General features: G+C 38.9%; 23 protein-coding genes, 1 long non-coding RNA gene and 1 other non-coding gene across 41 annotated transcripts; 15 read left to right on the plus strand and 10 right to left on the minus strand.

The window, feature by feature from the left end:
- The first annotated feature begins 976 nt into the window (after nt 1–976).
- EEF2K (eukaryotic elongation factor 2 kinase) lies at nt 977–32,438 on the plus strand. 4 transcript variants are annotated; one of them, XM_062588365.1, is made up of 19 exons: nt 977–1,048; nt 8,106–8,430; nt 10,255–10,305; nt 12,206–12,306; nt 13,601–13,661; nt 14,712–14,749; nt 16,704–16,875; nt 18,720–18,869; nt 20,799–20,931; nt 21,635–21,762; nt 22,335–22,536; nt 22,769–22,836; nt 23,584–23,661; nt 24,499–24,561; nt 25,819–25,953; nt 27,175–27,363; nt 27,777–27,901; nt 28,824–29,002; nt 29,695–32,438. In XM_062588365.1, the coding sequence occupies exons 2-19, from the start codon at nt 8,185–8,187 to the stop codon at nt 29,802–29,804; spliced, it is 2,229 nt and encodes a 742-aa protein (XP_062444349.1). In that variant the 5' UTR covers nt 977–1,048; nt 8,106–8,184; the 3' UTR covers nt 29,805–32,438. The 4 variants fall into 4 exon arrangements, with proteins under 4 accessions (XP_062444349.1, XP_062444353.1, XP_062444354.1 ...); XM_062588369.1 differs by having other exon boundaries at nt 22,338–22,536; XM_062588368.1 differs by lacking the exon at nt 977–1,048 and adding an exon at nt 1,268–1,353.
- Nucleotides 32,439–35,059: 2,621 nt separating this feature from the next.
- Nucleotides 35,060–35,141, plus strand: TRNAL-AAG (transfer RNA leucine (anticodon AAG)). The gene has a single exon. It is a non-coding gene; the product is annotated as a tRNA-Leu (tRNA).
- Nucleotides 35,142–35,316: 175 nt separating this feature from the next.
- POLR3E (RNA polymerase III subunit E) lies at nt 35,317–64,686 on the plus strand. Its single transcript, XM_062587919.1, has 22 exons — nt 35,317–35,376; nt 39,473–39,548; nt 39,646–39,726; nt 40,754–40,804; nt 42,534–42,611; nt 44,136–44,251; nt 44,606–44,688; nt 45,409–45,516; nt 46,011–46,060; nt 46,376–46,495; nt 47,044–47,129; nt 47,981–48,025; nt 48,110–48,201; nt 49,005–49,125; nt 50,689–50,770; nt 53,333–53,392; nt 54,454–54,611; nt 54,919–54,983; nt 56,451–56,947; nt 61,083–61,160; nt 62,079–62,204; nt 63,798–64,686. Exons 3-22 carry the CDS (start codon nt 39,691–39,693, stop codon nt 63,852–63,854), a joined length of 2,109 nt encoding a protein of 702 aa, XP_062443903.1. The 5' UTR covers nt 35,317–35,376; nt 39,473–39,548; nt 39,646–39,690; the 3' UTR covers nt 63,855–64,686.
- CDR2 (cerebellar degeneration related protein 2) lies at nt 64,195–80,494 on the minus strand. Its single transcript, XM_062587920.1, has 5 exons — nt 80,339–80,494; nt 75,224–75,336; nt 70,413–70,561; nt 69,969–70,133; nt 64,195–68,765 (listed from the first exon to the last, which is right to left on the minus strand). Exons 1-5 carry the CDS (start codon nt 80,415–80,417, stop codon nt 67,898–67,900), a joined length of 1,374 nt encoding a protein of 457 aa, XP_062443904.1. The 5' UTR covers nt 80,418–80,494; the 3' UTR covers nt 64,195–67,897.
- Nucleotides 80,495–81,516: 1,022 nt separating this feature from the next.
- Nucleotides 81,517–97,729, plus strand: LOC134147321 (transmembrane protein 180-like). 2 transcript variants are annotated; one of them, XM_062588364.1, is made up of 7 exons: nt 81,517–81,574; nt 83,707–83,888; nt 84,645–85,379; nt 88,287–88,441; nt 89,919–90,002; nt 91,000–91,143; nt 96,701–97,729. In XM_062588364.1, the coding sequence occupies exons 2-7, from the start codon at nt 83,736–83,738 to the stop codon at nt 96,828–96,830; spliced, it is 1,401 nt and encodes a 466-aa protein (XP_062444348.1). In that variant the 5' UTR covers nt 81,517–81,574; nt 83,707–83,735; the 3' UTR covers nt 96,831–97,729. The 2 variants fall into 2 exon arrangements, with proteins under 2 accessions (XP_062444348.1, XP_062444347.1); XM_062588363.1 differs by lacking the exon at nt 81,517–81,574 and adding an exon at nt 81,693–81,730.
- Nucleotides 97,730–103,903: 6,174 nt separating this feature from the next.
- METTL9 (methyltransferase 9, His-X-His N1(pi)-histidine) lies at nt 103,904–124,187 on the plus strand. Of its 3 annotated transcripts, none has more exons than XM_062588264.1 (5): nt 103,904–104,175; nt 108,301–108,491; nt 110,768–110,977; nt 112,112–112,296; nt 123,454–124,187. In XM_062588264.1, exons 1-5 carry the CDS (start codon nt 104,002–104,004, stop codon nt 123,657–123,659), a joined length of 966 nt encoding a protein of 321 aa, XP_062444248.1. In that variant the 5' UTR covers nt 103,904–104,001; the 3' UTR covers nt 123,660–124,187. The 3 variants fall into 3 exon arrangements, with proteins under 3 accessions (XP_062444248.1, XP_062444250.1, XP_062444249.1); XM_062588266.1 differs by lacking the exon at nt 123,454–124,187 and adding an exon at nt 114,753–114,952; XM_062588265.1 differs by lacking the exon at nt 103,904–104,175 and adding an exon at nt 104,443–104,619.
- A 5,062-nt stretch (nt 124,188–129,249) lies between these two features.
- Nucleotides 129,250–164,346, plus strand: OTOA (otoancorin). Its single transcript, XM_062588293.1, has 29 exons — nt 129,250–129,328; nt 129,681–129,709; nt 129,805–129,835; nt 129,929–129,956; nt 130,844–130,931; nt 131,974–132,105; nt 133,389–133,624; nt 133,855–133,958; nt 136,383–136,489; nt 136,947–137,086; nt 139,394–139,517; nt 139,895–140,110; nt 140,641–140,808; nt 141,127–141,267; nt 141,862–141,917; nt 142,300–142,417; nt 142,930–143,003; nt 144,788–144,923; nt 145,817–146,007; nt 148,252–148,345; nt 149,565–149,694; nt 153,043–153,230; nt 156,700–156,855; nt 158,346–158,488; nt 158,906–159,042; nt 159,870–159,967; nt 161,855–162,047; nt 163,315–163,404; nt 164,006–164,346. The coding sequence occupies exons 1-28, from the start codon at nt 129,250–129,252 to the stop codon at nt 163,380–163,382; spliced, it is 3,405 nt and encodes a 1,134-aa protein (XP_062444277.1). The 3' UTR covers nt 163,383–163,404; nt 164,006–164,346.
- A 7,103-nt stretch (nt 164,347–171,449) lies between these two features.
- KDELR2 (KDEL endoplasmic reticulum protein retention receptor 2) lies at nt 171,450–183,813 on the plus strand. Its single transcript, XM_062587961.1, has 5 exons — nt 171,450–171,665; nt 178,223–178,323; nt 181,244–181,402; nt 182,457–182,709; nt 183,498–183,813. Exons 1-5 carry the CDS (start codon nt 171,575–171,577, stop codon nt 183,530–183,532), a joined length of 639 nt encoding a protein of 212 aa, XP_062443945.1. The 5' UTR covers nt 171,450–171,574; the 3' UTR covers nt 183,533–183,813.
- Nucleotides 183,814–185,469: 1,656 nt separating this feature from the next.
- Nucleotides 185,470–198,976, plus strand: DAGLB (diacylglycerol lipase beta). 4 transcript variants are annotated; one of them, XM_062588561.1, is made up of 15 exons: nt 185,470–185,594; nt 186,220–186,371; nt 189,199–189,373; nt 189,955–190,216; nt 191,262–191,387; nt 192,292–192,419; nt 193,418–193,544; nt 193,936–194,019; nt 194,449–194,526; nt 194,934–195,014; nt 195,106–195,233; nt 195,785–195,853; nt 195,950–196,022; nt 196,935–197,188; nt 198,750–198,976. In XM_062588561.1, exons 1-15 carry the CDS (start codon nt 185,500–185,502, stop codon nt 198,940–198,942), a joined length of 2,025 nt encoding a protein of 674 aa, XP_062444545.1. In that variant the 5' UTR covers nt 185,470–185,499; the 3' UTR covers nt 198,943–198,976. The 4 variants fall into 4 exon arrangements, with proteins under 4 accessions (XP_062444545.1, XP_062444547.1, XP_062444546.1 ...); XM_062588563.1 differs by lacking the exon at nt 198,750–198,976 and adding an exon at nt 197,327–197,738; XM_062588562.1 differs by lacking the exon at nt 195,785–195,853.
- Nucleotides 198,977–200,669: 1,693 nt separating this feature from the next.
- RAC1 (Rac family small GTPase 1) lies at nt 200,670–215,620 on the minus strand. The gene is made up of 6 exons (XM_062588565.1): nt 215,417–215,620; nt 208,927–208,998; nt 207,410–207,527; nt 203,338–203,400; nt 202,440–202,599; nt 200,670–202,277 (listed from the first exon to the last, which is right to left on the minus strand). Exons 1-6 carry the CDS (start codon nt 215,449–215,451, stop codon nt 202,147–202,149), a joined length of 579 nt encoding a protein of 192 aa, XP_062444549.1. The 5' UTR covers nt 215,452–215,620; the 3' UTR covers nt 200,670–202,146.
- A 1,269-nt stretch (nt 215,621–216,889) lies between these two features.
- LOC134147406 (uncharacterized) lies at nt 216,890–224,988 on the minus strand. The gene is made up of 3 exons (XR_009960004.1): nt 224,890–224,988; nt 220,748–220,801; nt 216,890–217,187 (listed from the first exon to the last, which is right to left on the minus strand). It is a non-coding gene; the product is annotated as an uncharacterized LOC134147406 (long non-coding RNA).
- LOC134147405 (small integral membrane protein 10-like protein 2A) lies at nt 224,699–228,627 on the plus strand. Its single transcript, XM_062588525.1, has 2 exons — nt 224,699–224,931; nt 226,505–228,627. Exons 1-2 carry the CDS (start codon nt 224,746–224,748, stop codon nt 226,523–226,525), a joined length of 207 nt encoding a protein of 68 aa, XP_062444509.1. The 5' UTR covers nt 224,699–224,745; the 3' UTR covers nt 226,526–228,627.
- A 16,777-nt stretch (nt 228,628–245,404) lies between these two features.
- Nucleotides 245,405–298,161, plus strand: CYTH3 (cytohesin 3). Of its 2 annotated transcripts, none has more exons than XM_062588073.1 (13): nt 245,405–245,542; nt 273,158–273,240; nt 273,905–273,969; nt 274,393–274,459; nt 278,505–278,623; nt 281,639–281,719; nt 283,721–283,833; nt 285,922–286,070; nt 286,859–286,971; nt 293,449–293,527; nt 293,616–293,687; nt 293,818–293,972; nt 294,610–298,161. In XM_062588073.1, exons 1-13 carry the CDS (start codon nt 245,518–245,520, stop codon nt 294,680–294,682), a joined length of 1,194 nt encoding a protein of 397 aa, XP_062444057.1. In that variant the 5' UTR covers nt 245,405–245,517; the 3' UTR covers nt 294,683–298,161. The 2 variants fall into 2 exon arrangements, with proteins under 2 accessions (XP_062444057.1, XP_062444056.1); XM_062588072.1 differs by lacking the exon at nt 245,405–245,542 and adding an exon at nt 252,631–252,673 and having other exon boundaries at nt 286,859–286,970; nt 293,451–293,527.
- Nucleotides 298,162–298,821: 660 nt separating this feature from the next.
- Nucleotides 298,822–319,362, minus strand: USP42 (ubiquitin specific peptidase 42). Its single transcript, XM_062587904.1, has 17 exons — nt 319,281–319,362; nt 315,105–315,342; nt 314,095–314,295; nt 312,853–312,963; nt 312,574–312,676; nt 312,341–312,408; nt 312,110–312,180; nt 311,476–311,558; nt 309,536–309,647; nt 308,931–309,071; nt 308,617–308,717; nt 308,034–308,172; nt 306,609–307,346; nt 306,152–306,240; nt 303,970–305,475; nt 303,189–303,481; nt 298,822–300,344 (listed from the first exon to the last, which is right to left on the minus strand). Exons 2-17 carry the CDS (start codon nt 315,331–315,333, stop codon nt 300,304–300,306), a joined length of 4,026 nt encoding a protein of 1,341 aa, XP_062443888.1. The 5' UTR covers nt 315,334–315,342; nt 319,281–319,362; the 3' UTR covers nt 298,822–300,303.
- Nucleotides 319,363–319,382: 20 nt separating this feature from the next.
- Nucleotides 319,383–340,101, plus strand: EIF2AK1 (eukaryotic translation initiation factor 2 alpha kinase 1). Its single transcript, XM_062588608.1, has 16 exons — nt 319,383–319,688; nt 319,893–320,076; nt 320,555–320,713; nt 323,140–323,276; nt 324,009–324,040; nt 324,531–324,630; nt 325,731–325,811; nt 326,209–326,306; nt 327,916–327,969; nt 328,669–329,038; nt 330,109–330,220; nt 332,368–332,474; nt 338,306–338,426; nt 338,549–338,628; nt 339,152–339,385; nt 339,896–340,101. Exons 1-16 carry the CDS (start codon nt 319,383–319,385, stop codon nt 340,016–340,018), a joined length of 2,298 nt encoding a protein of 765 aa, XP_062444592.1. The 3' UTR covers nt 340,019–340,101.
- A 272-nt stretch (nt 340,102–340,373) lies between these two features.
- Nucleotides 340,374–344,295, minus strand: AIMP2 (aminoacyl tRNA synthetase complex interacting multifunctional protein 2). The gene is made up of 4 exons (XM_062587963.1): nt 344,122–344,295; nt 342,157–342,360; nt 341,439–341,670; nt 340,374–340,895 (listed from the first exon to the last, which is right to left on the minus strand). Exons 1-4 carry the CDS (start codon nt 344,248–344,250, stop codon nt 340,510–340,512), a joined length of 951 nt encoding a protein of 316 aa, XP_062443947.1. The 5' UTR covers nt 344,251–344,295; the 3' UTR covers nt 340,374–340,509.
- Nucleotides 344,296–344,620: 325 nt separating this feature from the next.
- PMS2 (PMS1 homolog 2, mismatch repair system component) lies at nt 344,621–359,366 on the plus strand. 2 transcript variants are annotated; one of them, XM_062588696.1, is made up of 16 exons: nt 344,621–344,686; nt 345,083–345,222; nt 345,817–345,903; nt 346,987–347,089; nt 347,816–347,999; nt 348,520–348,687; nt 350,171–350,268; nt 351,047–351,146; nt 351,421–351,505; nt 352,012–352,164; nt 353,613–354,510; nt 355,267–355,434; nt 355,969–356,069; nt 357,019–357,188; nt 357,571–357,716; nt 359,299–359,366. In XM_062588696.1, exons 1-15 carry the CDS (start codon nt 344,667–344,669, stop codon nt 357,712–357,714), a joined length of 2,619 nt encoding a protein of 872 aa, XP_062444680.1. In that variant the 5' UTR covers nt 344,621–344,666; the 3' UTR covers nt 357,715–357,716; nt 359,299–359,366. The 2 variants fall into 2 exon arrangements, with proteins under 2 accessions (XP_062444680.1, XP_062444681.1); XM_062588697.1 differs by lacking the exons at nt 357,019–357,188; nt 357,571–357,716; nt 359,299–359,366 and having other exon boundaries at nt 355,267–355,418; nt 355,969–356,063.
- LOC134147518 (radial spoke head 10 homolog B-like) lies at nt 359,305–384,959 on the plus strand. 4 transcript variants are annotated; one of them, XM_062588701.1, is made up of 19 exons: nt 359,305–359,628; nt 360,136–360,211; nt 360,447–360,515; nt 360,753–360,926; nt 362,040–362,125; nt 363,242–363,362; nt 364,197–364,373; nt 365,092–365,233; nt 365,740–365,861; nt 366,634–366,823; nt 367,571–367,682; nt 368,414–368,493; nt 368,598–368,740; nt 369,606–369,713; nt 370,840–371,016; nt 372,098–372,149; nt 374,038–374,154; nt 375,396–375,585; nt 376,028–376,568. In XM_062588701.1, exons 1-19 carry the CDS (start codon nt 359,378–359,380, stop codon nt 376,227–376,229), a joined length of 2,589 nt encoding a protein of 862 aa, XP_062444685.1. In that variant the 5' UTR covers nt 359,305–359,377; the 3' UTR covers nt 376,230–376,568. The 4 variants fall into 4 exon arrangements, with proteins under 4 accessions (XP_062444685.1, XP_062444682.1, XP_062444683.1 ...); XM_062588698.1 differs by lacking the exons at nt 359,305–359,628; nt 360,136–360,211 and adding an exon at nt 384,490–384,571 and having other exon boundaries at nt 360,457–360,515; nt 376,028–376,259; XM_062588699.1 differs by lacking the exons at nt 359,305–359,628; nt 360,136–360,211 and having other exon boundaries at nt 360,457–360,515; nt 376,028–376,263; nt 376,348–376,568.
- CCZ1 (CCZ1 homolog, vacuolar protein trafficking and biogenesis associated) lies at nt 376,854–393,642 on the minus strand. Of its 2 annotated transcripts, XM_062588703.1 has the most exons (15): nt 393,427–393,642; nt 392,729–392,826; nt 392,523–392,616; nt 392,351–392,425; nt 391,371–391,418; nt 390,657–390,740; nt 388,179–388,354; nt 386,528–386,609; nt 384,634–384,695; nt 383,540–383,651; nt 382,930–382,963; nt 382,474–382,591; nt 379,606–379,764; nt 378,353–378,480; nt 376,854–377,159 (listed from the first exon to the last, which is right to left on the minus strand). In XM_062588703.1, the coding sequence occupies exons 1-15, from the start codon at nt 393,532–393,534 to the stop codon at nt 377,104–377,106; spliced, it is 1,434 nt and encodes a 477-aa protein (XP_062444687.1). In that variant the 5' UTR covers nt 393,535–393,642; the 3' UTR covers nt 376,854–377,103. The 2 variants fall into 2 exon arrangements, with proteins under 2 accessions (XP_062444687.1, XP_062444688.1); XM_062588704.1 differs by lacking the exon at nt 392,729–392,826.
- Nucleotides 393,643–402,407: 8,765 nt separating this feature from the next.
- Nucleotides 402,408–405,131, minus strand: LOC134147250 (parvalbumin, thymic CPV3). Its single transcript, XM_062588209.1, has 4 exons — nt 405,071–405,131; nt 404,566–404,698; nt 404,029–404,138; nt 402,408–402,433 (listed from the first exon to the last, which is right to left on the minus strand). The coding sequence occupies exons 1-4, from the start codon at nt 405,129–405,131 to the stop codon at nt 402,408–402,410; spliced, it is 330 nt and encodes a 109-aa protein (XP_062444193.1).
- Nucleotides 405,132–413,401: 8,270 nt separating this feature from the next.
- Nucleotides 413,402–415,720, minus strand: LOC134147223 (parvalbumin beta-like). The gene is made up of 4 exons (XM_062588150.1): nt 415,624–415,720; nt 414,814–414,946; nt 413,925–414,034; nt 413,402–413,427 (listed from the first exon to the last, which is right to left on the minus strand). Exons 1-4 carry the CDS (start codon nt 415,682–415,684, stop codon nt 413,402–413,404), a joined length of 330 nt encoding a protein of 109 aa, XP_062444134.1. The 5' UTR covers nt 415,685–415,720.
- Nucleotides 415,721–421,624: 5,904 nt separating this feature from the next.
- On the minus strand, nt 421,625–426,167 carry LOC134147209 (parvalbumin, thymic-like). Its single transcript, XM_062588123.1, is given in 7 exon segments — nt 421,625–421,778; nt 423,023–423,132; nt 423,406–423,538; nt 424,225–424,292; nt 426,056–426,090; nt 426,092–426,137; nt 426,139–426,167. Coding segments are annotated over 7 exon segments (447 nt in total). The 3' UTR covers nt 421,625–421,752.
- Nucleotides 426,168–459,687: 33,520 nt separating this feature from the next.
- On the plus strand, nt 459,688–502,055 carry LMTK2 (lemur tyrosine kinase 2). Its single transcript, XM_062588609.1, has 14 exons — nt 459,688–459,820; nt 472,081–472,205; nt 473,178–473,322; nt 475,094–475,167; nt 475,905–476,023; nt 477,460–477,547; nt 484,878–485,011; nt 487,992–488,076; nt 488,727–488,848; nt 490,190–490,339; nt 490,602–493,518; nt 494,841–494,976; nt 496,716–496,961; nt 498,039–502,055. Exons 1-14 carry the CDS (start codon nt 459,688–459,690, stop codon nt 498,065–498,067), a joined length of 4,503 nt encoding a protein of 1,500 aa, XP_062444593.1. The 3' UTR covers nt 498,068–502,055.
- A 3,315-nt stretch (nt 502,056–505,370) lies between these two features.
- Nucleotides 505,371–507,642, plus strand: BHLHA15 (basic helix-loop-helix family member a15). Its single transcript, XM_062588610.1, has 2 exons — nt 505,371–505,412; nt 507,046–507,642. Exon 2 carries the CDS (start codon nt 507,109–507,111, stop codon nt 507,640–507,642), a length of 534 nt encoding a protein of 177 aa, XP_062444594.1. The 5' UTR covers nt 505,371–505,412; nt 507,046–507,108.
- Nucleotides 507,643–512,089: 4,447 nt separating this feature from the next.
- Nucleotides 512,090–537,970, minus strand: TECPR1 (tectonin beta-propeller repeat containing 1). 2 transcript variants are annotated; one of them, XM_062588482.1, is made up of 25 exons: nt 537,917–537,970; nt 536,430–536,662; nt 534,533–534,715; nt 533,932–534,054; nt 533,345–533,470; nt 531,548–531,722; nt 531,350–531,450; nt 529,783–529,884; nt 529,243–529,388; nt 527,883–528,409; nt 526,861–527,006; nt 525,724–525,879; nt 525,034–525,183; nt 524,202–524,359; nt 523,512–523,639; nt 523,136–523,238; nt 522,358–522,454; nt 521,867–521,946; nt 521,485–521,541; nt 519,833–520,007; nt 518,525–518,660; nt 516,765–516,857; nt 515,910–516,016; nt 515,333–515,452; nt 512,090–514,016 (listed from the first exon to the last, which is right to left on the minus strand). In XM_062588482.1, the coding sequence occupies exons 2-25, from the start codon at nt 536,658–536,660 to the stop codon at nt 513,816–513,818; spliced, it is 3,621 nt and encodes a 1,206-aa protein (XP_062444466.1). In that variant the 5' UTR covers nt 536,661–536,662; nt 537,917–537,970; the 3' UTR covers nt 512,090–513,815. The 2 variants fall into 2 exon arrangements, with proteins under 2 accessions (XP_062444466.1, XP_062444467.1); XM_062588483.1 differs by lacking the exons at nt 512,090–514,016; nt 515,333–515,452; nt 519,833–520,007 and having other exon boundaries at nt 515,928–516,016.
- Between the last annotated feature and the right edge of the window lie 1,958 nt (nt 537,971–539,928).

Here is a 539,928-nt window from a genome sequence, read left to right on the forward strand (position 1 = left end):
TTCATGTTCATGTATGCACACATGCTTTTTCCCATTCCGCAAGTTAAACTTTGATTTAACTTACTTAAGAAATCCGGGGGAGGGGAGTTTGGCAGAGTCAGATAGTGTGCTCTGCATGTTTTTAATTAAATATTTGCAATCTTCCCCCCTGAAGATTATTTCAGCACTAATATTGGAATATCATTTCTATTTTGGTTTACTTCTTTTTGACTACTAGACTTGCCAGATAGAGCAGAGGTTGTGCATTTCTTTTATTTTGCTTCTGATGCCACCAGAGACTATCAGTATTAAGTATATATTGACATTTTCAGTCTTGGCTTTGTAACCCCTGCTCATAGTAAATGATGCTAATGAGGATTATGTACATGAGTAAGAGACTCAGTAAAAACGGCAGACTCCTACCAGGGTGGCAACCTGCCAGTTAGGCCAGAACCTGTTTATACTAATTCCCATGTAACACATAAAAGGTGCGGAATTTTATTTAATTTTTCCACAAATTTTAGCTTGAAGAAAAGCTTAAACATGGACACTTTCCACTCAGTAAGTGAATGTTTTAGGGGAAAAAGTGAGGATGAGTGCTTTGAGGAATACTTATTTGAAATATTTCGTGCATATTTCTACCATTTCCCCTGGGGGAATTAAGTGTTACACAGTTTAATTCGGCAGAAGAGCTGGCCCAGCGGAAACAGATGTGAAAGAAAATTAAAAAGCTGCTTCCTGTTACCAGCAGGGCACGTGAAAACCCATTTTCTCTGTTTTTCCATCACAGCGTCTCTGCCCCCAGCCCCGTGGCCTCTCCCGTGTCTAACACCTTACCTAACGGGGCTACTCGAGTCTTTCTCCTCAGCGTGTTTCCATTTTTCTCACAGAAAACGCCATTACCTGGGAGACTTTCCCCCTGTGCGGGGCCCGTGAGGGACGGGGAGGCGGCGCGAGCAGGCAGCGCTTCCCGCCTCGCCTCAGCAGGGCGGCTGCGCGCCCGCCCGCGGGAGGGCGGGCGGCGACGCGCTGGCAGCGCCCTGCGGCGGCGGCTCCCGGCTGCAGCGCGGTAGGTGCCTTGGCGGGGAGGGGGCCGCGGCCGGGGCCGCGGCCGCGCCGCCCGCCGGGGGGAGGCAGCGGCTGGTGCCCTCCGCCGGTGCGCGGTCCGGCCGCGGCGGTGCGCGCCCGCGGGGCCTCAGGCGGCGCCTCCGCGGCCCCGGGCGTGGCGCTGCGGGGCGAGCGGCCGCTGCCCCCCCGCAGGGCGAAGGCCGGAGGGCGGCACGTCGCTCAGCGGCGAGGACTGCCAGAATTGCGCGTGGGGATGCGAGTCGCGCTCCGAGCAGACGGAGCCTTTCGGAGGCGGGCGTGGAAGCCGTGAGTTTCTTACGGTGCCCCCCAAACGCCGGCCGAGCGCTTGGGGTTGGGCTGCGCTCCCTGACTGCTGCCTGGAGGCGGTAGCCTCCCCCGGTGTGCTCCCGGGACAGCGCAGATAGTTTAGCAACGTTGTGCGACAGCAGGGCACACCCCGCTGAAGCGCCCTGCCCTTGCGTTGCGGGCTGCAGAGTGGTGGCAGCGGAGTAGAAACGGCCTCTCTGGTACTGCGAACTGGCTGGCTGGAGAATTGCTTTAATACACAGTTACAAGCTGCTAAAAATCCTTTAATACTGTTAACATTTGGATATTTTCCCAATGTCTTAATGCAAATAAAAGAGTATCAAGTTGACAACTTGAAGTAATGAGCAAATGATTGCCCAAAAGCCACTTACAGTTGATTGTTCAGTGCATATAAAGCTAATTGAAGTATCAAGGCTATTAACTTTATAGCAGCCTTCAATTACCATTAACTTGAGCATCACTTTTCTGTGCTTTTGTATGTTCGTATTTTGCTAATACTAACATGTATCCTATCCATATATATCCTGTTTGGCAGAACAGACTTATATCAGTAAGGTCATTCCTGTGCTTTGCTGCTTGCAGCTCTAATAACCATTGGTCTGAAGCTGCAGCGTGTTTCCTTGCACAGGATTTGGGGCCTCAAGTAGTTCATACTCTAAACTGTCATAGATGATCTGTCCCATTTGGCTCTTGATTTTTGCATCATTGTTGTCTGCTGCTCTGTGGCTAATGCACTGCAGTATCCCAGCTGCGCTTGCAGAGAGACTGGATGTGATTTGTACCACAGTGTCTGTAGCAGCAATGCAGCAATACACTGGAAGCTGCTGAAAGTAAGGGCTTCTAATTAGAAGATCTTCAGCTGGTAAGACCAGATCTATCAGAGGTAGCTGGTGAGTTCAGACATTGCTCTCACGCATGCTCTCTCTCTCTCCCCCCCCCCCATTTTTTTTCCTTTAATCTCATGTTTTATCAGAGCTGCTAACTTGACTCACTATACCTGTTTCCTCATCTGTGTATGGTGAGGTCGCTTCCTTCACATGGTTTGGTTAGGTGTTTTGGAAGAGCAGTAATTCTGTGATGGGCTATAGAGCATTAACATAGCGGGGGGAGGGGTTGTTCTGGAATATGTTAGGTAGCTTTGTGTTTGTGTTTTGTAAAGATGATGACAGCAGCACTTTGTAAGGTGAGCCTGTGTGGTTGCTGGAATTAAGGTTCAAATCTGTATTTTAAAAGGATGTTAATCTAAAAATCCAACTTCTCTCTTAAAGCAAAGAGCTTGTTACTTTTACAAGTATGTTAGATGTATTTAGCCAGTCTGGTATTAAACCAAAAGGAATTCAGTATTTTAGCTGAGAGAAGGATTCGTTCTTGCTTTATAAGTGACCTGCAAGAGAAGTTTTAACTATTTCTTTCCTAGGCCAGCCCTTGTTCTGTGCTAAAACAGTGCAGAGGACTGTGAGCTGAAACAGCCACTGAAACGGCTGGGGATGCTCCTGTCATCCCTCTTCTGCTGGTTAGAGCATTCCTATCTCTTAGCTCTCTAGGATAAATTAAGGCAGGTTTTGGTGTTCGGGCTGCTGTGGGGGCTTGCTGCAGGGTCCTGTCAAACCAACAGCATTTCTGTAACAGCAGACCCCTGTAAAAATGAGTCATGTTTTACCAGCGCTATGGTGTGAATTTCTCCCTCTGTTTATCTGTATTTATACTTGCACTGTGTGTGACAACACAGTGTTTTTTTTCCTCACAGCTGGCCTTCCCATGTTGGTAGTGTGGCTCTTAGAAATAATGGCAGGAAAAAGAAAAATACTGCAGCAGCTGAAAAATTGATGATAGTCAAGCAGATTTAACAACCGTGTTTTAAATTTTCTTCATTTTGAATGACATAGTACTAGGTAATAAAAATTGAATAAATCTTCAAGATAGATTGGAGTAAGTAGTTAAAATTACAGGTTGTGTTTGGTAATACAGATTTGCAGCTATATTCAGTGCAGTGTAATTCTCTTTGCTGCTTAGGAAAGAGAAAAGCTTCTGTAATGGATATTAAAGATTAACTGACCAAAACGTAGCAGCAGTATTAACAGAGATTCCTAGATCGTATGGCTTTATGCCATAATGTAAAAGCATGGAATATAAACCTTGAGATGAAGCTCAGGCTTTTTCTAAGACTTCTGGTAAAAATTTCTGAGGTTTAGAGCAGTGTTTGTGTAACAAAAGTTTGGTTACTATCCTCACATAAAATGCTCCTGAAAATAGAATTCAGTTCTTAGTAAATACGCTTGTAAAGTAAAGACCACAAGTCCTTTAAAAGAAATACCATTCCAAGAACAACTGATAGAGTTTAATAAACACAATTGGCTTTAAATTCTGACTCGTGTGGTGATGTACACTGCAAATCGCTGAAATCATGAATGTTTGCAATCACTGCTGCATAAAGCAGTATTTCTTTTGCTGCTTCTCCTCAGACCTTCAGGTCCTGGTGGATCATCTGATGTGTGTTTAACTATAGTTGTAGAAATGAGTGCAGGATAGAGCAGCTGTGAGTAGTGATACTAATCCAGTGTTGCAGTATATCCCAGAGTTACAGTTAATCTAGTAACTCAGAGCTTTTTACAGCTGCTCTTTGTACATGTAGCGCTTAACATTGTTTTTTGAATACCTGTTAGACTCTGGTAGGGTATTCACAGTAAAATGGCAACTGAGGATGCGGTTCCCCTTCCAGTGATGTGTTACTGCCTTTTCCCAGGAGTCGCTGCTCTCACATGGTCTTTGCTAGAAGAGCTGGTTCTATGAATGCTCCTGAGCTGCTTCAGTGCAAAGTCAGCTGAGTTAGTTTATACCTCCTTCAGCAGTGGTTTGCTGCAGCCCAGCTGACTCTACATGGGGCAGATGGAGTACTATATATTTGGTGGGTTTCTAAGCTGAGGGGATGGTACCTCCATCAGAGAAGCAGTAACCAACACCAGAGTTTTGCTGATGAATTTGCTGATGAAGGTGCTACAGTATATTACTTCACTGTTTCTGTAGTGACCGTCTGTCAGTAGCTGTGGTATAAGGGCTGCAGCTATGAGTACTGATGCAGAACTGTATTTATCTGGTGCTATTTTGTGGAGAAGGATGGTTGGATATGCAGAGAGCTACAGAATAGCTTGCAGCAAAACAAAGCTGAAATTTTTGTGTTACAGTTATCTTTTTAGGGTAGCTGTGTGAAAATCCCTGATTTAGTTGGTTGGGTGAGGTTATCCTAGAACTAATCAATTAACTGGACACTTAGAAAAGTTGTAAGATGTTGTACAGCCTGTATCAGAGTCAATTTTGAAAATCTGAAAATGCTAACTAATCCTTTATTTTGTGGAGGCATGTATTCTGAAAGCATCCGGGTAGACATCCACCTCCTCCAGAGGGCTTTAATCATTCCTATGTCTCATTTTTCCAATTTGTAAAACAGATGATACTTCTCTTGGATGTTAGAAAGAATGTTGATGCTTATATAAATGTTGACAACAAATCAAGTGCAATATGCTACAAGCTCAGATCACTTTGATTTTCAGTGCTACAAGACCAAAGGGAGTTTAAGCTATATATCATGTGTAACAAGTCATGATATACAACTTTCTGTAATTTCTGTCTTCTAATCAAAACCAAAACAGGTGTACCTGACTCTAATATACTCATAGAATTCACCTTAAGAGCCAGCAAAATGTATTATGGAAGACTTGTCAGCAAAAATTAGTTTGAACTCGGCCAAGCCAGTGTGAAGTTTTGGATGATTATTTTGTGTTGATCTAATTCCTCTCCGTTTTTCATGCAGCAGAGCAATATGAATAATTAAAGTTAAAATGAGCAGAAAATTCTGGCTCTATTCTGTCAGAGAAAATATTCCCATTAATTTGAGATGGTTGGAATTTTATTTCTGCAGTAGGTTTCTGATTGCTTCACAGAAAACATCCTTATGTGATGACAGTTGTTTAAGAGCCACAGATCTGCTTTCTTATTTTTAAGGAGAAAGAACTATAATAAAATCAAGAGATGGTCCAGTCCTCCTAGAATGCTTCTGATGTGTGTCTGTCCCTTTCTGGCCTTCCTTTGAGTGAGCATACACTGGCTCTTTGTTCAGATCAGAAGCGGGCTTTTGAAGCGAGTAGCCTGATCATCTCAGCTCGCTGAGGCTGAGCTCCCTCCAGCTGCTCAGAAGTGTGCCTGGCTCTCTGCCTTCTGGATGTGGGAAGAGTCTTCCAGCATGAAACTGGGGGAGCAGGGTAAGGCCTGTGGCACAGGAACTGGGAGAAGTGCAGAAATGAAAAACTGCTTGTATCTGTATGGCTGGTAATATGTGAAAGGATGAGTCGGTGCCCGTCTTTTTTAGCTTGGGATTGTAGGAGTTTATTTCTATTTGAGTTCTGCTGACTTGTCACTAACTGTTTCTTGGGAGGAGACTGCTGAGCACATTTCCATTATAAGATCTCTATGGGTGGAACTTGAGCTCTATGAAAAATTCTTCCATGACTCGCCTGTGTTTTTATATAATACATCTGTTGCATCAGTCAGGGTACGTAGTCAGGCTGTACTGTCTGCAGTTTCCCTGGAAGTGGTGTCACTAGTTTTGAAAAGCTGAGGTAAGACAGGAGCCTTTGCAGAGCTGCTGCTTTGCTATCCACGTGGAACTCCCAGTATTATTTACTCTGTCAGTAATTATGTGTCAGAAGGCCTCCATGAAATATTTTCACAGAATTTCACTTTTCGGACTTAGAAGTAATTGAGCAGATTTTAATATAAACTCATCATCTGTCTGAATTTTTGCTTTCTGTTTAGGTCACTTTGGAAGCAGGACCCAGGAGAAGCCAACCTATTTTGTTCTCTTAAGATTCAGGAAGCTACTAAAAAGTTGAAATTACCAGTGACAAAATTAGGCTTTCTAATCTCTTTACTAAGTGCAGAAATGGAACCATTAAGCAGGGTGGAATATTTTTTTTTTACTTAAGCTGTCTGTGATGGAAATAAACCAGTTATAATTTTAGCTAGTGTCTGACTGTGTGAAGTGGATGATGAAACGTTAGACCATGAGGATTTACTGCAAGCTGATTCTTAGTCCCAGCAATGATTGATTGTGCTCTCCCTGCAGGATTTTGTAACTTCAAAATTCAGTATATTTCATGCTGTCTTCTGTCCCACTGACTAGTGATCTGTATTGCTGAAATCATACAACTCATATTAAAAAATTACCATGATTTGACTATGGCCTTTTTGGAGGGAAATGTTCTTCTATCATCATAGGGAGCTGCAGAAGCTTTGGAAGCCAAGGGGGAAGATAATCACATCATAATGCGAAACTTAAATCATGGGAATTTAAGCCTTAAAAATGTGCTTTATTTTTTACCACTTTTTTTTTTTTTTACGTAAGCACCTGTATTTATCTACACCTTTCAACTAATTTAAAATATAACATGATCTGTTCGTGTAGACTTCCCCAGTCAATCCCTCTTTCTTTTTTTAAATCCTTCTTTCCCCACACGGTCATTTGGAAGCCCTCATTTTGGTGAAGACTGTTGCAAATTGACGGAAAGAAAGCATATGTATAAAATATATTTCCCCTTCTGTCTTTCCTCTTTGTGCTTCATATTTTTTTTTTGCCAGTTTTAAATGTCATTCTTTCTCCCCCAAAGGGGGTTCTCCTCCGCTCCTGATACTGCTTATCTTGGTGTCTTGCATCTTGCCAGCCTGTATGTGCAGAAGGTTGTCCTGCCTATTTGCAGTTCATTGTACTTATCTTGTCATCTGACAAATATTTGTTATGTGGATACCTCATAGGTGCAACTACACCTGCACTTTTTTTTTGCCCCTTAGTAGTCACAGTGATCACATACTTGCCTAAAATACTTATAGTGTGTCTGGTGATGCCACCACAGTGTTGTAAAATACTTCAATACTACTATTAGTTACCCTGTCTTAGTAGGCTTGTATTCAGATTCAAGAAGAGTTAATAACAGTTACATCCTGATCAGTACATATATAATCTGAGGGTCCCAGGTCTCTGTTTTGGCAACATGATTGTCACTAGCTCACCTAGCACATAATTTTGCAAATACCTTAATAACCCGTGTGCTGAGATAGTTGTGATAAAACTGAAGCAAAAATGAGAGCTAATTCACACTGTGGTAATCATGCTGGGCTGTCCAGATAATTCATTGATAATTCCTAGTTTTCTGAACAGGTAAGAGATACTACTGTTGTTTTATCTTGGAGGTTTTGGCTTGCTGGGTTTTGTATTGCTTCGGTCTTGGAAATGACTTGCCTCCCAGTTTTATTGCCAAAGCCTGCAGGTAAAAGGTCAGGAATGGGACAATATAGTGTATGTGTAAATCCACTTACGATATCCTGAGCTCTGAAAGAGATGGCCTAAACAGGGGAAGAGAGGAATGCTGACAAATGTCAGCCATAGGCAACAGGTGGTGTTTGCAGTCCCTTGGATTTTATAGTATTATTCTATTCTGGTTATGTCCTTTGTGTATCCTGTAACATTGTAAAGTTGGGTGCCCTCTGGAAATCCAGGTTCTGTACTGAGGCATTCAAAACCACATGTATTCAGACATCCATTTTATGCAGCCATATGCAAATGCTTGAGGGTTTATTTTTGTTGGTTATTTTAGGTGCTGGTGTGCTATAAACATTAGATCTGTACGTGCTTTTATTATTTTAATAGCAACTCATTCTTTTTTTTTTTCTCTCCCACCCAGCTTCTTCCCTCCATTTGCATGTGCATTGGAATAGTGGCTGCTTTAATCATCGCAGGAGTTAAACCAACCTTCCACAAATATGGCAGACGAGGACCTTATTTTTCGTATGGAAGGAATTGATAATGCTAGATCAACTAAAATGAAGTCTGGAAATTATCCTGATGCTGATAGTGATGATGAAGACAATTATTACATCTGTCCAATAACTGATGATCCAGTTTCTAACAAGTCTGCTAGTATCAAAGTTGACAATTATTATAGCAACTTGGCAAAAACTGAACGGTACAGTTCAAGCTCTTCACCTAGCAACTCGTTCCACTTTAAGGTAAGCATCGATTCCAGCCTTCAGTGAGGTTCTGATTTTAATTACTTGTCATGAGAGATAAGGATAAAGATTCTCAAACTGATTCATTTGTTGTTACTAACACGTTTATTGAGAATATCCAGCTGTTACTATTCTAGAATTGCAGTTAATTCCCCTAAGCCAATAGTCCAACACTGACTTTGAATTACTTAGTCCCTTTTAGTTCAGCAGAATCCAGGATGACAATTAAGTAACGCATTAATTGGGAGTTTGTAGAGATAGTATTTGTTGTATTAGAGATAGAGTATTAGAGATAGCCAGTTTGGTGCTAGGAGAAAATATTTTCCCATAGATTGTGCCAGACAAAGTTAACAATCCATTTTCCTTCTTTTATTTGAACAAAACTAATGTTATTTTTGTAATATAACCTAAAAACCCATTTTTAAGAGATTTGATTTGCTTCATGAGAAGTTCTTAACATATTGACTGTAGCACTTGGGCATGTAGTGTCACATTGGCCGAAGCTTCTGAGGTGTCTGACATTTTTTAAATGAAAGGCAATCATAGCATTGCAGAGAGATCAAAGGACTGTAGCTGGTGCTTCCTTGGCAGTATGTCCTGTCCCAATCCTCCCTTTGCATGGATCAGACCAGGCAAAAGGAAGAGAACCCACAGGAGCTGGTGCCTCAAGAACACAAGTGACCTTCTCTCTGTAGGTTAAATATTCCAAATATGCAGCATTCATGCTAATGTGATATGTCTCTTGGATTTTGTCTACACTAAGACTTAATGTGTTTTATTAACATACTTTTTATAGATGCTCTAAAATCTTAGTTATGCCTAATACATGCTTTATTCCTAGAGAGATACCTTAGGGTTTTTTTCAGTCAGTTAACATGTAAATACAGTAACACATTCAAAGTAAAACCATCTTGTCTGTAATAAGATTTTTACATATGGTAGGAATATGTACAATTTAATATTTTTATTAACTAAGGAAAGTAAGGAGTAAAAGTTTAATAGAGATAAAAAGACAGATTTTAATGTATGCCATGCTAAGCAAGTCAAGATCTAATAGGGAGCTTAGTCTTCAATTTGATATATACATTTTAGCACATACATATGCCTCTAGGTTTACAGGATATATGGAAGTTTAAGTCATGTGGCCTGAGATAAATCTGACAAGGACTTAAGAAATTGCACCTATTCCCTCCTTCTAAGTTATCTTGCTGATTCTGCTGGAAGTTAAAGTCCTGTAGCAGGGGTAGCAGAATATAATTTCTCCCTGTGCTTTGGCCATCATAGTCTGACATTTTAGCTTGTATCACAGAAAATGTATTGGGTTCAGATGCAGAGCAGGCAGGTCTGTCTTTTTTTTTTTTTTTTTTTTTCTTCCTACCCACAGAAATGGTGACTTCCAACACAAGGTGAAGCAGACAGCTGGGACTGGTAACATCTTAAACTGCTGCAACCTGGTCTACTGAGAGTTCACTTCTAGACCTCAAAGCTAATGGCGGTCTAGGCCATTGATAGTGATATGCAAAGACAGACGGAAGAATTAGTATTGACTCTCTGCCTTTAAACAGGACTCAGCAATATTTGATTAGTTAATTAGTAGACAAGGCCCTTTCAACTCATATTTGCCAGTATAAAAAAGTGCCAACTTACCTGAATAGGCTTCTTCACAGATATTCTAAGAATTAACTTAAATTAGCAATGTAAGTTGAAAAATGGCTTTTAAGTGGGAAAGACACTTTTTTATTATTAATCAAGAGAAAGAAAGCTTTTTCAGTCATTTGTCTTATGTGTATTTTCCTACTTATGTGTTTCTTGTGCATCCTTCAGAATGACACACAAGATTGCTCTAAGCATGGCTCTGTGGTTGACCATAGTCGGGTAGGTTAAAACAAAATACGAACGTTGTGTTTAATAGACACTTAAAGATTTCCTTTTTTTTCTTTTTTTTTTTAATTTTCCCTTTTATGATGGTCTTGTTCATTATTTCACTGTCTGGGAGAACTGCTTGCCTCAGCCCATATAAGTCATCAGAATTTTAAAAGATGACTATAAAAGAAATGAAATATTATCTATCTCTTGTTCTCTACCTTGAAACGTCAGTTCCTTTTAGAGTGCGTATCTGTAGTTATTACTTCACATTATTTGCTACTGTGAGCAAGAACAGAATAGATGCCAGACATCTCCTTAGTCTGTATGGCATTCATATGCCTACAGCAGCAGAAACAACATTAGTGCAGTTTACATGAAGTCCAACTTTCCGTTGTTTTGAAGACTAGAATACAGCTTTTGTACAAAGAACCTCACAGGATCAAGTGCAAGGAACTCATTTAAATCATTATCTCTCATGGACCTTGAACACCTTTTGGAGAGGGACTGTACTCAAGGGTGACTTGACATAGATAACTGACCAAATAATTCCTGCAAACTGCCATTGTACTTCTTTTCATCCTTTCATATTCATTTCATATGTATTCAAGGATGGATGTTCCATTCTTCATATGAAATGTGAACATGGTCAGAGGCAACTTCATTTTGGAATGAAACAAGCAGCAAACTTTTCTCATTATGTGTTTTAATACTTGTTTAATTTATTTATTGTTTCTTTTCGTTTCATGGTTTTATTGTCAGAAACATTTAAATTGTTTGCCAAGTGTGCTGATTCACTATTGAAATAGAAAAGAACGTGACAAATTTAAAGATCAGCTTCTTCCAAAACTTTCTTGATATCATTGTTAACATTAAGTTATACTGTACTTTTTTTTCTTTTTAGTTTTGACTGAGATTTAAATTCTCAAAAAAACATGCAATATTTTAAAAGTTACTCTTTCTGCGTAGTTCAGTCACAGAAGCAGTAACGTAGTCTCAGAGATGCCAGTATTTTCCTTCAGGGCAGCAGTGGTGGGTGCCTTGGGGTACGAAGTGGCATTTTCTCCTGTTTACCTTGCAGAAGGCATTTGGCACATCATAGGATCATATCTCAAGTTCTCTTGGAGCAACAGAATGTTAAAAGAGGAGCATCAAAATGTTAAAAGAAAAATATCTGTGTTGGCTTGTAGATACAGGCTGTTCTGTATCTACAATGAGCAAACTCATTTTCATTTTTGCTGTTGACTTGGTGGAGGTTTAAATTCCAGACACACAGCTATTGTTACAATAATTCATTTTCATAGCATGCTCATTTCTTCTTTCTTATCTTTTGAGGAACACAGTTTGGGAGCATTAGGAATTGCAGATTTTTTTCCTTCTTCATATTGTTCTATCACTTACTGTTTTTTTTCCCCACTTAAAACATCAGCATGTGCTGGGTTAATTATAACAATCCTAAAAATCAAAATAGTAAAAGCTAATTATTTAAAAATGTCATCTAGGCATGACTAATTGATATTTGCTGCATGTGTTAGAGATATTTGTAAATTACAACTCCTTTTTTGCAAATTATACTTACCTTCTATGTATATGCTAGACCAGGTTCTGTTCTCTGTAACTTTATAGTGGTGCATATTAAATCAAAACCTAATGCTTTTTATTTCTGAACTGTGTTTCATTATATTTGAAATTACCGAATGTCAGAGTGGTGTTCTGTGCCAGATACAGAAAGGGGGGAGAAAATTTTGGAGGAAGATTGTCCTGACCTGCTGCTGGCATGGTCCCTGCTCTGAATAGTGTTTTGGGGACATGCACAGTTGCACATCTTTATAACCTTGGGATTGAGATGTACTCTAAGAAATGACATTTCTGTGGATTGCTGCTGATTGTAAACAACCTTTTGTAACTTCAGGAAACTTGGAAACATGCTATTGAGAAAGCTAAACACATGCCTGATCCCTGGGCAGAATTTCATCTTGAGGACATTGAGACAGAATACGCCACTCGTTACAGGTCTGTAGGTCTTGCTTTTAATGCTGACGTTAAAGGGGTTTTACTGGCTTATATTGAAGGGCTATGTTCATGTGGTACAGAGCATGTATAACACCTGTCCAACTGTGCCCCAAAATGAGCGTGCCTTAACTGAATTTTGCAGGAATATGTAAATGCAAGACATGGTCAAAAAATAAAACATTCCGGCAAACCAATGTCCCATTCTTCCTGTCTGTCCTACTTTAGTATGTAGAAGTTTTATCATCCAGAGACACAGTCAGGAAATAAGTCTGAAAAGTATTTTCTGGTTGATTTATTAATTCTCTAAACTTAATCTAATAAAGAAAATAAAACCTAATAAATAGGCAGTGTTTACAGTTTAAAGGTTTTTTTAAAAAAGAAAAAAGGCAACATATTACTCTGTGCCTTTCCCAAAATAGCAGTTTTATTGTTGCCTGTGCATGCAGTGTTGCTGCATGTGGCTGGAATTTAAGTCCTTAAAAAGCCAAGAATAACTCAGCACAGTGTACGTGCTGAAACTGAGTCTGACCCTTAAAGTATTCTGAGTGCTTTGAGCACAGGCTTTGCCAGAAGGGTTACTCTAGTGACACAGGTTTATTGGTGAATGGACTAGGAGTGAGGAGCTAGTTAATTACCCCTTAGCATCTGTATTTGGGGAAGGCCCCTTTTCCCCTTGCATGGCACTAGCCCACAGCATTTTTCCTCCCCACAGACTGTATCTGTCCGTGGTCAGCTGCACAATCCTGGAATAGTTTTCATATTTTGAAGTATAAGAAAGTTATAATACTGTATTAGGACCAGTTGAATACCTTATTAAGAAGAGACAACTCTGATTTCTCCCCCACTTCTCCCCAGCACCTTTTTTGCTTGTTGCAAACTGGGGTAGTGAAAAGTATCTACAAGAGTATCGAGGATATCTGCAAGGACGAAGTACCCAGAACAAGCTGGGAGGAACCAGGCTGGAAACAGTCATATATTGCTAATTCAGCCACTGTGGTTCTCACTTCAGTGGTGAGTTAAAGGAGTGAGGAGAAATGACAGTCCTACTCCTTGTGTTTTCATAGGGACATGCAGAGACTTGTTCTTCCGCTGATGCAGTGTGGGCAGTTCTTGGCATTCCTGCTTCTCACAGCCACGGCTGGTGTTGCATTCTGCTCACATCCTTGGCAAGCCTGTGGCAGCTCCCTAGCCACAGGCTTGGGAACTAGGATTATGCAAGATAAAGAAGTACAGGCATTGGGGATGGGATGACTTTCTGCATTTTTAGTAAGAGGCACAAATCCTGATTTTGCAGATACAATGCAGTTACTGGAGACTGGGTTGAAGATGAAGTCCTCATCAAGATGGCTCCACAAGTAAGATCATGTCTTTCATGTGTATCAGCAATCAAATTTGTTAGATTCTTCCTTTCACTGAATAGTTTCTGTAAGATATCTTTCTCTTTATAAGAGATTTGGAGTCTCAGTATCACTTTTTTTTTTCTTTTTTTTTCTTCCTACCTCTTGTCTTTTCTTTTTCTGTTCCTCCATTATATTCTGGTGTCCCAGCAGCATTTCCTCCCCAGAATAAAGTAGAACATGAAGTCAGCCTGAACCCATCAGTGACATAAAGTGTTCATTCCTTTCCCAGAATGGCCCTCCAGTTTGAGCCCTTCCGTCTGCTGCTGGCAGTGCTCTGAGCCTGATCTGCCTGCCTGGCAATCGGCCTACTGTGTTCTCTCTAATAATAATTTCTGCTCTTGGGATGAAAACAGACTGAATTTTTTGTATGAGAGTGGAAACTACTGCCATTTCCCAGTTGCATTTTGGGGTTGGTGGTGTGTTAGAATCGTGTTGTTCTGTGCTATCATGTTTCTGATACCTACAGAGATGTTGCTGTGAATGGCACATCTTGTGTGGAAGCCTAAATGAGGGCTTGAGGTCTGTGAAGCCAGCTGCAATAGTTCTCAAAAGACCTGACTGCAAACTGGAGAGAGATTTTAAATGGCATCTTTAAAAGACGCATCACGTTTACTCCATGGGAAATTGAGGAAGGAGGTTCATTCCCAATGTCTTATTTCCAAATTTCTGTGTTATGTTGCCTGTGGTGGGCTGTCACTTTCCTTTGAGGGGATGGATACTGTATAAAGCCTATTTGAAAAATGCTTTCTCCAGTTAGAAAGGGGGAGGGTGTGTGACCATGTTGGGGGTTAGGTTTAGCTCAGTTGGTTAGAGCATGGTGCTAATAATGCCAAGGTCACAGGTTTGATCCCTGTACGGGCCACTCATTTGAGGGTTAGACTAGATGATCTCCAGAGGTCCCTTCCAACCTTACCAATTCTATGACTTATGTCTCTTACTGGTTAGAAATTAACTTTGTGGAAGTGACAATACTTTTTTTTTTTTTTTTTTTTTTTTTTTCCCAAGCCCTTTGGCCGTGGAGCGATGCGGGAGTGTTTTAGAACGTAAGTATATGCTGACTTTCTTTGTTGGCCTCCATGCAGTATTTTCTTCTGCATGGTGAGCGGAATTTCTCTTAGATATGAGAACTGTGTAAAGTACACCTTTACTGTGTAAAGGTCTCTATTTAGCTCTCTGCTGTGCATTTCTAAAAGGCATAGCTGAAGGCTTTATTCTTCTTTGTGCAATCCAGCCACAATACTGGAAACAACATTAAGAAAGTAGAAGATGGTGCCTTCTCTTAAAGTGTAGATGTGATGAGAGAGTGAGGTGAGTCCTCAACTCAGCCACATTCAGGAAAGAAAGCTGTTCTCTCAAAGTTTATTTTGGATCACATGTACCACAGTAACCATATTCTAAGTAAATTGGAGCTTGAAGATTAACAACTATTCTTTCCAGAAGAGTAAAGTAGAAGAAGGGAAAGGAGGAACTTTCCCTTGCACAGAGTGTGTTAGTAAATATGATTGTGGGCATTAGCATCTAGCTATAAATTAGTTCATGCTAGAAGACTACCCCACCCTTTCCAGGCTTTGGAAATGAATACTTCTTGGAAAAGGTGCATGTATGTTTGAAGCTACTCCCCCCCCCCCCCTTTCCGGCTGCAGGATCTAGAGCAGATACATTTCACATCTGATTTCATTTGTCACTCCTGAATGACAGAAGCATGATGTTTTGAACTTCTAGAAAAAAGGGGACAAAGTAACCCCTCTGTCTTCAAATGTGCAGTTTCAGTAACACTTCATGCTGATGGCTGTGTTCTTGCAAAGCCAGATACAGCAGCGAGAGAAGCCTAGGAAGTAACAAGCGCCAGTTTGGGGACATTGCTTTCAGTTCTTTTTTCCGAGTGACCAAGTTCCTCCTTACAGAATATCTTGAGTAGTGACATAAACAGAAATTTCTTTGCAGCTTTACCTTAACCTCTTGTTTGTGAGCAAATATAACTTGTGTGTAAGCTTCCCTTCTCCTTAATTTTCCGTAACTCACAGTGGTGCACTGATATCTCTCATCCAGAGCCCTCTGTATTTTTAAAATTTTGCAAGTCTCTGTCAGTGCAGTGACAGCATTGGCTGCACTTCACTTGATGAATCATGAAGAGTGTTGGCTTTAGAAATGCATATGGGCTTGCTTATTTTGTGCAGGAATAACTTGTTTCTTCAAAGAATTGGACAGGTCTCAAAACTTTTTTCCTTTCCTCTGTGTCCCATGTGAATGAATTCAACTCCTCTAGGAAAGAAGACTCTGATTGCTTTGAAATTCATGGTAAAAATGTGGGAGTTTTACCCATTTGATTTTAACATGGGCATCTGCAACCACTGGGTGCCTGCTTAATTCATTTACTGGCACCAGCAGATCCTCTGTAGTTAAATCTTTTTTTCCTTCACTCTTGAGGCATCTATGGTTTAAAGATTTGAACATCAACAAAAACTAAAAATTAAAAACTACATCAAAGAAATAATTCTAGGCTGCAGTTTTCAAATTCTAGGAACATTGAGGATACTGAGTAGCCACCTGTGTGTGTTGAGAAAGCAACTGTTTGCTCTTATCATAGGAGAGGGTTCTCTCTTCTCAGTTCATGTTTGAAAGGCTGCTCCCTGTTATTTTCTGCCAACAATAATTGTTGACTTTAGACTAAGGGGCTGAGACAGCACCAGCCTCTTGTGCTCTGGATTGGAGGGGCTGGGAGTGAGAAAAGGAGAAAGGTCAGAGTACAAATAGGAAATCACACAGGCATTTTAACAAGTCCCAGCCATTCATTTGAAATGTTCCTCCTGCTCCCCACACATCTGTGCTTTGTTTTTCAGCTAAAATATCTGTCTGCATAAATGACACAGGACCAGCTCCTCACTGAGGATAATGCTGATCTCATGGCCTGGCTCTTTCCAGGGAGGCAAAGAAATGAGGAAGATTGAATTTAAATACTCGCTTTTCCTTTCATCAACAGCTCTATTTGTCTTTCAGGAAAAAGCTGTCCAACTTCTTACACACGCAGAACTGGAAAGGTGCTTATAACTATGTTGCCAAGCAATACATAGAGAGTGTAGGCAGGGATGTGTATTTTGAGGATGTCCGACTTCAGATGGAAGCAAAACTGTGGGGAGAAGAGTACAACAGACACAAGCCACCAAAACAGGTACTTTCAAACATCTTGCTAAGCAAAAAATCAATCTTTCTCTTCTAACAGAGAGGCTTTCAAATGAATTTAACAGAGATAAACTATTCAAATTCCATTAAAGTTAATTGCTCAGATAAATTCAGCCCTACAGTGTTTTCCATTAAACAGCAGTTGATTTTTAATGAAGCAAATGCAGAAATTGCTTTTCTCATTCAAAGTCACTGGCTGCTTGTTTGTGAGTGTCTGACTGTTCTCAGCTGTTGACTCAAGACCAAAATAGAAGTGTTTGCTCTTTTAGATATTTGCCCAGCTGCTTTTCAGATAACCAGTAGTGTCACAGAATTTGTTGCTAGCAGCAGTCTGAGCAATCACTTAACTGTTAGTGCACCTGGAAAGTTAGATGCCCAAGTCTTGTAAAGGTATCTAAACTGGCATTGATTTCAGGGACAGCTGAGAACCCACATGATTTTATAAAGCTGTCCTATGTTGCCTAAATGCAGGCTTCTGAGGAGAGGTCAACAACTTTCTAAAAAATGAAGATGATATGGTTTTGTTTCTTTTAGATGTCTCAGTGAAAATACTAGCATACAGTTTACAATATGAAGCATTCAGTAAAATATGATAACTCCCAGACTCTGGGTGCAGCAAGAAAAGTTCTTGTCCTGTGTGTAGAGGGTATGCATAAGCAGGCAGGACTGAGGAAGAAATGGTTCCACTGTTTTTCTAACTGCATTTTTGGGGTCCATCCTAAGCATTCTGTATGATCTTGCAAATGTGGCTAGCATAGCTTTGCACTTCATGATGGTAAGTTGGATAATTTGGTCAAAGTGGATCCTGGACAAAAGCATCTCCAGGAGCAATCAACTTTCAAAGGATGAGAATTAAAACGCAGAGATGAAGGACTGCAACTGTCACTCATTCTCACCAAATAGCTGTTTCTCTTTGTTTACTGTGTGCATTATATCTATTAATGTAGCTGTCAAGTCCTTTAATATGCTGCTTGTACTGACTGCCTGACAGTAATTGTGGCTTCAAATGAGTGAAAGAGCAAACAGGTGGGAAAGGTGCTCACTTGCACTGTGGGGAGTAGGATTCTGCTTTTGGCTCTGCCACAGGCTGTGTAACATGTGACAAGAAGGTTGGGTCAAAAAGTATGCCTTGGTGTGAGGGCCTTAAAAATTTGGTAGTCAAAGTTAGTGAATGATTTTGAATATGTGGACTGTGTGCTTTTCTTTTTTTTTTATTTTTTTTTTTAATCTGAGGGTAACCCCTTGTTGTAGATGTAGTTAATAACGACCTGCCTCATAGCAACAAGGTGAGGTATAGGGTGAAGTGCACACAAAGGAACATAGAGAACTTGTATACACCGCAGGAAAGATGTAAACAAAGTGACGGTTGTCATTCTCTTTAGGAATATGCCCAGGACAGAGGGAGCAGATGAAGCAGGATGCAGAATATCTGAGTGGTAGAAAGTCTTCAGTCCTCTTCTGAAGAGCTATTTCTACAAGTTGTGCAGTAGTTACTGCGCATTCTGCTCTGGGTATAGGCTATTTGCTGTGTACTCTTAAAGTACTCAGAAAAAAATGAAATAACAGCCAGAATTTACTAAGAATTTTGCAGAGGGACGTGTCACAGAATTGAGTTTCTGTGACTGCTTTTAAAGTTATACTTTTGAATGTATGGAATTCCCCCAGTAACCTGGGAAGCAAATGACTTGCCCTATCTCTTTGTTAAACAAACAGATCTTTGCAATTGTTCAACTCCTTTCATTAGCAACGTTTTCACAGCTGGAGACTTCACACAGGCTTTGATCTGAAGACAGTATTCTGTAAGTCACTGTTTCCCTTCCCTTCCCTTCCCAGGTGGATATAGTACAGATTTGCATTATTGAAATGAAGAACAGACCTGGAAAGCCTCTGTTTCATCTGGAACATTACATAGAGGGCAAATACATCAAATACAACTCAAATTCTGGATTTGTGCGAGATGACAACATTCGTCTTACTCCGCAAGTAAGGCTTTGTTTGATGTTTTCCATAGTGTCTGCTGCAGGGAACTTCTTGGCTGTGCCCAGAGGTCTTGCATTGCTGCCAAGAAAGGAAACTGCAGGCTTTCCAGTACAACGCCAGATTAATTGCTCTTTTTGCAGCATATGCTCTCCTTTTTGGGGGGTCTGCTCTTTCAAGCACTGAGTACTTCTTTATTGCATTTGTGTATGTTGATTTTAGTTAAGTTGAATATGCTTAATGCTCTTTAGAAACCATAAGCCCTTTCACACTAATTATAATTGCAGACATCAAAACTTTTCAATATCACTTCAAATTAAAGGGAGGGAGAGAGTACCATATTAAGTACTAAATAAGAAAAATAAGAAAGAAAAAAGATTGTTTTAAAACAAAGTGTTTCCAACAAAGGAAAAACAACAGATTCATGAAGTCTTCTAATACCTCAGAGTCATATAGAAGAGGAGGGGAGCAGATCTGCACCTTGTGTAAATAGGTGTGTACCTTATTTGCATCTAAGGATCTAGCTGTTCAGATAGAGCGTTTGATTAGGTGACTGAGACTGATTATAGAAATAAAGCTGCAGACTTCAAGTGACTTCTTGAATCTCGCAGAACTTTTAAAATACCTGTCAAAATGCAAAGTGGTCAGCATACCAAAGGAACTGGTTTTGCTGGGTTTTTTGTTTTATTTTTTGCTATTTTTAAGGTATTTGTCATGCTGCTTAATGTAAGCAGAGGATTCATGTTCTGGACTGTCTTTTGTACACTGAATCAGTGCTATGCTTTCACAGGTTGGGAACAAAATGTTCTGTGAGATTTGCTGCAGCTACAATGTTTGTCTATCACCACCAGTCACCTCCCCCAGGCCTGGCAGTGCTTTTCTGGAGGCCTTCCCAGAAGATTCCTAATGTCTCAGCTTTAAGCCAAATATATATATTTTTTAATATACTTGACATTCTTGAAATGCAGCATTTAAGGAACACAAACATCCACTTCAGTATCCCATACATGCTGATCTGGCCCTACATTCCATTCAGGGGGACCTCCCAGAGGATATACTAAAGGAAGGAGAATTCCAGGGGACGCTCATGTTTTCCTTTTGCAAAATCTGGCAGAGCTTTGCCCATCTGCAGAAGGAGGCAGTGTCCCAGAGCTACTGCACTTGGAGATCCACAGGCGCAGTTGGGATGTTTATGCAAAAGTGATTCTATGCTGGTTCCTGAGCCTGCTGCTATTCTCCCTCTAGTTATGTTCTGCCCAGAAGCTCCCCACTTGTTAAGGTGAAAGCTGCAGGGGAAAGCAGAATACATAGTATAGAAAGGAGGAATGAAATAATCTCCTCTCCAGTGTATGTCCCTATTGCTGCTCTTCCTCCAGCCTCTCCCAGTCATTCTCCGAGTTGGAGACAGACTGGAGAAGCAATGCCATAGACACAAGATATTCCTTTCCATTTGGGAGATCTGTGTTCAAAATTTCCTTCCTCATTTGGACTTGGGGAACCATTACTTCACCACCAACAAATACTTAGCAGTGAAATTAGTCACCTCAGAGGATACTAGACCTTTGATACAGTCTACAGGGCAATATTAAGTGCAACAATTTGTCAGGATCTCTCAGTGCTTCTGTTATGCCCTGAAGGCCAAAATTAAGGGCCAAATCCTGCTTGTTTGACTCACATGATTTCACATGAGCCAATCAACAAGAATTCCAAGGCATGATCCAGAGATTCAGTGTGATTATGGCCATACATCGTCTACTCTAGGGCTAAAAATCTACTATGTTCTTTAGGCCTCATTGCTTTCATCATACTGTTTATACTGGTTTTGTTTCACCAGTAGAGTTATCCAATTTCTTTGCCAATTTGTAAGTGTTGTATAAATACCACCGTTTTCAGGAGATCAAGGGAGTTTCTTTAGACTTCTGTGCTTCCTTGCAGGCATTTAGTCACTTCACCTTTGAGCGCTCAGGACACCAGCTGATAGTGGTTGATATCCAGGGAGTTGGAGATCTATATACAGACCCTCAGATCCATACAGAGAGTGGTACGGACTTTGGAGATGGCAACCTAGGTAAGATCAATTATTCTGCTTCGTGTTCTAATTGCTATTCATTTTCTCATTCCGGCTGTCTGCTGAGTAGCGGTTGCATGGCAGCTGTCCCACGCTGGCATATTTAAAATGGGTGCTGGCCTTGGCTCTTCTCTGGGGACCTACTCTTAGATCAGCCAAGTAATGAAATTAGATAGCTTCCTACAATGTGAGAGCAATAATCCTAGCCTTTAAATTCCTTGCCAAGTCACAGGAATGGATCCAGCTGAGTGTAGAGGGGTAAGTCTTGCATACTTTTAAAGCTCCAAGTGCCCATACATAAAGTTGTTGAGGAGACACTGCAGGTTTTGTAAATGGGATTGAAGTTAGGCTTGTGTTTCTCAATGCTGCAGCTCATTTCTTGGGTTATTTTATGCTGTGCATATGTAGTTTTTGAGATTGTTGCAGACTTAGAAGAAATGAGTATGAACAGCAGGTTTTAAAACAGTTACGTTGAGCTGTGTGTACAAGGAAGCACTTCATTCTTTCTCTTTGGCTTCTTAGAATTATAATGGTTAATCTTATCTTTAAATTCACACTACATTTTAAAATACCTCAATTCCTTTTAAGAAAATATGTTGGGACTATCAGCTTCTCATAGGTTTTACCCAAAGCTTGTATGATGGTTCCCTTTCCTCACTGTTGTTTATTTTTTGTATGTTTGTTTTTTTCCCCAATGCCATAGGTGTTCGAGGTATGGCCTTGTTCTTTCATTCTCATTCCTGCAACAAGATTTGCAAAAGCATGGGGCTTGCACCGTTTGATCTTTCATCCAAAGAGAGAGATGCCTTGGATTATAATAACAAATTGCTTGTAAGTGTTTGAAAAAAAAAGTATAATTAAGCAATATGGTTGGTTTACTCTAACTTTAAAACCCCACAACTAAAACAAATATAGTATTTACATGGCAGATAAAACCACCTTAATAACAAATGTTGCAGTTAAAAAAAAAAAAATCTAAAGCTGAATCATCCGTTCTTGGCTCTGAATTCATGATGTTGCTTTAATGAATAGGAACCTTATAACATATATATATATTTAGAATCAAGTAGATCTTTAATGCTGAAATCATTAGTTGGAAGGTCACAAAACAAGTAATTTGGGGAGGAAAAAGAATCAAAGTGCTTATCTTCAACTGATCTCAACTTAAACAGATATTGGTGGGACTATGACTGCAGAATTCAGCCTAGTCTTTGAAAGAAATGTCATGTTTTTTGAAGGTATATGCTTTTTAAAAAAGCAAATAAATATGCATACATGCATGTACTTATAAGCCCCTCCCTTTGTAGAAAACCTCTAATAAGCATACATTTTGGCCTATGCACCGTATTTAAAATAAAGAGAAGGGAAGCATTATTGATGTAGTTTTCTTTTAATTTGCCAAGAAGTCTGCTCAGACAACTGTGCGTGGCACAGAGGAAAAATGTGGAAGCAGCCGGGTGAGAACGATCTCTGGTAGTCGGCCTCCTCTACTTTTCCGCTTGTCTGAAAACTCCGGAGATGAAAGTATGAGCGATGTGGCATTTGACTCTCTACCCTGCTCACCTTCCTCAGCAACACCTCACAGCCAAAAGATGGACATGCTTAGTGAGTGAGCCTCACTTCCTTGATCCTGAGCATTTGGCAATGATTTGTTTTATGTTAGCATGTTGAATTTGGTCCCAAATACTTGTCTTCCAAAGAATACTTGGCATTCATGTTTAAGCAGTAATAAAACTCATCTTTATGAGATACTGCTGTGAAAAACTAAGATGATATCTAAAGCTTCCTTCTCAAGCATGTTATTCTTAGAATAAGGAAAAAATGTTTTTCTTCCTAGATTGGCCTGTGTTCAATGAAGTGGATAACTTGGTTCACAAAGACGATGATCAGCTTGATAACCAAAGGGTGAGTGTCTTCCTGACAGAAAATGAGATTGCAGTTCCTTAATGAATTTAAAGTACTACCAGTAGGCCTTGTAAGGGCACAAAAAGGCTCTCTGCCTGCTTTCAGTGCTATAGGTCATATTGCTTTCATGAATCTGTTGTTTTTCCTTTGTTGGAAACACTTTGTTTTAAAACAATCTTTTTTCTTTCTTATTTTTCCTTCAGAAATTTATTTGCATCTAGTGTATTTTAACAGATAGTACAGTGTGTATCTGTTTACCTGTGTGCGTGTTTTCTCTCTGGAGCTTGTGCCAACTTTTGTGGTGTGAAAGCTAAACAGAATCCCCATTGATTAGCTCTCTGTGAATACTGACACTGTGGGCTGTCAGAGAATCCCCTGAGGAGACTACCACAAGTATTATAAGGGCATTTTCCTACACTGGGGCCTTAGTTCCAGGGACTACCAGATATTGGTTTATCTTTTAACTGGCTACTACTGAAGAGTGAAAACTATATTAAGTGGACTCTTGGTCTGATCTTGTATATGAGTCTTTGAATTCTGAGTATTTAAGAGGGAGTGTAAGCGTGGACTGGGCCTTCTGAGTCATTAACTCCTGTTCTGTCGCAGGTAGCACAGCTTCCAATCCTTTTCAACCTGCAAACCTATGTATCTAATTAAAACTAGTATAAGATTTGTCCTGTGGGAAATATCCAGCTGAGATCTTTACAAAGGATGGTGCTGATACTGTGTTGCTTTGTTCTTTTATAGGATTTTGAAAATGGTGGAGACAGTGGCTATCCCAGTGAAAAGAGAAGTGAACTAGAAGATTTGGATCATAGAGACAGGGTAAGAACTTAGTTTGAGGTTATCAGTGGGTTGGATCTCTTGTTCATACTTGAAGCAAATCTGTAGAAAAATCTCTCTCTCTCTTTTTTTTTTTTTTTTTAATCCCTCTTGCTCTGATTTGTAAATGGAGGAAGTAGTTGGAAAGAAATTCACACATGCTGCAAAATTACTTACTCATCTTGGGAATGGTAATGACACTTTTGCAGGAAAAATACTATTTGTAATGAGGAATTTAATTTCAAATGTTAAATTTGATTGCGTGATGTTGAGTTTTTTTGAAGTGTTTTATATTGCATTTGAAAGCCATCTGTTACAATCAGCTTTTGTTATAGGGAATCCATGTATATGACCGACTTTCAGACTCTTACCCTCCCTACCTTCTGTGACTTCATATAATTTGAGATACCACAGAGCTCAATGTTATAGTGAGTTAATAATATGCAGCTTTGGAATTCCTGTGGGTCAGTTGGTTACTCCTTTAAAATACAAACTTATAAAGAAATGCTTCTTGACCTGAAGACCATAATTCGGTATTTGATTAGTGGACAGGAAAGAGAATACTGCTTCCAAGCATGCTACCTCTTTTGTATCAAGAAATCACCTTTGAGGGGGGACAATGTATTTGTTGTAGAATATCTAGTTAACAGGACTAAAGCCTGGCTGTGCAATATTTTTTACCTCTTTTTATATCAAAACATCACTGAGAGAAGAGAATCCAATGGAAACTATTTTCATTACTGTTGCTACTAATTTTGCTGGATAGGAATAGTCCAGAGGGGTAACTAGCATGCATCAGTTGCTGAAAATTAAGTGATGCAAATCTTTACATTAACACAGGGCCATTCAAACAACAACCGAAGACATGAATCTGATGAAGACAGTTTGGGAAACTCTGCAAGGGTAAGTAAAGCAGCAATGTTAATATACAATGAGTCTACCACTCTGCTTGTACTTTGTTCCACTCATCTGCCATCTAACTTCACATCACAACATCAGATGTTAGTTTTCTTTCCTTTTCAATGCAGAATAATATTTCTATCAATAATAACTTACTCCTTAATGTTCTTCTCTTTTTTGCTTTATTTTTCAATTAAACAAACACTATTAGAAATAAATTTTGTCACCTCCATGAATGATCCCTAGTGTAAATTAATAATTCTACATGAATTTCTCACCATTTCATATTGGGGGAGGAGATCTGCTTAACTAGATACTTCCTTTTTGTGCTTTATTTATGGAATTGTGTCCTATACATGGCTGGATGACTTATTTTTAAAACTTGAGTGTTTGAAATGTGTGAAGATAGTTGTTTGCGCTATGTATGTTACTTGGGCTGGGGAAAAAAAAAGTTCTACTTGTATGTGTTTACAAAATGTAGCTTCTGTGATAATTAGTTTCTCTGACTAAAAACAACTTTCTTCTGCAAGAAAAAAAATTGACAACAATGAATAAGTTAATTAAATGTGCTTTTCAGAATTTTTTTTGTAGTGATTATGTATTGTGTTTCTGGAGATCGGAAGAGCTTTAACAGACTGAGGATCAGTGCCAGTAGTCTGCTGTATTGTGTTTCCTGTGTGTGCCTCCAAGGGCTTTCATTTTGATACTGTTGTTTTCAGCTAGTGTTTCTGATCTGCCCATGATTTTTAATAGTAGTTTATTATCACTTGTGTTGGACAGCCTGAGAAGCACTATGTATCTGTCTATTTTCTTCTGAATTGTTACTGAGATGAGTTTCATTTTTCTAGAATTGCTGAATGTGTTTAAAATTTTTATTTATTTATTTGAAACACTGATCAGAAACGTATGGGTTTAATTTTATGTGTATAGGTGGCCTCACTGCTTGCAGTGTGAATATTCAGCTGCTTATTTTCATATGTGCTTATCTTTTGGTTCAGGACTTAAAGATTATTTTGCATGTTTGACACAGAGCACAGAAATGGAGTTTTACTACTTTTTGTTGTTGTCTTGGTGTTTTAGTGAAGAATAGTAACCAATTACTCAGCTACTAATGTGACTTTTGAAACCAGTATCTTAATTTACCATATTTACTAATAAGCTGTAGTATGATTAGATTTTTAGATTTCTGAATGGTATTCCATATAAATAGTTTGAAAACTTTTAATTTCAGATACAAATGATAGTATATTCCTATTTTAGGTCAGTGTGGAGAAATGGAATCTCTACAACGCTTCCAGAGTCCACATCCACAGACCATCCTGTGTGGCTCAAGAAATTCAGAGGCTCAATGCATTAGAACTTGAAAAGAAAATTGGGAAGTCAATCCTTGGGAAGGTAGGATGAGTCTAATAATTCTGGTCTTTCCAACTGGAAAGAAACGTATTTGTTACTTACAAAGTGGTGTCCGTCTGCACTAGTTACTCACACAAACAAAAAGAAATATTACGCCATAGCTTCATGTCACTTAGTCATATTTTATAAAGGAAGTCTGAACTCGCTAATGGATGACTTCCCTGTGCTTTTGGACTTGCGACATCTGAACTCTTTTGGGAAGGACCCTGCTGTTCATTCATCTGCCCTCCCAGGGGCATCAGGCAAAGCAGATAAAGCACAGTAAATGTGATGTGCCTGACGCTCATACATTGGAAGTAGGCCTGGCTTGGCTCCTGATGAATAGCAGCATAGATCAGCTCTTTTTACCCCAAACTCCTCCAGACAATTCAAATGTGAATTAAGTTTTGGCTTATGCATGGGCTTGAGTCCACACTCAAAACACTGTGTAGACCTTCCCAAACATCCTGAGAGCCTCTTGCTGTTTGAAAAGAAACATGCCTTTTGTGGGGCGGGGGGCGGATCAAAATCCCAATGCAAGTTTGGAATGAAATCTTACTCCCATTGAGGGTTCGGTGGTACCAGAATTTTACCTTGAATAAGAGACCTTCTTTGCTTTCTGTGTTTCAGATTAATTCTCTTCCTGTGTGGGCTCTTGCTGTACAGAAAGGTCTATGAGTGAGGATTACTGTAGTTTGCCCTTCTGGCTGGGGCGTTAGGACTTTGCAGACTGTGGTGCCACCTAGCCATGGTGCTTTTTACTACAGTTCCCTCCTAAAAGTCTCCAAGGCCCCTATGCTGGGACAGGCACATGCTCCCTAAGACCTGGTGCTCTGGAGTGACTGCCTTCTGGGTACAGCTTAGGGTGTAGTAGTGTGGGGCAGCTTCTGTCTTGCTGAATTAGGTCTTTCTCAAGTAATCAAGTTTATAAAGCTGCGTGTGTCAGCAGTGCTTTTGGCCTGTTGAGCCTATTAAGGCACACGTCAGGCTCCAAGTCCCCGAGTGGTCAAGCTAGCCCTCTACTCAGATTCAGTTTGCTCTGACATGTGCATCTGTTGCCTTGTTTTGCCCTGTGTAGTTGTCTGCAAAGCAGCGAGTTAGCTTTATGCAAGTAGTCACCTCAAATAACTATTTTTTAGATAAGAAAAGTGTGGACAGACAGCTTTGGAGGAATTAGAGCTGCACTTCGTACTGGTGTATCTTTCTTGTACGATTGTGTTCTAGGTTCATTTGGCCATGGTTCGCTACCATGAAGCTGGGCGTTTCTGTGAGAAAGACAAGGAGTGGGATCAGGAGTCAGCTCTGTTTCACCTGGAGCATGCTGCAGACTGTGGGGAGCTGGAAGCCATCGCTGGACTAGGACTCATGTGCTGCCAGCTACCCCATCACATTCTTTCAGAGGTCACTCTGGAGGTAAATAGAAAGATCATAGAAAATCTAAAATCCAGAATTTTGTTCCCTTGGAAGAAATAGCATAAATATTGCAGGAAATGAAGACAAAACAATAACCATGGTTGTGTGTTCTTCTGTAGCTACAGCATTAAACATTCCTCTTCAGGGATAGCTTTGTAATTAAGGACTTGGACTAAGCTCCAAAGAAGCTGCCTAAATGATATTACTAGAATATCACTGCATAGCTTTAGGAAGTTTTTTAAAGTGATCTTTACTATTCAGCCCCTTGGCTTCTTGTGGCTGGGCCTGCTTCTCAGATGTATTAAACATTTGCAACAATTACTGGCAAGGAGAAACTGCATTTAATGATAGAGGAAGAAAGGGATGGATTTATTTAGAAACAACAATTTTAAAGGTTTTGTTTGTTTTACTAGGACACAAAGGAGAACAGAAGAAAAGGATTTGATTACTTACTGAGAGCAGCAGAAGCTGGAGACCGGCCTTCCATGATACTAGTAGCAAGGGCATATGATACAGGTGTAAATCTTGGTTCAGACAGGTACTGTGCATGACTGGGTAATCTAACCTAGTGGTACTTCCACGCAGAATAATAATATTCACTGCATATTTTTCATTCACATGAAGATCTATTAATAATGCTGAGAAATGTTTTAGAGCCATTTCAAATGTACCTAGCTGTGAATAAGAGCAGAGTTTAAATCATGATACATCAACAGAGTTCTGCTGCTAAATATCTGCATGTGTATCACATCCATCTGCATGTTTGAGTTTAGTCCTGATGGTGAGACAGAGGTTGCACTGTGGTAAACAATTCTTTTTGCTCTGAGATGGTTGACAAAATTTCCCTTGGCTTCAACAGGAGTTACATCCTTTAAAATCCTAGGATGAGTGGAAAAAATGAACCCAAGAGGGTCTGTCTGAGATGTATTACCCTAAAAATAATGGCAAAGTATTTACAACTGCCTCCTCCTAAGTGATTTTTTTGAAAGTAGTTTTAAAAAACAGTGAGGTTTTTTTTTTCCTAATTAAGTTGTGAAAGAACCTAAAGAACAGGACAATAGGTGAAGTTGTAAACTGATTATAGGCAAGACAGTCAGATGGATGATACATTCGTCACAATTGTTGCCTTTCACTACTTCTCATAATAAAAATAAGAATGGAAATTTCACAGAAACATGGTCCTAAAGTTGAGGTTGTTGCTTCTAATTAAGCATGATTTTAAATTTTAAGACTCCATGACTTAATTTCTGACTAAGAAATAGATTGTAATTTGCTAAAAAATTATGCAGTATATTAGGTTGATTTTTGATAAATTTTGATAAAGCCTCCATGAGAGCACAAGCTTTCTTGGAGAGCACCAGGACTCTGAAGAGCTGGTGCAGAATTGAATCCTGAACCTCCAATGCAAAGTATATTTGTTTCCCAAGGTAACTGTCTTCAAAAATTATTTTTAATTTCAGAGTGCAGGATTGGAAGGAGGCGCTGTACTGGTACAATGCTGCACTGAACATGACTGACTATGATGAGGGAGGTGAATATGATGGCACTCAGGATGAGCCCCGGTATCTGCTCCTAGCCAGGGAAGCAGAGATGTTAATGACAGGAGGATTTCACTTGGACAAGGATCCACAGAAATCAGGTGAGTCTTCATTTTTGTTCCTACAATCAGTAATCCCGCTTTTCCTCTCTTCTGCTCAACATGTACCCCAAAAATACATTTCCTGGCTCAATTGTTATAAAACATGTAGAGAAAGATCGGTGTCCTGAGTTTGTGGATGAAGCTGCAATGACCCCAGGTGATATATAATGCTGAAGATGGTGAAATAAGAGATTCTGCTGATGCCAGAGATGGTGGGTGGTGCCAGCTCCAATCCTGTGACATGCTGAGTCCATAGAAAAGGAACCTTCACTCCCTGTGAGGCCACTAAACTGCAGGTTGCTGCTTGTGTTTTGAATTACAGCTGTAACTCTCAGGCCCTACACAACACTGACTTAGCCATTATGTAATCTGCATGTCAGGAGCTAAAGCCTTACAGTCGTCTTGGGGGTTATTACTGACCAGTCATATTTATGATCCTTGTAAATACATTAAAGAGTCATACTACTGTCATATCAGCAGTCAGTCATACAACTTTGAGTTGGAAAGCAAAAGCCAGGTTCCCAGCTGGTATAACTGCTGATACTAGTAGAATACACTGTTAAACCCATACATCCGGCCCTGTAACTTGACCTCAGTTTCTCTTTAGTTTCTCTTTTCATACTTTAATTGCTTCAGGGTAAAGAGGTGGCTTTTTTTTGCCAGCATAACTCTGATACTATTTCCTCCTGTAGGTGAACTGTACACAGAAGCCGCAGAAGCAGCAACAGAAGCCATGAAAGGTAGACTGGCAAATCGGTACTACCAAAAAGCTGAGGAGGCTTGGGCAATGATGGAAGAATGACACTGCAATTATGCAGTTCTTGTATATAAGATTTTTATAGAATTATTGTACTTGCCGCTAAAAAGATGTATTTTTATGTGCTGTTAACAGTTTGTGGTTTTCATATTTTAGTTTTATAACTTTATTTTGAGAGAAGAAATCTGAATATAAGTAGTATGTAGGGAACCATGGTGTACTGTTACCTATGTTTTAAAACTATAATACCAGTACAATTGAGCTTTTATATTTTTTTAACTGTTATGATTTGTTTGAGAAAAATGAAGCTGATCTGTTTACATTGCACATGCCTAGCTTTTTACACAGCAAATGATCAGTGTGTTTACATTTCTCTTCTCCTCCCATATATTTTCCTAAATCCACATCATGTCTTCATTTTTGGTGTATCTCAAGTTTAGTTGTTGCCCTTTGAATGTAAACATATTTTCAATTTAAGTATGTGAAGCATGCATCTACTCTTAATAAGTGGTTCCATTCTATCAAGCTGGTGTCATTTGGCTCTGTTGATACTCTTCTCAAATCAATTCCAGATACAATCTTTAAGTTTGGAAATAAAAAAATGGTGCTTCTACTTTGGCACCTTGAGTATTCAGGGTGGGATGTATGTTTTATTTATTACCAGCAGTGCGTATTTTCAGATCAGATCTGAACATCACTGTTTCTGATGAGGTGAGGCATTTAGCTACCTCTCTCATTTCAACATTTTGTACCATATAATAACCTATTTGCATAAAATCATACTGATCTCATATTTGTCCAGTTATGATTAGTAAAAAGATCTATAACATATTGCTGGTATGTAGTTATTTTTACAGTGACATCTCAATTTACAGTGAAGCTGGATCCTCTCACTTAAAAATGAAAATTTACTTCCCACCATTTCTAGAGAGATATTTGAAAAGTCTAGAGAATGTTTGTTCACCTATTTCTGTGTATAGAAAATAATTTATCTAGTGTAAATAACTTCATATGTTTGATCTGCTGTCTGATGGTTCATGAATTAACTTCACATGATACTGTTTGTTAAATTTAAGCTGATTGCTAAAGAATACACGCATAGCTTTATAAACTTCCAGATTATACCAGATAATTTATTAAACACTATTCTATGGTATAAATCTTACTTTCTTTGGTATTAGACATATTGTGGAGTTCTGCACCTGTATTTTAGCATCCTCTCTTAAAGTTTAGAAGTGAATTTCCTGAAAAACCTCTCTTCTTCACAAGAGATAGAGGGTCATTGTTAATGGCAGTTAAAGAAAAATATATTTCTGCTGGTTACAGGAAGAAGGCATTATTATCCCCAAACACTTGAATTTCTGTATCCTGTTTACATGCTCCTAAACCAGTAATGGGAAGACAAATACACCATGGTGGTTGAATTATCATTACACAGAGGTAGGTTTCTTTCAAATCCAGTATTATGTTCCAAAGCTCCAGTGCCATCTCTACAGTTGTTATAGGAGCTAGTCCTATTTCTTGGTCTTGGTTAACAGTAGTTCTGTAGGAGATGAAGCCAGAAAGGTTCTGTCTTCAGGCTTTTCAGTCCCTGAGGTTGTAGATTGGCATGAATAAAGGGACAACCACTATGGAGTGCAGAATGATTCATAATTCTCACCAGCCTCACTCTAGCAAAGCTGTTAGGTAGGTAATAAGCTAGATATTAAAATGCTCAAGTTCTTTGGACCTAATATGCTGAAACTGAACTAGAATTTGTACGATCACAGCTTAGGTGGATACTTTAAGTGCCTATCCACAGTTCTGCTTTAGGTGCCTACAGCCTCTTACGGATGTGGCCTTTTGCTCTTTCATTCAAAGCCGTAAAATAACAGCTCTTGCGCCCTTCATCTCTGAGAACAGTTGAACAATCACAGTGTTTTGTGCAGAACTGATACAGTATAGGCACTATAACATACACAGAAAAGGATTAATTTTTCTGTACAGTGTTGATGCCAAGACTGAGATTTTTCCATGAGAAAGAAGCAGATATGTAACAACCCCACCACCCTTGTAGGGAGGGGAGGAGATTGAATGTGTCCATCCAAAATATAAGTAAGGGACTTAAGAGTATAATTACTGAAACTCTTTGACATAGTTTAATTTGCTAATTTCTGTAGTTGCTAGAATTGCTGATAGTTCTCTGGTATGTAAATCTGATCACAGCTCTGAAAAATGTAATGATCAATACTTTTTTTGTAAACGTTACTTTTTTAATGATGTAAGCTGCATTCTGTCATAATGTGGTATCGTATTATTTAGCTATACAATAAGTAGGAGTTTGAATGATTTACAAATTAAACTGGTTTACAGAAATATGCTCAATTTTATGACATTATTTTGAAGAGAATATGTTTGACAGACTTTTGGAATTATATTGCTATATGCTGTATTTTTAATCTATTCACAATGAACAAATAAAAATTATATTTTTTAAAATCTGAAAGCTTAGCCCTGCAAAACTTACCCAGATGCAATGTTCCTGGGTGTCAGTGGGAGCATTGCTTGGGTAAGGACGGCAAGGTGGGAACCTTGTTTGTGTCAGCTGTGCGAGTACTGATGGCTTGCACCACTTAGTCATGTCATTCACTTCATCTGGTTTCATTCTGGCTGGTCAATAAAGTTACTCTTTTTGACACATTTTTCAATAGTTCTGGTTTTCTTTTTGGTCTTGCTTTTTTTTTTTTATTTGCCAAGGTTAAATCCTGGTATCGCAAGCTCCCAGAAATCTTCTGTATTGCTTTTATTTTTCCATCTCTGATTTCATGTACTTTCAGCAGTCAGAGCTAAAGTGAGAGGAAATAGCTACATGTATACCAAGAAAATATTTTCCTCAAGAAAACTAATGCATGCAGTTAGATCTGCAGTGCTGGTAAAGTAATACAGGATACAATGTAAGGACTGAAGTGCTCACTTGCAGGACTGTTAGAGGCCCTTTATGCCTCCAGTCTTTGCCTAGACATGAGGAAAACAAATAGCAAATATTTGGCTTGGATGATTAGAGCTGGGAGAGTTCTTGTAATGAGTACAATATCTAATTATATACTGTCTTCTTTGTGTGTATATTCCTTCTTCTGTACAAGAACAAACTATTCTGGTACTAGCCCTTTTAAATTATTACAACTGGAACCCTTATTGTTGCTTTTTTATTGCTTTAATTAAACAGGTATCATTTATTTTACCTGTATAGTTTGAACAGTATGAGATTGTTCTATAGCAGAGACACTTTGCAGTAATGGAATCTCCTAACACAAAAGCCCCAGTTGGGCTCTCTTAAGCCAGATTCACTCCAGTATCACTAAGATTAAAAAAAAAAAAACAGTGAAGTCTGGCACTGCAAGTCTTTCCTTTAGCTATAGCTGATGTACCAAGAGTTGGAGCCTTTGGCAAATGGACCAAAGGAAGTAGCAGATACCATCCTTCAGAATCATGAACATGGTGGACACACATTTAAGTGAAAAGTATAAATAAGAATATCACCTATTTCTTAATTATGGCTCTGCGAGTCTGATACGAATTTTGCTTTTTTTTTTTCCTCTCATAGGTGTAATTCCACTTCTGTGAGTAGAGTAACTCCTGACAGACAGAGGTATAATGTAGGTCATAATGTAGGTGGGCCAAATCAGAACTTCTCATCTGAATTTTAGAAGGGAGGGTTACACCTGAATCTCTGATTGAACTCTAAGCTGGTGCTTCTGGGGGCGAGTCAGCCTGTTTTCTTGTTGAATGCTCAGGGGTGTCTCATGTGCCTCCCACTGCTGGAGACTGAACATTTTGTGGAACAGGCTCACAGGGGTACTCACCCATCAGACCTTCCCCGGTCCTTGGTCTGAATGTGATCAAAGTATAGGTGGCTCTTCTCTGCTTCTGTCCTGCATCAGGAAAGCAGTATAGTTATGCAAGTAGCTTGCACTGTTTGACTTTTCCAGTAAGTTCACTTTTTTTGGGGGGGGAGGGAGGGGTTAAAGTCCCATAATGACCATCTTGCCTCATGCCAGCTAAATTAGCAAGCTGGTGACCTAGCTGCGAGCCTAGAGGGAAGATCTGCTATTACCACCTTGAAGTGTCACAAATGGCTGATGTGAATATTCTTGAGTACATGGATTTGTACTGAGGGTGTGAAAACGCAGCAAGAAGGGGATCCCGTTCACACTTGTGTGTGTGCTATCATTCCTGAACAAAGTATCTCAGCAGATGCAAACCTGCAGTGTCCCGGAGCAGAGCCATCTCTCCCGCTGCCCGAGGCCCCGGAGAGGAGAGCAGGGGCTGGGGGACGGCTCAGAGGCTCCAGTGTTTGGGGGACGCACTGGGGGAGATGAACGGACTGAGGCTCCAGCAGGTTTATTCTCTGTATCCCATTTAAATGGACTGCCATAATTACAGCATTAATGCAGCCTGATTTAAGATTTTGTGGCCCTACTTCAGGCTGGAATTCTTTCCCAGATGCAGTTCTTCAGCTCTAACAAAGAAGCAAGAATAGCATCGTTTTCCAAGAAATCTCACCTGACCTCCAGGCAAAATGCATGCAGAGGCTCCCGAAGGCACCTTCGCAAGGTACTAGGTCAACGAGGAGGTGTTCCTACCCTTTCTGCAGAAGGCTGTGTTGGTGTAACACTACAGGCTCTGCCAGTCTGGTCTCTGTTGCAGCACAGCAGATGAAAAGGAAAAATCATAAAAGTCTAAGTTTGCACTTTTCAAATGAAGAAAGCTTGGGCTTTGAGTCAGGAAAAAAAATGTATAATTTTTGTATTCAGTGTGCAGGTGGAGCCTTGCCCCCGGCAGACCCATTCCCCTGAATTCAAAGGCTGGATGAGCCTGGTGCCGCTGCACGGTGCGGGAGCAGGGGGAGGGGAGCGGCGCTGCGCCGGGGGTGTCTCGGGGCCTTGCACTGTGGTATCCCCGTGGCAGCTCACCAGGGCGCAGGCAGGCTGCGCTGGGAGCAGCCCTGCCACGCGGCCCGGCCGTGTCTCAGCTCGCCCGCAGAGCTTCCCGCCAAGCCGCGCGGCTCGTCCGCGGCCGCAGGTGCCTCTGCTGCTCCCTGGGCTTCTGTAACTGCTCTCTGCACTGCTGCACCCGTGGCTTCGGTGCAGGAATGCGACACAAGCTCTGCTGTTTGTGGCGTGCAAATAGTAGGTAATGAGAGCGGCTGCTGGGACCAGTTCGTGGAAATGTGGAGGCTGCTCAAGTGGGAAAAAAAAAGGCCGAAAAAGACAGGGCTGATGCTGCAGTAAATCCTGTGCAGAAAACAGCCCCTGCGTGGCGGTAGCGTGGCCGAGCGGTCTAAGGCGCTGGATTAAGGCTCCAGTCTCTTCGGGGGCGTGGGTTCGAATCCCACCGCTGCCAGCGGCTTCTTTTTTTTTCCCTTCTGCGGGGCTCCGCCGCGGCCGCAGCGCCCCCCGGCGGGCGCGCCGCTGCCGAGGCATTGTGGGTAGGAGGAGGACCGCGTCCCCCACGTGCCAGCCGCAGCGACGCCAACATGGCCGCCGCCTGAGCGCCGCCCGCCCGCCCGCCCGCCGCGCCGCGCCGCGCCCGCCGCCGGGAGCCGGCGGCCCTGCTGCCCGCGCCGGCCCTCCGCCAGGTAGGCGGCCGCGGCGCCTCTCTTGCCTCCTCCCGGCGCCCGCGGGCGGCGGGGGGCCCTGGGAGGGGGCCGCGGCCTGGCCCGGGGTGGGCTCTGCCTCCCGGGAACGAGCCTCTCTGCGGGCGCCGCGCGCCCCGGGGGGCGGAGGCGCCGGTCGGGCGGGAGCCGCGGCCCTTCCCCGCGCGGCGTCGGGGCAGGGGGCTCGCGGCTGTGCGAGGAGGGCGGCGCCGCGGCGCGGCGCGGCCCGCTCGGCGGCGCCGGCTGCTGCTCGCCGCAGGGCAGCGGCGCGGGCGGGCGCGTTGCCGCAGCGCGGGGCGCCGCGGGGGCGCCGCCGGGCGAGGCTCGGCGCCGGCAGAGCGAGCAGCAGCCGACGCGGGCAGTTGGGTCGGAGCCGTGATTGCCGTGAGCGCTGGCGAGGCGCCTCGGCGCTTCGTGGCAGCGGCTGTTCTGCCGTGGCGCCGGGCCGGGCCGGGCCGGGCCGAGGGACCCTGGGCGCCCGCGCGGGCGGCGGGGGAGATGCGGCCGGTTCGGACGCGCCGCGCCGCCTCGTCGCCGGCGCCGCCGCTGCTGTAAGGCGCTGACAGGGCGGCAGCTCCTGCGCTGCATCGCTCTGTCGCAGGAGGAGTTTCGGGTTTCCGTGCTGCCGCTTCGGGGGAGCCGTCAGTACCGTCGGGTCTGGGTGTTAATGAAATGTCGGCGCGTTTCTTGCAGGTCTGGCCAAAGCCTGTTCGTGCCGGGTGGCATCCAGAGCTGCGGCCTTTCTGTTCACGGTTGTTTTAAAGTTTTCAGTAATAAAAACGGTAGAGCTAGCACCCAAATACCCTTCCAGGTTCAAGTTAGAGACAGGATTCTGCTTCATCATTGCCTCTTTTCCCTGTGCTTTGGACACAAAAATATTTTTTTCTTCATTGATTCTAAGTTGGTGACATTATAGGCAGCTAATGAGCACTTTCATTATGCCCTAGAGTTCATCACCTCTCAGAAAAAATGAGATTTATCTCTTGCCTTCCTGCAAGATTTCTGAAGTTTAATGATATGTATTAATAGTTTTCATTAACGTTGATTTACACCAGGAAAGTCCCTTTAAAAGGAAAAAAGTATCTACATAAAAGGATAATTTTAAACAAATACTTAGGTGACCATGCCTGATGCTTGGTAGTGTTTAGTTCCATGCTATTATTCTTCTGGTGTTTGTTTCTACATTCCTTATATGTAAGAGGAGAAGGCTCTAAGTAGACCGTAGACGTGAATTGTATCTGCACATTTTCAGTGGAAGCTTGTCTGATTCAGGGTAGCATCCTTCAAATAGCATGAGTGTTATAGATTGTTCAGGGACACATGACTTCCTATTCAGTAGTTATTTTTCCTAGGGTCAGTAGTTATTTTTATCCTTAAAGGAATAAGAAAAAATTTAATCTTTATAATCAGACATTTTGTTTAACCACTGGCAGCTGGATTCTGAAAGAGATTTCATGTAAAATTACATAAGCAGCCTGAGATGAGAGATCAGAAATCAAGTCCTTCATGTTAATTTTTTTTCTCTCTATCACCCCCGCCCTGCTCCCCCCCTCCCCCCCCCCCCAGCCCAGGGAGTCTTAATTTCTCTTCCACAGAGTGGAATAACTTCCTCAGGAGAGGAGACCAGGATTTCACACACTTGGTGCTCAGAAAAGGCAGGGAAATAGGGGGGTTATTTCCCCTCTGGGGGCAGGGGGGTGAACCCAGGCCTCCCCCCTGCTGAGCATTACCCCATGTGGTCACGCGTCTCAGGCACCCTCCCAGCCTGGGCTCTCTCTGAGTGGAAACGGCAGTTGCTGCATTTTTTTGCAGAGCCCCATGCTGTGTACAAGGCTGGCTTTAAGTGAACCTGCTGTGTCAGGCCATGCAAGAGACATGAGTAGGGGAAAGCAAAATTGGAGCTGACAAATCTCATTTCTTTAAAATAATATATGCATGTTTGTATTTCTGGGAAGAACTGAGTGTCTAATAGCAGGAGACTCCTAGTTACTCGCTCTGATGTTGCATACTCACAGTTGTGCCGAAACAGCCCTAGCCTGGTAGTTAACTGAAGATACAGGCTTTTCACGACGAAGATTTTCTGTTTCTATGACATAATTCCCAAATATGAATGTCAGATATTAACTAGCAAAATTTCAGACATGGCTGTATGGTGGGAAGAATCAGGGATGCACCGGTGCGTGATGAGATGGCAAGTTCCAGTCCTGTACTAGGAAGAGTGCTTTTTTGGTACTGAGGAATTCACCTGCAAGTGAAAAATGAGGAGTCATATTTCTAGCCAGGTTGGCATAGACAGTATATGAACCAGAGGTAGTGTCTGAATGGAGATTTGCTTGTGTAGTGGTGTTAACAACACTTGTATCCAAAATGCCTATCCAACTTCTCTGAAAGGTTTCTTAGACATCCGTGTGTCTCTTAATGTGATGTTTTGAGAAGGCTGCCTGTCTATTGAAGTGTATTGAGCATTTTAAATTGGGCAATGGACTTTGCATTTAAAACAAATTATTGATAGATGATAGCTTCTCTTTCTTCTCTTGCAAGCTTTGAATTGCCGGCTGATCTTGGGCTCTGCCTCTTTCTCTTTTCTTCCTCCGTAGGAGGTCCAGCAAATAAACAAGCTGGCATCAGGGAGCAGAAGATGGTGAGGAAGAGTTCCTGAACATAGATCTTATTTTTTTGCCCGATCTTTGGTGTTAAAGCTTTTCTCAGTCAGTTTGTAGGAGGTATATTTTTTTATGCTTATCTTGACCAGCAGTGGCTGGTTAATGGTGTTTTAAAGGATCTGAAGTAATTAACATTTTTGCAGTGTCATCATTTGTAAATCCATCTCTGTTAGATTTCAGCAGGAGAAACAATTGTTGCTTTAGCTGAGGGACCTGCTTTTACCTAAAGGTTTGAATCAGGCATGATATTGCCTCCTGCACTGCGATTTGAACAGGATAATTCTTTGGTACAGAGCACCTAGTCCTCAGCTTATACCAGAGTCTATTTTCTTTATACTGTGTAGAATAAACACTTTGCTAGTCTTTATGGTTTAAGCTTGCAAGATTGCCAGAAGAAGGAAGAAATTTTGCAGAGAGCAAAGTGAGGCAACTGGACTACTCTTCCAGGGTGCTGCCTGAGCATGACCTGGAGTCTGGCCCAGGCTGTTGCTTTTTGACACTGTTGAGGCACACCAGAACTTGCCCAGAGCTGTGGAGATGTCTCTGGGCCGAGGCTGCAGCCCATGTTGGCGTGGCCCTAACAGGGCGGCTGGTAAACCTTCATGTTAATAAGAGGTTGGAGGAGGCTCCAACATGTCAGTCCTTTCTCAGCTTTTCCTTGTTTAAATGGAAGCAGAAGTACTTTGTTATCTTGCAGGATAAGGATTTAGATGAAATTGCTTGCAGGCTATTTTGTTTCTGCCTCCACTTTGAGCAGTCCAGGAGTTCTTGTTTTGACTAGTTTTGCTTTGCTTCTGAGGAGCTTGGATTATTTCCATGCAACTGAGTGCAATATTGAGGTCAGAGTTATGAAGTAAGATCTGCTGTTCTGTTGATTGTGAAGGTCTCCATGGGTGTCCAAGAAGTGCATTTTGGAGCTCTCATTTAGAAATAGAGTCTGAAGAGTGGTAGGCCCATTCTCAGCCAGCAGACAAGACTGCAACACATCATGTGAATGAAATCCAGAAGAGCACGTTTACAGAAGGGGATTTTGACTGGTCCCAAAGAACAGGCTTTTTCCTTCCCTCTGCTCTTTAGCTGGAAGCTCTTTCTATTGCCTACTTTCAAGGAAATTTTTTTTTCTGGGAAGTGAAACCAGTGAACTATATAGGACTGTCGTTAGTGACAGTGATGGGTGCTGTGGCTATTTCAGAGCTTGCACTGACCGGTACAATGTGTATAAGCTGGCTGGAAAACGAGCTGCTACGAATATGTAATAGTTATGCAGCATATGAAATATACACTTAATGCAAGTACATTACGTGCTCTGTAGAGCACTGATTTAGTGCTTTCTTACACAGCTGATAACTTTGACAAAAATTACAAGGACTTAATTATCTTTGAGATATCTACTTGTCTTTTATTTTTGGTTGCAGTTGGCCAAGAGATTGTGGAATATTGGGAATCTGATCATGCGAACCCATACATTTCTTCAAAAAACAGACTGAACAGGTTAGCACTGAAAGGAACCGAGTTAAATTGAGCAAATACTACATGTGGTACATGGCACAGATGTAGTGAGTCATAAGATATTTTTGTTTTCCTTCAGGTTGTGCCAAAGAAGAAGCCAAGAAAAAGCGTTTTCTATCCTAGCATGGCAAATGAAGAAGATGATCCAATTATACAAGAGGTAAAAGTGGACCAAGCCTATAGCTCGTGGTATCATATCTTGCTGGAAAAATAGCATGCATGGTGTCAGACTCAGCAGGGAGATGTGCTCAGGTTTTGCACCCTTTTTAATCTGTCTGCATTAGAAGAGGAACATGAGGGGGGAACTTGCTAGTACCACTGTGCCCTTTCATTGGCTCCATTCTTCATTTCTTACAGCTGAGAAAAAATAGAATGATTTTGAAGAATTATTTTCTGTTAAATTTAAGTTATGCATTTTATGTAATATGAAGCTGCTGAGTATCTTTTTTGTTGACCCATTAAATTAAGTGAAGATAAGATGTTTTTGTGTCTTCTTCTAAAACAAGCAGTTGTGATATCGTTCTGGATGTCTTTAAAGGACTGTTATGTCCTAAAAAGTAGCCACAGTATCTTGCTCACTTTTTGTATAAATTCGCACGTAAGAGGTACAAGGACAAGCTCACAAGGAGAAAAGCCATGAGAAGTGGGAATTGACAGGAGTGTTTCCAAAGGCAGCTAAAATGGCAGCTCCCATCTGTGATACTCATGAAACGTCTGCAGATTTCAGGTGCCAGTGGCAAAATGCTAACGCAAAGTCAGATTTTTGAATGTGTTTGTGTCTTGTCTACTTAAGAAAAATTTTATGACAAAATATTTGGTAATGAAATTACCTTTCAGTCATACTGCCAAAGAGAGAAAACTGTGTTCTGCCGAACATTTTGATGACTTCAGTCCCTTAGGCAGATTTTTCTGTTTCATTGTTGTGTTTGCTGACTAGCTAGAGCCACTGTCCCCTGCCTCATCATAGTAAAACAAACAAACAAAAAAAAAACCTAACAAAAAATAAATTTCATGTCAAAATCAGCAGAGAGGAAGCCTTCCTCAAGGGAGTCATGAACCTGTGCCTTATTATTAGGGTTCCTAATGAAGTGCTAAAATTGACAAAATTTGAGCCCTAGGGGTTTTACTTTTATCTGAGGTTTGATTGGTCATAGCTGTTTATATGATGAAAGTCGTTTGCTTTTTAGATTGACGTGTTCCTGGCCAGAAGTCTGCTGGAGAAGCTGTATCTGTTTCAGGTATTCAAGTTAACTTTTTGAAGGAAGTGTGTGTGTGAACATGTATATGTACATATGCACATAAGTGTATGTATACGCATATATATATGTATATATGTGTGTGTATATATGTATGTGCATATATATACACACATATGTATACATATATTTTAGAAAATTATACATATATGTATGTATGTATAAGAAAAAAAAATAAATAAATGCATAGAGCAGTAGCCTTTCTTGCGGCTTCAGCCTGCCAGGGTCTTGGGTACAGGCAAACCTGTTTGGGTCTCCCTCAGTAGAAACATTTAGTATTAAATTGTTGCCAAAAGAGAGGAGTGGCCATTCTGGGCACAGAGGTGTCATTAAATAACTCTCTCTTCCCTTTTAACACCCTAGAGTAGTGCTGTTGGTAGGTCGTGCCTTTTTTTGTCATGGTTTGGGTAAATCTGCAGTCTCCTTTGACCATCTTCCATCATCACTGATTTCTGCCACCTTTGCTTAAAAAAAAAAAAAAAAAAAAAAACTTCTAAGACTGGCTCTATTTAAGGCTGTGCAGTCAGTAGACTCAAGAATACCAAATTAGGCAGAGTAAAGAGAGAAATGCATGATTTGTTTATATTGAGATCTTTTCCATTGCAGAAGGGAGTATTGAAAAGACTTCTGGATTTTTAGATGATTATCACCACAAATGTGTCTCTATGCCCAGTTGTTGAGTTCTGCAAGGCTGCTCTGGGAAGTTGGGTTCGGAATTCAAACCAGTGCAAGGCATCAGAAGAGCCCCCTTATGTTGTGAGGATAAAACTAATGAGCGATTAGAGGTAGAAGTATGTTAGGAAGCCAGAGGTCTGGTTTCCCATTCTGCCACCGAATCTCTCTGAACAATTTTATTCTCGTGTCTCACTTCCTCCATCAGCAAAATGGGAAGCCTTTTGAGACATTTGAATGAAATATTCATTATAAACTGGTGGTGCTCGCTAACAGACCTGCTGCCTCTGGTACAGGTGCTCAGCACAGCACCCGTTGGCAGAGTGTGGCTGGAGGCAGCCAGGTGTGCTGGCGTGGGCTGTGCAGCCTTGCCCCGAGAGACCAGCGGGCGCTCAGGGATGTGCAGTGCCTAGTGATGGGGGGCTCTGGGTGTTCTGGGGGAAATGGCAGCTCCCAGCAGACTGCTGCTGCTATAGCTGGAAGATTTCATTTTGTTTCCACCCTTCCCCTCCTCAGCATTCCCAAACTGTCCAGATAAAGAGGACCCTGGGACTAAAACTGGGTCTTGTGTCTTGGCTGGCTACATGTGGAACATGTCCTGTGGGCTAACACTGCTGACGTAAACCTACAAATATTTTATTTTTGAGTAATAAATCTCCAGAGAGTTGATACCGAGGAATGGGATTTTAATTGCTTTCAACACAACATGATGCCCTGACTGCTGGACTAATGTGTGGTACATTTTCCTGTGTGGTACATTTTCCGGTTTTATAGGTTATTGTGACTGACTTCAGGCAGGAAGTGAGGAGGAGGCTGTAGTGAGAAGAGCAGAGGACTGTGGGGAAAGCAGTAGTTTTTCTAGGCCATTCTCATAAATCCATTAACAGCTCAGAAGAACTGTCACTCATTTATTTTCTTGATACTTGTATCCCTCTGGAAAGTGGGTCTACATGCGAGGAGAAAAGTAAAGTTGAGTTAATTTCTGTGAAGTGCTTGATTTTTAAATTAAAAGGTTTTATCAAATGTATTTGTTTTCCAGTATCCAATTCGTCCGGCTTCTATGACATACGATGATGTGACACATTTATCAGCAAAAATAAAACCAAAGCAACAAAAGGTTGGTTATCATTGAAGTCCAGTCCATAGAAGTTGTTTTGTGCTGTGCAGAATGTACTTCAGAAAAACACTTTGTGCTATTTAGCTGTTCCAACTGTGCAGCTGCTTGTAGGATATCTCTCTGCTTGGAGGTATGAGGGAGTCTTTTATTGTATTTGCGAAGCAGAATTGACAGGAAAGTTTCCTCTAGAGAGGAGCCTGATTTATAAAGAAAGGGATTAGAGCCATGATGGAAAATCCACTCTCTTGATATAAAATAAAATCATTCAGAGAACCATAGTTACAGATGCTAATTTAGTCTGCAGGCGCTTGTGCTAATAAATCTTGATAGACAAGGCCATTACAATAGGGCCTGAGGAGGGTTGAGCTTTGGAGGTAAACTGTCTTTCAGTGGCTGCATGGGTCATGATTCATCTGCCTTTCCTGGCTATGGATCAAACAGTCCTTTTAAAATCAGTGAGGAATAGGTAGTGGAAGTATAACCAAACCCAGAATGTTTGTACTTGCTTACAGATGTATTCCAAAACCGTGTGTGTGATTTGAAGATGCCTTATCATGTAGAAGTCATAGAAATCTATTTCTGTGATACAAGGATTATGCTATGGGAGATCATTAAGGAAAGCACATGTGTGAACTTTGGAATTAGGATGGCTATTGTGTTAGGGAAGTCTTCTATAAAAATTAGCAAACATTTGTATTCTAAACCTTGTGCAGACCTGGGATCTGCCATCTCAGGCAGGGACTTGTGACTCTCTAGTTCAATTTGCAAGTAATATTAAAGGAAAAAAGTAAGGTGACAGCTGTGATGTATGAATTTAAGTGCTTTCTTACACCTTGGGGAAAAATGATTATATTGTTACAGTATATAAAGAGAGAGGCTGTGCAGGAAAACAGATTTTTGAATGTCTAAACTTAAAAATTGACAAGGAAAAAAAATCTGCTTGTAACTAGAAGTTTGGGGATTGGTTCTGTGCTAGGATCAGTACAAATCGGGAATAACTACTGAAGTCAATGGGAAGTGCTGCAGTCAGTTGCACTTACCAGCAATTGTGCTCTTTGCCTATGAGCAGAAGATAGTTACTTTGTACCATGGGATACCCACGAGCCATAAGCTTGAGTGGTTCAGAATGAACCCTCAGTGTTGTGCAAGCTTGAAGAGTATTATTTGTGCATTTGACCTCTTGATGAGTAAACTAGAGTGATAACTTAGTGGAAGATAATTTAACAAAGTGAAGGGTATTTTTCAGGGCTGCTTAAAGGAATCTTGTTTCTCTGCTCCTGCTCATTTACACAGGAGATTATTTATCCCTTCCTTGTTGTTAAAGTGCCCCCATCCTACAAAAACCCACATGGATGCTTGACTTCATGAATGAGATTTGACCTATGGATTTGAGTGACGTTGCTTATTTATTTAAATTTACTGTAAACCTGTGGAAATGTTAACGAGTGTGGGACTGAAGTTCAACTGATATGTGTTTGGGATTCTGCTATTATAATTGTGTGTATTTCCTTTCTTATTATTTAGGTTGAACTGGAAATGGCCATTGATACTTTGAATCCTAACTATTGTCGCAGCAAAGGAGAACAGATTGCTCTCAATGTAGATGGCACCTGTACAGATGAAACAAGTACTTATTCCTCGTAGGTGTCCTCTTAGTCTTCATTTCTTTTTTGTGGTAGAGATTGATATATATATATATATATATATTTGTGTGTGTGTATTGTGTATTTCTGCCAGGGCTTCAGGGAAGGGTGAGAAAAGTGGGTATGCAATTTCAGGGGAGCTTTGAACCCCAAGGTACATAGCAAGACTTTTGGAAAGTAACGTATGGTTTTGCTGTGCTTCATAAATCAGGTGTTGCAGACAGAACGATGAGCGTATGTTTGCTTCATGCAGTATTGATAGTCTGTTTTGGAAATTGGTGATTTCAGGCCTTTAGCATCTTATACCATATTGCTGTAGAATACAATCTCACAGATGTTTATTGTTTTCAGGAAGCTGATGGACAAGCAAACTTTCTGCTCATCACAAGCTGCAAGTAATGTTTCCCGCTATGCAGCTGCTGTTTATAAAAAAGGTGACTTTCTTTTGCTTACCCTTCATAGGAATTAAATATATCCATCTGGCTTAAAATAAGACCCGTTTATTTTTTGCTTTTAGCAGCCTAGGTTCATATTTAATTGACTGATGCTTCTTCAAAAATTTTCCTTACCAATATCGCTAAGTCCTTGAGAAAGTCTGTCAGGGTTGTAAATAATATAGCAAAGCACTGTTGATTTGTAGATGATTCCAGGACCCTAAGGCAGCATGATAGCCTGAAATAACAATAAATTTATGCTCCTGATATATACTATTTATATTATATTTTTATCTACATCTTTTACAGCGGTTTTATTTTCCTGTCAATACTTTCTGCCCCTCTTGTGTTTCCTAACACCGTAGCAGAGTTTTGATCTGAGGCTCATTTGAGATGAAAATAGGTAGATTATCTTCAGTGATGGTTATTTTACTAGGAGTCTCCTGAAGGATAGGTGAAGTGTGAGCCAAAGTGGCTCTCTTCAAGATTTGGCTTCAAAACAAAAGGAAAATGACAGGGATAGGTCTTGATCTTGCATATGCCTTTAAAATTCAAAGTACTGTATGAATTTTTCATTTCAATCCTTTTTTATATTTTAATGTATTAAACATTCATGTTCAGTTGAAGCTTTGCCATTACGGAGATAATGAGATACTGAAAAGTGCCATCCTTGCACACTGGAAAATAATAGTTTTGACCAACATCAATTTCCTTTTTCAGGTGAACTTCACCTGACTCCACTACATGGAATTCTTCAGCTGAGGCCAAGTTTCACTTATTTGGACAAAGCTGATTTGAAACACCGAGAAAGAGAAGCTGCTAACGAAGGTAAATTCTCCACGAATTGTGTTTGCTTTGGGGAGATGGGATGTAAGTTTTCTTTATGATTTTACTGGTAAGAGCCATTGTCTTCTGAAGGTACTCAGTATAATAACATACTGATTATATGGCTATTTTCAGATAGATTGTTGCCTGATCTTATTTTTAGAGTAGCTGCATAAACACATAGGTACAGCGTGGAGGATCAGCAGAAGGACAGGAGGCAGTGCATAGTGTCAAAGGGCAGCAGTGGTGGCTATCACTGCTGCCTCTGAAAAGCTGCACAGCAAACTACTCCCTTGGTTGCTGGTGGGAACAGTATCCCCTATCTAGGTGGGCGCGTAGGTGAGCTGTTGTACACTGCGTATCTCAGCAGAGCTGATGTTGAACCTGTGGCTGTGTAGCTCCTAGTTCTGCCTCTTCTTGAATAGACCTCTGAACAGTTACAGATTGGCTTTGACCCTTTCACTATTTTTTTTTTATCCTTTTGTGTTTTTTGGCAGGTGGTGATTCATCCCAGGATGAAGCTGAAGATGACGTTAAGCAAATCACTGTATGTCCAGTGTTCCTTGTTACAATAGTTCAGGCAAAAGTTCACAAGAAGGCATGACAATTCATGCTCAAATGAAAGGGCAGAAAACCTCAGCTGGTCCTGGCGATCCTAGTTTTGGGAGGGGAAGCAAGATGGACATGCAGTTGTTGCACAAGTACAAAGATAGCACTGATAGCAAGGGATGATTCATTTGAGCTGTGCCTCGTTGCTGCCAAGGGCATTTACATGCATTCTATTATTTATATGACAGATAATGCAGGTGTGTTTTCCTTTGAGGGTTTTGCGGCTGCATTTAACGATGTCCAAATCTTTTAGGTACGATTCTCCCGCCCTGAGACTGAACAAGCTCGTCAACGGCGTGTTCAGTCCTATGAATTCCTGCAGAAGAGACAAGCAGAAGAGCACTGGGTCCATCTACATTATTATGGCTTGAAGGTAGTTGTGTGCTGGCTGCAGAGGAAACCTGCTGCGCCTGAAGGCTCAGCCACGTCTAGAACTGTTTTTAAATCTGGGCCTGTGGGAACTGGGGAATTGTCAAAAGATAACGAACAAAAGTAGGTCTGTAGGCTTGAAATGACCCTGCACTGCTCTGTACTTCCTCCACTATAAAATATTTTGAGGTCTCCACACTGGAAAAGATTTAAAACTGAGAGCTAGGCAGACATGAAAGGGAACCTGAGTCCAAGAATCACTCAGGTCTTCACTTACGAGCTGCACTTTGTAAAACTGTTGGGGAAATCAGTCAGCTGAGTGCCAGAAATCTTGTGTGTTTGACACAGCATGTGTGTCTGGCAGGAGATTTTGAAATCTTACCAACTAAAAAGTTCTTCTGTTACATGAACATTGTGCAGGAAAATGAAAGCAGAGCATAACTTAACAAGATGGAACACTTGAGTGATGACTGTGGTTTTGCATGAGGAATCCAATTCTCTGGTATCTTTTCTGAATGTCTCAGTGACTCTTGTTTTTCTCCACATATCCAGGATAGCCGCTCTGAACATGAGCGCCAGTATTTATTCAGTCAAGGTCATGGTCTCGCAGAGAACACAGAATTAATTAAATCTCCCAGGTAGAAGTTTTATGATTTCTTATAGAAATTGCAGTAATTTGTTGGGGTTGTTTTCAGGATGGTAAACAGATATGTTCTTTAAAAGTCTGATCTGTGAAGTTAATAATGCAATCTATGATAAAAATTATTTAAATAAAAGTAGATACACTAGCCGCCTTCAGCTTACACATGTTGCTTCCTGCGTTTCCCTGTGCTTGGAGATTAAAACTAGTTGTTTTCACTTGGGAGTGTAGCTTCTCATACGTTATCACAACCATGCATTACTGGGACTCCAAATACTGTAAAGGAGAAGTAAAACAAAAGCTCCTGCTGTTTAAAAGAAACAAAGACTTTGAAGCCAACAACTTCCATTGTTAGTGATTATTATAAAACTTTCTTTTGTGATTTGTAAGAGACACCTGAAACTACTTGCAACTTGTTTGGTTTTGTTTCTTGGTGACTGCAGCTATGTGGGAGATGTGGAAATCTTTCCACAATGCAGCCAGTAATAGTGCTTCATTGTAATCTGATGTAACCAGGGCCAAAGGAATAGGAAGGAAACACATGCACCTTTATTTAATGTATTTGCTCTTGCAGCTCCTCTGTTTGGACGCCTCTTGTGAGCAGAAGAGCTGGGATGTCTGATTCCCATTTTTTTCATACCTTCTCTTTGGACAGATGAGTGTCAATAGCTTTTACTAGCATTGAATTTACGGAGGAAGGTGGGAAAGAGGAGATGACTATTTTCAGGATAGTGTTTGTTTTGTAGATTCATACAAATAGAATTGCTCTAAGCAGGAAATAACTGTACTTAAATCTGGAAAATCTCAAGGCAAGCCTTTTAAAGATATATGCTTTTTTTTTCCCTTTAGTGAATATTTAATGATGCTGATGCCTCCAAGTGTAGAGGAAGAGAAGTAAGTATTTGTACAGAATGTTCAAAGCCTATAATGGCTGGATGCTGTTTTCTACAAGCTGCAACTGTGTTTGTTTATTTGCAGTGACAAACCAATGGCTCCAAGCAATGTGCTTTCTATGGCCCAGCTGAGAACTTTACCCCTTGCTGATCAGATTAAGATCCTGATGAAGAATGGTTTGTAGCTTTTGTAATCTGTTGGCTCGCTTTCCTTTGTGACCTCTAATTGCCTCCAATAAGGTACCTTTCCTGGTAGTGTCCATTCTGTCACCCACCAGACAGAGTCAGTCTGGTTCTTTGATTCTGTGAAGCATCCAAATCCTGAGCACTTTCTTGTGAAGGCCTACCCTGTTTTTTGGGAAGAGAAGAGAAGTAACAGCAGAGGTGACACAGCTGCTCTTTGTGTTTGTAATCAACTTACTTTCAGAATACTTTCTAATCTAATTATAGCTTTCAGGATACACCTATTTATTCAGATATTTCCTGAAATACGGAGTCTGAGCATGAATTATAACTTGAAGGTTAATGGAACAAGCTGCACTTTAGCATTTTTTTTTCCTGGGAAGTTCTCGGTAACGTGCACTTCTTGAGTGTTGTCCGAGATGGTTTTATTCTCTCTGATGTTGCTGACTATCTGAAGGGAATGGATCCTGAAGACTTTGCCTCAGGAGCTTACTCTCTTGTCAGTTGGATCTGTTTCCAAATATTGCCAAAAGCATAGATGTTTTCTTTATTAATGCATTAATTTGTGACCAGTTAAGATAATTAACTTTGGTGCGACACTAGCTGATGTTTTTGGAACAGATGTGGACTGTAATGCAAGGTGGGGGGTTACTAAAAGCTTAATTTTTTATTTTTTTCTAAGATACAATTTGACTGTGAACTTCCACATAAAGCATAAATCATAATATCCTGAATCTATAAATCTGTCTCATGTGCATTGAAGGAACTTTTAAGCAGCTGTGTATTTTTCCTTTCAGTGAAGGTCATGCCTTTTGCCAATCTGATGAGTTTGCTGGGCTCTGGGAGTGATTCTACGGCAGTTCTCCGCTGCATACAGCAGGTGGCAATGCTGGTCCAGGGAAACTGGGTCGTGAAGAGGTATGGCTTGTCTTTGTTGCTGGGACGCGCTTTCCTGCTGTAAGGAGAGAATCGGAACAATGGATTTTATGTACTCCTTGTCATTCTGACCTAAAGTAGAAGTGTTCTTACCTTACAGTAATGTAAAATCTTGATTTAATGTTCATGCTTTTTAGTGCAGTTGGGTATTCAAAATTTAAAGGGCTGACATTAAATGATAAATAGCTCAGTGCATCTAAAATTGTGGCTGGTGCCTGACATAATCTGTATTTGCATTTCAGTTCTGTCAGGTTTTCGGTGATGTATTCACTCATATTATTCTGGGAGAGGACAGTCCTGAGTCCTTCCAGAGATTAGTATCAAGCATAAACACCCAAAATGAACCCCCTCTCAGCTGTAATTATTCTTGGGTAAATTCAGTCAAAGACAGACCTTTGTGCAGTCAACTTGCTGTTCATCAAAGGGTGTTGCCGTTGTCAGCTGAAAGCTGCTCTCTGGAAGGCCTTATCTTACTGATAAATCAGGCATGGGGGTACTGTGTGCAGTACCTGAAATAGGTTCTGTATCACCCTCCTGTTTATTAGGCTAAAGCATCCCATTGAGAATTCAATCTGAAGTGCAGTATGATTTTTACCTGGGTGGAGTACTACTGCATGCAGGAAATTTTAGTCTCCAGACACCTGTCTATACTAAGATGAACGGCACTGGCTACCTATCCAAGTCTGTTAGCAGGGTGCGTTTCAGCTATTGTGAGACAGGCACGAGCTAACAGTGTGAATAACTTTTCAGCATCCCTTGCTCTCCCCTAGCCGTCCTAGAAGGAAACTGTGAGCCAGTTAATACTGTATATTAGCACTTGGCTTATTTTTATGTTGTAGCTGATTCTTTCCTACTTCTGTGGGAAGGCTGTGTGCATCTCTCATAGATGCAGCCTGTCTGGGATGGCTGGGCACAGAGCAGCACCCGGACACATCAGAGCTTTAAATGGTGTGAGAACCCACTTCTCCAGTCTGAGTAGAAACAAGATTATGAACCTGAGTTGCTTTGAGACTTTGGAGATGGCTCATGGACACCATCCAACTGGCCTTGCAAACAGGCATACAAATAGGGTGCTGCTGGTCCCAAAGCTGTCTGGTTCGAGCAATGAATTTTATAGCATGGCTCTCCTAAGTCCCTGGTTGCTGGAAAGGAAATAAACTCATTTCCACAGATCAGCATTTTGGCTAAATGCTGCCTTCAAGGCTGTGTACCAGGTTAGGCCAAGCATTTCTTGGGATCTTTGTGGTCTTGTTTACGCTGATACAAGGGAATAGAGGCTTTGCTAGAACAAAGCAGAGCTTATACCTGTGTTATATGCATCTGCTAGTCACAAGATTAGGCTTTGCTAGTATAAGCACTTTTTGTACTGGTGTAGTTGCAGTGATGCAATTACACCTATATTAATTCCTTTAATGTAGTCCAAGCTTTGGATAAAGGTGTAATATAACTGCAGAATAGGGAGGACATGTTTGTTATCTTAATCTTCACTAATGACATTTAGTTGCAGTACACAGTAACTAATCCAAGTTCCTCTTTAATTAACAGTGATGTCCTCTACCCAAAAGATTCTTCTAGCCCGCATAGTGGAGTTCCTGCAGAAGTGCTTTGTAGAGGGAGAGACTTTGTTGTAAGTACAAAAGAATTTTTTTTTTGTTTTTTCCCCCTGTTCTTTTCTTTTTTTTTAAAAAAAGAACAAACCCACCAACAACAAGATGACCCTTGCCTGAGAGGCCATGGCATTTCAAAACTCTGCTACTCTACTGCAATAGGATGTTTCCTCCAAGGAAATTATTTATACTTTAATCCTAACAGAGTTGTCACAAGTGTGTCACGGGGATGTTGTGGACTGGCATTGTGACTGGCTGGCAGGTTCAGATCATCTGTCATTAACAGTGTGTTGTTCATCCGTTTCTAATAAGACACTGTAGAGCCACTGTCACACAGCTCTACAGTGCAGGCCTCACAGAGAAGCCAGAATGGGATAATAAAGTACTTGTTCCTCCAGATACAGTTCCTCAGGCTCACAACCATGAGGTCTCAGGAGAGTGGTGTGGATAAGCCTTGTGCTCCCTGTGCATGCATAGTTGATCTTTGAAAAGGACTTTACTCACCAGTGCTGCTAATCAATGAAAGGACTTTGTTCCTAATCACCTTTTGTGAACAGTAGCTGCACATGGAAGTTGAAATGAATACAGGTCTCGTAAACACACGTGTAACCACAGCAAAAAGGAACAGCCTCTGCACTGTGGGGTTTTTTTGCTAATTGTAGAAAGAATTAAGTTCCTAAGTGGTTTCTAAGTTCATATTCACTTTATGGCTTCTGCTCCGTCAAAGAGACGCTGACAAGTGCGTTGCTATCGCATTTCCAGTTAGACCTGACTGTTCCCTTTGCTTGCAAAGTTTGTTTATGAGATTTAGCTCTAAATAGGAGCACTCTGCGCAAGAGACCTTAAGAATATTACAGTGCCAGTGTAAGATAAAACTGATGGTGATTGAAACTGGCTTTTGTTGTGTCTTGATGTCTGCCCCAGACACTGCCGTATGGAGACCTGGATTCAGGTGTGACCCAGTGACATAAGTCCTTAGGACCTAGCAGATTAGGTGACATGTCATGCGTAAAGTTCTAGGAACCAGAAAGTATTAGGCTCGGTTAAATAAGCAGTAATGTTTAGATTAAGATGTAAAGATAAATTATTCTCATTTGAATAATAGTAAATATACCTTGCATGAGAAATGGATCTGTGCTACTCTTAAAGGCAGGTTCTCTATTGATTAGCTCTATAATAGGAAAGGTTAACAGCGTAAAAGCAAACAGCATCAATATTTCTGGCTTTCATACAAAATGAAACGTTTTAGTCATAAGACTTGTAAGTAGTGTGTAATGCTGTAATGCATCTGTGGAGAAAACATGATTTCTAGCTTGAAAAATGAACTTTATTTCCTTATTTATTACATTTGTGTAAAGTAATAAATTTTAAAAATATTTGTGGCCAGTAGTGACTTTGTTGTCCAACTGTGCCATACTATACCTTGGGAAGGAGTAAAAGCAATTTGCATCTTTTCTGTAAGTTTGTTTTTCACATGGATTCTCACAAAATAAATTCAGAGGATATGGGTATTCTTGGCTCTAGCTGAGGCTAAAGTGCTTCTCTGTGAGAAACTGCTGCCTCACAGCTGGATGTATTGTGCAAGGAGAAGTGATAGATGCATTTCCTACGGACATCAGGTCCTTGTACTTTAAAAGAAAAATGTTGTGTGCCCTAAAGTGAATATAGTGGTTTTTTGTGTTTGTGGGCAGAGAAAAGCTTGATCAGGGAGAAGGATTCATGGATGACATGACTGGACAGGGAGAAATAGTCAGGAGTGAGACTTCAGATTCTTCACAACGTTCTTAACACACAAGCTATTATTAAACACAGACTAAAGATGCTGTAGTCTATTTAAATGAAGACGGGAAGAAATCAAAGGTCATATTCAGACAGTCTTCATTCTGTGCAAGTCCTCGTGTATCCTGTTAGCCAGCTCTAGGCATCTGCCCCTCAGTATGTTAGCTAGTCCTTAGGAGTTGCTCTGCAGAGCACTGAGCTTTTCCATTAACAGTGACGGGTATGTGAATGTCAGGCCAGCTTGGCATGACTGTGATGTGCATTGAAGAAGGGAATGGACATTTTCTAGGAGACTGCAGGCTGTAGAAAGGCAGCAGTCACCAGCCTCTGCGGGCCACTACCTTAACAGGAGTGGACAGAGAAATTCTCTAGGTTGGTGATCAGGTGCGTTGTTAGAAGTTGAGTCTCAGGTGTAACCGTCCAACTTCTGAAATCCAAGCATAGCTGCACTGGATTTTGGGGGGGGAGGAAGGTGGGGGCTATTTTGTTGTTGCTTGGGGATTCTTTTTGGAAATGGAGTTTGAGGTTTAAGAGACTCTTCATAGCTTTTGTATTCACGTGTTCACCACAGCAAACCATGGACTCTTGAAGTTTTTGATGTTGCAGTCATAGCCATTTGAGAAAGGAAGAGGCCAGACAGCATCTGCCTGCTACCTGCTGAGAATCATCTAATTCTACATTCTTGGAAGGAGTGGGATTTCCGTTCTTCTGGTTACATTGCTGAACAGCCTTATTGCTTTGACTTCAAGGAAACAACTGCTAAGTATAGTTATTTGGCGTTTTCTCCTGTGTTCCCTTCCTAGATGTGGAAGTTCACGCAGGATCGCTGGGTTGTGCGAAAGGAAGTGGCGACAGTTACAAAAGTGAGTGACGCTTTTCTTCCTAAACCAGAGGCTAGTGATAAGCGTTGAGTGTTGTTTGCAAGCCTGTAGTGGGTGCTGCTGTAAGCCTTTTCTCTCTAGTTCGCAGCGTCTACATTACTGCTTTCTTGCAGTGTTGCTAACCTGGCATGCTTCACTTGAAATAGGTATACATACTCCTTATGTAATTCCCGCAGTTACCATGACTCCACAGGACACAACTGTCCTTATAGCTGACCCACTAGAACGCATCTTGTCCCCTCATCTGATTCAGTGGAAAGCTGGACATGGTTTGAATTCAGCTAGCTGATCTTGCACTAAAGCAGATAAGTGTTCATGCAGTCCACACGAGCTACACTGCTTAGGCAGGATACGAAGCAGCAGCTCTTCAGGTTGCAGTTCACGGAGCTGCCAACACCAAGTAATGGGAACTGAAACCATAACAGAACCTGAGCCACCTACCTCCTGATGGAGAAGAGGGATGGTTCATTGCCTAAAGGCAACTGAGGTACCAGTATATGCTGCTAAAACTGGCAGATGAATGAGAAACAGAATGCAAAGATGGCAAAAAATATCTTCCTTAAAATGCAGTAAAATGATAGAACATAAATCAGTTTATGCACAAACCAGCTGCTTTTCGGACCATAAGATCCAGTACTGCTTACAGGTTGTACCAGACATGATACAGCCTGTCTGACCCACAGCTCTAAAATAAGGAAGGTTAAATTGTAGAATATGCTTCTCTTCACAATAGTCTTTTAATCTCAGCTGGGAAATTCCCATTTCTTTTATAAAACAAGCCGTGAGCTATATGACTGTCAATGATTAATCACCACTGGTCTCTGAAGTGCTGTGCCTTTAGCATTATGTGAAAGTGTTGGTGCTGCAGAGAAGAATGAGTATCTCTCTCTTACTTACCTAGGTGTGTATTCTTGGAGTATATGCCACATATGCCAAATCAATCTAATTCTTGCCTCATGGAACAGAGCCCATTTTTGCATGGCTGCAGATGTTCTATTTCAGTTGACTTCCATGATCACATATACTTTTACTTTTTCTTTCAGCTTTGCCCAGAAGATGTGAAAGACTTCCTAGAGCACATGTCTGTGGCAAGAATAAATAAAGGTTGGGAGTTCATGCTCCCTTATGATGAAGACTTTGTGAAGAAGCATCCAGATATAGTTCAGAGGCAGCATATGCTGTGGATGGGCATTCAGGCCAAGTAAATGACTTGTTTTGTTTTGGGGAGTAAGTTAAAACAGAGGACTATCCAGTAGTAAGTTTCTGTAGACACTGACAGATATCTGTATTGATCTCTATTACCTCGGTGATTTTTCTCTTCACAGTCACCAGGCAGTGGTATGATGGGGGGTGTCACTGCACCATATAAGCCATTTCTGTTCCTTGGCTCCTTGAAGAACAGCTTTTTGAAAATGGAGTATTCTGGCTAATGGCTAATGCTAGTGCAGCAGCATGCAGGCCTAACAACAACTGAAACTGTTCTGGTATATTTTATTTTTGTATTTCAGATTAGAAAAGGTCTATAATCTCTTAAAGGAGCACTTGACACCAAAGAAGCAAGAGGCACAATCAGGTAAATGGAAGTGTACTTGAATAATCTGGAAGCACATACATTTCTCCGTATGTCTAGCTGATGTTTTGGAGTCCCTCTCTGCTTTTGAATGTGTTGGGGACTGGTTTGGTTTTGTTTAGTATTTTTCCTTTCTTGTTATTTCCTTTGGATTATTTGAGGCAGACCTTGGTCTTCATTAGCATCACTGCTGTTGAGGTGACACAGATTTGCCATAGCATCCCTGTAACAGAGCAGGGAGGATTCCTTGGCCACTATTTTACTGTGTAAAATCAGTTGGATCTATTACCCACTTTCTCCAGTAAGATGTCTTTTATGGAGTAAGCGTTGTAAGGAGTTCCTGAAGAGAGGTCAGTGCACGAGTAATTCTCACCTCTCAGTTTGCAAGCTGATGTGCACAAGTCCTTACTCAGTCCCAGTGAAGGTGGATGTTTTTTATTTCCCCTGATTTGCACTGGACTCTGTGATGTAGCTGAGGGCTGAGCAATTAATGAGGAATGTGTTTGGCAGGGGGGCGTAAGGAGGCATGAGGCTCTTTTTGACATGTTTCTCCACCATGAATGCCAGTGAGAATATTAGAGTAGCTGCTCCGTAATCCTAAAACATTGTGAAAACTTGAGATTCCAGAGAGTTTTAACTAGACATTTGGCTCATTGCCAGGCTCTGGAGCCAATGAAGAGTATAAACAGAACTGACAAACGCGCATATGAATCCATTTCAATACCCTGTGTCTGATCTGCTTGGAAGGATTAGGTGTGGGGTTATTTGGAGAGGATTAGTGGGCCTAACAGCAGTGCAGATAACAGCTTGTGTGCTGTGCATGCCTTTTCCTTAAGCATAGCATTCCTTCTCTTGGGACTAGCACTGGATTCATCTGCTGCCAGCATGCCCCTTCCTTTCACTCCTGGATTGCTGGGTGTTGAGGACCCTGAGGCAAAAGTGGCAGGATAGGGTAGGAGAGGACTCCCTCCTGTCCCTTCCTCCCTTAGCTGGGTTATAATACTGAGAAGAGAGTCTCAAACACTTTCATACTGTGTACCACTTGCTAAAATAGTGTTCAGATTTGCTGCTAAGCCATTTACTCACCTCACTGTAACCATAGGGCATCCTTTTGCTGGCTCTGACAGTAGCTGCAGCCTGCTCTACCAGCCTCGAAGTGCTTTTAAAAAAAATTATCTAGCAGAGAAGCGTTTAGGCTGCAAGTAGTGATGTATAAGCGGCTTGTTTGCTGGTTTATGCTAGGATCCCTAGTAATTGAAGTGTGCTTGAATGGACTTTGTTTTGGCTTCAGGTTCCTTGACTGCAACACCTTTCCCCGAGCATCTGGCTTGCAGATCAGATTTAAGCATTAGATTTCATTAGCAGATGATGTTCCCTGGCTTCTTTCACTATGATCCGCCCAAGAAACGTTCTGCAGAACTGAAGTCCTGGTTTTGCTGAGATTATATGGTATCTTTTGTTTCTTACTAGCTCATCCATTGCTGGTTTCTGGGGAGCAAAGAGTCAATATGGCTAAAGCAAAAGTCAAACAGAACTATGGGCAGCTGGAGAAGGAGTTCCAGAAGCAAAAGGCAGAGATGAAATCAAATGACACCTCAACCAAGATGGATGTTTCCAACATCCGCATTAAAGAGGAGCCTGTTAGTGACGAGGAGCCCATGGACACCTCAGCCTATGAGGGCTTGAACAACGGTATTGTCAATGGTCTCCATGCAGAGGAGGACTCCACGGACTCTTTAAATGGCCACTTGCCTGGAGGCTGCATTGATCGAGTAGCCCAAGAACTGAAGGCATTTGTGTCGTCAACGTTTAAGAAACAATTTGTACTCACCCTGAGTGAGCTTAAACGGTTATTTAACCTTCACTTAGCCAGTCTGCCTCCAGGACATACGTTGTTCAGTGGCATTTCAGACAAAATGCTACAGGACATGGTGTTGGACACTGGCTGCAAACAAATTTTGGTGCCTGTAAGTATGGTTTTTCCTGTGGTATGTTTTGGGAAGAGGAGATGAGGGGACATTAAATGTCTGCTGTGAAATGTGTATGCATTGTGTGGTGGGCAGGAGGAGCAGATGTGCTCCGAGTAGCTGTCAGATATCGGTTATATGGGAGCTCTTGGAGGTTTGTTGGACACCCTGCCTCCGACAGACCTGCTGCTCTGCTGCCTTTGCTCTGTGGCGTGCTGTGTAGAATAGTTGTCTTTGGGGCCGTTTCCCTGCCTGACCTGTTGGGCTGCAGTGGCTCAGTGTGGTGACACACCTCTGTCTCTGTAACATGAGTCAAGGCAGTTGCAGAGAGCCAGGCCTGCAGAGATCCTTCCAGCTGCTTTCCCCTAGCCCTACGAGCTCCTGCTCTGGGGGATGCCGTGGAGGAAGCAGTGACGTGCGCTGCCTGGTGCAGCAGGGCCTCCTGGCAGGGCCCTCGGCAAACCCACAAGCTGTATCTGTGGCTGCTTCCTTGGTCGATCCTTTTTCTCGATCCTTTTCCTCGTAGGCCATTGCAGTGTCTTTGCTTTCTTTGTCTTTATGGAAATTACCTGTGTGTGACTGCGTGAATCAGAGACAGGTTTGTGTGACAGTAGCTTGCTTAGGAAAGGAAAAGGAATTTGACATCATGGTAAACAGCCTCAAAGGAAAATGATTTTTACAAGCCGTCTGGCAGTGCTCAATGGGTTGTAACCAGAGAGAGAAATTGGGATTTGGCTGCCTTTGGGGGGAGAGGAAAGGAGATGTGTGAACCGCTTGAAAGAGCGGGCAAGGAGGCACAAGTGGGAAGGAGGCCGAGAGGGAGCCTGCAGCACGGTCTGCCGTGATAAGGGCAGGCGGGAAGGCAGGAAGAACATGTGCAGCCGTGTGCGAGGTAGGTGTCGTGACACCTGGGTCTGGAGCAACCGACTTGAAATGCCGCTAGGAATGCTGCCGATTTCGCTACTTTCTACTTTTCTCTTCTGACAGCCCCCAAGTCCCCGGGGTAATGTTTGCACAGAGCTGTCTCTTTACTGCTGGGTTGACTCTCTTTTGTACATAGTGTAGTATGTTGAGGTTATTACTGCTGTGTAAGTTGGGGCTAGGACTTGTTTGCTTTGGAAGCTTTGGAAGTGATTGCATTCACTCTTTGTTTAAATGCCGTGAGTAGTGAAAGAGGGATAGTTTCTTTTTTTAAAAAAAAAAATACATAAAAATAAAACTTTCCTGAAGACAAATGGTTGGCCTTCTGAAAAACCCTATCATGGAAGAGACTGTAAGGCTTAAAGGTTGTAGCTGGAACTTCTCTTACTGGAGGTCTTCTGCAAGTTTTAATCCTGCTGACCCGGAATTTACTGCAAAACTCATCTTACAGGCCTGTATAGGCCTGTACTATCAGCAGCAACAATGTGAATTGTTACCCCCAAGCTTCCAGCTCATGTTCTCTGGAGATGGCCAAGGTGCCTGTGCTGGTTTTATTCTTTGCATGGGCTCATATGCTCTGGTATTTCTTGATTATTCCCATGGACAGCTTTGTCAGAACCTAGCAAGGCTGCCTGAGCTCAGTGAAAGCCTGGAGGGTTGTTTGGCTTGGGATTTCATAGCAGCTCATTAGTTTTCTGTAATTGAAACTGCTTTGGTGATAAAAATCAATGATCTGAGATAATTAAAATGATGTTCTGTGGGGGTGAAGACAGTCTTCGGTTGCACACTGCCCTGTTATAGAAGACATGTTGCTGAAAATGGCAATCGAAATCTCACTGGGGAATGAAGGGTTTATTTTAAAGCTCATCTATTGCACCCAGGGTAGAAGTCAAACAGTCTTTGCAGGGAGCCACAAGAGAGGCCACTCCAGCTGCAGATGGGGCTGTGAGGACTCTTTGGTGAGGTGCTTGGCTTGCCTGGGCTTTGCAGCCTCCTCCTGGCAGAGAGCAGAGCCTGGGCAGGCAGGTCCTCAGCATAGCAGGCTGTTACTGCTGTTAGAGAGGGCAGGAGAGAGGCATCCCTGGCAAATGCTGCTCAGAGCTCGCACTTGGCTGAGCCGGTGCTCTAGTCCCGCAGGGAAACGTTTGAGCAGGAAGCTCATTCCTGAATATTTGCACCCATTTCTTACACACTGGTGGGGGTGGCTGTCTCCTGCTGGTTCCCTTCTCATGGTCCACGGAGCAGTGAGGTTCTGCCAAAAATTGAGGATCTTTTTAGGAGTCAGGAAATGATGTAACCTTTTTGTTGCTTCCTGCCTGGTTAGGGTAACGGGGCAGGAACACTGCCCTGCGCTTACTGTGAGCTTTCTGGTCTAGCACCGGTGCCAGGACTCTTGGGGAGGAATGCTCAGCAGCTTATCACTAAGATTATTTCACTTGATTAGTTGTTCTGGCAGATTCAGCCCCATTCATTCGTTCTGGGTTAACTAAAATACTAGGCTTCCGGGCAGTGACTATTTTTAGGGTATGCTCAGAGCTTTAGTGGGACACATCCTGAAGCCAGTGGCTCCTCCCTGAGAGCAGCTGTTTGAGCCTGGTGGCCCTGGGGACCCAGGGCAGCAGTTCATCCAAGAGCACCCTGCACTGCCTCGGGGGGGGGGGGGGGGGAGGCTGAGCAGGAGGGGGCACTGGGCAAACATTTTAACATTTAACATTTTAAAGGAAAGATTTGAAGGCTGTGGAAAGGTGTTCCAAGCTGAGACTGTCCGTATAAGAAAATAAGGATGTTAACTCCTGGCTCTTACTAACTGCCCTGTTATATTACAGGCATGTGGGCCAAAAAATGTCGAGCTGCTAATCCCACCAGGTAGCTCCCAAAAAACTCTTAAAAGCTCTTCGTCTTTGCATTAAGATTACAGGTGGAAGTAAAGGCTGATCGTTCGTTCATGATCCTTTTGGCTCGGCGCGAGAGGGGCTGGGAAGAAAGGTTTGGTTTGTGCCAGCAGCCAGGGCTGAAGAATCCTGGAGCAGTCAGAACTGGCTTGTTGGCTTTTCGTAGATGATTGATTTAGGTCGTCTGGGCAGTTAGCAAGGAATAAATTGTTAGTGACAGACAGGAAGAGACATGTCAGGAGTGAATGCGTATTCCAGCATTGCTCATTAGTCGCTGCTCTGAGGGGAAATGCTGAGGCAAATGGAGGGTATTTTATTTTTGCAGGAGTGTGTATATCACGGGGGGAGGCAGTTGTATTTTTTTCCCAGCTGCAGGAGCTCAGAAGAACCAAATGGTGTTTCTCTCCCTTGTCACATGGGAAGAAAAACACTTCATTTTTGAAGTCTGAAATAAGTCTGAAATGGCAGGTTTCCTGTCCATCTGTGTTCAGTCTCCTGGAGCCCTACAGCCTGCCCCAAATCAGATGACGAATCCAGCAGCAGAGCAGCGCTCCTCCATCATCCCGACTGGGGGCTAGCAAAGCAGATGCATGCAGCATGCAGTCTGAATAGCTAAAACCTGCCACCACAACCATAAAAACCTCCAGAAGGGCCCTGAAATGCACTTTGTGCTCTCAGTTCAATGCTGCTTTGGGCAGCTGGTGGTCTGGGAGCAGTGCTGCTGAGAGGAAAAATCTAGACCTCTTGTCTTGGAAATACTGGTTAACGTCCAACCCTGGGGTGGTTCTCCTGGTACTTGGTGGTTGTCCCTACACCCCCAAGGGGGGGCCTGTCCTCGTGTCGAATCCGCCGGGCCCCGGGATGCCCAGCAGTTCCCGTTCACAGCTTCGAAGCGGTCGGCGTGGCGCCAGTGCAGCTTTCCCCTGGGGTGGCCCGCGGCATGGAGCAGACACGGCTTGTGCGTACCAAAGCCAGGTCCGGGTGCCGAAGCGCTTGTCCCCTTCCGAGGCCACAGTTACCTGTTCGGTGCTCCAGGGTCACCTCATGGGACAAACTTGATGGGGGTCACGGTTCTGTTGAAGCGATCAGGGCACGTGAGGAGGTGTCTCGCCAGGGCGGCCGGGCCGGGCCTGAAGGGGCGCAGGGGCTGCCACAACAGATCGCCCCTTTGAATGCGGAGTGGAGCTGATGTTTCAGCAGTTCTCGTTACACGGTCACAATGTTTTTGATTCAGTAATAGGTGTCCAGGGATACCGTATCACGGAATCATTAAGCAGAACTCATTAAACAGATTGTTATTTTTAACAGCCTCTTGTTCTCAGTTTCCTCCGCAGACTGCTGCTTCACCAGACGAGCTAAAGGTTTATGCACTTTGGGAAGCTGGTGACACTTACGATCAGGTAAAGATAAAAATAAATGACAGTCCCAAACAGATGGCTGTTGAGCATTTGGCATTGTTTGCGTTTGTGTTTCTGGCAGGGGTATCGCAGGTAGTTTTTCCCCTTTCCCCATTGAAGTCCCCAGTTTTCAGCACCAGCCACAACCTGTTCTGGGCTGCGAGCGAGTGCTGAGTGTGCAGGGTGATGACTCCTGTGTCAGGACAGGGCGAACAGCAGCGGGTGGTGGTAACTAACCCAAGGGAGTGCAAGTGATTTTGAACCTGTGGGGAGAATGGATTCCCTGATGTAGGCCTTAGACTGGGATCCAGACCAGTGTTTTTTTATTTCTGATGATAACACTGCATTAACCACCGACTAAATGATGTGATGGTACCTGATGTGTTTGTTTTTCTTTATTTTTAGAGTAGCAAATAATTATGGCACCTGTTAGCATCTCTTAAGTTTTTAATTGATAACAGAGTAAATAGAGTGAAGGGAGGAGCCTAACAAAATGTGGATAGACAATGTTACTTCTGCATCCACAATTTAAGTGAATTTTTATAGGAAAAACTAATGCACTTTAATGCAGTGTTCTAGAGGAAAGTGGTATCCAGCCTCCTGGCTGGAATGGACTACATGGAATCTCATGGAAGCGTTTGAGAGAAATATATCGCAGCCCCTTCTCCCAGCATATGCTTGTACCTCCAGAGGTGTCCCAGGTCACCAGAGAGCTGCAGATCTAGCCGTGATCCTGCAGAGCTCTCAGGGAAAAAGGCAATGGTGAGCTGATTTAATGGGACAGTTTCAGGATTACTAAGGATTACTTTGGGGCACTTGAGTAAATGCATTGCACAGACTAAGGCGCGTGCAGTTTTGATACACACTGAAGCACAACTATATTTATCTTTCTATGTATTTATGATACTTTTTCTTTTAAAGCATCGCCAAGTTTTGCTTGAAATCTTTTCAAAAAATTATCGAGTGCGCAGGAATGTCATCCAGAATCAGTTGAGTCAAGAATGTGGAGAAGATCTAAACAAGCAGGAGGTGGATAGAGTGTTAAAGGTAAGTTCCTATTCACTTGTGGTTTTAATCCAATTGATGCATGAATTTTTAATGCTATGGTTTGACCAAAGAATTGTATAATTTTACCATGAATTGACAAGTGATAATCGTGCTAGAACAGTTGCTGTTGGAATGTGGACAGAGCCTGTTTTTTCATCCCCCTTTTTTTTTTCAAATACACTTGTCTCATTCAACTTTTTTGTTTGTTTCCAAATAGTGATTTTGACTCTGATGTTATTCTGTGTAAATTCAAAAAAATATTTATTTTTAAATAGTGTAGAGTTAAACATTAAGGAGGTAGGAGTGTTCTGCACAGTATTTAAGTTTACCACCTGACTGCTTTTGGTTAATGAAAAGCAGAAGTTCCACATTTTTGGATGGAAATGTGTTTTATTTTGTAGCAAGTCTTAGAGCAGTGTAAATAGCAAAACCGTTGCCGCAAAGCAAGCAGATAAAGGACTAGTTAAAACATTTCATGGTAATTGTATGTTTGAATCCTTTATCTCTATTTTTGAAGATAACCATTTACTTTCTAAAGGAGCATAAGGTAATAAAGTAAGGATGATGCAGGCTGTTGAGTGACAATCTTTAACACAATGCAAGATGGTTAAGTAGAAATCTGCTAACTAATACAATACTTTATTTTTGCTAGGCTTTTGCTCACCATCACCTGCATCATTAAAGCAAGTGATTAAAAAAGCTATTAGCTTAAAATCTAAGAGAATTGGTGCTGATTTTGTAGAAACAAGGAAACAAGCCATGAGAAAACTCACTTACTGAACTTGGCTGTGATACTTAGCAGCTGTAAGCTTAGCAACCATGTGGTCCAAATACCAAAGCACGGTTCTGAGGTTTGACAGTTTGTTACAGCAGACGGCTGCTTAAAAGTCTTTGGTTTTGGTGACTGGCTCTATGCTCCACTCTTTGCCCTCTTCTTCCTTCAGTCTCTTCCCTGGAGCTTCAGCCGTGTTTACTCTTCACTTCCTCTTGTCCTTACCTCTCCCTTCAACCTTTCCCAGGTCTTTGCCTCCATGTTCTCCCCTCCGTCCACTGCCAAAAAACAAGCACGGCTCCTTGCTGCCATCATACTTTTTAGCGTGCTTGTGGCCTCCTGACCTTGCCACTGGGTGTCTGTCATCTTAATTTAAGCTTGTTTGCTGTGGGACAGATGCACGCTGTTTTGGATTTGTGCTCTCTTGTGCACTGGAAGGAGCTTTCTTATTAATCGCTGTATTGCCACAAAACCAAACAATGGTTCCCAGGGCAGACAGTGTGTGGGCCTGGAAGGGCTTCTTGCCCATGATCTAACTGGTCTGGCTAACCCAAATGAACAGTTTGACTAAGGTACAACATAATGCAGGACCAGGACTATCCAGTTTGTATATATTTGCTTTGTGTGTGACATGGGCTTTGGCCTCTCTCTCCTCTCAGGATAAAAATGTGTATGTTTAAAAATATATGTGTGTGAGAGGAGACATAGGCCAGATCCTTTGTGTAAATGGGCATGGGAGTGCTCCACTGTGTTTTTTATTTTTGATGGTAACAGTGACTGGTTTGAACCACAGTGTGTTGACATCTCCCTTTCCTCCGCAGGACTGCTGCGTAAGCTATGGTGGCATGTGGTATCTTAAAGGGACAGTGCAGTCTTGACAACAGTGGTAGGACTTTCTTTACTTCAAATTATCTCCACGACAAAAGAGGAAATCTGCGGTGGGTGGCATAGCCAGAGCAATGCCTTGTCTTCAGGGAGTGTGGGGCAGGATCAGAGCTGCTTAGGGTCCTACAGGCGTTGCAGAAAGACAAGTCATTGACACCACTGTATACTCACATACATGTTTGCATGGCCGCCCAAGTACAGAGAGCAACTGGGAAGACAACATGGGACCCTGTCTGCAGTTTGATTAGTCTGGGATTCCTGATGTATTTTGCTTCTCCTTCTGTTTCGTTATAATGAAATAAAACCATATACTGACACAGACATGATGGAAAATCATGGTTAATATTTTATTTTGTAAGTAATGCCAATAAATTAAAATTGTTTACAAACATCCCAGTCTTTGTTAAATATCTAGATGCTCATACCTTAGTCTGAGTGTTACAATAGCCCTTGTACCCAACTTTTATAAAGAAGAAATAGTGATGTTCATGAAGATGTCAGGCCAAGGGATGGGTGGGTGAAGGAAACTAATACTGCTGTATTTAAACTTTGTACCACAGAGCAAATGTTCTCAGCTGTTGTTTGTGAAATGAGTTATAACAAAAAGTAATTATGTTTGAAACAGATGTGGAACAACTACTGGCTTCTTTTTACTGGTGCAGGTTGGTTTTGAGGGGTATTTTGCATTACTGCATGCAGATACAACAAGGTAAGTAACAACGCATGGCCTGGAAGGCATCCAGCTGTAGTTATCACACTTAACACCAATGTAAAACCTATATTTTGTGTAATTCTTTTAAAATAAAATTTTATCTTGAAGGTCAACTGTGACATCTTCCTCTAGCCCTCTTGTATTTGTCTGTGAAGACCTGAAAGCTACCCTAACTCCTTCAGTAACTTGGGAGGCTTGTAAAGGAAGGAGAGCTCAGGAAAGTTCTAGCAAAGGTATATAATAAGCCACCTCTTAAATTGCTTTAAATTATTCTGCTTGCATCATATTCTTTAGGGTTGCCTAGAGTTGGCTATCCAGATAAGGGCTTGTTGCACAAAGTACAGTAACTGATCTTTTTCTGAGAAGTCTATCATTGAATTCAGTTATAATATGATAAGGAATCATTTATTGTAAGAATTGTAGAACATGGCTATTCCACAGTTCATGGTTTTTGTTTGGTTAAATTTTCAATTGTATGAGAGGAGCTAAAGGAGATTCTACTGATTTCATCTAATTCTTTTCAGAAAAGGCTGAATGGAGTTGTGGACTGAAATAAGGGAACTAAAGTAGTTAAGCCAGGTAACAACTTGTATTTGCATTCTAAACCCTGTGTGGAGCTGGGCTCTGCCATCTCAGCCAGGGACTTTTAACTCTCTAGTTTGGTTTCCAAGTAATATAAAGGAAAAAAATAAGGTGATAGCTGTGATGTATGAGTTTAAGTGCTTTGGTACCCCCTGAGGAAAAATGATATTATTGTTACAGTATATATAGAGAGAGGCTGTGCAGGAAAACAGATTTGTTGCTGTACTTTCACAGAAAGGTAAAATATTAAGTAAGATGTACTTGGTGTTTAAACAGCTAAACCTCTAACTTATGTCAGTGTGTTCACTAGTCACTAATGCTCTATTGCAGCATAAGGGTGGGGGGGGTTCAGGCAGCTTTTGCTGCCTTCGTCATGGTTTGCTCTATGCACCCATGGCTGGGACTTGCCCAGCACAACTGTGATGCCAGAGTATTCCCTATAGCTGTGCACCTGGCAAAGCCACAGTCAGAGAAGTTTTAAGAGAGGAACTAAGCCTTGGGTTTTTTTTTTTTTTATTGCACGAGATGTACAGTTAAGTGTTTCGTACACTAAAGCACAGCCAGAGCTTAGCAGTAGCACAAGTGGCTGAGGGCAAGTTACATTACAGGAGAATCAAGTGGTTCTAGGGAGATCTGAAAACATTTTGAATCGATTTAAAGCTGTACACAAAAATGCAGCAAATTAGCCAGCGGTAATAAGCCATTGAAGATCAAGCATTTAATCATCAATTCTTAATTCTGTTCATATATCTTCTGGTACAACAGGCTTAGATCTCTGTCCTCCTAAATTTGGTAAATAGTTGGTAACTAGCAGTATTGCAGCTTTCAGTTAGGGTTTCTGCTCTCTAGTATCTGAATTGGGGCAGGCCTCCAGCTGCAGGTGATGAGGATTCAGTGACTATATAGTTAACCTGGTGGCAGAGGAACAACTCCTTAAAAAAAAAACATCCCAAACTGTAGTGACAAACACCCCACCAATGAAATAGTAATTAGTTTCCTTTGGCTTTCTACCCCAGATATGCCTATCCTTTGCCATTTAGTGTAACTTCTTAAATACAAATTTAATGGGAACTCCATCTGAGCTATCTGGGAAAGATGGCAACGCTAGATAATGAAGGTGCTATCTGCACCAAGTCTACTGTTTCCTGATCTGCATAGGTATTGCATGATTAGTAGCTTACACATGTAGTTTGACTGGATTATTTATTTGCTTAGAAAAAAAAATATTCACAAAACTCAGATTCCCCCTTTTAAATAGTTTTTAGAATTCAGTACATGTTTTGGTAAATTCTCACAATGTGAAGTCTTAATACTGCAACTGAAGGACAACTATACAAAAGCTTAACAGTGTACATAAGGCAGACAAGACTAGACTGTAACAGCAGCAGTTGAACTAAAGCTAAGAAGTTATCAACACTGTGTAGTACATTGCAGCAACTCAAACAGACAGGCATTAAGTTGCTTTCCATAAACAGCTGACAAAATTATGAGACCCATTATAAGAAGGCTGTCACCTTTCAGAGAGCCTTTTTCCTCCTTGATCTCTTAACCCTTATTTTCCATTTTTGAAGCCATTTTTAAAAGAAGCTACTTCTCCATACTCTGTTTTGCAGAATTTGAATTCCTACAAGATATTTTTAGGGAATAGAGAAGGAAGAGAGCTGGTCCCCTGTTTTCAGTAGGATATGTTCTGGCAGAGTTATCTCAACCTCTCCTTCCCCCAACAGCATGGGACAGGTCTACAAAATCTCAAGCTGGAAGCAACAGACAAAACCATATATTAAGGTTTTACCTGGCCTGTCACCTTGAAGAACTTGGAGTTTGCAGTACGTAAGCTAAAAAGCTATTCCACTATGTTAATGCTACTGCTAGAGTTAAATAGCTAAATTCCAACTTTCTATCTTACCAAATACACAAAAACACAGATGCACTTTGCAGGTATACCACCAAAAAAAAGAAAGAAAGAAAGAACAGTAAGTCCTAGGTAACAAACATCAATTCACAGTATCTTGCTTTAAGACAAAGTGTCCTAAATAAACCATACAAAAGAATCGCACAAACTTCATCATATTCTTTTTTTTTTTTTTTTTTTTTTTTTTTTTTTTTTAAGTAGAAAGACATTTATAATAATGTGGGAGAGCTTAGTGCATGTGAATGCGGTATTAGCTTAAACTAAGCACAGTACAAGGTGCTCTGCCAGCTCTTGACCTCCCTGCCAAAGCAAGCTCAGCTAGACTTAGACTGCTAACTTCATACTCAAAAATTAAGGAGAGGCTGCCCATAAGAGTGTTCTGGGGTTCCATTATTGTTTATTTTCTACACCAACATATTTAACAGGGCATTACCTGTGACCCAAAGCTTTAGTCCAGTTTCTTGTGAAAGGAACAGTGCAGATTGCTTAGATCTGTTATTTTTGAAGTGGACTAAGATATATTATCAATTACTGCTCTGGCCAAAGATTAAGTCTAGTATGAAAATAAAGCTATGATGTTTGTTTGCTTTACAATCTTTAGCTTGTGGATTATACTAAACATTAAATCTACTGCTACATAGGTACAGAGAGACTAGCCCATAACTAACAAACTTGTTAACTACAAATTTACAAGCCAATCCAAAACATTCACTTTGAGTCTTCAAAGATACATCAATATAAGGGGGCTTCTGACATTCGTGAAGTTTTCTTCTCCCCTTTTTGCTAACAGATTACTCATCTACAGAGAATAGGTCATCAGCACATACAATTTAAGGCTGAGAAGAGAGAGACTTGTACTTAGCTCTGTGTTCATCGATTTCTTCCTTTGTCTTTTTGATACAGCTAAAGATTTCCTTGAAGAGTGCTTTATATTCAGGAAGAGTATTTGTGGGAGAGTCACACAGTTCCACATTTGTAAACTCTTGATTGCTAGCTGAAAGATCATACGGGGTATTCCCCACATTAAGGTCTTTGGAATACTGCTTCAATGTTTGTACAGCTTTGTGTTTCACAGACTCTTCATCCATCTGACACTTCTTCAAAAGTTCCTCATACTTCACCTTTAGAGCATTATACTGGGCATCAACTTCATTAAGTACAGAGATTCCTCGCTGCTTCACAGCTTCAGCTCTCCTGATGCATGTTTCTTCATGGCCCCTTAGAATGTCTCCCCCTGCAGCACTGCTTAGGAAGGTTTCACTGTTGCTTCTTTTCAGGGCCTTCTTGTCAAGCTCTGAGACAGTCAGAAGTCCATCATCTGCAGGGCTCTGATCAAGCTCCCTTTCTAAGGGTTCTTTGAAAGAAATAAAAAAAGATTCTGGCACCAATTTCTCTGCATTGTGGAATGTGTTTTCAGACTGAAGCATTTGTCGCATTTCAGTGACTTCCACTTCCAGCTCCTCTGCACGAGCCCGATATAAGTCTATGTCAACTAGCCTCTGTTCAAGGTCACAGTTTTCTTTTACCATGAGACTGTACTCCTCTTCCATTGTTACTCTCTTCTCTTTTTCTAGGTTAAGTTGGGCTTGCAAAACTGTCACTGCCTTTTTTAAGTTCTCATTTTCTTCTTCTAGGGGGCTTAGCTGATTATCCATTGAAGTAATTTTTTCTGCAAACACATGATCATAAACGAAATACCTGTAGAAAACAAACAAAAACAAGCAAGAGTTATTGGATGTAGTTATTGGATATACAGCTTACCATACCTCCTACATAAAGTGTTCCTGTCCTAGTTAACTAATGACAGATTTAAACTGTTAGCTAATACACCTCTAAGTGGTCTTTTTCAATATATTACAGTATATTCAATAATCAAGACAGAGTTTGTAAATGCTTTTTATGCCATCAAATCATGCCTCCAGCTCAGGCAAAATTACAGCTTTTTAAACAGTTCTAAGTCATAGATAAGCTTAATAGGTCTACTTATTCAGTAATTAAGTTTAAGATAGAATCTAGGCTGTTTCTTCACAGGTGTACAAACTATGACCTCCGTGTATCATGCAGTGTACTTTCCAACACTAAGCTTTTTCCCCCAGCTCTCCACTCTTAAAACTTTTGTCACTACTGACAGTGGAAACAAGCTTCAAAATTGACAAACCACATCCCGTAGGTTGGTATTTCCACATACCCTTGGCAGCCTGAAGGAATCCATTTACCTTTTGGATTATGGAAAGATAACTCCTTTTCAGAGGCATAAATTATTCATTCTGCAGTCCTACCTTCATGTAGTGCTGGAAGTCCAGACACAAAAGCCTGTTCTCCTTGGAGATGCTTCACTTCAGAGAGCATCTTCTCAGTCTAAAGCTATTTTCAGTTTCACCCTAACCTAATGGTCACACTAAAGCAATTTAGGTAGGCAGAACTGCTCTAAATAAAATAAATAAATCCAGGCACCATTTTACCAGCTTAAGTTCAGGAAAGCTATTGCAAGAATCTCACTTTCCTCAGAAAGAAGATATCCAAGGAAAGGCCAAGTTACAGAAGAGATCTTGCACTCAGGATGTTTATTTTCTAATAATCTATGTTTGTGCTTTTATCTGATGCAATACAAGAAAAGAAGAGTAAGCTTTCTGGACTACAGTTTGATAATAGTTGCAGACTTTGAGATGGAACATATTTCAAAACAAGGAGAGGAACTGCAGGTTCCATTTCCACACAGACTAATACAGTCTGTATCAATGTCAACACCGCACAGTGCAGAACTGAGCAGGTATTTTGCTAGTTATAGACATTATGTTTTTCTGCTAGCTTGTTTTCCATCTGTGCTTGCATGTGCTGTTTTTAAACTCTGCTTAAGATAGGTTATCATTTTCTTTGCTATGCAAGGTAAGACAGTCTTACTGGCGAAGGTCATACAGCTCCTTCAAACATGAGAAACTATGCATTGATCTTGGCTGGTCAGATCTCTCATGGCTTATCCGGCCTCGTCCAGACTTCTTCAGTTCGTCTACTTGTCTTTGCAGGTCATCTATGTGTGTTTGCAGACTTTCAATAGTCTCTGTCAAGCTAAAAGTGAAGGACAGGACTGTTAAAACACTTTGGTGTTTAATCAAGACGATGAGATAAGTTGCTGTCCACTTACACTGTAGTTGCTTCTCAGAAGGCTGCTCTTTGGCCACAGAAGACATTAAACAATGTCACCTTGCAATTTAACGGTGTAGTAGGACAACAGTGGACAACCAGTCATCCAATAACTGCACAAATTCACTCAGACTGTTCATTTTCCTACCCTTAAGAAGGGTGGAGAAGGGGGCAGGAAAGAAAGTGTCATGAAAAGCTCATTACCTTAGTATCTTTTGTTGCGATGCTCTGCTCTCTGCAACTAGTTTTTGATTCGTGTCCTCCAGCTCTCTTGCTGTAACATCCAGCTGTTCATATACCTTTGCATGCTGATCATTCATCTGACGCAAGAGCTCAACTTGCTTTGTGAGGTACTGCAAGACAGTATTGGTGTTACTAGGTTTGTGCTCAAAATATAAACTAAGACTACCATTTTGCATTTTTACTCACATTTGTAGAGAAACCACTAGGTTTCAAAAGTGTCTAGATTGCAGCAGTTGCTTTGGTAAGTGTACAAGGGAGAAAGTACGAGCAGTAACTCAGCTATCTTGCCTTTTTCATGGAGGTCAGCACAGATTAATCAACAAAACACTTATCCAGATGAGTTGGGTTTGGTTGTGCAAAGTATGTTTGTTTATAGTTGCTGCAACTAAGCTAATGCTAGTACCTATGCTTTCTAGATTGGTTGTGTCTATACTGCAATCACGGCTAATAGAGCCATGAAACTAGATTTAAACACAGTCTTGGGTTTAAATGGCACAATGAGTGCCTTCTGAAAGCATCAGTGGGGCCCTGCAGAGATTTTATAACAATGTTGGCCCAAATATTTTTCATAGCATAAAAATTATAATATGGGTGGCATGTTCTGTACTTTATTTCCAGCTGGCGCAAGTTTTTTGCACACTCTGAAGTAGCATTAAGCTCAGTGGAATAAAATTCAGGTTATGGTCACACTTAATACATAGTATGTAGGCTACTACGTGTCAGGAAGTAGAACCAAGTTATTGAATGTAATCTCTAATTACAAGGAGCTATTCCAATTTCTGGAATTGGAAACAAAGGTCTCCTTGCCTTTTTTTTTTAATTAAAAACTCCGCATGAAGTGTTCTCCTTTTAATCCTCTTTAGTTTCACAATAAAAAGCCTGTTAAATTTCTTGGATAATTTCAGAAAGACTGGAATTCCTAGTGTAGGAACAGTAAACACCTAAGGCTCTGAATACCACAAGTGTTTCAGATTGTCTCACACAGAGACACAGAGTTCTGGGAAAAAAAATAACTCAAAACCAAAAACCAAACTTTTAAGTCTCAACTATTTTATACTAATACATAATTTAATTCTTGCACTATATTCTGTACTACTACATACTACTTACTGAAAAGTAAACTTCAAATATGAATATCCAACAGAAAGTAGAGAACTATTTTTCTTTACATAGGCCTGTTGCATATTCAAAGCTCCTTAACCTTTTACCTCATTAAAAGATTGATGGGTTAACATTTTAGGCAATTTAAGAACAGATTATAAGTTAATCTAGGACTAGTAACTGCTACATACAGTCTTCTAGATCAACAGGATAGCAGTTGGCTAGATCCTTCTGCAGCCTGTAGGCACATGACAGCAGATTTACGCAAGAATAGTACATGGATTAGCAGTAGAATCTCAATGTGACCCATTTCAGTTTAACTTTCCCTATTGATCATTCTCAGAAGGAGCTGGAAAGCCTTGTATTTTCTCCAGCAATACAAGAGTGCCTAAGCACACAAGCCAAGGTTTTGGTGCTGAATTTAGGAGTCTCAACTTACTTACTACAATGAGCTTTTGCAGAAGTTTTAGGTGAACACAGGATGGAGAATGTGAAGCAACATTTTCTTTACCTTGCATCTCAGATACCTGCATTGATGGTTTCAAACTGGGTTGGTATTTCCAGGCTATGAAAACCAAGTATAGATGTGCAATAGATTTTTTTAAAGTTCTCATTTGTTCTACTGTCCGTACAGCTGAGCACCCAACATGAAAGAGCAACTGAGTTTTCTCACATTCTACCACATTATAGGAGAGTATCAGCACTTCTTTAAATCTGAATGTTGAGAACAAAGATTCAGACAAGCATAAAGTTGCCCTTTCAATTTATTCCAACATTTATTACATCTACAGTGATTACTTAGTGGTACACGTGTAAGCACAGAGGTCAGATACAACGATTCAAGACTGTAAAACACTTAATACGTTAGCGTTTAATATATTAGCTGTAATCTTAAGCATCCCAAAGCCCCTGACCCTTCTTTTTCAGGGCAGACAAGATAGTACCATATTTCAGAATGAGTTCTTAGCTAGTCCTAGACTTTGTTACCCATAAGATGCAAATTAGCAGGAGAAATCCAGAGACTTGCATTTATTTATTGCACTGGAAAAAACTACTAAAAAACCTAACAAAACAGTTATAAGAACAGCTGGAAGATCATCTTTTAGGTTGCAGAGACAAATACTTTAAAATATCATGTGCAAAGACTGCGTAGGATGCTTGCACATTGTATCCTGTGCAGTGAGGGAGCCTGCGCGTTCACAAAAGACAAATACAGGTACACAAATAACTGGCTGAACTGCTTTTATCAAATGGAATTACTGCACTTTGCATACCCTCATCTTACTCCCCTCTCTTTTAGGGAATCCCTGTAGCAATTTCCTGTCCCAGTAAGCTTATACAATCAGTTTTTCCATCTCAAGGTTCCCTGTGCATCTACGTTTTTTTTTTTTTTCCCTTTTGCTACCAGAACTCCTGAGGCAAAAAAAAAAAAAAAAAAAAAAAAAAAAAAAAAACTTTCAGAAGTTTGTTTTAAGATGCTAATACACTTTTAAACTCCACTGGAAAAACAGGTAAGACTAAGACAGGTGGTAGAAATGAGGAGACAGTGTGTTATTACAGCAGGCATGAATATATTCTGTCTACGTGTTCTTTGACTTGACACAGTACATCAGCCAAAAAAGGTTAGATGCCAGAAGTACCAACAACAAGAAATAACCTCCCCCCCCCCAAAAAAAAAATAAAAATTCTCTCACTTCTCCTCCCCTTAGAGAAAGTTAGAAGGACAATTCACCACACACCCCCACCCCCATTTGTTTCATTTTTGCGCAAAAGAGGGAAAAAGGAAGAGAAGAAATAGGTATCAGATAAAACCTTCAAAAGGAGGTATTGCACAAGTCTTGATTTGGTTTTGATTGGCTGAGCAAATCGAGATAGGAAGAGTAAGTCAGTCACTGTCTGAGGTTGCCTGGATGTACAAGTACTTGACCCTGCAGCTCATTGAATGGAGACGGCTGCTGGGAGGACACTTCTGACTTCTTCCTTGTGTTGAGGCTCTCTTATGTACAGAATGAACACTAACCCACGAGAAACATTTAAACGGATGAACTGGCTTAGGCCAAATAGAAAACTACATCCCGAAGAGAGTATTTCTGTAGATTATCGCTAAATTGCATTCATTTATTCTCCGTATTTCAAGATAGAATTAAAAGGTAGATATGCTCAGTCAGCCAAGTTAGTTATCTGTTGCAAAGTTAAGCTATGTTATTTCAAAAATGTACTTAACTGTATTAAACATTTCCTTAAACACAACTGTCCATACAGGAACTAAACCTTAAGTGGAGCAGTATTTGTACAGTAACTTAAAGCATTTATGTTCTTTAGATGTTAAGGATCAATCTTTCCATTAAAATAATAGACCTAACTTTTTAAATCTCTGAATAAATCCAATTTTTTAAAATGCTGTGGCATTAACATACGTTTACCCATTCCAACCACTGCATCACAGAACGATCAGGATAATGGAAGTAATGCCTAGCACCTAAGAGTGGAAAGAAACACACTATGGGGTATAAAACAACTGTCTTATAAAAAACCTACACACATTATCCAGAGATTGTGTACTACCTAATAAAAATGATGCATTTGTGTTAATGTGATTTTTAAGCACCCAATATATATGTAAGTTTCAAACTTGGAGTATTTTTTGTTTGTTTGTTTTTTAAGGTTACCTGCAATTGTTTTTAAGAGTTTAAGTCCAAGCTGCAGCATACAGAGGCCACTCACAGTCCATAAATCTAAGTGTTACTTGCACCAATGGACTCTTAAATTTTATAAGAATTTAATGTATACCAGTCACAACCTGTTCTCTTTGATTCCTACCAGAACCTGATTGAAACGCTGAGTACACTTTCAATATGTTGCCAATTAAAGAGGAACTGAATATTTACTAATTTATTAGAGACCATGCATTGCTCTCTAAAAGCTGAAGAAATTTCTTCATTATGTTGACTAATGCTAGGCTGCAAGAATACAAGCAATATTAAAAAAACCTGAAAAAGACAGCTTCTTAAAAAAAAAAAAAAAAAAAAAAAAAAAACACACAAAACCGAGTGTTTTTGAAAGGGTTGTTATGATTTTTTTTTCCTGGCAAATACAGAATAATGTATCTACTACATCCCGTATTTAGATGCTCATTAAGTATTTGTTTTGATTTTTTTTAATTAAATTTACTTCAATTCCCTTTAGCCACAGACCAATTCTTTACGGGAAGTATATATGCTCAGATTTTACTTAAATCTCCTTCCTGCACCTATCAAGCAGTTAGTATACATTTTTACAGTAGTAATCATTAACATTTTCATGTAATTTAAATTCATTTAAATTATTTATTCATAACATTTTCATATAGTTTCATATAACTTTACCTAGCACATACAGAAAAGTGGAAATTCCTGAAGTAATTATTTGTACAGATACCAGTTGTTTGTCATTAAGCAAGTCAAATCCAACAAGAAGTTTAATGACATACAGCTTCCATTAATGACACACAGTTCTAACTATGATTAAGCCCATAGAGGTTCTCAGATTTTCAAACAATGAAAAGCAGTTAGAGATGATTCATTGTTTTTCTTGAAAACATCCATCAGATGTTCAAAAATTCAGATTTCAACTCCTGTGCTATTCTGTTGTAAGTCTGAATGCTTTAACACTTAGATCCTTTAAATATTTACCTCTATCTCCTGCAGTTGCTCTTGATTCGTTGCATACATTTGCTGTAAAGATTCCTCTAGCTCAGTGTTACGATCCAGTAGCGTCTTCCCAAGCTCAGCAGCGAGGTGGAGGTCTGAATGAAGAAGTCATGTTTGCATGTAAGTTGAAAACTCAAAAATATAATCCAACTTTTAAAGCATTTCAAATACTTGAGGTATTTGTTAGACCTTTTGTAGCTGCACTAAGTTACTTCCAGTACCTAAAAGGTAAGGTAGCTTATACTTAAGTAAAACATTCATATACCACCCACAATACAAGTCTAAGACTCCTAAAATCTAGAAGGTAGTCCTCTTATTTCATGACACTTCCCGAGTTCTTCCTTTGGTCCTTCAGCCACAGGGCAGACACATCCAGCCAACTTCGCTTTCCTCGGTCTGCCTAGCGTGTTGCATCCACACCTCTACCTAAGGTGCCTGTCAGCTATACATCATCATGTTTACAGCTGTCAGAAGAACAAGCATAAAAAGCCCTCTAAGTGCTCATCAGGTTAGACACAGGACAAAGCTGATTGATTGTACTCTTGCCATGTACATTGGTGTTCTTCACCATTACTCCTTCATCACCAAGGAGCTCAGGTCATACAGGATCTAAGAGCTAGCTTAAAGTTTCAGATACTTTTTAATGGTAAAAACAGTAAGATCAAAAGACAAAACTGATAGAGAAACTACTCTGCCTATCAATCTCAGATTTAGAAGACAATGATTGTGTCTTCCAAAACATCACTTTAAGTATCATTTATTCTCAGGCACTTAGTTCCAGTTCAATCATCTTCAATTGACTCAAAGGTGCAGGAACTGCAGTTGTTTCAAGTTAAGAAATAACTCACCTGAGCACTCAGCTCCCTTCTAGAGAGAAGTCTGATAGTTGCTCCATCACATGAGTAGTACTAAATATTGCATATGATTATGTCTGAAGACAAATGCAATTAACAGATAATATAACATGACAAAAGTCAGTCTAAGCATTAGTGCTAAAGCAGTAACTACTCTGGGCAGAGTAGTTACAAGTTCAGAACCTGCAGACTTACTTGTTTACCTCCTTCCCATCACCTGGGCTAAAACCGCGTTGTCTCCTATGTGCCTAGTTGCTATACAGTCTTGTTAGTTTTCAGCTACATAGAACTAGCGTCATTAATAGGAAACAGCCAGCATGACAAGTCAAGGAGAACTTAGGTTATTTTCACAAAGACTTAAACTAGTGCACAAGAGACATTTACTGCATCACAGGCAATTGCAGCTAGACTAGAGAACACATTTCCTTTTGTTTGGTTAAGATGCCCTTGTTTTACCATCTTACTCTACCTCGTTCCTGCCCTTTCCCGATTATCTTATCGGCTAGCCGTTGTCACAGACAGAACGCTGTTCCAAGATTGTTTTGTGCCAACCTTCATTCTTGACAGTCTGTCCAAAGTGGTAACTAGATCTAGATATGCAAGCCAAAGACTGAATTCAGACTTACAAAGACAGCTGAATAAGATTATTTGTCTATTAAGTTGTAGATGTCCCGTTCTGGCAATACAACAGCTGTAGTATTCTTCACATATTTTTTTTTAAATACAGATAAAGTACAGCATTTCCTACCTTGAAACCAGACTCTTAGAATAAATATCAATAAAATTGTTTAAAATAAATCATACTGCATGGGAGTTCTCCACAGTTTCAAAAGGCATATGACTAAGAGCCACATGGCATACTGATCTATACTGGGGAATTTATCCATGTGTAGGTTTTCATTGTAACACCACTTACTGAGAAATACAGTCTATTCTAGAGCTTTTTCTTGATGTTTAGAATAATTAGATAAGGAAACCGTAAGACCTCCTGCTTAATTTTTTCTCATTTTTAACAGAGATCATACATATGTATTTATCCAGAGCCAAAATGACTCCCAAGCAGTCAAAACCCAAGCCACTTGTTCTGTCACATTACAAAATACTATAGTCTTCAAATCCAGTGAATCTGCCATCATATATTACAAAAATACAGTCTTGATTCACAAGCTCCTGTGCTACACAAGTCTTTACTAGGAGCCAAATAATACTAAAAGCCAGTCAACAATATTGGCATCATTCAGGGCAAAGACTACAATTCATTCTTATTTTATTAGAGTAGAATAAGAGTTTTAGGGAGGGTTTTAGGATTGCATTAGAGATGCAAAGCATAATGAAGTTACTTGCTGCCATTTCCCTCTCCAAAGTGAAAGTTTGTTTTGATGTTCAAATACACCTAGGAGATTGTTTCATACCTAAACGCCCCCACATCTACCAAATCGAGTTGTGCGTAACACACAGTACTTTGAATACAATGCAAATAATTGAATTCATGTCATTCAACTTAAACACTCATCCTGCTCATTAGAATGGCAGAAGCACCAGTGAGTTATTATGGGAGAAGCATGCTGTTTTGTAATTAAGACAATTTGTTTCTGAGGGGGAGAAGACAAGTGGAAGAGTTCAGGAGCACGCAATAAAACTTAAACTCTTGTCCTTAGAGGAAGCCGGAACTGAAACAGTCTGACCTGTTCTAAAATTAAGAATTTGCTTTCCATTAGTTTTTCTACATTAAGTACCTATATACTCCAGCGAAGTCAGTGAAAACAGTGTCAAATAGGGGGGTTTTGTTTGGTTTTTTTGTCTTAAAAAAAAAAAGGGGGGGGCTATTATTGCATGAATTGGTTATTTGCTGCTTCTAATTTTAAATAAACTGCAGAACTGTTGTGTGTCTAAGTTTAGCCTTTGAGTTCAAGAATAATGAAATTTGGTGCTGAAAACAGCACAGCCAGGCACTGCTAAGAAGAGTGCAGAAGAAGCATTTTTTTTTCTTTTGAAACTGCAAATTTAAAACGTCAAGTATAGGATATATTATCTGTTCTCCAGATAGAGAAGGAAAAAAAAAAGCTAATTTACACATCTCTAAGAGTTACAATGCGATATTAGAAACACATTGCCTTTTCTGTTGTAAACTTAAGTTAACTAACAGATACGCATCCAAGTTGCACAACAGCCACTCAAGTGTCTTTGCTCTTCACCATGAAGATATAGTTTGCATTATTAAAAAACTGCTCCATGTAGGTACAAATTTTAAAAGCTTGATTTTAGTAAATCAGTCCTACTCACTGCATTTAACTGTTGCATCTGAAATCTCTAAACCAAAATAAGATTTGGATATGTCCATGGTATTAAACAGTCATCATTTATCAACACTCCTCCACGATCTCTACTGACAGTGTTACTATACTTGGGAAAGAAAGATTTAAACAGTACTGAGCTTCTTCTCTTCCATTTTTTTCCATGACTCACCTAACAAAATGATTCAGAGAATTTTCAGTGTAAAATAAGCCTATTCTTTTCAATAGCAGAAGGCATTAGCAGTGTAAGATACATAGATCAGTCTGGTTGAAGCTCACTTAACTGTAAAAGTAAACCCTTAAATTTTTACTGAGCTGCTATTTCCTACTCTGTTTCCAAATAACCCACTGTTTTGTTGATATTAAATTGAAAAACAGCAAGATGTAAAAAGAGCAGCTGTAAGAAGGTTAACTGCATACTGCAGCAAAATAGGATCTTATGGAAGGAGGGATGGCTCTTCCCATCCTTAGAGGACTCCAGAAGTATTCTGGTCCCATGAACCACCTTCCTCGTCAAGGGAACGGCTTCTGGCACACACCAAAGACTGTCAAAAGTCTGAAATTTAAAATTCAGGTAGGGTTTTGGCCAAAGACTGATAAGGGCTGCAAGGCTTACTTTGAAGTGCTTTTTAGTATCTTTAACATCACAGATTTCCTCACAAACATACTCTTCGGTTTGTAAAGGGCTGACGGTTAGGTTGTGAAAAGTTTAGAGATGCCTTGATAAGCAATCTTGATACTCTGTTTAGATACATGAGCATTGCTTAGTTTTAGCACGATGGAGAGCATCTTTCAGACCATAGGGGTGTTGTATACAGAACACTATGTAAAGCCATTCCCTTAGGGTACCATCTTTGGGTTTTAAACAGCCCTTCCATTTACTTTTCTCTTTTCCCTTTTGGCAAGGCTATTAGCCACTTCCATTTAGGCTTGCAAGGGGATAATCCTCAGAAAAAGACTGAATGTTGATAGAGAATTAAGTAACCCTCAAAGGGGACTAACCTCTAGAATGGAATAGTGCCTCTTACAAACTCAAATGATGATTTTTTTTCCCCACTCATATTAAAGTTAAATTAAAGGAGCATAAGTAAGGCAAAAAGTCACTATGCATTACACTGAAGTCCGTTTGTAGGTCTTCTACTCCATAAATACTGGCAAAGGAAACATGGCTAAATCACGTCTTCAAATTTTCATCTCTTCCCTTCAACTGCAAGCTATTTTGCAGGATCTTATTTAAGCCAATTGTTTTATAAACTATAGCCAGGAAAACATCGCTTCTGAGCGAGGAGTATCTAAACACAGCTTCCAGACAGCTATTTTATAGTCAAAACATACAATTAGAGACCTATTCCCGTCTCGGGCCGTTTCTGCTGTTGCTCGCTCTCAGCGCGAGAGCGGCTGAACCGGGGGCAGCTTTGGAAAGCAGCTCCGGAGGCACCGCCGCGGCCCCGCGGCCGCACGTCGGGCGGGAGCCACGGCGCGGCTCGCGGCTCGCGCTCGCAACGAACTCGGGGTTACTGGAAATAAGAAAGCCGAGCGAAGTAACGAGCAGCTCGCGGCGCCCCGCGCCCCGCGCCCGCCGAGGGGCCGCGGCCCCCGCGCGTCCCCGCGGGCCGCCCCCGCGCGCGCCCGCCCCGACGGCTGCCGGCGGCGCTCGGCTGGCAGCACCGGCTCGGGGGCACGATGGCGTGGGCCGGGCGTCCCCTCTCTTCCGCAAGGGCAGCGGATTTTTTGGCGCGGGACCCGCAGCTAACCGAGGGCAGCGCCGGCCCGCGCGCACCGCGGCGCAGGGCGGCCGCGCTCCCGCCGCGCCGCGCCCGCCCCGTCAAACAAAGGCGGCCGCGGGCTCCGGCGCTGTCAGGGAGCCGGGGGGCGCCGCGCCCCCGCCGCGCGGCCCCGCTCCCGCCGCGGCCGCCGCCCCCGCGGCCCCTCCCCGCCGCCCGGCTCACCTTGCTGCAGGTCCTGCTGGTCGTACCAGGGCTCATCCTCGCGGATCTCGAACTCCTCCACCAGGCTGTCGGCCAGCATCGCGCCCCTTCCTGCCCCTTCCCCTGCCGGCGCCGCGGGCGGCACGAGGCGGCGCCGGCGCCAACGAGCCCCCTCGCGCCGAGCGGCGGCGGGGCAGGGCGAGCCGGGCGCCGCGCCGCTCCGCGCCGCTCCTTAAAAGCCGCCTCCGGCCATTGCCGAGCGCTTCCGGACTTTGCCGAACCTCTCCCCCTCCTGGTCGGGCGGCGCGAAGCCGCCGGCAGCAACGTGGCAGCCGCCGCCGCCCGCCCCCCGCCTCCCCGCGATTCAAACAGAACAGGCGGAGCTCCGGAGCCGGCAGCCAATGGGAAGCCGCTCTCCGGGCGGATCGAAAGGAGCGCAGGCCAATCCCGAGGCGAGCGCAGACTGAGCCGCCAATGAGACTGAGGAGAGGGTGGGCTTAAGCTAATGGCGCCCCGCCCCTGGAGCTCGCTATGCAGCCTCCCGCTGGCGGAGGTCGGTTAGTGCGTGTGAGGGGCGGCGGCGCGGAGGGGTTAACGGTGGGGGCCGGCACGGCCGGGAGGGGCCGAGCGTAGGGGAGGCGCCGAGGGAAGCGCCGGAGCGCGGGGGCCCGGCGCCCGCCACGGCTCCTCCAGCCGCGTCCCGGGGGCGGCCTGGCGGCGGCAGCGCGGGCAGGTGCGCAGGGGCCGTGGCGGCCGCTGAGCCGCCGGGGCGCGGCGCTCGCCGCCCTCTTCCTTGGCAGGGAGGCGGGAGCCGCGTCTGGGGGAACCGCCCAGAGGAAAGAGCTGCATTTGCGGGGTTTTTAGAGAGAAGCCGAAATTGGTTTGTCTACTCTGAGTCACAAAATGTCAACGCTTTAACGTATTCTGTGTGTAGGCTGACTGTGAAGGGGAAAGGGACGCTGGTGCGTGGTTTCATTGCTGTACGATTAAAGAGCGTCTCTTTGGGGAGAGGAAGCGTGGCACCTCAGCTTCTAATCGCCCCGGTTTCATAAACAAAGTACAGGACCAGATGTACCAATTAGTGTAAACAGTTGTGTCAGATCCTGTGCGTTATAATTAGTCATGGCACTAGAGGCCTGCTTGTAAGAAGAAATACTACTTTCAAATCTGCTGAAGCTGAGGAGACTTTATCTGTGTAGGAAGGAATCGAGTCAAATGCGATTAGAAGAATGAAGAACTTGCAGTGCTAGTTTGCAGGTAAAGCTAGCGCAAAGCACGTTTCTTCTTGGCACCCATGAAATTGGGGGGAAGACAAGAACCTGCAGTTCCCCATTTGGAAACCTGTGCTGTCTTACAGAGGGAAATATGTACAAAATGTCTGCTTCTCCGAGCGCCCTTGGCGAAGTGTCCTTGGTACATAAATCTGTTATTTAAATACTATATTAAGTGTAGTTGTGAAAGCTTGAATGCACACCTCACTTTAAAATGATGTTTGTCAGTAACATGCTTCCATAATAACTTTCACAATTTATAATATTATACTTCTAAAAATAAATTCTAAAATGAGAATCATTTCAATAACCTTATTCTTCATTTTAGGTTTCTCAGTAATAGTTTCTGAAACAGAATTTGTTATGAAAATGCAGAATTTCGTCACCTGGAAATGGAAGTGTTGCTATAGCTCTGTGGAAAAAATAACTGCAAACGTACATATCTGTTATCCTCAAGTATCTACAAATTCAGTCATACTCTTACCAAAAAAAGCTCTTAAGTTGTTGAATTTGTTTGTCAGCTTGATTTCTCCCCCCCCCCCCACTTTACCTGTAAAGAGAAGTTATTTCCCCTTAACTTCTTGTTTCATATTTGAGCATCTTGAGTATAGGTACAAAATGCACTCTTGCTTTACTGCTCTTCCTCCCTCACTATCTGTGTTGGGAGGAATAGAAAAACTGCTGTTCCATGTTCTACCATAGCCAGAATAGACAGTTCCTGTCCCCACTTTGTTTGTTGCCCTGCCTTTGGCCCTCATCAGGTAATTAAGAATTTACCATCTTCCTCACAGCAGCCTGTCTTCAGCCACACTGTGAACCACAGGCAGCAGGAAAGTTGGAAATAGCCTTGCTTTTCCTTTCCTCTTTCTTTCATGATCATTTTATGAGGCCTCCAAGGAGCTGCTGATAGATTGGTTTATCAAGCTGAACAAGCAAATATGCAAACTGTTTTGATGAGTATTTGAAAAATAGCTTTTAGGAGAAAAATGTTAATATAATGCACAAGAGTGAAGTGTGGACCATTGACAGGACATGGGCTGCAGAGTTCAGAGTTAGTGTCCTTAATTCAGGTTGAAATTTGAACATGAAGTAAAATCCAAATTAATGGCAGACAGTTTCTTTTAAACAGATGCACAGGTGAATAAAGCTTCAGTTAAAAACCATGTCTAGGAGAAGTATTCTCATATTGGGATTAAAAAATCAAATCTGGTCAAGAAGCATAAAACTACTCATTGCTCTACTTTAAAAGTCAGAGTTTCTCCAGAGCTAGCTTTTTTCATTGGCTGATTTATACCAACATACCTCAGTTAAATGCTGGATATGTGGAAAAAGACAGCATCTTAAAAAATGGTTAGCTGAAGATCTATTTGATACATTAAAGAACTATATCTCCTTGGGCTGAACCCATTATTTGGATATACTCCAAATCCCATGTTACTCTATATGAGTTACTGTCTAGATTTTATTGACATGAGTTCCCTTCTAGTATGAAAATGTTTATTAAAAGGTGTTTTGATTGTTCAAGGTTTCATGAGTTTATTAGTTGAAAGTCTTGCTTCCGTGACTTAGGCTTGTTTTCGTTAACTAGTAATATTAAGAAATACGAAGACAAAGCTTTAATATTTTAAAAGAAATACTCATCTAAGTTCATGCTGCATTTGACATTCATAACAATGGCATACACAGGCATAGGAATTGCATCACTTTATTGTTACGCATTTCTTCGTAATTTTAAACTGTGTAGCTAGCAAGAAGGATCTAAAATGCATGCGGTTGCTTTGAACTGTACACCAAGATGAGTGCTTGCAGTAGCAGACTTTTGTATTAAGTCTTTGAACCAGTTGCTTTATGCACTTTTGAATTTTTGTCTACATGTTCTGTTTTTTAAGTACTGATTATATTTAGAAATGTGACTGCTTTCTTAATATTTTACACCTATTCAGTTTTGTGCTCTGTCTCATAACTCAATAAAATATGTTGCTCATTTAAAAAAAAAAAGGATGGGAAAATTCTCATCCAAGAACCCAGTTCTGCTTCTCTGAAACAAGCAAATCTCATGTGTCTTTTTCCTTTGGAAAATTATTCTACCAACTATTTTAATTCTTTTTTTGTAATTAGAAGAAGAAGAGACTTTGACAATTTGGAAGATGAAGTTTGTTTGGGGAATTCATCCTAATGCACTGGCTTATTCCATGACTACATTAGGTGCTGGAATGATGAACAGTATCTTCAATTTCTACTATGTTAAGCTTTTCCTAAACCAATACAAAATTTCAGAAGTAGCGTTTCATCAAGCACAGGTACTGTACAGCAGAATATTTTGATTTCTGTGTTGTGCTATGTGTCTGTATTATCATAACAAAGTTATTTTTTATTTATGAATTCACTTTGAATTCATTGCAAATAGTTATACAAAAGTTCCATATTAAATTTAGTAAATCTTTAAGCAATTGAAGGCACACTTAATGTGCATTCTTTACAATCTTTAGATTAAAAATATCTGTGGACTTGAATGGCCAGAAAGATTTTTACCTTTCATAGCTTGAAGTAATGTACTAAACTGATCTTGCATCTCAGCTTCATGGATATGTTTGACTTTAATGCTTTCCTATGGACTGTTTAAGTACTGCCTTTATTCTGCAAGTCACTATCCATGTGAACAACTCTTGAGCACATAAATAATCTCCTGAATGTAATGGCCCAACTCGTGCTTTGAATTACTTGCTGTAAGAGTTTGTGAGATGAAAGCCCAGATACATAAGTGTTTGAAGGAATGAGGTCTTAGAGAGAGATTTACTTCAAGTAAAACTGGGCACCTTTCTACTTACTCAGTATTTTTTTCAAATCTACTCATATACTATCAACATGTAAATACCTTTAAAAATTTGTTCATGAGAGTCTGTTTTGACCTGGCAAGCTTCTATTTCTTTTTATTCTTTGAATAGAGATGTATTTTAAATAAATACAGTTTATTACTTGTGTATTTGCTTCTATGTGTTTGAAAAATGACACTAATTATATGATTTTTTTGGTTTTTTTGTGCTTGTCTGTCACAGGTGGTATTTATGATATGGAATGCCATTAATGATCCTCTTTTTGGGTATATTCAAGATAACTCCAAATTTGCATGCTGCTCAAGACGTCAGTTTTCAATTTTGTATGGAGCTCCCTTGTATGCATTAGCCTTTTTGCTTCCATGGTTTCCTTGGAAACATTATGAGGAAGGCGACTGGCTGAGTGGTCTTCACCTTATTGTTGCTTTATGTGCTTTTGATGGCTTGCTTACATTTGTGCTTCTAGCGCAATGTGCGCTTTTTGCAGAAATTTCCACAAGACATGAAAATAGGCTTCAGCTTATTAAATATAACCAAGTAGCAACATTAATAGGATCAACAAGCATTCTCTTCTGTGGTCTGATATCAGATAATATGGAGAATTTTGCCTATTTTCAGGCTTTTACTGTTTTGGTTGCAGCATTAGCAACAGTTTGTATGTGTTACACAGGCAAATACAGTACAAGTCAGTATGAACAGAGAGAAATTCCTGCGGAGAGTGCTAATCTGGCAAATGGTGATGGAGCTCTCTCTTGGTCGTCCGTAATTTCTCTAACCAAGCAGATTATGGTAGAGAAGAACTTTTTATTTTTTGTAACTATGAATTTCTTCCAAGTTTTCCACCTAGCCTTTTGCAACAATTTCATGATGATCTTTGCGGATAATCTCATTCCTAAGGATGTCCTTTCTTCCTCAATAAGAAGTATCATGTATGGAGCCAGCTTTATTTGTCCTCAGGTAAGCAGTAATGCTTTTTTTGTTTGTTTGTTTCAAAAGATGAAAATACAGTGTTTTATTAGTTCTCAAGGTATCCATTTATACTGTTTCACTGAACAAATGCTTTACCTGGCATAAGCGGTCAGCCATACTGAGAAGCAAAGGTAGTTCACCAAAGCTCTAAAAGAGCAAAGTACCTGTGTGTACAGGCTAAACAAATATAAGAGTAGGGTAGTGAGAGAGGACAAGCAGACAAACTGGTCAAGTGTACAAGAATTTGAAATATGAGTGTGCAGAGTGTGAATGTTTTGTTATTACAGGGTTTATAATAGTTAAGTATGGGAAATATGGTCAGGATAGAAGTTCCTAAAAGCAAAATCTGTAGAATTCTGATTTTCTCCTTGTATTTTGTCTTACATGAAAAAATAATCTCTTCCAGAAATTTCACAGATAAACTACACAAAACCCTGAAAAAATTATTACATGTTAAAAGCAGTCTTCAAATAGATGATATTGCAGTCAGGGGGCTGAAGAAATTGTAAATAGCTGCTTTTGGCAAATGATACCTTAAGACTTATTTTGTTGTCTGCTTTCATGATCAGCTACATTTAAAGGGAATGGTGAAAAATGCAATTTCAGGAGCCCGATCAGAGATGGGGGGAGGAGCAGTGAGCTGGAAAAGAGAGAGAACCCAAACTAGTAATTTGTGAGAGCAATAAAAGCACCAGTAACGTGTCCCACAGAATATAAATGTACTTACTTGCACTAAGTAAGCAAATTCTCATTCTAACTCCCTTCTGACTTCTTACATTCGATCTTTAAAAACTCAGCTATGTCCACTACTTGTTGGATTTCCCAAAAACTGAGTACCCTGGGTTTCATCACTGATGGTACTCAGAATTTCTGAAAATCATGTTCTATGTTCTTTAAGCTGTAATGTTTTTTCAATAAATAAAATCTAGACGGAAATATATGAAAATGCAACTAGAATACACAACTGAGAATTTCAATAACAGTTTGGCGTTTTGCATATATAAAACAGAAAAAAATTACTTTTCTCTCCTAAAAATACTTTCTTCCATAGCTCTTAAATATCTATCCTTTCAACTTTTACCCTTACACAGCTTTATTTGAGTTAGAGAAAAAGCCTATTTAATAGTTAGGTGAGGAACTTCTTTGGAAGTACATCAGAAACTGCGGAAATTACAGAATTAAGACAGCTTCAGTAATTCTACACTTGATATGTATTAGGCACTACTGTTGATAAAATCAGTGTGATAGCGTAAAACGAACAGTCTTTCAGAAAAAGCGTTTCTCTCTGCTCCCTAGAAGACTCTTTGTCTAGAAGGTTGCTGAACCGTGGAGAGTTTGCTGTGACCTTATTTTTTTTCTCAGATTTTGTCCTTCTGAGCTCAAGATATAACAAGAGAATTATCTGCTGGCAATGTCCTGAATTTCACTTACTGGAAAAGCACCCAACTCATATAAAGTCCCTTATGAATGTGCTTCAGTGGCCTGTACTAACCTAGAATACGGCTTCTCTCATGGGTTCCTTCTTGCAGTGGATGCCAAGAATAAAACCTGCCTACCAGGGAAATTTTGCTGAAACAAATGCAAGCATATTTAAATGTAAAACATCATTAAGATAGCATTTTTTTTAGAAATATGCAGATTATCAGGAATTTTCTAAATCATAAGTACCTCCTGACACAGGATTATTTCACAATTATAGAGAGATAAGGTCATGGTTTTTACAATGACATGCATTACATAATGTCTTACCATTTCTAATATAAATGTGTGTCTGCAAAATGCCTGAAAGAAGCTTGGAAATGTGTTTAGTTTCCTTCAATCAGATCACCTTATTATAGCAACTTTTCAGATTTGTTTTACCTGGTCTTTATACTACTTGTTCATTAGTTTAAGTAGAAAACTTGAGCTTCTTCAAAATAGTATTTGCCACAATCATTTCTGTCTGACAATAATGTCCTTGTCTTACTCTTTGTGTTAAAGTGTTTAAATATTGAAACAAATGTACAAGGAGAATTCCTTCTTGTTCTTAAATATTACTTTACTATTAAGCTGTCCATCTTTGTAGCACAGAAGGAAGGAATAAATGTCCCTTTCTGCAGGGCTTAAGAATCTATCCTAGGTGATGGTGATGAGGACCCCATACATAAAGATAGTGATACAGGCTTACATAGTAATGAGAAAAGCATCAGGCATTACAAAATGTCAAATTTAAAATGGAAAGTAAGAAAGGATATAGAAGAGCTTACTCTTTGTTAATATTGTAATCAGCACTTACTAACAATTTTGTGAATTTGCTTTTCGCCAGCTTCTAGCATGGATTATTGCTTTCTAAGAATGGCAGAATTAAAATGCAGCTACATAGATTGTCCACTGGCATCTATCTTTCTCTACTTAACTGTAAAGTCAATAACTCGCTTAGATCAACTGTCTTCATGAGCTTACTTTATCAACTAAAGGGTCATGCTGAGTATCTATAAATGTCAGTGAAAACAGTAATAGTAATGAAAATTTGATTCTCAAAAAAATATTTTTGATCAGCAGTTAAACTTCAAACAGCAAGATGTTTGGTTTACAGTTAACACAAAGTTAATTATTTAAGGAAAATCAGATGTACAGATCATAGGCATTAAAAAACAGGAAATATGGGAAATATTTTCCTCACAATATAGTAGTGCTCAGCTAGTTAATTTTGAGTAAAGGTAGACCACCTTACCTTGTAAAGGTAGCATAGGATGATGCAATAAGCAGTTCTCTTTGTTCGGTTCGTATTTTTTTATTTGGATTGTACTTTAAGTTCATAGTATCTTGTGTTTGGTCTGTGCTTTATAGCTCTCCTAATGCTGAAATACTGTAATCTATCTTTTCCTCATATATATGTATATATTATCTTTTCAGTGCCTTGTTCTTCTCAGTCATGCTTCATTGAAGAAGTTTGGTTATTACAGAATCATCCTGTTTTCCTTTTACTTTGAAGGAATAGCTGCTGCTGTCATGTTTTTTCTAGGGCCAGAACACTATTATCTCTTGGCATTTTATCTCACAACAAACATGTAAGTAAATATATTTTCTTATTCACAGATCAAGCTTAAATAATTTTAACACTTTCTTTTAATAGCTGGAAGATTTTGCCACTCTGTTTACTGTTTCCTTTCCATTCTGCTTTACCTGTTGGAAAAGTTGTAACTGGTGTTACAACTTTTACAGATTTCATTTTACTCTACTTCAGCTTTTAATTTCTGCTTAAAAAAACTAAAATAACAGTGGAATAACTATAGTAGTTAAGGTTTGCAGCCACATGCCTCTAGCCTCTTACCTGCTTTAACATGGGACAGATTCTGATTCTAGTGAAGCAGAATCTCATTTCATCCACATAGACACAGACAGTCTCAGTAGAGGAACTCTTTGGAGACTGTTTCCTATGAAAGCTCAGACCTCATTCAGTATTGCATGAACACCTGAATATTGCAGTGCAAAACAGATGCTGTAAATCAGGTATCCATTAGCTAACCAATACTCGAAGTCACTGTTTTTGCTGGTATTAGTGAAGTATGATGCCCAGAAGTAATAGTTGCATAGATGTACGTTTTGACATATGAAAAAACTTATTTAAAAATGAAAGCCAGAACATTGTTACAGCAGTTCGTTTTCTCTCTTCCTTTCCAATTTCACGGCTTTCTTTCTACACGTTTTTTTCTATCCTCCTTTTTTCTTTTTGTTTCCTTTTCCTTCTTATTTTCAGTATTTCAGTCACGGGCTACTGTAACACTGAACTGTGTGAACCAGTAAATTGAATTTCATTACCTACATATTTTAAATAATGAAGATATATATGGATTTCCTCAGGAAAATCTTCCAAGGTACTTAAAAACTGTATGTTTAAGGTACTAACTGTTCAAAGCCTTTTGTAAGTGGGACTTAATCATATCAACATTTAACAAGATACACAGATCTTGTGAAATCCGAATAATTGAATTTATGGTTTCATTTTGTAGTTTGTTGAGAGTTAGCTCTGTGTGTGTGTCTGCTTAAATGCATATATAATGTAAATACGTGTAGAAATGTATATAAAATTTTTACTATTCTAATCTTTGAAATTTGTCTTTGATACAGTCTTTTCAGTGCTTTTTGTTCTTTTTCAGATTTCTAGAAGAAATTTTCAGTTGTTCTTTCTTCTAAAGTTTCATGTAATTTAAAAACTTAGTCCTCATAATCACAAACAAGTATTTATAACCTTTTACACCAGTGTCAAACTAAAGTAATTTTGGCTTTTCAGGGGAGAAAAGAAAAAAAATAGGCTTCCATATAGATTTCTGATTTTTAATTATAACAACAGAGCTAATAATGCTTTCAGAACTGGTATTTAACCAGCTATATCGCCATATTTTAGTGAACATTTCAGCTTTGTTTGTTTGCAGAGATGTCAGCGTGGGTGGTGTTAGAATGTCAGGTTAAGCATCAGTTAACATTTGTTATTATAAAAGTATGTAAAAGAGCTACGAAAATCTTAAATGTTTTGTCTTTCTTTAGGGTAATTTTACAAGCCTCATTTAGTTTGTTCAATCTCCCCTTGGCGGATATTGTTGATGAAGATTTAGAAAAACACAAGCGGAGGTAGGTTCAGTCTTAACTGTTTTTCTTTAAATACTCTGTATAATTGCCATGTTGCTCTTTTAGTAAGTTAAATTGTGTCAAAGTAAAGACAGCAAATGTTAGACATCTTGAGCCCTCAACACACAAGTACTTTTTGGAAGAGCAAGTTGGCGTAAGTAAAGATAAGAACTTGTGTATAATTCCCTCAGTTACTTCAGCAGAGTAATTTGAACAGCTCATTAGGTCATTTCTAGTTTAAATTACACTACAGTAACACAGGCCCAGTCCTGCTATTTTTATGTGCTTATTCTTGTTACCTTGAGTAGACTTCTTCTGTAAGCGTATACATCTAATGTTACTTACGGAATTTTCTGGATAAAGTCTTTCTAACATGGAAAAGGCATTTTGAAAGTTTTACCTCTGCTACTTACGGCACAAACTTCAAAGTCTAACTTGTTGCTGTTGTCTCTTTGAAAGAAAAATCGCTGAAACCTGCTGTGATGTGGCATATTACAACTTGCACATCTTTTGGATTTTTATCAAAGTGCAGAAAACTTCCTGTCACTTCCATCAGTGTTTATATTAGTGTACATTCAATCTTGGTCACTGTATTAAAGGACTTAAATGTGAGAACTTCTGTTTTCATGGAGGAAAAAAGAATTGCCTCCTTTTCATGCCTAATGCATGTGAAGTCTTAAATTGTGATTATTTTTCCATGCTCTGTTCAGGCTGGCTTAGCTTCAGTGATTACTTTGTGACTAGTGTGAGTCATTTCAGAATTGGGGCTAAACTCTATATACCCAGAAGTTTATTACCTTTCATCTCCAAAGAAAATGAAATTTCAGCATGATAGCTGCTCTGTTTGCTATAGTATGTTAAATATAAAGCTAAGTAATCATGATGACTAGCATTTGCATATTAATAGAATTTTAAAGAATCACTATTATAATTGATTATGTATGCTAGTAAGTTAGTGTTGTACATTTGGCTTCCTTTTTTTTCCCCCTAAATATTTCAGATCACCGCTTTCCTCTATGGTTTTTGGTACCAATGCTTTGTTTACCAAGCCTGCTCAGTCTTTGGCTCCAATGCTTGTGGTTACAATACTGAACCAATTTGGATACGAGAATCTCAACAATGAAATTGCTCAGCCTGATCCAAGGTAAGTTTAAAAGGGATACTTTAAATCATAGAAATTCAAGTGAAATAATCTTGTAATTTTAAAAAGCAAAGTAATCTGCAGTTAGTTTGCATCAACAGTACTTCAAAAAATCTTCCACTTGTTCTATTGTCTGTTTAGAAATATTTTCTATAATTTTTTAAAGACTAAATAATTTATTAAAATATATGAGGATATCTGCCTAGTCTTGACGAAAAAAAAGAATGCAGTTCAGTAGTTTACCATCTGCTGTTGTACTGCGCAAAGTAAAAAAAATTTATGATCTGCTAGCACTTCTTATGAAGACAGTTGTCCTGGCTCCTGTGTTTAGTTTACCTCAAACTTGCTTCCTATAAATATGTAATACAAAAGGACCTCATACAAGATAACTTTTTTTTTGAGAGAAAACAGTGTAATCACTGGACAGAGCGAATTTGCCTCCAGTAGTCATTTTGACTTCAGTATTGTTTACCATTATAATGATTTCATTGCAGTCCCAGGGGAACTTTATACACAGTGTAAAAGCTACTGTTGCTACTTGGCATACTGGAAATACATGGGCTTTTATAAAAACAGTCGAATATGGAGTTAGTACACCTAAAAGATCATAGGCTGTTTATCTAAGACCAACAGGAGGAAGTGACAATGTAAGTATTAACTGGAGTCAGGAGTAAAAGGCAAGAATTAGTCTGAGTAGGCTTTGCTTGAGAGAATAACATGGATATCCTGAGAACTACACAGTTTTCCTAAATTTGGAGGAGAAAGTATGTAAACCTTCTTGGAGTACTTCCCCACTATGGCCAGGGGAATATTTCATATATGAGGAATTTTCTTTTTTCTTTTTTTTTTCTTTTTTTTTTTTTTTAAAAGGGGGCAGATATAGAAGGACAAGAGCTGTTCTTCAGAAAATCATCCTGACATAAGCAAGGAAAGCTTCAGATTCAGGCTATTTGTGAGAACAGTTGACTTGATTTTAATGCATTTTATGGATAGCCAGCCAATGAGAAGATTTGAAGAGCGTATGAACCTCATTATAATGTCAAATAAGATGACCAATTTTTGCAAAAGAGTGGTAGGTTGAACTAGATCCTGGATGTGAGAGGACTGAATATATTTATCTTGGTATTTCAGAAAAAAATAGAAGTGGGAAAACTGCAGTTCCTATCCCTTTGACAGTAGTTCAAGTAGTTTTTTTTTTTTTCCCAATAGAACTATAGCAACAATACATTTCTTGTATGTACAGTTGAAATGCTTTGAATTCTCAGTCTCTAAAAGCTATGTTTCCACTTGTGTTGTGCTGAAATTTGATTTATTCCACTACAGTAAGGAACAGCACTAACGGGACACAAATGAGATCAGTTAATCAAAGAGCACCTGAAGAACAGCCTATCTCTTGCCCATTCCTTCAAAAATAATTTTTTAAATGTGAAGAGTCAGCCTATGTTTTCTGTATATGTTTGTGTGCATTACTCACTAGCCTTCAACACCAAATTGCACTGTTCAAGGCTGTTCTTAGTCATTTGACATTTGTTCCAACTTGTTCATAAATACTGCAGCCTCTCTAGAGAAGAAATATGAAAAATGCTGTATTAAAAATGTAATTTTCTGGATTGGTCAATATATGCTTACTTATCCAGTGCTTATTTACTAAGTGGACTACAGTGTGTATGTCCATACAGACCAGGTTACATAAGATTGTTTCTAGGGAGTCAGTTTGCCCATGGTAATGCACTTTGACCATTGACTGAGCTAAAATTACTGATACATATTTAAACCCTATCACTTGATCTCAGATTTCAGCCATAGGCAGACTGCTAAAGTACATTTGTCTCAGGACAGAGCAGTTCTCTGGGGATAAATACAAACGGGATGCAGGAGATCACTTAAAATATACTTTTCAGAAGGAAAGACTGTATACATATGAATAGTACATAATGAAGTGTTATGATTGATGCCAATACAATCTCAGCTGTATCCTTCCTCTCTCTAAAGCTGGCAATATCTATTAAAGTGCTCTAGAAAACATTTACTTTTATTAGGTGTGGTGGTAGTGAATTGCAGAGATAGCACAAAGAAGCCTTTATTCTGCATTAACAACATGTTTGGGCCATGAATGAATGTGTTCTAACCAGTGCTGTTTATTGAGAGAAGAAAGATGCAGTCCAAAACCAAAAACTATTTGCTGAATTCTCAATTACTTATTTTTGCTTGAACTTAAAGTTAAGCTATAGCAACAAAGCTGTACTTAATTACAGTGGAAATACTGGTATGTTACAATTATCAATAGATGAGCAGTTACTTCCTATATACAGTTGCATTAGTTTCTTTCCTACACCTTCTCCTCGTTCCAGTTAATGACATTTTGGTTCTTCAGTTATGTAATATTAAGAGTCTTTCACAATCTCCATGATCAGGACATAGCATTAGTGTTTCATTAGAGTGCAAAACTGTAAGTTGCCAGTTTAAGTTTTGCTTGTCTTTTGATGCCATCATGCTGTTGAGCAATAAGCACACCTATATTCTCCGCCTCAAAAATGATCGCATTCTGGAATAACTTATTAGGGCAACTGGCATGCTCTGAGTCAAATTCTTATCCCAGAAGATCATTCAAGACAATAGTTCATCATCCCCTTGGTGGCTTCTGTGTAAGATGTATTCTGCAAGGCAGCCAAGCTGTTAAACCAGCATTGAGGTTTCACGCAGAGTATGAAGATGTAGAGAAGAAACTTTAGTCACCTTCTTGTGTTTCAGCTGTGAGGTATCATAACTACTCCAGGCATATAGTTAAGATTCATCAGAAATGGGAAAAATGCTTATCACTGAACAACAGCCCTTGCACTGTATTAGGCCAGGCATTCCAAAGACCTCTTAACTGTCCTTACCTTTCTCTGTATTGAAACCTTTGAACTGACCATTAGCATCACCAGCATCTTACTTAGCAGTAGCAGTATTTACTTCTGCCTAAGTATTAGTATTTTCTTAAGCCATCAGTGATTTCTTCTTCTTTAGGATCGATCCATCCAAATATCCCTCAGTTTTGCCTCAGGTATCGTAACTCTGAAGTGGAACTTCTCTTCTGTCAACAGTGTATCTCTCTTCCAGAAGTTTTCTGGGTTTTTGATGTAACCTTTATCATGTAAGAAGTTGGTCCATACATTATACATGATGCCATATGCATTATGCGTTACATTCTTAGGGAATGTAGTAACTGCACAGCAGTTAAGCATTTCATAGAGGAAGGTAGCTTAAGTAGGATTTTTTATTATTATTATTGTGATATGCTTAAAATATGAGCAATAGCTTGCAGGGTAGAGTGATCTTGGTCTGTTTTTCTTCTTTTGGTGCATCATCACAAGTAAAACCTTACCTGTCCCATATGCTAGATCTTTTTTTTTTGCCCCCATGAAAAATATACATAGTTTAAAATCTCCCTCTTCTGGAGAGCTGCTGTAACTACAGTTCTCCAAAAATGGGCTTTTAAAATTCATTGTTCAGAATTGAGTTATGTCACAATAATTCTTCTTTACTTATTAGAGGCACTCTGAACTGTTGATGCATTCGTGTTGAATACCAGGACTACATCACATTCTATTCGGACTGCTATTAGGGCATTTTTTCTAAAATGCATCAAGCAACAGTTAATGATATTTGTATTTTTATTCCTGCATATGCAAAGAAAAAACTGTATATGTGGAAGTATCAGAAGTTACTGGTTCAGCTCATTGTTATGATGAAGTCTGAGATTTATCCTAATCCCTTAATGATACATTTTCCCATTCACTGTACTGTATACTATAGCTATTTTTTATAAATAATATCATCAATAGGCATATTTTCTTAAACCATTGTTGTTCCACTAAAAAGAAATCAGGGTTGCACTAGTGTAACTCAGTGATTTGGCAGACATTTGTTCTTTTTTTGATTAAACATTTAAGAATTTTAGTACTGAAAAACTGCAGTCAGAACAGGCAAAATGCAAGCCCCAGCATCCTCTTAACTCTGCCTTTGTCTTGCTCTCATCTTCAGGTAAGTAAGTAATTTATCAATGGCCTTCCTGCTGACCCTGCTCATACAGTTAACTAGTGGTGGTTGTGATGGTGGTGTGCATCACATGAGCCCTTGTTTACTTGGAGATAGACTGAAAATACAATTGAATGCAGGCCAGTAAACACCTCCAAATGATAAATTGTTGCTGCCAATAAACATTGGCTCTGGACCAGTGCCCTGGTAGTGAACAGTTCCATTCTTAAATCCAATTGCCCAAGCTATTAAGTCACTCGATTGTAAACTTGTGGGGTTTTGTTTCCTTACTTAGCATTAGCAAGTACGTGATGTAAAATGAATGCTGATCATTATGTGAATGTTTATATGTACTAAGAAATAAATCTGATTTATGCTGGAGGTTGAGAGAGATTTTGTGCTATATGCAGCGAGACATGGATTAAGTCTTTTATGATTCACAGTAACCCTTATATTTTATTCAAAAGCCTGCTCAAGTTAGTAAGTTATTTGCACTGACTTCAGTTTTTTGGATCATGTCCATAGCTGTTCTGTGAGTTTCCCATCTCATTTCTGAATGCCAAGAAAAAATATAAAGTAACTTAAACTGTTTCTTGGAGAGAAGGTTCATTTAGAGGCTCTTTCTCAGCTTGAGTTCACTTTCTTGATATTTAAGTAATTACAATCCAATAATTAACAGAATACCAGCAGATGATGATTCCAGCTAATAGCTAAATGCCTAAACGTATGCTTTGAGCTGTCAAAAACCACTGTTCATAAAAGAGGATTTATTTTACTCATATATTCTCCTCCTTGATTCATAGCTGTTGATGTGCTCTTTATCTGTTATTCCTTAGAGGAGATTCAGACCAGGAAATACCATGCATCCATGAGAATAAAACAGAATCTCAGTATTAATTTTACATGTATTATTTTTAGGGTTTAAATTTTCTTGTAATCATTTATTTGAAATCAATAAATGAAATTAGTCTTAATATTTTTAAAAGCCCATTACATCATAACTGAGTTTCGTGCATTAATCATGACTTCTACATAGCACTTAGCAACTACAACAACATACTACGTGGACAGCTCATTAACAAATGTTCAATAGCAGTAGTATAGTTAAATAAAAACAGTTTCATATTATGATGTTTGCCTCTGTTTTCTGCTTTTCTTTCTCTTCCAAATTTTTCAGTCTTACTAAACATTTTTAAATGTCCTGCTCTATAATTGGATTATATTGCTTTAAAGTCATTTCTATATTACATAATAGAGGTGTGTCCTAAGCAGAGAACAAGATTTCTTAGTTTGCCTATGGTATCTTAAAATTAACCTTTTGTGTGTTACTTACCTCATTTCCTGTTAACTGTTATTAAAGGAAAAAGCAGCATAGAGTATGTATCTGAAAAATGTAATTGAAGTATATTTGATGTCTGAAATATTTAGTTAAAAATGATTATATACAGTTTCTTTTTTCTAATTTTGCCATGAATTAACTTTAAAAGTCAATTCCTTATCTTCTTCATCTTGAAAGGTGTCTTTTCGTCTTCTTCACCAGTCTCTTTTTAGGTCTTCATGATGCCATGTTCTATTTGATCTGTCTGGTTCCACTTTGCATTGCAGTCATACAGATCCTGACGTGGACTCGTTTTTCAATCCAGAATAGTCATTTAACAACAGTATGCTAAATATTTAAGTTAGTCTGTAAATCTTTTGCTGAATTGTACACAAGAGATGCAGTACATTTTAAATGTGAAAAAGCAAAATTGCATTTAATGGACTATTAGATTAAACACAGTTTGAGCCATTTCAATAAAGTTGGATTCTTCAGTGTACGTAGAATGTAACACAGATCACATTCAGCCTTAATATTCCAAATCGTACAGAGTTTTTCCTAGCTGAGTTATCGTTTGAATGTGACACGTGTGGAAGACAGGGAAGATATGCTTATTTTCCTAATTACTAAACAAAGTCATTTCTGGTATGTAATGGTCACTGTTAACTCTTTAAAGAAAGGATATGACAGATCAGGTAAAGAAATCTCAGCCCAACATCTGGAACTCAAGGAAGCTGCATTTTCTTAAACTTACTGAAAGATGGTGGATTAATTCTGCTGTATCTGATAGAATGACACATATCTGAAGTTTGCCAGGAAAAGCCTGGATGGATATCCCTGAGGGAAGGCAGAGAGACAGACAAATTTAGTTGGTATCTAACTGGCCAAATCTCATGACAAATCTGTCAGCTACTGCAGGAAGAGCCAAGAATAATTAATTGCCTTGTAAAAGTCAGTATAAGACTAGATAAGAAAAAGATCAAAATGTTATTCAATAAATTGTTGTTGATTATGGAAAAAGCTCCAAACTTCTTTTGCAACTGCAATATGTTATACAAGATGTCATTGTGGTAAGAAAACTATTAGCAGACGGCTGTAGTAGTGTTCAGTTAGCAGGACAAATCTAAGCGCACACATACTGAATCAAACTCTGGATAGTAATGTTGGATTGACAGACTCACTTGATGTGATGACAGTTAATTTCTGATTTATCCTTACCAACATTTTTTCAGTCTTTATCTTTTACATAGATCTTGTGATTTTTATTAAAAAATTTGTTTTGACATCATTTTAGAAACATGGACTCTCCTCTTTATTTCACACGTGCTGTAATGATAAGATACCTTAGCGTGTTTACAGTATTCTTTTTAATAGATTGTTTTTTCTCTAATATATCCAGTGTTAGATAATCTGTCTCGAGCAACAGGGGTTTTCAAATTGTGTAATGACAGACACGCTACGTATCTACCACAGTAATTTTTTCTTTGATTTGCCTGGTGAAACATAATTTTAGAACCATGTCTCTTACCGAGTGCCAGTTACTCTGAAGTCCATGAAGATGCATTGTATATATCTAGCCTTTTAGTGTGGACCCAGCTCATTTCTGAGGTTCTAGATTTACACGATAGGTAACTTGGAAGCGAAAGGAATGTAAGAATTTGCTGTGCATTTTGTGGACACTGGCATAATTGAGTTACGAGGTTTGAGATTTGACCTGTCAATCTTAGAAAACATAGCTATTCGCTTGTGCCTCAGTTTTTCCATTCGCAGAGTAGAAACAGCTTTGTTTCCCTGCTTTTTGTAATGTGTAAAGTGCTTTCAAATCTGAGTGAAAAAGTGGGATATCATTGTTAAACATTATTTAGAAATCCAAATGAATCTTATGATATGAAAACTTACGTTAAAATGTAAGAAGCTAGAAATGTGGTGAGGTTTTAAGTTGCATTTATCATTTTTTTTTATGATTTCTGATTTGCCAGAGATACCATTGTTGATTTGCACTGTAGATCCTAATAGCATTATGCATACATGCAAGTGTCGTATGTATTTACATATGAAAAAAATATTTATAAAAATACTAGAACAGACATAAACCACACGTTAACATTCTGTATTTTAAAAAAAAATGCACCGTGTTGTCTATTTGAATTTTCTGCCTCATGGCGATAATCTATTTTTAAAAACCAACAGCATGATTGAATTGTTAGCTAGGAATCCCTGTCATTATTGTTTTCTGAAGGTGGTTACTGTAAGAGAAGAGACTGAAGGAATTTATGTTAACATAGTCTTTGATCCATTATAAGAAACTATGTTCTCCCTGACCACTCCTTTGAAGGAGGAGTATAATTTACAATATATTTTTTTTAATTATTAGTTTCTCTGATAATATTTCATAATTTTTGTATGTTTATCTTTTTTCTACAAAATATGTATTTTCTGCTGGGAGAAAATGTTACTGCTTCATAAATACAGTGTTTCTTAGATGACTGTTTATTAATTTGTTGTAATAAAAAGTTATTAGAATACAGTGTTCAACTGGGAAAGTACTGTGCTATACAACAGGAAAACTAGTAAGTGTCTTTAACAGTCAAAAACATACCACGAGTTCTTTGAAATGGTCAGAATCAATTCCTCTGCAAAATGTTTGGTAAAGCTACCATTTTATTTGCTCAAAAAGGGAGTAAGGAGTGGCAAGACTGAAGGCGTAGCTTGAATAGCCTCTTTAAACTGCTCCATCTTCAGAATTAAGATAGGAAACGTAAATAGTCAAAATAAGTGAGACTGCCTTAAAAATGGGAGATTAACTGCGTAGAGTAACTTCGTTGAGAAAACAAATCCTAGAAATACAAGACAAATAATTTAACAGGTAAAATAGTAATTAAATCTACAAATTACTAGAATAGACTAATCTGTCCGTCTGTCCTGTTCCTCTTGCTGTAAGAACAGGAAGAAAGCACCTTTCATCACAGCAAGGGTCAAACCAAAATAGAGCTGGCAAACTGGTTAAATGCAGGCAGTTGTCTTAATACAAGAATTAGCAATGGAAGATTGACAGTTGGGTATGACTGACATTGCTTACTCTCCCTATGTCTGCCATCCACTAAACTTTGTTATCCTTTGTTAAACCTACATGATTGTTTTTGCTAAACCTGTATGTTTGATTTGGCCATGAACCAAGTAAAGGATGATCAAATGCGAAAGCAGTGTCTTGCAGCAGCTGGTTTGACTGCCTTCACTCCCCATTAGCTAATAGTATCTGAGCTTGAAGTCTTCCTGCTGGAAAAATGCCACAACTTAATCTTGGTAATTTAAGAGTGTCTAAAATAGCCTCATAATTGATAAAGAGGATTTAAACGTGTATAATATAAAATAGGAAACATTATGATAACTTCATGGAATTGAGAAGCTTGATGATTAAGTTCATAGAGTTTCAGTGCAAATTCTCGGAGTTTAAATCTTAATACACTGACTGAAATTTATTTACTGAAAATCAATAGGTAAAGGTGTCTATTGGATGTTATCTAGTAGACACTAAAGGATGCTAGTCTAATCGTACAGTAGTAATATAATAATGTGGCTAGTGATGGAGTGAAAACAGATTGAATAAATGTCAGTAAAATATGTATTTTAAGTAGGAAAGAATTAATTTATATTTTGTCGAGGTTACAGTCCCGTCTGTTCTCGTCCTGTACAAAATGACCTTCCCAGTCTCCTGCTGTGCTGATTTTGGAACTGCTCAGTAATTCATGAATAATGCTATGTTGACACGGTTAGTAGGATGTTTACATTTGAATATAGTTGTATAGCTTAATGGGGGCTGTCAGGAAAGACCAGCAGGAAGGGAAAGGAACAATTAAGATAAGCCACATCTCCACAAACACTTAAGAGCTCCTTCCTACAGCATTACGCCAGCTCAGGAAAAAGCTCAGTAATACATGCGATCGGAACAAATCCAGCAGATTTTATAAAGGAGTGTAGAACATAGACTAGGGCGGTTGTCAGGAGTTGTCTTAGGGAGCTGGGTGAACCCACAGGCACTGGGAGGTGTGTGAAGAAACTGGGCTTCCTAGGTTACCTTTGGGAGCCGGGATTTTAGATCAGGTTGGTTATTTATCTTAAAGCCCCCTTTCTGGTAATTATTTTCTTACTACTACTTAAGTAACAGAAGCAAAGACTGTTTTATTGCTTTGTGTTATCAAAAATAAAGCTCGCTGGCCACCCTAACAGAGTCCAACCCTAGGCTCTCACTCCTTCCAGAGTTTGGAGCCAAATTAAAGTAAAATACAGTTTAATGGCCCATGTGCAGTAATTACAGACCAAGCCGAGCTCCTCCACACAGCGACCCCAGAAGAAAATGCCTGGGCAATGACATCCTTACAGCCTAAGCCCCGCCCCCCGGTGGTTCCGACCAATCATAACATTAGGGTCTGGGGTCTTCTCGTTCCTCATTGGCTCCCCTCATTGTCTCCAGACAGCTCCTTTTCTAGCTTCTGCTGGCGGTTGTAACTGGTTTAAGCCGGTTCTGGGGGTACTAACGGCCTAACCCTTCAGCGCCGAGGGAAAGCTCGCAGCTCTCAGGCTAAGGCTTCGGAAGCCTTGGCTACCAGTGCTATGCTGAACAGCTCACTCTAGATAGCTCCAGTCCAACCTTCTTTAACATTCTTCTTGACTGGGAAAATTGCTGGTTTACGTCCTAGAATACATGAGGCTGTGGAGCTAGTGCTGTAAATGTGAGTCCTGCCCCAAAGGTAAGGTTCCCTGTGATCACCATAAAATGAATGCAATCCTGTTAAAAACACTCTGTTATAGGTAAGTGTTCAAAATTTCTGATATGTTTTGGACCCTTGGCATTAAATAAGTTACAGAAATCTTGCAACATGAAGGATAAGTATCTAAAAAATAGAGGAACAAGGAAAAAAGGAGATGTTTCCCTGCAGATCCTTCCCTGAGCTAATTGCTTTGAATGGTGTGTGCGTACGTTTATACAAAGAATAGTTTGCTGAGGTTGTCCAGCAACCAATACAGGTTATATTTTCATCAGCATATGTGCAAATGACAGTACATCAAAATTACTACCTAAATGTGCATGAATAGTACATTTTTTATAGCCTGTCAAGAGAAAAATACACTTGGTATACTACTATCACAGTAAAATATTAATGACCAATATAATACTGAGTAGGAACTTTGAAACATCTCATTAAAACTTAACCAGGTTGCATACTAACGATACAGAGATGAAAACTAGCATATTTATTAATTTACTCAGCATGCAATTCATTATACATACTTTTCCTGTGATGAAATTATATTTCCTTGTGAATGACATGCAACTAACTTGAAGCAATTTTATTTAGTGGTTTACACATTGTGAGCAAATGTCTGTTTAAAAAGCAGCAAATTTAGCTTTGTCATTTTGGATTTTGATTTTAAAGCTGTTTTATTCCTGGGGGGGAAAATAAGCTAATCTGTCTTTACAAACAAGAACATACATAGAAAGCAAAGTCCTAATATCAAACTAAATAAGAAGTAGTAGACTGAAAAGGCATCTTGCTCATCTAGGTATTGGAGAAAAATGAATCTTTGTCTGGAAAACTGTCCAAAGCTCTCATGTCAGAAACTTTCCTCAAGGAGGCTGAACATCAGTGAAAATAAACTGAACAGAAAAATCCTCTGGCAGTATTTTGTTGTTGCTCTGGTTTTCTTGATATCTCAGGCTAAGCAAGTTTGGATTTTACTAGTGCTTGATCAGAGGATTTTCAAGGTAGACGCCGGGATCTTGTGGTGGTTTGCTTATGTGTCATCCTTACCAGGAAATGAAGGGGCTAGACTCCAGCCTTTCAGATCTGATCAAAAGGAAAGATGCCAACTGCTTGTGTTCATTATGAAAAAAAAAATCTGAGAGACTAGAGACGATAGCCCTGATGCCATTCTCAGCTGGAATTTGATTAGCTAGATGGGCTTTGTCTAGGTCGTCTTTCAGTTGGATATGGTACTCCTCAGTTTGTGCTACTACCATGAATAACCTGTGTTTGTTAGAGCATAACTGAGCACAGTGGTAAAACGCCTAACCAAAACCCACAAAAACTATGGCTTTAGTCTTAGTAAAAGCATAAGCTGCTGTATTAAATGCCAGAAGCCTTTTATCCAGCTTGACCTCTCCCAGATTAAGACGTTTTGATAAGCATTGTCTGTTCCAGGCTATCCTTTTTCTGGGGGTATTAGCTGCCTTCAGAACATATTTTCATCTGCCGGTCTCCACTGTGCCTCCACATTCCCATGCACAGAAATAGCATGCAGGAGCCTGACTCAAGTTTTTCTTACCTGCATACTGACTTCTTTGCTCTGTGTGCATAGCCCAGTGCTTTGGGAATAAATACGGGAACACAGTTGACCTCAGATCCATCTGCTCTGAACACGGTGACTGTGCTCCTGCCATAGAACCAAGGCTGTAAATTCAGAGAGACCTTTCTAGGTCAAAACATTGCTAGAATTCCACACTAGCAGCAAGTTTACTTCGAGCCATTGCAAAATAGTTATTTAAAAGAAAAAAACACAGTGTCTGAGGACTTGAAGCCAAATTTCATATTATAGAGGTGTAGGCTTCCATCTGTTCATAGAAGACCCTTTGAAGTGCAAACTCAGTAACAACCAATTTGTCTTTAAACGCTTATGTTTTCAGGTCTTGTGGACATCACCTTAGTGCCTGATGACCTTAATGTCAGGAATTTCTCAGACTGAAGAACTAATCCCAAAATTTTACACCGTAAGGAGAGACAAATCCCAGGGAGGTCCCTGGGCTGGAGTGAGCCTGGTTTCAGCCAGCAGCCCGTGGTGTGCTGGGGGAGGCATTCCATGCCGCCACGCAGCTTGTGCCCCGCGGCAGCTCCTCCTCTCATGGACCCCCAACGGCCCCCCCTAAAAGAGGTTTGGTCCCTTCTGTCCGAAGGAGGCGGCGCCCCGGCACCCGGGCGGCCTGAGCACCGCCAGGCTGCGGAGGCGGCCGCGTGCGTCGCGCGGCGGCGCCCGGGCGGGGCCGCACGCCCTCCGCGCAGCGCTCTGCGCACGCGCGGCGGGAGGTGGCACGCGCCCGCAGACGGCGCCGCCGCCCGGGCGGCGGGGCGGGGCGGTGCCGAGCACCTGCGCGGCGGGGGGCGTCTGGCGCCCGCCCCCGCGGAGGGGAGGAGCGCGTGCGGGCCGCTCCTGCCGGCGATGCCCGGAGGGGAGGGACGAGCCGCCGCCGTCGCCATTGTGCCCCGCTCCGGTTTGAAAGCAGGGATCCCCCGCCGCGGCCCCGCCCACGTTGTGATTGGCGAGGCAGAGGGAGGGAGCCGGCGCGTGCCAGGCCCCGGCGTGCCGCAGCCGAGCCGTCCGGGTGGCCCTCGCTGCCGCGGTGCGGCGCGTTCCGCTCTGCGCGCGGGTCCCGGAGCGGAGCCGAGCGCGGCGGGTTGCGTGCTGCCGCTGCCATGGCGAGGGGAGGCGGCGAGCGCGGGAGGGGGTGACCGCGCGCCCCTAGCCCCCCCATGAGACGGTGGCTGGGCTGGCTGGGCTGCTACACCCTGCTGCTGTGGGCGCTGCGGAGGAGGATGTGGTCTGGCCCCGCCAGGTACCTGCGGAGCCCTTTATCCAGGTCGCTCTACGCCAACATGATGGGCAGCCACAGCCCGCCGGCCCCGGGCGCCAGGGAGAACCACCAGGTACGGCGGGGCGGCCCGGGGGCCGAGGCGGCTCCCGGGGCGGCGGCGGCGGCAGACCCCGCGGCCGGCCCGGGCCGGGCAGCGCCAGACAAAGGGAGGGACCCGCCGCGGAGCTGCGGCGGCGGCGGCTGCTCTGGGCGCGGGGCCGGGGCGCGGCAGGCCCGGCCCGCGGCCGCCCGAGCAGCGTCTCGAGTCGGGGGGCGGCACCAGCCCCGCGGGGGCGGCCGCGGTGCCCGGCCGGTCTCTCCCCTCGGGAGCCGCGTGAGTAGCCGCCCCCCGGGGGAAGCGCTGGCGCCGTGGAAGCGGGCGGGCGGCTCATAGCGGCGTATCCGGAGGGAAATGACCTGGGACAGCGGCAGAGAGGTGGCAAGCGGCGCGCTGCGGAGCGGGCAGAGGCCTCCCGCGGGAGCGGATGGCGAGCTGGAAATGAGTTTGCGGGGCGAGGTGAGGCGAGCGCAGGTTCTGGGCGGCGCGGGCACGTGGAGGCTCCGCGGAGGCTTTGGGGCTCTGCCCCGCCGTGCAGTGTTCTGTGACACGACTGCGCTTGGGACAGGGTCAGCCCTGGGCTGGTTGCGCTAGAGCACTGCTGAGCGTCCGGCAGGAGCCCGGGGGGCTGATAAAAACTGTTGCAGTACCGAGGGAAGGGGTTGACTTACTCCGTGCAAGTTACACTTTGCCTAGCTAGTGAGGACGATGTAGCTTAAATACTTGAGGAATGCTCCACAAAGGAAAGAACAGAAGTACGTGCTGTGATTCTTCCAACTGATAGGGGACTGCTTTAGCTTTGTTAGCGCTCAGGGTGGGTGCTAACACCTGGGAGTGTATTACTGCTCTTTGGATTATTCGATACATAAAGGGAATGATAGAAGCAGAATTTAGCTTTACAGCAAGAACTTTCTTCCTGTGAACAAAGAAAACATGAACTGTACTAGAAAGACAAGGAAATAAGAAAATGTGCCACAGAGATGATTATTTAATTTGCAGGTGGATGGTCTGCAATGGGTAGTCTCCATCTCTAATGTATGGGATTCTGGTTTTAAACTTCAAGTATTAATTGTTTAGTTCTTAAATGTCTGTGGTTACTGAGGCTGGGGATACTCTCATAAGTAAAGGTTGCATGCTGAGCGCCAGGTACTTTCATTCTCTGAAGGTTTATTGACTGCTTTAGTTTTACGTAAGTTAGCTGAAATGGTATTTTCTTCTTCTCTTTACTACTAGGCAAGAGTTGTGAGTAATAATTTTTATTATAACAAAGATCTTCACAATTTTCTCTTCAGATTTTTTGATGTGCTGTGGTATTTCTACTATTTTGCTATACTAGATGCAGATTGATATTGTGAGACTAGCAGCTTGAAAAGGATTCCTTGCATATTGGACAAGGAGAGAAACAAAAGAATTTTTGCTTTGAGGAAATAGTTCTAGAATGAAGCTTTCTTTCCCTACTTTTGTTATTTGAAATTTAGATTGTTTTTATCCTGGGCTTTTTTTTCTTATAGTTTGCTGTCATTTCTCATATTCACTAGCATTATTATAGGCAGTTATAAATGTTTTAACCGATAATCTTATGCAGGGCAAGCTTAACTATGAAGAAGAAGGAGGAGAGCTATGGAAAATATCTGATTTCTGGAAGTGTGCTTCCCTTCTCAAATTTGTCACCATCATCATTCTGCCAATGGTTATATCAATATATATCAATGTTTGGAAATCTTGAAGACAAAAGCTGTAGGACTGTTGGTTTCCAGTTAGATCCTGGATAATGGGACTACAGATGATAGGATTCAGTTAAAGGGATAACACCAGGGCTTATGAATAAGCTTGAGGACAGCACATATGTAGTCAAGTTGCTTATGGATCAAAGCCTGTGATTCCCAAACTTTTGATACTTCATACGCCTTCTTCTGGATTGAAAATGGCAACACAAGGTTGATCTGAGCCACTCAACCCTGTCTGGTGCAGCTAGGCAGCAGCCTCATAAATAGCTGCTGAACCTGACCCATATCCCAGCCTGCTCCTCAGCTCCCTGGGACTGTTAATTTCTGCCAGGTTCTTGAAACTGGTTTTTAGAGATGGATGGACAAAACCTACAGGCTGCTGCTTTAGTGCTTTTTAACAACTCGCTGAGGATTCCTTTGGGAAATCGCTGCTCTGTGCTGATTCACTCTGCACTGCGCCACAGCGAGACAAGACCCAAGCTGGTAAAAGGGTAGTTGTGGGGATCCTTGTGCCATGCTGCGTTGTGTGATACAGACTTTCTCAAAGTCTAGTTTTCAAAGTGCTACCTGCAAATGCTGTTGAAAGCACTGCTGAGAGCCTGTTTCTGCAGAGAAGTACCTGTCATGCAGGTTTTCAGAGTAGACCTGTGGAGGCATATAAGTGCTCCATCTGCTGAAGGGTATTGAAATACCATGTTACTTTGGGTCTCTTTGATGGGGCCCATATTTATGAATCTGGCACAATGATCTTGTTGCAACTGTCTACTCCCCTCTGCTTGCCGGCACTGTTACTGTGAAGCAGCAGGATACTGCAATAGGAATTCTATACTGTTGTTACTCGAATTACTGTAGTGACTGGGAGTCCCATTGTGCTGAGCACTGTGTAAACATGCATTAAGTGACTCCCTCTCCCTGTTGGGAGTAATGACAAACCTGAATGGACCAGGATGTGAGCATTTCTTGTGTAGCATAGCTATAGACATAGTTTTAGTATACTGTTATTAAATACTGGGCAGTTATCCTAGCTGACCTCTTGTTCTCCTTCTACATGCATGTTTTGTAAGATTGTATCAAAACCCTCCACTTCTCTTTAAAATACTTATAACTGTTTATCAGTGCTGTAAATGCATGCAGCCAGATTAGAGAATATTCTTGAAAGATTCAAGAGGAAGATAGGAGAAGAGGGGTTTGGCTATAGGCAATAATTTTATTCAGAGGGAGATTCAAATCTGCAGTAGAATATTAGAAAACAAACACAATGGCATTAGAGATTCTACGAAGAGAGCTGTCAGTAACTCTGCGTAAGAGTGGGAGACACTGAAAAAGAATAGTGACATTCTTAATTAAAACTACAATTAAATGATTGTTGTAACATCTACCTGTTGAGTGTGGGGGGTTAGGGACCTAAGTTTGGCATTGCAGACTAGCAATGAGAAGACTTTTGAGCTTTTAGAGTTGGTGCTGGCATTCTTACATCTCAGCATTTCTATAGGTTTGTCTTGTTTTGCACAATTTCTTGAATTTAAAATGATGTAAATACAGTAGATTTTTAAAGGAGGAGTCTAGCTATGGCTTATGCACAAATAACAAAACATTAGGATGTAGTTTGATTTATTACTTTTTCAGCTAGATTTGAAAGGAAAAAGGAGCACCCTTTTCCTTTAGAAGTAGCTGAATAATAACTTGTGTATCAGAGCTAGTTTGTAGTTTGTATGGAATAGCAGTTATCAGGTGGCACAAGGTAAAAGGAACCACTAGCCCTCTGTAAGTTGTCTACCATTATAAAAGAATATTGCTTCCTTCCAGCTGATGCTGGCGACTTCTTGGATGACATGGGAACCTGCTTGTTTGTGCAGCTTCCTCATATCATCTCTACTAAACAGAGATAATTGTTTCAAAAGACTTGTGAACCTGCGTGTTGGTACTAGTATGTGAGGTAGTGCCATCCATCAGTGCTGTAAGACAGATGAGCAGTTGCTTAAAGTGTTGATTGGATTCCTTACCTCCTTTCTTGGAAAAGTTCTGCAAATGCACTTCGTGGTTTCTTTTCAGAGGACGCCTAGTGAAAAGTTGAGGGCAGACTGGAAGACAGAAAACCGTGTTACTTGCTTCATACTATTTTACCAGTGGTGCTGTTGCGTAACGGACCTGTGTTTGCTCTCTAGAAAAGCTACCTTGTAAAATTCTTCCAAGTACAGGGTAACGGTTAAGACAAATTAAAAGTATTATTTCTTAGAAATCTGCCTTTGTTTGATTACAGCTCAAATCTAGTTTAAATCGGTCTTGAAATTTGTTTAAAAGTCTTCAGAAAAAAATGAACTTTCATATTTATAGAACAGCTTCATAATAGCTGTCTGTGGGTTCAGTTTTTATATTGCTGAACTTCTAACATTCCTTTTCTCTCTTTCTCTAGTGGTACATCTGCAACACAGAACAGCTGTCTGAAGCCCTTCAGCCTATTTTTGTCCAGAGCTACCTTGACCAAGGAACACAGATATTCTTAAACAACAGCATTGAGAAATCAGGCTGGCTCTTTATCCAGCTCTATCATTCTTTTGTGTCCTCAATTTTTAGCCTCTTTATGTCTAGGACATCTATCAATGGGTAAGTGAAAAGTCAATCTTAGGTAAATGAAATACATTTTGGATTTAGATTTTTTTTTTAGTTGTTCAGCCCCCCTCTTTGATTTTTTTTTTCAGCTTTTCTTAGATTTTTACAGGTCTCCCTGTGCCAGTTCGACAAAGTTGAAATGCTTTATTGTGCCTTCCCCCCAGCCCTCTTTAATTAAAGAACACTATCTCCACTATAGGGGGGAGGGGCAGAGGGGGCAATAGCAGTTAACAAGAGATGATCAGAGGACTCTAATTGTATTAATTGCATTAATAAAATGGCCATTTTATTAGCTCCTTTCCAGGTGTTCCCTGAAATAATGTAGTATTCTATTTGTGCTAGATGGGTAGAACTCTTCCCAGTTTCTTTCTTTTTTTTTTTTTTTTTTTTCCCTTCACCTCTTACTTTACCTGCTGCCATATCCTTAAGATTTAATGTTGCGTTTGCTCTACTTGGAGGAGGCTGTATCCAGTCAGTTCTGTGTTGCATCTAAAGCTCTTTCTGTTAATGTGTAGATCTGCCAGGCAGATTTCTAAATAGTGCAGAAGTTGCCGAGTGTTGTATCTGGCAATACTTATGTAGCACAAAATTCTACTCTTTCTCTTACTCTTTAAGAAGCAATTCCATCTCAATTTGTGCGTAAGTCATACTTGAACAGGTAGCTTCTGATGTGGCATGTTTGACTGGTGAAACATGAGGAAGATAGGAATAGAGAAGTTCATGTAACATTATTCTCTTAATCTTACTGCGTCAGTCTCTGCTGTGATTGGCTGCAGAGGAGATGAGCTGTACACTCTAGTATCTTTCAAAAAAAGTCAAAAAACACTTTTTTTCCATCTCTTCACCCCATTCAGGCATATATTTAACTTCTCATCACTTTTGACCCTATGAAGAATACATTTTTTTTTCCCTTCTACGTTTACTTGATTTTCCTGCCCTTCCTTTCTTTCTGCACCCTCACACAGTCTGATATGAGGACAGTAGCTGGCTACTAAGGCTAGGAAAATAATCTTTCTCCTTATTTTCTAACTAGATGTCTTTATGAGCTTCCCTGTGGTGTTCTTAGTTACTTATAGCTTTATATAAAAGTCTCTTTGGTCTCCTCTTCTTCCTTCCCCCTGCCTTTTTTTTCCCCCTCAAAGGCTCTCCAGTGCTTTGAATAACACCTCATAGTGCTGTTAGGAATAATAGCCATGAGCCAATTACACAGTGTGGACTGACACAAGTGTGCTGCAAGAGAGCTCTACTTAAATTGGCTGTACTTTATTTATTTTTCTATATTTAATATCCTGCTGTAGCTTCTTCTGTATGACTTTGTATAATGATTTTTTTTTGGACAGTCAATCTTTCTCAGGCCTCTTCTTTTTCACTTTTTCATTCTTTGATTCTGATACGTTTACTTTCTTTTTGTTTTGATTTTAAAAGATTTCTGTTTTGCCTTTCTTAACTTTAACCTTCTCTCCAACAGTAGTTTAAAGGAGGTAGTACTTATCTACCTTCAATTTATCACTGACCAGTTCTTTTTCTGTCTGCTTGTTCCAAGTCTTTCATCTTTTAAATTTCTGCTATAACAACTGAAATCTGTCATTATGTAGTCTTCAAACAATTACAGGCAGGTATGTTTTTGACTTGATCCGTAAGGAATCCAACTGTCACCTCTACCCAGTTCCTTAATAAGTTGCCTATTTTCTATTTCATAGCTCTTCATGTTGAATACAGAATCTGCAGATAGCAGCAAAAGCCATTGTAACGTATAACTACAAAATCCTTTCTCTTTTGCTGCTCCAGCAGTGTTACCCCCATCAGTTCTTTAAACCTCTTCCATGGCTTCCCTTCCAGTTGCTCATCAGTCTCCATTCTTTGTGCTTACTTCTGTCTTTGCAGCCATTTTGTTATTTCCTCTGTGTTTTTTTTTCCTTTTTTTTTTTTTGAAGTAGGTGGGAAGCATTCAAGTTTGCAATTGCAAAAATAGGCTCAGCCTCCCTCCCCTTTTTTTAATGTGATCATTTTCTTGAGTTGCACCCCGTGTATTCTTCCCTTCCTAACCAAATTCCTCCTGAAGGGAGGTCCCCATCCAGTATAACTGCATGTAGCTGTGTTTGATCTCTGACCCCAGTTGAAGGCAAGCTGAACTGGATTTAAAATTTATCTAAGCGGAGACCATGTCTATTATGAGACTGGTTGCTGCCAAGGCACACTCATCATTTCATTGTCCTTTTGTTAAAGTTTATTTAAAAAAAAAATGGACATTTCTCATCTTTACGTTTCAGGCTGCTGGGAAGGGGCTCAATGTTTGTGTTTTCCCCAGAACAATTTCAAAGACTGCTTAAAATAAATCCAGAATGGAAATCCCACAGACTTCTCGATTTAGGGGCTGGGGATGGAGAGGTCACCAAAGTCATGAGTCCTCACTTTGAAGAAATCTATGCCACTGAATTGTCTGAAACTATGATATGGCAGCTTCAGAAAAAGAAATACAGGTATTGTACTGAATACTTCTTGCATCCTTTGTATCTGACATTACAGCAAAATAATCAATTTGTAATATTTTATAAGTATTCAGTGTTTTCAGGTCATTATGTTGATGCCTTTTGATATTGTTTGATTATGGAAAGGACTGACCTGTACAAAAACACGAAAATAAACACATCTCATGTTATCTGTTATCAGTGTTCGTTACAGTGATGTTCCCTGTTACCGTGATGTTCCCTGTTACCAGTTAAGACAAAATAGGCAACAACTGTTTTGAAGTCTTCCTTCATAGCTTGCCTTAATTACTTTAATCAAGAGATTAAGCAAGACAAATTTTAGATGCTGATAAATGAACAATCCAAAATTGCAAGAGGAGGGGACAGGCACTGTAGGGAAAACAAACTGGTTCCTTGTAATAGGAATGCCTGGGTAATCTGTGTTCATCTAATCTCTAGGTAAGGAATGCATATAGACTATGGTGTAAAGAACCTTTTATTCTTACTGCGCTTAGCTCCTGCTGTTAAACAACAATATTTAGTAACAAAAACTTCAGCACTTTCAGAACTCTGTTCCTTCACTGGTCATAGCACCTGACAGTTTTTGCAAGCAACAGATCCAATCTTGTTGAGTAATGTTTAGTATTTGTGGTGCTATTCCCTAAACTTCAGGCCAAAGACCAAAATAACTATGGGTTTCCTTTCTTTACCAGTCCTTGAGTGGAAGTCTAACAACAACTGGTTTTGCATGCGGGTTAAATCAAGGTGATTAAAAATGCAGCAAGCCATTAACTGTGTTATTTCAGCTCTGTTCCTTGAAAAATGTATTTAGTTTTATTCTAGGATATCATGTTTTTATAGTACCCAAGATTTGGGGGTTTTTGCCTTCCTTACTGCTTGATGATTATAAGGAGCATCCAAACTGAAAGGTTTATATGGCTGAATATATAGCCAAGCCCACTGTTGGTTAATTTTCTTTTCTGAAAGAATGGAAAGACCATGTTGCCTATTCTTGCCTGGTGTGGCTGACCTGCCTGCACTATCAACACATCCATAGGGAATTTTCATCCTTAGTCGTTCTCTCTGAATTCAGCTTGTGTTTAACATATGCTGTGTTTCTCTCTCTCTGTCTTTCTCTCTCTTCAGAGTGCTTGGTATAAATGAATGGCAGAACACAGGATTTCAGTATGATGTTATCAGCTGTTTGAATTTGCTCGATCGCTGTGATCAACCACTGACTGTATTAAAGGATATTAGAAGTGTACTGGAACCAACTAGAGGCAGAGTCATTCTAGCATTAGTTCTGCCATTTCACCCGTATGTGGAAAATGGTAAGTACACAGGTTAATAGATATTTAGATGAAGAAAGGTTATACATTATAGTGTCCTGAATTAAATGTTCAATTAATTCATATTTTTGATTACAAAATAAAACCCCAAACTTGTAGAGTGCGTGTTCGGAAGTAAGAAATCATAAGTAAATAGGCCACATGAGATAACTGTTTCCTTCTTAATTCCCCAGCATATCTTGTTGGAAACAATTAAAAAGCTCAAATATTGAAGTCGCGTGTCATGTTCTGCAGGTTGTCACATTTGAGCTGTGTTGAAGTAACATGGGAAAACTAATCTCTGATTAGGGTGCTCTGCTGCTGTTGTATAGGAAACCCCAGTTGTCTCTGGTGACTACTGAGCAAACAAAGCATATGAACTGTGTGTCATACTGAATAGAGCACTGTTTCAAGTGCTCTAGATGAACTGCACCTAAAAATTTATAGGGAGATAATGTTAAGGCTCTCCCTGAGCCTTAAGACTTGTCAATGGAAAGTTGTATATGTCCAAAAGATACAGAACTCATAAGCTTAGCATTCTGGAAATGGTAAATTCATCAAAATATATCAATTTGGTGTTCTTTTGAATCACAGTAACTTTATGTGAGGAGAAAAAATTGTTCTGCAATTTCTATTGTGTCCAGAATCTACTTTTCTGCATATTGTTGCATAACCACGTGGTAGATCTTGGCTCAACAGGAGGTGGATAAATTAAGGAATAAACCATTCTAAGTCCATTTATGTCCTTCATCATTAATCTCCTACTGTTTACTGGTCATGGAATATATATCCTAAGGAAATGGAAACCTGTTCTCTGACTGTTGAACTTCATGTCATTCCTGTTTAATTAAAGTAGATACCTGTTGTAGGACATCTTATAAACCAAAATCAAACTTCTGTTTGTGCTGGCGACTTGTAGCAGATCAATCATTTTGTTTTAGAGCTTTATTTCCTTCGCTTTTTCTAAGTCTCAAATAGCACAGTGGTGTTTTTTGTGGTTTTCTGTGGCTGCAAAGTAGGACAGAATAACTTGAGCCTTTGTCAGTTGAGGTTGTTCCAGGTAGCAGCTACTTACTGAAAATTTAAATGTATTCAGTATGTTTATTCACTTCTGTCATGGATGTGGGCCCATATAAACTTCTCTAGACAACACAAGTTAGCACACACAGAAGATACTGCAATTTCACTAGAAGGTTTTTCTCTTAAGCTCTATTCACATGTAGTCTAAAGAAACAGACACTGATCTGCCAGACTGTCTTCCTGACTTGCAAGCAATTTTATAATTTAAATATTTTCATTCAGTTGTTCTGCAATGTGATGCATTAAAAAGTATCTGATGCGTATGTATACTTTATATATAAGAAGAAGAATACTTGGAATATTTAGAGGAGAATATTTCATAGCTCAGATAATTCCTTGTATCATCCAATTAAAAACAGCCCAGACCCACCTAGAAAAGCTTTTGAATTTTAGTGCATGAGGAGGGAGGAGGAATGGAGAAGCGATGAGGCAGGTAAGATATTTGATCAGCATGTGGATCAGTTTCTGGAGCTAGAGACTAAAAATAAGTTTTGATTAAAAGACCTTGAGAGATTTGTATTATTACACTTAATGTATTAGGAGGGTAATTGTGGAAACTCTATATGTAGATGGCATAAATTTCTCTCTCAGAAAACAAAGCAAGGTGGAGAAGGAATATTTATTTCTGTACTTACTATTTCTGGAATTACAGTGACACCTAGAGGCTGAACTAGCTTAACTATAAATTCTTTCTGGGGCCTCTTAGTTTTTTATTTTCAATATATAGAACAACTAATGCACCTACTGTGTATATCTGAAGTTGACAAACAGATAAATAATACAATATTTTAAATAATTTTTATTCATGTGACTAGTCTAATCTTATATTTTTAATAAGTATCCCGTAGTGTGATATAAAAATGCTTTGAATTTCCTAATATAAACATGATATTAATATTAAGATAATAAACTTAAGCCATTCTAGTCATACACTATCTAATGATGTTATCTAAAATAAAAATGTTAGATACTGTACTTTAGAAGAAATAAACATAAGCAGCCTGGGGTTGTGATGTTTTCCTTGATGAACACATTAATGTCTGGGTGATTGGTTGACCAAGGGAAAGAAGATGAAGATGCATTTCTTCCTGAAGTATTTGGTAGTCAGTTGAGCTAGAAACATGATACTGTGCTAGATGGACCTCTGGCTTTGCCTTGTTTGTCAGTTCTCACATCACTGACATAATAAATATCATTTCAGATGTTAAACAACATCTTGCTTTATTTAAATGAAGATAGAAGATGTAGCTGTTCTTTGGTGAGAATGTCAGAGATCAACAGATCTCTTGTAAAAAGTGCTGTTTTTGTAAATTAGCTAACTGCAATTAAGTAACTTTTCGGTATACCTATATGTTCATGCTTATATCTATTTTGAACAGGCCCACAAAGCAAACCTTCGTGCTCTAGGTACTCCTGGCTTTGGATAGCGGAACTGGAATGAGATTGTTTGTCTAGCAAGTGAACTTCTATATTGCAGGAGCAACCTTGTTACTTTGACCACCACTTTCTCTTTCTAAATAGGCTAAGATGAAACTTCCATCCCAAATGTTTTACTGTAGTAGTACACACATTTATAGTGTCTGTGTTTTTGCTTGTCAATCTACAGAATACGTATATTTTGCTCTGTTTGTGCTGCTGTAAGCCTCAGTAACTGTTGATCTGAGTATCCGTTACGTCAATAACTCTCGCATGAACATGATTGAGAACGAAATTTCACCTAGGACATGAGTTTATTTTGTATTATTGTCAATTGTTGTACATCTTCCACAAATGCTCAGTTCATGTAAAAGAAATACATATAAACTCATAAAAAGAAAAGGCACATAAAGTTAAACTGAAAAAAACATTTCTGAAGCATTTTCCTTATGACTGATGAAGTCCTTTTCCAGTGTTTTTTTTCTTCTTACACAGAAGGAAAGAGAGGTAATGTATGACATAATGTAACATTCAGTGCACTTGGTTTTGATCCATTTAGAAAATGCTCTTGAAGAGCTCTATTCAATAAGGCTTTTTTCCTCTCATCTTAACCTTCTTCACAGACTTTGCTTTATCTTCTTTGCTTGCCTCTTCAGTTACATCAGAAATACTGAGCAAATCTGAAGTATGGCACATACTCATTTGTTCTGATAAACAGTGTCATCTTCCAAATGATCCTGTGGAAAAAAGTAGAAGTGTTTAATTACTGATGTCAACTTTTTTAATTAAAAGGAAAAGGGCAAAACCTGCATTTTGGGGCACACTTCCTCGCTTAACTGTTTCAGTAGACTCCTTCCCTCCCTAGTTGTTCAACTGCATAGTTGTCTATGTGGCGTCTGCAGGATTCTAAACTTTTTTCTTTTCCTTTGGCTTCCCCAAATCTCTAGGGAGCACAGTAAAACATACCATTATTCTCACTATGTTCCTGACAGTCAAACCAAGGACCAGGTCATGTTAGCAGGGATTTGAAGTCTTTAAAGAGGTTCTTACAGAGGAATCATTTGGAGCAGTATAAGAATAAATAAAGCAAAAAATGTATGGGGAGAAGCATTTGACTGTGTTGCCCCCCCTTTTTTTTTTTTTTTTTTTTTTTTTCCCTCTTTGCATCTCTGAAATGGTGAGGTCAGTGCTCAGAATAGGAAAGAATTTGTACTGCTTGTCAAATGAAGCAATTTTTTGAAACTGTTTTCTTATGAATACTTGTGGCTTCTAGATTGTCTTCTCTAATTTGGAATGAATTAAATTGTGTGGATTTATCCAATGATTCTGAATGCTTAGTTTATGCTATGTAAGTTGAAAGGGGGAGCAAGTGCTTGTAAGACTGTTGTAGAGCTTTTGAAAGAGTTTTGTTATGGTTGTCATCTAACTATTGTGGAGCAGGAGTGAGAGAAACTAAAATACTAATATACTTCTGAGAATGAACTGTCATAGCGTTATGCCTTTTAACCAGATGATCCAGAACAACTTACAGAAACCTCTTCTTGGCAAATTACAAATGCATGGAAAATTCAGTCTGTATCTGTGTGTATATACATAGATCTGTATGTATACATATATTTATAATCATATATTTGTGTATATAAATACGCATATATATGTAAAGCATTGTAACTTCCTTTGGCGCAAATCTGTTCCTGCTTTGTATTTTTTTTTGTCTTCTCTTCCTGAAGAAAGAGGCCGAGCTTGAGGTCTAGTATTTTAGGCCTTGTGTGATGTGAAATTTAGTGTCCATCTGGAAGAAAGAATTTTTATTTCCAAGCAACATAGAGATCCCACTTCTAGCCCTGCTGGAATTTAAAATATTGCAAGTCCACGAAAATGAAAGCTGTTCTTGATTCAGGGCTGAGTCTGATCTTAGCTATCATTCAAATATGTGATGTCTCCAACATGTTAGATGGATGAAGGGGAGTCTGGTCCCAGTTGTTGAGCTCTGCAGAAGTGATTGAGGGCTTGGAAGAACTGCAGTACCTGCTAGGAAGCAGGAGAGGAGAGGAAGTGACCATGGTGTGAATAGCATGCAGTTGCACAGTAACATCATTCTGTGACTGCACACAAATAGATAGTGCATTCAAATGTGATAATCTGTGCTTCACACTTGGGGTTGTGTGAAAATGTTGTGTGCTCCTCTCTGCTGGGAAGGCATGTATCTGTTCCAGAGAAGAACTCTGTAAGCTATCTTGATCTGCTCTTGATGATTTAGAACACTTTATAATGTCATTGAATATTGTGCAAATAGTTCTTTAGACCTTTATCAACTTTAAAAAAGAGAAATCTAGTTCCAGAGGAGATACAAATGGGATACTCTTCAAAATTGTCAGTTCCTACTGTATTTCAGGATCAGTGGACACGCACAGAGTTCTGCCATTCCTTTTTCACGTTACTTACAGGCTGTTGGCAGTGTTCAGCATACCTCTGCTTCTGAAGTTCTTGGGCAATTGCTTGAAAAATCTTTCGTCCGCTACTGATTTTCTGCAAATTATTTAAAATACTTTATATCAGTGCTTCATTTGAAGTTGGGGAAGCACCTTTCTGCCTTTCATAGTTACAATTTTTTTTGCTTGTATGTGTCTCAGGAATTGTTAGTAAATAACACTTAAAGAATATCTAGTGCTTCAGTCAGAAGGCCTTTAAATTACTTTATAGTTCATTTCATTATATATGCCACCTTTAATAGATTGTCTGGCTATTTTTATTCAAAGAAGCATTGCAGTGGAAGTTACAAATAGACTTGCTTTAAATGTAGTAGGACTTGTCTGAATGAACCATTTAAACACAACAACTTTTTAGCAAAACCTCTTATTTTCAACAGAAGTTGAAACAAAATTTAATTAAAAATATAACTTGCAGGAACCCATAGATTAGAGATGGCCTATAAGTTGATTTGATTTTACTTTTTATCCAGTTAGTTAAGAGAAATGGAAACTTTAAATATAAAATCAATACATAGCTTTGTATAATTCTGAAGTAAGGCCTTAACAGCTGTAAATATCTCTTCTAACTGAATCATTGGTTATTCACAAAATCAGCATCCCCTACTTTTTTCAAGAAAAGTATATTTCAACAAAAAAAAGTTCGAATTAAAGGAAACAAAGTGATAACATACACAGTTCTCTGTTCTCTGATCCTCTTTGCTGTTTTTCTTTAGCAGTTTTGGTTTTAACTGGAGGGAGAAGGGAGGAAAAAAAAATGTAAGATGAGATACCAGCTGCTAAAGTAGTAGCATAGTTAAAAGCCATGCACTGTTAGGGCAGAAAGATGTGTAGATGAAAGTTGTATCTCTCATTAGATCAGCTGATACCATTAGTCTCTGATTTTTCTATTTCAAGCATATAAAGTGGTCTTTTATCTGCTGATAGTAAATGGTGCAAGTATTTTTGCTTTAAATACAGTGGGACCTCCCTGAAGCACTATCCAAATGTCAAAATAAACCAGTTGTGTAACTGATCTTTTTTTTTTCTCCCTGAAGAAAGGTTTGATTTACATTTTCTCACCATACTGCTTTGTCCAATTAAAACAATACAAACACGAAAAAAAACCCTCTCATGCTATTCTTCCACATCTTTAAACCATCATTGCTACAGCAAAGAACCTTTTACCACATTATACAGCTTAGACTGTGGAATCTCTTTATTAAGTCTCATTACTTAAAGATTTCTAATTGCAATTTTGGGTTTGTTTTTAACTCAATAAAATTTTTGTCAAGAAAAAACTAACTCTTAAATATTTAATTTAACTTTAAACTAGGTACCTTCTAATATGCATGCATTCTATAGGAAAAACATTTTCCAAGTCTCTGGTTGAATAGAATTTCATTATATAAGAAAAGTAAGTTCACTGCACCTTGCAAATATTTTTACATTAAATTTAAATTTTACTGTTAATGGAACCTAATACAGAGGACTGATGACATATAGATAGCAACTTCTAGTTTTGCTTTTAAGTATGCCTCAGTAGTGTCAGTCTCCAACCTGCTAAATAACACTCTCAAGATAACTTCAATTTTACAATACATTTTCTTTTATAGAGTTCATTTAAATAGGAAAATGTGATTGATATTAAGAATAGTGGTGTGCTATGCACTAGACTTTGCAAATATGTATAGTATGTGTGATCTTCAAACCACCACCTCTTTAAAACTTAATTGTAAAAGCTATGAAATCTATATCTGTCTTTTCTTATTCCTCTTACCAAAATACTAAAACTCCTTGAGAGAGAAGAGAGGAGAGAGAATGAAATCAGAAAAATCAGTTTAAACCTACCTTGTCAAGTATAAGGACTGTGAATACCACAATGCTGTATAGCAACAGTAAGGATGAGGTGATGATCATGAACGTGAATTTTTCAGTACTGTGCTTCTCTGCCCCTTTATTGAAAATAAGTGTTAGAATAATGCGGAGTTCTTCCAATGCATGTAATTTTCTTAAGACTTTACATTCCAGCCCCCTTCTGTTAAGAAATTAAAAATCTTTATACCCATCTATATTTTTGGTCTAAATCCTTAGTGAGATCACTTCTTTCTTGTTTCCCTGGACATTAGCAAGGGCAATGGAAACTTGTTATTTTTGATTATGGAAACCTTTCTTGAGAAGTAGGCAGAGAATGAAAATCCCATTTTCTGCTCTAATGAAGGACTATCTGAATAAATCTTATAGGCTTTTGTTTAGGAATGCAGTTAGACAGCAGAAGGAATGAATGTAGGGCAAATAATAGTCCAGCTATATTTTTTTCATAGGTACGTAATAATGAAATGTAGTTAGTGAAGTCTTACTGCTCTTGTAACTGGATGGCAAGTGAGATAGAGGGACAGAACTGAAACTTTTTGCTCAAGATGGGAAGCGAATCTGCTGTTCTGAGCCCCTGTACTCTGTTGGACATATTTCCTCTAAATGCTAGTTTCTCCACTTCTCACTTTTCTGTTGATGCTTCCTTTCTGACAGCCCTTATAGCCTTCATATCGGAAGATGTGGAGTGTGATTAGATAACACAGAGTATAAAACTTTTCTTGTAGAAAAATTCTGAAGTTACTTGTGCTATATGATAGAACAATCTAATTAGCAAACCAGGTTAAGATGCTTTTTTTTGTAGAAACCGTCTGTAGTTTTTTAATATTTTCATAAAAACGTGGTATTCATAACACTTTTGTTAGTATTCCAATCTTTAAATGTCATTCTTGAAGGAGCAAGTATAAATAAATATATAGATAAATACTCTTTGTATTTAGGAAAGCAAATGTATTTCTTTATGATGCTTCATTAAGAAGGAACAATCAACTGACCTGTTTTCACTAACACGGTTCCGTCCCCTGTTTGCTTAGAACGGGGTGAACTTGAGTCTGAAAATGCTATTCCACAGAAATAAACAGCACTGTCATTTACAGTCAGATTGCTGATCTGAAGTGAAATATTATTATTTGATGATACGTGTACTTTGAACTTCTGAACATTTGTGCATTCTGGGGTACACAAATCTTCATGTGTGTTAGTAAAAAAGCGAAACCATAGAACTTGAGGCTGGGACTGGGAACATCCAAGAGCAGAGAAGGCACATGTTAAGGTCACAGTGTGTGTGGAGTCATCAACTTCCTTAAACTTGGGTTGTGTTACAGTGACTTGGCAGGTACCAGTATCACCTGTTGAGAATAAACAATTTTTGATGCAAGGGAGAGGCAAGGCACAATCTTTTTTTTTTTTTTTTTTTTTTTTTTAAGAAGCTACTATAGGGTTCATGCTGGAAAAAGCAGGAAGAAGGCAGAAATCAACCTTGTTTCAAGCTTGGAATTTCTCAAGTTTTTTCTAGCAGCCTTTCCTCTTAAGTTGTTCGTACATCTTGCCTATTTATCCATTTAACAGTTTATATATGTGGTAATGTGCTTAGCTCTCTACTTCAGAACAACAATCCAGAAGGTTCATATATGTAAAATAATGTAGATGCCTCCTTTGACCTTAGAGAAGAGCAAAAGAATAATTTGTGTAGTTCCCTGCCTCAGACCCTTTGGTCCCTAGTAGTTTTTTTCTTAGTCTTCAGACTTTATGGTTTGTCAAACTGCTACCTATCATCAGAACAAGCAAAGCTTGCTGTGTACCCTTGTCACATCTTACATTGAAAGTGCCATAAAGATTAGTAGTTCAAAAGACCGTGTAAGAAGGACTTGCAGTTGTTTCATGAGCCACCCTGGCCAAGGACTGTAAGCACACCATGACTCCCCTTCTACACACAGATACTCTGAGAAATGATTTTCTTATAGCTTGCTTCCTTAGTTCATTCTGTGATTAAATGGGATTCTAATTTCCTTACATGCACGCTTCTTCCTGTTTTATTACCTAGAATGAGGAGCAGTAGGGGGTTGCTCTTTTCAACCTTTGTATGTCTGGACTTTGAGAGGACTCAGCTGCGTTAGGCCTGATGCTCTTCAGAGAAGTTCCTCTGGTCTCCAGCTGACCTATCCTAAGATGCTTTTACTTGAATGTTAATTACAAAGAGCTTCTCTCTCCTTCGCTGTTCCTGATCAGGAAGTGAAATGAAAGAGCCTGATGGCAGGCGGTGTTTATGACACACCCGGAGACATGTATAACTTAGCAGTTTCATAACATTGGCATTCATAATAATTCCTAGACATGCTTCCACTCCATCATACTTATTGACTCTTGAGTTTCTAAGGGTAACAATATTGCTTGTTAGTTCTGACATTTAAAAATGTGTGTAGAGAAAGCAGAAAGGTTAATCCTTCCTAATTAAGGAACTGAAATGTTACACAATTCGCAAGCTTCTAGTTTAATACGACTGATCTGGGAGACATTTTTATGAAGTCCTTATTGAAATCCATAATTGTAATACTGTTTTTTTTAGTATATTTAGTTCTGTTCAAATAAACTGCTAAGTTACTGAAACAATGGGATGAAAATTATGCAATGAAAATGAAGGTAGCAGTTTACAGCATCTTTTTTATACTTTATAGAAATTAACAAATTACCAGAAAAATAAATCGAAGCCTGTCCTGCTCTGCTGCTAATAGACAGTTTGTAAGCCTTTCTGCTGTGGGCAAATAGCATTGTCCCTTCATTGCTTTTCTCACTGAACGTTTTGTGGGCCAAATCCAAGCAGATCTAGTGTTTGTGACTTCTACAAGAATAAAGTGAAGTTCTGTATCTGTGCTAGATCAGCATCAGAGCCATTCCATAGCTGCTACTGCAATGCCATGCCTGTAGGAGTACGTGTTGTCAGTGTACTCACATCTTCTGTGATGAGAGGCAGTAGCCTGAATACCTGCAGACTAGTTGATCCCCTTCCCCTTGGCCCCTTACTCGAGGATTTCGGATGGCCTTGCAGAGCAAACTTCTTGGCTCCAGTTCTTGTAGATACTATTTGATATATCTGCTGTACTTCCCAAACCCTCTTCCCAAACAAGCACAGCTATGCTGAGACCATTCTGCTGCTGGACTGTTCTGTGTGGGGGAGTACAATGGGATCTGACCCCAAAATCATAGATTACAGGAACATTTCAGACTTTTGGAAGAAAAAGTATTCATTAGCAGTCATTTGATTTGGAAATTGTATGAAGGCAGCAGAACTTTTTAAAGAAAAACTTTCCACTGTTCTTACTTTATAGCTATGTGGCAAATTGTAACAATCACGTTTTAAATCTCCTCTAACTTGTAGTTTGCAGAGATAATACAGGAAGCTTAAAAAAAGTCTTACCGAGAGAGTATAGAATCCAGTTGAATGCCAGCATTAGCACTTGCTTGAATTTGTTGAACGATGCCATTTTTTATATCTATCTGGAAATGATTCTGCTCAAAGGAAGAGGAACTTAAGAAAACTTTGGAGTTGCAGAATGCTCTGAACCACAAGATTTAGAACTTCCTGTTTAAGAGGGTGTTTACTATTGCATTTTGCAAACTTGTTAAAGGTACAGACCAAACCAGAAAACGTTTCTCTTATTTGTGGATGATATGGTATTGTCAGTGAGCAAAGGGTTGTTTTCAAATTTGAACTTCTGCGAATTGTAGCTCTACTCCTTCAGATTATTTCATTGGACGCAAATAACAACATATTTTGCAATGTAATACACGCATTCAGCTTTGAAGGTGCCTAAGCCATCTTTACTGTATCAGCTAGTAAGTGCCCCTTGACGGAATAAAGATTCTGTAGTTGTCCCTCTTCAAACTAATGAGATGGTCTGCCAATGAAAGCATCACAACAAATCATAATTTTCAGTTTGCTAGCTCTGTTCATTATAATTACCTGAAGCAGTCACTGGCAACGCAGAGAGCAGAAAGAAAGAATTTCATAATGTTGGCAAAGATCTTGATTACATAGCCTCTCTGTCCATGTGTGCTAAACACCAGCTTCACTATTAGGCTGAAAAGTAACTTCTATCTTGGAGCTGCTACTGAAAAATATAATAAAAGATAACCTTGAGAAGGAACCTCTTCTGAACTTTAGAAAAACCCTTGAACTGGTCTTACAACATCTCTGCCAATCACCTGTCAAACTTGAAGTTGGAGTGGAATGGAATATAATCTGCATAGTATGCTTTCTGTAAGAAAATGCAACACCCAGTAAAGCTTTCTTTATAGTTTAAACACAACTGTTTTGTTTTCTCAGTAGGTGGCAAGTGGGAAAAGCCCTCAGAAGTTTTGGAAATCAAAGGGCACACTTGGGAAGAACAGGTGAATAGCCTGCCAGAAGTTTTCAGTAAAGCTGGTTTTGCCATAGAGGCTTTCACCAGACTGCCATACCTATGTGAAGGTGATATGTATAATGACTACTATGTACTTGATGATGCTGTCTTCGTCCTCAAGCCAGTGTAAGCATATATGAAGTAAATCTCCAGAGTCAAACCCAAGAAGCAGCCTCTGAAAGAGGTGTATGATTTATGGTTACTTAAAGGGAAGGAATTTTGGGATTGCCATGCTAAATAAATATCATGTAAGAGTTTTAAAGGCCAAAATACTAATGTATTTCTTTGTAGTATGATTAGAAAAAAAGTTTGTTTGTTTTTTTTTAAACAGACTCTTCAGTTGAGAATTTCTTTTTTACCAGCTCTTAACCCAACCATGCATTCTACAATCCAACAGTAATGGAGGATATTTTTTATACTTACCTGCAACAGGAATCAGATCCAAACAAAGCAGTAGTCCTAATAATGAGGATATCGATACAATGTGAATTGTTGTTAAAGAAATCAAGAGAAATCTGGCAATAAAGTTGTCTATTCAGTTCGGACCTTGTGGAATATAAACTGTTGAAATGGATATTCTTCCATACTAAGTTACTTTCTCTCTTACTGTCATTTTTCACATGTTTTTAATCATGCTAATAAACTTTTTTTGAGATGACTTTTTGCATTAACTTTTGTGTTCATTTTTGTAATCATAGCCACGCTTGTCTGTATCAACTGCTCTTTGTGTTGAGAAAAGTTCTCAGTTGCAGCACAACCTTGAGTTTATTTAAACAACATTTAAGTATTGTTTAAAGGGATCCACAAAAAATGTCACTTTCGGTTGGATTTCCTTCATGTTCCTCTCAAAGCCTCATAAATTCTCATTGCTTTTGCATACATTTTCCAGCTAAAGAAGTTAGAGTAGAACTTGCCAAAACTGCATTTGATGCTGATGGATTTGATAACAAATTTTCCAGGCTGAGCAAGATGTTCCCAAAAGTTTTCCAGCTTAAATAACTCAGAAGGAGTTTCTTACGTTTTTGCATGTCAAGCTGCCTCTCAGGCTCCTGATGTAGGGACCTGACTGTCCCATGTAGGCTTAAATAGCCTGGGACAATTCCCTCCCCTGTCCCCTTTCCTGCACTAATTAAATGCTATTTATTTTTACATCACTTATTTTTAAAATCCTGTCTAAAATTTCTAGTACTGAGGATATAACCTTCCATTAAAACAGCTAGCAGTAGCAGCAATACAGAACTGGCAGCTGCATGTCTTGCATTGCTTGGGATTTAAGTGATGTGAGAGAGCAGGAAACCCTAGCTTGGATATCAGCTGGTAAGTAAAGTTAAGAACAGACTTACCTTTTGCTTTTGAAGTTTACAAGTTTTTTTTAGTGATTGATGATCTTACGTCAAGTAGGATATTTCAGCTGGTCTTTTTATGTTTACGTTGGACTTCCATTGCCTGATGTTTAGTGTTTTCTCTTGCAAATTTAATAACCTTTTATTCTCCATTGTCTTTGTGAAATAGTAGTATGTAGTATAAGGTGAGTGATTTTACTGGTGGGTTTTTATCCAACAGTAATTCAAGCTTAGTATTACTCTAATTTCAGCATCTGCTGTTTAATTTTGGCACCACTGGAGAAAAAATGAGCTATGTATCTTAGAGTGCACTTGTTAACTTTTGTTTTGCTGCCTGTATTCGTACCTGCCTAGCAACTGGAAAATACCATTCTTAATGTGTAATGAATTTAGCTTCATGTAGCAAATAGGTATCAAAGTTCTTCAAAGATGTTTAAAGATGTAACTCCTACATTTCAAGTCACACAAGAGAGGATGCATTTCATGTCTTTCATATCTTTTAAATCCTGACATTTCAGACATTGGTTTGTAATAGCTTTGAGAGTTTTGGGATCAGAAGGTGCGCTGTCCATAATAATAGTTCTTGAGTTTTCATATTTTCTTGCCTGTGTTAAAACAAGTGTTTTTGCACTTGAGGTGAGGAATTGAAACACTTAACAAAACATGAGCAGTAACAGGGCAAAGCTGTGAACAGAACAAAGATAAATTTAAGGGACTCTGTACAAAATATCCCTGGGCCTAATCCTGCAGATGTCTTCAGAAGGCCCTAGGCAGCGTCCCCGATTCTGCAGGACACGCACGGCATGGGCAGTCCTGCCCCGTGGCCATTTCCTCCCTCGGTGGCTTCCGTGGGAAGCTCTTTAGGCCCTTTATCAAATGTATACTGCTCGAGTTGTGTTATCTTTGGGTTATTAAAATGCACAGTTTAGTGAAAGTAAGTTAAAGGGACCACAAATCCTGTAGAAACAGATACTAATCAAAACATGGGCATTCTGGTTTTAGTATTCTGTGCTAACTTTGTCTTATTTTGCTGTATGTAATAAGGCAGTTACGTGCATAGTCTCACAGCAGAAAGTACAAATGTTTACAATATAGTAGCTTTGTCCTGTAATGTAGTAATCTAGGCAGAAAATCTGCCCAGCTGCCAATTTCCTTGCTGTATTTTAAGTGAATCTAGAAATATTTTTTATGCCTGGCCCCTGTCCTCAAAACATCTGCTTAGGCCTGTTGAATGTATAAAGTGGCCCTGAGGGACGGTATCTGTGCCAGCACTTCTAGGATCAGAGTCCTTGCGAAGGAAGAGGAGCAGCATGGCTAATGGTGACAGAAAAGGGGCTTCTTTCCCTTTCAAGCCTTTGAGCATGTATTTGTGTGCAGTTAATGTCTGCTTAGATAGCCCCAGGAAAGAAACTCTTGAGTCCAAGTTGGTTAAATAACCTGGAATAACCTAAGATACCATCCAAGGGACGGAGTGCTTGTTTTGGGTCTGCTGTCCCTGCCCTGCTGGGGGTGGCAGTGCATAGCTCACATCTCGGTGTTCTCACTAACGTGGTGTTTTGCCCTGGAGAGTAACTAAACTCTCTCTTCTGTCGAGGTGGCACTGGATATGTTGCATCGCAGGAGAAAGATGCTGTGCAAGGGCCTGATTTAGTTGGAAACTTTCAACACAAAGTTGGAACTTCGTCTCCCAGGAACTGCAGGGTGACCCTTTTGCAGGGTGACCCCAGGTACAGTTAGTTCCTCTTCTGCTCTAGGAAGCCGGGAGGCCGTGTGCCAGGGCTCGGCGTGGGGGCCGGGAGAGCAGGGCTAGCCCGGCTAGTGCCCCAGAGCAGCTCGCTGAGCTCCCCTCTTCCCAAGAGGGGCCATGTCCTCTTCTTGCCTGCCGTGGGAGCCCCTCACCACTGCCCTCGCCTCTGGCTGGAGGCTGGGTGCTGCTGGGCAGCCCCCGGGGCGGTCCTGGTCCCAGTGCCTGCCCCCTGCTCCCGAGTCCCTTGCAGAGCCGCCCAGCTCGCTGAGCACCGCAGCACGGTGAGACAGGCACACGCCAAGGCAGGTAAGGTGCCATGGGCCCTGACGCGCTCTGCGGATGCCCTAGGGCCCGGCACCTCTTTTCCTTCCGCTCCTTCTCCCTCCTTTTCCAGCCTGAGCCCCCAGGGGCTCCCACACTGCCTGGAGGCTCCTTTGCAGCGAGCCTGGCTGCAAGGGGGAGGACGGGCGGCAGCAGCGCGTGGGGTTATCAGCAAACTTCTGGTTATGAGGTTAACTTTCTGCTTATCAGGCTTCAGATAAGGCATTGGCTGGCTCAAAGAAGTGAGTGATACGAAGTCTAGGATTTCTTTACATGGAAAGGTGTGTGTTTGGGGAGCAAGTGCAGCCAGGGAGCTCCCCATAACCAAACTACCCTGCAAGGAATGTCTCAGAGATCTGATCACAGTGTTTGCAGCCACAGTGCTGGGCAAGCTCTTGGGGGACTGCTCTGTGGGATCTGCAGAGCCACGGGGTCGCTTGGGATTGCCTAAAAGCTCCCATGAACTTTTGCAACTGGGCTAGTCGCACTGGCAAAGGGAAATACTTCATCCTACAAATTGTCTTGTCGAGCAGGGCTATTTCACAGCAGATTTCTTCTGCACCTGCTGATTGCCTGTTGCAGTTGGTTAGAATAAAACATGAGTTTCTTTAGCATTTAATCTCTTTATATGTTAATTTAGTATGCTTTAATTAAAATATATGCTCTGATCAAAGTGAATGAGTTAGAATAAAATCAGAATTGACTTTGGTATGATTTAAGCTGTGCAGAAACCTTACTGCAAAATTAATAGGGCAAAGGCAGAAACAAACACAAAAAAGTTCATTGTCCAGGAAACCAGATACGTCTGAATGGGGGACATGTACTGTGGCGCTCCCAAAGGAATAGTTCAAAAGGGTTTCAGTGCATGCAAGAACACGACAGAGGCTGTAACTTCTTAAAAGCTAAAGTTTAAATTTTTGATCGTCCACCAGTTTGAGTCACTGCCACTGTAAGAGTGAAGTTATGGATTTGAATTAGACTAAAGCATTTCTAGAGGTTTTTGAAAAGATTTTTTCATGGAGAGTACCTTGCTGCTACGTGTGATTAAACAATCTGAAAAAGGCATCCGTATTTATCAAATGTTCAAATCTGTAGCTCCATCTATGGCAGAGAGCAAAAATGAAAGAGAGAAAGGGTCCAAATTCAGCAACCAAAAGAAATTAAACGTGCTGCAGATAAGCCCTTGAAATGAGGGAAAGGGAAAGAAAAGCTAACAAAGTGATCTCAGGCTCAGAGCAAGGTTTGCTGAGAAGGCCCGCTGTTAAAATTACGGACTAATCTCAATGCAAAAAGCTGCAGTCTAGCGCAGGGCATCCTCAAGCACCTCAGATCAATGCGTTGTTTTACCTGTGACAACAGGGACCCTCACTGCTGGGCCCAAGGCAGCAAATCCTCTCTCCAGTAAATGGGTGGGTGCAAGCAGCCCTGCGTGTCCTGTTACTGCCCTTCCAGCTGTTTGTCCTTCAGTGATCTTTGTGCCACAGCGCGCAGAACAGCAGGATAGCGAGAGCTACTGAAACGCGTAAGAGCTAGGTCCACGCTGATGGTGAAAAACTGATGGTGTACGTCCCAAAGTACAAAACCCAGCACTCAGATCAGTGTAAATGAAGTGCCATGGTTTTGAACACCGTTTCCCACGTGCTCCTTTCTCTCTGCAAAAGGATATTTCTTCCCTTCTCTGCAGGCAGGCAGCACCAGGGCCGGGACACCCCTTCGCTCCCCTTACCTGGGGCCCTCTGTACCGCAACGGGGCGAGCAAGGCAGCCCGGCCCTCCTGTGGGCTACGTTTTGGGGTGGCTCCCTGCAAACGGGATGCTCCTGACCTGTTGCACACATAGGGGCAACACAGCCTGCTAGAAAAGGCTTAGGGTTTGTTTGGCGTTTCTTTGCTATTTCCTTTTTCACTCCCCCTGCCTATTTCTTTTGTGTTTGATCTGTGTTTAAAAGGTTTTTTTTTTAACTAAATTGCTTTTAAATATTTAGTTGGACAATAACTTCGCAAATAAACAGTGCTAGTAGAAGGAAAATTAAAAGAGCTACTTGGTGAAAGGAAAAGAAGCCTGGCTGCATATGCACGCCTAGTGGGCTTGTATTTGCTTAAAATGTATCTCTATCCTGGAAAAAGATCTAAATTAAAAAGTTGGGAGCAAGCATCCTTAGATCATTCTGATCTTAGTCTGTACTCAGCAGCTTAGTCTGTCTCTGATTTATGGCTATGCAAGTTTTGGATGGATATTGCCTTTTGACTTTGTTCTTTTTCTTTCCTTTTCAATCCCAATATCTTCTGATTCTAATAAACTCTAGAAGAAATGTCCGGTCTTTTGAAGATATGGTTCTTATTGATATTAATGAATCATGCTGAGATTACAGACAGTCAGAACTCTGAAGGTAAGATCAGAAATCTTATATGAGGGATATAATCTATGTGGACTGAAAAAGCTATGTGTAGTAAAATAGATATAGTACTATTTAGTAACTAGGATAATATTTTCTGCTCTCAGGATTTCGTGGAGCTATGCCAGCAAAGAATTTGGCAAACATTGTTTATTGTTTAATTGCCATTTATTTTCACTGTTTTTTTCTGTAAATACATTTAATCCAAACAGTATTAAATTAAATCTGTGTACATATCCCTTTGTTTACTGAATACAATATATGTATATATATTTGTATAACACTTTCTGATAAAGTGTAAGGTAAAATGTTAAATCAATTTTATTAACAGGATAATTTTTTACAGGTTTGCCTCCATTATTACGCAAAGCTGTGGTTAGTATTTCTATCTGATCTCTTCAATAACATTTTATAATATAATCTAAATTACATATGTTACTATCTATACACTCATCATTTTTGTTCTTTAGGAGGAAGTAATAACTGGAAAATATCTGAATGGTAATGTGCAAATTTGTTCCTATTTACGTTTCTAAACGGAATTAAAACTCAGTATCTCACAGTAACTCTTTCTGTTCAATTTTTCATGTGTAGCTCTCCTTGATATACTTCATTTTCAGAGGTAATGTATTACTCTTGCCATCTTAATTTTCAGTATTATCTTGCACTTCAGATCTGGTCTGTTTCATTTCCACAGTAGTGGAACATTAAAGATAGAATGAAGTTGGCACATATGATTACTTTTGTTTACATCTACTATGGGAAGTATTTCCTCTTTAGTAGGAATAAACTGGTTTTTGTGATAATGCAAAAAGTATGCACAGAATGAGGCTAAGAAAATACAAGCTACAGTATTCAAAAGCTTTGGTAATTAGCTTTGTCCGTATGTTTTAGAAAGGTTTCCTAAGGAAATGAGGTGTAGTTCCAGCTTTCTGACCATCTTTGGCTTTTAGCCCTGCTCCATCCCCGTCCATCTCTTTTCCCCCAGCTCATAGTAACTTTTCTGAATTATTTGCTGATTTTGTCTAAATTTGAAAGTAGTTCAAGCCTCAGAGGCAGTTGCATTCCTACATGTTTGAGAAAATCAATGGCTGAGTAAAGAATAAACACTGCTGGTGGAAAGGCAGCAGAAATGAGTCACTGTATACCCTCCATGCAGGTCACAAAAGACATGATGAGCTGCCAGGAAGCACATATAGTGCTGGTCTAGCCACAGCACAGCTTGTCTCATTGCTGGAGATGGTACTAATGGTGATATGCTGGAAATTGAGATTATTGTGGTGTGGAGTTTGAGGAAGAAAAACACAATTAGTTCTGTTCCTCATTAACCCACTCATTTTCATTACCTTAAATCAATTGTCTATTAATCTAGTTAGGACAAAAAGCTGAATGCTTGTGTTATTATGGTGTTAGTAACAGTGCTTCTCGTATTCGTATTTTGTCTTGTAGTCTACTATTTTACATGTTGTATTATTTTACTAGCATTTTTGCTCCTGTTTTCCATTGTAGTTCTAATGTCTGGACAACAGATACACTTGCAAAAGTCATGGCGTATTTTCATGCCCGAGAAGTTATGTTTACTTTTAGCAGCTTACAGGTTTGTACCATTTAAAATATATCAGAATTCTTATTAAAAAATGAGAATGAAAAAGACAACCTATCTCTAGCCAAAACTAGATGGTCAGTAATAGAGATAACTAATAGGTATTTATAACATATCAGCTAATTACGAAATAAGAACAGTGTCTTTTTTTGTCTAAGATTGCAGCAGTATACAAAGACTAAATAATAAGAAACCCTTTTGCTTCTCCTCTAATGGAAAGCAAAAACTAGTTTTCAGGCTCAATGTTTGCTTCTGAATTGAGTGTATATGCATGCAGTTTTCCATAAAATGGCAAGTTTCTCCCAAGCTATGACCATGGCTGTAGTTTGCATTGCTTCTGATGGAGCGGGAGACTTTAGGGTATCCTACAAAGTACTTCTGCCTTTTATGGCTTCTCTGAACTGTTTTTGTAAATGTCCGTGTGGAAATGATGTAGGAAGTGGTCACTGTTAGAATCTATTTTCACTATGATGGCCATGAACCAAATCTCACAACTCTGTCAGTTTAAGTGGAGCTGTAGCCCCCGATGGAAACCTGATTCCTTCCACCTCCCTGGCTGCCCACACTGACAGAGGAAAATGCCAAATGTGCGGTTTCAGTTTCAGACGCCTATGATTGGTTCAGACTTTTTGTGCCCTCTAATTTCGTATTTCTTTATCTTTTTAGGTAATATTAATATGGAGACTGTACATGATTTTTAGGCACTTTTAAAGTTTGTTTTCACAGCTCTGCTGTGAAGCAGAAAAGCATTATTCTTATTTTTACAAAGGGAGAAACTGAGGAACTTCTGATAAATGGGACTTACTCATGAAGCCAGGAATAGGATTTCCAAATTTTTATCTTTCAGCATTAAATTGGGATTATTTTTGTTTACCATTTGTGTTGAGGATAGTTGTTCTAGTCATTGATGACATAGGCAGTATAAGAAGCTTAGCACTTCTCTGTCCTTGAATGGAGATTCTCAGGAAGTAAAAGATGCCACTCAGTAGAATGCCATGAGTTCTACATATATTATATATTTTTTTCTACACTTCAGATGTCCATACAAAGTTACCTGAAGAACCTTTTATACCAGCCTAGGCAACTACTATCCGAATTTCAACAGCTTGATCAGCAGCAGTTTCAAACTGCAATGAAATATCTCTTCAGCAGCAGAAGGGACCGCCTGGTAAGTCACTTTTGCACTGTGCAAAAAGCTGCTCTCAAAGGTTTGGATAAACGGCAGTGGGCCAGACCAAGGGGCTCACAGGGCACGTTGTGCGCTAGTACATTGCTGGTGTGGATTCGATTCCAGCATCCCCTCCCTTTAGGTTGGGCTTATTTCATCTAACTTGTCTCATCTAACTCTAGACTTTTCTACAAGTTTGATGTCTACTCTCAGTCAGTCATCTGGATTTTCTCTGTGATTGCTGGGGGGAGACATGTCTCCAGAGAATGGTTTGGCTGTCCTACATGGACACTTAAGGCAGGTAGCACTGGCTGTTCTCTGGGAGTACCTGCTTCATCCTCAATGGCTGGAAAGGGAAGCAAGCTAATTAAAGAAGGTGAAATTAATTATCTTTTTGATTAAGTATGGGAGTGTGCAAGCAAGTCATTAAGCAATTTAGAGAGGAGGCAGCATAACAGCATTTGTTTGCCCCATTGGTAGGTTCTGGGTGATCTATCTTAAATATATCTTTGGAGGGGGAGATTCATCTGGGGGAAATGTAGAGCATTTCCCCAGATGCAGGAGGTGACTGCCCAGAGCAAGCACTGTGTAATCCCCTGTGCCAAAGCACACAGGACAGGGCTGCAGCACGCACTGGGAACAAGATCAGCAGCGCTCATGCCCTGTCCGTGAGCTGTGAGCTCCCCTTTCCCACGTGATATTACCGAGTGCTTCCAGGATGGATTATAGCAGAGTAACAAATCATCAGGCCTGGAGCTACCATCCCTGAGCGTGCTGTCCTGGGCACATCGACCTGTGAGATGGAGAACAGCCCAATAATCCATCTTCAGCCAGGGTGACTTTGCCTTTGGTTTGTTTCTTTAATATTGGCCAGCCTTCTGGAGGGGACGTTTGTAGTCATGGCTGCAAGAAATACTGTATGGGAAAAAGTCTTTTCCAGAGTTGTCTATGTATTAAATTATATATGAAATAATATCCATTCTGTGCCATAGCCCTTTCGTTTCCCCAAGTAGCTAAATGTTTCATGAGCGCACATAGTATAAATTCAGCCATTTCGATACTTTTTCTACTTCTCACTTTGATCTTGTTAAAAGATTCAATCTTGTCTCTGACCAACAACAGAAAGGAATTATTTTAAGTAATGCAACCAGACAATATTTTGCAGCTACTTTTCTTCACAATAGCACCATATTGTTTGTATGGTGCTTTTTTGTCAGGCTTCAAAATGAACAATATATTGAATTAACCAGAGATGTATTCTTTTAACTGTTTGTTATTTGCAGGAGATGGGAAATATTATTCTTGATTTGGACAAGATTAGAGAGAAAGTTTTTCAAAGCCCAGGAGTAAACAGGACCTTGTTCCTTATAACATTAGAAGAATGTTTCCTGGCTTTGAGTGCTATGGAGTGTGTGGATATCTTGAGCCAGGTGTTGCGTGTGCCAGCAATGCAGTATCTCCAACCTGGCATCACTGGGAGCCTCCCAAAAGACCTGCAGGAGGATGCTTTCAGAAACCTGTAAGCCATTTATTTTCCAGTCAACATAACTAATAATCTGTAGAATTTACCGCTTATATAGACTTGTAAAAGGAGGTTACTATATGGTCTCTGTACCTGTTTTGTAGATACAACTTTCTGCTTATATGTTACTGTTTCTAAAAATATTTTAGAATGTAAAATGATACATGTGTATCATTTTAAGAGAAAGTTTACTCATTAGTGAATTCATATGCCATTGTATCACTTAGATCAACAGTATTCAAGGATCTGTACGACAAAACTTCAGCAAATACACAGAAGGCTCTGTATGGCTGGATGAAGCAGATTCTACAAAAATCCTGTAATGCCAGTGGTATGTTATATACAAACAAAGTCTTTCCTTCTTGCTTGTGTATAGTAACAAAAAAGCAATCAGCAAAAGGTCTATCTGTTGTATTGAATTATTTCCCCATTTATGAGCAGTTGTCTTGAATACCTTACTTTGCTCCAAAATACAGTAAATATATGTTTGTTGTCCACAACAAATAGTTTTCTAATGATGCTTGTTCTTCACCAGTGCTCTTCTGCACAGAGCTATGCACAAAGCCTCTCTATGCAAGTCCTTTTTCTAAGACTTTAGCAGGACACAGTTGCCAGGCACTCTGCACAGGTGTGTTGATCTTTTCTGAACTCCTATTCAGACTAGAAAAACAGATCTATCTTGGAATACGTGAGCCAATGTACTGCTTAAAAAATACAACAAAAATGCAGGAAGTGTAAAAGTTATACTGTGCATGGCAATGACTCACTCAGAAAAGTGACAAGATGATAAAAAAAAGTGAATTAATGTTACCTCCTCCAATCTTATGTATTTTTTTCATGTTTGCATTCTTAATGTGTGTCTTCAACAGCTGTGGTTCAGCTGGGACAGTGCAGGGCAGACTCCACGAGGGGGCTGTAATGCAACATGAGCACTGACACATCAGAGCGGGCGAGGGGGCTTCAGAGAACATCCCAGCAGCACTGCTGCAGGAGCATCTTAAGCTTTTAGATTATTTTCTTCCTCCTCCTCCCCTGGAAATGAAAGGCGAAGTGCCCACTTGCTTCAGCAGGGCAAAACCTGGCTCCTGGGACCCCTGCTGTTTCGCAGCACCAATCCATAAGGTCTGAGGGGTGAAGTTCACGACACTGCTGTGCTTTGCATAACGCCCCTGAGACAGGGATGTGAAGCTGTGGTAGTACTGGGAAAAATTCACATTATCAGACATCCTGGTTTGGGCCTGAAACTCTCAATTTTTAGAAGAGCACCCAGCTAAGGAGGGGCTGAAACCTACTGCACCTCTTTTAAGCTGTGGTTGCTGCTTCAGCTGCAGGGCAGGGCAGATGCAGCAAATCCATCCTCGTAGCCGTGGTGTTTCCGAGGCCGCCTTCGAGCACTCCTGCTGGCCTCGGTGATGGAGCTGGTCTCCGTGGCTGGGGCGCAGAGGGCTGCCCTGTGAGCGCGGGTCCATGCCGTGTCGAGCCGGGTCGCTGGGCTGGCGAGACAAGACGTGTCATTTGGGGGCCTGGGAATCACAGCTTTCAATAAACATCTTTGTCACTCAGCCAGTTCTTAGGTGTTCTGTATTAAAAATGCCAGTGTATCTGGAGATGAAGCGGGCTGGTGGCCTTTACAAAAACAGGAGGCTGTAAATATTGAGTTTTATGCTTCATTTGTAAGGGACAAAACAGCTTTGGGGGAACGCAGTTACTCAGGTTGATAACTAGAAGTCTTCTCTTCTAAATGCCACTGTCAACATCTTTAAACTATGATAGTTTTTGGTTTCCTCTTCTGTTGCATCCTTCCACTCTCCTGTTACTCCTGGTAGCCCAAGGTAGTATCACTTAAGAGAACAGGGGCCTGACAGACAGTTCTGCTGGGAACGCTCTATCGTCTCAGCTGAGGCACTTAGGGCTGTGTTTTCAAAAATCAATTACAGAATAGGGTTCTTCAGTTTCTGATATTTGTAGACTGTTTTTTTCAGAGGCTGAAAACTCTACAAAATGTGTTGCTGCTGTTTAATAGAGTTGTGAGTGGTCAGTGTTGTTCAATTTTTTGGTGGTATCATCACATTGAGCATCTGAGTTACGACACTTTGGAAAAAAAGAAGTCTTTGTGCCTAGTTCATGAAATAATTTTTCTCAGGGATGTTTGGATCTTGATTTTATTTAAAGTACTTTGCAATCCTTGGGAGAGTGTTGCTAAATGAATGACATTTTTAAGTGTTAGGCAGTATTTTATGTTTTTGCCAACCTTTCTCCATATAGCTGTATGACTGATTTTTAATTTTCTCCATTATTAGTACTGCATATTCCTGAAATAAGTAATATCATCAATAACAGTACCTAAGATATATGAAGTGTTATGAAGTAGCATGGCTTCCTGGTGTTATTAAATAATATACGTGATTAGGAAAATGGAATTAAAAAATGCTCCTCCATATTTAATGCAATTGGTTTAATTTTTCCCACTCATACTTTTCTTTTTTTTAAATTAAACAACATAAAAGTTTAATCATTTTCATATGAGAAATTTGGAGACATTTGAAATACTAGTTAATTTTCATTTTAAAAGTGTGGACTTACAAAAAAAAGTGCTAAAAACTGGCTAATGGTGTTAGCTGCTCTTTGTGTTAAGGATTTTTCTGATTTGCAGATTTTTTTTGATTATTTGCAAATAATAATGTACTGGGTACAATATATTTGAAAAATAATGAGGTTCTTAACATTGTTGTGAGTATTTATTTGTACAAAATAGAGTTCAATGAGTCAACTTCTTGGGTCAGTGCTGAAAACTTATGGATTTTGGGAAGATACATGGTCCATCTCCCTCTAGAAGAAATTCTGAAAATTAGTCTCAGTGAAGTAAGTAACAAAATATGCTTGGATATATCATTGTCAAGTGATGTGAGATACAAACAGTATGAACACAAGTGCAAACTTAAGCGTGAAATAAAAGTTAGGTATTTTTAATTATTTAAATATAAAGTGAATCCAGATAAATTGTTAACCAAATATTCCTCTTTTTTTATAATTCAAAAATGTCTAACATTTATATGCAATTATTTATCTGTATCAGACTTCTGTCACAGGTACTGGAAGAAGGACAGGGACCCATGACAGAAGACCCTCAAATTATTTGAAAGTTTGACAGGGAATCACTTACTCAACTTTGTCTTCAGAAAGTCTGTATTATGCAAATTTATCTTACTCCTTTCACTATAACATGAATGGAGTCAATTAATTTGTAGCATCAAACATATATTTTAATGGATGTGATAGTTCCAGAATCCTGACACGTGATTTTGTTTGTGCTAAACAGATAAGGCTGTTCATTAGCTACGACAATGCAACGAAGCAGTTGGATACAGTGTATGATATCGCACCAGACCTCGCACAAGCTTTCCTAGAAAGAATAAACTCATCGGGATTTGATATGAGAAACACTTCCACTGTTTACAGGCAAGACTCCTCTCTTTTTCTGACTGTGTATGGAGAGAACAAATAAGTTCAGTGAAAAGAGAGGGACCTGAGCGATAAATAGCTGACAAGATTGTTGATGGGACATAGTTTTTTTTCCTTCCAGCAGAAAAATCTGGACTGCAGTCCAACCCTGGTTAGTAGCAATGAAGAATTGTTGCTCCTTTATGAATTTTTGGAGGTCCACCTAATTAGCTGATGCTTTGTCTCCTGCTCCACAGCAAAGCATTGTCTGTAGTGTCAGTAACGGGATTACTTCTTTGGGGAACTAGGAAGGACTTTGAGTGCAGTCGAGAAAGGCGTTTCCTGACTCTCGCAGCCATCCGGAGCCATCTGACTTGCGCTTGCAGCCTAAGCCTCGCTGCCTGCTCTGAGAAACCGGCAAAACGGGCGGGTGGGGGGAGTGAGTACCACAAGACAAATTGGGATTGCAGGACAGAAGCCACATTGACTGAGTCACCGAAGGTGGAGCTGTTTCGTGGAAATCATGTTACCGTTAGGATTTAGGAGAAAATCTTACCTCATTCTGACCGGGGCTGCGAATGGTGTTTAAGTGACGTGTGTGTCACCAGGAAGGTCAAGAAGTGAACCGTTAGAAAGCCAGTTTTGCTACCCTCTTTATGAATAGTCCCATGGGGTAGAGATAAGCCACAACTGAATGCTTGTGACTGTTACGTGTGTAAACAGGAAACTGCGTTTTCAAGTCTGTCAAATCAGCTCTGAACGTACTTACTATGATGAAAAAATAAAATAAACTGCTCTTATTCATAAATATGCAGTAGGTGTGAGCCACCTGCAGGAAAATGCTGTAGTCCGCATTTACATTTATACTGTCATATAAATGTATGTATTTAGTCCCAAGACACCACTATCTGAAGTTGTTTCAAGTCTCCTATGGGAATACCTTGGAGTTTTAATCTAATGGAGAACATGCTTTATGGATTCAGAACTCCTGTCACTATTGCAGTGTAACTTACTGACTTCCATGAAGTAGTGTTGATTTTTGGTGATGTAAGTGAGAGAAGAATTATGCCCATACTCTAAATTTCAATGTTAGAAAGCTTAAAAATGATTTTACCACTAATGAGAGGTGCCAGATTCGTACAAATGAGAGAAATGTCATGCTCCATAATCCTTAATATATTCCGTTTTTACAATGCACTTATTTTATATTACTCATTTTAAACCTACTGATGATTTAAATGCACTTTTACTTTTATGAAGTAATATTATTCATTGCTGTTAATCCCAAAGGAGATGAAGAGCTCTTGGTGGCTATGCGATAATGCATCAGATGGTAATTATTTGTTATAAAATTGCAGTTACAGATATTTCTTTGATTTGTGTGTTAGTTTGATGACGTCCCATGAATTCTGATGGGCTGCTGAAGCAGTATTTCATTACAGAACTAAGCAGGCTGTTGCTGAGGAACTAGGGGAACTAAAAGCTGAGCCTGTCTGCACTGCAGATTTTTAACAAGTTTATGATAGTGCTGCAGCATTGTCTGCTGTTGATCTCGTTCGCATCTGGACGCCACAGTCAAGACTCTTCCTGCACCTGCAAACGGCTGTGCTGGCACAACTGCAACCGTGAGCCTTGGTGGGTTTTCTCATAACCAAGGTTGAGTGGTTGTGTTATATAATCCAAACGCATCCACCCAGTGGCCGGTCGTATAACTGTCTGTAATGTGAATAAGCAGCAGTGCTTGATGTGAAATACAACAGGGTTTGATTAAACCTGAAATGCTAACGAGAGGCTATGCCATGCTCTAGCTGCTTGCTCCAACACATGAATGAATTACCTTACATGTGAAATCTAAGCCCTTACATGTGAAATCCAAGCAGCATTTAAAGCAGAGTTCAAATCATCCAATGAATCCAGATAGGAATTCAGCAAGCCACTTCCAGATACTTCTTAATAGCCCTTTGTCCTTTCCAAAGTGGAGACTGTACTCCCAATTCTGCCAGGGGTGGTAGAGCCTGGCAGCTGCGAACAGCCTGTCCTGGGCAGATTGAATTGGAAAGACTTAAATGCTAACAGCAAGAGCATTTTGGGTAGAGTTTAATTGAATATAGAGTACGAGCATAGCTCTTATAACTGAACCTCAGGCCGTGTGGAGTTTTAAAGACTGCGGTTTAAGGCATTAGTCACAAACAGAAATAACCCAGAGGTTTTGAGCAGAAATAGGGTATACCATACCGTACCATAGGGTATATCTTACTAGAGTTCACTTTCCTGAGAGTGATATCAGACATTTCAGAAGATGGCTAATGTATTTCTTCTGTATAGGCTGGGTTTATTGGTTTGCTTTTATGATGACATGGAACAGATGGATGCCACTGTGGCCCGCGCTTTACTTCATCAAATGATTAAATGCAACCAGCTGAGAGGTTTCCAGGCTGAAGTTCAGAAGGTTGGTATGGTGTTCATTCCTCTTGCCTAACCTAATCCTGAACACAAAGGAGGAGGTACTTTCTTCTTGAATTCAGAAGGAAAAGAGTGAAAAATTCCCAAGATCTAAAAAATAATCGGAAATAGTTCTTGAATATATAATGCAAACAATAAAAACCCATTTTCGCTTTTACAGCTGTTAGTTCTTTTTATCGTTGTTTCTTCATACTCCATATTCTTTTGACAACTGTGGTTCTACTTTTGAATTTTTATGAAGTGTATAGTTGCTATATGCTTGCCAATACCTATTCTAGAAACTCCAGTTAAAGTTTGGGGTGATATTGGAGATTGGTTCTTGGCAGATTTTTATTTCCTGTCTACCTTTTTTATTCACTTTAGCTCAAGGCTCAGCTCCTGAATATTGCCATGCAAAACCAGACATTGAATGATACACTTGGATCTCTGTCGGATGCTGTGGTTGGATTGACTTCAAGTCAGCTGGAATCTTTGTCACCTGAAGCGGTGCATAATGCTATTTCAACATTAAACCAAGTCTCTGGATGGGCAAAAAGCCAAGTTATGATTTTAGCTAGTAAATATCTCTCTTACGAAAAGGTCTGTCTGATATAATTTTCGTATGTTTGATTTTTAAAAGTAAGATGACTTTTTCTCGATAACTATAGATTTTGAAAAGTCTTGTGCCAATATGAGACTCTCTTAATACTGTTAATGATAGAAAATTTTGTTCAAATCAGATAAAAGTATCCGAGACTGTTACAGTAAAATAATTCTCTAGTAACAGAGAGAATAACTATTTGCAATTGGCAGTTGTTTTTATTATGTTGTCTATATCACTGTTCTTTGCAACAGAATTTGCATGCTCAAAGATTCCAGGATATATATGCAAATATACTGCAGTGGAATGAATCAGACTCCTCTCTGAAGTTTCAGAGAAGGAGCCTCTGGGAAAATTGTCCCATTTGTCCCCTGGACAGTCTTGTCAGAATTGAAAGAAAATTGAGAGAAGTGCAAAGAAATATATTAGGTGTTCAACATTAACAAATTCGATTTATCTTTTAACTTTTGAATGTCTGCTATTCATAGATCAGAAAACTTTCTGTCTGTTTGCTCTGTTCTCTCTCTAGGTTTTATCATATTATAATATTAGTCAAATGGGTGCATTAGTAACTGGAATTAGCACCCAGTCATTCTACAGCATGAACCCAAAGGAGCTTTCTCAGGTTATTCGAGGCACAACATCCCAGTACTCATCTGACTTATCACCTGCACAACATCAAGGGATCCTCAGGAAGGTAATTACAAGCTCCAGTGTGTAGCAGGTTCTGTCTGTTTGCACAAGAGCACAGTGACCAGATATGCAGAGCATGATTTAAAATATTGTCATTCAGATGTGGGTTTTAACTCAATGATTAATATTCTTAGCATTTTTTCTGAAAACCAAATATACTTTGAAGGCTATCTCTTGCGTAATTCCTTGGCGTTTTTAATACAGACATCTTTTTCCTTTATTCTCTGAAGAGAAATGTTACACCAAATTGAAAGAAGGATAATTTCTGTAAATCTAAACATCAGTTCTAACATGTCTTTTATTTGCCTCTTCCTCTTTTTAGATAGCTGCATCTAGAGATTTTTCTTCATCAATCACAGATATACAAGGGGCTTTCTTTAAAGAAATACCTCTTTCTTATTTATGGAATGAGACTGGATATAATTCTTCAATGATGAAAGAAAAAGAACTAAGAAGAAGCCAGGTAAAAATTATTATTGAATTATATGAATTTCCCTTTCCACTGTGATTTAGTATGATGGAGGATACATGTGTTAAATGAACATAGGTGAAAGGAAGGAACTAGCCCAAATACACCTTGACATAAGCAACCAAAGGTCACTGAGTCCAGGCAGCATTCTGAGATACTGTTACTTACAGGGAAGTATTAATATGCTGAGTTTAAAAATCTTTAAGATTCTACCACATACGTTTTCTCTCTGAGAGAGACATTTGCATTTACTAGACATTTGCATGTACAAACAGTCCTTTGGCTCTGTCCAGGGAGATGAGAGGTTGGGCCGGATGACCTCCACAGGTCCCTACAAACCTAAATTATTGTGTGGTTGTGTGTCCTGGACATGTTTAACTCTGTCTCATAGTGCAAATCAGTGATATACTCTCCTGTGAAAAATAGGTTCAGCACCCAATGCCAAACATTGTGATTAGCAAAAGTGGATCACAGAAATGCTTTTAGAGTACATAAGAGAGAGAAATGTACCAAAATCCTCTAGCAGTTTTTGTGTCTTTCAACAGTATTGCCAAAGATCAGCTTTATATATGGTATTTTTCATTTCAGGCTTTGTATCTGTACAAACTATTGTCTAGGAAAAACTCTCCTGCTGACCTCTTAAGGTATGGATGATAGTCTCTGTTGAAATGGGTTTTAGGTCTAATTTTGTAATTAGATTGACTTTGAGGTAAACACTATGTGATTTTGTACTGTTCTATGTTTATACAGCACCATTCATTCCTTAGTGCTCCAGATCAATTCACCCTCCTCATTAAAAGGGTCTCCAAAACCAAAATTAGGATCAAAGCATTGCAGGGGTGGTGATATTTTAATGCTCAGTCAACATTTTTCAATTTAGTTACAGTTTTACTTTCAAAGCCTTTAGATTACAAGACAGAGAAGATAAAGGTAGTAATAGAAATTATATCTTGAGACGTGGCTGTGGAGAGTGAAGACTAGATCTGCTCTTATATTCAAGAGATTATACTTTGCTTTCCCTATCAGCACAGGACAGCTTGTAAAAGGAGTAACTTGTCACCTGATTGAAAGTATGGGCGCAGACTTTTTTTTAAACCATTTTAAATTCTTTGAGAAGAATCTTCATCTGCTTTCTCCATATCAGGTAAAACAGAAAAGACTTTGTGTATGTAAACCTGCTACTCAGTATCTAGGCTGTAGGTAAATTAGAATTTGATTAATTCTTTTTTCATTTTTTTCCAAATTTTATATGTGTAAATCTGTCTGTTAACATATTTCATTCAAATCTTGTATGTATTAATTTGTTTGTTAAAACATTTCATTTTTGCAATTTCATTTGTTGCTTAGGAATTGTGAGAAATTTCTACAGGCCTTCCAACTTTTTGTTAATTCATAAGTAACCTACTTGGAAATATAAGTAAGTTTTGAAAACATATATAAATACTGTCATACACTCAAATATAGGATGTTTCATCTCTGATACCTACACAGTGAAAATTCCAAACTGCTTTGTAAAAGAAGTCAAGGAAAACTGCTCTCTGAAGATAATATGCACAGTTGTATCTATGTTAATTTATAAGCTATAATAAACAAACCATATCCCTATTCTTCCTCAAAATTCACAAATGCTTAAGATCTTTCTTTTCTTGTTTTTAGGTTAATTGTTTGGCTTGGAAATTTTGGAAAGTCTCAAATGCTTCTATGCCTCCCTTCTTATTATTTGTGCTTCCGTAAGTTATATTGTATTACCTCTTAAGTTACTGCATTCATTTAGAGTAATCCTTGTGAGCATTCTTTTAATAGACCCTTCAGTCCTAGAAAAATTGATGGTTCAAACAAATGGTAATTTGTAAAAAGCGGTCACTGATTGCAGACAAAATCTGTGTGAACTGAGAGCGGGTAACACCAGATGCCTTTTAGTATAGTTCATTTTTGGTTGTTGTTTTGTGAACTTACTTGTGTGGGGTTTTTTGAGAGCACACGTGTGAGTTAAAGCCATCGAGGTACTGCTCAGTATGGTTGAAAACATTTCTATGTATTTAAAAATGTTTTTTGTCAGTAAACAAAATTTTTCATTATGTAAGTGTCCAAGCAATGTTTAGTGACAGATTTTTCCCTCAGAAAATAAATAATTTTACCCTGATAGCAGATCCTGATTGGTATAGCTACTCACTTGTTAATTCCTCCCTTTTTTATTTCTTTCTTCCCCTCAGCTGAAAGAGGAAAAAAAAAAAAAAAAAAAGGAAAGAGAATTATTCTTTTCCTGGAATATTTTTAGTTGGAAAAAAAAGTAAAAATTCTGATCAAAAGTGTGAAAAGAAAATAATGCTGTTTGAAAAGGCTCTACTGTATTTCAAAATACTGAATTAATACTAATAGAAAGACTTTCATACAAGAGACTCTGCAAAGTGCAACACCAAGTAATTTGGCAAGCAATTGCATGTTGCTTGTTCAGGGCTGTCAGTAGTCCCTGCAGTTCTTGCCTTCTGGAGTCAGAGGTGAAGGAAACATGGGTAAGGCTGGGCTTGCACAGCTTTGGAGTATGGCTTCATTTGCAAAGGCTGTCTGCCACTCTGGAAAACAGCATCATTTGGTTTAATTTGGCAGCTCTTCCTGCACTTTCATAGAAAGGAAACCTACTCCAAAACCTACTTGTTCTTAACCCACCACCACATCTTGATTCATCAGCAAAGGGAGGAAATGCATCTCTCTATTTTAAAGTTTTGATGCTGCATTTACTCTGTATGTGTCTCTGTGCAGTGCCAACAGGAGATAGGAAACTTTCTCATATAACCTGACTTCTGGCCATACAAGGCAAAACTTCCTAGGCAGCCTGGTTGCCTGAAAGTAGCACAGATTCTTACCACGTGGCATAAAAAGTGGGTGATGAGTTCATTCCTCTCCCCAACACAGGGGAGGCTGAACAGCAGTAGGCGGTGTTGCGATTAGTAGCTCTGTAATCTCAGCAAGGAGTCCCTGTCCAGCTCCTGAGTGCATGGGTTACATTGCTTTCTGCTCCTATTGAGCAGTTCACAGACATTTTCAGAGCCTGGATCCTTTTTTCTTCTTTCCCACCTCCTTTTTGAGCCTAGTATGGGATGTTAAGCAGTAAATGGTCAATAAGGAGACTGCTGAAGCAAGGGCCTTTCCCAGCTTTTATGTTTGGGTATTAATTCTACTCATTCCTAACAAACAAGAGAAAGGGGAATAATTTCTGAACGGGAGACACACTTGTTCCATACAGTGTTAGAACAGCTCAAATAGAGCACTTTCATCCCCTTACAGCTATTTATAACTCTTAGCCACAGTTGGAAGTGAGGTTGATGTGAAGAGCTGGGAGATGTGAACTAAAGTAAGGAGGGGATTGCTTGCAACTCTCTGGCCTGCCCAGTTTATAGTTCTGCAAGTTTAGACTTGTATCTGAATTTTCCCATCACCAGAGATTTCATGGGTGGGGTTATGGGTGTATGAAGTTCAGGTTTCCATTCTGAGACTGTTTCAATTCTTTCTGCAGGGTTGAGTATCTGGAGTATGTTTCAGGCTCTTTGTGTGTCCCTTTTATTGCGAGTCTGGGAAAGACTGAGATGGACATTGTGAATCCAAGCCTTCACAAAAAGAGCGCTGTCCTGCAGAAAGTACAGGAGTGCTTGGTAGGCATGATTAGATGGGGTCAGTGGTGGGAGGGAGAACTGCAAAAAAAGATATCCGTAACTAGCCACTGACAATTCCGTATTAAGTGAAAGTGGTTGTATTAGTCCCTATAGTCACATGAGGTGCCTCACAATGTTGTGATGCATTCCTGAAGTCTCCTCCCTGCATGCATCCCTCTTGTGGTCTCCTACAGATAGACAGCAAGCTCTCAGACACAAGCTCTCCTGTTCTGTGTCTGTACAGTACCTTAGTGCAGTGAACCCCAAGCTGGTGACCATACAACAACCCAAAAGGCAATAATATGGCATGCTAATTTCTTCATTATTGTAAGTAAGAGCAATTTAGACTGTACCCTGGCTTGTAGAAACTGTTAAAGTCTTACGTTTAAGGCCGAGCAAAGCATTTGTGATTTTCTGGATTGTACATGCCCAAGGCCAATGACAGCCCAGTTTAGCAACCTACCAATTGATTCCTGGCAGAAATTAGATGTCTGTAGACCTCAAACATCCCCGTAACCCCTGAGCTACCCAGAACTGCTTTTGAAACAGCTCTGTGGAAAGGGTTTCTAACTCAACAAAAATAATTTCTTTATTCCCATGTAGACCAAAATACGTGAATTTCCATTTAAACATAAGAAAAAACTTTTTTACTAGTGATCAAACACTAGAACAGATTGACCAGAAAGTGCTTATTAAATACTATGAATTGTATGGATAACAGCAAAAAGTATAAAGTAGTCTCGACAGAAACTGCAGATTAAACTGCTAGCATGAACTGTTGTGTCTTTGATCTTAAAGGGTTGCAGAGCTTAAATGTGTTGTGATGCAGCTGAGTGATACAGGGCAAGAGCCAAGATTAGCTCTGCCAACAAGGTAAATGCTCTTTGTTTCAGAATGGCTCCATTGCTGATGAATATGATGTTGACCTACTTGGAAATCTGATCTGCCACTTACCTCCAGCTTCTATACGTGGCAGAATGTCCCTGAAGGCAATGGCAATAGCCCTGCATCAATTCAAACTCTGCCGACAGCTCAGCCATGAGCAGAAGATTGAAATTAAATACAAACTCCTCGAGTTATATGGGTAAGGTATTCGATATACCACCTTGCTCTGGCTGACGTTTAAGACATGCAAATACCAGGCATTTGCTTTGTCCAAATAGCACTACAGTGAAAAACACAAAGCAACTTCTATCACTGGCCAAGCGTGGAGTCTCAGTCTGCTGGAATGACATTTCTGTTCTTGTATGTAACGTGATAACTGTGGAACAGAATGTAACTCCAGGGACACTATGAGTGGCTTGTGTCCAAGAGAAAAAGGGATAAATTCTACAGGCAAACTGAATCTATGGCATGGCAAGAGAAAGGGAATTACTGGCAAAGTACAGTGCAAGAATGCAAGGAATGGGAAGATGAAAGTGGGATACACAGTGCCCAGATGTGATAAGAGAAATTAAGAAGAATGTGAACATCCTGGCAATGGGAGTGAGCCAGAGGAGAAGGCAGAAGGATATAAATTTGAACCAACAGAAGCAACTAGGTGGACAGCCTGTTAGAGGTCATTAATGACTAAGACTAGGAGGCTGATTTCAAACACACTGCTGCATCAGGCATGCAAAAAACAGTGTAATCTTCTGTCTGGCAAGAATATACCATTTCCCTCCTGCCTTCTCTCTTAGAGGTACCTTTAATTTGAAAACAGAGACTGGGACACGCAGTTCTTACCCCTAACCATCCCTTCAGTAAAGTGTGCCTGCAGTCTTTCCCTTCCTGCTCCACAGTATGTCACCTGATCCTCCTAAGCACTTTTGTTACTCCTTCAGCTTCCTCCTAGTTGTCAGCATTTTTCTGGTAATGAAGTAGCTAAAGTGAATACATCAAAGAAAGTACTAAAAATTGACCTTATTTATTTATCAAATATAGGATAGATACTGATAGTTTTATGAGCTATGTTTTAGCTTCTAACTATATTTTTCACCAGATCCCACCCATGCATTTGATCTTGATACAGATTTAGATTAACACATCATGAAAAATTATACTAAATAATATTTTATTAAGAAAATATTTGTCTAGTCAAAAATCCTGATAATGGGGCAACAAACCAAATAAAGTTTTGTTAAAATATAAATTAGTAACAGGCCTGATAGACTATCATCATCTTTAGAGTCAGGCAGAGAATTATCAATCCAAGTGTTTTCTTAAGTTGATCACAAGACAACTGTCATTTGTCAGATTTGTATCAAACAGCTCAAACATTCATAGTGCTAAGCTACAGATACTTCCAAACACCTAGCACCACTCAGAACTGAATTTGAACTTCATTTTTAAGACCTGAAATTCCTACAAATGATTTAGCATGTTATTTCAGGAGATATGATACCTACTACAGAATTGTTCTCCAATACAGAAATGGCACAGATCTAATTAGATCTGGTTCTACAAGGCAGTAGAGCTATCCTTCATTACTTCTTAACATTACAGATGAAGGAAATAGCACTGACAATAAAAATACGTAGCTAATAAGGTATGTATTTAAATCTTCTGCTCCATCACTAGTTTTATGTTTCTGTCCCTTAGTTTTAAAGAGGCAGTGCTAGCAGCTGACCACTGCCACACTGAGTTACTTATGTGAGTTGTTCAGTGAAATCAGTCTTTTCAGAAATGTTGAGCATTCTCAGCTCCTTTTGACATCAGGGAAAGCTCCAGTAGCCCAACGCTGATGAAAAACAGCCTCTGTAAACCTGCAACAGTTAAATATGGAAAGTTGTTCAAATTTATAAGCAGGTGCTGGCAAGTATTGTTTGCTTGATGTATTAGCAAGATTGGTCCTTAGGCACGGTACTTGGAAAAGGGATGGTTTCAGTTTTGTTTATGAGGTTCATACATTTTGATGCCATTTAATACTGTGCAGTATAAATCTGAGAAAATGGTAAATGAAGCTTTCTGGAAAAAAAAAGAAAGCAAGAAAGAAAAAAAAAGGGACTATTTCTCCTTACCTGAACACTGTAGTACTAAGAATGCTAAGAATATTGAGGGAGAGAGAGGGAGAAAAGCTCCTCCAGTGCTAAAATACTTGAAGGCTTTCTCTTGAGTGTACTGAGAACTCCACTAATGCCCTTTGTGTCAAAGAGATATGAGAAAATTCCATATGATATTAATAGACATGAATCGTCACGTTTGCATAGGAGTATCTATCTTTTCTATATGATATAGTCCAAATAAAACTGTGACATTTTAGTATAATTTTAATTGCTGGCATACGTTTTAGTATCATTTTGATTACAAGTATTCTTCATTAAAGTAATTTCCCCAAATATTTCCTCAGCTCCCCAAAGACCTGGACAGCTGAAACAACATTAGATGTCGGACCATTCATAGCTCTGTTGTCAAAAGGAGAATTAAATGTCCTTGCCATAAAGGTATCTTTTTATCTCAATTTTTAAATCTGTGAAAGATATGTTAAAAGTTGAATTTATGAAAGTCATAATTCAGTCTAAATTATGCAAGTTGAATGCTAAACTAGGAAAATTCCTTCCTGGCAAGGAACCCTGTGTAACTGTTTTAATCCATTCTTACATTCCTGACTTCATCAACATTTCTGAGATTCTCTCTTGAATGTGATAGTAGTATAAACAATTATGTGCACATATACAATGATAATTGAGCACTGTCATTATAGAAGAAAACAGTGCATTTATAGTGAGGTATATACATACAGAGCCTCCAACAATTTTAGAACTTTACGCAGTGCAGTGTTCCCTGCTTCATTCCCTCCTTTCCAACAACGAAAGTTTTGTTTTTTACCCCATTACTAATAATGAGATCATACTGAGAGAGAGAGAGAATCAAATTAGCATTTACTCATGTGGCCCTTTGCCCGCAGACTAGTGTAATAACATTATAATAATGCCACATAATAATAACTGATAGCCTCTGCATTGCACTCTGTAGTTTCTTTGCCCTCTTTCATTCTTATAACTTTATAGCTTTTATGTATAGGAATAACCTTACTGGAATGAGGTATTTATTTTTCAGCAGAATGATGTTAACAGACACAGTAAGTTTTCCTCAGGAGATAATGCTTATGTTTGACAGTAGAGAATAAGATGTCAAATGAAAATGTGATGTCTAGCAAGGTGGAAGAGAGAGGTGAAAACCTTAGAAAATCCTAAAAAAGATGAACAAGATAAAATTAATTCTCATAATTTAATTGGATCCTCCCCCTAAATTCTGATATTTACCTGGCAAATTTAAAACAATCAAAATAAAGTACTTTTCATAGTGCACGTAATTAAACTGTGGAACTCATTGCTACAGCATGGTCTGGGTGCAGTCTCTAATTCAGACAGTGTTGAGATGTTGCCAGAAGCTGTGAGGGCTTACAAGAGAGAGAATCACTCTGAATTTACTTTCTTCCATATATTTCTTCTGTAAGCATCTGCTGTTGACCTTTGAGGACCAACCAATTTACTCTCCTTCCCTTCAGAAACATCTGCACAAGCAGGAAGGAAGCTGAGCTGTTGCTAGCTCGTACTTTGCTGAGGCCTGCACAAGTCTTTCTCTGTAGATCATTTCCTAATTGCTGTGTTTTAAAAGGGGGGAAAGATGTCTTACTCATTTTTTTTTCTCCTTTTGAAGTTCCCAAATATCATTTTACAAATAGCAAAGACAATTGGGCCAATTTCTTCAGCTGAAGAGCTTCTATCAACTGTATTTGAATTTGTCTCCAATACCACTGCCAGCAACAGATCATCTATCACCAGTCCTGGTGAGTATTTCATCTGGTATCCGTGCAGTTTCAAAATGCCAGATTTACGGTGGTGCCATTTGGGGTAGGGGTGGTGCAATTTGATCAGACTTTTTGTTTTGCTTTGCTATCAAATGCATTCTGAGAAACAGGGCAATAAAAAGTAAAGCCTCAAATAACTTGAAGAGGGTCACTCTTCTGGTAAAACAGCGAGAATCTGTGCCCTGTTGCCTGTAGCTGTCTGATGCATTGACCAGTTGATGAAGCATTTAGTTCCATTAATCTCCTGGAACGTTTGCGAGTGCACAAAGGGAAAAGATAAATCATTCATTTAGTTTTTTTCTTTATTTTTACTTTTTTTGCCTTCCTTTGTAATCTAAGTGAAATTCCTTGAAAAAAAAAGCCACGAGGGTAACAAGTTATTGTGCCAAAAGATTACACGCAGTTAATCCTTTGCCAGACATGAGTTTATGTTGACTCAGCTGTTTTTCAATCTGACACTGCTGGCACGAGGTTTTGTCTGTCCAAATGGACAAAGTTTGTTATAGCCTAAAGGTATTTTAGTTAGCAACCAAACATCAATCTATTCAAACCTCTTCTGGCAAATGGACCCTGTTTTCCTTGTGGGAGGTATATACTTAGACTGTATTCTAGCATTACAGTAGCTATATGCTTTCTCTTATTTGAAGTTCACCCAGGGAGAAATTTTAAACTGCCATTTTAAACTGTGGCATAGAAAACAGATGTGCTGTGGGGAAGTCTTTGGAAAGAACTAAGGAGAATTTAGCACTGAACACTTTGGAGAGGTTTGATACTATCTACTTCTAAAGCTTTAAAAATCTCCCCATTGGTTCTCTGTTTAAGAGAATATAAGCCCAAGCTCCCACCAAACCCTGAGGTCTACATGGAATTGCATCTGCCTGTATAATAGCAACTGTGAATGATTACTGTGGTGTCCCTGGGAATGAATATGCCCCTTACAATGTTGTATTCCTATACAGAGGGAGACAGAGAATGTTTTCCACAGCTATATTTTTGATCAGAGGAATCATTGCATAATTATCATACTTCAAAATTGCCAAATCAGGCCACAGAATAGCAGAGTGTTAGTCTGGCTGTATGGACAAAAATCACTCTTGAACAAGTAAACTATCTGATCATAAGCTGTTTGTTTAGACATGGGCCACTGGATTTGAAGATTCAGCATCAGGGGTCTCAGCTTGTCTGTGTCGTTTATAATGTGCTTTTAGGTCTGAGGATCACAACAACACGAATCCTGAAAACTCTTCTAATCAGGCTAGCCCATGGCCAATGCAGCTGCAGAGCAGCCTTGTCTGCACTGCAGGACCAATGTCAGCCTGCCAGGGAAGTTAATGATCTTTGTCATAGTCCAAAAGTATATTGATGAAGTTCTGTAACCAAACATAATTTTATTAAGTTCACAGGACTCACATGACGATTTTTGAAAGGAATGAAAATTTATGACTGATTTCTGAATCATTGGAAAATTGATGTGTTATGAAAACAGCTCTAGAATAACAGTGATGTTCTTCAATGCAACCAACCTGATATTTTACATTTCTCACTGTCCAACTGTGAGCTATCAGTTCAATAACAGTAACAATTACTGGTGACAGAGTTTTTACATCTATACCTACATCAAAGGAAAAACAAAAATTGTGGAAAATATGAGATTAAACTCAGTGTACCCAAGATGCTACACTAAAACAGTGTCAGTGCTGGAAATAAAATTCAAGTTGATTGCATCACTGCACCAAGAATTTGTATTGTATATAACACAATTTGTATTGTATATAACACGTTCTGCATCAACCTAAGTATGATTATATAGCAAAAGGAAGAATGAGGCAGCATCAGATACAGGAAGCAAAGCCGGAAGTCTAATTAGTATTTCCCTCTCTAATCTCACCAACATATCTGGTGTGTAGCAAATAATAAAAATCAGTGTTTTTTCCAAGACCAAAAAATATTAGATTTTTGTGACTTGGGAAAGGGAACTGCATTGTGCAAGGATGGATAGGTAGTATTTACATGAAAAAAAGCTGACCTTTTGCAGCAGGGGAAAGTGAAACAAAGCAGCTTCACAAGAGAGTGGTTTGAAGGGAGAGCAGAACATCAGCTGGTACAGTAGAAGCTGAGCAGCATTTTCATTTGCTCAACAGATATAGTCTTTTCAGTCTACCCACTACTGTAGCTTTCTTTGATGCAAACAAATCCCTTTTCTGCCTCCTTTCAAAGTACAAATCTATTTTGTATATCCTCACTTTAATTTACTTAGCTAGGGAAGCTTAGCTCAGACTCAGCATCTGTGAAATTCTTGCTTTTTACTGGTAATGATCGTATCTGGAGACATGCAGAGATTATTCAGTTTAGATAATTGTTTAATAAGGGTTTCCAGAATTAGTGACAGGAGAGAGATCAGGATTCTAATTTCTGCTTTCCATATTCAATATTAGAGGTGGTCAATGCCAGCAAGGACCAGGATTCATTAAAAGACACAATGGAAACAGTCTCATTTAAGCATGCGTAGGGCCAGAATCTGTCGGTAAATCAGATTTTTAAATGCTGTTCGTCTGTCCTAACAGTTCTGTTGTAAGTGAATAGCCCTTTCTAGTTCCTGACATTTTAACAACATGCTTGACATAAAGAACAAGCACTGCCTTTCTCTGACACATTCAGTTTCTGTCTTCACCTTGTTTAAATGTCAGGCAAGTCTTATAAGACATACATCTCTGTCAGTGTGTTTCAGAGTTAAAGGATCTCTCCTATCTGTTACTTAACTCTTCAGTTGGATTCATGTATGTGGTGCTTGAACATGGAGAAGTTTATTCAGCTGCAACTTTTCTGTGTGAACAGCAATATAGCTGTATAGAGAGCTATATTTGCGTTTCATGCTTTCATTCTTTCATTCTTCTGAAACAAGATTCCTGATAAACAGTGTTTTTACCTTAGGATCAGCAGTTACCAGGATTTTGGTTCTTTTAGGGAATTAGACACTTAAAAGATCTTGGTTACTCTTAGCATTTCATACATCCAGATTTTAATGTCACTGTAGTATCATATAGTTCAAAAATATGTCTACTCCTATTTTCTTTTCCAGCATGAGCTGCATTTGGAGGACAATATATAACCAATTTCTTGCAAATTAGGCAATCCTATTTTTATATCCAGGACATTCATGATGTGAATATTTAAAGGAATTATTTCATTGTAGGATGATAGATTTATCAATATCACATTGGCTGTAGCTAATCCATAGCCTGTCAGCCTCTTAAATCTTTGTATTGGTTCAATTTCTTTTTTTGGTCTCCTTGAAGAAAACTCTTGCTGTTTGTCTTTTTCTTCCAGATTGCTTAGGAACCAGAGCCCCTTCTTCGGATGAAATTATTAAATTAGCAGAAGCAAATGCCTTTTGGTCAGTTCAGGAACTGAAATGCATGGATGCAGAAACATTTGATAAAAATGTGGAACTTCTTGGGACTGTGTCAGATTTTAACAGCTCCCAACTTACTGTCTTGAAGGAAAAAGCCAAGCAGGTAACTATCCTGTCTGTGAAAGAAAATTAAATTCGTAATTTAATTTGCTGTTATCAAACTGTGTAGTTCTAAAGTAACTATGCTATTGCAATGTAACTATTGCTGGAAGAATATCTATTGTTTATTGGAAAAATAATGTGATTTGATGTTAGAAGATTATTGCCCTTGCTTTAGAGTCAAAAGGCAAGTAGTTCTGAGCTACTGGCAGCTGAACAACTTAAGTGCTTTTATTTTTCAACACCTTTTCAGTTGCTTGCTTCTTGTTTTTCTTCCAGAAAAGAGAGATCAGTAAGCCATACTATACACTATTGGTAGGCCTGCTGAGAATTAAGTTCAGTGTGTTAAATTGTCTACACGTTAAATGTAGCTTACAGTGGTATAAAACCAGATTGACTGAAAGAGACTTCTTAGCTGGGAAGCCTGATGTTCCCACCTGATTGCCACAGCCAGTGCACCAGGGACAAACTCATTGATGGGAAATTTTAGGGAGAAAAAAAACACTTGTGCTTGAAGTCTTTGTCTTCACTAGGTGGTTACAGGCAATTATTTAGAAAACAGAGCAGAGGGAAGATATCCTGCTTTGTCTGAGGAATGGGATTGGAGTCTCTTTGCCCATTAGTGCCCTTCCCCAGCTCCCTGCAGCACTGCTCGCACCTGCCTCTTTCCTGAGATGTGCAGCAGGGCTGGCTGTGGGGCTGCAGGCAGGGTGCCAGCAAGGAGCACTGCTGCCCGGCCAGGCATGGGCTCCTGCAGACACCTGAGGGAGAAGTCAGCCCTCGCCCCACACCTGCAGTCATCAGTGCTGCACCCCTCCCTGGAGGTGACTGCCTCCTGCTCCCTCTTGCTGCCTGCGCAGCTGCGGAACAGCTCTTGCGCCCTGTGCTGTCCCAAACATCCTTCTGTTGTAGGAAAGGAAAGCCTTAGGGTGCAATCCGACAAGTTATTTTGGCTGCAGAAGAGCCAGAGGTGAAGAGGGGACTGACCCCAGCCTGTCTGCAGCTGCTTGTCACCAGCCTCTCCTGTCTGCCTTCATCGCTGCGTGGCTAGCTGTTCCCTAATCCCTTTCTGTCAAAATGAGCCAACGTTTTTTTTTTTTTTAAAAAAATCCCTTTCAGGCTCCATCAGAGCAGTCTGACAGAACCAGGTTAGGAAGCATCTACAAGTACAATTAGTTGCAAGCAGCACAAGTGCAGGGGGCTGCGATCTCTGGAGGGAAGCAGAAACGGGACAAGGTGGGACAGGGCAGCATCTCCTTAAACCAGGAGCTGCAGCCAGAACAGTGGAGCTGACCATGACCTTTGGGTAGGTGAGGCCAGAAGTGCAGTGTTTAGTAGTGAAGCTCAGCTTTTAAAACTCCTAAAATGCAGGTGCTTAAGGAGAAGTGGCACTAACTGGATTTTCAAAAGCAGATGCTGACCCTGGTCTCTGCTGCCTTGTTGCAGTAGGACAGCAGCCCTCTGCATCAGATGAGTTCTTCTGAAGACAGCCTCCCTCTGTCAACATGGAGACATGTGGCTAGGAAAAGGAAAAAAATATAACCCTAGAAGAAAATAAAAATACTGCTCATCTGAGATATTGGAAATAAAAATATTTTACAGCAGTGTGACATACTGGTATGCTTGCAGAGTGATACCTGTTCTAGAGAAATTGCCAGCAAGGTTAGTATACTCATATCCCAGCTATAATCAATTAAAAGATGCACAGATCTGAAGTGCACTAAATGCAAGAATACTTTGTCTGTGTGAATGTTTGTAAGAAAGATTACTGTTAGACAAAGCCAGACTTCCTGTATAATAGTTTATAAAATGTAACATGGTGTTAACACTGAAGTCAAAGCCTGAGAAATCAAATAGTACAGGCAAAGCAACCACAATTCTTTGAAATTATCTGCATAAGATGATCTTTATTATTAACTAAAGGGCATCTTTGATTAAAGGTTTGATTAAACCAGCTTTATTTCTCCTAAACTGATTGATTCTGCATAGTCCTCTTGGGGCCAAACTAATTCAAAAAGTCCAGTTATCAGATTGTGTCTTAATCAAAATAAGAAGCTTAGGTGACTTAGAAGAGGAAGGTCTCTAAGCTCAGTGATAAACAGCTGTGTAGACCTGCAGCCTCTAGGTGAATGAGGACCACGGAGTGTTTCAGTTTTCATGTGTTGTGTTATTTATACTGTTACGTCTGAGATTTTATCTCTGTTGTCAGATAATACTATTTATGAAGCAGTTCAAATGCTTTATTTTATGACCTAGATCAGTAAACAGACACAGAATTTTTAACTGTACTTGTTTCATATACCCCTCAAGCTAGAGAATTAAGAGCTTTAAAATTGGGTAACACTTTATACTATTTCTTTTATTTGGAAAAGATTGAAATTTCCCAGGCTAAATCCTTTTTATATTTCCTTATGACATTGTAAAACCAGCATAAAGGACTGTGTGGAAACTAGCTGACATAATGCAAATTTTCTGAAGTACATGAGACCATTAAACAAAACGTACTTTTCTTTTTCTTTTCTTTCCTTTTTTTTTTTTTTTTTTTGACTTATACCTTTCTTTTTCTGGTTATTAATTTTAGCCAAAATCGAAGCTCTCTTCTCTCTGACAATTAGCCATATCCTCCCAGATGTGGACCACTGACTATCAGCTTCTATAATTTCCAACAAAATACAGTTAATAGTTCTGGGCTCTGCAAATTCAGCTCTAGATGGTCTTTTCTTATTCAGGTAGATCTTTCCTTGAAATCAGAATTTTCTTAGGAGCTGGTCTGGGACAGCTTTTGAATTGGTGTAATTGTATTACAGATAAAGTTAAAGCAGTGGAACACATCAGTTTAAATACATCAGTATTGGTATAAAAGAGCCCTTATTTCTTTGTTTTTACAGAGCTTCACAGTTAACTGTATCTTTACAAACACATTAAAATGAATTTTAAAAATACTCTATGTACACAAACTTGAAGTCAGAACTTTAGAAATGGTCTATTTGCCTGGATTATCCGATTCTCTACTTTGACTTCTGCCTTCCTTGTCACTGACTGCTCACGAAGGCAGTTTGAAGTCACTCCACTGCCGTGACTGCAGCTGATGCAAAAGCCTGCATGGTTCATTTGCTGCTTTTGTTGTAGCAGTAATAGTGTGGATCTTAGCACAGGCTCACTTTTTTTGTTGTTTTTAGTGGCATTTGCTTCTACAGGAACACTTCCAGCAGTACCTGTACTGACTTAACAACAAGCTCAAGCTGTACAAATTGCAGTGTTTTTGGATGAACTCATCATTGCTAGTGTAGAACCTGAAATAGCTTCACAATACCTAAGCTCTGCCTATTGCGTGCAAAGAAGCATCCTTTGGCTGATGTGGTTTATCCTTGGGTATTGGGATTTCTAAAGCCCAAAGTTTTGAGAATGGTGCATAAGCAGGAAGATGCATAACGATCTGATAGACACTCTATGTTAATGAATTTATTCTAAAGGTTTGGGGATCACTGTCAGACTGGAAGAGTTACCATATTGTTTCTCTGGGGCGCATTGCTCTGGCACTCACTGAAAATGAAATAGAAGAGCTGGATTTACATTCTATTGACACCATTTCTATGCTGAGTCAACACACAGAGTGGACTTTTACTCAGGTAAATATTTTATTGAATTTACTACTGGTGAAAGCCTCTTGATTCATGCCCTTTGGGACTGAAGTCCTGCAATTGCCTGGGAAACAGATTCAGGAATCCACACTATTCCGTGCTGGTTTTCTTTGGCCATGATCCCAGTAAAAGTGGCAAATAGGTCAGCACTAGTGTCTGTTTGCCTACTGGCTTCCTTGATGAGATGGCTAAGAGGACATCAATGAATATTAATTGTGGTGGTGATAAGCGTATTCATGAGCACTTGCCCACTAAAAAATAGAATGTCAGCAGCTCCTCTCACACTGAGAAACTAAATATAGTAAATACTAAATAGAAACCAGTGCCAGAAGCTATTAGCCCTTCCTAACTAAAACCAATCACCCAAGAGGTAGTGTGCACCCTAACCCCCAATGTTTATTGCTGTAGAAGCCTAAATTATTAGCAAAATGTGCCATCTAGATAGTATGCTCTTCTCATCTCCCTTTGCTTGAATAACTTCTAGTTATGTCAATAGGGCTTTCATATTAAATGAAGAGAAGATTAAAAACTTTTATTTATGTATGCAGCTGGCAGCACATTTCTAATTTTGTGACCATACCATCACAGGTACTTGGTTGTACAGATGCTTGCATGGTGGCAGGCAGCTTTGGCAGAATGTCATGGCTTGTTCTGATGAACTCTATCAGAAGGAAACAGGCAGTACTTGGGAGGATTTTATACAGTACTAGTTGGCTTTTGAGATTTCCTGCTGTTAATAAAAACAGCTGCTTAACCAGGATTCATTTCACCCACCTTCAGGAGTCTAAAAGTTAGGCACCTAGTTTAAGGCAGTCATTGAGGCTCCCTCTATAGAAAGAGGCACAGCACACTAGATAGACGCTAATCTGGCCATAAATCAGGATTTTGCTGAAGGTGCTTGTTTCTTTCACTGACTTTAGAGAATGCCTTGGCGACAGACCAAAGCTAGACACACAGTTTAGGATGAATGCCATCCTAAGTGACTTGGACGTGCAAAGGTATTTTGGCACCACTCTCCCTTTCATATTTGTACCTTAATGCTAAACACAGGTCACCACCTATATATGACACTTTAATAGGACAAGCCAACCTAAAAATGTTGTATTGATCACCTAGAGGAATTACATTTTCTCATGGTTGTTAGATTGAATTGGGCAGTTCTGCTTGGCACTTCAATGCCTGTGTCTGCTGGTGAAGTGTTCACTTGTGATGTCCCGTAAGAGGTGCAGGATGCTTCAGCTTGCTCATGCTTGGGAAGTGGTTGCATTAGTATCCTGGTTAAGTGTCACATAGAGGTGGTAACAGTGTTCCTGCTGGAGGCAGTGGCAAAATTCCAGCTAATTTCACTAAGGGAGACTCAGGATTATATATAGGCTGCTTGTAACACTCAGTTGCTTCTGGTAGAGTTGGAGCTTCTGTTAATAAAACCTTCGATTATATGTACTCTGTTATTGTATCATATGTTATTGCTTTTGCAGGCGAGATCTATATTGCAAGGTTTTCTAGAAGACTCTGGCCACACGATCAGTACACTAAAAAGCTTTGATTTAGTTGGATTAGGAGCTATTCTCTGTGCTCTGAATTCCACAGAAATCATGTCCATAAGGAGTGCTGAATTCAGGTACCGCATTTGATAATTGATGAGATATTTATCAGTATCTCTATTGATAGAATTCATTGTGCAATATGTTTTCCGTCAGGATTTCTAGAGCCTAAAGGACTATTTTAACACTTTAAATGCTTTTAGAAAACAGTTTAGATGCTTTAAGAGTAACTGTTATGGAAGACATACAGTCGTTGTTTAAAATAGATTCTATAGCAGCTTTCCTCTATTTTCCTGCTATTCATATTTCAAGTATTGCATCGAGAAACCTGGGCTTTTGCTCAAAGCAGTCAACATTTGTATACGATCTGTGTGCATATATTTTAACTTGAAAATAGGTGCACAGTCTTGTTAAAGCAGACTAAGTACATTCCAGACATATTTAACATTGGGTGCAATTGCAGCACGTAGTGGTAACCTTGTTGCCTTTTGCAGTGCTGCTGTTGCAAGAATTGGCTTGTTGTTCTGTAGCACTCCTGTGCTAAAGCAGTTTAAGAAGATGGCAGAATTGGTGTTCGGAATTGCTACCAGCTGGAACAACTCTATTCTACAGGAGATTGGTACTATAGCAGGTAATAAAACTCTGGCTCCAGATGGTGTTAGTTCTGAAGCGTTGTTATTAAGCATTAAGAGACAGGGCTCACACAGCCATGCATTTTTCCTCCTCTCTGGAAGAAATGCATTTTGCAGGTCAGGCTAGATCAGGTCAGGGCAATGTTCTAGCTGAGGGAGTTTCCTGCCTCCAACAGTGGAAAAAATGGGCTATCTAGGAAAGAGTGGAAGAACAACAGTAGCCTGCAGTATTGCTTCTCCAGAATACTGTCACAACCTCACTCCCTGAGCAAGAGGTCACACAGGATTTGTTGTTCATGTTTTTTTTTTTTTTCCCTGTAATTCTATTTAACTGCACATTGAACTTATACAAATTTTAGCATCCCCAATGCCTGCAGCAATGATTCAACACTGTAAATAGTAATGGGTGAAGCACCTCCTGTTATACGTTTTGAAAGTCTTCCAATAATTTCACTAAATGCTCCCTAAATCTTATATTGGAAGACACTGTGAACAGGCATTCCCTCAAACACTGCATGACTTCACAGATTTTTATCCTACTTCCTCTCAATTGTCTCTTCTCCATGTCAGAGTTGTAGTTTATCTAGTGGTCCCTTAGGTAGAAGACATTCCATACCAATGGTTGACATGAGGTGGTTTGTAATGTTTGAATATAATGAAAGAAAACAAAACAAAATGAAAAAAGAACTAGTGCTTCTTTTTAAAACTTACTGGAGAAAAACAATTATTAGGCATTTTCTGTAGCTGCTTAAAAATCATATTAGCCTAAAAATACACCTAATGAAAATAATATTAACTGAATTCTGTTCCTGTTGTGTTTTTGTAGGTGGTTTGAATGAGGATGAATTAAAAGCTTTTGATAAAAACTTGATGCCATATTTCCAGCCAGTAGCAATAAAAAATATACCTGCTGAAATTTTCCAAGTAAGAGTATGGTTACTGAAGAAGTAACCAAATTTCTATCATTTTTGCTCTCATATAAATAAGCTACAGCACTGATGTATGCTTTGGTTTGAGGTTTCAGCAAGAACTTTTCTATCATGTATTAAGTGAGAGGCAGTCAACGATTTGAATATTAACTGTCAACTACATCATCTGTATTTGTGATGTTAACAGCATTATTTATTCTTCAAAATGCATTTCAAGGAAAAAGGACCATGAATTAGTTTAGAAATGCAATTCAAATATCCAGGGTCAGAATGCATGGAAGGGGAGTCTCTCTCTTCTGACACCATATTCAGATCTGAGTTTTCTTCTCTGTTTATTAACATTTTCATGGATGCTATCATAGCTGCAAATTTTTGTGCTGATTATGTAAGAGTTTTTTGTTACCCTAAAATCTGGCAACATTCTCCCAAGTTAGCTCTGAAAAACAGATTGTACAAGCAGATACAGATCTGAAAGGAATTACATCTAATTACACCAGTTTTGAGTGTGGACCAGAAACTAGAACATGGATTTGAGATCATTGCCCCAGACTTTATTTGACTTGGTGACAAGATTAATATTCTACCTAGGCTGGTCCCTTTCCGATGCTCAGGCAAGCAGCATTCTTATGGACAGATGAGCTAAACAGATAGTTAACTGTGTCAGCTTCCAAAAAAGAGAAAAACCCCTTGTACGCTTACTGTTCTGCATAGTACCACTGACAATTTAGATAAGCCTGAAACGTCCTTATGTCAAACTATTTCTCTGGAAAACAGGCAAAGCTGAAAGTCTATGGTATCTTGTAGAATTCCTTTGAAATAGCATAAATTCTTGTTAATAAAAATTGTAATAATATTACAAAATGTGTTTAAAAATAACAGGTATCTTTCTAGAGGAGTTTTCTGTACTTGAAGGACTGAAAGCAGATTTTGTATTTACACAGGTTTTGTATAAATTTATTTTAGGGCTATGTACATTATTCAGACTATGATTTATGAAAAAAATGCATTGTTTTATGGACCTTATTTTAATTAAAAGTGGCTCACTTCAAAATTCTGGACTGTCTGATAGGCATTTATATGAAGTTTAAAAAACACCATTTGCTAGACCACCAAAAATTGGGAAGGATTTGCTCCATCATCTGATGTACTTGGAATGGGCATACAGTCTTTATAAAATAGCACCTGGATGCAGAATTGTTGCAGCAAGGAAGGCTTTTTATAGAGGGGAGTTAAAATTCCTGTGACTGCAGAATGTTAACTATAAAAAAACAATCTAGTATGCCCCATAGATGCAGATTTTACAAATTGGTTAATTGATGTGTGATATAGGATAATTATTGTAAGATTATGATTACCATGTTCCATTTTAAACACAAGATTTAATATGAGTGAACTTGGAAAATTTTCGATCTCAAAAAGAAGAGTGAATAATAAGATTAGAGCATGTCTTTTCATCTCACTGTTCTACCAATAACTAATCAGGGGTCAAACAGAAGTTCAAGTGAGGTAGCTTGGGAGCAAATGTAAGAGGAAATAAATGAAAGCACAGAAAGATGAATAGCGTCATCAGCCTTTGAGTAAATCAGAAAACAAGTGATTGGAAAATTAAATTCCAGTAATATATTGAATCATTGTCAAATACAGTGCTAGCATATAATGGTGCTCATGCTGTCCGAGCCAAGTAGCAAAGAGAAGGCTGAAAGGTAAATGTTCAGTGAAGTAAATGAATGCAGAGGTTTGTCAAGCTCTCTTGAGCTCTTGTATAGCAACGCAATGTGGAAGGCCACTTCTCATTCTAAATGCAAGGCAGAGCTTCCGATTCCCTACCTGCATTGCATAATTGACAGCCTAAACTGTTTGTTCTGGCTTTTGTTCCTCACAGGCATTGTTCCCAGAACAAATAGCAAACCTGGGCCCCGAAAATGCCGCCATGGTTACTGAATCACAGCGTGAGCGTCTGAGCATGTCACAGCTCCAAAGTCTTCAGCTGGCACTGGATGGTGCCAGGACAAGCACCCAAGAGACGCACAGCAACACAAGCACCACTCAGGTGGCACAAACCCCAGCTCCAAGCGGTGAGTAGAGTCGCTCTCTCCTCCTGTTTGGAGGAGGACACTCACACGTCGAGGGCTGAGCAGTCTCCCAGCATCCACCAGACTCAGACCCTTATTTTGAACGTGTGTTACAGTGAATACTCTGATGAGCGTGTTTCAACTCGAGTGCAGCTCATGCATCTGACCAAGAAGAGCAGCAAGGATTTTGTTGGATTTACCCACAGCAAGAGATAATGGAGAAAGATTGTCAGGTGGCAATAGCAGCTATATGCTGCTAGTATAACAAGACACTGTGTTAAACACGGGCTTGAGTAAAATGTAGTAAAAAACATTTCTTTTTCTTTCCCTCCTTCCCTCCTTCCATCTTTCCCCCTTTCCTTCCTCCCTGCCTCCCATATTTTCTGCCTAAATAGTTTAAAGCAGGGCTGTCCATCTCTGGACCTTCAGATCACAACTTTTATCTGCAGTAGATCTTAGTTTGCAGAGCTGCAAGTGGGAAAGGAGATAGCACTGGGGTAGATTAACATCTTTATCCAAAACAGTTTTAGGGCTATTTCAACAGTTTTTCCTGCTGTTCCCATCCTATTTGGAATGACAGCCCATAATAGCTAGGCTTCAGTGGTTTAACTTATTACTTCTCCATATTGTAAGTCATATTAGCAAGTTATACTGGTAAATATGTTAATGGATGTTTTACAGTTAGTGATAGTTTACACATTGTCAAGCCAGTGTTGAGGAATTAGCCTTATCAGAGAGCAAATACTGTTTCTTCCACTACCACTTTCCTCCTTCCAGCCCTGCAGTGAGAGAGAGGCTGTTGAAGAAATGAGAGGGATGTTGAGATGGTAAAATAGGAGTAAGGGGGACTAAATTGCTATGTTGCACTTGCTGGAATTAGGACAGACCTTCCCAGAAGCAACTGAAAAATACTCTCAGACCAGGTCTGTGGCCTCCATCTCCCTCTGGGGATATGCCAAAGGGAGGAGCTCTCTGTGTAGAGATCACCTGAGTTCCTGAGCTTCTCATTTGCTTTTTTATCTCAGTGATGCAGTGAGTACTTTCCCTTTGAATTGCTTCTCTTTGGAGCTTAAGTGTTAAATTGGAAGTGACTGTGCTGGACAGTGTAATCTTCTGAGCAGCTGAATGTAGTTAGAAGAGTCCAAATGTTGGAATTTGCTACGCTCCTATCTGAGATGTCTTTGCCTCTCTGTTGGGTGAAGAAAGGTGGCTTAAATAAGACAGCATTAGATTGAACAATGGCAATAAGCATAATGATTCTGCTTTTCAGGTGCTCCCCATTTGAATAGCTTCAGCATCTGGTTGTGTGCTGTGTTTGTGCTTCCCCTGCCCTTCTGAATCCATAATTGTTAGGCTTATGGTAAGTTACATTTTCAGTAAGAGGTATCTTTATAACAAACACAGCTCACCTGTGACAGTGATTGCTTAGCAGTAACAAGATAGGGTGAAGAACTGCAAGAGAGCCCCTCCTTGCTTTGAGTATAGAGATAACAATTTCTGAGTAACGTTTCTGTATTACAAAGGTGCCTTATACTTACCTCTCAAACATAGACTACCTTAGAATCTAATCGGGGGAAAGCATTTTATTTTATCTTTACTGTAAGGGCAACCTTAACAAAATGTATATTTAAAGTTCTATGTAACACTAATCAACTACAGCGTTGTTACTTGAGGCGTGTTGTTGGTATTAACCTGTATTTTGCCTGTTCCAGTATATTGTTAAGATTTTATTCCACAATTGCTTTGATAACCTCCAATTAAATGAATGTTGTCGTTAATTGTCGTTAACTCAATGTATTTTACTATTTTGGCAGGATCAAATTTAACCAGAGCTCTGGTGGACTTAAGTTACAAACTCCACTAGTTAAGCAAACTAAATGCTCTAGTGTTCTCCTTACTGTTAAAGACTGCAACTCAAGGTATGTAAAAAGATTTGATATTTTTCTTTACTTGCTTTTCAGTACCCTGGAGCTCACAAAGGTGATGATAGAACCAAAGAGTTGCAGCTCAGCACAGTTCAGAGGCTCTGAGTTGCTTGAGTGCGAAGTGGTAGATTTCTTAAAAAGCAACACCTTCATCTGGCATCATGGTGTGAAGTAAACCCTCTGTCTACCTTCACACATAAAACAGCATTCCTCCAAATATTTCAGAATAAGCAGAACTGGAAATGGCTTAAGTGTCTTATGAGGAAACCACTAAAAGGCATACTTACGTGCTAGAAAGGTGCCTGAATAACTTAGAGGACAACTAGCAGGTGATTGTTATTCAGAAGCTGATGTATTGTATCCTTTTTTTTTTTTTTTTTTTTTTTTTTTTTTTATGGTGGCTAATTTGGTCATGATATTGCATCCATCTGTTGGGGCTTTTTTGCTTATACTATGAGTATATGTTCCTCAGGGCAGGGGGCAGCTTTTTGTGTGTCTTGATAGAGACTGTACTAAAAGTTACTGCTGTTGCAATAAAATAATTTCATCTCTGGGTTGCTGGTCTGAATCTTGCTCAGATAAAAAGTGATCATATATTCTTACCATTTAAGTGCCTGTGTGAAATGTAGTTCCCAATGGCTATATGTATACAACGCAGAGCTGTCAACACCGAGGGCGCTGGCGATACTGTTAACTTTGCATGTGACAAAATGCACCATGGAAGCCTGCCTACCTTCATCAGGAGGCAGTCTCTTCCTCACTTCAGGCAGGGTTGAAGCATACGGCTGGGAGTAGTATGAGCAAACTGTTCACTGGGAGTACAGACATTACTAGGACTAAACATACAGCATTGTTCACAAGCTCAAAATCAATAATTAACTACTTATAATTATAAACCACAAATATTTGCACATGTTCTATCAACATACGGTTTGTGTGTCCAGTGTTTTTCATGTCAGGCTCCAGTATTTTAAACAACAGAAAAAAAATAGATACATTAAAAATCCTTTGCATCTGAACATACATTTTGCTCTTGGTCAACATGATTTTACACAAAGAACTCGTGGTACAGTTTTCCATTTTGCATTGCAAAAGTCTTTTTCTTTCCTGGATTAAAAAGACAATGCATAGACCTAAAAATTTAGCTGTTCCTTTTATAGCTGTACTATTGCAAATGTCTTTCGAACTTATATTCCTTTATGACAAATATCAGATCCAGCTTCTCAGCACTGAAAGCAGAACTGAAATTTTACTACAGGTGAGGAAGGGTTAGGAGTGGAGCTGGGAGGCAGAGCTGGAGGGAAAAGCCTGGAGAAGGAGGCTTGCTGATGCTGCTGGGGAAGGATGAATATAAGCTGTTACTGCTATTGGGAATAACAGCTCCCACCACAGTCCCACATATTCTTTAATTCCTCTTGCAGCAGTAGCAGGAGCCGGCCTGAATTCCAGGGCTCTGTTATTGGCAAAGTGGGCAATGAGAGCAGGGCCGCTTTGCACCTGGTCCTGCTCCCTTTTCCCCTTGAGCAGTCTGCTGCTCTAGCCACTGTCTTTGCCTGTATCTGGCCTTGGCAAATGTGACATGATGTTACATATAGTATTACATGTTTCAGTTCTGCATTTTATGAGCAAAGAGCTACTACTATTGCTGCAAATTGCCTTGCACCTTTTTCTCTAGTGCAGAAGGGAAGATACTAGCTTTTTCCATTGAGTTCCCTTTTCTACATGTAAACAGTAAATTATGGCATTTATTTAAAACTACAAAAAATCTATCAATCCCAGCAAATACATGCAAATACCCACTAAAACTTGAAATATTTCAATGATTCAAGTATATTAGAAAGAGTCATCTGTTTTCTTACATTAAAAACTCCTGCCTCATTTAGACGTAAAAGTCCTAAAAGGTTGGTTGATTTCCAGAAATTACCTGACCTGAATTCTGCATGCATTTCAGTCAAGATGCAAGAGAGTATTTTCATAGTAAATAGTCAGTGTTTCCAGTTCAGCTGTTAAGCTTAGATACGTGACTTAGCAATACCGAGCACTTCAGAAATGAGTTGAAAACGCTCTTCCTCTGTCAATGTATCTGGGAGTAAATCAGTTTACAATTATGTGAGTCGGAGTTTAGCTTTTAATTGGAGCAGGAGTGAGATCTTTGTTTCATACCATCTGTGCCATTATTTCTTTCAAGTGCAAGTGTTTTTAAATTGTTGAACTCCTTGATTATTTATTTATTTTATTAGATTAGTAATTATGTTAATGTCTTTGGTATTGCATTTACATTTGGTCATAGACGTATCTATTTCTTACAACAGTAATGAAGGAAAGGTAGGTGTGGAGCACCCATTTAATGTACTTACTGGATGAAAAGCACAGTGTGAGATTGCCAGTCCTATTTAGCTTGTAAGATGGTATGAGCATCTTGGCAAGTATTGTGGACATGCAATTTTGCTTTTGCCAATGTACTTCTTTTAGAGGTCACTGCTGGAAATGTTTCTTCTGCAAAAACTGGAGTTCAAGAGATTTCCTGCTTCAAAACCCTTGAAACTGAATTTCTGTGTTCAGAATAGATAGGGAGGGAAGAAAGGGATGGAGAGCACTACTAATACGCATGGTATGTAATCTATTCTCTGTTCAGCTTGGCATACTTCCATTGCTAGGAAGAAACTGAAATGTGAATAGTGCACTTTACTTTTTACTGCTGTGATGCAAAGCACAGAATAACTAGATGCAGGCATCCACGCCATATGGTACTGTTCGTCAGAAGGATCTCTAACCTGTACATATGTATATAATATATAATGCACATGATTACTTTCACGGGAATGTGTTCATGGGCAAGACATCTCACAGTCTCTCTCTTATCACATCATCAGGATTTTGAGGAAGAATACGCTACAGAGAAAAGTTGTATAAAGATCTCTCTGATCCTTAAAGAAATGCTTCTGTTTGCTTTAGATGTGGGTAAGATTAAATCAAGCTTAATTTTCCTATATCCTTTTAGTTCTATCATTTATATTTTAAGAATGACAAAATAATCAGACTCTAATACAGAAATCTGCTGTTGAATATATGTCATGACGATCTCATTTGCTTACCTGCACATTGTGAGAATTGCAGCTCTGCTTTCCACTTGTGACTACTCTGATGACTGCTGGGCGCTGCAGGACATCCGGCTGGATGTACCTCTGATTGCTGGTGTGGATGTAACCCTGGTGTAGGCCAAGCTCTTCTGGGGTGTTGTGAATCAAGTGACAGATGGCAGTGTCCAGCAGTATGTAAGTGGGAGTGTTTAATTCATTTGACAGGATGTAGAAGAACTCTTCAGAGGTTAACAGGCAGAAAGAAATACTTTGTCTTCTTATTATAGTGTCTGCCACTTTTATATTCAGAATCATGTATGAAAAAGAAAAAAGGGCTACCACCTCTGGATCAGTAATGGAGAAAATATCCCTAGCACCTGGTACTGAGGAAGTCTCAGATGGGAGTCTGGCATCTTTAAATCCCTGAAGATAAGAAAGCAACTCCCCCTCCACAGTGTCAGAAGAGTGTCCCTGTAGAGTTGGCACCGTGGTTGTTGTCAGTTTTCATACAGTATGTGGTATGTTTGGCTCCTAGTGATCTCAATCTGTCACATCAGAGCTAACCAGCTCTTATATATGTAAGGCTCTAAAGATACAGCTTTTTAAGGACATCCTCCTTTAATTTTAAAGTTAAGAATCCCTTTTCTGACTCTATATAATCTATTCAAATACTTCGGAAGCAATTAATGTACTGCATTATGGCCAATTTGGCTTTTGCTTGACTGCTGTACCTATCTTTCAAGATCATCGCCACCTGATTTGTCTTCCCAAAATGCAGTCAACTAGATGGCCCTGGTCTAGTACGACACGAGTGCTTTATTAAGAATTTCCATTCTGTCTGCCCACATCAAAGCAGCATCCCTCTGCGGATCACCAGGCATGCCTCCCAGGTGTGCCCGTCAAGTACTGTGTCCCAGAGAGGTTTGACTAACTCAAATGACACTCATCCGGCAACTCATAAATAAGCGAGGAATTAAACAGTTAACGGGAAAGAGTCACATTAGTAAGTGATTCTGTAGCATCGATCATGGTGAATTTGCTGGTATTCTCACTTTTAGTGCATAGTGGTAGTTACAGATTCTGCATTCTTAGGAGCGCGCACATAGCCAGTTATGGCATGCCAGTCGAGAAGTGGTAGCTTGTTAAACCGTGGCAGCTCATTCCCTTGTTATAGGTCACCATTATCTTTACAGAGGGGTAGAAATCAAATTTTGAATAATCTTTTCATTTTTTTTAGAAAAGCTGATATTCTAGGCTGATACACAACTTCAAGAATGTGATATCTCTATTTTAGTGAAAATGTTTTTGATAAATGGTGAGGGTTTTTTTTTAGCAAGATCTGTAGATACATGGGCCTACCATCTCAGGGGGGCTAAAAAATTTATTTCCTTATAAATTCTCTTACATTTCTGACTGGTAAAACACTCACTCCCATGCCATACTCTGTGGCACAATGTTGTGGATTGCTTGCTTTTCCATTCTGTTTGGGCCAGAGCTCTGTCTTCCCCTTCCAATAAGGCATGAAGGAAACTGGATAGAGAAGAGAAGTCTGCAAAGAATAAACACAAACTCCTAATGTAAGCTACATTTCTCTTATCAGCACCCCCAATTCATACTTGGAACATTTGAAATCTTTCTTCAGAAATACTAAGCTCTGTGTTGTGGATTGCTATACAGCCTGCTTTAAAACATGTAGGAAGTTAACACACTCTTTAGAGACCAAACTAAATCTGTTGCCATCCAAGGACTCGGAACTTCATATTTTGGTCAAGTGTCTGGTCCATTATGAAATTATCTTTCAGTATCTGTCTACTCAGTTCTGAAACAGAAATTATCTCAGACACTGCAGCTGACCTCAGCTGGTATCAGGCTAGTAGCAGTTTTTTTAGCATACAATATCTTTGTCAAATTAATGTCTGGTTCTTTAATGGTACCCGTAAGTATATATTCTGGAAATGTGTTATATTTTGTCTTTGACAGCTATGCTAAGAGTAGCAAGCAGCCAATGTCCATCTGTCTCTTCCTGCCCCTTCCTGTTCAGCATCAGTGTGCTTTTCCAATCTGGATTAGTAAGAGGATTTTCTTCCCCTCATGATGCAGGAACACAAGGCATGTTCAGAGCTTACAAAGTGTCTGTAGATTGCAGTATTAAATGGAGGAGTTGTGACTGCTGAATTTCTTGCTTTAGAGGCAACAGCATAACATTTATCTTTTAATGTTTCAGCTGGTATTAATTAGCCGTACAAACATTTAATAGCATCTCACCATATCGGAAAGCTTCTCTTTTAGGGAGGAGAAAAGAGAGGGCAAGGGTGAATTGCTAGAGGAGAAATCTAAAAATAGAGGAAAATTCCAATCTGTTGCAAATACAGCAGGCTATTTTTTTCTGATACTCTTTTCCCCAAGAACTTTTAACCATGGTGTAGAACTGTATTGATTTATCAAAGACTAGGCATTGCTGTAGTTAAAATCATGTTGGTTTGATGCACACGCTAAAGCAGTCCAAGGTTATCCTTAACTAGGGCCTGATGTGTTTCAATATTTAACCAGATATCAGAAAATAACTTGGATTACAAACAAGCTCTGACTATATCCTGCAGGAACTGAGAAAAGGATTGACAGAGAAGGGATATCAGCTCTGTGCCTTTAATACATCTATTAGACTAGCTTCCAGTTATGCACATCTGTCAGTTTTTTCTTAGGTACTTCTATTTCAGTACTCATCCTTTTAGAATTGTTTACAGCTAACAGTCTAAATGTACATATCTCAATCAAATTTGTGTCAAGCAGCTAATCTAGCTAGTTCAGCCAGTGCTCTAAGACATAAACTGTACTTTCCTAACCTTTATTGTTACACTTGTATATAGCGATGGAAGTGCCGCAGCATTGCAATGACAGTGCTTGTAGTTATTTAGTTTCACTTTTCCCATGGTTGCAATCCATATCATGGGCGTGACAAGAGCTGTCAAATGCTTGTAATCTTCGGTACAAATTCTGCAGGTAGCAGGTCTGGGTACCTAACGTGTCCTGCATCCTCAAGCAGGCAATTTACTGAGGACTACCTGAAACATTTTTTGATGATGTCTAAAGTTACTCAATATCATTTAGAATAATCGATCAATTAGAGTCCAAATCTATTTCACTTTTCAAACATAATATAAAGCCTCTTTTCTTCAAGCCTTGTAAGAGTAAGGTAAGCCCCCATATGATGGGACTTGTCAAGGAAATGTATTGCTGGACTTGTAAATGAAGTGATTGAAGAGGGTAGGTTTTGATACCTAATCTCTGAAAATAAGTAAATGTCTTCCTATCACACCACGGGTACTTGCTAAAAAAAAAAAAAAAAAAGACAGAAAATGCTAATTAATTCCCTTTAGTTTCAGGGACTATGCAAGTCCTTTAAAGATTTCAGTGTTTATGCAATATTTTAAATATGAAAATTAAAAACTGGGGAGAGAGCGAGAACACTGGAGAGTTACTGGAGATACACTGCTTAAGAGTAGGTGCCTTCAGATTTGGGATTCATGACTCTTCAGCGATACAGCACGCTAGCTTGCAAAACCCTGCTGCAAGGAACAACCACTATTTTTTCGTTAAGAGAACTATCCACATGCTTTGTACACTCTCTTGGACTGTTAAGCAAGAATCAAATCACTAGCTTATTTTCACAAAACATTAAAATACCTGCTAAATATCAGCTGCCCCGATGTCTGATCCCAACATTACAAGGCAAATTCTCTTTCCTGGCACACTTAGTGGCTCTAGACAGTGCTAGGGAATACACTTCCAGGTTCCTTGCTGTTCCAGAAGCGTGCGTTTTGGGGTATTTGCTAACTTTGGTTTGTTCTGCAGACGTGTCTTAACGCTGTGCAGACAGGAAATGCTGCTGCGGCGCGACCAGCACGGGAACGAGCCCTGGATGCACAGATTTGTTCTGTGCTTGCTGTAACTTCGGAATCTGGAATGTAGTCACTGCACAGACTGAGAGTTGTAACAAGCACCAACCCTTGGAGACAGACACAGGGATTTCAGGAAAGATTTTGTATCCCAATGTTTTTACTGTCGTTTGCTTCACTTCCCCCTTCCAGGCTTTTGTCTTTTTCAGAAGGTGAGTTATATCCGTGTCGGCTTCTGCCGCTCTCCAGACAAGGGCTGCAGCCGCCGCAGCACGGTAACGGGCCCCTCCCGGTAAACACCGGGCAATTCCCAAAGCGCCCGCAGCGCCGGCGCGGGGCCTCCCGGGCAGCGCTGCCCTCCCGCGGGGCGGCGGCCCCCAGGGCGGGCGGCTCCCGCCGGCCCGGCCCGGCGCTGGCGGCGGCGGCGCCCTGAGGGGGCCGCGGCGGCGGGAGCGCGCGGCGGGCGCGTGCGGCGGCCGGGGGCGGGGCCGGCCCCCTCCCGTTTCCCAGGGTGCACCGGGCGCGGTGGCTGTCTGGCCACGTCCCCGGGCCACGTCGCTCGGTGCCCGCTGAGCTTTCGCCATCTTCGCTCCCCGGCTCCGGGCTGCGCCGCCGCCTCTGCCGCCGCCATGAACATCTTCCGCCTCACCGGGGACTTGTCCCACCTGGCGGCCATCATCATCCTGCTGCTCAAGATCTGGAAGAGCCGCTCCTGCGCTGGTGCGTGCGGCGGGCGGGCGGGGCAGAGGCCGCGGCGGCGGGACCGGCGGGGCGGCCGAGGGGGGCCGCGGCGGGGGCCGGCCGCGGCGGGCGCCCTCCCTGAAGCGGGGGCGCCGGGCTCGCCTCGGCCGCCGTTAGCGGCCGTTTCTTCTCTGAGGGGAGCTGTTTGGAGGGGAGGGGAGCGGCTGTGGTAATCGCCCCGGGGGGGGGGGGGGGGGGTTAGACCTGCTCGAGGCGCCGCCACGGCCCCCGGGCGGGAGGGCAGGCTGCCGCGCAGACCTGGCCCGGGCGGGGGGAAGAGGGACCGTGGCTGTGCCAGCGCGGGGCAGAGGGGGCTCCGCGGCCGGCCGAGCCCCGCCGGCTTGGGCCCCCTCCGCAGCGGGGGCGGGGGTGGGCGGCCGGGGGGAGCCGCTTCCTCAGCGCCGGGTGCGTGTGGGGGAGCACCCGCGGGAGCCGCGTTTCCGCGGAGCGCTTAGCGTTTGTGATGATCGGTACTTTAATCCCTACGAATCGCCACTTTCGCCGTCTCCCGGGCGGGCAGCTCGTTCCTTATGTAACTGCCCGGCGGCACGCGAATGAATGGGGAGGCCGCCTTGGAGCGGGGAGGGAGGAATGCGTCTCCCGCAGGGCGGGCAGCCTCCCTTCCCCGCTCCCGGCGGCGGGCAGCTGCCACCGGAGAGGGAACCGGGCTTATTTTCTCGCTTTTTTTTTTTTTTTTTTTTTTTTTTTCCTGACAGTACACGGTATTCTGTCTGCGTGTTTACTTAGCAGCTTTAGACCCTGATGTGTGAAAGCTAAATTTGGTGCAACGTGTAGAGTAGCTGACTTGCAGTTTGCAGATCCTGAAGTTTCTCTCACCCCCTTCTTTTTCCTGCACACGTTGGTATGCGTTCACCGCAAACAAATGCACTCTCTTCTGTTCTTTTGCTTTCTTTCCTCTCTACCGTAGGAGCTAAATTGTGATTCATGCCGTTTTTAAGGGTTTTGGAGTCTTTTCCTATCTGTAGCAGCAACTGCAGAAGAAAGCTGGAAGAAATTGCCTGTTTCCAGGCTGGAGTGAATAGGCTTTCAGTAGAGATCCCTGGCCTGGTCTGACGTGGCAGCGGGAAGGTGTGGCGGGGAGGGAGCTGGGTCCCGGCCGCCCTCCAGGCCCGGCGTGGGGCAAAGCCCTGCTCCCGCGACCCGCTCCTCTGCTGCGGGGCCTCTGTCAGTACGGGTGGGAAGTGCTGCTGCTTTATTCTGTGTTTTGTATGCGCTTGCTTTAATTTCAAGTGATGTAATTTGCTTTTTCACTTCTAGCATACAGTATGGAGGTTGGAGGGAATCACTTCAGAAGCAAGCAATTCTTGTAATGGCAATATAGTTGACTATTTTAGAAAACTAAAAAAAGTTGTAATTTAAAATGGGCATTTTGGTGCTCAGTGTTATCTGGAACAGATTGCCAAACATGGAAATACCATCTTTTTTGTGGACTGGCGTTTGACAGGGAGTTTGATTCTTCATGAGCATCTCCTTCATTAGTAAGAGCGGTAATTTCTCAGACCATAGTTTGCTGTGTGTTGGCATGAAGTACTGCTGAAATACCAAGTTTACAAAGTTGAACAGATGTATCTGTAAAGTCCTCAATTAAGAATGTAGATTAGGAGTTAGTTTAAACTGCACCCTGAAAAGACTAATAATGGGGAGATGAGATTTCAACTACAGGTAAGAGAAGGTGCAGATTCTGTGTATTTTCCTATCAAGTCACCTTTTGCTTATCCCTTCATAGTGCAAAAGAAATAGTAAGCAATCAGCTTTGGTTGAGAACCATGCTTACTGTATGTGCATTTTTTAACTTTATAAAAGACTTCAGACAAATGACTCCACAATTCAAATGCAATGATAGTTAAGAACAATCATTTCTGAGGTTGTGAAGCCCAGGAAGCTCCTTCCCAGTAATCTTTCCTGGCTCAAGCTCTGGTGGATCAGGAGTTCTGTGTGTAGATCTGTCAGAAGGGGCTTGTTCTAGAACTCCTTCTTGGAGTTCTGTCCTCTTCCACTTTACTTGAGAAATACTGACAATATTGCAAACAAAAAAGGGTTAACGATTCAAGAAATAAGTATTTCTTCCTATCTGAAGAAAGAAAATGAGAAATTCTTTTGCACGGTTAAAATTCATAGTAGAGTTTTAGTTAGGAGATTCCCAAGTGACCTTTGTACATGAGGCTATTTACATAGTTTAGTGCAATATAATAACCTAATTCAGTCTCATCTTTCCACTTAAAAGTGATCTGATGTTGTTTTCCCTAAGCCATGTGAGACTGAGACTCTGTTATTAGGGACTTATAAATAAGAAAGAAAAATCATGCCAATCAGCATCTTTGGTATTGCTTTTTCCAAGACAGAGAAGTAAATATTACATAGGGTTCACAACCCTTACCATTACCAAATGAGCCAGTTTCTGCTAAAACACAAACATATATGCACGTTCTCTTTCAGTGGAAAATGTCATCTTCATTCATTTTCCTGGGCAAAAAACAGAGATGGGATGCATTTGCCTGGGATTATTTTTTGGTGTCTTCTAGTTCTGCCCAATTGTTCAGGAGTAAATCCATATCCATTTTTCTTGTAATATCTGAGACCTAACAAGTTTGGCTAGGATGAGATCAGCACCTCAAAGGAACATGGGATTTTATTTTTGGGGCTCCTTCCTGTTCCTTGTAGTGGTTTATTGTCAGTTATCATTTCTACTACTAAAAACTTGATCTATTTACACAAAATACTCCTGTCAAGACTTTTCAACAATAAACCCTAAATAGTTACTAGTTGATGTGCAGCAGCTGCTAAATGCCTCTTATTAGAGGAGTTTATGTAGTTCTTTAACACTGCATGGTTATTAGAGCAGTTCATAACATGTATAAACATATACTTACACCTCATGGTTATTGTGGACTAAGGATACATGTGAGTGAACCAGCAGCTTGTTTAACTGTGCACTTCTGAAGCAGTAGAAGCTTAGAAAATAAATAAAAGCCTCTGAATGATTGCTAAGCTCTATTCTGTGATCCATGAAGAACTGGCAAGCCACATGGTGTCGACTCCTCTCTTGTAGCTGCATCTGTGTCTGAGGCCTTTGTTCCAAGAGGAGCTAGGAGGCCTGTAAAAGCAGCTGGAAATGAGAGGGAGACAGCCTGTATACCTCTGCCGCAACCTACTCTTTCCAGGAAAGATGCACCAGTCCCCATCTTGTTTCCTAAGAACTGACTTTTGTAATTGAGGAAAAAGAGGTGAGGATAGGAGAATCTGCATTATGAAGCAGTCTGTTTTTGATGTTTGACAAACTTGTTCTACAAATTCTTTTTCCTAATTTAGTCAATATGTTAAAAAGAGAGCACAAGAGGAAAGTGAATAGAGTCATGATGCTTCTATTCAGAGCTGGCAAGGGGACAATTTTTGCATGACTGGTTATTTGAGTTCCCAAATTAAGAATGTGGGGAAAACGGTTGCCACTCAAATAGCAGCTCAGATATAATTATGGGGAATTGTGGAGAATGGTGCAGATAACTCCATTATTGACTTGTCTGTTATAAGGAGGACATTCATATGTCTTGAAAAATCCTGTGCTTTCAAGCATTGTCATGTTCTGATTGTATTTTCTAATACATTCCAAGTGAAATTAGATTGTTTGCACAGCAAATTGCTGTCTGAAAATTAATTTGCTTTCCTCAGTGTCATTTGTCAGGTGTTAAAGGTGACCTGCAGTTGCAAGGCTGTCAGATTATGTGCCAACTACTCTAAAAGACTAGGTTAGGTGGTCAATGTGTAATGCTTTTGATAAGAAGTGTTGCTGTCTCTTGTAATTATGTTTCTGTATCTACTGCAGACTAGATCAGATGTTATGTTGAAGACTTCAGACAGTACTTTGGCACAGGCTATAGACGGTTTGTCTGTACTTTCTCAAAATGCTGCTTTTACGCAGGTTTGGAGTTTTTCTTCTTTATAAGAGTTTAGAAGGTTTTTTCTTTTTAATGTTAGTAGTTTTATGTTAGTAGAACCAGAGAAGCTGTGGTTCTGTGACTGACTTGGACTTCATGCTGAACAAACTAGTTTTTCATTAAATATTTCTAAAATGTCCATGATGTTTCTATGGCAATATATAGACTTATTAAGGAAAACTTTAGTTTGCAGGCTTTATGGTTGTGATACGCAGTTCATGGTTAGATAAATAGCACACGGGCTCCATAGCCAGGCTACCTGACTGCCTCTGCTGCTGCCCTAAGGCTTTACCTAAATCACTATAGCAAAATGAAGCTCACCAGAACGTATTGCAGTTTCAGCTCTGCTGTTCTCCCTGTCTATGAAAATCAGCTGAGCTTTCAAATTGTAGCGTTTTGTGCTACTGCTTTTGGCCAATCTAGAGAGCAGAAGTTGGAAAAGGAGTTTTTCATGTGTGAAGGTGAAAGAAAAATGGCAGGTTTGACTCTTGGAAATTTAAGCCCAGAGCTGTGGAAGAAGAAATAAAAATGTGTTTGTTTAGTTCAAGAATTAAGCAATATTTGCAGGAGTAAAAGGAGAGGGGGGAGGAGAGTAGGTCTGGTGAGGTCTCACTTTATTGAAGTTTCTAACCAAGAGCCAAGGACAGTGCCATGACAGCTATATTGATATCTTCCTTGAAGCGTCAAAAGGGGTCAAAATCATTCAGGAGAGCAATTACATGTTTCCTCGCCATAATTTTGCTAGTGATACAGATCTTACTGCCAGTTTGTGTCTCAATAAGTTTTTGGTCTAAACCTTCAACTCTGTCTACTCTGTCCTGGTTAACTTGAAAATTAGTTTGGACTTGACTTTCAGATGTGTTTTCAGGAACACTTGACTATTCCAAAGATTCAGAATTTAGTGAAAACCTTAATAAAAATGAAAAATTTTTGGTCTTGATATCGAGAGGAGGCTGGCAGTTGCTTTGAGGAATTGTCAAATGATTACATTTGTATTTTCATGACAATACATCCAAATTAAAATGTATAGCAGTGATTAATAATTAATGTATTTTATATATATGTTTTTTTGCTGTTTGCAAATATTTGCTAAAAAGAAATAGCATGCTAATTAATTCAATTTAACAGTGCACTGTAATCCTAATGCTGTGTGGTAATGTGGCCAGGTGGATTTCCGTGTCTTGCAGGTCCTGACCTCAGGACGAAGTTGCTTGCTGAGATGTTTTACTGGCCTGAGTGCAGGGGCTCTGTCTTGAGTTGTAAAGCCAGTGAGTGCACCTGGGCTGCAGCTGACAGTGCTATTTCAGCTACCTTTGCAATGTTGTTCTATTTCAGGAAGTGCTAAATATTTTTTTTTAAGAACTTTTAGAAAGTTTCTTAAATACTTACGATTTTTGTTTTATGGATTTGCAGTCTGTGTATCTGTAGGTTTTGAGGCATTTACTGTTCTCTGTACTACACTTGCTTGTTGGTAGTTGGCTTGTTCTGCAGGTAGTACATGAAGCTCATCCAGTAAATATTTCACATGTGAAAGTTCTAAACAAAAAATCTTTTTAAACATTACAGTTCAGGTCGTCTTAAGCTTCAGCCATTCCTGTACTTCACGTATAAATGTAAAGCCAATTTGTTTGGGACAGCAAATTCAGTGCTTCCTAAGTCTAAATGAAAAAGGAGTTCAAAACCCATAATAGTTAGCTTTTCTTCTAATTGCTTTATGGCACTTTGATAAAAGCTTTTCTCAGAAGTATCTCAGTGTAAAATGGGCAAGGATTTTCAAGCTTGCCTCATAACACTTTCCTATAGAACACTTATACTTTCCCTCTCTTTATTGCTTTTGAATGTTTGTGTATGTAGCTAAATGATTTGAATTGGTTTTACCCTAGATAACTGAAAAACAGAATAATTACAATAAGATAGAGACACAGACTAGGTGGTTTTGTCCCCCTCTTGTAACACGTTGTCAGTCATGTGGAAGGATACTTTTTTTAATTATTATTATACTACATTGCTTTTTGTCTGTTTAATAGAGCTTCCCCCCCCCCACTATATTGGCAATTAAATCTCAGAATTAACTGCCTTATGTATTAAAATCATTTAATTCCTGTAAAATCTCTATTATTGATGCAGGCATACTTTCTGGTTATCACTGGGATTTGTAATGTCTATTGTCCTTGCACCTTTCTAGCTATTCAGCAGCTAGAGAATGCATTGAGGCATGTGACAGCACTCTCAGAATGGAAAGCTAAACAGCCTTGCTGCATAGTGCCCAGTGATAATGCAGAACAGCAAGTGCAGTCTCCAAAAATATCATCTGAAAGCTATGTGCTGTGACTGAATAACTTCTAAATCTTGTGTAGTGCTAGCATCTTTTCCAATTCAGTGATGTAGTAGTAACTCATATTCACAATACTGAACAATATGAACTTAGATTGCTGTTTGAATAGCTCAGTTCTGGGAAGCCTAGATTTTTGTCCTAATTGTATAGTCAACTTGTTTAGAAATCGGCTCTCATCCTTAGTATCAGGTGTATTTAAAAAGCATCATTGCTCTTTGTGTAAATAATTATTTCCTGTATTGTTTTAGGTATTTCTGGGAAAAGCCAGCTTCTGTTTGCACTGGTCTTCACTACCCGTTATCTGGACCTCTTCACTTCATTCATTTCATTGTATAACACATCTATGAAGGTAGAGTATCCTGAAGAGTTAGAAAAACTAGTAATGTTGTATACAGAGTTCATAATTCCATTAATCAAAGCCTCTTTAAAAATTACCTGCTGTGTAATTAGTGCAGAAGAAGTTTTAGAAAGGCTTCGCATAAAGAACATGGAAAATGGACTCAACACTGTTTTCTGCAGTCTATGCATTTTTAAAAGGTTTGTATGGGGCTTGTGATACTTGGAACAAATGCCATTCTGGTTATTAAAAAGCCTGTAGAGAAATGTAATTTATTAAGAAAACATTATTCACTTGAGTCATTAGAACTTTTTTTTTAAAAAAATCTGTTTTTATACACTATTAGATAAACCAGTATTCAAAATGAGTAATGAGAACTAGTGAAAAATTTGCGGGAGTATACCTTAGGACTGTAGCTTCCACTAAATTATGCTCCCTTTACTCACCTATTGAATGTTAGCTTTGTTTATCTCTGTTTATATCTGATATTGAGTACAACAAGAAAATAAAGCAGTAGCCTGGGAGAATATAGGATGTTTGGTATTTGTCACCTTGAATCTGGTTCATTTATTCTTGGTTTCTCTTGAGGTTCTTCATCTTTAGTTCAGAGGATAATACACCTTTATCAAGAGCAAAAACTAGCTAGTTAGCAATTCAAAAAGTATTGAAGAATTAGGACGATAATACTGTAAAAAATATTTTAGGTTTTAGACTGTTGCTTCTAACAAGTTAAATGTGTATGATTATATTTTAATAGTAACATGAGTCTAAATAAAAAGTTGTAAATTAAATAAAATGTTCTTGAAACACAAGTTTTTTTTGCTGTGGGATTTCTGTAAATACTGAAAGCTAGTGTTGGGTGCACAAAGGGAGCAGGTACTCCTTTGCAACTTATTTGCATGACTTGGGCTCATGATGATGTGTTTTGTTCTAGAGGGCAAACTTCATCTGTACCTAGAGAAATGCATGTGGGAAATCACACGTGCAGTATGCATATTCATACTGAACTGAGTCTTTCCTGTAATGAGAGTGGTCCTCTGTTCACATCCATTATTAATATGAAAAATAGAAGCCTCTGTGACAATTTCAAAGGTTCCTTCTTAAATACGTTGTGTTAGGTATTATTGGCATTTCTGTCCATTGTTGTAGTATAAGACAAAACTGCTTAAAAGTGTCCTTAACAATTTCTTATATTTAGGGTATATTGCATGTATTACCCAGATACAGTACAGAACATAAGCCATGATACAAATAAGCTTGCCCAGAGCATAACTTTTTCATCTGAGAAAAATGCTCTAATCAATGGCAGAGAAGTTCTTAATTTCTGTAAAGTCAGGATTTCTTTCAGTACTTTTAGAGAAATGTTAATTAAACTACAGATGCCAACTTGAGCTGTATCTGTCTGGCAGTGATCATCAGATACTGTGCAAAGTACTAAAGTACTAGTTGCTTCTGTGCTCCAAGGATATAAACAGAAATAGGCAGACTAACACTATATGCGCTCCTTATTGTTCTGTAGACTTTTTAATTTCTGTTTTTTGCAGCATTCTGCATCTTGCAGTTGCTTTTTGATAGCATCTGTATCTGAGTATTGGCTACATTTCTGCCAGTGCACTCTGCAGTCATTATTCTGCTATTCCTTTGTTTTAAAATTACTGTCTTTAAAAAGAAACCTTTTTGAGTGTTCCAAAGCATGCTATAATTCTTGCAAAGAAGCCTTTAATAAGGAATTGGGGGTTCCTTCACATTTCTTGGTGTCTTTCATGACTACACCCATTATCGTGAGTTTACAGCTGTAGTAGAGATTGCCTAAATCTGGGAACTTGTTGTGTGATCCTTTATCTCCAGTCATCCTGGATGCTAATGCGGTAAAGAGTCTTTGGATTCTGAGCTCCCTAATGCATTATCTGTAGTGTTTTGTTTCTGTGAGCAAATGCTTTCAGTGGTTAAAACATCTGCAGACAGTGGGGGGAGTTGTTTATCTGTTTCTTTTCAATAGTGAAGAACCCACATTTACTCTAATAAATGATTTGGAATGTTTCATCTTCATGATGAAGGTGAGACAGAAGCTAAATTACTTGTCTAATCTACTGTACCACGTTGTCTTCAGGACAATGTTAGCTCTGTCTTGATGATAGCAGGTTCACCTTTAAAAGTAAATTATTATTTCTGATTTGGTTTTCTCTTCTGTAAAGCTATTTATCTGCTTAACAGGGAAGAGCTATGAAGTCTACAGTACCACAGCAATTAAAAATACTAAGGTTAGACATTGACTGAAATTGAATTCTAATTCAGTGCTTCTAGACCTATGTTAACTTACTAGCTTTTATGGCTTATTGGTTGATGGAGAATGCTGGCCACCTCTCTTCAGATTTTAAAGCCTTTTAAAAATCTAAATCAAATCAGCTAATTTGTGATATGTTAAGTGGTTGAGCCTGAGTGGGGCTTGTTGGATAGGTTCTAATTGCTACATGAGCCAGACCATCCCCAAGCTTTTTAATGTAGAAGACCCTTGTTACCACTGTATGTATGCAAGGGTACATTCTTTAGCTTGAATGTTTTTGGCAGATGCTTGCTCTACAGTAGCAGAAGTGATCTTCCTTCTCCAGTCAGTCTCTCAGTTCTACCTATTCAAGAAAGGATCTCTAAAGACAGTTTTGACAGTTACCTTCAACCGGAGGCAAGGCGATGTTTTATTTTAAAGCAACAAAGTCAGTAGAGCCAAGTCATTGATTTTGAATTATCACTTTGCCAAGAAAAGCTAAATACCACCATGTAGTGTGAGACCACAGAAGCATGTAAACAAACAATGAATGCAAGCTACCAAAATAGGTAAAGCTTTTTCTTAGTGCCTAGGACAGTGTATCTTCTTTTGGTGAATTTGATCTAATCCTGCACCTTGTGGTGTTTTTTTTCTTTCCTCACTGTTTAGCTTATCTACATTGCTTGCTCATATGCCACTGTATATCTGATCTACATGAAATTTAAGGCCACTTATGATGGAAACCATGATACATTCAGAGTGGAGTTTCTGGTGGTTCCTGTTGGTGGACTTTCATTTCTTGTCAATCATGATTTCTCTCCTCTGGAGGTGAGTTAGTTGTGGGAATGTGTGTGTGGGGGGGAGGCTTGTACTATTTTTGTCTAAACTATTTAGAATGCGAAGATAAATACTGCTAGGCTAAGTGATAAAAGTTTCTAAAGAAGCCTATGTGTAGTAGATTTGTGCTAATCTTATTTCCTATTATGCATCTTCATAGTGTAGACTTCAGAAAATTTAAGGCATCTAAAGAGACTTATTATCAACATTGATTATTTTATCAAGCAGGAGTATCTTTACCCAGTACACCATAATTGTTATATTAATTCAATAGTATCCTTCTCTTTGTTACCTTTATAAAAAAAAAATAAAAAATGTGTTAGAACAGAGGCAGTTTGTGAGTAGTTGATGCCACCTGGTGAAAACAAAAGGAATTATAATTCTCTTTTGTATTGTGTCACGACAGACTAGAGTATTTAAAGGAATTATATTGTATTTGTAATGCAGCTAGGTGTTTTCTTATCAGAAAAACGATATAGAAGTGCAATTACAGAAAGTTCAAACAGGTAGATTTTCTACAAAACAGAATAACTTTATTTTAAGTAGACTGAGCTGCATTTTTCTATTCATTGGTATTAGATGGTTTCATTAAAGAGTACAGAAATTTTAGTTGCAAAGCTTTGAGATAATGCTTTAAATTTTGTTCTATGTTAACTCATGCTTTAAAACAATTGATTTGAAAAAGCTGGAAGAACATCAAAAAAAAGCAGGGGAGGGAGGGCTCATCTACCATGCAGCCCTTCACAGCACCGGATCTCTGAACTATATTTCATGGTATTGTGAACTGAACTAAGGAATGTACAACAAGTTTCCTCATCAGTAAATCCACATCTGCAAGCTTGCTAAGCAGATGATTTTGAGAGTCTCTTGTCTGCCAGGAATTCTTATCTCGTGGCATCACAGGGTTGCTTATGAAATTTTCACTTAGATTTTCCTGTACCAAGGAAAGTTTGTCAAAATTCATAAAGCTGTTAGAGAGTGTAAAGTCAAGCCAAGTTAAAAATTTTCCTTGCTTCTGTTACAATAACTTTTTTTTCCCCCTCAGATCTTGTGGACCTTCTCCATCTATCTTGAATCAGTTGCTATTCTCCCTCAGCTTTTTATGATCAGCAAAACTGGGGAAGCAGAGACCATCACTACTCACTATCTTTTCTTCTTGGGTCTGTACCGTGCCTTGTACTTAGTCAACTGGATTTGGCGCTACTATTTTGAGGGATTTTTCGACCTCATAGCTGTTGTTGCTGGTGTGGTCCAGACCATTCTTTACTGTGACTTCTTCTATTTGTATGTTACAAAAGGTAAGTACTGCAATCCCTTGCAGCTTCAGATTGTGGAATGTAGCCATTAGCAGGTTAATAGAGATCTGCTATATAGATATTACTAGCTGTTAATTCTCTGTGAGAGTTATCACTGTAATCTCCGTGATAGATTTATCAAATAAATTTCTGCTAGTTTGGGGCCTTTTGAGGATTGTTTTGAGTATGGATGGAATTGTAAGTGTTTAATGAAGTTAACTGATGCAGTGAAAACAAGCATGGCTAAATATACATTGCAGTTCTTCAGTGAGCCTGATCTCCATGCTTCTCCTGACAGTGTTCCGTTTTGTGCTGATTCAGCACAAACGAAATCTTTCCTGCAGTATTTTACTTATTGTAGGAGTCCTAAGGATTGTGGATGTTTCTGTGTATGCTAAGTGTAGAAGCAGTCATTTCTGCTGGGTCCATTAGTATTTCTGCCCTTCTTTGCATTCCAGCTTCCATCATATAACCACAGAGATATGTTGCTCTGTTACTTTAGTCATAGCTGTAGGAAACCACAGCCACAAGCTAGTATGTCCTGTGAGGATCAAAAGTTAGGATTCCAGGGTGCCACAAGAGGGCAGGATTAGAACAGTTTGTTATTTCGTCAGTTTTATTTGCCTAAATTGAAGAGAAGCAAGTTTGGAAGGAGACTGTAGTGCATCTCTTTTGTGACAAAGTTGCAAAATGTTTTTAAATGTTGGTCCCTTTGAATTTTTACGAGTTGTATACTTCTCCTAGATAGCATCTGTGTTGCTAATGATTTTCTTTCCTATTTTTCCTCACAGTACTCAAGGGAAAGAAGCTCAGTTTGCCAGCGTAAGTGCCAAAAATCCCATCACCAGCATCTGTCCTTTTGGATGCTTGGACAGAACAATCCTTATCACAAGCAAAGGTGAAGATGCTTGAGACAGAAAGTCGGAAACACAGTTCTTTAATAGTGCAGGTAGTCATCAGCGGCTCTGTAAGAACAGAGGAAAAACAACCAGCAGATTTCTGTTTGATGCATCTTGCCTTTATCTTTTTTATTACTATGTATAAAGATTTTTTACATAAAGAAACTTATACTGTATTAATAAATTCAGTGTATAGTTTCAATTGGAATAGTTTCAAAAGTGAGATTTTTTTTGTGAGATTGTTAATGACCAGGAACAAGTGCAAACTTTTTTTTTTTTTTTTTTAATTTCCAAGAATTTCTTTGAAATGACTCTTCTTTTCAGTGCACAAATGTGTGCATCCTTGATGGATGGTAGTCATCTATTCTTTCCCTTTTGATTCAATTTTCATTCCACTATATTTATTTTTTCCAAAAGGTGAATATATGTCAACTTAAATCTGAAACCACCAATGTTTTATGTGATGTGCTGGTGCTCAGTCTTTGTGCCCTATGCTGACGTGGAGTTCCTTATTTAAAATGTGTGTTGGTGCCAGAAGGAACAGTCTCACACTGTGTTTTCCTTCTAAGACAGGATGATGGCAAGAGTAGAGTAAAGAAATCACTCTTGTGGCCACAAGAATGTGCCCTTTCCTGTGTTGCCATGATATCTGGGAAGGTAATCCCAATAATAAAAGCACTTGGCAGTGCAGGTCGTGAAGGATAAGAGTTACGGTTTTATTATTCAGCGGCAAATGTTTGTAACTGTGTTTTTCATTCAGGAAAAGAAGGTTAAATATCTTGGATGTACAGCTGTATTATATCACAGCAGCTGTAGAAATGGGAGACTTGTAAGATGTTGATTACTGTAATCTGTAGGTGATCATTTTAAATACTATCTACACTTTCTCTTTAATGAATGCTTTATAAGCAACATCCATGTTCAGCTTCAAGTGGTTTTTGATGTCACTTTTGGATAATTAATATTTTTTTATAAACTTCTCAAAATCAGCAGCACCAGTTACCATTCTTTGTCCTTTAAATGATTTCCCCCTCCCCCCCCTTTTTTTTTTACTGAGCTGTTGCATGATTTATCCTGTGTTACCATCCTCAATAAACATTTTATGAAAGAGTGAAAATGGCATTTTTATTTCTGAATTAAGGCTCTCTCTTGGCCTAAGGTTGGATGAAAAGTCGTAGCAAGGGGCAGTTTAATTTCATTATTCACTGAGCAGGGCGCTGTTGCTGAATAAAGCACCCGTGCGTCGGTGCCAGGTCTTCTGCAAGCGCTCCGCCTCCAGCACGACCTGCAGGAGGGAGTGCAAGCTGCCGTGCTGAACTGGGCCTTGGAGGTGAGGGTTTGACGCCGGCGGGCGTTCGTTCGATCCCGAAGAGCTCGGGTGCCTTGGCGCTCCATCGCTGCGCCCCTCCCAAAGCGTACGCTGAGCCGCTCCAGCGAGCGTGCCGCTGCCGCTCGCGTTTCTGTGAAACCACCTGTCCCCTTAGGGAACACCGGGCGCCGACTCCGGGCGCGGGGCCGCCACAGGCTGCTGCGCTGTGAGGGGGTTCGTCAGGTTCGCGGCCTTGCGCGCTGCGGGAGCGTGCGTCCGGGCGGGAGGCTCCGCGCATGCGGCTGTCGGGGCTGCGCAGCGCGCGTGCGCGGCTGGGCTCCGTGAGGGCGGGCTGCGGGCTGCGCCACGGCGTCGCGCTGCCGTGACGTAGGCGCGTGCCCTGCGGTGGGCGGTGCCGCGCGCGCGCGCAGGGGCGGGGCGGGGCGGCCGTTAGCTCCGGGCCGAGCGGCGGCGCGCGGGGCGAAGGGCCGCGCGGGTACCGCGCCCCTGGGCGCGCGCGGGGCCGGGGGCGCCGCCGGCGCAGGCCACCGAGCGGCGGCCGCGCGGCGCGGCGCGGCCCGCAGGATGCCGGGCATGGTGGTGTTCGGGCGGCGCTGGGCCATCGGCAGCGACGACTTCGTGCTCCCGGGAGCCTTCGAGCTCTTCGTCAGGGTGGTGTGGTAAGGCGCGGGCCGGGGGCCGTTGGCGCGGGGCCGCGCGAGCCCGGCCGTTACGGCGCGGCCGCTGGCTGCTCGCCCCGCGCTGCCGGGCTTCGCCGGCCGGGGCGGCGGGCTCGCCTCTCGGGGACAGGTCGCCCTCAGGCGCCAGCCGCAAGCTTGCCCTGTTCATCCGGCGTTTTGTATCAGCGGGAGAGAAAAGCCCAGGTTTTTCCAGGTAATGTAACGGTCGTTACCTGCGGTTCCTGGCGTCACATGGCAAACGGCGTAATACTGCGGTGGGGTGTCTTCTGTGCACACCGCGCGGTCGCTCTCCAGTCGCGGAGAAGTGCTAACGCTGTTTCGTTATTAGAGCAAGCAGTATAATGGCACCTTTCTTTGGATCAGTCTAGGTTCTTTGGGACCCGTGGAAATAAGTAGCACCATGAAGGGCCTGTGTTCAGGCCGACTTTGTTGTCAGGCCGACTATGTGTTCTTACAGTTGTTGAATTCTGACAAATTCATTACTTATGAATTCCCTATTAATCTCCGTAGAATACTTTAATTAAGATAAAGGCTTTTTATCAAGGGATCGCTTTGCAGTGTATTTTTTTCCACCTGTAACTTTTGTTGTCCTATTTTCTTGTAGGTGGATTGGAATTCTTGTTCTTTACACAGTTCATAAAGGGCAATTTGACTGTACTGGAGGAGGCTTATTGCACAGCTACTTGCTTGTCCTCCTAATTCTCCTGGCTGCCATAATATGTGCATTATCTGCTATTGTATGCATCAGTATGCGAGGTATATAGTTAAAGAGTACATAATATTCTATATTTATATAGTAGAATTATATCGGATTTTTTAATATGGAGTTGATATTTAAAAAGCAAAAAACTTGCAAAAAGTTCAAGTGCTTTAGCAGTATTCAAGCTTAAGAATCTATCTATCACCATTCATTTGCTTTAATAGTATTAACTCTGTTAGGCAGGAGCAGAAAATGATAAGCAGAGACAGTAGTCTAATATGGCTGACAAAGACATGATTATCACCATCAGAGCATCTTGAAAATTTCTGCCTCTACATCCACCATTTAATTATGACTTGGCATGAAACACTGTTTTTAAGGTCCCTGACAGGCTTTTAGGGGACTTTATCCAGATCTCTCTCTCATATGAAATTTCTTGCAAACTTTGCCTTTTGTACACAAATTTAGCCCTATCTTACAAAAACTCATCAGCAGTAATGGGTTGCTTTGGAAAATAATGTATAGGAAAACAATCCATATAAATGCCTTGAAGTAGAAGACTTAACAGAAGAAAGAATGTAACTAATGCCCTAATGTAACTTCTTGGCATTTGTAGAATTGCTTCATTTTGAGATAAAGAAATGATAGTTTTTTTTTTTTATTATTACTGTTTTTTTTCTAGTGATGGACGTCTTTACCAAAGCACTGCTAGGAATATTAATCTAGAATATTTATGTCATTTTTGGAATAATAGATTTGTAATATCCTCACAATTTCTAATATATTGATTCTCACACACTGTAAATAGGAAAATATTTAAATTAATTAAATGGAAAGAAGCATAAAGAGTGCGTGAAGAGAAACTATGACAGAGCAGAGATGTGAAAGATAATCCTGAGCTCAAATCAAATGAATGGTTTTCATGCAGTTTCCAGAGGAACAAAAGGAAGAGCAGCCAAGTTAAGCAGTTTTTAATATCAGGTTTGTGGAGGTGAGAGATATAACTGTAAATAGCAAGAGGAAGGAGTTTTGCTCAGTTTAAAAGTAGTTTATAAGGTCATAAGGCAGGAAGAATTCTGAGACTGAATTTCCAAGAAAACTAATAGTGAAGTGTCTTGGACTGTGGTTAGAACATGTAGTTTTTTGCTAGCAGTGGTTCTTGCGCCGCCCCGTGCACCATACTGACATGGGCGTTCCGATGCCAATGATGAACTTGGATGAAGAATTCATCTGCTGGCTTGCAGTGCAGGAAAAGGAAAGTTTTCGTTTGGTTGGTTTGTTTTCACAGGAACGTGGGAACAGCAATAAGCAGCTGTTGGGTCAGGGGCTTTTTTAAGCAGCTTTGCCCCTGGATGTGAAGCACATCTGTACATTTGGAGACTAGTCTCCAAAGTTACTGGTTTTGTTCTGTAGCATTTTAAACCTTTACAGTTACGCTGCCTGCACGTAAGTACGCATACGCACACCACCACCTTCATTATTGTGTGACCAACAGACAGGTTTAAGGAGCTAAGCTGGCTATAAAAATACACACTTTTTTGTTGCCTAAGAGTGCTAAAAGAAAAAGGTTGTTAGTAAATTAACGATACAGAAAATACAGTAGATACTCTAATAAATGTTTTGTTTCTGGAAATAGCACTACGTTTTTTTCCTCTTAAATAAAAAAAGTGCAAGTATCTTCAAAAATGTGAATGAATTAATTTATTATTTAGTGACTCGATGAATGAATAGAACTCATAGCATGTAGCCCTGGAAAACTGCATCTCTAAAATTGCAGTGTTCAGCTGATTGAACTATTATTTGCTTCATAATGTGTTCTGTATTAGTATGTGTTTTTTTTCACAATGCTCTTTTACTGGATGACAAGTTCTGCCTGTAATTCTTGGTAGCTAACTATTAACTCCTGTAAAGCATTTAGAAGTGGGTAGGATGTCATTCAGCTCAATTTTGATGACTTTGGCAATGAACAAAACCAGCAATATTTCTAGTACTTTGAATCTATGTCATTTTTTTTTATTTTTACCACTTAGATGCAATTTTTTCATGTCCACAAAATCCTTTCTCTAGAATAGTTCTGTTTTTCAAAAAATTGAAACATATCTGACTTTAAAATGATCACATAGAGCAGGAGAGTGGATAATTCCCCAAACTGAAATAAAGATACGATAGTCATTCTCTACCTTCCCAGGAAATAAGCCATGTTAGGGATTAAACTCTGAGTTCAGAGGAATGATATAAATTGTTAATAGGTGGTCAGGCATACTAAATAGAAAAAATATATATTGTGGTATTATGGTAACTTATGGTAAAAATTATGGTAACCGGAGGTTTTTTTAGATATAGCTCAATGGACTTGAAAAAAAGAAATCTGATGAGGTTTAATGTTTTAAATCTAAGAATAGATCACTTAATAGATAGGGCTATCTTGAAATCCTAGAATGAAATGATGGAAGTGAAAACAAAATGCTTTTGGTTTTGTTGAGGGAAGTGAAAAGCAAAATGCTTTTGGTTTTGTTGAAAATAATAGATAGAAGCTGGCGGCAAAAGTTATTGGGAAATGTGGGTGAGGCAACTAAACACTCAGTTCACAGCTTTGACTTATAGTGGGCACAGCACTACTGTCTCAAGTTCACTGCATGCTTTTTCTTACTAGAGAGTAATACTGGGAATTAGTGGAACAGATTGCAAGAATCATGGCTCTAAACCATTGTAACTTTTCTCAGCTTCAGTGATAGCTTTCCTTAAAGTTTGAAAGAATTTATAATTTTGATTAAATTTTATATTTTCTGTAAAGCTGAAAAAGCTCATGTACCTTTGTAGGATTTTATGTACTTAGGATGCCTTTGTAAACAGCCCTTGTTTAAATTATTCCTGTAATTTCAGGAACAATTTCTAATCCAGGCCCAAGAAAATCTCTTCCCAAACTCCTTTATACACGCCTACTTCTCTATTTGCCTGAATTCATCTGGGCTGTTGTAGGAGCTGTATGGGTGTCAGATAGCAGTGTGCACTGTGAGAAGACTGTGATGAATGTCGTATTTGGGACAGTTGTTGCAAGGTAATAGTAGTACACGTATTTTGTACGTATTCATTTAAGACTTTTTTTTGGCAGTTAAAGGCTTTGATAATTCTTTTAAATTATTTTGATTTCTCATAGAAGATTTTCATAGTGAATGGAGGAAAAACTTCTAAATCTATACAACTAGAATAAATTGAAATCCTTCCCTAAACAAATTTGAGCTTCCTGCCTTGCAGAATACACACCCAATAGGGTGAAGGATAAGAAGATGAAGAACAGAAAGGATAAGAAGGATAGATGGGCATGTAGAAAAATGGGATAAGTATGGAGAGGCAAGTGAATAGATCACTGGCAAATCTGGGTTGCTATTTTTAAGGCACAGGGCTATGATTTTGAATTTGGTGCCCGATGTGGAATGAGCTGACAGTCTTGTTCTTATGCCTAGTGGATTGAAAGCCCACTAAAAAAGCATTCAGCTTTATGACAATAACAGATGGTGTTCTTACAGAATTTCCTACCTAAGTTTGTTTTCTATCTGAGATCTATAGTTGCATTGTCTTGCATATTTCAGAAATATCTGGTTTCATGGCATTTTCCTCCCGCTTCCTTCTGTTTTGCAGCTGGATTATCATCATCTTCACCATCGTTGGAGTTATAATAGTCTTTGATCCACTTGGAGGGAAAAAAACGGTTTACCTCACTGATGGTGTAAATCGGAACCTGGAAAGCAGTCAGTCAGGGCAATTGCTATATAATGTGAAGAACACTGCTACCAGAGTCTGGGAAAAAAGAATCAGGTTACTGTGTTGTTGTATTGTTCAAGATGATGACCATCGAGTGGCTTTTACAAGTATTGCAGAGCTTTTCCGCACCTACTTTTCAGTAAGATGGATTTTTTTTATGTGCTTTTCCATTTTTGAGTAAAACTGAATTTCCAAGTACTGTAACACATTTACATGTACATTTGTTCAACAAGAGTTCACTGCTGCCTTGTGCTTTAAAATCAGGTTTTGAATGTGCAAATTTAATAGTTAAAGGTGGTTCCCTTATACCACACTCCCTTTTAAAAAAAGTTTCCCCCCTTTCACAAGCGTGAAGGGCTTTGAGAAAATGGCATTTCTTCTTAGGCAAGCGTCAGGAGAATAAGGGTAAGTTTCTTTTTCTCAGTATGTGAAGATACAGAAGTTTTCCTTACTGACTGCGAATAGAGTCATACCAGTAGCAAAGAACATGCAGAAGTTGCTTTGGGGGAACAGCAGAAAACCTATACCTCACTGAAGGCTGTACCATGTTGATTTAGCTCAAACTTACCTCAGCTACTGCTTGAGCCACCAAAGTTCTGTGTTGACACTGAGATCTGTTTATGATTTCAAAACTACTAGTTCTTGTTTATTAAATGGTGTTTGTGCATGCTAATTTACAGCTTCTGCCTACTCAGTGGCTTGTAGGATAAAGGGAGTCAATCTTATGAGGTGATGGTTGTCCCAGATACTTGAGAAAAAGCCCTTCAGCCCTCTCATTTGTGAAATCCTTTTTAGTTGTTCTCTGTATTTAAGGAATAATAATAGCTATATAATATAGAGAACTTGAGCTTTTTACATGGTGGTGTAGAGCAATGATAAGCAGTGTCTAGATCATTATTTGCTATAGGACTGAACTGGTCCATCAAAGAGTTTTTTTTGTTAAGTGATGAAATTCATGTATAGAATTGTCATCAGTCTTATTTGAAGACAACATTCCATATGTACAAAAGGATGGTTTAGATAGTGATGTGACCTGTTTCTCTGATTAAACATTTTCTTCTGAGTGACATGTATTTAAGTAAACTGAAAAAATATTTCTAGAATTCCTTGTGCATTTTCTTATGATACAATCTTGCTGTGTTGGGTTGTGTGGGATTTTTAAGCACTCTCATTTCTTTTTATAGGACACTGATCTGGTGCCAAGTGATATAGCAGCTGGTTTGACTCTTCTCCATCAAGAGCAAGACAAAATGGAAAGTTGCCCAAAAGAACCTGAAGAAATCTTATGTTGTTCTCCATCATCTCCTGTGGTAAGATAGGATTGTTGTAGCCACTGGCGCATCTCCTCTAAGAGAGCATGTTGGATCTAAGTGAGGTGTAGTTCTTTATACAAATGCCTTTTAGACAAAATTAAACACCATTATTATTCACAGTTTAAATTATAAATAAGTAAAGTAAAAACATGTTGACAGTATGCAGACAGAAGCATGCATCTCCTTTTGCATAAGTACAGCTTAAGAGTGAATAATTAGAAGTTGATGATGAATCCAAATTGACACAAATTTTGAAGAGGTTAAGAGCAGGATTTTTCAGTATTCTGAAAAAAAATAAAGTTTGCTGTAAATATCTGGACAAGGTAAGAAACAAAAATAGCAGCTTTTAATTGCTTGCAGATGAAGAGTTACAGTTTGCTAATTGATCTTTACTAATTTCCTGTATTAGAATGTCTTTTTTTTAATTATTTTATCTTCTTTTGTTCTGTGTTTAATAAAAGTATGTAATTCTGCTTCATCCAGAGTATCTAGTAAATAAGCGCATTTCTACGGAATTGCTTTTGTATCTATCCAGTAAGAGGTTGTGCGAAAAAAGTTCCCAACAGAGAGATCTCCTACAGCTCTTTAGCCATTCCTTTGACATCCCTAAGTAACTTATTTTTCAGTATTGAGCTTATCAGTGCGTATATATCAGAAAAAATAATGTAATGAGAGCTTTTCAGGTTTCTTGAGTTCTGTTGCTATGTAAATAAACTTTTTTTTTTTTCCTGGAATATGACAGGCTATTTTTAGTGTATATTTAACCTTGAGGTTTTCTTCTTGGATAGGATTTATTTCAAGAAGCCTTAATTTTCAGCAGTTTGTGTTGAGGTTTTATTCTGGGGCTGCCTTACCATTTTTCTTCCTCTGTCTTTCCTCCTCTTTCCTTGTGTCTTTTCAGACTGATGATTTGGATATTGAACTGGAGAATGCTGCTCACTACATGCGGTTTGCTGCCGCTGCCTATGGCTGGCCCTACTACATATACACCAACCCATTTACTGCACTCTGTAAGCTCAATGGTGATTGGTAGGTTGGATCAAGATCTTAAAAATGTACAGCTTCCTTTTTCTTAAGAAATGTTATACACGTAAATTAGTTTCAATAGCCACATTTTTGTTTCATTATGTCACTCATGAGAGTACATGAGCTTGACATGAGTTGTCTTCCATGAACTCAGCAGAAACAAAATTTCAAGGACTCTCCCCACCCTCAGAGACAGATTAGCTTTTGTCTTTTAAGAAAAGTTTGCAAATGAGATAAAGAAGGTGCTTGACCTTCATTCAGTCTGAACCAATAAAATTCATTCAGCAAAATGCCAAGAATTGGAATTAAATCAAACACAGTTTAAAATTAGGCTTTTGGGGAAATCTGTTGACAGTCCTCTATCTTAAAGAAATTGGAAAATGTTTTGTGTTGCTCCAGCCTCCATTTTCTTTGCTTTTCCTCATCCAACTTCCCCAACCTTCAGAGTCAACATTCAGTCAAAAAGAAATTTTTACAGTCAATATTGAAATATACATAAATCTGCCTAAGTTTACCATATATTTAAGTGACCACTCAAGTCTGTGATTATAACTTATAACTATAAATGATTATTTCTAAATTAGTAACCTACTCAAATATTAACGACTTGGAAAAACTGAAATTTCACATAATATAGTGGATAAAACATTAGATAAGCTTGCCATACAGAATTTAAACTTCCTTTTTGCTTGTTTGTATTTTCTATCATTGGCTTGTAGTCTTAATAATTTTTTCTTTATTGCTTGTTTGCTCTACGATAGTCCTGTAGCAATGGCGTGTTTGCCACTCCTTGAACTGAAAATGTATGGTGTATTCCTCAGACAAAATCATGTTTGAGGGCAGAGGTGACATCTTTTATCAGATTACTAGTATGATTCCAAAAAATCAGATGAACTTTTGACTCCTGGCAGAAATCCTTCTGCAGATTTAACTGAGTTTGATTCCTGAAAGGAAACTTAAAAATTTTGAACATGAAAGTTTTTCTCTTCTGTGTTTGTTAGTTGCGGAAATAGACCAACAGATTCTGATATAACTGGCAGTGATCGTCATAACTTTCACTTTGGATCCATCCTAAAAATAACAGGACTGCAGTACAGAGACTTCATTCATATCAGTTTTCATAACAAGGTAAACAATGTGAACAGGCATTCAGCAAAAAAACATAGTTATTAAGTCAGTGAAAGCAAGGGGTGAAGATTCTAGTTTGCATCTACCATTTATAAGTAGAAGATGCAAAAGAAAAAAAGAAAAAAAAACATCTCCTGAAACATACATTCTTCGGTTCTGTGGTGTTTTTTTTTTTTTTAATCTAAAGAAACAGTCACAAAGCTATTGACAAAGATCTGTCTCAGTATTGCAATGAGAGCACTTAACCACAAGCTGAGGAAGTAAGTCAGATTATTTTCATATTTTCATAATCAATAAATAGACCTCAGTAAGAAAGCTTTCAGAAGGTGAGAACAAATGTTTACTTTTACAAAAACCTAATATCTGTACTGAATACTTTTTTTCCCTCCAGATCTATGAGATTCCATTTTTTGTTGCTTTGGATCACAAAAAAGAAGCTATTGTGGTTGCAGTAAGAGGAACCTTGTCTTTCGAGGTATCATCCATCTGATGTATAGCTGGCTCTATAGAAATGGATAAACTCCTAGTATCGAGAGGAAGCTGTATTATGTTGTAAAACAACTCATGGGATGAGTCCTCTAGGCTTAAGTAGTATGCTTCTGTGTCTTTGGATGGATAGTATTTGCTGTGCCACTGGAAGAAACTGCTGAAAGAAGGAGAGTAATTGATTTCTGTTTTGCTGTGAGGGAAGGTGCATTTATAGTGTGTGTTTGCAGCTTGGCAGGAGCTGCAGAAAACAGAATTGATTGCTTATTATGGTTGTTTTACGGTGGGTCATATTTTGTTGCTAAAAAACTTAGAAGTCCGATTGATGATGTCTCTATGACAATGTTAAGAAGTATAGTGGGACCCATGAGTTATGAAGGCCTGCAGAGAGGTCTGATAAAGTCTGTCTTGTTTACAGGACATTCTCACTGATCTGTCAGCAGATTGTGAAGACTTAACACTGGAGGATGTTCTAGAAAACGGCTTTGTACATAAGGTGTGTGCAGTCCGTAGCGCTCGGAATTTATCTTTGCAGTAATAAAACTGATTTAACATCCAGGGTCTTTCAGTTATACAGGAAGAGTATTTTTGCAAGATGGATTACACAAAATATTCCAGTTGGCTTGATTGTTACATCAAATACTGCCTCTGACACTGCAAAGTGGAAGCTGTAATCCTGCTGTCTGACTCCGTGTCTTTATTTAAAGTATTCCAAAAGAATTTTAGCAGTTATATACAATACCACTTGGTTATACCTAGACCTCTGACAGGAGCAGGTTAAAAGAGAATATCATTTCTGCAAAAAGAAGTTGTTCTGTGGTAGCATTGTATTTAAAGTACACATGCATCACACTTCAGGTTAGATACTAACCTTGTTTTCTAACTGAACATGCTGTTTTCTAGGGAATAACCCAAGCTGCGAATTACATCTATCAAAAGATAATAAATGATGGAATTTTAAACCAGGCTTTCACAATTGCTCCGGTAAGCTACCTTCAAAATTATTTATTTTGCCAGAAAAATTATCCAGAGGCTTTTTGGTGTCTATGTTTCAGTCTTTTCTTTCTGTCTTCAGGAATATAAACTTGTGATAGTTGGTCACAGTTTAGGTGGTGGAACAGCTTCCATACTGGCCATCATGCTCAGGAACTCTTTCCCAACATTAAAATGCTATGCCTTTTCTCCTCCAGGAGGGCTTTTAAGGTAAATATGATAGTTCTGTTATTTGGTTCCATGTCGAAGATGAAAAAATCTTATAGTTGACAAATACATCAGAGATTAGTTTGGCAGTTGTTTTGTGGTAAGCCTGTTCCCTTATTTTCGTTTTTACACAAAACAAATTAATGTTATGCATTATCCATAATGACTGTAGAGTTTGGCTTTTTAGCTGGCTCAGATATTTTTAGGCTGTGTTTATAAGTTCTCCACTAAATTTGCTCCATCTTGAGTTACAATCAAGTTCCACAGGAAATATTGAGTAATGGAATATTTTTAGTGAGTTCTGCTGTATAATATAATTACAGTTTCAAATAAATGTTACAGTCACCTGACTAGTCTACTTTGACCTGTTTGACATCTGTATGTGCAAGAGACCATTAAAATCTGCAGTGAAATTACTCTGTCCTCTGTAGCAAGTTGCTCTGAAAGCCTACTAAATGACTGAAAACAAATTTTTATGATTGTTAACCTTCTATAAAAATATAACTTAAGATGTGCATATATTTTAGTGTGTCTAAAGTGTGTCTTTTTTTAAGCAAATCACTTGCAGATTACACTAAGCACTTCATTGTTTCAATTATTGTCGGAAAGGACCTTGTTGCAAGGTGAGATGAAAATATTTTTTAATTGTTTTTTCAGAGATGAGTTAAATAGATTGCAGAGATAGGAGGCTTTTCTTTATTTTATTTGTGTTTAAACAGGCTAAGTATGCCCAACATGGAAGATTTAAAGAGGAGAATAGTGAGAATCGTGGCAAACTGTAACAGACCTAAGGTAACTAAATGCAGTGAATGGTTAATAGTGGAATTGTCAGCTGGATTAAGCACAGGTTTAGTGAAATGACAATTGGCATGTGTATTTTTGCTTTTAATGAAGAGAATTAGAGTTGTGTTCTGGAACACAAGTGTTTTTAATTCAGTGACATTGGTATTAGTCTCTTACCCTATAAGCTGTCTTGCTGGAAATGAAGATCCAAAAAGACTGGAAGATACTTGTGCACAGCATCCAAGAACTGAAATGCTCTGTTTGCTAGTTTTGCTGTTAAACTATTCAAAAAAATAAAATCAAAAAACCAAAACAGTTGAAATGGTGAAAGATCAGTAGGATTACTTATTTTCATTAATAATCATTTAGTATCTGTAAGTAAACTAATTAGTGGTTTTATTTGAATTTAACCTTTAGTATTCATTTAAAAAGCAAATGTGTCTCAGCTTTGTTGTTGAAATGCTTACCTCTTCTTTTTACTGTTAGTGAGAAGCACCATTCTGAAAAGTGCTAGAACAATGCGTTGTCAGGCAAAATGTTACTGAAGTTACAGAGAAGTGGTTTAAAGATTTAAAACTGCTGTCTCTGAATACCTGAAGCTGCAGATCTACTGTACCAAGACTTCCATGTAGTCCCAGGATCAGCAGCCCTATAGCAGGAACTGGTGACATTGTAAATACAGAATTAGGTGATTGACAATTAAAAGTTAGTGATTTTTTTTCCCTAGCCTTACTGATGGCTTGAGTTAGATATTGGTAAGATATGTTACTGTGGGAAAAGGTGAAATGGGGGGGTATCTGCTACAGTCATTTTTCATTTTTAATTGTAGTTTCAGATGGTGTGAGTGCAAGCATACAACTAGAATAAATGAGTTGAAGAGATGCCAAGTTTTAATTTGCCTGTTTTTCTTTCTGAATTCAGTACCAGATTCTACTGCGTGGGTGTTGGTATGAAGTATTTGGAGGAGATCCAGATAATTTCCCAACTGAGCTGGATGGTAGAAACCAAGATGACCTAACCCAGCCTCTTTTAGCAGAAGAGAGTTTAATGGTTCATCGGTCACCTTCATACAACGCCCTCGAGGATGAATCACGCTTAAATTCACCACCTCAGTATCCTCATCTGTATCTTCCTGGAAAGATTATCCATATTGTAGAAGAATGCAGCTCTAAGAGGTATGTGAAAATAATGAATAACATTGTCCTGTTTTCCTGAAATCTACTTCAAGTCCCTTCTCACTTTCAAAAGTACCTGTTTCCAATTCTGCTTGTCATCTGTGTCTCTTATCTCATCTTTTGGTTCTTGCACATTAGGCAACTTCTCTCTGGCCTCCCTGCTTCTTTATGCGTCATTTCAAGTCCTTGAAAACTGCTTCGGTATATGTGTGTAATCATTTATTTGCCGTATGCTGCATGTGTTAATATGGTATCATTGAACAGTACACTGCTAAGTTCAGGTTTAGCATGCTGCAGTTCCTGTATGTGATCTTGCAGTTTTAGATCCCACTAGTAGTGGGGTGATAATGAAACACTTGTTTACTCGGTAGTCATAAGCATACCAGCGATGATAAAGATAGATAGGCAAAATTTTGCTTATACTTGCTGAGCCAGAGTGGAGAGGTCCAGTTATCCCAATATCCAGCTTAACTATGCAGATTGAAGTCTCTTGTCCTTTTCTTGCTTCTATTTAGTGGAAGCAAGACAATTGAGACAAAGAGAACAGAAAAGCTGAAACTACTGGAAGGGTGTGGGTGGGTTTGTGTTATTTCTGTTATGTTTTTTTTTTTTTGTTTGTTTGTTTGTTTTTTTTTAACAAAATGATCTGAAACTGCTCACAGGCTAGACAGGTACTTCCCTATGATAACCTTTCTCATTTCTTTCTGAAACAAGAATAAAAGCATCTGGAACTTACAGAAGCCCAGATGTAAATGACAGATGCTCTTATTTCAGCTACAAAGAGGGTAGAAAAGAGCTAGATGATAAATCCATTTTTTTCCCTCTCTTTTAGCAGACTGATAATTACTTTGTTTAAGCTTCACTTCATCCTTTTAATACTTAAATAGTTTTTAAAATTAGGGTACTTCTAATACCAGAAAACCACCAGATTTTCTTGATCGATGCACTTACATATTAACAGCCTACTCTTCATTTACTCCTAAGCAGAGCAGTTAATCTTACTTTTTTTCTTACTTACAGTATAACATAGGATCCCCCCATCATTTACTATGTTCTGTAAAATAAAATCCTAACTGCATAGTTTCTGCAGCATTAAATCTTTTTTTTTTCCTGCTGACTCTGAAAAAGTTTTAATTGCTCCTCTGGAAAGGGTCAGACACCTCCAGGTTGTAGAGCCCCACAGGAAAGCCATTCCAGGCTTGACACTTAGCATCATAGAATCATAGAATCGGTAGGGGTGGAAGGGACCTCTGGAGATCATCCAGTCCAACCTCCCCACTCAGCAGTGTCACCTAGAGCATGTTAGACAGGGCTGCATCCAGGTGGGCCTTGAAGACCGCCAGAGAAGGAGACTCCACAACCTCTCTGGGCGACCTGTTCCAGTGCTCCGTCACTCTCACAGTGACGAAATTCCCCCTCACATTCAGGTGGAACTTCCTGCGCTTCAATTTCTGCCCATTGCCTCTTGTCCTGTCACATGGGACAAATGGAAAGAGTTTGTCCCCGTCCCCTTAATCAGTTGAGACAGTCTGAAAGTTTTTGTACTGTTTGTCTGTTTTAGGTTTTGCTCTTCAGATATTAAATACACTGCAAGCTGGTCAAAAGAGACAGTCTTCAGCAGCATTTTAATAAGTCCCAAGATGATAACAGACCACATGCCAGATGTTGTGCTCAAAGCACTGAACAGTTTGGCTCAGGAACATGGCGCTTGTATTTCTTGTCAAACACGGGACTTTAACACCAACATAGTATAACCATAATGTAAGAAAGATGAGCAGCTGTGTGTGTGTGTGTGGGGGGGGGGGGGGGGAGGGGGTTGGGGGAGGGTGTTTTTTTTTGTTTGTTTTTTTGTTTTTTTCCTTTTATTTTAATGCAGGTTTCAAATAGTTTTTTTTGTTTGTTTGTTTGTTTGTTTTTTTTGGGGGGGGGGCTCTCTCCTCATATTGCTTAAAACAAGCAGAGCTTCTCCTTGCATACTAGTATGCTGGTTAAAGCAGCTATTCTGCATTTATATAGAAGGTGTCCCGTTCCCCCCCCCCCCCCCAAAAAAAAAAAAAAAAAAAAAAAAAACACAACACACAGAACAGCAGGGCACATTCTAGCCTCCTCATGTGCATTACTGCATCATGTGAGCACGGGGGAGTCAATGGACAATGCGTCTGAAACAGGTGAGCGGAGAGCCTGGCCCGTTGGTTAGGCAGTGCACTGTAAGACTTTTTTTATTTTCTGTTTTTTTTCTTTAAAAAATAAAGTCCCGTTCCAGTTCTGCTTCTTAGTCACTTAACTTCATTGTTGCAGCTTCGTAGCCTATTACATACCTTTGCAAAGCCTAGACTTCTTTGCATGAAAGGTGCTGAAGTGAAAACAAAAGGGCAGCGCTTGAGCTAGCTGCGCCCTCAGTCTTCTACCAGCAGAAAGCGGTAAGCAAACGCTTGTGCTCGTCTGGCACGTGCGAGCACGACGGCAGGCCTCCCCTGGGTTTTATCAGGCAGTTCTTATTGCACTATTTTTCTTACAGACCTTGGTAGCAGCCCTAGGGTAATTCCTGGTGGTGGTGGCAGTGAGGGCTGTGTTTAAATGCTGCTTGGGATATAAATGTGCAATATTCTTTATCTACCTGGGATTTGTATTTGCTGACACACCTGACTGCTGTTATTAATTTTAATCTGACGTAACTGATAACTATTTATGATGGTTAATGAGATTAATTTTTCATGCCCTGTGTTTATTGGTTGTAGTCATTAGTTCTAGCTGTGACTAATGAAAATACTAATTTATAACTCTGCCAGCAATTTAAAGTCATTTGTATGATAGACCTGATGAAAAAAATGTAATGGCTTGTTTCTAGCATGACTTCTGAACAAAAAAATTTTAAATCTCAAACTCCTTTAATTAAAAAAAAAACTAAAAATAAGAAACAATATGATGTGGTTGAGAATAATTAACTGTAGATGTTCATACTATGATACAAAGTGGAGAGAAAATAAAATGTACTCTTAAAAATTTATCTTATTCTGGGTGTGAGGCAAAAGTTAATAGCTTATAGCTGTTCAAGTGGCTGGATGCCATGGAGGAAGGTAAGTCAACAACTCTTTTACAAATAGTACATTTGTTCTTTACAAACCTTTAAGCCATGCAACATTTTCCTTTATACAGTTATAACTTTGTCATTTGCACATAGAAACAATCAGTCTGTGATCTGCATTCATTTTTTCTCCTGGTTGTCAAGAATCTTTGAAATGCAGCAGCAGCTAGTAACAACTCAAACAATAACACACACAGGCCTACAACAAAATGCTGCCAGATACTGCATTAATGCTGGTTCTTAACATTAAGGCATTTCTGAAAGAGCCTGTGGTTAGCGCACACGTCCCTGGGCGACCTCTGCCAAGCTGCTGTTGGCACAAGGAGAATGCTTAGTCACAGACCTTAGAAAAGTGAGATTAGAACACTTGCTCAGAAACTCAAACACTACCACACATTGATTCAAGGATTTATTAAGTCTTACATGCAAAACATACTGCTAATTGCATTAGCAAAAGATCAATGTAAAAACTTCACAATTTTGCAACTCCATTTTTAAGTTTTGCTTTAGTGGTTGAAAGGGTGTAGTTCAACATCGTATTCCTGCCAGTGTTTAGGATGTACAGAACATTAGCACTAACTTACAGAACCTCACAGACCCACGTTACCGTTACTCAATCTATGATGCACATGTACATGTAGGTGACAAAGAACACTTGTCTGCATTAGTAATGTTACAGTATGGGATATCTGGCAAATAGTGATAGTTGGGAAGGTTCATAGTTTATAGAGGTCTAAAATATAAAAATTACTAAAACTTGTAAAGGTGCTTCACATGATTTTTACACCTAGTTAGTAGACTAAAAGCTCCTCAGAAAGCATATAACTTACTGGGTCAGAAGTAACACAAAAATAAGGATATGCTTGAAAATTCTAATCTACAAAAAAGCAGAATTCTATCATGAAAGGTTTTAAAATGCAAGCTATATTATTCAGTAAGAAGAAATTCTACAAGAAAAGCATTTACTATGCAACAGTTGTGGGAATGACTGGTTCAGAATTGTAACTAAATGAATGCCCTACTTGAAATTTAAAGGAATTTACCTATGAACATCAACCTCTCTTCCACTACAGCAGGTCTGGGAAAGCATTCACCAATTTTTAACCTGTAATAAAAAGTCAATTCATTTTGAACTACCCTGACAGTGTAGTGTGAATTGATCTGTGCAGTGTCAAAACACTGTCTGGCACTATCATCTGATTGAACCCCATGTTTCACTTACACAATACAATGCTGTCAAAAGGAGTAGATACACTTCAGTAAGAATAGTTATTTATTTATTTTTTTTAAATCACAGCAACAAGAACTAAATTGCAACCAAGCCCTTACCAATGATAAAGCATTTTACACTGTGACTCAAGGTTGTCAGTCATTGTCAATGATCTAGGTTTGATATACAACAGTAGGCAATGACCGCAGGTTGAGAAAACATTTAATAAAACACATTAGACTGCAATGTTTTGCTAATTATACTGTACTGTTACTTACTGTGAAAAACTATAAAGTGTTTTTGCATTTCCTAACACAAATTAGAGTCATCTTCAAGAGGAATCTTTAAAAAAGTTTAGTGCTTAGTGTTTATAGCACAACAACGCAACTTAGTTCAGCAGATAGTTTGGCAACACTTAATTGAGCAAGAAGAGGATTTTAAAAATAAGGCTTTACATAGGTTTGTCTTTTTAGGATTTTGCTTTTAGTAGAATGAAAATTAACTTTCATACTTTAAACAAATGAAACCATGAAATTGTTGATTGGTTCAAAAATTTTACGGAAGAGAACTAATTCATAACAGAAGAACTTGGCATTGGATGTGAATGCTCCATTGTTCCGAGCAAAGCACACGGGGTTCGGCGGGGGTGGGGGAGGGCGGCTCTTACAGCAGCAGGCATTTTCTCTTCCTCTTCTTTACAGGAGGGGGGCAAAGAACTGCTCGAATAGCTTCATCGAACACTGTCTTGAGGCCTCGCTGTGTAAGTGCTGAGCATTCTAGGTATTTCACTGCACCTGTGGAAAGCAAAAAAGCCTGCAGTTACATAGCAGTTTCCTGCAGTTACGGAGAGCACGACTTTAAGCTAACTCCACAGCAAAGGCCAGGCATCTTTTTTGGTTAAGCTACATCTTCCACAAATAGTTAAATCACCAGCAGTAACCTGGTTTCAGTCATACCAATCTCTTTTGCCATGGCAAGGCCCTGTGGGTAGGTGATGGGAGTCAGCTTCTTCTCCTTCAGTTTTTCAATAGTGTCTTTATCATCTCGGAGATCAAGTTTGGTACCCACTAAAATGATGGGGGTGTTGGGGCAATGGTGCCGCACCTCGGGATACCACTGCAAGAAAGAACACACTCAGTACGCGTGGGCAGGTTTCCAGGAAGGCTCTTGAACACACCGATTAAAGGCTCACAGCAGCAGGGTGAGTCAGGCAAAGCAGTAAAGGGGAGAATGTCAGCTCCATTCCTTAATGTACTAAGGAGCGCATACCATCGCAGAACATCAGTGTTTTGTTTCCATTAAGCCCCAAGTGTTTCCACATACTTTTAAGGTTTACCTTGTTAAAGGCTATGCTTATTCTGACATTGAGAACCCTAATCTGCACTTCGCTCACCCGTGGAGGTCACCTCTTAGAGGTGAGGATGCAGCCATCTGCTGAAGTCTCCACAGTGCCCTGCAGATCAGCTGTCCATGAACATGAAAGAGGGCAACAGTAGCAGCACAGGTACTTGAATGCTGGCTGACTTGAGGAATAGATGGTATCAGCATAATTTTTATATGTAATTTAAAGAAACATTTAAAAAATGCATTAAAAGGAGACTTTCTGATTGTGACCGTAAGAGTTTACAGCGAACAACATTTTTACCTATGTCCTATCACTGCATCAAGGAGTGATTTGTACTTTAGGTGCTGCAGGTGCCTGAACTTCAGAGAAGGTAGAAATCCATTTGTTTAAGTCCAGAAAGTTCTGGATCAGAATTCCCACCGTCTGCCAGACATCACCTAACATTTTCCTGAAACTGTGGTAAAATAAACATTACACTGAACCCTTAGAAATAAGAGGATGATACTTACCTTAGCACGGACATTTTCAAAGGACGCAGGGCTCACGAGGGAAAAGCAGATTAAAAACACATCCTAGAAAACAAGTGTTAGAAGTCAGCCCAGCAGAGCTAACACTGCAACAGCACCTGTCACTGTAAAGAGGCCAATGTCAGCAGCATCTGTATCACACCACCCTTGCGGGCAGCACAGCTGACGATGCAGCTGAACATGACATTGGAGCTAGTTTTCCCAGCAGGAAATCCATTCCCAAGCACCTACAAGCAGAGGCAAAGGCGGGTGGGGGGGAACGACAAGAGCAGATCGTAATCATGTTCATAATCAGCTATTGCAGTGGCCAGCAACTAAATACTAGTGAAGTTGTGTTGGCAGCTTTCTTCCCCTAAATGTCTTTTTTAAAAAATAATTTAAAATCTGTTGCACTGACATTCAGGAAAAAGAAAATCCTCCAAAATAAACATAAACCACTTCATGTATCTTAAAGTAAATGCAGTAATTACTGCAAGTAATGAAGAGTCATTACATTGGCTTCTAAACTAGGTTTGAATGTTCTTTGCAGACCTCTAAGTGATTAAAGTCTTAAAACAGGTACATTAGCAAAGCATGTTACAAAGTGTTACTGTTATACTAGCTTCTGAAATAAGGTTATACTATTCCTAAAGAAATCTTACATTGTAAAGGAAAAGCATACAGTACAGAATAAAAGACAAAAATAAATTACTGTGCAGAGTACTTTCCTTTTCAGTAACGCTTCTTCTATCCTGTAAGCCAATTTCCACTATCGTTATTTTTAACATAATATGATGAATCTTGTACAACTGTTACTGCTACTGCACATCTGTACAGAAAGACTTCAGAATTTCTCTATAACCAAATTAAGATCCAAAACAGTATTAAAAACTCCAAGCAACACACTAGGCCCCTCCCTCCCTAAAGCCCAGGACAGTACAAAGAAGATGAGCACAGAGCAGCTGGGGCTGGCAGGGACCTCCAGAGATCATCTGGTCCAAGCCCTGCTGAAGCAGGGTCACCTACAGCAGGCTGCCTGGGACCATGTCAGAGCATCTCCAAGGATGGAGCCTCCACAGCCTCCCCTGGGGCAACCTGTCCCAGTGTTCAGCCACCAGAGTAAAGAAGTTTCCTTATGTTCAGATGAATCTCCTGTGTCATAAAGCAGGTGTTTAGGGTTCTGGTACCTCTTGCCTTTCATTTGAAAGGGAAAGGAAGATTGTAAGTCAGGTGAAAACACTTAACATGTTTACATCAACTGCTGTAAAATATGCATTTCAGAAAACACTACATATTCTGAACAATTCTAGTGTTGCACAGCCACAAGATGAATTTGCTACACCTGATCAGCTGAAGACTCTAATCTTGCCCTATTACCCAAAACCCAATAAACATCTCTGACAATCCCAGCTTTCCCAAACCTGCCTCTTTATCTGTACTTATTCCAGTAACAAGTGTGTTAAAGAATCAGGCATTTCAGAGTGTTAGTTGATTGTGCTGCATTTCAAGGCATTTGGTTAGGTCAGCATCTGACATCTGCACTGCTAAGCACTTGCAACCCAGTTGTTCATGCATCACCCCAACAAGTCTCCGTAGCAGCTTCCCAGAAGAAGAAAGATAAAACAGTATCAAGTACTGTGATACTATGGCCACTACTTCTCTTTTCCAATTCTGGAAGTTCGTAGTGATTGAAATTCTGCATAGTACGCAGATTCTCTCCTTCGCTAACTCCAGAGATCAAAGATCTGGTGTGACCATGAGCAAGGCATTATTTGAAGGTTTCAGGCATCTTGCACACTATCAGTCTTAGACAGTAAATAAGAGGAAAAGCTATTTTTTTAACACAAAAGCTTTAGTTTTAAAGCAACTCATTTAAAGAGATGCAGTAACAGAGTTCAAATATAACAATTACATAGTTCCAAGAAAAGTTGTTGTTAAAAAAAAAATAGGGGCCAATTTATCACTATCAATAAGCAAGACAAGACAACAGAACTTGGAACTGAAGTTTATTGAAAGTTTTACATACGGCAATAGGTTGATCTGTCAGACTGGAAGATATATTCTTACCATTGGTTCCTCCAACCTAATAACAGCATGAAATAAAGTTACTCCTAAAATGGATTTAAGGGATAACATTCTTTCAACCAGCGCAAACAAGGTTATGCACCTTTCTGTTCCAACTTCTTCCCTGCCCTCATTTTTTTGAAATACTGGGTGACTTCAAATAAAATTTACAGGAGTTTCATACCTTCTGTCAAATGTAATTAGAATAAATAAGGAAAAAGATACAAACTGATGCCCCTACTACAGCAAAGTCTTCACTGGGAAGCTAACAGCTTTTGAACTGCTGGCTGATCAAGATACACAAGCAATCTGCAACACCTGCTCCCATCTTGCCCAGCTGGTAGTTCAGGGGCAGATACAGGGACAAGAGGCCTCCAGAACATGCAAGGGGGGAGTTTAAGTAGCACAGAGAAAGCAGGGGGAGGCTGACTGCTCCCAGAAGTCAGGCTCCCAGAGCTCCACTGCTTGTTCTCTGCCTCCTTCTGGGAGGGAAGGAGTGTCTTTTTATATTACTAAGTAATGATGAATTTCACAAGCTTAAGATCTGAAGACTGTGTCATGGGAAGTTCAAGACTTAGCACCTAGCTTTCATTTTCAGTTTCTGCTGTAAAAAAAAACAGAATCTGAATGACTGATGAGAGTTATGTGCTTTTACAAAAAAGATTTTCCAAAGAGTATGTTTAGCTAGAGATGGCATTCTTTTCCAGTCTGTTGGAAAGACACATTATCAAACTAAAGACACACATACATTCCGTCCCGTTAACACAGGAGAGGAACTACGTTCTCCTTTGCAATTCCACTTTGCCTCAAGTGATCTTTCAACGTACCTTTTTCTACCCTGTGACACTTTTTGAAGAACATTATGATGTTAAACTCTTCCTAAGAACCATCTAAATATGAATTAGATCAAAGCTGCAGGTGCCTATTGTTTCTCTTTAAAAAGACAGATAGATTATTTCTGGCATTTTTACTAGCTCTGTCTACAACTGGCAAGATTGTATACATCTTGGGTCTCATAACTGAGAGGAAAGCCTAATGGTAGAAGTTAGTGAGTTAATGAGCATTTAATTAACAATAGTGAATTACGACCAGTTTACTAAAAAAGTTAGATGGGATTCACATTATTCAAGAAAGCAATTCTACTGTAGAATTGAAGCAATTCTGCATTTTACATTATTAACATGGAACATCATATACTTGGCAGTTTACAACAAAAGTAAACCTGCAACTTTGACATTGATATCACCTTTATTTAAAGGACAATTCTGCCAGATTAAAGAACCTAGCTCTAAAGGATACTTGACAGAAAGTATCTTTAGAGAACTAGTCTATAAAGATTAACTAAGTTATAGTGGAAGTTGCACTGGAAATAAAAGAGCAAATTACTTCAGCATCTTATAGAAAGAAAGATGCAGCACACAGTCAGGACTTAACCAGCTGCAAGCACGAAAGTCAAAGATACAGTTGTATTCATGTTATAACACAAGCTACAAGCAATAAAATAGCCATGGGCTTAAGTACATTTGAAAGCTACAACACAGCCTGTCAACACCGGTATTTTTCTTTAATACTGCCTCTTTCACATTTAATACATCTTAAAGCCAGAGACTAAATGGAATCAAGTGCTTAGCAGTGACAGTGTCATGTTGCAGCCAAACATCATGCCTAAAAACAAAAACAAATCCTGTCTTCGGCAGGCATTCTAACCTTAAAGATCAATGGATTTGCTGATGAGACTATTCACCAAGTTTATTTTTAGTCAAGTACTCTAGTTAATTCTGAGGCTGCAACCACAAAAGCCAACATGCATTATTGCACATAAGGATGCAAACTGCAACATTTGTACACTACAGGTAAAGTATCAGGGATGGAAGAGGGCACCTTGCAAAAGGTCACTGTTACTATTAAATACAACTCTACATGCAAGATCATTAGTTTTAGCAGCATTCAAAACAGCTTGCACATTAGACAAAGCTGTGCACATTTTCAAGTTTCACACTGTTGTTCTTACTGTTTGTGGATAGGATAGTGGACGTAGCCTGTCATAGTCCTCTTGGCCAGCTGTATCCCACAAACCCAGATTGACTGGTTTTCCATCAACCATTACATTAGCAGAGTAGTTGTCAAAACTAAAAAGCGAAAAAAAAAAAGAAGTCAGCTGCACTTACGTGCAGTAAAGTTAAGAAGCACAAGGATTTTCTAGAGTCCAAACTGGGAAGTGTACAAAGAAAAAAAAAAAGGTTCTTCACTCCATCCTCCTGCTCCCCAGAAAACAATTCTGTACATACTGAGTCTGGTATTGAGTAGTAGAAGGAAAAAATATGCAAGACAGACTTGGTCCAGCCTGAGCAGAGGTCATCTTTTTAATCGCTCTTTTGATAGAAATATTAATCCCAGTAAGTACAGGAAAGCAGGAGATTCATTTAGTAAATGCTTTCTGGTCTTATTGAGGCATTCATCAGCAAGTTAACCTGTCTTGCATTTTGTAACATTTAGAATAAGAATTCATGAGCAACAATCAAGGCATCTAAAAGACAACAGATTAATATTAATAACTTCATAAGCTTGATAATCAAGAAAACCACACACTCCAAAACCCCCTTACAAAACATTGAAGTTACTAGCAATGTTACTTCAGTAAAGACATTTACCTCATTCATTATTTTGAGCTTTAATGATTTGTTAAGGTTAAACTAAGTTGAGAGAAGATATCGTTAATACAGAACCATGACAGAGAAGCAGTTGGGGGCGGGGGGGGGAGGGAGAAGCAAAGAATCCTAAGTCAAGAAAAGAGTAATTAAGACAAGGCCTTGGAAGAATAACTAAAGTCACCTGAAAATTGTGTTAACTGAAAACTCATCAATACATACTGAGAGCAAGTTAGATAAATATTTCATAGAGAAGTCCCCCAAAGTTAGGGAAGCTTGTTTTATTTTTATTTATTTATTTTTGAAGAGACAACTAGATGCTCAAAAGGGAAACATTATGCATTAATACTGGCATCAACAAACCCTTAAATGCTCAGATATAAGCAAATGGGAAGTACCAAAATAAACAAGTCCCCCACAGTCATGGCTGAAGAGTATGAAGCTGTGGCTGGCTTAGCACAGGACTGGCAGTAACAGAAAAAGTGGAAGGAAGAAGGAAAAAAAAAAAATCTTCTCTAGTCACGTAAATGAACTATTTCTGACTGAATATAATGATTTACAGAGTGTTCAGCCTTGGGACTGCTTATTATAAATGATATTTAAGATAGAAATAACATGCTATTTTAAAAGACAATGGCACCTGCAGGCACAGCAGAGGCAAAAACTGAGCTAGTATGAACACACACCACTGGTATGACTACGCCAGACAGTAACAGCCCAAAATATTTTCATTAAATACACCTAGATACTCAGTTAAGCCTTTAAAGATGAAGCTGAGCAGTGCTTGCAGCCAAGTCAAACAATACAAACGAGGAGTCTGGAACAGCAATAAGCATGCAGAAGTTGACATAAATGAGTTCTTAAGATTTTAAGTACTTACACAGTGGGTATATATTCTCCAGGGAATGCATTGGTTGTGTAACTGATGAGTAGGCATGTTTTACCTACAGCACTGTAAAAAGAGGAAGTTCACATGTAAAAAGCATTCACCTTGAATAATCAGAAGTAGCATCCCTTTTAAGGGAGAAGATCTATTATACTCAGCTATCTAAGGAACAATTCAGACTGTCGCAAGTCAATATTGTGCAAGAAAAGACCTAGAAAATTATATTCTTAGCATCACTGGAAATGAAAACATGCCTAATGTGAACATCTCTTAATTATGCAAAAATGGTAAATTGTCAGATTTCTGTTAGCCTTTAGTTAAAAAAAATAGGACAAGACTACTAACATCTGCTTGTCATGTGACGGAATGCTTGTCAAGACTGCTATTGCTGCAACTCCCCAAAATCCAAAAAAAGACAGCCTTTACGCAACTCCAACATTGTTGTAAAAGTATAATGTTCTAGAAAACAAAGTTTGAAAGAGTTTGAAACTTCCCAAGATCATTTTCAACTTTTTGAAAGAAATACAAACCCTCACAATATTTATTAATAACATAAAATTACACTCTGTATGCATTCTTCAGCAATTCAGATATTTCAAACTAATTTACAGATGAGTTATTCTAATACTGAAGAAAGCATTTGGAGCTCTGTTCCCCCCACAGATTTAACCCTAAACAGCCTCAGATAACGGGGCAGGACAAGGCTCAGGTCCAGATTTCTTTCCAAGCTCTGGCAGCCAGCTCCCTCCTCCTCCTCCCTCTCCCCCATATCTTATCTAGAGTAAAGCATTAAAGAAATAATTGACCCACTGTTAGTTTTAATTAAGGGGTGGAAGTGCTTGAGATTTAAAAAATGTACAGACAGACTCCACAAAGAGCATTTCTGACACTGCAGACTGGTCCCCAGACTGGTTTCTCATGTTGTTAGAGGATTATGCTCTTCAAATAAGAGATTCCAGAAGATGACTTCAACCAGTTTCTCAAAGAAGATAATCCCCAGCTGCATTATATTTTCCCTGATTACTCTTCTCAAACAGTCAAACTCCTGTGCAAGGAAAACTATTTTGTTGCAGATGTTTATTTCAACCATTTATTCAAGTCAGAAGCAGCTTTCAACCTTAAGGTACTTACACACATACACTTGCCATTAGTACCAGTTTGACACATGAACCTTCTGAACTTGTTTTTTCCACAAGCTGAAGTAAATTCATGAAAGTTTTAGTCTAGAACTACAGCTAACTATAAAAAAAGCACAAAAGAACTGAATTCTAATGCTAAAAATATCCGTTTACCTTCAGCTTTTGCAAAAGGAACATCTGACAGATAAGCTTTAGTCAAGGCTAAGTCTCCAGCTGCAAATGTTCAGAGGCATTCATACCTAAATTTCAGTAAGTACATTTCACTTAGATCATCACATTTCTTCTCTTGCTTTGGAAGTGTATAGAGTTAATCTGCCAAAGATCATCTTCAATAAGTTATTTTAAATCATTTAACACCCACCCCTAACTAGTCAACCTTCTCAATTGACTCACATTTTAAGGCAGGTTGAGTAAATTCTGAGCTTTGTCACAAACCAGAAATTACTACATGTATTGTAACTCAACCCATAACCAGTCTCCCATTAAACTTGAAGCAGTTCAATATTACATTAGCCTGAGGAGTTATTTGATAGCAACATTTGATAACACTACCCTAAACGACTGAGCTATGAAATAAAAGATGCTTCAGTGTGTGAAATAATCCATTCAGGATTTCATCTTATATCCTTGCTTTTAAATCCTAGTTTTGTTTTTAATTTGACACTAGCATAACATCCCATCTGCTGCAACCCTCTCCAATCATACCATATAGTCATCTTCACTACTCTTCACACCTGCTTCTGAAGAAACAAGATCCCAGTCTGCTGGGGTCTGAGATTTTTACATTCACAGTATACTCTTTTGTGCCAAGTTACAACAAAAAAAATTAAGGCATTTAATTCTGCACTTGGTAAGTACAGTCTCTAAACATTTTCCTGTAGTAATAGGCCTGAGATATACTTGTATGCAGAAGCAAAATAGGAATTTACCATTCAGTAAAGTCTGCGGGAGAACTGGAGGAGCAGTATGACAACACAGCTAAGCTGATTTAACAGCTGTCAGAAGGGGAGGTCCCATCTTATCTCTTGGGCTAGCACCCATGTGACTCCACAACCAGCCAGAACAAGGAATTAAAACTATTCACTCCCCTCCTCCTCCAGTAAAGTCAGCTTGTCAGCTCAGCTCCCTGGGCCAGCTCAGTCAGATCGCTTTGAAGGCACTGTTGAACTGCAGCCCAACACTACAAGGCTGGCTATCCTAGCCTGTAAGGTAAAAACCACCCAGGTACCAAGAGGAGCAAAGGCCCGGTTCTTCGAGAGCCCTCCGGAGGCTCGAGGCCAAGCGTTCTCATGCCTCCAGAACCCAGTTGATCTGAGCCTCCACTTTCCAGTTAAGTTCATTACAGATAGCTTAAGCATCTAACAAATCGGTGCTGAACTAACATTTTTTAAGCAGTGGATCAAGGACTTTTTCATACTCAGGCTCCCTTGCTCACCATGCACCGAAACTGGTGAGTCTGCTCTGGTTAATCAGGAGTCCAGGAAGGTGGTGAAAGATTTCATCCCAAGCAGAGGTGCCTGTAGTGTGGTGCTGCAGCACCAACCAGGCAGAGTCATTAAAACAAGAACACACACGCCCAACCACCCCATTTCAGACTTGTTCCCTTCCAGGTTTCCTGCTTTCCTTGCATTTTGGCCCACTGCCCTGTGAATCAGATCTGTATGGTCACCAATCTTAAAAGCGAACACTAACACCTACCTTTACAAGCCAGATCCAAGTACTTCATTAGTTTTTTAATACACTATCTAGCTTTCGTATTAAAGCAACTCCCTGAGGATTCTAATTGTTTGGCAAAATACAAATCCCTGAATATAAAAGCTGGAGACGGAGAAACTGAAATATCACCAACGCAGAATTAGTCATAACAATTTCTAGTAACTACTTCATCACAGCTCTGTCCACCCACTATTAAATCAAATGAAACTGGCAACATTTGACTGTAATTAAAATAAGGCCTACAGAAAGCTGCAGTGTTTTAACTACTTAAAAAGTGAGAATCTTATAAAAGAGAGCAGAGAGTTCCTGGTTGTTTCCTGGTACCATCCTGGAATCAATCTATTTATAAAACCGTATGTACATTAATTCCTGAAACAACACACCATCTCTTTCCTGGCCTTATTTACACTAATAAGTTTTAGGAAGTTTCCCACTGAGCTCCCAGAGGCAGTGTGAAGGGACACACAGCAAAAATGCTGTCAGAGGATCTGCCCCAGCATTTCTGCCATCAAAAAGGCTCTGGAGCTGCACAGGTGGTTGAGAGGCTCCTGCTACTCCACAGCTGAAAACCACTTGTGAGAATTGAGCTCCAATTTCCAGCCACAGCAGTGGAAGCCAGCTGAAGTACTTGCTTCTTTAATTCCTTAAATGTTTATATCTGCAAACAGTGGCAGCCTTCACAGAAAGCTTTGATTATGTCATTTCTTTCTTCCTCTGATCCACATGAATTACCTTCCTGGCAAACAAGGTGTATAGCCCAGGTCTCCGCTAAGACTTTGAACAGTGGGTGAGACTTCTTCAGTATGCTCATTAGATCAGAAAGCGTTTTTGCTATGGTCATTTTAGTTACATAATACCCTTCCAAATAAGCTATTTTACTCACTGTGATTCCTTTCCCAAATACATGATTCAGTATCTACAATACTACATTTTCTATCTTGAAAAGCATAAGAGTTGTTTCCAAATTTCAAGTCACTGCACTCCCTACAGATTGCATTGGAGAGATCTCAAGTGTTCAGCATTTTATACAAGCACTACATTACACGCAACAAAAAGCCAGTTATTCTCCTCCTCCTCTTCTTGAGGGTCTATCAAATCAAACACAGCATGGTTTTAGCAGCCAAGGCTAAAAGTTAAGTAAAATCTCAAACAGGGACCATTCTGTGGCATCCAGTTATCATTTCTGCAATGGGCAAGACTTCCCTCAACATTATAGTGGATCACTTGAGATTCCACACCACTAAACAGCTCCCCCCCCCCCTTTTTAAGTTAGCACCTTTTGTTTTCATTCTAAAAGTAACTTTCACCAGTGCTTTTTCACAAGTCTCAATCAACAACAAGTCTTGTAGAGTTATTCAGGTGGAGGCATAGTCACAAGTCCTGCTCAATCTTAATTCTCTGTATCAAGAAGTCAAAGCAACAGTTGCCAACTATTTCTCCTCAAATAATCCTCACAGCAAAGCAGCAAACTAGGGTAAAATGTTAGCACAACCAGCATTATATGCCATGCTTTTCCAGCCATTCTAGATGTCTAAGTTGACACTAGTCAAAGCCCTAAAAACAAACATGAGGTACTTACCAGAAATGGCCTATTTACAATTTCAAAACACGGTCACATAAGTACTTCTACAGCCTTATTTATTCTGTTCCTAGTAGATCTTTGTAAAACAGTACCTAAGTTTTGTATTATGTAAGCAATCTTTAACTTGTATTGTTTTACAGAAATACTAAAGCTTTAGCCTTATCTAAACCAAACATTACATGTTTTCTGCAATACCTGTAAAGCTTGAACTTCTGAAGCAGCAGCACAGGGAAACAAATCATTATATATAAAAAGCTATCAAAAATAAGCAATGATATCTCAGTAGGGTCTTGAAAAATAATTGTTTCTAACTGAGAAAGGAAAAAAAAAACAGATCTGAATGACTGCGTTTTATTCACACATGTACAAAGCTCGAGGCAGAAATACACCATTTCCATTCCCAAGATGAAGAGCAATAAGTTTGGAAGTGGTATGGTATTTACAAAGCAAGCGATGAGAAAAACTATTTTGCTGAATGAATACATCAAACAGTTTGTCTATCCTGAGTTCTCAAATCATATAGAAGCAGCAGACAAATTCCCCCCCCCCCTCCAGCACGATGCACTGCGTTTATTTATAGCATTTGGTTACAAACAATATCATTCATTTGAAAAGAGTAATAGAAAAATAGATCAGTTATTTTTTAAAATCAATCTAAACCAAAAGAACAATCCACAGTTGCTTTATCTAGTATCAGGGAAATAGATCACAAGAAAGTGATATCCTGGAAAAACTGTGACTTCATGTTCTCATTGCTCAGAACCTTGCACAGCAAGCAAAGCCAAAATGATTTTGTTAGATCATTTACTATGATGGAAAGATAAATCTACTCAGCCTTTTTAGAGATTCCACATCTTAAAGTACCTTAGAGATGTAGTAACTTAAAGAATAAGCACTGCATGAAATTACACAGGCAGTGGCAAGACCATTTAGCTAAGTTTGCTGTGATACCAATTATGCTCAGACTACACTGGGATTTTTGTTTCTACTACAGGAAAAAAAAAAAAAAAAAAAATCTCTCAAACTGCATAACACAAGTCTTGTTTCCCAGCTGGCCTATGATACTCCCCTGAGCTCAGACATTCAGCAAAAAAAGAATGCCTCTGAGCTGATGGGAATAGAGTTTGTGTGTTTGCTGCTTTTGAATACCCCCCAGCAAGCTTTCTCCACCATAATTTCAGCATTTTTTATACTGAAATCCAGCAGCTAAACTCACACTTAATTTCATTGTAAAACGCATTCACAAGTTGCTTTGGTTATAAGCAATACCACATCCAGAACACTGCAAGCGTAGCACACAAGAATGCTGTAGGGGAAGCATGTCTTCACAGATAAGTTAGTTATTTGTACTGTAATTGCTTTACCTGTCTCCTTTAGACAGGAGCCTTACAGGCCTAGATGTGTGTGTGCAAAATATCAGCTTCTGCCCACAGCATTTATGATCTGCTTAGAGTTCAGCACTTTCCGTCAGTCATATAATAAGAATCAAATGTCAAAAACCAAGCTACAAACAGCAATAAGAAAGTGTCTGCCCGGTGTTACTTTCAGCAACAGCACTCCAAGCCAGTGTTAGAGCGCCCATGTCATTAAGAGCACGATGAAGTCACTGCTACCACGCCAGGACCGCCTGGGCGCGCCCTGGGCGCACGGAACACAGGCAGGAGCGGCAGCGGCCGGACGCGGGGCCGCGAGGAGCGGCCCGGCCTTGCCCAGCGCCAGGCCGGAGCACGCACCCTCCTGCCCCGCTTCTGCCGGCACCCACCCCCCGGGCCCGGGTGCAGAGCCAGCGCTGCAGGCACCCCGCGCTGCTGCGCCCCCGCGGCAGCCTCCGCCTCGTCCCCTCCCCGGCGGCCACCACTCGCCTCCCGCCCGCCGGGCCCCGCGCTGCCGCCCCCACCGCCGGCAGGAAGGCGGCCGCCGCCCGCCCCCTCGGCGCGGAGGCGCACACGGCCCCGGGCAGCCCCCGCGCCCCAGCCCGCGGCGGGGCCCGGCCGCCCCCTCTCCCGCCGCCCCGGGCCCCTCAGGGCCGCGCGGCGCCTGCACTCACCCGTCGCCCACCACCACACACTTGATGGCCTGCATCGGGGCTGCGGCGCCGCGGGGGCTGCTCGGGGCGCGGCGGGGCGGAGCGGAGCGGGCAGCGCCGCGCGAGAAGGGAGCCGGCGGCGGTCTGCGCACCGGGCCGCGGCCGCCTCCGCCCTGTGCCTGGCAGCGGGGACGAGGCAGCGGCCACCACCCAAGGCGGGGAGAGGGAGGACTGCGGGGAAACAGGAAGCGGCCGCACGGCTCACATCCGGCCGGGCCGCGCTCGGCCCCGCCCCCGGGCGCGCTCGGCGAGGCGCCACCCGCGCGCCGAGCCGCTTCGTGCTTTCCCGGCACGGCGCCGCCGCGGCTTCGGGGCGCTTCGGCGGCGCTCGGGTCTCTCCGCCGCGACGCACCGCGGAGGCTTCGGCGCCGCTCGGCAGCGCTCGGCGCCGCCGCGGCTTCGGGGAGCTTCGGCTCCGCTCGGGTCTCTCCGCCGCGCCGCGGGGGGGCTTCGGAGCCGCTCGGCAGCGCTCGGCTCCGCGTGGGCGGGGCCGCCGCGCCTGTGCCACTGACCCAGTGCGGGAGCGGCGCCGCGCTGCCCGGCGCCGCCGCCGCGCGGGGGCCCCGCTTGGCCGGGGGGGCGGCGCGTCCGCGCGCCCCTCACCCGCCGCTCAGGCCGCGGCTTGGCGCTCCCCGCGGCGGGAGGCGGCGCCGAGCGGTGCGATGGGTGGGGATGCGTTTCTGCTTAGCTGTGGTTAGCGCTTTGGCACTCCAAAGGTTTTAAGAAAAATGAAGATCAGTGTCACAATATTTTCTATGGTTTTGCCCATGTTTTATTAACCAATTTTGCAGGATCAAAGCAGGAGGCCTATAAACTGTAAGTGTATCCACCCAGGAACAATACTAGTGTCAACATGTACTCATTTCTGGGATGCTTTAGAATTTATTGCTTTAGACTTTTCCACGAGAAAACAGACATTTTTAGGAACTACTGAACTGGAGGGTGTGCTTTAGCATGTAAGTACCTAGTTATGTACTGGAACACATAGGTGAACGGAATAATTTAAAAGTCATGCAGAGGAGGTCCCGTGATCCCAGGAGTCACTTTATTAGATCAATACTGCGTTAGTTCTTGCAGTAATTCTGCTCGCAGAGAAGCTTCTGGTGGGACTGACATACGTGACCGCTAATCTCCGTCACATTGCCACCCTCTGAGAAGTGTGAGGAAAGGCCCAAGCTCATGCTGCCTCTCTGCCAAACGACGACGAATCTGGCGAAATCAATAGAAAAGACCCTACCACCCCGGATGGCTTTCCAGTGGTTTGATCTCATATTACTTTTTGAACATTTCTAAGTGAATTTGATACTGCACAATGCAACCTCACCAGTGGGCAGAGCATTCCATGGTACTTACCCTCATTTTCTTTTGCTGAGCAAAGAAACTTCTCTCATAATTCACTTCAGTCAGGCAAACATCATAAAGATCACTATAACCTGAAAAGCTATTGCAGCACTGTTTATTTCCCGCAACATTTGCACCTCCATACGCCCTCATGCAGATGGAAGCTGAAATATCTGTTCTCATTTAAGCTAAACGTCCTTAAACTCGACACTCAGCTGCTAGCGATGTCCTGGCAACTGTTCCCTAGCCAGCAGCCGGGAGCCGCGGAAGCGAGGTGTGGGCAGCATCACAGTGCTCTTGCTGTTCTTGGCTCCTGCGACACTTGCGGAGCTCCTGAGATACTGCTTAGAAACAGAGCAGACATGGAGCTCGTCTAATTTGTGCCACAGGCCTGGGGAGACACAGAATATAGATTCAAGGGACATACAAAACTACTTTAAATTTTCCCACCATCTGCTATTCCTCTGCTGGTTCTTACATTATCCAATGTCATCAGATGGTTAATGCTTTTTTTAAATTGAAAAAGAGGTACAAAAAAATTTACAATACTAAAACATGCAGTCTTCTTCAGTGGTTTATATATCCTAAACAATAACACCTATAATACTTTTCTGTTACTTTTTGTAACATACATTGTTACATTACTTCATTTTTGCCTTTTGTTAAAAGGTAAAATAATTATATTTTTTGCTGTGGTTATAGAAACTGACTGTCATTTTAAAATACAAATTAGTAGCATAAAAATACAGTAATAGAGAAAAGGCAGTAATGGAGAAAAATATTTATGTTAGCACAAATTGTTCTTATGATCCTGTTATGAAACAAGCAATATCGCTATATATATGTTCTTTTCAGTGCTCCTCCATCTGATTCTTTCAGAATCAATTGTTTCGTATTGTCAAAAAAATAAGTTAAAGCACAAGATATGCTTTGAACAGCTTTCAAATTGATTATTTTAATTTTAATTGGGTATGTAAAGACTAACATAAAATATCTACATAAATATTCACTACTAGCCACTAAAAATAATATTACAAATTGGATAGATGACGATGATGATAGATGCACCCAGTTTTGTTTCCACATGTTTGCAAATCTTCTTTCCCTCAAATACTACAAAAATAAATCTGTTCGAATAGTTCAAAACTTTGCATTTGGAATCTTAGTTGATACCTCTCTTAAGCTAACTATTCTTAGATGCCCCGCAAGACAAATTTAGTTGCGTGTACTTAGGGTATGTTACGCATTAATTAATTGTGTTTTTAATTAATTTTAGTATATTTCAGCTATGCTTTGCTGCTTCTTTTTTATTAGCTGGTATGTAGTATACTTGGTTTTAAAGAGAAACAAATAACTTATATAGTGCTACAAATGTGTAAAACTATTTGCAAACATGTTTATTTACCTGAGAACATGAGAAGAGATGGATACAGGGAACAGGTCGAAACATTAGTTCGTCAAAAGATAAGGAACTTAGAATTGGAGATTAGTATGAGAGGCAACGCAAAAGAATGAGAAGTTAAAAACAAACAATTTCATAGAGCAATATCTGCTCGATAGACTGCACTGCTGAGCAGTACATAGAATACAGTTAAAAATGAAGTACACAGAGGAGTGTGTAAAAGAAAAAAGAATGAATGGCAGCAACTGTAACCAGTCTTTCCATAATTCTGATAAAATGATGAGTCATAAGCCTGACACTCCGATCAGTCCTAATTCTGATCCATGATCTATCACACTATCTTTTCTTAACCACTACATTTTTTTTTCCTTAGACATTGAGAGGAAATCATTATTTATTATTGTTCCAGGTACTGCCTGAGTGCATACTGTGTATGTGCTGGCACTGACGGAGGATTATGATCCTTTGTGGGTGGGGAGCGGCAGGGAAATCACGCTGATGCAATACTGGAAAGTTTTACTCACCATGACATAGAATATCAGGACTACAGAGACAATAATAATTTGCATTTTTATAGCATCTCTCATCCCAAACTATTACTGTGTTCCTTCACATGTTAGTTAATTAATAAAGCCACACACAAATCACTAGAAATGGAGATACAAAGTAGCATGCCTATTGTACATACGGGGAAACACATCAGTGAAAAAATACAGAACACCTAAGCGTGATTCAGAGATCTGTTCTCTTATACCTAGATGACACTTCCGGCTGACAGCAGCTCTGTTCAACTGCTTTAAGCAAACAGTGTTTCACAGTATCTAAGTCAAAAGTAAAAGCCTGTTTTTACTGATAGTGTAAAAACTGTTTTGGGGCAAAAAGCTGTAATCATAGTTCACAGCAACTTGAAATTAAGGGTTGGGCTGAAAAAGATCAGGAGCCAATTTTGCACAAACCAAAGGTAAATCACTGAGTGTCAGAGGGTGGAAACAAGTTTTTAGCCTATGCACTCTTGCATCTTCAGATATTTGTAACAGAAGCAGCATGAATAAGTAAATAAATAAATAAATATTTCTCTTATAAACTCTTAAAACTCTTACTTTTAAACAGGATTTCCAAATGCTTTTTCATCCTATGATAGCTAAAAAGGATTGTTTTACTCTAAAAAATGTACTGAAGAATTGATTTTATGCTCATTGGAATTGGTGGTAAAAGGCACATGATTAATCATGTAGCACTGGGGCTATAGTAACTGATGTAAAGAAACATGTAAGCACAGCACTGAGCATCCTAAATTCCTTCCTGGATTCCAGTTAGCAAAGTGATAGTATCTCTCACTGTAGAGGAAATTCAGAGTATCTTCACTGAAGTCGGGGAGATACAGTGACAACAAAAATCATGTTAGAAAATAATATAATCCACAAACAATGGTCTACAATTTTAAATATTCCAGGCAGACATTTTTTGCATGATTAGTTTCCGGAATTTTGAAAAAAGACCTGTGCTAGCATGTGGTATGTGCACTGATCAAATATAGTACACAGTCTGCTCTAGAGGAACCAAAGCCAACAGTAAAAAAAGGAATCACAACTTTTAAATGTCAGCATTTGCTGCATTAGAGAGAAGAGATTAAAGGAAAATGCAAGTAAAATGCTAGTATAAAAAATTCTAAATTAATAATGAGGCATTGTAAAATAAATAAATGCATCACATTCATGTGATATTAGCATAGATGGTTTAGCTGGTATACATACATACACAAAAGAAACAAGCCATTTGTTTTCTTAAGGTACGTTCTGATAAACATCAATTATGTGAAGAATTTTAGTTATAAAAAAAACACATTTTTTTTAATAATGCTCAGGTTTAGCAAACAGTAACTAACTGTCAGTGCTTACTACTGTGGGAACTGTTGTTGAAGACATATATAGTAATCACTGTATATGCCTATAAGCTTTCTGGAATAGGCATATTATGATGTATTTATAAACAAGGAACTGAAACTTTTCTGTGTCACTTCTCTTTTTTATCACTGTAACTCTCTCAGCAGAAATAAGAGAATAAACCTTTTGCTGATTTTAAGTATCTCATAATGTCCTGAGGTGACAGATTGCTGAAGCACAAAGATGTATAAGGAACAGATTCCCCTCACCTTCTACCTATCTTGAAATCCAGCATTTCACAGAAGTGGGCTTTAAAATGCTAAGGGAAAGGATAAAGGTTTAACCATTAGTTAAAAGGTTTAGTCCATTCAGTATTGCTGTTTTTACTGCCTTGCGTTGGCTGATTGTTTTTGAGTGTAGTCACATTAATAAAGACCCAAGGCTACAAACTTGGTCCTGGCAACCTGATTCGTTTTGAAAATTTGATTTATTTTTTATTTTTGTTATTATTATTATTTTTTCCTCCAAGCTTATGGACTTGCTTATGGGCTTAACAGAACTAGACCTGAAATGGACCAAGTCTCCTGAGGTCAGTTTGATGGAGGATAGGCAGAGCGATGAGGAGAAGCCTAGTTCCCTCTTTCATGCCACACAGTTATAACTCACGTATCAGCTAACAACTTCTCTTGGACTGGAGGGCAAGACAATAAATAGATGTAGCTTAAAAAAAAAAAAAAAAAAAAAAAAAAAAAAAAACATTAAATCAAACCCAGAAATTAAAATAAACAATTTCTCATGTAACACAATGAGGGTTCAGAACATAAAGATACATTTACTACAGAAATAACACAACTTTCAAAAGTGACTATATTCCTCCTTGAACTGATTCCTTCTTGGAACTGCTTGTAGAAATTCTGAAGAATGTAAGAATTTCTTTTTAATATTGCATATGTTGAAGACAAGCTATTTAGGGCAAGCTGTATGCAACACTGAATGTGCTGCAACACAGTAGCTTCTGCAAGAGTTCATATTATCAGTACTCTAAAATATATCTACCTATACCTTGACAACACTGTGTTGTTAGAAATCAAGATGTGTTTTACACCTAATTTTTTGAAAGATTTGGGGGAGGGCGCTCTAAGATAGGCAACATCACAGACCAAAAGAATAAACCAAATGCTTCTGTCACCAGGACAATAAGGTCTCTGAGGGACGCCACGGATTCAAGACAGACCACTGCTGGGGAAGGAAAATATGACATCAGCAGACAGGCAACCATAGTCAGTGACAAGTTTCCTTCAGTTCTGAAAAAAGTACTCACAAAAAGAGGTTTGTTGGGATTTTTTTTTTAACTGAACTTTTGGTCCAGAAGAGTAGAAGAGAGAGAAGACTACAGGAACTGAAGAAAACAAAATGGTTTATTGTCTTAAAGATCCAATTTTTTCCTTTCTCTATTTTTGGTTATGACCTCATTCTCTTATCAATCATTGTATCAATTGTTGTATACAATCATTTCTGCAAACATAGTGGATATAAAAAGGCATCAGAAAGAAAGTACTCTAAGTTTAGATAACCCTAAAATCTGTCTCATTTAAAATATTGTGGTCATATTTTGTTACGCTATTATTGTTTCATAGTTGTTTTAACAGAGAACCTTGGAGACCTAATCATAAGCATAAGGATTGTCCCGTGCCACACACCAGAGCAAAGGGATGTCCCTTCGCAGAAGAGGCCTATCCAAAAGAGAGGAAGACAGAAATAGTTAAATAGGGCAATCCTATTAGATAACATTGGCCTATATGGTAGGCACATCAGAAGTGTAATTTGCCATTCTTTTGGAAATGTGATAACTAAAGAGCCTTGAAGGAGAACAGAGGCACCTTTGTATATGCCTGTGAGGAGCTGCTCCTAAATACAATGGATGTAAGTAGAGAAGATTAAGAGCACATTTTGAGAATATAGCAAGTCAGTAATGTTGGCCACCAAGATTTTTTGAGTGGGTATAGGAATAAATATTTAAATATATGAGAAGACATTTTAGGTAGAATGGAATAAAACATGAACTTGAAATATAAGGGTGTGCTCATCTGATGCAGCTGAGAAAGCAGAGTCAAAGGACAGGAGATGATTGGATTAATGTGATAGAAAATGATCTCTGCAACTATCAGCCACAAATGGCTGTTGTCCGTTCCCAACTTCTACATATTAAAATGTTCTGTCTAAATTGGAAAGGAAAGATTTTACCACCACGAGAAAGCTGAAATCAAAGGAGGAAGTGTGGGTTAGCTTTGAGGTTTAGTTTCACTGTCTAAATAATTAAGTAATTTCCAAAGCTTGATCTGACAAAATCCAGTAAAGCTCTTCAACTGGTGTTCAGTTGCATTAACGACTGCTTTCTTTACTGGAATCCTAAAGCTTCTTCTGTCAGTCACACTACTTAATTAAATAATTAGATCCAAATCAATATTAATATTTATTTATTGATTTGATATGATTTAATATCACCTGTTCTAAGTGCAAAAAAGTAATTTACTGTTAATATTTTTTATTTGTGCCAATGTTTAAATTAAGATATTAAAATTGATACTGTATCATTCCTCTTTCAATGAGGAACATAAGCTCTGACAGATATCTACTGATAAGTATAAAAGTTTAATCAGCTTTTTGATTTAATCTTTTTACCAGGCTGAATTCCAGTTTACTCATGGAAAATTGTTAAACATCCTGTGGCAGCTAAATCACATTTGTGCTTAGTTGTTGAGAAGGTTATCTCAGCATGCATGACAGAGAAGGGAAAGGAGACGATTAGGAATGTGAATTATCCTGGAATTCCTGCACAGGGCCAGGGAGGCCGCCTGCAGGGCCTGCGATACTAACAGGGTTATTACAAACCTCAGATAAGGAAAGAGAAGATAAACTACTGTCTTCACAGACTAGCAGAGCTGAGCTGGCACAGGAAGGAGAATGGGAGTACTGTGCACTATACAGCAGCAATACCACTGCCATTACATTACTTAGCTGTTTGCAAAAGCACCATGCCTGTCGGCGACCAGCAGTGTGAGAGAGGTGAAGGAACCGTGGCACTGGAAGCTGCTGCATCATCTCTATGAACAATATTCACGGCTTCATACTCTTGCCCTTTTTTGCACTACTTGCTGAAATAATAGAGTATATTTTTTGAATGGATTCGTGATCAGAGTGGGGGTTATTATTCCAAGTTCTCCAAAACAAAAACAGTGCAGCCCACAAGTCATTTGAAAGTTCTCCCCATTTGCGATAGTACAGGCAGGTGCTAGAGGACGAAGCAGACAAAGGATATGAAATCCTAGATAAATCCTTCCTAGCCTGAAAACGGATCATTCATCTCTGACTAAAGAACTGACAGAAGTCTGTGACTAAGGAGGGATTTGAGATACACTGAATCTGGTAGGATATCCTGTGGAAGATGGACAAGTTCCTGATTAGGTAGGCTTTAAGATATATTTTATTTGCGATGCTTCTTATGTGAATAAGGAATATTTTGTGTTATAAAAATTGGCAGGATAATCTTATCCATGAGAGTACATAACTCCACATGCTGAAATTCAGTCATGTGTGCTTAGATCTGTGAATCTAAGTGAACTGCAGCAGCCTCAAGTTCAAGAACCAGCCCTGAAGGAAGTGGATGGTGGGCTTCCACACTGAGAAGAGATCTAAAGCCCTGAGATCTGAATGGGTTCCTTCAGAACTGTTCAGAGCTTGATTTTTCTGTTTCATTATACAGTTATTTGAATACAGTTAATTGAATGGAAATGGCAAAGAAGAGTACTGGGAGAAAGCTGAGGCCATTTTATTCCTGCGTTTCACCATCTTCATAAATGGTACTGGTCATCTGTTCACCTCTTGGGTCTGTTCCCTCTATCTGCAGGGTGAGCGCCGTGATGCTGATTTATTTTGAAGAACTTCCTATGAAATGTTTGCAAACTGTTTTGGAAGTTTAAAGCATAACTTGCTCTTAAACAATGGGTTGTAAACACAGAATAACTGAGATAGCGGCTTGAAAAAAGTACAGAAAATACTTCCTTGTGGAAACAGCAAGCATGTAGAATTGATCATCTAACTGCGTAAGGAATAGAACAAACAAACAAAAGCCTTTGAAAGTTGTTATAAATATTGACGGCCCATGCGTGTTTTACTGAGATGGTTCAGAGGGCACACCTGGGCCAAGCCCTCAAGCTTCTCCGCCCCAGCTGAGAGGTGCTAATTCCACAGGAAACAGGTTTTATAAAGAGTCACAGCAGCCCTCCAGAGCCTCGCCGCACGTTTGCGACGGCCGCGGGAGAGAAACGTGGCCAGGGAGAGACGCCAACCCGCGCGAGGCAGAGAGGAGCGAGCTGCGCGGAGCCGCCTCAGGCCTTCGCCTCAGGAAGGCAGCGGGCGCGCGCGCCTTCTAACGGCCGCGCTTCCCCCGCGCCGCCTCGCGCCCCTACCCGCCGGGTGGGCGGAGCTCGCCGGCGCGGGCATGCGCAGCGGGCAGAGCGCGGCGGCGTCACAGCGGCGGCGCTCTGAGGCGGCGGCTCCTCCTCCCCCCCTGCCCGCCGGCGACACCCACCGGCGGGCGCGCGGGAGGGGGCGGCAGGCAGCCGGGGCGGCGCGGCGGGGCCGCGGCGGGCGGGCGCGGGTATATGGCGGCGGCTCTGTCCGCCCTGGCTGCCAGGGTCTCCCAGTCGGCCGCTGCCAGGTCCTACGGGGTCTTCTGCAAGGGGCTGACCAGGACCCTCCTCATCTTCTTCGACCTGGCCTGGAAGCTCCGCATCAACTTCCCCTACCTCTACATCGTCGCCTCCATGATGCTCAACGTGCGGCTGCAGGTGGGTGGCGGCGGGGCCTGGCCGAGCCGAGCCGGGTGGGCGGCGGCGCCCCGGGGGTGCGGCGGCTGCGGGGGGCGGGAGGCAGCGCCGCGCCGGCGCTGCCCGGCCACGGCGAGCTGCGGTGACGCGCGGCGAGGCTCGGCCCGCCCCCGCCGCCGTGTGCCCGGAGGGGATCTCCCTCGGCGGCTCGGGCCGGGGTGTCCCTGTGCCTGGCGTTGCGAGGGCGCGGTTAGACTGCTCACTCCGTTGGTGGCTTATATACCGCTTCAGGTGAAACTTAATTCTTTTTAGTCATCTTACTGTATATATATTTTTATCTTCAAGTTCGCTTGACATATGTTTTGACATTATGTTCTTGAGACTTTCTTTGGAGCTAACAAAATCATTTCCTGCTTGAGTTTTTTTGTTTAAGTCGAGAACGATTATAGCTGGGAAAATGTCGAGGTAGTTTCAAATAATAATGCTACTGCATAAAAATGATAGTACAAATCTAACTTACATCTCTTCCAGCTTGTCCCCACTTCCACAAAACGGGGAACTCCCTAAACTAACTCACCAAAGCACACTGAGAGCGCTCATGCTCTGCAGGGTTGGCATTCTGCTGGTTTCGTGGTGAAATGAAAGCTTGGCTTTTAACTTGCAACAGAAGCAGGCTACAGGTCATCACCTCATCTGCTCTTACGAAAGAGTGTTCACTTTTCTCTGGCTCAGGAATATCTCTTTAATGAAAGTTTTGACGTCTTGCTAGTGGCTGAGTGTTAAAGGACAAACCTCGTTGCAGGTTGTGGTTTATAAAAGATAAGATGAAATAGGAAGAAGTTAGAATGTGTCTCCTTTGAGTTTTTGGGACGCATTTATCCTACAGCTCTGAAGTTTAAAATTGACTTATGCTTCCAAGAATTATCCACACAGCGTAGTAACCTTGGTGGCTAAAGAAGCCTTCCTTTTGCTTGTTATCTGAGGTGGTATGTATTAGTTCTCTTGCAACAATATCAGATTGTCATTTGACTATGATATAAATGCTAACCCTCTGATTATGCTGGTGCAGCCAGTCTGACCAGTTAAGTTTGGGAAGCTCTGAACAATATATACTTGGTTTCTGGTGTTCTGTCTTTGACTGATTTCAGCAGGTATTTTTGTTTACAGGAAAATGACTTTAACACTTTCATGTTAAACCTCTGTTTACTAAAAGTCTGCATTTTTATTGGTTAAGGAAAATTGTACTGTTATGCAGTGTATCTTTCTAGCTGCTGATTTGCTGACTCACTTTGCTCATTATCAAAACAGACCTCCTAACAGACTAAACTGTAACTACAGAAGAAAGCTTGAGTATACGCTTTTTTCCCCTGCTGCACCTCCTCTTCCTTTGGATGTGTTCAAGCAGCCTGAAGGAAGACCTGTCTGTTTGCACTACTGTTGCTTTCTAGAGTTGGGTTACTCTTTGTTAAATAAATAATTTTTCTGTATACTGGTCACAAAAAGAACTGGGATCTAGAAGAAAAGCTCTCATTGAGATGAGTTTTAAAATCTGGAGTGGGAGATTTAATGTTAACTTTGTGTTCTTTCTTTTTAGGTCCATATTGAGATCCACTGATTTGTGGCTTGGTATGCCACTTGTGCTCTATGTTGGAACTAAAGTCAGTCACGTTCTTCAACTCAGCCTGTCATGAAACAGCGAAGCTATGCTTGTCTCTTGTAGGAATATGGTGAAAGAAGACTTAAACCAGAAACAAGTATATGAAAGTGGCCCAGGTTATTGCAAGGCAGCAACTCACCTTACACACAGGCATTCTTTGTTGAACAACTCTCAAAATCACAGTAGCAGTTTACGAAAAGAATTACTTTATTTTAAGGTCAGGAATTGTTCAGTCTTTAATACTATACCTTTGCATTATATCAGCAAGAAAATGCTCCCAAGTTTGAGTGAATCAGCAGTGAGAAACTCAAGTACAGCTGCTTCTTCAAAGGATTCACTTTGTCTGGATTTTTCTTCTGAGAAAGACAGACTTGATAAGGTTTCTCTCTGCATTAACAGTACTTCAGTAAAGAGCTGGATGGAGAAAGTTTGTTTTGCTAGAGACTTGAGTAGCTGGTGCTGTCCAGGAGACAACATTGTATGTTTTGCACGTTTCTGGCTGTCAAAGTTGCAGTATAATCCAAACCTGTGGTCTCTGGAATTGGAAAGGAGTGGCAGCATACAGAATAAATTGCAGCTTCCATTTCCTGAAGAATTAGAATTTGGTGGACTTTCTGGTCTTTATTCTATTCTAGTTGCCTCACTGAGTGAATATACTGTGGGACTCTTAAACAACCAGAAACCATGTTTTTTTCTTTGTTACTTAAGCCTTGTATCTTCAGAGCAAACAATTGGATACAAGAAAATGCTTTCAAACATAAAATGTGTGACAAATAATTTTCTCATCATACAGCTAGTAACTTTTGTGCTAACTTTTGCACTAGCAAGTCTCTGGTATGCAGTAGCAAAGGTAAAAAAGTACTGAAATTTTAATTACTATTTTTATCATTAATAGAATTAAACTGATTTAATTAGAGACAAGGTTACAGTTAAGGTTTTAGTGAGAAGTAGACAGCTAAAGTAAAATAATGTGTGTAACTGCTAGTAAAACTGGCTATTGAATAGCAGGGATTATTTTTAATATGGAATATCTGCCTCTGAGTGAAAAGAATCTTAAAACTGTGTGGGACTTCTACAGGTCTCCTATTAACACTAGACTAGAACTCTATTTGACTCTTTAGTATGGATCCTTTGTTTCTGTATTTGCTGAGTGCTGTGGCTACTGTTTACAATCATTTCTAATGAAACTTTCTTGTAGAATGGAATTCCTACTCTGTGAATCCAACAGCAACAACTAGTCATTAAAACACCTAGAACTGGAAAGCTATTGAGAAAAAGGTTGGGGGAGGCCTTCAGCATAGCATAATTTTCAGCAGTGTATTTTTCAAATATGGTACTGCTGTAATTTAAACAATATCTCATGAATTTCATTGGGCTGCAGTTAAATGGGCACACTATAAATAATTTTGTAAAGGAACATTTCATTTCCTTGAAAAAGATTATCACTTTGGCAGAGTGGAGCAAGCCTGTTGAAATCAATAGAGCTACTTGTGAATAAGAATTTTCAGGAATGTGTTCCATTGGGCAGTTAGATGGGGAAACTTAATGTGCAATAGGTCAAACTTAGTGACTTAGTGTGCTGTGGACTTGCCTGAAGAGGGAAATATTGATATGGTGAGTTGGATGCATGTCAGCTTGCTCTTCACTGAATTCAAAGTGAGGACTAGATGCAGAGTAAACTTAAGCTAGTGATCTATACACTAAGCATCCCTTTTGCTTCTAGCTTACTTCACTTAGGAAACAAAATAAGCAATGTTGCATTCAGTCTGAGTTGCATTCACCTTGAAAGTCAGTAGAGTTTCTAGTGTAGCATTTCTTTGCTTGTTAGCTCACTGCACAAAAGCCTTATGTAAGAAGCCTGACATTATGAAGATGAACTGCTAGTTATCAATGTTATGGGAAGAAATATTAGCTTTTTTAAAGCATAGGTGAGTGCTGAAAGTAAGATATGCCAGTTCTTGTGTTAAATGATATTTTGTGTTTTTTATTATCCCCATTGATTGGCTATTTCTTCTGGATGCTAGAAGAGATTAAAAGCCATTTGTTTTAATTTAGACTAACTTTTTCATGGGTGTATGGCTCTTAACTTCTAAGCTTTTGACCACATGATTACTAGTCAAAAATTGCCAGAAACGTCAATGTTATAATGGATTATATAAGTAATAATTTTGACAGCAAGTTTTCTTGCAGTCAAACTGTTCATGCTGTTCCTTCCCCTTTCCACTGCTGCAGTTTATCCCCTTGCAGTCATATTGGCACAAGTGCTTGTGGATCAAGATTGCTGAAATAATGTGGATTTAAAACCCCAAAATGCCAGAAACAGACATTTCCCACAAAGGTTATGGTGTTAAATTGTCCCTGTATACAGCTTGACCCTAAAAACAGCTGGCAGAGCTGAAGTCACAGGAATGAAGGTGGGGAGGAACTGAAACCTATTTAAGCTGGCTTGACTGCTAAAGAAATTGTGCAACTGCATCTTATCTCTCTAATTAACTATATAGGTAAAGGAAAAAATCTCTTCCTGTATAGTGTTCTTTTTTTCTAACCTTTGTACCTAAACACAACCCTGCTGCCACAACTGATTGCTTGGATTTCCTCTATAAGGAATCTGTTGGTGCAGCAGTTAATACTAAAGAGCTGCTCTGTTGGGCTGAACAGCTTGGCCTAGAGTGTTCTCTTCCCTGATGTATGTCATTTGGGAATTGTGCGCTTATGGAACCATGGTTATATACAAAAAAGGTGGTAAGTAATACTGTTAGATGAATGAGCAAGAAGAGTAGCTAAGGCATAAAAGCATTAATCCTGTTTTTATGCACTTACTGATGGTGATTTTTAAAAAAAAAAGGGGGGGGGAGGGGAAGAGAAAAAACAAGAGAAACAACTTAGAGTTTAAATGTATATACAGTGGCATGTCAGGAATTTTTTTTAATGGATAATAAGCCTATTCAGGAGAGGATCTTGGAATGTTGGATTGTATTATGTGTCACAGTCAGGATAACAAAGTCATGTTGTAAGCAAAACTTGCATTGAGTTAGTGGCCTTTAATCACTATTACAGGATCACTTTAAATGACTACAATACAGATAAGCAATGTGATGATGGTTATTTGTATACTATATGTACAATGAACATGAGTTTTAAAGAATGTTTCAAGTGAATGGATTTAGTCCATTTTAACATAGTTTATGTACTTTGCCTTGGATTTTATTGCTTAAAACCTAAAAGGTATCTTTAACTTGAACATTCCATGTGAAATTAAAATAAAGGCTAGTTTAGTATGCTAAAATCTCACATAATATGTTGCACTTTAAGCTTGGGAAGGTCATAAATTGAAAGTGGTAGTCTTGCACTAATAAAACTATTAAACTGGCAGAAACAACACTGGCAGCGACAACACTCAAATGACTTTTTTTCCTCTTTAAGGGGAGAATAATGAACCATAATGATGGCAATTCTTTGAAACTATATATAAATCAAACAATATATTTAGGCTATTATTCCCTTCACGCACATGGCTTGATGTTAAGTCATCTCAAAGGATGGAAAATGTCTCAGCTAAGAATCAGTTTGTAGGGAGTTTTGTGGCCTCTGAAGGCAGATACAAAAACTGCTTTTCTAAGTAAATGTGCTGTTAGGGTTGAGACTGACTTGGAGAACTTATTGTGTAGAGCAATAACATTTTTAATAGGGATAAGGGACTTCTAAAATTAACCAGGATTTGCCTCCTTCTAGTCCTTATCTAATCATGATGTGTTTTTAGTATTGAAAAGAGGGGTTTCTAAGCAAAATCTAAAAGTTCCCCATATCAACTCTAATGCTTTTTAAAATGTTATTTGTCAGTGTCCAGATCCCTCCCGAGTTTCATTCCTGCCATTAGAAAACACGTAAATTCAGTAAGAAAATATTCACTGTTTACAGAGAATTGCCTAGCAGTTTCCCATAAACATACATGGGAGGGGAATGTTACTATATGGTGCACTGCTTCACAAAAGAAGATAGTTTTCAAAGTGAGTACACAGAGTCTGCATGTGGGTAAAACCCATATTATCATAGTATGATGTTGGAATGCTTATGCAAACTTTTACTTTCTGGCATTACAATGCAAAATGCAGTAGAGATGGTGATGTGCTTCTCAATGTGGTACTAGTGCAGTCTTAATCATCTATATACATCATTATGCATCATGAAGCAGTGAAGCTGCTGTCTGTAGACTTTTTTAGCTTCTTGCTGCTTTTTCAGAGCTGTGTTTTTTTTTTTTTTTGGTGGGTGGGGAGAGGGGAACTGTAAAGATGGCACTTTCTTAAACATTTCCAAAGCTTGCTTTCCCCCCCCCCCCCCGCCTTGTTGTAGGTACACACCTTTTAATTTTTGGAAGGAGTGAGCCTGTAACCACTTTGCATACCAACTGATATAACAACTTATTGTCAAGTGTATGTTTTCTTGTTTTGTTTGTTTTTTTTCTTTTCCAAATTACGGCTTGGGTCCTACCTGTTTTATTTCCCTTCTTTCCTCTCTACCACTTCTGAGCATGTGTGCATGATAGTGTTCTGTTCCATTTCAGCCACACTCCCCAGTAATTATGTACAGCACATCAACAGAAAACAAAGAGATGTAAGCATCCTTACTTTGTCATTTGGATGTCTGACAAGTGGTATATCTGACAGAGTGGTAGGTAGCTAACGTGACATGTTCTGCTTTTCTTCACAGCAGCTGCTTTGATTAAGATCTAATATTTAGGAATCCAAACTTATGCATGTTTTCTGTGCTGCAGTCAATAATTGGGGGGGGACCATTTTAAGGATTTTTTAAGTCAAAAATTAATGATGATTCCCCCTTTTGAAATTTGAGACTACAAAGTATCTAATTATCAATAAAGAACAACTTTGATAGAACTTTCAAATAATCAGTTTGTTGAAAATAAAAATACTAATGGATCTGCTCAGATTACTAAATATATAAAGACACATACCACTCTGACATTTGATGTGAAAATAACATGGAAGTGTGAGCTAGCATCATGCTATCCGTCTGTACCATCAAGTACACTATTGGTGTGTACTTTTAAATTAATCCTGTATTGCAACCTGAAATCTCAGTGATCTCAGTCTTTCTGGAATTTGTGATACTAGATTCAAACCAGTACAGATTGTTTTGTCATTAACAATGAAACAACCCACTTGAAATATAATCACTTTTAGAAAATGGCCCAAAGGACTTCCAGAAAGAAATCTGCCTTAAAAGGATTCAATTTATTTTTTTTGGTCTTGATATATTTATATTTTATTTTGAAAAATCTTTCTCCCTCCTTTGGGAGATCAATACAGATATAAACTGACTGCAAAAATGGTAAATCTAAAAGTAGGACTGTTCTTTAATCTTCTGGTTATAGTTATTTTTATCTAATATCAAATATAGAAATACCTGGATGTAATTCCTACTTTCATTCTAAAAAGTAAGTAAATCTAAATCTTAGTGCCCAATTCATAAATTGAAGTTGATAAGCATTCTGTGAACATTCTCAAAAATGGGTTTTACACTCTATTGATGACTAATGCTAACATTTAAATGGTGACATATATAATACTTCCTGTGAACTGTGATTTTGTCCGTGCAAAACAATTTTAGTCTGTAGCCTTAATCTTGGGCCTAAATGTGTGGTTTGTTATTTTGTTGTTTGCTTTTTTTAATTGTAATGTGGGAGATTGAGAAGTCTGGCACAAACCATCTCTGTTGCACAGAAAGATGTTTACAACTTTGTATGTATTTTAGAACTTTTATTATAACACTTTTTAACTTGAGAGAGGAATTTCCATAGTAAACTTGAAACTTGTTGCCCTAATGAGGTTAATACAGACTTTTTAATAATATAGAATGCTATCTAAGCTTCTGGAAGTTGTCAATGAATTGTGATGCTGCTTGCTTAAACCACAGGAGGGAGTTAAAACATTAGTCTTCTGAATATTTTCAGTTATGGCATAGACTTAGTGCATTTCAGTTTACAAATATGCTGAATTTTACTTGTCTTATGTTTTGTTACTGCAATAGTGTAATGTACAAAATCAATACACAATGGTAACTTATTGTAACTGTTTACAATTGAACTCTGAATACCAGTTGATGGGTTTCATCAAGCTATCTAAAAATAGAAATAAAAGCCTTTTAAAAATGATCTTCTGCCTGTGCTGAACAGAACAACAGTTTTGGTGCTTCTCATTCTAATTTTTCATTCTACAAATTGCACAGATGAGCTTGTTAGAAATGAGATGTGCAAATAACTTAAGCTTCTCTTTCTGCCCATATAAAGTCACAGATGGACAGTGGCTGACTTTTTCAGAGATAAAATTTTGGAAATGTGCATTTATCAAATCCCATCATCCCAAACAAATTTTTAATCTGTGTGAGAATAAAAGTGTGGTTATGCTTAGCCTTGGAAACTTGGTATCTGAGCAATAGGCTAGCTCAATTGTGTTAGCCAACAATGTTCATAGGCATTCTTCTTGCACTTTTTTTTATGGCACATTTCAATAAAACAGCAAAATTTAATGTAATTTTAAGATATTTCCCAACTAAACAGGTCTAATCTTGTACTGCAATCTCATTGAGAAGGGGAAAGCAAGTCACGCTAACTGTAGAAAGGACTAAGCAATTCTCTTGTGAAACTCTGGACAACATTGCTGGGTATTTCTTGTGAGTATTAAATCACTGTGGTATTAACAGATATTCCAGAGGGTGGTGTTTTGTGAGTGTTTCCCCCCCCCCCCCCAAATTAAATATTCACATGAAAGGAGTGGAATAAATGTTTATCCTCTGCTTAATGTTGAGCATGGAAAAACAAAAAAGCCCCAAACATTTCAACTTTCATCTCTCTTCTGGAAGCTGCTCTCAGCTGATTTTTGATTCTAGACTCAAGACATAATTAACTTAGGGCTTTTGTTAGAATTCTGAGGGCCTTGATGCCACAAGTGATAAACGCTGAGGAAGTATGCTATTGTTTTATGTGCTCTATTTACTCTGTAGAGAGACTGTATTAACAAGTGTGAAGCAAAGCATGACACCTCGAATACAAAATTAACATGTACTCTTAATGATAAAAGCTGAGTGTCATTTCCCTCATTTCCTACAAAGAAGTAGAGGGAGGAAAATGAATGCAGTAAGCACAATGAAGTTTTGGCAAGTATTTAGACATCCACAGTTTATGAAGCGTATCAGCTATTTGGTTCACCCTTGAGCTTCACTGTAGATTTCTTATTGCTTCTGGAAGCTGCATGATACACACTAAAGCAATATTTTGGCTGGACAGGACATTCCAGCTAATTCACTGGCACAATGATGTGACCCAGCCCTAATTATTAATCTTGCTATCATTTTCAGACAGATTGTCAGTAGTTGTATGTGGGTGGGTGTGTGCATAGAGGCATGATACCTGCAGCACACATGCAACTTCAAGGGGTTCAGAATACACTGGCAAATAAACTTGGGAAAAGATGTATTAAAGCAGGCGTGCCAAAATATTCTAACAGATTTAAGGTGGTGATCTTTGGCTTTGAGACAGTGTATGACAGGCCATAAAAACCTGAAGATTCTGCTGAAAACATCCACATCTCTTAAGAAAAAGAATAAAAAAAGATAAATAGATGATGCTTACATTTCACTTTAAAGAAGGGAGAGAGGTCTAATTATCGAACAGCGTGCTTTGCTTGTAAAACACGTTGCAAGTCTTCTGTTAGTGCTATTTCTATTTAGTATCATATTTTCTGTGTGTATCAAAATGCTCATTTATGTATCTTTAACCTCGCAGTTCAAAAGACAAAAACACAAATATGCACATTTTGTAATTCTTTCAAATCTTATGCGTTCTGTTGAAACTATCCCTAAGGGCAAATGAACAAAATCAAAATTTAAGTCAAACGCTCACCTCTTGCTCATTGAACAAAAATCCAGCACCGGTGAGGTGTTCCCCCCCCCCTTTTTTATGCTAGGAGCTGGAGCCTGTAATAACTTTCTCTGTGAATTATTCACAAATAACCCTTCCAAACACACTGATGTTGCCTAGCCTCCTATAATCAAAAAAAAAAAATCTGCTCTACAGCAGAGGGTCTCAAATCTCCTTTGAAATTTTACCCTTACATTCCAAGTATTGCACGTTGGCTACATGCATGTATGGCATGCTCCAGAGCTAGAATAGTTGCAACCTTTCTAACTTCTGGTCTTTGCTTGCAGTAAGACTTCCCTAGAATTAAAAAAGCAAACTGTGAGGATAAATAGGTCTATTAATTTGGATTGTTCCCCTCTTTGGATATACTATAAATAGAAGTAATTTTATGAACTGTGTAACACCTAAGAACTTGCTTGTTCATCCTTAGGTATTTGTCATGTTAGGTCAGATTTGCAGACGATGAATTTTCTATCACTCAATCAGGCTGAAAGTAGGAGATTACCACAGAAACTAGACTTACTTGTCTGTCCTCACCTAGTCGAGAAAGACTGACATCTTTAACAGTTTCCAAAGTCAGAGAGCCTTCTTTTATCTTCCGTTCCCCTCCAGCTGCTGAGTGATAGTATCTGTGCAGACGATAGCGGGTTTCAAGTCCTTCACTCTGGTATGTAGTGTGTTCCCTACGATCTGCCGGTTAAAATAAAAGCTGTTTGGTTTGCGTGGTCACTGTCAAACATGAGTTTCAGAGCTCTTCCTCGCATTTTCTTTCAGTGTCTATAATCATTAACTTGCAATTGCTAACTGTACTTTCTGTTTTCTTTTTAGTTAGCTAAACTCCTTAGTTGCCAATATCAACAATCTAGAAGTCTGTAAAGATTTTCATCATTGGATTTTTATTACAGTCACTTCATCAAGCTTCTTTTGCACTTGCTCAATGTAAAGTTTATTCATATAGTATCCATAAGGCACTGTAGCCTTTCCTGAATGGACTGTTTTAGTAGTGTCTTTTTCTTCCATATAGGAAGTGCTTCTTTGTAGGCCATTTGAAATAGCATTGGCCAAAGCTTCAACTCCACGTTTGTATATATAGTTACTATAAAAAAATGCTCTCTCAGTGAAAATACCTCTAGTAAAGTCTTTGTTACTGATACATACTTGTCAAACCCAGCAGCTGATCTGCCTGGGAAGGAACTGAACTTCTACCTCCTAGCAGATACTCTAGCTGTGATAAATAATGACATATACCAGATGACTCTTTTCAAACTAACATACAAAAGCTTGAAAGGTGAGGAATAAACTATATGCTGCTACATTTGGCATTCAAATGCTATTAGTAGAAGCACCCACTTTTTTCTTTTCTATTCTTTTCTTTTCTCTTTTCAGAGGCAATAGATCTGAAATCGGCAGACAGAAAGCCTAAAATAAGAAACAGTGAACCAGTCTAATGAACTTAAAGTCAGCTCTTTATTATAAAGTTCTTTTATATCCATACAATTACTTTAGATTTGCTTTAATGACTTATTTTTTCCCCTGATACTAGCTGATACATTACTTAGAAAAAGACCGAGAAAGAAAGAAAAAGCACTTTGAGCATGTTCTTTGTTTAATTTTGATAGATCATTTTGCCAGCAAAACAGGATGAGACGTGAATTACAGCATGAGACAAAAGACAACATAGATACAAACTATCATTTTTATGTTATGACATAAATTCTGTCAAAAAGCTCAAGCTTGCCTTTTTTTTTTTTTTTTTTGAGGTGCCGTTAAATAAGTATTAGAAACGGGCTTAGCGAGAACTAAAAAAAAAGAAGTAGTATTTTCTATCTGTTTTACAGGAAAGGGAAATTATACTTTTACCATTTTTTCTTCAGTTGTTATTTCTGTTCTCTCTTCAGTCCTACATACACCTTATCAAAATCTAGAATGAGGAGGTAAAGTAGTCCATTCTAAATTTGAAGAAAGCCAGAAAGCTTTTTTTTTTTTTTTTTTTTTTTTTCATTTAGAAAGTATAGGGACTATGAAATTTGATACTAGGATTTATCTGTTAAGTAAATTAAAGTGGTTTTAGGAGGGCAAATCTCAGCTTCAATCCTGTAATCCAATCACACACGATCAGTACTGATGCTCTGCCTTGGCTTAATTGGAGCCCTGTAAGCATGAGGACCTTCCTACATGAACTAAATTGCAAGGTCAGGGCTTACGTGTTTTATAGGAATTCCTTTAAATTTAGACTAAGTTTAAAGTCCAGGCCCATTGACAGTCCAGTCAATAATGTGAATCTTCCCAGTGACTTGGACGGAAAGCACAGTCACCTCCTAGATAAATATTACATGGGAATACTAAAGGGCACAAAAACCAAAGCCACATATTACAACATTCTTTAGCTACTTAGAATGATAAAGCGATTTGCCAATCACAGCCACTTAAATTACTTACCTTTTCTAGTGTTAGTCTATCTTGCTGCCAGTAATGACAAATCAGCTTCCCAGTACCATATACTATAAATTCATAATTTTACTAAAATGTTTTATTTGCCAGTATTTTAATACACACTCATCTGATCATACTTATGCTCCTACGTGCCCAGTAAAGGACAGAACGTGTGATTTAACGATCAAAGCGCAGGACCTGTAGTTACATTCTCCTCTCTCCAGCGACTCATTAAGCGATGCTGGACCAAATACGTCTCTTTTTGCTAAACAGGAATGATATATTCTTGAAATGCTCTGAAATTCATTGCATATATTCCAAATATTGTGCTTCTAGGAAAAAAAATTATTCTGAAACAAATTGTCAGCTTTTAGCAGCTGAGAAGTAATAAACAATGTCCAAAATTACAGCACACCCCACGGTCTTCTACAACAGAGAAAACTCCTAGGAATCCTGGTTTATTAAATAGTATAATTTGCTACTTCTCTTGAATGATTAAATTGATAACAGCTTTTGCTAACAATGTTTATATAGCTTTAGTCTCTGGTGTTTTTTGATCGTAAATTATCTACCCGGAACTGCAAGTAGTGACTGATAATAAGGTTATTGCAGTCTTCTATGCAAAGTAGGTGTTACCACTTCGTATTCCTTCCCTGGAATATTATGTTTACTTTTTTTGTGTTTCTCTACAACATATTGTTCACGTGGGAAATGCTGGTATCTTGCATTATTTTCCTTAAAACTACTTTCTGACATTGGTGCAATAGTTAAAAATAAATTTAATATTTTTAGCAACTATTAATGATTGAGAAAATATATTGGACTATTTTTGGAATGCTGAAGTAATAAAGTTATGCCAAATTATATTCATTAAAAAGTCCTTACAAGAAATTAGGATTGTTAGAGAAATTAGTATGAAAAAATATTTTCAGAGCTTTTTCTTTTGATAATTTAAAGCACAGTAAATTCTGCTTTCAAATTAATCTAAAGCATTCAGGACACTAAAGAATTAGATACAAAAACATCTAAGAATATTTCACAGATGGATTTAATATAGGAAAGAGAAAACAGTTCTTGTCAACAAGTTAAAGTTTATCACTGTGAGAGACAGAGATGAAAATAAATAGTACTCTTATCATCAGTTTTGAAAATCCAATCAAGATGTTGTAGTTTTATCTGCCAGCTTATTTTTCAGTTCTGGAGTCCTGTCTACACGCAGGGTTTGGGAAAGGCCTTAGAGATGGGCATAGAGAGCAACAGTATGGTTTTGTTACTCATGAGAATTTAGCTGTGCTCATTATGCATCTTCTGCTGAAATTATTTCTCTTCTAGCAGGAATAAAACCAGAACAGAGGCCTTACCAGGCCAGAGAGCAGAAAACAACCTTACAGAAGAGTTATTTTCCATAACTGAACTAACCTCCCACTTTCCCCAAGATGTTCATGTTTTTTGAAGTGTCCTCAGTCAGCTGCAGGTTTTCAGAACTTTTATGTGAGAAGTCTTTCAGGTGCAACTGTCTGTCATTTCCTAAAGCTCTGGATTTTTCCCCCAGAAATATTTAAGTAAATGAAGAAGATACTCAGCATGAAGCATTCTTTATCCAGTATGAAAACGTTTAGCAGTCTACTTTAATAGCTTTGTGGATTAAAATTGTGCCATAGATGTCTAAAATAGTTGAATTATTTTTCCATAAAATGTGCTTTAATAGTTTTGATAGTAACAAAAAGAATTACTCTCAAATATATCTGCAGTAGCTTTGTTTAATTTTGAATACTTGGAGATCTGCTAAATGCTGCTGAATTATAAACCTGATGCAGATATCCTCAGAGCAGAGCTAGCATCTATACAACTGCAATTTCTGTGTTTGAAAACATAATCAAGCTCAAAAAGAGGCACATAAGAAAGGAAACTCAAAAATAAAATGTTTTCTCAAATTACTTTGTAGGACATTAGTTTTCAAACACATCTATTGTATTTTGTACACTAAGTCAAAAAATTTATGCTTGTTTTATCTGAAGCATGGCAATCTGCCAACCTTAGCTTTTAGAGATAAATTCTGCTATTCAGAGTAGAAGTTTTTATATCTGAGGCCACTTCCTTCTGCTATTTTATCATCTTCCTGGTTTTGTCTGTTTTCAATAAATGCCTTTGTATTTTCACATCTTTTATATGCATGTATACACAGATCCTTTCCTCTGTACGAAAACTGACAGTTGCAAGTTTAAAGGATAAAAACCAGACCGTTGACTTCAATTTCATTGCACTAATGCACTAAATAGCTGTTTTTGAAATATACCATAAAAAGATCTTAATATGTTAATTTTAAAAGTATTTTCTGAATTAGGGAGGGTGAGTTGATGTTTCATAACCAGGTTTTAAAAAGAAAAGAATCTCTGCTATAGCTATATTTAAGCACTCAGTTTGACATACAGAGGCTGGATTCTCAGAGTGAAAGTGAGTTACTTTAAAGCATCTCAAATTTAAACATACTGAAATTCTAAAAAGAAATTATTGTGAAGTCCAGTCATCTCCCCTTCCTCTGTCCAAAGCAGCTGAATGTTTCTGCCTGAAGAGAAGAACCTAAAAAACTCAGAAGCAAGGAGAAAGCAGAGAAAGAAAGACCAGAGATCTCTGCATACACAGTGGAGCAAAAAGACTTGGGAAACGTGGAGAACAACAAAATTAGAGGTGGTCGGGGAGAAAAATTAGATGCAATAAAGCAAACTGGAGAAAACTAGAGCTTTTGACACAAAACCTGGAAGCTGGTGTTAGTGATGTTACTACCCATTTGAACAATCTGTCATGAATTCTTCTTTCCCACAGAAAAGTGTTGCAGAGGATATAAGTTGCAAATCATCACATACCAGTCTTTTTATAAAGCCCTTTTTGTTGTTCTCTAGACCTGTTCTTTTACAGTTATATTAGCTGAGTAAAAATAATGTGAGCAGTCCTATCAGGCTTAAATTACATTTTTATTTCTTAAGGATGATTATTTTATACTATGTTGACTGAGATCACAGGAATCTTTTTCTGTCCACAGAGGAACTATATATAAGGTACCAAATTGTGTAACTACACAGAGGTAAGTGGAGTTACATCAGGAATTATTTTGACGAGTCTCCTCCATTTCCTTGGAAACACTCTTCATTTCAGTACTCGCCAGGTTTTCACTTTGACTTTCCTTTGCTTAACATCTTGTAGTTAGAGACAAAGTTTTTCTTTCTTAAAGACCATAATGAGAAATACAGCATTAGAAAGACAGTTAAGGTGAAGATTTTTTTTTAATTGGAAGTATATTTCTTATGATAAAAAAATACCAAGACATTTTTGTTGACGAGGAAGCATATGGGATTATCTTATTCTTACATCTGTAAGGATGTGAAAGGAATAAAATAGTTTGTGTAATCATGGGAAGGAAAGAATTTAAAAGATGTTTTTCTCCTTCAGACCTTGTCTGTTTTTTTCTAGCTATACTAGTTAGAATATAATAGGGATGGTTCTTGATTAGAGACAGTAGGAACTTAAAGTATTACACATCACCTTTTAACAAGAAATCACTTCCCCTTTTACACCTGAATTCAGCAGGAACTATGTATTTAAAAATTAACCTACAAGAGAAGCTGAAGACAAGCTCTCACCAGAATACAACTGCGATTCAATGACTTCCATAAATTCACTCCTAGGGTCGCCACATGCACAAAATACTTAGTACAAACTAAATCCAATGGTTTGAATTTGTTAAAGAAAAAAACCCACAGTTTTGAAGGGTGGTTTTACCCCTGACGATTTTATGGTAGAGTTGGTATAATCTGTCTCCCTGCTCACAGTATAAAGCCAGGATAAAACTTGGTCTAAACATTGTAATTCGTACTTAGCTAATCCTGGCAGGAGTGCAACTACATATTCATATTTGAATGGGATCAATTCAGTACCACTAAGTGATTTAGTATTACACAGACCACATATTAATAAACATATAAACCTGGCTATAGGCAGTTTGAGATAGGCTGAGCATGAGCGATCAAAAACTGAAATTGATGGAGAGCCCCTGACACCGTTTGCAGTTCAGAATAAGGCTAGGGTTACACCAGGATCTTGTCTCCACCGACAAAATTTAAGAACTCATCACTGCTTTCCCTTCTTCTTCCCATGTCATCCTTGTGTCACAGTCTACCAATGCTGCAATTGTGCCAGTGCAACTGTTTGTAGGACCAAGATGCAAACTTAGATGCAAATTCCACTGAATTATCAGCAGGATAATTCAAGTTAAAAACAACTACTTTAGGATTTTTTAATCTGTGTTGAGTGATCCGATTTACAGCATGGCTCCACAGTTACATCAACATGACTGAGAGGGCACTAAAAGTCACAGTCACTAGTTGGCAGTTCTTACTCCTGTCTAAATTTATGGTCTGATATTTATTAATTCCAGATTTATGCATTGCTGACTAGCCAGCAGCCCAGATTTGAGCCAGCTCATGTGGAGATACGCAATTGTATATCAAATGCTTACTGCTGAAGCAACAAGAGTACCTGATCTAATCCTTCTAATACAATGGTATGAGTGTGCCCAGCTTGTCACTTGGATGCCAGCCAGGGCAGCTGCCAGCTCAGGCCTTGACTGGATTTGAGAGTGGCATGTAATAATACATTTACACACCCTAAAGTTGGAGTTAGCCAGAAGATCTGAAATCACAGACTACAACTCTTTCTCAGGATGGGAACAGAGTATGGTCTTGCTTAATGCTTTCTCTTTTGGAGAACAGGATTCTACTCACTTTACATCAAGCTCATTCAATTTCCTTAGTTAGAAAACCCTCTCAAACTCAATACAAAATCCAACTGATGATTGGGTTAATTCCAGGTCCTTTGAATCCAAGTCCTCTTTTTCTGTTATTTTAGGCATATCTCTCATATTGGAAGTCATCCTGTTTGTGTCTGGCTGTATGCATAATCAGTACTCTCAGGTAGAGTAAGTTCTAATGCAAAGCGTATTTCAGATCAGAGTATTACAGAGCTGCTGGACCTCTGCAATTTTTAAAAGGTTTGCTTTTCCTCTCTGGGACACTGCGGTGTTCTTTACTCAGTGACTCACTAGCAGCCCCTCTCAGTGTTACACAATGGAAACCAGCACTGATTTCCAAAAACAGTAATGTTTGATGCTACGAGTAAATTATGTCCATTTAGAAGTCTTAAAAAACCTCAAAATATGTCAATAATTGTAATTTAAAGCAAGTTGCAAACAAAATCCAGATATGATTTAGAAGTTCATCTGTTTTCTTTCTCCCAGTTTTGATGTTCCCCCAACCAATATAAAATACTCGCATGTAAAATTTATCTTGACTAAATGAGAGGTGCAAACTCTTTTGAAACTGGTAAGACAACCAGCAAAGAAGACTTTCTATAAACGTATTTTTCCAGCTGAGACAAATATGATGTGTGTGACAGCATAAAAAATTTAAGAAGCAATACTTGGCTAAAACCCATCTGCCAGACAGAGAAAATCTAAGAGTTGCCTTAAGGGATCAAGAAAAACAGATTATTCAAGTACTGATAAACCATAAAATGAGGGAAAAAAGACATGATGATGGACTAAGAGTTTCCTGCCTGGAAATTATCAGGCAATGCTTCTTAAAAGTTTTTTGATTGTCTAGATCTCCCCTGTACAAGAGAGACATGGAGCTACTGGAGAGAGTCCAGCGCAGGGCTGTGAAGATGATCAGAGGGCTGGAGCACCTGCCCTGTGAGGAACGGCTGCGAAAGCTGGGCCTCTTCAGCCTGGGGAAGAGAAGGCTGAGGAGGGATCTTATCAATGTGTACAAGCACCTGAAGGGAGGGTGTCAAGGGAACGGGGACAAACTCTTTTCAGTTGTCCCATCTGACAGGACAAGAGGCAATGGGCAGAAATTGAAGCACAGGAAGTTCCGCCTGACCGTGAGGGGGAATTTCTTCACTGTGAGAGTGACGGAGCACTGGACCAGGTTGCCCAGAGAGGTTGTGGAGTCTCCTTCTGTGGATCTCTCCGGAGATCTTCAAGGCCCACCTGGATGCAACGCTCTCTAACATGCTCTAGGTGACCTGGCTGAGCAGGCAGGTTGGACTAGATGATCTCCAGAGGTCCCTTCCAACCTTACTGAATCTATGATTCTATGATCTGAAACAAAAGTTTTCTTTAATACAAATACAATGATTGAGTTTCAATGACAGTCACGCTGATTATCAACAAGATATTGTCTTAGGAAATGAAATACTTGCATCATTTTTCTAAACGTGAGTATCTAAATGAACAAGTAACAAAATCAACCAAGTAATTCTTATTTACAAAATGCTGCAGAATATCTATATACCTTAAGCATGTATCCTGTTTTTAAAGATATATCCATATTCTTTAAAAATATTTGTACGTAGAATAATATTTTATATTCCTTGCATTTCAATGTTTTTTAAAAAATATTTAATTGTATTCTTCTGAAATACATATAGATGTTTTTTCATATGAATTTGTCTCCTTGCAGGTAACAATAAATCCTTCTTATCAAAACTAGCAGAAGTCACAATAAGCCAGACTTGTAAATGAGTGATGTGTTGACTGAAGACATGAAACAGGACTACTTGCATATGGGATGACTACCACCTTAACTAAGATCTGAAAGATTCTTTCTTCCTTCCAACACTAAGATGCATCGCTCCATCCCCCTGTGACTGACACTTACCAGTCTGATGGCACACTGGCAATTACTTGATTTCCTTCTGTGTTAAGAAATGCAATTACGAATTTTCTCATATCTTTTAATAAATTGTTACCAATTCCCTACTACTGTCAACGTAATGAACATCATCATAGCTCATGCTTTTGATTAGAATTACAAAGTTAAAAAAAAAGCTATGGTCATAAAATGGAGTTTTACATTAATGAAACATTTACATTACTGAAAGAAGAAACTTATCAAAGTAAGATTAAGCTTATTTCTTTCTACAAGAAAATTGAAGATGAAATCAAGATCATTTCCAGAATTTTCATTAACTGATAAAGAGCTATACAGAAAAAAAAGGAAGACACTCTTGTGGAGGAAAGGATATGACAACCAGCAAGGCTTTTCTACTCCTAAATTCTGTGATTATTAAAAAAAAAATGGGGGACAGTAATTTTCATTCCCTATTTATTGCTATCTAGTTTAAAATGCAATCCATAGCAATCTTGCTAATTCAAGATTTAATGAGACCCTTAAATCCTTAAATACAAAACAGTACAGATTAAATGAAAACAATCTACAATACAAAAATATAGCTTTTCTCACAAGCCCAGTACCCATCTAATGTAAATTAAGTTCAGTGTGCAAAACATTCAAAGCCCACTGTCAACCATCTCTGCATTCAAACTTGTTTTAAAGCCATCCTGTAACTGCGCTTTATAGATCCATAGTTCACAACAAATCTCTTACCAAGGTAGTACTTCTGTTCAGTGTAACCGTCTCCTTCTTACGCACCAACTTACTAGAATCGTAACACAGCCGTTTTAGAATTTAAACCGTGAAGCACAGAGCAGCACCAAAGGCTTGTGATGTTCGTACGGTCTCCAGACGAGTTAGAATAACCGAGGAGAGGGGCTGTCAACGCCACAGCCCAGCTCCCAGGGCGAGGCGGTGCTACGAGGCGAGGGCGCTTCTGACACAGCTTCCCGGCCCGCGCCAGCCTGCAGCAGGAAAATGGGGGGAAAAAAAGTGGTGTTTTCCTGTTGGCTGACCCTTTCCTCTCCCCGTTTCCTTTCTGAGTAAAATTTGGACACACGAGGTTTTTTAAAAAAGACACAGCGAGGGGGTGCTGCCTGGGAAGGAAGGGGGGCCGCCGCCGCCGCCGCCCCGCCTGCCTTCGCGGAGCCCGCAGGCTGCCGCCGCCTTGAGAAGTGCGGGAAATGCCACAGTACTGCGAGCCCCAGGGCCGTGAGCTTGGAGAGCCCACGCACCACCGAGACGGCGGGCACGGGCCGCCCTGCCCTACCGCAGAAACAGGCCCGTTTCCACGCACGACCCGCGCGGCCCCGCCCGCGGGAGGCGCCCGCCGCAGCGAGCGCGGCAGCCCCGCGCGCCCTTCCAGGCGCTTCGACGCCCCCCGCCGCCCCTCCTGCGCGGCGCGGCCACCACCCGCCTCGCCCCGCTCCTTGAGACGCCTTCAAGGGGCGCAACGGCTCCCCGCCGGCCGCGGCCCGTCCTCCTCCCGGCGCCTCCCGCCACAGCCGCGCCCGCGGCCTCGACGCCGCCAGGCCGCGCCGACGAGCGCAGGCGGCCGGGAAGGAGGCGGCGCGGCGCTGACCCGCGCCCCGGCGGCGGCGGCGGCGGCGCAGGGCCGGCCGGGCCTGCCTGCCTTCCCCCCTCCGCCCCTCGGCGGGTCACATGAGAGGGGCGGGCGGCTGGGCCGAGGCGGCGGCTGCTGCCGCCGGGGCTGAGGCGGGGCCGGGCGGCGAGGGACGGGGCAGCGCGGCGGCGGCGGCGGTGTGGAAGCGGCGGCGAGGCGCCGAGCGGGTGGAGCGAGCCGCGGGCCTCCCTCCGCCGCGGCCGGTGCGGAGCGCGCTGCCTGCGGCCCCAACATGGACGAGGAGGGCGGCGGAGGCGGTAAGCGGCGGAGCGGGGGCAGCGCGGCTCGGCCGCCCCGAGGCCGCGGGCGTTTGCGGAGCCGGGGCGAGGCGAGCGGAGCGGAGCGCGGGGCCCGCGGTGGGGAGAGCAGCGCTGGCGGGCGGGAGCTGCGTGCCTGCGCGTGTGCCATCGTAATGGAGGCTCCGTGCTGGCCCCGAGCGGCGCGCCGGGCGCGGGGTGGGGGGCGAACCGCGCCTGAGGGCGGGAGGGCAGCGCGTCCCCGGGGAGGACCGGGCTGGCGCCCGCCGGGAGCTGCTCTCCCGCCGGGAGCTGCTCTCCGCTCTGCCGGAGGTCGGTAGCGAACGGCGGATTCGCAGCAGGCAGCGCGTTTGGCGAGCGCGCGTGTGTAAAGCCGGTCTGAATAACCAGTTCTGCCGTCTCGTCGGTGCTAATGGTGGCTGGAGTGAGCCGGGAAGCGGCCGGTGCCGCCGGGGGCGGCGGGAGGGACCGCGCGGGCCGGCCCGGGCCCCCGGCGGCCGCGGTGAAGAGCTGCGGGGCGAATCCGCCGAGCAACAGCGTGAACGCGCCGCGTTTGAGCGCGCTGGTTCCCGTTCAGAGAGGCGAAGCGATGGCTGAAGCGCGTGTGATTAAGCGCGGAGATTGCTAATTCTAAGTAGAATTGCCCGCAACTCGGAAATCGAGTGGGTGCGGTGTTTGTTTTGACAACTTGGGGGGGAAAAATACCAAGATGAATCAGAACAGTAAGTCTTCGAACAGCCCTGTGTAACTGTGGCCGTTTCTCAGCGCTCCTCTCGCTTGATTTGTCCGTGATCGATTAGCAAAAATCCGAAGAGGGAGCACCGTGACAAAACAAGCCAGCCCTCGTTTAAAAATTAGCATCAGAAACACTGGAACACTGTGAAGAGCAGAAAACTCATTCATACTCAAAATAATGTTATTTTTACAGTATCGTGGACTTGCATCTGTCCTAAAGGGAAGTTATTGTGCGTGTTGACACTAAACCCGCGTCAGGTGGTTTTTTTCACGTGTAAGACTTTAGACTTTAAAGTGGACCTGTTGCAGAATCAATCTTTCATAAGCTGCTAAGAGTTTCAGAGCTGAGTTTTCAGGGGAGAAGAAATACTCAGAATCTCAGGAGGATTTGGTCTGCATTTAGTAAGACTAGTTGTATTGCTGAAGAAGTCTTTTATATTTTATATATATATATATATATATATATATAATATAGTGTTAAATGTGCAAGTTAAACTATTCTCTAGATTCAAGCCCATTCCTTTCCTTTTTTTTTTTTTTGGTCAAACTACAGTGTATTTTCTGTTCCTCCTTACTTGGCTTTACAGTAAAACAGTCACAGACCAATAGGACTGGAAGTTTTTCTGCAATCAGTGTGTTTGGACTTTTACACTAGGTTCTTGTGAGTATTACATTCCTTTCAAAATAGAGATCCATTCTGGCTTCTCTTACGGCACACAATCAATCTGGAACACCAGGATTAGTTAGATAATTTCCAGCTAATGAACTGTTATTTTAAATTAGGATTTTTTTTCTTTCTTTTTAAACAGTACAGTGCACGTGGAAAGTGTTGATTTGACAGCCAGTCAATTTTAAAATGTTTTAGCGCTGCTGACAAGTCCTGGGATACAACCTAAGTGAATCTGAGCAGGGCTGTCAGCATTTTGAAACTCGACAGGACATTTGCAGGGCTCCCAAGATTCTCATTACTGAGTGGGAAACTCATGGGGCTACGCTTATCAGTGTGTGCAGGTGCTTAGGAAGTGTGCAAAATTATTTGAGAACTGCATAGAATCTCTAATGAGAGACTTGAACTAGATAAGCATCTAAATAGCTAGGACATTAGACTGTGATTCAGGAGGTAAACTTCTGTTCCCAGTTCAGTTCTGCCTGTTGCCCTGCTCTTCAGTTTAGCTCTCATCTTATGCTTCAGTTTCCTTATCTATCAAATGGGATTGGTTGTTCTACCACATGTTATAAAAACTGTGAGTGAAAGCAGAGCTATGTGAAGTTGGCTGTTATTATTTTATAAACATTTAATGGAAGAGAAATGTTAATTCAGGGAATTGTTCTTAGTACTGCTTTCTCTTTTGTATGTGGAGTCTGAATAGGGGCTTGCATTTATATTATACAATCCATTTATGCACAAAACTCCCATTGATTCAGTGGAGGCTGTGTGCATGGATTATCAATGTGATATGATCCAAGTCAATTAGTGTTTGTTTCAACCTACTTTTGTGTTCTAGTTAAAATATCTCTGTGGTTCACTTAGTTCAGGAAATTTCTCCTCCCTGTCCTTACTTGGTTGAGTATCACATGTGATCTGACTGAGGTTTTTCTTATGTGCGTGCTGTTAATGTAGTGATGGTACCATTGAACTGAGATCTTTACATTGAATATTGGTGTTGGCGGTAGGTGGTATGATTGTGTACTGCTAAATAGTAAATCTTCTGTGTAATTAAAGAATATATAAATAGTCTATGTGTATCACTGTATAGAAGACATAGCAGAATATGCTTATTTTTTTTTCCTTCTGAATTTGAGTCTAGTCGTGCAATGGCTTCAGAGTCCCCCCAGTTCAACTTGGTGGCTCTCCATCTGGAGACACTACAAGATCAATTACCGATCAACTTTTGTGTATATGTTTGTTTTAAACTAACTCTATGAAGGGCTCTGAACAGACATACAAAGAAGTTAAAATCCTGCCTCTGCTTGAAGAATAAACAACACTGTAGCAACTAATTATGGCAGAGCACTTCTCTACTGTTTCCCGAACTCCAGGCTTTACTGCTGAATCTTGAAGCTTATTTGGAGGTGAGAGGGCTGCTCAGTTGCTATGCTCTGCTAGTCCTTGGCTGCACTTGCCAGCAGTGGTGCCAGGTAGGATGTTTGTTTCTATTATAGAGGCAGCCATTTACTAGGAACTAGACTGAGAGACCAGCTCGACTTGTAGAAGACTCAGAAGAATAGATTTGCTGCCAAAGCAAATTTAGCAATCTGACTTCTGTCTGTGTAGCAAAGCAGTTATCCATTTGTAGGTAAAAGCTGTTAAATGTAATAAACCCCACAGACAATCAACTTGAAACACTTTTTCTAAAAATGTACATCACCTATAGACATGAGTATCCTCAGGATCTCTTCTGTTCTTTACATTGTAATATCTTTTAAGGATAGATATTAAAGATAGAATCCATGCGTCTTTCTCATGGTTATATAGACTTGCTTTCTATTTAAGTCTAAAATTGCATATTTTGTTCATTGCAAAAGATAAAATACATTTCCTATAAACATTCCTGTGTGTTAGCACTACCTACTCATTAAAGTGGATAACTTGTAGTTTTAAAGAGTTGTCCGAAAAGGTCTTTGGAGGCAGGTTTGTAGATTTACAAAACATTCTAGGGAAATGTCAAGAATAAAAAAAACACACCTGACTGTTAAACTAACCACCTGTGCTGGTTTTAGGGCGAGAGCAAAATAGCTGATACGAGACACAATTAAAAGAAACAAGTAAATGACAGAATCAAGAGCTTCATACTAAAGCTTTTTTGCTAAATAAATACATATTCATGCTAAATGGAATGTCTTGTCTTTGTTTGTAAAGCTAACCTGTCATTCAATAGTATAATAATTTTACTCCAATTTAATATCACTCTAAAAGAAAAATGCCATCATAAAACATTATTAATTACATTTTGAAATGGTAACTATTTTTAGTGGTATCATATATATAATAGAGAAAGAGGTTGCCATATTTTTCTTAGCCTGATGTTCAATATTTTTAGCAGTGATCTGGAGGAAAACATTAAATTATTGCCTATAAAATTGCTAGAGGTTACCAAATTTGACATATTATAAAATGACATGCGGTCTCTTGTGCACAGCAACACAAACCACATACCATGAATTGCAGTGGAACAATACAACAATAACATAGCATTTGTCTGTACTGCTACATCGGGGGGGGGGGGGAACAGTGGGATTTACTTACGGGAACAGTGTATGCTTTGCTGAATAATCTTGGGAATCATGGTAATAGCCACCTGAATGTGAGCTTCCTGTGTGCTGCTGTTGCTAAATGGATATTACAATCTTTTACCGTCATTGGAGCTACAGGAATCTTTACCGTTTGAGAGGCTGTGCATCTTGAGGCAACAAACTGTTTTCCAAGATACATTCTGCAGTTAAAATTCAGTTTCTTAATCTTACCATGTTTATTGCATCTCTTTTTTTTTCTTTATTGCATTTTGCATGTTTTTTTTTTTTTTTTTTTTTTCAAAAGAAAGCAGATGAAATACAGTGCAAATTTCCTCCTGTTTCTTCTGCTCTTCTACTTGTCCAGTAGGTCTCTCCTTTTCTGGTACAACAGACAAGTTTTATCTCCTGTCCTTTAAATTGTTTCACTTACACTGTAGCTCTGTCTTATCTGCTGCTATCTCTTGCTTGCTTCCTTTCCCTCCCAATACAAACATACTTTAGTCTCTTTCTTAGTACACCCCATCTTTGGCCCTGTTTACTTCTTGAACTCCTGCCCCATCTCTCTTTCATGTTGAAAGTCGTTGAGGGAGCTGCTTGCCTTTGCTGTCTGAAGAGTAGCTCCTCCAGGTTCATCCTAGGTCCTTTCCACACTTGTCCTGACCCCTTGTACTCAGTACATTCCCTTCCTCCTTTTTGTCCTGCCAGCTGCCTCTAGTGCTGTTTACTATATTTCTTGTTTTTGAAATCTTACTCTTTCTTGGCTTCTTTGACTGTTCTCTTCTCATTACCCTTCTGTCTTGTTAATCGTTTTTTCATTTGAAGGTGATCGTTCTCCTTCCAGCTTCTTGTGAGGATTTGCAGGACCCTTCCCTTGGTTTCCTGCTCTTTTCTCCTCTACGTCTTGTTTCTGGATAATCAAATTTGCAAATAATAATTTGAACTATTGTGTATAAGCTGATGACTCACAGCGTATATTGTCTGTTCCGGATCCAGTACCATCTCTCGCAGTTAAAATGTTGGCTTGTTTAACATCTTAAGAGTGCATAATTATTATCTTAAGCTTAATGAGTCTAAACCAGAGCTCTTAATGTTGTTTCTACCCTCTGCCTTTCTTGATGTCTGTGGACACACACCAACATCTTGGTTGGTTATTGACAAGAAAATAATTCGATGTTGTAATTTTCTTCAGTTTTCTTTTTAAGAAAGAATGAAGTCATAGAAAAATGACATTAAAAGAGACCACTTGCAATGCAAAAGTATTGGAGTGGAACACTTTTGCAGTCTTAAAGCTGTGAAATAAATTATGTTTTCCTATACAATATTAATTTTTCTGCTTGAATGCATAGATTTAATCTGATTTTTCTGCAAGCTTCCTGGGGCTAGCCAGCAGGTAGGATAGCATTTGTGGTGATCAAATGAATCTATATTATATGATATTTTTTTTGCTACCTTTTTGATAAAGTGATAGTGAGTTATGTGCTTCATTCTTCCTGTAGTTCTTGAATACTTAAGCATGTGCTGTTGAATTGCACTCATATTAGTAAAGAGTTTTGACACATTGACCGTGGGCTTCATTCACTGAGGATAAAAATAAGTTCTTGGCAGCTACCTCCCTGGGAAAGCCTGTCAACTTATACATTTGTAAGATAGGAATCCTGTGAAAGTGAAGAACACATGATATTTTACTTTAAGCTGTGCAGAAGCAAAGAAAAAAATGTGTGAACTGCCATGACTGGCATTCCTGAGTTTCTCGCTCTGTGTTCTCTTAAGCCGTATGTTGTACAGGAAAGACATCTGACTTGGATATTAAAAGTGTATTTAATTATGCCATTGGAATAACTTTAACATCTAGCAAACTTTTAAAAATTGTATATGACTTCCTCCTTTTAATTCCAACAATTTCATGGGAAAACTTAGTATTGCAGATTTTTTGGACAGCAGTGTTTCCTCTTAGTGGGATAGATGCACAAAATCCACTAGAAAACCATGTGTTTTGTGGTCCTCTGAGATTTGCCTGAAGAAGGAAATGGCTTGACCTATTTGGTTGCTATGAAGTAAAAACATTCTTTTTTTTTTGGGGGGGGGGTCAACATCTGTGTTGCATCTATTTCATTACTTTCTGAGGTTCTTAAAACTCATTATTTGATAATGTGAAGCTTTATTAAAAGAAAATGAAGGGATACATAACTGTTTCCACAATTCAATTGAATTTCTGGTATCTGTTTATACATAGGTGTGATATCAATAGACAGTTTTTCCCATAAAGATTAACATGTAAAAAGGCAAGCACCTAAAGGTTTTTGCAGTATTTCCCAGAAAAAAAAATGTATTTGTTGCCTCTCTCTTTCTCATGGGCTCCAATACCAGGTTCTACAGATTAATTTCTTGTCTGGTCATCTTTTAATTGTCAGATTTGATAGAAACTTGTGGATTAACAGGAAACGTAGCATGCTAGAAGCTTGTGAAAGCTAAATCCTAATCTCATATAGGATATGGAGTGCTAAGATCTCTCATCCAATTTGTTACCAGGTCAGACTTTGCATTATTTTACTAATTAGCCTCTTTTTCAGATGTTCTGTTTTTTTTCTTATTATAGAAAGAAATAGTTACCTTATGCCAGAAATGCGGAAGAACTGTAAACTCGATACTGTCATTTAACAACCAAGTGGAAATTGTACTAACAAGAGTATGTTTTGCTGTAAGACTATTAACTGATAGTTGTTCTTAATTCCATGTGAACGTTCTTCTGTTCAAAACAAGAATTGGGGATCAGTTCATTAGTGCAACTTGAAACTGATTTAAAGTCTGACTTTCCCTGCCTTCTCTAAGGGCTCAGGTGAATTTTGAGCTGATGAGGATGCTATCTGTGGATGTGGGTCCTTCACACAAAAACGGAATACCTTGAGTCCTAAACAAACAAACAAAAAACCCTGTGAAAACCGAGAATGATGAAACACAAGTCGATAGAAACTGTCTAATGTCCCCAAGTCCTCGCCATCTCCCGTAGCAGTCCCAAATCTTTTGTGTGTCCCCAGCGACATACCACACATCATCATCTTCGCAGTATGCTATTTCTGGCTCCCCACCCCCTACGCGTTTGCCTGGATAAGTAATGTTATTTCATGCGGCTGGATGGGAGCCGTGCTCGCGCTGATTGGCCAGGTAGGGGGTACGCGTGCGGATTAACTGGCTGCTGGCTGCCTCTCGGGATACGGGAGAGGCTGAGCAGTAACTGTGGGAATTAATTTTAGAGTCTCTTCTCTGCCCAGCTACCGATTCTCGCAACGCTTTTTGCAGTATCTACTCTGCAGTCAAATCAGATTGAATTTGACTGGAAGGTTTAAAGTACTTAGGGGGAAGGAGTAGATGGGTAGGAAATTAAGTTTATTCTGTCTTGCTTGCTCCCTTGCTCTCACACACATACAAACGGGCAAAAAAAAGGCTGAAAGAATTGGCACAGGCAAGTAGGGAAATTGCTGCTTACTTTTTTTCTGAGAGGAGCTGTGAGTTGTGATCATTTAATGAGTCACGTCTACGTTTTTATACAACCGCCTCATTAACAGTCGATGCATCTTCTAGCGTGAAGATGTGTATTTTGCATTATCTGATTCATACTACAGAACACTTTTCAGGTTGTTTTCTTGTTCGAGACTAAGTTCTCAAAAGTTTTCATTTGCTGTTACATTTTTGCTTTCATATACTGTAAATACTGTGTTCTTTAATAATGATCTTTATTTAGCTCATAAGCAATATTGTCTGTAGGGTCAAGTTATAACAAAAAACAGTTCCTGTTGCCTTAATAGGAATCTACATAAGAGGAGGCATCAGCCCAAAGGGGGCATTTATAATTCAATAGCTAACTGCACTGCATATTACAGAAAAGGACATTGTAATCTCTTGAAGAAGTATAATATTTGCTGGTCAGATTCTGAGCACAATTTTCCTTATTTATTTATTTATTTATTCACTCCCCTCTCTCTGTCTCATGCTCAGGGAAGTTTGGACTAATGAACTTCCTGCCCAGTCATTCTAATATACCGACAAGGAATTTTCCCACCAGGATGTGTACTCTCCCTGGGTACAGTTGTGACCGCTTGCAGATGCAATTTTTGAGTTTGTAAAGCTGCTGCATGTTTTTCTTTCTGTATCTCATAACTGGCCAGCCAGGGGATGTGGAGGAAAGTTTTTTTTTTTTTTTTTTTTTTTTTTTTTTCTTTCTTTTTCTTTTTTTGTTTTTCTCTTCTCCCCCTCTCCCCAGGAAATTGGGGTTAAACCAAGTGACGGCTAGAGGAGATGGTGGCTCTCAGGCGGAGAAATTCTGCTCCTGTGTGAAGAATCCCACAGATTAAATGCGTTCTCTGACCATGAAACTTCGATTGCAAACAGGATGGGCTTGGTTTTGCGTAGCACCTTTTGGAATCCGTCTCGAGAAGGCTAAATGAACCTGACCCCTTTCTTAAACGTGTAAAGTGCTCAGCCATTTGTGATCGCCTACACGGGGAACTACTGTGTACAAACCTGATGATCCAGTTACTGCTCCAGATCCTTGCACTGTGTATGAGGCTGATGAGCCATTTTAATACATCTGTGCAGTTTATTCCTTGGGGCAGATGAATATGGGCCTATGTATTGTTTTGTGTTTTTTTTTTCCTTTTTTTCTTTTTCTTATTTGTGGTTCCTTTATTTTTTATTTATATATTTATTTATTTTTAACTGAAAGATTTCTGCTTCAGACCCATCCAAAACCAATACTTTAATATTTCAGGAATATACCTTCAAGAGTCTCTGTTAGGCTGAAGCAAACCTTAGTTTTGTCTTGCATTTCTAACCCCATACTAGTTGGGGAAAACTCATTTTTCACTGGTTATTAGTTGCATAGATGCTGAAACGGCTAGTTGGCATTGTGCAAGTATGAGTTTATAGTCCCAGTAACCTCTTGACTTTAAAGAACCTTGTAATTTAATTCACTCTTCTGCAAGTCAGTTTTGACATATCGCTTGTTTAGTTATCCAGCTTACTGTATTATGTACCTGCAGCGTTTTTTAAGTTGCATCCCGCATTCGTCTGGGGACAAGGAGAACATCTGGGCTTGTTTTCCTGCAGTCTCCTGTCGCTTGTGCTGCTATTCCTGAATTGCACTTTATAGAGAAACTGCTTCTGAAATGGAAGTTGAAACTAGTAGGCAGTGTTAGTCAGATACAGAGTTTGGAGAAATGACTATTGTGTCTAGGAAACCGATTGCAACCACAGAGGGGAGAGTTTAAAAGGTTTCAGGTATTTGACTAGTTTGTTGTTCCTTAGTGTAGGGGACCCTACCTGGTTCTGTAAGCTGGGAACCTCAAGTTGACTCTCCTGTTTATTATGTGAGATCAGCTTTTCTAGGCAGTTTGTGACATTTCAGCTTGCTGTGGATGTTTCAGTAAGAACAGACAAATAAAGCATACAGAGTGGATTTTTTGGGGGGGCTGTAAGAAGTGGATTTTTGTGCATTAAATACAGTAACTTAAATGAGAGGAAGCTTCCCCCCCCCCCGAGTGTTTTTTTTCCTCTCTCTCCCCCCCCCCTTTTTTTTAATCAAAATACTTCTAACTTTCTTCACTCTCATTTTGTGCAATGTTAGTTGGAAAAGTTGCAATGTTTAGTCTTGGTCTTGTACCAATAAATGACTTAAGTCTCACATGAATGTTTTAAAAGATTAGGTGATATTTTATAAGAGCAAACAGAAAAAGGCTGGTTTAAATCCTTCCGTCTGTGAATTCACTGATATCCTAAGGATAAAATGACACATTATGTCATTTTTCTTATTTTGCTTAATACTTAATTTCCCCTTGCATCTTCTACCTGTGTTGGAAGCCTGAAAAGGTAACTTGTATTATGAAGGGGAAAGGTTGGATGAAATTGGTAATCCAAATTAAATACAAATAATACTCTAAAGTTTATGGAGCCTGTGGGTGGATGAACTTGGCAGATATATCCTTTGTGGTATGTTAGACTTGAAAGACCATATGGAGCTGATTATTTTCTGGCATTCTGTAGTAAAGGTTTTGAAAGAGGAAAAAATGCCTTTTTTTTTTTTTTTTTTGAAAAGGATGAAAAATTGGAAGTGCAAATTCAATTTTCATTGAATGGTAAACGTTTGTTGTAGTACCATATGGAAAAACAATATATTCAAAATCAAGCTACCAAAAGAAGTTCTCCTACTGTTTTCCTATTGGCTCTCTTGTTTTGTGAACATAGCCAAAGATCCTATGCAGCTGGGACTAATACAGGATCCAGCTGTAGCTTTTTTATTGTTGTTCAGATGTCCGGTGATGGTCAAATCTAAGTTATTGTGTGGAAATTCAGTAAAGGAAAAGGGTAGGGTGGGAAAAAAAGTGACTCTCTGTAAAAATATTCCAGTAAAAGCAACAGGAACTAGGAGTATCCATTTCAGAACTCTGCCATAAATCCCATCCTGAAATATTTAAACGCCTTCGGATTTTGTTTTAGACTTTAAGTCATACAAGAATTCTTGTTTTATTTTTTTAAACAGGAATAAAGTTAAGTAATTGGAATGGGAAGGTGACCATACTTTTAGATTATTTACGAAAGAAGAAATCAGTTGATCATTCATAGTGCAACACTGTAATTAAAATGAAATTCTTTACTCTTTTTAAGGTATTGGTACAATATGTAGTGCTGCAAAGTGGAATCCATAGAACAAATTTGACTTTATGAGCTTAATTTATACTCTGTTTCGGTAGTTTCTTTTTTTTCCACAGAGCCTAGGTAGGTAAGGAGTGAAGAGTGCTAGTATTTCTTTTTTTCCCCTCAGAGTTTGGTTTACTTTGGATATATTTTGTCCTCCTAACTCTGTAGAAGATGGTTTGGATTGAGATTGAACATTCTGAGTTCAATTAATTCGCATTCAGATACACTGAACGTGAGAACATCTAATGACAGTCAAAATAATGGATCCTTTTCTTATTTCATTTCAAAACTTTTTTTTTTCTGTGTTAAAAAGGCCAGATTTCTCAGTTTTCTTTATAATTGTAGCCTGTTTCTTAATTGCTTGAGATTAATGGTACAGAAGTAGAAATGCACTGTCCTTTAAGACTCTGCTTCTTTTCTAGATCTTCCTTTCAGATGTAATTTGCAGATGGAATCCATCAAGTGACTACCCAAATGTCACAATTGTATTACTGAGTCTTTAATTTTCAATACAGTACTCATCAATTTGTGATTATGCTAGTCAAAGTAATAAGATTAAAAATAACAATATACAAATTATAGGTCTGAAGTGATTGGAAGAGCTAGCTTGAAATAACATAAGCTATTTATATTTATCAATTATAGTGAAAGGAATTTTAAACATAACTACAGTCCAGAGCACAGTCCTGGAAAGTGTTAATGTATTCATTTACACTCGCCTTAGTTCATTGTTGATATTAACTCTTCTATTAGGGGAAAAAAAAGGAACAGAAAAAAGATTTGTGGCCAGTCTGTTGGCTTGGCAGATAGCCTGGCACTTTGCCCCACAGAACTAAAACTTAAGAGGAACAACAATTTATTTTCCTTCCTGAGCTAGTACGAGCTGATCTGTGACTTCAAAGTGGAAGTGAAAAGTGGACAAAACAGTATGCTTCGTAGGCGTGACACTTCTCACACGAATTAATTGGAATATAAAATTTTCTGCAGTTGGTATAGCTGTGTGAAATGTAATAGCTTTCAATGAGAGTTCTTGAACTTGGTCGCCAATATGAGCTGTAAGAATGGGGAGGTTTTGTTGCAGTGACAGGACTGCTGCTGTCTATGGATGAGTTGTAATTAATAACAGTTGATTTTTATTTGCATCATGACTGAATTAACTTCCTATCAGTATGTGTCTTGTGAACCTGCAGCCAAATTTTTATTTTTTTGATTGGCATTTTCCTCTAGGTCTCTTAATGTGGCTTTTTCCCCCCTTCTGTTTAATGAAGGGAATGACAACACTTATTTCGCTATGTTGCCCCATCAGCCATTTATATTGTATAGCTATGTTCTGCCTTGATTGAGATTGTTTCCTCTCCCAAACACCCCTATATTTGTTTTTTAATACCTTATTTCAATTTGTTACAAGGCAAATAGTTTACTTTTCCTCTTTTTTGTCATTACAGCAATTAAATAAGCAGATCCTTCATTTCATCTTTGTTCTCCAAGAATAGTATTTTAAGGCCTTTCTTCCAGTTTTTAAGGGTTCTGATCTTTACTTGAAATGTTCAAGAGCCTAAAGGAATCATTTTCAGTATGACTGCCTTGACGTGCAGATCAAGAATCTAACTTAAAGTGCATTTTGCAAAATTGGGTTTATGTAGACTCTGCCTATGTCAAAGGCCATTAAAATTCAGCAACTGGAGTAAGAAACTTCGTTTGAAAATTTACTTTAAGATGGTTAGCTTAATTCATGATATATTTAAAGGAAATTCGGAGAATACATGGTGCCTAGGGAATAAAATCTACAAGCTAAATAGAAGAAAGTAATTTGATAATGTCTTGAATCACTGAGACAGATACTGCCATGCTATTTAACTGTTGCCATATTATATTATTTTCTGGAGCTCAAATGGATTTGTGAGATATTTGCAAATATGAAAGGATAACGTAAAAAGGTCCTTCTCACATCTGAGAAATAAAAGCATGATAATTCTAGCAATGTTTTAGCTTTTTACAGCCTTTATTTTGCGTTACAATGGAATGGTTTCATTCTGAACAAATACTTGTTAGCCTGAAAGCATTTTCTTGTATTTGAATTTTGAATAATCAAATGACTCAATGAAAGTGGCTTAATTTGTGTTATACTAGACATAGAGTAACATAGAATATGTGCATACAATAAATGTTTTCAACTAAGCAGTTGTCTTCCTTTCCTTTCTACTCCCTCGTGGCTGCAAGTTCATCAGCTTCTGCTGCGGTATGTGACTTCCTCTCGAGACTTTCTGGAACAGAGCAAGCACAGTGGTAGCATGCATTAATGAACAATGTGGTGATTATTTTCTGTGGGACTGTATAAGTTGTCATTTTCCATAGCCATTAATTCCTATGGCAACTATGTCATCTATTTAGTGTGCACACATTGTATGCCCCATGCAAAGTTGCATGCTCCAGTATTTAGTGAAAATGTTGACGTCACCATTAGATCAGTAGAAAATATTTTTGGGTCTCATTAATGACCAAATTGATGTTTAAAGCAGGAAGCTTGTGATGAGATTTAATTTGCATAAGTTCTTAGCTAGGATAATAAGAGGTGGCTTGAATTCCATTTATAGTTAGTTTATAATTAATTACATTTTTCTTTTTTTTTCCATTTCTTTTTCTTTTTAAATACAACCACAGAAGAATTCAGGCAAAAGTAATGAGGAGCTTCAATTTGTCTTAGCACTTGTAAGCCTTCACAATAAAATATTTATAGTCAGATCTAACAGGATCTAGCAGCCTGATATAAATTTGTCTGACATAGCAGTATTTGTTGACCTTTATTTCTTTTAGAGATCACAGTGTAATCTTTCAGAACTAGTTATGAACGTTTGGAAGTATTGGCTAAACATCTGTTGCCTCAGTTGGATATGGCACTCAGATGTTGTGGTCAAACTTCAAAGTTTAAGGTCCAATTTGTTAAGATATTGAAGAGATGGTAGGGCAGATACTGTAACTGGAAAACTGTAGAGCTCGTTTTTTCATAGAGCAGACTGTAGACCACTTTCTATCTAGGTGTACGCTGTCAGAATTAGATGACTATTAGTGATGAAAGTTTATGCTTAAAACTGCCACCATTGTTATTACCAAGCAGTTTTCCCCAAGTTTTCTCAAAGTTTGTCTTTGTATAACAAAAGCTCATGCCAGGCAGAGTACTGGCTCCAAAGAGGGAGATTAGCTCTGCAGAAACTTGCTTAGCGGAGGCTAAATGTAACTGCTTGTCCTGTGGCACTGGTATCTGCACTTAAGAAGCTGTGATTTGCTGTAGGTTTTACTCTTTTAGAAAAAGTGATACTGTTATTACCTTTGAGGTAGTGTTAACAGAACTAAAGCATTTGGTCCCAGTCAGTTGTTTCTCAATCAAAAAAAAAAAAAAAAGTTTGCTATTTGGGCATGGTTGAAGGAAATAGAAATCTGAGTAAGAATGTTTATAAACATATATAGGGCCAGCAGGAGCTGGTGGGTATGGAAGGAGTTTGCAGGTGAGGGTTGAATGCCAGTTAATTAATTGGAGATTTAAAATCTTTCTCTCTTCGATTTCAGGAGAAATGCTGAATTTTGAAATCTCCAAGTATGATGCACTGAGAGTAATATTGCTTTTATCTTTTTAGACAGAAATTGTAATGAGAAGCAAGTTATTTCTTGTTCAGTACCTAACTGAGAAAAACGATTAAATTATTTGAAACTAAAGAACAAAAAATGATAGTATCTACTTAGGTTGTTTTTTTCATTGATCTCTGGAAGGAATGCAGTGATTTTTGCCAGTGACTAGGAAGGGACAAAACAGCTTACAAAGGGTATTGAAACACTTTAGCAGATCTAACTGAAATTATTAGGAAAATTTTAAGTAGGGAAAATGTATTTATTCAAACTTGTTTTTGATTAGAATGCTGGTGGGAGTACTTAAAATATGCATTTTTTTTCTTTTTGTAACATAGAACTTATTTCCATACTTACAACATATGCTTAGATTCTTTGTTTATCTGCTTTATTTTCGAAGCATATTGAACCAGCCTGGGTATAAACTACTGGTAGTGTTTGGTGAAGTGAAGAACAGAAGACCAGGGTGTTAATCTTAAAACAACTGGATTCGTCCACCCAGGGAACTTTCTGTCAGTGGACCAAGTAAAAAAGCTCTTTTCTATCTGCCTTTGAGACCTGTCAAACTAATTGTTCAGTGGTATAATGACAAGCAACATTTTGCAAATGCTAAAGATGTCCTTTTATAAAGAATCTAGAAATGCTTTACAGGCTTAAACTAAGCCTTACTGTTCCTACGCTAAGAAAACTGAATAAATTCCTGATGTCTTTTAGTGCCTTGGGCTGCAGGGCACTTTGCCCATAGGGCTGTTGGTGCAATATCAAGAAGCTGGTACAGTCCAAGTCTAAGCTGACCAAAAGAACAAAACTTATTACCTATAGTGTATTTCTCTCCCAGTGTTGTTGTCTGCTGGTCAACAGTTTCCCCAGCAGGTATCAATGTTACCTTTTTGGATGGGGCTGCAGGAACCGACTTCGATGGTTTACACGCCATAAGGCCACTGTGCATTTTGGCATTCATCTTTCCGAGCTAAAACTGATTCAGAGGAAAGTAAATACTACTCTTTTCAAGCAGTTATTTAGTAGATGGGTCATCCTGGCATGGCATTCTGTAGGTGCTGTTTGGAGACTGTTAAGGTTCAGTCAGAGAATTATTACTTCCAAAGTGAGCTTTGACTCTACCTCTGTTATCATGTAGCTGATCTTGGAAACTGTATAAATGGAAAGCTTCTGCAATAAATACTGCGTCTGAAATCCAGCTCCAAAGCCAAGTCAGGCAGGGATGGGGGGAAAGGGAAAGATAAGCTTTCCCGTGCATGTTGTGAAAACTAGATTTGTAGCCTTCAGAAAGGGCCAGCAGTCATAAGTAACCGACTACTGCTCTCCGCTAATGAGCGGAGCACAGAGAGCAGCTCCCTTACTGCCAAGAATAGATGTTACTGGAAATTCGTGACAGAAAGACTTGCTGCACGCCGAATGTTTTGCAGGGAATGTGGTGGGTCTGATGAGCTGTGCCTGAATCCAAAGCAGGAGTTGAAGGTATTGCTGGCGAGTGGCTGCGGGCCTGGGCCCCAACACTCCCCTGCAGCTGCTCGGGGACATTCCTGTCAGTTTTCCATGCTGCTACTAGAAGGGATCTGACAGGAATGTCAGATACTACACTGGGGTGTTGGCTTCTCAAGCCTTTTTCCAGGGTTTATCCCAGGAAAAAATGTAGGAGCAAGCCAACTAACCATTTCTTCTCCCCAGTAACTGAGGGTGCTGTGGGAAGCACGGCACAAAGTGCAAAGCTGAAACACAATGCTATAAAATCTCTTCTTTTCGTAACATCATTTCAAAACACTGAAGGGATCAGTGTAATCTTGTTTGTTTCTTCCTCGCCCAGGAGAAGTTGGAATAATTCCTGTTTTCAGAGGGAGTTGTCCCATCCTTGGTCCAAGAAGCTTGGCTTCTGGAGCTGAAAGCTGTCTAGATTGGAAGCAAGACGTTTATGATTAGACCAGTTGCTCATAGGAATTACTGGGAGTTGTGTGCCAGTGGGAGATGGAGTACAGCCAAATTAACTTCTGAAATAGAAGCTTCTGTCTTTGGTGCCTTGAATACCCAAGGCATTCAGGACCTCTGCCTGCTTTCCTTTTCTTGCATACGTATTCCTAGGCGTTTCTGGTAGAGAGAAAGGGCTCTGTTCCTGCTTAATGAAGGAAGAGAAGCTGACAGAGGAGGATATGCTTTAGTCTCAGTAATTTACACTTCTTTGCTTCACTCTCCTCTCTGCAGAGTTGCTAGGAGTCATCCTGTATCTTCTGAAGAGTATATACAGCCAAATTCTGTTCAGTGGTAGTAGTAGCTCAAGGCATCCAGCTTCCCTCTGTGTACTGTCTCCCGTTGGCTTGATGATCTTCCCCCTGTGCTGCGTGCTGGTTGCTGCAGAGCACATGCTGGATCACTTCTGCGGCCTTAGGGGAGGATGACAGTGATGATGATTGATGACCTGGAGGTGGTCAAGTTGCAGAGTGAAAACTCTCCATCATGCAATTACAGTTAGAGATAGGCATAAAAAGCAGATCCTTGTTTTAGAGAGAGTTTCTGTGCAAAGAATTCAGATAGAGATTTACGACCTTCCCTTTTTCGAGTTTAAATCTTACAGCTTGATATTTTGATTGTGGAGGGGAAAGGAATTTGTCTTTTTGAAGCAAGTACTAGTGTAAAATAACTTGTTCTAAGTTCACTTCTTTATTCTTATTATTTCCAGTAACACTGTTTATTAATTTTACAACTCCTTTCAGATGATAGTCACCAGCTGCCCTGTTACCTACATAAAGGCTGCTCATAGGCCCAAAGATCAGTTAATATCCCAGAAATATAGCCACTTGTGTCACAAACTCTAAAATTGTCAACATTTTTCCATTTTGTGTGAAATGGGAATACAGTGCAACTCACAAAGGCAGGTGTTGTTTGCTAAGTTTCTGTCCTGGATTTGAACTAGAAAATATTTTCATGCTATGTAGTGTAATACCACTCTGGTGAAGACTTACTGGAAATTTGTTAAGCTTTGCTGACCTGAAGATTTGTATTCTTGCAGTCATTTTAAAACTAAGGTGTTTTTAATTTTTTAATTACTGTCAATTACATTGGCTGCCTCCTTGCCTCAGTCAGAATTGAATGACACTGTCATAGAAGTTAGCATGGGGAAGAGGCTCAGTATATCATCCAGTCCATACCCTTTCTTTGTAGAATTCTATATACTAATACATGCTGTAATAAAATGCACTGATTTATTGGGCAAAATGCTAAATGCCCCAACTTAAAAGGTACATGACATTTTTATTCTACAGTTTAAGAGAGCTTTCCTTTGGAAAGCCATTCAGTGGGTTTTTTTTTGCTTGTTTGTTTGTTTTTTCAGAATTTTCTCCTCTTACTCTGTTAGCCAAATTTTATCCACTAATCTTTGATTGCCCTTTCTTTGCACTGTAATGAATGAAGTGTTTCAATTAAATATGTGATATCTATCACGTGTCACTTAACTATGCTGTGCATACTTGGCATGGTGATCTGTTCCTTTCACCTCCTAGATAATGTTGAGGGGGTTTCTCCTGACATTATTGCTTGATCATTCTCTCTCTAGGGTGCTAAGATACGAGCCAAAATGACAAAATTTATTGTGGCCTGAATCTTGCCATGACAGTTATCAAAAGAATTTCAGAATTATCTCAGACCTTTGTTTTGTAAAGGCTAAGTCTTGTGCTAACACATTGTATTGCAATATGCTGAAAACGAAGGCTTTCAAGTGCAACCGTTAGAGAAAATGTGCTTGATTTCAGCTATAACATTAAGTAACCTAGTTGTTTCCCCAGTCTTGCACATGTAAATGCCCCATAGGGAGGAAAATCTTACTGAGTTCTCCTTCTAGAAGTATGTATCTGTGAGCTTCTGCCATGAATCATAAATACTGGGGGGAGGGGGAGATGGCATTTGATTCTGTTTGACAGCATTTTCTTGATCTGACGCAGTGTAAAGGAAAGCCCTTCTATTTTTGGAATGGTAGTATCTGCTGTATTTATACTAGTGGTGTTACAACTCTGAGCTGATTCTGATATCAGTAGATTTTTTTCACTGCTCCCCATTATTTGTTGTGGGGAAAATAAACAGTCATTTAGCTTAAAAGCTGAAAGCTGAGGAAGAAAACTTTAATATGAATGTACCACTGTGCCTAAAATAGCAAGGCAATGTGCGTTTTTACTTTTGGTGCTTGTTCTGCAAGGTATTATATTCATCCCACGTTACTCTGATATTGCTATTTGCTCTTTTAAAAGAACAATATAATGTTAAGATGGTAGTATAAGTCACAGTACATGGCTATAAGGCTGTAATCAGAATGGTAATTCACAAGATTTCTTAAACTGTGCAATTTAGTAATGGATACTAATGAAGGTATATAGTATTTCTTGCATCTGTGCTAATAACTTTACAACTCTATGCTGAAATGTGTAGCTGCTATATTGTAACTAGCTTCCTCCTCTGTAGTTTTCACATTAGTCAGTGTAAAATTTTTCTGCTCTTCTTAAAAATTCATGTCCATGCATATTTTAAGACTTTATATTATTAATGCCAGTATTAATTTATTTGGATAAGAAACTTTGAATGTTAAGTTAACTCAGCTTTCCTTTCATATTCAGTAATTTGTATTTACATATTTTAGAAAGAAAAGTTGGCCTAGAAGCATCTTCTGATCTTGAAGCAAGAGTAGAGTGACTTCAAAAGAAAAATGCTCCTAAAAGGAATTCCACACTTATCTATTTTTAATATCAGGTTGAACTACTTTCAGAATTTAGAGAATATACTCTTTTAGGAAGGTGTTTCAGGGCTGAGCTAAGCCAATTTTGTGACTGGCTAGCATTAAGAGGGTTCCTGTGCCCTCGTACCTTGCTGCTGGCCAGGTGCATTGGCTTGGGCACTTCGCCATCCCTCTGTGAAACAATTTGGCTTGCTAAACTGGCAGGCTACAAAGCCAGGAAAGAGTGATCCAGGCAGGATCGTATATCCAGGAGCAGCAAGTGGCAATGCAATGCAGGGACGTAAAGGGAGCAGGTAGGAACATGCTGTTTGCCAGGCTACCCAACTGTCAAAAATGTTGCTCAGAGCTGGTTGCCATTTCTTCCTTTCTCCCCAGTGCTGCTTTATTTGTTTGTCGGTAGTTCCTTTTACTCAGTTCTTGCAAAACACTTAGTTTCCTAATGGAAATGCATCTGAAGAATGAAATGCAATCAATCTAAAGAATGAATTCAATCTAAAGAATGAAATAAGATACGTTGTTGATGTAAAGAGGATAAATTTAAGGTGATTAGTCTTCGCTAGTGCCTGCTCATAAAAGTGAGAGAGCATGCATGGTAAAGGGAAATACTCAGTAACTTAAACATGGTTTTCAAATAGCAGATATCGGTGTCAGTGGCATAATTAGGAACTAAAATGTAAGTTAGATGTCTCTTAAGTTGTGTCTAGGGGTATATCTATATAGCAAGGTGAAGATCTGATGTCTAATGTGCCCACTTGTGCTTTAGTGCATCTAAGAAAGGCAACTGATAGATAGCAGTAAGGGCTAGTAGTTCAAATGTGAGACCTGTGACAAGCCTTTATACTCTTTTCTTCCATTTCTTCACAGCTTTTGTTGCTCGTATTATCTACTTACATAGTTCATAAAGATATATATGCTATAGCTGTAGTTTTGCTGCATACTCTTGTTCCACTAAGGTCAAGAAATGCATTTATCATGGCTTATGCTTTACAGTCAAAAAAAATTTATGGATAATATTTATGCAACATCTGTTAAATGCATGCATTTTTTTCATGGAGATTGAAAGTTTCATTTTAGGGCGGACTCACCTTCTATCTGAAGTCAGTAAATTGTGCTTTAAAACTCTTTGCTAGTAGTTCTAATTTTTTTACTTACTTCATCTGCCATCTTTGAACAGGTCAAAAAAGAAGTCCTCTTGATCCAATTATAAACATTATGTCCTAATCCTAACACATTCTTCAATGGCTTTCACTATGGGCTTTAATTAGAGGGTCTTAGTGAGACCAAGTCTATGGTACATCTACTATAGTGTTTTAGTTTCAACCTTAGGCAATTTCTAAAATTACTTGGTGTTTAGAAAACATGGAGGAAAAATTTGTAGATTAAGTATAACAGCGTTTTGAAATCAAAGCAAGGCAGCAGGCTTTTGTGTGTGATGGGCAACACCAGATGCTGGTTTTTGGAGAACAGATAGGTTTTTGTGAATTAGATCTCCTGAATATCCCTAAATAAATCTTATCTAGACCTGATTTTGCCAGACTCTGGAACTACCTACTTTCTACTTGAGTAGGAATATTAATAGAAATGAAATCTTTTGAAATCATTTTTCCCCAGTCAAAAATAGCCATTTATTTCTGCTTATTTGAAATAATTTTACAAAAAGTTATTTCACATTTGGCTGTACTGTTAGCCTTCTGTCTCTTTTGTGGATAGAACAGAAAAATATATCAAATTTTCTCCACTTTTCTTCTGATAAAAATGTGTTGAATGTGAATCACTGATATAATTAAATACGGTTTCATGTGGTAGTGGTGTTAGTGTTAATTTACGCTTTTTTTTTTCTTTTTTCTTTTACATATTATTAGAAGCCTCAAAAGACAAATACTTGTAAAATGTCTTTTTGTCCTAGAGTGAAAAGCGTGTTCAGCAGCGTTTGGTGATCCTGAGTTACCTGGTCGTTAAACAATTAGAGCAATGGATGTGAGTCAGAGGTTCTCCTGTGGGTTTTGCCCCTAATGCACTGTCTGGTCACACAGTGTCTCAAACGAAACAACTCAAAATAACATTGCAAGTCAAGGACCCAGTCCTAGATTCCTTATTCCACTAACTTGTAACTTTGTATTTGAAAGGATATTGTAGACAGAATTATTTTCACGCGATTGCTACTATGCCAGAACATGTTCAGCAGTGTCTAAATATCATAGAATAATGCAGTAAGGTAGTTAAGAAAGCAATAAAATCTTGCTAGTTTTCCAAGATTAATGCAGATATATTTTGTTTTCACACAGTGAAATAAATCTGTTTGAGAGGATGTCCTCCTACAAAAACTTCTGTGGAATTTTTAATAGCCACAAGTGGTCACAGCTTTGTTTATATGTCTTGTCTAAAAGCTGGAAACTATTCCGATGGTTAAGTTTAAAAACGGAACATGTAGGGGGAAAGGAAGAAAGAATAGCCTGAGAATATCCGTTGAGACAAATGTCCTGAGACAGTCAAATTTGTTCTCAGAGATGAATGTGTATTATTTTTAAAGGCCTGAAGAATCTATTATGCTGATTCTGTATATGGGCATGGATAGATTTTTTTTTTTTAAAAACTTTGCATTGTGTAATTATCTTTACACTTGTAGGATGTTTCATTTGCAGGTAGATTAAATCCCATCCTAATCATTCTTTGCTTGGAAAGGAAATGCTTATAGCCTCAATTTGAGGCTAACATGGTGTAAGGAAAATATTTATCTTCATGAAACCAAAAAGTTAGTTGAGTTGTAACAGTCAGGGAGTCATGTTGCTTCATGAATAGGGTTAGAGAATTAATGTTTATCTATTGTTAGATATCATTAGATACTTTCTGCTGGTTGTGAATTGTTTTACTGCCATCTGGAGAGACTTAACTCTGCGATCAATTGAAGAAGTGGAATAAGATTGCGTTACATCTTGGCCAGTGAATGCAAATTGAAAGACTAATAATTAGTAAGAACTGTTAAACATAGGAGTTGAGTTCTGTTGGTTCATGTAACATAATTGGAGGGGTGTAAATGATTTAATTTTTGCTACTGAAGAAGGGAGCAGAGATCTGGACTTGGAAAGTACTGGATTTCCCTTTTAATTTTGGGATTTGATCCTAATTTGCATTAACCTGAGGGACCTTCCACTTTAGTCTGTTGCAGTTCTTTCCTGATCTGCAAAAGACTCTTGGTGCCTGCTTGCTCAAAAATTCAGCATTTAGATTAATGGCTTTTACATAAACAGTGGAACAGGGTAAAACAAAACACACGATGATGTGAAGGAATTGTCAGGAAATAGGAATGTAAAGCATTGCATTTTGCAGTTGAATTTGTTCTCTCCTTTCTTTCTTTCTTTCTTTTTTTTCTCTCTTTTTTTTTTCCTTTCCCCTCTCTCTCTTGAGAAAGAGCTATACCTTAAGAAGAACCTAAAGGTCAGCACCTAAGAAGATAATTTATTCCAGTGATTTTTAGTAGAACTTACAGAAAGAAATAGATACTTACTCTATGTTCATAAACTTTAAAGGAGTTTTGGTTAATATTCTTGTTTGGCTACTCGTGCTGTCTATGGTGGCAAATTTATTTAAGAAAGTGATGTCACAACTGCAGGACAAAACACTAATTACTATGACGAAATACAGAGCTTTTTTGTTTTGTGTTTTTTGTTCTTGTCTTTTACTTTACAGTAATGGGTTACCAAAAAACTAAAAAAGTATTAAAAGTGTGTATTCCAATAAATGTTTGGTTAGAAGAAATACATTTAAATGGATTTAGATCAGTTATAGCAATTGAACAAAGATGCACCAAATTGGGGAATCTATTCAAATTTTCTAACTTTTAATAGTAGCGCAGAATAGGTAAGGTTAGAAGGGACCTCTGGAGATCATCTAGTTCAACCTTTCTGCTCAGGCAGGATCACCTAGAGCATATTAGACAGGGTTGCATCCAGATGGGCCTTGAAGATCTCCACAGAAGGAGACTCCACAACCTCTCTGGACAACCTGTTCCAGTGCTCCGTCATCTCACAGCGAAGAAATTCCCCCTCATGCTCAGGCGGAACTTCCTGTGCTTCAATTTCTGCCCATTGCCTCTTGTCCCGTCACACGGGACAACTGAAAAGAGTTTGTTCTTGTCCCCTTGACACCCTCCCTTCAGGTACTTGTACACATCGATAAGATCCCCCCTCAGTCTTCTCTTCCCCAGGCTGGAGAGGCCCAGCTCTCGCAGCCGTTCCTCATAGGGCGGGTGCTCCAGCCCTCTGATCATCTTCACAGCCCTGCGCTGGACTCTCTCCAGTAGCTCCATGTCTCTCTTAAGCACACTGTATAGCACACGCGCGCGCACACACACACACACACACACACATACATACATACATATATATTCTGTTGTGTGTTCTTCTGTTTACTTGGCCAAGAATATAATTTGTGCTTTCAATAACTTTATTTCTCTTTAATAAAAGATCAGTAACTAAATTGATTTCCAATTTAGCAGTAGCTGAAATGCTTTCCCTGTAAGCTAGAAGGTTTGTCACATGAATGAAGTCGCATTAGAAATAGACCATTGTTTTTATTTAAAGACTATTTAAAGACATCATGAAAGCATGGTGCAGCCGCAGCTTGTTCACTGTGCTGAAGTACTTTTCCACCCAGAGGATCTTTGTTCTTTTTTATTATTTAAATGTTCATGCTAACTCCTCCCATCCTGTCTACTTCATGTTAGAGCTGGTGAACCACAACAAACTTGGAAATGACTCAGAGGGAGACGCTAGAAAACTTGTCTTACAGAACAAATGTGTAATACGCACTCTAGGAGCACTTCTGTATGAAGGGTTATATGGACCCAAGGTTTAAAAAAAGTTCAAGTATTTTAGCTACTGAAGAACCAAAAAAGTTGCTTAATGGAAGTTGTCTTGTCAGAGTGGATATTCATTTATGTCATGTACCTGCAATATTTGCTTCTGACTGTAAGAATGTTTTAATGTGCTGCTGTTATTTTTGGCTATATTTGATCTTACATTTGCTTTCAATGGGTATAAAATAAGTCAGTTGTGGCTTTCAAGTTTTTTTGAATAAGTAAAATGAATACTTTTTAAACTGGAAACACTGAAAGTGCTTGTTTCATTTGTGATGAATACCTGAGCACTTCAGTTCGGCAGGTTTCTTCTTCAAAGAAAATGGCTTCTGGCTCTCACTATGGTACCTGCATGGTGGGTTGTGCAGGACACCTCAATCTAACATTGGACTGACTGATTGCCGTATGACTCTGGAACAGGACTAAAATCTCTGAAGCAACATTTTGTTCATTTAAAGTAGGATGTAGGATATTTTTCTGTTTCCTGTGTGGTTTTGAATCACTAGGGATCATTGAAAAGCAAAGAACACTTGAAGTGAAAAATGCAGAGCAGATTCATGTGAGCAAAAAGTAGTACTAATGGTGCCCTTTTTGCACGAGTCATTTCTTTAAGCTGCAGTTGAATATCTTCTGCTGTTTCTTTCCTTCCGGGCAAGGTAGGAATACCTTTCCGTGCTGATGTTTCAAAACCCTTACCAAAACACAGAATGACTGTTGTTGCCTTTACATTTGGGCGAGGGATTGGAAACAGCGGGAGGCAGAAGCGCTGGCTGAGGTCGCCCTGCGGCCTCCAGAGCTGCGGGCCGCAACACCCCGAGCCGTCTGTCGAGAAACCTTTTTCTGGCAGGTTCCTTTTCTGATCGCTCCGTTTCCTCGTGCGCGCGAGCAGAGGCGCTGGCGGAGGGAGGCGGGGATGGAAGGAGACGGATGAGTACGTAGCAGACTCCTGCGGTTGTCTCGTGCGCGGGCCAGTTCGGGGCCGCGCCAGGCGCCGCGCGTCCTGACGAGGAAATGGTCCGTTGGCTCTGGCTGCGAGGAAGTAAAACCCCGACTCCTCTCTGGAACCCGAGCGCTACCCCAACACTTACCCAGTCGCGTCCTGGCACTTTATCCTTATCGAGGGACATTAGTATTTTGGGGCTTTGCCGTTAAGACTGCGACGGGAAGGTGCCGCGTGGGTGTGCGGTGGTCTCTCAGCGCATCTTCAGGACCAGCTTTCCGGCTGACGGTGCCCCCGTGGCTGTGGCGGACGGAGCCTCGCTGAGACTTCCTCACGCGAGCGGCAGCGCGGCTCCGCTGAGCTTGCTTGCCCTCCGCGTAACACCGTCGACCCTCCGGTTAGGGAGGTGGTATCTCTGCTGCTGCTGTGAACTATCAGGGGCGATGAAAAACCCACGAGGGTCTGAGGGTGCTGCAGGGAAGGGACTGAGGTGTTTTATTTCTTCTCTTCAGTGGATAGCTGGAGCGTTGACTGCTGTGGCACCGTTCGGGTTGATTGCCAGGAGAAGTTTAGCTTGTTTGAGGTGTCCTGCATCTACCCAATGGGCTTCAGCTGCAGAGCAACAGAGGGAAAAGAAACCGCAGTGACAGCAAGGGGCGTCCTGCTGCCCGGAGAGCTGGTGGCAGCAGCTAATGCAAACGTTTTGTAACTTGATCGGCAGTAAAAATCACGCACCATCTATGGTTTCTAAACCTTTATTTAAATATTAGTGTCTGTTTAGGTTTTAATTAGTGTTTGCAATTGCGAATGAAGGTAAAATTTGCCAAAATGTCTGCTGTGACAAAAAGTTAACACTCTCCACCCCAGCAAACAGCTCCCCCCAAACATGGACACTGCAAAATCTAATCTAATTTCACCTGCTGATCTAATACTGCAAAAGTGCTTTAGGGATACTCGAGTGTACTTCCCACTAACTAAGGCACTTAGCTTAGATTGATTATACACTTGGCATTTTAATAATCAGCACTGGGTAACAAACTTCAGATTTTGTTGTCAGTTTTCAGTTAACTAACTGAAACATCTCGGGTATCTGTATGTGCACAGTGTGCATGTATTCATAAAATCTCTTCGGTTTTGGGGGGGTTAAAATCCTAGAGTGTACACATAAGACAAAGCTGTGAGGTCTTGTGTAGGCAAATATATTTGTAAGTCATGCAAATACCAACAGATTCTTTTTGCAAAAAAGAAATGTTTTGGAATGGGTGGGGTTCTGGTGAGAGGAAGGGAAAAAGCAGGTAAACATATTAAAGTCTGGTATTCTTTCAGTAAAAGACTTTATCATTTCCGAAGCTGGAAGTAATCTAATCATGTTTGTATCTGGAATAGCTAAATTAGATCATTTGCCATAATTACTTTGTGTCTAACAAGCTGTGTTGCCATTTGGAATATACTTAGACTCCTAGAAGGAAAGGAGGTTAATCACTAGATGTCAGAAAGAATCATTATATTTCAGGGAGGCTGGACTAGATGATCTCCAGAGGTCCCTTCCAACCTTACTGATTCTATGATTATTAAGATTTGAACAGAGGATGTGTTTCAAATATGAACCTAAATCTTTGCTCCTGATCCTGTTGCTAGAGGCTGCTGAACACGTGCACATGAAATAAAGAAACAGCTTTGGCTTTTTCAAATGACTACGGTTGTTGCATGTTTCTGTTGGTATAGAATCACTTAAAATGTTTTAATTATTTTAGTTGTTCCATTTATCTGATCTTGAAGGAAAAGCTGTTCTATAATTATGGAGCGATTTCCAAGAAAGTGGGTAGCATTAAAACTATTATACTGTAGGTTTGTTGCAGAGCAGGTGAATATTTTTGGTTGACATGCTAGTGCTGTGCGAGTAAGTGAGTAGCGTCTCTCCTAGGAAGCTTCTTGTTAGGGAAAAACGTAATGGCACAGTAAAAGCTGAGGTTTCGTTGGAGTAACTTTTCATGTTTGCTGCTTGTCAGATGCAGACAGCAGGGTAATGGAGCTGCTGCTAGGGTGGGTTACAGCCATAGCTGTGTACAGAGATATATTTGCATCTTCAATAGCAATTATTTTTTTATCAACAGGATAGCAGTTTTGTTTTAGCATAGCCAAGAAGATATCTAAAATTGACTTAAAAACTTTGGACTTACTTAAATGGTATTATACAAAAATATAAGCTTGTGAGATACTGTGTTAAATAACTGATTCCAACTGTTTGTTTATTTGTAATGAATAAAGATATCTGTCTACTGATGGAAGGTAATTGCTGTTAAAGATGTTAGTAGTATTGTACTTAAAGGCATCTGCTGCACAAAGCAAATAAAAAGGTTGATAGCTGAAAATATGCTATCGTCTGAAATCGGCACAGGATATGCATCTTTATAATGAGTTTTATGCAACTTTGATTTTTTTCCTGAACAGATATTCAGATGAGTGTATTTTGAGTCGTAATAAATTTACGTGAAGAATTTTGGTCTGCTATTGAAACAATTGGATTGATACTAGGCATGATTTTGGCAGTTTAACTGTAGAACCAAATCTTATAACCCAGTGTATGGTAACAAATTCCCTTAAATGGTCTGGCTTTCTTATATCTCGCTAACTTACGGTTTCTAAAGTAAAAATTCAGTAAGTTGAATATTTGCCCCCCCTCCCCCCCCCCCCCCCGGAAAATAAGCTCGGCTGAGAAACTTACTTTCTTAATTGACATAATCAGATTTTCTGTTACAAAGTGTGTTTGCAAATGCTGAAAGACTATATTCTGCTGTATTTCAGTGCCTGATGACCTCTCCATAGAAGAAAGAGAAGAACTTTTAAATATTCGTCGCAGGAAAAAAGAACTGATTGATGATATCGAGGTAATTGATTTATCTGTAAAGATTCTAGAGGCCTATTTCGGTAGATTTAAGTTACAGTACACTGCAGTGTTTCCCTCTACCTAGTTATGAACTACAAGTAATATTTTCGAAGAATCTAAATAGCTTAACCTAAATCTTACTCTATAAATCCTATTTATAATTAGTATTTATGTGCTTTTAAAAATGTTAATATTTGTATTTATGTAATATAGCATGTGTACATATACACATTCTTGATTTGTTTGATTACATATATACAGTAGATTTGTATACAGGATAGCAGTGAATAAGAAATCTGGGCAAAAAATAATCTTATATTGAAACTCATGAAAGACTGAAGGTAAGCAGTTGAACAAGTTTAAAATCTACATTCAGAACAGAGTCTAAAAGCAGCTTTTTGGAAGAGGATTCTTGATCTTGGATGTTCTGACCAGGGTACATACTAGGAATTAAGATCTCTGCGTTTAAAACTGATTCAGTTGTGGTAAAATCTTTAAGCCAAAAAGTCTTAAAGAAGATATAAGATATACTGCTTTTCTTCAGATTACTAGTAAATATTAAATCCCCCCCCTCCCCAGACTAATTGATCATATTCATATATGCTAGCCAATTTCAAGAAGTGCTTTAATATTGGTTAACTTATTCTACGTCCTTCTTTTGGCAGAGATTAAAATTTGAGATAGCTGAGGTTATGACAGAAATCGATAATCTGACTAGCGTAGAAGAAAGGTAAGTAATGCTAACAATATGGGTATGCTTCAGTGAGATGTTGGAACATGTCTTTCAGGAACAGCAAATAAAAATAACTATTATATTAAACAAATGTTTGATCACCCTTTTTCAGTTTTGTTATAAGGTCTTATCCCATTCAGGAGTGTCTTTCGTTTGGATAGAAAATGTATGTTGGATAGAATGTGGTACTTTCAACTGTTCTGTTGATAATGATACAGCTTTCTAAAGCTGTACTCACTTAAAATAAATTAAAATTGTGATGTATTTTTCCCCATGTAAAAACTAAATGTCTCGGTTTCGTAATAGAAATTACAAAAGTAGACAAAGTGCGAGTTAAAAGAGGTTAATCCAGAAACTGTTGTGTTATATAAGAGCAACTGATAATCTTTTTGTTTCTTCCTTCTTTTTCTCCATATGTAGCAAAGCTACACAAAGAAATAAGCAAATAGCTATGGGAAGGAAGAAATTCAACATGGATCCTAAGAAGGTAGAGTGTATTTTTTTTTTTTTTTTTTTTTTTTTCCTTGTCAGGACTCAGATGCCTGTTACTAATGTGATTTGTGGCAAATACAGACTGTTTCCTTTAAGAAAACATTTCTGGTAGTGTTAAATTCATAGGCCTCATTTGTCTGTCCTTTAACACACTAAGCAGAGGGTAAAATTAGGCACAATTTAAAGTTAAATTTAGTCATTTGCCAGTCGTGTATGCTTTTTCACTCAAGCAAGCTTTTTTTTTTGATAATGGAAAATATTTATCAATGATCAAATATGCCAGATATTGACCAAGCTTGCAGAAAGTTTATTTGCATCTGATACAGGTGTTCTATGTTGATATGCAAAATGTAATTATAAAAATATTTTGAAGTTTGGTAACTAGTTAGGCCATACATATGATATGACCCCTATTTTTTGTTCTTTCACCGTATCTAATGTTTTTAATTTGTTGTCACATAACTTCAGTATTTGTATATCTAAATTCTGTTTGTGAAAAATGCATGTGTTCCTATTTGTGTGCTTACATATACACACATATATACATACCTATTCCACTGAAACCCACCTGCAGGTGAGTATTTTGTTATCAATTTCAAGAAGGCTATTACACATTTGGCTGAAAGGTAAGTAGTTCACTTTCCTGCAGTAGCTTTCTTTTTCTTAATTGCAATTTTACCTTTAGAATTTCATGACCTGCTCATTCTCTTGCAGACTTCCCTGTGATATATTAAAGTATTCCTTTGATATATTGAACTTTGTTTCCTAGATTTCTCCTTTAACCTCTACTTTTCCATTTTGCAGCTTTCTTGCTTTTACTGCCTTCTGTTGTCCTCATTAGGATTCCATTTTGAATTTTTGAAAGATCTTTAACAACTCTTTTAAAACTTTTTAATAAAGCTTTACTTTTCTGTGTTAGTTCTTGGCGTGTTTTCTTTCCAATTTTACTGAATTCAGTTGTTTTGGTGGCTTTTCTGTAATATTCCAAGTACAGTAATGTCCCCTACTTTTTTAGGGGCTATCTTCAACTTACCGTAAACATTGAAGTGTTTAGTGATACAGAACTTTTTTTAAGCCATTGACCATCTCTTTTATTTTTCTTCTCTGTTTTGGCAAATCTGACTTTGTTTCTGTTGAGGGCAGAATATCTTGAAATATCCTCATAGTATGTTGTTTCTTCCAGCTCCTTTGCCTTGTGGAAGTTTGTGGTAAAATCACAGAATGATGTCGAATTCTTTCATTGCAATGTTAGCTGTTTTTTATTGGTGGGCGAATTTATTTCTATAAATAGATGTTGTGGCCACATTGCTACTGAACATAATTTAAGTGTAGTAAATAGAATAGTATTCCTTAATAATGTCTGTGAAACAGTGGTAGCCTGCAATAGCTGATGCTCTAAAGCTGGATCATGTCCTTGTTAGCAACTGCTATTTTGAATTACAGGCAGCTAAAATATATGTCCTTCTAGTATTTGAGAGAATTAACTTGAGGTCATTGCAAAAAAGACGTTTTTCTTTCCTAAATGGGAGAGAAGATGGTCACTCCAGTCAGGAATGTGAACAAAATGGGGATACCAATAGGTGTATTGAATTCTCCAAATTCTCTCCTTTAAAAACAAGTAATTCAAAAGAGATCTAACATGCTCTTATTGGCAAGAACACGTAGAACTAATTGCTCAAATTCTATTTGAAGACCTTTAAATTTTTTGATGTCTAATGAAGAGCAATTACTCCTCCTCCCCTCCTCCCCCCAAAAAAAAAACCTTGTCAGAAGAGCTATGTTTAATGTAGTTATATGATGTAACATCATGTAACTAGTTATTTGCATTTGGATAGCTAATGTGGAAAGGGCTATAATGACAGTCTGTAAAATGCTCTAAGGATCCCTGTGCAGGGAATGTGACAATGTGCTTGAAATTCACAGCACTAGAAGTCAGTTCTGTCTGGAAATTAATCCTCTACGATAAAGAGAGGATTTAAACAACAGTAAAATATCTAAGTTACTGTAAAAACTACAAAATTCAGAGCAGGTTTCCCTTCACTGACTCTTGGAAAATCTGTGCAGTATTTTTAATGAATATTAAATATTGCCATAAGTGTATATTTTGTGCGGGAAGTCAACCTACCACAGATATCTCCCATCTGATATCTGTCTACAGAAAGAACTTACACAGAGTCAGAAGATGGTGTAGGAGCAGAGGGGGTTTTGGCTGGCCCGTTTCACTGTTTGTTCCAGGCAGTACAGTTGTTGTCCCAGACGAACTTCCTTTTCCTGTCTATTTGCCTTGTGGTTCCTTAACATTCTAAGGAGGGGAAAAAAAAAAGAAAAAAAAATAGTAGTTTGTAGCATGTTAAGGTGTCTGCTTCTATGCAGAGAAATTTGTTTTCCATGATTATAGTCATTATCATCATCTTTTTCAGTAACCTGTATATAACTATTCTAGTCAAGTCTGCTTACATCAAACACGAATAATATGGTCCAAGTATTAAACAAGGCAATATGCAACTGCTATTTCTGATGTTTGTTGGAAGGAAGATTCTCTGTCAGTTGATGGATCTGAGAAAACTTTTTGAATAACATGCTTTGGGGAAAAAAATCCATTGTCAAAAGAATTTTTTGGTACAATTATTCAGTTATGAAGGAAACTTTGAAGTGATCATTTCTGAGGAAGGCTCAGCTATTTGTACTTCACAATAAAACTGACATTTTCTTTGTAACAAGTTCATGTCTGTTCTTTAATGACTTATAAGAGTATTAGGTTATGAGAGTCAGAATGCCAGCCTGACATTGAAATAAGTTTTCAAATGACAATTAAGTTGTTTCAAGAAAATTGCGTTCTAAATTTTTTTTTATTATTATTACTATTTTTAATGCTTCAAGACTGGTAGCGTCACAGTTTTTCTCTGCCAAAGTAGGTCAGAAAACTGACTTTTTTTTGTCAGGCAGATGGTAATGATTTAAAAAAACAAAAACAAACAAACAACAAAAAAACCCAGGATGAACTGACCAGAAGGATAATTACTTTTTGGTGGTTTACTGTGGGCCTTCATGTTTGCTCTGTCCAAAAATAATGAAAGTTTTCAAAGTTAGAATGAAATAAAAAATACTGCTGGCACTTTAGTGGAATCAGCAGGAATATTAACCTCTTTGTTAGGGTATAGAGTGGAGAAAAAGGAAGACATCTGTTCATGACCTGCTGAGATTTGGAATACCATCCTTTCCATCATTTTAAAAATCTTAATACAACTTTTAGCCTCCTTTCTTTAGTGCTTTGCAGCAAGTTCTCAGGGCATCCTTAGACTATGCAAATTGCAGGGTCAGTTCTTCATGGCAGGGCAGGATTACAGGGGCTTGATCAAACACCCTCTGCAAGAGAGGGGAGCCTCTCCTCGCTTCAGCAGCAGCTCGGTGGCAAAAGCTTGACTGTTTTCGGGGAGAGTCCTTCGTGAATAGCTCAGTTCAAGCGCAACCAGAAGTCGGTGACAATCCCAGTGCCAGCAGTAACCATCATCTCTTTAAACTTGTTGCAGTATCTTCAGCCACAACCCCTACTGCAAGTAGGGGCTTGATGTATCGGATTGCTGATTGCAAATTAAAACAGATGCTTTATTTTGTGTCATTGAAGCAGTTAAGTTATTCCTGTATAGCTCTTCATTGTAAGATGTTACAGATTGTGGCTCAGCACACATCTATGCAATAGAATGAACAGCTTAACTTGCACATTAACTCTAAAGAGCAATGTGAAATTGTTATTCAGTTAAAATAATTTGTTATTTCTATAGTTGAGAAATTTTAATTGCCACATAGTACTTCTAGCCTTATAAATGCATTATTTTTGAATCTATAAATTAGCAGTGAATATTGCTTATGTAACTGAAGACATTCTTTTTTTTTTACTACTTTTTTAATTTATAGACTAATTCATAATATGCAAAATACAAGTCTGTCAATAAATTTGTGCCAGATTTCACAAGCAATATTTACATAAATGTTTGTGGAAGAAAACAACATTCCTTTTCTTCTGGAATTGCTTTTCCTAGGGAATACAGTTTCTGATAGAAAATGACCTCCTGCAGAACACTGCGGAAGACATAGCACAATTCCTGTATAAAGGAGAAGGATTGAATAAAACGGTAATCGGAGATTACCTTGGTGAAAGGTAAATAAAAATATTTAAAATCTGTTTTTGTGTTTACAAAATACATCTAGGGATTTTTTTGAAAGTTACCTTCCCCTTCAAAGGCTACGGGAGCTGGCTAGTACTCACAGATGTATAAAAGCTATACTGGGAAGTAAAACTACTACCCTGTTATGATAGGTTTTGTTTCTGTTTGATTGTTGTTTGTTTTAAATGGATACGTTGTTGAATAATTAATTTTTTTAATTCACTGCAACTTGCTGTTTTGAGAAAATGCATTTAAATTTGACTGTAGTGAAGAATTTAATACCAAAAGCTTCTGGAATGTCTGAGAGTTGTATTACAACATTTCCAGTAGCTCCTGATGCTCTGTCCAGACAAGGAACATCGTAACAATTGCTAAATAAACAGAGTAAAGAAATTACTTATTAAAATTGGTAGCACTGTGCCAGTGGTTTTAAGCAGGTTGTTGTGTTGTCATCTTCCCTGCACACAGATTTTTCTATAATGTTCTTGGGCAATAAGCAGGCATCTTGTAGAGCAGTCACACCGTAGCTTTATCAATTCTAGTGCAATAAATGTGCCAGTTTGTTTCTGTGGCTGTGCAGCTCGGGAACTGGTCTTGAAAACTGCTGTGGAAAGAGGCAGAAGTGAAGAGTAAGTTGGAGTACGTGTATGTACGTGCTTGCACATGTTCAGGGTCAGATGCCAGTTGTGGAGGTTTAAAAGTTGACTCATTTAGGATCCACGCCTGTAGTGATATGTTTGGTAGCTCCCTTTTGAGGCATCCATAATTTGCTTTCAGAATCAGGGCTTAATTTGTGCACAGCAATTTCCTCCTGAAACTGATATATTTAATGCAAGTTTTCACTGTAATATGCATATTTTGAAAATATGTTTTCACTGTAAAGTTTCTCTACCATGTGTGCAGACATTTTCAGAATTTTACAGGAAGCATTGTGAAGTTTCTCTTGAATATCTGGACTAACAGAACTGTACAATTACTTACAAATAGCTATATATTAATGTTCATAATTATGAAACTGTAACAGAGCTTGTATAAAGCTGTGTCTGCTCTTTTTTGAGATGCATTATATCATGGTATTGTGTTCTGAAATAATTCCACTTTTTCTAGTCCTAATCCTCAAAGCCCTTTATTCATGCAGATGGAGGTCTTATCATATATCCAGTCCCACTAGAGTTGTCATAAATAGTCATGTCACTATTTATAGGTTCATATTTAAAATTCAAAAATGTTTTCCTAGTTCTTATGTATTCCAAGCTGGACAGCACTGTGCTCTTCATCCACACTCTGAAAGCGAAACTGTTGAATAGCTCCCTTTTATCAGTTCAAAAGTAAGCTGAAAATAGTGGTCAACTTTCGGTAATATTGATAAGGTATACTGATAAATATGCAATTCAATGACGTGTTCCTGTTTTTTTTTCCGAGACCTAACTACAGGCAAATGTAGAGACTAGCACTGAATAGCAAATTCGATCTGGGAATTTCCTACAAATCTATCAAATGGGTGATAAAATCTTGGGAGAAGTGAGAAAATGAACATACTGATACTGTTCTGCCACAAGACAGAAGCAGCATATCCATTTTAAGGAGCAGTTGAAGTAAAGAGGGAATTTAAGATTATTTTTTGTTTTAAAAGAAGATTTGTTTTTCAGTGTATCTAGTCACTTCCATTGTTTTTGCATCACTTAACAGAAATGAAAAAACAAGCATTATTAATACAGTAACGGGAAAGCAAACATTTTTTTTTTTTTTTGCCTACTTTTTTCATATTAAAATAAAATAAAATAGTAAGGGGGGTGCAGCTGAAGAGAGAGGGCAGTTTAGTTTTCAGGAATGTGCGTGGATATATTTTAAATTATTTTATATTATTAGAGTATATTAATACGTAGTGTTATAGCAGTCTAAATTAGAAAAACTGAATGGCAAAATGAAACAAGAGGATACCTAGAAGAGTACAATAAATAAAGGATGAATTACATCTTATAAAAGATTAAAGAGTTCTTCAGATATGGATAATTCTTCACTTAAAAATAAGTGGCTTTCTAGACCTTTTGTGGTATTTGGGTTTCAGTCTTTGGAGCTGTGCCCAGCACAAATATTGCTATTAATTCAGTCTACATTAAAACCTAAAAAAACAAAATTAGAATAAAAGGCTAACATTTGTTCTGAATTACTGCAGTTTTGTGCACAAGAAAACAAGATCAGTATTTGGTTTATAGTAACAAAGTACCCTTATTGAGTCCTGTGTTTAGGTTATTTTAGTAGGTTATTTCACTGCATTGAGAAATAGTCACACAACTAAACTGTGCATTACTAAATTTGATACGAGTTATTTTTCACTTGACAGGGCTCATGTGTTTTTTCTCTAAACAGTGTGGTGACATCCTAATGAATGAATGGTTGATTTAAAAATATTTACCTGTGGATGTTACAGGTTGGTTACACACGGTTAGTCAGTAATGCAAGAGATAATTCGTGGCGGATGTACAGCTGCCTATTTTTGGGTGGAGGCTGATACACAGCATTCTGTTTTGGTGATGTGTTTAAAGCACACCCTAAAGATTGTAAACCTTTTATGCTTATGGCAGATGTATCCATTGATGGTACAGACTAAATTCTGTCTACGTCCAAGTCATTCTAGGTTCATTAATATTTAAATACTAGTTTTGCATTTAAACACCTTTGTTTCAGACAAGCATACTTTGACTCATGCTTTATATAGCAATTTAAAAGATAGGTACCTGCGAGGAGGCCCCAGTCAAAACATACTCTGATGTTAGTAAACTTTCATTATAACAATAGCAATGGCAAAAATGGGCAAAGCATTTGCATTGTCTTTAAAAAAAAAAAAAAAAAAGAAAGAAAGAAAGAAAAAAAAAAAACTCAAATGTGTGAAATTTTTCTGATGATTTGATTTGATAAGTATTATTGAGTGTTTGCTTGCCTTTTCTCAGGGAAAAAAAAGGAAATAACAAAAGACCTATGTCTATTTCCATTTCTGTCTTTTACAGAGATGAATTTAATATTAAAGTTCTTCAGGCTTTTGTTGAACTCCATGAGTTCGCCGATCTCAATCTTGTACAAGCCTTAAGGTGGGTAAATTCTTTCTTTTTCTGACCTTTATCATATTGCACGTTCATATGAGTCACTGTGCTGACTTACTCATCATAAAGCTGATCTATAGCTCAGCATGATTATATGCTCTACTATGCAAGTTAGCAGAGAAAACTGTTTTAACCTTTTCCAGTTGCTTTCACTATGCTGCCTTTGTCTGAAATAATTATTTTTCATCTTCAAAGACAACTAAAATGTAGCCATGGCTCTTTGGTGTGCCTGCCAAATGTGGATATTTGAAGATTCATTTTATAGCTTAAGGTAGAGATACGTTAAAAACGAACAAAACCCTAAGCCAGACAAATCATTTTCTTTGCTACTCTCTCCTTTTTCCTTTCTTCCCACCTCAGTTTGTTCCTTCTAATACTAAAAAAAAAAAAAAAAAAAGTCTGCTCACTGTGATCAGTGACTTTGTTCAGTTGCAAAGAGGTAAACCTTGGAACAAGTGATTTCCTTCTGCTTTCTTCGTAATTTCACTCTTTTCACCCTAGAAGTTTGGTATCTTCATATGCCTTTATCCTTGCTAAGTGAAGAGTTTACTTGATTCTCTGGAAAAGCAGTATTCAGTGACCTTGACATCTCCTCTTCTCCTGGTAAAAATCCACAGCAAATCCATCAAATTCAGTAGGTTTAGAGAGTTCTGCCACTCTTATTGCCACAAGCAGCTCCCTACTGACACCAGCTAGATGGAAGTGCTCGCATGACCTGTCTCCCCAGTGCCGTGCCTTGAGACGTGGAGTCGAATGGCTTTGCTATGGTGGAGCTATGTGGTGGTGATAACTTGCACTGCCTGAGGCTTTAGCAAGGGAAGCCTCTCTCTCTGGCTCCTGAAACTCGCCTGGGATGCTTTGTGTTCCTACCTCCATTACCCACTTTAATGTTAGATTTGACTTTATTCTTCCTTAGCAGCCACTACGTTTAAATTTTTGTATTTTGGTAGCTTACCAAATTCCTGTTCTGGATTGGGACCTCGCACAAGGCAAGTAAAAGAGACAAACAAAAGATGGCCTGTGACAATTTGATAGTGTCCTGAAATGAGAACTGATGAGGACAGGAATAAATGGTTCTTCTACTGGCACCAGAAGCTTATTATTATTGGTGCAGAAGAATGGGGATCTTATTTTGCATGGCAGAGCATGTAACTGCTGTTTTGGATTCTGTTTTAATTTAGATAATTCTCTTGCTAAAAAAGAAAAGAATAAGTGATTCTAGCTTATTCTAACATTCTAGCTTTTTAGCTCCACAGTGTGCCAGAAAGCAGATTTGTTAAGACGTTTGTCCTGTATGCATTCCAGGGTACTTATATGCAGAAGTATTAACCTATGAGAGCAAAAACTTCTTTTTCTGTTTGTGTTGCTAAACAGGAACATAGATCTTCTGCATGAATTAAAAAATTACTGAAATTATATGAAGAGCTTTTCTTTTTAAGATCTGGGCACAGTTAGTGTAGGATGAACATATACTAGACAGGCAGAGTTTCTCCCAAAGCACCTTTTTATGTTTGAGGAGTTGAAGTAACAATACTGTTTTTGTCTTACTTGCTTTTATTCCCCACCTAAAATATTTTATGTAATGTTATCTTTTTACATTGTAAGTAAACTCTAGTAAGTGTATGTTACTTTTAGTAGCTAGGAAGCCCTGGTAGCATTGAATTGTTTGTTTCCCCGTATCGTTATCATGACAAAAATGGGATGCATACAGAAAATTGTTTTCTAATATGGAAAGAAAGAGATAGCCTCTGAATTTGAACAACCGTATTATCTTGCCTGATAGCACGCAGAGTTGCTGGCTGAGTTACTGGGCTAGCCATCTGTGCATGTTGCTTTATAATAGCTCCTGACTTGTGTGTTGAGAGATTGAGAACATATTTTTAAGACATTTTATATACATACTGCTAATAATCAGAAGCAGAAATCAATAATATATACCTAATAAATAAATATTGGAATGAATCTAACAATTATTCTTCCTTTCTTTAGGCAGTTTCTGTGGAGCTTCAGACTCCCAGGGGAAGCTCAAAAAATTGATCGTATGATGGAAGCTTTTGCTTCACGTTACTGTCTTTGTAACCCAGGAGTCTTTCAGTCTACAGGTCAGTCACAAAAAGTAACTGCAGTTCTTAATTCATTCTCCCTCTCTCTCTCTCTGTGTGTGTGTGTGTGTGTGTGTGTGTGTGTGTATTTTATTTTATTTTATTTTTTGGTGAGATCATATATCTTTTATATCTGGTGCAAGAAGAAGATGACCATTTTGGAAGTTTGGGATAAAATATGTGAAATGAGAAATAAGAAATTTTTAAGAACTGAGGAAATGCAACTGTTTAATCTTACACTTTATTTTTTAGTAGGTGCAAGTTTATGTTCAGAATGCCTTCTCCGCCCCCCCCCTTTTTTTTTTTTTTTTTAACTTTAATATGCATCTAAGCTAATTGGTGCGTAAAAACACATCTGAGGAATATCACTGTAGATTTTTGGCAAAATTTGGAAAAGTAAGATTCTAGTGTTAGACATCTTGCTACATCCCAGCAACATGGGGTATTTCTAAGGAACAGCTCCAGTGATAGCCCAAGATGATCTTGACCCTTTAACATTTTTCAGAATATTTTCTGTTATGTGTGCCTTAAGAAATGTAAAAGGAAAAGCAAATCAAAATTAATAAATGGTTGATGTTGGACAAACTAGGAAAGTTGGGAAAAGTAACCAGACAGAGGACATGAATCCCTTAAAACAGGCATGCAGACCAGCAGTATTGGCAGGGCAATCTGTAGGAAGAAGGTTTGTTTGAAGATATTTATGAAGTACATAAACTTGGGCTCACAAGTGGAAAGAACCAATAGGTTGGGAAGTCTCTTCTGTCAATCATAAGCACTTTACATGTGATTATCTCACTATCAAATCCAGTTAATATGTTACTATAGTATATTACCTATAAAGTCATCCATTTTTTTTAATATGGACGCTATCCTTTATCTCTAGTGCTCTGTTCAGCAGTAAATTATCTCAGATAGAAATGCACCTTGGTTTTCCATTGAATTACTTGTTTTAAAATTACCCTGCATATAATGTTGTAGCATAGGATACCTTTAAGATTTCAGCTGTAAGTGAAAGTGGTGCTCTACAGTGTTTAATAATCAAATTGACACCTTTAATGTTATTAAAGCTCCTAATTCAGATGAGTAGAATTTTGTTGGTCTGCTTTGTATATAGAATCATAGAATTGGTAAGGTCGGAAGGGACCTCTGGAGATCTAGTCCAACCCTCAAATGAGTGGCCCGTACAGGGATTGAACCCACAACCTTGGCATTATTAGCACCACGCTCTAACCAACTGAGCTAAACTTAACCCCTGTTGATCACTTTAGAGGAACAAATAGGCTAAGAAAAGGGTAACATACAGGTCTGCCACAACTGGAAAGGAGAATAGTTATTGAAAACAAAATGCTGAAGTTGCAAACACGTTTTTCCCCTATGTAGTACAGAGATTTTTATCCTGCTGTCTCTTACCCAGGGTCTTGCACTTGAATTCTCCATTGTGGGAGAATCTACCAAACCATAGCAAGAGGCATGAGAAGATCTCTTTTGTCATCCTTCAATATTAACCAGCTAGCCACCTCACGTAGGCCAAGAGGTTATGAGCCAATGTCATCTTCTATCTTTTTAAAGGCAGTTCAGATACTTTTCTGAAGTGTCTCTTCTTTCTCTGGATGATTCTGATAAAGCTGTTGCAGTGATTTGAGTAGGAGTCTAATCATCCAAGTCTATTATAGGATCTACCAAGTTTGTTACAGGATCTAGGTAGAATGTCTATGTGCAGAAAGCATAAATGGCAGCTGTTTTAAATTTTGGCCAAGAACATTTCAGCATTTCAAGTGAAGTATTGATTCAGAGCAATAGCAATTATTTGAAAGAGATTCAAAAGCTTTGGGAGTTTTCTTTTTGTACTAGTTTTCCCACTGGCTTTTAATTTGGATTGTTAGATATTTCCTTCTTCTTAGACTTAAGTCTCTAGTTTAGAGAAACATTTGAGGGTTCACTTTCATGTATAATGTTTGGTGTTTTTTGATTATCTGTCTCTCTATCCGCCAGGGCGAGCTATGTATTTGTTTTACAGGTTTCTGCAGTACCACGGTACACAGAAGGATAAATCTTTTTTTTAATGATTCTTTTCAAATCTTATTTCAGATACATGCTATGTGCTATCGTTTGCGATCATTATGCTAAATACCAGTCTGCACAACCACAATGTAAGAGATAAACCAACAGTAGAGAGATTTATTTCTATGAATCGTGGAATTAATGAAGGTGGAGATCTTCCAGAAGAGTTGCTACGGGTAAGTTGGATTGGGGAAGAAAAGGTATTGCTTGATACTTGCAGTGGGAAAGTTAGAAACATATAAAACAGTTCTCAGACTGATTTGTCAAAGGAAGTAAGAAGATCATTTTCTAGCATGTATAATGATTTGAATAATTGAAAGAAGCACTTGCAGCTTCTTTGATTTAATTCTCTCCTTATTCACTGCTCTTACACTGAGCAGAGTCTATGTATCTCTTAGTTTTGCTTATGGCAAAATTCTCATGAAACTGGCTTCTTATGAAAAAAAAATAGTATTTCTGGGTAAGTCAGAGAAAGCAGGAAAAATAGTAGAAATCATTGTGTGTCATTATTACGTTTCTTTCTCTTCCATGAATTTGTGGAAGTTTTTCTCTGGTCCCTTGAAATATCAGTAAAAATATCTCTATATACGATATTTATCTATAACATTGTGATAGTTTCAAGTATTTTCCAAGAACCTAGATTCATTTGACAACACTTATACTAATTGAGACCTGTGTGAGAAGCTGAAACCTTTGAAGTATTGAACACCAGACCTGGAGAAAGATAAGTCTTTGAGAAGTGCATGTAAAAACTGTAAAGAGACATTTGTTTATAGATAAAATAATTTGAAAATAAACTTACTCAAAATAGTAAACAGTTTCTGCAAAGAGATGGTCCAAAATTTTATCGACAATATTTCCAAAGCTTTTTACATAAGCTGTCTGAGAAGCAGTAGGATATCCAGGATGCATTGCTGATAGACACTTATTAATGAGGTCTTTTTCCTCTTTTTTATTCTTCTAGAATTTATATGAAAGTATTAAGAATGAGCCGTTTAAAATTCCAGAAGATGATGGAAATGATCTAACGCATACATTTTTTAATCCAGATAGAGAAGGTTGGCTGCTGAAATTAGGTTAGTTACAAAGGCAGTTTTGTTGCTGTATGTTTTGTTCATTTGTGGCATGTATGCTGCTTCCCTGTCTGACTGCTTTCTTGTAAATCTATTAGGATTAACCTTGTAATTTATATTTTAAAATGTACAAACTAATAATAAGTAATTTCTTTCACAACTGTAGGTTGTTGCTTCTTATGTTACATCTCTAAATTAGCGATCTTGTTACAAACTTTGGAGTGGAGTTTTATTTCTGATACTTGAGAAATGAATACTCAGCAACAGAAAGGAAACTCCTTGTGGTATTTACCACATGCCATGGCTGATAAATAACAACTAAGGCTCCATAAAGTCATTTCAGAAAACTGTATGATATTTCAACTCAGTTTTCTGTATACAAAAAAAGGATTTCTGTTCAAGTAGTTATTTTTGTATGTCTTTATTTTTCCATATTATTTGTGAGTTTCTCTTGGTTTGGTTTTGGCTATGATTTTTTAATGAGTGGTTTAAATGTGCCTTCTTGTTTTCCTTATGGCCTATGACCTATCACCTTTCTGTTCTGTGACTGGCTGTCTCTGCTTATTCTGCGTTAGGAGGTACGTATCTGATTGCTTTCCAGTCCCCCCTTGTTCTGTTACTCATTCTTTTATTTTCTTCCTCCTTCCTCCTGTTTTCTTTTTCTTTGCTTTTTTAAATTTTTTTCGAATCAAATTTATTTGATGTAGCATTTTACTTTTTCACTCAGTGTCACTAACAGTATCATCGGTGGTACCATGTCTACAAAAGACTGGCCTGTCACACACTAACTCACATACAAGTGTTTTCTGAAGAAGAACAAAATGTTTACTGCTAGAGCAGAAAAATAAAGGTGATTTGTCAACATGATTTTCACATTCATTGAAAAACATAACAAGGGGAGAGTAATTTCTGCTAAAACAGTTGTCTTATTCTTGCAATGGTGTTCCAGAGCATATTTTGATACTTGTACATAAAATCTGTTAGAAAGTTGAAAGACTGATTACAGTTGAACTATGCATATATAAAAGTCACTCTTTTTCTTGTTTTCCTTTTTAAAATATGTATTTAGCTTATTTTAGTAGAATTTAAAACGAGCACCAAGTTTAGGGTTGCTGGAACTTCTGGTATTTACAGCCTACTGGCACTGCAAGATACTAGATACTCTACCTTCATTTACGTAAAGACTCCTTTACAGTTGGCGGGCTTTGTGTACCATATAAAACAGTCTCTGAAATTTTATAATAACCTTTGTTTTTCAAAGAAGTAAACCTCTTCTATATGAAACACCAGTACATGCTCCATTAGAGCCACTTGCTGGCAGCTTCAATGTGTAACCGCATTGTAAAGTAGCAGGAACTTTGCCCTTCCTCTCTGGCACATGAGGACAATAAAAACGATCTTTCATCGCATATGGTGTAAAGGAGACGTTGCACTGAAAACCCAACAGTAAAAGCACATGTGAAAGTACATGGTGTTGCGCACGAAACTCCCACAAGATAAGGGGTATCGCGATGAGGAAGTGCAACGCTCAGAATCCTCCTGTGAATCAGGCTGCAACTATGTGAAGCTGCTCTGCCTTGAGGACTGAGTTTTCCTAGTAGACGCAGACTGGCACAGACAAATATGTTTTGCTAGTTCAGATGCAGTGACCAGAAATAAACCTGGTGATATTTTTTTTCCCTCGAGCTTCCTAGTTGCTAGGAGGCTTAAGCTGTGTATCAGTATGTTAGAGAGTTCTGTCTCAATCCATGTTGTTCTCAGCATACAACTCTTCTGTTGGAAAACAATTACTCTGACATCGGCAGGGTTTTCTTTAGGTTCAGGAAGGTGTGGATATTAAAAGTTCCAGTATCGTTGAAAAGCTAAGGAGTTTCTACTCCTGCGTAAGAGTTTAAGGGATCAGTTGTGTTAAATCTTACTTGAATGCTGAAATAGAAAGTTATGCTGAAATGCTGAAATAGAAGTAGACTTGTGGGTACAAAAGGCTTGCTTTTCTGAAGTTTGCTGCTTTGAATCATTCAGAGGTGACTTCCTGCAAGTCAGACCTGCAAAGCCCAAGTGCCAAAACTGGCAACGATATGAAAATTCTGATTTTATCTATCTAGATATATTGAATGCATTTATATAGATGTCTTTGACTTTATGTTGGAATACTGAATTAACATTCGGTATTACATCTTTTAAAGCATGGTATAATGAAAATGAATGCTGTAAGCTTTTTTTTTTAAAAAAAGCTGCTTACAGCTAATGAATCTTCATATACATTGACATTATTAGCTATTTATTAGCTACATTTTGACTAATACTTATTCGTATTGAATATTATAATTATTCGTATTGTTGGTACCGTAACATTTCCTACCAACCACCTTAAGGCCTGAAGTTTTGGACTAAGTACTTCATGTCCTAATGCCCCAGAAGCAATTATTCTGCAGAAGGAGGCATTTCCTTGTCTGAAAGAGCTTCTCTTGGCAAGTGCTTTGGTTTGTGTGATATTTCCTTCTAGTTAGAGGAGACACTGTAACACTATTCTACTGAACTGGAGAGGAAATGATTCAAGTTAGACAAACGATTGTGTTAGTTTTTTTCTGCAGTCAGATGGTCCTCTGAGCTTGGAGGTTTGCTTCCAAGCTTCTTCCCTCAGTGGTGCTTATTCCAGGGCATCGGCCCTTGAGGGCGTAATTTCTTCTCCCTAACGAGGGACAAAAGAACAGTGGTCAATGACTGGGAACCTGACCTGTGCTTTCCTGTGCCTGTCCAGGTCTCTTGGTAGCTGATGTTGTTTTAGCTTGAAACAGTTAATGTTGCAGTTCAGACGAACTACTTTTGTAAAGAAACCTGAACTTTGATCTGATTATCCATGCTAACTGCACGTGTGTAGTTTCTGAGTCGTTCCACCCAGTGGTATCTGAAGGGACTGAGAAGACAAAGTGTTCTTGATGCATCTCCTTATTTTTTTTCCTGTTATTCTAAAAATTTACTACAAACGTGCTGAAGATTTGGGTAGGATTGTCTACCTTTTGGTTCCTAGCTGCCTTGCTATTTTTAAGATCCTTTTTACCCAAGTACTTTCCAGTTCTTTTTTTTTTCCCCTTTAAAAAGGTTTTATTTTACTTTGTTCACTAGTTGGTACTTTGTCAAGAGTTGAGAAAAAAATCTTATAACTGGGCTACATAGGTGAGGAGGATTTATGTTGCTCTTTCTGTTTTTCCTTTTTCTGACTTTTCATTATAGTTTCTTTGTATTTCCGTCTACCAGTGTTCTGCTTCTTTAGTTTTTTGAGCTGTCCTTTCATTTTAATTAGCTGGATTATGAGAAGTACATCATGTACATTTCTCCATTTCTGTAAATGCTTATGGGTTCATATTCTGACTTTTCCTGATCTTCTTACGATAACTTAATTACTTTAAATTTGTAATGTTTAAAAGACTGACACCTGGACTAGGATATGGAGCCCAGTTCCAAACCCCTTTGATCCTACAGCGTTCTTGGCTGAGGGAAAGAATGTGTTGCTATTTCTGGATCTTACCTATTAATCTTAAGTGCTGTGTTTTTGGCCCGCAAAGTCTTGTCAGCCCGTTTGTTGGTTTGTAACCCACTGTCGAGGCATATTAAGTGTGCGTTACGTGGTAGGTGCTGTTGACCCCTGCAAGCTTGCTGAGCCCAGAACTCCTTTTAAGCTTTATTAGAGGTTTCTGTGCTGTTGACAGCTGCAACTAAGTAGTGTGTGTGCTCGAGTGGGAGTGTAGAGACTTATGTATGAGTAAACTCCTTGTCATGCCAAAAAAAAAACCCCACCCTAGCTCACTGCCCCCCCCCCCCCCCCCCAATAAGAGTAATTCACAGCTTGGTGGAGCAGGGACTGGAACGTCTATCTCCATAACTCCCGTATGTGCCGTAACCCTGCAAGTTACTGGCTGTTTTGGGTAGAAGAGAGCAGGGAGAGGGATGTCATCAGAGATGCTTACCCTTTTTTCTGGCTTCATCTTCAAACCTATCCTGGAGCTAGGAGATATTTCACAACAAAAGCTTCATCAAAACTGCAGCGTGATTACGAAAAGGTTTTGAGTGTGAGAAATATTCTGTTCTTCAAAGAGAGGATGTTACCAGAAAAATTTCAACAAATTCTACTATCATTTTCTATTTGGTGTTTCATACTGTTCTGGAAGTTACGCATTTAAGTCCGTTGTTGTTTGTCTTAAATTAGAAGCAAGCCTTTTTTTTTTTTTTAAAAGTATCATTCTTACCTTATTGTATTTTGCCATGATATAATGATTTATGAAATATTTATTTGTTCAATTTAAGCTTCCTTTGCAATAGGAACCACTTTAGCTATTTGTTTTTTAATAAACCTTAATATTTTTCTGCCCATTTTGCTATATCCTCTCTCTTGCTGAGCTGTCTAGAACTGGACAAGCCATGAAATTTGACGTTGTTTGATGTTACTGGTTAGCCTTTAAAACAAACATACAAACAGAAAGCCTTATAGGGCAGACCGCGATTTAAAATCATGGCAATGAGTATTGCATTATATGAAAAATATGTCGCATTATGGTGATAGGAAGGTAGAGCTGCCCTGGCATTCGTCTTGACTTGGCTGCTGCCTGTTTGTTGATCCAGAAGTGAGTCAAGCTAAAGTTTGTTGGCTTTTCTATTCCTAGCCCAGTCCCTTCCCTGTTAACTGAACCAGCTTTCAGTCAACTTTGTGGGAATTTTTCTAGTGACTTTTGTGCAAATTTGAATGTTTCTACAACGCAAATTTGAATGTTTCTACAATGAATGTTTCTACGTACAATGCTATATTACTGTCTGTCACAGTGTTTACACTAAAACGCCACCGGTTCTTCCCTCACTGTTTACGATTCACTCAACCCTTCATTCTGTCATGGCTTCTGCATCTTGCACTACTTTGCCTTCTCCTTTTACTTCACCACTCCTGCTTGCACAGTAAATTTTTTCTTAAGATGAGTGTGTGCGTAGTGGAAGTGTAAAATTTGAGTACTGTGAACATGTATGTTAGCACTGTGTTATCATGTAGATCATAAAACCAAACTAAAGGAAGATACAACATGCAAAAGGACTTGGTCTATAATGCAAACATATAGTGGTCCAATGTCAAAAAAATCATGATATTCTGATAATTGTTCTTTAACTTGATATGGTTTGGACTTCTGTATTAAACAAAACCCCAGCTATCTCAAGTAAAGCAGAAAGATTAAAAAAAAAAAAAAAGTGATTATGTTTTAGATTTGGTTATGTGACTTCAGTTTGGAGGTCTTGTGTATATTAATGCACTCCTTTTAAGCAAGCGTGTTCAGTAACGATCAAGTCTTTTGAGACGTTGGTTTAATGGGATCAAATCACTGCTGAATGGATGATGCACAGGTGGTGACCTAATCCTGAAATCATACGGCTATTGTGGAACTAAGGCCATATATTAATAACATAGGAATTCTTTATCTACAATTGTCTTTCCATCTTTCCTGGGAATGAATTTTAAAAAAGAATGTAATTGTGAAAAGTTAGAGACACTCTAGTGCACGGCAGAACAGTAGCTAAAAGGGCTGAGGTGATAATGAGCGTTTCTAAAAGGAACAGTTTCCTCCAGTGTGACCTTAACAGTAGTAAGAAAGGAGAGACTGTGGTTTTTCTGTTTTCTAAACTATTAACACAGGAAAAACTGGCATTTTTGGACCAGCGGATATTTCTGTTCTCAGATGTACTCAGTGATAGATTACCCCATAAAGAGAAAATGTTTAAATAATACTAAATTATGAAAAATGATGCATTTTGGTTTAGGGATTTCTAATTTGCTCTTAGGTGATGAGGTATCAGAGTTGTTCTGCTTGCAAGTAATAATGTAGTAATAATTAAGTACCTTATGCACTTGGCCTTATATCTGAAGTTAGAGATAAGTTCTTAATGACACGTATGGTTACCAGTGCAATGACAGGAAGGTCATAAAATGCCTTTAATCATATTGATGGATCATTTCCTTGTACCGGACAGACTGTGGACAGGGTTGGTCCTGCTGCTGGGACCTAATTAACAGTTTTGATGGTGATCAACCTCCCTTTCCCATAGCAACACTAATTCTGCATTGCTGGTGGCTATGTAAATACTAGTATTTTGATGCAGTGAAGAGATGAGACTGCTTAAACACAGGGAACAGATCTGACTTTAAAAACTGTTGTGTTCATGTGAACTGGTAAGAGAGAAGACATTTATAGTTTCAGAACATAAAACTCTCGTGGTTGGTCAGCAACACCGTAGCATAGTTAATGTTGTCTCAGGAGTTTGATTTTAGTACGAGAAGAGTTACAGGAACATATTCTTAAAATCTCAGCTCATCTGTGCCTGATCCATCTGCAATTCAATTCTTAAGCCGTATTTTGAAAAAACAGCACAGCTACATTACATTCTTGCCCGTCTTTGAAACCTTGACAGCAACACACATAACTAATCAATACCTTTTAATTATAGGGGGAAGAGTGAAAACGTGGAAACGAAGATGGTTTATTCTGACTGATAATTGCCTGTATTATTTTGAATACACAACAGTGAGTATATATGGCAGTGAACTCGAGTGTAATCAAGGATTTTAAGTGGCTATTAATGTGATTTTAAAAAATATCTTTTAATTTTTAGGACAAAGAACCTAGAGGAATTATTCCTTTGGAAAATCTTAGTATAAGAGAAGTTGAAGACCCTCGAAAACCAGTAAGATCATAGAATCGTATTAATCATATTTTTTTTTAATTTAATAAGTAACCATATGGAAATTAGATTTAGTGTTGAATGAAAATATTTGTCAGTGTTTTTGATTCATTTCTTAATTTCTACCCTCCAGAACTGCTTTGAGCTCTATAACCCCAGTCATAAAGGTCAAGTAATTAAAGCCTGTAAAACTGAAGCTGATGGCAGAGTGGTAGAAGGCAACCATGTAGTATATAGGATATCTGCTCCAACCCCAGAAGAAAAGGAGGAGTGGATTAAATCTATCAAGTGAGTTCAGAGTCTTAAATGTCTTTGAAAATGAAGTGTAAACTCCTTTCTGAATAAGACATCAAGAAAACTTGTGTTGTAGCTTATTTGAACAATTTTGGTGTGGCAATGTGCTATTCTTAGGATTAATGACGAGCTGCACAGGGCTGTTGGATCAAGATTTAATAAATCACTTGTTAGTCTCTGGTCCTAAAGAAATAGTGCTACCAACTCGAATGAAGAGAATGTGGAGGGTCCTTCCCCCCACCCCCCAAAATGTAAAGCTTTGTGTGAATCACCTTTAATGTTATTAGATTATTTAATACTTAATTATTAACTTCAGTGATACTTATCTTTAGTATGTTTTTAGTGCAGCTTTGAGCTTTCACAGCTTGACTTTATTTTGTTAGTTATGTAAGGGCAAACCTACACTTAAAGGTATAAATAATGTTCAAGGTGAATATACGGAACTGTTACAAATCACAGCTGAGCAACTATCATGTTTAGTTAAAGAAATGCTTCTGATGCTTATAGCTCAACAATCCATTACCCTATTAAAAGTTTGGAGTCATCCAGAAGGAAAAGAGAACAAAATGGTTCTAGTTTTCAAAACCAGATGTTTGTTAAGCAAACTAATGACTCCTTTTCTCTCTTCTAGAGCAAGTATCAGCAGAGATCCCTTCTACGATATGTTGGCAACAAGGAAACGAAGAATTGCAAACAAGAAATAGAACTTGGTCAGCGATTTGTATAGCTGCATCAGCCTAAAAATGAGTATACAGTTGAGTGATAAAAAAAGTAAAGTAAAAATTGGATAAACTAAACTACAATTATTGTAAATTGTATATATACACGCTTTACTACAACATAAAATCTTGGCAAGACCTTCCAGGATAAATAGTTCTTGGTATATACTTTGAAGTAAGCTTCAAATCCCAGAGGATGATTTTGTTGAGACTTAATTCAATTGAAAACGTGGAAGCCTTGCTTTCACTTATATTACTTGCAGCTCCACTGTACTTGGGTTGCAGAAAACTGAAGAAATTTCAGGCTAACAGTACAATATCTTATACCTGTTTCTTGAGCACGTTGCCTATAAAGGAGAAGTGATTATAAATTACAAGTACTTTTATCTCTCACTAAAATGCAGCACTAACAAATGAGTACAGCGTGAACTAGCACTTAATCTTTCTGTAAGCAAAAACCCCAAAATATTAATACAAACTTACAAATCTTGTGTGTTTTGCAGTAAATGAACAGCTGAGTGAAGCTCTCGCTTAGCATTCTCTCTCCTGTTTTATATGGAAATAGCTTTTCTTCAGAAATGCAACTCAGTGGTAAACTGGCAGCTACATCATTAACTAGTTATGCCAAAGGCTTTGGTTAATACGCACTGAAAAAACGCAGCTCCCAACAGCAAAGGTTTGAGACTGTAGACGTGACAGTGAATACAGATGTGGTTTAATACTTGCCAGTAGGCTAAAACTCATTCCTGTCTGCTCATACACTCACGATAAGCAGTGAGATTTAATGACTGGTTTAATGTACTTTTTATATAATAACATCCTCCTTATTTTTTAGGTATGTTATAGTTTAATTAACATTAAGTTGCCATTAAAGGAATAAGATGACAGGGCTGACATTGATTATAAGAGTCTAGGTTTTGCATGTGAAAACATCCCCAAAACTTCGTATGCATTTAACTTTTTAAAAGTGGGGTGAAGAAGGTGTGATCTTTCTCTAAAATACAGTTCTAGTTAAGCAAGCAGGATTCGTTCCTTTGCTTGATAACAAACTTTGGACATATGGAAAGGTTCACTATTTTCATTATATTCTTAAAGGCGATTTTTCAGATCTGTGCTTCAGTAGTTGAAATTGAAAAACTGAATGGACATCCTTATTTTTACTCTTAAGAACAAAGTTTTCTACAATTACCCGGTGCAACTATACTTTCCCCCTGCCATTCTCTGTTGTAAATTGTTGGATGTCTTTCTGTGGTCCTACTCTAACAGTCTTTCAGTAACACATGTAAGCTACTGTTGTGACAGATTTTACTGCAACACTTTTCTATTAATAGTGCACGTAAATACTTCTACTATTAAGGTGACACCTCTCTCCAATGCCGCCCCCCACCCCAGTTCCACAGTGGGGGCAGAAGTGTTTTTGGACCCTACTGCTTCTGTTAGTACTCCATTTTCCAGAAACTAGTTGAACCTGAGCCGTGCCTACTGTGCCAGTGAATGCTTCGGAGACCTGATACTCTGTCAAAGTGATTTTACTTCTCGGTTACGGATGCATCTCTGAATACGTTTTAGGGAATTGTGCTGCAGTGACAAAAATACAGATCTATTAATTTAATCTATTTCACATCTTATTTTATTTTTAAGGGAAAGTCTGTTTCATGATTCCTGTCTTATTAATTTGCTTTATTCTGCATGAGATACCAGCCTGTGAATGTTCTGTTTTATTATGTGTTTCTCAAGAGGCTGAAAGAATGGAGTAAACTTTTTTGCACTATAAATTTCCTCCAGTATGTGTGGAACTGTAGTTGACTCAGATAAAAAGTTTGGATCAGAATGTTTTTAAGGAACAAAATTCAAGCAAAGGGGTTAGAACCCTTCAATAAACAGTATGGGGAAGCTGTTGCTTAATGGAACCTATTTAAACTCTTTGTAGACACTAGTTAAGTTGCATGTCCCATGTTTGCAGAGCTGCCAACATAGTAACTTGTTTTGATTCTTCTGCAACTTTTTAAAGTTTTGATTTCAAGCAAAACATCCATCAGTTTTAGCCTTGACAAATAGGTTTGTAAGGCAAGTAGCGATAAACCAGAATCGGTGGTACTAATGAGTGTAAAGCTGAAATGCAGCACTTAAAGTATTTCTGGAGAAATGTGAGATTACGAAAGCATTAATAAGCCATGAAGCACTTTTGTATCCATTCTTATCTTCTGAAATATCACCTTCAAGAAAATCTATTTATTTAACCAGATGAGAATGTCTGTCTATAAGCATGAAGAAAATGCCTTGAGAGTTCACTTACTAAGTTTAGTTTGAAGTTTTTATATCCTGCAGAAATAATACTTAGAGTAACATGTAACTGAGGATATTATAGCAGGAAATATATTATTTCTTAGCATTAAAAAGCGCCATCTTAAACAGCTATTTGTGGTGCTCAACATATCTATTTAATTTACTACCAAAGCTAACGGAATAGCGTTCTTGTGTGTGATAATATTTGATTACAGATGTTCTTGTAACAGTATTAACAGGGAATGAAATTGGCCCAAAATTTCCACTGGCCACAAGGCCAGTAAAACGAAGTGGCTTGTGAAAATTTTGGCCAAATCAGGTACTATCCGTGAGGGTAAAACAAAAAAATCTCTTAACTCTTTTTTGTTTATTTGTTAGTGGGCTTAAAGTCCAGGTGTGGTTACTAGGAGTAGCTGCCCTGTGGCCTAAAGCAGTATCTGTTACAGTTTGGCCATGCTGAGGAAAAGTCATCTGGCGACAACAGACTTCTCCCACCCTGTTGCACTGAAAAATTTGTGTAGTTCTTCAGCTCTGTAAATTTTGCCTTTTAACACTACAGGGGCCAGCAAGAGCCGCGACTACTTCTGCCACGTGTATGGCTTCCTATTTGGCCGCTAACTTCAGTCACGCTGCCAGTGCAATCTAGGGAGAAAACTGTACGTAATACTTAAGCTCAGCTGGACTGACTTAAACTTTACAACATTCTGACAAAATAAGCTCTACATCACTTAACATTTTGAATAGTTTTAAACTGGTACAAAACTGAACCTTTATAAACTGAGCAGCATTTATAATGCTTCGTATATAAAAACAATGCATATTTTTAAAAATTTAATACATATCTATGTAGATATGCTTGCTGGAAAAGCTAGGTCTGTTGTAGACCAAATGCTACAAATTAAGACTTGTGGCTTACCAGTTTCATTTCTATATTTTCTTGGAAAATGTTTCTAGTTATTAGAGTTTAAATATAAAATGTAAATAAATACTGTACAGATCTGTATTGATATGAGTATTACTTGGTGTACACAAGTGGTTTGCATGACACATTCTGTATCAATCATTGTTAAAAATGTGATGTTCTATGTAAATCGACTGCAATATTAATGTTTTCATTTATCATTAAGATATGTTGCTTAAATCTGGAGATTTTCTCAGAAATAAAGTATGAAACTATACTATTGCATAGCTTGTCTTTTACCAGAATAAATGTGAGTTAACTGCTCTAATTTCTGTAGAGATTTGGAATCAGTTTTACAGTATTGATAACTACTCTTTTACATAAAAGAGTAGTTACTAATAAAAATTTTACTTTGTAACTACTAGTAACACCTTACTTAGTAACTACTAGTAGTACTAGTTTACTTAGTAACTAGTAGTTACTCAAATTACCAGGTTAAAGAGGAAAACCTTCAACTGCAGACCAGACTGTTTCACTGAAGTCTGCTACCGCTGCGAGTGTCTACTTGCAGCTTTTTACTCCATTAAGAACGGTTGTCCCTTAAGAACCACCCTAAACAGAGCAAATACTTCATTGTTTATTTCCCCTCCCTCAGTCTCGATCAAATATGAGTGAAACAATCCACTCTCTGCCCTGTCCGGCCCGGCCGGCCCCGCTGCAGCGCGCCCGGCCGCTTCGGCGGCGCTTCAGCTGCCCTCCTCCCGCTTGCTGCTCGCTAGCTGGCTTACGCCGCTGGAGCTCTTACGCGACCAAGCACAGCACTGCACAGTTCAGGTCCTTTTACACATTTAGCCTGGAGTTATTCATAAGACAAGAGACAAGATACAAAATACTGGAGCCAAAGGACAAAAGAGAAAAAAAAGCCAGATACAGGAAAAGTGTGCGTTTTCTTTGTCATGTTACTTTATGTAACGTCACATAACTGTTGCCATAGGAACATTATGCAGGGTACACTTATGGTTTGGCTTTACGGTGTTCTCCATGTACCAAAATATTACTTGAAGTAGTTAGTAAGACATTAACCTTGCTCCTTTCTTAGTGTCACACACAGTGGAAAGCTACAGCTGAGCTTTCAACCTTTTTGGAAGCTTTTAACTTCAAAGGAGAAAGACTTCTGCATTCTTGTCTAGGCAGCTGACGTCCCAAGTTTACTTATCTTCTCTGGGTCACACCAACAGCATCTTCTCACCTACGACTGAAAGGAAGAGCTGATTTCTTGATTATCAAACACACTCTGAAAGCTGTCAATTCACATGACATATTGCATGTTAAATAACTCAAGTAAAACTCAAGTAAAATCCATTTTAACTTTGCTGTATTTATATACTATATAAATTTTACATGCTATATATTTACAGTGGGGCAAGTGCTTTTTATCTTTAAAAAAACAAAGATCAAACTTTAGACATCTCTGAACAACACAGCTTGTATAAACCAGACAGATTATTCAGATGAACTGTATTTAATACAGGTTCCCCACTCATCTCCTGATGCAGGACCAGTGAATAATAAGTGCATCACAGTTTGATAGCATTTAATAATAAAAATAAAAATCACAGTACGAATTTGTCTGTAACTAGAAACTTTAGAGGGACAAAACAGACAACTGAGACTAAGTCAAGACAAGTGACACTATATAAAAAAAAAAGTAATAAAAACATATGGGAGAGTATACAAAGAGTCTGAGATACATTCAGAACAGTATATTCTGATCAGTATGTTTCACACTGTTGAAAACCAGACCATTTTCTTCAGATTTTGAATGTAACTAAAAATGTGAAGTAAATTAGTTTCTAGTGTCAGACATCACAGAAAAAAGATGAAGCTCTTGCAAAATTCTAGTTATTTGAGAGCTTGTGAAATTTTAAATAAGTCTTTAAATTAAATATACAGACTGTCAGTTGCAATTTTTATAATTCCGTGGTTTCCTGGTCTCTCTTGCACCAGATGTCTAACTTGGAGTAACATTACATGAATAACACACAATCAACCTGAGTCTGTAATTAAGCAGCATTTGAGATGTTCTATTCCAGGGCATTATTTTCAGTGAGATATTTACATGGTAATTTACAATGTTCAGCAGTTGTAGAAAGTTTCCACCCTTTTGGATTACAAGTATATTTTAAAAAAAGAAAGTCTCAAGTTAAAAACTAAAAAAAAGTTCTTTCATGGTAAAATTCTGTACAGAAATCTGAAGCACCACTTATGATTGGGTTTTGTTTTGATGGGAAATTTACTGTTCTGATAATTTTTATGTTTTGATGGTTAGTATTGTTTTGATGATGTTTATTTGTTGGTTTTGATGGTAAATAAGCTGTTGGCTTTGATGGTAAATAAGCTGTTGGCTTTGATGGTAGGTTTAGTTTGAGTATTGAAGGCTTCCATCAGTAAACTCCGCATCTGAAAAACAAAAGGCAGTTATGTCAGTCCACGTCATGATATTCAACATAAAACTGTCTGGCTCAGTGGCTTCATTTCTAAACAGTGACGACATGAACGTGCGCACAGCTCCATCTGCTCTGTGGCGCGAGAGGAAGGCTTCCAAAACCTTTGCATTAAAGCTGACTGCATTTCAGTAAGACCGGTGCATTGTACAGAAGATTCAGCCAAAGCTACCTGCGTTAATAGCAGATGGTAGGCCTTAGTTAAGTTAAATATGGTTGAAGCTGTGCCTCGAGGTTTAACATGTCAGCCTTCTCGTTTTACTAATGATCTTACGGTCAAGCTGACCAAATCTTATTCACAAAACCAGAAGCCTTTGGTAACTTGCTAGGAAAAACATGCAAGAAAGCAGGAAATTAACTGCTTTACAGCTGTTCCTTTTCGTATCCATTTGGATTTTCCTTAAATCACAAGTTATCACTAGGCAATTTCATCCTTGTTAATTTACTCAAAGTAACATGAGTCCAGGTGAAAAGGCACAACCTTACAATTCCTTCTCAGTTGTTCCTAGTCTGTCTGTAGCTTAGCAGGGAGGTTCAATACTCTCTAAAAACACAGGGCCCAAGCAGCTTTTTTTGAAATTAGATCCCGTCATTCATAAAATCTTATTTAAGAGACACTTTTTTTAAGATTTGCCTTCCACAGGATGAATAAAGCTAATTAACATCCTTAGCTATGATGAAATACTAAACTTCTTATACTTACCAGAATTGCTTTGCACAGCCCCAATTCTATCCTACTTGTGTTGCAAGTGGGGTATTACTGTTGTGAACATCTCGTTCACTTACACAGCCCAGTAATCTCAATGCACCTGACTTGTGTTATTGGATGTAAAACACTTGCCTTCTTCCTACACTTTTGACTGTTTTCGAAAAAAAAAAAAAAACAAGTTTGCCATCTGCTGGTCAGAGAACTTGCTAAAGCCAAAACAGTATTAGACCAGATGCACTTTCTTCTCTGCTGTTCCTGACTTATCATCTAGAACAGAAATACTTAAAATTTAAAATAATCAGGATACTTTCTACAGCTTTATCGTTAAAAATGTCTGTATTTACAACACAAGTATTTGACAGACTTCCTTTCACAAATGCCCTAAAATACAATCATGCTGTTTTTTCAACAACTACACTTCCTCTTTGTCCCAAGCAAACTTTTCAGTGCAAGAATCAATGGTCTGACTGTAGTAATTTACCTCAACATGGAAACCACAAGGAATTTTTGAAAATGAAAATTTATTCCAAGATTAAACTTCTCAAATGTTGAAATGAATTCAGCTGTAATGCAAAAAGATGAAATTCCTGTGTTCTCTATGCTCAGATGAGCTGGAGCATTAATAAGCAGGACTGTCACTGACAGTTAAACTAACTGTTAAATTCTGGGGAGGTATAAAATATAGCAAATCTAAGAATAAAAACTTGCCTTTGGATAGTGAGCTGTCTTCTTCAGGGATTACTTCAGTTATCTATAAGAGGAAAATAGATCGTTGGGGGGGTCTTGTTTGCTTTTAAAAACTGTAGTCTTGCCAATAATTTAGCTGATATTTTACAGAGTAGTGATATTTGCCTGTACAGCATATCTGGATTATATATTTGTATTATATTCAAAAGATATTGAGCTTTTAAAAACTCAACAGCTTTGTTGAATCTGTACATCTCTGTAGCCCTATAAGTAAATCAAATAAAGTTAGAAGACTGAGCAATTTATCTTCTTATTATAAATGTTTATTAAAATATCTGATTAACTGGGACTGTGTCTTCATGTCAGCTAACAGTCATCTAATCTTACTAAGAAGTCATTTTACAGTACACTTCAGAAAAATTCCCTGGGAAAAAGTTGTCAAATTTGATTTTAGATGTTGACTTTATTACAGTGTGTAGTCTTTTTCATTGCCTAATTCTAAAAATAATAAATTTAAACTGTATTATCTATTGAAAGTCCAAGTCAGAACTATGACAAGCAACAGCAGAGTTCAGCATGAGTTCAGTTAAGCACTCAAGCTTTTAATTAGTTCTTCTATACAGAGATGTACCAAATTGATATTTTTTTTATTAAAAACTGTGAAAGAGCTGTTTCATCAGCCCATTTCTCTATATTTTTAAGTCTATACTACCAGAAAAAAGCACAAGTAAATAAAACAGTAGCAGGAATTTAACATACTCTCCAGGTGTTAAATTGCAAAGCGTCCTCTGGAGGGTTAATAACTGCAAATTCAGTGTGCTTAGGAGAAGGCAGATCTATATCTGAAACAAAAATATTTCAGTATTATCACCAACTTACGTTACTCTGAATAAGCAGTCACTACTGTTGCTATGTTATGAAATAGCTGAGCATAGTATTTTAATGAAATAATTTATTCTAGAAGTCTTTTTTTGGAAGATGGTGTTTTAATATAACATTTTTAGTCTGGGAGTTTCGTGTCACCATCTCCCACTGTGACTAAGGAACCTCCTCTCTACCTACAAAATTCATTTTCAAGATAGAGATGCCTAAAATTAACTGGTTAATCAGACCAGTGGCGTCTTGCATCTCTCCTGCTGGTTTCCCACTTACTTAACCAACACATTGAATTAAAACTACTTGCCCTTCAGCCCTTTGCTGTTATATTTCAGACCTTCTTTCCTAGCAGTCATTCAAAAATGGGAAAAAAAAAACAGCCTATCATCTCTTTTTGTATTAATGGAGACTATCTGGAAGGCACGATACACTGTGCAATTTGTATCATACAAGCATTTAAAAACTGTTTGAAGTAATATTCTCTGTTTGAATAAAAAAGAATCCTGTGTACTTCCTGTGGCCCCTTACCTTTCATATACTCGTTGGATGTGACGGAACTGTATTTCTTGCTTTCACCAGCACTGGAAGGCTTCCCTTCCTTGTAGAGTTGTTTACTGTCCTGGTTTCTGTATTGCTCACATAAATAGTCATCTGGAGGACGAGATTCTTCCTTCTTCTCCCGTGTTTTTTTCTGGAAACGAGGATCTAAATATTCCAAGAAGCCTTTCAGTTTCCTGATGTGTTTCTTCTTCTTCTTCTTTTTCTTACGTTTGCGATTGTCATTGTCAAAGTGGAGCACAGAGAAATCCAAATCATAAAGTCTGAAGGAAACATGCAAGTTAATAATAGCAAAACAGATGTGGCACTTGATGCATATATGAAACTTATTTATTTTACCAGAGGTGACGATTTGCAGCATATCAGCTACTCTGTGGTAATTTCTGCACCTCTAGCTTACTTTAGGTGTAGCAAACTTATGCCCTCAGATATTGAAGGACAATAGGTCCTGCTGTGTACACAAATCATTACCCAGGGCTAGATCTGGAATATGTGTGATTGGAAAAAAAAATTGTTGTACGCTAATCAAGAACTGCGTGCAGATGTGATTCTAACTATGTGGTCCAGTTCTAACATTCTAACACAGTTCAGTCACATCTTTCCTATCTTCACGTGATTGACCTAATGACATGATCCCCAGCCAGATTCTGCCATATAAATAACTTAGAAACAATGAAAAAGGGGAAGACATGAGAAACAACCAGAAAAGAATTAGGAAAAAATTGCTGATTATGCCGTAATCCTTGCTTACTTGTAATCCTTCTCTCGATGTTTATCTTTGGACTTCTTTTTCTTCTTGACCTTCTTGTATTTTTTCAATTTTTGATCACCTGAAAGCTCTTTCTCTATTTTTCTGCGTTTCTTTTCTATTTCGCTTTCACTCCCCTCTGCACGAGAGTATCTTCTTTTTCTGTTTCCTTCTTTTTCATCATTCTGGGAGGAGTCCTCAAAATTTGAATGAACTGACATAGGTGGAAGTGTATGTCTTTCACGAGAATATTTTTCGGATTGCTGCTGAGGTACTGAACAATGATGCGACTCTGCTCTGTGACTGCTAAAGTGATGCACATCTTCTTCTCGAGAGAGTGAATTGTGAAGCCATCTGCTTTTGTAATGATAATCCTTATGTGACCTGTTGTTGTAAGCTTGACTTGATTTGTCAAAGTCTTTATCACAATGAGAGAACTTTCTCTCTCTACCATCTCTTGGTGCATGAGAGGAATAGTAATCGTTGTAGTATCTACATTTTTCCCATCTCCGTGGTTCATCCTGATAGTATCTGTCTCTGCTCCAAGTTCGCTCTCCTTTGGAATGGTAATACCTATTCCTGTCCTGTTCTGTTCTCCCTCTGCTTCGGGATCTGTAGCGAGCATATTTTCCTGAGCTTCTGCCATTATCAGGGCTGTTTCTTTCATTATGCGAAGATCTGTACTTGCTTCCATTGCAATACTCCTGCTTATGGCGATTTTGCTTATTTGTTTCCACACTGCGAGGGCACCTCCTCTTGTGAGAATGACCATCTGTTTTGCTTCTGTTTTGCTTCTCCCTCTCTTCAGCATCAGAGTGTTCTCTCTTTCTTCGGTAGTGCTCTTTGTCAGATTTTTTAGAGTCATATATTTTTTTCTTATATTTTTTCCTATGCTTGTATTCTTCACATTTTTTATTATTCAGTCCCTCACTTTCTCGAGAAAATTGACTCTCCAGAACTTTATCCAGCTTTGTAATTGAAGAGTCATTAACAGGCGGTACTTCTATATAGTTATTAGAAATGTCTTTTGTATCTTGGCATTTATCTGTAATATCTAGAGATGCAAGTTTTTTAGAACTACATTCAATGTCAGACTTTATAGAGGAAGTTTGTCCTAATTTCTCTTCAGTCTCAGGAGACCCTTTGATGTACAAAGGATTTTCTTTTGAAATGAGTTCAGATTCTTTAGATCTTCTTGGTTTGTCTTTGTCTGCACTGTCTTCAGACACACACTGCCCAAGGAATTCATCTTCAGCATCCAAGGATCTTTTCCTGACCTTGTGCTGGCCGTTGATATTGGGATGTGCATTATCAGCTTTTGTTACAATACTTTCAGCAACTTCTTCTTTGGTAGAAACGGTTTCAGAATCTGATTGAACAAAAAGATTCTCGACCTCACAGCTAAAGTCAGAAGGAACCTTCCTGGATTCTTCATAGACAAACAGTGCTTCCATCACTACAGTTTCCATAAGAGCATCATTCTCAGAAGATTTTTGAGGTCCAGGGACACTGCACAAAACAAAAATGCATTTGTCACTTTGGCCAAAAAAGTCAATCCACAAGATGAACATTAAGAGTAAACTCCTGTTAAGTAGAGAACTGACAGCTACTGGAAAACTCTGAAAGACATTCCCTTTAGAAATCTATCTTCTAATTATTACACCTTGCTCAGCTCTGAGGTTTTTTTTCTTGCTTCTGAAAATACTGCACTGAAAAACTGCTTGTCTTTCTCCACTTGCTGCTCTGAATCACATCAGTAGCCAAACCCACCATGTTTGCTCTTCCCCAACGTAAAAAACAAAGTGTTTACATAGGTTTCCCTCTCTCTCTCCCAAATGCAGGAAAAGGCAGATGGCAGGAATTTACACTTTACAATTTACATTCATGCATGCATCTCCAGAAGTGAAAAAAGGGGAAAGAGGAATACAGAAAGTATTACAGACAACACAACAAAACTGAAAAACATTCAGTATGGGAACCATGGTTTTCCACGAGGCATCAACGTGTTTTAAATATCAGAATATTATGCACAGCACTAATCACTAGTTCTGTTCATAACACTGTATATGCAGTGTGGAATTCTCTGTATTGATTTAAATCTTTCAATTAAATGGTATTGGTAGAGAGGTAAACTCATGCTAAACTTGAATAAAGCCTTATTTTAATCAAAGCATATTCATTTTACCTTATTTCCTCTGACAAGCTGTTCAACTGGCTGTATGTGAGGGATTCTAAGATTATTTCTTGAGGGACTGGAGGCAAAGCTATAGGCATCTACAATTAAAATGTAGAAGTTAACATATAAAGACAGTATGTGTTGTACAAAACTACTGTTCGCAAAATTTCTACATTAGATGTTAAATAAGATCACTTTGAGTGATATGCATTAGCCACATTTTAAACACAACCCCCCTATCCCCTCAAAATAGACTTTATTAACTATTTTCTCAGCTAAACTTAAGTTGACATGTCCTAATATATCAGCTCAGCTCTGCAAATTCTAATGGGATAATAGCACAGTACATACTATGGCTAAATTTGTGCCATGTATTTTCCTGAGTATTTCACCTGAATTAGGAACATTACAATATTCCTGAATACATCATATATGAGAAATTCTAGATGAAACAAACTCAACTCACTGTTTCAAGCAATCCATTTGTTTTAGAAAAGAAAATCTCTGAAGGTTTAACAGGTTGTACTTGGCAAGTGGAATCATCAAGTTTCAGTCCATTTTCTTTAGATTCATTATCTAAACTAATAGCACCATTTAATGAATCATTTTTTGGCAGCTCATGCTGGGATCTTTCTTCTTCAGCATTCTGACAGGAAGAATGGGAATTCTGCAATGTACGGACTACCTTTCCAATCAAAATTCCATTAGAAGATACTACGTTGCAATTCCTTTTAAATAAGCCCTTCGACTCCTCCTCAGATTTTCCTGAAGATTCTGCACCGTAAGGGACTGTGTTATCAGAGCTGAGTTTAGGATTTCCATTCACTGCTGGCTCGACAAAAATTTCATCAGGAACTTCTTGTTTGGAAACATTAGTAGCAACTGACATTGTAGATGCATTTGAGGTAGACTCTGCTGCAGAAGAATTTGTAATTGTGGATGAAGGAACAGGCTTGCTTAGATCCTCATCCTCCACAGCACTGCTAAGAGAGTCAGGCTGAGACACAGTCTGACGTGCAGGCAATTTATTATGAATACTGATAGTGATCTTCTGTTTTTTTGAGGGATCAGTAATCGAAGGCCTGGTAATTGCCCAGTTTTGAACGCAAGCTGTTGGTGGAGCTGAAGATGGCCTTTTCAGAGTGACACCAATGGTATTGGGATCCTCTTTTAGAGATCCATTTCCATTTAACCGACTTGAATTCTGTATTTAAAAAGAAGAGACTGCAAGATGGGTATATGCAAACACACAGCATGTAAAATTCCAGAACATAAAACTTTCCCACTAAATAATTCTACATTGCTTCAATATCTACATAGAAAAAACACTCCACTTTAACTATATATGCAAGTCCAAAAAGCGTATTTAATTCCGACGTTTGGCTTTCTGCAGATTTGCACCAAATGAGTATCATTTTTAATATTCCATCCAAATAACTTAACACTGATCAAAGCTATTCCCAAATATACATATATTTTTTCCCCATAAACATTCCCTGAAAGCTACAGAACAATTGTTCCAGTGTTTAGAAGCAAGCAATTTGGTTTCACTGTCTCAGCTAAACTGATACTGCTAGAAAAAAAATCTTTTTTTTTTTTTTTTTGTTTTTAAATGATTTAAGCATTATAGGCTCTCCCTAAACTGTCTCAGGCTTTAGGAATTTCTCAGGGCTTTAGGGAGCTGAGTTGAAAGAAAAAAGTAATGAAGTAGCATGGCTGCACAGCTTAGTATTAGCCACTATCTGAATGATTCCAGCTATAGTATGAGGGCTGTAAAGAAAGCTGTAGTGTAGGAACAAAAATAAAACTCAGATGTTTTAAAAGGAAAAAAAAACCCACCAACAACAAACCACTGTCAATTTTAAACTGTTATCCGCCCGCCAAAAATTACCTTAATCATGTGAGGAGGAAGCCGTGGTCCCATAAATCCAGTCTGCTTATTATTAGCCCCCCGCTGACCAAGGAATGAACGGGGGTAAGACGGCGCTGGTAAGTAAAAAGCACGTTCTCCAAGTGTCAAATCATAGCGCCTTGGGAAACAACAGTGATTACAGTTTAGAGGTGTTCTTTTAGCCTACTCTTGCATTAAATCCCATCCTATAATTCTATAGGAGCAGTTTATATGACACAAAAGACTTGTATACAGAAGACTTAACCAATGCTACAAACTGAAAACCAGTTAATGGTCTTACTACAATGTCTGTCCCTTTTAGAGCAGTAAATCACACTTTTCTTCTCTTTTCTAAATTAGCCAGCTACAGATAGAGATACGTAGCAATTTACACAAGTGCAGCAGTTTAAGACCAAGCAATGAAAGATAATAAATGACATGGAGAATTTCAGATCAGGCAGAACTGAATTATGAAAACAGTAATTTTTTTCCTAGCACAGTAAGAAAAACACTTTAGAAGAAGAAAAATACCAGTAACAAGAACGTAAAGGTATTCTAAACACATTTTAATACTTGTTATTACCTGATATAAAAAAGCAAATAAGCTTGCTGACTGAGAACTGTTTTAATGTCACAAAGGACTACAGAGGCATCATTCATCTGGTACCAAAGTCCATTACCAGCCTGCAAATAAAGGCAACAAGATCTTCAGATGAATTGCACGCTTTCTAAATGAAAGCAGATAGACCACTACAGAACAAAGAACACACCAAAACAAATCCAACAAAACAGGTAAGAAAACCTTTTCTCGTAAAAACAGTGGTTACCAGTAACATTTTAATTAAAGTTTGTCTTTGTCAGTACAGCTTTTACCCTGTTTGAGAAGCTGATATTTACCTTTATGTAGCAGAAATAGTGTCCTGCATGACAGTTAACACCGCTATGTACTAGGACTGCATATAAGGCATAGAGCAGTGGTTCTCCAATTGACTGAGACATATAAGCTCGAAGATCCAAATATTCAGGATATTTTACCTCCTAAAGAGAGATCAAGAAGATTCAAAAACTATCTTGAAATACCTTATGAAATAGCCTGAGAAAAACACTTCTAGAAACACAGACTAGAAATATATATATTTACACATATAATACATACTAGAAGTATATATTTTATGGCTCACTAAAAACAGTGATCTGTCTTTCCATAGATAACACTTAGCAATTTAAGTTGCAAAAACTGTTTTCTGCAAAGTCCGCTCTTTCCACTCTTAAAGGAGTAGAGTGTATGCTTACTGGCACACACAAACTTTACTGGTACCACAACACTAAAGATAAGACATAGTTGATGATGATCATGTTCATCATCATCATTTTTCTTAGACATCTACAGTCCATAGTTACTGCTTGTTGACATTAGCAAAATTTAAGCGAGTATTTTGCTTTAGGAAGTCTCCTGTTCCAAGAAGATGAAGAAGCCCTGAGAAGATGAGTTGTACATATACCTTGTTGATCTTTCCACCAGTGAAATTTGCAAATCTTTTCAGGGATATTGTGAGAACATTGGAAGAACGATGTATAGTAAATCTCTTTGATGCAGGAACCATCTTTTTACACCTTTTAAAAAAGAAGCACAGACAGTCGTTTAAAAGTGTCTCTCTTTTCCCCAAAAAAGTCAAACTAGTTTTCATGTCTCACACATGCTTATGCTATTTGAATGATATTTACTTGCATAATATGTTTTTTCTTTTCATAAATCCATACACTGCATTTCAGGTTTGCTAATACAGAGCAGATAGCAGGATATAAGAGGACAGCTCTACAGAACAAAGAATAAAGGATTTAGAACATTATCTTTTGATAGCCAAACAAATGTTTGAAAATGTATCTTTGTTATGCCAACAAGTAAGGCTTGCCAACAACTCATAGTGTAGCAGGAACATGAATCTCTCCTGGAGCACATTATCATGTAACACAAGGTAGCACTTATAGTTATGCAAAAGTGGCTATGTCCATCTCATGGCCTGGATACATTCTTTCAGCCTTCTGCTGGAATACAAATGCGAAAAGCATTGCAAAAATGAAGCCTTAGTGCTCAGGACTAGAAACTGCAAAGCATTTCCAAAATGGGTCATTTATCAATGTCAAAAAAACAATAAAAGCAAACAGTCATTCTACAGGAGGAAGACATTTGACAGTAATAAGTCTTCAGGTACTGAGGTTGCCTGGAAAGAGACTGAACCATCTGAAATCCTTCCAAACTAATAGTTAATTGTAAATCTGTTACATGGTCCACTCAAAGGTAGGATATACAGGATAAGCAGTGAGATTCAACTACTATCACAGAAAAAGACAGACTAATACTGAAATATGTCAGTTCACATCATCAAGAAAAATACTGTTGATAGCTAAAATCAGTGCAAAGAATTAAACAGTCTCCTTTCAGATTCTGATGTCAAAATACAAGGCAAAAAAATCCAAACCCATAGATAATGCCATGAACAACAACAACAAAAAAATAGTGCTTTATAACAGTCTACGAAACTTATAATTAGATACAAAGTTTTGAGAAGGCAATCTTTTCATGGTAGAAAACAGAAGGAAAACGTCAATAAAGTCAATTAGAGAAAAAAATAAACAGGATAGTTTACCGGAAATAGAAAAGATATTGCATACATGCAAGACCTTTCTTTTTAAGCTCACCGAAAAGAAACAGAAACTTGTGGCTTGAAGTATGACTATACTGATCATACCCCACTGATATCATGCAATTCAGATGAGCTGGATGAAGTTCATACAGATCAGCATGTAAGATATCTTAACTCCATATGCTTTCACTGATGGTAGGTTAGGTTTGCAGTGGCTCATTTCAGACAACAGTAGTCCACAGTTTTTACGATTCCGGACCCATGGCAGAAGGCTGTGTAGTGAGCCAGCAGAGGCATTTAAGTGTTAACTATCACTGAGCCCCTTCAGATTCATCTAGACTCAGCATAACTTTGTTGCACAGTGACCACTTCAGGAAGCTGTTACTGCCTCCCACTCCAACTCATCGTCCATAGCTCCCTGCTTCAGCTCACCACTACATATAGGATATGCCTTTAACTTCTGGCCATATGAATATTGCAGTGTGCAGCTTCACATTTTGGAAGATTGACCACTCCCAGTGGAGACAATACTAGAAATAGAATTTTAATGTGACCTAATGTCTGCACTTCTTATCAAATAATTTCGGATATACGAACAAAATGACAAGAATTAACATCTTGGAAACAAATGTATTATTTTCCAAAATCTGGATTATTTCAGTGTATTCATTGTATTAAAAAAAAGCTGCGTCTCATTATTGTGTTTCTAAATTAAATCAAAAGATAACTCATGCACTAAGACATATAATACTTTAAACCAGTATCTAGTATTAAGACGTAATTAATAATAATCTTACTTGCTACATTTATAGCAATTTTCACCATCCAGCTGTTCAGGTTTCACAAATTGTTCTAGAGCCCTGGTGACAGATGAAGCTGCCTGTATGAGTAAGAAAGCAGAGCACTAAGTTACTGGAAATTCAAAATTCCAAACACTTACTAGTAGTTTACAAGAGGACCTTACTAGCTCACACTGCAGAGACCTACTGCGAGCCAGTGAAGACTGTGAAGGAAGCGGAAGCAGAGTACATTGAGCATTTACCTCATTTTAAAATGGTTTTACTTTGATAAAAATAACTTAATTGTGTGATACCACAGACAGTTAGCAAATCTGTCACATGCATTATCACAAATAAAGAGACCATAAACCATCAGTATAACAATTAGATAGATATTGAGGTCATACAAAATAGTGAAACATAACAGCATCATCATGTGCGTAGATATGATAATAATTATTTGACCAACTCAAACCCAACACATACGTGGGGACCATTACATGGCTTCCACAGATAGACAAACTTCAATTCACTTCCCATCCACCACCAAGCTGTTTTGTGTTAATAGCATACATTCTTAAGTAAGTTGAGTTTATATTAGGGAGCTACAGATGCCTTTACAATCTTGAAACACAGTTACAGAACATCTTACCTTTATATCCAAAGTAATATCAAGGAATGCCTCGTAGGTATCCGAAACTGCTTTGCAGTTCAAGCACTTTACTGGAATCAAAATATAAATGCTTAACAACACACAAAGTAGATTAACAGTGCAAATTTAAATTATTAACACATTATTTTAGTTGCACTATAAGCTGTTTTACCACAAACAGACAAAAAGGCATAGATCAATTCTAAGAGTAATAATATTTTTAAAAAGTACCTCTGGATCTTAGAAATCCGCCAAATATTTGATGAATGACTGTGGTAGCTTGAGAAGATCTGTCTAATCTGGAAATAAAATATAATCAGAGCTCAGAAGACTCAAGGCACAGTTAACTCTTCAAAGACTTTTTCTTTTTATGAAAACCACAGTTATAATTTTTTATTTATGATAATAAACAAAGAAGCAAAAAGGGCTAGAAAACATTTAATGATAAATTTGTTTATACTTACTTGGTACTTCCATTCAAACAAGCCTTCTGCATAGCATCAACGGTGTAGCGTAAGAATTCATGTGCGTCTTCCTGACTGCCGAAACGGAAATGTTTTCCTATTCCTAATAAAATAGAAGTTTATGAAATTTATCTCATATAGAAGTGAAAGAAAACTAGAAAACTTGTATTTCTAAAATCTCTCTTACTTAAAATTAAATTATGAAAACTGTTTATATACATTAAATAATCTTGGAAAATTAAAAAATAACTAAAAATAAAACCATCTGAAATGACTTACGTCTAAGGTCGTTGATGACAGGTGTAGGTTTGATGGCATCATTAGAGCAACACAAGACCTGGTTAATGTGAGTTTCCATCGTGCACATCATGCAAAAGCCTTGTTCACGACCTGAAGAGCGAAGGAAGAAAGCATCTCAGTCTAGCAAAACATAAATAGCATTGGAAAACCTTACAAAATAAAATCTTTAGGTTATAGGTACAATCTCCATTCTCTTTTCTTGAAGTGCCAATATTCCAAGATTCTTGCGATGAATAAAACGACATAGGATAAAAATACCCTTTAATTCTCTATTAAGAAGCATTTTCTGATGAGAAATCTAAATGGCTATTGCAAAGTCATTATCTCCAGGCTGACAGGAATTTGAGTTCTACAGATTGCAGAACATTTGAGAACAATATTTGACATTATGATGCAGCATCAAGAAAGAACATGTGTTATTTTCAGCACACTGCTGTCAGGTGAGCTACGTGATACAGAGATAAGAATCCTTTGGGAGAAAAGAAAGGTTAATAATGTATCTACAAGTATTTCTACTCTCCTTTTTTCCAAAGGATCCTTAACTGAAAGATTTTTTCTATACAAAGAGCTTATAATATTAAATGTCTGGGAATACATACTAAAATACTAGACTAGAAAGATTAAAAAGCATACAGGTGCCTTTCTCAAAGTATCCATATATGGTTATAAGAAGAGGCTACTAGGCTTAAATAAATCCAAGCATAAAAATAAAATTTAAAAAACACAAACTCAAGAGTTGAAAAATAAGGAATTTTATTTATAATAAAAATCAGTTTTAATATAGTCCCACAGAAATTTCTATTTGATTCCACATGAGTCTAGCTCTTTTTCTTTTTTTAAAATATTTTAACAGTGAACATACAGTATATCACAGTACTAGTACATTATGGAAACTAGGCTGTGAAGGAACACAGCCGAAATTTTATCATCTTCCTACCAGCAGGAAACCTAAATGTCAAATATTCATTAAATGTATTACTTTCCAATGCACTTTGTTATTCACATGAAGCAAGAAATGATCTTCCTTTGAAGTTTTGGGATGCTGCATTAAATGAATGAAGGCACTACATAAGCTATTCTGAACCCAATGTTAATACAATACTAAAAGCCATCTTCTACAGGTAAAATGGGAAAATTAAGAGTTTCCTTCACAGAGTCACTGCTATTCTTTAACTTCCAGAGCTGTCCAACAGATTTAAAATAAAGTTAAAAAGTACTCACATGACTGAGTGTGTTCAAGAGAAAGCATGTAATTTGCAAGAGGGGGTGTGTAAGTCAAACACTGTAAAGCAGAATTGAGAAAACATGTATTGCCAAGGTTGTAGAGTCCAACTCCAACACTTTGTGTTTGCTGCCAATCCATACAAATCTTCTCAGGTGGAAAAAGAATCCTTTGTGGTGGAGCAATTCCGTCATTAATGACTACAAGAGAAATACATTTTAAAAAAGATTGTTTTATTTTGTTTTAAAAGGAGGTATTTTAAAAGCAGTGTTCCATATCTAAGCACTCAGAAGAACCAGCTGTAATTTATAACACAAAAACATAATAGAGACAGCCTTAACGCTGCCATTCAAATTTGCTGGTCAACATACAGTTTTGCAAAATAGTTTATTCACCTGTTTTAATTTTTCTAATATGCAAGCTACTTGTCTATTTGCAGTAACTTTTGCCATGTTTCTTTCCATCTAGATTCATTAATTTGATTATTAATTTGATTATTGTTTTTCCCTTATTGTAACTTAAGCCACTAGTTATACTTGTAATTACATGGTAATAAGTGTAAGAACAAAGACACAGAAATATGCAAGTAACTTGAACAGATGGTAACCCTGTTAATATCAGATCTTCTTCCAAGCACTGTTATCTTTCATAGATTTGTGATCAACGAAAATCACAAATAGCAACAATAAAACGCCTTTTTCCTCTGTGTAATAGAAAATACCTGGTTAAGTCTGAGTATTATAAAGAAAAAATCCTTATAATGCACAGTAGATTGTAAACATACCAAAATTAACCTTGCAACACTAGTCACTGCAGTTGTCTTATGGGATTCACAAAACTAAAGTCTACTGTTGAGGTCTTTATTCACAAGTGTAGTTCCATTTTATACCAGTCCAACAAGCAAGAATGCAGGATAGGGCTGACCTTTTTTTTGACCTTTTTTTTTTTTTTTTAAAAAAAAAGAAAAAATAGTAAAGAGGCAAGAAGGCTCGATAAAAGATACAGTTACCTAAATCTCTTTGGGCAAAAGGTTTAGATTTTTCAGATGATCGACAATAAATAGCACCTCCAGGTCCTTGGTCCACAGAGACTTGGTTTGGATCTTCTGTAGGTGGTACCCGACCCCAATTTGCGGTGCGTGACTTCATTTTTTTAGTACGGGGTTTCTTTGATTTGCCAGACCGTCTGGATGATGACTTTTTAGATTTTGAAGATTTTGGCTTGTTAACTATGGTCATTGTTCATATCTACAACAGAGAAGAAAGTTCTGGTTGATGTGAGAACGTTAAAAAGCATTCCAGAAAGAAAATACTAGAAATCCTGTGACTTCATCTCAAATAAATAATCTTAAGAACTGAATAGCTGATCTGAATGATTAAAAAGACCTTCCACCACCACCCCCAAAAAACCCTAACAGAAACTAAACACACAGCGTTTTCCACCAAAACTGGAGCAGTTACTTTTAACTTCTGTAGCACTGGAACGGTACAACTCATGGCATTTATTTCACAGGATTTTAATACACAAAAATTTTGAAGTCGTTTCTTACAACACAAAAATACACACGACATTCTCTGAAGGGGATCAATTCTTTATTCATTGACAGTGCTAGTAACAGAACACTCCTAACTTACAGCCATCACTATTCTGTTTTGTATATACAAAGTTACCTGCATTTGGCCGGTGCTTTAATCACTTCCTTTCCAATATTCATTTTCTATCTCACTTTCTACTGCATCAGTTGCAATGGGTTTCTTGTCATTCTATAGTGTGCGTATTTTTTAAATACAACTTTAACATCAGTTTGTGATACTAAGTTTATTTGTGAGGTCTATTCAGCCTGTATCATGAGGTCCCTTCTTCCAGGCCCATAGGAGCAGCAAGCAGCGGCACATTCAAGCCCCGGCTCAGTGAGGTCCTGAAGGAGCAGTTCAGCCCAGCTTTGCACTCCCAGAAATTCCTCCCTACACTCAAGAATTCGGAGGATGGGGTGTCTCAGAGAAATCTTGGGGAAGGAGAGTAACAAAAGGGTTGTAAACTTATTTCTGCCTGAGTTTCTTCTGCCCTTCCAAGAAATATTTGTCTGGATATTTTTGGCAGCAATACTTTCAATATTTTGCACCTACCACACTTAAAACTCTTACTTTATCTGAAAAATTAGACTGAAAAGTATCTCTTTTTCTACTTAGTGCAATTATGCTTTTTTCCCCTCTAAAAAACAAGAGGAATGCAAGTTATAGAAAGCGAACAGTGAAGGTAACCCCTCCTCATCCTCCCCCCAAAAAACACAAACCACCCCCTCAACTCTCAAAGACAAAGACAAAAACTGATTTTAAGTCCTCTTTAACTGATTGATTAGGTTTCAAGAAGCTACCTCTTTGAAGAAGTGTAATTCTAAGAAGTTGAATAATGAAACAATACATTGTCAATTGCTGCAGGTAAATTTTTGATAGATGTTTGTGCACTCTCTGGCTGCAGCACAAAGGGCCTTTTTTCTAACACATTAGCAGGGAGTTTAAAGAATAAGCTACAATTTATTATACTGAAATGACTGAGACAACAAAGCATAAAGTGGTTTCAGATTTATGATGTAATGACTGATAAGACTAAAGAGAGGTTAAACAAAACACAGTAAATTAGAGTACTTATAATCCCACAAATGACAAATTACGTGCCCTTTAATTAGAGCTTTTGTCCTTCAAAATTTCAATTTAAAATGCCTTGAAAATCCATCCTATCCACAGATTATCAAACAGGTCCACTACACTACATAAGAACTTATTTGTTTCACTTCTTGGGTGATTTTTCCTTGTACTTGTTGACAGATTTAAAGTAGTATTTGTAAACAGTTTTCCATTTCTAAGAATACAGAAAACTGAAAAATTCTCTCATTTAACTGAGAATGAGGACATCCTTGTCCAAATGGAAGATTAAGATGACAGTTCTTGGGCTCAGTGAGTTTCAGTAAGATCCAATCTTCAAAATTGCAGCTACCAGCCAAGTGACAGCTCCTTTTTTTAAAGGAAAGGAGAAATGTTTGAAAAACTTTAGGAAAAAAAAATGTATTTGAGGAGGGAAGAAGAAAGAATCAACACTGTAGTGAAGAGGAAAACAGAAGATCATTATCACAAGAAAACTTGAGTGTTGCATTGAACAACAAGGTAAGTCTCAGTAATTTGTAACATTTATTTTTGATAACTGATACATTACCAGGTGACAAGCAATACACAGCAGCAATAAATCAGATCTATTTTAAAATATGTAGATTCTTATCTTAAGATAACTCCTAATTTGGCTACATCATCTCTTTGACAGAAGGGCACAGAACGACAAACACGGAGAGCGGTCCCTGTCCCACTGCTGCTCACATCGCACATCCTGCTCCTGCACCACTTGGAACACAACACCCCGGACACGTGCCCGTGTAAATTTGTTTCCCTACACACTTATCCTTACACACTTTTCCTGATAGAATACTGAAAAGGAAGACAGATTTCAGTAAAGCAGATAAAGCAGTTACTTCCCTCCAGAAGTTTGGAGTTTTGCATCAAGATTATTTAGACTTCATCCGCAGTCTCCTCGCAAGCCACTGTCAGCGTAACGCGGCCCTAACGGCTGGCACTCGGCCCCGGCTCACGTGCAGCACGCCGGGCCGGGAACATCCGACACGCTCTCACAGAACCGAGCGCCCAGGCTGAAGTAACGCAGCGGACAGTGAGCAGGCATCTTATTACAAAACAAACATTTTAAGTAGCGATAGTAAAAATAAAACACACACACACAAAGAAACCAAAGGAGCAGTGGAAAACTACTATGGTACACATATGAAGACTACACACAAGCTTACGTTTCTAAATTACAACAAACTGTAGCTACACACTACAAAGGAACTGTAAGGAAGGGCGGAAAGAAAAAAAGGACAACGGACTAGTTTTAGTTTTGTTCAAAGAAAAAAAAATATCCAGCAATCGCGCCGGGGACACAGAATTAATTATCCCTTTACCCTTAACTGGAGCCAGCTACGCCGAGCCCAGCGCGGCGCGAGGCGCCTGCCGCCCGCGGCCGCCCGCGCCCCCAGCGCGGCTCCGGCTGAGGCGCTGCCGTCGCCGCGCGCCCGGCCGCCGCCTCCATTGTGAGGGCGAAGCGCTCAGGCGGGCGCCCCGCGGCACGGGAGGGCTCTGGCTCGCTTTACGCCTGCTTCGAACGGCGTTTTTGACACGGGAAGATAAAAGGCTGCTTTTATGGGCAGGACGCCAGGCGCCTGCACGCAAGATGTCTGCGCTCGGGAGCAGCGCTCTCGCTAACGGAGCCCAAGGAACGCGCCGCACAACGCCGGCCCCGGCAGGCGGCGGACCGAACGGCCCGGGAAACGGCTGTGGGGGGGCCGCCGCGGCCTCCTCCCCGCCCTCGCACGCCGCCCTGCCCGGCGAACGGCCCCCTGCGGCGGGGCGGCCCCGGGCCGGGGGCAGGCGCGGCGCGCCGCCTCAGCGCCCGCCCTCCCCGCCGCCTTCCCGCGCCTTCGCGGGCGCGGCGCGGCCGGGCCGCGGGCGGCGGCGCCGGGGGGATGGCCCATCCGAGCGGCCGTGGCCATGGCAACCGAGCGGGGAGGGCGGGACGAGCCTCCCCCGTGCCGGCGGGGGGGGGGGGGGGGGGCAGGCGAGCCGGGACCCTCTGCACGCGAGGCGGCGGGCGCTGACGGCAGCCCCCTCCCGCCCCCGGCCGCCGCGCCGCGGCACGCGGGGATCCCGCCCGGTGCCCGCGCCGGCACGAGGAGGCGCGGCGCGACCCCGGCGCCGGACGGAGGCGACGGGCTGAGCGCGGCGGCCCCCCGCCGCGCCGGGAGGGGGCCGGTCCCGCCGGCCCAGGGGGTGGCGGCGGCGGCGGGGCTGGGTCCCTCCGCCGTGTGCTGGGGGCGGCGCCCCGCCCCGCCCGGGGGTCCCACCCCCTCCGGCTGCCCGCCAGCCAGGAGGGCAGCGGCCGAGCGCCCGGCCGGCGCCCCGGCGGGGTGGGCTGGGCTGGGCTGCGCTGGGCTGAGCCGGCTGCTCCCGCCGGCCGCTTTCCCTTCCCTTTCCCGGGCCGGCCCCTCCCCCCCGGCCCATTGATTTCCAGGCAGGGAGACGCACGCGGTGCTGCCGGGTTGTGCCAGGCCGCCGCCAGGCCCGACTCTCTCCCCCGGCCCCATTACCTGGCTCGGCCCCGCTTGACTCGGCGCTGCCGGGTCCCCCTCGCCGCAGCCCCCGCCTCAGCCCGGCCCGCTCCGCCTCCTGTTACAGCCCGTCGGGGAACAATGACGTCCCTCCGCCGGCCTCTTGCATCCGGGGCCCGGCGCCGGCCGGGCAGGCGGGCGGGGGGAGGAAAGGAGGCGGCGGCGGCGGCGGGGGGGAGAAGCGAGCTCCTCCGGGTCAGACGGGGACCAGCACCGCCCCTGTGCCGCTGCCGGGAGCCGCTAGGGGGGGCTCGGCGACCCCCGCTCTGGCCTCGGGGCCGCGCCGCCGCCGCCGTCCTGAGGGCAGCCTGCGGCGGGGCCGAGCGGACGGCCGGCGGGGGCCTGGCGCCGCTCCCCGCGGGCGCCGCAGCCGCCGGCGCGGCGGAGGTGAGGGGCTGGCAGCCCCGCTGCGCGGCGCCACGCCGCTGCCTCCCGCCTTAGCCACGAGCCCTTCCCACCCGCCGCCTCTGCCCTCGGGCGCCCATTCCTCCCCCGCCCCCCCCCCCCCCGCTCCGTTAACGCTTTTTTTGCGCCGCGCTCAGGGAGCGGCCGTTACGCGCTGGCTCAGCCCCCGAGCCCGCCCCCCGGGAGGCGGGCAGCGGCGCCGGCCGCGGGCAAGGCCGGCAGCCCAGCGGCGGCCGCCGAGTGCCGGCCATGTGGCGGGGCGGGGGCCGCGCCGGGGGGGCGCCCTGGGCCCCGCCGGGGGCCGCGGCGCTCCGCGCCTCGCCGCCCGCCATCGAGTTCCCGGAGGAGGGCCCGGAGCCGCGCTTCGACGGTAAGCGGGGCCCGCCGGCGCCGCGGAGGGCGGGGGGGAGGAGGAAGTGAGGGGAAGGGAGAGGGCGGTAAGAGGGGGAGCGGCCGCCCCCCGGCTGCCTGAGAGGGAAGGAGGGTCAGTCCGGCTCCGCCCGCCTTCCCCCGCGCCCCGAGGAAGCGCCGGCCGCGGGGCGGGGTGATGCAAAAGCGGCCGCCGCTCCCCGCCCCCCGCGGGCGCTGCCTGAGGTAACTGTCGTGTCCCCCCCCCCCCCCCCCCCCCCCCCCCCCCCCCCGGGTAGACCTGGCCTCTGGCTTCACGTGTTCTCATACGCACATGGCTAAAACAGCCGTAATTGGGAAACGATTAGCGACTGGAGCTCCTCCTTCCTCAGCTGCTCGCGTGGTGCCGGGGTTGCGTGAAAGCTGTGGAGAAGGCGTATGGGTTTTAAAGGGCGGGAGGAGCGGGCGGGAGCTAGCTCGCTCCGCTTTTCCCTCCCCAGAATCGGACGTGCCCGCGGAGCTGCGCGTGGCCAACGGCTCGCAGAAGTTCGTGAACTTCACCTCCACCATTCAAAACCAGCTGCTGCTGGTGTCCCTGCTGGAGCACCTCTGCCACATGTACACGCACAACCCCGTGCACTCCCGCTGCCTGTTCCGGAGTGAGTACGGGCCGCGCCTGCCTCTCTCGAACCGCCTTGCTCTCCCGTAGCCCCGAACCGTCCGCGCAGAATTGCCGGGCAGGGTCGTAGCAACGACAACAACAAAGCGGTTCGGACGCTGGTGCCCTGGAGACGAGAGGAGTTCGGGGGGGGGGGGGGGGATGTGTTACCTTTCAAAACGGAAAGGGAACGTAGCCGCAGATAGGCTAACTCGTGGCCAGTGTGCCACAAGAAGGGTGAAAAGTTAATTTAACTGAAAGACTAAGTTCGATGGATATGTTAAATCTGACCAAAAAACACAAATGAAAGAGAGGAATCTAGCAGAAACAGATTTCAAGAAATAAATGTAGCGTAGTTTTCAGTACATCTTTCAAAACTATGTTCTGCGTATATCAGAGTAGATACTTTCAAAAGTCCTTTACTTCCCAGTAAAATCTTTTGACATAATGCTGTGAGCCTGATTTCTTAGATGTGAGGTATTTCTTTGGAAATCTGTGTTTGGGATGTGTGACTTATTTCAGTTATTTTGTTTGATTAACTACATACTTAACACATTTGGGAAGTTATCTTTTTTTTTCCCTTTCTTTCTTGGTATGCATAATTCTAGAAAATAAAAGTAGAGCTAATGTAATATTTGTAAAAGTGAAGACCTGTAGAGTACCCAGTAAGAGCAGTGCAGACAACTGTTATCTCTTCCCTCTTGAGGGAGTCTGATGTAGATGTTTTGCCTCGAGTCTTACTATATCTCTATAAATAATAATAAAGTGTAGGTCACCCTATAAAGCCCTGAGTTGGCGTACAGCTGTAAAGGTGTAAGATAACCTATATCCCTGTCCTTATACCTGTCTACTTCGTGATGGGTCAAGAGAAATAAAATATTAAAAAGGAAAAACTGGATTAAAAAGGAAAAATTCGATTTTTACCCTGTAAATCAGAGTTTGCTCTAGAAAGGTAGTATACTGATATACTGGCACTTACCTACTTTCTCATAGACTGAGGAAAAAAAATTGGTTGGAGGAAGGGGTACTGGATATTTACCCCATAGAAACATGGCTTGTACTGATATCCTATATTGCTATACTAAATGTCAAAAAAGTAGAATAATAATACAGGAATTGAGAAGGAAAAAAAGAAAAATTGGAAATAAAATTTTAAAATAACTAAATTACGCATCAGGCTAGACTAAACTGAATTTGCTTTTGTGAGTGTGATCGCCAGCACCCTGGTAGAGAGTGGCAAGATCTGCTGCTCTGTTGCCACCTCTGCTGCAGAGTGACCAAGGGCTTACGTTGTAGTATTACGACAGCTGTGCCAATGAGAAGCCTTGTGGCATCTTAAATTTTTTGTTTGTTTTATTTAGGCAATAGGATTTTAGCTTATAAGTGATTGACGAGTCCTTGGGTGCCTTGTGACACTGTCCCCCTCCATGGCCCAGGGGCTTTGGCCAGGACATGTTCCATACAGGAGCACCAGCTGTTTGGCTGCCTGGTTTGCTTCTGTAGATGTTGTTCCTCCACTGCCATAGCTTCAACCAGTTTCCCAAGTGACCACATTAATTAAAAAAAAATGTTTTGCTGTAACCATACTGGTTTTGTAGTTTTGGCTAGCATATTTATGTTGGTATGGATTTTTTTTTCCCCACTCTTCTGGTGTGGATAATTGTGTCCGTAAGTTTTGTATAGCAAAACCACTGGTTTCTTACAAGTTTGTTTTGTGTGTTAAAAGAAAAAGTAATAGGCTGTTCTTGAAATACTAGTACTAAAATGACACCTGCGACAATCCTTACAAGTAAGTCTGTTTTAAGCTCTTGGAACTAAGAGCTTTAAAGTATGTTTTTGTAACATCTTCACAATTTCACCCATCTTCTGTATTTGTTATTTTTCTCTTTGCCATAACTTTGTTTTCCTCAAACTGAGAATGATACGCTGTTTTGAGGGGGAAAAAAGCTGACTATATTCTTTATGGCAAGTATGTGCACGAATGTGTGAGTTCATATGTGAATTAGCAAAAAAAGACACTGCTGCTTTTTACTAGAAGCATGTGTCCTCATAATTGTGAACATGCTTTGAATTTCTTTTTACAATGAACAAAATCAGTCCAAAGGAAACAAGTAAGCGAAGGGGTGGATAGTTGCATAATTTATCTGCCAAGGTAAGGAAGAAGAGGAGATGCACTGTGAGTGATGAAGCGGGATAACTGTATTATGCAAAAGTAAAGGAGATTCCGACAAGAGTAGCTCTAGTTTGAATTTAATTAGTTTTGATTGCAGGGAGTGTGGGAAAAGGCATTGGAGTAGAAGTGACTGAGTGTGCAGTTTTCCAGACATGCTATCAAATAAAGTTTTCTCATTTTAAAAAGAACATTTGTCTGCATGGGCTTGGTAGCAGATTTTCTTTAAAGTGACCTTTTTCTGTTCCTTTGTACAGTACTTCGTCAGGCTTTCACAAGAACAGGGTTGCTCTCTCCTTTTGCTTTCTGTGATGAATTTAGTACTGTAAGATTGCAGCATAATAGAGCCATTACTGAACTAATGAAAGCAGCTAATCGACAAATACTTGATGGGGTAAGCTTTAAATTTCTTTGACAAGTTTTGTCTTAAGGAGTTAACACATCAGTGTGTCTAAAGCAGCCTTTGCTTTGGGATTCTTTTAATATTGGATTGGGTATTTCAATAATTACGGCAAATGGTACTTCAGTTCTAATTTGGCTGTTTGGACCAGCATGAGGAAAGGTTCTGGACTGAAAGGTGCAAACCAAAGTTTTTGAAACCAACCGTATTTTATTCCTTAAGGATTAAAAAAATATACATTTTGAAACACAAGCAAAATGTTTTAAATATTGCAGCAGTTTTGACAATGGACATGCATACTTTCCGAGCTCTAACTGTTCCAGTTGATTATATTAATGCCCTCGTATTTATATTAGTGAAGGGCACGATTTGTGCACTGCATAATGTGCTTCAGGCTGAATCAGACCAGTTTGCTTATCAGCTGTTTGAGCTAAGCTAGTTAATTTTATCTTAAGCACATTTTAGTGCTCTCAGATCTGTTCACTAGCAGAACTCTGAAGGGCAATACTCTCCAGAAGAGAGATGTTAACAGATTGCTAGTTGGGTAATAATATTTTAATTTGGTGGAGCTCTGTGCAGAGTGAATCTGTATCCTCATTGTCTTCTAAGAACATACTTGTTTCTGTTTTGATTCTTTTGATTAAGCTGTTAATGTTTGTAGTTATGGCATGGTAGACCTATTACTCTGTGTGGCATGTTTTAATATTGGATTTTATTGTTTCATAGGAGCTTGATAATGGAGATTCTCATGCAATTGGGTATGTATTTGAAGTGCTTAGTAAGTATTAAAGTTAACTCTTTCTCTAAAGTTCTGTGCTCCATAATCAGTTCTGTCTATGCTGAATTTAATTAAGACTATATTTCATATTTTGTTTGCAAAATGTAGAACAAAAGTGAAAATTTCTCTGAAATCTGTCAGTATGATCTGGGAAAAACTTCTTGAATAAAAATCTTAGAGTTAGTGGGAGTATACAAGAAAATTATTAGACATAAACATAAAGAAGTAATTTTAACATTTAGATTAACTTGGCGGCATGGATTTGTAACACACAAAATTACTCTCACAGTGACTGTCCATGCGCTATTGCTGAGTCTGCTGGTTTTCACTATTTGCTATAGCACTATCAGAATATTTTTCTTCTCTTCATAATGTAAATAACATTTATAGATTGTCTATACCTGTAGTTTGTATAATACCTTACTTGTAAGTTCTAATTTGGTTTAATGTAGCCTAACTTTTTTGATTAGGGGAAAAGAAATTCTCTTTGAATCACAGACTTCACGATATTTGAATGAATTTGATGAGATTGCAAGGCTAGGAAAAGGAGGATATGGTAAAGTATACAAGGTATTCTTTAGCCTCCCTTTATAACTAATGTTAGTAGCTAGTTTTTCTTTAAATTAAGGATTGTTGATTTGACTGGTTTATTTTTCTAATAGAAAAATAAAAATATATGTTGTCCAATAGAACAGATGCAAACCTGTTCATCTGAGGGATGTTGGATTTTTGTTTCAAAAGGTGTTTGGTGATGGTTTCTGTTTGTAAGTAGCAGGAGATAGAGCATATTTTACTTTTGTGTAATTTGACCCTTAAACAATTAAAACTTGTATTTCTCATATAAAATATTCTGGTATATTGACTTAAAACAGTGACAGAGACTGGTTAGTCCCCACGCTCCCACATTCTGATTGTGGCTGCTTAAAAAGAAAGCAGCAATAATTTGAATATAAACTGTCCAACACATTGATGAATTGTACTAAATACTTATAGTATAGGACTAACTTAAAGTTTCCCATGTGGTAAGTGCCATTTACTTATGGCACTGAGTTGTTGTCTCACAGATTTATTGAGAACTTGATTAAGCAGTTACCAGGATCTATCAACGTTAAATGAGTGTGGGGGTGATTATTAGGGTTTTCTTTTCAGAAGAAGGAAACAACTTTTTTTTTGTTTGTTTCCAAATCAACCATGTTGTTATAATGAATTTGTTTTATATCTCTAAAATATTAGAATATGTAAGATTACACAAACATGGGGTCATGAAGCATGTACTTGGGTTGTTTACTAGTGTTTTGGAACATTTGGATGTGACGTTGAATTTGTCGGCCTATTGCTAGTCAGAGTATTTGGACTAATCTAAGAATTAGAGCTGGAAATCAATATGGACAGCATTTTTTATTTTTTATTGATGGAAATATAGGTGTAGACTTTTGTATTTTATGCAGATTGGATTAGATGTTTACACTCCTGAAATAAGGCAAAAGCAGAGTGTCCATCTCTTAGCCAGCCAGGGTCTAATCTCAGATTCCTTCTCTGATGTGGGTGAAAGGTTACCTGAACAGAAAGCGGAATTTAAATTTTAGAAAATAGTTGATTCTAAAGGATTTAATAACACATTAATTTAAATGCATTAAGTTCTAATTTTGTCTTTTTATAATTGTGTTCAGGTCAGAAACAAATTGGATGGTCAATTCTATGCTATTAAAAGAATTAACATTAAGAAGGCTACGAGAAGAGACTGCATGAAGGTATTATTTTTCCTGTCAATCATCTCTAACTCCCTGCGTGCTGCAACTGATTCCGATCTAATTTAGTAATGCAGTTAATGTTTCCCAAAATATTAAATGCAACAACTGTTTTCCATAAGATGTATTCTGTGTTTCTAAATATTTAATGCTAACTGTATCTAGTAGAAAAGGGTAATTGAGAGATATTTAAGTCCATTAAGAGAAGCATATCATTAACTTGAATTTGATCATCTCTGCAGTTATAAAATCATAATTTGCTTTACATCTCCCAAATTTTCTCCTTTATTGAAGTGATTGTTCTTTCTCTCTAGGAAATGACATGTTTTGTTAGCTCCTGGGTTTACCAAGCACTCAGGAAAAAAAGAAAATCATTCTTTCTTCTTGGTTGTTTTTTTAGGTACTACGAGAAGTTAAAGTGCTGGCTGAGCTACAGCACCCTAATATTATAGGCTATCACACTGCTTGGATGGAACATGTTCAAATAGTATGCCCAAAAGGGAAGTACAACATATTGTATAATTTCTGCATCTAGCGTATAATATCTGTACTTTCATTTGCAGGAGAATATTAATGTCTTTAATAAAATAACTTTTTTCCTCCTAAAAACATACAAACAAAAAACAAGCTAGAAATGAACACCAGGTCTTAGTGTTGCTCTTTGCACATAAATCTCTAGTTTTATAACACCCTTGTTAGGTAATGATGAATTTGGAAGTGTGAAAGTGTTAGCTTCGCTTCTGCTAATATTTGAAGAGGATTTTAAAGTTGTGTGAAATTCAGTGGAATACAATGAAAGACTTTTAATGCAAGAGGTAGTGAGTTGACTAGGAGGAGAATGAATACTGGGGAACAAACTACTTCAGATATACGTAGGGAAAGTGCTGTATAAGGAATAGTAGAGAAAAAAAATCCTATGCTGCTCTTCTCATCTGTCTTGGAACATTTTAGGAAACAGTTTAGAAAAACTGAAAGAACCTGGAAATAATTTAATGGCAAAAAAAAAAAAAAAAAAAAAAAAAAAAAAAAAAAAAAAAAGCTCTCTTATTCTATTTTCCACAAGAGAGTTTTAAAAAAACTGATGAATTTAGTTTCATAGTTTTGCAGTAGTGGAGCGATCTTTGTTTTGGATATCAGCTGCTGCCTGAAACTGTTCAGAATTCATCTGTTTTTATCTTCATTATGTATCTTCTACCCCGCTTTTCTCTCTTCAGTTTCTCTTTTCTCAGCCCTTCCTACACTTTGTCCTTTGGTCCCTTTCTAATCCTAATCCGTTGGTCCCTTTCTTTCTTGTCCTCTTCTGGAAGTCTTTAGCATTTAAATCTTTTATCCTCTCTTAGTGGGAGGTTTGCTTATCCTGTGTATGACTTCATTGCTTTCCATGTCATTAGCTTGACTCCCCTAGTCTGCTATGAGCACAAGAGGCAATGTGTAGGAAGTAGGTAATACAGTAAAGCAGACAAGGCTTTTACTGTGATACTGAGAATGTTGAAGGATATAACTTCTTAGTTCTAGAAGTAATTCGCAAGTGTTTAATGCTGATAATACTGGTACCTAACTAGATGTATGGGTAGGTCCTGTGGTACTTAGGTTTCCTTTAGCTTACAAAATCTTTGCTTCTGAAGCCTGTGGATGCTAAACCAAATTGCTCTCTTTTTCACATAAATATGCAATTTTAATGAAAAATATTCCAAAATGCCAGATCTGTCTAAAACAGTGACAGGGTGACGCCAAGAGTCATGCTTTATGTAGCTGCTGCTTTAACTCTGTGTATCATTATGTACATTATGAGCCCTGATTTTGAACTGGCTAACTTCTTAAAATGAAATCTGGATAAATGTATAAAAGAGCCCAGGACAATCCTTTCAGTGATCTCTTAACAACATTTATTTTCTTCTTATTTCATGAAAAAGATATGAAAAATGAATTAGGCATGGTTGTTGCTTAGTAGCATAAGGAGTGCCTTTTGCAGCAGCAAAAACAGAGAAGGATATTTGTAGATAATTACGTTTTAAGTTCAGTAAGATGCAGTAGCTTAAATGTTAATTTATAGTAGCTGTATGCATGCTTTGTTTTATAAAATACCATGTTTATCTTTTCATCCAATAGATAAAGCAATAATGAACTTGCAGTCATTGTCTTTGGAACAAGAGAATGGCAAGTAAGTATTATAAACCTCAATGATAATGTTTATTTGGCCTCGACATAAAAAGATTACAGAATTCAACATGTATTTACAAAAGTGCTATTTACTTCCAAATTATAACACAAAAGTGTTAATTATCCTTGCCTTTGTTTTCCCTTTTGATTGCACAAGCTGAAGAATATTGTCTGATTCTTCTATCTTGTTTAGATCTTCGGATTTCTGAGCGCTTGACTGTAGTACTGGGCTTTAAACTTATCTCAAAAATTTTGTGCTAATCACCAACATTTGTTAATAATGCTGGAGTTTTGTTAGATAGAGTTTCTTGTTAGAAAAGGGGGGGTATTTTTCAGAAAAATATAGATTAGCTCTTTCAATAAGGCGTTTGAATCCAATGGGCAATACTACAGTGTTGCTTACTGGAAGGAAAAGGAGATGCATCATACTTCTGCCTAGTAAGTAGCATGACCTAGGCTTGTACATATCTATGAGCTGTCTGTGTCAGATTCAAAAATCTGTGCTGGGGGAAGATGTTAGAAAGGCTGGAGCCTACACTGCTGATTACGTGATCGTAAAGTTTACATGGGGTATCAGCTGAACTCTTTGGAAAGCGTTTTGCAATAAAAAAAAAAAAAGGTTTTGAGAATACCATATCACAAATAGATGGTATAAAATTGTACATATTTTGACTTCTCTTCCATACTTTATTCTTTTCAGTGATCACTGTCACATTCAAAGTGTGGAAAGTGATAGTTCGATTATCTTTGCTGACCTTACCTCACAAGAAAAGGAGTCCCATGATAGTAGCCATCCTAAAAATCTGGATAATGAATCAGTGCAGAATATGGATGTAAGGAATACTTTTACTAACAGGAATAATAAAGTATATACAAAACCGAATAAATGTGAATTATCTGTAGAATTACAAGAAGACACTGCAAATAATGTTGACAGTACATCAAGTGATTTTAAAAATCATTCATCATATGGACCTCATTCTAGTCTGGATAAAGACAGTAGCTCTGTAAGTAAGTCCTGCATTGAAGAAAACTCTCAGACGGATGTAGCTCTGTGTGGAAAGTTTGAGGTAAATGGAGTTCTCTTTAAATATACTTACTTCTGTCTTATCTGATGATTTTTGCAAACTAGGTAGACATAGGAATTATTTATAATAATAAATTTTATAAATGAAATGACTGGGATTAGAGCCAAAAATACAGAAAATTCTTGTGTTAAGTGGATACTACCATTACAGGGAAGCTGACCAGAGGACCTGCCAAAATTCAGCATACAAGAATGATATTAGTATATTTGACAACTTGAGTCCTTTCAAAGTATCTATATGAATAATAATAATAAAATTCATCTCTTGCATAAAAGATCATCAAACTTGAAAATCTTCTACGTTTGGTAATGATGGCTAATCCCGGTATTATTAAAGCATCTAGGAATGTAACATGGTACCTATACTGTGTAGGATTAAACTTTTGTTAATTGATGTTACTTGTGAAAGAGGAAAGCAGGAACAGGCCAGAGAATCACCACTCCACTTATGCTTCCAGGACTTTGTTGGTATTCATACCACTGAATTGTGTATAACACAGGCAGCTCTGGCATGTTTCAAGTTTTTGCTATAATTTGGAGCTCCTCTTGCAGAAATCCCAGATTTCAGAGATATTTGCTTGAGTTGTCTGATTATCAAGTGAACCAGTACATGAATATGTGACTGTTCAGGATCATGCTAATAAATCATAAAATTCAGGTCAGGAGGTTGAAATTTTGTAGTATTTTTTTATTAATTTACCCTATTTTAGGGTAGTCAGAATACATCTTTGTTCAATATATCTAGCAAAAAAGAACAAAAGTAGTCTTCAGCTCTCATATGACTCTTAGAGTATCTCTCAGGCTGTTTCCTTAGCTTTATTATAAGCTTTATAAACAGTTGTTAAAATTTGAGGAAAAAGCAGAAAGCTAAAGCAAGGTAGCACTGTTGCATCTGCTTCTTAAATGCAGCAGATCAGTAATACTGTATTTGCTGTCCATTTGATAGCTGATTCTTAGTTTAAAAACTGAATTTTGTTTTTACTAGCTTTAAAGAAAATGTGGAGGGAAATACTGTTTATATTGCACAATTATAGACCAGTATTTTTCTGTTAGGTGGAGTATCGTTTGATGCTTTATATTCAAATGCAACTGTGTGAAATCTCCTTGTGGGACTGGATTGTTGACCGCAATAAGAGATGCAGTGAGAGAACAGAGGAAATTTCCAGTAAGATTCACCACTATTTTTAAAATTTACTAATTATAAAGCAAATACATTTTTTCCCTAATTGGAAGTCCACTTACCTGATTTTATGTTTTTACTGCAGCAGTTTATAATATGGGTCTTGATAATTATATTCTTCTTTCACTTAATCAAATAGCTGCTAGAGTGAAGAGTATGGAACCTTTATATAATAGGTGTTGGTAAAAAAAAGATTTAAGTTCATGCATTTTAGACAACCCTCAAAAAAAGAACAACTACATGCCTGAGGCATCAGTATTACCTGAAGGGATATATGCCTGGGTGATATTACTTATTTAGGGTATAATTTTAATTGAGATTATCTGCTTTTTCTTAGTAAGCTGTCTAGATATTTGAGATTTTTGCCTTGGAAGTAGTCTAGTTGCTGCAAAACAGAACTCAGCAGAGGCTAATTTATCTGTTGGGGAAAATACAAACACATCCTCTGTTCCAGAGAGGCTGCAACATACTTAAAAGCCTTTAAGTTTATTCCGAAGACCCAGAACTACTACCCAGGCTTATTTGCATTGGTCTGAAGGATCTAACTTTTACTTTGTTTGAATGGCTGGAGGTTCTTAGGTCTTGAGGTACCAAATCATCTTCAGTAATTGTTGACATGTGGAAGAACAGGTCTATTAAAGCACTGGAGATATATTCCTTTCTCTGTGACACTTGTATATAAATGTATATACTTAACAGATTGTAAGATATAAAAGTAACGCATAAATATTTATTTAATATTTAATTATTATTAAGATGAAACTGTTGTTCCATTCCGTCATGAAACGTTTGGCAGCTGTTTTCCGGTCTCAGACGACTTCCATTGCTAGTCTTTTTAGTTTTCATAAATTAAGAAATGAAGCGCCTGTTCAGGGAACAATGGAATTATGAGGGGGTTTGATCTTACTAAACACCATTTTCAAATACTTTCCATAGACATCATGAGAGGAAATGTCTGTATTAGACATTAATGTCTATATCAGACATTAAGAAACAGAAAACCAAGTAGGAGTAAATCATGAGTGTTCAAAATGGCAAGAGACTGTGATAGGTCTGAGCCTTTAGAGTGAAAAGTAGTATAGCTTACTAAAATAAGAGTTTGAGAAATGGTAAAAACAATTAAATGGTAAGTTTCTAGATAATTTAATTAGGGCAGCTAAAAAAGAGTTGGAAATTTCAGAGGGTAGCAAAACAGTAGAAGGATTAGGATTCAAAAAAGAAGAGTACAAACTAATACAGAAAGCATGGCATCATGCAAATTAGTATGTTTTTGTCTGGAATTATATTTTCCCTTCCAACCGAACACTTACATAGAGGTAAAGAGTTCAAGAAAAGAAAGAGATTAAATGGAAAACAGAATTTTGAATGAAAAAAAGAAAAGATTTGAGATTATTTTGGTCGGAAAGGAGAGAGGTGGAACTAGACCTAGACGTATACAGTGAATAGTAATCAGATGAACGTAATCTCTGACACTATGCTCAGACGAAGATGATAATAAGGAGAGTCCATCAGTATTTCGCAGCATGCAAAAGATTTAGTCATTTTTTTCATAATTTTTAAACTCTTTGATTTATTTTATAAGACAGAAAATAACCTGATGTTTTCTTGCTTTTATTTTTTATATACTGTTTTGATCCCACAAGAGTGATGGGAATAGTTTTTACTTATTTATTTTTAATTGAATTCACAGGCTCTCAGAATTGGACAGAGAAATTACAATTTTGTAAAAGGTATGATTAGTTTATGAAAACCACTACTGTCAGTTACCATTGGTGTCTAGCAAGTTACCAAGAGAGTCGAACATACAGATAGTGAGGATAGTTATTTTAGAGTTTGTGGTTGTTAAAGTCATAATCAAATGACTACCTTGACAGAGGGTTAAAGGAATCTTTCAGGCAGATGTGTGTTCATGTCCCGTAACTGTCCTCTTCTATATTTTGAGCTTAGTAACTCTTTGCTGTTTCAAAATACTCTGTTAGAACCATGGGGAATTCCAGTTTTTGAACTATACTCATTCTGTTAATTCCTTCCAGTTCATAAATAAACTGAATTCAACAAGACATACCACCATAAACATATAAAGTAACTCAGCAAAATCAGCTGAAATAATTCCATTTTCAAATTGTTTTAAGGTCCGTACCATCTGGTAGATGTCAGCTGGACCACGAAAATTTTTCAAGAGTTGCTAGAAGGAGTATACTATATCCACAGCACGGGAGTGATGCATCGAGACATTAAAGTAAGTTCATCAGTTTATCACTTGAGGTTAAAGAAAGCAAAGATAACTTGAATTATAGGAGAATGAAAGCAACATCATAGTTAAGGTTGAGATAACCTATGCATTTAAGAATTTAGCTACATTATGTACAAAAAAAATGCTCTCTCCTCTACACAAATACCATATTTACCTTACTATAAACAAATTACTCAATTACATTGAATTAAATGTAAATTCTGATTCTGATTAAACTCTGGCAATGTCTCTTCCTTTGTCAAGCCATTTTTTTTGTCCTAAACAGAGATGAACAGATTTTTTATTTTTAAGGTAATTGTAAAAATAATCAAAGAGCCCCCTGAATACACCTCAGTTTTCTAACAGCAAATCAGATAGCTTTTGAAAATATGTTGACATTGTGGTTACTACCTTTTTTTAAAATCTTTCTCGTATTTGCAAGTAATTGCTCTCTTTCAAAATGGTTTCCATCCCTCTAAGAAACTGAAATTCTAGGTGTATTTCAGTGAAGAAATGAAAAGTTTTGTTTTGTTCCTATTAAAAGTAATGAAGTGCAAACTTAGAAAAATACATTTGGGATGGATAGGAATAGGATGCCTTTATGTGTTCCTGTATAGTTTTTTTCCAATACTCTGATCATAATAATAGTTTTGACTTACTGTTGGCTTGAATGATATGCATGGGTAGCATATATCTTGCTTTTTCTTTCCCTGATTCATCTGAGAGACTCAAATAGCAAGAAATTCGATGTCTGTTTTCCTAATCTACCTCCTACAAAGGTTCTCTTCATCTGATATAATAGCTATGTGAAGGAATTAGTGTAAAAAATCATCTTGATTATTAAAACTCCACATGTGAAAATTTGGAATTACTTCAAAACACACAATATTAGTGTGCATTCTGGATTATTTTTAATTTTTTTACAGACTGTTACAGGATTAACATTTTTTTTAGTTTGCTCTCCTGTTTATTGTGTCGTCATGGCCTTATTTTCCAAAGTTTTGAGAAGTCCTGGTAGCTGTATAAAGAATTCCATATAATTACTGGAAGTCTGTTTTTGAGCCAGTACTTGTTCTTTTCACCATATATTCTTCTAACAGTGAAGATGCAGATGTCCTGCAGAGACAGTAGTTTCTTTGATAAAGTTATAAGAAAGTCTTTCAGCGTTTGAAATTCTGAGAACAGAAGTCCAGGGGGTAGGTGTCCTTGATTATCTCTTAACCTCAATGGATATGAGAGTCCTAGCAACTTGTTCAGCAGTGCCGTATATTTTAAATTTGATCTGCGCTGAAGAAATGAAAAGAGCGGAGATTGTCCATCTCTTGTTAAACTGTTCATGTCTGCTGTATACTCTAATAGAAGATCAACTATTTCCTTTCTGCCGCTGGAGCAAGCATCATGAAGAGCTGTTCGTCCTTCATGATCCTGAATATTCACTTTGGCTCCATTATTTAATAGTAAACAGATACAATCTGTATTGATACCTAAAATTCTGCTTGCTTTAAATGATGCTGTGCACACTGCAAGATGAAGGGCAGTTCTTCCACAATTTGGATTGGCGAAATTAATGTTTGCTCCATAGGCAATTAGAGTTGCTATTACCTGTTCATCTAGTGACCCTGCAGCTATGTGAAGAGCTGTCCTGCCAAACTTGTCTGTGTCATCTATGTTGGCACCATGCTCAATAAGAATGGATATAGCTTGAAAGCCTTCAGACTGCTGGCCTAAATGTAGAAGTCTGTCATTTTTGTGATAACGCATTTCAGGATTTATATGATGTTTTACCTTGTGCAAGCTACAGGAACACTCTTCTGTATTATATTGTAAAGTTGGTTGATTTCTTTGGAGTTTGTGTGAGATGGATGTCCCAACTGTGTAAGTCCTGGGCAAATTTAGTAGGAGAAGATGAAGTGCTGTGTAGCCTCTGTTATTTCTGTAATATGAAGCATTGTTTTAAGTTAGTTTATTTTTATTAGGTAAACAAAGTGTCTTAAATGTATTAAGTATTTATGGGGAATATTTTAAAGGCTAAAGATGATGTAGATTAAACCTTCTGAACTGGCATAACATAACATAGTAACAGGTCCCAAAAGTTCAGTTGTTAGAACAAATTTTATGAGTTGCCATGACCTATCCAAAGCTAGGTGGTTAAATTATTTTTGCTAACTATAGCCTCTGTGTGCAGTAGTGCATAAAGTGTTCAGCCTTCAGACTCTGTATTTCTAATTTTTATAGCATAAAAAATAAGACTTCATAGTTCAGCTCCAGGTGAGTGAAGGTCACAGAAGGAGTGTAAGAACTACATGAGGCAGGCAGAAGGTCCATCACAGCTGTGACATAATCTGGCTGTACTTGGGGATTTAGATGAATGGATTATAATGTGTTATGGGAAGAATCTGTAGCCAGATCTGTGTTCTAAATCAGCAAGGTTTAGCAAGTGCTAGCACTAATTCTTACCCTTTTTACTCTATTTTCACCTTATGATTTTTTTTTTAATTTTTGTAACAAGGCAGTTTGCAGTTTAAGAAATGTATTCAATAATGATTAGTGTTACGTGCTGCATTAACAGATACTGTTTCTGATAATGATTTCTCTGTATATTAATTGTATAAAACAAAATTAAACTTTATATTCAGAATGATAGAGGTGATTCCACCATATTAACTCAGTATATTATAATTTGAGGAAAATAGTCTTAATAATCAAATGAGCCTATTACATTCATTTTGGACGGTGATATGTACGTATGTACAGTCTTGATAGAATGCAGCATAAGCATCTTCATGGGCCCTACCTTATTTTTGGATCAGCACCCAATTCTAGCAAACATTGCAAACTTCTTTCTCTTCTGTACTTAGCAGCTAGGTGAATTGGAGAGCTAGCATGATCCTACAGAAAATGAAACAAGTTACAGATATTGGTTATTATATTTCTGAAGTACTTTTTCTATTTCGTACTTGATTTTGAAGGTGATTTTTGTAGCCATTTTTATAGTGGTCATTTTAAGGCAAAGGCTCCTAATTTTCTCATTTAGCATGAGATTAAGGAAGATCTTCCACAAATTGTACTGGAAATCAAGTCAGAGTAAGGATCTGGTGTAATATTTTGCCCCTGATAGGGACCAATAGTGAATGCCTCAGAAACCATGTAGGAGCTCGAGGAGTAGATAGTGATCCAAAATATTTTGCCACTCTTCAGCCATTCTTCAGCTAATAGATTTCTTGAACTACATGTAGCATCTCATTAATAGCAATTTATGGATATTTCTAGAATTTGTCATTTTTTAAACTTGTGAACTTAAAGCAGCCATCCTGTGGCAATGAGTAAGGATGCATAGTGAATTAGTTTTTATTTGCTGGCAATAATTTGATGTCACCTATTTAATTTTTTTTTTTTTTTTTTTTTTGGAAGAGACAGTAAATAGTGTAGTCTACTCACCTTTTCCATTCCATGTATGATTTAAGAAATCTTTATCAAACCTAACAGTTTGTCTCATGTTTTATATTTACAGATTCCTTGAACAGAAACCCTTTCAAATTTGGAGCATTCATGTCACCCATCTCTGTACCTTTTTCCGGTCTCTTAAATCCTTTTTGAGATGGGAGGCTCAGAACTGCATGCAGTATTGAAGATGGCAGTGTATCAATTCATATAGTATCATAATGATGTTTTCTGTTTTATCTCTTCTCCCCTCACCCCTCAATCATTGCTAACATTCAGTATGCTTTTTGGACCAGTATGAAGTGTTGACATTTTTAGAACTGTCCACCACTGTTGAGCAGTAACAGTCAATTTAAAGACAGTTGTTATACATCTAAAATAGGATTGTTTTTTTCCTTCATGGATCCATCTATATTTTCATGTTTACTTGCAATCATAGGATCACAGAATCAGTAAGGTTGGAAGGGACCTCTGGAGATCATCTAGTCCAACCTCTGATTGTTTCTCCAGTGATGATCACCTCCAATGATTTCTTTTGTCATTAAACTGCCTGCTTGCTAAATACTGCAGGATTCTTCTACAATTCTTTGCATTCAGACCCCATCTTTATTGCTATGAGTAATACAATATTGTCAGCAAACTTTGTCCTCTCACTATTCACCTTATCTTTTCTAAACCATTTATAAATATGTTGATCAGCATGGTTACCAGCACAGATCCATACCATAATCAGTTGATGACACCCTTCACTGTGAAAGCTGACCATTTATTCTATCATTTCTTTTGTGTCTTTAAACCAGTTACTTTTGCATTTGGGTAGCTTCCCTCTTATCTCATTGCATTTGAGTTACTGAGGAGCTTGCTGAAGCTCTCGTCAATTTTTTTTTTTTTTTTTTGAAATCCAAGTAAATGGATTGTCCATTTACCTGTTCAAAGTAGTATGAAATGTTTAAGGCTTCTCTGCTGCTCTGTTGGAGATCCATGTTGGATTTTCAGCAAAGCGATATTTCTTTGTGCTGACAAGCTCAGTGACTTTTTTTTTTTTATGTTTTACTAAGATTTAGGAGTCTGATTTCAGGCACTTGCTTTTAGAAATTGCAGCCACTTAATGATTCTTAACGATTTTTTCTTTTTAAATAGATGTAGTAAATGTCTTAATCTAAAAGTATTCTTCATCACATAAATGATAACCTTGACCAAATGGTTACCTGGAGGGAGAGCAGATCTATGATGTAAGGGTCCTTCCAAGCACTCAGTGGTTCGTTGACAGGATAATCAGCTAGTAGAGCTTTAACAGTGCTACTGTCATCTTCCATTATGGCTTCATATAGCCGTTCCAGGTGTGAATTGTTCCTCTGCCCACAGGAAAACAGAGGGCAAATAATGGGAGCGGCATGTCTGTTGGCTCCCTTGATTATGTTACCCATAGGCAAGGGAGTTGTGGTTTTTGTAATGAAAATACATAATCAGAAATAACAGATTTGGAATTTGCCACTTGAACAGTCACTCTTTGTGATGTTGTAGGGTGTCAGGTTCTAGAGTAGCGTCGAAGTTACTTCATTATTCAGTGCAACATTTAAAAGTACTATAAAACCAGCAAAAGCTTAAGAATGGAAAAAAAGGCCTATGTTCCCTTTGTTTTATTGCTAGTGCTAATTTGTATTTAGTGGAAAAATTGTACTAAGAAATACAGCTTTCGCTTCTCATCCAGATGTGAAGTCTGACAACTTCGTGATATACAGATTATGTAAAGATAGTAATTTCATATCACTTTTTTTCTATCAAGTATTTTTTTTTCTAGATGCATAAGGCTAATGTTTCTCATCCTGTTGGTCATGCAGCCAAAATATAGAGATAAAACTACTTCGGTGTTTCCTCAGTCAGTGCTCTCATAACTTTCGTCTTTTTTCATAACAAATTTCTCAGAACCAAGGAACATGCTGTGGCTGTGCTCATGCTATAGAAAAGTGTATTTTGCTTTACATTATGCCTAAGCCACAAATACTTTTTAGTTCTTTCTCCTGCTATATCAGTCGGTCTGATTTGCTGTTCTCTCTTGCATTATGTCTTTTTTGACATTACTGTTCTGCAAATTTCCACTTCCTGCTGAGGAGAAAAAAAAAGGGACTTTATCTTTCCACTAACTGTTAAATTGCTCCTGTTTTGCTTTTCTTCCTTTTCCTAGATCTTTCATATGGGGTCTTTTTGCCCAAATGGTATTGCTAACATAGAATTTGATGTTGCCTATGAATTTATCTCACTAATGAAAACGTTAAATAATTACTAATTGCCTTATACCTCTGAAACACTGGATGGTATAGCTTTTGAAACAGCTGAATGAAATTTGTTATCCCTTATATAGAGATATTTAAGATTTATACTGCCTCTTTTTGTAGCCAAGGAATATCTTTCTATATGGATCCGATCGTCATGTCAAAATAGGAGACTTTGGATTAGCCTGCAAAGACCTTCTTTGGGATGAAACAGAACAATGGCTTCAGACAAAAAGAATAAATGGTACGATAAAAAAGTTTAGTAGTTTTCAGTGTTTAAATTTTTATGGTATTAAAAACATTAATATTTATTTCATAAATAAAATGGGAACACTGGTTGAGTGACTCTAAACTGACTTTTTAAAGGACTGACACATACTTCAGGAGTGGGTACTTGCCTCTATGCCTCACCAGAACAATTGCAGGGCTCTCACTATGATTTCAAGGTAGGGATTTTTTTTGTTCCCTTTAAACACATTTAAATGCTATTAAATATTTTCTGATTAGATACTGAAATTCAGATATAGCCTAGAATAACATGCCGTATTTATCTGTGGAGCTTCAAATGTCATTTTTCAGAAATTACCTGCTTAAGTTCAATAGCACTATTCCTCTACAAAGAAAGTCTGAAAGTAAAACTGAAATGTAACAATTACTTGTTTCTGTAAGACATACTTGTGATAGAGTATAGGAATAAAATGTAAGTCTTTTAGTAAGTAAATGCATCACAGTTGGTAAATATTCCTCCTGCTGTTACTTCTACTGTTTTTTTTTCCTGAAACATGGATTTCAACTTTGTCTTCTAGTTTGCTACTAATGCAAAAATTACTCATGTTTCTAAGGTCATCTTGAGGAAACTAGAGATTTGAATTTGAGTAGCTTTATTTGTATCATTATATGTTTAGGAGAAATATAAAAGAAATGTAAAGTATCTGTGATCCCATAAGTTTTCCTTCACCTCTTTTCTAGTCAGACATGTATAGTATGGGGGTTATCCTGCTAGAACTCTTCCAACCATTTGGAACAGAAATGGAAAGAACAGAAGTTCTCATGCATTTAAGGAATGACCACATTCCTAATACTTTCTACAAAAAATGGCCTATTCAAGCCAAGTATGTTAAACTCCTAACCAGTAAAGTGTCTTCACAAAGACCAACTGCTGCTCAACTTCGTGAAAGTGAACTGTTTCATACTGCAGAACATGTAAGTTATGCCAATAACCTCACCTCTTGCAGGGTAAAAACTGCTTTGAACTGATCCCCTTAGTTTCCCTGCCTCTATTATGCCCTCTGCTTTTTTTTTTTTTTTTTTTTTTTTAATAACTTAAGAAGATTATGTGATTGAGAGACTATTTTTCTGACCGTTTTATTTGGACAACTATATTACTGTTTCTGGTCTCTTAAAGGAAGTAAATGGCCATCGTGCACAGATAACTGGACACTTGATTTACAAACATCTTGAGGGTTTTTTTGTTGTTTTTTACATTTATCATAAAAGCTTTTGAAGCTTTTTATCAGCTTTGCAGGATCTTTTTGATTTTCAATGTCCTTGTTATGCATTTTTGTTTGTGGACTATGTTGTAGCATCAAATACCTAGAATAACTGTGTTACTGAAGAACAAATGTTTTTTGCGCTCTAGTTTACGTGCAGCTTTACTAACAGGGCTTTCTCCATGCCTGTATATAAATAAAGCAAGCTGACTCTCACTTTCAGGTTATTTGTAATCTACAGCAGAAAGTGAGACAGCAAGAAGAAGAAATTGAAAAACTGAAGAAAAAAATAAGATTGCTTTCTGAAGAACAAGATGACCATGAGAGGCTTGGTTCTCCAGTTTAAGTATCAGTGTGTGTGTAAGAGGAAGTAACCTCTCTTGTACATAAAGCTTGTATTTTTTTTTTTAACATAAAAATATTCCAGTACCTGTTGTCCTGTCTGTTCTTTAAAGACATTCTTCTTTTAGTCTCTGGGCCTGGCTCTCCAATCAATAGAAAGGAGTCATGGTGCACTTTTGCTTTACTTTAATACGAGTTAACTTGTACCAAAAGTTTTCAGTCACAGAGAAAACTTATAGTAAGGAAAAAGTTCAAAATACAACTTTATTTGCATAGGACTGCTTTAGATGCCTCTTAAGTACTATAATTACATTTGTCACACTTCAGTTACAAAAAAAAAATAAGATCACACCCAAAAGGCAACTGTAATATTTTTATTGGTTTAAGAATTCTGCCCAGTTGTAGAACTTGAATGCATCCCAGAAAGGACTCAATCACTACAGCAGGCACAAGGTGGAATAATATTAAAACTACACCATTAAAAAGAGTACGTGCTTACTTTAATAGCTTAATAACAGAGTTGAAAGGTGCCAAGTTCTCACATGACTTCATCCATTTTTGCACATTGGCTGGAGCACCATTGGCACTACCTGTCTGCTGAAGTGCACACCACGCAACAATGTCTGCTACGGTGAGTTCATTTCCCACCAACCAAGCGGTCTTGCCAAGTGCAGCATTCATAGAGCGTAAGACTACTGCTTTTTCTTTATTGCTACCTTCTTTTAGCTGGAAGATGGCTGTATCAACCCAACTGTCAATCAGAGTTGAAGTAACTGCATTGTACTTCTGGCCAAGCAGGGAAAAGAGAAATCTAGCAATGTTCCCCTCTCCTTCAATAGGACACATTGTTTGAATGCTAAACTTCATCTGGGGTTTCAGAACTGAAATTAAGAAAAACAAAACAAAACAAAACAAAATGGATACCACAAAACCATTATCAGCAAGGTAGAGAAGTCAGAAATAGTGATAACATAGTGATGCATTTGCGATGCCAGCAACATCATTAACCTGATGACCTGTTTTCAGTTTTCTTATTCTAAATGCATAGACTAAGGCAGGCACCTGCCCAAACTCCCACCTAATTTCTATTCTAGTAAGCTTAGTTATTTGCAGAAACTGTACCCACAGGTTTTTGTGTAGAAGTGTTTTTTCAAGCAACCATTTTTCAAATACTATGTTTATTTTAAGAGCAGTGATCCATAAACAAGAATCTTCCTCCTCTATGTCCACGCTATTGACAGCCATAAAACTGAAAGTTCATGCTTACAAGAGCAAAAGTATTATATTTACAGTACAGGTTCATTGTGTCAGGAAAAAAAAAAACCCTAAAAAACTAAGGCATCTGTTTGTCAAGGTTTTATAGCACAAGTTTCATTAACTACTTTAAAGTACTCATCTACAATCCAAGATGACTTCATACTTACCATCCTTCCAAATGAGAGTAAAGCCCAACTGATATTCTTGACGTGGTTGCTGCTTAGTCTGCTCACCGAAGCATTTCAAGAGGTTTTCTGGCACACTCTTCACTGATGAATGTGTATGAACAGCTGATAATATTTTATAGCGTTCACAGAGCAGACTGTGTAATACTAATAATGACAAAGGAGGCAGAGAAGGATTTGCATTGATTACAATATCTTTTAGGGCTCCATAATCCTGTAAGCAAAATAAAACTTTCAGCAGGTAAGGCAAATATACAGATGAAACATTCAAGAACTAGATTTTTCATTCACACCAAAATATACATAATCATGCCTGTGTGTATCTGAAATTCTGAAATTCTAATTCAAGTTTTGACATTTAAGATTTTCTTAAACATCTACCCTCCTCAACAGTAACATCATTTTAGAACACAGAAGGTGATTGGATTAAATTCTAGTCCAGTCTGAAGTCCCCCCTCCCCCCCCCCCCAAAAAAAATCCAGTAAGTAACAAAGAAGCAATCAACTGTCATAATTTCCAAGGCAGCTATTCCATCTTGGATTTATAATTTGGATGTCCAAAATAAATGAGTAGTTGTAGGATATCTGTAAAAGACTGGTATACAGAGCTTGAGTGACTCAAATTTTAATGCTACATTTTCACCCCTGAAGATCTGAGGGGAAAAAAAAATCTACTGATGTATATGCTAAACTAAACTTACCTTTCCAAGCATCAAATCTAAATCTGCATTTACTGTCAAAGGAGAATGTTCATCAGTTTGAATGATATTAGTTACATCAAAGTCAGCATCTGGAGTTTGTATCATCTTTGAAAGACCATCAACAGCACTCTTCAGTTCATACAAGCGTTTTAGGATCTCTTCTTGGCGAGATTCAAGTGCTTGAAGTGATGGGTCAACTTCTTCCTATATGGTGGAGGGGGAAACTCATATTCTAGTGTGCACCCAACTCGGTGTCAAAACAGTGCACAGCTCACTTCACAGTAAGTTTTGAAAAAATCTTAAATGTTATTCAAATCACATTCTCACATCAGGGGATATCATGGTCTTAGGGCTGTTGTCACTCTTCTTTCTCTCTAGGAACATGGTTAAAGATAGGTTATAGCTCATTTAAACTTCCAAAATCTTCCTGCTTAAATTATCTTAAAAAAGAACTGTTAGCTATGTGTAATGGTGACTCCAAAACTTACTAAAAATCAGACCGCAAATACAGAACTACAAAAATTCAAGTTAGCACTGAAGAACTAATAAAAAAACTAACAGGCCAAGTTAGTTGTCAGAATTCTCTAACCCAAATAATGGAAGACTGCATGTTGAGGCTGCAAAACACAAACTTTTTTGGCAATACGTCAAAGAAATATGCAAGTTCAGATGGATGGTATGAGATTACTCCTTAGAGTCATTCTTTGTTTCAGAGAATAAAACTTCCAGAGTAAAAAAGACCATCGATTTTGGGGCATTTTTTCCTGGAAAGAACTGAGTTTTATAGCGAGTGGCTTTGTCTAGAATTGTTACATGCTAATCCCAATGTATCTTTTTGTGATCTCAATTTTCCACTTAAAATTTTGTCTCCTCTCTTACAATGATACCTCTTTAAAAGATGGAAAATATATTTCTGTGGGAAGTTTTAGGTGCATGAACTTATATTAAAGAAAAATCTTCTAATCAATTTCTAAGAATCCTAAGAAAGGCCATCAAAGAAACCCACCCAAACAACCACACTGCTTGCTTTTTATCTAATGGATAAAGAGGTAACAAATAGGATACCTTATGCAAAATTCTGATACTAGCTTATGCAATACTCTTATAGGTAAGATACAGAAATGCTACCTAAGTGAACACTATTTGTCAAATATACAAGTATGTGAAATAAAAACCACTTGCAAAGGAGAGTGGTAGTTAACATGCTGCTGTTGCAACGCCAGGGCATCACTGTAAGCGTTCCTGTGAACGCCTGCCCCAAGCCTACTCCTACTCAGTATTTTCACTGGCAACTTGGATGATGCCATAGCAAGCACACACTCAAAAGAGGTGATAACATCACTCTAAAAAGGCAGCGGAAAAGAAAAAAACAGAATTGAAAGCATTCCTGACATCGAAGTGACAGATCAGACTGAATTAGATGAAGGTAATGTACTGCTCTGCATTTTTTTTTTCCTCCTACAGGAGGGCTTGAGGCTGCCGACCGGAGGTGCACAGCTGGCAAGTCCCTCCTTCAACAGGGAAACGCAAAGCGAACGCAGGGAACGATGATGCAGCAGAAAGGGGCAACGGCTGCTGGGACCAGCGACCGCCCCGCTCGGGAGGCCTCAGCGCGGCGCCACACACGCCGCTTACAAAACCGAGCGTGTACCTATATATTTATATATATATAGAGAGAGAGAGAGAGACTACAGAGACTCCAGAGAAGCTAAGTGGCAGTTACAGAAAGCTTTAAAATAACACTAAGAAAAAATCTGGAAAAACTGAGCTCTTGTAGCCTTTAGACGAGCCACTAACGCGCAGGTGAGAAGCGAGGAAGCGGCGAACGCGGCGCCCTTCGCCGGCGGCTCCTTCGAGCCTCCCCAGGCGGCAGCCGAGGAGCGAGCGCGGGCCGGGCCGGGCCGGGCCGGGCGGCCACCCGGCCTAGGCCGCCAGCGGGGCGCCGCGGCGGCCCCGGGCTCCTACCTGGTGCGGGGGCGCGGCGGCCGGCGGGCTGCGGTGCAGGTTGGGCAGGCGGTACATGCAGGTGGGCAGCTGCTCGGCCAGCACCGCGCCGGGGGCCGCCTGCAGCGGCCGCACCTTGTACATGGGCATGGCGGCACAGGCCCGCCGCGGCGCGCCCGCCGCCCAGCCGGCCACGCGGCCCGCCCACCGGCCCCTCCCTATTGGGCCGCGCCGCAGCGCCGCTCCTGACTGACTCGCCGGCGAGCCAATCGCAAGCCGGGTGTCCTCACCGTCGCCTTGGCTTCTTTCTATTGGCCAGCGCGAGCCACTGATTTCTTAAGCGAATCCCCGTAGGGCAGGAGGCTCAAATCCTAGCCCTGACTGGGTAGTCCCAGAGGCCAATAGCGATCGGTGAAGGTGAGATCTTGCTGAGGATTGGTCGGCGCTTTTCTCCAGTGACCAATCACTGATTGCGGGCGGAGCTTGCGGGGCGGGGGTGGCTGAGGAGCGGCGCGGGGGGGGGGTGCTGGGCCCGGCGGGCGCGGGCCGCCGCCGCCGGGAGCCCCATGGAGGCGCCCGCGCCCTGGTGAGCGGCGGGGTGCGGCGGGCCCGGCCCGGCACGGCCCGGCGCGACGCGACGCGACGCGCGTGCCTGGCAGGGGGGGCCGACCGTCGGGCGCCTCCACCGGGGCCTCGCCCCCCTCCGGCCCTTCCTCTTGGGAAGCCGCAGGCCTCGCTGCGCCGCGCCGCGCCGGGCCCCTCCGCCGGGCCGGGCCCCTCCGCCGGGCCCTGGCCGTCATGTCGGTCACGGCCGCCGCTGGGCTCTCGGCCGCCCCCCCGGCGGGGCTGGGGGCCTCCTGGAGGCGGCCCCCTCCTCTCCCCCCTTGGGTGTCAGCCGAGGGGAAGGGACGAGCGGGGGGTGGCGGGCCGTGACCGCCTGCTTCTTACGCCTTGCTTTTTGCTTCCCCTCCTGTCTTCCAAGCTCGGAGCCTGCCAAAGCCATCAAAGCCATAGACCGCAAGTCCGTTCATCAGATCTGTTCGGGGCAGGTTGTCCTGCATCTAGGTACTGCTGTGAAAGAGCTGGTGGAAAACAGCCTGGATGCTGGAGCTACCAACGTTGGTAAGCTGCTTTCCACCATAATTTCATCAGAACGATGCCTAAGATGCTTTAAAACCTATGTTTTAAAGTAAGTATTTTTTAAAGTGTGATGCACATATTTACAAAGTACTTTGCATTTGGGCCAAACAGGTTTGTCCTGATTTTACAGATCAGCTAAATCATTTAAATTCCCAGGTGCCAGCTGTGTTCATAAAAGCATGCGATTTTTGTGTGTGTTACTTTATTTGTAGCTCGTTTAGTGGTTGAGGAGGGTTATGTGGCCTGCACTGCTAAGGTGATTAGGCACGGCTACCACCAGTACTGGCCTCAAGCTAGCAGACCATTAAGGTAAGGTTTTAGTTTGCAGAGCTGCCCTGATGATAACTATTATAATTGGAAAACTACCTTTCAGACAAAAATACAATGAAGCCCAACTATCTGAAAATGCAGGTTGATTTGTGTTAGGTTACTCTAACTTGGGAAAACAAAGTTTTTATGTTCAGACTTCATACGGAAAGTAATTGTCTCATAAAGTTATTTGAATTATGAACTTAATACTGACCATTGTTTATGAACATATAGAATTAAAAGAGCTTTTATTAATACAATTTATAGATATAAAACTTAAAGATTATGGAGCAGAACTGATAGAAGTTTCAGATAATGGAAGTGGAGTGGAAGAGGAAAACTTTGAAGGCTTGAGTAAGTTGAACCTTTTCCAAAACTTGTATTTGGACATTCTGAAAGTATTCATATATATTACTTTTTACAAACTTCCTAATTTTAATCATTTTTAATAGATACTTGATCTTTGTATGATAGTAAAAACACCAGCATGATTTGGGCAAAACTAGATTTGACTTTTGCAGTGCTTGTGTGGCCACTGTACTTGTGGCTTAGAAGTAGTCTTTGATTTGATTGCATGTTTAAGTGAAACAAAGAATAGCCATAACTTTGGAAGAGGAGGTTCTAAATAGTCATTTAGATTCATTCGTGTTGAATTATCGGTCAGTTAATCACTGAAAGTGTCAAACTATGAAAGTAACTGACTTTGAGAAGTGTATTAGCTTGAATATTTGCTGAAAGTGAGCTTGAGTTTGTATACTTGATTGTCAAATTTTCCATTTACTTAGTTGTACAAAATTTGGGAGCAGAAGCAATGCTGTATGACAAATATAATGAGCCATTAAAAAAAAACAGATTTTTTTTTTTTCATTTAATGATTAGGGATCGTTTCATTGTCTCTGTGTTCCAGCACAGTGCAAGTTCAGGGTGCTGTTACTAGTTCTGTGACCTCAGGGTGCTGAGGCATCTGCAGAGGCTGGTGACTAGCGCTGTGCTGATGGTGTCAGATGAGTCCATGTTAATGCGAACATGATGGAATAAATTTACATCTCTCTGCAATACACCATGCACAGCAGGAGACCGCAATTGTTTTCTTGCATGAGAACATCTGTGACAGGTACATCACTGTCTGGGGCAGCTACCATGTGCTGCTCTGAGGCAGGCTGTAATGCCAATACCCATAATACGATATGCTTTGTCAATTTCTGGTGTAAGTATGGAATAACAAGTCCATCTGTGAATATTAAAGAGATCTTGCATGTAGGAAAAGAGAGAAAGGAAACACTAAATATTTAATTATTTTGTGTCTGACAATTATGTAAAATACAACGAGTTATACAGAAATTTTTTGCTCCTTGAGATGCGTACCAAAGCTACTTGCATAAATCATTGTCACGGTAGACAGAAGTGGAATTAAATATTTTAAATATCTTTTTCCAGCTCTGAAACATTATACATCAAAGATACAAGATTTTTCTGATCTAATACATGTTGAAACGTTTGGGTTTCGAGGTGAAGCTCTGAGTTCGCTATGTGCATTAAGGTAATAGTGTTAAACTTCTTATTAGTAGGAAGTTACTATAGGCACAGAAATAACTAGAAAAGACTTTTCAGTTTATCATTATTGATAAAATGAGGTTTTAGAAACTTTCAGGTCATTGTTAGCTCTGTTTTGAGCAGTAGGTTGCACAATATCCTGGTGTCTTTTCCAGTGTGAATTATGCCACAGTTCTAAGCATTTGATTGGTCCTTTTATATACGAAATCCAGCATTACTTAGGTATGTAAGTCTCTGCAGAGTGGAACTCTTGTACACACACAGGTCTCTGATCCTCGGATATATAGCACTATAACACCTAAGTGCTGTTTACTAGTCTGCAACTCATTAAAATTGTATTTAATACCTTCCCACACAAACTGTACATTTGAAATAGTACAGCTTTTGTACACAGTCCTGTGCATCAAGAATATTCTAGTGCAATATATTAATATGAAGAAAGTAGCGTCCAAACAAAATCAGATTTTAATGTTGCATTTCATATCAGAAAAATGAGAGAGGTATAAATAGCATTTTTTTTCCATTTTTAGCTAGGAAATTTAGAAAGACTGCTACACTCTCTCCAGGTATGTTTTAGGTATCTTAGTGGTGAAGAATTATCTTTAGTTAAAAATACATAGTATTGGGGTAATTTCTACACCTGATTGGGTTACCAGGAATGGAAAATACAGTGTTCAGCGAGTAATTCTGTTGCCTCTTTTCCCTCCATCAGTGATGTTACCATTTTTACTTGTCACAAGTCTGCAAAGGTTGGGACTCGTTTGGTATTTGATCATAATGGTAAAATTACTCAGAAAACTCCTTATCCACGACAACAAGGAACAACTGTTAGTATACAACAGTTATTCTACACTTTGCCAGTGCGGCATAAAGAATTTCAGAGAAACATTAAAAAGGTAGGTTTGATCAGAAGTTGTTATTTTAAAGGAGTGTGATATCCCAGCTTATTTTCATTACTGAATGATGCACTGGTCTCTGTAGAATACATTGACAGTATTTTCTGTCAGACTATTTCATGCCTCTTTTGTAGCTTTGTAAAACAAAAATACAGTGTTCCCATATGCTTTCCTTTTCTGTTTTGCAAATGATCTGATTTAGAGGGGCAGTCTCAAATCTTCAAATATTGAAAAGGTTCAAGATGGTGATTGCCTTTGCACATTCTTAACTGGGCAATGATGTGTTGTAAACTATTTAACATAATCTTGTAAATAAGTTGTTTGTTTTTGAAGACACTGTTTTTCACGTGCAATTTTTTTTTTTAATCTGTTTTGCGAGGGTTTTGAAAAGATGAGTGAGCCTCTTTTGGCAATAGAAAGATTAGTGTTACATGAAAATAAAGAATGGCCTGTTCAGACTTTTTTTTTTTTTTTTAAGAGACATTTCCTACAAATGTGAATGCTTTTGCTTCTTTAATAGGAATATGCCAAAATGGTCCAGATACTGCAAGCATATTGTATTGTTTCAAAAGGAGTTCGCATTAACTGCACTAATCAAGTTGGCCAAGGGAAAAAAAACTCTGTGATATCCACTACTGGAAGTCCTAGCTTAAAGGAAAACATTGGAGCAGTATTTGGACAAAAGCAGGTATTACTTATTATTGAAAACGGAGATAATGTAGCTGGAGAGACATATTAAGATCTAGTTAAATAGAGAGGATGCAGGAACCTCTTAAAAGCGGAAGAAGATGGAGTGTGTGTTGTATTCCAGCACACCCTACAGGTTGAAAAGGGAGAAACAGTGTAGTCTGTGTTCCCCTGGTGTTTCTGAATCTGCTTAGAGGAAACATGTTTTAATGGAAGAGAAATGATACAAGAGATATGGTTAATGCTTAATATCTCTCTGAAGCCAGTTTTATAAGTTCTTATCGTGGTCTTTAAGAAGTGAAGGTCCTTGATCTATCCTTTTGAAAATCAGTATGAGCATGATCTATATGTCACAAAATAACAATTAAAAAGAATCCCTTAAAATGTTGTGATATGAAAGTCTTAATTAGGGGATAGAAAATAGAGGTTTCTGGCTTCTGTAACCCTTTCCTGTGAAACTAAATTTTGTTAGTGTTCTGGTTAACCTTTAAATGGGAATTACAGTTAGCCCTTGTAGAGGTATGGACTGTGGTGCTTTCTAAATATTAGCTATAAAAATAACTGTTATTCTCTAGAAGAATGCAAAGGGGTAAGAGCAGTAAAAACTACTCTTCCTACAACTGTATAGTACAACCGTCAAGCATACTGGTTGACGGCTACCTGCTGGATGTTGCTACGAGTTCCTCCCTTCATAGTTCCTATGTAGTGATTTCAAAGCCTGTTCATGCTGTGACTGAATGACCAGATGGAAGATGGAACTTTGTATTGCCTAACAGTGACAAGCATTGCTGAAAATTGAGGATTATCTGAACAAAATATGCAGTTTATACCCCGCTTATATAATATCAAATATTTGCTAAAGCAGTAGAAGGTGCTCTAATGACAGAAAAATCAATACTGGTGTAACTGGGAAAGTACAGCAAACATATCTATGCTTGGATAACTTGTAGTTCAAATAGCATATCTTTACGAATAGCGTTGACATTATTTCAAAATAAACTTGTATCACTGGTCTTGCCTTTTGGTATTGCATAAAACTTGATTAGGTCATATGTAGCTGGAGAGTCCAAAATAAATTGATCATCTAATTTTTCTGTGTAAGTACATTTTAAAATAAGAGTCTATGTGAAATAATTAAGCCGGAAGAAGTGACATCAAAGGATGTAAAGAAGCATTCATTAAGGCTTTGTTTCTGTGGAGGCTCTTCAGCAAGGTAACTCTCTTCTAGTAGGTTAGGTATGAGTATTGGGTAATTTGGTTTATTCAGCTAACTTACAAATAAATACTGTCATATCATATTTTTTTTAAAGATAATACAGAATAGAAAAAAATATAGAAATACTTCACTGTGAATGAATAAAATTTGAACCATGGAGAAGAATAAATGAAAAGCCTGTTGTTTTAATTTACGTGATTCTAATCATTTGGTACTAGTTGGAGTGAGTATTAGTGGTGTGAGGGTGTTTTGTTTGTTTGTTTGTCAGTTGCAGAGCCTCATTCCTTTTGTTCAGCTACCTCCTAATGAAACTGTTTGTGAAGAGTATGGACTCAACACTACTGACTTGCCGCAAAATTTTTATAGGTAATCAGCAAAGCACAAACCACTGTTGTCAGTGACATTTTAACATAACTCAAAAATTAAAAATATGTGAAAAGTATGGTGGTTAGTAGTAATAAAAATAATGGAGGACAGCATAATGGATAATTAATATGCAGTTTGGGAAAGAATTTTACTTGAGGAGAAAAAAAAAATCAATTAGGGACTAAAATGTTGCTAGCTGGATGAGAAGGTATGGCAGAACTGATATTCTTTATGTCCTAGCCAGTTTTAGCTTCCTGTAATCTTCTGTTGAGTTAGTCACCTCTATTAGTGCTCTCAGTAATTGTAATTTATGAATGAATCTTTGCTTTATACCTGTATTCAGTTGTGTTATTGGGAAATGATATGAGATAAATGTGGATCAGTTTGTGTAAATACCTTTTACTTTCTTACTGTGTGTGTCTTTTTTTTCCCTCTTAACTCACTCTACGTGAGATTTGCAAATAGATGAATCAGTGTCTGACTTTTAATGTCAGTTTACAGCTAACCCCTCTTTAGAGCAGGAAAACTATGAATGAGCTTCTTTTAAAACAGACAGCTTCTTTTTTCTAATGCCTGATGGCCTATTAGAGCCGAACACCTAGCCTTTATTAGACAAGGGAATGAGATAGGAAATACATATGCATACTTGCTGATGCTTGTAATAGTGTTGCTTGTAGCCCCTGTACTCTTCTCTGAAATATCCTCTAACTCAGAAAAGTTTTATCTTTTGCCTTCCTCCTCTGTTTTATCATACCCTTAATATATTGTTCTTCAACAGTATCACAGGTTTTGTTTCTCGTTGTGATCATGGTGTTGGAAGGAGTGCAACAGACAGACAGTTTTTCTTTATCAACCAACGTCCATGTGATCCAGCAAAGGTGCAATTTATTTACTTTTCAGTAGCAGCACTGACCTGTTTGATATCCTCCAGAAATCACTGGATTAGTAGCTGATATACATGTTTTTGGCTTGATGCTGCTAGTTACTGTCACTTTAAGTTTTTGTCGTCTTTGGGTCCATGTGGGTGAACAAAAGCTGAATCTCATAAATCAGGATTTAGTAGATTAGTTTTAATAGGGGCTAGATAACATACTAGTGAGAAGTAGAAGATTGTAACTTTTATTTATTTATTTATTCCCACCTTCTCTACAGGTTGCTAAGCTTGTGAATGAAGTTTATCACTTATACAATAAGCACCAGTATCCATTTATTGTTCTTAACATTTGTGTAGATTCTGGTGAGTTGTAAATGATTTTTAATAATTTCGGTAAAGGTTAAAACCTAATACGGGTAAAATTGATATTAATATATTGCAATCTTCATTTATATGAATGCTTACTTATTGCAATGGATTGTTTGGGTTTTTTTTTCGTTTTGCTTTGTTTTGTTTTGTTTTTTTTTTTTATCTACAGTTAGTGATGAGGAGACAGGGTCTAGCTGTGGTTTCACTTTTTCTGTACTCAGGAGTAACCTGAGTTACTTATCTTGAGTATTGAGAAAAAGACATTCTTGTGCTTTCCTTAATTACAGGAAAATGAAAAAAGTCATGTTAATGCATAGAATTAAATTCTCTTTTGTTTACTGGAATGTTAACTGTGGCTTTGTTTTTAATCCCGTGAAATAAAAATGGGGGGTGAATGAACAGAAAACATTGATCCAAGGGTGGAAGAAGCTATTTATTTATTTATGTATATATGCATATGTAAAATTTCTAATGTAGGTGTTTTTTCTTTCGATTTTTAGAGTGTGTTGACATCAATGTAACTCCAGACAAAAGGCAAATTTTACTACAGGAGGAGAAACTTCTATTAGCCATTTTAAAAACTTCTCTGATAGAGATGTTTGGTAGTGATGTTAACAAACTGAATGTCAATCAGAAACTTCTGGACATTACAGGTAGGATTAATGCCAAATGTGAACCTTTTTTTTTTTTTTTGGTATGGTATATGCTAGAGAATTCATAATGGAGAAGTGTGCTTTAAAAACACATGAAGAAATGACAAAAATGCTTGTCTGTTAATTGACACATCTATCAAGGCATATTTCTCATGTATTGCTTACATTCTGGTTGTAATGTTATTATCAGCATTAATAATGTAATGTTATTATCAGCATTAAATAATAATAGATGATCCTAAGTTAATAAGTGATTTACAATCAAATTTAGGAGGAAAAGTTAATACAAAATTAATGTTTGGAAAAGAAATTCTTCCCAAGATACTGGGAAAAGATCTGTGTTTCAGAGGAGGGAGTAGGGAGTTGTAAACAGTATGTTGTTGTTGTTGTTGTTTTCCCCTGTCCCCCTACACTGTTGCTATGTTATCTTTTTAGTCAAAGAAGTATCTGGAATGTTATACCAGACTTTTTTTTTTTTTTCTTATATAAAGAAAAATGATATCCTTGTGTGGTGAAGCATGTCAGCATGCTTACTTAGGAGCTCATGAGCTGAGTAAAAAAGCTAGGATGAGGAATATTGGACAGAACCACATCGTTTATTTAAATGTTTTTTTGGCTGAATGGTTAAAGTCTCATTAACAAAACAAATAAAACTTGAGATTTTTAAGTACAAGTTTCTTTTGTTTTTCAGGTTTCATTGTTTTATGTTAACTACAGAAATTGCTGATTCTCACATCAAGTGTATTATTTTCCAATACGTATATAATACTTTCTACTCATCCATCATCCTCATCCCACTTCTTTTGAACAAAGGTCTCTCTCGTTTCCTCTTTCACTGATCTATAAAATCAGGTGCAGCCTGATTCTTGTAATTATTTTAAATTTGCTTTTAGTAAAATTAAGTGTTGAATTGACAGTCTGCATCTGAAGTTTCCAGATTATCTGCAAATCACATGTACCACAGGTATCTATTGTGCCAGCTCTGATTCCTTTCCAATGGACTTCTTTGATAGCCATTAAAGCATAAGAGCAATTCACCTTTCATTGTCATTCCATCATTAAACTTTTGAAAATATAAATTAGAGTTGTGATTGAGTTTATTGCTTTTCCAATTTAAAATGAGACTTGAATTTATTCACGCAAATACCATAACAATAATCACAACTTCAGTAGCTTTAGTTGCTAAAAGACTAGTTGCCTGTTTGACAGTAGAAACTGATTTTTTATTTTCCTTTTGTAAAGATGTAACAGCTTATCCATCAGATAGTAATGTATTTCAGCCTCAAAGTCAGTCGTGGCCTGAAGCTTAAGGGCTCATTTGAGGAGTTGGTTATTTTTCTACATCTCTTCTTGTTCCCTTTACAAAAACACATTATTTGTTTTTACTTTTTTTTTTCAGCTATAATTAAATTAAAATCTTAAAATATCCTTCATTCTGTTTTTATTAGGCAACTTGAAGAGGACTTTTCCTGAAGAGACAGAAAAGCCTCAGGTGGAAATGCTGCCTGACTTTGAAACTCAAAATCCAAGCAGTGAAGGAAAGAGAATAATGACATTAGCCAGATTAAGGGAGTCATTCTCTCTCAATCAAATGACAGAGAGTAATTTTCAAAGCCCTAAAAAAGTAAAACGGCAGCACAGCTCCCCCAGACAGCTTCCACCATTTGATAACACTTTGAGTCCTGTAAACACTCAAAAGGCTGTCTTGGGCAAGGAGTCTGAGAGTTGTTGTGAAATGGAGTCAAAGATGTCAGTTACAAGCAGAAACTTGAGAAAATCAGAAGATAATACAGATTCTGGATTCTGTAGCACCTCTGCTGAATCAGATGTTGGGTATAATATGCCAGAAGCTGGGAGCTGCATCAGTAGTGAAAGAGTAACTAATTCTCCTGAAGAATTCTGTAACTCAGAAGAGGAGCCTCAAAATGAAAGTCTTGAAACTGTTGGACAGAGTGAGAAATCACTGCAATGTGATGTTCAGTTCTTGGGCACTGTGCATGAGTTAAACCGAGAGAATGACTGTAATAATCTAAATAAGTCTCAAGTAGCCAGTAGTTCTTCCTCAAACAGAAAGTGTTTTAAAAGTGAGGCAGATGATTTAAAGGCAGGTACATGTCCCGAAGAGAAGAATGCCAAGAACTATGTTGCAAGCGTTGATGTACTGGTAAAAGTTGAAAAGAAAACTGTACCACTTGAATTCTCTATGAAGGTTTTAGCAGAGAAGGTAAAAAAGGTAATACAGCAGCAACAGAGAAGTACAGAAACACAGAATTACAGAAGATTTAGAGCAAAAATCAGTCCTGGAGAAAATAAAGTAGCAGAAGATGAATTAAGAAAAGAGATCAGGTATTTTCATCTTCATTTGTTATATTAACCAACCAATTACTAAAAATAGTTGAGAAAAAAATATAAGAATTGTCTTGAGGTGGTGGGAGGAAAGGATTATGTCTACTTGTTAATTTTGGATACATCCTTTTATGTAGTATATACCATTAAAACGTCATTTTGGCAAGTTCTTTCACCTGACAAAGGTCTGCAGCTGATTGAACTAAGTGGAAACAGAATATGAAAAAAAGACAATAAAAAGAAGGCCCCCAAAATCATAGATTTGGTTTAGTTAACAACTGCAATATGGTGTGGTCAGAGAAACACCAGATTTTATGACAGATGAGAATGTGCTGAATAGGTTCTATAACTCATATTTCTTCCTTCTGTGAAATTGAAATTTGGTGAGACATGGCTGTGAAAATAATTACCTTCAGATGGTCAGTGGACAGTAAATATATGACTCACGAATCTTGCTAATAAAATGAGTGCTATAAAAGCTGTCTTTTTGCAGAAAGAAAGCAAGTGTGTCAGCTACCTTAATTTAAAACTAACAGGTCTTTATGATGGGTTCTGTTCAGTCAGAAATGTCATCATCAGTGATCTGGCGTCTGCTGCTGACTGTTCTTTCTCATGTTCAGGAGCTTAAAGGAGTGCTTTTTCTTGTAGACGAAGTGCTTTCATCAAGGGAGGGAAAGATGTTTTAAAGTTTCATGCTGTCTAATATGGTAACTCATGAAGTGTAACTTGTCATCTGTTTGTATTTTCTTTATACAGTAAAGAAATGTTTGCAAAAATGGAAATCATTGGCCAATTTAACTTAGGATTTATAATAGCAAAGTTGAATTCTGATCTTTTCATAATTGACCAGCATGCTACTGATGAGAAATACAACTTTGAGATGTTACAACAAAACACTGTTCTCCAAGGTCAGAAGCTGATTGTGTGAGTATTTTCAGTGTATCAACAATAATAACTTTCTAAGTTTAATTCAGTGTTTCAGAAAAATATTTATGATTAGGTAGTACTTCACACATTCAGAACACTTAAGATTTTTTTAATATATTTTTGTCTAATACATAATCTTTCTAAGAGACCACCTTCACATGATAAGTCACAGATAAATTTGAGTTATAGCTCCGCAGTAAGTCACTCAAACAGATTTCATATTCAGTTTTTATGTGAATTGCAATTTGTTAAGCATGAAAAAACATAGTTTGGAGACAAACTATAGATTGGAGACGGCTGTGGCAGCAGGGAGTGCTGTTTACTGAGTATCACTTAGAAGCCAAGTGATTTGTTTAGTAGTGAGTGTTTTGGTTTTTTGATTTTTTTTTTGTTTTTGTTTTTCTTTTTTTGCAAAGAGTAAGTGAAATGTTCCTACAGAGAGCTCTGTATTACTGTTGCTAGATTGATTCTGGTACCTAGCTTAAGTAGTGCATACTTGTGCAATACTGTATTTTCTCCTCCCTCTTTTAGGCCTCAAAATCTTAATTTAACTGCTGTAAATGAAACTGTATTGATTGAAAACCTGGAAGTATTCAGAAAAAATGGGTTTGATTTTGTCATTAATGAAAATGGTGAGTTTGGACCAGAACAACTGGAAGTAAAAGTCCACATGATTCTTCCTTTTTCTCATGTAAAAATTCCTTATGGTAGTTCTCAGAAAATTTGAAATAATATGCATTTAATATAATATGTAAATTTAAATAAACTTCTGATTTTGTGACCTATTACACTATTAACAGAACATTGTAGACTAAGTATTTATTTCAAACCAACTTGATAAAAGAGGTTGATGTAGATTGTTTGGATCACTGTATGACTCAATAGTATTTTCTGGTAACATTACCTTAAAATCCTTTTGCTGTAGTAAAATGCTTGCTGGTCCCAGCAAAGTTAGAGGTAAGCAAATGATAAATCCAGTAATTTTAAACTAATAGATAATAAATAGTGTCATTCGGCTTTCTTTATGCCTTTAGCATTGACTTGCTGTGTGCTCTTGAGCAAATTGCATCTCTTGAAAGCTCTTCACGTGTCTCTTACAAAGCAAGAACAATACTTGTTTAACCCACAGAGCTTTATAGGAAAGGATTGTGTAAGTACTGAGTTAGTATTTTGGCATTTGGGAAGTCACTATGGATTTTTCCATATTATTTTTTAATTTCAGAATCTCTACCTTTTTGCCTAAAATGTCATTAAATATCAAGCTCTTAACAAAAAAAAATTCATTATTTTGTAGTTAACATAAGCTCAAAATATCTTTAGCTCTTTGAAATTGAACAGTTCATCAAAAGTTGGATTGGTCTGCTTTTAAGCTTGCAAGTAACTTATTTTTGATGTTTTCAGAAACAAATAGATATCTACCACAGTTAAACATTTTGGTTAGTTTATAGCATCCATCAAAAGACTAAATTAAATCTTAGCATGTGCACAGATCACATTAATGTAATGTATCAAAGTAATTTCTCAATTTTTCTCTCAAAGCAAAAGGTCATTTCTTATGATCGTTGTTTACTAATCTTTCAGCTCCTGTAACTCAAAGAGTTAAACTGACTTCCTTGCCAACAAGCAAAAATTGGACTTTTGGTCCACAAGACATAGACGAACTGATTTTCATGTTAAGTGACTGCCCTGGAGTCATGTGTAGGCCTTCCAGGGTCAGACAGATGTTTGCTTCTCGAGCTTGCAGAAAGTCTGTAAGTACCATGCTTGCTGTTTTTTTTTTTTCCCCAAATAAATATAACTTACTCCATTGAACTACTTGTGTAGCTGTATATACATACTGCAGGGGAAGTGTTTAGTGTTTTGGTGTAAGCAGGTGACATCTTTCATCTTTCTTGTGTTTTTGCCCAATATAAATTGGGGAGAATTTCTGGTGTTTTTTCTCATATTTGTTTTAAACTGGTGCACTTACAAACATAACTGTTTGTTTTTTGTCTTCTGATCATCTTGTAGGTCTTTCTACTTCTAATGCCTTGCACATTATTTATTGGCTGTAGTAGTTGAAGGTATAGCTCCTGTCTGTGCAACAGATGTCAATGGAGAAAGAAAATAATCTTTTTTTTTCTTTATTTTCAGGTGATGATTGGAACTGCACTGAATGTACAGGAAATGAGGAAACTGGTCACCCATATGGGTGAGATTGAGCATCCTTGGAACTGCCCCCATGGAAGGCCTACGATGAGACATATAGCCAGTCTAGATTTGATTTCACCGGAGTAACAGTCAGTTTGTGCTTATTAACACTTTCAATTTTAATTGCTTGGCAATACTTTGAGATTTTATCATGACTGTCTTATATCGACTAAAAAATTTTAGCCACTATTTTTTGTATTTGAAGATGGTAACAGTTGGAGGCATTCTGCAAGTTTTCACTGTTATTCCTATCAAGCCAACAATTTGGACATACTGGAATTGATGTGTAAATAACATTTATTTTATTGTGGTCTACCTTCTGTATTGCTTATTTTGCAATCAAGCTGTTTTTTAAATAAATCTTTATATATAAGATCGAGACTAGGTGAACGTTAGTACCAAATATAGTGATTCTTAAAATTAGGTGAAATGTGAATGTGAAAGTCCTTAGTAATGCCCTAAAGCAGACATTAAGTTTCTGTGATCATACACTTCCTTTAAAAAATTTGTATACGGGGTGTAAGTTGTATAGAAGTGAAAGTACTTTTTTTTTTTTTTTCCTTATTACTGAAGTTGCATTGTATTCTATATGTACTTCAAGCATTAATACTGCATTTAATGATCAGCTCCCAGGCATCTGTGCTTAATGTACGAATTGAACAGAAGAATTTCTCTGACCCGATTACTTTTTAATTATCAGTGCTTCCACCCTTATCCCAAACACTCCGTTCATTTTGTTTTGTTTTATTTTATGAGAATGAATGGCAGAAGCAGTCGGCGCAGGCCGCGGCCCGTGTCGGCAGGACGGCGGTAGTTTACGGTCCTTTTGAAGCAGGCAGCCGCTGCAGCAGGCCCTTTAGCCGGCTGGCGCCGAGGCTGCGCCGCGGCGTGTCTCGGTACTGAACCGCACCGCGGGCCGGGCCGGGCCGCGCCCCGCCGCCGCCGGGGCCGCAGGCGCACTGGGAGTCGCGCGCCGCCGTTGCTGTGGTGATGGCAGTGCGGGAGTGCGGCTGAGCGGGGAGGCGCCGAGTCGCGCGCGCCGTCGCCAGGCAGCCGCGCGCGACGCGCTCTCCGAGCCGCCGCCGTGTGGGGCGGTCGCGCCGCACAGGCGCCATCGCGACCAGGCCTTCGGCAGTCTTGTCACTCTCGTAGCACTCCTGACGGGCAGAACCGCCCTGCTTCACGTAGGCGGTAACCCTGGGTAGTGAACATCACAGGTACACCTGCTGCTTCTAACTTTAAATACAAAATGAAAATATTTCTGGATTTATAGCTTTAAAGGCAACCTAAAATCTGAAATATTTCTGCAGCTGTCATTTCCAAGACCCTCATCAAACTCAGCTTTCCTCATCTGAGAGAAATGGCTTTCAGCTTTCCCCCGTAGATATTTCTAGACCCGTAAAAACATACTGGTAAAGATGTAGACCTCTGAATAGCAAACTTAAGATATCTGACAGCAGACTTTTCTGTTTCAGTATTTTCTGATAGATTTCTTAGTAATTCATTGATATCTCCCTGATAACCCTGGGGTTTATGCAGCACAAGCCAAAACCATTTCATTGGGGAATTGTTGCTTCTGTCACAACAATATTTTTAAATAGTTGTATGCACTGTGATTGAGGAAAAGATCAAAAATCTTCACAGCTCTTTCTTTTTGTCAAATATATTTAGATTGTGGGGGAAAAAGTCTTTACGTAAGAAGACAGTAGATGTTCAGGAAAAAAACACAGGTTGAGACAATTCAATAATTATGGCAAGGGACAAGAAGAAAGATGGCAAGAAATCAGAAAAATCTGTATGTCCTCCTGCTCCTGCACAAGATACTGCAGTTGAGAGCCGCTCAACTAAGCCAACAAGTGTGCTGACTTCGGACAGAGAGAAAAAACAGCAAGCAAATCCTCTGGTACCGAAGAAAAAGCCAAGAGTGGTAGAAAAGCCTCCAGTTCAGTATTTTCCTCCATACCCTAAGGAGCCTCTTCTTGCTCAAAGTATTGTAGAAAGGTATGTTGGTTACAACTACATCTTAAGTCAGGAAGTCTGATTTAAATAACCCTTGTATGCCTGCTATCCTACAAATATGGATTTGACTCTGTTTTGAGGCAACAACTATCTAGTATACAAACAGACATGAAAAAGGAAGCCCTTAAGCAGTAGGAAATGGAAATTAGGTTTTTGTGGTTGTTCACACATAGTATCTCTAACACCATATTTGTGATACCCATGGAATTCTTACGCCTTTTTGCATCCAAGAGTGTTGCTGGTACTCTGTACACCTGACAAAAGCTTATTCTTTTGGCTTTGTTCAGCTAGAGTGAAATTTAGTCTTAAGTAGACAGATAGTTCCTATGCTATTTTCAGCTGTTGTTGTCCTTTAATGTTTTGGGCCACTGGTATCTGCACCAGTGTGCAGACTGAAGTAAATTGAAGGTCATTTATTCTGTGTTTGTCATGATTTAATCTTACTGATAGTGACTTGAAATGTTCATCTTTAGTTTGTCTTCTTTGTAGGTATGAAGGTAAAAAAGTCCATGGACTGTATGAGGGTGAAGGTATCGCATATTTTGAGGGGGGGAATATATACAAGGTGAGTGTATAAATAAATAAAAAGAATGGATCAAATTCTAGAACTCTTTTAGTGTAAGTGGAGGCTGAGTAGTTAAAAAGCAAAAGCTCAGTTGGCTTTTGGCATTAGAACTCTTGTTTTGATACTAGCAGTTGAAGGAGAATTAATACGTTATTTCAAAATCTTACAGTCACCGTAGGCTTAGCTGTGGTAGGAATGAATTTGGAAACAATACTATTTTTTTTTCATTTTGAAGGGCATATTTTCTGAGGGACTTATGCATGGACAAGGGACTTACACGTGGGCTGATGGAGTGAAGTACAAGGTAAAGTGCAATACAGCTTATGAGTGAACACTATTACAGTCAATAAGATGTGCAAGTTCAAGGGAAGTGGGCAAGTGACAATAAATGGCACAGTGCGGGTAGCAACTGCAGAACTGTGGCAGTAATTTCCATCAAGCCTGGGTTTTTCCAGGGAGTTGGTCTTAAATCCTTTGCATTAAGCAGGAACGTTGAGTCACATGCTTTAGTTTTTCTAAATGTTGCAATTTAATTTTTTAGGGGACTTTTGTTAAGAATGTACAAATGTATAATGGCTGTTATAGATGGAATGATGGCAGCGTATATAAAGGATCAATCAGCAATGGAGTTAGGCATGGATATGGATTGTTCAGGAGTGGTATGCATCCAGTTTCTTACACTGGCTACTGGTGTAATGGCAAAAGACATGGAAAGGTAAATAGAAACATCAAATGAGACCGTTGTCTTGGGTGAGTAGTATCCAGAACAAAAAGCGCTCTTGTGCAAACGTTTGGCCAAAAAGTTTTGTATTGTTTTATTGGTTTTGTGCTATATATATATATATTTTTTTTTTTTTGCTAAGGATCTTCTCTGCAGTAGCGTATGCTAATTAAAACTAGTGAGGTAGGATCTTTTCTATAGTAAAAGGGATGAATGATATGCCAAGAGTCATTGGTAACTTGTGTGTCTTCTCTTTTGTGCTGCTCCGATTAGATGATGACAGTCAAAATTGACAACAGCATCTGTAGTCATGTTTAATACATTTCTGACAGATGTTTAGCTTCCCGCTAATGACAGAGTGATCCCACCTCCCAGATGTGCAACATAGACCAAGTATGATAATAGCTAAGACTGTGTACTCTAGGCAACATGTAGTTCCAACTTTTTAAAGGGAACTAGCTTTTATCTGTCTGAATTTTGTGCATCCAACCTGACACTCTACTGGGCCTGACATTTGAAGACTAATGCTCAGCATGTGAGGAAGATCAGTTCTAATTACATGTTTTGAGGTTTGTGTCACTAATAGGACACTAAAATTATGCAGGCTGCTGTAGATGTTCACCAGTGGAATGGTCTGTCTGATTCATTCTGAGAGGAAGCAATGATGCAGAGAAAAACAGGACAATTAATGTTGTATGCTAGCTGCATGATTGCCTTCTAAAGAAGATAACTGTAGACCTAGTGTTGAAAGTTGAGTTCTGGATGAGTCAGAAAGCTGATACACCTCTTAAGGGTAACTGTCCTTAAGTTACAATCTGTAAAAGTATTTGCAGCTGGCTTAAGAAATTGTGGTAGACTTTGATGTAATGTAGCTTACTTTCTTTTTCTTTCAACACCTGGTCTTTTTTAAGGTCTTAACTAGTATCTGTAGAAAGAAGGTGTCTTTATATTTAATTTTAGTTCTTCAGTGCTTTTAGCATTCTGTTTATATCAAAGTGACTGTAGGTAAGAGTGTGATTGTGTCTGGTATAATTTATATGGAATGTTTTATTAAATGTAGATGCATATTTAGCTATTGATTTAAGCTGACTTCCCTATTTATTTCAGGGTACCATTTACTATAATCGGGGACGTACCTCTTGGTATTCAGGTGACTGGGTAAATAACAACAAAGAAGGATGGGGAGTTAGACGGTAAGTATGAAAACATTTTTGTTCTTATCTTCAGATTTTTTATTTTGCATGTATTATTGTACAGATTCTCCTATTATTTAAAATGAGTAAAAACACTACCATTTCAAAATAGTATGTATTTGCTGTAGTGGAATAAGTAATTGTACAAAGTGCTCAATAATAATAAAGTAGACCTTCTGTGTGACTTAAATTTTTATGTTGGTGTGTTGCTCCTGATCATTCCCACAAAGTCAGTCATTTAAAGACAAATTCGGTAAACCTGATTTGGTAAGCCAAAATCTAATTTGTCATATTAAAACAAATAGATTCGATCGATTTGAATAGATGAAGCTCTTTTCATGAATTAATGAATTATTTGGTGGAATTACAAATGAAAGAATATGTTGACTAGCTATGACAGAGATTCTTTGGACAAAAAGATCTAGTTTATGTTTTACAATGGTTTGTAACTTAAAAATATGAGGTAAACAATGACTACAATCAAACCAGTGTATTCATGTCACAGTGAGCCAACTTTTGAATGAATGCTAATATCCCCTGAGGTTTTACTGTAAATCTTGTATTCATACGATCCAGTCAGAATTTAGAATATATATACTGAATTATGTAAGTGAGTAATTCAGACAGTAGAACAGCAAAGTTGTGCATGTTATAACTGGGTTTTCTTGATCCAAAGTACGGCCATAATAACCTGTTGGTTGTCTCTCAATTACAAAAAAAGTGTTATTTTACTAAGGACTTGTCAGAAAAGTGGTATATTGCTACATTGTTTTAATATCTTATGGGCATGGTTCTCAGATCATGCTGAGCTTATTTGTACTTGTACTCTAAGAACTTTGAATTTATTAGTACCTTAATATATTATCTACAAGACTGGTAAATGGCCAACTAGGAATATTTTCCTTTTAGGTAGTCTATCTTTTGATGCAATGCATGAATCAGAATTTTGTTACCTTAATACAGAATATCTCTCCTAAGGTGGTTCTTGCCATCCCTCAGCCAAGATGTTTAACTCTTATTGATTACCAGTGAGAGACAAACACTTGTTTATCATTTTTGTTTATGAGAACCTACAGTAGCTAGTCATTAACTTTCTTACTGTTTTTTTTTTTGCAGCTATAAGTCTGGAAATATCTATGAAGGTCAGTGGAAGAAAAATGTACGTCATGGAAAAGGAAGAATGAGGTGGTTGACAGCTAATCAAGAGTATGCAGGACAGTGGGAATATGGCATACAGGTAACAGCCTCTTTACGTTGGTGTCTGCTCATTTGCTGTAGTAGAAATAGAGAGAGAACTTTGTGCAGTATCAAAGAAACTTGGTGTGATTTGACAGTTGAGATAGTGGGAATGTACTGTTTATTCATAAGTCAGTTCTCATGTTTTTAGTTATATTCCAGTTTTTAGTCTTACAAAATAATAATTCTCTAATGGAAAGTATAAACCCTTTTCATAATAAAATATTAAACATTCGCAGCTATACTTAGCTTGAGATTTGACTTCACTGGTGAGATTAAGTGGCATTTTACTTCTGTGCCATCTGTGAAACACTAAACTATGCTTTCCCTCTGGTAAAGATTTATGAGGCAAGGAAATGATTTCTGGCATTTTCTATTCCTTGCCTTTATTGTTTTGTTGGAAAAGAAATGACAGCTACATCCACAGTCTTTTCACCCTACATAAAATTGTCAATACAAGTCCGACTTCTGGAACATGATGGGTCTCCATCTGGCATGCTGTTCCTTGTGTGGCTGTTCAGCATTATGGTCAAAAGGATTCAGACAGGAAGAATGTCTTTAGGCCAGTCCTGTTGGTAGAGTCTGCTTATGTACGTGTTGATTCAGTGTAACATCTGAATGCTGCTCCCATGCATCTTGGTAGAATAGTTGTATGTATCGCTTGAACTACTGCTGCCATCCATGGGTGCTCTCGTTTGAGAGCCTTTCCAACAGTGACTCTTAGAGATACCTAGGCACATCCCCTCCTTTTTTTAAATTTGGACCTGTAGCAATAGTAACTCTTTTAGTGACTTCTCTTTTTCTTTTTAAAAAAAAAAATACATTTTTTTTCCAGCATGGGTTTGGCACCCACATATGGTTTCTGCAGAGGATGCCTTTGTCTCAGTATCCTTTAAGGAATAAATACATAGGTGATTTTGTAAATGGGAATCGTCATGGACATGGGAGGTTCATATATGCCAGTGGAGCAATGTATGATGGAGAATGGGTTTGCAATAAGAAGCATGGCAGGGTGAGTACTGACAAATAGTGAGAGATCACTAAAGACAACATGAGAAGCATTATTCTGCTCTGTGTAGTACAGCTCTAGATTCCTATAGGAAAATACATTCAATTTGCATTGTGGATAGAATCACAGCATAAAGTACAGATTCAACTGAAAGCAGTAGGACTCCTTCCAAGGACCTTGCTTGGCAACAGATTGACTTGGGGGTTAGGGGTGTGTGTGTGTGTATGTGGAAATGTATTTTACAGTGGTGTTTCAGTGCAGTCGATGTGTCTTCATGTTTTTTCAACTGTTGGCCAGTACTTTCACTGTACATTATCATATGAGCTAGTGGATTTCCATCTACTGTCATACAGGGATGTACTCACATTAATAGGCTATTTTTAACACTGTGTTCCCAAAGGGTTTTTTTAAGTATTAGGAAAAACTGTGGACAGTCCTTTTAAAAGGAAAGATGTTTATTTCTCAAGTATCTTTTTTTTTTTTTTATTTTGAAATATAATTTAGAAAGTCTTCATCCCAGTAAGGTAATTCAATTAACAAGTGACAAAGTACTGTGTAAAACTGGGTAAGAAAAATTCTTTGCTTTATGTTATCACATATTTTGCATTTTAACAGAGATTCTTATACAGAAAATTAATTTAGAGCATTAGTGTTGTTTTTATTGATCTTTCATTAAATGGGAAAATTTGTATTGAAATTAATCAAATGAGTCTGTCTGTAGGGGAAGTTTGTCTTCAAGAATGGGCATGTTTATGAAGGAGAGTTTGTAGATGATCATATAGCAGAATATCCTGCTTTTCAAGTGAATGCTTCGAATGTACAAGATATGAATTCGATTTGCACACAAAGTCTTTTGGGCACTGGTAAGCAGCCTAAGAAAGCAACAAATTGAACTTCACATTTGTTAGTTATTACTTCATTAGTTGTTACTTTTCTAAAAATAATATCGAGCTGTTCGTACTTACTCAAGAGCCAGACATATTTTTTTCAAAGAACTTTGATAAAGAAGAGAATTATCTTTTAATTAACGCATTTTGTTCCCATGCTTCTTCTTTGTTGTCCGTGACACTTCAAGTTGAGTGACATGATCATAACAAATCTTTTTATGATTTTGGAACACTGTAGCCTGGAAGTTTCATAAATATCAGCATTTGTGATATCAGCATTTTCTTTTGGTTAATAGTTAGAGTTGCCTAGATGGCTCTTTAATGGTTATGGTGTTGATTATTAAATATCTACTTATCACCTTAAAAGACTGTTATTCTCCTTCTAAAGTCAGTAAAATAAGAAACAATAATATGTTTTATTTTGCTTGTATATTTTTGAAATTTTGAAAATTTCATTTTATTTTAATTTACTTCCTTGTTAGAAACCATCAGAATGGTTCTTGGCTTAAGAAATACTTCTCTTCTGGGACCAAATATTGAATTAGATATATCTTCACTGCTTGAGTTCTTCCCAAAGGAAGAGAGACAAGAAGAAGTGAAGCAAGTAAGAACCTGTTGTCTGGTATTTTCAGTTTTTTCTGCTGGTATGTTTCACATAGTTTTAATTTATTTCTGATTTATTTGCATAAAGTAAGTCTTTGCATTCAAGAATTATCCAAAATCTGAAGGCAGTGAAAATATACAGGCAAAAAGAATGAAGAAACAGTGTTGTGTATTCCTGAGCTCCACTAGAAGGGAATAAAAAATATGTTCTTCTTTCTGGAAGGGTACTCATCATCTACTTTTAGTTACTGCAAAGTCTGGACAGGGTCTCCACTGATGCATTGCATATACTAAGTCCAGTGTTGCTGAATGAGAAGATTTTAATTTCAAACCTATTAGATGACACTGTCTTTTATTAGTACAAGGGACAGTGATTCCTGTTAGATGCTTCTTATTCAAAAACGACACAAAGTTGTCCATTTATCTATATAAATACTGCTACCGAGCTGTATCATGCAAGTTGCTTACTCTTATGTTGGTGTCTTTTACCTCCCTTGTGCAGCAGTTTATATGCTTTTTACTGTGACTGGCAAAGTGTTTATTGTTAATGGGTTTGATATGTAGAGAGAGGTATAAAGGTTTATTGGCAGATAGATTTATTTTTATCAGCCACCAAACAATATTTATTATAAATATATTTGGGTAATATTTTTGTGAGAACTTAACCAGGAGTATATTTTTGGAAGTCAGGAGATAAAAAATATTATGCCCCATTAGGGGATTGGTAGATGCTGAGCCCTGCTTGCCATGAGAACTTATACTACTTTGTTCAGGTAGAATTTGCTGTGTTGAGACATATGACAGAACTGAGAAGAATTTACAGCTTCTACAGCAGCTTAGGCTGTGATCATTCCCTTGACAATACCTTCCTCATGACTAAGCTCCAATTTTGGAGATTTCTGAAGGACTGCCAGTTTCATCATTGCAACTTAACTCTTGCTGAAGTGGACCGGATATTGAGTGGTTCGTATTTCTATTGACTAGGGGGACTAGAATTCAGGAATTTTAATAATAAGCTGTGGGAAGTTGGAGTGGCAAGTTCTTCTGATAGCTCAACCCTGGTAGTTCAATGGCCCTGAGCATGTCCCTCTGTGTGCTTATGTTCTTGCTGGATGTATTAGCATTTATCCAGGCACTTTAGGGCCTTAGGTGAGAAAATGCAACATAAAAATACACTTTAAAAATTGTTCTGAAGATTCAACAGTTCAAAAATTGTATTATCCTCTGGTCTTGCCATTACTTTTACCTAAAATGTTTAGAGGATCTGAGAAAGAGAAGTAGAAGAAAAATAGTCTTTTTTTTCCCCCAGTGTTCTTGAAGTTTCTTTTTTTTTCTTTTTTCCTTTCCCTTCTGTAGAGCCACTAAATGAGTTGGTTCCACTTAGAGCTTCTGTGGGCCTTTATCGCAAAGATGTATTTCAGTGTCCCTCATGTAAGAAGGGATTAATTCCAACTTCACTTCCCCCTTGATTCCCATATGCTGTGGGGATGAATTTCCAGAAAGAGAACTTAAAATTCAGTTTTAGAAGGGCGGTGCTGCCTTGTTCTGCTCATTTGGAAGCAGTGCTGTGTCTGGTCTGATTATTCCAGGAGCATTGTAGCACTGTGGTAGGTGGAAAGTGAGAGGATAAGAGAGTCTTACGGGCCTGTGTCAATATAAGCTTTGTAATGTCAGTGATAGCAATAGAGATTATTTTTTCTTTTTTTGTAGGTGATAAAATACCACTAGAAGAGATACATTCTCCATATGAAACCTTACTGTTCAGAAGATTTTTATCTTGCCTTATTCATTTAGCATTTCATATTTATCATGAGGAGCACAAGTAAGTTTCATCTTTTAGTGAAATTAATTTCAGTGTAATCAGTTAGTTCCTGCCAGGGCATCCTCTCTTTTCATTCTGCTTTGTTCGAGGCATCTGCTTACCCTTGCACTCTTACTTGTTCATTTGCTTTCTGTTGTCTGTGCTGATACCATGCAAAGTAGAGTCCCAGTGATAACTTCAGAGTTTCATTCTGCACTTGTATTTGGTATAAGGTTTTTTTTTTATTTATTTATTTATTTATTTTATTATTATTATTTTTTTTCAGAAACCATGCTCTCAGTGTATTAGTGCTTTTGGAGACTGGTTCTTACTATGTAACTATATATATAATCTTCTATTATTCAGTTTAAATTTTAGCAGATAGTAATTAAGAGAAAAAAAAGAAGAGTAGACTCTGGAATTTCAGTTGGACTCTTGATCCTACTACCTGGAGGTGTTTTTGAAAATTTTACTTCATGCCTTTTACATGAATTATATAATATCTTTCACAATGAGCTACATACATAAAAGTAAATCTTCTCTCCTTGATTCCGTTTAAGAGGGCAGTAATGCAAGCTGTTCTTGGGCAAGACTCTTTGCAAGAGAGTCCTAAATTTAATTGAAGAGTTTGAGAAAAATCTATTGTAAAATTTTTGCAGATTAAATGTACTTGTAAAGGGTACTTGTAAAAATAACGCCCATTATACTCCGTGTGCAAAAGCAAAGAGCATGTATTTCTGTTTCAACTGCAGAGAAGAGGGTCCTTATCTGCATAAGTGTTTCTTAGAAATGATGTCCAAGAATGTTGTTCCTACTGCCTGTCATATGCAGGGTAAGTAATGATGTTTCTTCTTTGTGGTTCAGAATTAATCAATTAGTAGTAAATACATCAGAGCTTTAGAGTGATTGTTATTTTTTCTCAATTAATTTTTACAGGTATTTTATTTTCTGAACGTGCTGTTTGTGCCATGAGCTACATTGACAAATGCTGGGAAATATACAGAGCTTTTTGTAGACCAAGTACTAAGCCTCCGTTTGAACCCACAATGAAAATGAGATATTTCCTTTGGATGTTGAAAGTAATTATCTACTTTTTTTTTTAGTTTTTGATCTGGCTAAGTGCACATTTGTTCAGTTTATACAGTCATTTTGAAATTTTCCTGTAGCTCCTGTGAATCATACAGGTATGAGTAATGTTTGTATGAACTGTCCAACAGATGTAAGAGGGACAGTTACTATGGAGAGCAGTGGTCCTTTTCAAGATCACATTCTGATTTCTTGTTTGAAACCAGACAAGTACTTTTTTTAAGTGAATATAAATATTTTTGCTAGTGATTTTTTTTTCTTCCCATAAAAATTATGCACTAACATGTCATGGTGGTAGAACTCAAGATTGGCAGCTCTTGAAATAACCCATTAAAGCATTTTAATAATTTATTAATTTAAAGTATATATTGCATCGTGGACATGAGATTCTTTTCTAAAACTATAATTCAGGGACAGGTCCAGATTACAGTGAAGTCGGGGAATGACTCTCATTGGTGTGATTGTGTTTTGGGGCAGGCTTTCACTGATTAAATCCAAGCCTGTGTTTGCTGCTGGAAATGTGATGCCTCTTTAGCAGGCCTCTTTGGGATAAATGCCTTTTGATTTATTTTTTATTTTATCTTTTTTTTCTGAAAAAAAGAAATCAGATGGCAAAATTCTAATATTTGATAATTTTATTTATTAGCATTCACAAGCTCTCGCTTAGCACTGTGTTTGTCATCTAGGAAAAATTCTGTTGATTTCAGTAAGGCCAGGATTTTACTCTGTCATTAATTATGTGCTGGAGGTGTCACTTGAAACCACTAGAAATTTTCACACAGGCCTTAAAGGGATTTAGATTAGGTCGATGTGGGAACGCTTAAGTGTTGCGAACACTTAATATTTTATCTTGCACAGGATTTCAAGCTTCTAAGCAAGCAATTAACTGCTCCAAGACTTGTGGAAATACTTGTCAAAGACCATCCCTTTCTATGTGATGGCAATATCAGCAACCTGGAGCAGGAGGTGTGTATGGAAGAAAGCACATAATAGTTCATTGCTACAGGAACAACTAATATGAATTTTAGGAAATCCTGCAAATACTGATCTATCTGCCAGAACAGGAAAAGAATCTAATTTATTATGAAAAAAAAAAAGAGTACAAACTTTAAGGATCTTTTTTTATCTTTCTTTGCTCTGCCTAGTTTCTTTCTCGTTCTTCCATGTTTTGCTAACTGTCTTGCCCGTCTTTGCACACCCTCAGCATACCTGTGCACTGAACATACAAATACGCCTCAAGAGTACTGTGACAAAGAGAGTGAAATTCCATCTCGTGGCTGCTGCTAATAATAGTTTTGTGTTTGTGAGGCACTTGCCCCATATGCAACCCATGCATGCGGTGGCTACACAGGGATGAGGATGAGCCTCAGCACTTCTAACTACTGAGGCATGAGTAGGAGATGTTAAAATGGGTCAGCAGTTAAGGTGTGAGCCCACTGATCCTGGAAATCCTGGATGATCTGAGAAACCTCCTGAGTGATATGTGAATTACTGCATCTTGAACATATAGGGTAAAGTAATAACTATAGGAGACTCTTGCACTGCCTGACAGCTCACCTGCTACAGAGGGCCTTCAGCCTTAAAGAGTTAGCTCTTATCCAATGATGATCTACTGTAAATGATATTGCTGAGTTTATTTTTTTAATCAGTATCTGATAAACTGAACACAAAAGTGTAAGTATTACTAAAGGATTCATTGTACATCCTTTGTTGGAGTTTCTTGGTGTTGCATACAATTAAACTATTTTAGATGATAACAATAACTGTGATAAATCACAGAGAAAAATTTCTCCTAATTCTAGATAAAATTCCAGCAATAATCATGCAGTGTTTTATTTTAATTTGACTTGTGTAAGTCAAAGTAAGTCAAAGGCATAACACAGTATATCACCTGCTGTTTTTTTGAGCTTTAGCCATTTATAAGTTCTCTTCAGAAAAAAGGATATTTGAGAAGATGTGGTGATGCCAATGCAGAGATGCCAGTGAGTCTCAATAAGTAGTTTAGAATTCTTTACTTGTTTGGACATGTGGCCATAATGAAGAGATTTTTACAAAAATGAATTAATGGATGACTATGTTTGTTTTACTCTAGTTGGTTTTTCTTGAATTTGTTGAAGCTCTTCTGGATTGTGCTCTGGTGTATGTTACCAATGATGTGATTAAGCAGCAAGGAGATCTTGATAGTCAGAAAGGAGGTAGCTTTAGAACTGGAAAGCTCTCCGAGGGAACCGCAACTATGACTCAGTACCCAGAGTATTTTCTGTCCCAGGTAGAGTTCTTGTAGACTTTATAAACACCTCTATTACATGTCCACTTTCAGAGCAAAGCCAGAGAGACGTAGAAATTGAGTTCCTCTTTTCACGTAAGCTGATATTTTTTTCTCCTCCCTTCCTGGTAGAACTAGAGTGTAGGTGAGAGTATAAAAGCCAGCTGGAATATGCTTTCACACAGGAAACATACTCCTAGAAACATACTCCAAAACTTTTAAACTCGCTGACTTTACAGTTTCATACCCAATAAGGTTGTATTCTTTCAAACATGGGTGGAATCGGATGGTGAAGTAAATGTATCTGAATATGAGTGTCATAAGACTCTTGATAGTCCAAGAACAAAAATGTCCTATTTTATCTGTGATTCCAGGGTAAGATAATAAGGATAAGATTACTATTTTATCTTGGAATCACAGAAATCAAACAGAATTTATAAATTTTTGTTATTTAGAAAATACACTGGTATTTACAAAATAGAATTGTGTTTGACCTGAGTTATTAAGGGAGTTGCTATCACTTACCAAAAAAGAATGATATCATCAGGCTGCAGAAAATGCTTGGGAAGAAAGTAGAAAACTTTTCAAAGCTTTATTCTCAGATAAACTATTGAGTGCTGCTCTCCTTTTCACTGGTTATAATTCCTGGAGTATATTCCTATATTCAGGAAGAGAAATCTATTATTGTTTCCTCAGGCATAGAGGACTTAGTGTCAAGCAGAGGAACACATAAGAATAGAGGGACATGTCTAGGAACAGGAGCTTTTATTTCTTTATACTTTGTCTGAAATAGGATATCCTGCTTTGCTGGCTGATGTCAGAGAGAAAGTGCACAATTTTTGAAACTGAAACACTATTGTAAATTAAATATTTTGAAATAGCTATAATTGCAGAATGTACTTTCTTGGCAGCTTCTTGTCTGTCAGTGTAGTGGCTGTTACTATTCTAGAATGTTTTGTGGATAGAAACTTGCGTGGCTTAAATGGACAGTGTGATTTCAGTTTTTAATTTGAAGTGTGATTTCATTTTTTAATTTGAACATAAGCCCAGGCATTTAATAACTGAATTCAAAACTTCTTGCCAGTCACTGAGACCCTGTGAAGACAGAGGGCTGTCTTTTCAAGAATTTCATATGGGTGAGTATTGGAGTTCATTCTGTAGCATTTATAATCAGTGGTGCTAGAGGAGACTCACTCTTGCTACAACTTTAAAGATAATTAAAAAGATAGATGATCACTGGAACAGTTGTACATGTACAGAGGGAAGCAGCATTCAGTCTTGCAGTTATGGCAAGGCTTAACTCTTTACATTCATGTGCTGTGAGGATTTCAGAATTGTTCCTCCCTGTTGAGATCATCTATTTGAATATGAGTGTTTTTTATTAATTTTTTAGGTCTAGAACTTAATTATTTGAACACTCACAGGTTATTCTTGTTATTAGCTCTTCTTGCCTCAGATGTTGATTCGATGTGTTTGTCTTGTATAAGCTGACTCTCCATCACTCTGCTTTCATCTTCTAGACAGCATCTTTGGATTCTGTGTTTCTGCTCTGGGCAAGTGGGCAGAGGAGGAAACCTGAGCAGATGAGAGGAAGGGTCATGATGGGTTATTAGGAGCAATGGCCGTGTGCTGGCTTAGCTGGAGCTGAGCAAATGCTGTTGACTGCAAGGTGTAGTGTGGGGAGACTATTCAAAGGAATTCTTAGGTTTTACAGGGAAATTCCCCTCTGCAGTTTGCTTGCTATGACTTGCAACACTAAAATTCATGCTCTTCACTATGTCACTCCTCCAGGCAGCTGAAGGGCTTTATTCCTGTACTGACATGTTGCCCAGCTGCCTCAGTCTGTTTCCCGCATTTTTCTACTTCTGTTACTGGCAAACTTAATGTTCCTTCTAGTCCATTGCTAGATATCAAGAAAATGGGCAGGTAGTGGTACTGTTAATATATAAAATAGCAACAAATTGCATTCACTGTCAGCTGGCTGCACTTACGAGCTCCTCTTCTCTCACATCTCTCAAAAAGTTACCTGTAATATTCAGAACCAATCCATGAAATCACACTTGTACAGATAATCACATCATTAATGTTTATAAGGAATAAAAATGCTAGAATCTTGCAGTAATAATTAGTGTTCACATGAATACTATTGTATTAACTAGTGAGTGTATTTAAAAGTTGGTTGTACGTAGTGAAGATGTTAGTTTGAAGGAGGAGAGTCAGAAGATGGTACATAGCACAAATTCATCAAACCTGGTCCAGCAGCAGAAGCAACTCAGCCGTGTTACGCAATTCTACCCTGAAGCTAACAAGCCTTGTTGAGTTACTGGAAGGGGTGATAGAACATATGAACTGAGAACGAGTCTGGATTTTAATATGCATAATTAGTATTTTTATTTATTTTCTCATAACTACAGTGATAGGTATACATTTAAACAATTTCAGGCTGAATGTTTTTGGTCTGCATGGAGCTTTTTGAAGAAGTTTTTGGAGCAAAAATACGCAGATGATACTTAATGAAATATGGATGCATATTATTTCCAAGTTTACATCACTGTCTGATCATACTAATATAACTAATAAACACAGATGTATTTGCTATGTCTTTTGCAATAACACCTTCGGAAAATTTCCCCGTTTTCTTATATGACAGTTAAATGTCCCTCCCATATCATCCTAGTTACAATTGCACAGATGCTTTGTGTACCATTCCAGAGTGTATATCATGAGGCAGAATATTTGTGCTCATAAATTGCATCAGTAAGCTCATTTCTAGTGACAGGCTGTAACACCTTCTTAAAAATAACTCAAAGGCTTTTTCAAAATAAATTCTTCCTGCTCTGTTGCACTCATTTGGGGATAGAAACAGGAAGTTGAACTGAGCAGTGTTTCTTCATTATAAACAATTTCAGCCACAGGTCTACCTAATACATCATGATGATTTGTATTTTTTTATACTGAGGACCAACACTGATGTTTAATGTGCAGAACTGCAGATAAAGCCATTGTAATTTTCTTTTTTTGCAGTATCAGATACTTCACTCTTGCCCCATGCAGCACATGCAGATGTCAAAGATACTCAGTCATTGTTCAGCAGGGATTCAGAAAAAGGACGGCGTTTCTGCCCAGGAAAAGAATTGACAGGTAAAGCAGTACTATAAATAAAATAATAATAATAATAATAAAAAGATTTGTAGCTCTTGATTTGTAACTCTTGAACTGAAATTTTAATCATGCATGCAGATCTCAGGTTGTCACAAGAGGGCAGTAAGTGAACATTAATTCTAGAGGAGGTTTTTTTAAGGAAATGAAACTTAAAAACCAATTAAATGAGAAGTTTTAGTACTTTTTCTTTTGAAGTTTCTACAGTTTTAAAATGCCACTTTCTATTTGTAGAGCATCTATAAACTTTAATTGTTATTTACTCTATGGAAAGATGAATCTACAAGCCTGTTTTTCCTCTTTCCCTTCCTCCCCCCCCATATCTCTGGCTAAATAAAAGATACTACTACTATCCCTTGCTTCTTTTACTTAGGATAAGAATTGTTATTAATGATGTATTCAGGAGTGATCTGTCTCTGTTAGCTGGGACAGAATGTTTTACCTTACGACAGGTCTGCATTCACGCAGAAGAGAAATCAGGAGGAGTGTTTTCATATGCAGAGTTTAGGTGAGAATAGTGAAAATGTTACTTTGTATACAATCACTTCCCTTCTGGGTGATTGGCCAATCTCATCTCTTAATGCTCTGTGCTTGTTAACATTTCTACACATAAAGAATCCCAGTCCAAGAACATAAGTAGACAATGTGTTCTTTGTGCAATCATCACCTCTCTCACAGGAATCTGATGACTGAGAAGTTACAGATCAGAAAACATCTTTGTCTCTTAAAGAACCAACAGATGGGCCCCAGCAGATTAGCTACAGGAAATGTTTCATGCAGTCATTTTTTGGAAATCACATATGCTTGCATGCAGTTAGGTTGTTTTGTGTAGTTATGTTCTTCCCTCACTTCCCCCATGTACAGGAGTTATAGATGCTGAACTGGCATCAGATTACTATGAAATTAAGATATTTATGATAAGATTAAAGGGGAAGGTTTATGTTCTGGTGCCATACCCAGAGACCAGTAGCTCTGAAGAACCACAAAAAGGCCTTTCCCTGTTATGCACATTATTTAAAAGTTTCTCACATTTGGCATATTCTGTACCATGCAAAAGCAAGTAAGTGTGCATCACCCACAAATGTGGAGAGACTGAGAACATCATAACCAGTACAGCCAGACTTTTCCATTCCAGAGCATCATATCTAAAGTATTGTAGCCCAAGAAGAGTTTGAAATAGAGATATCTTGTTAAATAAAAACTGTGTAATTTACATGTTACAGGAAAACTAGACAAAAATGAACAAAATCAGGAACTCCGTCTACAGCTGTGTCAGGTGCAAGTCTTTTTTATGAGTAAGTTCTTTCCTGCCTACCAGCATGAACAAGTGCTGAAGGAAAAAATAAAAGAAAATCAAACTCGGGATGCTGAAATAGCTGAGCTGAGGAAACTGAAGGATGAGGAGCTGGCAAAGTGAGTATTTTATCTTAGGGATGGCTTTTCTAATTATACACGAATTTGTGTAATCTGCCTTAATGAAAGTAGTATAGCATACCGTAGCTGACACATATCATCCAGAGATAATAAGCAGTATCCAGAAGGTAATTAATGTGTGACTGCTTATAAAACAAGAAGAAAATAATTTATCTGCATTTGTCATAAGGGATAATGAACACAGGAAGCCTTCAGGCTACAGGGTGATCTTGAGTCCTGCTCTGTATGAAGCAAGTTCAGCTGAAGTTATTTTTGCATAGTCCAGGTCAGACTTAAAGTGGTAACTAGAAGGACTCTGATTCTCTAAAATATTTCATCCTAGTCATACTACAAATACAAGCGTATACTAGCTTAGCCAGCGTAAATCTTTGTATGTACTGAAGTATGGGAGACTTAGTAAATTTAAGCTTTGTTTGCTTAGACTTGTTGCTCGAAGAGGAGCAGAAGAGGCAAAAAGACAAGAAGGTACAGCAGAAAAAGCATCATCTGAGCTCAAGAGCGCAGCAGTTCAGGAGTCAGAGTCTGTTGCACAGTTAGTAACTCCTCCAAAGGAAGAGGCACCCATTGTACCACAGCCAGGTGGTACCAAGGTGGCTGCAGGGACAAAGAAAAAGAAAAAGTAAATCTTCTAATAAGGACTACTGAAGCTTCAAGTACGTAAGTGCTTTTTGAAGGAAAAAACACTTCCAGTAACATCTGAAATGCAAGTGCTATAAAAGCTATTTGCATAAAATTTTCCAGTTTCTGGCTGAAAGAACTTCATGGCCAGTGATCTGCTCTTACACCAATGGCCTTGAATAATGAGCAACACATGAGTATTACCCCTTACATAAATAAACAAGGCTATTCCAGAAGTGAGTATTGACTCTATTTGCTAAAAATGCCATCAGTGTCACAGTGATACAGCTATGAGATGGGATATCACTTCTGTATTTCCCTTGTAAATAGTTTCTGCTTAAAATATGGTCTATATAATTGAAATACTGCATAAACATTCTTTGTGGTCTAGTAATTTCAGCTGGTGATTAATTTTATGCAAGTATTTGACAACAAAAAACCAAAATAAGTTGAAGCAAGAGCTAAGAATAGATGAAGCTAGAACATATGAGATCTAGTGTTAAACATAGGTCAAAAGTCTCTTGTAATTAATAATCTAGTTTCACATGGTAAAAAATTACTAAGAAGTCACAGAGAAACAAAAAATGCACTTAAAAGTTTAACAATTATTAATTTTATTTTCCAGTAAAATATTCACATAACAATATCAGAATGGAATGGTACAGATGAATTCAGACTGGTTTTAATTAGCTTGCACATAAACATTTTTAAAATCTAAAAATTTTACGATCAGTTTACAGATTTTAGTAGAAATTTGATTCTTACAAAGCAAGTATTGCTTTACTATTGTCATTATTCCAGTCAATAATATGACTAATAACTTTTCATGTTGAACAAGAGTCTTATGTTGACATCTTTGATAAATCAGCCCTTTGCAGATCAATCCAAGAAGAAAATATTATTAAACTGTGTTGCACAAAGTTTCTTCACTTCTTCTGTTAAAAGAACAAAAACAAAAATGTTATTTTACAAGAGCCCATGTAAGAAAAACTCTTGGGATCATCACAGAGAATATAGTTCAATTCAAAAAGAAGAAAAAAAAAACTCTATAGAGTTTAGGGTAGAAATAGACCTATCCATTTTATAGTTTTCAGTAAGAGAATTTAAGTCTGAAGTTTCAGACTGTCTGAAATGTGAGTTGTATTTTAAGTGGCTGAAGCATAACTGGTGACTTCAGTTTGCTGCTGCGCCATTTATCTTGTTAAACCTTTACACTGCGACAGCAGAAGAGCTAGCTTCCACGCAAGAGGGTACAATTTTACTGCTTCAGGAGAGGGAAATATTGGAGGGATTACTGTAGCCTGTAAAAATCGGTCACCAGAAGTTTTGTGTTGTGCTACTTAGCTGGCAATATTTCAGGGTTAGAAGTACTTCTAAGTCTATCGGACACAGAAATACTCATTTAGTATTTCTATACAGCAATTTTGATCCTGAAAGACAATTAGCAGTCATTAAAAAAGGCACTTCACCAGACCCTATTTCCAAAATTTAGTTTAGTAGGCTTTCTTAATATTAATAAACTTTTCCCATCTTCCAAGTAAGAGCATTGGCTTCTGTTAAAACACTAACCCCTTGCCATTACTGCAAGTAACGTAATACCTAAATTGTAATTTTTCTTTAAAATCAGTCTATTTAAAAGCTTTTACATCTTAAAATGTTCATTTGCACTTTTAGTCAGAATCAATTAGTCTTAAAAACAACATTAGTAATTCCACAATAATGGAATGAGGATCACTAGCAGGAAAAAGACATTATGTACAAATAACCCACCCATGGATCACTGACTTAAAAAGAAAAACAAAAAAAAACCCACCTAAGTCAGATGTAAATATACTCACCTCTCACCTGTAATACACTTCATTAATTACTCCTAAACAAAACTCATAGAGCACTCCTCTATTATTTCAAGGAGGAAGAATAGCTGATTAATAATTAAGAATCTCCGCTAAATATTTATGTTGTTCTTTCATAGCAGCTAGAAGATGGACTAAAACCTTATGCGAACTTAGATGGTCTGTTATAGATCAATCCGTCTCTAAATTTCTCATGAGATGGATCTTATTACTTCTCCAGGGACGTATATTTTAGTAGTAACTGTATTTAAAGGATAATAAAGGACAATCCTTACCATTAACTTCAATCAAATTTGCATTTTTTTGATTCAAAATGACATACAGTTCTCGCTGGTCAGACTTTTTCCCAACTACCCAGTAATCATTCATTGCCTTCACAATAATTTCCTCATCTTCGTCAGCTCTGAAAAGAGTTTCAGAAGCATGTGTTAAGAACAGTATCTCAAGAAGATGGCAGCAAGTTGGTCTTTAACAAATGTAAGTTCTCCTAATGGTTATGAATAATCCAAAAGTAAACCGATGGCCTAACGTCAAGAACAGCAGGATGAAGACTTCATAATCTAGCTGAAAGCATCATATCACCAGATGAGTAAGTTTTTAATTTGTCCATCAGCCAAACACTCCAGTGCTCTGAAGAAAACCTCCTTAACTCTATGGAGAATAGGTACTATTTCACAGTGTTATCTTTTGCTACACAATGACCAAGTAACGGAAACTGCAGAGGGTATGAAGATACTAAACTCTCACCTATCTATTTGTTAAACTTAGAACTAAATCATGCTGAACAACTTGGTCTCTTACATAAGGCTGTCACTAACTCAGTATTTTTATAACTTTTTTTTTTTTTTTTTTTTTTTGAGAAGTTCAAATTTTATCATTATAAAGAGCAAGACAAAGCACTGGTCACTAGTTACAGGTATGGCACTACAATCATGCAGCATTTTCTTGTTTTTCTGTTCTTTAAGAACTTCCGTAGCAACAGAGGGTCTCCTTCATCTTGAAATAGATAGCAGGATACCATTTACAGGCCTCCAGTTACTACAGAACTGCTGATTGAGAAGGTAATGGCAAGGTTACTGTTTCAAGTATTGTCCAATCTCAGAAAGCAGCCAGGTATTTCAGAGGAGAGTATTATAATCCCATCATAGGCAGAAGCAGGTTTTCCTGTCTGCTACTTTACTTATTCTGAGGTAAGACAATGACTTAAGTGCAACAGCCCTAGGCTTCAGGTCCCTTCTAAGTTTATTATGCTTAACTCTGAAAGTTCAAATAGATAAAATATTTCCATGGCTATCAAGGTCCTAGCCCAGTATTTCTTTTTAAAAAAGGACATGAAAAGGTTTTGGTTACATAGAACAGACTCCTCTTGTAAGCAAGAAAAAAAGACTAAATATGGGCTGCATATACAATTTGTCTTATAGGTTGCAAACAGCTTTCGGCAAACAAAAAAGACATGAAAGACTTTGGTCATTTGAAAAAAAAGTTATTGACAGATGGAGTTACAGACTATTAAATAGTTAAGCATTACCTGGAGAAGTCACTGTTGATGTCACCGAGAATCTTCATGAGGTCAGGGTGGACAGATGCAAGTGATACACTGGGTGTCTTCCTCATGTGAATTGTACTCTTCTCTGCCAAGTTCATGTGATTGAAATAGATAAACTTAAACTGAGGCTCTTTCTCAGCCCTAGAAAGATTCAAAGAAAAAAAAGTGACTTGCAAACCTCAGACATCCTAAAGTTACCTTCACATGGAAGAGACCAAGTGCCCTAAGACTTGTGTCATGATCAGACTTTATTTTAATAATAAAAAAAGCAAGCCTCCAAACAAACCATTTTTCCCCTTTCTGTTGCTTACCCTCCTAGTAAATAAAAAAGAAGAGGGGAATCTAAGGGTCTTGTCTCACATCTCAGCAGTAGTTTGTTCCTATCTTTCTAATTAGACATTTTGTCTCTGCCGCCATTTTGTTTTCTTGCTGCCTTCCCCTATCAGTCGGTCCAATTCTGCTTTGAATAGGTGGTGAGTCTTTAATGTGATCAGTGAGGAATCTTCCAGTCACATCTTTTTTACATTCTAGACAAAGAATTCTTCCTTGACCTAGCTGATAAGATTTTCCCCCATCATTTTTGTGGGCCAAATATAAGAATTTTTCCAAACCTCTGCCTTGTTCCTCCTCTACTTTCTCTTTTGTTAAGGTAATATAAAATCTTTCACTTACAGCTGTAATGTTGGTTGAAGCCACAGATAATGCAGATTGGCAAGAACTGGCTATAGCATTTGGTACTTCAGGCTATGTATTATTTAGAACGAGGGAGATACTGCGATGACACCACTCACCTTAGCAAACAACTAGATACCCTTGCTCTCTGTCACCCAAATGCATTAGTGTCAAGAAACTGTATCATGTTTTCAGGACACCATAGCATTAAACTTTAAAAGAGTTAAAGCAGCTAAAGCCAGTCTTACCAAGTCCTGGGTGACATAAAAAGCAAGTTTAATGATTTAGTAGATTGACACAATTTCAAGTGCATCCTACTCTAACCCAACAATTTTGCCGATTTGGGGTGCTACAGCTGAAATCAGTACAAGCTAACGTCAGTATCTTTAGCTTAATTCCTCTTTTGTTGTCATATGCAACTCCTGTTCCCCCAACTAACATCCATAAAATAAGTTTTTTTTTTAAAAAATGGAGATTCTACTATAGTTCTAAGTAAAGTAAATTTTCCAAAACATTAACGTCCTTTTTCACTTGACATTATATTTATCAGGACTAAAGTAACAACTAAAAAAATTCAAGTTTTTTTCCTCGCCCATCATACATAACAGTGCTTCAGGAAGCAGTAATTTTGGACAAAAGTACTTGACTGTAAAGCTTGTATTGTAGCTATCACCTAATCTACTCGGGAAAGTCCCCATATCAAATTACTTGATGAAATTTGTTACAGTGTGTAGAACTCCACTTTCTTTGTAACATAGATACACACACAGAAATGAACTTCAGCATCCCAGTAAAACCTGGGATATGTGTCAGGTTGGACATAAGCCAGGCATATGACATGAATGTTATTTAGTGCGGATGTGGACAGTTGGGAGAAGAATAGGGGACAGGAGTTGAACCTGTAGGAAGAAAGAAGAAAAGCCAGATCCCACTGACCCCACCTCCTAGAATACGTAGGGAACTATGAAATAAAGTAAGACCAGGCAGATGAGAAAACTGGGGACCATCTCCATCTCCATCCCAGGATTCAGAGCTAGGAAGCAATAAGAGAAAGGAAATGACAAGAATCTGGGTCCATGGGAATAACTCAACATTAACAAGCAAAGACTAGAGTTTTAGTCCTATTGAAGCTACAGTCTTTGCCCAACAAAGTTACCTTGAAGTAACTTGCATACACTAGACCACACTGGACCTTTTTGGGTCTTTCCCCAGGAGAAGCTAGGTTAAATCAAAGCCTGCTCATCTGATTGTAGGCTACATCTTAACTCGTTTCAAAAGAACTACCACCACGAGCAGCCCATACATCCTGATACACAAGTACAGCATACTACAAAAAAAAAAAAAAAAAAGCTTCTGAAAGGTCAAGCTAGATTTTCATTTTCTTGTCTCAGTCAAGGACTTACCCGGGAAGGCTTATGCCCAGGTTGTCTGACAGACATGTAGTGTGAATTTGTAACAGAGCTAAGAGCTCTCCATGCTGTGAGTACTTGAGTCTAATGCAATATTTAGAGTTATCAAGCTCTACTTTAAGTGAAAAGTAAAGTTTTCAGTTATTTTTCACATTACAGAAGACAGCAGTCTTGGAAAACAGAAGTCAAGGGAAATCAGCAAAAGAATGGAGATAAGCACAAAGCTGATGTTTTTAAGACTCAAACGTACTAGTTGCCCCAAGGCTATTTGGGAACATTATGAGATTCTGTTTTTCTTTCAGAAAAGCTGAAAGCATAAGATTTTGTAATATACTGTCCTTCAACATAGGGCACTCCCCTGCCCCCAGAAGACTACCATTTCAGCTACTGCATTTTTGCCAGCATGAAACTATTTGTGCAAGTGCAATAATCTGCATAAGTGATGATTTCCAAGGATCGGCTAGTTTCAGCTCACATATGAAAGCAACAAAACCCAGAAGTTCCACCTGCTGTATCTGAGTACACAACAACATTCATTTATAAATTAACAAAATCTACATTGTTACTTCAGGGAGACCTGAATATGCAACAACAGGCACTTTATAAATGCTTAAGGTAGAGAAAGGTAGATTAACATCCTTTAAGGTGCACAGTTAACTCAATACTTTCAATGTTTGGGCTCATGTTACCATTATTTAAGCAGATTGTTAAAACTAATTTTTAGCCTCTTGATAAAGGACTGCAATAGGAAAATAAGTGCAGTACAAACCCTGATATTCTCTTGTTGATGTTGTATTGTTCACATATGTCTGATGCTAACACGGTGAGCTGAGGCCCAACGATGCTGTCCAGTTTACGGCAGAACTCCAGTGTAGGTGGAATTGAAGCTACATTGCAGTTAAAGAAGAGAAGAGATGAGATGAGATTCTTCTCTAGAAGTTAATTTTTTTTGTAGCTGCTTTCTTTAACCATCAGTGAGAGTCCTGGGACAAATTTTTCCCTCAATTATAGCCACACAGTTTGCAAATCATCCCGAAGGTTGTCGGGAAGGTAGTCATTTTAGCATGTTTATAACACTGAAGCAGAATAAAAAGGCTTATAAAAGCATTTATGAAGAACAGGCTTAAATAAGAGATAAACCTGAGTATTTTCAAGAGTAAAATATGTTGTAATTAACAGCATTTTGTATTAGCTCCCCCAAAAAGTGATACTAACAGGTACTTACCATCAATCATAAAGCAGACAGCTGCACTCATGGCCTGCAACAGAAAAATTAAAGCAAAAAACCATTTATAACACGTTACCTCAACTACCTAAATACATAACGATACTTCCATGAAGTCACACACAGACAAACCAGTTAAGTTCAAAATCTTGTTTAGAGTAATTCAATAGAAAAATCTCTTTGCAATCCTGCACAATACAGGAAAGTTAAGATTATAAGCCTAGTTAAAGATTTTAATTTGTAGGAGAAAGATTAAATTTGCTAAAAATGCAGAACATGCATATGCACAAAATTTGCATTTCATTTTAAAAAACTGATTCTTAGTTTCATTGATTAGTGCAATACAAAGCCAGGTGTGAAACCACTTAAAGAAACTGAAGGCTGGTACTTTATAAAACAACTGCTTGCTTTGAAGAGGGTCCAGGAGCAGGGAGAAGAGGATTTGGGTTTTAAAAGCTGCTTGCTAGAAACTCCAGTTTTCCTTCTCTTTGCTCTCATTTGGTCCTATTGATGCATCTTTTTATGCAACTCATAAGTAATTCACAGCACGGTCGTCTTCATGGTACAGACATTCCTAATACTAAGGAATAATCAGAGAAAAATGTAATACCTTATAAACAATTAAATGAAGCTCTTCGTAAGTGTCATCAGTGTTAACAAATATTTTGGGGAATCGGCACTTTGCTTCTGGATCATTAAGATTTAAAGGCCCAGTAAGAAACCTAGAAAACAATTCAATAGGTTGGATGCAATTAATTCTTATACTTCAGTTTTTCCTATTTAACAGATGTTCTTGAAACTAGCAGTTACTTGCATGCATGAATAAAGGCAATGGATTTTCAGCTATTCAGACAGGCAGACAGCCCTTCTCTTCCTCTTTGTGTATTATCTCTCTCAGTACTCATACATTTTTCAAAGTATTATTTATGTAATAGTATTAGATACGCTCCAAACAGTTACAGGAACAGTTACAGGAACAGGATCAGAAAGCCCACGCGAAAATAATACTAAGAAAATAAACTGCGCAGATCAGTACGGGAACAGCAACAAAACCCCTTCAACATTTGAGATGTGAATTTCTTTGAAAACCCTTTTCATGCTACTGGAAAAGCATTCTTCTTTTACTTCCCAACTGTATCTTCAAATCAGCTTTTATCTGTATCTTCAAATTGGTAGTGTGCTAAAAGCACATGCACTTTGGGAGTAAGAAGTAGAGAAGCCTATACCAGTATCCCCATCCCAACAGAATACAATAGGTCAGGCAAGGGGAATTAGAATGACTAGAGAAAGACATCGAGAACCATCACTTACTCAAAATAATGTTGCCCAACTGCTAAGTGCAGAATCCTCCCCCTCTCATACACTGAAGACAGACTGCGGGGGGGGGGGGGGGGGGGGCGGCATCACTAAATATATTGTTTTGCCCCTCTGTCTGAAGTGTCTGACTAAAAGGAAGAGACTTAAACAGTGCTGAAATTTTTCATGCAGTACATTAAGAATAGCAGTGAAGAAAAATAAAACATGCAGTAACTTTAATGAAGCTTCTTCTCTCTTTCCCAGGGAACAAGTTCCGCACTGCATTGTGCAACCTTGCGGAAGGACTGTGTGTGGAACATGGACCCAGAGTAAATTCACTCCTCTCAAACATTTTCCCATTAAGGGAAGCAGTAATAGAAATAGATGATGGCAGTTACTAAGAGCTACCTTCCGTAGTGTTGCAGATTTCCTGGCATTTCAGCACGTATTGGAGAATCTCTTCCTGCTAACTGAAACAAAAAAGAACAAGCACAGAAAGAAAACTGCTTAGAGGTATTTTTCTATTATTTTTTGTGGACTGTCTATAAATTATATCCAAGCAAGCCAATTGCAGAAAATACCATTCATCAAAGTATATACACTGTTTGTGTAACATAAACAAGGAAGGCTAAAGTGTACAAGATACAGAAGGAACTGGGCATTGTGATTTTGTGTTTACTAATTTAGTAACTTAGCCTGTGGAGCTTTTTTCTGGATAAATAACTCCCTTTGGTCTTATGGCTCTCCTTGTGTATTTTGCGTTTAGCTGAAGTAATTCATTTGCAGTAGTGAGTACTGTCAGGACTGTGAAATACAGAAGTATCTTCACTACACAAGTGTGAAACTGATGCATTTGAGTTCTTCAAAGTGACATGTGGGCAAGACAGCTGCATTCATTGTGTCTGCTATGCTCAAATCCTGTAGTAGTAACACAAAGAACAATGTCTGAGCACTCACCAAGATCGTGTTTAAGAGCAGAAGCACATGTGTTTCAAGTTACGAGGCCATGCAACACTGCTTACAAGGCTACCTTCAATTACTTACTGAATGCATCATCTAACCAGCTAGCTACTTAGGCTCACAAAAAGCTCACTGAAATTATTAAGTATGTGTTTATATGATCTTTTTAGTCATCAGTTATCCCACAGTACTCTCTCCTGTTCTTAATTGTGTTTACAGTGAGAATCAGCTCAAACTGACAGCACTGCAAATGTAAAATACATTACCACAGTCATCTGTTGGAATGATTCTTTTTTGTTCTTAGCACTGAAGCTTATATTCTGAGGCATAAAAATTCAAGTCAAACATAAGATTCCTTCTTCAACTGTGAACATCATGTAACAGCTAATTAAATAGCTACGTGTATAGACTTTTGGAGCTCAGGGAACAACAGGCTTTCCCAGCTTCACCTTCACATGCCAGGCTTGGATGGCTGCAACACACACACTAAGTAGAATGGCGCTTCTCTGAAAGGCTCACTAAAAAATACCTGTAAATGCTTACTTGATTCTATTACAGGAGAGAAGAGAAGTTCCTGTCAATAATGTTTCATGATTTTTGAAATTCATTTCAAGCAGTGTGAAACCTCTCTTCATCAAACACTGAGCTGCTGGACAGAGGCTCTGAAGTCAATTACTAGGTATTTGTGCAGTGTAAAGAATTCCTAAGATGTGTATCAAAAATAGTATATTTGATGCTTGCTTCACTAACCAGAAAAACAACAGACAATTTAGTAAGTCACATGTTTAAAGTCTTACACGGCTTCAAACAGTAACATCATACCCATCTTCAGTAGGCTCAAATGCATATCTTTAATTATTTAAAATTTAAATAATACTTTCATAAAAATGCTGTTTTCTCACAATGACAGAAGTGTATGAGAAGGCAGCTAGACACAGCTTATTTCAGTCCTATTTTCCACTAGTAATAAAGGATTCAGTTCTCTACACAACTCAGCCTTGAACAGTTTGTAGATTTTTTTTTTTTTTTTTGAAGGTGAAAGTTAAGTCAATATATAACATTCACTGAATTTTTTTCCACAAGGTCTCCATTGTTACTCTATGTAACAATGTTACAATCAGTAAAGTCCCCATCACCATCCCATACTCAAATTACTAGAAAAAGTCACCCTCTAAATGATAACTAAACTTGGTAATACTTGTAGCTAAGTGCTCCAAAAGCAGCAAATTTCGCACTCCAGAACTGAAGTTTAAAGGAAGAGGAAAAAAGAGATACTGTTTTTTGATATTTTAGAGCTAAGTGTTACAAGACTGAAAAAAACAAAACAAAAAGCCCATCATACCTCAGGCTCCATGTGTCTTGGAAACAGAGATGTTGTGAGATACTTGTACAGAATTCTCATGTCATCTTGTTCCAGTCCGCTCCTAGAACATCAGGGAGCATTAGAAACGCACATGATGTTTGTGCTACAGTTCTCACATCACCTGTTTCCCCCTAGCCACAATCCAGGCAATAAAGCACACCACACCAAACTATTGTGGCAATCCTTCAGTGTCTCAGTACATCTGGTCCCAGAATATTCATTTTTAATAGAAAGCTAGTTCCTTTGCTAAATTCAAGACATATCTTAAGTAGCTGTAAAATACAAAAGTCATATTTCCTGCTATTAATCTATATTTGATGTCACAGTTACAGAGTGCAAGCACAGAGTAAAAAGATTTTTTTAAACAAATTTTCCACAAAATAAACAAGGTTTCTCATCTGAGACATGCTGCAATTCTTTTATGATTCCTAAAAGCCTTTGAATAAGATAATGTTGTCCAGCTACAAGTCAAATAGTATGCCATAAGCAGTTGTGCCATGTCAGTATATACCCTAAAAGTCTAAAAGAGCTGAAGAGTTGCTACTGATTTTGCAAACTTAAATATTCTTCTTTGTCAAAAACGCAAAGTCTGTCAATGTTTTCCACAGAGGGAGCTAGGAGATATTAAAGAATAACTTTTAGTAAATCCAATGCTTATTGCTTTTAGTTGTCCCTGCAAAACCAAATATAGATTTATAAATGAATTCTTTTGACTGGTTTCCTATGGAAGCCAGGGTTATACAATATGCCTCCCTGTCTGTCAGCCTGCTGTTCCTTCTTCAATAACTTTTGGATCCACTTGCCGTGTTTCTACCTAATTTAAGAGTAGCACTGATAGCTCAGAATTTTCACAAACTTTATAGAAAACTGCCATCTTCAGTAGTTCATTAAGAGCAAGACTCACATCTATGTTCAATAAATATCTGGCAGAACTGGAAGCTAGAATTATTGCAGGCAGACACTAATTGATTTAAGAGAAGCATAAAATACAGAACTATAAGAATAGGCTTTGCTAATTTCAAGGCTCAAGCCACAACCTTTCCTAGTTTAAAAACAAACAAAAATTTTATTTTTTAAAAAAGCAGTTAATTAGAATAGTCAACCTGATTACCTACATCCATACTGAATCATGTTACATAAATTCTGGTAATGTACATGTTCTGGCCAAGAAGCTTCACTGCTTCATTTTGATATAAAAAGAGAAAGTTGGATTTCAAGTATTTTGCCACTGATAACTTGCACTGTAACAGACTAAAAAACTATGCATGTGGTCATTTAAGAGAGCAGTATGTTTTTAAACTGCCTAATAGAGGGCTTAGAACACATGATTTCAAATGAATCAGCATCTTTGGTTGAGGGTGAGGAAAAGGAGGAGTATAGAAGGAAAGGCAGAAAATAATGAAATAAGGATTTCCCCCCACACACACTAATTGTAAGTGTCATCTCAGTTCTAGATACATATCTTCTCTCAAAAATAGAAACAATATTTAAACAAACAGTGATCAGGGTGCTAATCTTAGCTTCCCCTTTTCATGCAACCCTTTCACTGTTTCAAAAACTTTGCTGTTACCGCATGTATTTATAGGATGAGGAATTAAAGACATGGAAAACAAGTTATTGAAGCACCTACCAGATAAGCTGATCATTGTAGAGAAATGCAGCATACTTGACTATTTTCAGGCTTTCTTCCATCCTGTTAATAAATGACTGAATTTTCAAGTAAGTCATTTTATCCAATGGAAAGAAGCTGATTCCACAAAACACATCCAGCAGGTCACAAGACTGTAAATGCAGTGTCTGCAAGTACTAAGAGAATAAAGAGAGTTGTTTTTTTGGAATTGAGAAAACTTCCAATGTGTAGATTTAAAGGACAGATTTGACTCGAATCCCCTGTAATCCAAACTAACAATCCAAGTATCCCTTCTAGTTCTGCATGTATGAAGTGCTCCTTCACTAGGATGTTTGTCTGTGATTCCAGATGGCAACTTACTATTAGTTATTCATAATGATAACAGCTTTTAAGGCTAGCTCAAGATCTTTTGAGAATATAAGTACAGCCTTTTTTAGTAATATTTAATTTCATAAGTAACTCCATAAAAGTATTAGCAGATAGATACATCCATTAGCTTTCAATCTGCAGAAGAAAGATTCCTTCTTAATATTTTGCTTTTTCATAAACTTTAAGCTCTACCATGAGATTTTAGATGCACTAACAAATGGTGTGCTCTGTGAAAGATGAATTATCACATGGCTCCCTCTAGAGACAGCTGTACAGTCATTTCAGATTACCAAAAAACAAGTAGTAAAGCATGTATCCCATTTTTGAACCTCGGTGCTTAGCCCTGTGCACAGTATTATCATACTAGACTAGCAGAAAAACGCTGACAAAAAATTGTTTCATACACAAGGCAGCATAAATAAAGCAAATTATTTCTTAAATTAACTCATTACAAAGTTCTTTATATACCAAGCGAAAACTTGCACTCAACCAAGCAAGTACATTCATTCCTTCAGCACCAATCAAATCTATCTATACAGCTTTGTAGAATAATTTTATTAGCTTAAAATAGCTAGAGCCTATGCAATTCTAACTGAATAGGAACATCCTTAATCACACTTACATATTTGCAATACTTAGAGAGACAATATGACAAGCAGTTGTCACAAAGAGTTTATAACTTAAGGCTCATTTCCTGCAAGAGGCTCAATGCAGTCCAAGCCCAGCATCGGCACGCAGCAAATTCACTCAATAAGGTTATAACTGAACAGCTTGCACAGCCAAACTTTCTAAGCACTTCTAATTCCCCCGTGAAGAAGAAAAACAAATTTTGCTTGGATTTCTTCCTGCTATACAAACCTATAGCGATTACTGGTTTATCTTCAGTAGGAACTTCAAAGAAAAGCAATGTTTTAAAGATCAAAATCTATTACTTCCCTTTTTGTCATGTTCTATTTTTGAATTTGGTGTAGACAGAAGTATACATCAGCTAACCAAACAAGCACTTCTTGTACTAACAGGGTTTATTCTAGGGCTATGGTGGCTTTAACAAAAACCACAGGAGAAGGCTGTCCTGAAAATCAGACTAAACGTACTTTTCTTTATACTGAAACAACATTAAGTCAGTGTGATTTTTTAAAAGCTGTTAGAGAACAAAATTTTAAACATCAATATATGCTTTCTACACTCTATCACTGATCAGAGATATCAACATACAGATCTCTGACACTAGAGAATTAACTGCTTGTACCAAGGAGAAAGAGGAAGGCAGACAGGCACTTGCTAGCCATCTCCCAAAGCTAGCTTGAAGGAACTTTTCATGCAGAACTCAGAAGTTCTGCATGTGACTACTCAGTTAATTTATGCAAAAGATGCATGAATAGTATTCAGTTGACTTATTGCTTAGAAATAGGTTTTGCTTTCCATCTTTTTACTTAAGAAAAAAATAAGTTGCTTTGCAAGATTGAAGTTGAACCATTGAAGACAAGTTATTATAGAGTTATATTTTCTGAAACTTCTCACGCATAACTACTAATTCCACACATAAAAAGACCTATAAATCAGTTATCCATCGCTTCACAGTATTCTGGAACTTCAATATCTGTGCACACAGGCCATGGAATCTTCATTCTTGGATATATTCAACATTCAACTGCCAAAGCCCTATGCAGCCTAGTTTGGATTGTCCTGTATCATCATTTTTGAGCAGGAGGTTGGACTACATGACCTCTCAAGGTCCTTCAAACTTGAATGATTCTATGATTCTGTAAGTTACTCAAATATGTCTGTACCGAGTATTATCACACTGATCAATTAAACGTTAAAGAGGAATTTTCAAAGAATGAGCATGTTTCCATCAGAAAAAATATCCAATGGCTAAGCTGTTCCATCAAGCTAATGACTACATTTTTAGTCCAATGCCATTTAAAGAATCTGCCATGATAACAGGTGGCATTCATTTGAGAAATGAATGATCAGAATTTTTGCCTTGCTGCTACATCTTTTCCATTGTGTATGTTTTAGAATCACACTGCAAACACTCAGAGAAGAGTTTGCATTTTATTTCCAAAGCAGCAGCACACACTATGTACCTAAAAAGTGAGATCTTACCCGATGAAAGAATTTCTCTAGTCTCTCCTTTAGAACTTTTACACCTCCATCTTCCATGGCTTTCAGGAACGTGCCATTAAAAAGCTAATGGTTAAAAGAGAAAAGTTAGTCAGCTGGATAATTAATTACATTAATTTCTTGTAACTCAACTACGAATACAACTAGATTACACTATAGTTTATTTCCCAGTAACTCAACTCTGCATAGATCTAAATTTACCTTGCCTTTATTGAGAAAGCCTCTCTCAGACTTACATAGTCAAAATACACATGGCAGTAGCAGCAGAATTAGACAGAAAAAGCAGCAAAAAACTTCTTTATCATTAGAGAAGTTAAATCTGCATTGCTAAAACCATCTTACGCTCTTGCTTTATAAAAGGGAGATTGATGGCTTTTGTCCAATATTGTTTCTCCAATAGATAATGCATAACAACATCAGAATCATATGCTTATTATTCTAAAAGCACATGAAAGAAGAAATCTGGACTTCAGAGAAATTAGAAGGGTCTTATTGTTACAGTGAGCTAATGAACCAGCACTGGCAACTGCAAAAGCATTATCTCTTCCATCACCACTATTAGCTGCAGGACGAGAACAGACAATAGTAATGAGACAAGCATCTCTAAGCAATGATGAGCCTGCACATCCAAATGCTACCGTGAAGCTCTCTCTTCTCCCCAGAAAAGGAGCCTCTATGATTATTTATTAACTCTACCTTGTACATGCTGTAGCACTGCTGCAAGACTGAACTATAAACCTTGTCCTGTAGGAAAGAGAGCAGCACATTTATATAAGCAGAGGCAGATTTCAAGTGTTTTGACTGAGTTACATATAATACATGTTTTCAAAAAGTTCTCACACAAGACTGAGAGAAATCAATCTCTAAAAAGATAAATATTTTCAGTCAGCATCTAAGACTTTCTTCATGCTTATGAAGTATTATTTCAACAAAAGCCCCCCCCACACACACACACCTCTTCCTACATTTAACACCAAAAACTTTATCAACTCATGCACAAAATATCAGTTACAAACAGTGCAGTTCCCTAAGTGTTGTGGTCAGAAAGAAGTTGATATTCGTTGAATGGCTTCCTCTTCAGCCTGTTCTAAGGCTAAAGGAGGGACACTGGAGCAAGTTGTTATTTGGCTGGGATCTTAAATCAGATAGAAAAAAGGCAGTTTTATTGTTTGTTTGGGAAAACAGAGAAACATAATGATACTGTACTTTGGACAAGAAATCTCCTGACAGTTATAAACTGTTTCACTTCCCAGATTATTATTAAAGATTACTAGTGTTCTTAAGAAACTAAGAATATATACTGTACTTAAACATAACAAAATCAGGTTAAAATCTTACAAGAACCTTATTAAACAAAGAGATCTGAAGTTCTATTGCCCTGTTCCAAGTAAAAAGCCTTGCAGCAGTGTATTTCAGTACTGTTTATTAGGTCATCTTGAACTGCTATCTGGATAATTCTCTATCTTACTCTCTTCTTTAAGCTTTATTGCAAAATACTTTGCCCCAGGCCTTTTCTAATTTGAAGCCATTTATATTTATTTTAAGTCAGTTTGGCAGCAGCTGAGGAAGAATCAAATTGAAGGTTATTTCTGATGATACTCTTTAAAATACAATATAACCAATAAAAAGAAAAAGAAAGGGGAGAGGTGAGACTGGAAAGAAGGGATTAGTATTACCAGTAATTCTTCTTCCTGATATTCATAGACTGGCTTTCCATCTTTATGTTTTTCTATTATGGGATTCCGTACAACCTAGAAAGTGGAACAAGCTGGTATTAGACAATGCAGAATGCATTGAGAACATTCTGAAATCATGTTTTAGAAATATGCATATCACGTGCATAAATACCATGACCATCCAGAAGTTTTCTTCAGGTTCATGGAAAAACTGTCTATTCTTCTGAGTATGTAGGGATTTTGCAGGTTTTGTTGGACTAAAGGTCCTAGAAAGAAAACAGTAAATAAACACACACACAAAGAAAATAGATATGATTGGGAAATTCTAGAAGACAGTGTTAGTGCTAATTTAATGAGCCATGCAATCATCCTTTATACCTTGTAAATTGTACTATAGCCTCACACAGTCCCACATTTCTAATTTTTTCATTCTTTTCTACTTCATTTGGGTGATAGAAGAGAATCTTCTTTTCTTCCTAGAATTTGAAATAAGAATCAAGACAAAAGTTTCTGTTAGCTCATTTCCCCAGTTTGCTGAGGTCCCTCTGAATAGCAGGCCTGATTTCCAGCATATCAACAGCTTCCCCCAACTGGGGATCACCCGTGAACTTGCCAAGGTTTCATTCTGTCCCATAATATATAATAAATATACATAATAAATACACTTACTTCAGTACTGCTATGCAAAAACTCTGTTGGAAACAGATTATCACACGAACCATGCAACATACTATTATCTAAAAATATAGACTAGAGCTTCTTGAGTTTTTATGAACCGTTACAAGCTACTGTTGAAAAGAGCCGCAGTTATTGCTCCGCTTTACTCTGAACCCGCGGCCAAGCCCGAAGCACAAGGCACTTGTTTCTGCGGCCCCGCGGTGCGGCCGGCCGCGGGCAGAGGAGGCCCCAGCCCGCTCCCCGGCAGCCGGGGGCAGCGCTAACGCCACAGGCCCACGCTGCGGCCCGGGCCCCCTGCGGCAAGCGGAGCGGGGCCCGCGTCCCTGCCCCGGCCCGCGTCCCTGCCCCCCCCCGCGTCGTCCCCCCGCGTCGTCCCCCGGGGCGCGGGGCGCCGGTACCTCCCCCTCTTTGGGCCCCAGCTTGGGGTTGTAAATGAAGAAACTGAGCAGGATCGGAGCGAGCTGTTTCTCCTGGCCGGCTCCTCCCGCTGCCGCTGCCGCCGCCATCCTGGGCCTGAAGCGAGCGCGCTTGGGGCCGGCAGGCGCCGCACACCATGGGGAGCAGCCCAGGCCCTGCACCGCCACCGCCGCCGGCCCCCGCACCGCTTCCGCCTTCCCCTCGCGGCCCGGAAGAGCCGGCGGTGGCCGGGAAGCGCTGCGCGGCGCCCTGCAGCGCCCCCGCGGGCGCGGAGGCGAACGGCAGAGGCCGCGCAGAGGCCCCGGGCCGCCGGGGGCGCCTTTGTGAGCCGGGGCGGGGGGTCGCAGGAGGCTTCTGGGGGTCTCTGCTCCCCCCTCCGCAAGAACCGGTGTCCCACGAGCCCTGGCGGCAGCCCCGCTGAAGGGGGCAAGTTGCCGGTTGACTGGAGGGTGCTGCCACACTCAGTCAGCCTTTGACTTTAAAAAAAAACCCTTTTCTGAAGAGCAGACAGTGCTGTTCATTCCCATGTGACCCATTCCAAGCTGCATGGGAGTTGAGAAAGTAGAAACGCTTTATTTCTATGGGTAAAATCCAAGATTTGAAAGATGAGACCTACAAGTTTGAAAATCTTGAAGGAAACGTCATCCCGCATCACTTAGTGCAGGTAATCCTTTCTGCATAAATAAATTAATTAAATGTATTCTGATTATTCTTTCTTTCTTCTTTGTCTGGCACGCTTATATTAGTTGTATTTAACTAGTAACATACTTAAAAAGCTCTTTTGTTACTTTTTAATTCCAATTTTCATCAAAATTCAGTGTGAACTAAATTATAAGCAAAAACAAGTAAGAGATGTATCACTTCCCATTCTTATGAGAATATGAAGCTTAGGAATTTGAATAAAGTTATGCAATTGCTTAAATAAGCAGCTAGAAAAGGTTTAAAGATGTGATCAACATTTATTTTTACCCAGTTATTTAGAAAAAGGTACAGGGGCTTCCTTAAAGCTGTGCCAGATGAAGTCTGATAGAAGGGGATATTTTGTTGAGTATTTTATTATTGATGTTTAGAATTATTTCAGTGCACTGCCATTGCACTGCTCGGTTATACTTGTTGCTGCTGATGCTAGCAGTGTAATTCTGGATAGCGCTGATCACAGCCTCAGCAGCTGATGGCTACCTAACAACCAGCTCAGTGCTGTGGAATAAAGCCTCTGTGGAACAATGACACTGCAAAACTGCCATAATTTAATATTTAACCAGTCTGTACCCCAAAAGTGGCATAAGCAAAAGAGAGATGAGTACTATTTCCCTGAACTGGTAGGGTTGTCGTGCAGGTCTGCCACGATACCGCAGCTGTAAATCCCTGTTTAACCACCAGGCCTGAGCCAGCGGCTGCGCCAGCCTGGGAAAGGGCTTGGCCTTCCCCGATCCCACGCATCCCTGTTCCTCATTGGTGCCATCAGCAACTGCCGGCTCAGGAGACAGCGTGAAGGGAGCAAAGGTGCTGCCTACTGCAAGGGCAGAGAGGCGCAGTGTGGCGGGGCTGATGGCTGCGAGGGCAGAGAGGCGCAATATGGCCGGGGCTGCCTCCTGTGAGGGCAGAGAGGCGCAGTGTGGCGGGGCTGCCTCCTGTGAGGGCAGAGAGGCACAATATGGCCGGGGCTGCCTCCTGTGAGGGCAGAGAGGCGCAATATGGCAGGGCTGATGGCTGTGAGGGCGGAGAGGTGCAAAATGGCAGGGGCTGCCTCCTGTGAGGGCAGAGAGGCACAAAATGGCAGGGGCTGCCTCCTGTAAGGGCAGAGAGGCACAATGTGGTGGGGCTGATGGCTGTGAGGGCGGAGAGGTGCAAAATGGCAGGGGCTGCCTCCTGTGAGGGCAGAGAGGCGCAAAATGGCAGGGGCTGCCTGCTGCAAGGGCGGAGAGGCGCAAAATGGCGGGGCTGATGGCTGCGAGGGCGGAGAGGTGCAAAATGGCAGGGGCTGCCTCCTGTGAGGGCAGAGAGGCGCAAAATGGCGGGGGCTGCCTGCTGCAAGGGCAGAGAGGCACAATGTGGCGGGGCTGATGGCTGCGAGGGCGGAGAGGTGCAAAATGGCGGGGGCTGCCTCCTGTGAGGGAGAAAGAAGCGCAATATGGCGGGGGCTGCCTCCTGTGAGGGAGAAAGAAGCGCAATATGGCGGGGGCTGCCTGCTGCAAGGGCGGAGAGGTGCAAAATGGCGGGGGCTGCCTGCTGCAAGGGCGGAGAGGTGCAAAATGGCGGGGGCTGTCTGCTGTGAGAGCTGAGGCGCAAAATGGAGGCAGGGGCTGGCTGTGAGGTGTCGTGCAGGAAGCAAGGAGGGCTGCATGCTCAGACTTGCTGCGGCTGGCTCAAGGTAGAAACTGAGTAAGTGAATTTCTATTGATGTGTGTGCGTACAGACATCCTTTCCATGTGTGCAGATTTCATTGCCAGCTCGCACGTCACCTTTTGTGACCATGCTTGTGGTGTTTAGCCCAAACCTCTCAAGACCTGAGGAGCATCTCACATTGCATTAAGGACTGTGGGAAGGAGAGAACACATAGGGGTGACACAATATGCTGACTTGTCGCAGCAGACCTAAGATTTCCAGTCAGTGCCAGTCAGGTCTTAAGTGGCTGTAGGAAATGTTTCCAAAGCTGCAGGAATCTGATTCCAAATTTAATGTAGGTGTTGCAGGAGAGCCAGGGCTGCAGATGACCTGCCTCTGTATAAGTGCAAGAAAGTGGAGTGAGGAAAGGCTTGGTGTCTGCTGGGCTTCCCAAAGCCCAGGCTGAATAAGGATCAGGGCACACACATCTGGATGAGGCATCCAGAATTGGCTAATTCCAGCTTCCTGTTCGGTGGCTGTGAGAATTCAGCCATGTGCTGTTGCAAGGGATATATTGTAGAAGCATGAACAGTGGATACTTATTTGACTGGTGATTGCTAAGGAAGGTGTTTACATCCCGAAGTTTCCCTAGGAAGGGAAATCATGTGTGCAGTGATTGCTAAAATAAAATTTCCTTCAGTGCAATTTCATCGGTAACTTGACACCTTTCTTGGTGGAAACATTTTTGAGAATCTACAATGAGTATGTGATAATAGATTCAATTAATTTAAATTATTACTTCTCTAATGTACATATTAATAGGGCAGGAATAAACTTCGATTGTGGTTCCAATTTCACCCCATCTTCTTAATTGTATGTGCAGTAACACCACACCTTGACATTTGCAAAGTGACATTAGATCACCCTGAGTTTGAAATGTGATTCCCAGCCAATGATTACATAAAATTAAGCTGCTGCATAAGTGTAAAAGTTACAGTTGAAATTTGACAGAGGATAACCACTACATCAAGAGGCACATAATTAAGAACATCATTAGTGCTTTCCAGTTTATTAAAAAAAATAAGTTGGAATAAGGAAGAGTAGTATCTTCATCACAGTGTAGTCATACTTTCTGGTTTGTTGACCCTATTCTTAGGTACTATTTTGAGCATTTCCGTCAGCTGCATAGTAGCAGACTTAACAAAAAGGTAAACTATAAATCACTGTGGGTGTTAGAGCTGACAGCTGTAAATAAATACAGCTGACAGATCAAATAGCTGTTCATTGACAGTATGTGGTCTAAATGTGTTAATGAATGTGTAGACTCAGCAGTTTGGGATTAGTTTAGCAAATAAATCACAAAGTAGTGCTGTGATCCAGCAAAAAGCACAATGCCAGTGTATCCCTAGTATGCATTGTTTGTTAGTATTGTAACAGGCCATTGTAGCGCTATGTGAAAATACAACGTTGCATCTAGCTGCAGGGGTCCTGCCTCTAAGAGTGACCATCATTCTTCTCTCCCAGATTTGTCCTTAGTGTGATGTCAAGGAATGTGAGCAAATTTTGAGTGCTTGGTGAGTAGAGATGATTTAATAATAGATTTATATGCTTGGCAGAATCAGAAGTTTTATAACAGAAGGTAGTAATTTTACATTAGTTGTGATTAAGGGTACGGCGTCACTGAATAGCAATACAAAACTACTTGCACACCAAACTTGAGATATGTGTTAAGTTTTCAGTGTTTTGATTTGTTTAATGTGTTTAACAAGAATGCCTAAACATGAAAGAAGAGCTGACAGCAGAGGATGAGAAAGAGGCTGGACAGTTAAAAGAATTTCAGCTCTGAAGATGAATTACAATAATATATTAATTATTTCCCTACTGATCACAGTAAGAAATGAGAGGGAGAATGACATGAAGAATATGTCATTTTTTGGCATATTTAAGGCACGGCATTATTTTCTGTGCTGAAAGGTTGAACGTGCCACTATTTTTTCTTTTTATTTTTTAATTTTAATTTTAACTGTTTACAGACAGGGAAGTGTGGAATAGGATATTAAAGGGTAAATAACGTGAACTTGAAATGGAACTCTAGAGACTTATATTCCCTTGTATTTTTGGAATCACAAGTATTCTTGTATTTTCCAAAAACACATTTTTATAGTTGTTGTGTCTAGTAAATAATTTTAGAATACAATTTATAAGTGGCAGTTCTTTTCTGAGAACTAGTTGCATCCTTTGCTGTAATTTATTAGCATAGTTGTTAGTAGTAGCTGATTTCTGAATGCTGTGTCTCATATCAGCTCTTTGTACTGATTTGATTAATGCAGTCTTTATTTTCATCCAATTCATTAAAATAAAATGATTATAGAGACTGGCTGTTCATTACCTTCAACAATCGTATTCATGTGTTAAATGATATGACATGTTGTATACTTCAAATATGGTAAATGTCTTTAGTTTTTCCTTCCTCGTCAGTCAACAAAGCTCTGTCCAAGAGCTTTCTCAGTTACAGATCTCTGCTTGGAAATAATGGGAATTCTGCATGCTCACTGTCTCTAGAATAAGGCTTACCGATGACCTTTGTTTTAGCTATGGGTGCAGAGAGGTTTCTCTATCAATGAGCAACCCAGTTTGAGTTATCACCATCAAAGGTTTTAGAGACAAGACCTTTGGTTTCAAGGATTCCAGGAAAGTGATAAATTGATTTGACTTTAAAAATTTCACCCATTTCAGAAATCAGAAATCCTACAAGTCAGTGAGTTTCCCATTACTTAAAATACAAACTCCTGTGGAGAACACTAATCTCAAAATGGCAGCTGCTGTACTATATATATATATTTTTTGATAGGTTCTTTTTTTTCCCCTAAAGGAAATGCATAGAAAAGTTCCTTTAAGTTTAATACTTTGGATGTTGCAGATAGAATTTCTCAGTTAGAACACGTGGATGTACCTTTCTTATTAGTGCTATAGTATCCTACTATAATATATATTCAATAATCAGCTATAAAGAACTATTGAGGCATATTTTGAGTTGGTAATGTTGACCAAGATTATTCTAAAGACATTACATACAAATCTGGTTTCTAAAAAAAAGGTTATGTACCAGGGCAATTGCTAAGAAATACTTCATTAGTCTTCTGTGGCTAGTGGAGTTCCCCACGGGTCAGAACTGGGTCCCATTCTGTTCAACTTAGTCATCAGTGACCTGGACGAAGGGACAGAGTGCCTCCTCAGCAAGTTTGCTGATGATACCAAGCTGGAAGGAGTGGCTGATACAGCTGAGTGCTGTGCTGCCATTCAGAGAGACCTGGACAGACTGGAGAGCTGGGCAGAGAGGAACCTCATGAGGTTCAACAATGGCAAGTGCAGAGCCCTGCACCTAGGGAAAAATAACCATATGCACCAGTACAAACTGGAGGCTGACCTGCTGGAAAGCAGCTCTGCGGAGAAGGACCTGGGAGTGCTGGTGGATGACAAGTTGACCATGAGCCAGCAATGTGCCCTTGTGGCCAGGAAGGCCAATGGTATCCTTGGGTGCATTAGGAAGAGCGCTGCCGGCAGGTCAAGGGAGGTGATCCTGCCCCTCTACTCAGCCTGGTGAGGCCTCATCTCAAGTAGTGTGTCCAGTTTTGGGCTCCCCAGAACAAGAGAGACATGGAGCTACTGGAGAGAGTCCAGCGTAGGGCTGCGGAGATGATCAGAGGGCTGGAGCACCTGCCATATGAGGAACGGCTGCGAGAGCTGGGCCTGTTTAGCCTTGAGAAGAGAAGACTGAGGGGGGATCTTATCAATGTGTATAAGTATCTGAAGGGAGGGTGTCAAGGGGATGGGGACAAACTCTTTTCGGTTGTCCCATGTGACGGGACAAGAGGCAATGGGCAGAAATTGAAGCACAGGAAATTCTGTCTGAACGTGAGGGGGAATTTCTTCCCTGTGAGATGACGGAGCACTGGAACAGGTTGCCCAGAGAGGTTGTGGAGTCTCCTTCTGTGGAGATCTTCAAGGCCTGCCTGGATGCAGCCCTGTCTACCATGCTCTAGGTGACCCTGCTTGAGCAGGAGGGTTGGACTAGATGATCTCCAGAGGTCCCTTCCAACCTTACCAATTCTGTGATTCTTGTTCCTTGCCTCTTTATTGTACGCAAGTCTTGTAGTTTGACTGTATTACAGGAACCTCTGATGTGAATAACTATGATGTATTTCTTTTTTGGGGGGGCGGGGGGGAGGTAAGACAAAGACAGTTCTGATTCCTTCTAAAATTTGTTGTGGACCAGGGTACTGTACAATTCTTCTGTCCAGCTACTGTCCAGTGACCAGCTTTAGTAAATGTGTTGCATCTTAGCGGAAAATAACAGAATTTGTGCTTTGCCTGTAAGTTTCCTTGCCTATGTCTGTGGTGCAAAGGCTGAAATATTGAGAGAAGATAGAGGTGGGAGTGTAGAAACAATTAGAAAATTCTTTATTTTACATGCATTTGCTGCCTAATGTAATATGATTAGTCAAGGTCAGGACACTTAATTGTCAGTGAAATGGAGAACAGGTTTGTTTGTTACTTACATGTGAACTAGTCCAAGACCCTTCTGTCATCAGACTGGTTTCATTGCCAAGAATGTACTTTATTTCTTGTCAATGTCCTGTGACATCCATCTTATGCTATGAACACCTTTGTGGGCCAGATCCTCAGCTTGTATAAATCTGGGTAGCTCTTGTTTAAGTCATTGAAACTGTAGTGATTTATGCCAGGTGAGCGTATTTCTTAATGCTGAGAAATATCTTATTAATCAAATTCAAGGTTCTTTTTTTTTTCCAGTTTGTTAGTATTATTTTTGCACAGTAAGAAAAAAAAATGTGATGACTTTACTAAGTGAGCACATCTGTACCAAGTGTCCAAGTGTACAAACAAATAAATGAAGCTTCCTGAAAACATTTGAAATGGGACAAAAATTCTGTTTTCAACCATCAACTATTAAGAATTTTGGATTAATCTATGTATGTATGTGCTCCTTTACTCTTCTCCCAAAAGAGATGACTGCAGAGAAGTGATAAAGGTAAAAAGAGAAATCATTTTAGAATTTGTAGTGGTGCTGCTGCCTAGGCTGTTTTGGATGATGGCACTCTAGGAAGTTATTTTCACAGTGCATAAAGCAGAAATTTAATTTATTTAAATGCTTATGCTTCAATGATGAACACATTTGAGGCCGAAAGGAATTTTTCAATTACTTTTATCTTAGACCTGCAAAATACAAGTTAGGAGAGAGAAAAGGGCCCAGCATATTGAAGCATTAGCCATTTGGGTTCTCTCTTTGCAACTTTGTTGATGTGCAAGATATAGTCCGTCTCTTAAGTGCACTCTCTAGTCTTTTTCCCAAGCAGCAGCTGGTTATTTTAGAAACAGTTCAGCCCTTCTTTGTTGCTCCTCTCCATTATTACTTGCAGAGACTTGTGAGAAGAAAAAATGCAGTTCCTTTTAAATGTAACCATTTGCAGCAAAGGCAGAAACAGATTGAAACTGCAGCAATTACAAAGCATTCTTTCCTCTACTGAGATGTTTTGTATTGGATTCCAGTGAAGTTTAAAATTGTGACTGATGCTAGAACATGGTTTCAATCTTGTACTGATTTTAAAGATAAAGATCTCTTAGTACCTAAAGAAAGGCAAACCCCTACAGTTCAAGATGTGTATGTGTGAACTGCAGTTTAGAGCACAAGTACTGTGAAGGGAATACATAAATCAGAGTATCAGAGCATCTTTTCTAATGACTGAATTATTGTTTGTTGAGTTAAAAAAGAAAAATATTTCTTCAGCGTCCCCACAGATAGATGCTTTTTGTGAAAGACATTTTTAATAGAGCAGATGCAGCCTGTAAATACCTAGTAGAATATGCTAGCACTTTTTCAACATACATTTCTATTAGTTCTTCCTCTGCATTTTTGTCCTCCCTGTTGAGAAACAGTCACCAAGGGGAATGTGTTTTTCCTCCCTTCTGCTTTTTTAAAGCAACACAGTTGTTTGAAGCTTCAAGCCCATATAGATTTTATTTCTGTTTTCTGCAGGAGAGCATATAGTTTTTACTTTCTTGTTCTCTTAATTGGTTAATGTAATGATCTGTTTGAAACTGCAAGAGGCTCATGGAGAAACCATTTCTAAATCAAAACCTATGACTACTTTGCACTTGAAAGTCAGTGAAATTTTATCCTCACGTACCTCCTAGCCCTTAGACTTTGACGAAGAGCTGAGTTTTTGAGAATTTCAAGCTTAATCCAGCTAGACTTTTGTGGACAGAACTACCACCTATTTCAAAAGAGGAGCTGTACATGAAGCTGTAATAAGATCAAGATCTTTGAGAGATTAACACTTTTAGTTTAAGAATTCACACGTTTCAGCTTAGTGGTCAGAAAAAAATAGACACATGCTACAGCATATGGTTAATTTTTATTGGATATTTTTAAGGGAAGTGTCTGCTGAAGTAGAGTTTAGAACATTGTAAATGGTCCACACAATGAAAGAATCATTAAGCACTCTTTCAATATGTTGCTAAAGCAATGAACAAGTATCAGACACTACCAAATAAATAAGTTTGGGAGTTTTTCTTGAAGATTCATCCCAATTCTATCTTGTTTGTTCCATTTGCACCTTTAAGACTGCACCATTTCCTGGAATTCTGCAAAAGATAAGAGAATATTTACATCAGAAATAGTAATCTAAGAGGATTGGAAGTAAAAGATTAGTGTCTTACCAAGAGATTTAGAATAGGAATGAACAGAAAGCAGTTTGCTGATAGTTGACCAAAGGGGAAGAAATGTATATGAAAAAAAGACGTTGTTCGAACTTTCCACTCTAAACAGTAGATGGAAAGGTAGTGCTTTGCTAACATTTGTAAGGAACAGTAAGATGCCTGTGGTAGATTTAACCTGCCCTGCTCAATAGCGATCTTGTACAAAAGTAATGGAATGGCTAATATGGAATTTGTGAAAGAAGAAATTAAGGACTTAAAAGAATTAGAAGTGACTGTGTGTTTCGTTAGCTGTTTGTAGTGTTTCAGTAGCTGAGAAGTGTTGATTTAGAGCATAATCAAAAGCTAAAAATATTTTGGAATTTCAAGTAGTATGACATTCAAGCACTGTGTTGTCCACCAGGATATGTTTTTTTAGGAGATCTTCTAGTTGTTTGGATTGTGCAAGTTAAGAGTATCTGCTCAGTCCCATCTCTGGAAAATTGTATTAGTGTATAGGTTGTTTCATACATCATGTGTGTTTATCCTGTGACATTTACTAAGGAACTGAATTTAATGCCTTACAAAGAAACAGAAGAGTTCAGTCCTCCCCTCACACAGTGAGCTAGGTAATCTGCACACCAGCACATTTCCTTTATGCTCTTCCCTAAGCCCCTTTCATGCTCTTCTTCTCTACAGCCTGCTTCTCATGAGAGCAGTTGCCCTTGTCCCCAGGCCTTTGTGTGTGTGTGTGCTTCCTGCCCAAATGGGACATGGAAGTGTGGAATTACGAAATGAGGAGGTTTCTGCTGCACTGAGCAGCCATTAAATCATATTAGCATAACCATGGAATTGGTGCAATATGATGTGTCTTAAAACTACCACTGCTTCCTGTCAGATCCTTAACCCACCACTGGAGAAAATAGCATCCAACCACATGCACAAAGCCTTTTGCAGGCTCTCATGCCCGGGATAATGATACTTGATCATTCTCTTTTCTGTATTATGCAAAAGATATATTGGACTACATGCGTCTGAGCCTTGCATATTGGGTATGATCGCACTGCTACTAATGAAATTTCTGTTGGGGGATACTGCTGTAAATCAGCCGATGTGTGTGACAATGTGGTGCTCCCGCTATATAGGGCTGGTTCTTTTGTTCTTGGTTTTACGTTTGTATATCACTAGTGATGCTAGTGCTGCTTTACACCAGGGTAAGTGGAGGGAGAAACAGGCTACTGTTCCTTTTGAAACAACAGAAAATTTGTGAGTGAGTGAATAGCAATGAGAAGGTTCCTTAGAACAGCCTGGGTGTTTTGTTTGTTTGTTTGTTTTTATCTTTTAACCTGCTTGTGCATAAGGAGTTGCAGAGATGAACCTGTAACGTCAGGGACCATTTCTGCCCTCACACAAGTTGCTACTGCAGGGGTTTCAGCAAATTCACTGGTTAATTTAGTGTACAATCAATGTAAAAGAAAACAGAATCAACCCTCATTTACAACACGTCCTGAGGAGAATTATTGTGTTTATAAATAAGTTAATACCTTCAGCCCCAATTTTACCATCCCCATCATGATCTGCAGCTGCCAAGAGGGTCTTAGTTTCTGAACTGGTCAACACTCTGGCTCCACATTCAAACCTCTGAAGAAAATACCTGGAAGAAAGAACCTTTGGTTATGATTTTCATAGAATAATATTCTTTTATGATGACTGCATAAGCAAAATGCTCTCCATAAAGAAGTTATTTACTCCAGTAGCCAAATCCTCCAAAGGACATTATATACATTTCTGCTTTGTAAGTGCAGTCCTGATACATTTGATTCTGCCCACTACCAAAATGTAGCCTCACGAGTTATGTTTTTTCTGTACTAGACATTAAAGTTAGTTATTTAATAAATTGGTTTATATAAATCATTAAATAATTTGTATTAATTAATGCATCATTTTACACCATTTACAGTCTGCTGAAGGTTTGTTCATGTGTTTAGCATAACTGTGCTCACAATACAGTTTTGAAAAGAAAAGTATTGATTTTTTGATAGTCTCTTACTAGGAGTTAAGGCAACACAGAAAATCCTTACTTGAGCTCATCTTCCTCAATAAAGCCACTTTGATCATTGTCGAGGATCCGGAAGATCTCCTTGAGCTGACTGCTACTCTTTTTAGACATCCCACTGATCTGAAAGAATTTTTTGGGACTAAAGGAATCTGGAGCTGAAAATAAATTAATAAATAAATTAACCCCAGACCACCGCGTTCACTGTTCCTGAATGGTCTGAGGATATTGCTATGTCACATTTTAATTGTTCTAAAAATGAAAGGTAGGTAAAGACTGTCAAAAAATGAATTTTATCGTACTGTACCACACCTTTCTAAATATCAAAAAAAAAAAAAGGTTATAAATTACAAACTCAAACTACTGACAGTACAAAATAGTCATGAACCAATATACTGAAGCAACTAGATAAAGAGAAAACACAAATTGGTTTCCAGTATGCACCTGTTCAGTACTCCTTTGGGCCTGAATTAAACTTGCCATGTGACTCACAAAATAACAGATTACTGGAGTTTTAATTGTTTTCTCACCTTGGCAGTCTCGCAGAGCAGCAGCAATATCGGAAGGGCTTAGAATGTCCGTGATGCTCATTTTGAATCTGTTCAAAATAGCATATGACAAACTCATGAAATGCAAATGCATCTTACAATAAATTGTTTTTTCAAAGTTTTGGAGAATATTGTAGTAACTAGCTAGCAAGATTCCTGAAGGTAGACAAATCCAGTTAGTCAAACCGACATTGCTGCTATTTGTAAACGAATTATAATAATTAGCACATTATTTCCTTAAAAAGAGCTGTGCTGAAATAACTTTTTAATGAGTTTGATCATGTAAAAGATCTTGTGAGTCAGTGACAATTTTTTATCTGTTACCTGCTTCCTACTTAAGTAGAGAAGATTTTTTAGACTCTATGCAACAGTTAATCCAGTCATTAGTTTTACTGGAATGTATGGCATTTGGCAATACAAGATAACAAGATATGCAACGGAAAAAAGAAAGTCAAGAAGGTTTGCTTTTGTTTTCTCCCCCAACAACTCCGAAGAATAAAAAGAAAACCAATACTTATCTACATAAGGTCCATCCATATGTAATTCCAGCAGTTAAAATCTTAGAACAATGGTTATTGTACTTACTACTGGTACAGCCCTGCACAGTAATTTCATCTAATTAATCTCTGATCAGCTGCTCACCTTTGTAGTTTTCTCAGCTAGGTATAGGGAAAATAGCTGAGGAGATACCAGGCAAAATAGTAATGTTGGCTATGGCTTGCTACTCTGGCTTATAAAGGATTCAAAAGGTGACAATAACCACTACTTAGGTTACTGTTTCATGGATCAAATGTTTGATTTGAGATGTAGCTTAAATTTCTTCCCTAACTAATTAAACTTTTCTTTCTATTTATATCCTATTATGGACAAGAACAACAATTTTTAAATAAATCCAATTGTGCTTAGTTAAGTACAGCTCTGCCATTAAAACATACCCATTTGAACTCTAAAGATTTTCAGTTAACCCCTGGTTTCAGAGTCACTCACTGGAAGCAGCCAAATCCTTATGAAAAGAAACTAGTTTGGTTTCTTCTTAGCCTGTTGATCCTTTGGAGTGTATAGAAAAGTTGGAGGCTAATGATCTGAGGTGACAGTGTGTCATTCTGACGAAGATACCTTGTCAGTAAGGTAGAGGAACACATAGCATCATTTCGGGTGATCTTTCTGCAGCAAGCTTCATTTTGCATTTCCTAACGATTTACAAAGTTACAGTGCCATCCCTGATCAGGGATGGAACAGAAACCAATGTCTTCAGTGACAGCAAAACTCAGAAACCAGGTAAAGCTGAGTAAGGTAATCTTGGTAACTGTATTGCTTGAAAGATTACGTATACTTGGATGGCCTACTTAATCTATTTTAGATATTTTAAATTACATGAAATCAATAATAAACTTAATTGAAGTTGTAGGAATAATACTTTGCTATTGTGGAGATAGATTTATATACACGTTACAACACACATACATGCAGTTTCTTAATGTGAATTTAAAATTGCAGTTGTCTTACTGGATTTTTTTATATATATATTTCATGAGCATTCATTTTAGAAAGAAACTTAAAATTGAGTTCCACAGATTTAAGGTTGTCCTTCTCAAACAAAAATCAACTTCTGTCTTTAGGGTGATTCATGTAGACAAGGTTCTGGGATGGAGATCCAATAAGAGAACTTAAAAACACATGCATATTTTGATTAGAGTTTATTGTATAACAGTCTGTCAGGGTACGTAAAGTAATGTCCTCATAATAGGTAAATGTTATTTTTTTTAATTAATGGAAATAGCATGGTATGCTGAACAAGGAGTATTTTTTCTGGAAGCAAAACTTACAAATTATGCAGCGGGATACAGAAGTAATACATTTAAGTTTCTTTTTTTTTTTTTTTCTTATGTTGGTTTAAGCTAATGGACTTCAGTGGATTTACTCCTGGTTTGCTTAATGTCAATGAGAAAAGAAACAACCATAGTAATTGCTCCATAACACTTCTGTATCTGAATTAGATAAAGAAATAAAAAATGAAATTAATGTAAAAAGCAGAAGATATGGTCACATGTCTTCTAGTGCTCTTTCTGCTTATCCTCTTTGTTCAGTACTCTATATTCATATTCTTTAGTACCTAAGGTTTGCATGATGCGATAATCTGTCAGGGAATGGCATACATATACTATGCTTTCTACAGAATCATCCTGAAATTGTTCTCATCCTTGTAGGATGCATGTTTACACTTTATTCTGAATTTTCTCCTTTATGATCATCTCAAGTTAACATGAAACCTTACAGAAGGCTTTCTTACTGGTTCTTGATGTTTTTTTTACTGCCAAAATATTTCTACCTAGAAGGGTTTCTTTAGATCTCTGTGATAGTGCCACTGATGCTACTGAGAACAGAATTTCACTTTTGCTTCTACATATTGCTTGGTGAATTACTTGCTTTGTTTAAGTATTTAATTTGTCATGCAACACTAATTATTACAAGGTAATGACAATGAGGAAATTTAAATCATATAGGGAAAAATGGCAAGATCAAGGTGGGCATATAAGATTCAAACTCAAAACAGCCTGAACTAATAGAGATGTATTAAAAGATAAGGACCTAAATGCTCAAGAACAGCACCTCGCTGCCTCATAAGGTCTGACTTCTTGAGAACATAGGGTTCGGAACAGCTTTTACACGTGGCAAAGAATTCAACAGCAGTAAAGTAAATGGAATGAGTGTTACAGTAAAATAATGATCTCAAATAAAAGTATGCTAATAAGTGCAATAGGTTCACTGTTAACACTTATGAAGGATTCTTTTAATGTTTGACATTCAATACTGACACCAAAAGTGATGCTGATCCTGGCTGAAAGATGGCTTACAAAAGCCTAAAAGAGCTGAATTTCAGAATCAAGTTGATGTCACTGTATATTGATACAGGTGAGAATCTCGGGTTACTTGTATTTATTTATTTATTAATGCCACTTCATCTGAAGTACAGGTTTCTCTTCTCTCTACAATTAGAATGAAATAATCCAGGATGAGTATATTATATGAAGTGATATTTTGACTAGATAATCTACTTCACAGCTAAATTATCTGTTTGTTTTCCTCACTTCTGGGGTATATGTTAACTCAGGTGATTACAGCTCTAAAAACTGCAAAAAACTGTGACCTCTAGAAGAACTTCAGAAATTTTCTAAAAGACAGTATGAAAGCAATGTAATGCTTCAGGTAAAATACGTAATAATTCAACTAGAAGAACAATGGCAAGGTAACAGGCAGTTTATACTGATGCAAAACATGGTACAGAATCAGTATGTTGTACAGTTTCCAGGAATGTTTAGCACTTGTTCCGAGAAAAATTATTATTTGTATTTTTCTTTTTTGGTTTACTAGGGATTTTTGAAAGGGCTATTGAATTGTTCTTCTGAAGAATTATATATTTGCATAATTTTCCTTCTGTTGTTTTCCAGCACAGTCAAGAATATTAAAGCTACTTTTTTGATTTCAGACTTCCATAATTAAACTGCAAGATGTGGTTCTGAGAAACACAGAACGTTCGTATTGATGAGTTCTTACCAGGACTTTTCTATTTTTCACCTTGAAATAAATCTCTTTTCTTTGAAATCTGACAAGAAACATTAAAATAGAACAATTTTCAAATCAAGAACCACTAAATTCTCTAATATACAGAGGAAAATTGTGTATTGATAAATCATTGATAAGTTGTGGAGTCTTCTTGTACTCTTTGTGTTTTGTTTGATATAAAGTACGGAGTTAATTAATAGGGACCGTCAACCAAAGACATGACTTCAATGAGATGGAAATGAAACTTCAGCAGTAGCCTCGGGTGAGACTGGAGGAAAGGTGTTAATCTGAGACCAACTACAATAGTGTAAAGAGATGCTATAGCTGCTGTTCTAAAAACCATACAATTCCATCTTTCAACTGTGTTAGTATCAGGGCTAGAATCATTGTATCATGATCTTAGATAACAGATTCTGCCTTTGTAATGAGTCTGGAAGTGACTAAAATAGGAATTACAGCCTGCCACTTCAAGCTGTCTCTCGAAGGATGTGCTTTGATCATACAGAAATAATTACAGAATCCAATCTGAATGGTTGCTTGGGCTATACTCTTTTATCATGTTTAACAGAGAGGTTTAAGGACAAATGATTTAATGTTTGATTTTTCTATACTGCCCATTATTACAATGAAGGGTGAAAACAGTGAAATTCAGGCATCAAAAACCTAAATGACGAAGCTTTCTTTCCTTGCAGCAAGTAGGTAGGGGATATTGCCCAGAGCTCGGAGCAGATGTCTGGACTGTAGAAACCATGAAAAACAGAATACATCCTGCAGCACTGAGGGACTAGAGCCAATCAAAGACAGGTACTTCTCTTTTGTGTTAGGAGAGATATCTTTTATGCTCTCACCAGTATAAGTTATATCCTTATCATGCCGCATAAATCAGGTTTATTTGACTAGGAAAATGATAGAAGAATAGACCAACCTACCTTATTAATAGCGTAACTAATTCATAGAGTTTTTTTGATCAGGATACTTTTTCACTTAAAAAGCTGACCCAAAAGATGATTTTACTAAGTCTCTGCTAGCATTTGATATGCTATATGTTTGTCTTTAAATACACTAGCCAGTGCTTCCATGGCTCAGTAACACAGTCTTCTGATTCTGACCCTAGACATAATTGTCCAAGATGTTGCTGGCTGCTTCAGATACTATCAAATGGAGGGATCTGTGCAAGTCCAAATTCTTCAAGTTTCCTCTGTATTTTAAGAAAAACTTTGCTGTAAGGTTAGAGGTTGTGAAAGACTCTGTATGTTGCTTTTTGTGTTGTGTAAAAGATATGTACAGTGGAACTATACTGTTACCAAAGGCTTTTTATACGTGGCTGCATTTCACAGTGATCCACAGTGTAAGAAGCCACAGTATAATAAAACAAGTAGCGCTGAAGTCATTCCAACTGTCTCCATATTTACTGCCTGTCCTCATTGAAGTCAGTGAGATTTCTTCCATTAATTTCAGCAGTAGGAGGATGTTTAACCATTAGTGAAGTGTAAAATAAAAAATACTCTATAGTTAGAGTTAACCTTACAGTAAGTTAGTAGTCATCAGAAGTCACTTATTTAACAAAAATGGCCTCCTAAATAAAGGACAAGCAGCTGTCTAGATTTGGCAAAGCATTTAAAACATTTGCATAAAGCCTGTGACAAAATTTCATGGAAGTTAAAGTCAATAACATAGTTACGGACTCTGGTGGAAAAAGTTGGATGGAAACATTTGCTGAATATAGGCCGTGATCTCAGGCTTGCATAATTCTCATTCTAGAAGAGCTCTCTTCACTTTTAGGGAATTTTAGGGAATGAAAGTGCTTGTGTATGATCCTGCAGAGTTCCTTCCGGCTGTGGCTTTACAGACGCAACTGGAAGAGCTTTCCTAAAGCACAAAGCGGTTACAGACATTTCACAGCACCTGGCAGCCTGTGTGAGTGGGAGACAGAATGCTAGAAAGAAAGAGAGTTTATTCTTGTAGACATAGATAGCATTTTCTCCACCGATCTGCACAGTGATAATGCTGAAAGAAGGAAAGGTCTATAAAACCTCTCTAGACACAAGCCCTCTTAATTTGCTGGAATAGTCAACTGAAGCTGATACCAGATCTGTCTTGTCATTAATTTTTTAATGTCCTCGATGGACTGGTAAATGGTGAAATTGTCTTAGGTTTGTATAGACCTAGGAGGATAATCAGTGTGGAAGTATGTGTGGTTAAATAAAGGAATTGTCTGCTAACTCAAAAATGATCTGAGCTCTTTGTGCCTTTCTCTCTCTATTAGCCATTAATACTGGTATGGGGCTTTGAGATCTACAGGTAACCCATACTGCATACTGAAAATATAAAACCTAATGTTTGCTGAGATGTGTTGTATGTTCTGATAATAATGATAGCTTTTAGCTCTGTAATCATACTGCACTTAATTCCTCAGAATTTCCCTTGTTTATTGCTCTCCTGAAATGACACTGATATCATATGTGTGGATTTGGTTGATGGATAATTCTGTTTCACTCTTCAGGGAAATTCCACAAAATTAATGCCCGATTTATTTAGGAGAGACATCCTTTGGCTAATGTATAAGGCATGAAACACATTACTGAGTATTCATAGAAGTCATATAGATTACTTTAATTTTCTGTAATGATGATGATTTCCCCAACATTATATTGATACTAATTGTTTTCCTCCTTCTCTGGAATGTCTTAATCGTAAATGTGTTATGGATCAGTCAGTATCTCTAGAGCATTCACATATAATTCCGAGATGAAGATTTTTAATCTGTAAATATATGAGACAGTCATATAATTTTCTGCAAGATTAATGCCCAAGAACTAAAAGAGAAAAAAATAAACATAAGGACTGTAGTGTCAGGTTCGGTAATGTTAGCAATTAGTTCATCTGTGCAACCTTAATTTATTGCTGTGTGTGTTTGTATTGTGACACAATCTTAATGACATCATCGCACTGTTATTTTTCAACTACAACTCTAGCTTAGTCAGTGCCTAAGTTGGATGAGGTTCAGTTAGCAATCAGCTATTCAAAATTTTTCATTCTCCTCATTCCTTTTTTTCCTGCTGGCTATTTCAATCTGTCTCTAAAGAAAGGAAAAAAAATTATGGTGCTCTTTATTTTACTACCATTGCCTCACGAACATTTATGCATTTATTTTTAAAATTCTGTAAGGTGCAGACATTATGTTATCCTCAATTTAGAGATGGAGAAAGGCAAGAAAATATTGATTAAATTTGGACAGTGTGACCCCATTTCCCAGTAAGACGCACCAGGGACTTGATTTTTCAAAATGCTTTTAACTTAGTATATCCAAAGCACAGCTTCCCTTGCTTTCAGGTGCACTTGTTAGGACTGGGAAAACACATTGTCTCATATTAGGCTTCCAGGAGAAATAAGCAATTGTTAATTCTTTTAACAATTAATACTCTACATGAATCTTGCAAAAAATCATTTTGGCATAGATAATGTTGATATGCTTAAGACATGCTGAATACATGCTGAATACCTATTCTGGCTGTCTGCATGCAGACCTGCAAGTTTCAGACTGACAGAGAGAGGAACTGCTGGCTCGTCGCTCCCACCCCTGTGCACGTAGACCCATGTCTTGTTCCTTTGCTTCTCTGCATCATTGTATGTAACTTGCCAGGTATAGTCGATATGCTAGAGATCTGATCCACTGACCAACTTGTCCAGCACAAGGAGTGAGGGCATAGGAAAGGCCCCTGCACCTAGGATTTGCCACTAAAGGAAAATCAGTGTCCCAAGTGGGCTTACCAAAAGGCATATTCCCCAATTGCAACTTTGTACCACTGATCTTGCTTCTGATCTGGCAGCATATCCTGACCTTCGTTCTCCCAAGATCTAATGCATAGGGTCTCATCATTTGGAAAACAAAATTTTAGTGATCTGTGGTCATGGGTAATTTAATCTGTCAATATGAGTCATAAACAAAAGTAAACAAGAAGGATAGTAAAACTATTCTGACTTGACTGAGTTCCAGCAGATAAAATACTGTTTAAACTTCTTGTAGATGGAACGATAGTGCCATCAGGTGGGCAGGCAGGTGAGTGATTCCTTGGAAAATTTGTAGAACATCCTGTTGTGTGTATTTTGCGTTCTGTGCAATATCAGTGATCTGGATTCGTCTTGGATCCAGTTGTTTTATATTGAAACTAACAACTTAATTAGCACTACGTCCTGCCATCCATACAGGCTGCCTTATAACTGTGAGAGGTAGAGGCTGCCAATCTTAATCAATGTATAAAATGTAATCCATTGCATAATGAATGACATAAAAACTTATGGAGCATTAAATACATGTTTTGCTTATACAAGTAAAATTTCACCTCTACCTGTTACCATGATAAGCTCTTATACCTGACATTTTATTAATTTAAAAATTGTACAGTAGATACTAGCTATTATGCAAATAATGGAAATAAATGGCCCAAATAAACGCTTTTAATTTCTCATTCTCTTTATATTTTTACTAGAATCTCTAAAGTCCAAAATTCAGATGAACAGAGTGGCTTCTAATTTAATCTTCCAGTGATGTAAAGACCTTCTTCTTAAAACATTGAGGAATATGGTTCAAGTAGAGCATTGCGCTACTTCATACATTTTCTAGCAATATGAAGTCACATGCAATTGTCCATTATCTTTCATGGTACAGAATGTATAAATAAGCAGTAGACTTGCAGTAGGAAATATTGTTTATAGTACAGATAGCTTGATCTTTATCTTAAACACTTTTTAAGATTTGACCAGGGCTTGAAACTCTGAAAAAGAAAGAAAAGACTAGTAAAATTGGACCACATTTTTAATCTCATAGTCAAAACACTATTTTAATTTTTAGAGTTAAAATGGGAAACAAATGTTACTTTGTCCAATAATCATTTCTTGAAGTTTAGTGCATTGTATCCTGATAATAACATACTTAAAAGAAGGGTTGTATTTAACTATCATTTTCACATTGTATCAATAGTTCAAAAGTAAAAATCAGTGGAAGTATATACTAAAATTTCCAAAATATATGAATTATGATTCCAGTCCTGAAAAATCTCTGTAGATGAAAAACTGAACTGACTGCCGATAGCCCATGGCAGAATATAGACAGTCTCCTGTGTCAGAGCTTTTCTACAACAGGAAGCAGAGCTGAGCACCTCAGAATCATATCCATAACAGCCAGCGTGGGGAGCACAGCAGCTGTGTAGAACTAAACATTAGGAAACGCGAATGGCAAAAAAATTACTCCATTTCATAAAAGGAATCTTACCATCCACTCCAATTTTACCATCCCCATCACTGTCACCTGCTGCCAGAAATGCCTTGGTCTCAGCATCAGTCAAAGCTCTGGCACTGGCAGAGAAGTTCTTCAGGAAAAGTCTGTTAAAGATGAGAGCACAGATCAGCAAGAAATATTCAGTACTAGAAGCATTTAGAGTTTGTTATTGATAGTAGCTGTAAAATTCCAAGCCTAATTGAATCTTCAAGACTTTTTCAAAAACTCTCTGGAATCCTGTTGAATTCACTGACAAAACTTCCTTCTACTTCAGTGAGAATAAGAGTAAGAAAGGAAGAGGTTGTTGCATCATAATATGTAAAAATTTCTTCATGACTTTTTGACTTCATTGGATTGAAAACGTAAAATTAAAGCTGATTTCTAACGACAAGATTCCACTTCCCTGTTCCTTATCTTCCTTCTTCTCTCCTGAGACGTAGGCTCTTCATAAGAGTGGCAAGAATTTAGCTAGCCTTACTTTTTAAATTCAAAGTCAGATGCAAACGATCTGGGAGGTAGAATTCAGATGACAAGAACTAGATGTGAGAACGATAGTCCTTTGAACTCAGTCTAGTAAAAAAAATTGCAGTAATAAAAAGCAAACTCTAGCAGAGCTGCTATTTTTGTCTTTACAATCTGTCACTTCTCTATACATGAAATAAGTATTTTCAATGCTATAGAAGTGTTTTCTCCTTCTGATCCACCTTTTTCTTCATTATTTCTGTTGCAACCTCTTCAGCACAAGCACACACACACAAAAAAAGTTTATTCTAGAATCCAAAGAGACAGAAAGAAAGGAGTGTTTCTAATTTTATCCTGCAGAGCAAATATAAAGTAATAAAAGCCTATTGTTTTTTCCTTTTTTTTTTTTTGATTTACTTACTTCAGTTCATCTTCCTCAATAAAGCCACTCCTGTCCTGATCAAGAATTCCAAAGATTTTGGCCAGCTGGTCTTTGGACTTGGAGTTAAGACCCACTTTGACAAAAAATGTTTTGTAGTTGAAGGAATCTGCAGCTGAAATAAATAAGCAAGAGGCAGTGATGAAAAGTAGTTAGAGATCTGGCACTAAAAAATAAGCTTTTTCTGCATAAAGCAACAAAGTGCTCTGCAGCACGCTGAGAATCGTTACAAACTCCATTCAACAGTCTTTCATTTTCCTCACTTTACTTCAGGTTAGTAGGATATTTCCATTAATAGTCTCTCAATCTTAGGAAGAAAAATACTGATATAGTCTTCATCATGTAGGAACATAAATTTATAAGCAGATACTTCATTCAAACATTGATTCACAGGACTTGGTGATAGAAATCCTACTTATATTGAAATCAGTAGGAGTTTTATCATTATTCTCGAAGTAAACCAGGATTTCAGCCTCTTTTTGTACTTAAAATTGCTAAAATGGACAAGTGGTGATGGTGTCTGCACCTTGGTTGGCACAGATTAAAACTTGCATCTGTTCCATTCCCTTGTCTCTTTTTTCTCTCTTCAGTAAAGCAATTAATGCTGTAGTTTGCAAACAAACATAACAAGAACATCTTACCATGTACTCTGGAGATGGAAAAAGATGTTACATTATCTCATTCATTCTTTCAGCTTTTTCTGTTTCCATTGGAATTGGGGACTTAGGGTAGCGAGGAAAGAGGAATTTGATACACTGAAAAGCTGAGAAGTTTTCAAAAGGTAAATGTTACCTTGGCAGCTTTGTAGGCCAGCAGCAATTTCAGCATCTGTCAGGATACCAGCAAGAGCCATGTCCAAGCTACTGTAAAATGGAAAATAGTACTGGGTGGAGTTAACACAAACAATGATACAGAAGAACTATATGGAAGTATGGGGGGTTGATGCTATGGTGGGGAAAATAGCAGCAGCTGTAAACAGTGATTCAGCAAGTCCACTGCATATTGATCTTGCTTTGTCAGTCTTCGATGTTGCCTGATAAGGGCAACCACATTTGATCATTTGGGGCAGTTACAACATACATCCCACTGCAAACTGAAAGAGCTGCCCTTCAGGAGCATTGACTCTTCCATCCTTTTCTTCAGACACATGTAGCAGATTGGCTTTGCTCTTATCTCTGGTTAAGAATTTTGGGTGCACAAACTGAGGACAAAACCAAAATAGAGCTGCACTGCATTTTGGAATCCTTGGCTATTTCCATGCCTTTCTTTGGAAAGATTCAACTCACCTTGTTGCTTTGTTTTCCCCAACCCCAAAACAGAAAAAAATATAAGTTTCTACAGAGTCCTCTTGACTTAACTCCTTCTTAAATGGCAGAGATAATGACTTATATAGACCTTAGTTAAGTCCTCCTGACCTTTTACAGAAGTCCTAGAGCCACATGATGGCTCAGATACCTCAGAGGATAAGTTACTGTAGCTGACAAGACCTGCTAACTAATCAAATTGATATTTATATCCTGAAGGAATGTGCATGGTGTTTTAGACAATATATAGAGTTTAGTGCCATACAAAGTAAATCCTCTCAACTTGCACCTATTTTTAGTCTAGCAAGTTATTTTTGAGCTGTGAATGATGAAAAAGTTGTATAGACTTTTTATTGCTTAAATACTAAATACAAATAGACATCTTCATGGTAGACTTTGACTTTTGATGGCCCAATCCTGATAGCAATTACCCATGAAGCATTACTCCTGTAATCTCCCTAGTAGCCTTCAAATATTAGTAGTATTGGTGATATATGTGATAGACATATCTGACATAGAAGTAGAATCTCCCATAGCTAAAACTTTTCATTTTGAATGACCCCAAATCATTTTTAGTAAACTTATATGTAAGGTTCAGTTATTCAGTTACTGAAATACATGCTTTAGAATATAAAAATTTAATAGCAAAAGACATTTGCTCCATATTAATTCACTACGTGATGCATGTTTTAAATAATAACAATAATAAATGTGTCCATTATATAATGAAGGCTGCCTGTTGTTCAGTGGCATGCAGCATTACACACTGAAAAAGGCAAGGAGTGAAACTGAGCAGTGAAATCAGTGATACTTTTTAAAAATGATTTTTAAATGGTTTAAATGATATTTGAGTAATGCCAGTATATTTAAAATAAAATTGTCAGAAGACCAGATTTATTGTTAACACTTTAAATTGGGCTAACTTGTAGCTAACCAGAGCTTGCCTGTAGATGGCACCAAAGACAATCGAGTCTAGCCATGAAATATCTCTGGGGACTCTTTAGGATGAGAGAGAACCGAAGAGCAGAAAGTGAGAACAGGTCCAGGGGATGTCCAGGGGACATTTTTAAACAACAACCTGGAAAAATGGATCATTTCAGCTAGATATGGAAAACAGATTTTCCTGTGTTTGTGCTGGCTAAATGTTACAGTTGCCCTGGGAGATCATTGCAAATATGAGGTCAGTTTGTTCTTTAAGCCCAGGAGTTAGTGCAGAAAGTTAGTGTCTGGGAAATAGCAGCTGATGAATATCTAGATTTGATGAAACCAAAGCAATTCCTTTTAATTTTGATATTTATACGTTCTTAATTTGACATAAATTTCCATTTGAACTGTAGGATCAGTAGTGTCTTCATAACTCCTGGGGAAGTCACTGTCTAAAGGGCACCTTCTGTTCATATTGTAATTGATGTGCTAAGCTGATTTTCTCTTTCAGACTTTGATATACAGAAGCTGCTGTTTTCTTGTTTTCACGAGTGTGGGACACATTGATGAGTAAATCCAAAGTTACGGAGTATCTCATTCGATAGACCATTTGCTTTGCAGGCCTTTAAGTCCATACAGATGTAATGTTATCTTTGTACTTGCAAGCAAAAGTAATGTGGAAGTGCAGAGAGTTTCATCAAATATGAAACTTTAATTCAGATTATACAGCATCTGCTTACTGAAATATTTTAAAATATACAAATGACTAAGAGTGAAAATGTTAGGTATATCTCTGTTTGGAGATTTAAGCAAGATGTATCTGTTTCAGTAACCCATTCCAGGAAATGAATCCTGCCTTGTTCCCACTGCCCACACTGTTTTTGTGAAAAGCTCCAGCTGTCTCTGATGATGCTGCATTGAAGATTTTCCACATGGATTGGCTGCTAACTCAAAGATGAAACTTTACCAGTCTGTCTGTAATGAATGCTCTGACATCCCCTTGCCCTTTCTCTGCTCTCTCACTACTCTTATTAGAAGATGAATGCCAGATTTTGAGGAGTTAGCTGATATTGAATTGGCAGATTACAAATGGCTCAAGGTTGGGATTTCTACAGGAAGATGAAGGTATCAGGCAGTCAGCTTCTATTCTGGAAGAATATCGGGAGATTTTATCATCTCATGCATCATTCTGCTCTTTCATCCTTTCTTCAGCGAGACAAACTAAAATTTTGTTTTGAGAGACACGATGGATTCAATAACTAGAGCAGTAGTTTGGGTTTGGGATGCTGGGTTGAAGACTTGGGCCCACTATATCCTTTGTGTAGGAGCATGTGAATGGCAATCAGTTTCTTTGTGTTCAATTCCCACTATAGAGGGTTCATAGTAAATCTTTATTTCAGAGGAAGTGTTGGATGTATTAAAGATTAAACTGCTCATATAGACTAATGAGGGGACTCTGTATACATCTGAGGTATGTGTGAGAACTTACAGTCTCTAGGCTCTGCAGAAGGCTCTGCTGTTCAAATTTTGGGTCACTCTTTAATTACGTTAAGTAAAGGTATTTTTAAAAGGTTTATGTACAGACAACATTTCTTTTATCCTGGGAAATATTGAGCTGTGTTGTACTGATTAGGATGGTCTTACTTCATAAACTGAGAGCAAGATAACAGTGTGATATACAGGATGTTGCTAGATCCTTTCTGCTTTGGTGTAGCATAAACAGTTTATGGTAGAATCTTGAGGATTTCACTGTGTACTCAGCTTGCACAAAAGTTTGATTTAAAGGACTTAATTCCTAATCAGGTTGCTCAGAGAAATTGTAGAACATCCGTCGTTGGAGCTCCTCAAACTCAGCTTAGAGCAATCTGCCCTAGAGCTGGCCTTCTGATTCAGGGGTTGAACCAGAGACCTCCAGATGTTCCCTCCAGCCTGAATTTCTTTGTGGTTCTGTTCCTTAATTGGGATGATTCTATGCCTTACTTGTGGTAACACTGTGATATCACCATATGTCTCATTACTACTTCAGATGGCATCTGGATAGATATTCTGCAGTCAGCAGGTTTTCTGTAATGCTATGACAGTGTTCCAGTTCAGAGAACAGTCTTTGCTGTTTCTTAAGAAAATTGAAGGCTGCCACTGGCTTACATTCACTTACAGGGCCTTCCAAGAAAACTTCCCTTTAGGGATGTTTTTATGAATATCCATAGTTCTGTGAATGAATGAAAGGGCCTTTCCTTTCACATCTGCCGTTTGCTTTAGTCTGTGGCAATATGCTATGACAGGATGTGCACTGAGAGACAATTAGTACATGCCTTCGGTGCTTTGTCTGGAATACAGCGTATGGCTTAGTCATGCTTTTTCAAATTTCTTTGGAGCTGATTGCTGCTCACACCTACAGAGGTGTGTATAGGGCAGTAATTATTAAAGCACATCTTTAAATGCAAGATGAGAAATACTATTTTGATTTGTTAATACTTCCATCAAACAACAAATTGAAATTGTTCCCTCTCGATGGAAATTATTCTTTCAGCTCTAAAAATGTTGATCCTAGTGTAAGACTTCACAGAGAATAAGTGTTGTTTTTGCAGACTAGTCAAGGGGTGGAGGGTTGGAATTGGACTTTTTGGAGTTTTACTATAATTTCTTACTAGGAAGGAAGTTGTTTACTTAGAGTAAAACTCTAAGTTTTACTTAGAGTTGCAACATAGACAGGAATTGCCTAATTCTTGGAAGTACTTAATTCCTACTTGTGGCAACAGAAGGGAGTGACATGCAGTTGCCTGGCTGCTCTGTAATGCAGGATGGGTCACTATGTAGTCTTGCATTTCTTGCATTCCATATTAGACTTTTAGGTGTGCAAGGAATGTGCTGTCAGGTCTGTCACCTATGGTATTCCCATCCGTGCCATGTGCTTTGGAATACTGACATATTTTAGTGATTATTAGTGTGAGGAGCTGGTGCATATAATGTAGTATATCTGTGTATTGCTGCAGATCTGTCTTATTCTGGACTTTGTTTTCAGTGGATAAGAAAAGAAAGAAGGTAAAAGGAACCAACAGAGTCTCTTCATTATGCAAAATATTTCAGTGTTGCAATTAACACCCACTATAATTTAAACCCAGATTTAACATCAAAGGAGTTGAGGATAGAATTAGGATTTATATTCATGATAATTCTCCAAGGCTGCAGTGAGACTGATTGCTAGAATTCCTCTTTTGCATTAACAGTCTTAAATCTGCCAAACAGCTCTCTTACATGCTTGGGTATAAGTGAGCTGTACTTGCCTCACATAATCATCTTGCAATTCATGGAAATGCCAACTCTGTATCTTACATAAAAGTTCCAGAAGGCTTTGTTTCTTCTCTTTTTTGAAGCAGCTGCCAAATTATAATTATACAGTTTCAGCAGAGAGTATTGAAACGGCAGGCTAGTTGTGAGCTGGAACCCTGTCATGGTTGGGATGGGAAAGAGATAACTAAGTGTTTGTAGGGAAATTTCCAACCCACTCAGCCAGAGATGCACAACATCCACTCAGTCTATAGAGCCCTGCATTTAACCATGAACATTATTTACTTTGTGTATTAATGAAGACAATGCTATAGCTACCTCTAAATCCTGTGCTAGACTTAGCAAAAGAAAGAGTAGTTCTTGATCATTTTCAGACTTAAGTAAATTGCTAATATTATGGACTCTATTGATAGTTATTCAGTATAATAAATGAGTTGAGTAATGGCTGTTATTTAGTGATGTAACATAAAGAGTATTTTTACTCTGTTTGGCATTAGATAATCAAACAGCAAGACTGAATATTGTTTTATCTGGAGCAAATATAAGATTTTACAAATGTGGCAAAGTCTTTTAGTTTTATAGGTATGAAGAGATAATAAGCAACATGCTTGCGATTAACAGAACCGCCCCCCCCCCCCCGGCCTCCTGTGGCCTATGTTGTCAAGGGACTGTGACTTTGGACAGTGGCAGGGTTGGGATTAGAACCTTCTCCCCTATCTCACAGCTGCCTTAGATTTCATGAAAGATAAATCTTCTTAAGGGAGAGTTACATTTTAAGCCATAAACACTTTCTGATGATATGTGCTGTAGCCTAGTACTTGATTTTTTAAAATTACCCACACATTTATTCCATGCTTTGAGCTATGTGTCAACTCCTCTTAATTTTTTTCTTGTAATGTCAGCACTAGAACTGAATATAGGTTATTTTTAGCTATCTTGTTAACATCTCTTTTCCTCAAGGATCAGAGAATTAAGCAGAAATAAAACTCCACCAAATCAGGACAGTTAAGCCTTGAAAGATGTCATATTGTTTAAGAGCATCAGAACTGTGTCTATGAGGTGAGGTGGCAAGTCAGTGTGGGGTGGAAAACCTAAACAGAGAGAATAAAAAAAACAATTTTTTTCTCTCAAAGATTTTTTTATGTTTTTCTCCCTTCTTCCATCACAACTTCAACAAAAATCACAAAGTGCCTTCTTTACAATGGAAGTGCAGCGATACCACGTGACCAAGACATTTGTACACTGAAAGATCTCTCAGCAATCTTGTGTGTGGAGCCGATACATGGGGATTTTGCTAATGCCTTGAAACAATATAAAAATGTACAAACACATGCTGAGTGTGAGGTGCTTATTGGAGGAGGTAATTGGAAGAGTCAGTCCAAGGTTGCCTTTGGTCTAATGCTGTTTATGCCTTCACCAGAGACTGGAATTCTGTTGAGGAAAGAAAGTGAGAAAGAGAATAAAGCTAGATAAAAGAGGTTTTTAACATCTTTAGAAAAGATAAATAAAAATATCCTAAACTCCTAGCCATGGAGGTCTCCCAAAGTTATTATAACACCACACAAGGTACTGCTAAACTGAGATGCTGGGGGCGTAACAGATTTTTCACTCCTTAAAAAGAGTATGTGCTGAGAGAAGGAGTTTCCTATGAACGTGAACTTACAGATTCACTCCTTCTCTCAGCACATATTGTTTTTAAGGAAAGAGTAGCTTTCAATATAATTTGTTTTGGTTTTATTATTCCAGAGAAAAAAAAATCCTAGTAATGACATAATTCCAGAATGGGAAATTTGATGGTTAAGGATGAAGATCTGCATAAATAATATCCTATTTGGGCCTTATAAACAGAAGCTACAAAACCTGCTGCTAAAGCAAATTCCTTCAAGAGTGTATCTCCCAAACTCTGGCTAAGATTAGCACGTGTGTCTGTTAGAGTTATTGCCACCTGTCCTAGTTCAGCTGAGACAGCCCAGTTTTCAGTGACTTCATCTCTAATACATGATGCATAATGTCCTATTTTCCTTTGCTACAATCTCTGAAAGACATAACCTAGCCAGTTCACATTATTCCTCTGAGGCTTTCTTAAGAAATTCGATTTAGTTTCTCATAGAAGGGCTACCCGGTGAAGTTTGCAGTGATCAGATAATTTTCTGGCACAAAATTTTGTGGTACATTGCAGCAGTTCTATCCTTCAAAAGCATTAACAGACTTATTTTAGATGACTGAACTATCCAATCAGTAATATTGGCCAACCTTTGATAGATGGAGGAATAGGTATATCTAGGTAGTAGTGTGCTTAAAAGCAAAGTATCATGTGGTCTGAAGCATCCAGACTGCCAGAATTAAAATTCGGAGAATGAGTATGTTGTTCTGGATGTTTTAAAAATCTGGCAGGCTGAGTGTGTCGACCAGCCTCACTGCAGAGATTAACCACAGAGCCGACATTACTGGCTGGAAGAACAGGCTCTACGCTGGGACTAAATGTGGTATCACAGCAACAGAAATCAAACAGGAATAAAGCTATGAAATCAAAAGTGTATTTGCTGATGTAAAAATTGTGGCAGAAAGTACCAGGCCAGATTACCTGGATGAATTCTTGGGTGCCACAGTTTAAATGTAACTCTGAAGGCATACATTTTAAAATACAAATTTTGTCAAGTTTCCAAAAATCCTACCTTCCACTCCAATTTTGCCATCACCATCAGTATCACCTGCAGCCAGAAAGGCCTTGGTCTCCGCAGTGGTTAGAACTCTGGCACTTGAAGAGAAATTCTTCAGAAACAACCTGAAATAGAACAAGGCAGTGTACTGTGCTTGAACTTTATTCTCTGACATTTCCTTGGCAACTTGGTATTTCTGTTTTTCTTATTTAAATCCAGGCCAAAAAATACAGTTATATGTAATGCCTGCTCTTAGTGTATGAGGAAATCCACACAGATTCAGCAGAAGACAAGATACTGCATTTTGTTTAGAAATAGTGGCAAATTTCTTCTAGAGCATCAAGAAAGTTCAGATGCCTACATTGTCTAAAGGAATGCAGCAGCTGAGTACTACTTACTGGAGCTCCTCTTCTTCAATGAAACCACTCTTGTCCTGATCAAGAATTCCAAAAACTTTCTTGATCTGATCAGGAGTTTTGCTAGATAAACCAACCGTGGAGAAGAAAGACTTGTAATTGAAGGAATCAGCAGCTGGAAGAAACAAGAAATTGTTTAAATATCTTCCCTTGGATTTGCTACTGCTGTATCTATTCCTTGGGAATATGTATTTCTTTTCTTTTAAGCCATCAGCCTGCTCCTGTTTCTCTTGTTTCCCAGTGCAGCAGAGTGTCACATGCAATTAATGATAAATATTTAGAGGATGCAACTATGGCTTAAGGACCAGTTCCTGAAATTCTTATTTCATCTCGGCTTACTTTGGTGAAGGAGTTGGTAGAAGATTAAGTAATCCACTGACTTTAGCTCATTTAGCATTTGGAAAATTTTTGGCTTTATCCTGCCAGAGAAGAGAGTAGAGGCTGTTCATTGCTTTAGAAATTACATTTTTATTCTGAAAGCTCGGACTTTTTGTTGACAAGTTGAAGGAGAAGGCTAAGTATTTAAATCTTGGTCTTCAGCTGTTTTAAAATTTGAAGTAATGTTTAGAATTAAGCTAGCCTTATATTGATTGAAACTGTGGCCCTTTAACTGCTGCTTTTTCAGGGAATGTTACCCACAAAATAACCACTTGTAAGACTTTCTGAATTCATGAGGCTGTACTGTAATGGAGCTACAAAGAGATCTCACAAGGAAGGAATCTAAAGGGAAAATGATAGGCATGTCATCTTAAGACGTAAAAATGATATGCATCTTCTGGTTGCAGAGAGACCATTCCTTACCCTGGCAGCTGGAGAGAGCAGATTCAATGTCTTTAGCAGAAAGGATGTCAGTGATGGCCATTGTTGAACTGTAAAATAAATTAAATGTGAGCTACTTACTCATTAAAATGACTTCTCTACCTCTTTCATGGCTCTATTTGAAGTTGCTGCTGTGACAGTACGTGATAGAGGAGACATTATTCATCTAATAGTAAGTGAAGCATACTGTAACAGATGTCTGCAGCAGGTGCTTCCACTTAAAGCTGGGTAATGAGGGAGGAATTCTGCACGCTGGAGTGTGGGGCCTCAGGAAGATCTGATGCCTGTGTTGCACTGGGGAAGAGCAAATCAAAGGTGTCTAGCACTACAAAACTTCATGACTTCTATGTGGGTTTTCCTGGAGGAGGATTATTACTCAATTAAAATAGACATGTATTTACAGCATACGTAGAAGATAGGGCCAAATATATCCCTGGAACTATATCTGGAACAAATTTAATAGGAAATTTTTTAAGCTAATATTATTGTCAGTAAATGTAGTGATCTTTACAAAGAATGAAAATAATAGCATAGAATAAATAAAATTATTTTTACTCATTTTAAAGAAATCTAAATTGGTAGAGCAAGTTCTTCCTCTGTTTAACTGCACACAGTAAATGGCTTGCTGGGCTACTCCCTCCACAGAAGACTACATTTCATGGTAGCTTTATGAAAAACTGTTCTTCATTACTAAGCTGTCGGGTTTTTTTGATTCGGTTTAGATTATAGTAAGCAAGATTTTTATCCAGATTTGGCATTTCAAAATATTGGTGTGCTTAAAATAGAGGTATGTAGACTTAATACTCATTCCTGATAGAAAGGAGGAGGCATTTGTTCTGATAGAGCAGCTTTTGCAAAAGATACTCTTTGTCCCATTCAGCCACCAACAGTCTCCACAGCCTTTGCCAAAGCAATATATATCACTTAAACAAATGCTACAGGCCTGAATTTCCAGTCAATTTTATTAACATGAACTTAGCATCAATGCATTTTAAATTCCAGAGTACACACCAATGAAGACTGGTTAGAAATTAAAACTTGCGACACTACCGTGAGGCAGTCCCATGTTAGTTCGGGAAGGGGAACTGCGGCATAGAGGTTCAAAATTACAAGAGAACCAAATTCAAATTTTATGAATCCCAAACTGAGTCTTCAACAATACCATCCTTCCTATCTAAGTATAGAAAGCAGCATTCATGTGAGAAGGAAGCCAGTGTTGGTAACCATTTATGGTCTGTACACTGATGGTGAGATCTACACATAGGTTGAAACTTTGCCCAAGCAATCAAACGGCTGCCTCAATACCTGTTGGTCTCTAACAGAGGAAAATGTCAGTCATCTCAGTCTCCGTTTGAATGTCTCAGAAGGTGCAGGGAGACAATGGGACAAATTCACACTGATGGCTGTGGATGTTTCTCCAGCCAAGGCAGATGAGTTACTTCTGTTTTGCCATCAATTACTTTGTCCCAGTGGGTTCTTGTGCAGAGTATTTGCTCTCAGCACCTGGTAAGATCATCTGGAGCTCTGCCATGCACCTAATTCTCACTGCTGACAGGATTAAAAACCGAGGGGAAAGTTGGAGGAAAACCTAAAAACTGCAGCATGGTCTCATTTGCTATGAGGTGCAACATTCCTGTCCTTTTCCGTCCTGTGATCTGAACGCTGATTCTATTCTGTGTTAGATTGTAAAGGTATGACAGACTGGAAGCTGTTATAAGAATATATATTTACAATTGCATAGGTGCTTTCCATTTAGGGAGCATTTTGATTTTGTGTTTCTTTTTTCTGAAAGCAGAGGATCTAATCAGCTTACCTTTGTGGTCGTCTTGACTGGATAAGGAAGCAATCCGGTTGTGAGGAAAGCACTTGCTGTGTGTCTCCACCAGAGCTGAGCTTGCATATATATACTTTAAGTTGTATACCATATACAGATTTTAGATTTCAGCGTCACGAAGGGGGAATGGTGTCAAATGAACTTGCCTAACTAATCATCTTGCACTATTTTTATCTCGAGAGAATACATATGATATTTGCAAATGAAACAAGATAAGTGGCTAGATATGTGAAAAGGACTGAGGCGTATTGAATTTCTTCTGATTTAAGCAGAAAATACCAACTTCTCTGTATGATGTAGGGCAGAAAGAAAAAAACAATCTGATATGCTTGATCCTAGGACTCAGATGAAATGAAGCAGTACTAGCTCCTGAAGCGATGCCTTTAGTGAATGTTTAAATGTGATAATGTTATGTTGTCTGTAGATACTGCATGTGATAGAGGCTTAATCATTCAAGCACTAAAAGGGAAAAAAAATCCTGTTCAAATATTGTTTGCGTTGCAAACCATTCAGGGAAGATAATACTCATGCTGTCTCCCAAAATGTATCATCTGTTATTGTAAAAAAAAAAAAAAAAAAAAAAAAAAAAGGAAAAAAGAAAGAAAAGGTGAATTTGTTGCTACAGGAGGTAAAATAATGTTATGTCAATGCACTGGAGGAGCTGGCTGGGGAGGGCATTGCATCTGGTTTGTTCCTGAGAAAATGTCAGAATTCTGTGAGGTTCTGACATCCTCTGTAGCTGTGTGTAAAAGCGAAGGGGTGGGGATGTACCCAGCTGTCTCCGAGACAAAAGCCCGGAGCCCTGCATGAGAGCTCTTCGCTCTCAGAATGGACAGAAAATTTTGATAGTAGCATCACAGTGGGGAAGAACATGTGAGGATTGTCTTTGCAGTTGTAAGCTACCTTCTGATCTCTCTCATGTAGCTTTCTTTTTTCTTTTTGGATTTTTCCCCTGTGCTATTTTTAAGTGTTCTGTTGTGTAGTTTACCTTTTTTTCTTTAGATAACACAGAATTGGATCATCTCAATTTTCTTCCATGAACTGTATAGCCTAACAGGGTTAGGAATCTGTCAGCTTGGATCTCATTTGTGGCTAAAGGCAGCAGAACAGCGAAAGACGATTCATATGGATGACAGCACAAGGCGGCTTTGTGGCCAGGGGCAGGGGACGGCATCACAGCTTGAGGTGGTGGTACAGTAAGAGGTGCCAGTGCAGAGACTCTCTTAATGTCAGAGGGAATCTCACGGCATCTTTTCTCAGAAGCATTGCCCTCTAAGGCAGAAGGCAAACCTAGCCAGGCACTGAAGGCAACCACTAACAAACCACAGCATGGGGCAGAAAAGGAGGCAAGTGAGATATCTTTGGGACCTTAGTCCATCCAATATTGACAGCAGCTGATGAAAAAAGAGACAAAAGACTATTGCAGAAGATCCATGGGAGAAGGGTCTATTATTCCAGTACTTCATATAACACAGTAAAAAATGTTTGCTACAAGTTTTTTTTTTTCTTTTTACAAATACTGTATGTCTTTCCTCCATGAGAATGTTTCACACAGAGGTAGTTCTTGTGATGGGGAAGAACTATGGGTTAAGAATGGCCGTGTCAAGGCAGTCAGATCCCCTAGTTTTCTGAATGGAGTATTGACCAGCTGGTGCTGAAAAATTTAAAGAGGAATTTGATGGATAGATATTTGATCCTGGCTCTTGTTGCCACTGATGACATCTGGCAGAAGGGATACAAATATCATTTTCCCCCCTCAAACTGTTCTAAGAAATTACTTATTCTACATGGGAAAAAAATTCCTCTCCCTTGCACACACCACCCTTTCCCCCCCCCCCCCCAATTCGGAAAATTGCCTACATAGTGCCAACAACTGATGTGAAGTAAGTAGGGTGTTCAACATAAAAATTGATGGCATGATATGACCTAATGAAGCTAAGTTAAGAGGAAGGCCAAATTCTGCTGAAACTCTTGGACTGCAGGAGTCTACATGGGAATTTGCGCTCTGGTGTCTGTTTCAGAGAATGCATTTGATTTTAGATGCAATGGCTTCTCATTTTGCCTAGAGCTAATTCCACATATGTTAGCCCTTCGCCCCCACTCTTCCTTTTAAAAATAGCATTGATTGCTGTTATTTCCCTTAATGCCTGTGAACTGTTGCCATTAGTTTGAACTTCTGTATGCGATTCACACAAGGATGCAGTCTTTAAAAGTGGGCTGTAGCAGGGTGATTCCTTTTGTTTTCTGAAACTTTACACATAAAGCGTGAATGTCATATGATTTATGGCTCCAGCCTGTTGAGCTGCATTCAGACTCTGGCAAATTTTGGAGTCACTTTTGCAGTGAGATTGGAGTCACTAAAGATCCAGAACACATGCACTGGCTGGGAGGATGAAATGCAGAGGGATCATCTAACTCTATTTACATCCAGCCTCCAACAACCATTTTAGTAGCAAGGTCTACATTAGCGATTGCAAAAAACATCTGTCTGCCTAAGCATTTTACTTTTTTAAATCAAATAGTGTTAGTAACTTTCCAGTTGCCATCAAACCTGGCAGGGAGAAGAACTGTGAAGCATTAAAAAGTAAGGAAAAGCTATCCCTTTCAGATTGTGTGGTTAACACAGTTAAGCAATTTGACATCCTGAACTTGAACATAAGTCTCGTAGCCTGCTAGAAGATTTCTTCTGTAATGCAATGCTGTAAACATCACTCTCTTTTTTTCCTTCTAAAGCCTAAAGATACCTCTGCAGGTTGAAAGGCTGTATTTTAGGCCATGCTAATTTTCCATTGTGTTTTCACCTCCGTTCTATGACTGTTATACTCCTCTCGTTCCTTGAGTGCCTAAGTGATTCCTGTGTGTAATAAAATAATGAAAATATGCCAAACAGTTGTGATCGCCTGCTTTAATTTAAAGAAATCTGACTTAGTTGCCTTGTATTTGTTTGTGCTTTTCCATGAATGCTCATGAGATTGGACATGGGCAGTGGGGTCTTTAGTCCTGAAGAAGCCTTCTATGCTAATGCTGAATTTTACCGTTCCACATTCCATTATGTAGAATTTCCACAATCACTAGTCAAGGCCGAGAAATCACCTCATGCAGTGTATTTAACCAAGCCTGTGTAACCAATGGCATGTGAATGGGGAAAATGGAATATTCGTTCAGCTTGTATTTGCTTTGGGAACATTCGAGATGAAAGAAATTGTGTGAATGTAATTTTGTGTAATTGTATCAAGGCATTGTGCTCTTGTCATTCTAGGAACATTTCTCTTGGAGTGAGTTGAAAATATTTGTGAGTGATTTTCGGCGTATAGTACTAAATCTAACATACAGACGGCTTTTAACTACACTGTGTATGGAAATGTTTGTGTAAGGATATTAATCCCCCCAGTAAAATACTGAAAAGAGAAACACTGAAACAGCAACTATGTGGTGGGGAAGCTACACAAAGGAAATACACCATATAAAATTTGTTTAATCTTGCAAACTTTAATGTTAAATAATTTAATTTTTCCTAACTATCATTCTAATATCAAGTGACTTGAACCTCTGAGGCAGATTTTCAGAGATTCTAAGAACTTACAATGTAACTTTTCAACTTCATAGTAACCCTTCAAGTGCTTATTTACAAGATTTCTTCCTCAATCGTATTTTTCTTATATGTGTAAACCATCACATCATCTTAAAGCCAATTGGATTAATTATATTTGTTAAATATGATAATTTCTGGCTCTGCATATAGGAAATTTGCAAGAGACAATTTCAATTCTGATTCAAAAATCTGAGAGAAATTTGATCCAGATGTAAAATTTACCTACGTGATATATTGTAGCAATACAACCAGATATGACTGTACTGCAGTTTCAGATTTTTGTTTCTGAATCCAGACTCTTTCACTTCCATTTCTAATTCCTTCTGAAAATGTTCATGTAACAATGTGGGGAAAAAAGGCTTTTTTGAAGAAAGAGAAATTCATGCAGAACGGCTTCTGAGATGATAGATTCCTGAGCCCCTTTAATCTGCTGGAATCATTCATAAATGGACTTTAACCTCAGGATGACTCTTTCCATAGTTTAAAAATTACATGTAGCAGTGGTCAGTAAGAATATAGAATAAATAATTTTCCTACTTTAATTCCATAGCCAAAAAGCTTACCTATATTTGAAAGTATCCTAATCTTACTGCCGATAAAAACCTATGTGTAGGATAGTCATGTTTTATGAGTAGAACACAAACAGAGTTCTGTCAAAGCAGTCTTCTCTAGCTGAGTTAAAAGTGAAAATATATCCTGAAAACAGAAGTTCTACTCAGTATTTTATCTGCTCTGTTCTGTTCTTGTAAGTGTTACAAAACTCTTCAACTTGAGACAGGTAACAGCCCTGTAGAGGGACGTTGTTACAGGAACTGTCTTTAGTCCGTGTTTTACCCTGCGTAGCCCAGTGGAGTCCTGGTCCATCACTGTCATTTTAGGCACTATAAATAATCATCAGTCGCAGCAGGCTTTCAAATATATTTACATTTGAAATTAACTCTGATGGTTTTGAGACTATTTGTGTATTCTTGTATATTACTTGCCACACTGTGTAAGCAGTGTATCCCACTAAAACAAACAACTCCATGCAGTTACATAGCTACAGGAGCATGAAATAATAGTCGAGGCGTTATTCATGTGTATACTAATCCAGTACTGATATTGCTGAAAAGCAGTGGTGTAGATTTTTCTTGCAGTTACTTTTCAAGGATAGTCTTAGATTTCAAAAAAAGCAAGTTTTAACTAACAGTAACATTGACTCTTAGATCTGCTTTTCATGTGCAGAAAGACTGATTTGTAGGCGCATGGTGAGGTGTGACTTAACTCCCTGCCCCTCCACTCGCTGAGATCAGGAACTGGTCAAAACTTACCGCAGCTCCAGTGCAGCCTGTGTACTTGGGCTTCTTCTCTATGGAAACTGGAGCATGATAGGGATTCATGTGTGCTTGAGTATTCTCCAAATGTGGAGCTTATGTGTCCAGGATACGTACCCAGCCCCAGGAACTCAGAGGCATTCCCTCGTGCTCAGTTCAGACATTGCCAGAGGAACAGCAAAGCGTTGACAATAATTAGAATGAAGACTATAGAAAAATGAGCTGAAATAATACGGAAGTTGGTACTAGAGACATAATGGCATTGGGTATGAAAGCATTAGGCCTTTAGAAACAAGAATTCGTTCAGCATTTAAGAGCTGAGTCTGGTTTAATCGAATGGTGCATCAGTAGAGTGATTCTGCTGTTCAAATATTTAAAGGATCAGTGGGATGAAAAGACAGAAGAGGGCATTGTTCTGCCGGCACAGTGCTGTGTTTGTGCTGTAGCTCCGGTTGCATTAGTACCCAGATATTCCAGTACCCAGATATTTCAAGCTTCATTATATGCTATAGAACAATGCAGACAGAAAATGTGAGTCCATATTATTCAGCTATGGACAAACTGCATTAAAATCACTATGGATCCTGTTAGCAAATTGCTGTAGTCAGTAGGTGTGAAGTAAATTTGTCCTCAAATCTGTTGTCCTGAATGAAGAAATCCATTTATTGTATTCTATCAATAAAGTCACATGACAATCTTTCCCTAAATTATGATGGCCTGCAGCTGAGCTGGATTATAGCATTGACTGCCTTTTACAGAAGGATACATTTTAAAAGGAATTTTGCTAAACTGGAAGCTTAGCTTAAGTGAAACTCTAGGGCAGGAAACCTGTCTCCTTACCAGTAATTCAAATATGGCTGTAACTGGTTAGCTGTTATAACAGAAAATGTCCTTGAAATGCTCAGAAATTGACCCTAAGCTCTTGCTCACACAGAACAAGCCCTGCCAACCATAAATGAGAAATTCTGTTATTTTTGCAATAACCCACAGAGTGGAGCTATAATCTGTAGAAAACAAACAGGTGGACAAACAAAATCTGGAAATTCTTGGATCAGTTTTAGGTTTTTGAAGCATCTGACTCATTATTTTTAACATAGCATTTGGTTATACTGAATAACAACCTCCAGATTTGAAAATCCAGAAGGTGAGAGCAGAAGGTATCTCGCTGACTCTTGAATTCTTCATATTTTCTTGTCCTTTTCTGAATAGAGGTGGATGGAAGCAGGTGTTGAAGTAGAATGTATTTTAAATGTTTTGCTGAATTTGAACAGTAAGACCAAGTTTTCTCTGATATATTTAATGTCCTATACAACACTGAGCTGGGCTGCACAAGCTGTAGTTCTGGGTAAAATTTGGCACTTAAAATTGTTGCTGGAATGTTAATTACTACTGTGAAAAACATAATGTTACTGAAATTTGATTATCTAATGAAATCTGAAGCCTTTGTTAAGCAGTGTTCCAGATCAGTTGTCTGAGAATATCGTAGTAAGGTAATTTCAAAATACCAAATCCTCAGCTATTTCCTGAAAGATCCAGCTATATAAAACTTTACTTAACAGTGATGTTGAAAAATGCTTGCTAAGCAAGGCAGAAGGTTTTCCTCATCATATAACTTCGTAATTGATGGTGTCATCAACTGCAAAGGCAGTCATTTAAATTATGAATGCTTCTGATTATGAAAAATGATTATTTTTTGGAATAGGAATTAAAGCGTATGTGTTATTAGAACTAGTAGAAGAACTCAAGTAATGCTTTGGAGGAAAGTACAAAATTAGGTATAGTTTAAAGTTCATGAATATATGAGTAACCAAGCGTGTTTTTTCTATTAAATATGTAACTACTACAAAACAGGTAGAGAAGCATCCATTGAATGAAGTTCTAAAGTTATTTAAAGCCTTGTTGAAGTTAGTATGTAAAGCCACCACCCTTATATTAAAATCCCTATAAGCAGTCATGTAAAAGCCTCTGCGGAAGTGGGCAGCTGAAATGAACAACTTCATCTTCGTCGGCTTGATCCAGTTTTCGTGAGATGATCTAGGGAGTACTCTGGTGAGTGACTGACAGGTCTGCGAGGGAATAACTTCCCATAAAGGTGTAACCAGCTAATCTGAGGTATTCATCTGCAGAATACGCTTCTATTTAGACCCCAGGTATATAGACAGCATTTAGCTGAAGTGTTATTAACAAAACAAAGGCAAACATGGGAACTCCTCTTCTGCCGATAGGGCCAGCAAGTTGCCTTCTCAAAGGAGCATTTTCTTTGAGTGAATAGAGTTGGATTTCACCCGTTTTGAAAACTTGAAAGTATGAAAGACGTGGTTTGATAATCAGCCATGAATTTCACTGTATCTTGGTGTCCTAATTCTGCCAGTTCTTCAGTGACCCCTAGTTTTCCAAGGAAATCTGTTTAGAGAATTTTTTAACAAGAACAGCAAAAATATCAACCATGTCAGCTATTGAAGAAACAAAACCAAACAGCAAAATGGAAGATAGAAGTCCTGTCTTTAGAGGTAAGCTAAAAATGCCACAGTTGCTTTTATGCTATTCCACTGGTGTGAAACATGGATAAACCTACTGGACGCGGCACCCTGGTGCGTAGGGATATTCCCAGGGAGGTGGGAGTTGAGGGTGCTGAGCCTGGGCTGAAGCCAGGGCGCTCTGGAATTCCCTCGTGATCGCTGCCGCTGCAGCAGCCCCCTCGGAGGCCAGTGGCACCTCGTGGAGACCGCAGCTGGCTCAGGGCAAAGCAGAAGACCTTACACAGCCCCACTCAGCTGCACTGTGTGCTCAGAAAGAAAAACAGCTTGAAATTCAGCTCTTTCTCATAAGAGCAGAATTTGATTAATCTGAGATACTGTCTCATTATATATAATTGAAGAGAGTTAGATTTTTTATTTTTATTTATATACAATAATCTAGGAAGGCCCCACTGAAACTGAGCAGTTACTTGTTTCCCCAAAGTGATCTTAAGTTGTGTACTTCAAAGTGCAAGCAGTGGACTGTAGGCCAATTGCTATGACAGTTTTACAGTTTAAAGACTAAATATCCTAACCTAGCTGCTTTTAATGACATGGCTTTGATGTAAGAAATTCAGAGCTGAGCTAATATAGTTGCTAACCTGTGTCCAGGGAGTACTGAATACAGGCGGAGCAGATGGAAGCATAGAGTTATAGCTGAGTAATGTTCACAGTTAAAGTGGCAAAAGGGAGATTTGTTTGTATCTCTTACAGATTATTTTCAAGAGTGTTAGAGTGAAAATGGCTTATATATGAAAATGGCTGTTAACTCTATTTAGAATCAAATTAAATTGACTCCAACAATGCTTTTCAAAATGATCTTCCCCCCTTTCCCTGTGTTCCAGCACCAGCAAAATAAAATCATTATGTTTAACTCCACCACTTAATTTAGGACCATTTTAAGTTGTCTGATGAATTTGATAATTCAGCTTGTCCTCTACTGTTTCAGCTACTAAGGAAATTCCAGTTAGGATCTGCTAGATCAGATATCCTGTGTCTCAGCTGACCCAAAATCCCCATGATGGCTTTAACACCATTCTAAAGAGAACCATGTAGACTTAGTGACTCTCAGACCTGTTTACCTGACCATAGAAGAGAATTTTATTTAAAAGATAATGGTATCAGTATTAGAAACCTCAGAATTAAAGGACACTGCCGTGAATAATCTTAATTTTTTTGCTGTTATCTAATGTAATTCTTAAATATGATTGAATTAAGCTGAAAATATAAGAGGCTTAATGGAGCCTTCCTATTTTTTGGGAAACCGTCTCCCACAAAATTAGAAGTGAAAAGTAGAAATCTTTCTATGGCCCTTAAATGACTTTCCCAAAGCTGTGGTTTCCAGGAATCATGCACCTTTTCCCTGCTGTGCCTACACTGAGCAAAGCTGCGTAATACTGTAGCAAATACTCCTGTCTAGCTTGTGCTGCTGCTCATGATACAGTGTGTGCAGTCTTGGTACAACGGCAGCCATGCAAAATTTAAAAAGACCATGAATATTACTCCAGCCATGGGGTTTTCTAAAAGGACAGGCTCTCAGGCAAGCAAAACAAACCTAGTTCATATTCAGACTATTTATACAGATCCCTGACAGGGTGTAAAATTACGGACTGGTCAATGCAGACAAAGCTGACACATACTTTCAAGCATAGCGAGAGTTTAGGGCTATATTTAACAAAAACATCGAGTTCTGTGCTTCGGTAATACACTCTGCTTCCATACTCAAAAGTGTTGCTGGAGTCCAAATTCTCACTAGCTTCTCCTGTTGGTTACGTCCCACGTACTGGATTCAGATTTTATCAGATTTTGCTTGTTTGGGGAAAGAGGTATGATTTTGAGGTGTAAACACTGAAAATATTTTATTTAATGTACCCAATTTTTTAAGACGCAAGCACTCCATTGGGGAGGCAAAGAATCCGGTGAAAATGTGCGAGTTTGACAAGGGAGAGGGGATGTTTTCTGAGGGTGGGTAAAGCACATCTTTGCAACACAGAGCTATAACTATTTTTCCTGCACAATATGCACAAAACCCCTTATTTTTGCTGTAATCTCATAGTTGATAACATTAGACCATTAGATTTAGGGGTTTTGAAGTGCTGTGTTTTGAATGGAGTTCTAAAAATCTGTCCGTATATCTGTCCAGGAGCTGTGCAGTACACTGGAAAACCTGGGCAAAGTGATTCCTCTGAAAATTGAAAATCAGCCCCAGTCCCCCAAACTAGTAATGCACTGTCTGTATTTTTTCTGTTTTCAGACATTTTCAGTTTCTGTTCTGAAGTCCATTGCTTCAAATTATAGGTGATGGGAATTCTTTCCCTGCTGGTTGTGGCTATTTCTGTTTGAGGAACCCTGAGCACTTCCCAGGTCTTGCTAAGGTGGTTTGTGTCACCACTGATATTTCTGCAGACAACTTTGCTCAGTGGTGAATTTTATCGTAAATCCTACAGCTGTAAAATTATAGAAAAGATGAGTTCTGTCTTTGGCAAATTCCTAAACAGACCTCTGATAAGGAGTAAATGGAAATATAGTGAATAAGGATTGTGGAACCAGTTTACTAATTTGTTAAAGGGAAAGTCTCTATATTCTTGTAGCTTTTTTTTTTTTTTTTTTTTTTTTAACTGATTTAGTTCATATGACAACACTGACATTTACTATGTAACTATGAACAAAACTATGGTTATAAAATGTTCTTCTAGATTCATTATACAGCCAGTCTGTTCTTGTTTATAATATTTTCATTTACTTTTTCTTCTGACAAAACTTTTGAGTTTTTCTGTGCTGGAGATGTAGCCTCTTAGCTTAATATTGAAATTTAAATCCTTTCAGCTGAACAACATACAGAAAAATTATCTTTTAAAGTCAATAACACTTGGAAAGGATTTTCTCCTGTGCATGGAAAGACAGGCTGTGTGGGTGTCTGCAAGCTCTGTCAGATCTTTCATTATGGTTTTTGGTATTTATAGCTTTATAAGAAGGAGATGCTCAGAGAATTGCACTTTATAGCAACTGATTTGAATCAGCTGTTTGTAACCTGCATTAATGAATCCCTCTTACCAGAAATAGTTTTTCCAGGTAATTGAATCTAGTTAAAATCTCACTGCATCTCACCCCGGGTATCCCCATGTCACTCTGAAAACAGCCATAGCCCTGTATCCTACCTCTTTAGCCTTGGATGTATGTAGCACAGTGAGAGTCATTTTGGCTGATGAGAGCTGGCCAGAGCTCTTTCAGAGGCTGCCGCTGTCATTTCTGTATTGACTAGAGAACAGATGAGACTGCAAAATGAAATTAATTTTCCCTTACAGGAATGAGTACAATACACAGCCTACACAGTGTTCCCAGATCCACGCCAAGGAAATTCCAGTGCTTCCTACAGGGAGCGCAGTAAGAGTCAGTCCTCCAAGCAGAGCAATCACTTATAAATTATAGGGACAAACATATGATATTTATAAATGGCTACTATACAGAGACTTCCTGTTTCCATTGAAGTCAATGGCAAAATTCCAACTGACTTCAGTGCCAACAGAATCTGGACTGCAGGCCTTAAAACAAATGTTTCTTGTTAAAATCATGATATAATTAGCATTGGGCAACTGCTTAATGAGCTGGATCTGATAGCTACAAAAGCTGTGTATCATTAGTCTGAGTTGAATGTTTCCTTATTTCCATACTATTTTAATTTAACATTAAATAGTGTCCTTGTTTTTACCTAACTCTACAAATTTTTCCTCATGTAATTCATTCTGGTTAAAGCCACTTAATATTAATGAAGCCTATTTTGTGGACTGTGTCTTTGCCAATGCAAGTGGAAGTTTCAGTTATAGCAATGTAGTTAGTGTTAGTCATATTCTTCAGATTATTAGCCATATTGTTCAATTTATTTTTCAGTCAAAAGAGGAGCAACATAAGGTCAAAGAAAGACATCATAATTTTCAATGCAAGGAGGAAACAAACACTTCTGAGGCAGCAATGGTTGCAGGATCCCCAGCAATGGTAACGGGTTAGTGTCTGGCTGAGTTGTTCCCGTGAGTGAATTTAAGAGTAAGATCCCTACTCTGTTACAGCAGGGATCAGCAGCAAGTGCAGGATTCAGCCTCGCTCCCGCAGGTGCTGTAGTCTTTGCCACCAGATAAGCACAGATGATTGAAATGTAAAGACAGAAGTTATCAGAGGCATACACAAAACCCAGGATGGGATACCTGAATTTTGATATTGAGCCTCCCTGTGGCCCTGGACAGTTGTTACGTATTGGTTGTTGGAGCCTCCCCGAGCCGTCTGTCACACCTGTGTTTAAGTGTTCGGCTTTCTCCCAAAGAGGTCAAAGCCAAAACAGCAAATTGTGATACAGCCTCCTGTATATTGAGTAAATTGTTACACTACAAACTGCTTCACTGCAACACAGGTGAATCACAGAATCAGATACTGCTCAGTCTGCCTGTATCACAGGCTTGTGCCTGTATGTTATTTAAGCCTCTGTTTCCTTATAAGTGAAACAGGGCCAATCTTTTTAATAATTTAAAAGATGTTATATGAACTTGCTAGTTACCGTTAATTAATTCTGGAGATGAAAAACTGTACTTGTGAAGTACAGGACATTTTTTTAGTTTTTCTGTGAGTTCTTTTTTCTAGTAAAAGCAGAATTTGGTTGTATATTAATATTCAAATTAATCCTTAATCCTTGCTTATCCCTATATTGGCAAAGCTCATACTGGAGGGCAGCTGAACTGTCTGAATTAGGGCTGATTTATGATGGAGAGATTTGGTGCATGTATGAATTTTTCCTGGCCATCAGGATGATAGGTGTTTTATTTTGAACCAGAATACTCCCATCTGAGCTAATATGCAAGATGATAACACAGTAAAATACTTAATTAAGAAAAAAATTATATTTTTTCTGCACTTCATATTGTGCTATACAGTTCATCTTGGGTTGGAGAGTGAAACAAATATTGTGGAGGCAAAGAAACTGTGCAAATATATTTATGTATTTCTAATTTTGTCTTTGGGTGTTGAATTGCCCTGGGTTAAGTTGCATAATGATAAGTAAAGTAACTGGACACAATCCAGTGCAAAGTGATGCATGAAACAGGCACTTTTCCCCCCTAGTGCGTGAAAATTTGTATCAGCAAGAAACAGATAGTCTAACTTGTGTGTAGTTGGAGATCAGCCTGCGTTTTGATACCTACATTCTTTTAAAATGAATCATTCTTCAGTGCAGACACCAGATCTGCAGCTTACTGAAGCTAAGAAGTGACATGCTGACACTGGGCTACTTTAACCCTCCATCCTCACTGCCTCCTGTGTACTAACATGACCCATGTAAGTGGTGACCCAAGAGGAGCTGTGGTTAAAGAAGGGTAACCCAGCACATTACTGTTGATTGCAAATCTGTATTGGAGCCAAGGTGAGATGTGAAATCTGCTAACATCTTGTCACAAGCGCAGTACACCAATTTCCTCAGCACTGGTACTTCACCAGGTGATTGCTCGGAGTGGCCTGGCAGCAAACTTCCCATCCTGTTCAAGCACTTCTTGCCCAGAAGGTGGGCAAGGTGCTTCCATTTTGAGGAAAGGGCCTATAACTGCATTTCTACTGGTAATCAGATATCTCAGTCTTTACAGGCTCCATACCTAACTTAAAAATGCTTATGAAATGATTCTGTTCTTTATGCATCTGCCACACTGAAAACCTACTATATAGCTTTCAGTCAGCTGTATACTGGGGAACACTGATGTGTCAGAAAAGCCTTCGATATTAAAAGGAAATTGCAGTTTTTAATAAATAATACTTTTTAAACAAACAAAACTCAACATCAGATAGAGAAGAGTTTTCGCTATTTTTCTGTAAAGTAAAAAAAAAAAAAAAAAAAAAAAAATCAAACCTGTCTATTTTTAGGCAGCTGCCTATCAGGTATTTTTAAAGTATAGACTAACAATATTTTTGTGAAAGAAGGATTCCGTTTTTGAACAAAGTTCCTATTTAGATCTGGTTCTTTCAAAATCCACATTCCCTGTGAGGTAGCTGTTGTACTGGGAATTGGAACAGTGCAAAAATAAGTATGTGAATAAGTCAGATTATTTTCGAGAGTAGGGAATGTTTTAAGCAGTTGTAGACTACTCCATCATACAAATGTTGGTATATTGACGGCAACTCAATCAGAATTCCAATTTACTTTTTCTCAGTGTGTCTCCTTCAAAATAAGGCACAAACATGAAAAATAAATTGCAGTTGATTTATATTACTTCCTTAGGAGAAGGCCTAAAGACCTCCCAAAACTGAAACTAGCAATGGGAAACTGAGCACATCTGTCCCTGCTGTGCTAGCTACGGCTCTGCACTGACGGTGCAGGAGGCTGTTGGGGAACTGCTGGGATTTATTAATTGCTGTGATTCTTTTGATTGACAAAGAGGCAGCTGAACAAACGACAAATCCTCCTGGGCACAGAAATGTACCTCTGTGATCTCCGAAGGCCAGTTAAAGATTCAGAGCTTGTTTCTAAGTGACTGCAGCATTGGGGTGGGAGCTGAGGTCTTCCAGCTTTCTGTAGCAGGTGCACAGTACTTTTCTTTTGGAGAGAGTATAATTTAAAATACGTGGTTGGAGCAGTGAATGCTCTGGAGCAGTCTGCTGTTACAATGGCCAGAGGTGTGCTGTGTGTCGGATAACTGTAGCTGGAGTAGTAGAGGGACCAAACTGGGTGACTGACTCGTCTCAGTAAAACAAAAGAGGAAGGATAAACACCGTCTCCTCTATCTTAGTTGAAGTGTTCAGCAATGGCTCAAAGCTGTCTGACTGTGCTAGTGGGCACAGTGCCAGTGGAGGCTTTTTAATGGCTCTGATGATGCTGTGATCGTTCCTGCAGGATGGTACAGAGCTATGGCAGTGGACTTTTGTATTATTCCAAGGCATCAGCCATACACTCCATTACGATTCTAGACATGTACCAGTCAGTGACCGAGGAACTAGTTTTTGCGAAGGAGGTGGCCACCATGCGTGTGTTCAATAAAATCTTCACCCACTTGGCAGTCAATCCTTGTAGATGAGATTATTTTTGGAGCCCTCTGTGGCCATGCAGCAGGCAGGATTTGCCCTGAGAAGAAATGTCGTAAGAGTAGGATGAAGAAGAGTGAACTGAGTTGCTTAAAGGCAGGCGCTGGAGGAATAGAGGGGTAATGCACTATCAAATTCTGACAAGGTATTAAGGCGGAAAGAAGGGAAGGCATTTTTGAGCAGTCTGCACGAAAGCTGGATACATGAAAAATGAAGTGGAATTTCTTATGTATAAACATAATTTTGATGATTTAGTTGGCATTATCCAGGGATAAGACATACAATTATAGCAGCTGTAGACATCAATGCATGCAGAAATGGGCCTTACATGTGCTGGTGATGCCAAGGAATCAGGAAGATCACCTGTTCTGAGATGAGATGCAGTAAGAACAGAAACAGGTACCTAATCTTGCCCACCTAGTATCAACAAAGGTAGTGTGACTCCAAATGATGTTAACATGGTTATGTTAAATAAAGCAAATGTAGTTTGACCTGCTTTTATGTAAGAAATGTAACTAACAGGGTCTGTGATCATAATCAAGAACTATTTAGGGAGAGCTCTTCACTTGCTCAGTGATGTCTAGTTACCCTTCTTTCATAGTGAGATTTATATGAAATGTCAGCTCTTCAGAGGCTGATTTTCAGATTACAGTAAAAAGCCAGTGATCTATCTCTGAATTGCACATTGCAATATGGCACAGCTGCAGCCATAGTGGCAAAGATGGAGAACTAAAACTTTGTGTGTGGCCAGTGGGGGGATGGCTTGTTGGGTCCTCTTCTTTTATGTTTTCTGCAGACTACATAGTAGAAGCAGAAATGCGAGAGACAGGAGACTGAAGAGAAATAGATGGACAAGGAGAAGGGAATGAATGAGACAGGAAAACATAAAGTGATCTAGATATATAAAAATCTAATACAAGTGAAAATTTGAACAAGACCTTGTTCATCTTGTTCTACACATTTCAGACTATCTTGCCTTTCCCCTTTTTGCTTCCATTTTCTGAGCTTTGCAGGAAGAGTAGGACAAGGCAGTAGGCCTGCAAATACTTAAGCTCTAAGCACTGAGGGGATTTACATCAGTATTTTAGGATCTCTCTTGGCTCCCCAGTTTTACTTCTCACATCTTACCTTCAATGATTGTTACACTTGATAAGACTTCTTAAAATGCAAAACTTTTAAACCTGGAGGATTTGCAAACACTGATGCAGAAAACATTTGTCCAAGGACCAAAATACGTATGAAGTACTCACTCAGCTTGGCTCCCAGGCACTAGACTGTCTAGCCGTACTCAAGATCTTGCTGTTTAAAATGTGCAGTGCACGGTTAGTTAAGAGGTTAATGAGCACCACCTTGTGGCTTTGGACAAGGCCTCTGGCATTGCTGCGGAGGGAATGATGAATGGTGCTTCAGTTGCAGGAAGCAGCAGGATCAGTTTGTGAGTTAAATGCATTCCTACAGAACATAATACCCCATGCTCTTGGGTTATGTACAGTGTGCATGCAAGCTATACAGACAAGCTGAGGCCCTAAATACAGAAGAATTCAAGCCTGTAAAAACACTTGTCATAATATTTTGTGAGAAAGGGTACCCCTCTTACACTGCTGAGTTAGCTGGGAGGATGAATAAGAAAGGCAGGCTTATGAGGATGTATTGGTAAGTCACTGAATCCTGCCCTGCAGTGCAAAAATCAAGAGGGAAAAGGGTAGCACAAAAGACAAGGAAGTTTCTGATGCTGCCCCTTCTAGCTGCTCGGTTGGTTTTTTGTCTTCTCTGTTTGTGTTTCTTCTGGTTCCCACAGGCAGGCATATAGCTACCATTATTCTCTGAGATGACTCAAACTCCTTTCATCCTGATAGTGAATGCATCTTGAGCATAAGCCTTCAGCCCACCAACTTCTGTGCTAGAGCAGTTCTCCACAGTGGAGGTTCAATTTCCATTCTTTTAACGCTCTGTCTTCTCCAGTAGTCTTGATTTTCCCATCAAACTCTGAATAGCTCCCATTACCTTTGGTAGCTGCATTGCATCCACACATGATAAACCTTAGGTAGAACCCTTCTATTATGTAGAAATCTCAGAAAGTGGGTCCTCCCATGAGTAAAGGACCCACTTTCAAACACAGCAGTCTTTAGGGATTTGAAATACCCTGCAGTGTAATATCCTTTGAGACACAAAAGAGTGCAAGGGCACAGAAGAAGCTTTTTGGAATTATGAATATTTATACCAGCTTTTGAATAAAGCAGTATCCTAACAGGCTACAAGTTATAGAGGATTTAGTGATTAAAACAGAATTACTCATATCAGTTTCACATACTGAAAAATCCAGAAAAATTTTTAAAAAATCCAGTGTAGTGGACAAGCTGAGAGGGCTACATAAGAGCACTTACAGACAGTTTATGATCTCATCAGGAAAAGAGTTTAAAAGGAACTACTTAACAGAGTGGGTTCAAATCATGGTATCAATCATGTTGTTGTCACTGTTATTAATACTATTACCATGAATGCTTGAGATGTCTTAAGTACTTCTCAGACATACAAGAAAGGATTATATTTGTCTAGGGAGTTTACAGTGGGATAAGAACATTTTTTTCAGTTTAGCATGGAAACAAGTAGAATAAACAGAATATTGCCAATTACTTTGCTTGCTGTTGAGAGCATATTATGTAACTATTCTGGCTTTCTTTCCTCTTAAAATAGGGTGGGGAAGATGATAGCTGTAGGGAAAAGAATAATGTAAACACATTCATCCATTCTGCAGAAGCTGAGAGAATCACCTTTGGAAGGTATGGAAGTGGTGTCCTTGAACTTAAATAGCGTCACAGCAGATTTTTAGAAGTTTTTTTTATCACATACCATACTTTGATAAAAGAGGGAAGAATCAATAAAGCGGAGATTGTAGACTGAAGAGCTGATACTAAATAGAATTCTTAGAGGGCAAGGGTATTTGAAAAGAAAATAATAAGCAATCCAAGTTTCTCAAGCCCTCTATAATAACCCATGTTCCAGTTTAAATTACCAGTGGGGGGCTACAGGTGGGTTACTCCTGATTTATACCAAGCTAAGTGAGAATAGAAAAAGCAAGCGCTTAAGGAGTGAACAAGTCTTAAGTTCAACCCTAAGGATGTAGAGGATAAAATGTCAAACCATAATTAGGTCAGGCAATAGAAGAGAGTGGAACATGTTTAAAAAGGGAATGCCAGGCTGCGCTGAGTTCAAATGTGCCACTGCACTGGAGAACAAGAGCTGGTCTGAAGAGGTCCCACCCTGCCTGTTCTTCTGCAGATTTTAAGCCCCTAGATACAAATTGCAGCTGTCTGAGAGGGAAAAAAACACCCAGTAGTTCCCAGGTGTATCTCAGCCAATGCAATGTATACTTCCTAGGCAGGTGTCCTTCAGACATGAAACTGAATCAACAACTGCCACATCGCCAATGTTTCAGAGAAAGGTGGAAATTCCCTTAGAAGCTAACCTATGCAGCAGTGGGGATGTACTAGGAGGAACACACTGGGTCTCCTGTTAGTGGCAGCCACTGGCAATCAGAAAATTCTGGGAAGCATGAGATCCATACACAATAAATATGGAAGAGAGATGTAATCTTGTTTCACCCCCCCTTTGGGGGAACACAGACTCATTTTCTTATTTCGTTATACAGCTCTCTATACAAATATTTAGATGTGCAACTCCATGGGTACATCAATTTCCATTTTAAAACTATTTAGCTTCCTTGCCCTCATTGCTGTATTTGAAAGATCATGCCAATACGTGAACTCCTTGAATGCGAACTCCTTTAGTTTTCAATGTAAACATACTGCTGATCAACATATAACAATCAGATCCTGTGATCATATTAACCTTTAACTTAGTTCTTTTCTCATATTAATCTTAAAATCTATTTATAAAAAATTTGGATGTCCTCTTTCCCCTGTCACACTAAACAAACCATGCTCTTTTAGTCTCTCCATAAGACTGATACTCCATTTCTGTAATCATTCTAACAGTCAGTCTACACTGATTCCAGTTTGAGTTAAACCTTTTTTGAACACTGTTGCCTAAAATTGTATAACTATTTCAAACAAAATGTTGCCAGTGACATGCCTGATAGTACCAATATTTCCTTCTCTACTAAAAATTTCGCCTAACCTATCTTGATGTTGTATTATTTATCTTCACAGCTATGTCATGTTGGCAGTTCTGGCACACTGGCAGTCTATCAGAACACTCAGATCTTCTTTCTTCTCTGTTGCTTCCAGCTGATGAATCCCAAGAACATGACTTTGCATGCAGTTAAAAAGGTCATGTAATTCCAGTGTGATGATCTGGTCTTCCTCAATATTGACAATACCTTCCAACTTAGTATCACATGCATTTTCTTTGAGCCCAGGCCTAGTCGTTATTCCTAGGTAATGAAGGAATACATTAAGTGGGATTGCTCCAAAGACAAATCTCTGAGTAACACCATCAGGAAATTTACTCCGTTTTTATCACTCCTTTTTTGTATAACCTCTTGCTCTTTGTTCACCTTGCTTTTGTATTCATCCCTATCATCTCTAACTTTCAGTAATGATTTCCTGTGGAGCACTCTATCTAACGATTTGTTTCAGTTTCAGTAGCTTAAGTCCACTGCATTATTCAGGCCTAAAAAGTCAATTTTCTTACATAAAATACACTGTCTTGAGGTGTCCATGTCCATGTCCATATCCGTGATGGCACTCTGCCATCATTAGTGGCATTTATATTCTAATTTATGTCTAAGAATTCCATAAATGTGGAATTGCCTCTATTATTTTCCTATGAGCCTACATCCCTTACAATTTATATGAAAGTTTGAAGAAAGAAAAGAATGACCTTTTGCAAGATCTTGTAAAAGATCCTCAACACTATTTTTCTGGGGCAGTTTGCATCATATTTTACACCAGTAATTTCCACCCAAACAGAATCTGTTTAACCTGTGTGATCATGGTGGATTTCCTTACACTCAGCCATTTCCTTAGCATTCAGTAATACCCATCCTCCTCTCATTTCTCTCATTTCTGTCTTTCCTAAAGAGCTCTCTATACAGTGAATTAGTAACAATAATTTGACTCCAGTTTACAGTGCAGGAAGCATCTCCATACTCCAGCAGAGCTGTGTATAGGGCTTAGAGTTTCTGATTTCTAATCCTGGTGTTGCTATTGCCATTCTGTCTGTGCAGACTTAAACATTGAATGATTGCAAGACAATTTTCAGAAGACCAGGAGGACATCCTATCTGGGGCCTGCAGAAGAGAAGCTGTGTAGTGCCTGTGGTCATCTGTATTATTGAATGTAGTCACTGAATACTTTTCACAGTCAAAGTTGGTCTGTAATAGACATTTAATAATTTAGCTCCCAGTCTGCCCACTCTGACTCTCTTTGCACTCAAGGCCCTGTCTATATGCTCAGGATTTAGGATTATCAGAGAGAAGTAAGTGTTAATATGAAGTTAGGTTATGTAAACACTGTTTCCATGCTTATTGAACTGCCCCCCTGTGGATGATGTTCTTGCAGTGGCAATAAGATCAACAGTCGGGGCACTTCCTACGGAGAGGTCTGTTTGAGGTAACTAGTCATATCCGAGTGCTACTTGTTCTTTGCTTCTTCAGAGGGATGATCAGCCACGTAATGAAGGCATTCATTGAGATGGCAAGTTTCAGCAGGGCCAGGGGAGAAGTGCAATCCCATGTACCTGATCCCCTGAATCCACTAGAGATTTATTTCTCAACAGCAAGTGCAACATCAAACAGAAAATAAAGGTTTTATTGAGAAATTACATTGGTGAAATTCTTTTCTCCCCGGCCCTCCTGCTGCACACACCCAGCTGCTGTTGATTGGAGCAGCTCCAGGCACCGAGGTCAATGATGCAAAGCATTTTTTAGGTATCTGCACAGTGAAGAATTGCCTTCATGGGGTCAGGAGCAACTGTTTTCACAAAGTAAATACTGTGCATTTCTATATTAGATAGTAACTAAGGGTAGCATATGTTATTGCTGGAGCCTGAAGGGAAAGTGTAGTAGAGAGTGGAAGGAAATAATTCTTGTGTCCTGAAGCAGGATGAGACCTCCACAGTGCAGTTCAAGTAGTGTTTTCCCTTTTATCTGTTACTACTGGATGCAGTGCATCATGCTTAATTTTTCAGAGATGCAAAATTAAATTAGAAAGAGGGAGAGCAGCAAAAGGTTCAGTGACTTGGAGGAAGAGTAATAATTTTGTTTCTGACTCATTTTCAAACCATTCTGTCAGATCAAAAATAGCTCAGCTGCTCTCTGAAAATAATTACCAGCAACAGGCACCCCAGCAATTTCATGTTGTTTACGAGTTAGCAGTTCCAGTCATAAACTTTGCATTTCTCCATGTAGCAAGAACTTAGCCTTCTTTAACTGCAATGTTATTAGTTCAGATACAAAGATTCTCCTGACTGTTAGCTGATAACATGTTTTAACTTTATTTCACTATTGCTATGCTCATATCTTTCCACTGTGATATCTTATTTACAGAAAGGATTGGAACTTACCTACCATACTGCATCTGCAGGAAGTTTTAGTAGGTCTTAATTAGCAGGTTGCAGAGCATATTGGAAGGTCATTTCTCAGTAGAAGGACAGGAACAACAAGTTTAGTATTGGAATGCCTCACTTGTGTTTCTGTGGGCTCTCTTTCACACTGGAGCATTTTTGTAACAGATCTTTGGTCAGAGTTATGTCTTTTGAGCAGTTTGGCAGTTGACTACTACCAAAAACCAATACGGTTTAAAGTCATATCACAAATAGTGTTTCTGGGATCATAGTTTGCAAAGAGCTTCTGACCGGCTGAAAATAAATTTGATACGTCTTTCTCCTGCTAGCTGAAAGGCAGTGGCTTCAGTCTGAAGTTTCTTGTGTTTCTGGTTGGTGAGGCACTAGAAAGCCTGTGTAAGGCTCTGAGAGTGAAACCATCTAGAATCAGCCAACAGGAAACAGGCACAAAGATATAGGCTGAACTGAGGTAAGCAGGACCTGGTGCTAACTTAGTAGCAGTGGTATTTATTGTATTACACAGTGTTGTCCTGAGGTTGCTCTTTCATGGAAGGGATAGCCAAAATGGAAATTGTACTTCAGGTGAATGAAAGTGGAGATGATGTAGATATGAAATGATCAAGGTCTTGAAGAAAATTTGAAATCTATCTAGAATGGGGTAGGTGTGTTGGACAAAGCCAGCAAACTTCTTTACCCTCAGGAGTGGCTTGACTACTAAACAGATTTGCAACACAAACTGAAGTCCTTGTTTTGCCCTTTGATAACTAATTCATTAGGAACAGAAACATCTTTTGCCTGTTGCAATTCTGTTGAAGTCAACAGATTTGCATGCAAGAGTCTGGGGCAGAGGTTAGTCTGCCATTTGTTGCTTTTCAGATAGCTCTACTGATCTGTGGGTGAAAGAGAGGGCTCATTTCACATGGGGGAAGGATTACAGATGGGAAGTGTCAGCTTAAAGAAACACTTGGTCTTGTGTCTACAGTTTTAGGATCAAAAGGGAACATGAGTCTTACTAAGGATGGTGGGCTCTATCCAGCTTGTGTCATTCATTTGACTAAGTCCATGCAGTCTGTAGTGCTACTTTGGTTGTAAGCTCGCCTGGGTTAAGATGATTTTATTCATGACTTCAGTGCTTAGGCACTGTGCCATCGCAGACATGACTGTTATTAAATGTTGATAAAGAAGATTGGGCAAATGTGTGCTCTGTATCTAATTATTATCTTTCAACTCCAACTCGGTTGAAATTTGGTACAGGCAGCAGTATGGTATGATAGTTTAATAGAGGTGACAAAACAAATCTGAAACATCTATTATTTTATATGCCCAATTCCATGCTATATATTATGTTTCTTAGTGGTACTTGTGCAAGCAAGTAATAGCATGAACCATGCTAACATTAATACTATTTGTATTTTGATAACTCCCTACATACGTCCCAGATCCAATTAGAGATGACTGAGTGTGTTAGAGAGACATGTAGTTTCACCCTGCCAGTCAAGGCAGTTATCAGTTCAGCTGTTTATGAAGTCTGCAGTATCAGTCCAGAACTTTCTACAGTACTACATTCACATTATGTTTTTGTCAAAGAACTTTGCAATTAGATCTTTCATTCTGATTTTAACTCTTTCAGGTAATATTTCCAAATCAGGATTGTGGCCCTGAAAGATGCCTATGGGTAGACCCTTCTGCTCATATAGGTAAAGCCCTTCTGATTGTAGAATCAAAGAAAAAAGGCTCCCAACTCTAACTGACCTCAAGGATAGGAAAGTCTTAACTGGTATCTCGTACCTTGTTCAGTAATCTGAAGAAAGAAGGTATGAATTTCTGCAGGCTTTTCAATGGTTAAGCAGAAGGAAAGATTCCACCAGACTAGCCTATTACTGCATTTCACCATAGATTCATCAGCAGTTATAAAGAATGTTTCATAAGTGATCACATATTTGTTTATTCAAAACCACATTGGAATGTGAGCTGCATGCCAGTAAAAATACAAAATAGTCTTTCCTTTTCCAAAGCTACACAGTCTAGACCTCGAGTTCCCCAAAGTCTGTGGTATTTATTTAGAGCTTTGGTATTGACCTAGATCCAATTCTCATTCTGAAAGCTACATGAAGTTATGACTTGCCACAATTTTCTTCTTAAAGTCATTAATGTATATGCATGCAAAACCAAGAATTTCAGCCTCTTGTCATATAAACTGTATCATGTTTTCAAGAAGAGTTGTTGTTGCTATTTAAAGATGTTCACAGGATATTGTAGGCAGAGAAAAAAGAATGATCCATACATATTTCTTATTAACTGCTTTAACTTGACTTACCTGGTTTTATAAGCAGCATTGGCAGGGGAACTAATTGCATCGAAATCAGTAGAGAGAAAATTGAGGAAAATTTCTACTCACAACAGATTAAGCTTTAATACTGCAAAGTTGTCATTATGCATATCAAAGGGTGTTTAAAATCATGTTGCTGGGAATAAGTAGGGGGCTTGTTAATGTGGCTATGATCTTCTCTCCGACGGAAGCTCACTTTCTGAAATTCAGTGTGCAGTTTTTCCTTAGGTTCGCATCTCATTCCCATAATATGGTTGTTTCATTCTTAGTCTCCTTCCTCTTTTATCTCTGAGTTAGGAACTCATTGTTCAGCATCCACAAAACTATGCAACGGATGAAGAGCAAGTCTGAAAGGAGCCTAAGTAAATGCGAGTTCCTGACTTCCGTATGAATGGTATTAGGAACTTGGGTTCCCTCGACTAGTTTAAGTTGAGGTCCTTGCATTCTTAGGGCCATATTGTGCTTTTAAACATAGCCACAACATACAGTAGATTCCTGATTTTTCTTCTCATAGATCAGTTTTGAAGGTTGATTTTTAGCATGTATAGTAGCATTAAACACAGGCATATCAATAACAACGCAGTAGGCAGAGAACACATATATGCCTGTTCTACTTCAGATGTTTGACTTTGTCTCATTTATGCTAAGGTTGTTATATGCTGATCCTGCAGTAAGTAAACGTTCATACTCAGTTTAAGAGATTCTTTCACTTTCAGTGTGGTGTATATAAACATGACTATAAATGATAGCTGTTCTCACTATTTCCTGGGCCAAATGATGATTTGGGCTCAAAATTACATACACAAAATCCATGACCAGTTGTGTATCTTAATTTGTAATTATCACAAGTGCGCATGCTAACTGCTTGTTGTGCAATAACAATAAATTCAAAAAACTATTTCACATTTTGTAGCCCAGATATTTGTGATGTACAGTTACTTTACTGGGAACTTCAGAATAAAATTTTCTCTGTATAAATGATCTCTGTAGATCTATAAATGTGCTTATATGCAAGATTCCCTCAGCACAGCAAATCCACACGTTTTTATGTAGTCAGGTAATTACATACCTACTGTATTGCAAATACTGACCTTCATATCTATGTCTTATTTAGCTTTTAGCTTCTTTAGCAGTGGGCTGAGAACTGCATTTTCATCGTACAGCACTAAACGTGCTTTCTCTGGTATTCTGCGATGCCTTGCAATTCTATACAACAGTACAAAGCTCTGCATAAAGGAAGCAAATGTCCAGACCATCTGGAGACATACTTAATTTCCCAGCACTAGGCAAAACTATGTTTCAGATGAGGCAGGAATGACAGAGCAGAAGAAGGGAAGAACAAAAGGGAAGGGATATCCACTGGCAAGCTGTGTATACACTAGCCTGATATCAGAGCTCCCATGTCAAAGCTTGTCACTAAGAATTGACTCTAACTGCGTGGAGAACTGTACCCCCTAACTAGGCCAGCAGCATAAGCACCACAGCACCTGAGCCTAAAAAGGGAGTTAACTCAGCTCAAGCTTTATATGGTGCTGTTGTGAGGGTCACTGGCAGATGATGGTGGGATACAAACAAAGTCTCCTCCCTTTTAATGTTCATCCTAATGTTCTAGGAACCCTCTTCCTCTGCTTTCTCTGTTACTAGCGCTCCTTCTTCAGGATCAGGCTCCCAATTAGATGAGACCAGGAATCTTCAGCGTGGATATTTCTTCTCCAGTGGGTCTGCTCATGCCAGGAATCTAGGTCAGAATGGAGAATGCTAATAGATTGTTGCCAGGTTTGTGTTTGCCAGCTGGAGCAAAGCACATTGCAGCAAGGACATGTGTATAAACCCGTTCCCTGTGGTGGGACCAGCTAATTGTTTAATACTGCCACTGCAGAGGAACGCTCTTGTAACTATTCTGATCTCCAACAACTGCAATCAAATACTAGGCAGAGGAAAAATCAGACCTGACACACTGATGTTTCTACTTATGCACAAAGAGCAGTGGAGAATGTTGGTATAAGACAGGAGAATTTAACATGCATAGGAATTTAGTATGCATTGTGTTAATTTGCTTGATGAAAATAACATTTTATGTTACCTACATTCAGTGATTCAGCATATTTGAGACAAGTCTTTGACTAAAATAAATATGTCTAGAGGTTTGTTTAGGATGGAGGTTACATTTGAGTGAAATTAAAAATTGGTCTCCACTGGGGTGGATGGTTAAGCTGTAAACTTTAACCAATGAGAGGGTATAAAAGATAACCTTGTTTCTAAAATACGAGCTCAGCTGTAAACAGAGCAGGTGCAAGCCATGTTTAATCCATGACCCCTGGGAAACGGTAATGCTAACTTCTGTTGTCTTCTTGTGCCAGATGCCAGCCTCCCTGAATTTCTAATTGAGAGCACTAGCTAAAAAGACTGATAAGGCGTAACGGAGCACCTGGGTCGCATCAAAATGAGAATAGCTTTGTTAACTGCTGCTTATTGTAATGTCCCACTGTAGGCTACACCTGTGGTATGACTTTATAAATAGATAACTTGATCCTTGTTCATACAAGGTTAATTCAGAAGTTGTCAGCTTGTTGGGCTGTTTTCCAGACACCTGCTGATAGCACATACTCATAATACAAGATCAAATCAAATTTTATATGTTTAATCAATGTGGTTTATTAAGACTTAAAGAAGCTTTTTTGTTATCTATGAAATGTCTAGTCTGCTCCTATGTTAAAATGAAGTTTCAAGTGGAAAAGTTTTCAGCCTTCTTTGATTTCTTGCAGTATATACATCATCTGCCTCCAGTTATAGAGGCTCTTAACATGTTCTAAAACATCTGGATACTCAAAATTTCTTGGATCTGATTATGTGTACTTGCAGAGGAATTAAAATTTTGAAACTGTTAACTCTTTTCTCATCCACTTTAATCTCTTAATAAACCTTTTGTCAGGCTACAGTGATAGGCACTATACCCCATGGAGTTTACAGCATTGAAAAAGCACATCCTTTTGGTACCCTGTACAGATCTGAATAAGAGAGCCTTCTGCTGAAAATCCTATAGTCCTTAGATTTTAGGTTGATTGTGAATTTTTAGACTGAATTTCCTTCATGTTCAGTTATCTTACATTTGGGAATTAAAAAAAAAAAAATACAACTTACTAGTCACTCCTTGTCCCTACTTACGCAACGTATGTGGATTCATAAATAATCAACAATTTATTTTCAATCCCCTTGGTACTATTCAGAAGTCATTTAGATTCTATGATGTCTGATATGCCATAAACATCCTACTCAGGTACATTTATTGATCAGTGTATTACTTAGATAGCAAAGGAAAGCACTGATTCTCTATATCAATTAATGCAGTTTTGTTTTGGAAAGTATATTTCTTTCTTGGATTGGAGAAAATTTGATAACTAGTAGCTAGAAAATTGATAACTAGTAATTATTGGGTGAAATTAGATCTTTTCAGGTAGACTTTGAAAAGTAGCAAAGAGGTGAGCATTTTGAAAAACACCATCTTTTGTGCTTGAATAGTGGCTGCTCATACAGCATGGCATCATTGCCTGGGTTTTCCCAGAGGTCACTGGTAAAAACACGAGACTCTCTCCTGCATCTGCCGGCACCCAAGAGTAACACCAGTCACATGAACAGCCCTACTCCCTTGCAGGCTCTGCCGGGAACTCTGTAGTGTGGTATTAGAGGACATGCACATCCTCCTATGCTGTGATGAGGGGAGGGGAAAAGAATGTTGCACACAGTGAGCCGAGCTCGTTAAGTTGTTAATACTGGGGATGGAAACCCAGTTGCACCAAATATGAGTCTCACTTTAGTTTTCACTCTCTTTCTCTCTGTCTGTATTTCATAATCTTGATACTAGCATCAGAGTAAGTTCACCTATAAAACTAAAAAACTTTTTAGTAGTTTTATTTCAGCTAGATTAGCTGTGTTAAAAAGATCAGGGAGAAACTGTGTAAGATGAGAGGTCTTTGATTCTTGGGTGATCTTTAGACACTCACACTGCAATGGTGAAGAAAATAAGCTGCTTCTTTCAGGTCTGCTGTTTTTGTAAGTAACCAGTTAAAATTAATATGTAAACTTTAAAATGAGACACTTCTTTATTAGTACCAAGGTTTTTTAACGCATGTCTGCAGTTTTTCTTTAGCAAGTTGTCCTTTGTATGGACCATTAAAATTTTTCATTGGTTTTCTTTGCCTCCACTGTAATAATTTTCCTTTGAGTTTTTTTTAAATAATGTTTCATCTTCTGTTCTGACTACTGAATACTCTAGAAATTTATGTCCAATTACTGCCTTTGACAAATGCTTCTTGTTGTATATATATATTTAAAATAATCAGAGATAGGCGCAATAAAATAGGATTCATATACTCCATAATGTCTAAAAAACAGGAATAAAATCTGAATTCTGTGGTTTGAACCTGTAACTCTTAAATTGAAATACCAAAAGTTTTGTTTGCTAGTGCACACTTACTAGATATTTTGATTTGTGTTCCTTACTCTGATACTGATTTCCTTATGCATCTCCATGTCATTCCACAGTCGGCAAGATTCTTTCTGATCCTGCTTAATTTGTTTTGATTTATCTTCATTTATCTTGATCTAATACTTCTAGCTAGTTGGTCATATTGAAATTGCAGTGCTCCAGAAAGCGACATTCATCATTATAAAAGAAATAAATAAGATCTAAAGCATCAAAATTTCAAACCAAGACACATCCCTTCTTCCCTGACAGTGCTTCAGCAATTGATGCCTTCCTTTAAATCCCGAATCCTTGTTTTTTCTTCCAAGTGTGCAGTTTAGCTTAAAGCATCAAAGACATCAATCATCTGTAATGTTAACAGTTTGCTTATTCCATGTTGTCCCCCTTTCTGGATTTGGCTTCTAAATCCAGACATTCCTCTTTTAAATTCTCTCTGGCAGTATTGCCTATTGTTTCCTAACTGGGATGAGCTCTCCCCCTCTATATAAAGTGGTCCTTAGCCAGAAGTCTTTGCTTATGTTCTCACTAGAACTGAAGGGGAGAAGGAATGCAAGTGGTCAAAGATAATTTCTGTTTTGATTTTGGACCAGTAACTTAAGATCAGATTTTGAAAATTATTTAAAATGAGAGGTAAGTGCCCAAATATCTTAAAAAAAAATCCTTAAATTTTCCCTGAGCTTTAGGTTGCTCAAGTATAAAAATTAAATTATATTCCTGTATAGGACCAGAAACTGAGATACAGCTTTTCTGGCAAACTTGTTTGAACAGTGTTTTGCACCAGCAAGATACTGATTTCACAGAATCACAGAGTGGTGGAGGTTGGAAGGGACCTCTGGAGATCATCTAGTCCAACCCCTCTGCTCAAGCAGGGTCACTTAGAGCATGTTAAACATGACTGATCACAGGACCGTTCACTGCAGCCTGTAGATAGATCATCTGTTGTCAGAAAGGCACTGATTCTATAATCCGTAGGTAGTTTTGGTAAAGCCTTCTACTCACAGCTAGAATTCCTTTGCAGAAGCACCATTCTTGTCATATTACACCCACAGTGTAAAAAAATCTGAAGCCTTAAGCAATAATACTTGCTTGTTTGAGTAGTCTCAAACTGGACAAGCTTTTGAGAGTTGAACAGCTTCTATAACTACTGCCTTAATGAAAGTACTGCATGAGTAAAGACTGAATTGAAATGTCTTTGTTTGATCTACATCTTACTTGGCCTATCTATGAGAATAATCTTTATGTTTTTCTTTTTTCTTTTTTTTAGCACAGATATAATGTATATTTAGACAAGCATGCATTAGACATTCATTTGGTTAAATACTTTCTCACTGTATTCAAAATTATTTTGCTGCATCTGGAACAAAATTTAACTGAGCACACAGTTTAGCATTTACTAAAAATAAATAGGAAAGAATAGAAAATAAGTATGATAGAATAGCAAAGAATTTATAAGCATATATTTAGCTTTGACAGTTCTACAATAACTTCTTTACATGAAGGATCATCATTTTGCATTTCCTTTTGTATTAATGGAAATTACTTCGCTAAATCTCCTTTCCCTGTCACTGAGGAGAGAATAGACACATAATCTTTTCTTAAAAAGTTGATGAAAGGTTCTATAGGAAATCTAGGCTACAAATGTGTTACTACATATGTCTCTTTTGATCAAGTGATTGACAGTGGTCTGCAGCATTAAAAAAAAAAAGTTTCAAAATTGGCATTAATTGATATTTTGGCTGGCAACATCATTAGAGTGCAATACACAGGGAAAGAAAATTGCCCGCTTTTGACTGTAGTTCTTCCAAGCCAGAATGGAACCCTGTTGATAAGAAATTTATACTGATGTGCCTTTTTAAGAAGATACTTAAATGTTTTCACAAAAAGTAAATTCATTCTTCTGATTAACTCCACTTATTTCATAGGATGGCTCCATGAACTAAAGTGAAATGGATCTGATTCAATAAATAAAATAATAAAGTTTAACTAAGTGGAATAAAATAAATTGAGTAAAATACATTTAAAATTATGATCCAACTCTTAGGTCTTAATATTAAGATTACTTGTTTGAAGGCAAAAGTAGGTAGCACTATTCCAGGTCAGGCCAACCAGAATACAGTATGTATTTCTGAGTCAACAGAAATGAAATTTGCCCTAAATTTTCTGTGACGTTAGTGACAGATGCAAATCCAAATCTGAAATATTTCCCCCAAAGAATGTAATTCCTTAAAGCATCATGCCAATAGAGCCTCTGGACCATAATTTAACTCATCTTTAACTTAATGTTGCCTGAATTTTCAACCAGTGCTCAAAACATGCTGCCTTATTTTCAAAGGTACCTGTCTGTACGTGCAAGGTTAAGTGTTTGTGGGAGCAAATCAAGGAGTTCTGTTCTAAACCCATTTTGAAGTGGCAGATAAATACTAAGGGAAAAATATTTGACTCAAATAAGCAGATTTTCTTTACTGATTGTTTTAAATATACTCTAGGCATTTTTCTTGAGAGCTATATAAAATCATTTTGTACACTATAGTACTGGCACAGTAGTGAACTGAGAAAGCTATCCCCAGTTATATAAAAACACAATTAGGTCACTTACATGTAGAAGTGGATGTTAAAATCAGTGATACTTATTTTATCTCTAATTAGATCAGGTGGAGAAACAAATCACTTTGTTAAAGGTAAGAATATAACATGAAATAAAATATTACATACAAAATAATAAGATTTTTTTTCCTATGGGGGAAAATTCTCAACATTCATATACAAGGAAGAAAATCTTTGTACTTAAAACAGTGACCTGAAAAAAAGAGGACCTGAGTTCTGGTGGCAGTTCTGCCCCTGATGCTTAGTGATACTCTGTTTTGTAGTAAGAAAATTGTGAATCTTTGGGGGCTTTATTCACAGTTATTTTTAAGACCCTTAACACCCCTCTGGCAACTTGCTTGGTCTGCTAGACAGTATTCCTTCTCCTCCAAAAATGTTATCAAAAATATTTAAGAAAATCAACTGAAAATGAAACCGTCAACATCCCTTAGTTGATTCAATTATCTCTCTCTAAAAAAAGGTTTTACACCTCCCACACAGAACAGCAGCTTCAGTAATTTGGCAATGTTAGCAGTGCATAATAAAGAAACATGAGGCTGTGATATGTGGCAATATAACCCATTTTGTGTACAGGAAGATTTTATTTTATTCAAGTAAACACATTTTCTTTTTAAGTACCTTTTGGACTATTTGGCCTTATGTTGTTCATCCCAACAGTCTCATATAGTTGCTACAAATGTTTAACCACAGAAGTTTTAATGGGTAAACTGTAACATTGCTGCTGATAGTAGATAGGAGAATAGGCTTTGCGTCTTTGTTTTTGTAATGTTCATGATGTATTTGAGGACAGGGAGTAGCTGTGACTCACACACAGGACAAAGGATTGCAAGGTTTGGTTATTTAGCTTCTGCTCTGGTTCTGCCAGTGATAATTCACTGCTGACCATAAATGTACCATCATTGTAAAACAGTACTCTGACAAGTCCTTTTAATGATACGCTAGCATAAACTTCCCAGATGATACTACAACGTGGTTTTTTATCAGCGAAGCACATCAACATTCAATTACGATAGGGTGGGTTGTGAAATAAAGCAGTCTGCTGTGTTAAAATGCACTGCATTGTTTGCACTATTGAAGTGACAACCTGTTACATTGTAAACCTGCTGAGAGGCTATAAATGAGCTTTATAAATAATGCATGTTTCTGCCGTGAACCTCAGAACTATTTCCTTATGTAATCTGCATGGTCAGTGATAGATGTCAGAAATACCTTAGACTCCAGATGCTGTAGTAATAGGTACATTAGATTTGCCCACGCAGTCGTACAGCAAAGGTGCTGCAGTTTGGATAGCCATCAAAAAAATGTGGGTGTAACGTCAGCCAGAGGCAGACACGTTCACATACAGGGGCCTCAGCCGTGACGTCCACACTCAGGAAAGGCAGGTCTGATGGAGTGAGGAAGTCCACTGAAGGACTAAACTTGAAGTTTCCAGAAATATTTCACTAGATACTTTAGTATATCTAGACAAAGACTGCATTTTTACGTCAGTAGCAACTTGTTTAAATTGAGAGGGTGGGTGGTTGTACATGAAAAAAACAATGAGTAACATATTGCATATCTCTGATTTTAAATGAGAAGGATCAAATTTTGCCTTTGTCCATAAAATCTATAGGCAGCCAGACAAGGAATACTTCGGAACTATTTACTCATTTGTATTGCATTTTGTTTTCAGAATAAGCAGCACAATGCATTAATAATAGTTTTTTAAACCAACAGAAGAGAAGCCTCTCTTCCATATTACTAGTGAAGAAAATATTTCCCTTGGAAGAGAAACTATAAAAACTTGGAAGAAAAACTAATTAGAACACTTTAAAAAAATACGGGTCATTTGATTATACAATTAGTGTCTTCAAGCCAGAGAGAGGATAGCTGAGCATAGACACAGACTTGGTAACAGAAAAGCAGTTAGACTTTAAGTAGATTCCTGTGGTAGGAGAAAAATTACCCTAGAAAAAAGATTTCTTAAAGTTATAGAAGGATTTAGGTCTGTATTTGTGCTTTCCTGGCCATCGTGTCTGAAGGACTACTGTGAGCACAACACTTTGTTTTCATGAAGTCCCAGGGGTGCAGTCATGGTACGTTTCTTGGGACAATTTGTTCTCTCAAATTCATTACTTAATCTTGACATAACTAGCCTTTCTGCTAAATTATCGGGAAAATGGAAATGCAGTTTGTTGGTCAGCTGATACTTCAGCGAGGGGTTGCTCAGCATTAACGCTCCCCTTCACGCTACTTCAAACCTGTTTCACGTGCTTCGAGCTCAGAAGAGCTACAACCCCAAACCGAAGCCCGGCAGTCCTCACGCCCGGCCCGGCCCGGCCCGGCCCGGCCCGGCCCGGCCCGGCCCGGCCCGGCCCGTCGCGCTCGCCCGCGCCGTCCTCCCCGCCGCGGAGGCGCGCACGGCCGCGGCCGAAGGAACAGCGCGCTGCAGCCCGGCCCGCTGGCGCCCGGGGGGTTCGCGGTGACCAGAGCCTGCCCCTTCCCGCCCCTCCGGAGTTTCCTCTCCCGGCTTTCGGCCCGGAGTCGCGCTCCGGCTGCGGGAAGGGCCGTTAAACAAGGCTTCGCCGGGCGCGGCGCCGGGCCGCGGCGCGGCCGCGTCTGCCCGCGGGCTGCGGCCGGGGCGGGCGCGCAGCGCCTCCAGGCGGCGCTGCTCCCTCCGCCCGCCGCTTCGCTCCCGCCGAGCCCCGCCTCCTCCTCCCGCCCTCGGCAACCGATTGGCGGAGCGCGCCTTCAATCCGCGGGAAGGCCTCGCCCTGCCCCCGTCGCAGGGCAGGTTGCGACCTGCCTGCGGGTTGGTGGGCGGGTTGGTGGGCGAGCGCGCCCTGCCGTTCTCGCGCCGCAGCCCTCGCTCGGCCTCCCTGGCCCCGTGCGGAGCGACTGGCGGAGCTGGCTGTCAATCAGAGATTAGCCCCGTCCCAGCCAATGGTCCCACCCCCTGAGCGGGCGGCGCACGGAGATTGGCTTGTTGGGCAATCGCTCAGCAAGGAGCTCCGCCCCGCCCGGTCAGGTAGCCCGGAAGATGGCGGCGGCGGCGTCTGCCGGGGCCAGCGGGGTTCTGTGAGGGGCGCGGGCTCCGATGCCGCGGGCAGCCGCGCGGCGGCGGCGGCGGGGGGCAGCGGCTGCCGCGGCGGCGCGCCGGGGGCGCTGAGAGCCTCGAGCCCCTCGTTCGGCGTCGAGCCCGGCGCCCGGAGCGGCGGGGATGCGGCGGCGCGGGGGGCCCGGCGGGGGCGGCCCGCTGCCCCTGGCGCCCCGGCTGGGGCTGGCGCTCGCCTTGCTGCTGTCGCCGCTGGTGGGGAGCGGCGGGGCGGCTCCGCTGCCGCCGGCAGGTGCAGGTGAGGCGCGGGCGGCGGCGGGGGCGGCCGGGCGCGGGCAGCGGCGGGGGCCGTGGGCAGGGCGCGGCGCGGCCGAGCCGCCCGCCTGGCGCGTGTGTCCTTCCCGCGGCGGCTGCGCTCCGAGCCTGCGGCCGTCCCTGCGAGGCTTCTTGTTTTGACTGTGAATCGCTGGGATCCGCTCCTGGGTGGAGGCTCCTCAGGGCACACGGCGCTTCCCTCGTTTCCGGTCAGATTAGGCGACTCCCCCCCCCCGCAGTGGCCATGTAGTTTACATTTATTTGTCTCCTGAGTTAGGTAACACTTACTTACTTCCATTATCTTACTTATTTCCTGTTCATCTTAAAAACACAAACTGAAAGATGTGTTCTCTCAGCCTTATGAATTGCTGTTTAAAAGCTTAGTGGTATTAAGAGGTAACAATCATCTCTTCTTGGTGCTTCGTTGGGGCCTGAAAACATCAGTTGTATTGGGGCCGAGTTTTGTAAGGCACCGTTCAATGCATACTGAGATTCAGCGCCAGCACCCGGAGTTTGCAGCTGAAATAGGCAATATGTTTGGAGGGGGGGAGGAGGAAGAGATCTGAAGCGCAGAGCAGAGATTAGGTAATGTGTCTGCTGTTCCACAGAAAGTAGCAAAGCTAGGAGTGGAATCCATAACTTATTTTTGTTAGCATGACTTTTATTTTTTTTCCATCTCCCCCCCAAGAAAATTTCAGAATTAATTATTTCCCCCATCAGCCTTCCTTGAGGTCTGTCTTGTTTTCTATAAATGAAAGCTTTTGAGAAAGAGAATTGCTAGTCAAATATATATTTCCTTTGAGACTGAATGAAAGTTTTTTCACTCTAATAAGTTGTTTGAAGATTCTCCAAATAATATTAACTTGTCAAACAAAAAGCAAATCAGATATGTTAAGTGCAAAATTATTAAAGGGAAATAACTGATGTTTTAATTGTAGACTAATATGAAATGAATGGGATAGTGTAATTTTGTCTTATCTTCAGTTACAGTCTTAGGCCAAAATATGTATGTATAGGATGTTACCTGAAGTTCAGCTAATTGTCATAATCTGTCATGGAAAACTCTGTGAAATTTGGGAAATGGAGCTGCTGATTGCTACTGTATCTTTGCCCATACAGTAAGAAGTTATGCATTTGAATTATATTTTATTGAAAGATATTTATTACTTAAGCCTTTAAAGCCTCAAGAGGGACTTTTTCACAGGGATCGCTTTTGCTGACAAGGCTTTCTACTGATTGAAATAATGTGTACAATTGGTTTAGTGTGCAACGGATTCTTACCCTGCAACATGTCCTGTCATTACTGTAGTATCATCAATGCACATACCAATGCAACAGCAACCAGCTGCAAAGATTCAGGAACTTCCCGCCCCATAAGCTTATCAGTGGACAATGAAACAGTCTTTATCTTGAGCTTTCTCAGTCACTGTAGACAAATTTTAAAAGCTGCCTAGATGACAAACCCTTGGATTTATTTTGGGGGGTTAGGAAGTATTTGACTTATTCAAGAACAGCTTCAGCCCTATTGTGAATTTCTCTCTCATATATTCCATGCTTTGACTTTCTGTATTAGGATCTGTGATTGCTGATGACTTTTGAAATGCAGGACCTAAATAGTACTATCCATTCTGGGGTTTGGCAATATTTGCAGTTCACCATAACCCTTGGTCTAGTACAAGCTGAAAACCTGTGAAGGTTTTAATGGGCTTTTCATTTCTTTTTTTCTTTTCTTTCCTTTTTGCTTGTTCCAAAGTTATTTCAAGGTTCCACAATTCCTTGCCTAGCAAGAAGGGTTGCTTCTGTGACAGAGAAGATGCATTTTGATGTTTGTTGCCCAAAGCACTTTTCAGGAAAGATGGGAATCCACAGAAAGAAGAGGAAAGGATATGTAGCTGAAGTTGTGAACTTCATGGAGTAATTCATGGACTATACTGATAATTAACTTCTCTTTTGGGGAGGAAACTGGAAAGCAGGAAGTGGCTGTGGGCAAGTTCTAGCAAGACTAGATTGAGTTCCTTATTTAAAAATGCTCTGTTTTGTGGTATTGTGGAAGTATGCCAGATTCTATGACCACAGAATTGTTAGGCTCCCAGGGCCTCAATTGAGATGAATGAGGTAGTTCTTCGTAAGTATGGCTTTGTAGTGTTTGTAGATTGAGGAAAGCATTGGAGATGTGTTGTATGTTTCCTTTTGCTTTTTAGGTTATATTTCTAATCTGTTTGAAAAAAAATCTTTTGAATAGGAAGAGGATTAAAAGTTAAAAAATTAGTCTTTAGAATCATTTCCCTGGTATAGTTCTTAGGAATTATTGTGGAAGAAGGAAAAACAAGATGTTCAAGATGCTACCAGCTAAAAATTGACCAATGTAGGTTTGATTTATTTCGTAATAGGAAAAAGAGGATACTAAGATTCATTGTGATAGTTCTGATTTAAAGATTTCACCTGATCGCGGAGGTGAGGGCTAGGGGCAGGCCTGCTGGATGTCAGCCTTTGAACAATTTCACTGCCTAGCCTGTCAAAATAGAAAAGCTCATAGGATGAAGTGGTGTAGTTGTTTTGAGCCTGTGGAGCATTAGTGATTTTTACCTGAGTGCATCAGGCTAAGATGACTTCCATTTTTAGTAAGGCTTTTCGTTGTGTGGCTGAAGGAAAGGCATTTAGGAAATACTCTTTAGTAATGGTGTTTTGCAAGCAAACATACTGCACTATAATCTGACACCTCTGCTTCACTGTGATAAAGCTTTACATTCAAATTCAGGTTTTCTTGCTCTTCTGACTGAATTTTCGTACTTGACCTTAATTCAGCTGCCTCTCCAGAAAGCATGGAATCTGATTCAGTTATGTATGTAATATCAGACAAAATATTTCTAGCATCTCTGTAATATCTGAAATCCTTCCAAATAAAAAGGAACAGAGACTCAAAAAATATTTTCCTGTAAAACTTGAATAGGTGGTAACTTTCTTAAAGGATGTGTTCAATTTTGTAAGTTACATAGCCTATCAAATTGAATTGAGACAGCTGTACTGGTGCCACATGTGCTCTTGATTTGTACTGAGAACCTCAGTCTTGGGACTTTCTTCTTGGACCTGTTGAACATAGCAACAATGACTTCTTTTGGAAAAGCCTGGTCGTGTACAAATCCAGGAAAAAGCACTTAGAAATTGGTGTATGGCATTCAGAAGCATCTAGATGGAGTATCTAGATGTTCGTGCAACTATATGTGGTATCTTCAACTGGCCATAGGTGACACCTGTAATTGAGGTGTATGTGTGTGTGTGGGGGGGGTTGGGTGTGTGGGTGTGTGTTGGTTTTATTTATTTATTTATTTATTTTGCTCGCTAAGATGCGAAGATGAATTCTTTAGCATGGATATACTCTTGGGAAAACTGCTGCTTCTGTGATGTGCTGTTTCACTACGAATTCTGTCTGGCCCACTTGCAGTTGAGATCTGTGGTTTGGTCCCAAGCAAGAGTTATGTGACATTTGCACCTCGTAAGGAATTCTCTAAACATGTGCAAGTTAGAGACTAGACCACTTGAAGTTAGGAAGAATCTTGGTTGTAAAGTGAGGATTTTAATTAGTGGTTTAGTTTTCTTGGGAGCCTGTTCATCTAACCTTTCTCTTCCCTTTCAAGCATTAATTTGTTTACTTCTCCCTATAATTTTTCCTAATTTCTGTTTCAGACATGTAATAATTGTGAAGCTAGAGCAGTTAAGTTGTATTTTATCTTTTGTTTCTATCTGTGATTTTTTGACTCTGAGGTAAGAAGCCAACCCTGACTCTTTGGCCTGCAGGAGTGTCCTTCCCAAGTACAAGGCTTTGTTCGTGAGCTTGGTCTGTTTCTCTGCCTCTGGCTGTAAAGTGTCTGGAGTTTGTGACCAGCTAAAGCACTCTGATGGTTTTATAGGAGGAGGCCACTTTCTGAATTCATTTCTTATGTCTTTGAGGCTCGAGTGTCTTTAATAATTCCTCAAGTATCATTTTAGCATATTAAGATTACACTGGTCAGAAGGCCTAAGCCATCAGTTTGAAAGGCCCCACTTGTTAGTGCTGATTTTGCCACAGATCCTCTATAAAAAAGGAGTTTCTTACATAGTCAGATCCAGCAGCTTATTTGAGAAGTGATAGTTTGGGTTCAGTCACTCTGCATGCATGATTTACCTGTGTTCCTGTATCTTATTCAGTCCTAATGCTCTATTTCTGCAGCTGCAGGACAGTGCATGTAATACTAGTACTTTCTTTAGATCTTACTTCATCTGCCTTCCTACTTAATGTATGCATCTAGCATCTGGAATCTGATAAGGCTCTGGATACAATTTGCAACAACTTTGTTGCTTTTATTGCTCTCTATAAACCCTTTGTTTTTGTTGTACTGCAGTTGTGAAAGGACTTGAGTGACATCAGTGGTACTAGAAATGTTCTGTAGATATGCTTTTATAAGAGGAATATACAAACTGTGTCAGGATAGCTGTTTTAATCCATATGTTTGGCGTAAGCACAATCTCTAGCAAAAAGGTTTTGTGCCAGATATAGCTTAGGCCAGGTGACTGAGTGAAGGAGGCTGTGTCAGTTGCTTGTCTTTTGATGGCTTTTGTCAGTATGGAGTGCTGGTCCAAAGTAACATCTTGTCCAATGTTACACTTGGAAAAGTTTCCTCAGTTGTAAGAAAATATCATTATAGTGACGTAACAATGATGTGAATTTTTAGGTCTGCTTTTGCAACCTGATGTTTATTTGGCATGAAAGAGATGTAGAGAAGTTTAACAGACTTTTGAGTGCTAACTTTAAGCTTTCAGCCTGTCTCTGCAGATGACTGTGGAAGAAGATCCACTGCTCCAGAATCAGTGAGCTATGCTCAGGCCTGTTCTCTGCTAATATTTCTCCTAGGGATCCTTCATATATGAGCAGGAATGAGAAATGAAGCTGAATAAGCTCTTTTGGCAAACTGCTGATTCTTGCTGCCTTTTTCACATTTCTTATCCCAGTCTCTCATGACAGAGTTGGAAATGCATCTATTGCCTGATCAAAATTCCAGATAATCTCATCACATGAAGGTTTGCCTCTGTGGACTCTTCACAGAACGAAAAGATATACCTCTCTCCAAAAATGATACATGTTAATAGGTTGTATACCTATCAAGTGGGGGGGGAGCACAAGAGATGCTGTTTTGATCTGTCTGCCGCAGATATTTCTGATGTTTTGAGATACCAAGATGTGTCATCTTCCCATACTGCTTTAAGTGACTATTGTCTACTCTGTTAGAAAACCTTTCAGCTCCAGTGCCACACTATTGGAGAAAAGGTATAGCACGTGAGATCATACTGTAGGAAACAGTTTGTTTTGCTGACAAACTATTGCTTGCTGCCTTTAGTTTTCTGAAAGGTTAAACAAGAGTATGCACAAGTAATTTGGACAGTTGTAGCTTCAAATTTAAATTTTTTTTTTACTTGATTATATCTAGCAATTAGGATTTTCCGCAGTGGTAAGGAAAAATGAAAAAGAAAATGATGACAAAGTGCTCTTGCATAAATGTGTATTTCTAATACTATACCAAAGGTTACTTCATTATGCAAACTCTACCTTATCCAATGTAAGGGTAGTGATAACACAATCAGAAGAGGGAAAGTTTTAAAATATCACTGTTTTCAGTTAATTTTCAACAGTTTGAATGTTCAATTTTGTATTTCAGTTGAAGGTTAATGGTGTTTTGAATGCAGTTCTGATATGTAAAGTTAAAGTTGGTTTTAAAGTTTATTACAATATAGTGCTGCACAACTGAACAATGGTGGAAACTTTTATTAGATCTTGTTCTCAAAAATGATGCTGGTTTTGGCTTAGTTGTTAAATGGAGCATGAAAGGAAACGTGAGGAGGAGTGAATGAAGTAACTGGTAGAATGTGCTCTAGGGTTCCTTTTGGGGGGGAAGTATAGGGGTTCCACTGCGTGATATGCTTTAACTTATCATACAAATCACACATTATGATGTAGATACGTCTAAAATTGTTTCAAAGAGGCTTTTGTTTTAAGATTCTGCATGCTACCTGTAGACCTTCAATATTCACAAGCTTAGGTGTGTCTCTGTTGGTTTTGTGCATATTACCTACTAAACCTTTGAAGACTTCATGGGGTAAATGAATGCAGGGGAAGTCCTTTGTAAGAAAAGATAATGATCTAAAAGTCACTTGTGAAGAACTAGGTAGGGTTGAAGAATGTTTTCCTACTTAATTGTTAGTGTAGAAGAAAATTACAACATTCTTTAAGAAATTAGGAGTAGCTTTTAAAGTCGCATTTACAAAAAACACAATAAATTAGGATGGTACTATATTTTGAATGTAGTTATATTTGTAACTATTACTACCACAGTTAAGTGAACTGTTCAAATTTATGACAAGGACAGATACTGTAGAAGTAAATAGGGAGCAAAGTTAGATTTTAATCACTTGCTAGTATTTTAAAGGCTTGGCAGTTCTGACTTAGAGATTTAAAGTAACATCTCTGTCCGTGATCATACAATTTGAGGATGTTCAATTTTTAGTGACTGCTGTCATGCTATGTTGGTGCTGGAAACAGTTACAGCTGTTAGTACAGAACTACCATTTATATGACTGCTCTTAAAAGAAAGAGGCTCTTGCTTATGCAGTGAGACTGTTGTCGCGTAGCAACTACTGTGCTGAAAGCTTAAAATCAGATGCTTCCTTGAAGATCACTGTGCCCTAAGAATACACACTTTATCTGGGCCTTGCACCACCTTTATCACAGTAGTGAGCCTGTCATATACATTTACTCTTCCTCTTTCCTAAGCTTGGGAATTGTGTGCAATGTCATGCTTTTTATAGCCTGATTTTCTGAAGAATGAGGTCTGTGTGGTGGCATTTTTCCACTCTTAATAACATGATTAATCACTGAACCAATTTTGAGAGAGGCAGAGCTCTAGCTCCTGCAAGTATCATGAGTTTTGGTAACTCTTTGGGGAAGGAGGCACCGGTGCTGCGCCTAGTAAGGGACAGGCGGTTGCTTCTGGTCCTGTCTCCGCTCTGAGGCGCCAGTGGGCTGGCAAGCGAGCGTGAGCGTACCATTTGGTGGGGTGGTGTGTAGCTCCTGGCAGCATAGGATGCCACAGGTGGAGGATGTAAGTGGGAATTTGGGAGAATTGTGGGGAAACTTGGATAGACGTAGAAATCAGCTCTAGATTGTTGTGATGAAAACCCTTGCGTAGTTGCTAAACTTGGTAGATAACTGAACTGTCTTTTGAAGAAAATAGACTTGAGACAAACTTGGGAGATAAAACTGTATCCTGACCTATATAAATTGCTTTGAAAAAAATACTTTGTATGAAAGTAACATTTTTCTACCCATTGAAATATGCTAATACATGTTGAAGCACATGTTCTCATGTTTATGCTTCATCCTGAGAATGCCAGCATAGTTTTATCATCATTATTTTTTTTAGTGAGCTTGTTCATGCACTTGCCTGTGTAGAGGACTTGACTTCAGATGTTTGCTGTGTTCAAATTTTAAAGTGTGCAATTTTATTTACGTAATGATCTTTAGAGGTGCTGAAGAATTTGCCTCAATAGTTGTTAATTATCTGCCTAGGCATTGAATTATTTATGATACCAGACACTTTTTAAAAGCAGGTAAATAACTGTGTAGATTCAGTATATAACCCTGAAGCTTTGAAAAAAGTCCTTATCTTGTATATCTGTTTCTTAGGATCCTCTAGATGTCATTTTGAGATGCAACATTTACTAGTGTAAAGCTCTCTGCAAAACACTGTTGTGTTGACCGTGCAGTAACACATATAGTAACACAAACATACTGAATCTTCTTATTTAATTATAGTAGAGATAAAATTTGTATGTCTTCCTCCACCTGAATGACTAAAGTAATCCAGATAGTGTATATTAACAGACAGGAAACCCTTTGTTGTTAGCATTTTATATAGAGAGTATTTTTCTGCATCTGTTTTGTGATTAATTTCCTGAGGACCTGAGCCTGATTTGTGGCTGCATCTTAAGATGTAGTAGCTTGTTGCTGAGTGTGGTTATGTTAAATGCAGCAGTTTTTTAAACTGAGCTGATAATGCTGAGTGGACTTAATTCTGTATGTTTGGAATCTAATATGTTAAGATGCTTAACTTATATGTTCATTATGAAATTGTGAATGATATTTATTGCATAATTTTTTATTGGGTTAAAGTTAAAAATAAATTCAATTTAGAATACATTTCAACAGTATTTCATTAGCGGAAACAGTTATTTCTTGCAATAACTATACACAATGGTCTTGTGTTTAGTTGAACTAATTTCTTTCTGGTTGCTTTCTCTCTCAAGATTTTAAAATAAGTAGCTGTCATTCTTTTATACTTTCATAATTCACAAACGAAGTAATTAAACATCTCCTAATTTTTCAATTACCAGTCATTTTACCAAGTTGCTTTGAATTAATCATTTGATGATAATAGTTGAAAAATGCAAAAGAGGTTAGTAGTGCAACAGATTGTTCAGTACTTTGTCAAACATCAGTTCCGGTGCTTCGTCAGTGATTTGCATTACTGAGTGTGTGCTTATGCAAGCTATTAAAATAATTTCACTTATAAATTTAAGCCCAATTATAAGTTGTTATAATTTCAAACTTAATTTTATACTCATAATTTCAAAAGAAGCAGAAACTTTAAAATATCACTTATTAATGACTGTATGAGAGACTTCAAAGTTTATCCAAATAGAAGTAGATTCTATAACTCTTTATGTAGAACCTATTTGCATGAGTTATTGGAAATGCTATTCTCTAAGTGTTATGGAAATTACCCATGATAATTAACATTTTTCTTGCATTAAAGCATCTTTTTATAACTTGATATGTGAAATTCTTCTTGAGCTTTTGGAAGTCTAAATATCTTCACTCCTCTTAATGAACTGTTAATGCTTAGGTGCCTCTTCAAAGGTGGTCCTTACTTTTCTCTATTTTTTTTTTTTTTAGTTTTATTACATTCTCCAATTAATTGTGATTACTTCATGATCTATCTTTTCTTGGGATTTACAGAAGATCCGTAAGATTACCTAATGAACAGCAACAAAACTTTTTTTTCTGTATTCGTTCCTGAGTATTTAAAGGAGAAAATTACGTTACAGGGAGGAATACAGGGAGGAATCTTGCACAAAACTCTTCGCTTTTAGACTTGATAATATACAGATTTGTTTACAGAAGGAATTACAATCAAAATATGTTGGCTTTTTTCCCCCATATAAAATATCTGATTGAATATGCTCTGTATCTAACTTCTACAGTAAATGTAGCTTATGATGATGGGTGCTTGCTATATCTCTTGAGTTGAGGAAACAACAAATATAATAAAAGAAAACTAAAGGTCTGAATTCTCATAGTTGGGTAGGCTGTGATAACTTGTTATCTCTTATCTTCAGGGGGATCAAAATGGGGATCTCAAGTTGATATGAGCATGATAATGTTTCTGTATGGAAATACATGAAATAATTATGATTTTATAGCTGTGATGGTCAAAGGACATGGGTTTGGAGAATTTTATAGGTAACAATAATTTCCTTAACTGGAATAGGTAATAGAGTTATAACATCATAGGTTTTGAATGTACGAGCTTTTTGTCAGGTTTGAAAAGAAGTGGCAAGCTTGACATGCAAGTCACCGTGCAAGTGGGTAAGAATTATTGCAGGCTGAGTGAGAGGCTAACCAAAGAGACCATCTGGAAGAAGAGTTAGCTGGTGTCTGGAGCAGAGGGAGGATAGTGCTCATCTCCTGAGGGAAAGGATGCAAAGGTTGCTTCTTACGTGGTATACAGGGTCAGCTACGTAGGCACCGAAAGGGAGGTGTTATACTGTGCCATAAACCACCAAAATGTCTTTTTTCAAAAAAAAAAAGTGTTCTGTAGAGTTGATAGCTGAGGTGTGTTACACCTCACTCTTAAGGATCTGCACTGAAGTTTGTCTTTGAATAGCCATCTTTTAAGATGTGCTGGTACATTATTGGTGTCTGAGCTCATTCTGCCTGGTGACTTAATTTTGCTTGGCTAATTTTCATGAATGCCTCTGGTGCAAGAGTAGGCTTCAGGAATTTTGATCTGCTACTGCAGATAATATATAATAACATATATTGTAATTGGGGTGATGTGTTGACAGGTGATGATTATTAGTCAGGGAAAATCTGCATTTCTTTGGTACTTGGAATGTGGTGAGTTGGCTTCTGATTTCAAGTGAAGTTGGGTAGAGGTGAGGAAGCTGTTTGGAAATTAGGTGGAATGGTTTTGCAAAAAATGTCTTAAAACAGTAATTTTAAATTAGTAATACTTGATAACATCCTTTTTTTTTTTTTTTTTTTCTTACTAGAAAAGCTGCCTTTTACTATTTGGTTTCAATTAGAAGTTCAGAGAAAATCTCTTTATCTAAAGCTATTACCTGTGTGTATTTTATTATGGTAATCTAGTTATCTAATGGCTTAAACCACAAATATAAGCATTTTATGGAAGAGGTTATTTTCACTCTCAGCTGTTACTTTCCTTTTTATTTGATGCTTACAAATGAAAAAGATACTGGCATTATGTAGAAGACTTGGTTTAAGTGAATATAAATTTGGGTTAAATATAAATTGTTCTTAACAGTGGTCTTAAGAGACCTCTTAAGAGAGTCTTCCTGCAGAATTGTGACTAGAAGGTGCCATGTGGCCTCATGTCGTGGTTGGGCTGTGTTCAGACAATGTGCAATGCTTAAACTGCAATATTCATGCTCTTTAATGAGGTTAGAATGCCTGAGCTGTTACGGAAACAAAAAACAGAATCACTTGTTTGAAAACCTTACGTTTTGGATTAACTGCCTTACTGTTGTATGGATAATATGTAATTTATTGTACAGGAAATGTTTAATCTTCTTAAAGTAGAAGCTAACACTTTTTAGCAGTATTTTGATTGTGTCAGTTTACTCTTCACGTGTTAAGTTACGTAAATACTCTGTAGAGCACAGCAAGAAGCTGTGAATATTCATATAGATCCTTTAATATCTGTTCCTAGTGTGTTTTGAATGTTTGAAGAACTAGCTAGGCAAGTTTGTATGCCTTTTCTCTAACTGGTGCCAACTGATTGAAAAAACTGTTTTTAATGAGGTACTATTATATTGTGTTTTATCTCTTTGCGTGAAGCACTGATACTTGGACATTCCCATTGGTTCTTAGACACTTGCCTATCTAAACCCTCAGGCAATCCAAGCTGCCTGTCATTGAATAACTTCTTTAACACTGCTGCCATACCTAAATGCTCCATAATCAAATACAGTCCATCTACTCTTCAAGCCCCATGGCTGTAGCCGTTATACAAAAAATGGGCAAACAGAAGAACTCATCCTCACCCCCCCCCCCCCAAGATATGTACTGTGGTCTCCTAGTGGGCTATACAAATGTGTTGGTTCTCAGTATAAGATCAAAACAAGGATTGAAAACAGATTTAATTTCCCTGCCCATGATTTAAGTTTTTGATAAAATGTCATGCGAGTTCTTAGTCCTGTGCAAGTAATGATAACCTGACTCATTTATAGACAATGTACTGAAGATTCTTTTTTATATCTGTGTTTGGGAAGCTATTTGGAATTATGTTTACAAAATGGTCAGGGATCATTTCACACTCTTGAAATGGAGACACATCACCTGAGGAATCTCAAGAGATTGAAACCCTTTGGGTAGGGGTTGATTAGGTGCATTTCACTTGTCATAAGCAACGTGTGTGTTTGGCAGTCTTTCATGGATACATTTATTCAAAGAGACAGGACTACCTTATAACAGAATATAGTGAATTTATACACAGTATAAGAGAGGATTTCTTCTAATTGCCTTTTTCTTCAGACAGGTGTTTTAGCTCATGGGAAATATCTTCCAAAAAAACCAATCTTTTAATATGTATTGTTTAGATGCCTATAAAAATTTGTCAACTAAAACCAGAATCCTGATAGTGGGACTGTCATTACTCGTTCACTTAATTGTGTTGGCTGTGACCACTCATTTGGATCAAATAAGTCTAGAACTACACAGGCAGATGGAAGAGCGTAGAGATGTTTTGCAAGTACATTCTTTTTGTTCAGTTCTTTATTTTTCATCATATCTATAGAGTTAAATTTTCAAACTCTTGTTTTGAAATAAATACAGCTTCATAAAGTATGTATTTTGAAGATTTTTTTTAAAAAATGCTCCAATATATTTAATTCTACATATGTCTTAATTTCTAGGAGAAGGGGCTACAGTTGAAGTTTCCTTATCTTCTGTGATTCTGTCTATATGTACTCTAGTAGTACTGGTAATACTACTTGCGAACTGTGTCTCCTGCTGCAAAGACCCCGAGATAGATTTCAAGGTGAGCATTTGAAGCTATAAATGTATATGCAGGTGCTATGCTTGGCTGCATTCTGGAATCCATAATACCCGATTACGTGTGCTAATAGCCTGTAGTTACTGACACTTCTATGTCATTGTGCATTTTCTCTTCTGAAATAGCCAATAACCTTATATCTGCATATTGTGAAATACTGCTGCAGCCAGTAGTTTTCAGTACTTGGTCCAGGCTGCAGTAAGGATTGCTGTACTGCACAAAATCAGTACTATCTAGTGGGATCAGTAGTAGAAGTATACACTCAAGGCAATTTTACTGTAGTTAAAGATCCTTCCTATGTTTTTTCATATTTTCTTTTAATTTATTGTTTTTTAAAATGCTGACAGGATTTAATGCCTTCCTGTCAAATAAGGATATTGAAGGTGCATATCCAATGTAGTAAAACTCCTGAGGGCAAACTTATCAGAGAATGGTTACTTTTGGAATTTTAGTTACCAGCAGCCCTGATTTTGAGTTTTGCTCTCACTTCTGCTTGGAGAATATACAGAATGAATAGATTAGGATTAATCATTCAAAGCCATAGATTGCCTTTAGAGCAAAAAAATAGATGAAACAACCCACCAAAAGACCCTAAATATTTTTGATAAAGATAATGCTCGATACTTTAATCTGTTTAATTTAATAATAAATAGTAATAAAAAAGCAAACTATTTAAAAAATCCCTGTCACTGTCCATGGAAAAAAATGAACCTTCTTAACATACTGCTTATTCAAATGAAATGCTTTAAAATTTAGTTAAAAACAGTAAAATTGGTCATCTTATTAGTTTTTAAAAATCAAGCTTTCACTTTATAATGGATTATGGTGTACTATTTTACCTCTATCAGGTTATTTTAATATAGTCAAGTTTATATATTCAGATGTGAAGCTAAGGAAGAAATGAATTGGTGTTAATTTTAAGAAAAAACTGGTTTGTTTACTAAGATTTTATTGCAGGAATTTGAAGATAACTTTGATGATGAAATAGACTTTACACCTCCAGCAGAAGATACTCCTTCTGTTCAGTCTCCAGCAGAAGTGTTTACCCTTTCAGTTCCCAATATTGCTTTACCAACTCCTTCCCAGTTTCCATCTCTTTCAGGTAAAATAGACTTTTTTTTTTTTTTTTTTTATGAGAGACTAAGAGTAGGCAATTTAGTATCTGAAATGGACTAGAACTGATTATACTTTACTGTTTGCTACATAAGTCTAATTGCAGTTTACTTAAATTGATAAATACATTTTGTAGGATTCAAGATGACGTATAGTTCTTCAAGAATCTGCTAACTGATGGCAGGTTCCACATAAGGTAGCTTTAGAGAATGCAACTTGCTTATATAAGCTTCCCTAGACTACTTCCTTTATACATGAAGGATTTGAAGTACACTAGGATGTTTATGTCTTATGCTGTTTAGTATTTGTCTTTGTGGCTGAGTTGTCATTGAATTTTAGCCATTGGCCTTAAATGGAAGTATGACTGAATCTCTTACATGACAGTTGCGCTACTGTTTCACTTTCTTAATGTCACTTTAGACTTCCCATGTTGTAAATGTGATATTGGTATGGGAGAGCATTAGAATTTTTTGCTTGTGCGAAGTAAATTTGCCTGAAATGCCTGAAAGGCAAAATTTGTGTAAAAGAAACCTGAAACTTAAATATTATGGGAATAGTTTAGCATAAAGTAGCTGTTTGCATATCTATATCTATCTATCTATCTATCTATCTATATATATATATATATAAAATTACTTGCATTACATAATCATTAGATGTTCAGAGAAGCTTCCAGTTAAATTTCAGTAGCTAGCAGAAAATTTACGTGTCAGTGTCTTGTAATACAAAAGAAATATAGCACACTAGTGTTTTTTATTTGTGGAAAAATTGTATTGTCAGCTCTACTATGTTGATATTGGTAAAACTATGCTCTTGTCACTGTAAATTATTTTGCTTGGAAGCAACTGAGTAAAAGTGGTTTTACTGATACTCCCTTGTCTATGCTTAGGAGCATGTTGATAGTGTAGTATTCTAGTATAGGCGTTCCCGTGAACTAATCCTGATGTAAGCCTGGTCTGTGGTAATAAAAATGTGGCATTCTAGGATTCTCAGTCTAGGTCAACTAAAAAGATAATGGAAAATTTTTGTGCATGTCTGTTTAATGAATTAGACAGCAAGGAGATAAATGCTGCTGAACTTCCTCTATCATATAGAATTTGCCATTGCTACTACCTATCCTCTGCCAGGATCTTGTGTGTTGTTTTCCATTCTTCACCTTTCTGGGCTCTTTATGTGAAATTTTCTTAGTTGTAAAATGTGCTGCTTTAGAAGGTGGCTGTAAGTAGGGCAGTTAGACTGAAGAGTAAAGCAGTAGAAATCTTTCTCTGAAAATGATAATTCTCTATGTAACTATAAATGTTAAAATGCAAAAGCAATGGGTGCTGTGTTGGATTTGTTCTCATTTATGTAGGAAACTTCTGTGAGTTATTTACTATACCCAACTATGGTATACAGTATGCTTCTATATTGGAATTAAAATTCAGCCTTTTTGCTTTCTTACTGAACATATTAAAAAACCCCAAACAGTTACATGTCCTATGCAGATTCACTGTGTCTCCTTTTTGTAGGGGGGATATTCTAAGCAGATTGTTTAGAAGCTGAGAAATGTTTTTACTTCCTTGAGTGTTTTTGTCACCATATTACCAAAATACTGTATGCATGTCTGACTATGTTGTAGTGTTTGGCCTGAATGTGTGCATGTGATTTGGGGCAAATATTGTAGGAGCATAGCATTATTTGTTCAACATTTGTACAGATAACTTTGTCCATCTGAGTGGTTTGTATTTTTTTTCTTTTTTATTTATTTTTGTGTATGACAGAGGGATCAAAGTCTCAAGTTTCACGTCAGAGTCTAAACTATATCCAAGAGATTGGAAATGGCTGGTTTGGAAAGGTGAGATGTTCCCCTTTCATGTGTGTAGTTCACAAACCTGTTGTGTGCATGATCACTTGTGTTTAGTATAAGGGACAGTGAAGGTGGGAGGACAGGTGTGACTTCTGTGGCAGTGCTGGCTTATGTGGCTTTGAGAGTTTTCTCAGCTGCTGTCTTACTGATTGCAGCAATACAAAGGAGATGTAAAGGTGCAAAGGGAATCTGTGGCTTTGGATACTTGCACCTTTAATGCTGTAATACTGCAGTATTACTTAGTCTAAGTACACTACTGTATTTTCTTTAAATGATACTATTTCAAAAAAGTAATAGCATAAGAACAACTGTAGTTGAAATTAAATGTTGCATGCACTTTTTAGCTGTAATTAGTGCTTTTTAAGTTTACTTGAAGTTTTGCAGCAGAGTTACTTAATAGTTTGACGTTTTACTTCTGTGAACTGAATTAGTACTTTGCTGTTATTACCAGTTCTTTTTTGGGGAAAAATCTTGTAAGTAAATAAGTGATTTTTCATTAAGAAACATGTTTTTTGAGAATTGATAAGGAGATCATAGTTGCTGAGACTTATTAAAGTATGGATGCTTAATTATCAAAGCTTTACATGCATTGACAAAAGAGAAGAAATTTTTCTTACAGCATGTATATAGGAGCTCTTTTTTTTTTTTTTTTTTTTTTTTTTTTTGTAAAGTAACTCCAGATATTTTCCTCTCTAATTAAAGACAAAATGGTTCATATTTTTCAGGTTCTGCTTGGAGAGATCTACACAGGTACTAGTGTAGCAAGGGTAATAGTGAAGGAGTTGAAAGCCAGCGCAGGTCTCAAGGAGCAAGAGCAGTTTTTAAGAAATGGAGAACCATATTAGTAAGTAACATCTCATAGTTTGACTAACATGAATGCGTCATACTACTGTATATGAGTTATGAAAATCTGTTTTGCTCAGGGCTTGTCTCTACTCGCCCTCACTTGTAGCTTGAATGACTATTTGGATTAACTATATTTTACCTCTTAAAGTGAGCAGAAGTTGAGCTTCCTTAAAAAGAAAAGCAAGCTCTTCACTTAAATGTATTTGGGAGTTTTCATTTGTTCGTGACTGCAAAATACACTCGGTTTGATTCATTAGGTTTCTTTTCCACTTTTTTTTTTTTTTTCAGAACAGAAGTTCTTGATATTACAAACAGACCTTTTGTCTAATTACTTCTTTCCAAGAGCTATAGCTTAATTCCTGGTATTTGTATGTTCTATTACAAGTGTGAGAACTGGCAACACTCATCTGATGCATGTTAATTTCTTAAAAGTTTCCATTTTCAAAAAAAACATCATGATGCTAAAAACTAATTGTTCAGGTTACTTGCAGTGGAGCTTGTACAAAAAAATAGTTTAGAATCATACTAAATTGGGTTCAGTGGTACTCTACAATCCATAGTGTTGGTCTGAGCAGAAATGCTGATAAAGTTGGATTGTTGGGTGTTGTCGTCTTTCTCTTGTAGTATGGCTGGAGGACACTAAGAAGTACATGCTTCTAGGGCTTTAGTCTTTGTATACTAGAAAGCAATTTGGTGCATGATGAGGAATGTAATTCCTCTTTCTGTGTTTTGGCAATATATTGTGAGTTCCCTGAAGTGCTGACTGCTGCACATTAATGGTTTCTGTAGATGACTGGTATAAAGTAGAGGGGCACACTGTGGGTCTCTAGGCGTACCTCAGTGTAGCTTATGTTGCCTGAATATAGTACAGGTGAGTGGTGACAAAGAGCTTCCTATACTCTCTGCTTTCTAATGTGCTACTTAAATTTACATTTAGGTTTAAATTACTGGCAGTTGTCAGGAGAAGCAATCTCAAGCTTTCTGCTGTATTAGCATAAGAGGTTTTGAAGTGACTTAGAAAAAACAACTGCTCAGTCTGGAAACTAAACTTGGCTAAAAGAAGTTAAGCTTTTATCTAGATTACTTATTTAGTGTAGTTCACAAACCTGTTGTGTGCATGATCACTTGTGTTTAGTATAAGGGACAGTGAAGGTGGGAGGACAGGTGTGACTTCTGTGGCAGTGCTGGCTTATGTGGCTTTGAGAGTTTTCTCAGCTGCTGTCTTATTGATTGCAGCAATACAAAGGAGATGTAAAGGTGTAAAGGGAATCTGTGGCTTTGGATACTTGCACCTTCTTCCTTTTCTCCTCCTTCCTCCCCGTCTTATGTATTGAAACTTCCGGTACAGATCTCAAGTGTGTTGCGTTATATCGCAAATAATGTGTGCATACTGTAGTCTTTCTGACTTAAACCAACTTTATTTTTTCCTTGCAGCATTCTTCAGCATCCTAATATTCTCCAGTGTATCGGGCAGTGTGTGGAAGCCATTCCGTATCTTCTAGTTTTTGAGTTCTGTGACTTGGTAAGCACACTTGCAGAAAAGGCTGCAGTTGTTTTTTTTGCCTGGTGTGAATTGTAGGTAGTGTATTTACTGCCCTTCACTCATGAAATCATTCTTATGATGATTTTCAGCATCATCCTATTCTCTTCCTGGTCCTTTCTGTTACTGTCCTCTCTCTCCCTATCCCTGCTGCCACCTTATCCTTCTTTCCCCCTTGCTTGGATGAAGCAACTGCGTTTCTGAGCACTGAGAAAAATTCTAAGAGTACAGGAGAGGATTTTCTCATGGCTTTCTTTTCTACTGTTAGCACTACAAAAGCCACTGAAGATGGGAAGGATACTTGCACAAACGCCTTACTCAGCCCCCTGTATTTCTTCTTGGGCATATGCTGAAATTCACCTAGTCTTCGTGAGCGAGGGGATATGCACATGCAGAAACTTTGGACTGTGCCTGGTATACACAGTCTTTAGCTTTGGGACTCTATCAAGTGTCTACTGAACCTATGCAAGCAGATTTTAAAGAACTGAAATTTGGATATGGCAATGGATCCAAAGGACTTAAAGAATTGCTTTACTGCAGCATAACATGGTGTTAAAAGAAAAACAAACTCCAGCTTCAGGTGGCTATCTAAACATGAGCTGAATAGCCACTTTTAAAAACTTATCTAGAGAGCATTTAAACAGTTTGCTGATAAAGTTTGAGAGAAATGAACTCAAGTGTATGTTTATTTTATTAAATCTTAAGACTTTCAGTAGTAAAGTAGTTTGCATTTATGAGATTCAACACGATCCTTTTTTAATCAGCTTTATTACTACAGAATTTTCCCTAAACCTCAAGTGCATGAGTATTGTTCTAGTTACATTAATTGCTTCAAGCAATTTAAATAAGAATGAACATGAACTTTGAGTTTTATTGAGAAATATCAGTTAATATCCTTAAATAACTATATACTTCATTACCGCTCTTGCTTAGATTTATTAGCTGCAGCAAATTAATGAGGCAGAAGTGGTGATAGAATCATTCTTTTTTTTCTCTCCTGTACTGAAGAAAGGCTTGAACTTTTCAAGTGACTCATCAAAGTGAATGTTCAGTTTTGGGCAAGAATTAGAAAATAAATGCCTAAGATTAAGCAGATAATGTTCTTGATATTTTTCAGTTTGCATAAATGGAATACTTCATATTGATTTTAAACCTGATAGTAAGTTTAAGGTTCTTAAGAAGGACTCTAGAAAAAACTTTTGTATAGTTTATGCTAATAGATTTGCATCTAAATATTTAATCAGATTCAACTGTTGACATATTTTTAAATAGTCATGTTATTTAATCTGACTTAGACTTTGAAGATGGAGTAACTTTTAAAGATTGCCCTACTTAAAGCATACAAAGAATTCATATCCTTGTTGGATGCCTGATTAATGCCAAAAATTGTCATGATCCTGCAAAGTAATCTAGAAAGGATTTTACTTAAGGGGATAAAATAGATTTTCTCTGTAGCTGGGGGCAATAAGCTTGACAGCTGAAGTGGTAGTTCTTACAAATTTGAATGTAACTGGACAGTCTCACTGGCATGGAAGATAAATGTCTGTGCTGATTTCTACTACAAGCAAACTAAAATTTGTTTTTGAAAAATTATATAGGTAGTTAAACATGACTTCTCTAATATTTCAGTATGAAAGTCTGGATTACTTGGAGTTCTTATTTGACAGACTTCCGCCTCTCCTAGAGGTCATGGTGTTTTTTGTTCACTGTGCACACAAATATGCAGGGGCTAGGCAGACAAAACAGTGTTCACATCAATAGTTTTATGCGAAGACTGAGAGACAGTGAGTGAAAAAGTTAACTCAATATCACTTTGTCACTGATTTTTGTCACTGGTGTGGGAGGCAGCAATACTGGAGCAAGGGGACAGGAGAAATGTGAAGAAGGGAGGGGGAAACATGGCTGAAGCTGAACAGTGGCATTTGGAGTAGAAGATATGGCTAGATGTCTTTTTAAAAAAGGCAGTTTATAGACTGATACTCTGGAAACTGCGTTTATCGGTGCGGCTGGGGAGGCGGTTACTGCTTGGATTTTTCAGTAGTTGAGTAGGTGGTAATGAAAGGTGGCAGGTTCTGCTGTACCTTTCTCTGAAATTGGCTAATGCTGAGGATGTGAAGGCACTTCTGAAACACACCTTTGGTCCAGTCCTTTACTAGAAAGCGTGTGCACATGGATTTGGCTAAAGTGGCTGACTACAGGCTCTAGCGTCTGTGGTGGCCGTGTATTGTTCAAATGGGAGCATAGCAAAAGCATTGCTGTTTTGCTAGTAGTAGCATAATGCTGTGATGAACTTTACCTTGTTGTGTCTGGTGTTTTATACTTGTATACAACAAAATAAGTTTATTTTAATCTCTGGTACTCATGTGATTAAGAATCTGATGGTTAGTGAAAAGGTGGCTAATGTACCAGGTGTGTTTGAGAAGAAGCTCTTGTGTTTTTGGAGCTCTTTTTAGACTCTTTCACAATGTAGACTTCACAGGTTTGGTGTGTTAAGTAATGAAAAATACAGATTTTCTCCTGAGAATCTAGGGGTTATGGTGGCTATTTTTGTCAGACTCCTCCAGATTCATGGCACATCACATTTGTATCCCCTTTGCAGCAGCCTCTATTAGCCTTTACAGGGACAGTTGACCTTGTCTCAGCTGCTCAGCAGCCTTGTTGGATTATCAGTTCTCAGGCTCCTTGGGCCTGAAAGGTTTTAATGGGGTCACTGCCAACTGTACTGCAGATACACCAGAGCTAACTGGCACGGTAGCAACACTGAATGTCATGGGGGCTAACTTTCCTTGGCTATTTCTGCTATTTAGGCTTGCTTGGTTATATATGCATTAATGATATTTGCTACTATTTAGCAAATGGTAATCTTGTAATGTAATCTAGGTTGCTCTGTGTTCTTTGCTTTACAAAGATGGCCAGTTGCACATGGGTGATTATAATCAAATCTTAAGGTTTTTTTACATGTTTTTCAAAATCAAGAACTTACTGATCATTTCTTTTATAGTCACTATTTAAAGAATTGTGAATTAAAGAACCCTGTATTAGTTTACATAGTCTGTTGGTGTAGGCTTCTATGAATAGTTAACTGTCCACTGCTCAACACTGTAGAATGGTGCCAGGTTAAAAATAGTAGTAGTAGCCAGCTTATTAACTTAAATATATTACCCAGTTATGTGTGGCCAACCTTTTGTCAGCACAGCAAATCTTTTAATGGAATGATATACTTTATAGATAGAAGTTATTCAAATGTGGAAGTAGCATGTACATTGTGAGGCTGATTTGCCTCTCAAATTGTTCTTACAAAAATTCTTTAAGTCTTGCAATTCGCTGAGCAGGTGAAGCCAGCAGAATGCAGAATTTGCTTAAAATGCTCTGTAACTCACATTAGGGATGTGGCTCTTGCTGGAGGTGCTTGTCAGCTGTGGCTAGTTTATAATTTCCTTTGGCTTTTTCTAATTACTGCCACTTGAAACCATTATCTTCAAATCTAAAAGAGTCTATGCAATGAAGACTTAACCAGAGTATAAATCTGTTTAATCTTAAGCTATATCAGTATAAGAGGTAAATACTAGATGGATCAATATTGTGTTTAAAAAAAAAAGTTAAACTGGGCAATTCATGACAATTTCAAAGATCATGTCTCTTGGATCCAAAGGCTCTTTCTCAGAAATATTTAATATTTCTTGAACTCTAACATATGCTTAACCAACTTCTTGATGGTTTAAGTGTCATACTACCTTTAGAATGGCTGAAAGTGTATGGAATGACCACACTTACACTGTGAAACGGTACTGGGTGAAAGGAAAGGAAAATGTGTTTTTGTTTGCCTGAAAACTTCAAAAGGGGCAATGATAAGGTACTGTGTGACCTGGCAGGTAACTCTCCAACTTGGTAGCAAGTGTCCAGTGGACTAAAAGTCATTTGTCAACTATTCTTGTTTGTTTTGGGGTGTTCTTACAGCCTAGGCGTGAAATTCATGCAATCAAGAAAACTACAGGAATACAGCACATAAATATGCCTCAGGCCTCTGACTTGCGGAGAAAAAACATATCCTATTTAAAGGACTTAATTACAAAGAGGGCTAGACTGATCTTGTTGAGAATTGAGAGGGCTGGAAGGGCGGGGAGGCAAAATCTAGTTGTTGTTCGTAGAGTCCCAGGAGTGAAGGAAGCGGCAGTAATAGAGGAAATTGGAGATAAATTTGAGCCTCCCTCAAGCATGATTATTCAGCATGATATATGTTTAAATGTCTGAGCAATTGATTTTGCAGAACTATATTCAGTTATGTATATATACCCCCTTTGATACTGACTGTGTTAAACCTAGTACAACACAGGGTCCTTTTCTGGCTTATAAAATAGGAGTAGTATTGATGTATTGCCACTGTCTGCCTCTAGACAGAGGGATCATAGGATAATTCAGGCGGGAGGGAAGCTTGGGAGGTTTCCAGTCCAACCTCCTGATCCAAACAGGGTCATTTTGATGGCAGACCAAGCTGCTCCAGGTCTTCTCCAGTTGGATTTTGAAAACCTCCAAGGATGGAGATGGCACAACCTCTCTGGGCAACCTGCTCCACTGCTTGTGTGTCCTCTAGGGGAAAAAGGGTTTCTCTGCACTCAGTCTGAGCCTCTGTTGGTTCAGCTTGTGCCTCTCGTCTCTCCCCCTTGTACCATGCACCGCAGCGAAGAACTCAGGCCCGTCGCCGTAAAAACCGTGAGGGTCCTGGGTGGCTGCTCTCTGGTGCCCCGAACCTTTCCCGCTTCAGGCAGAATGAGCCCAGGTGTCTCAGCCTCCTTTCACAGGGAAGTGCTCCAAGCCTGGCTGTCTCGGCGGCCCTCCGCTGACTCGCTGTGGTGGTTGATGGCTTCCTTGTCCTGGGGAGCCAAAACCTGGACATGGTGCCTAGATGTGGTCTAACAAGTGCCAGTAGGTGATAAACCCTTCTTTTGATCTACTGGTTATGCTGCTGTTGATATAGCTGGTCAGGGCCCAGCCTGTACGATCGCAAAGGGGTTTTCCTTCCCAGGTACAACAAGACTTTGGCATAAGCAATGCTCTTAAACCAATATTGAAAAGAAAGTTTTTGTTAATTTTCTTTCTGATTCTTGTTTGTGATTTGTTTTACAGTTTTAACCTTGATCGTTGACTTAATTAGAATAAAATGGCAAAATAGAACCAGTATGTTTCAAGATACTGGATTTAATAGTTTGTATTTCATGTTTACATGAATTATTTACTAAGGGATGCTGCATAGCACTGCTGTTGCTAGTACATTTAAAAATTAAAAAGTAATTTCTTGGTGCACTTCAGGCATTCTAGGAGTGTAATCCACTGAGACGTGCCATAAATAACCAGTTGCTATTTTAATGAATGACAGCGATTTCACAGGGGATCGTCTGACTTTCTTCAGCCACTTGCTGCCATCTGCAGTCAGTTGAGCAATACGCTCTGTACTTGTTTGTATTCATTAGGCTTATGCAATTGGGAACAAGTGCATCTTCTGGACACTGTTTAATTCATGCTTTAGAACTGTCTGCTCTAAACCTGCTCTGGCAAGGCAGAAAGGGAGGAGTGTGTGTATACATGCATATATATATATATACATACATATATACATATTATATATACACATACACACATGTTTTGTAAGCCAGTGTCATAAGTCACAAGGAGCCTTCAGGGAAATGCTTCAAGAAAGTATTTCTGTAGGATGCAAATACCTAAATGTTACCTAATCGGTAGCTTAAAGCAGGATGAAGAGAGAATGTAATGAAAGGCTTTTAAATTTTAAATGATATTAGAAGTTACAAATGTATACTCAGTGGTGTACCTACCTAGAATATAAACGGTATTTATAAAGCAGATGTCAGTGTAGTAGTTACTTGCATGTACTATAGATTCTATTTGTTTAAGTTTTTTTTTTAAATCAAGTTGTTCTAGTAATAGTTACTTGCATTTACTATAGATTCTATTCATGTTATTTTTTTTAATTAAATTGTTCTATATAGGAACAGTGTCAGCTTTTGTTAAGAAACTGTTATATGGCTTATTTTATTAAACACAGTAACTCAAGTTTATCCAGTCAGTCATCTGAGCTAGTGCTGCTCTGTAATGCTTAAATGCCCCATACAGTCATCTGCTACTTGAATTAAGAGAACCGTGAATTGTCATCTTTTCTTTACCAGTTAAAGAGGAGTGAGATGCTTTGGTTATAGTTCTGTATTATATGTGAACCCCAGAGGAATAGAAAATGAAGTCATCTTGAGTTCTTTCCTGAAAATAAGAATGCTTTATCGAGTGCAAACACTGTCTTCCCCCAATTAGTTCTCGCTGCTTGATTTTACCACATACTAGTCAATCTCATGGTTTCCCTTCAGTGCCCTTCCCAGGCCATGGTTTATGCAAACAGTAGACATGTACAGGTGAGAACCCAGGAAGTTCAGTTGATAAAACAAGTTGGACTCAATGGGATGTGTTGTGCAGTCTCAATATAATTCATTCTCTTTTAAAAACAAAGCAAAAAACACTTTCAGGTAACTTGCTAAATTGAGACTTGCAGAAAGTTTGCATTTTAAATAATATAAAGATAGAAGTGGTAGGTTAGAAGTTCATTTATGAAAGTAAGAACAACATTGGTATGAGAAATCTAATCTCTTGTATGTTAGATCTATTTACTGTAGTCTTGCTTTTCCTGAATACATTTCACTATTTTTCCTTCTGTTGCAAAGCTGTTCCCTTTTTAGTAATTTATGGCTAAATTACTCATTAATTGTGTGGGTGGTACTCAGCATTGCTAAGGTCCAATAGACTTGTTATTGCCCTCTGGTGCCTGAATTCCTAGACCAGGGTGGTGGATGTTAACATGCTTTTTATATCAAAGGTCTGTTGAGCTGGGAATGTGGGAAACAGTTTTCTGTGCTCCCTCCCTTCCATCTCCTTGCAAATTCCAGCTTTGCTGATTTGGAGCATTTTAAACTTTTCTTTTTAAAAAGAGAAGTTCATCAAACTCTGTTTTTTAATGAAAAGTATTATTTACTAACTGTGTTTACATGCAGAAGTGTGATCTGGAATGTTAGTTACTAAGTGACCTAATTAAATACCCTTAAAAGGACAATAGTGTATGCCTTAGGTGCCTTCTGTAAGAATTCTTGTGGAGACTGGAAACGTAATGAGATTCCTTATTAAGCTCTAATGCATTTATTACTAACCTTGTTGACTGATACACAAGTAATGTGGTTAGTTGGTTCTTCATTAAATATACTTTTTTTTTTTAATTCAACCAATGTAAGACTGATATTTTCAACTTCTTTTACAGGGTGACCTAAAAACCTATATCTGCAATGAGCAGGAACATATTAAAGGAGATTCACAAATAATGCTGCTACAGAGAATGGCGTGCGAGATTGCTGCTGGACTTGCTGTAATGCATAAGCATAACTTTGTGCATAGGTATACTTTCCAGATACATTTTTTTGTTATAGTGCACTCTTAAAATTCATATAGATTTTTTTCACTTAAATAAGTGAGTATTAAAGATAATGTTTTAACACACTATTGTCTAGTTTTACATAACCGAAGTCATGAAAGCATGATGATGAGATGCTGATTTAACTGTGGTAGTATGGTCCTACAGCTCTCCCCCTGATCACTTACTACTTAGGTTTGCAGCCCATAGAGCACAACCTGCAGCTTAGCCAGTCCAGAAGATGTGGTTGTACAACAAATTTTTGGACCAGTTTGTGTGTTGTGTGGTTTTTTGTGTTGCTATAATGATAGTCTTTCAAAAAAATACAAATGTTGTATCTTGAAAATTTCAGCTCATTGATTTTTTTAAGGACCAGTAACTGCTCAGGCTGGTATACTGAGCAAGAAATTTCAGAATGTTGTCATAAATATTTTGCAAAAGGCTCATGAATAATAGTTATATAAATTTTAAAGATGCTCATCTTAGAAATCTCACCCTCAAGCCTCCAGTCCTCAAGTGCTGTTTAAAATATTTTTATGCCATTTTGTGTTGGCTCAGCTTGTTCTTTGTTGTAGAAACAGCACTTGAATTATTTTGTCCAGCAATTTTAGGAACTTGTTCTAGAGCTCATCAATGCGTATCTTACCTTGTAGACAGAAAGCAGAGATCTTGTTTTTAGGGAGAAGCTGAACTATTAAACTGAAATTTGAAAAAAATGTCAAACAGAATTAGCAATCCCTGAGAAAATCTCCAGACCTGACTCAGTTGGTGCCTGATGAGTGGAGCTTTTCTTTTAACATGTTTAATGGTCTTAAATGACTTGAAGCTAGCACCAATCTTAACTGTGAAGCTGAATAATCACTTGTTTCTTGCATTGCAGCAGCATGGCTTTGTAGGTGTTATTTAACAGTATGCTTTCAGTGGAATACAGCTAAACTTGATAAATAATTATCTGCAGATCTGTAAGATTATCACTGTAAATGTTTATTTCTAGCAAAGCTGTCTTGATGCTGTAATTGGTAAAGCTCCAGCATCAGTGACTTTGTTAGTAGTAAATCCAGGCAACTGCAGATGCATTTATTGTCTCCCCCAAGATACTTATTTAAATAGTATAAAACAAGACGGAAAAATTGGGGGTGTATTTGGAAAGGCTGCGAATCTGTTTCTGATATATGAAGTTCAGTGAAGAACTAAAGATCTCTTTGGAGGGGGAAAATGTTTTGCTTTGAAGCAGAGAAGTTGCATGGTTTTTAGACTTTCTACTTCACTGACTTATTTTAAGCCACAGAGAGGTAGTGGTAGAGTGCTTACAGTGCTCTCAACTGTCTGGTACCTTCCTGTCCAACTGAGAAGCTACAGACTTGAGCAGATAGTCTGCTGAGCTCTGTGCAGCCACAGCTACAGTTCTTGTGAAGCCTTTGTTGAAGTTGCATAGCTTTGAGTTTTAGAAAGCCCATGCTGCAAACAGCTTCTTGCTGTTAGAGCTGCACTGCTGGCTGTGAGTATTGTGGTCTGGTCTATGGTGGAAATTGGAAACAAATAATTCAGAAGGTTTTTGTTAAAGGAATTTTTATGAAATATACTACTTTTCTGATGGGCTATTTTTAAAGACTAAAGATGATGTTCTAGTTCAAATGTAATACGTAGTTTTGTTATTTAGAAGAACTTAATTGGAGGTGTCAGACACCATTTATTGTTTAGGATTGTATTGTAAATTAAGTATATGAACCTGATATGAATTGTTGATAGTTCTTGCTTATGACAGTGACAGGTTTTGGGTAAAGAGGGGCCTATGTCTCTGCAGTGTGTAAATGGCCTAAGTAGATTGATGTTACAGGATTATTAGAATGAAACTACTGCATGTAATTCTTTGTGTAGGTAGAATGCTTGTGACTGTACTTGGCAATTGTAGAGAAGGGAAATGACTGCATCTTGAACTTCTTTACAAAGGGCAGCAAGGAGGTGTATCAGGCTTTGAAAATGATTCTTTTAGTATACAATTGTTTGATCACACTAATTGTTTTGAAGTCACTTTCTAGTATTATATGAGCTTTTTGTATAAAGGTTTTATAAGTTATGTTGTCATTAGGTTTAGGATCATTCAGTTGTATTTTGATTCCAGAATATAGATTTTACTTGATTGTGTGGCTCTAAATTAATTCAGCTTTGAAAATGTGGGAGGGCTATGAGCAAACATAACCCCATGACCGCGAAGCAAACCTTGTTGAGTGAGTCTGATGTAAGGAGAGACCCTTAGATCACTGTTCCTTTTTCTAGCAGTGATAAGTATTTTTAGAAGTGTTCTGTCTACAGTATTACAGTGAGAGATGGAATGTAGTGTAAGCAGAAGTAGATTTTTAATCTTAATGAAAACATAAGCAGCAAAAGAACTTTTAATATTTAGTCTGGATCAGAATTATACCTCTGAAATAAATCTCTGAACTGGCCCAATTACTGTGTCTAGATTTGCATCATGAGTTGGTCTCTTAGTCTGCATGGGCTGGCTTAGTATCATCTGAAAAGAATCAGATAGGTAGCTCCAGGAGCACACCTTATCTACTGCAGCCATTAGGCATTTGGTCTATGATATCAGACCATAGCTCACCTGAATAAATCTCTCTGAAATGCATATATTTGGATGTTGAATCCATAGCAGAAGTTTCATATTACTGATCTGCTCCTATTATGGCCTGATATTTGCTACTGTAACTGGTAAATATGCATAATTTTTAAATGTGTGTATGTGTATATACATACATACATACATACACACACACACACACATATAAATACATATATAATTTATATATATATATAAATTTTGTTGGCTTTTCAGTTGATACTTTTAAGCTAGCTGTGCTCCAGCTTTGTTCTAAAAAGTTTTGCTAACTTATTAACCCAGTTGTTTTATGTTGAAGATTTATTCTCAGTTTGGTCTCACTACCTTTTTTTTTTCCCCTCCAGTGACTTGGCCTTACGGAATTGCTTTCTTACATCTGATTTAAATGTTAAAGTAGGAGATTATGGTATAGGATTCAGTAGATACAAGGTAGGTTAATTTAGTCATTATTAACTTTTTTTTTTAAGGATTTGGGACCTGAAGTTACAACAAAAATACAATAAGGTTATGAGCTGATACTATAGATCACTGTTTATCTGAATACAGGATTTTTAAAGCATGACTGGAAAATAACTGTAGCAAGCTCATATAACGGAATATATGATCTTTTTGAATGAGTGGATTTTGTATCTGTAGAAGGAAATTTTGGATTAAAGTTACACTTATACATCGTATTTTCAGTATTCCTAAAATAATGGCAAGAATTATGGAGAAGTTACTTTTAGTGATTTTTTTTAATGGAAAAATTTAATCAAAAAATTAATAATGAAAATTTTTAACCTATGTACATATATCAAGAAAGGGCAAAATTCAAGACACTAAAAATGAGTTTAAGTGTCAAACCTTAAATAAAAAGTTGGCATTCACTTTTCTAGTATTTACTAAGCAGTGATATGGCCTTCCTATGCAGTTTTAATGTCTGCAATTTGGGAAAAATAGGATTAATTTTTTAAGGTGCGCATAGAGATCACATAAAATGATTAAATTAAAAAAAAAAAAAAAAAAAACCTACCAGCTTCTGGAAGTTGATGCAATGTTTGTTTAGTCTTTTTCTGTTTTTCTTTTTATCGACAATATAGGAAGATTATATTGAGACAGATGAGAAGAAACTTATTCCTCTCCGATGGACTGCACCTGAGTTAGTAACAAGTTTTCAAGACAGACTGTTATCAGCAGAGCAAAACAAGTACAGTAACATATGGTATGTTGTAGGCTTTAACATAACTGAGAGTACATTTTTTAATGTTATACTAAAAACAGTAAATATTTAATTGAGTGTATTCAATTATAAATTGAAAATATTCCGTTTAGTTTAGTAGTAAGGTAGTAGGTTAATCTCTAAAAGAAATCTGAAATGATTCAGATGCTTAGGAATCTTAAGAGATCAATTACATTGAGGAAAAATGTTTAGCAGAGGAATAGGTATTTATACTATTAAAAAATAATTGCTCTGTATTTGCCAAATGTCTTCAAATGTTTATAAAAGAAGGAAATAGTAAATGACTTTCAATGCATATACTAGCTGTGGATGGTGCAAAGAAAAGCTAGATCCTGCTAGGGCCCTGTTAAGTTACAGTGGTAGAAAAGTAGCATCTTAATTTTATGTTGTAGCATTTTTGAAGGCTGTGATTAATTATTTGTCTATTATACTAGACACAAATAATAAGTAATAAAAAATAGTAAAAAGTAGTAAACTATGTTTTACTAAGTTAGAAGACAGGATAGATAGAAATGGTCTAAGTACTGATTTCTCTACATTCTTCAAGCAGAAATCATCAGATCATGCTATTCATCTAAACTGCAGGCAACTAAAGTCTAAAGCATTCCGAACTGGAAGTCTAGCCTCTCTGATACAGACCTGCTTTGAGCAGGGCTTTAGGCTAGCTGGCCTTCGGAGACCCCTTACGGTCTAAACTGCTTTATGATAACACATGCAGAATCAATTATTTTACATTTTGAGCAAGAACTTTCCCCCCAAACAGCATCAACATTAATCACTGAATGATTATCATTGCATACAGTGTATATATACAGCACTGAGCAAAAAGAGCTCCAGTCTATTACAGCTTAAAAATAAGTAATTTTATTATTAAATGTGCAATGTAATAAGTACTTAAAGTACTGAAACAAAGATTGTTGTTTTTCTAGTGGTTTGACCCACACCTGTGATTTTTGATCAAAGTTTTTCCTACTGGTAGGCTAACTGTAAGCCTTTTTCTTCCTGTTTCCTAATATGCATGCACTTTTTTTTTTTTTTTTTTTTTTCTCCCTTAAAATATGTGGAAGCTTCTTCCATAGTTGAATCATTTGAGGCCTGTAGTCTTTGCCTTCCTTGGTGCTGCCTTCAAGGAACTTTATTTTTGAGACTTCTACCATTCTGTCAATGCAGCTGAAATGAGTTTGCAAGTTTTGAAGCTATTATGGAGCCAGTGAAAAAGTGGTATTTTTTCCATCTGACCAATTATGCCTTCTGTAATTCTTACGTTCTTAGCAAAGCAGTTTGAAAACATTCCTTAGAATGTAATTTGCTATTCTTTTTCAGGTCACTGGGTGTAACATTATGGGAGCTTTTTGAGAATGCTGCTCAGCCTTATTCAGACTTCTCTGACAGGGAAGTCCTTCTCCATGTCATAAAAGAAAAGCAGGTTAAACTCTTCAAGCCACATCTGGAACAGCCATACTCTGATAGATGGTAATTCTTTTTAATTTGTATTCATTCTTAAAGCTGCTGAACAAGTTTCTCAGGTTACTCAGTTCTCTTAGAAATACATTAAAATTGCTGCATGAAATCATGTTCCCAGCAAAGAAATGCTAGATAAAAGTAGAATGAGTTGCTATAGGTGGAAATTCATGCTAGTAATACTAGTTGTTACTCTTCAGTTGATTACATACCTGATTCTTATAAATTCCTTTTCTATGTGGAACCTATTGAAACATGTTCCTTCTTTGTATAGGTATGAAGTTCTGCAGTTCTGCTGGCTACCTCCAGAAAAGAGACCAACAGCAGAAGAAGTACATAGACTTTTAACTTACCTTCGCATGCAAAGCCAAAGGGACTCAGAGATCGATTTTGAGCAGCAGTGGAATGCTCTTAAACCAAATGCCTCAAATAGAGAAACAAATAATTCTGCATTTCCAATCCTAGATCACTTTACGGGAGACAGACTTGGCCATGAAATGGAAGAAGTTCTTACTGTAACTGAAACAAGCCAGGGTCTCAGCTTTGAGTACATCTGGGAGGCAGCTAAGCATGATCATTTTGATGAATGTGGTCATGTGAATCCTGATGAAGCAATGGCATACACAAATGTTTTTTTTCCAGTGGAGGTTTTTGAGAGGTCACTTTCAGAGCAAGGGCCAGGAGCACAAGATGAAAGTGGTCAGGAAACATCACTTGCTGTTCCTGGGGTGCTACCTGTGTTTGATGCCCACAAACTTTCTGTTGGAAATGACTACTATATACAATTAGAAGAGAAGGGTAGCAGCTGCAGCATGAGTTTTGATAACCAACCAGTTGTGCTAACTACAGAAGTTGATCATCAAGAAGCTCTACATGACAAAAATTCTCATTTCATGGTTCTCAGGGATCTTGATGTTGAAGAATCCAGTACTGACGGGGATTTCTTCCAGTACAATACAGATCCTAAAGAGGAAATCTTGCCTGCTGCTGATAGTCCAGAAAGTCCTTTCCAGAATGTTTTTGATATTGACAGATCAGAAGAATTGATGAATAGAAATATATTTGGCTTAGCTGAAATGAATGATATTCCTAAAGATTTTAAACCAACTGCTTTAAACTCAAACATGGTTGCTATAAATGCAGTTGGTCCTTCTGAGGAGGAGTGTTCTAGTTGTGCTTCTGAAAATGAAACTGTTCCATTGTGTGAAAATATCTCTAACCAGTCTGGCTTGGTAACCTTTGAAGAACTTTCTGATAATTTCTTATTTCTTCAAGAGAAAAAGTTGTTAACGGGGATATTGTCTAACAAAACCAGCAGTGATTTCTGGCAAAAACCAGATGCTGTTCTAAAAAGTATATTAGAAACCTCAAATAGGAACTCTCTAGAGCCTGCGACTATGTTGACTGAAAATGCACCAGTCTTTTCTTTAATACATGAAAATCTTAAAACTGTGAAAGATGAAAATTTTAATCCAGTGACAAACAAAGATTTGAATTCTCACTCTCAGATTACTATAGAGATGCAGGCAACCTCTAGTCCTTCTGTAGCACATAAGTCACGTGATAATCATGTAAATCCTTCCCATTTGAAGGATGAAGGAAAACTGTTAAATATGGAAGTCAGTGAAGTCTTGCCCTGTAATATTGATAGTCTCTGTCAAGAAGAGCTATCTAAAAATGCTAAAAATCATAATACTGGAAACAATCCATGTTACAATGTTGCTTTTGAAATAGAGTGTGAGGGACAAATAAAATCTGGAATGCTTATTAATTCTGATGAAATAACTTTAGGTAGTTTTGGTAGGGAAAAATGTAATGATCAGGAAGATATGAAAAAAAGCTTGCAAAATCAGTCACCCATTTTAAAAAAAGAGGAAGGTTTATTGGAGGAAAGACAAGAAACATCAAATCATTTTCAGAACTGTAAAGATGTTACTGAAGAGATGACATTAACTTCTGTTGCTACTTCAGATTGTACAAGTCAAGATAGTCTTTTGGAAGATGGCTCATCTCCTACACAAACTGTAGAACAAGCCTTAGAGACACCTGACTCTTTGGATTCTTTAGATGTAAATGATGTTTTAGAATCTTTACAGGCCCAGAGTCCTCAGAAGCTTTTGCCACCAGATAAACCTGCTGACAGCGGCTATGAAACAGAGAACCTGGAGTCTCCAGAATGGACTTCCCATATTGCTGTTGAGGATGCTTCTAATACAGATACTACACTATGTACTGTCAGCGACAGCAGTGTCAGTGCTTTACCTCCTAATCCAGTCATAATTGTTTCAGAAGTAGCTTGTGTAGATGCAGTAAACAGCAATTTTGAAATAACTCCAAAGATTTTTGTAAGTGGAAATCAAAACTCATATAGAGACTCTGCCTATTTCTCTGATAATGATTCTGAGCCGGATAAAAAAACAGAAGAAGCCGCGAGTCTATTAAGAGAGACTATAAATATAGCTTCTTCAAATAGAGAAGAGAGTAATACTGAAGATTACTGTTTTGAAGAGGCAGAGAAAAAGCATGATCTAAGAAATTACCAGGACATCAATAATCAAAATACAAAATTAGAGCTAAATCAGAAGCTAGAGATGCAAGAGACAGATGTCATGATACAGGAGTGTCCTGATAAGCGGGCTGAGACTATGATGAATTCTCTGAAAAGATCAGTGGAAAGCAGCTTCAGGAATGAAATAAAACTATCTGATGCTTCCCACAAAAGTGTGTCTTGTGTTGGCACTAATACATCAGAACTTCTTTCATACAGAGACTTGAAGTCAGTACATGACATGCGCAATCCTTCAGATTCAAGTAACAGTGAGAAGTCCTTCTATCACATTGAAGGTCCAAAACTGAAAGAGCCAGATATTGAAGGAAAATACCTCGGCAAACTTGATGTTTCTGGAATGCTTGACATAGAAGATGGTGATGATGCAGATGAAGAAGATGAAAACAGTGATTCTGAGGATGATATGAGGACTTTTCACATGCATAGTTTGAGTTCTGACAGTGAGGATGAAACTGTTCATCAGGTACCTGAGATACTTACAGACAAGGATGATGGAAAACATCTGAGAAGCTTGCTGAAACTTCCAAAATCTTCTAAAAATGAAAGTCAACTTGAGCACTGGAAAAATGAGAGAAAGGCTGTAACATTCTTTGACGATGTCACAGTCTATCTGTTTGATCAGGTATCCTTTATCTTTTTAATTAGTAAGTTACAATTTTTTTAAACAAGTCATGGTGAAATAGTGTAATGTTTGTAGATACATTTTTGTAAAGATCACCTTTTTTGTCTTGACAAGATTGTCTTGAGTGTGAGGTGGGTTCTTTTCTAAGAAAAAAAAAACTTTAAGAAAAAAGCTTTCTAAGAAAAGTGAATAAGTGACCTAGATGCAGTTGTGTGCTGATGGTAGAATAACACTAACTTAAAGTGAAATACGGTTTTGTGTGGGGGCGGGTGTTTGCTGTCAAGTCCTAAATCTCCATGGCTTCTATAACTTTGACGGCATGTACTGAATGAAACCTCCTCTTGAGGAATGTTGTTCTAATGCTGCTCACAGAGCTGCATTTAACTTTAATACATGAGCCAACATTATTATGCACCAGATACAATTTTGCTTACCACTTGTTGATGTAATTTTATAGAATTAGTTTTAGTTTATTATGAAATTATTTAGAGTGTTCTCTGAGTATACTCTGAGTATTTTAGATCAAATGTATTTTTATAAAGAAAAAAATTTTGCATTACTTAGCATTAAGGTAATGTTTCCCTATTTGCTTTATCATTTTTAAACTTCTGTAACTTGATACAGAGCATTGTGTTTTAACATTATGATAGCTAGACTAGCAAAGTGAGTTTAAAATAACAATCATGTCAGGCTTTGGAAATGTTGCTTATGATGCATGTATATACTAAGGATCATTTTTGGAATAGAAAACAAGCATGTGGGTGGTTTTGCCTCTATAGAACAGTAATCCCTTTCTCAGAAAGGAAGGCAAAAATTAGCTGTTGTGTTAAGGTGCTCTTAATTGAGCTCTTGCTTTTTGTTGCAGTAACTGATAAAATGTTGACTTCTACCAGTCATACTAATTCTGTTTTCTCTTTATCCTTAAGCATGATGAAAAGGCCAAAAATAAAAATTTGGGAGCTGAAACTAAACAAGTTCTTTTTTAATAGAAAACAACTACCTGTGACAGGCTAATTAGAGAACTATTTTCTATTTAATTGGAAGATATTTTAGCTTTGTTCCTTTAAACCTTTTTATATTATAAATACTCATTTCTTGCATATATTCTAATGTAGACTTGATACAACTTTTGTAGAAAGTAATATTTGTATATGCTTGGTCTACAACTCCAAGTTTTGCTGTAGGGTACTAGATGCTAACAGACTACTTAATTCCATAGTAGATTTGATGGAAATTAAGGTGCTTTTGGAACCATAGGATCCAACTGTATGTGTATGTTGTGTGTACACAAGAGTTAAAATAATTCGTTTTGATTGCCTTAGGAAACACCAACTAAAGAGCTGGGAAACCGTGCAACAGACGTGAACAGCCAAGGCGCTCGCAGCACTCCTGTTCCCTCTTCAGGTTTTAATTACTTAAACAGATTTACAAATTCAGAAAGCTCAACAGATGAAGAAGGTACTTGAATATATTTATACTTGAGGATGTTTTATGTGTAGCTTTAATGAAATGTCACTCTTAAAATGTATGTAATTCATAAGTTCACTGTGCCATCTTGACTTCTGTTTTGCCTTTTAAGGAAAACCTCAGCTAGGTTCAGATACTAGCCTTATCGATTGCCAGTGTTTTGAAGGTAATACTGATTGGCTATAGATCAGTATGTCTTAACTTGAGAAGCAACCCAACTGTGGACAACAAATCTTTGAGCCATATGACTAGAACAGGGTTGGGCTCAGTCTTTCCAGACTTGGAGAATAGGTCTGGATATTACCCGATATCCAGATGCTACTAGGTGATCCCACTAGAGCATTCATGTGACTTTGAAGACTCTCTCCGTACTGCCAAAACCTGGATTCAGTAAAACAAAAGAAAGTGATTCGGTTTCTCTAGCAGCTGGGTTTTGTTGAGGATTGCGAGTGTGAGTGCATGATGGTAGCCTCAGTTCTGTCAGCCCAGTCGCACATCTAAGGAATTGCTACACACCTCAGTTTCAAATGCAGTCTCCTACTGACTCTCCTGTCAGTTTGTTTTCTAACTGCTTCCAGACCTCTTCCTTCTTTCCCCACCTCTTCCCTCCCTGTTTATGTGTAAGCACACCCCTTGCTCAAAGACCAGGAATTCAGAGTTGCTTCTAAAGTTTCTAGCAAAAGTTCTCTCTTTATTCTCCATGCCTCACTTGCAGGAAAATGCAAGTGCTTTAGCCTTCTTGTTTGCATTAAGATAGTGCCCTTAAGCCTTTCTTCTATTAAGTAGTAGTACAATGAAATATAGAGACTGAAGCATATGCAGGGAGCATAAAACCACTTGGTGGAGCATTCTTTCATCTCTTGTGTGATTTGTCAGAATGCTTGTGTACCTTATGTCGTGATTCAAAAGCCTAAGACCTTAAGTCTTTTCCAATTTACATTAAAAATAATGGCAATCATCAACCTTCTCAATTTCTAAAAGCAAGTAATTGTTCCAGTGGAAATAAAATAATAAATTCTTCACATTTGGTCTTTCTTAATGAAGTTATCTGAACGCTTCCATATTAGAGCATTGTAAGTAATATTTTTCTCACTGCATTGGATTATCTTTGGCCTTTTTTGCTTTTGAAGCAAACTTTTAATGCTCTTAGCCTGGGATTCTATAGTTTTTCAGTGAGTTCCTCAAAACATTCACATAAATACTTTTGTGTGTATGTAGTGTAATAGGGTCTTGAAAACTAATGTTGATAGACACAGCATCTAAAACTGAGCACATGAAGGTACTTTAAAGATTTTTTTCTTTGACACAGATTGGCCTATCTTGGCAATTTATGATCTATGCTTTGAAAGCTGATGTTCTCCAGCTACTTTCAGATAGAAGGTTATAGTTTCCGGTTCTGATGATTGTCAGTAACAATCTATAACAAGAGTAACATTTTTTTCATGGGAGGGAGAAGATGGCATTAATGTTTTTAAGGCTGTATTATGATTTGTGTATGGTATATCAAAAACCTTGTAAGTTTAGAATTTGCTTCCAAAATTTGCTGGTATTCTCAGTAATCATGTGATAATGAATTTTCTTCTTAGGGAATTTTGTTTGGAATGTTATGACAAGTTTTTTGGGGGTTAATGCAGTCTTCATGGACTTGCTTTTAAGACTATGTAATTTTACATGACTATAAATTGTTTTATTCCCCCTCCTTTCCTTTTCCTTTTTTTCTTTTTTTTAAGGTGGGGGTTTTGAATGGGATGATGACTTCTCTTCTCCAGAACCCTCTTTTATAGCAAAGGCAGCTAATAGCCTTATTAGCTCTAAACCACCTCTTCAGTCAAAGTACTTCTCTCCACCTCCACCTATTCGGACTCTTGAGCAGAACTGGTCACATTCATCTCCTTATTCCAGATTCTCTATATCTCCTGCAAATATAGCAAGCTTTTCTCTTACGCATCTTACAGATTCAGATATAGAGCAAGGAGGTAAGTGATTTATGCACAGATGTGAACAATGTAGATGACAAACTTAAATCTTTTTCTATTTTATACTTATAAGCATATATTTAATTCTGTAAAAGTTGCATCTGATGTTGTATTTTAGTTGTATTAAACTGAGAGTCTTTGCACCCAAATCAGTAAAACTAATGGTTAAATATTTTCTGGAATACTTACAAGACAAACTTGCATTTTTTTTCTGTTCCCAGAACTAGTACTATATTTATATAAATGAAATCTATGCAGTCTTAAGCAATTCTATGTAGCTGTCACCCTGTGGCAATTTATAAAAGAAAACTAATCATGCTTGTTATTTCCTTGTCATAGGTCACAGCTCATTGCAGAGGGTGAGGGTGGCAAGAATGTGTTGGCTCCCATTGTTGTCTGAACTTGCTTTATAGTTCAGTTTTTCTTTATAATTGCTTTTTAGAAAGTACATTCTTGAGATCCTGTCAAGAATTGCACCATGTTTTCTAGAGCTGTGAGTAGGATAGTCTCTGTTAAGGGAGAGGAACAATCTGTTCATAGCAATTTTGGGTGATAGTAGTGTTTATTAACAGAAGCTTCTTGCCTCTTACAAAATGATTTTAAGCTTTATGTCTTTGGTAATGATAAAAAAAAAAAAAAAAAGAGCAGGCTTAAATCAGCATGTTATTAATCTTGATTAAAATACAGTATTATAAAAAAAATTACTGATTGAGTTTTGCTGATGGTCAATGTCTTAAAATGTAATCGGTGTTGTTATATAGGGTTGTATTGGTCCTGTATTGTGTTTAATGATTAGATAATATTTGCTGCTTAATAACTTGCAGATAAGAGATTATTTTGAAGATACTACTTTGCCTTATGTGTCCTAAGAAGTGACATTGAAATGTGTGAATTAAGCAGATGTCTATGTATAAATGTACCAAATATTTACACTAGTTGAAAGCTCTAGGCAAATATTAACCAATACTTGGAAGTGCAAAGCAGCAGAATGTCAAGTTCTAGGAAAGTTCTTGCAAAGAAGTGAGAGTTTATGCAGAAGAATCTTCCTGTACCTTATGGCTTTTCCTCTCCTAATAGGAAGCAGTGAAGATGGAGAAAAAGATTAGATGCATTAAAACCTCTTCCTGGGATTACCTACATAGCATGCAAACACTCTGTGTCTGAAACTTCTTTATCTAAACTCTGGATCTCCTGGAGTAACGCAGGTAATCGAGAAGTACTAAGAAATGAAAGTAAACACTGAAAGCAATGTTAAATCAGGACATTAATTTGAATGTGTATTTAACTTTGTAATGTATTTTTAAATCAGTGCAATTTTGCTTTTCATTGAAAGATGATTCTGCCGCTGTTTTCAAGTACTTGAAGTATTTTTCAGATAATTTAAGAAATAAGTAAAGCAATTACACTACAGTCTGGTTTATGTATGAGATTGTATAATATTCTTTTTATATTTTTCCATGTAGTTCATTATCTATTTGAACATACACCTGTTGTAGACTTGTGTATAACTGTCCTGTGCAACAGGTGGCTGTGTTGCTGAAACTGTATGAATGATAGTTGATCAGTAGTGAGCCATATTTATTGAAAAAGATATCACTACATATTACTTTGCTTATTACAATTGCACTATGGATTATTCTTCCTCTATTTCCTGATGTACAGAATTAAATTTTTCAAGGAAAATAAGATGACAAGTTGAATTGGCCCAGTTATCCAGTTTAATTTGTCCTTTTTGTAGCCTTTGCTATGCACGGTACTTGTAAAACATACATAACTTCTGGGTGTTATGTTAGACTTGCTGAAATCTGATATTCAGTACCATTTCTAAATGATGATTATCAGTTGTTAGTGTTCATGTTTTATAGGAAACTGGAAAAGAATATCTGACATACTCTGGAATTATTTTTTAGATGAGATGTCTCTTCATTCCTGAATATGATCTTACTGACTGCTTAAGCAGTAATAGTATCTGACTGTATCATATTTAAAGACCTTCCAATTTTCATTACAATTTCTGCTTTTGAAAGAAAAGGGTGAAAAACTGTACAAAAGAACTAATATAAAACAGTATGGAAATTATGAATCTTCAAAAAAAAAAAATGTAGACTGGATTTAGGCATAATTGTCCCTTTGCTTATTCATTCTATGAATTTTGAAGCCCTCTGTTTTTTCCCTCCTGACTGCGGATTAGAGCTGCCATTCAGAGGCCTGTGATAGATCTGCCTCTCGGTGATTTTATTACAATTGAGAATTAGATTAATGGTTAATAATTCAAGCATTTGAATAAAGTCTTGATCCAAAGTGGTAGTCAGCTGGCACTCGTATTTCATACCCTTTACAAGCCAGACTTAAAGATATCTGCAGACTCCATAGTACATCTTGAAATGCATGCTGACCCAAAGAGGCAAGATAAAGTTTGTTGTGAACTTGTCTGTAGGGAAAGGAATACAATGTGGGTTTTCTCATGTGTGTTTCTTTTGTTTTTAACCCTCATACTCTACCATACAGTTGGCGAATTTAATACTTTAAATTGCTTGAAAAAAAAATCTTTAATACCCCAAAGTGAGTTCAGTTGAGGAGCAAAGAACAATCTCTGGCCTCCTGGAATGCCTTATGCAGCCGCGGATCTGTGGGAGATGCTCACAGGAACAGTCTAGCTTGTTTTAAAACATTTTGAATTTTAGCAACTTTTTTTGTCAGGCCTTCAGTACAATGCCAGTCCAAGTGCTCTGTGTTTATATCCAGTCAACAGAAAATTTTGATCACACAAAGCTTGGTATTTTAGATATTTTCAGATGTGTTAAGCTTCTGTGTTGTATACCTCTATATGCATTTTGATTTTTAAGTGTGTTTTAAATGACAGGGCTATAAAGTTAGGGTTTTTTCTCCAGCATTATTTAGCCCTTAAGACTAGAATGATTTCCATACAAATCAAAAGGGAATGATTTATTTACAGCAGGTTATTTAAAGTTGCCAATATATTGTTGAGATGATTTGTGCTGATGAGGCACTCTGGTTCAGAACTTGGTCAGAACTGTACTTCAATATGATATGAGGAACAATTTTTCAAGGACTCTTCCCAACACATGACTTATGAGGCAAAGCCAAGTAGTTCTTAATACATGCTTACACTATGTGCTGTAGAGAGCTTAAAGAAACTGTGTGCTACTCTTAATATCTGCTGAAATATAGGTAATAGACTTTGTGCACCAAGTATTACAGCTTGCTAATTCCATAATACCAACATTAAATTCCTTGATACAGCTAGATTAAGGTATCTCATCTATGTTTTCTGTAATTCTCATGATATCAGAAATTAAGTAGGAAAATTGAAACCTAAGACCACCTCTCCGTAAGTGGTCTGCAAATGTGTGTGGGCTTCTCTGCCTTACATGTGGTGAAAAATCTAAAGTATCAGACCTGGAGCTCAACCTTAAGTTGAATTGCTTGGTTTGGAATGCAGTTCAAGGTTAAATAAAAGCTTATACTCCTGAATGTTACAAATTTGGTTATGCTTTTTCTTTCTTATAATTATGGAAAGTCAAGTATTTGAATTAATCTCATACAAATGTGCAATATTTCATCCTGCACATCAGGAATTTCCTTAGCTTAATGGAAATCTGTGATTTTTTTTTTTTTTTTTTTTTTTTTTTTTTTTTTTGTTCTTCAGTTACCATGGCTTAAAGAAAATCTTACATAGAAGTGAAGTTTATTCCTTTGTCCAAATGGACTAATTGCTGATGAATTGTCACAGAAGCACGTTTTCCAGAATAGGTTGGGATGTGTATGATGCTAAGCAAGGTAACATCCTTTTTAGCTATACAATGAAGAAAAATATTTAAAGTTGATTCACCACACTTAAACTATGGATTTTAATTTTAGTAATCCAGTAGGCTGGATTACAATAATCTAAAAGACCTTTTTGGGAAAATATATAGTTAAAATCAGAAAAACTACTAGCAATATTAAAGTAAATCCACTGAGCAGTCAGTTGCACAATGAAGATAAATTAGTAATTCCAACACATTTTTAATAAGGGAGTTTGTCCTGAGTCATGCATTACACTATATGTAGTTTCTTGCACTAGCTACTTAAGCATGGTTTCTGTTTTAGAAGTACATGTATCTATTTTCAATGGTTTATTATGAGGACTGGTTCCATTTTAATTCCTTCTCTAGTAGAAAACCTAGATTATTTGAATATTGAAGGCATTGTCTCAATTTGGCTAGTAAAGTTATTTAAATGATCTGATTTCCCACCTAAGGAGGTTTGTTGAAAATGAGAATCTGTAGTGAGAAGCCAATGAAGTGAGAAATGTCCAGTTCTAATGGAAGCACCTGTACTCTCCTAAATCTCAAAGCTGCAGATAAATTGTGTGTATAACTACATTTATGGAAACTACCATTTCCATGGAAAAAAAGAAATGATTAAACATTTTTTTCATATCTTTGTTGATGCACTAATGAAAGCCATTTAAGCCTCATTCTTTTTATCAGTATTTTTATCAGATTTTTATGTAGTACTAAATCTTTTTTCATGAGGAGCCTGGTTGATAGGAAGACTTTTTTTTTAATGATTAAGCACTATGTGAAAGTGTCAGCATTGTCAGGTGTTAGTGACACGGCTATTTTTGAAGGTGGTAAAAGGTGGAATCAAAGTATATTAGCCTTATAAGAAATAGCCTTAAAATAAAAATGGAGTGTACAAAATTACTTCAGCTTTAAGTGATACAGAAATATCCTTGTATGTTAATGGATTTTGGTACAAGACTGGAAGAAATCTAGAGGAGAGTCAAATATCATATAAACTTATTGAAAATAAGTATTTGTAATACCAGCAGCCTGTTTTTCAGAAACTTGAATATGACTTACAGTTAGTTTTGTTTATGAAATTGTTTGAACTTGCACAGTTGTAGGTGTAACTTAATGATAAATGGTACTGATGTGTGTATATATAATGTTTAATTCTATTTGTAAATGAGAAACTATGTAACAAAATCATAGGTATGAGGTTTTCCTATTGTAATTTAATACAGGTATGAGGTTTATGGCAATATATCTAGTTAATGAAATTTCAGGTCAAAATGTCTTTAAATTGTGTACATTTTTAAATTGTAATTTCTACTGTATATTGATTATCATGCATAGTGTGATTCAATAAATTGCTTGTAATTTAAAAATATTTAATATTAAAATAAAATACAGTTATATATTTATAATCTCTTTGTCTGTGTTTGTTCATTCTAACACAAATACCAACAATAGATTAGGTCTGCACTGTAGTATAGTTGGCTGTCATAAAATATGTTTGTTAATGTCCAGAGACTGGGGATGTAATTTTTTCATACCTTAAATGCTCAAAGCCCCAGTCCCTGCAAATGAATCTTTATTAAATAGTGCAGTCACCTTCTAATTTCTTCTAGTGTCACCCTTGATTGAACAGCAGGTGACATGTATATGCTGTCAGTAGGGAAGCAATACTCAAAATACAAACAGAACATAACATTTAAAATTGATTATTGCTTTTAATCCTATAACTCAGCCTTTATAGGAAGCGAGTGCAGATTTTACATTTTGTAAGTACCCTTCAGAGAACAGATTAATGACATGTTTTCATTATTTGAGTTTATTTCTAGAAGAGGAATATGGGTTTTTTTTCCTTTTTTCTTTTTTTTCTTTTAAATCCAAGTGCATATGCTGAACTAGCTGAAGGTCTCCAGGTGAATGAAGTATTTGTGCATATTGATAGCTTGTTTCACATAATACTCTGATTACTTGACTCCTGGCACTACCGGGGGCAGGAGGGGGAGATGCCTCTGCTTTCCTCTTAGCCTGCTAACCATTAGGATTATGATGAAACACCGTGTAAGTAGTTAATGGAGGCTGTTGTATCACAGCTGTTCTGAGTCCTGGCAATTGTTGAAACCTTGGAACAAGAAACTGGAATCAAGGTGAGTTAATTAGGTAAAATATAACTACAGGACTGAACTTTGACTAAGACACTGGTCACTATCAAGAACAGATGTCGGAGATCCCATGGCACTTACTGGTCACTTCATACAGAACCTACTGCCAACGAACACGAATATTCAGTCTCGATCATCCAGTCTTGTATGGGATGGAGGTGCTTTGTCTCTGGGTCTTTGACACACAGGCAATTTGGTAACTTGCATAGCCCAGGGCAGAACAGAGAACTGAGCGAGATTTTTTTTTTCTCTCTTGGATGATTCAGCTACCAAAGTAAGTACTAAACATACCCCTCCTACAGTGAAAATACTCATTTATACTTTGACCTGTGTGGCCTCCACCAGCCTGCTGCTGAGGTGCTGTCCCTGACTGCACTTTTGCCTTCATTGAGAAGATCCCAAAACCTGGTAGATCAGTGCTGCAAAGATGGGTTGGATTTCAGTTGCCTTAAACCTTGAAAGGGTGAAATGTAAGCAAACACTGCCTCAGGTGAAAGCAACGCCTCGGATTTGCAAAGGGGAGCTGTGATGTTGGACCTGGGCATGGACGAGCTGCGTGAGACACTGGAGTTGGTGGCTGGTTCCCCCAAACGCGACTGCCGGGCGCTTCCGGCTGCACGGGCAGACCGCAGCACCGCTCCCGAGTGCCTTAGGTGCTTGCGTTAAGATCCTGTTGGGATTTAAGACTGCGATTTGTCACTAAAAAGTGAATGGGGAGATCTGCACACCATCTGCCTTGGAAAGCTAAACTCACTTTTAAGGGAGGTTTTGAAGGACCACCTAACGAATAAACTGGTGTGTATGGGGGCATGGTCATTTGGGGCAGGGGCAGAACTTTTAGCCTCTTTTTATATTGTAAAATGACTGAAGTGGGATAATGCTTTGGCTTTTTTGCTTTTATTTCTGCAGGGCACGTGGAAAATAGTTGTTGCGTGTATGAAGTAGCGTGCTGTAGCTGCGTGGCCGTGCAGCGTCCCCCGGCAGCGCAGGCCTGCTGCCCGCCCTGCGGCAGAGCGCGCGGCAGCCCTGCTGCCCGCTGACACCTAGATCGCGTTTCTGGGAGGTGTTAGGTGTAAGTTTTCTTCCCCTGTTGCGTTTCAGAAAGGTGGGTTTGGGACAAAGCGCTGCGGTTTCAGCCATCACCTGGCTTTTACTGGATTTAACAGCAACTGCAGCGAAGCTCTGCCAGCTCTTAGGCCCTGTGTCCACCGGGTCATTTAAAAAAAAAAAAAAAAAAAAAAAAAAAAAAAAAAAAAAAAAAGCGAAGGCGTTTCGTGGAGGCGAGGAAAGCCGCCGAGGACCCGGGCCGGGCCCGCCCCCACCCCCGCCGCCGCCGCCGCTAAGGCGACGTGTCGCGGCCGAGCAGCCGCCCGCCGCCTTCCCGCCCTCCCGCCGCCGCCTCAGGCCGCGCGCGGCCGCCGCCGCCTCCCCGCGCGGCGCCACCGTCGCCCCTCAGGGCAGGCTGTGTGTGGGGCGGAGGCGGGCGGCGCCGGCCCCCGACGGCTCGTGTGTCCCTGCAGGTCGCCTCTCGCTCCCGGTCCCCTCTCGCGTAGCCGTGCTGCCTCCCCCGGCGTCGCGGGGCGCCTGGTTCTGGGTCCCCGAGGCGGTTTCTCGGCCGTTGCAGCACGCCTCAGTCAGGTGAGTATCCTCTTACCCATCCCGCCTGCGCCCCCGGGCCGCCCTTTGCCGAGGTTCCCCCCTCTCCGCTGGCCGCGTCCCGCCGGCCGTCCCCTGTCAAAGAGCGGCGGCGCTTTTCGCGCAGGAGGATGGAGAAGGGCCGATCTCGGTGCCTGCTTTGCTTCACCGCCCTTCGGTTGCGCCTCCTCTGCGCGGCGAGCTGGGCGGATAAACCCTTGGCTCTGCTCTGGTTTTCTTGCTGAAGGCACCCGCGTGTCGCTCGCGTTTCTCCTAGGCGCCCGCAGTGGCTTGGAGCTGTCCCCCTCTCGGCCTGGCTGGTGCCCTGAGCAAACTTCTTGGGGAATTCCCACCCTTTTCTGGTGGATCCGGGTAGGCGAGAAGTGCTCCGCTGAGCACCTGCGGCCGGGGCGTTGGGGTTTTCTTGTCTCACTGACTAACCACTCTTACCTAGAAGCATCAGAATAAATATACATATTTTCTTACGATTTTGGTCTTAAGCTTCTACACGTAGGCGGACTGGAAGAAAGCGGAAGTGTTTTGAAAATACATGGAGTCTTGGTAATACTGACCTTCGGTGCTAGAAGGAGGATTGCTGAGAGGCTGCTGTCCTCAAACCTGGTGTTGGCACAGCATCTGAGCTTGGAGGGGGATAAAACCACTGCCCATCGTCTGCCATGTTAACACAGAAGGAAGGAGCATTGCTGTGTCTTTTTGGTTAAACTGGAGAGTAAATACTGCTCTACCGTTATTGTATCAAGGCAGAAACTACAGTTATACCCCACCATTATTCGACTGCTGGTGCAAGAGCAAAGTATTTTCTCCCAGCAGCTTTCCATGATATCAGAAGGGTGAGATGCTGCTTTTGAGTGCATAATGAAACCCTCCTTAATGCTGCATCCGAATGCTTGGCCTGCTTCCACTCTGTCCTTTGCTGTACTGGAGCTGACACCTTACTTTAAAATTGACTGCTTTCTTCTGGGTGTAACTAATACCCAGGCTTTCTCCCACCTGTGTATCAGCCTCAAAGAGCAGAACTGAGAGAGCTGGGAAGGCCACAAACGAGGAGCTGCTGGAGCTATCTGTAACGGATGCAGCTGGCACCTCAAGGATGAGATGTAAAAGTAAATGATAATGCAGAGACACTGAAACATGGAATGAAGGGTCATGGCGAGAGAAGAAAAAAATCTTTAGCTGAGCACTGCTGATCTGGCAGTAGCTGACCTCCTTGCTTTCCTTTCTCATTTGCTTTGCTGAGAGGGAGGCAGGCTGTGTGCAAAAAGACACACAGCGAGGTGTGTGTATCTCTGCATGTGTGTGGGAGCTAGACCAGATTGCATAGGCAACGTGGGAGAGAACATGTTGTTTAGGAGAAGCGCCTGAGCTCTTGTATGAATTTGTGTGTCATGTTTCCCTCTAGTGGACTGCTCATATATATACACAGTGGAAACCTATTCCCACAAAAAGCAGATTACCAGGAGCTCAAGGAGAAGTTACTTTTTCAGTCAGTTTGAGGCTTTTGTTGAATGCTCCTGTGCGCTGTCTGTGTGTGTATGATGACGCAGTGTGGTTACCTGCAGTAATTAGAGCTGGGAGAAAAGAGAAACAGCTGAGATCAAAAAACAGAAGCAGTGTGTTACCAAACCTAATTGACCATTTTACTCATGGTGGTTTGCGGTTCACTCTTTCTGTGGCGCCTCTCTCTCTCTTTTTCCTTCTCTCTGCTTATTGAGGTCTTTAAATTGGACAAGTATTATCTCAGCCTGTTTTTTAAATATCTGTCCCATTTTCTCTGAGGGCAAGATGCTTTAGTATGGGTGTACTGATGTGGTTTCTGTCAATGTGTTTTCTCATGTGTCATGACTGCCTAAACCCTCTTTGCACGTAAACTAATGAGAGCGGTGTAGCTGAAAGGAGAATTTGTCCAGTATTTCTACTCTCTGAGAATGATTCCAGCAGTGATGCCAGCACAGCCCTTACCCAGCGACTTCAGCATTATTTGAATGTGCAGTCAATTTGATACATGAAATGGAGCTACTGGTTTTAAATCCAGTTGCACACTGCAAAAACCAATTTGGTTTCAGTTTAAAACATCCTAGTAGACATACAAATGGATGGTCAGTGCCAAATGAGCTTGGAGCCCTTTTAGTTACAGAAGAGAGGTCTTTCCAGGCTGTGGCATACTCTTGAGAAGGTAGAGATTGTTTTTCCTTTGGCTTTCCATACCCAAGGATAGCAGTAAGTGATGTTCACTGCACCTTTGTTTCAGTGGATGTAAAAAGGGGGTTTCTCCTGTGTTCATTTGCACAGGTCACCTTGACCCGCGGCATTCACAACTCCTGAAATGAACATCACTGAATTAAAACAGCTGATCATGGTTTTCCAGTACTGAACAAGTAAACAAACACCTCAAACTTGTATACAAGTATTTGTTTAGCATGGAATTGTGCAACCGTTAGAGATTCTGATGTCATGTTTTTACAGCATATTGATGCTTAGTGCAGAAGATTCATTTAAGGGTGATCAGGCTGGAATGTCAATGGAAACATGAAAACTAAAACCAAAGGAAAGAAGCAAAGGCTTACTGTTGATAAAGAAGCATTTTCAGAGGAGTCAACGGTGAGAAAGAAAGAACTGGTGAAACGCTTGCAACACAAAGAAAGGAGGAAGGGGGGAAGCAAGGAAAGCAGCAAGAGTACTGCAGCCAGAGCCAAGCATGCTTGGAGCAATACAGACAGACGGTTGAGGAGGCTGGAAAGCAATGAACGTGAGAGGCAGAGAATGCACAAGCTCAACAACGCTTTCCAGGCCTTGCGGGAGGTGATCCCCCATGTGAGAGCTGACAATAAACTTTCCAAAATAGAGACTCTGACGTTGGCCAAAAATTACATTAAATCCTTGACCTCTATTATACTCAATATGTCCAATGGACATTTTCCAGCTGCAGAAGGAACAGGGGGAACCAGTGGATCAAAACTGCAGCAGCAATACCAACAGCAGCATGGGGATGGTGGACATGAAGAAAGTGTAAAAAAATATTCCATGCCGATTCAGAGCTTCAGCCAAAGCAGCCATAGTTAGCTGCTCCCTTCATTCTCTTTCTTTCCTGTTTGATGGTATATGTCAATACCTAGAGTTTTTAAGAGATTGTTTTTGTGTCTCCATATTGCTCTTTTTTTTTCTTAAAAAGACAATCAGGTGACATTTGTGGTTATAGCTTATATTACACATTAAAAATTTGTGTGGATAGTTTTTTTGAGGTGTTTTGGAATTTATCCTGTGATACCACAGCTGAATTGCAGAAAGTAATTTATTTATTAACTTCTGAAAATTACACTCCTAGAAGTGTTGTGAGTTATGTGTTTAAGCCCTGTGTCACCTGAGTTCACTTGTACTGGGCTGTAATGTTGTTTTCCAGCCATTTAATGAATTGATTCTTCCTTAACTATCTAACTACTGAGGAAGATTAAAAACCATGACTAACCTGTTGAGCGAAGTGGTACACATGAGAACCCAGCCACCAAATCTGCATATTTATCTTGGGTGTTTTGGATCTATTCTGAAGCTCACTGAAATCAATGGAAGGCTCCCTTTTACTTTCCTGGTGTCCCAACCACTGGGATGTATTACTGAATTTAAAACATGCAGTATATTTTGATTGTTGCAGAGCACGATTAACATTTGAAAGTACTTCTTAATGTAAACATTTACGAATCTTCCTTAGATTGTAAGCTCTCCAGAGTAAGGACATTTTTCTGTCTGTTTCTAAAGCATCCAGCCTCCGTCCATTAAATAATGGGCAAGTTACTTATGATCTTTGCAAAAATGGTGATAAGAACACTTTAGTATAGTCACAAGTTAGACAGCGATCTATCCAATTACTAATTATGTGCTAATAAAACTTGCAACATAATCTGGATTTCTTTTTCTGGGCTAATGCTAGATTCTGACATTATGAAATACAATAAAAGAAGGAGGAGCTCTTCCAACAAGACAAAGGAGCTTTTTTTCCATTTCCCATCTCATTCTAAAAAGTTTTATGTGACTGAGAAACTCTCATTTCCTATTTTTATACCTGAAGAATTTTTATACGTGCCCTTTTTGTTGGTTATGTTGGTTTTGCAATATGCGTTGCATGTGAAGCTCTTGTGTTGCAGCTCTTCATACCCCTGAAGTCCTACAATGGTAGGACAATTGTTGCTCTGTGGTATGGATAGCAAAGGTAGAATTTGGGATCTTGTTCACCTGTGGGATTGATACAGCATCTTAAGTAGTCCTTCCCCCTGTTAAGTAGGGCTATGCAAGGAGAGAAGGAGGCTGAGGAAGGGTTTAGCAGATCTGTTAAAGAAGGGGACTGAAGAGAACTGCTGCACTTAATAGTTTGTAACATGCTATTTATTTTGCTCCAGCAGGGCTGATAGTGTGGTGATTTCATTTGGACCAAAGTGTAAGGTTTCAAAGACAGGCCAATAAGGGATGAGAATTCTTCTCCACCATAGCTGTCTACAGGTATGATATAGAACAATGTAATGTATTTTAGATGTGTGGCACTCTTACTGAGAAAAGATTTGGATCCTGCCTCCTTGGCTTTGTTTTTTATAGATTCAGAACTCTTTTCAGACTTTAAAATGCTTGCAGTTAGCACTCCTAATACCCAGTGTTAATGAAAGTATTATTTCGTTTGTCTTGCAGATTTGATTTCCCTTAATTGTGCTGTATTTTACTTCATACAACTGCTCCTTAACATATTTGTGTGCAATAGGAGAAGGAAATATCATCAAGGCATTTTCTTTCAGTCGTTGTACTTCCTCTTTTATCTGAAGAGATACTTCATTGGGATTTATCTGGTCACCTTTTAAAATGCAGTTTTCTGTTAGCAGAACACCCTCCTCTCTGTTGCAGAAGCAGATTGCTAAAATAGGAAAATACCTACTTAGGTACTCAAAGGTCATTGTGCTTCTCTACTGTTTTACAATGAACTGGAAGGAGCAGCAGGTATGAAGATTTTTAACAGAAGGGGAAGCCAAACTATCAGGCAGTATATAAACATGTTAAAATATATGTAACATCTTCTCTACATTTTTAACTTCTAAAATCCCATATCCCTCTGACAGAGATTTGGACAGTAAAGCCTATATTGAAAACAAAACATGTTACCTAACCACTAGCCCGTAGTGAATTAGAGTGAGGCTTCTGTTCACGTAACAGTCACGACGAGATGAAGCTTCAGTAAATGTTTATAGTCAGCAGTCATAATACTTCCATAGAAATCATTAACATTTTTTGAAGGAGATAAAATGCTAAATGTAAGCTGAAGAAAGCTTGCTTAGAGGGATAGGGCTTCAGCAGCATCTGGGAAGCATTCAGACTAGAAAGGCTAATGAAGGTCAGCCTTTTAAGTAATTGCAATGTGCACATTTGAATAAATGACCAAAGCTGCATAGCGTACAAACTTGCCTACTCTCGGAGGTAGCCCCTTTTTTTCCTCCTCATTTTCTGCATCTTAAATACACAAAGGGTCAGATGGGGTATACCTCACTATTCCAAGATCTGGCAGCAGGTTAAAAGGTTACATTGTATCTGATACACACATCTATCTCAGATCTATCTGATTTGTTTGCTACAGCCTTATCCCTCAGAATAATGCTGATGAATGATTGCTGAAATGTTTAGAGAGGAATTCACCAAGGAAGAACCTGTGTATTGCTTCTCTCGGGAAATCCTGGGTGGGGCCTATTGCAGCAGGCATAGAAATATTATCATAATTATCAGAAGATAACTTAAAAAAAAAAAGTTATCTGAGTAAGTAGCGTAACATCTGTGTTTGAATGATTGCATTTCTGAAAACAGTGTTCTAGTTGCATCTCTTAGGAGCAATGGATGACACTATTTTAATAGTTTAATAAATACATAGGTAATAGTAATTTATTTTAAAAGGCATAGGAGAATTTGAGCTACCAGAAATTAACACACACACACGAGTCATACATACATACATAAATGGACTAATTAAGTTTCTCTTTATAAGGTAGTTTGCACATGTGAAGTTGTAATGCATATCTGTCACATTCTTGATGAGCAGCAGGTTGTTTATATAGCTTATCTATTTCCTTGAGCACACAAAACTATTCAGGGTTCATCCTGTTTGGAACAAGAGGTTGGCCATAGTCTGCTTCTACTTGGCCAACAAAAGCCCTTTGTCTTAAGGGAGTTGTTGCAGCTTGTATAAGCTTTAAACAAAAGTAGCAGTGAATATCCCCTGCTGCTCCTGGTTAGGCACGACTGTATGCTATTGCGTGATTTAATCTGGATGGCTGCTGTGCAGGGGAGTTGATGGCCTCCAGTGGTCAATGGCCTGATGGGTGCCAGGTGCTGTGGTGGGTCACTAGTCTCATGAGAGGGGGGCACCATCCCACAGCAGGGACATCCACCCAACCGGAGCTCTAGGGGACAATGCTGTTACCTTGGTGTCGGGTTGCAGAGAGCTTGAGGTCTCTTCCCCAGCTGGGGCTGGGGTGCTTCAAATACTGCAGCTGGCTGTCCAGAGAGGTTGTGCAATGTTCATCCTTGGCAGTGCTCAGAACTCAACATAGCCCTGAGAAACCTGATCAAATTAGACCTGCAGAGGTTGGCCTAGGTGACTTCTAGACATCTCTTCTATCCCAAATTATTCTATGGTTCTGTGCATCGTTCCCTAAGTAATGACTGAGCTCTCGTAGATTATGGTAACTCGTGTAGGATTCTTTGAAGATCATTAGTTCACTAAATCAGTGCATTACAAGGAAGACTGTTAGGATTTCCAGACACTAAATGTCTGCCCTGAAATATTTTGTGGAAGAGCCATTGTTCGAATTTCTCTTTGGCTACTCTGGCAGCCAGAGCATTGGTATTTTAACAGCATCCTTGATGAAGCACTGCATATCACTTTGTAACAGCATCAGTAATCTGTTCTTAAATAGAGTTTAAATGCTTGTGGCAGTGTTTTATTGGCAGGACTCACTGCAAGCAGAGACCTTATTTGAATATTAAGCCAAAAATGGCACATAACATCCAGCATTTCTCAGATGAGAAATGTGAAAGCTACCCCTTCTCTGAACACTGTCACCTCTAACAGTGAGACAGAGGACATGTGCATTTTAACTGAAGGACAAGGGCTGCTTTCCAAGATGGTGCTTTGTAACAAAAAGTGCTGCTTTCCTGGACATCTTAAAGGGATTTAATGAAAAGCACTTTTTTTTTCCTGATAAATTACTTTATTTTTCAAAATTGTTTCATTTTACAGTAAACTTTTCTTATTTTACCTAGCCATAACAATGATGTTATATTTTGAAATTAATGCTTTCTAATTTCAGTTTCAGATAGCAAATGTTTAGTAGCCAAATATTTTATAATTTACCTTTCGTTCACTTAAACCCAACTTTTTATAGTAAAATAGGTGAGACTTGGCAACATAGGGAAAATGCAAAATTACATTAGAAAGCTTATTGTATAGAATCAGTTTGACTGTTGAAAATATAAACACCAAATATTAAAAGAGAAACATAATCTGACTTTTTGATAAGATGCAGAGAAAATACAATCCTAATAATTCTCTAAAAATACATGATAAAGCTATTATATTTATTTGGACAAAATGTTGTGCAAGTTACGCAAAACCTTTATATGGGTATTAATGCAAACACAAATGTTATTTATGACACTTGCAAGAATTCATGTATATGAAAAATCATAATCACATATTGGAAAGATTAACAGGGTTCTTTAAACAGTAAAGCATCTTAAAGAATTTTAATTCACATTTAGACCTCAAAACAGTGCTTTCCATGGCATTAAAATAACAAATATATTCTTTAAGTACGTGCAAACATTAGTTTTACTTCTACAAATACAGTACTTGAGACCACACCACACTATTCTTCATATAAAAATAAGTTCACACTCAGTCACACGCACACACACACGTACAACACAGGAGAAACAATTGTAAACTGCTGCCAAGGAGAAACTTGGTACCCTCCTGAGGCTGGGGAGAAAGGAAGCTTTCCCAGTACTTCTCAAGGAGTAGATTTTAAAGACTAGTTTCACATCACAGTAACTAAAATTCCTAAGCAAGACAGAAACAAAGCATTTCTGAGAATAAAGAGTTATTTCTTGTTGGAAGAAGAGATGAAATCAATCAATCAGTAAACAAAGAGTAGAGCCTCATTCTGAGCCCACAGTAGTGGCAGAACTCCACTAATATCAAAGAAATTGTTTCACATTCCTACTAATGTGAAGTCAGAATCTTATTTAAGACCTCCTCTTGTCTTTTACTCTACAAAACATATTTTTTAATCAGCTGGAACATAACCTAATTCCTCAAAAATGTCTGGTCCCTTCCAACTTCATTAGTTAGGCACCTGTATATCTTATTATCAGGGGTTTCAGTTAAGAGGGGAAAAAAAAAACTTGATTTATCTGCCTTTGGTCTGACAATTTAGAATGAGACCTTACCACTTCTCTTCACACAGAATAGCACTGTACTCCCTGCATAGTCCCACTGAAACCAGTGGTTCCATTTGCTGAGCCAGATTCCACTCACAGTGAGCAAAGATAGTAGAAACTGGCCTTTACCAGTAACTGCAGTTGCCCTAAGCTGAGCTGTACAGAACTTTGTGTGTATATGCACATTCGTAATTTTGCTGATGTAAGAAAGAACAGCGTGACCAAATTACATGCTTACATAAGCAGGACTTACATGAGCAAAGTGCATGGATGTTTATAAAATCAGGACCAGTTATGTTTGCTGGGCTAATCACCCTGCAATTCAGTTATATTGAAATGACTCTTAAAATCTTCATCCTGGTCAAAGATGAATGTAAAGTATAGTGTGCAAGATGCCCGAGTATGTGAGAAATGTACTAAAGGGAAGTGTAATATTCATAAAGAATAAAAGAAATGTAGTGAGCATTTTCAAAGACCCTCACATTCATATAGTTTTGTAGCAGCTATGGCAAAGGGTCAGAAATATATTGTGGTTACAATGCCTGCCTGCTTTGAGAAAACTAGCAATTCTATCAAGTCACATTTCACTAATGATGTGGTAGAGGAAATCACTATTTAAATTAGCCCATTACAAATTCCAGTTCTAATGTAAAATACATTAGTAACACAAAAGGGCTGTCTTTTTCCTTCCAGGCAGTACACATTTAGGGTTTGTTTCTTTTTAAATTATACTGACTACTGTTTGTTTGCAAGATGTAGACACTGAGAACTTAACAGTTAACAGCATTTCTGTCCAGTTCTTGTTCTTCACTGATCATCAAAGGGGTGGTTTTAGAATGTTCTGTATTTCCTTTACTCTCCTCACCTCCTAAATCCATTGATTTTGCAGGGTCTTGCTCAGAAGTATCCTGTGTAATGACCCTAGATGCTTCAGTTGCATTTCCTCTGACTGTAATGTGCTCCCAACCACCCTATAAAAGAACGATAAAGAGATATAAAAAAGAAATCACCCTGCAATTACAACATTTGATATGATGCTTTATATATACACTGCTAGTTTTATATTATTTGTTCTTTGTAAGGAAAATTGTCCTGCTCTGTCCTGAATCAGAAAAAAGGCTCCTTGTAAAACAAAATGAAAAATGTGGCAACATACTTAACTCCCAAAGAACCAACGTGCATATTCACCCGGTCTTAAAATCTGTGTGCAGACCTCAACATTCTACTTTGCTGCTTCTCCTGACCAGAACCCCTAAAATTGGTGAGTGTAAGGGCCCTCGGATACCCCTTGCTCTGGCAATTTGGCTGCTTGGGCTCAGAGCCAGCTTGGTGCTCCTGAGGGGCCCGGCGAGCCGCAGAGAGGCGACTGCAGCCAGGGCTGAGCTCCCTTCCCTTAGTGGGGGAGCTGCTTTAAGCTGAGGCTCTAGCGCTTGGTCCTGCTCCTGCTGCATCGCAGCCGTGCCTGTGCCTAGCCATGGGCCCGCTGATCAAGACTCTCAGACAGACCTCCTGGCCTCACCTCAGACCTTCCTTGTGGCCATGAGGTTCTGCAGTGATCTGGGCTCTGGGCTGCCCCGCACGCCTGCCCCACGCAGGAGCTGCAGGATAGGCCCTTACTAGCACTGCCCCTGCCCTGCCGGCCTTGCTACTGCGCTCAGCTCCCAGCTCCTCGTCCCTTAGGAAACGGCCAGCCTGTGCCGCTCCCGGACAGCGAGATACATGAAGAGAAAACTTGAGGGTGGTTTTTGTTATGGAGAGTTGAGTGGGGTCAGGCATTCACCCAGAGCCGCAGGAGTTTTTCTACCAATTTAAAAGGGGCCAGAACCTTGAAATAACCGTTCTCAAAACACTGAGGGTAATACAGAGCAAAAAACAATGAGGAATAGTCATGTACTTATAGGAGGGAATCTACTGTTTTGAAATGTTACTTTATTATTTTCTCTACTATAACAATTACCAAATCATAGTGAATACTTACTGAATTTCACTTAACTTTCTCCTGCTCAATTTTAATTTTCCATATTCAGAACTCTGTAACTACTATAGAAGAGCTAAAGTTTAGTAAAATGCAAATAAATGACTTTGCAATTATAACTGAATAACTCATTATAGTAAATTAAAAAAGGAAGTAAAACTGAAGAACAATTCAATTTTTTGCCAGTATATGCAAACTTTAGAAAGATCACCTGCTGAAGCAGGATGCTACCTTCCTTTCAAAGGCAGTGCTCATTAATCAGTAGGCAGCTGGATACCAACTCCAAAGCAGTATTATGCCCCCAGCACTTACCCCAATACCATAATCCCATGCAAGCCCTTTAGGTTCCATGGGTTGAACACCAGTCCGATGGCAGACTGTCCCACAGCTCAAACTGTGACTTCCTTGTACCTTGTCAGCTATTACCCAGACCTTAAGAAAGCAAAAAAGGCAGTAAAATGTATTCAGCATGCTGTTCTTCCCAGAAATTAAACTTCTAAAAATTCTTAAAATTAATCTTAATCCTTGCGTGGAGCAATAGTGTGCAATTCAGTCAGAGAGAAACCAAAACAAGGAACTAGGCACTGCAGCTGTAGTGAAAATGTTGCTAAGCAGTAGGACTTTACAGGAAAGATTTATACACACTCTCTCTCTCTTTTTTTCTTCCCCCCTTCATTTTTTTTTTTAAAAACAAGGGTGTTTATAGCAAAAGGCTGGCTGTATCACTTGGCCTGATTTTGTTGCCGTCAGGATTCCAGCATTTAAACAATGACATTGTGGAATAAATATAGCTAAACAAAGTGTTTCTGAAGAACATTTAATTTAATTACAAAAATATGTTAAACAATTTTTAATAAACGAATAAGATACAAGAAAGCCTAATACACACCTGGTCCAGGGGCCCTACAGACATTTTACGGATATTATTTGAAACATGATCCCATGTACATCCTTGAGGATAGCTTGGTGTGATACCTTGTCGATACCAAAGATTGCCTATAAAATAAGCAGTTTTAATAACAGCTCAGGACAACTACTTGTACAATGTGCTAATAAACAACATAAGAAATCAGTAGTTAATACTTGCCGTGTTCTGTGAAATGCATTATGCTTTTGACTATTGTGTTAAAGTGAAGGAAAGTGTAATTTCATACTTTGGAAGTTACATTTCTACAGTTACTCTTTATAACTTTTCTGAAAAACAACAGATACTCTGTTTTGTAAAATTTCTTGGGAGAAAATGTTTATATAAAGAACTATACATTAGAGAAGTAAAACAAATGAGATGGACATCTCTGAAGGAGACCAGTGTTGAAGGCTTTTTTTCTTTTACAAGAAGATCCTTCATAATTTGTTTTGCAATGATGGTGTAATTTTAGATTTTGCAAAACGAATGTATTCTCCTCCAGTTTTGTATATTCCAGGATTTCAGACAAAAATCCTGCCATGCAATTCTTTTCTTTGATATTCATCTCCATTAGATTCCCCTCCCCCCAAACAGCACAGATGCTGAATTTTTATTTAAACTACCAAATATATCAAAATACATGTCTTCAGAAAAGTAATTAAGCAGGCTGCCTACTCCATCTTTTTGGATATGAAATATTACTCCTCTTGGAGCAACAGTAAATTTTCCAAATGGATGATCTGACTTAAGACTCTCCTTTTAAATCAATTTGATTATACTTAATTTTTTTTCTGATTGCCCGTAACAAAGGTTACTAAAATAAAAAAAAATCCTCACCGTTTTTATCCAACACGAACACAGAAGTTCGTCCTACTGAGACTTGTTTTAACTTTTGTTTCTGAGGTGAAGGAATATGGTACCAACAGTCACCTAAAAGTCAAAAATACTCAAGTAAAAAATTGAGAAAACAGAATTATGTTATGAGAATTCTCAGTAAGGTTTGCAGTTGATACATGTAATAGTGCACAAAACTGGTGAATGACCTTATACTTGATATATTTTTACTAGCTAGTCTTTACAGACATACACATTGTTTTTAAACATCACACAGGGAAGAGCAGATTAACTGCTCTATTTAACATGATTATTATTCATATGCACTGTTTTGCATGCCTATTGAAAAGGCCTAAGCTAAACAAGTCTTTCAGATATGGTAGCATATTGAGCTTGCACAATGGTAAGAGGAAGATTGCATCAAAAAAGTTAACATTTCCTAGCTAGTAAGAGAGATCTATGCAAAAAAGAAGTAATTCTTTTTAAGTACTAAGAAAAACAGCATAAAGTCTTCTTCCATCTGGTGACTGCTCCTTTGCAAACTGAATAAAGTAACAGTTACTGGAATTCAAAAAAATCTGGGCTCTGGGCATCTATCTTAAGCTCTTCTGAAAACTGCAGCTTTTTTATTTTTATTTTTTTAAAAGAGATTGAAATTGCAGGAACCAGTGAGAATCAGCATTACCACAATGGAAAGGCTTTACTTGTCTGAGAGAGTACGTGGAGATCTGGTGGATGCTGCGTTAACAAGGTTCTCTCTCAGCCCTTCCGAAGACAAAAAAAAAGCAATTGAGTGATGCCAGAAGGACAGACGAAGTACTGAAAAAGTCAATCATCTCCTTTCCAACTACATGTACAGAACAGAAATCTGCTTTTATATATTAGTGCCTTCCATTCTCTCTTTTGGTTCTCTAGCCTGACTTTTCTATGGAAATTTGCGCTGAATTTAAGGATAAAGAGGGAGCAGGAGATGGGAAAACACTTTTGACATGAATGAATCTATAAAAATAAAAAAAAAAAAGAGAAAGAAAGGAAGGAAGGAGAAAGGAGGAGAAAGAAAGGAAGGAAGGAGAAAGGAGGAGAAAGAAAGGAAGGAAGGAGAAAGGAGGAGAAAGAAAGGAAGGAAGGAGAAAGGAGGAGAAAGAAAGGAAGGAAGGAGAAAGGAGGAGAAAGAAAGGAAGGAAGGAGAAAGGAGGAGAAAGAAAGGAAGGAAGGAGAAAGGAGGAGAAAGAAAGGAAGGAAGGAGAAAGGAGGAGAAAGAAAGGAAGGAAGGAGAAAGGAGGAGAAAGAAAGGAAGGAAGGAGAAAGGAGGAGAAAGAAAGGAAGGAAGGAGAAAGGAGGAGAAAGAAAGGAAGGAAGGAGAAAGGAGGAGAAAGAAAGGAAGGAAGGAGAAAGGAGGAGAAAGAAAGGAAGGAAGGAGAAAGGAGGAGAAAGAAAGGAAGGAAGGAGAAAGGAGGAGAAAGAAAGGAAGGAAGGAGAAAGGAGGAGAAAGAAAGGAAGGAAGGAGAAAGGAGGAGAAAGAAAGGAAGGAAGGAGAAAGGAGGAGAAAGAAAGGAAGGAAGGAGAAAGGAGGAGAAAGAAAGGAAGGAAGGAGAAAGGAGGAGAAAGAAAGGAAGGAAGGAGAAAGGAGGAGAAAGAAAGGAAGGAGAAATCACTCCATGGATCTGAATATATTAAATTTCCTAGTGCAGGTGCATGTAAGCAGTGAAATAGCTGCATCAGGCTACCACGCTCTGCTGTAATGACAGTTTACAAGTACTGACCTGCAGTTTTTTTTGGAGACACAGAACCTCGATAGAATGCAGAACCATCTCTAGCAATAGCCCACACTTGGTAAAATGCTCCAATTGAGACAGAAATGAAGGGCTGATCTGTACCCACATGAAGCCAGGATGTTCCCTAACAAATGACAGAAGATAAATTGTGAAACAGTAGTTAAAAACTCCATGACAAAACATTGTTGGTAACAACCAAACAGGAAAAAATTCTAGACAGTGAAAAAGATTCTGAAAAATACTTTTATATACCTTTGTGACTGAACAGAAACAAGGTGTCTGATCCTCAAAGATGTCTGGATATTTAACTCCCTTTGAAATTAATATCTGGGCTGAACTATAGCAGGACCTTTTCTGTTGAAGTCACTGGAATTTAAGCATCTACACGTCTGTAAACAGGTGGCTAAAGACTGTTTTAAATAACTTATTTTTATGAATATATAGAACAACAGTCCTACAGAAGTCTACTAACACAGGGCTTCAGATTCCAGACACAGAATTCAAGCTCTTGCTGTTGCACTGCTGTATGGATCTGTACTATTGTAACAGATCTGATAGGAAGAAAAAAAGAAAATCATCCCTAGAGCTTTTCAATTTTTTTGCAGTATTTCTCCAAATTCCATTCAAGTATATCATTATTTTTTTCCTGTTGTAAATATGGCTTAAAATTAGTGCCTATCAACCTTAATTTGGCATTCCAACATACCACAGAATGGTTAAGGTTGGAAGGGACCTCTGGAGATCATCTAGACTAACTCCCCGGCTCAAGCAGGGTCAAATCTACAGGGACATCCACACCTACCTGTCTTTTAAGAAGGGTCAACTCCAAGCCCTCTCCCAACCCCCCAAAAATCAATGAACATACTCCTATCGATATCAATAGATATTAGATTTGGGTCATAGTTTAGATAAGGTCTATCTCTGGGCAGTTTACTTAAGTGGAATATACACATTATCAACAGTTTAAAAAAGAAAAAAGAAAGGAACTAAGCTATCAGTGTGGAAAGTGGAAATATAAGAAACATGTTTCTCCAGGAGATACAAAGGATGAGAGAGGTTACTGCAAGTGAAGTGGCGCAAGCTAAGGTAGGTTTACAAGAGAACGATATTGTAAGAAACACGTGCAGAAAATTGTATTACAGTTGATGGATGAGGATTTTCAAATCTCTTACACAAAAGGGAATTAAAAAAAACAACAAGGGGCTTTGACAGAGGACACTGCATGATGCATTTATGTACTCAAATAATTACATTAAATAGACAAATAAGGCAATAAAAATGAACAGGGAGCCTTACAGCGGGATTTTGCTGTGTCACTCCAAGCCTGCAGAGCACGTCTCCTTTGTCACTGATTGCCCATAGTGCTACTGATTCTTCATCATCTGCATCTGAACTGGGAATTATGGAGATGTCCCATAGAGTAACAGGAGGCACTTCCAGCCATGGCCCATTGGTGACTATCTTACATTTTCTGAAGCAAAAAAAACCCAAACCCATCAAGAAGCATGCACTTTCTACAACTGAATTTACTCCCTTGTCCACAGCAAACAACACCCAAGTCCTCTCATTAATTAGGTATTATAAGAACTATTTTTTTTAAGTTCAAAAGAAGTTTACAGCTATCAGACTCACATTTTGAGTCACGTTTTGAATTCTGAAAATTTAAATCTGTTCCAATTTTGCAAAGCTTCTGCTTTTTTTTTTTTTTAGGAAATTGCTTTCTAAAACCAAGGCCCCTGAAGAAGTCTGCAGCTTGTGCTACACTGCTTCTTATCGTTCTAAAAACTTAACTGGCAACAGCTGGATAATGAATATTTGACCCGAGCTGAGAACTCTCTCTACTGCAGAGAGAACTCCACACCTGGTTCATTCCTTAAGGGAGTCATTTTACAATCTATTTTTTGGTTGGGACTTTCAGAAAGCAAATGGAATATTCTGAGGTAAGCAGAGACATGGCAGCTCTATGTGAAAGTGCTGGAGGTGGGTCATTCTGGGAATCAATACATTTTTCTGTAGAAGCTGCAACAAAGTAGTGCTGGTTTTTAGAAAAATTACATTGAATCAATCAGAATAGCTATTTCTGTGTATAAAGAATGTCCTACAGACTTGAGACATTCCTCCATTCTTCAGTTCTAAAAAACAGGATCCATCCCTGAGCTGTTTCCAATTTTAAATTAACAGTTAAAACAAGAAAAATGTTTAGGCTTGAGGGTATTTCTCAAGTTGTGTATTTTATTTCAAGTCACCATTTAGATTGATTGGATGCCATTTCTTTGTACATCTGTTTGATGCTCCAGGGCCTTACTTAGAAGGTCTTATACGAGGGCCAAAATACTAGCTTTGTAGCCATTGTAGAACAGTGTGCAACTGTAGGTTCACAGCAATTTATTAGCATAGTTATTAGACACTTTAGTACAAGAAAGCATAGAAAAGCCAGAAAAACAGTGAACGCACAGACTTGCCCTGCTTAATAGAATATGGTGATAGTTTGCTGTTTTCTCTGATTCCATCTAAATAGCGTATTTTTGATTTAAATGTCGTTGGGATTATGTGTAGCCTAGTACATGCTATGTGGAATTTATACCTTAAAACTATTAATATAAAAGGTACTTTTAACCAGTTGCTACAAGTGACCTAGTAAGTAGTAATTGTTTCTAGACTCTACTGTACAGTAATCACTTACCATAACAAAAATCTGATATAGAGTATAACTAGCTGGCTTTTATCTACAGATCCCACAAAAGCAAATAGGATATCTGCCTCTTAAGACTTCAAATGAAAGCCATAGTGCTACATGTTGAAGAACATGAGCCTCTCTCCTGAAGAGGGGTTGTTTACTGCACCTATCTTTGCTATTGCTCTTGTTGATTATGTGAAAAGCTAAAGGAGACTTCGGGGAACAGTCAGTGTTAGAGCTCTAAACTTGTATTTTTATCTTAGTTCCTTACCTTGCCCAGCGTCTCCGTCGGACGAAGTCTTTCATTGTCTTGTGCCCATGGTATGACCTGCCAGAACAGATTTAAATACGTGTTCATGAGGCTGTCAGAACATTTCCAACTTCAGTGGCAGCCTGACAGGACTGGCATGGGTCTACGCATCAGACACACCCTCCGGCTCTGTAATACTGGAACTACACAGTTTGCTAGGTTCACCTTGTTGCCCTACCTCCCCTTCAAACTCCAATGTTAGCACCTCCATACAGAGGGAGAAATCAAGGCATACTTCCCCTCCTAAGGCACGGCTAACATGCAAAACAGCAAACTAGAAGAAATAGGGACTTAAATATGCTCTTCGCCTGCTAGGCTGAAGTAGAAGAAGGTATTGTCTTACGCTGGGAAGTCTGCTGCATACTGCCAGCCTTCACGATCAGTTCCACCTGATGTATTAAAATCAATATACCAGTCGGATACCTATTGTCAAAAGGATAGTTTCAATAAGAAACATAGAAAATCCCAAGTATAATAAAAATAACCCCTTTCGGTATTTCCTCTCTGCTGTTTGGATTGCAACAGCTTGCTAGAAACATTCTAATATTTGCAACATAAATTCATACAAAGGTTCCCAAAGTCTGTCTTTTTAGAAATTCAGTTGAGACAAGGGATATTAGTAACAGAAGTCTAAATACAACTGAACAACAACAAAAAAAAATCCCATTCAGTGTTTAACATTATTTTAACCATGGGAAATTACTGCTAATGTATAAATGGGAAACCAAAGTTAAATATTATGACAAACTCAGGAATAAAAATCTGGGTCATTTGATGCAAATGCTAAGCCTTCCCTTCCTTTCTTAGTAAAAGGACTTTTAAAACAAAATTTACCCAAGACCACTGTGGTGAAGGAGGCTTTGTATTCATTTTTGTACATTCCTGCAGGCCAGATGCATCACTCCACATGTATCTGTCTGTGGGCAGACCTCTGTGATGAAACAGTTTAGAAAGAATGCGGAGTCATTTACAGCAACAGAGAATTTAAAAGGGGAAAAAAAACATATTCCTATTTTCCTAGCATTTCCTATTTTCATATATAAAACAGTCTTCAGTCATTAATCTCTTTATTTAGAAATATGATGTGAATGAGGTGGGTAGTGGGAAGCAATCTGTACAACTGCTTCCGATTACACCAAACTTGAAGTCAATGTTAAACTTTTCTCTGGACAATAATATTTCTCATTATGATTTAAAACTGGAAAGTGAGTTTCTCTGATACAGACACCCAGACGTGAATAATTTTTAAATATTTCTGTTCAAATATAGTACTTGAAGACCCAATATATTTAGCACAATATACACATGAATACATAGCTTTTAATACAAACTTTTGATCTATGGCCTTTATACTGAAACACATTGTAAGCAGGCAAATTTTGTGCGCTCACAAAATACAAATGTGTAATGCTTTGCTATAAATGCATTTTGAATGAATATTTACAGGTCCTGGAAACTTGAAGACTACATATTCAGTCTCAGGATAACAATAAATGTTGGGTAAGACTGAAGATAGAATTAACTACAATATCTATTTTGAAAAGCTAGAACTCTTGATGCTTCATTTGACAACAAGAAGAAACACACTAAATAAATAATAAGAGTAAATAACCTGCTGCTATATCCAGTGACTGGATTCCACCGTTGGTTCTCATAGATATAAACACATTTCACATCTGACTGTGTATAAATATTATCAGCACTACTGGCCAGTCCTGTGAGAAATAAATCATTTGGATTATAGCAAATCTAAACCTTAAAGACACCACATTCTAAACTCCAGTAGGCACAGTAACGTTGATAGTTATCCTATTTCTCACTTCTAAGCTGAAATATAAAACTCTAATAATCAAATTCTTCCTCATGTGTGACATATCCACTGTATAATTCTACAAATCTGACAGGCTAAAGGAAGGACAGTGGTTTGAATAGCTGACACCAATCAAGAGCAAGAAACGTGTACACCACAGCAGAACAATCACCCTTACCTTGAATGAAGCCACCTCCATATCCACCAGTGTAAACCCAGGCTGTGTGATCATACCCTATGCCCCACACTACACCTCGGTTATTGCACTCTATCATTCGAAGATGACCTCCAACTTGACGCCAAAACCTGCCAGAAACAGGACAGTATTTTACATTCATTCCACACAACAACTGTCAGGAATGCATGCTTCCCCCAACATACACCTTGACCATCCTAAAGAAAGGCAACTTTAGTTACTAGTTTGTTCAACCTCTGTCCAAACTAGTGCCTGAATGCAGTTGCCAATTGAAAGTATTCCCTTGAAACAACTACTGACAACTCATACTACTGAGAGCTCAAACTACCTTAGAATTACAGTGATTAGGTATACTTTTAGACCAGGCCATCACTTAATTTTGGTAATTTCATTTAAGATGCAATCCTGAAAACCTTTCAAGTCATTCTTGATGGGATCTTAAATAGACTTTTCAAATCACATGAATAGCTCCAGCATCTAAGAATTAAAATATGACCTAGTGAATTTCTTCAGATGCACTCATGAGTATGAAGGTTGCCATTAACCTTGTCATGGACAGGTATCTGCAGTGTACTAGAGACTACAGCCTGTCAAAGCCTCTGGCTTGGAATGAAAGACCATGTTTGCTGGATGGCTTCCCACGCAGAGAGAACAGCTCCTGGAAGCTCTTACATTTGATCACATGGCATCAGGTGTGGTCCAGCCTCCAGTTCAGGACTTGGCTCACTAACAAAGATGTCTCCTTTACAAGTGACTGACCAAATGGCATGGTGGGAAGGAGGGCCCTGAATCCGTCTACTTTCACAACAGGACATGCTCAGCAAGGCCAGCTACAGATCAAGGAAAAAGCAGAGAAATAGAAGGCACCTTTTACAGTCTGAACAAGCATATAGCAGATGCTCTAGTACTACAAAACAAAGCTTCACCTTTACAGGCTTTTGCAGATCAGCAAAATAAATTAGCAGCTGTTTACACAAAGCCTTTGTAATTCACTATTTTAGAAATTATGAACAGAATCACTGGAATTACTGTGACTTGCAATATCTGATCAGCATGTAATGTTTTCAGGGGTTCCACTACTTCCATTTATGTATGCGTGACATTCTATACATAAAAATCTCTACAACCACCACTGAAAATCAGCTTTTTCTGAGTTCTGCAGTGACAATAGGTAACACAGTTCTACCAACACAGAAGACAAGACTAGCCGAATTAACTCCTGACTCATTCGTAGCCTAATCCATACCCAGAGATTTCCAGAAGGAAAACAGTTTTTGCGTTACTGTGGTAACTGTGGCATCAGGAAATCTGCAAACTCTAGAGGAGACAGGAAGCCTCGGGTGCCTCTAAATAAACTTGAACAGAACTTTTTGAATACCCAGTCCTATTGTCAGAATAGATAAGGGCCCTAGATATTGCAAATGTAATGCTCAGATTTCAGAAACGAGGCTTTATGTTTTACTTCAAATATTGCCAGCTTGAAATGGAAGGTTCACAATAGTACCCAGTCATGCATTTCTTGCTCTGTCGTGGCTGCCAGACGGATCGGCCATCGCTGCTTTGTTCTTTCAGGTGTATACAGGGCAAAGGAGTGTTTGGCTTCATTCAAAACTTCAACTAGAATAGTGACTTCATTCAGGAACACATGGATATACTAGGACAAAAGAAAAAAAACGGCTGTAACTAAGGCAAACTTGGATACACCTTCTTCAGCACAAACAGGTCTGCACTTCGGGACTATGAACATTCAGCTCTCCCAGAGATAGCAAAGAATTAATTCTTAGTGCAGGAAGAATCCTGATCATGAAGTGGGGCTAAATTTACAATCCGTCATTAGCTTTTGTATCAAATTGCCAACATGCATCAACCCAATTTGTGAAGACCATGGCTAGCCAAGCATAGTTCTTCATTCACAAACAGAAACATTTTGTACTTCCAAAATAATTCCTAATTAGTGCAAAGCTGATAGTTTAAGTGACGTGGATGCTTGCTGACTTGGAATTGCTGAGAGGGTGGGAACACAGCTATAGTTAGAAAAGCTTTTAATTTGCTATTACCCCAGCTACATTTGAATTGCTTCACAAAATTGAGAATAACAGTGTGTCACAATTTGCCTCCTTTAGAAAACTTTGTTTTCCCTTCATAGGCTTTCCTCTGCCAAGTGCAGTTCTGCCAGGTTTTCAAATGAACACACCTTTTTCTCCTCATGATACATGTAATAAATGAACAGGATGCTATCTCGCATTCCGTCACTCCCAGTGAACTGTTCAAGTGCAACTCGAACATCCATCCATTTATGAGGCTTCCAGTTTCTCCACCATTGCAAGGTCCCAGTTTTAACCCAAACTGACTGTAACACAAGCACAAATTTACAGGAATAGGTAAAGAAACTCTATGACTCTTCTCCTTCCTCACAAGTATTATTTGTGATAACAAGGAAACCCTGCTGCAGGTTAGTCTCTACCACATTAGTTAACTTTGACAGAGTATACCAGAGCATTCAGAAAGCTGAAAACAAAATGAAAACTGGCAAACCTGGATAACAAGGTATAAAGAACATGGGTACATCAGAATTAATATGGTACCTCTGCAGAGAATTCAGTACCACACAGATACTAATTGACTCTCATGTGCTCCTCGTTAACTTGAGCAAGGAAAACACAATTTTTGTTCTGACTTTAAAGGCTTTTGACAGAATCCTTTTAAACTTGATTAAAACTGTGGACTCCAAGTTTTTTTTAATCAGATAACCGCATATATCGTTTTGCAGTTAGCAAAGAAGGGACTGAAAGTCTGAAGGAATCTGAAGAGAGATGCAAGAATCCTATAAAAAGGGATTTTTAAAAAAGTGCTGCTATTTAAATACTGTTATTGACATTACCATCAATGCCTTATTTATGCGAGTTATTTAATCCCCTGAAGGCTGCAGAGAGAAAAAGCTCACCTGAATCTGTGTTTCAATTAAGGAGCCTCATTCAGTGGTAGAATAATTCATACTTGTTCCACTGTTCTTAAAAATTTCTCAAATGTCTGTGGATTTAAGGTTTCAGTGTACTTAAAAATACTGACTGATGCTGCATTACTTCCTGAACAAAACAGTCAAGCTAATGTTTTTTACATATAAATTACTGCTCAAGGTTTAATAAGCTGTTAGTTTCTCACAGGGAGCCTGGAGAGTGATACTCCAGGGCAGAAGTCACAGACAGAAATAAGGACAAAAATATAAAGCAGACCCAAAGTTCAGAGCATTACATTTGAGAAGTACTGTTGATACCCAGTACTGACACAGGTAAGCACTAAATAGAAATGAGTAGGCATCCCCATTGCTTACCTGCTCAATAGCCTGTTCATAGTGCCTAAAATTCTCCAGTTCCCGCTTTGTCCTTTCACTGAGCTGTTGAAAAATCTGCTTTCGCCATGCCGCTGTCTGTGCTGGGGTGATAGACAGAGAAAGAGACTGCACAGAGGATGTCAAACCTAGAACAGAATCAAAACCAATCAACCCCAGTGAGCTTTGAGTACAATTTTGTGAAACAGGCATTCAAGGAAAAACACACTGTTGCTTTGAACAGTGGACCAAATCAACCCAGTCTAATGTAATTTTTCCAATTAATACTTTGGGATCAGTGTGTTATAGCTAGACTTCATAAAGAATCCAGATAAATGGGAACACTAGATAATTGTATAGAATCTTTCCAAGCTAGATCTATATAGTAGGGGGAGGCAGAAAATACATATTTTGTGACTAAACTGCAAGATTAGATGACATAATGCATGAACAGTTATGCTGTTACTAAACACTGAGAAGCCACAGGTCATGCCAATTGTTTTATTTTGAAAATGTGATTCTATTCCACTATCCATCGAGAATCTATATTCAAACTCTATCCAACTATCAGCTGAGCTCACATTCGCAATGCCTCTTAAAGTAAATTCTCTATCTTACCCTTGTCTCAGCAGGAATGGTAGCAGCAAGGCAGTATCATGGTACTTTTTTATCTCTCAAGGGAGCTCTCTTAATTGCTTTCAATTACTACCAACTGATATTATGGCTTTGTTTTGCCTGAAGTTCCAGTTTCAGTGGCAATTATTTTGCATAATTCTGTCAGAAGCTCAGAGAAAATATCATCTTTACATTTATATCAGATCTCAGTCCCAAAGTGCTTTGCAGCTAAATGCATGCAGCACTATCCTCAGACATGGAGTGTAACAACAAACCACCATAAAAGCAAATGGGTTCTAGGAAGATTTGAGCTATGGTTGTCTGAAAAAACCCATCATCACCATTTTTTCTTAAACAGCATGATAAATTGTGATTGGGACTTAGGGTCAGTTGTGGTGAGTGCAGAATACCTGATGGAACAGTGAACCATTTCAACGTGCTGTAAGAGTCTACAAGACAGCCTCCTCCCGACACCCAGGCCCACAGTGGGTGCTCATCAGCTCCATACTGTTCTTCAGCTCCCACAGAGAACATGCCCAGGGAAGACAGGCTGGATGTTTCCGCAAAGGTGCTGACAGAGAGGACCGGGTGCTTTTGGGCCTCCTTCAAGTCAATGTTTGTCCACTGCAATTCTGCAGAAGGATTCTGGTTCGTAGAAGATTTACGTTTTTCAAGATTAGCTTTCTCATTACTTGTCAAAGCAACACTGGCTTCTCCTTGATCAGAATCCAGGGAATCCACAGTCAAATCTGCACTTATTTCTGCTGTCTGGTTGCCTGCACCATTACCACTGTTGCTGGCTGCAGCTCCCAATGGGGGAGTGTTGGCAAGGTTCATAGATACACTTGGAAGCTCTGTATCAGAGGAAGTATCTGCATCACCCTGAATGATCGCATTTGTTTGGTTCTGAATATCATCAGTAAAGAAACAGCCAGCACTGAAAGACAATTTGATAATTAATTATCATTCAAAGCATTATAAGTTAGCACAGGCCTGAGACCACAGACATAGAGACAGGCATAGCCTTTCAGCTTTAGGAAAGAAACAGTAGACTTCTTTTTTTTTAAAGGTCAAACTATCATCATCATCAAGGCAAAAGTATCTAACATTCTGCACACCAGTCTAGTAAATCTGAGACACAGGAGGATTTTTCATTGGTCTTTACAATCAGTAATGTTGACTGCCTACAGCTCTCAGGAATACATTGAAACAACATCATATTTTTGGATAGCAAATAACAAATAGAACTTTTTAGAGACCATTAATTTTGTGATTTTTCTCTCAACTAGTGCTTGTTTGGAGCACGTTCTGACTCATAAGGTTAAAAAAGCAGCTTCTGCAGCACTCCCGGCTTTGTTGGCACCACTTGCACAGCCAGCAGGTCAGCAGTGAGCTGCTGATTTAACCTCTCTAGGAAAGAAAACGGGACAGTGACACTCAGGAGAAGGATAACCATAGAGATGGTTAATGTAGAGATGACATTCCTTCACAAGTAAAATGCATCCTATTAGAGAGCAGTTCTTGATAGCAATAGTAAATCCCAGAGAAATATACTTTATTGCAAGGATGCAGTGAATTCCAAAGTGGGAATATCAGCTTCTACTCCAAGTGAACTTTAATGGCAAAAAAAGACAAATACTCTTTGGCATATATAATGGTTGGAGACACCTCCTCCCTCCTCCATGTCTGTACAGTGTGAATGTACAGAACTATCTCCTATCATTGAAACGCTCAGCTTATAGAGTTTAGAGAAAGTATCTTATTAAGTACCTGAGTAAACTTGTTGAGCTCCCAGTCTGAGATCTGTCACACTCTCTGCCAGATACAATTGCTTTCCACATCTTCCCACTGAGCTCACTTGGCGTGACACCTTGACGGAAGTAAATTGCTCTATCATCACAGCCAATTCCCCAGACCTAGAGAAGGAAAGGTCTTGAAGAAGGAAATGGCACAGAGTGCAGACAGATACCATCTACAAAAAAGTGCAGTGCTGGAAAATTCACGGCAAGGATCTACTGGACTCACCATTTACCTTTTGCATTCTTCAGTAGTGCTGATACTGTAGATGAAATATAAAACTGTACCACTAAGAGAAGACTGTTTGTACCTGAATGTGTCATACAAGAGGCATGCTGACTGTTACCTTCTGGTAAATAATTTGGCCATACACTCCGTCCTAGAAGTTCAGTCACATGGACCTCTTGTTCAACTGTCCATATAGCACTGTTGACAGTCTTTACGTCATGTGTGAATACTGCCTATATAAAGGGGAATGCAAGTGTCGTCACAACTGGTATACAGCTGTCTTACCTGGTTATTTAAGCCTACATTTACCATCATCATTTCTCCAACCATTTCAATCCAGCTTGTTCCACAAGGATTATGCGAATTCACACCTCTTCTAAACCACACCTACAACAACAGCAGCAGAAGTTTAAAGTTTGCTCCTTCTGTACAGGTAGGCAGACAAGCGAGAATTCAGTTTCTTACTCTTAATCTCCAATACTGACTTGCCACATTGCCTTCTTAAGGCAATGGCCTTCTTAATGAGCACTGGTTCATTTCCTTTATCACGTAAAGACAGAGTAATTCTCTTAGTAGTTTCTAGACTCTGTGTGCATGTGACCCTACCAGAGCCAGAACTGCCCACAAGGATGATCTAGACATCTTGTTAAGACTTTCTGTAACAGTTTTAGTCTCTTTGCCACTGGAAAAAAAAATCTATTACATGTTAGCTATAGGCTGGTTTTGGTCACTCTGAGTGGATTTCTAAATAGTGTTTCTACCTTCAAACCCAAAAAGCAATGCCAAGAGAGAGAACTGCAGATTTCTTTAGAGGTGGAGCTTTTAAAATTTTCTCTCTTAGATTAGTTTTTACTTATCAGAAAGTGTCTGTCTGTGGGCTGGGTACCTCTAGGAGTAGGATATGGTCAGATAATGGAAAACAGCTACTGTGGAAGTTGTTTGTCAGCTGACTCACATAACACACTTGGCTACTTTATAGCAAATCTGAAGAAAAACGTATTAGCTTAATCCTCATTTATAGTGGTTTTATTCGGCAAACAGACACAGTCAGTTACCATGGCTCAGCTGACAAGCAATAATTCATTAAACCAAGGTAATTCAATTATTTACAACTGCCAAACCTATCCTTATCCTGAGGTAGGTGCCAAAGGGAGAACTAAACAAATGGTATAGGTATTTTGATTAAAAAACACTTCCTGTATTTCACTTATGTAATTTCCTCAGGTAAAGAAGCCCTTAAGCCGTACAGGGTACAAGGAATCTCTTTTATATTATCCATCTTAAATTGTCTGTAAATCCTGGAAATTACAATGTCAGAGTAAGAATCTAGAAGTATTACAATGTCTTAGTGTTCGAAGTAAAAAACTGTTTTCTTCCAAAGCAGAAATCATTAATGTTTTTGGATGGCAGATGAAGGGATCTGATTATCACCAGTCCAAAACCATCCTAGGTCATTCTCAAAGACTAAGTTAAAAACCTAGTAAGCAAGTGAGACACGGCTTTGTCTCTTCGGAGACAAGGCAGAGCAGCCAGAAGCCCATTTAATTTTGATGCTCAATATCCCTTAATAGTAGGCCCCTTACATTCCCCCACATCATACACACCTACCACATCTGTAAGACTCAGGTTTAGAAAATTCCTTCCAAGAGAAAAGCAAGATGTCTACTTGGAGTTACACGCAACTATTTACATTACAAACCACAGAGCATTCCCATAACAAAAGGGGGACTGGGACTCCCCATGAATGTAGGGAGTTCTAATCACCAGTATTTCCTATGAAAATTACATGCAAGCTTGAAAAAAGCAGAAACAAACAGGTGAAAATGTAGAACTAGAGCATAACACCTCTTACTTTTCTGTCTTTTGTAACACCCCACACCACATCAACACCCACAGAGATGTGCATAATCCCATTTTCAGAGCTTGGCGACTCCACAATACTCCAGGAAATTCCTGCAAGAAACAAAACCAGGAAGCCATTCTAGGTTAGTTTCTTATTCTACACTATGCAAATAAGAGGGGTTCCCTGCTAAATATAACAAAGATCTACCTTGAGGGTTATTCCTATCAATTCCTTCTCTCACAATAGCTTGTCCTTCCCAAAGAGTTGCCCAAAGGAGGTCATAGGGTCCACAGCTGATCTGCACAACTTCACCAGGAGTGGCAATTAAGGACCATGTAGAACCTTCTGGATTATGAAGGCAAACATTTTCTCTGTACCATACCTAGACAAAGAAAAAGAAAAAAAAACGTCTTGGAAAAAATACCAATGTAACAATGAAACCAGTCAGACAAGCATGAAGACAACCTAGACTAGAAAAAGTCTGCCTTTAATAACATTTTTAAAAAATGTTTGCACAGTGACCTTTAAAGATAACTTTTTGATGTTGGTTATGCAGTTAAAGTCCATTTCCTTATGTACTAAGGGAGGAGGTGCTTCTACAGACTGTCTTTTACCATGCAAGTGAATCAGAACGTATGACCTACTGCTACTATGCATGTATTTCAACATTTAAAAACACTTCAGTAGATTTCAAGGCACAGTAAATAAACCAAGAACGAACAAAGATATAATGCAAAACCATTACTGTTGGACGACAGCCCAACCTTATTCTCAGTGAGCACAGCATGCCACGTTATCAGTCAAAATTCCATTCTCTACATAGCCCTCAACGGCATCCAGCCTACCTGCTAGTCTTGGCCCTACTGTCTGTGTACTTTCCTAGAGCCTACAGTGGAAATAGGAAGGTCAAACATAGAAAGCACCCTGTGGTGGGCACATAAGTGTTCCAAAACATGACTGTTGAGTGCCAAATCCTCATTTTTATAAATATTTTATTTTCTCCGGGAACTTTTGCTTGGGAAATTAAAGCATTTTACAACATCTGTTAAGTAAAATTGCTGAGTGTGATGCTGTCACTTATTACTGGGAAGCCTGAGGCATAGGGAATTTTATTCTGAACAATTTAACCAAGGTGTTCCTGCCTGGAGAGGCAGACAAAGTGTGAATGAAATCTCAGACTACCTCTTAAGATTATCACATTCTTCCCCATAAGACCACAAGTTAGGAATTGTCTAGAGACAAAGGAAGGCTACTCAGATACATGCTGTAAGAATGAAGGAGGGAAAGCAGCACACAGCAAAATAGGAGAGACTTTATGATAGCCCTAAAAACAAAAAATGAAAGATGTAGTTTTCAACAGAAAATAAATTAAAAGCATTCCAGAGCTGAATTCCATACTGCCAAGTCAGGAGATTCTAATAGCAATCTCAGACCTAGTATCCCAGGGAGTTTCAGTAAGCAAAAGGCCAGCCTGTGAAGGACTTAAGGGGAAATACAGTTAGCTAACAATTCAAAACACCAGCCTATGTTTCCTGATCAATGATAAGTTTTGGAAAATTGTTTTGTAATCTTTTCCTTGAATTAACTTCTGACTCTCCACCACAGAGACATGGTGCAATGCTTTGCAACAATCTTTATCACCTTTTAAGGCTCCTTCTCTTTATTAGTCGTGCCATACTCTGCATGCAGCCCTGCTGTCTTCATGAGCATTTTGCAGGCTATAGGACAGTACTCAGCACAGACTTTTCGGATTCAGCTGTTTATACTGGCTTGCTGCTTCTCCATAACCTCGTGAGATACTTGTCCTGAACCTTCCCTTTCCCTTTAGAATGTAGGTTGTTAAATAATGGAGTCTTAAAGTAGCTTTTCATCCTTTGCTAGATACACCACCAGCATAGGTTCTTACCATCGTAAGATGGTAACACATCGGCCTTGCTTTAAAAGCACTTACCTCCCATTCGATGTTAATTTTTATATGAGAAAACTGATGGAACATGCACATACCCTTCCTTGTAAAGAAACTGCCCATACTGATAAACGGCCAACAGGCTCATCAGTGATTTCCCATCCTCCAATGGAGATATCATTGAAAGGGTCTGGTAACTGATCTGGATCATCATGTGATGTAATCTGAAGCAAAGAGAAGGAAGGTTAAGAACAAAGAAAGAGACATTACAAATAGATCGTGATGATCTGGCTGGTGGCTTAACTCAATTTCATTTACAGTTTTGCATTCTCAGAATGGAAGCAAGTAATAATTACTCATACAGATAAGGCACATAGCTAAGTGAATGAAGTTAAAGAGGTGCAACCTTGAAATAAAATGTTCGGTCATACAATCAAAGCAACTGAACAAGTTGATTTGAAATCCGCAAAAGAGCTGGGCCTCTAACTCCCACTGCACTACCAAGCGATTTGGCACCTTATTACCATGGATTTCTATGAAAAATCCCAACTTTCAAGAATTACAAGATTGGAAGCCAAATAATCCAGGCTCAGCCTATAGAACAGTGATAAAATGCCAATTTCTCAGCACTTCCAGTTGACTTTTTCAGAAATCAGTTTAGTTAATATTTAAATGAAATCAGAACCTTTGCCCAAACGTCCCGTGATTTGTATCTCCTGTATCTGATCCACCTCCTGCGTCGGACACATGAATTCCATTTCTTATCCTTTGTGTAGGTGCTGGGGAAGTCTATGGCATAAGTCCAACCCTGCAAACAGAGGGTTTCTTTTATGAAAATTGGGACCAAGCGAAAACTTGAAATCATTAATCAGAGTAATTGTGCATAAGAGTTACTCCTACAAACATAATACAAATTATTGTGCATGTCTTAACAGCTCTGATTAACAGATCAACTAATTCTATGAATGATTTATGAATCCTGTCCTAATGCCTCTGCATGAGACATACAGGACAAACAGGACACAGTAAAGCATTTTACTTTTTCATAGTAAAAATCTTAAACCAGAATGATATCCAGTTGCTAACATTTCATGGTCTGAGCCAAAGTTCATTCAAGTCCAGTAAATAAATAAATACAAACATTCCCACAGGCTTCAAAAGCCTTCAGACAAGATCCTTCCTTGTGAGCTATTTCCCAGTAGGAACTGGCTATGGGAAGTTAGTGCCTTTTATTTTACAGACTGAGGATTCCCAGAACAGATCTCTTTTTGGTATTGTTCACCTACCCCTTTCTCTGTTGGTTCCCCTCCAATATTTTCATCCACATACCAGTCAGACTCCCACTCCCAGTGTGGTGAAGGCAGTGTGAAACTATCAAGCTGCTGATGTTTTAGCCCGCTCACATCACTCCACTGCCAGCGGTCGCTGGGCATTAATTTCTCACAAAAGCCTCCAATTGGATTCCAGCGCTGCCAGAAATGATAACAATTATTTTAAGATCACCATCACTTCATTGGACATACAAAGACCCATCGGGGTCATCAGTGATACATTTCTTTCATTCTGCATTTGAAAAGGATTAATTCTTGTGGTGAATGACAGTGTTCATACTCTAGGCCTCTAGCTAACGCTGTCTTTGGAAGGAAGCTTCTTTAAATATCAGGGAAGGGCTGGATTTCAACTACATAAAGAGGAACACCTGATGATACAGTTTTATTAATAAGCAGTGCCTTTTCCTTTGGTGATGTTGTACACCATGAAACTGTAGCATTAATATATTGCTGTACAAATGGCTTTGGGATCTCTAATCTAATCCCTAAGATAAAGTTAATTAATATCTTGCCTATCCTAGAAAAACAACACAGTTGCTATACCAGAAAGTATGTCAAGATAACTACATCAATAAATCTTTTCCCTTTACCTCATATTAAAAAGAGTTTTTTTGTTTTGTTTTGTTTTTTTTTTTAACAAATCTGGCTTTAACCAATGTATAGAACAAAAAACTCACTGGAGTTTTCACCAATGCAGCTGCGATATTTTTTCCAAACACTCAACCACTACAGAAATACTAGCAAAATTTCTCATGTAAAATTGCCCTTCACCTTACGGTACAAAGAAAATGAATGCTTCCAGATTCTGTTATAATTATTATGCAAAATATTGTTTATGCATACTACATATGCATACTACAGACATACATACAATACATATATACTATACATGCATACTAGGAATCTGGCAGAATTGCTTATAAATTATTCAAGATTTAACTTTTTTGTTGTTAGCTTTTGCAAAATATTTCCTTCTGTGCTTCTTAGTATTTTGTTTTCCTTCTTTTCACAGCTTAAAACCAACAAACAAAAAGAACAAATAGATTTTAAAGTTTTACATTTTTTAAAGAACAAGTTTACATAACTAATGCCTAGAAAGTTTTATCAATATTAAACAATACATAAAATTAGTTTGCTTTATTTTTACCTATGCTAGGTAAGCTAATGTTTCAACCTCTGTTTATCTGGTCACCCCTTAGAAAGTAGAGAAATGCGCAGAATGAAATTTTTAAATTTTCTCTCTCAAATGACTTTTGGTTTATTTAAAAACAAAATAGATAGACTGCCTTTAAAATATTATTTTAAAGGCATTCTTTTGAAGTATCTTACATAGAAAGGACCATCTCACATAATAAGACTTCTATGCAGAGTTGGAAATACATTGTATTTTAACACATAGTTAAGCTTTTATTATAGAGTTCTTTGAAATACAGGAAAATAATATTTGCTTAACAATAATATATTTTTGGTGATGTACCTTTATTGCCTGGCAGATACACTGGACTGGAATTTTCTTAAGGGACTGTGTGTTTGTCACTAAGGAAAGGAACACATGAGGTGTAATGGGGGAATGTCCCAGTCTGAAATGGCTTGCCTAAAACAGGCCATAGCTCACACTATTGTCTGTTTTTGATAAGAATTGGAAAGTATAATCTTCACTTGGGAATTAAAGTATGCATGCTATATGGCGCATGTATACTCTTTAGAAACATGAGGCAAGAAACTGAAAAAAGCAAAACCAAACAATCTTCCCATGGGAAAAACATGCAGAGACAATCGATCTAAGGATTTGTTACATTCTTTTCTGAAGAATACATGGCAATCTAACAGAGGCACCCATAACATTTCATACCTGATTCTCGTAGGTTTCTTCCTGGTATCTAATAGGAACGTCACCTGAGAATACATAGGTGTATACTTGATGATCACAGGCTATTCCCCAGCAGCACTGTTTGACTGCAGAGACCCGTTTGAATTCCAGCTGTGCATCCTTACAGAGCTCCCAGTACTGGCCAGCAGTAGATAGAGTGTAAACCCTCCCAAAAATGTCGACAGCCCACAAAAGGGAACTGGACATGGCCATGTCTGAAAAGCAAAAAACAAGTTATTAGTAGAAATGACAGTTTTAAGAAATGGATCTTGAACCTACTATAGATTGGTTCAATTTTGAGCCATCATCAGTCACATCAAATAAAAAGTAAAAAGTGATCTTTTGAAAAGAGCCCACGTGAAGCAGATAACCAGATTACTTTCAGTAGGAGCTGGGCGCCTAAACACTTAGACAGCTCTAAAAATCCACATTAAAGATCTTCCTGCAAGCACACTACTGTCCAAACTACGCAGCCTTCCATTAACATGGCAGCTTTAGCAGGCTAAGCACAGAAGTCCAGGCTGCGCAGAGACACGGGGATGAAGTAGGATGGAACTGCCCAGACCTAGTAATGCCCTGCACACACTGCTCATCCCAGTCCAGGGGGACTGACTAGTACTGCACGTGTCAATGGTGAGAGCAAAACCGCGGAAAATTCGGAACAGCTAGGCCTATATCTGTGCTTTATCTCAACCTGTGCATGTACCAATGGGAAAGCAACGCTCACAAAAATAAGCCTTTCAGAATTAACATTTAAAATTCTGCAAAACAGTCTTTTTAAGAACAGAAAACATGATGCATTTAATCTTAAATAACCAGAATGCCTGCGAGTCTGGAGCCGAGGAAGTCAAGTCATGGATAACGCAGTGGAAATACCTGTCTAGAGTAGGCAGATGATAAAGAAAAGCGATACTTGGGTGTATGACAGGCGGACAAACATTCAGAGGAGCGCCTCTGTCTGCATCGTGACAAGGCAGACAAGGCAGCACCTGAAAATGGTAAAGTTTCAAGCATTCCAGGAAGTATGGAGTCAGGAAAAACGCCGATGGGACTGACTGAAGGCAGCAAGGATAAGGGAGAAGCAGTTCCTGCATTTCTTTCTTCTTCGAGCTTTCGAGACAGGGAGCGTAGGGAACCGCAGGGAACCCACAGGGGATGCGGGATCTTAGGCCCCTCCCAGGCTGGGCCCCTCTGCACCGGCTGCACGGTTCAGCGCGACGCCGCTCCACCGGCGAGCGCGGGAGCGGCCGGGGGCAGCGCAGCGCAGCGGCCGCGGCACCGCGGCGGCCGCTGGGGCGGCGGCGGCGGCGGCGGCTCGGGCGAGCGCCCCGGCGGGCCGCGGCCGCCCCGCCGCCAGGAGCCCCCGCTCCCGCCCCGACCTCCCGGTGCCGACGGCCCGGCCCGGCCCGGCGGGCGGCAGCGGGGCGGCTGACAGCGGCTCCCCCCGCCCGCCGCCGATCGCCCCTCACCTGCCTCCCGCCCCGGCCTCGCCGCCGCCGCCGCCGCCCCGGGCGGATGGCGCCGCCTCCGCGGCCCGCAGCGGCGCCAGGGCAGCGCCGGGCAGCGCAGGCCGCGCGCTCCCGTTGGCTGCGCCGCCTCCAAGCGCCGCCGCCATTGGGCGAGCGGGCGGGCGGGGCGGGGCCGCCGGGCGGCGCGGCGCGGCGCGGCCCTAGCGCGGGCCGCCCGGGAAGGCAGCGCCTCCGCCGGGCCCCGCCCCGCCCCGCCCCGCCCCGCCAGCGCCCCCGGCCCCCGAGGGCAGCACAGGGAGGGAGCGGGAGGCGCCGCGCGCCCCGCCGCGGTAACGCGGGCTCCGCGAGGGCAGGAGGAGCCCCCGCCGCCCCGGCCCCGCGGGAGAGCGGCGGCCGGGCGGGGAGGAGGCGCGCGGATGCGAGCGGAAGCGCTGCTGGGCCGGCCGCGGCCGCGCCGCCGGGAAGCGGCTGTCGTGCCCTTCCCGGGGCGGCGGAGATCGGCCCGTGGCTCGCCCGGCGGGTTCGTCAGTCAGGACTGAGGCGGCAGAGGAGAGCCTCCGTGCTTGGGACAACCGCGCGGGGAGCGCGAGGTCCCCCGGGTCTCCGCGCGTCTCTAAGGCTCGGGAGCCGCCTTTTTCCAAGGGAACCGCGGAGCCGTGCCGCATGCGGCCGCGGCGGTTTGTCGTGGTGTGTCGGAGAGCGCCTCCGCCTTGCCCTGCGCTGCGGCCGCGGCGGAGCAGGGCGCGAGGCCCGCGGCGGAGCAGGGCGCGAGGCCCGCGGCCGCGGCGGAGCAGGGCGCGAGGCCCGCGGCGGAGCAGGGCGCGAGGCCCGCGGCCACGGCGGAGCAGGGCGCGAGGCCCGCGGCGGAGCAGGGCGCGAGGCCCGCGGCCACGGCGGAGCAGGGCGCGAGGCCCGCGGCGGAGCAGGGCGCGAGGCCTGTGGCCATGTGCTCCAGCGCGACGGCTGCCCGAGGGAAGCCCGCAGTCTGCAGCGTGTGTAGGGCACAACTGCGTATTCCTGTGAGCGGGGCTCCTCGGCTTTGCAGAAGAGAGAAAAAAATCTGCATATCCTGTCCTGTCTATCCTTTAGCCTTGCAGCTGCGGCTCAACTGAGGAGGAAAGAGTTATCTTCAGTAAATGAAGCCTCACCTAGCTACAACTGCTGGCCTTGTCTGCTTGGGAGATTTCCTTCAGTTTTGCTCACGGCTGTAGTTGTCTGCAACCTCTGGTGTACCATGTTCGCAGAGAAAGCGCAGTTAGAGCAGGTCTGCCCAGGTAACTGGGGCAGGTCCTTGACCCTAGACAAGGTAGAGTGCTTGGGAATTAACTCTGAGTGCTTAAGTCTCTTATTAGTATGAAAGACTTTGCTCTGCCCCTGCCACAGTCAAAATGTTTGAAATCTTTTTACTGCTCTGTCATTGCTGCCCTAATGTACTTAGTTCATACATGTAGTTGGTTTCTCTTCCTTCTTTGGCTTCTTCCCCACTTTTCCAAATCTCACTTCTTTAAAAGGAGGATTTCTGCTTGTCATTTGACAGGCATTTTAGGGAAGTAGCTTCCTGCTAAAGAGGAAGTGCAGCATTGCATTTGTGTTTTAAGATTTTTTTCTTGAAAAAATCTGAAGGAATACATATTCTGATATGGTCACCGTAGCAGAGTCTCCACTGGGCGCAGCTGCAGCGCGTCCGTGCCCCTGCGAGATGAGCCAGGCGCTGCACGTGGCGGGGAGTGAGGGGGCGGCAGGGACCTCGCGCCCGGCCATCCCGCACCCCTCCGGCTTTGGGGCCCTCGGGCTCCCTCCCCATCTGCTCTGGCATGTCTGCTCTGGAGGCAAATGGCAAATACTGTGTTGCTTTTGTTTCCCTTCCCATAAAACGGGGAGAAACCTTTCCTACTGCACCAGAGCATTTTTTTATAATGATAAATTCCTGGGCGTTTGGGAGAACGCAGTTACCGTGGCGATAGGAGCCATGTTGGTACCTGCAGCAAAAGGCAAACCTGTGAATATTTCAA

Source organism: Rhea pennata, chromosome 15, assembly GCF_028389875.1.
Source record: "Rhea pennata isolate bPtePen1 chromosome 15, bPtePen1.pri, whole genome shotgun sequence".
NCBI classification, from domain to species: domain Eukaryota; kingdom Metazoa; phylum Chordata; class Aves; order Rheiformes; family Rheidae; genus Rhea; species Rhea pennata.

Bases quoted from the DNA above. Each gene is read 5' to 3' on its own strand.
- DAGLB (XM_062588561.1), top strand. From the start codon at position 185,500: ATGCCGGGCATGGTGGTGTTCGGGCGGCGCTGGGCCATCGGCAGCGAC. The intron at 189,374-189,954 runs GTAATAGTAGTA...TCTGTTTTGCAG, and splicing joins TTTGGGACAGTTGTTGCAAG to CTGGATTATCATCATCTTCA. The intron at 194,020-194,448 runs GTATCATCCATC...TCTTGTTTACAG, and splicing joins GAGGAACCTTGTCTTTCGAG to GACATTCTCACTGATCTGTC.
- TECPR1 (XM_062588482.1), bottom strand. From the start codon at position 536,660: ATGGCCATGTCCAGTTCCCTTTTGTGGGCTGTCGACATTTTTGGGAGG. The intron at 534,055-534,532 runs GTAGGTGAACAA...CTCTGTTTGCAG, and splicing joins GGGAACCAACAGAGAAAGGG to GGTTGGACTTATGCCATAGA. The intron at 516,017-516,764 runs GTGAGGATTTTT...CTTATTTTATAG, and splicing joins GTTCGTGTTGGATAAAAACG to GCAATCTTTGGTATCGACAA.
- LOC134147250 (XM_062588209.1), bottom strand. From the start codon at position 405,131: ATGAGCATCACGGACATTCTAAGCCCTTCCGATATTGCTGCTGCTCTG. The intron at 404,139-404,565 runs GTAAGGATTTTC...TCTTTCTTCCAG, and splicing joins ATTGAGGAAGATGAGCTCAA to GTATTTTCTTCAGAGGTTTG. The intron at 402,434-404,028 runs GTATTAACTTAT...TATCTTTTGCAG, and splicing joins TGGTAAAATTGGGGCTGAAG to AATTCCAGGAAATGGTGCAG.
- LMTK2 (XM_062588609.1), top strand. From the start codon at position 459,688: ATGCGGCGGCGCGGGGGGCCCGGCGGGGGCGGCCCGCTGCCCCTGGCG. The intron at 476,024-477,459 runs GTAAGTAACATC...TTTTCCTTGCAG, and splicing joins AGAAATGGAGAACCATATTA to CATTCTTCAGCATCCTAATA. The intron at 477,548-484,877 runs GTAAGCACACTT...CTTCTTTTACAG, and splicing joins TTTTTGAGTTCTGTGACTTG to GGTGACCTAAAAACCTATAT.
- METTL9 (XM_062588264.1), top strand. From the start codon at position 104,002: ATGAGACGGTGGCTGGGCTGGCTGGGCTGCTACACCCTGCTGCTGTGG. The intron at 108,492-110,767 runs GTAAGTGAAAAG...TTTACGTTTCAG, and splicing joins TCTAGGACATCTATCAATGG to GCTGCTGGGAAGGGGCTCAA. The intron at 110,978-112,111 runs GTATTGTACTGA...CTCTCTCTTCAG, and splicing joins CTTCAGAAAAAGAAATACAG to AGTGCTTGGTATAAATGAAT.
- AIMP2 (XM_062587963.1), bottom strand. From the start codon at position 344,250: ATGCCCATGTACAAGGTGCGGCCGCTGCAGGCGGCCCCCGGCGCGGTG. The intron at 342,361-344,121 runs GTAGGAGCCCGG...TCCACCATATAG, and splicing joins CCGCCGCGCCCCCGCACCAG to GAAGAAGTTGACCCATCACT. The intron at 340,896-341,438 runs GTAAGTATGAAG...TCTTAATTTCAG, and splicing joins TACTCTCATTTGGAAGGATG to TTCTGAAACCCCAGATGAAG.
- CCZ1 (XM_062588703.1), bottom strand. From the start codon at position 393,534: ATGGCGGCGGCAGCGGCAGCGGGAGGAGCCGGCCAGGAGAAACAGCTC. The intron at 392,827-393,426 runs GTACCGGCGCCC...TTCAAATTCTAG, and splicing joins TGGGGCCCAAAGAGGGGGAG to GAAGAAAAGAAGATTCTCTT. The intron at 377,160-378,352 runs GTAAGGATTGTC...TTCTTTTAACAG, and splicing joins AAATTTGATTGAAGTTAATG to AAGAAGTGAAGAAACTTTGT.
- LOC134147223 (XM_062588150.1), bottom strand. From the start codon at position 415,684: ATGGCTCTTGCTGGTATCCTGACAGATGCTGAAATTGCTGCTGGCCTA. The intron at 414,947-415,623 runs GTAACATTTACC...TATTTATTTCAG, and splicing joins TGGCCTACAAAGCTGCCAAG to CTGCAGATTCCTTCAACTAC. The intron at 414,035-414,813 runs GTAAGTAAATCA...CATCTTTAACAG, and splicing joins ATTGAGGAAGATGAACTGAA to ACTTTTCCTGAAGAACTTCT.
- RAC1 (XM_062588565.1), bottom strand. From the start codon at position 215,451: ATGCAGGCCATCAAGTGTGTGGTGGTGGGCGACGG. The intron at 208,999-215,416 runs GTGAGTGCAGGC...CTCTTTTTACAG, and splicing joins TGTGTGGTGGTGGGCGACGG to TGCTGTAGGTAAAACATGCC. The intron at 207,528-208,926 runs GTAAGTACTTAA...TTCGCTTTTTAG, and splicing joins GGAGAATATATACCCACTGT to TTTTGACAACTACTCTGCTA.
- PMS2 (XM_062588696.1), top strand. From the start codon at position 344,667: ATGGAGGCGCCCGCGCCCTG. The intron at 347,090-347,815 runs GTAATAGTGTTA...TCCCTCCATCAG, and splicing joins AGTTCGCTATGTGCATTAAG to TGATGTTACCATTTTTACTT. The intron at 356,070-357,018 runs GTGAGTTTGGAC...CTAATCTTTCAG, and splicing joins TTTTGTCATTAATGAAAATG to CTCCTGTAACTCAAAGAGTT.
- KDELR2 (XM_062587961.1), top strand. From the start codon at position 171,575: ATGAACATCTTCCGCCTCACCGGGGACTTGTCCCACCTGGCGGCCATC. The intron at 171,666-178,222 runs GTGCGTGCGGCG...GTATTGTTTTAG, and splicing joins GAAGAGCCGCTCCTGCGCTG to GTATTTCTGGGAAAAGCCAG. The intron at 182,710-183,497 runs GTAAGTACTGCA...TTTTCCTCACAG, and splicing joins CTATTTGTATGTTACAAAAG to TACTCAAGGGAAAGAAGCTC.
- EIF2AK1 (XM_062588608.1), top strand. From the start codon at position 319,383: ATGACGTCCCTCCGCCGGCCTCTTGCATCCGGGGCCCGGCGCCGGCCG. The intron at 320,077-320,554 runs GTAAGCGGGGCC...TTCCCTCCCCAG, and splicing joins CCCGGAGCCGCGCTTCGACG to AATCGGACGTGCCCGCGGAG. The intron at 338,427-338,548 runs GTACGATAAAAA...GACTTTTTAAAG, and splicing joins TCAGACAAAAAGAATAAATG to GACTGACACATACTTCAGGA.
- EEF2K (XM_062588365.1), top strand. From the start codon at position 8,185: ATGGCAGACGAGGACCTTATTTTTCGTATGGAAGGAATTGATAATGCT. The intron at 12,307-13,600 runs GTCTGTAGGTCT...CTGATTTTGCAG, and splicing joins GAATACGCCACTCGTTACAG to ATACAATGCAGTTACTGGAG. The intron at 18,870-20,798 runs GTAAGGCTTTGT...GCTTCCTTGCAG, and splicing joins ACATTCGTCTTACTCCGCAA to GCATTTAGTCACTTCACCTT.
- POLR3E (XM_062587919.1), top strand. From the start codon at position 39,691: ATGGCAAATGAAGAAGATGATCCAATTATACAAGAG. The intron at 48,202-49,004 runs GTTTGTAGCTTT...TTTTCCTTTCAG, and splicing joins TAAGATCCTGATGAAGAATG to TGAAGGTCATGCCTTTTGCC. The intron at 53,393-54,453 runs GTGAGTGACGCT...TTTTTCTTTCAG, and splicing joins AAGTGGCGACAGTTACAAAA to CTTTGCCCAGAAGATGTGAA.
- CYTH3 (XM_062588072.1), top strand. From the start codon at position 252,634: ATGCGGCTGGATGGGAGCCGTGCTCGCGCTGATTGGCCAG. The intron at 286,071-286,858 runs GTAAGTTGGATT...TTATTCTTCTAG, and splicing joins TTCCAGAAGAGTTGCTACGG to AATTTATATGAAAGTATTAA. The intron at 293,688-293,817 runs GTAAGATCATAG...TCTACCCTCCAG, and splicing joins TTGAAGACCCTCGAAAACCA to AACTGCTTTGAGCTCTATAA.
- LOC134147518 (XM_062588701.1), top strand. From the start codon at position 359,378: ATGGCAAGGGACAAGAAGAAAGATGGCAAGAAATCAGAAAAATCTGTA. The intron at 360,516-360,752 runs GTAAAGTGCAAT...TTAATTTTTTAG, and splicing joins CTGATGGAGTGAAGTACAAG to GGGACTTTTGTTAAGAATGT. The intron at 367,683-368,413 runs GTAAGTTTCATC...TTTCAACTGCAG, and splicing joins ATTTATCATGAGGAGCACAA to AGAAGAGGGTCCTTATCTGC.
- LOC134147321 (XM_062588364.1), top strand. From the start codon at position 83,736: ATGAAGTTTGTTTGGGGAATTCATCCTAATGCACTGGCTTATTCCATG. The intron at 83,889-84,644 runs GTACTGTACAGC...TGTCTGTCACAG, and splicing joins TAGCGTTTCATCAAGCACAG to GTGGTATTTATGATATGGAA. The intron at 85,380-88,286 runs GTAAGCAGTAAT...TTATCTTTTCAG, and splicing joins CCAGCTTTATTTGTCCTCAG to TGCCTTGTTCTTCTCAGTCA.
- OTOA (XM_062588293.1), top strand. From the start codon at position 129,250: ATGTCCGGTCTTTTGAAGATATGGTTCTTATTGATATTAATGAATCAT. The intron at 158,489-158,905 runs GTACCGCATTTG...TGCCTTTTGCAG, and splicing joins ATAAGGAGTGCTGAATTCAG to TGCTGCTGTTGCAAGAATTG. The intron at 159,043-159,869 runs GTAATAAAACTC...GTGTTTTTGTAG, and splicing joins GGAGATTGGTACTATAGCAG to GTGGTTTGAATGAGGATGAA.
- USP42 (XM_062587904.1), bottom strand. From the start codon at position 315,333: ATGACCATAGTTAACAAGCCAAAATCTTCAAAATCTAAAAAGTCATCA. The intron at 309,648-311,475 runs GTAAGATTATTA...CTTTTTTAAAAG, and splicing joins AATTGCTATAAATGTAGCAA to GTGTAAAAAGATGGTTCCTG. The intron at 307,347-308,033 runs GTAATTTTTGGC...TTTTAAATACAG, and splicing joins TTCCTCCTCACATGATTAAG to AATTCAAGTCGGTTAAATGG.
- LOC134147405 (XM_062588525.1), top strand. From the start codon at position 224,746: ATGGCGGCGGCTCTGTCCGCCCTGGCTGCCAGGGTCTCCCAGTCGGCC. The intron at 224,932-226,504 runs GTGGGTGGCGGC...CTTTCTTTTTAG, and splicing joins TGCTCAACGTGCGGCTGCAG to GTCCATATTGAGATCCACTG.
- CDR2 (XM_062587920.1), bottom strand. From the start codon at position 80,417: ATGCTGGCCGACAGCCTGGTGGAGGAGTTCGAGATCCGCGAGGATGAG. The intron at 70,134-70,412 runs GTAATGAGCTTT...CTTCACTTTTAG, and splicing joins TCGCAACAAAAGATACTAAG to CTTGACAGAGACTATTGAAA. The intron at 68,766-69,968 runs GTAAGACTGTCT...TGTTTTCTACAG, and splicing joins GAGCTGTATGACCTTCGCCA to GTATTTCGTTTATGATCATG.
- BHLHA15 (XM_062588610.1), top strand. From the start codon at position 507,109: ATGAAAACTAAAACCAAAGGAAAGAAGCAAAGGCTTACTGTTGATAAA.